The sequence below is a fragment of the Agelaius phoeniceus genome, chromosome 11, assembly GCF_051311805.1.
Source record: "Agelaius phoeniceus isolate bAgePho1 chromosome 11, bAgePho1.hap1, whole genome shotgun sequence".
Taxonomy (NCBI): domain Eukaryota; kingdom Metazoa; phylum Chordata; class Aves; order Passeriformes; family Icteridae; genus Agelaius; species Agelaius phoeniceus.
The window spans coordinates 15,926,501-16,395,617 of NC_135275.1; the positions used below are offsets into that span (position 1 = coordinate 15,926,501).

Below are 469,117 nucleotides of genomic sequence, written 5' to 3' on the forward strand. Positions count from 1 at the left end.
GCAAGGGTCACAATGTTCCCATTTCAGCACTAGAATGAAGTCCTTAATCTGTATGGACAGTAAATACAGATCTCTGGGTCCCACTGGCAGGCATCTAGTTTTTCAAACTTTTACAGCTTAAAGTTTAAAGCTTATATTCTTGACAACTTCAGAACCAGTCTAGGTTAAAATAAGTTTATAGCTGAGTCACATTGTCACATATGAAATTAGCCATTAGGAAATTATGTCTTCCATCCTGTCTCTGTTTCCACAGTACTGAACAATTGATAGTATCTGTAACTTTACTAAAGTGCTCTTGGCGTGCTCGTCACAAATGGCATCTCTAATATCTCTAATGGTCTATGTAAACTTCAGTTTGTCTCTTTTCTTCCTGAAATTCATTAAATGCTACAAAGAAAGAAAGATCACAGCCATTACAGAGAGCTGGTGTAGCTCAAAGTAAAATATGCAAAACATTTGGGCTTTCTGCTGTAGTTAGTGTGACCATAACAATTAGCTTTGGCACCCTTAGAAATGAGGACTGGCTCCTACACCTCTGAGACATTTATTGGAAAGTCTTGTCTTTAAATCACAATGATAAAAATAAATTAAAATAACTTTTCAAGTACTATTTATCCTGACTGCTACAATAAGCAAGGGTAAGTTGACAAGTACATCAAAGAACTTCTACTTATGTCATGAAGTGAATTAGTGTGAATTTGTTTCAGAAATATAAAATGGGAAAAAGAAATAGAAAATATAAAGATATGAAGAACCACAAGAAACAGCTTCTGATCTGCATTAAGAAAGGCTTGTGATGAGGTGTCAAACTAGGATGAGAGAATGCTTAGATGGAAAACATTTAGGCGAGACAAGCACATTCAGAGGAGCTTTTAGAAATCTACAGCTGCACACGTGCATAAATCTATTGGGCACAAATGAAATTGATAAAAAATTATTTTTCAGCTTTATCTAGCTTGGAATTTTTTTGTGTTTTCTGTGAATGACAAAATATTTACAGAAAACAAAAAAGGTGGATTGTGGTTTTCTGTTTGATGTATATTTTGACCTAAGTTTGCGTATAAAGGACGAGACGCGGTTCAGCAGCCCTCCAGCCCGGGAAGGAGCTCAGGTCTGACACACGGGCAGGATCCCACCAGAAAGTTTGGAAACCAGGTGGAGAAGCGGGCTGGAGTTGCCGGGCGCTGCCCCGGCTCGGACATGGAAAGCTGTGCCTTGCACAGAGGGCGGAATCCTTGTTTTAAATGCAAATCCCGGCAGGAACCCCGGGCCTCCGGGATAGCAGCTCCGTGAGGGGAAGCGCACCCCGTGAGGGGGAGCGCGGGCGCGCAGCACCCCCGCCCCCGGGCGCCTCTCCCCGCGCTCCCGCCCCGGGCTGTGATTGGCCCCGCGCCCTCTCGCTTCTCCAATCCCAGGAGCGGAGTCCGTTCCCGCCCCCGCCTGATCCCGCCCACCGAAGCGACAGCTCGGCTCCACCTTTCCGGCCGTCTCCATGGCAGCGAGGGCGGGGGGTTTTAAGACGTCCCGGAGACCATTGCGGTTGGTTGCTTTGCTTTTCGAAGCCGGCGAGGCTAAAGGTAAACTAGCTAGTGTATTTGGTATTTTATTTTTTTTTCCTGACTTATTGTCCCGTAATCATACGGGATGGTACCTTTCAAAGAGATCGTAAATCCATCCTCCCCCCTCCTCTCCCCCCCCCTTTTCCCAATGGTAGGGCGCAGGCGGTGCGCGGCCCCGCTGCGGCCGTGGCGCTCCCGCCCCGCTGGGGCCGCGGCCTGAGGCGGAGTGGCCGCGGGTCCTGGGGCGGAGGTGCCGCACTCGGCCCCAGGGGCTTCCCTGGGGCTGCTGGAGATCCGGGGGCTGCCCGCGGAGGTTCATCCCGGGCTGCCTCAGGCCAGGGCAGCGGTTGCCCCACGGTGCGGCGGGCGGAGGATGCTCGGGCCGGTGCCGGTCTGTCACGCACGGTGCTGGTGCTGGTTTATCGCTGCTGTTGTCAGCTATGGTCGCCCTTAGGGACAGCAGGTACGGGCGGCGGGATGCTCTGGCTTCCCCTGTCCCCGGTAAAGGTGTGTCACAAAGAGCACGAAGTGCCCCGGCTGAAGGAATGAGCACGGAATGGATGTGCTCCGTGTTAAACGGGGTTAAACATTAGCGACAGGCCAGGCGGACAGAAGTGTTTTCAGAGCGGGATAAAACATAACATCCCTAGAAGATGCACCCCAGTGTCAACAGAGGCCACATGTAAATCACTGATTTCAGAGTTAGGTGTGACACATGATAGTGAGGAGGCCTTAACTAATGTTGTCTTAATGAGCTCTTTTAGTTCTCCCACCCTTTGACATTATCAACACGTGACAAGTTACTGATTTCACTTAAAGTAAAAACGCAGTCACCTCTGAGGTGAAAAAAAATAGCCAAAATATTTTCAGTCTTCTGGAAAGTGCTATAGGATCTTTATTTGCATCACTGGGCAGATGAGCTCCTTAATAGCTCAGAAAAAACCATTAAGTTCTAAACAATTTAAACATAGTTTCCTGTGAACAGGTCCCTGTATCTGTGAGAAGTTTACAAGTATAACTGTGTTCAGTGTAACGTGATAAAAGCCAGAAATCAGTAATGTAAACAGTAATAGTCAATTTATGTAAGCACAAAGTGTGTGTGTGGTTATAAGCATATGAAACTCAGAAAACTCAGTGCTGAATCTGAAACTGAAAAACACTTGGTTTTCATAAATTACTAGAATACAGTAGCATTTTCCTAAAACATATTGTGAGCATTAGTTGTGTGAATGTATTCCAGGCAAATTGTAGCAGTGCCTTGTGGCAGGTTTTGTGTAGATGGCTGACATGTATAATGTGTGCAGCTTTTTAACCAGAATTGTTTAATACTGGAAAGTGTACGTTAATGCACATCGTTAGAAAATTTTAATTTCACTTGGCTTTCCTTTTATAGAGTACAAAACTGGGGCAAACAACTGAAGATGTCATCCTGTTTGGCTCAGGAGGTTCACCTTGCTAGAAGACACGAGGAGATGTGAGTAGTTGTGCTCTGCCTCGCAGCAGTTCGTGTTGGGTCTTGTGATTTTCCCCCTCCCTGCCCACGACCCTCGGTGCCGGTGAAATCTGAGCTCTGCACAGCACAGTGGCGCTGCAGCAAGGGGCTGGAGTTCCAGGAGGTGGCACTCTTCCTTCAGGAACCATGGGAATTAGCATCCTTGCCTGCCGTTTAGGGTATTTAGGTTGATGAGGTTTTTGACTTCCAATGGTGGTACTGGTTTAAGATCTCCATTGTCAACCTGTCACTGTTCAAATTCCTATTTGGGGAAGGTAATTGGATTCTCTCACTCAATGCCTCAATTATAGAGTTGCTGCTTTGTTGCCCTGTAAACTCAAATTGTGAGGCAAATACAGTAGTGATTCAGGAAAATTTGCTTTTCTTGTAACAACTAGTACGTGCCAACGAGCAAATGTGGTACTGATCAAGTGACCCCAACCCACCCTGTCTTTCCTTCTTGGGGGAGATTCAGTGTTTCTAAGCACCTCAGCACTTGAGGACTGCTGCTTGCAACGTTACAGCTTTGTACCAGCACAGCAGGTGATGCCTGCCTGTACCTTTTCCCTCCCCCAGCACACCCACCCTGCAGCCGGCTTAATTAGCCCCATAGTTTTGAGAAAACTGGGTAAGGTAAAAAGGTTATTTTCTAGCTCCTGAGCAAAATGTTCTACCCACTTAGCAAAATGTTTTCCTTTGTAGACTGTCTCAGAGATCAGAGCTGCTACAGCAGATGGAGACTTATCTAAGAGACAAAAAGACTAAAAAGACATGGCAAACTCAAGCAGCTGATGCAGCTCATAAAAGGAATGCAGCACTTTTAAATGTAAGTTTCTGCAACTACCAGGAACCGTATCAAAATGTCACGGTTATGTAGCTTAGATAATTAAAAAAAAAAAAAAAGAGAAGTGTTTGCTCTATATTTGCTCTATAGTTGTCATTTGAATTCTCTTCTATATGGTTCCCTCTTCTGGAACTTGACCAAAAAGTATTAAATGACAAGTGTTTATTATCTGATGGCATCACTACCTATTTCCCGTGCCCTTCTTACAAAAGCCTCGTGGTGGCAGCTGCTACTATGTATTTTTATTTTTTTTTGAGCACATGTAGTGATGTAACACATGCTAGTACATGTCTGCCTGAGAGAACTTAGGGCTCTGTCAGGACTCACAGCCCCTCTGCGCTGCAGGGATGTTTGGAAATGGACTGACCAGGCTGCAGTGCTTTGGGCCAAGGGTAGGAACTGTTCTCCTGCTGTGGTTAAGTTGTGGAAGAGGTTCTCAGTTTAATATTTTTCTCTAAAGAGGTGTAGAGTGACTTCAAGCATTTTACTTGCAAGTCGGTAAAAGCAGACTTCATAGGGGTGACACCACTAATAATGTTCATACCTGTTGTAATATTCAGGTAAAATTTGTTTCCTAGGTAATTAAAAAGATCAAAGTTTGACTGGAATACTGAAAGGCTCCTCTGGAACTCCTAGCTCAGGCATCTGAGTTTGAAGAGATGCACTTGACCACTGACATGATGCATTTGAAAAATGTGTGTTGCTTTTCCAGGAGGCAGCAGAAAACTGAACCTCCTGTCCCTTTTCTTTAATCTCCTACTTACTAAGGGTCTATGATGCATGTGTTGTGTTTATTGAAAAAGTAAGTTTTACTCTAGAAAATTACAAGATTAATTTGTGTCACCAGAATTTCTTTGTTTTTTTTTTTTTCATGCAGAGCCTGGTTCAGATTTAAAATGTTCACATTTTGGGTGGGTATAATTCTATTGCATTAGAGTGTGCATTTAGAAGAGATGTTTGTTTAGAGAAGGGCAGACAAGAAGAACAGTTAGCCGGGAATGCCTTCTTGACTATTCTGTGACAAAGAAGATTTTTCAGCTTGGGCTGGTGAACTGGTACATTCTGGACAGAGGCAATCAAGCCCCTCTTTATTTGGTGTACCAAGTGTAGGTGCTTCAGTGAAAGGCTGAGGATAAATGGATGGTTTGGTTATTTTTTCCATAACTCCTGCTCTGTTCATTTACTACTTTCAGCCGTTATGATTCCTATTTTCCATAGGCATTTTAGGTTAGATTTTTACTTTATAAATAGAGGGGTTTATAAATTATTTGTGTTTATGGATGCATTCTGAGTTTACATATACAGGCAAACACAATAAATGCAGAATATATTTCTCCATCCTGAAAGCTATATTGTAGTGAAAATGGTAACAATAGCTCAGACATATACAGAGTGTAAATATTTCTGCAGTTAAACAGATATTTGCTATCTTCTGTCACATCCTCAAAATTGTTCCTTTCAAGTGTCAAAAATGTTGGTGTTTGTACAGAAAAAAAGCAAAAACATATGTATCAAAACAAATTCTGTTGCAGGATAAAATAGCATAAATCAATTTAAATCTATTAATTTTATCCTAGTTTTAACGAGCATGCACTCCTGCAGATGCTTTTTGATAACAGAAGAAAACAGGAAAAAAAATATCTATGCAGCATAATATATGAGAAGCTTGAAAACAAGACTGATTAATGTGCCAGATTCAGAATATTGTTCCTGATACCAGGCACTGTACATTTCACAGTTACCATGTGGAGAGTTGTTGATTTGGCCTACTCAAAAATACATGGACATGACGAAGTGTTATTTTTTTATTTGCATTTCTGGTTTTCTGCGTGTAAGCAAAATCAGTTGTTTTCAGTAATAGATCATAGCAAAAGCCATTTTTCTTTCTCTGTGCTAGTTGGAATTTATGCACAGGAAAGATTTTAAAATTAATTTAAATTCTAATCAGTAGGAAGCAAGGAACTAACCTTTTTTTTTTTAATTGAAATTTTGACATTATAAGCATTTGTTCAGCATTTTAGCATAATTATCAGAGTATTTTCCTCAATGTCTTTAGAGGGAGACTGCAGATTAGGGAAATCTGTATCATTTGGTGCTTATATAATGTTGTCGTAATAAAAGCAGAAATTAGACTAGTATTTGTAATCTAATTTATGACATTTGTTTCTCAGTGATATTTCTTGTGTTTAGAAATATGTATTACTGTGCAACAGCTTGTAACATGAAATAGAAAAGAAAGAGTATGCTGTATAGTAATTAGTACTGGAAAGGTAATTTAGAACAAATTTGCTTTCCTTCCCAGGCATGCAATTCCAGAATTATTTAAGTGTGATTGTGCCAGACTGATATCAATATAAGTGACAGCTGAATTTGGTCCCCTAAAAGCTATGTATGTGTCATGCATTCCATTTTACCTCTGGGGAAGGGTCTTGAATTGTTTTTGTTCCAGTCCTTGTGGTTTTAGGGGAAGCACTGTAAGATGCTCTCTTTTTTTCAGTACAGTGACATATTAGATTAGCTGGTTTTTTTCCAAAGAAGTTTATACTGCTGATGTATTTATTTTTATATTGATGACAGGGATTTATTTTTCCTATAAAGCTTACCAGTTGCATAGAAACACAAGTGCCATCTAATCTTTGAGTAGTTCTAGTTATTTTCTAAAGCATACTACACCTTCCAGCAAAAATTTCTTTCACTGTCTGTCATTAAATCAGTATTCTGAATGACAATAGACTGCACAACACAAACTGGAGTGAGCAATGAAAAGACACATCCAATATCTAGGCTATGCCAAAGTGACCTTCTCTACTAAACATATATGCACAACTGCTGTCTCCTTTCTTGCATGAAAGACTTTCATTTCCTGTCACCATAAACATTCCAGTTACTTGGCTGAGTCTATAAAGAAATAATGATTGATATTCTTCTTCCTCCCTGTTAAAACTCCGACAGTAATTAGGAAGAAGGAATCAGAAAGGAGGAAAATCCAGTGGAAGAATATGAGGTGAACATTACTGTATGATCCTTTATTCAGTCTGGTTTGTTATGGGGATAACTTCTCCAGACTTGGCCTGAGCCATTCTGACACGAGCTTCATTTGGTGCTGTTTGTTTGTGTCTGTTCTAAGTATGTGCAACAGAAATTCTTTGCTTAAGTCACTTAGATCTGTGTTAGCCTCTGTTATTTTGACATCAGGATTTCAAATGGCCTATGTCCTTTTTCCTATTCCCTCTATATGTTTATTCCATTAGTCTCTTCTTACCTGAGAAGGGGCAGCCATTTGCTGCTTCTGAGAATTTGGATAAATCTGAGAATTAGTTTACTCTTTCTCAGACATCACAGTGGTATGGATTTTGCTATAGAAAAGGGAGGAACAATTTTACTTGGATTAGGTTTGTTAATTATGTACAAGAGAATATTGTAAAAGGAATTAATGAAATAAAATAAGATGAACACTAAATTGAACAATCTGACTGTGTGTGTCACTAAGTTAAACTTCAGCAAGGCTGGGTTTTTGCTTTTATTAATCATACTCTACTGAACTAAACTTGAGTTGAGCACTGTTTACTTATTGATGTGTTCAGACTGGCTATTATTCAATACGAGTAATCATGTTTGGTCTCTCTTGTGGATATGCTCCTCCAGAATCTCACTCTTCTTTTCAGCAGCAGTGGTGGTGAATATTTGGGAAGTCCCTTTGGGGAATTTCCTCTCTCATTTAGTTTTTCTGTTGTACTCTTCACACCCGCTCTCTGCTCCCAACTCTGCCATCTGCTATACTTTCTTTCCCCCTCCACTCTGTTCAGCTTTGGCTTCTTCACACCCCACTCCCACGTCCCTTTCTGTCTCTCTTCATCTGCCCACCACTCAATCTCTTCAATGTTTGGGTATGGAACTAAGCCCACAAGAACAGGTCAGAACTTTAAAGGGGGAGGGTGGTTAGTTTGGGAGCATGCTTTGATTTGTTTGTTGCTGTTGATTTTTTTGGTTGCTTCTTTTTTATAAGATTTATTTGGGCCTGTGTGAATCCAGCACACATCCACTGGACAAGCAGAAACCCAAATACTGATTTTTTTTTTTGTAGAAAACTATGTGAGGTGCATTGTCATCCAAGCTTGTCTGGTGAACAGCTTGCTGCAGCTCTACATTTATGTGCACATGTTATGCATGCATATTAGCAAGTCATCTTTGTCTTGAGAAGTAAAGATCTTGCACATAATTTGCCTAGTTACTTTACAGTTACAGTAGCTAGAATACATACTTCAGTCTTATGCAGCACAGAGAAAGATGTTCCATTCCCCTCTATTTCCTTAAGTTTTATACAACAGAATTTAACTAATTTACCCTGGTGTCCAGAGAGAATAGCAGTGTTTACAGCAGAAGTCTTACTTGGTTGTGAAATGTATTCTTGTGTGAAATAGGTGCAGCAAACACATTTAGCAGCTGTAGGGTGTTAGTCTAAGTAGTACAAGTTGTATTTCAGAGTGACTAAACAAATATTTGAACTTCAGTGTTAATTTTTGAATGCTGTTTAGCTGTAATGGGTTTATTTAGTTAATTTAAATGTCTTTATGTGTGTATTTTTTCTTTTAAAATTCCCAGTGCTTGTTTTTAAAATGTACTTTGCTTGTGTTTTAGGATATAGAAGCAGCAGAAAAAAGGCTGCAAGAAAGAATGTATTTACTTCCACATCCTGATACTGTTAAGTTAGAAGTAAGTCCTAGAACTCTGTCTTTTCATTTGTTTCCATTTGCTGTTTACCAAATATTTTGCCTTTTTTTTCCCCTGAAGCATGTTCTTAAAGTGAAAATAATTGATTTTAAAATCCAGTGACTGGTATAGCCAAAGGCCTTGCTACTGTTGTAGCAAGCTGAACCTAAATTCTGGGACAAGGTCCCTAGATTCTGGAGCATTCTGGTGGAAATATTTAGCAGCTTTCAGATCTATACAAACTTCTATTTAAAAATGAAGTCAAATATAAAAAATCAATATTGTGAATATTAAAAGATTACTTTGTTTACTATGTCAGAGCTATTTAGTTTGTTTTATATGGTCATCCTATTCTCACTTTACCACAGATTTATCATCTTTACATTTGAGGGTCAGCAGTTTCTATCAGCATGAACAGGGAAAATTTCCCATCAATTATTTTAGAGTTGTATGGAAGCCTATGAAAAGTACTACAGCAGGAACACTCGGTTCTTTTTTTTTTTCTTCTCAACCTGCAGTCCCTAAATCATTATTTCAAGATAAAAATGTGAGCAGATTCCCATCTGTTTCTTGCCCCAGTGGTTTGTGTTTGTGCTGTGTGGTGGCTTGGTTCCCAGAGGCACAGGAGCAGAGTGTCCCGTGCTGGTTTGGGTACCAGGGCTCTGTCAGAGCAGGGCTCAGGGCCAGGTTTCAGCACTGTCAGCTCTGAAGAGAGGTGGATTGTACCTCAGCTTCACACCTGCTGGGCAAGTGTTGGCATGCTATGGCTATTACTTAAAGGAGAGGCATCACTTCTTGTTCAAAGTTTTCATCTGTCATTGCATTTTGTAAATAGCCTGCTGTGGCTGTGACAGGGGGCACACTGGCTATGCCCCTTCTGTGGCTTTTTTATTATTTTTAGGCATTTTTAGGCAAAAGGGTGCATCCTTTCCTGAATACTTGTACATTTTGAATGATGCTAAGGAAGATGCCAACCTACTAATATTAAACATTAAACCTGTCTTGACTGTGTTCAGAAGTAGTTTCAGACTCTTCAGTGACTTTAGAGGCACCTCTCGAGGTGTTTGGGTCAGTTAGTCCATGGCAGGTGTGAAGCTGCTCCTCCACTCCAGTCAGCACAAATTGGAGGCTGCAGAGCCATTGCTCGTGGCTGCAGAATGTCTGCACTCTGCAGCAGTGGTGAAATTTTGGAGAGAGCAGAGTTACTATTTGAAGGAGAAGATCCTATTTCAGCTTTTTTTTTTTTTGTGCTTCTAGAGAAGAGTGCTATAAATAGTGGGAAAAGAAAACTTTCTTTCATGGTACAAAATTCTTGTGTGTGCTTTGTTCCAAAACACTTCTGAGCATATTTCACTCAGCCATATATGTGTCTGTATTAATATACTCTGAAAGTTATGGCTATAATGGATCCCCAGCTTGCTGAGTCGGAGTAGTTTTGTGTGACAGCACATATGCTTGTCAAAAAAGATTCTTTGAGTAAATCTGTTGAAGAAAATATTTTTGTAAACCTGCAAGAGCCATAGTTATATCTGAGTTGCATGTAAGGATCAAAATGATTAGCCAGGAATCTAATACTGTGCTGGGAGATCTTCAGTTTTATGCTGCACTTCTCCTTCATTATATACTTAAATAAAGAAAAAAGGCTCACTAAATATGTATCATAACTGTTTTATACTGCAAAATTACATTTTTCTGAATGGACATCAATGGCAATAAACACTTACATACATGGATGGATTCAAGTGCTGATGATACCTGACACTTAAAATATTCCTGAAAATGCTACCAACACAACAATGATGAATGAGTAATAACACAGATAAAGAATATGTTAAATTTATTACTCAGAGGCACAGTGTAAAGCAAGAGGAAAGGTTAGATGATCCAAAGTGATTCTCCTAGACCACTCACTAAATATGCATCACCTTTTTATTATTATTTTAATTTGTGATCCAAATACTGGATATGATTACTTCATCAGTGAATTATCAGGTCTAAAATTTTACCCAAGTATTTTGACCTGTAGTTCTGTATAGTACTGTAAACTTTTCTAGAATGATCAATTTACATTGGTAAAGGGACAGCCTTCATTTCTAACTTTTTTTCCTCTGCAAAATGAGATTCCAGTAACATACATACTTAAATATAAAAGCTGCTTTTGGAAAAGTATATCATCATGGAAAATAGTTTATTAAAGGTACTGTAAGGTCTAAACTGATGTGTTGCTTACCACAAGAGGGCACATTCAGTCACTTCACAGTTTGTCCTGCAGAATGAAATATTTCCAAGCTGATATTTTGTATCATACAAGAGATTAAAAATTTCATATGTTAAGTACGTTGTTCTTTTCTGAATTGCTTTACTCTTAAAGTAAGATTTAATAATGCATTGCATTTCTATATTGTTTTAAACTGGCTGACACAGATTTTGAAATTAAGTTTATTTTTTCTTATATCTTTCTCAGACTCTCTATTGGGCATCAATAAAAGAATCTCTTCCCAAATGGGAAGAGTTTCTTTTAGGAAGAGCAGAAGTTCCTATTGGCTTTAAGAAAATGAAAGCTACAAAGCAGAGCATAAACTACCCTGAAGAAGATTCACAAAAATAAACATTTTAGTTTCATTTTGTTTTGTAATTTATCACTTAAGCAGAGAAGATCATCCAGATATCAACAGACTTTCATTCCATTAAACTGAAATGTAAATAATTTAAATTAAAATTAGTTCTATAGGATTATTTAATTCCATTGTTGCATTGTGTACGATTCCTTATTTTTATTCTGTACTAGAGAAGTAATCCTCAAATGGGCTTTTAGGATAAAGAATGAGAAACATTTGTGTATAGATTTCCACCAAGGCAATTGGGTTTTCAGTGTGAGAGGAGTTTTATGTTATTTTTAATCCTCTGCTTCTACATATAAGTGCGATAAGTAAAGACAGATTCTTGCATTATCTTTCTTCACTTCAGTCATCTGTGCTGCATGCCTGCTCATGGATGAGGCAGAAAGGAAGAATTTACTGTTAGCAGAAAAGGCAGACTGTGCACCAGAGTAGCCTTGGTTTAGCACCAGGAACCTGTGCAGGAACAAACTTGAATTTCTGCATCTGGTTTTCCCTGGTTTTTTGTCATTGCCACTTTCCTCACTCATACACCTCACTCCAGGCAGCTTTTCCCAGCCTCCTTCTGCCTACATTGTATTTGTTGTCTAACGGGTGGGCAAACAAATCTGTAGGGCTTTTTGCTACTTCTAGGCTGCTCTTAATTCTATTTTCTTTCTGCTGATATAATCTACAAGTGAGAAGTTTTTCTGAGGCATGGAAACTTTTGAAGAAGCAAACTGAAAGGTAACTGGCAGTGGCATTCCACGAGTTGTTTCCACTAGTGGCTTTCTAGAAGTTGAAGATGTAATATTTTCATTTTCAGTCATTGAACAGCTTCCCAGGTTCCTCCTACAGAGGTGCAGTATCAGTGAGTTTTAATTGTACTGAGCTAACTTGGTATGAAAAATTCACTGGTACAGAACTTCTAGAAGTGTCAGTTCAGTGGAAGATCCTTTCTGGTGACATGCAGGTGTGACATGGCCTGCAAAAAAATTTCTTTCCTAAGCAAAAGAAGCCAATAAAATATTAATTTCTTTTATTGTTAAGAACCTGGACAGGTTAACAGTCAATATACTGTTAAAATTTAATCTCTTGCAACAACGTCATTCAACCCCCAACCTGGAAGTAGTAGGGGAAAAAAAATACCTCTGCCAGTGTCTGAGGATATGAAAACCTAATGATTGCAAATATTACTAGTCTGCTAATTATCTGAGCTATGCATCTTCATACTACATAGAGACTCCACCATTCAAAAAACATTATATCCCTATGCAGCATGAAGAATCACTGACACAATAAAATCAAAACTTTAGGTGCAATATTAAATTGTGTATTTTCCACAGGATTATTAGGAGTTCATTTTAAACTTTTTCAATTGAAGTGTCCATTAAACTGATAACTTTTTACAGAAACTGCCATCTTAGAATTATCCTGTTGAGTGGGTGTTGGTGTTTGTAACAATAACGTTGTTTTCATAATATGTGATGGCAGATTAGCACGCTTCTCTGCAGTGTTGTTAACAGTTGTAATTAAGGAATAAACAGTAAAGGGTGTCAGTCCGATGACAATTTCATCTATAGTGTCACAATACAAAATGTCACAAAATATTAGAACTGTTATATAACTACAAAAATATCAAATTAGGCTTTCATCTTACAAGCTGAGAGCTTAAAAAAAACTTGGCATAGAGACCATTGCAATTTTATACCTACTCAGTGTTCTGTCACAAAGACAACTTGGTAATATTTTCTTCTGTAAACTCACAATGTGATTCTCAATCTGATTTAGTGGGAATGTGTATAGATCTTACAGTTGTATAGCTCACGTTTAAAAAGCAAATAATTGGAACCATTTGAGCACACAAGAATGGAAAACCTATTATAGATGATACTCAGAATGAAGGGATGGATGAGCAGTTACTAACAAAGAATGGGACTCATTCTGTTCTTTGCATCCAAAGGGAAATCACTTCAGTAAAAATCTGGGCCCCTAAGTACTTTATACATGGAATAATCTGAGTCTTTATCTCTTCTGACTCTGCCTAACCACTGGGACACAATGCAGGTTCTCACTCTCCTTGCCCTGGTGCTTTCCCCTGGAAGGAGATCTGGCTGTGTGGACATGGAGTGCAGCTCCATGGGTGAGAGTTTGGCAATGTGCATGAAAGGCACCTGCAAGCAGGGTTAGAGTGCTTACCCTGCTGCAGTTAGGTGCTCACATAGCATGCCTGAGAGTAAAATGAAATTATCTTCCAAGAAGGAATTTAATTTCCTGCAGCATAACTTTAGAAGCAATAGGGCAACTAGTTCAAGGAAAACTATGTAGGAACATGTCCAGGAAAATAACAACTGAATAAAGAGAACCATTTAAAGCAGGAATATGTGTAGGTGACTGTTCTCAGAGACAAGGGCCTTCATGTTGGCTTGTGGTTTGAAACAAATAAATGCAATTGCCTACGACTGTGAAATAGCACAGTAATAGGGGCAGGGGCAAGTGTCTGCTGAGTTGGGCCATGCAGTGGCAAGGGACCATAATTATATGGGATCTCCTGTTCTACTTAGATTTGTTGAGTTTAATTTGCCATGGCTGGGCTAGCTTGATACTTGCCTTTTTATAGATACAGATTTGAGAAAGCAAATGTAAAATTTCGGTGTGCTTTAAAAAAATTAAAGAATCCCCCTAAGTGATTTATACTGATATGCCTAGGAGATCTTGAATGGGTATTCTTCACCAAGTCAAGGCAGTCACTTCAAACCTATTGATTCTATGTAGTTATACCCTATCTTATCCCAAGCATTTATATATATAAAAGAAAATATAAAATATAGGAATTACATCATATAGATCTTTTGTAATTTCCTACTCATGAGTAAATTTTTTTCTCAAAAAAAACCAAGCTCACCACATCCCCCCAAAAGAACAAAAAAATCAAACACAAACAAAAAAAAAAGCCATTGACTTGCTGCTTGCCCTTTTGTGTTACAATATGTGTATCATAAAGTGCAGTGGTCCTCAGGGCCTGTTGCTTTCTGTGCTTTTCTGTTAGGTGGGGGACAGCAACTGAGTAAAGAGCAGTGAGAAAACCCAAAGGTTTTCTTGTTTGTAAGTTAATCTTTTAGTATCTTGCAAGAAGAAATAATTAATCATACTTTTATCATACTTTTCTAGGTTAATGCACACATGAGTAACCCCAATACTAACCCAGGAGCACAGCCTGTTTACCCATCTTGTCACCTCTACCATCACATTCCCAAGCTTTTTACTTTCTCAGTTATTCTGGCTGTGGGGGCAGGAGCAGAAGGCAAGGCATGTTACTTTTCCCTAACATAAGAAATTTCTTACTCTGCAGAATCTTCCACAAGCCTATTAATTTAATTTGAGAGTATATTGAAATAGTAAGTTGGTTTAGATGCATATCTGACACTATGGTATCCTCTTGACTGGATTTATTCAGGGTCATGTTTTCATAGAAGTTGGGAGTTAATTTTTAGGCTGAGCTTATAGTTCTTAATTTCTGTCTTTTTCATTCACATAGAGCAGGTTGAGGATGTACTTGCTCAGTTTGAGCTTGTTGGTACTGAAAAATAAGAAAACCAAATTTAAAAGGGAATGTACTTTTAGAGGTTATATCTGAAAGAAAACATTATTTACTCCATAATGGTAATTTTCATAATATTTTAATACTTGTGTTCAGATACAACTTGACCTTAAATATCACCCCAAATGCAAGCTGTTTTAACATATTTGTAATGCTAAGGTCTTCATTACTGTGATATTCTGTTTGCTCAAGGATTATAATCCATGGATATACTGTGTTATAGTTGAAATAAAGCTTTGATCAGTGTTGCATTCCATGTATGAGCTGGATGTAAGTTGGTGCCTGCTGCAGCCAAGTGTGAACAACGAGTAGGCCAGTGATAAATAACTTTGCTTAGGTATGGTGTTTGTTTTCCTCTGACTCTGATATGCAATATTAATCTGCTGAGTGAAGATTAAAATCTCAGAAGTTTACTGATGAAAAATCCAAATGCAATGAATCCCAGATCGATTATTTTCACTCTTCCTATTGTTTCATAATGTGTAAGCTAAATTACTTGAGATACGCGATTACTAGGAAGATGTAGATACAGATACTCAAACCCTTGCTAAGGAAACAGGTGGGGGAAAATGGTTCTTTAGTACATCCTCCTGCTGTGTGAAACTCTTTGTCTTTGCTATAAATAGGGTGATTTAATTTGGGAATTTGCTACTCCTTTTAAACACAGTTAAAACAGCTCTTGAAAATGCGCTAAGCTGTACCCGCTGTGTTTGTAGCCTTCCAGTTGTAGCTTTTACATTTGGCTTACTTTGAATACGTGTGTTTTTAACGCATACGGATAGAAAGTATGCTCACTTCTTCCCATAAGTTTTATCGCTGTGATGATAATCTTAAAAATAAATGTGTGGTGTTCTTTCCCCTCACTCTCAGTCGTATCACCTACCAGAAAAGCCTAATAAGCAACAAAATAGTGTGAGACAGTATTTACATCACACTTTTGAAACAGATTCAAGCAGAACCAGCTGCTATAAGATTATTTTACAAATCTATTGTAAATTAATAAAAGGGAAAAATTGCCTTCCTTTAGGTAAATTACAGTCTCCTTTACTAATTACCGTAGCTTGAAGCCGCAGTAAATAAGTACCTGCCTCACTGCGGTGAATGGGAAATGAGAAATGTAATTTTGGTAACCAGACTTGCCTTTCTTTACCCATTTAGTTCGTATGTGTTCCAATAGCTTCATTCACGGAGCTCTGAGTGTTGCTCAATAAAAGCTTCCGGAGGATAATGTGTTCAAAGTGAAGCACATGCCGGCAGCTTTGTTCAGCGCCGCCGAACCTGCGCGCTGCGCTCCGCGGCCGCGCTCGCCCCGCGCCCCTCCGCTGCGGGCTCTGCCCGAGGGGCAGCGCTGCTTCCAGCCGGGAAAACGCCGAGCCAAGCGGCTGTGGGAAAGGGAGAAAGGAGGGGATAAAAAGCCCCGAACGAACCAAAGACCGTTTGCCGGTGTTTGCCCGGTTGGAAGCGCGCTCGCTGCGCGCGGGGGAGGACAGGAGGTGCCGGGCGGTCCGAGCGGGGCGCGGGCGCTGCGGGAGCGGTGCGCTGGGAGAGGGAACGGGGAGCGCATTGTGTCTGCGTCCTCCCTCACTCAACGGCGCCGAGACTCCCAGGAAAGCTCTGGGCAGCGGGTTTGATTCCTTGGAAACGCTCGTAATACTAATGTTAAGGGTAAAAAACGTATCCCTAAATCCCTGGGAAAAAGGCTCGTCTATGTGACCCAAAGTGTCGCGGTCCCCAGACAACTGGAATCTGTGTTTAGAGGATGCTTAAACTACTGCAGCCGCTTTGCTCTATTTCTCGGACGTTTCTTTGTATTAAGTTTCCGGGTACACTTGTCTTTTTCCTCTATAATTAGCTTTCTTTTGCTGGATTCATTGATAGATACGATAATCCAGTGTTGGTAATATCTCAATTCATTAACATAATGAATCAGAAGGGAGAGGCTGATAATAAATCAGAAAGCTTCTATTTATGTGAAATATCTTGGCAACTGGCAGCAGTGAGAAGGCAGTAGAAGGAGTATCAGACGGTTAACGGGACCTCGGCAGCGGCTGCAGGAGGTCTCAGGTGCTCTCTGCGGTTTCAGCGCCTGAGCCCTGCACAGGACAATCGTGTCCATTGCAGTGGCGCTGATGTGGGAAAATACCTGGCTCCCGTGGCCTCGGTCTCCCAGGTGGTTCAAAGCGCCATCCCCGTTGTGTTTGGGCTCCCGGCCGCCCTGCGGGCTGGGACGGGGGATTCCACTGCCCCCCGTTTGTGGCACTGCCCGCGGGCTGGGGCGGCCCGCAAGGGGCCGGGGATGCTCCGAGAGGCTCGGCGAGGAGCCGGGAGAGGAGAAGTGGGTCCAGCGAGGTCCCCACTCCTTGTCCCATCGGCTGGGAGCACTTCTGCCCCCGGATCAGATCTCTTTTAAAGTTTGTTATCAGCCTGCTTCTTCTGCCAACGCAGAAGACGGCAAAGATGCAAATACTTGTAGAAGTCAAGTTTTGTGATGTTTCGGGCTTATACACCCAGAATTCTGGGAGCGGACTTCTTCTGTGATCTGTGTCTACAGCGTTTTGTCCCCATTTGGGACAAAAAGGTGCTTCGGTGACTAAACACGCTCTTACCGGAGTCACTTTAAAGCAGAGTTTAAGATCACTGGTGACTTGAAGCACCCGCACTGAACTGCTGCTTGTGCTCCTGGGGAGCACGCCCGAGGTTCCCTGAGGGCTGAGCCACATGGCCCAGCTGCGGCTTCAACACCTTATGAGGAGAAGCAGCCCGTGAAACAGAGAGCACAGAACTCTAAATGTACCCTTTTCCTTTTTCTTTGTTTTTTTTTTTTTTTTTTTAATTTTTAATTGAGGGCACGTGTTGCCCGTAATTCAATCAATTAAGCAATTGCAGTAAATCAATGAGATAAATACAAATAACACGAGGCTACGGCTTTGAGCTAGGCAGGGTTAGCGATAAGAGTGAGCTGGGGGTGGGGTTAAAAGCTGGGGCAGCGTCATTTGGAGAATCAGGGTGTGTGGTGGAAACCAGCTAGTAAGGGAATTTCCCCCTCTCCCTTACGTATCTTCTCTGAGGTGCTGTGGTGACGGTGTTGGCCAGCACAGCACCGAACCTGTGACAGGGCTGCTGGGAAGGTGGAGGGTGACTGGTTAGGACTGGTTAGGGCAAAGCTGGCCGTGGTGTGGGGTCTGAATGCAGGAATCCTCAGGAGAGGATGGCCATGGGGTGCCTGGCCGGCCATGGGGTCGCTCCAGGATGGCAGTCCAAGGGATGGGTGCCTTTCCCTGCCGGTGGCTCCTTGTGCCTGCCCAGCCCCAGAAGGGACACCCGCCCCATCTGCATGAGGTTCTCAAGGGGTCTAAGGTAGCCGGGCAGGGAGCCTGTAGCCCTCGCTGTGGCCGCTGTCGGTCCTGGCTGGAGGGAATGCCTCCGCTGGGATCCGCCGTGCCGGCTTTTCCCTCAGGTGCCGGGCAGCCGCCCCTGGAGCCTCAGTCTCCCCACAGAACTCAGCTGTGGATGGCAATGCAGCCCCGGCTGTCTGGGGGTACCCAGGGTATAAATTTGAAGGAGCTAGAGGGGACCTGAGGAGAGAGGCGTGAGGAGGTGTCGGGGGAGTGGGCAGGAGCCACACCATGAGGGGCTGGGGAAGGAGCACAAGGGCTGGCAGCAAGAGCCTAAAGAACAGAAGTGCCCTGATCGCAACCCTAGGAGGGTGAGGCCCATGAAACCCGTCCGTAGAGGGGACCCTCGTGGATGGCACGCAGGGGTGGGCTGGCACCGTCGAGGCCCAGCAGGCTTACTTAAAAATCATGCAAATACTTCCGTAAAACGGCTTAAAGAGGCAGAAGGACAAGTCCTACGGGCACCTGGGCGTCCTGGGGGACACGGCGGTTTGAGAAAGGCATGCGTCAATTTAGCCCTGGTGTTGACTTAAGCGAAAGTGCTAAGCCATTCCTAAACCTAAGTCAATACAGACTTAAGCCAAAATTGTTATTAACGAGCTCTAATCTGATTTAAGAGCCTCCGAGCGAGCCGTGTCTACAGGACGCGCGTTGCCTTGCGCCGCGCTCCGCGGTGCCCGGTCCGGGGGGGGCCGCAGCGGGAGGGGTCGGGCCGATGCAGCCCCGGGGAGGAAGGAGGAAGGCGGGTATCGGGGAGAGCCGGGCCGCCGTGATTTGGGCTGGCCGGTGATCTCCCTCCGCCGGATAACTTCTTAAAACTGTACCCAGCTCGGCTGCTCTGGGGCGGTTCGGGTCTGTGCGAGCGCCTCGGGCCGGGGCTGCCGGGCCCCCTCTGCCGTGCCCGCCCGGGGTAGTGCCGAGCGCCAGCAGCTCCGCTCGCTCCGAGAGGGACATGCCAGTGCATTTCTTCCCCTGTCCCAATGGGGCAGTTGAGCCCTCCACTCCACCCCTCACTGGGGGCCTTTCTTTTCTTCCCCACCAGCTTTGAGCAGCGCTGTTTCAGATTGGCCTTTTTATGTTTGATATAAAGAATAGTTGTTGGCCAATTCCATCTTTTCATCGCTGCTCTCCAGGCCCGGGTCCAAGCGGCTTGTCAGATGCTCATTAACTCCCCCTTTGGCTCTTTCCAGTGTGTCTCCTAAGCTCATTGTGCCAAGAACTAGCGCTTCTTTCTTTTTACATGGCTCCCTTTCTCTGCTCCATCAGGGAGACAAATTACTTTCCAAAAGGGATCGCCAGGGATGGTTTAATGAGAATTTCTCCAGCGCTGGCCGTGGAAATCAATGTAGTTAACATTCGGTGCACTTAATTGGACTTTTCTCTTCTGCCTCCTTCAAAAAAACTCTGAAGCTATCCTGTTAATCTCTCATTTGTAATCAATTGTGTTGACTAAACAAAAGTCTAGGTCGTCCTTTCTTCCTGTCCCAGACAATCCTTTGTTGCCTCTAAATGCCTCATTCTTGAGTGCTCCTGGTCGTGTAGATGGGTCCGATTTTTGACAGTTCATTATTGCGCTTTTGTCCATTTAATCTCCCTCGCTGTGTTTTGCATGTGCATGCCTTAATGAGCTCCGTTGGCAATTAACATGTTTCTAGCAGCAAACTGGTTGCTCAGACGTTTGGAGAGCGGAGTGCAGGGAAAAGGGCAACGCAGCTGCCTGTAGGTTGGTCGCTTCCCGGTGCCCGGCGCGGTGCCGGGACGCACCTGGGAGCCGCCCGGTGCCGGGGGAGCGCCGGGCCGGGCCGGGCGGGCCGAGGGGGAAGCACGGAGGCGCTGGCACGTCGCTCTCTGCTCAGAGGCACCTCTAACCCTCCCCCCGAGGCACCGGCACCGCTCAATCTGTTGTGTGCGCGGCTGCGGCGCCGGGAAAGGGGTTTTTGTGCGGGTTTTGTGTTATTGAGGCTTGCTGGCAAGAGTGCCGAAGTGTGAGCAGTCGTGGACAGCAGAAACATCTTGTGAGGGAGAAGATAATTGGAGTCTCTGGCGTGTGTGTGTCTGACAGAGCCGCCCCTCCCCCGCGATCTGCGGCTTGTGTGTGCCGGGATCCGGGCGAGAGCCGGGGGGGGTCCGGGGCCGGCCGGTGGCGAGCGCGGTGCCGCGGCCCCTTCCCGGAGCGTCCGAGATCGGGGCAAGCCGGAGCGACAGCGGGTCCGGGGAGGGCTGCCCGGCGCCCCCCAGGAGGGGCCAGGTGACCGAGCCCACCGGCGGCGGCGGACACGGCGCTCCGGGTGCCCCCGAGATGCCCTCAGCCGTGACGGGGATGCCGCCTCCCCCCAGACGGCTCTGTCAACAACGCCGCTTTTTATAAAAATGCGATAAGAACGCACTTCCTTAATTCCCTCCCTGGGAGCGGGTTTCGCGCTGCTCTCGCCCATCAGGAGAGCTGAGGAAGCAGCCTGCGCGCTGTCTGTGGGGCCCGCAGCCGCGCCTGGCTCCCGCTTTCGGCTCCCGGCTGGCAGCCCAGACCTCTCCCCGGCGCCCGAGGTGCCGAGAGAGCGGCGCTTCCCCCGGACCTGGCAGCGGCACCGGCTCCGTGGGCGCCTCTCGGGATGCGCGCGCCCCGCTCCCGTCCTCCGGGACCTCGTCCTGCCGCGGCCGCCCCCGGCACGGTGTCCTCAGGGAGAGAGGGGTCCCTCCCGCTGTCCCCGGCCCGTGGGTTGTCCCGCCCCGTCTGTCGCGGCGGCGGGAGAGCCGGGCTCGGCTCCCGCCTGCCGGGGATTCAGCCGCAGCCCCTTCACTTGCGGGACCGCTTCCCCCTGACAGGGTTTCCGGAGAGGTGACGGGGTTTGCATTTTTTTTTTTTTTCCTTTTTAAAATTTTCCCTTTAATCTAAAACTCTCCCAATTTTTTTTAACAAATTCTGTTACGCTCTTTCCCCGCTGCCAGGATCACTGGACATTCTTTTTCGCCCCTCAAACCGTCAAAACGCTATTTCAGACACTAGAAAATGCAAACCCCGAGAAACTCTAAAATCGCCCCGTCTCTACAGCGGGAGCGCGGGGCCCGGAGCCCCGGCCCCAGCCCCCAGCCCTCTCCTTGGAGAACATCGCAGCCTAATAATGAATCCAGAAACCCGGAGCGAGGGGTTGACTCCCGTTCCTGCGCTCGGCGGCGAGCTGTGCTCGTCCTCGCCTCCCTCTATTTAACCACTCAATTAAGCGGAGGAAGGTGAGCTCCCCATTACGCCGTCCCCAGGCATTTCAGTGCCTCTCTCGTTCCCCTCTTCATTGGCAAACCCGGCCCGAGCAGCACGCACACGCCCGGCCTCCTCGATCTCCTTTCTCCGCTAGAATAATATTGTTCCTAACGACGTGGCCGGAATAGACACTTGCGTATTAAAAGTGAGGGAGGGGGGGAGATGAGAAGGGAATATTTAGTGTAATCCAAGTGCTTGATTATCCATATTCTGATCACAAAGAGTTTCTGAGGCCTGCTGGGAGTGATTAGATTAATGTAATGCGGTTTGAAGGGTCTGTGTTTTCTCTCTTAATTTGGGTCATTACTCGGAAAGCAAGCGTGAGATCATTTTATCTGCATGCAAGGAAAGATAGTCATTCAGGAGCGGTTTAAACACGCCGTAATGAACCGACCCCGAAAAGCGGCGCTGGGAAACTCCGAGCCGCCCTTCGCGCTGCCGGTCGGGGCCGCGCAGCCCCGCCGGGGGTCCTGCAAGGGCTCTGACCCCGTTCCGGGGGGCGGCAGCAGCCCTCTGAAGCCGCCCGGCTCCCTCCCGCCCTCCTTTTGCTCCTCTGGTGCCCGCGGCGCTCAGCGGGCCCCGGAGCGGCAGGGCCCGGCTCCGCAAGCCGCGCTCGCACGGGGGGACAGCGCCGTGCATCCCGCTCCCCGCTCGGGCCGGGGCCCAGGTGGGAAATGAGACACCTGCGAAGGGCCGGTTTATTGTCCCGTGATAGATATAGATATAGATATATTCCTCACTTATTCGAGCGTACATTTAAAATGGAGATTTACAGACACGTATAAAGAGCGCTGTCCTGGCGCCGGGCGGGGGGCGGCCAGCCCGGCCCGTCCTGGCCCGCTCCGGCGGCGCAGCGCGCCGTTAAATAAGATTCCTCTTATATACAACTGCGGCTCGGGGTCGCTTGCTACCGGCGGCTGAGCTCGCTGGGAAAAGGACAGAGAAGCGAAGGCTGGTTTGGATAAATAGTGCTGGCCTGGTTGAGCAGGTCCGAGTGTGGCGGCGCGCCGGGCCCTTAGCTCTGCCCGCTGCGCCCAGGGTCCCGCGGCGGAGGAGCGCTGGAGACGCTGTCGTGCAACTTTCGGACGTGCTTCTTTAAATCAAAGTTTCTGCAAAATCCTTTCCCGCAAGTGACACACGTAAAGGGCTTCTTGTCATTGTGGGTGTGCATGTGGAAAGTCAAGTTATAGATCTGGTGGAAGGCTTTGTTGCAAATGGTGCACTTGTACTGCTTCTCTCCGCTGTGGGTCAGCTTGTGGTTCTTGTAGTTGCCTGCGAAAGAGGAAAAAGATGGAAAAGGGAGTTACCCGAGGGTGCCCGGGCAGCACGGTGCACAGGTAAGGGGGGCTTTAGGAAGTGTCTCTACCCGCACCCCCGTCCCACTTGTCAAACTCGGTCCTCGTCAGCGCGGAGCAGCGCGCAACTGGCACGGCACAAATGAGAGGCAGGGTCAGCCCGGTGACCCGCGGCAAACGGAGGGCTCTGGATTAGGACCAAGGCCCGGCACCTTTCATTTAAAAAGCATTTAGGGGGAACCGTCAGCACTGCCCGGCGATGCGGCCCAGCTTAGAGGGAAAGTAATTGGGAGCGGCGGCGGATCTGCCCGCGCCCCTCGCTTTCCCCAGCCGGGCAGGGCTCGCCGCGTTTAATCCCCGCTAATGATGGGCGAGGGCCCCGGCGCGTCCCGGCTCAGCTCACCTTTCTGGTGGAAGCCCTTGCCGCAGAACTCGCAGACGAAGGGCTTGTAGCCGGCGTGGATGCGGATGTGGGTGTTGAGCGTGGAGCTCCTGTTGAACGCCTTTCCGCACTGGTTGCACTTGTGGGGTTTCTCCTGCACCGGGGTGCGAGAGGCCCGTCAGTGGGGGCTGCGCGGAGAGCAGGGGCGGCCGCCGCCTCCCGCAACCCGGCCGCCCCCCACCTACCTGGGTGTGGATGATTTTGTGCCGGCACAGGGTGCTGGCCTGGCGGAAGCCCTTCCCGCAGACCTTGCAGACGAAAGGCCGGGCCCCCGTGTGCACCGGCATGTGGCGGGTGAGGTTGTAGTGCGCGTTGAACACCTGCGGGGAAGCGCCGGGAAGGCGAGGTCAGGCACGGCCCCGCCGCCGCCGCCGCCCCCGGTTCCCCCACCCGATGCCGGCGCCCCCCTTACCTTGCCGCAGACCTCGCAGGTAAAGTTTTTGGGCTTGCCCTCCGCCGCCCCGCCGCCGCCGCCCCCCATCTTGGCGTGGCCCTTGGGGGGGCCGCCGCGCTCCGCCGCCGCCGCCTCCTTCATCACCTGGTCCAGGTGTCCCGGCAGCCGCTCCTTGTGGGCGAAGGGAGGCGGCGGCGGCAGCTTCTCGGCCGCCAGCCCCGCCAGCTTGGCGTTCTCCAGCAGGAAAAGCTTCTGGTGGGCCGAGAGCCCCCCCGGCGACGGGGCGCCCAGCAGGCCGGCCGGGAAGAGCTGTCCGTGCAGGAGGTCGGCCGGGTGGTACGCGGCGTCCAGGTAGTTGAAGTAGTAGAGGGAGCGAGGGGCGGCCGGAACGGCCCCTGCCTGGTGGATGACCTGCGGCTTGATGAGCCGGCCGCTGGGCTGGCCCAGGGCGAGCTCTGCCTTGCAGCACACGCCGCAGTTGGCTTTGCAGAGCCCCGCACCGCCCCGCAGGCTGCTCTTCCACAGCTCCGAGTAGTTGAGAGTCTTGGAGGGCAGCTCGTAGCCCAGAGGCGGGATGGGGATCACGCAGGGCAGGGGCGAGCACAGGCTCAGCGGCTTCTTGCCTGGCTCCGGCCCCGGCCCGCCGTGCCGCTCCTCGAAGGCCGGCTTGGGCTCCGACGTCTTTGCCATGATCCGCTCGATGGAGAAGGCCAGGGTCTTGGAGGGGTTAGCGGTGGCGGCTCTGCCGTCGTGCCGGGGGCAGGAGGAAGGCATGACCGTCTCCAGCGACCCCGGGCTCGCCATGTCGCTCCGCCGTGCGGGAACTTGGTGTGAGCAGCGACTCGCTCCCGCGCTCGGCTCTGCATTCCAGAAAAGCCAGGAGACAAATCAATTTAATAAGCACCTTGTTCTCCCCCCACCCCACCCCCCACCGGCACCCCCTCCCTATTTACATTCAAATGAACATATTCAAGAACAATGGCACGTAGGGTACCAGATTACTGCTCATTAAGCGGAACACGCTAAAGTAACATGCAAGCTAGACCTTGTTAGTATTAAAAAAAAAAAAAAAGGAAAGAAAAAGAAAAACCTTCCCCAGCCCGATGCCACCCAGCCGAGCCCCAGCGATGGCCACGGTCCGGGAAATGCGGGAGCAGGGACGGGGGGCACGGCGAGGGGCGGCGGGGCTCGCCTTGGGACCACTTACCTTTGCCCAGCTCCGGCGAGACTCATCCAAGCAGCGCAGCGTGGCCACAGTCACATTTTGATAGCAAACATCTTCCTGAGCGTCAGATCACGGTCTCGAACATTTAAAGCTGACATCATATGAAGTCACTTTGAGCAGAATGACATGGGGATGCCACCATGGATCTTCCCCAAGCCGAGGCGCCGGGCTGGAGCGCGGTGGGTTGGGGCAGAGAGAGGAAGACGAGCCCCCCCCTCTCCACGCACAATTTCCTTCCAGTTTAAGACGCACAAATCGCTCGTGTGCGAGCTGGGTTTTTCCTCTCTCTCTCCCTTCTTAAAAAGCAACTTGCAAAGCAGAGGAATCGTTTTGCATGTGGCAAATTAGAAGGCAAGTGCGATTCACAAGTTGGGTGGAAAAGAGTGCTCCAGTTCTTGCTGGGGTTAGAAGAGCCACTCCGAATGAGCGTGAGGATTTTTTTTTCTTCTTCTTCCTTTTTTTTTTTTTTTAAGAAGGGGGAGAATGATTTTTTTTTTTTCTAAAGCAACTACCACGCAACCATGCTCGAGTTATTTTGGCAACCCATCTGCAATCAGCTCCGTTGCAACCGAGCTGGAAGATAATTAATAAATTGTCACTTATCTGCGAGCCTCTCCAGCATGTATAAATTAATAGCCAACCCATTAATTAGGACAGTGTATTAATGTTAATTAAACTAAGTTTAATTCCAGCCCTCTCCCCTCTCAGGGTAACTGGTGATTAGCCTTAAATAAATGCGGAGGGAGTCGTGTCCAGGACTCGAATTCGCTGCTGAAAAAAAAATTTAAAAAATAATAATAAAAAAGACCCGTGTTCAGCAAAGGGAAGTTGTGCAAGTTGTCACCCCCTAAAGGTGTCCGCTGCCCCGGGGGGCACCCGGCGACTCTCCCTTGCCCTTGTAGCCCTTGTCCTGCCCCCCCATCACTCCCCCCAGCACTTTCTTCTTCCCCCTTTCCCCCCCGCCCCCCCAAATAGGCGACGCTACATTATAGCGCCTGGATGCCGGGGTTTCTTTCCTTCCTCTCTCTAATTAAAACACCGTGATGCGGGAGGGGAGGATTTGCAGAAACCTCAGATGCGAGGACGCGGTAATTGAGAGAGTCCCGCGTACACCTGTTTGGGGGGGCCCGGCTGCAGGGCAGCACCCCCCGGGCTCTGATTAGCCGCCCCGTCCCTCGCCGGGGCTATTCAGCCGAACCAATTTTCCCCCGGCGATTCAGGGCGCTCAATTCTCTTTCACTTGTAGCCACTATAGCGCTGCGTGGAACCTGGTTTTGTGTGTTTCTAAAATAAAGGGGAGGATTATCCGGGGGAGAGGGGGGGAGCGAAGGGTTTAGATTGAGCCTGGCCAGAGGTAAAGCAAGCAATGAAAAGGCCCCTATATATATATATTTTTCCCCCTCCCTCGCGCGTCTAAGAAAGTTTAGAGGAATTCGGGGGTTTTGTGCGGCGCTGACAAAGCCGCGCCTCCTCTCCCCGCCGGGACAGCTCGCCGGCGGCTGTTTGCAGACAGGCTTTTTCACCTGCGAACCACAACACGCTCCAGAAACAAACTTTAAAAGCGGCGGCCGTCCCGGGCTGCCTGCGGGCGGAGGGGAGCGCCCAGTCCCGGGGGTTCACCCCGCCTGGAGCATCCATCAGGTGCTGGCGCCCGCCCAGCGCTGCCCGCCCGGAGCTGCCGGGTCAGCGTGCGGGGGAGCGATGGAACCGTCCCGCTCCCGGGGGAGAGGCTGGGACGGGACCGCGGGGAACCGCAGGAGCCGTGCCCGCTGTCTGGGCTGCGGGAGAGCCCGGCTGAGCCCCGGGCGGGCACGCTGCACCCGAGCCGCCGTGCCCGCCCAGCCCGCGCCTCCTCCGGGCAGCGGGAGCGGGCAGGCGGCGGCTGCGCTGGGCTGGACTCCGCTCACTGCCGGGGCTCGCGGCTTTAGCGAAGTATTTAATTAGCCTCCACAAACTTCTTTTCCTCGCCTGCAGATTATACTGAGTGGAGGGTTGGGAACTATTTTACACCTTGCCACTCACATGTTAATTAATCTCTATCTAACCCTAATTGCAGTTTATTCAAGCACCGCTCAAACAGCTCACCCACACAATAAACACTGGGGCTGCTTTTATCCATATTACTCCCCGCTCACACGTTGAGTAATTAACTCCAGTACCAACTAATAGTGCAAACAAATATTTTCTGTAAACGAGATGATTTCGGGCAGGATAAAAGAAGGGCTGCGGAGCCGGGACCGGGAGCTGGCTGCCAGCTTCCCCGAGCCGCCCTCGTCCTTGCCGGGGTGTTTGCTGAGCCGGGTCTCTCCCTCTTTCCCTCCTTCCCTGGCCAAGGGGGCAGCTGGCGGCTCGCTGCTGTGCACCCACCGCCCTGCTCGGGGCAGCGGGTCCCGCAGGCCCCGGGGCTCCTGGGGGCGAGGAGAGGCAGGGGGGCCCTCGCCGAGCCCCGGGGCTGCCTCCTTCCCGCATCCCGAGGCCGGGTACCGGCTCGGGCCGTGCCGCTGCCTCCCGGCCAGCTCCAAACCGGGTGCCGCACGCCTCACGCATCAGGGCGTTGAGATCCCAGCTAAGACCCGGGCATCAGAGCTCAGTATTTTAATTGAAATCGCAGGTTTAGGCACAGCTGGAGGCCGTCTCTATCGATTCGACTTCTGCTGTTCCGGCGAGCATATTACAACTGACTGACTTTGAGACAGCTGCCCCGGCCCCGCCGCCTGCCCAGCACCGAGCCCGAGCCCCGGTGCTCCCGGAGAGCCGGGCGGGAGGGCTGGGGTGGCTCTGGGGGGGCCCAGCGGCCCAGCCCGGCTTTGGGGGGCAGCAGCCTCTGCACGTCGGGCGCGCAGCGGGCTCCGGGCTCGGCCCCGCGTCCCGCCTCTCCCGTGGAGGCAGCTCTCCCGTGGGGTTTTAATCCTTTACCCCCGACATTTGGAGGGAGAAATGGTTTGCGGATTTTTCCCAAGAAGGCGCACGCCGCAAAGACGTTCCCATTGCGGACGCGATCGCTCCTGCGGTTATTTTTACGCCGCTGCCTCCCCAGAAAAACGAGTGCGGTGCCCGGGCGGGCCGGGCCGGGCCCGTGCGGGACACGCGGGGTCACCCGGGGCTCCTCCAGCGCCCGCTGCCCTCGGGGGTCCCGTCCGCGCCCGGCAGCCCCAGCCCCAAACCCTCCCCGGCCGCTGACATCGAAAACCGGCGGGGGTTCCCCTTTCTCTCATCCACAGCCAGCCCCGCTCCGTGAGCGGCTCCCGGGGACTGTCCCGGGTCGGTCCCGGGCGGGCGGGAGCGCAGGGCCCCGCAGGCTCGGCCCGGCTCCCGCGTCCGTCGGGCCGCCTCCGCCCAGGCAGTCGGCACTGGGCATTTCTGGTCCACTGGAAGATAACTTAGGATCCTCCTAGTTATTTAACTTGGCAGCTGCTTAAACTCTGCAGTGGAAGCTGCCGAAAGTTATTAGCATTATGCTTCAATCTCCCCGAAATGGTGGCTTTGATTTCCATGCTGCTTTGCTTTTTATAGGTATTTTTCTAAATACTTTTTTGCCCAATTCTTTTCCCTATTATTTTTTACTAGAAGGTGACGGACTGCCGGGTGAGCCCCCGGCCCGGGCAATTTGGATGGGGCTGTCTTTGTGAGCCGGAGTGGGGGAACAGCTCTTCCTGCGGCTTTGCCGCTTTGTGCGAGGGTGCGCCCGAGGGGCCCAGGGTTGGGCTGCAGAAGGTCTGGGCTGCGGTGCCGCCCGGCCCTGGCCCCACCGCGCTGCATTTGGGTTTGTCTCCGTGCAAGGCAGCGATTGCGACCTCGAAGGGTCAGCCCAGGGATGGTCCCAAGGTGTTTGGCCGCAAGTGAGTTTGCAGTGGTCAGAGACTGGACAAAATAATGAGCAACGAACAGAGAAGTCAGGGTAGCGAAGTTTGGGGCGGAGGTGAAGTGAGGGTTGTTATCCATGTGAATCTGTCAGGTTATTCTATTGAAACTTCGATACTTGGTCCAAGGGACCAGTGCCCCTGCAGCTCTGTGTGCCTCAGTCCCCGCGGGCAGTCCCTCCCATTCTGCAGAACCCACAGCATCATTGGGGGTGACCCTGCTTCCCTATCACCCAGCAGACACTGCCACACTGGGGCAGGAATGGTGCCTGGCAAGGCCACCTTGGATGGGGCAGTGGCTTTGAGACCCTCCCAAGGTATTTTTTCATTCCTTTTATTGAGTTATGGACGTTATTGCCTGACTATAGGCAGATAATTTTATTTTATATTTTTAGATTTTTTTTTTAATTGGGGACCTAAGTTTTTGGAGCACTGTAGAGGTTCCAGAGGAAGTGTGGTTGGTGGGATGTTGGAAGCAAACTGGCTGAGTCCTTGCATGGCTGTACTGGTCTATATTGTCAGTGATGGCAGGAGTAACATCGACATTTTCAACCTGAATCCAATTTTAAAAGCTGGTATCTGACCTGCTTCTAAAACCGTTTGCAATCTAGTCCCACTGCAAAGCAACCGGCAGGGCACCGTGGCAGGAGCTGCACAGAGTGCCTCGATGGCAATCAAATGGGCTTATGTAATTCTAAAAATGGCAACTCCTTACTTGCCACATCTCTTTCTGTCTGTGCGGAGAGTCCTGCAGAGCTGCCAAACAGAAGCAATTGAATGAACTCTTTTCCCGGCTCATTCCTCCTTCCGCAGCTCGGAGAAAGTGAGCCAGAGCCTATTCTAGTTTGCCTGTCAACAGGAATGGTAACTAACGGCTCGATCCCAGCCAGGCTTTATGCCCCAAAAACGCTGCCTGCCTGCCTGAGAGGAGCAGAGAGAGACATCCTGAGGGAAATCGAGTTCCTGGTGTGAGACTGGTCTAGCCCGGGAGGCAGGTGAGGAGTCCTTGGAATCCACACCATGTCCAAAGCCAACCTGTCCAGTAAAGCAAGGAGGAAATTGTTGAAAGGGTGAGCTGCTCTTCTCCATCTTCATTGTCAGAAATAGTCATCCTTCGCATTGCAGTAATGGAGCAATGCTGCCTTTCGTTTCTGAACACTGAAACTGAAAGATGTTCCTTCCTAATGTTTTGAAATGTTGTACTTATTTTTTTTTTTTTGACGGAGTGGGAGCTTTTAAGTTTTTCTGGGTTTGTAGGGGTTTTTTCCCCTTATTTTCTATTTAGGAGAAAAGGTGGGAGGAAGTAGAGAAGGAGAATATAATGGGGGGATGGCCTTGTTCTCACTTTCCTACTGAAAACGTTTCAGGAAAAGGAACAAAAAACAGTGAAAATGGGTAGAAGCCCACTTCAGTTTCATGTTCCTATTCCTTCCTTTTTTTTTGCTTGGAAGAAGGAAGGCCAAAAAAGTAAGTGGGACAAACTCCACGTGTTTTGAATTATTCTCCCCTTAATGAGATAGAATAACATCTCATTTTCAAAATTACTTCCTTTTTAAATGAAGAAAATCAAACAGAGAAAGAATCCTTCCAAAACCAATCTTTCCACTGTCATTTTGCCACTCACTCCTCACTCAGTGCTGTCCGGTCTTTCTGGTTTTGCCACACCAGGTTGTCTGAGGTTTGTATTTGCCATTTTTTGAAGTGTTGTCACAGATGTTCTTACCCGCTGCACAGCTGGACTCCATGGGCTGCGTGGTGTGGAGGTGGCAGTGGGTGGCAGCACCTTGTCCCCTTCCCCTGGGGAGGGTGGGACCGGCTGGACTGCAGCATCCCTGTCCCTCATGGTGGCTAAGGCAGAGGGAGCCTGGCAAGGCTCCCAGATTGACAAGTGAAAGTGTTGCTGTGCTGCTTGGGCACAAGAAATGGGTTGATTCATGAAGACATGATCTAGAAAAGCCACTAAAAATCCCCCCAACAATGAGAACCCAGACTAAAAAAACCAGACCTCATTACTGGAGGAAAAAACTTCAGTGCACAACCCAAGTATTTCCTGAATGTTCAAGAACACCCACAAATTATGTAAAAATAGATGAGAATTTATTTATTTGATTTAATTATGAGCCTAGATTGTGATTTTTGGGGTGGGGCTGGAGATAGTGATATTGAAAAAACAGTTGTGCAAAAAGCCAGGGCAAGTCATCAGCCCTGGGGCACAGAGGAGCTGCTTCAGCTCTTCCTCACAAAACACAGAGCACTGCAGAACCCACCAGGAGCTCTCAGAATTCTTGGGTGTGGAGGGTCTCACCAGGGTAGCTGTTTCTCCATGGAGCTCTAGGCCTTTGGTCCCACAGTCTGTGGATGAGGCTGGTGCTCCATGGCCATGGCCAGTTTGTGCTGGAGGGACTGGCTCATTAATCCCTGCTTATACACCAAGCACATGATCAAGGGTGGATCTGTCATGGTGAGCATTAGCTGCCCTGGTGGGTCACCCTTCCCATCCCCATTGGCTGACTCCCAGAGCTGCTGAACATGGCTATGGAAGATGTTCCTGGCCCTGCTGTGAGGGTCTGCATGGGCTTGGAGGCTGCCACGTCTCTGCCTCTGACGTAAAACCAAACCCTCAATCTTTCCCTGTTTAGCTGGATAGAAAAATACCTTTCCTGTTACCAGAGTTCATCACCACCACATTCACCACCAGTCTTTGAGCTATTTATCTCCTCCTACCTCCCTTCCAGTGCGTGCTTCTCCTCTCCAGCTGACAGCCTGGGACAGCCCCGACATCAGCTGCTGGTGGAGCTCTCTGTGCAGAAAGCCAGTCCTAAACGGGGTGGCCTTTGCTCCCCCCAGCTGTCATATCCTCCAGGATCTGCAACAAGTCCTGATTTTACAGACCCCATCTTGACAGTCCCCAATCTGATCTGACCACCTGGTTTGTTTTTGAATCGAGCACTTGAGTCATAACATTTCTGTTTATTTCAACAACTGTATTCCTTGCATAGGAAATGAGCCAAGATGGTCTAAGGCGGGGATAGCAAAGCATGTCATGGCTGTAATTACTTTTGCTCTCCCAATATAAAATTTTACAGTATAATCAAAACCTTATTTTCGTAGCACTGGACTCTGTTATTGACTTAATCTTCTTAAGTGCTCCTATTATTCCAGTGATTTCATCGTTGTATGTTGATTTTAATCTTTTGATCTCCATATTAGCTACTGCCTGCAACTAATTTGTTGCTCAGTGTTTTTCTTTGTTTTGACCTGTGAGGCATTTTCCTCATGGCACACAACTCTGCTGGCAGATTGCATATAATCTCTGCACTTTTTTTCTCCCATATTTTGCATAGTTACAACAAATGCGGATTTATGACTCGAAATGGAATATGTATCTTTCAGAAAGGCTGAGGAAAATATCACTTCAGGTTTAGCTTGAAAGCCTAAACTTGTTTGATTAAAGGAAATAGAATGGAATACAGCTCACCAGAGAGAGGTGTCACACAGGCTTTTTTTAGTCCAGCAGGTTCATGATGGGTGAAAACTGCAATAATTATATTATATGCAGTCAGGATCGAAGAGTTCTGAAAGCAGTGCTAGACCTAAGATGAAGAGGGCTGGGTTTTGTGAATGGCTCAAAGGACTCTCCCAGCCAAGCTTGGTTTGATACAACAGTGGCTTTGTTGAATCCTGGCAACATGGAACAGGTTTTTGAACAAATACTGGTGATGGAAGTGCAGAGTTCTCAACTTCCCAGCCAAAGTGCAGAGGTTGACATAGAGCTCAGCTGCATTTTGGTTGCCCATTAAACAGCAGCTTTTCCCTTTGGAAGTTGATGGTTTAACCTGTGCTGATTTGTCATGTGCTTTGTTTGCATTAGATTTTTCTTTTAAAGCTTAGAGAAATAATTTTTGCCTTAGGTTTGCTGTGACTTTTTAAAAAAGAACACAGCCTGAATGTTGGCAAAATCATCTTTGCTTTGTTGCATGCCTGTTTATGCTTCTGAACACAAATTGTCTTCTAATATTTTTGACGTTTTGGTCACTAGAAAGGCAGAAAAGCAATTTCTAAGATGCCTATGGGCCAGAAGACATGCATTACAGCAGAGGGGAAAGAATCTGTTAGTTGGTGAAATATAAAACAAATTGGATGAACAGCTGCTGACACTTGTCAGTCAAATAGTTGATAGCATTTTCAGTCTCCATGCCACATGCTTTAAGTAAGTCTGTCAAAAAAAGGATATTTTCGCTGGACTTCCCTGTAAATATGAGAGAAGTTTTGGCCTGATCTATCATTTAAAATTTTGCTGGCAGAAGAATGAAATTTTCCTCTTTTCCCAAAACTGATTGACATAACTGCACAGGCAGATTCTTCATCTAGGTGCAGTTGTACTGGCACCAAGTCCTTTGACTGCTGGGGCTCGTTCCATCACAGCAATGGGCTGAAGTGAACCAGCAGTACATCATCTTCACATTCCTCAGCCACCTGTGCCAGTGCTACATCTATCATTTCTTACAGGTGCTGCCCAAGGTGTAGCTTTGCTCTGCAGGAGCTGAGCCCTGTCCAGACTGTAGTCTGTGGCCAGGAGGGATTCAAACCCAGGAGGGATTTGAACCCAGATTGATATTTTTCAGGCGAAACCAAACCATTTGTATTTGACATTTCTTCACGGTTGACCCAGGGTGGCTCTTCCCACTCCTGGTACCCAGCACTCATTCAGGGGAGGGTTGGGCTGCCAGCACAGCCTGGCCCCGTGCAGGGTTAAAGGCAGTGGGGATCAGGGGCAGTGCACTCCTTTGCTCAGCCACAGGCTGCAGGCTGTGGAGTGGGAGGTTCAATCCTGCTTTGCAGCAATGCTGTAAGATCTTCTCCCTGCTTACACTAAAGTACATAATCTTAAAGCTCATCTTTTGGGTCCAAATGCCTTAAAAATAGTGAGTTGGCTAATGCTTCCCTCTTCTGTGGTCAAGCCTCAGGACTGTGGAATTTCTGGGGTGCTTTTTTGGGGTTTGAGGTCACAAAAAGCTGTCACAGGCCACAGGGTCACTGCTCATGACAGAGGCACTCAGCTGAGGGTGTCCAATCGCTGCTGCTTTAGGGAGGTACCGACGCGTGCTAGCAATGCACAGCCAGGGAGCATCTCCTCAAGGCTGCACCCACACTCTCTCATTCAAAAAACTGAGCAGGGCTCACTATTTTGAAAGGTGGCAGGTGGAAGTGGGCTGTGTTTTTACCCAATAAATATTTTGTGTTTAAAAAAAAAAAAAAAAAAAAAAAAAAGAGAGACATTTCCAGAGCAGAATCAAGCTGTTTCTCCAGCTCTGCTCTGCCTGACTGCCAGCAGAGCTATAAATTTCCATGTCCTTCAGTGCTCTTTGCTACCAGCCTGGTGACCACCCCAGTAAGGCTTTCCTAGGGCTTCTTCTTGGAGCTGTTGTCCTTCACAAAAGGCATCGAAGGGAGAGGATAAAGAGGGCATGAACTCACGTGTGCAGCAGTATTTCTGTGGGTCTCAAGTGGGTCTCAACCCCCTAGAAAGAAAGGACCCAGGTGGTGCTTGCAGTTTGTTCCTTACTTTAAATCTTGTGAGACTTGCTCTATCAGGGAAATCCTGGGAGGGCTTCAGGGTGGGATTGAAGGCTCCAAGCATAATGAGGTCAAGGAATTGATATTTTTTGTGTGCATGCCAGTGACAGACCTGCATAGGCATCTGAACTGGTTTTAATAGACTGAGTATGACTTAAACACTCAATTACTACCCCAGCTCCTCCAAGGACTCAGGGCCAAGTAGTTGCCCTATAAAGGTGGGTAAGAGAGGGAAAAGCTTCCTGTGTCTGTGGTCACAAAGCCAAATTCCTGCCTAAGTCCTCAGAAGTAGCTTTTTCTGGCAATGCTTCCCTCTACCAGCAGCACAGAGCAAGACAAGTATCAAGTCTGCTGGGCTACAGTCAGGGCTCAAAATTAGTCTATCCTGGTGCATCAGATGGCTCCTCAACACGTAAATGGTGCTAAATGTGCACATCCACCACCCACTCCCGAAGTGAAGCCCCTGCTAATGCCCCTGTTCCAAGGGGGTGGTGCTCCCAGGACACCTGGGAAAGGTGGATGCTGAAGGTGTGGGGTGTGGCCATCCAGGTGGGGCTGCACAGCACCTCCACAGCAGATGCTAAACTGACACAGAGGGAAGGGACCCAAAAATCCTGCACTGCAGGTGAATATGCTCCAGGCTTCCAGCCCAGCCCAGGACTCAACACCCTCTTCACAGGCAGTTCCAGAGGTCCCAATCTCCTCCCATATGTCCAGGGTGGGTCTCATGTTTTTGGGCTCTGGAATATGGTTTAATTGTTCATTATGTCAGGAAGGCTCATCCAGGTAGGACGTTTTTCCATTTGCCCATCTTTTATTTGTGAGGGATTTGTCCTGGTTCCCAGGCTGGCCACAGGGTGTGTTTGGGGGTAAAGCTCACCAGTTCTTCTGCTGCTCTCTCAAATGACTGAGACCTGGGCTAGCAGGAACCAGTTCTGGTGTTCTAGCAGGAATCATGCTAGATTTTTGCTAGATTTTTCCCTCTGATGGGAGGGAGGGAGGGACTGCAAAACCTCTCAGAAACTATGAGTCTAACAGAGGATCACAGAATGGATTGGGTTGGAAAGGACCTTAAAGATGATCTACTTCTAACCCCCCTCCATGGGCAGGGACACCTTCCACTAGACCAGGTTGCTCAGAGCCCCTGACCTTGAACATTTTCAGAGATGGGGTATCCATGACCTCCCTGGGCAGCCAGTTCAAGTGTGCTCCCATTAAACATGTCTTTTTTCCATCAAACCAGACTTTTATTTAATTTCAGCTCAGGGTTTGCCTCTGCCCTGCTGCACTAAGACTGCTTTGGGAGAAGTTAAAATTCAAACTGAGGCCTTTGAAGCAGGGTAAGTGTTGGGTAAGGCTAATGGCCAAATAATAACAGGGGCTGAACCAGAGCAGACATCAATTAGATGTCAAGGGACAAATCACAGGACACAGAGTGCAGATAATGGTGGAGACAGCTGTGGTGGTCATAGCAGAAATGCTCTTGTACCTGGGGAACAGACAGTGTGCCCCCAATCCTGGCCTTTGGGAGCAAATCAGGAAACCATCTTCTTAATTAATAAACTAAAGAACACCCATGAGAAAAGAAAATGCCTTTATTCTGTGAGGTTGGGGCTCTTACATCTCAGCTTAGTTTGGTTTTTTTTTCTAAGGCAGACATAAAAAGACTCCATAATTTATTATTAGGACATCTGAATAGTTATTTATTGAGAAGCCACAGTTCTCACACTTTTACAACTGTCGGCTTGTATAAGGCAAAAAAAGCAAGATGGATCACTATTTTACACAGAAAGTAAAAGCTCTGGAGAAGGAACTGATGGACATGCAGTTACTGGTCAAAATGCAATGTACATGACATATATAAAAACCATTGTGAAACAGAGGAATTGTAAATTATGGTTACAATCTACCGAAATAAATATTCAATATATTATTATAAACACATTTGTAGAGTCTAAGATTGTAATTAAAGTTGTCTTTGTACATACACGGTTATTTGAAATTTAAACAAAAATGTAACATTTAGAGGAGCAAACGTCAACATAAAACAACTGCTTTGGACTTGTAATGTGGCATGATATATCCATAATGATAGGATTAATCTGGTGTGGCAATTAGAATGACTAATCCTCTGGGATGTAGTCTCTATGGAGTTAACTGCATATTGAAGGGAAGAGCCTGGGACTTTAACAAGGATGCAGAATGATTCAAACGGCTGTCTGGGTTTGTTTGTTTTCTGGTTTTTAAATGAACAGAGAGAGAACAAAAAAATCATTTGTAATTGCCTGGTTTTTCTTTTAAAAACAAAGCTGTTTTTTTTTTTTAATTAATTTTAAGCAGTTGGCATCCACAGAAGAGAAAGAAATGAAAGGACTCGAGTCACTCATCTTCACAACAATTTACCATCAATGTATATACAGTACATTAATGAAGCATTGTTTAAACTTTAATAACAGGGACACACCTAGGATGTTTTCTATGTAGTTTTTCCATTAACAGTATTAAACAATGGTGCTCCATATTGCTTATGAACATATAGATATGAAATTAGGAAACCGATGAGTCAAAGAGAGGTGCTAATCTTATTACCACACAGCTAACATGGCATTTGTATTGGTAAACTTCTCATGGGCATTTAGAGCTGACATAAAAATTCCTAATGTGGCTAACTGAGTTACAGACGAGGTACATGCACGGATACCAGGCGACCCCCAGCCGCTGCTCCAGCTGCCCCTAGTCATCCTCCTCATCCTCCTCATCGCTGTCCTTCATGGTGATGCCCTGGAGGCCCCCGCCCTCGCTGACCGACGCCGTGGCCTCCTCCACTGTCAGCCGGTTCCGGATGGTCTCGTAGGTTTTGCTGTTCAAGGTGGAGTCCAGCACGCCTTGCAATCGGAAATCTCGGTATGTTTTCTACAGCACACACAGGGAGAGGTCAGGGCCAACACCAGCACCCCTGCAGGAGTCAGCCTGTGCCCCTGTGCTGGGGGTTTGGGGCCACTAATGGGAGAGGCTGGGATACCAGGGAAATCCCAGCCCTGGGGACGTTTTGCATTGCCTGGGAAGCGCAGAGGCCACAGGAGCATCTCTGCTGGCCACTACACCCTCCCTTAGGGTGCCTTGGGCAACAAATTACAGCTCTGGGACTCCAGCCCTGCCTTTGTGGGCTGGGCTGGGCAGCTTCAAAGCAGCTCAAGGGAGCTTTGCGTAGGGTGGGCTGGTGTCTAAAAAGGCATCGAAGCAATATAAGGGCTCTGCTCCAACTGACTTCCCTGGCTCCTGGATGTGTTCATCCTGCCTCTAATGTCAGTTATTTCTCTTCAAGCAGCAGGATGCTTATCCCCTGTACCCACAGACATGATTACACATTCCTGGAATGCTCCATATTAAACAATCCTACCTACAGTATAGGGATTAAATAAACTAAGTCCAGGATACTGGACGAAATTATTGAGGTATGAATATAAGCATGGGCACATGTTTCTTAAATCTCCCTTTTTCACCTCAATCTGGAATTGTATTTCCATGGTTCCTATACTTCTCTTGTTATTACAATTAATATCTCTTATTTGAATTTATGCTTAAAACTTTCTCAACTCTGTAAGATAAACCCCTGTTCTCGTTGTTCATTTAATTCTGCTTTGTGCTCTGCATAGAAACTATTTACTGTTCTGCTATTTCAGAAAGTCCTTGGGTTTGTTATAGCTGCTTCTGAATGTAATATTGGTATAAATAAAGCGCAAGGAAAAAAAACTTTCCTCAGCTAGCTGACAAGTAGGAATAATCTGTCTGTGCCTGTTGTTTTCAGTTATGAAAAGCACATTTAATACATTTCAGTTTTAATTTATTCATCCCTTCAATGTGTTCACTGCACACAAGACCATAAACATTATAAAATACTAGACCAAAAAGCATTAGATAGAACCTAAAATGATCAAAAATATATTTACCCCCTTCTGTGATCTTATTATTTCATGTAAACCACTGTGATTTCACACTGAAATAATTATCATTAGTCCAAGGCACACACACACACAGATATACACATACACGTGCACTTAAAGAAAAAAAATGCTACTTTCAGGGTATGTTATCTCACCTTTGTGATCTCTTAGAGCTGATTATATACATCCATTGTAAAAGAAACAACTTCAATTAACTATGAGAACAATCTCATTTGCATTCTGACAATAATCACGAGCCATAGCTGGGCTTAAATGTTTCTAGCAAAACAGTGTTAAAAACTTTTGGGTTGATTTAACCCATTTTAACACCAGAGCTCACAGGTGTGATCAGTGAATTTGTGATCAGTGAATTTGTCCACAAAAAAGGCTAATTTTGGTGCACTTACTTTACAGCAAATAGCAAGAGAGTTTGGTTTTTGTTTTTAATGCAAGAAGTTAATTTGTTCTTATTTGCACACCTGTATTTTACATCTCTCTGCATTTAAAGTTCCCGTTTATCCAGTGCTACCTGCCATAGACAGAGCTATCTTAATTCTTTAAAAGAATATTAATGAATCCTTCATTTATCTGCCAGTGACAGAGCACATGCCACACACGTGCAGGAGCACACAAAGGCTCCTCCTGACAGTGAGGGGCACTGGGAACACCCTGGGTGCTTACCTTGACTATCCTGATGAGGGTTTTCAGCTGGTAGATGTGGAGCTGCAGGTCCATGCGGTCTGTCAGCCAAGTGCACACAACACTCATGGAGCTGGTGTACCATTGCTGCAAGAGAGACACGGCTTCTCCAGCACCCACACGGGGCTCTGTGCAATGCCCTGAGTGACACCTGTGCCCCCAGCATCCCATCACAGCCACCTCTGAGCCTCACAGCCACCTCTGAGCCTCACAGCCACCTGCCAGCCTGCTCATGGGGGGCCACAGACTGAGAGGGGACACTGGCATCTGCTCTTACACAGAATTTCCATGCATGGGCTTTTAAATTTTAATAAAAATAATAACAAAATAAACTTATTAGGAAGGTAAAGGCCACCAGTAGTGCCTTGAAATCTGATTTTGCCATTGATGGCACTTGCCAGCAGTGATGTGTGTTTGGCTCGAGCCATGTTTTAACCTGTTTCTCCCACAGTGAGAACACAGTCCTGCCTTTAAGGATGTTGGTCCCACACTCAGGTTACTTACCATCTTCAAATTCAATCATAAACAGGCACAGGATGAGTCTGGGACCCTGAGGGTGAGCAGAGGGGAGGCTCATGCAGGGAAAGGTTTGGCTGGGGGGAAGGATGCTGGTGTAAGCACCTACGGGTGGGTGCCTGCCCAGGCTGTGTGGGAAGTGCTTTGGTTTCACCCTCACAGTTATGAAAGATGGAAAAGCAGCAAAGAAATCAGCTTGTTTCAAGCTGCTGAACTCACAGGGCCCCTCCAGGGGCTGAAATTGTGCTGCTGTCTGTGCAAAAGGCTCGCAGCAGTGTGGCAGCAGCTCCTGCGGGCTGTGGATCAGAGCCCTGCTCATGCAGGGCTGACATGGCACATCTGATGCCCACAGATGAGCAGTGAGCCCTTAAGAGGAGGAAAAGCAGGGGCTGGGGGGTGGGTGGGGAGCCACAAAACCTCCCCAAGGTGCTCAGCACAAGGGCTGGTTACAAAGCAGGCAAAAACCCATCACACCTCTGTATGCACAGCTGCACCCTTCTTGTGACCTCTCTTACACACAGAGATCAAAGCCCATACTGCAGACCAGATGTAATTGATCTAGAACCAGTTAAAATAGTAAAGAAACTCCACCAGACCAGTTTATGAAGATCCTGACAGAGCACCATCCATAGTCTGGGATGCAGCTGCCTCCCAACAAGCCTGAAACCTTGCACCAGTCCAAGTCAGGTCTTGCTGCCCCCCTCAATGCCCCTCGGGCTGGGGGTCTCTGCCACAGAACATGCCCTGTCCTGCTGCTGGTGCAGCAGGGGAATGGAGACAACTGAACATTCTGTAATTGCAAAACTTGCCAGCGATTTGCTTCCCTCCATCCTTTGACACTGGCACCCACAAGGTGGCATGAGGCTCACCAAAGTAAACAAATGAGTCTAAGCTAAACCAGCCCTGCATCACAAAAATGTGTGCTCAACAGACATCTCTGAGCTGAGTGGCAGTACACCCAGGAGCTGCATAGGGATGAATTTTTCCCCCAACTCAAATGATGCTCCTCTTCTTTAATTTCTATACCACCTCTTTGTAACGAAGGAAATAAGGAGATGAAAGAGTCACCGAAGAAATGGCATGTGGTGACCTCATGCTCCATGCTTACACCTTGTGTAACTTGTGGCAGAGATTCTGCTGACCCTTCCTCTCCAGGACAGAAAGCTGGCAAGAGCTTGGTTGAGACTAATTGAGACTGGCAAGCAGAAGCTCTCAGCTGTCACCTGAGGTGCTGGCATCCGACTGGGGTTGAACAGTGAGTGAAGTGACCTGGGCAGCTGGTGTAGACCTGATGAGCACAGGAGACATGAAGGTCTGGTGGGGTTTCATACCTTCCAATGCCTCAGACTAGTCTGAGAAGTCAGAGTGTCCCTGGGTATCCTCTGAGGATCCCAGATACATGGACCCAGGGCAGCCAACAGCCAGCTGGTGGTTGGGTGGCACAGAGCAACTGCTGCCACTGGGGGATCTGCCTGGGTTCCCATGAAATGCTGCAGACCCACGTGGGCAAAACAGAGAAATTGTTAATGTTCATAAAGCTGCTTTTCTGCAATCAGTGTTAACTGAGTCATGCTCTTGGGTGACATTAGCTGTGACCCAGGGCTGTGCTGGCACATGGATGCCCAGGTCAGCCAAACACCTCCTTCCCCTTCTGCCACCTCTTCAAATCGGAGCCCCCAGAGGAAGGGCACAGCCATGTGTTACACACACACGCCCCCTCCCTTCCCCTGCCGCCTCCCAGCTTCCACAGAACGATCTGCTGGGTGTTTGTGTCAACTCTGCATGAGATGAGAAGTCCCTGGCAGGGGCAGGTCCTGCCATTTCTGTCTGTCCCACGCCACACACGCCCACAGGGCTATGTGATCCCAAACAGAAATTATAACCTCTGCCCGGAGGGTATTGGCAAGGTGACTTTGCTGCTGTGAGACCTTCCGAGCAAGCCAAATGAAATGCTTTTCTGTGTTTCTGGAGGGCACTTCAAACACCCTGGGTTCTGGGGAGATGCAAACTCCTTGGAAGCGAATGTGAATTGCAGCCCTCTCCTCTCGAGCAGCGGCTGACAAGGGCTCAGCCAGGCGCAGCGCTCGGCTGCATGAAAGGAGCTCTCTTTCTCAAAGCCAACTCACTCCCAAGACTTTCTGCTTTATGAGAAAAAGACAAAGTCTAATTCATTGATCTTGATACACAAAACCGTCACGTCACTTCATAGAGCACACACCAACTGCTGAATTTCAGCCCTGCATATTCATAAAAATAAGTTAGCCCATAAATTAAATGTTCCCTTTAGCTCTCGCTAGTGTTGATGTGCTATAAGACGCATAAGCCCTCTGATTCATGACTAACCTACCAAAGAAGATAACATTTGCATATGACTATATTATTAAAAAAACAACAAAAAAGCCAAATGCTCCTAAACAGAAACGTATTCACCTCAGACAAAAGAGCACAGAGTGCTCCTGTGGGGACACTGGCCACCTTGCTGTCCCCAAGGGGGTCTGCCATGCCCTCAGGGGCAGTGGGCTTCATGCTGGGGACACAGGGTGCCCTCTGGGATCCAGCTCCAGCCTTGTGGCTTGTCCCCAAAGACAAGGTGCAGAGGCCACAGCCCAAATACTGAACTTTGGGCTCTGACAAGGGGTTTGCAACACATTTCAGGCACATTTCGTTGCCACACCAAAGTAAATATCATAAATACATTTTCTGCAAAAAAACTCCTCATGCCTGGTTGTACAGAATAAATAGACCTCCCTGATGGTCCAGGCCTGTGGACAAAAGCTCACATGTAACTCAGTGTAGTACACACACACATTACTGGTGCTGCTGGCATCCCTGTCCCTCACCCAGGGGACAATTTACACTCAGTCTGGGGGCACAGGGTGAGGACAGGCTGTGGAGCCTGCATCCTCATGGATGCATAGTGGGTACCACTCCTCCAGCAGGATGTCAGCAGGGTAGAGGCAAACCACAGCCCCATGGCTGCACACCATGAGCCAGCCCCAGCAGAGGAAATGCAGACACTATCAGAGCCCAGTCACTGCAAGCAGGTACTGTATTTGTACAGACAGAAATTCAATCCCTCTTTCAGGTTTGTTTTCCTGTTCTCCTGTCTTTCACAGCAACCCTCATTGCTGGGTGCTAGGCTGGGTGGATGAGGTGGGCCATGGGCCAGCTGGGATGCACCAGGATGGGCATTACAGGAGCTGTAGCATTAAAAAAGGTGCATTTCTATGGCTGCCCTTCCAACCCACCCCAACCAGCCTGAGCAATAAGCTTACTTGTTCCCCAGCCCTCTGCCTTCTTTTTTTTTTTTTTTGAATGCAAAAACATGATCAATAAGTTCCTGAAATAGCAAGTTTGTCTCTGAATACATAAATTGTAGAAATTGGTATGAATAAATCTGCAAGTAGCACACTGAATGTGGCACATTTTATCAAAACCCAGCCCTGTGCTGGGCTCCTGTGCTTTCTGGGAGGTGGTGTCATTACACACACCCGGGAACATCTGCAAAGCCCCGTTCTCTTTGGTGTGAGCTGAATGGAAGCATGACCTCCTGTTCCTTGCCATGAACCTTGAGTTCACACTCATATTTTACATGTTACAGGAAGCCACAGCTCACCCCAGGAGTGCTGCAAACAGAATCTCGTAAGCCAGATGCAACACTGCTTCTTAAGGCACCTGAAGGAGCTGTATTCTTCATTCAAAAGCTTACATACTAGTAGCTTAAGGTCACTTCAGCTTTTGTAAAGAGTGGGACAAAACCAGGAATGCTTATAGGGCTGGGTTGTCAGCAGGGTAGCAGAGGGATTACAAGGAACCTGTGACTCTGCCTCTTTCTGCCTTTACTGGTAGTTTTTTTGTGTGTGAACAAGTGCCATACAACAGATTGAGGCTGGTATAAAGGCCTGGGACTGTGCAAGAGCACCCTGCTGAGCCTCAGCTGTGCTTGCAATTAGCAATAGGCATGAAATGATTATTGTTGTGGTGGCTGATGGCAATCTGAAGTGACAAGTTTTATGGGGGAAGTTGTAGTAGGGATGTTCAGCAAGTTTCTGCAAACCATTAATCGAAGGTTGCAGCACAGTTTAGTCAAAGCTATTTTATGTCATTCCAAAGGTCTCACAAGGATGCTGAAAGAATATTTTTCTGCTCTCAGTGCCTTGGAACGGAGTTTTTCTAGGTCAGGGATTCTTTACTGCTCTATTTAGTGTCAAAAATACCCATTTGCCTCAAATTAGCAGAAAGCTTGTAGTTAAGGGCTAGAGATTAGGCATACAAAATTACTCAGCAGGTGACTGCTGGGTGGATTTGGGGTTGAGAAGTCTTTAAAACTGACTACAAGACATTATATACTTCTGACAAAAGAACATAGTAATCCTACCTGCTTGCTTTAACCACTGTTGTTTGTCTATTATTATGTGCTTTAATGCTCATAAGAGCAAAACTACTGGTGATACTACTCAATTACCATAGTAACTCTCCCCTATGACCTCTCATTTCAGTACTCGCTTTCCAACCAGAACCAATCCAAGCAGGGCAAATCTATTTAAAACTGTGACACACACTGCACAAAGAGGCTCCGAATGCAGGCTGGCTCCCTCTCTTTGTCCAGGACATGGGCTTGTTTTGAAATGCTGAAAGGCAGCTTTGAAATGAACCCTTGAATTCAAGGTGTTTCAAAGATGAGGAACTGGATGCTGGGCGGACGCCACCACAGCATCCCTGAGCTGGCCAGCACGAAGTGAGGGGGCCACAGAGGTGGGAAGGGAGAGAGGAACAGGCTGGCTGTGAGCTGTACTTCCCAAAGGAAAACTGAACCTGCTCTCAGGAAACAGCTCAAAGTGATTTGATCAGTCAGAAAAAAAAAAAAAAAAGATAAAATTACCAACTCTTTGTTTCTGGCATTTGCACCCCTGTCCAATGGGCCAGAAGCTCAGCTGGGGGAAGGCAGAGTGGGGCTGTGATGATTTACAAGTGCTGACAGTAGGGGACAGCTGACAGAGCTGTGTCCATCCCAGTCCTGGGTGGCCCTGAGATCAAACTGGGTGTTTGGTGTTGTCATGAGTGTTCATGGCAGCCACCTCCCCTAAGCAGGTGCCATTTCCACAGGGAAGGGAGGGATGCAGCCCCAGCAGTGCAGGGACCCACTGCCTGGGGACCAGCCCGGTGCACACAGCTGCCAGTGTGTGCAGAGTGGGAGCAGAACTCTTCAGGAGCAGCCTGCAGCCCCAGGCACTGTGTCCCTCCCTGCACTCTCAGTGTGCCCAGCAGCACAGCCAGGTCTGTACACCAGCACTGCCTGCAGCCCTGCAACCCAAAGCCCAGATCTCCCTATGGCACTCATGGAAGGATCATTCTTGTCCATTCAGTCTTCTGTGGCCACCAAAGTGCTCCTCTCCACCTTCCCTCAACGTTTCTTTCGCTCTTGGTTACAGGCAGTTGTTGCTGTTCCAAAAACCTGGTGAAGATGGCAAGCCCAAAGCACAGGGCCTCAGAGCCAACGCAGTTCCTACTCCTGTCTATCAGAAATAAAGAGAAGTTCCCAGCATGAACATCCACAGCAGCTTATGCAATCCCTTTTCCAGTGGCCAGCTCTGCTGGGACACTGGGTGTGGATGAGGGCAGTGACTCTTGCCCTGCTCCCAAGCACTGTTAGCAAGGTCCTGGACAGGCTGGCAGAGCTGAGCCCAGCTGTTTTTCGGGCGGTTCTGGAAACCTGAGTTTTGTGGTGCTGCAGCCAGGCAGGGAGAGTGGGGATAGAGCAGGGACAGGGCCTTGGTGACACAAATGTGTCTGAAAAGCTTGAGTTAAGATATGTGGCAGTGGCCCTGGAGGAGGAGGTGGCAGAGCTGAGGTGGATGAAAAGCCACAGGCACCCAAGCACAAACACCATTCTGGTCCCCAGTGTCAATGAGGAGACTGAGATGGACCTTCTGCCATACAATGAAGAAGGAAGAGGCACACCTCTCCCCTACAAGCATACATTTTCTGGAGGGCAAACAGAGACCTGTCCATGCAGCAAACCCCATCCCATCCTCTCATCAGCTTTCTTTGCCACAACTCAACAAAATCCATCCTGTGTTTGGGTGTTACTCCACAGAGCCCTGCAGAAGGGCTCCCCTGCCCTGCCCTTCACTGGGGACCAAAGAACCACCCAAAGGCAGCTCAGCATTTGGAGCTACAAAACCTCCTCCAGCACAGAGGGCCAAAGCTGCAGTGGGCTCGGGGCTGAGCCCCCAGGCACAGAGCATCTGGCTCGGCCGTGTCCTGGCCGCAGCCATGGGTGGCACCAATAATGACCCAGAGGCTCTTTCGATTTACACCTGCCAAGGATTTGGACCATTCCCCCAAGCTGGGCAGGGCACAGGGCTCAGGGCACTGAGAATAACATTGCTGTGAGTGCCCAGGTTTTCCAGAAGCACAGAAATTGGTGTGACGCTGCCCACGTTACAGAAATAAGTTTAGCGGCTGTGGCTCTTGGAGCACACAGCTAACCATAAAATAAGCAATGAGTTAATATTGCAGGCATTGATCAGCTAGTCTTACAATTAATGCTTCCAATAAAAAAAAAAAAAAGCTCCCCTTTTATTCAACAGAATAAGAAATTAAACACTTGAGGGCTCATTCTAAAGAATGAATGAAATTGAATAAGCTACCTAGCACTTGAGATTCCCAGCGAGTGCTTGAATAGAGCAAACCTCCTGAGTTGAATGGATTGCCTTTTGGGACCAATTTGTCTCTTTTCACTCTTTATTCCTCCTTTTTTGCTGACAGATGTACAAAGGCGGAACTGCGCTGTGCAGCTTAGCTACATGCACCCACAGCAGCTGTCACTTTTGTCGAGCAAGTTAATCAAGCAAATGCCACCATATCCCACTTTCTATAAGGAACAACATGTTATAGACAGTAGTCTTGGGAGACGGGGAGGGAGGGAGAGAGACTTTATTTTAACTTTGAGTAGCTGGTATTTTTTTTTTTTTCCCTCTGTGTGTAAAAAAAAAAAAAAAGGAGGAAAAAAGCAACAGCCAAACCTGGTAGCACAAGCTGACACTTTTGTTTTCCCGTGGAACAAATATTTAATATGATTTTAACTCTAATTTGTACTAGAAGGAGAGCTGTCTGGTTTTAATTAAATTTAAGGGACTTAGGGGAACACAGTTAAAAAAAGAAATAGAAGCTTTTTGTTTGCATTAACGCTTGTTGATAATAATATATTGATTGTCAATTGCTAAGCCCAAAAGATTAGTGTAGTAAATAGAATTATCTGAATGCCACAAGTGAAGTGCTAGCTTCCCGTCTCTGCTTTTCCCTTTGTGAGGCACTCTGAATCACTGGTTGTTATTTATACATTTTCTTTGATAAAACCAACTTGTGTGGCTGATTTTTTTTTTTTAAACCCTGCCTCATTAAGTGTATAATAGCATTTACGTGTGGGGCTTTCTGCTTTTTAGCCTTTCAAGCTTAAGCTTATATTCCTCTCTCACAACCATGTTTCAAAACTTGGGATGTTCACAAACAATTGGATACACACCAATATTGTATATATCAGATGCTCTCTTGCTATTGCCAAAGACTAGAAAATAACAGAACATTATCCACAAAGAGTAAATAAATAGTTATCGTCCTGCTATGCTGCTGATGCCAGATAATAATGCTGTCCGGTCATTAGGCAGCTTTTCTGTGGCACATAATTCTTTAAGTTAGGTATGAAAAGCCAACATCAAAAGTGGGTCTGTTGGTGTAGCTCCACACAGCACATGGCAGAGCCCTGGGAGGGCTTCAGGCAGCCCTCAGGTTGCTGGTAGAAAGGTGATTCACCCCAAATTCAGACCCTTTGGAAAGTATCTTCCAGAAAATAAATCTAAGCTCTGGTGACAGTTTGCAGTGTGCTAATTTAACTTCTCTGCAGGGTCTTTGCCTTGGTACGTTCAGGAACCGTCAGTGTTTGGGATTTGTGACCCCTTTGCCAAACTGGGCACCCCATGTCTGTACCTCTCCCCTGTGAGAGAAGCCCCTGTTAGCTGTGCTCAGCAGGGCTCTGGGCGAGTGGTCCTCACAGCAGGCAACATGACCCTCATCTTCATAACGAAGCCTCTCTATAAAACTCCACATTAAATTCTAGAGATCTGGCAAAATGCTAGCAATTTGATAAAAATCCCCTGAAACCTTGGGGTCCTATTTTTTTTTTTTTGAAATAAAATTTTGACCTTGTTCTACCAAAGCCTTGTAGAATAAATCTGGAGTCTCCCAGGTGACACTCACAGCTACTACTGAAGTAAAAGTACTTTTTTTCCCTGGTATTTTATGTACCACTATAATGCTATCACTGCGAGTACACACGACGTGTTCTTCAACATCCACCCCAGAGCTGTGAATTCTGGATGCCTTTTACTCTATTTTATATTCCTTAACTACGAAATTTCATTCTTGTTGACAACGTACCAATATGAGGAAGTTACAAAGTCAAAAGGTCTTGATATGAAAATAATTTGTATTATTATTTAATAAAGTCACAGTCCCTAACGTTGCCTAATAGGGTTAAGCTGCTAGCCAGAGCAACTCATCATCTGTCTAGGATGCAAATGGCATCACCGAATTACATTATTTCTTTCCCCCCCCCTTTCCCAAAAATAAACCACAAAACAACTTTGAATCGCGTAAGAGCTCTGCCTTCCAGCAGGGAAGAGCGCTGGGAGCGAGCGCAGCGCGGAGCCGGGCGCGGGGAAGTGCCGCACGCTCTTTGCAGTACATATGGCACCTGAGAGCACCCACAGCTCGGGGAGCTCGGCTCCAGGCCGTGCTCAGGCTGCCGCCTCACCCGTAACTGCCTGGGGCTTGGACCCGCCGGGGCTCGGCAGGTCGGTGCCACAGGTGTTAATGGGAGGGAGGCCGGGGCTCCCGGGGTGCTGCCTGTGCTGGTGGGATCACACAAATTCCCTGCTCTCCAGAGGGGCACAGCCCGACCTGCATGCTCCTTGCTGCAGATTTCTCCCTGCTCTTAGCCCAAAATTTTATTCCTTTTCAGAGTGGACAAGGAGGGTCAATACCTTTTGTGTTGGTGGGGCCAAGGTTCCCAACAAACAAATGTACCCAAGAAGCTCATCCCTAACAGCCCCTGCTCTCATGCTGCACCAACCAGTAACACCTACACTTGTCCTGTCAGCTGTGACTCCACACGCCACAGAGGGTGCAGGTTTGTCTGTGCTGACCCTCAGTGGCTCTGCAGGCAATCTGTGCACTCTCAGCACACAGGCAAAGGCTTCCCAGAGCAGGGACACAGCCAGAAAGGGATCTGCAACACTGCTGCTCCTTCAGCGGGGAGGAACAACTCTGATGCCTTGTGCTCATTCAGGTGGCCCCCAGCCGTATGTCAGGCTGGTCTGCTCTGCTAGCCAGACACCAAAATCTCTGCTTAGCAAAGAGCCATACACTCACATTCCCAGCAGGAGTGATGGGGAATGTGTCAATGACTCCCCTTCTGCCCTGGGGAGAATCTCACTGAAAAAGCAGCTGCACTGCTGGCTCCTTTCTTCCTACAGCCAGGGATGTCCTGGTCCCAATCTGCTGGGGTTTGCTGTGACCAAACACCAACGGCAGCCCATGCACAGATCATCTCTGAATCCATCCCAGCCATGTGCTGCTGCTGCTCTGAGGAGGGCAGAGCTGCCAGGCTGTGTGCTGGTCAGGGCTGGATGGAGGGCAGCAGGCAGAGAAAACTGCAGGGGAGACCCCCATGCAAAAAACTACTACTCCATGGCAGGGGGAGCAGGAGTTGGTGCTCACGGTGATCTGGGAAGGAAGCAGGCTGCCACCCCAAACTTCTCTCCCATCCACAATGTCCTCAAACCAGGGACATCCCAAACCTGTCAGGTTTGCTGGCTGACTGCCTCAGCAGGTGCCTCATTTCCTTTCTGAGACTGGACAGTCCTAATCCTGTTTATACACTGAATTACACCTCCAGAAAATGCCCTTTTTAGGTAACAGGTAAAGCCTGTCCTGGCTACAGGAAGCCCTGAACTGGAAGACCCTGCCTTTCCAGGGTGTGCTGGCATGGAGCATCCCATATCCCTGCACACAGAGCGGGGGCCTGGGCACACCACCAGGTGGGCTCTGGGTGCTGAGCTCTCTCTCCTTCACTGCAGATACAGCTCTGCAAAGTGCACAGCATTCACTAGGAACTGCCAAATTAAATCCCCAAAAACCTGCTGCTTTGCAGGAATTTTCTGACTTCTCTTTTCCTAAATGAAAGAGCTTCTGCATAAAAACCTATAAAGGCGCACAAACAGAAAACCACTCCTGTATGGGTGCTTGTTCTCGAATACATTTTTAACTTATAAAATATTCTCTGCTTATTTCCATTTTTCAAAAAAGAAATGAAGTTGACATGTTAAAATCTGAGTTTCTATATAAAGCAGCCTAGTAAAACACAATATCCACACAACTGCTATTTTTCTGTCCTGATTCCAGAGCCCTGTTAGTGTGTGGCAGTGATGATAAAACTGGCTGCACAGTTGCTCAGTAAGATGCACAGCAATGCATGCTATAGAATACTTTCATTATACTTGTTATCAGTTTAAATTGGAAGCTGTCATGAAGTGGGACTTGATAAACTTTATCTGCTTCTTTTATAGCCTGAAAATTCCAAAAAAGTAACTAGAGGCTGCCTGTACACCTGGGCCCCGATTGCAGCAGCTGCCCTGGTCTCTCTCCTTCCTGGGGTTAAACACCGGCCGCAGTGCGCTCCCTGCCCGAGTCCCACCAGGCATTTTTGAATGCTGATATCATACATCCAGGGCCAGGCTTAAGGGAGCACCGGGAAAGGAAAGAGCCGCAGATCAAGAGAAACAAAATGACCTGGGACGGCTAATCTGGCACGCACCGCTGGCTGGCGCGGGCTGAGCAGCAATTGTGTGCGGCTGGGATGCAGGGGGAGGAAAGGAAAAGACGGATTGAAGGCGCTGCTGGAAATCAGACAATTCGTCATTGTCCGCGCAGGGGCTCTGCCCTGCACCGAGAGCTCCTTCGGGCAAAGGCTTTTGCAGAGCCCGCAGGGAGGGAGCAAAGCCCGGCCCCGCGGGATGGGGTCAGCCCCGCACACCTGCGGGCACCGGCACATCCCGGCCCTTCCCACGCCCCTCGCACCCCTGCTCGCAGCTGGGACCCAGCCTCCAGCTCTCTCCCCGATGACCCACACGACAGGAGCTCCAATACAGCCTCTTAAACTTAGCTGGAGGGCAGAGAGCACCGTGTAACGCGTCCGCAGTTATAAACGCGCAGAGAGCTCCTGGCCAGAGGCTGCTCAGCAAAAGGCTCTCTCTGGATGGAGAAGTCCATGCTCCTGCTCCCCCAAAGCCTTGGCTACTCACATCTACCAGGAAATAAATGATCTTTCACTCAGTGCCAGCCCCAAAACACAAATCTCTGACGCTCAAAAGCACGGTGCAGATGATGTTAGCAAGCCTATGCTGACCTTAACGTAACAGAGCAATCAGTCTGCCTTCTTAGAATGATTAATGGAAAATCTCCTCTGGAAAAGAAATCAAATTAACTGTCTTCAACCAAATGTCTACTGGAACACGAAAAGCTGTTCTGATAAAGACATTTAGGAGGGGAAAAAAACCCCTTTCAAGCATGTAAAATCCAGTGACAGATCTAGGATTTATTTTATTAAGACTCTCCCTAAAATAAATTAAATGGAGCCTACTTAAATGAGCACTTCAGGAAAGAAGCCTTGCTGAGGGGGAGCCTGGAGGCCATGTGCCCAGTGCATGCCTGGGCTGTGTGAAGCTAACAGAGGGGAATATCAGAGGACAAGGGCTGCCTCTCAGGAGTGGTGTCAGTGCTAAGCTCCTCTCCCCACTCCCCTGTGACTCCAAGAGGGCACATGGGGAGGAAAAGAGGCTGCAGAAGGACAGTGCATTCTATGCCCCCTCTGGACAAAGAGAATTTGCCCCCTAGAAGATATACTGACAACTGCCACAACAATTTTATGTTTTTTCCCAGCAAATGTGTTGCACTGAGATCAACTCCAGGTCCAGGTCTGAGCTTTGCCAAGCCAGCAAAGGGCAGCAAAAGCTCTATGGCTTTGGCTCCTCCAAAAATGTACAGAGAGGGAAAAGGAAGCTGTGCTCCCTTGAGATCAGTGTGCCTAATTGTCTTTGTTTCACAACTCCCTCTGGAAGGGGAGAGAGGGGGGAAAAAAAAAGCAAAAAACAACGCAGAAGAAATAGCTCCATGGAGGCCATATCAGGATGGGAGTGGGAGAGAGTTAGTGCCCTAATGAGCAGTCTAGCTGCGTGGGAGGGAAACAGGTTGTTGTCTGTCTCAGAGAAAGTGGTGAGTGTGGCTACAAGCAGCTCCGAGATGGAAGCCCAGCGCGCAGCCTGATATCCGCTCTTCCCCTGATCCTGCAACCCGGCCTCCTGTGAGTAATTCTAACTCACAGTGAGTAGCTCCACTGACTCACAACCAGGCTTTTGAGACTGGAGAGGGGAAGAAGAGGGGAGGATGGGAAGGGCTCTGTTTTGGCATTTGATTGTGCCATGCAAGGCTTACGGTCTAGCAAGAAATGCCATGATCCTGCAAGCATGCCTTGAAGGAGCTGCCAAAATTCAAGTGAGTAACCCTGCTAAGGGCAAAAGCTTTGATTTTAAAGATAAGCTAATTCCTCAGTGTCTGCAGAGGACTTGCTGAATTAACTGATCTAGCTGTGTTTTGAATTTTTTCAATATATTCAGGTGTGCTATCAGGCTCTAATGTGTAGGTACTGAAACATATGCTGAGCTGCCTGTGGATCCTCCAGTGACAAATGCTTACTCAGGCTCCTGGAAGCGTGTATAAGGATTCTGCTGAAGTCTTGAGACTCACACAGTGTCCTGCATCCTTTTTATCTCTGATATTTAGAAGTCTGATACCAGCAAGGGCAGCCTGCTTTGGAAACATGAGGACTGTCCTGCACCATGTCCCCAGCACTCCTGCTGGGCTCCTGGCTGAGGGAAGGAACCCCAAATCCATGAAAATCCACCAGATGCATCATCTGCCTTGGGATATCACTGGGGCTTCCTAAAAGGCAAACTCAGCTGAGCCTGAGGGACAGGACAGGATGCTGGAGCCTCAGCCAGGGGCTTTTGCCTCCCTGAAGGTGGTGGGAAGGAGATGCTGGCTCCTCTAGCTGATGAGAGGACCTGGAGTGAATGTTCCCCTGCACTGAGGACAGCCACAGGCAGAGCAAACCCTGCCCTCCCTGCTACACCTGCCAGACCCAGCTAATCCACCCTGCCATCAAGACTAGGAGCCGTTTCTGCCTTGCAGAGAAGAACAGGCTCATCTCTCGTTTCCGGAGCGCGTTCTCCGTCTGCTGTCCCGGCTGTGACACAGAGCGAGGGAGCTGAAGGCTCCCAGTGCCAGGGAAGTGGTGAAACTGCCTCCTGCAAACAGCACCCTGGCTGCTGCCACCTCGGCGGGCAGTATCACTGCGTGATTAAGTTCTTACCAGACTTTTTGGTAAAGGCAACCTTCCTGATCTGATAACTGCCAAGGACAAGCCAAATACACAGGGTCAATCCATGCACACTTAATCTCCAGAAGGCAGATTAAGTGTATAATTGACCCATATAATCCATGTATCATCTCCAGTGAAATGTTTTTTATGTCCGGTTTAGGCAGACATGAGGCCCATAAGACAGTGATCAGAGACACAGAATTACCATTGCAGTGGATTTCATCAAAGTTAGAGATGGCTTTTTAATCACTGATCTCAGAGACTGCTAGATTTAAGCAGATGAACTAGCACTAAGCACATCTGTTTTAATCCTTATCTTCTCCTCAGGCTGGTGTCTTCAAGAAGTACAAGGAGGAAAAAAATAAATTAATTTTTTTTTTAGGTCCTCGCAATCTTAGGAGCTTCTCTTGGTGTTTTGATCCCTCATATCAAAAGCATGTTTTTGTTTTTTTGGGTAAGATATTGAATTAATCATCAGAGAGAAAAATGCCATCTGCGCTATTCAGGGACTGCATCGGGATGCTGGAATTCGCAGGATCTCGGGAAGCTCACCCAGTGCTCAGTAGCCTTTTGTGTATGTGCTACTCACTGTGGCTGGGGAGGAAATAGTCACCCTATGTTTTACATTAGTGTTTACCAATTTATGTGGAAAAAAGGTTGGCATTCACACTATCTACTAGTCAATCCTAGACTTTCTGGATCACATATGTTATGATGGATTGAAATCTATACTGTGAGTATCTAAGGGTGTTTGTAAAGATACACACACATGCATGGATCTAGAAATAACTTCTGTCAAAGGGCACAACCCTCACAAGAAAAACTCCCACTGCCTTCAGACAAAATGACAGATGTATAAACTCTGATCCTATGAAATTCTGAGTGACCTAAGACAAAGAGGACCTGAGTTTTACAGGATTGGTCTGAAGACTCAAGATCACTCTGAAGATATTTTCCCATGTTTAAGATACACCCACCTGCTTCTGCCTCATTGTTCCTATAAAAAGTTCCATTCTGTATGTCAACTCTGCTCCCCTCTCTGGGCAAAAAGTGATAAAATTTCACTTCCTGTCAGGCACCACACAGAGTTTGTGATCCTTCTGCATTGTGTGCACAGTACCATAGGGTTTCAATCCCAAAACACCCAGCCAGGCATAGGAGTGCAGGGAGAGAATGCTATGATGCTATTCTGAAACTCCTCTGTTACCACTGCTCTCTACCAATGGGCCTTATTACAGTGTTTTAGCTTTAAATGTTATCAAATTAGTGAACCAGGCCAAGTAAATAAGTCATGTTACTCTGCAGTAAACAGCACTGCCAAAAAGCTAGTTAGGTTTTGATTACCAGCAGAACTCCACGATCAATCTGTTCATTCAACGATCCCAAGAATACAGATTTTTAAAATTAAGATGACTCTATTTCAGGGAGGGGGGAAAACCCATCCTGACTAATTTGCAGAATTAAAGAGGATTAACTCAGAGACCACACAGAAATATAACAATAATCTGCCACAAACACCAGTATCTCCTAAAGAGCAGAGCCCTGTTCTGCAGGCATGAGCAAGTCAGGCGATGCAGGGGAAGAGAGATGGTTTCTGAGCTAAGAAATCATGGCAAATACCAAGAAAAGACATATTAACCCAGCATCTCTGGGGACATGGCCTAACACACTCTGCAGCCTCTGTTCTGGGGAGGAAATAAATGGGGAATAAATGGGAATACAGGGCAGGATTGCAGAGAAGTGTGGGGATTACGAGTATCCCAGGCATTCAAACCCCACAAAACATGCAATAGACAACTTTGCACTGTGCACCTCTGCTCCTGCACTGCCCAGGACTGTGCAGAAAGGGGATGTAGCCCACACTGTGAGTGTCTTCACTGGGACCCCACTGGGTGCACAGGACTTGCCTGCAGGCAGGTTTAAGCTGTTTCCTGCCACTGCTGCCCCTATTGGCATGCAACAGCCTAAACTGGACTGAGATTTGGCCAGGGCAAGCCAGCACTGCTGCACTAAACCAGCTGAGGACCCGGCTGTGAAAGTGTTAATAATCTCATTGCCTGGACAAACTGCAGCTAAGAGGATTGCTCCCCTGCCATGCTGGGGGAAGAAGGAACAAAATAAGGTCCAACTCCAACTTAGCATCATAAATACCATTTTTGATTATTCCTCTTCTTTTTCTTATTAACGAGGTAGTTAGTACCTGAAATGTCCTTGGAAAATAAGACCAAAGGAGCTTAAAGACCCCAGGACCATGCTGCTTTGCTGGGTTAGGTGAGAGGGGCAAAAGGCTGCAGGGCTCTTTCTGAGCTCAATAATGGAGTCACACATTTGCTCCTGCTTTTACACAAACATGGGTGAACACAGCACCAGCTTAAATGGGGTCTGGTGACTCCCTTGCAAACCCTGTGCTGGTACTGATCCACCAGGAGCACCTGAGCCATGATGGGAGCTGACCACAGGAGCCAGCTCCTTCAGCTGCAGCCTGACAAAGACAACACATGACTGCTCAAAACATAATTCCAAGTTTTGGGTGACAAGGGCTTGGCACAATCCATTCCCTCCTTGCAAAGCAGCCGCCCCACAGCTTGCCCTGCCCACGGGCACACGCTCACACACATGAGACACATGCAAACATGCCAGTAGCATCAGATCCCAGCTCTGTCCCACTGGGATGGGAACAGGAATGGGAACAGCTCCCACATGCTGCAATTCCCACCTGCAGCCAGTGTAAGTCAAAACAGGCAGAGCAATGTAAAAACCCCATCTTTGATTATTTAATTCCACACGGCTCAGGGAGACTTGAGGAAAGCAGGGAGGGAAAGAAGGGTTTTGCATTTTTTGCTTTCCACCAAGGTAGCTGCTCTTTTGCTTTTTAGTTCATGTCAACTGTTAATTTGTTTAAAATATGGCTTGGTAAAACCAAGTATGAGTGGATCAAACTGAAATCAATATTTGTGTTAATTACAGCCTTTTGAAAATTGGAAATAATGGCCCAAATCGGTACAAACACACCAACTGTGAATCATAGGGAAAGGATGAGGGAAAAGGCAGTGTGGGCATTGAAAAGAACAGTCCAGATGAGCTCTGGAAATTTAACTGCTCGTGGAATAAATTTCAACACAAACGAGCAATGCACTCGCAGGCCTGCTGCAGATGGAAGCGACAGTCTTTTGTTTCATGTTTTGTTTTTTCTCCCCATGCCTGCTTGATGGGTGATTTTCTGTCTGGTGCTCACGCTGCAAACTCTCCCCAGAGCCGAGCCTGGAGGAGGCACTGCTGTGCTCTGTGCATGAATGAGGCATTCTCAGTGGATATGGGTCATGCTAGTAGATGTACACAGTAAGATTATTTGACTCTTAATTCATGCCACTTGATATAATGTGATAAAACATTTGACATGAGAGATAAGTTCCATTTTAATCTGGTAAGTTATGGGGAAAAGAGAGAGTGGGAATTGTAAAGGAAGAAGAGGTTTCTGAGGGACAGGTAATGTGCAGAAAGAGAAGTATTGAGTGAAGGAAGAGGTTGGCTGGGGAAAAAGCAGATTTCCCTGCACACCGAGGAAGCAAAAGAGTGAGTAAAGAAAGCACAGAAGGCTGTTAGAGTTCCAGAGCCAGGAGACTGAGACATGGCACTGCTGAGGGATGGAAGGAAGGAAAGAAGGGAAAGAAGCTGCTTCAAACAGAAATTGAGATACGGACAAATATCCTAGAGAGACTGAAACAGTAATGCTGCAGTCTGGTCATCAACAGAAAACCTTTACTATAGAACAGCTACAAGGACAGAAAGGCTGTAACAAAACAAGAGCAACAGAAACAGAGATACCTTTGACATGCATCCAAACCTAAAAAACTCAGGCATCACAGGTCACTGTTCTCTCACAGTCCAACAAACTGATCTTGTCCAGCTGAAAATTAGCTATGAACATCTGGGTCAGTTCCTACCAGCCATCTTCATCAAGGAGACCATGTCTCAAATTTACCTTTGGTGGCAGACACCACAACATGGTCCTCCTTTATACTAAAGCCCATTCATAATCAGCTCTGTTTTGATTAGCTTTTAAAATTAAAGTTTAGTATGTTAAATTTGCTGTCAGATTTGGAGTGCTTGTCAAGGAAACAATGCAAAACATGCAGAAGAGTTGGCCCTTAGCAAACACATCTGCCAAAAACCTGGCTCAAATTTGAACGGTGAGAGCTGTGACTGAGATGTTCTGATACAGAGAAATTAACACATATTAAAGAGCTCTCTTAGAAGATACTGGTTTTTAAAATCCACACACAGACTAAGACACAGTAGACTAGAGTAGAGATTTAAAGCAGGCAGAGAGGAGATACGAGCCTTAGTCAGAAAGAAGGGAAAGATTTATTTTTTTAAAGCTGTAACCAATAAATTTTCTCAAAATGTGACTTATCCTCCTGTCTTATTTTGTCACATTTTGGGTCTCTCCTGCTTGGTGTCCAAGGAGGAGAGGGCATTTACTTACATCAAATAACCTTTCTATATACATCTCCTCATTGACCTTATCACGCAGGACATCCTGAGAGTGGCGGACAAATGTCACATAGGCATCAGCAACATCCATTCCTGGCTTCTGCATGGAGGAGAGAAGAAGAGAGAGAGAGAAAAACATGAATAGTGACGCAGGGGGCAGCTTCTCTGTGCAGCCTCATCACTGCTTTTCCTTCTCTTCCATCTCCTGCTGTCCTCCTGCAGTTTGCCCTTTCCTTACCTGATGAACACTTACCTGATGTCACATTTCTACAGCTCTCTGTAGAATTTAACTGATTTTTAAAGAGAAATCTAGAAGCATGCAAGATTCTGGGGGGAACAGCATTGCTTTAAAGCAGTAAAAGGAACTGAAGCAGCTGGATGAGAAAATGCTTAAAAAAAAATTCTTGTTTGAGTTCACATTGCTTGTTATATTGGATTCAAACTTACCTCAAATGAAACCCATTAAAACATGGTAACACGAGTCATTACAAGAGCTGCCACAAAATCTTAAATTTGTGTGGCACATTGTAAGTTTGTTAATAACTAGTGTCATTAGTTTCCATTACTGTGATTTACCTCAGATCACAGAGTATCATTTCTCTGCAAGGTACAATTGTCAGCCGCTGTAAATTGAAGTTAGTTAACACATCCATGTAATTTCCAGGGTGAAAATGAGGACAGTTTGGAAAGCAGTAGGAAGGGAGTTTTTTAATACAAAGCAAACAATTATCAAGCAAAGGGCCAGTGCTTGGCCCTTGGGAAGGCAGTGACATTTCTTAACACCTACTGCAACAATGACAAGGTATTAATTTGAAAAACAATGAGGACAACACAAACGTGGCAGTAGTCAAGTGTTACACTTTCAAGCAATTTTCAGTCTGCTGATTGTGCCCCTTCCAAGGCAGGATTAGATGGATTGGTTTGTACCAAGACAATTGCAACAGAATTGCAGAATTAGATTTAACTAACATTTGCAGAATTAGATTTAAGTGGTGGGTTTCTGTTCAACACCAGGATTTCCCCTCTGTCCTCCAGCTGAACAGGTTTTTCTTTCTCCTTCCCCTGGAAAGGCAGTGGCTCACGGACCATGGGGTGGCCTCTGCACAGGTCTGGGGGCTGTGTGGGGCTGGTGGTTCAGTTCATTAAAAATGTTGAGGCTGTCAAGGAAGCCTCCGTAATATGGTTTCATTTCCAGGGGCAGGTGGGGAAACAACTGAAAACTAACCCAGGTGAATGATTTCTGCTCTGATTTACACAAAGAACTGGAGCATCTGTCTGGCTTTGAGGAGAGGAGCAGACACTGCTGCAGACTTCCTAAGGGTGTCCAAGGTACAAATCTTTTGGAAAAGCTTGAAAGGGTTACACAGCATTTTACTAAGACCACTTCCCCGGAGATGCTTTACTTTCAGAACATAGTGGCCTCAGAGAAGGCCATGCTTCACCCTAGAAGTTACTTAAAATAACTGTTCAGTGTTCAAATTTCTGATGAATAAATATTTAAGATGCATTGAAACAACTAGGACATTTCATCTGAAGGATCTCCACATTTTCAGGGCAAGAAATAAATTCTGAGTTTTTCTTCCCAAGGCTCTCAAAATCTTGCTTTTATTACTCCAAGAGAACAGGATGCCAAGATCTGCACTGGGGTATTTTAAACCAAGCAACACCTCTTAATGTTCAAGAGTTTGTCTTTTCCATGCTAGGCTCAAGATATGATAATTTTGTAGGCAACATTTAGGTTGGGCCAAAGGGCTGAAAAAAACCAAATGCAGATGATGTGGTCCAAGATGTCTGATAAATTTATCACGTTGTCATATGAGAACATGCAGAACAATACACCTGCATTAAATATACACACATTATGCACACACATCATCAGACTCAACTGAGTTACTCTTGGTTTCCACTGCCCTCTTACTGGGTGCAGGAACTGGTGTGGTATATTAATATCTGTTTTTCTGCATTTGCAGTTGCTCAGGATCCTTCTGCCTGTAAATGTTACAGTAACCCCTTATTCCAGCCAACATTCATATATTGCACTTCAACTTAATTTAAATGTAAATTTCTGGCAAGTTAAGTGCTCTGTCTAAGAACATTAAGGGCTCTTTTCCTTATGAATCAAGGTCTAATTAGAGGAGACGATGTACAGTTTCCCTACACCAATTACAGAAAAATGGAAAAAATTATTTTCATTAACAATTTCCCAAACACATGTTGGTAGCTCATCACCATTTCCCCAAAGTAATAAAAAAGTCATTTTCCAAAAGAGTAAAATAAACCAACAATTAGAAGAACAAAAATAAAATAGATTAGCTAATGTGTTAGATGTGTGTTGGCTCAGTTCTAACATGTCTGGACTTTTTGTTTGGAAATTATACTGTATTTGTACAAGTCCAAATGAAGAATCAACAGAATGCACTGCTCCCATTTTTTTTTTCAAATGTGATTCAAGCCAATTGCATAAATATGGTACCTTTTTGACACCATCTGCAAATTGTTGCCTAAACAGCCTCTTAGGTCTCCATAAGAGGGTAACTGCTCATTATTAACATAATGGAGATATCCTTTCCAGTTCAAATGTTAGAAGTATGAAGGCCCATGGCTCAATCTTGGCTGTTAATGCATAATGTGGGTTGCTACACATGCCATAAACCAAAGCACAATGCAAATTACTATGACAGAAGTTGTTTAAATTGTGCTTACGGGTACATCCACGTATTTGGAAGCAGCCTTCACCTGTAAAAGGAACAAGAAGAGAGTTAACACCACCAGTACCTTTTCAGGTCCCTGTTTTTTTTTTAAACTCTCTAAGACCATCTCCAGCCAAGACTTGGGACAACATAATGCTGAGTAGGTTGAAAAAGGTGATGAAACTCACTTTCCTGTCTCAAACGGTGGTATTTTTGTTGTTGTTTTTTTTTTTTGGAGAGGTAACTTTACTGCTGCTAAAGCTCTAATAGCAGCAGATGATAGTGTGGGAGTTGTGCTTCTACTTCAGCGAGCGGGGGAAGACGGGGTTCGTAAGAAGACATCGTTATTTTCTTCGGAGGCCTCGCTCTCCACCTGATGCCACGTGTCTCCCAAGGCACTGCATGTCTCTCCTGCTGGGAGCTGTATCCCAGGAGCAGTGCCAGCTTCCCTGGGAGCAGGGCCATGATGGCATGGTGAGGCTGGCAGGGGCCTGCACCAAGCTAGACAAAAGAAAGGACCCTAATTTTGCTCCCTTCCCATCGTCCTGCCCACGGTGTGCTTCCCTCCTGGGACATTGTCAAGACCAGGCTGGATAAGGCTTTGACTAGCATGGGTAATGGAAGATGTCCTTGCCTGTGGCAGAAGGGTTGGAACAACATGATTTTTAAGGTCCCTTCCAACCCATCCTGTGATGCTTTGCTGGGCTGAAGGTTTCCTGAGAAGTTTTGCACATGAATGCCTGTGGCTGGGCTGGTTGGAAAGTTGTGTTCACGTTTCAAAACTTATCCCTGTTGCCTTCACCTGCAGCTTCTCCTGCACTCACTTGTTCTTCCCCCACATCAGTGAATTAAAAAAAAATAATTATTTTCCCTCTTGTTGCTGGCCCTGATGCTGGCAAGAGCTTGCAGACCATGTTGGGGCAGTGTGCTCACGCCCTGCCACGCAGAAGTGCTCTGAAGCTTTTCTGCTTCCCAGACTGAACAGCTACCTCATTTTCCCTTGATTTTCCTCCCTTTTCAGAAGATACTGTTGGAGGGAAGGTATCAGAGATGGACACTGCACTCTGGGGTGTCATCACAAGCTGGTGTGATCTGCAAGACCCCGCACTGACTTTGTCTGTGATTTTCCATGCAGCAGGGTGCACGTTGCCTGGCGCGGGAGGCGGGGTGGCCCCTGACGTCAGGGCCAACTCTTCCAACTGAGCAGTGCCCAGCTGGCCACAGAGACCTTTTTCCCACTGTAGCATAAGGCACAGTGTCTAGAAAGAGGATGGCTGGGATTTTCCACAACGCTTCTGCTTTTAATTAGGGTAAGCGTTGCCGGCCATCTTTGTTTGGGTGTAAAAGCTCACCTGCTTTTAAATATTTCTAAAGCTACCATTAAAACAGCCTAAATATAACACGCACACAGTTGCATCTTGGGATGAATAAATTATGTGTCCCGAATGAGAGAATGAATGTATGTGTGAGACAGAATGTGAGAGTGGGTGGAAGCACTCATATGGTGTGTGTGGGGGGTGCATAATTAAGCACAATGAGGCGATACAAAAGACCAGACTGGTGGTAATTGCCGAGGTGAACGCGGCGAGCATTGGCAGCGCCCAGGCTGCCGAGCCGGGGGGCAAGAACAGAGGGAAGGGCAGGAGGAGGGCACCGAGCGCCTGCTGCTGCAGTGTGACCCCAGGTCTGCCTGCCAGAGGGGCTGCAGGGGGACGGGGAACATCCCAGCACATGACTTTATGAAGGAGACAGCAAAATCAGCACCAGAGCAAACACTTGTGTTGTCTCCAGGTATTCCTGTTTCCAGCCGGCTGGCTGGACACCTTGCCCTGTCTCTGCATTTATCCTCACAACTTTCTGGGGAGGTGGTGAAGTGCTATCCCTTGCTCCTGCGGAATGGGAGCGGAGGAGCCTCAGCCTCCATGTGTGAAGGCAGCTGGAGCCCATCCAGTGGATGCAGCTCCAGGAGAGCAGGCAGTCATGGCACACCCACGCAGGCAGGGTGCCCATGTGAGCACCAAACCAGCAGTTTTTCTGAGCAGCAAAGCCCAACAACCAGGAGGAAAGCCTGGAAAATGATGTGTCTCAACAGCCTGCAGAACTCAAGCTGGGGTCCTTCCTCAGGGCTGCACCTGTACCTTCAAATATCAAATGGAGCACGAAACCAGGCAGAGGCAAACCTGCCAGCTGAGTGTGGATTTAGCACTCTTGGGTCCAGCTTAGCGCCACTTTCAAACTACCTTCTCCAAAGCCAAGAGGCGACAAGAATAACTCAGCTTCCTGCGATCTCCTCCCTCCACCCACAAAAAAACTGAGCTGCTTCTCCTGCCCACTCTCCTTTAATCAGAATAATTACTTGTTTTTCTTTAAAGTCAGATTTGGCTACATTTAGTGAAATTTCCAAACTGCCGGATGTTGTGTGATTTTTGCTAGGCTGCCGTTTTTCACAAAGTATGTGACTTTGCCATGAAACATCTCAGTTTACCATACAAATTTTGTGCAGAACAAAAATAAGATCTTTTACTTCTGTCTCCCTTGGGTAGCATGGAATCTTTGGTTATAATTACCACAGGTGTAAAGCTCTGCCTACAGAGGCCATCCAGATTACAGGGAATTTTAGCAGCTGGCATTCCTGTGAGCCAGTGGATCTGCACATGCAGACACCCAGCCAGGGCCTGGGCTGCTGCCACCAAGATGCACTCAAATGTAGCAACAAACAGAAAAAAAAAAAAGTCTGGCCAAATTTAGAAGGGTGTTTTCCTCTCAAAGTGCTCTGCAAGGAGAAGTGGCTAGTGAGAATTTATTAGGACAACAGATGCATTAATTTTATCTTGAATTTCGAGGCAAGAATTGGAAATGAGGATATCCTACTAGGTGATAAAACTGTCTGTCACAAGACCCCCGAGTACATGTCACTTGCAGAGTGCCTGGAAAACACGCGATGAAAGAAGTTGGTGGAAGGGGGTGGGAGACTAATGCTTTCTGGAGCTCAGTGGCTTGGACCATCACACTTTGTTGTATTTGTTCAGACAGGGAAAACGTGGGAGGTGGTGCAAGCATGCTGTAACAAGAGAGAGATTCTGTATTTATCACTGCAAAGACTAAACACAGCAAGTCACATTACTACTGCAGGGAGAGGAGACTTGCTAAGCCCAGTGCCAAGGGGTCAGGGCTGCTCCTCAGCCTCCTCTCCCAGTGGCTTCCAGCAAATATGGGGGCCAAAGCGAGAGACATCCCTTTGTCAGGAAGGAGCAATCCTGCTCTTCTGTCGTGTACCCAGCCCACTTGCTGTGGGCGAGGGACCAACACTTTCCTGAGACATGCACACACCACGCACAGCAGCTATTTGGATACACATCCCTTCCTGACTGAAAACTCATGAAATCCAGGCTTTGGGACCATGTTTGAAGGCTGTGGGGCTGTCGGAGTGGGACAGCTTGTTTTGCTGCTGCTGGGGCAGTGAACTGTCAGTAAGTGTCCGAGGAGCAGTAGAGAGGATGCCTGAACCCTATGCGCCCACGTGCTGGTCCTGACAGGTGCCCAGAGCCCAGGTGCAGCTGGGGCTTTGCTCAGCAATCAAAGGGAGCAGCACTCGGCAGTGTAAACAGTGGGATGTGGTGGGAGCAGTGCAGCACCAACCGAGGAACAGCTTGGATTCACGGGGAAGGAAGGGCTGCACACTACTCTGTCTACACGGGCTGATGCCGGTACTTCCGATGCCTGGAAAGCTGCCGCCTCCACATCCTCTGCTGCTGGCACACAAGCATTTCCTAACCCTCCACAGCACTGGAATGAGGGAAGGTATCCAGGTATCCATACCCTGCATCCCCCCGAGCACAGGTGAGCACAGCCCTGGGGCTGTAACCTCACAGGGTTTATCCAGGGAGAAGAGCTGCACGGCAGGGCAGCGAAGGGAACACCCTCCCTTCCTCTCTTCTCTGAAGAACAAAGTGCCTCCAGCACACCTGAAAAGGCAGAATGCTTAGTTTGAACCCCACGGTGGTTCAGATAAGCTGCCAGACTGTGTATACAAAGCTGCCAAGAGCAGTTTCTTGCCTCTGCTGTTAAGCCTTCCTAAATCCATCTCCATTTCCAGATGGATCCTACAAACTGCCTCAAACTCAGCAAAAGGGCCCAAGAGTAGCAAACAGCAGACATTTGCAAGGAACTAAGACAACTCCAAAATGAGATTTTGGAAAGCCTTCCCAGTTTGCAGAGCAGTGCCTTCTGCCTCTTGCCCAGTCTCTGTGAACAAGTCAGTGCAGGAGAGGCTTCACAGAAAGGCAAAAGGACCAGGGTGTGAAATGTGAACACAACTTTCCAAGCAGCCCAGCCACAGGCATTCATGTGCACAAGTGTCTGTGAGCTGAGAGAAGTGAAGTCCTCCTTGCACAGAGACATTCCTGTAAACTTTCTGGCACATGCATTTTCAGAAGACCTTTGGAAATCAGCTGCCATGTGTTCATCCTAAGAAGCTGTCACAACACTTTTCTGGAATACAGCTCTGATTGTTAAACCATTGCTGGATACTGAGGCCAGTTTTGCACAGATATTGGTCTAGTCCTATACCTTGCTAGGAAATATGTGGTGAGCTGTGAATTGGTTCCTCAGTGTTATGGAGAAATATGGCATTAGAAACACCTTGTGCTTTGTGACCTCATGGCATTTCCCCTACCTTGTTCTCTTTTAGAAACACATAGTCACTCCCTAGATCTCCCTTATTTTGCTCTTTACTATTTAATGGTCACTGTTATGGCCAGAAGACTGAGAGGAACACACCTGCCATGTGAAGAGACAATGAAGTTAATTGCATGTACAGTGCAATGTTTGTTTTCATCTTCATATGTATCCTCTACAGAATAAACTTCACCAAGCTGAAGGATGGATGGGGATGGCTTTTCTCTGTGCATCCAGGATGTTAATGTACTGTATATCTGCATACAGGTTGTTTATCTATTCATGTGGGAGTTACAGTGATCAAATATCACAGAATGGAAGAATTATTAGGTAGCTGATCTAGTCCCAGAAGAGCAGGACGCTACAATTCATAAAAAAAAAAAAAGGAAAGAGAAAGGAAATATAGTCTGTACTTACAGTAAATGACAGGAATGAAGAAAACAAAGTCCCTTCATCATATCTAGACAGTTTGGCCAAGACTCCTTCCAAAATGGTGACAAACTACAAAGACAAAAAATACTGCAATTATTTTTAATAATTGGACAAAGGTGTAAAAATCTGCATCACCTTCAAAGGAACCAGTGGACCTCTCAGCATTGCCAAAGGAATGGACCACCTCTCCCTGAGCACAGTGGGCAAGGAGTGGGGAGAAAGGAGTGTTTCCTTTTGGGTGCTGTGGTGTACTCTTGCTGACTGGGATCCCCCCTCAGTGTCCTGGGTGGTGCAGGGACAGGAGGTGGGGGCAGTGTGTGGGGAATCCAGCAGAGTCTCTCTGGCAGGGGAAGGCTGTGGTTCCTGCTCCCAGTATGCAGTGGCAAGCACGCAGCTAGCTGGGTATTCTTGCAGAAGAATTGAACTGGCATATGTTGGCGGATTATGTTTAAAGGTCTCCACTGTATAATAGGGATGACTTGTTCTCAGAAAGTTTGAAACTAGAGGAAAACACACCCCACCATCTTTCTCCTTACATACCAATTCCCCTCCGTGTTAGCACAGCACACCAGACCTACACAACCACCCAAGGGGAATGCTGGCAGCTAAGCTACAGAAGCTGACTCCGATGAAAAACAATTTCCAAACAATTAAACCTGACATTTTGGAATGTATTTCCCACTACTGTCATCTCTAAATTAATTTCTTAGAAGAGCATATGGTGATCTTGCACAAGATGAGCTATTTTGTCCACACAACCTCGTGCGTAGGAGTGGTGACCACCTCTGCATGCCACCCCAATGGCTCTGCAGCAGCATTTAGCAGTGCCACCCCCTGACTGCAGCTACCCCAGTGCTGTGGGGTGATGCTGACCATGGGCTGTTACCCCATTAACCTAACACCCATTCCTCAAAGCCACTTCTGGCCCAGTATGGCAATCCTCCTAGCAGAGTACTACGTCTCATGCAGCTCCTTATCAACAAAGAGTCACCATGAAAGGACTGGGAGATGTATGATCCTGCCTGTGAGAAACAAGAAGCCAATTCAACATCCTAATGTGTCACATTTTAATGGAAACGCACATATTAAAGATGTTAACAGTGAATCACTTCACCTGAAGCTGAGGGTTACCTTTGCCACTAGGAGTGTTATCATTTCTTTGACGGTTTCCTCAATTAGTTCATCTATTTTTGAATGGTACTGGTGCTAAAGAAAAATAAAAGGAGAGGGGGAGGAAAATATTAGCATTGATCACAGCCAACAGCTCTACACTTGTCAGTCTCTTCCCTTGGTAAGCCACAATAAATAGTATTAAATCAAAGAATTATGCAGCTTATTATTACCCTGGGCCCCACTGCAGTGGCCAGTGACTACTTACACTTGTAGGAGAGACCTTGAGTTCAGGAGAATCCTGCATCAGTTTTGAAGCCTGGGCAAACCCTGCCTTGTTCTGTGTGCCCACAGCTCTGGGAGCCATGTGTGGATGTCAGAAGGGAGCCTCTACCATCCCTGTGAGAACCAGCACCCCATGTTCCTAGAGATTCTGAAGCCCCTTTGCTCCAGGAGGGGAACAGGCAGCCCCTTCCAAGGGCACCACAAACCACCCAGCCCTCAGCATGGAAATGGGGGGGATGTGCTGCTCCAGGAGACCTTGCAGGGGGCTTAACCACTGGGAATGGTGCAGCACCCCTCCCACCTACTGCAGCAAAGCAGCTGAACCTGTGCTACCCCAGCTTCAGCAGGCACATGGCCCAAGTTAACCACTCATTCCAATACTTTGCTGTTTTGTACTGTTAGATAGATTTTAAAACCACCCAACCAACCACAACGAGCCTTTTTGTCCCATGCAAAAGGCAGTGCAGCCCTGAGCCCTGGGCAGTGGCAGATCCCGTGGCAGTGGCTCAGCACTGGCTGACCAAGGGCTGTGCCTGCAGCACCAGCGTTTCTGAGTCTTCAACCCAATTTCTGCACACGCCAAACCTTGCTTAGCTTGGGAGCTCTGATGCAATCAGCTGCAATATGGCTAGAATAGGTACTAAAATACAGTCTTCTACTAATTTAGAAAAGACCTGTTTCCAATACAAGATTTAATTAGTGAAAACATACAGTATATTCTTATTTTCAATGGACTGAGAAAATACTGATTATGACTGCTTTCCAACACAAAACATTTGATTTTTCAGTCAAACATTTCAAGCACTGGTGCTAGTCACTATATTCATTACCACTTGGCATTAATATTGTTTTAAAATGTTAACATCAAATCACATTGAAAGAGACAAATCTGCTTTAAATACTAATCAGACTTTGGGAAGGAAGACTGTGAGGGCTTTACAAATGCTAGCTGCTGGTCTCAGTGTCTGATCGGTACTCTGAACTGCTCTACAGTTTGGGGATTTTTTTCTACGGCAGTAACATTAATATAGGAATTTGGGAAAAAGAAAATAAAAGTAGGACACACTTACCCACTCTTTTGCAAACTTTTCAGATGATTGGGGACAGAAATAAAGAGGAAAGTGCAAAAGACAGGAAAAAGAACATATGAAGATAAACAATAAATAAACCAAAATCTTTTAAAAAAAGAGACGTATGAGAACAGCAGCATCATGCACAGAAACAATAAGCAATGGAAAATGAAATGGGGTCAAAACCTCCTTTCGCTGAAATGCCAGAGATCGCTACCTGTAGGATTTGGTGGCAGTAAAACAGCGGGAAGGGACCAGATTGTAGCTGACACCTGGCACTCTCTCATGGTTTTATTTGGCTCCGGAGAGGAAGGGAACCGGCTGTCCACAGGCAGGGTTCAGCCTCGGGGCAGCCACACAGCCCTCACCAGGGCAGCAGGGCCAGGGCAGGGGACATGGCACAGCACCAGCCCAGGGCCTGGCTGGGGGCACTCAGAGCCTCACCTGGGCACGAGGACAAACGGGCACGGCCACGCCACAGGCTGCGATCTGCTGGGCCCACGCGGGGGAAACATACACGAACAAGCGGGTGATACTTGCATTGGCAGCTCCCATTCCATGTCCTGCTTTGCAGGTCAAGACATACACAAGTCCCTTATGGGATCATAGTTATGATTAATCTTTAATGCAGAGCTAGGCCTTATCAGCTCCCAGGATTGACCTGGCCTTTCCCAGCACAGCTGGAATGAAGCTGTGGGGCGACAGGGACCTGTAACAGCTTGGTACAGGTAGAAGCTGCTGATGTGCTTAGCAGACACAGCCAGGACTTCCTAAGGGAAATGGAGAAGGGGTTGTGCATATATTGGGGTGTCTCTCCCATTATGTTTTCCTTCTGCAACTGCATTTTCTGTGTGTGTAAAACTTTGCAAACAAGTATTCCGCTAACTGCTTTCATCACGTAAGTCATGAGTTTGAATTCAATCATGACTAGCTATGTGCAAAGCAATTCACTGTGAAATGCACTGACTGATGCATGTTCAATAACAAGCTTGTTTCAAAAGCAAATAAGAGCCCCAATGGAATAAAACCACAGCTCTGAGAGCAGGACAGGAGCCTGTGCATGCACCGAGGTGGTGTGGCAGTACCCTGAGCGCTCATTCCCATCGCAGCCGCAATCCCCAGGGCAGAGTGAGCCCCGGTGCCCTGGCAGTGACCATGCAGGACAGGGCCTGCCCCAGGCAGCCACAGCCATGTGCACCCTGTGCCACCAGTGCCACAGCCCCAGCTCCACCTCGGGAAGGGGAGCCTCGGCCAGGACAGGTCAGAGACGGCGGCCGTTTGGAAAGCGAGCGCCTGGTGCTGCTACAGATGCCTGGCTTGCAAAACCAGCAATTCCAACAGTCCTTCTACATTCTTCATGGAAACACTCAAGGTTAAAGATCACAGAGCTGGTTTGCTTTACCCAGCATAGCCCCCACTCTCGATCAAGTTCATCATAGCTTTCTATTAGCTCAATTATTACAATCCATAATCAGTGCACTACAATGATTCAACTTGACTTTATGTGATGAGTATCTTGCCTTGTCATGTAACAGATTGTGTGTATGTTGTATTTCTCTAAGGACCATCTGACCTTAGATATTAAATAGAAACATACTAGACCAACTGAGAAACATTTAATACATACATTTATCCCCTTAGATGTATTAAAAATTCAGAGGAAAAATAAATATTTAAGATGGTAAAGTATGTTTACCAAATGTTTTAACAGCTGCCTTTAGAGACAAGGAAATGGAATGAAATGATGGGTGTTTGTTTCACAGGGTAATGCTCGCAAAACGCATTCAAGTATCTGCTAAAGTGAGTGTGGCTGAAGGTAGTGTGGAAGGGAAGGCCTTTGGGGTGGGAGGAAAGCCACAGAGCAAGGTCAGGTCTAGGCAAGAAAGGTGCCAAGAGAGTCTCTGCCCAAATACAGATTGAACTGTCAGAAAAATGTGTGGTTTGTTTCTAACAAAAATGTCATCTCTGGTTAGGTCTGGGCCAAAGGCCTCACCTGAGCTCTGTGGTGGGCATTGTGAGCCCTTTTTACTGCCATTGAACTGTCTGCACAGGGACACAGGCTGGAGGAGCCATGTGCCAGCTGGGGCACTGATGGATGGTCCCATCAGTGAGATTCTGTCCCTCCCTGTCTGTCCATTCCTCCCCTTGCTGACCTGTGCAGCTGCTACACACCAGAGATGGGAGGACAGAGGGACTCAATGAGGCACAGATCCAGCTCCCCGTATTACTGAGAAGGACATAGGCTGGAATCCCAGGCTCCCATGCCTCTGTTGCATTTCCAACTGTCTCATCACTTCCAGTGGGACTGGACGAGGCAGGGTGGCATTTTGTCCTCCTTTCCCAGGTTGTAATGACAGATCCACATGGGAACTTTTACCCCCCTCAGCCTGACCACCTTGGCACACAGGTTTAGACAGCTTCAAGAACAGGAGATGGAGATAGTCAAAACACAGAGTGGCACAAGTGAATGGAGGGGGAGGTAGTAACACTACTTAAAAGAAAAAAAAAAAAAAGAAAAAGGGAGGGTGTATAAGATACTGCAGCCCTAAATGGTAACCTATGCACCAATAATTCACGTCTGCTTTACAGGTTCCATTAGTTTAGCTATCTGTTAAAAACCTCATGTCCCAGCAACTGCTGCTTGCCACAGGGGTTTAGCTGTCTCGGAGCTGCTGCACCAAACACCTGCTGGAAGTGGCCCAGGCAGATTTGCAGCTGATCCCAGCTGCAGCTGGAGCAACCACACAGCCACCTCCTCCCCTGTCTCCTGCAGTCTGAGTCAGGCTGAACCTGCAGTGGGACTGATGCTCAGAATTTGGAGGAAACTGTGGCAATCAGGGAGCATCACAAGTCAGCATGGAAAGATGCAGTGAGTGCCTGGTCACACGATACCCGGGCACAGCGCTGATGTGATCAGTCTTGGGCCATCTGAATACTTAACCTGGCAGTTACATGAATGCAATGAGCCTCCCTTGTCTTCATGATCTCCAAAATCTCCCTGTTCCCAGGGACTGTGCCAGTATAACGGTTTGATCCTGGTTTGCAGTGGGGAACATCACAAACATGAACCTTTGCAGCTGACGGGGTAGATGCTGCAGCAGCTGCAGGCTGAGGGATTTGGGGAGACACATGGGTATGAATATGGAACAGAAAATGGTAGAGAAGTTCATGTCCAGACCTGGACAACAAAAGCCCACTCAAGATCTGCTCCAGCTGACCTGGAGGACAAGGTAAGACCTGATGATGGGCAGTATGAAATATCTTACAAGGTGCATGTCACAAATAAAATGTCAGAACTGAAATATGTATAAGAAAAATAAAAAGAACAGCTGAATCTGATCCAAACACCACTGACATCAGGGCAGAGAGCCCTGCTACATCCAGTGGCCTTTGGAGCAAGTTCTTTCAGGGGAACAAATTGAAGTGAACAACTGAAAAAAACACAGGAACAACTAGCAATGATTCACTGCAAAATCTGACCATGGAAAACTGTAGTGAAAAGGCTTATCTAGGAAATGCTGACAAGCAGCAGACTAGGTGAGCCAAACAGTATTTGTGAATTTATTCTAAACTGGTATATGAATATTCAATTTGGCTTGAAGTCACTGGAGCAAAATGAGCATTCTGATGCATTTAATTCATTCCAATTTGCCATGTCTTTCTAATTCATAGGTCAATTCACAGAAACTTCAATCTGCAACTATGGCTTCAGAAGAAAATAAAAGTCAGCAATTAATTAAAACAGGTTTGTTATTTGGGAACTTGAGTCATTATGAACCTGGAAATCCAGAATGATCAAGTGTGCTGATTACAGCCAGTACTCGAGGAAGGCAAAGCAGCTGGAATTTCAATCTACTTTTGGAAGTTCTTTATTTTTGTAGGTTTTTTTTTTTTTTTTCCTTACATGCATCACAGCAACAACTTGGCAGTTCTGTTTTCCTTATGTTTTTCTACAGAAAATAGCCATACACAGAAAGTGTGTTGCTGACACCTGGCTCCAAGGTGCAGTTAATGACTCAATTTGTATGGTCATCATGCAACAACCAAGCTTGAGAGATACCGTATGCATACCACAGTCCTTGCAAAAAGCCACTCCTAAGTGACAGGGATTCCGAATGTTTCTATTCATTAGATTTGAGAGCAACCCCCTGTACATTCATCTGCACACTCTCTATGGAAGGCTAAATCCACAAACGATACAACGTCTCTGAAACGAGCACAACAGGAGACAGGAAATTTCATGACATTGCCTTTAAAAGCTGTGAAAGGAAGAACCTGCATTTTTACCTCTTGGCCCATTTCCATACTGCAAAGCTTTGTAGACTGAGCTTTGGCATCCACCATGACATTAAACATGGTGCATATTGATTGAGGGACTCGGAAATCTGTTGATCGGCTGGTTTTCTGCAGTTTTACTTCAAATGCAATCCTTGTTCTGTGAAGGAAAGTAGAAGATGATGTTTCAGTTGCTTTTAAACATACTAAGACAATAAAAATAAATTTGAAACAATACTGAGAGGAGTTTGAGAGCCAGAAAACTGAATGCTACTGGGAGTGCCACAGTGCAATTGTTACAAATGTGCTTTTTCTAAAAATGATTTTCCTGTTTAAAAAGAAACCCCCTTTCCAGAATACACATTATTTATAAAGTGTTCAACAGTTTCAGGGAACTGTGACTCTCTTATGCTTGATAAACAGTGTGATAATGTTACAAACAGCAGTGTCAATGCACACCTTTAATTTGGTTTCATTAGCTGATTAATAACCACACCCTGCTGCACTGAAGCTCCTATTGCTCCCTGACAGCAACTACAAATAACAGAAACTCCTTCATTGCTTGACTGTAAGGACACTGCCAGATCATTGCATTTATAGTGATATGATAGTATTTGCTCACTGGAAATTCTTAATTGTCTTGTAAGTTCACAGAAGTGGTTTCCCTGCACCACTCACATTCACCAGATTGTATCTGCAAAGCATCACAGGCACAGGCATATGAACACACCTGCATCACACACCTCCCTGTTCTCCTGAGGTTTCACTGAGATCAAATCTGACATCCCTGGCAGTAACAAACCATGATACATCAAAACCTTTGTTAGGCCAAAACCTACAAAATCTGATCCTGTGTCCTATTTTAAATACCAAGGCATTTGTGAGTCTAACAAGGGAATGCTTTCCAGTGTGGTGGGCATTGCCTTGCCTTTTTTCAGAGCCCCTCTTCATATTCCAGAGGTACTTCACTAATCTAACCTAACACAGAACAATTATCACATCACACAGAATCTGCCAATAAATTAACATAGGAGCTTCAATTTAGAAATAACAAATAATATCAGCTGCAGCTCAGGAATAATTCTGAACTTAAATGATCCTCCAAGGGTTATGCAAATGAAAACTCATTTATGAATGTGAAGCTCCTGTTCTGGGGATCAGATCTGAGCTGGTATGTAGGTCCTTCTGCCTGGATTTATTAGTGAGCAGGCCTTCCTTGCAAGGGCTGCTTTCCTGACAGCCCTGAAATACAACCCAGTGTGGAAGGCAGGGTGGCTCCTCCATGGATTCAACAGTTCAGAGACAGACGCGAAGAAAAATGTTGTGTCAAACTGAAATTGCTAAAGAAACCTTAGCCAGGCCCTGTTTGCAGGTGATATAAATAGGGAAGGCAGCATATTGGTTTACATCAGCAATGGCATTTGAACTGATTTAATTACCAGTGCCAGATTTAGCCTGGACTCGGGGACTAGAATGTTGATAATTACTGAAAGGACCCAAGGAGACTGGGATTTTCCATCTCCTCATGGAAAGGAGCATGTTCCTACTTATGCTCACAACCATTATATATAGTTGTACCAATACAAGATGGGTCAGGTTTTTACAGAGGGACAACACATTTGTAGAAAGGTTGAGGCAAATCAGGGAAAAAAACCACCTGGCTTCCAGGCACACAAGCTCTTCTTTAGATGTACCTGGAAATTTGTTTATTTTTCCCAGTTATCTCAGCTGAGCTAACTTGTTCTGATTTTTACAGATCATTGCAGCTATAAGTGTGCTGTAGGGACAGCAAAGGGGCCTTAATCCCAAGTGAAAAAAAGAAAAAAGAGAAAATAAGTTTCACTGGTGGTGCTAGAGCAGAGAAGAGAGCAGAGCTCCATCACTGGGTTTTCTCCTAAAACACAGTCTGACAACTGAAAGACAACTAAAGCTCAGTGTTTGTGCCACTCACAGGACCAAAGATGGGCTGCTGCAATAAATTGCTCTGTGTCAAAGATATTAAATGCAACACATCTCATTGCACTTAAAATGCACTAGGGTTTATTCCAGAATGGTGAGAGAACAAGCCTCGAGCTATCTGCCTTCCTGCCTGCATCTCAGGGATTCAATGTGCCTTCCCCTGTGCTGATACTGCACATCCAGGCTAGTGAGGATTGTACTGAAAATAAATGCCACACTCACACTTGCAGAGTGGCCAGGAAAGTGTGGTACAGGACAGCCACATCACACCCTGCAGTTAATATTAGCATGTATTGACTATATTTGGTATCCATTTTTTTCTCTGGTTCATCTCTTTGTCTACGAATTTTTGCACAAAGAAATACCAAGTTCATTTTTTCTTCTTGCCTCGTTATCTCTGATGCAAATGGACATAAATTGCAGTGGAAAAGTTGGAAATTTAACTTCAATATTTTGCTTTCAAAATGACAGCTGCCAGTATGTCTAAAAGTTGCTTAAAGATATCTCTGTTTTGGAAGATCTGCAGGTAACTATGCTATAATGTGGCTGATGATACAACAGCTTTTCCCAATCAACGGCAGACGTGAAACCCGTGTGCCAAGCAACACACCATCCCACTTTTTAAATAATTTTTTCTTGGTTTTTTTTCATGTATCTGTGCTTTTTAGGCGGCTCTGGGATCTTTCTTATGGCTATGCCTTCAGCAGTCAGAATCATCACACCAAACTGCATGTTACAAAGATGTGACCTCACTGAAAATAAGTAATTACTACAAAGCACAGAAAAATGGGTGATTTATTGCCTTACTGTGAATAAGCACTCAGTCTCAACAGACAAGTGCCTGCTTGGGAGAGTCCACGACTCACAGCAATGGGGTGAATTCCAGTTTTAAGGTGGAATAGCTTTGCATCCCGTGAGCTCTTGTGAGAACCATGCCAGGCTCCCTCATGGGCACCCACCTTTTCACACAGGACTCGATCATGTCACTCGCCATCAGCTTCAAGCGCTGCTCCAGGTGCTTCCCAAACTCCTCCTCAGGCCAGTGCAAATCCCGAATGAAGGTCTGTAGGGCATCGAGTTTCCAGAACATATCTTCTGAGGTGCCTGATCCATTGCTGGCAGGGCAAAATGAGAACAAAAGTCAGAAGTGGCATCGGGGTCTTGGCAACCTGATGTGGAGACCATTCCTGCAACAAGTGTGAGGCAGACAGCAGTTTCATACACAGGACAATGCTGGCCATCTCCACCATCAGGATTTTGAGTTTTACCATACAGTTGCCTAATCTACCTTGCTGTCATCACCCACAAAACTTTCCAGACCAGATGAGTAAGACAACATCATGAATTACACACATTAACGGGAAGAACGTGTGTATGGTAAAAATCAGCCTTAGTTAATAACCACATTAATGTATGTGATTATTAAGAATCAAGGCCAGAAATTGTGGGAGAAAATCCTTGATCAATAATAACTGCCATACTAGGCTGTATGCAGTTATTAAGATTTAGGGTTTCATGCAATTCTCCCCCCTCCAAATTATATCTTGGGTTTGCCTTGTCCCCCCAGTGTGGCCCCGTTTCCAGGTAAGGGACAGTGCTAACAAGTGGTGAGCGAGGACACACTTTATCTCTTGAACAGCTGAAAAAAAATTGGGGTAAGTCAATTGAGCTAAGGGTACATCTCATATCTCATATCCAGGAGTTTCGGCAGGATTTACTGCTGTACCTTTTTCTTTGCAAAGGCAATTACAGGACAACAAATTTACATTTTTAAAAATTTATTTTGCAACAACTTTGGTCTGCCACAAAATTCTCAATTTCTTTCCCAAGCACATATTCTTGTACCCACACCCCTGCCCAGATGGAAGTCTTTAGTCCTGCAGTGTGTAGCTACACCAGCTCTTTTCACAGTATAATTATATCTCAAACCTCCACTTACAGAATAAAAATACAGGACTGGATTGCACTCTGTTTGTGCACAGAAATTTATGCATCTATAACCCTTTTCTCTCCCTCTCTTCTTCTCCCTCACTTTTTTTTTTTCCAGAACAATTACCAAGGGAGCTTCAAGAGTTTCAACCCCCTCCTCGCATACCACTAATGCTAACACAGTAATTTATAAGATATTTAACACACCATGCATTACCACTTGTGCTGACATCATCTATAGAAACAGATGAGGGAGGGTGTTTCTATTGTGACAGATGCCAGCTGCATTGAGTTAATGCTAGAGGAGCTGGGAACTAATGCAAACAGGGCTACTCCCAGGTGAGAACTGTAGTCCCAACATGCCAGAGGGGTCCTGAGGGAGCCTGGGCTAGCAGAGTCAACAAGATAAAGAATGAATAGTCTTGGTTGTAGGAGAAACATATCTGACACTAAGCAACAGGTAACATGTCCTTGATGGAGGGGAAGGGTGAGTAAAAGGGAACCAGGGAGATGAAAAGATAAAGAATCAGGCATTTGCTTTTGCCAGGGGACCAATTTGGACAACAGTCTCACATGTTCATCTACCAAGAGTTTTTAGTTCAAACCTGTGCTTGGGTGTAAGCAAGCTTTAACAGTCTAAACCCAGTTTTGGAACTGCATGGATTTACATTTAAAGTGATTTAATGTGTACAAATGCAATAATTGGTATTTACTACAGCAATATTATGACATCCATTTGGTTTCAAAATTCTTGAAGAATTATTCTCAGTCTTTTTCTCACTTTTGATTAGGGCTCCATCCAAGTAAACAATATAGTATATTCATTTCCAAAATGCACTGTTCGGATTTTGCTTGTGAGCACCACAATTACTCTAATCACGCCGGCAGCTTGCAATACACCATTGATGCTCAAGCATTTTCAGAGGGATGATCCAATTTTCTGTCATTACATGATTCTTATCTTTTCAAGGGCAATACCACAAAGCATGCACAGAGCAAGATTAAAACTTTCAAGTACTCTTTACAGACAACTGCCTAAGCTAGCCTTTAAAATAACTATCTTAGCATGAATATGAGTTGTATGGCTTTGACACATAAACAACCATGCTAATATTTTAAAAGGTTTTAAATCTATTTAAAAAGATCTCACATCAGTGTTTTCTTTGCTTTCATTCATTACCAGTGCTCTGCAATCCTGCCTGTGCCAGACTAATGGCAGAGGCGTTCTGGTGGACTCCAGGTGTAGATGTAATTGAGGGTGTTTCAGCACAAGGGAACAGGAGATTCTTGGGTGAGTTCTTCAATTTTATCTATTAAGTGAGAGGATAGAAGAAAAGCACCACAGTGCTGTCTGAGACCAGCCTATGCTAACCCTAAATAACTCCCCAGGATTTTAGAAGGAGAATGAACAAATAGCAGTTCCCATGATAGGATATCCTGGGAGATGAGCTACCTCAAATGATGAGATTTCGGTTGAGCCCACTGGGTACCACCCTCCACACTGCTCAGTGAGAAATCTCCTAAAAGAGAACTTGCCTAATCTGTGCTGAGGATTTGTGGTGTGTTCCCCCTGAGCTTCACACACATACCTTGGGACACTCAGGCAGGAAGCTGGGAGCACAGAGCTCAAGGCTCCTACAGAGTGACTGCTTTGACACTATTTTCCAAGCCATAATCTAACACATTGAAAATCTCTTTCTTTAGTTGGTCATGGCATTATTTGGGCAGTAATGAAGGCTATGGAGCTTTAATTGCTCTCTGGATCATCCCCCAACACGAATGAAAACTGTTACAGGGTGCTCCTTTTTCTTAGACTGCTTCACCAAAGCCAAGACAAAAATTATCTGGGAATTGCAGAGCTCGCATTAAATAAAATTAATTTTTAGATCTACATCTGGTCCACAGAAATTGGTTGACTGGCATTGAAATTGATTAATCTTCTCTTTTGGACAAAACTCTTTGCTGAGACACATAATGTCACATTGTGAGTTCTGTGGTTTGTATGTTATTCAGACCATACCCCATTGTTGACAGCTATTTTGTAAAGCAAGATACTTGCTCAAACTCTCAGTGGGAGTTGAGACAAATTTTCAAGGTTTATACAAAAAAACCCTCAAAATACACATGCCAGAAATTCACTAGTGTCTCATTCAGAAAACATCTAATTAACTGTATCACTCTTTAAAGTTTTATGTAATGCACAGAAACAAACAATACATATCCATGCCAAGATTACTTTAAATTTAAATGAGATCTAATTTGAACTGAATACACACTCAGAATCATAAATAGCAGCCATCCATGACGGTGCAGAAAAGCTAGGCATTTGTGGGATGCCTAGTGGGATGTTAACTGGTAGATTTGGTACTTTAGGGAGATTCACATTTGGTAGATTCACATTGGGCAGATTACTTGTTAAACTCCTGTGGAAGAAACAGACAGAAAGAAAAAATACCATAACAGTGACAATGCCGATGTAGCAGAAGCACATGACACTCAGAAACAAATCTGCAAAGTTCACAGCATGAGGACAGTTAAAAAACTAAAGCAAAACATTTCAGAAAGAAGCATGAGTATGAAAGTTTATGTACTGTGTTTTCAGTCTGCTATAAAATTCAAATTCCTTTTGAAAAAAAGCAAACCAGAATGAAGAGAAGAATTGCAAAGGGAAAAATTGACAGAGAATTTAAACACCTGCAAAAATAACTGCACCTTCAAGTCCTGATACCATTTCAAAGTGCAGAGAGCAGCTTTTCTTCCAAAACATCTCTCTTTTAAGGAAGAGTCTCAGTTCTTACACACACAGGCTCAATGGAAGTACTAAATTACGAGATCTGCTAAGGGACTGGAATTTGAAATAATAAAGAGAGAGTCTATAATTCCAGCCATAAGAGTTTTTCTCGCCACCAAGCTCAATGGAGTTAAAATTTTGCTGCAAAACCTCTCTTAGACCCTCCACAAATAAAGATGGGCTAATCTGGAGTGATGAAACAGTGAACTTCTTCCTCTGCAAAGACCGTGCCCTGATCCTCCCCTGGGTGCAAAACAAAGGATTGTCCAGCCCCACTATTTGTGCACTGTGCATAATGAATCCAGGACTGGTATGTGACTGTTTCATGGCTGGAAGTGGGCCATGAGGTGATTAAGATAGTCAAAGGTTAATATGAAGCATGTGTACTTGGGCATCATGACTTCAATCAGATTTTCAGATGTGCAGCTGTTATGCAAATAGAGATCTTTAAAAAGTGGACAGCTGTATTGATTTAATGCAAGATTCTCTCCTGGAACAAGGTGCATATAACAGTGATGCATGCCCAAAGTTTGGAATGCACCCTGACATATTTCATTGTACTAGGTCTCTAGATGTTGTAATTGGTCTAATTCTGTTTTAATGAGTATCTCATCACAGTTATATTCTACATGCAAAATGAAAACATTAGGAGATCTGGGAATCAGCAAAACACAGAACTCAATTACCTAATTCACATATTACCTGACTCTCAGAAGAGAGGCCAGTTTCAGAAAAATGCCTCATTTCTGCCCTCTCCCAGGAACACTGCCTGACCCCCTGGTACACAACCCACAGGTGGTTTTACAGTCCCATGTGAGGAACAAAACCAGATGCGTTTTCACCAGATTTTTACTTGGACTCAGTGAAAATGGAATTAGAAATTTAGGATTTCAGCTTCACCCTGCACTGCTGAAGCTGCTGAAAGCTTTTCTGTTGATGCACACAGTCACTGCTTCAGCATCCAAACTTGCCTGCTCTGACACTGCATCAGGATATGGCACCTTTGGAGGTCTTGCCCATTTCCCTGGATTAAATGAGTTACTTTACAGACACCATTATCTGGCTTCCTGTGAAACTATCAAATTATACACCATGTCTTTCAAGGCATATTAAAATCTTAGTAACTTCCCTGAGACATATTTAGCACTTCATTTCTTACTGCAAGTTTTATATATCAACCCCCAAAGCAGTGGAATTGAGCTGCCTGAATAAATGTTTCCTAACGCATCAGACGATGTGAACCACATCTCTGCAAGAGCTCAGCTTGTCATTGCTGGTGAATGTTAGGGAACAGACTTCATTCTTTGTGAATAAAATCCCTTGTTGGGGAGGAAAATCACAAATCAAAGTTTTTTCTAGTGAAAAAGCCCTCACGACTACGCTCTGATTTCTAATTATTTCTATGATTCTTAGTAGATTTAACTTCCTGCTATCTGTATGTTCTCTTTTTCAGGCAAAGAGGAGAATTCACTACTGTCACAAAGCTGTCCATTGTTTCCATTCATACTGTATCTGCTGCTAAGATGATATGACTATTGAATGAGACATAGACTACATAGTGATTGAGAGAGTGTTAAATCTTCAGAAATGGCAGTGCATGTGGTTAGATACTGATATGGAATAAATAAAGAAATAGCAAGAGGTGGACAACATATAAATGTATAAGGAAAAGCAACTTAAATAACTTAGCCAGATGGTAAATACATAAATCAGAGGACCTTTGGTTTTAATATTAAAATTCAAGAAGTGACAGTGTTATATTAATAAAAACACTGTATTAATAAAATATGACTTCTAGAGTAAACAGTATACTATATTCGCACGGAAACATATTTCTTTTATACAACACATTATTTTGCTGATGCAAGAATATGTTGCAAGAATAAGTTAGTACTTTTAAAACAAAACAAAACAGCAAAATAATGGAGTATATTATGTTAACATACAGTAACTAATGTAAAAAAAATATTCTCCTGAATTGACATGCACAGTTTTTCAGGTTCAACTGATCTAATTATCTGACTAACAGTTGCAGTGAGACCTCTAAAAAATGATTAATATTACCAACAAATGTTCCATGAAGCCTGCAATTGTTCAGACCATAAAACTACAGGTCCAGGATGAGAAACTGTTTCTAGAAGCCAGCCATGCCTATTTAATATAGATGGCTAAATATAACCTCAGCCATCAGGCAGGGAATGTGGGCATTTGCATCAACAAGATGAGGGCTGTCTGATTTAAGACGACTCAGCTTCAGGACTGGATCCTGATACGTTTGATGAGAGACACAAGCTCTGGAGCTGCACCGCTTGTTTTCCTGGTGTCTTCTGCTTCAGCCCTGTTTGTTTGTGTGAGCTGTGGAAATGCCCTCACCTGGACTGTCTGCTGGGAAGTTCTCAGTGCAAACAGCCTGGCAGTGTACCCCTGCACACCCTCCCAGTGCTCACACTGTACCGCAGCACCGGATGGAACACGTCCAGTTGCACCGCGGCTGCTCCTGTAGAGCTGCCCTAGCAATGAAAGGAGGGCAGGAAAATCACAGTATTTTTACTGAGCTATCTCCTGGGTTCGGAATAGAGCTGAACGAGACCCTTGGCCACACCTAAACGCTCAGTTCCTACAGGATGCCTGAAATGATTTAGTGATGGAAGACGCAAATGCCTGTCTCTTCCATCACTATAAACACTTGAAACCTCACTGTCGAGGCTGAGCAAACGCTCAGGAGCAAATCTTTTCACAAAAGCCTTGATGTGAAGCAAAAGCTTGATAGTGAAGTAGGCAGTCAAATCTGTGCTCTTCCTGTGACTGACACCCAGAATAGTAACAAAAATACTCACTTTCACTACAGCGGTGCTTCTTTTAAGGGGAAACATTTTTCACCATCATTCTGTAGTTGTACAACCTTATAAAATGATTAGTATAATCATATTGTTCAAGTTCTGACATTTATATTAATGATACATTTATAAATAGCCTGCAAAGGGTTAGTGAGCAATTAATAGATGCTAAAGCCAGGACTACAGAGCGATAGAGAGAGCCCTGGGTCAATGAGTAATGTCCTAGTCAAGCCATTGAAATTGGTTGTCATTGCATGAGCTTTAGCATTTGCTCAAAAAGATCTTTCAACACAGACACACACACAGAGACACACACACATACGTGTCAGCTGGCTGCGAGATAAATCAGCACTCTCCGAGAGAAGCTAGCATGAAAAAAACCCATTGCAAACCCTACTTTTCCAAGACCTCTCAACTCACCAGAGAACAGACCTACTCTGCATCCTGCATACTTGGATGACTGTGCGAAGGACAAGTGTTCCACATTTCTCTGCGTGGATTCACACAAGCGCACCAGCTGCTCTAGCTATAGGGCACGGACCCCCTGCAAATTCAGCAGCTCTGCAGAGGCAGATTACAGAGCCCTCATGAGCACACAACGTCCATGCTTTCCCCCCACCATTTTTTTTCAATACTTAACAGTATCTCTCTCACTGTGATTTCTATACCTAACTCTTCAGAGCATAAGGTGCAGAGTATTCAGCAATGAAAATAGAAGAAATACATGCTTGCAAACTGCCATCTGGTCAGGTTATGGAGGGCTACATATTTCAGCCTTGACTGCAAACACAAGTACAGAGAAACCCTTTCAAAAGATTCTGTGTTGTGGAATAATTTCTTGGTTAAGAGGAGATAATGAGATTTCCTTCTTGTAATGCACTGTAGAGATCCAGGACAACAACAAGCCTGGTGGAACGGCCAGCTTTGATGATCTGTCTTTGCTGGCCAACTTGAAGGTCTATCTCCAAAGTAGAGGAAAGCCGTGGAAGAATATTCTGCAGTGTTCCCAATTTCCAAAAAAGCTCTGCTGGAGAGGTGTCAATAGAAGGTCACAATTTGGTTTGGAATTGGCTGCTCCAAACTATTTGAGAATACATGGCCACAAATTCAAATGTGCTACAGTACGGATATGTGGGGTGAGGAGAGAGTAGATACAGGAGGGCAAGTCAAACAGAAAAAGTCTCTAACCTGAATTTTTCTGCAAGTTCCCTGTCGATCAGACAAAGAGGAGCAGGTGGTCTGCCCAGGAGGCAAAGATGAAGATGCCTTAACATTTAGTTCTGAACAGCACATGAAAAATGTCATAAGATCCTAGGAATGACACTCCTTTTTTCCTTTGCACTGTATGTGCCACCCTCTGGCACTCACTGGTGCCTCCCTTCACCGGGCCACATCACGTTGAGCCAGCGTTTGCAACTCACACTTTTGTGTGCGAGACATAAGAACAAAATATCAACACGTGAAAAAAAAACCCATGGTGCATCTTTTCACCAGATGGACAGAAGCTTCTTGTGGAAAGCACCCACTTTCCTGCTGGAAGAAATCTTTTATATACCCAAGTCTGTAAGAGAAAGAGTCCATCCTGGGCTTTCGCTTGGAGATGCAATGCTCAAAGCACACTGTAACTGGAACTCCAGAAGGGAATAACCATCACAAGAGAACTAAGAAAAGCTCTTTTATAACTATCAGAGATAACGTGGAAATGATAGATGCTGGCATACCCAGGGACAAAGCATTTTGACAGGCAAGTAGCACATCCAAGTACTTATGGACATCTATAGTTAACTCCTTGAAGTCATTAAAAAGCAAAAAGATGACAGCTTCTGATAAAAGAAAAAAAAAGCAGAATGATTTGTTTATTGAGTGCTTGACCCAGGTGGACAGGTACACAGAGTTAACTGCCTCTGTTTCATAACAGACAAGGAAATACATATTTTTTACTAAAGCAGAGCTCTGAAACTGAAGTTAATGCTAACTTCGAAGTGCAATTCTGCTTGAAGGAGTGGCTGTAAAAATGGCATTCTCCTACTCGAAAGATCTATTTCTTGTATGTTTTCTGGGTCACATCTGCTTATTTGAAACAAGATTTTTTAGGATCTTTAATCCTGTTAGCCTGCAGACCAAAGACAGCAAATGGAAAGTGAGAGAGGCTCCTGAATGCCAGCCACTTAACCCCACTCAAAACAGAGGGGATGATCAGGTGTCAAGAAAAAGCCCGAGATTTGGCAGGCAGAATCCTTACGGATGCTGAGGATGCACAAGAAAGAAAGGAAAAAACCTGGGTACTCAGACTCCAGGTTGCATATGGGAGGCTGGCTGCTGAACAAAATCTCTTTTCCTTGTAAACGGAACATATTTGGTGTGAAAAGCCCTGAAAGACCACACGTTCTTTTATACAGCAACCTCTGAGAGTGCGGTGCCATTTCACTTTCCCTAGAGAATGACAAAAAAAGCAAGGAAAAGAGTCTCTCCAGAGGTCACCTGGTCCCAGTTCCTGGTCTGAGGCACTGCCAGACTCATGTCACTTGCAAATGGTCCATCTTTCTCTTTTAGTATCTTTATTAGAAGGAAAAGTTAGCTATTTCCCTTTGTAGGATCTGACTTGGCTTTATAGAGCAAGCATGACAGGGTTCAGCAATGCTTCAAAACCTGTGAAATAACAACAGTAATCCAAAGCACATGTCACATTTTTATCATTCACCAGCTCTTGAGTTCAATTTGGGTTTTTCTCAGGCTCCCAATTTCTTGCTCGTAAACTCCTAGCTTTCCAAATGTAAGAAATCATTATGCTTGAGTCATCTTGCCCATGTTTTACTTTGGTTTCTGCACATCTAATCCTACAGGCAGAGGAGCTGGGACTGGCAGAGCTGCCCTGGACATGGGGACAAGTGCAGCCACCAGCCATGGGGTTGATGCCAGAGGCACACACTGCAGTATCCCCCCCACAGGGTGGGTGGAAAAAATGAGTGTTGAGAATAAATACAGCAATGACTCACAGGGGTTATAGGGCTGGAACTGAACACAGTGAAGCGAGATTTTTTTTGTTCTGAAAAGGAGCTATGTGAGTTCAAAAGCAGCATTGGAAAAGGCCTTTTAGAATGGGTTCCAAAAAGCCATGGCAGTTAAGAAGGTTTTCCCATTTTCATGCTTCCCTGTTCAAAGGCACACGGTTCAAACTGAGGCAGCGATGCATTTCAAAAAGCCAATACCACTTCCCTCATTAACCTGAAAATCCTGAAGAGATCAGGCCTCCTATTTATAGCATTAAACTAGAACGTTTAAAGCATTTTCTGCATGTCCAGTCTAACGTTTGCTAATTCACCTCTATATGAATCTCCATCCATTTGCACCCAAATTCCGATTGTATCAAAGGAGGTTTCCTTACTTTACTGGCTCCCATGACTCCCGCTCAAAGCCCCTGTGAATTGACTGTGCAATTGAGGACTCCATCAGATCGACATATCTAACAACAAGTGGAGCAAACAGGTCTTGGAGATGTTTGTGGAATTTTCCATTGCACAAATTATCTAGAATAGATAAATAAAAGTATAGTAAGACACTACTGTTACTACAACCTCTGTAACAAACCACAGCGCGGCACTTCATCAAACAATGAATTTGTCAGTGAACAGGAAAACTTCAAGAACATAACAGGAGCCAGAGTTCATGACACAGACAGCAGGAATGACTTCTTACTCCAAACAAATAAACAGACAATGAACCTTCTTTTCCATTAATGTAAAACTTACAAATACATTATCACTTCCTGTGAATAAAACCAGTGTAAGAAACACAGCACGCCAAACATTATGGGTTTAGCAGGTGGGAAAATAATTTCTTCTTTGGTTGCTCAGTACCATGATGCTGGAACTTGCCTTCTGAGGATGAGTCCCTGGCTTTTTTCACATAGTCTTAGAAAGCTAGCTGGGGTCCTGGTCTAGGACCTAGCTAAGGCAATGTCAATTTTGCCACCAGCTCCCCAGGGAGGGTTGGACTATCCAGGAAAGTGCCAAATTCAAAACATGGGTTTTGAAAGCATGGGCCCAAGTGCTTTGGAGAATTGTCTTATTTCACAAAGCACTATTCTTCTGAACTGTTTAATTTAATATTTTCCTGCCTTCAATAAAATCTTAAAGCAAGGACTGGCTTACTCCATGCCAAATAAATGCAGTACACATATATAAAACAATACACACATTTAATGACAAATATAGAGTACCTAATTCCCTGCTTATCAGGCAGCCATTACCAAGAGACTTGAGAAGATGAAGCAAAATAAAATTCAACTTCCCACCTTTGACTTCAGTGATTTAAGGGGTGTGCTTTTTCTAGTGGCAATGCAATAAAAGCTGGTGCTAAAGGAGTTTGTAAATCTGTGAATCTCCACCCATCTCAGTTCTCTGTGCAGTAAGGAGAGGCTGAAAGCATTATCAGTAACCTGAGCAGCCCACTGGAAAGGGAATGATCAGAATGCAGAATACATACAGTCACTACGGAGGGAATCGTTAATGAGCTGAAAGAGCGGGAAGCTGTCCCAGGTGTCTGGGGGCTGCACCTCTAACGCTGCGTCCATATCCACCGCAAACAGCGACAGGAAGGTCTCCGCGTGCTCAACCATCAGATCTGACCACCAAGCAAAGGCCTTCAGAGTTGGCAGAAAAAGATAATAAAGATGTGTATTAGTTCTAATAAAGCGCAGGGAAAGATGTTAGGCCACATATCTTAAAAAAAAAAAAAAAAAAAAGCGCATCTCATGGAAACTACCTTTATTGTAAAGAGAACAGTGCTTTGGGTGCTAGCCTGCATGGGCAGTGCTAATCACAGAATTAGGCACTGCGGTTCTAACACAAAGCTTTCTTGTAGAGGGTCTCTTCAGAGCTCCACTGTAAAGGCATGCAGCTGTAATGTAGCAGAGAAGGTTTCATCTGTTCAATTTACAATAAATGACTTCATTAATGATGCTAAGTATCAGGAAAAAAAATCAACTAATTCTTATTTCTAAAGTACAGAAATTTGGGAGTTTCTTCACTGTGCATGTAGGTTTTCTGATGTGTTTTTCAACAGCTTAAATTCTACTTGGATTCAGTACTTGCATTTGTCTTGAAAAACTAGAAGCCTGAGACATTAAAATCTGTCCTAAATCATTCACACCATGTTTTCAAGATATTTCAAACATCACCAGTAAAAGCTATTACAGCACTGTTCATTTTACATGGTTATCTAACACACTACCACCTTCATGATGCTACTGATTAGGAACCCATTACAAAGCTCTACTATCAACATGCCAAGGTAAAAAAAAAAAATCTATGGCAAGCCTATATTTTCACAGAGGCAGGAAAAACATATGTCTAAACTTGAAAACCAAAAAATATCAGTGAGGTAACTCATTCTCATGCACATGGGTCCTTAAAATTCGCTGTGCGGGCTCTCTGAGGTGACATTCACATCATACATGGCTCAGATGTGAATGCTGCAAATGCATGCATGCGTGTTCAGTAGTCACTTCTGGCTGGGAACATGCAATATGAGAAGAACTGTCCACAGGACCATGTGCTGTCATTTGGAAGTGATAGGAAATTACTCAGTGACTTAAAGGAGCTAAGGAACAGCTTTGCGGCACTTGGCAAGAAAAAGAAGCCTCTAGCTTAGGCACAAGAGTGGAGATGAAACGGACGACATTGGGAATGGAGGAATCAGTTTGAAGAGGAATTGCCAGTCAGGGAAGGGCATTTTTTGCATGTTTTAGCAGACGTGAATAAGCAGAATGGGCTTTCACTCAGGGTTCAGTTCTGATTCACTGATGTGCACAGCACAACTCCAGCTACTGGTTCACCTCGTCACGGAGAGGGAACAGCACCTCCAAAACAGGTTACTGCCATAGTTTTTCCTGTTTTGGCTCGACTTCTCAGCTGCCACTGATAGTGGCAGGGATCTTTGGAACTATTTCCACTCCTTCAATCCTTTAAAATATAAAGCAGACTGACACTGCCCTGCTATTATTCCATGAGTAGATACAAAATGGATGTGAAGGCATGGATAGACTGGGCATTGCACTCGGCATTTTCTTCCCAGAGCGCATCCAAGATGTAAACCAAATAACCAAAATAACCACATGATCCCCAAACTAATCTTAGGATTGGGCCTGCCCTGTAATAGGGGTGAAGATGTAGGCACAGCTTCAGTGTCTGCCCATGCCTGAAGCAGCAACACCAGCAGGTGAGTGTCCCAGTGGTCATGGCATGGGGACAAGGTGGCTACAGCAGAGTCCTTTGTCTGCAGACTGTCCTCAGCTTCAGGCCCATGGAGGAAGCTGCCCAGCTCTGCTGCAGCATCTCCTGCTTGGGGATGCTCAGAGGTGAAGTGGCAGTGGTGACAGTGGCCCTGGGTGTCTGCAGAGTCATCACTCTGGGAGAGCCAAACCATGGTGAGGGAGCCTGTGTGGGGCTGACAGCATTTCTCCACATTTGGTGCTGGTGTCCAGCCAGGCACAAGTCTGGATGGCAGTGAATGCCATGCTGGGAGGCATCAAACCTCTGAGGGACCATGGAAGAACCAAAACCATCCAGAGGCAGGTGTGCTCCTGATGCCTGCTCCAACCTGCTCACAGAGGTGGCTGGGAAAGGAGTGCTGCTGAGCAGTGGAGCTGTGCAGGGTCCTCTTATCTCAGCAAGGCCTGGCTGTAGTTTTCAGGAAGGCTGCAGGGGCTGTCCTTGCTCTGATGTGGTTTCTCTGGCTGTGCCTCTGCCTGCCCGGAGCCTGCCATGCTGGCACCCACCCAACACTGCCCTGGGTCTGCAGGCATGGAGCGACTGCTATGATGGCAACCAGCGTTTGGGGGGAAGGGAAAAGAGGGGAGGCCAAAGAATGTCTTCTGTAACAAATCTCAATATAAACACTTCAGAGTCCTGCAATAAGAACCTGCTTTCATGAAAAAGGAAAAAAAGAGCTATTTTAAAAAAAGAAAAGCATATGATCATTGGTGGAAAAAAATTATGCCCAAATCAGTAACAGTTTTCCTTTTGCTTGAAAAGTCATATTTTAACTCCGTAATTCTCAAACTTCTGTCAGGATCCTCAACCTCCTCCCTAATTTCTGTAAGTAGGATTGGTAACACCATACTTAGAAAACCTTTTTCAAGATGGTAACATTTCATTTATTTACCATCTACTTACCTGCTTTGCTTAAATAATAATGTAAAGGGGGAAAAAGTGTGCTTTCTAGCCAAACACACCTATTATTGTATATTTTACACATGGATACACATGTATATATGTATGACCTCAAGGAGTTAAGATACATATATACATATACACATATGTATACATAGAGAGAGAAAACACAAATTTAAAAACAGGTGAATGGCATTGCCTCTGACATTGTCATCAGTCATCCAGAGGAAGGGAAAGGGAGCTAGGAGACATCTGATGGGAGAGATGATACAATGCCAGAGACCTCCTGCTCCCAGATTTCAGACATAGGCACACGGGTTCTGCTATTTCTGCCTGTGCTGTGTTGCTTTTTTCTCATGGGTAAGACAAACCCAACTGACTAGACATCATGCTCCTTTTGTAATGATTTTTGAACATGCTTTGAGTATTATTTTCTACATTCTCATTAGGGAGCCTGCCTGGATATCCACATGGGGAAAAAAGGGGCATGTGTTAATTGCAAAAACTATTGCTTTTCAGTACAGTAAGGCATTTCTCCAGTAAGCAGTGCAATTTTCTGCTGAACAACCAAAGTAGACTTAAGAGTCACACCTCACGGGTCAAGCCTTCTCCAGGTGAGTGACAATATATAAAAAAAGTCACCTGGAATTATACAGGGGGAAAAATAAAGTGTAATACCTCAGCAATGCTCATTGCACACTGACAGTAAAATGTAGCTACAACACAATAAAAATCAGTGATAAACCACCCAGCCTCTTCTCTCTTTTCCCTGGGTGCAATTCAAAGTGTGCAGAGAGCTGGCCAACTGCCTGTGCACTGCTGAAATGCCACAGCCACCCTCAGGACAGGGATTCAAAATGCACCGACAGCGTGCCGGGCTTCTGGAGAGAGATGGATTTCATCCTTCCAAGTCCCCGTTCAGAACAAGGGACGGGGATGCCTCCTATCTGTCTTGGCATTAACCTTCTGTCTCTAATCAAAACCTTGTGACACAAAAGATGCTGGAGAACAGTTCTGAGCCTTCCTCATCATGTAAGGATCTTGGCAGCATGGCTGGCTGAGTGTGACTGGTCCTGCAACTGCTTCCTCTTTTCAAAATAAGCTGTGTTTTAAAAAACAGCTCCTTCCCAGCTGGTTGTACATCCAGCCTGTGCTGGTGAGGAGTGGAATAAAACAGTTTTTGCACAAGCATAGTGCTCTCAGGCACCCCTTGCTTTAGTAAAAAGGAGGTTTATTTCACTCTTCACCTCATACATTCTCTCTCTACATATAAATACTGTATATCCAGTACAAGGCACATACAGACAAAACCAGAGGAAGACCACTACCATTCTAGGCACTCGTGTAGTACTTAGTCCATCTCCACCACAGTGTACTAGAGGTCGGGTGAATGCAAACGACAGGTAACAACAGGCTGAGGAGCGAGTCCAGGCAGGTAGGGTTGTGTTGGGATGTAACTGCAGCGCTCGTAAAATATACCCATTGCTGCATGCATGGACTGGACTGCTATGCCACATTTACCCTCCTGTGTCAGGCCACCAGCTCTGCAAGCAGCCGACCCAAAGTTGCTGTTACATTCCTCGGTCAAAGTTACGGAAGCGAGGGCAACCAGGGTAAAATCCCAGTAGGAAACATGGCACTGAGAGGGCATGCACGGAATATGACAGGAGTGACTCGTTTCATTCGGTTTAGTCACATACCTCTTTCCCCTGCCAGGATCATCCAAGATTGAATGAACAGTAGAAAAACAGGGAGGAAATTTAAATATGTAATCAGGCGTTAGTTGGGTTTTGTGGATTGCTGTGTATTATCAATAAGTAAAACTATACTGCATATTTAATACACACTGGAATGATTTTTAGGTGACTGTGAAATTATTTATCAAATGCTCTTAATGCAAAATACTGTGAGTATATCTATATCTATATATATATATCAATGGGAAGGAAAAGAGAAAATAGTGAAAGAGTGCAACAATACCTACAGTCATAAACAATAACTGTTCCCTCCGAATTTTAAAATTATTAACTTTTCAATACGCATTCAAGAGCACCAGATTTACAGAGAACTCAGGGCTCAATCCTGCAAATACTTACACGGGTATGCAACATCACCTGCTCAGGGAGAAATGTCCTGATGTGCTGAGAGCAGGACTACAGCCAGCCATGCCAGCTGCCTGTGGGACCAAGTGTTTCCAGGATCAAGCCTCACGATTTTCTGGTGTATATCTGACTATGACATGGTTTCAGTGATTTTCATACACAAATCTTTCTGTTAAGGTGCTTCAAAGAGTTAAGAGTGGTTGTATTAGGCCTTAGATAACCCAGACAATAAGTAACAGAGCATAGTTCATCCTAACCTCTGTGACTAGTCATTGAGCTATTACCAATAAGCCAAGGCAGAAGAGGCCAACAGGAAACCAGGTGAGTTCATCATGTACTGGAGGGGCCCAGGGAGACCCCTAGAAATGACCTGAATTCTCAGAAAGGGGCAGAAAGGAGAATGGTTCTGTTTTGTTGCAGTTTTCCTTGCTCCCCTCCGGACAGCAGGAGCAGCAGCTGCAGCAGGGACCCCGCTCATGCTGGCTGGAGGCACACACATACAGCTCATGATTTGGAAATACAACCTTTCTGGAAAGTGGACAGGCTTGCTCTTGCAGGTAGTTGGTGGTGAATATTTTGGCCAGACTGGCACTGTCAGAAAGGCTGCAGACTGACATCGAGGAGAGCACAGTTAATTCATCCTTTAGCCCTCCCTCCCCTCTGAAAACACATTCCTCCTGAAGTGTACCTTGCCTTCATCATACTCGAGTGTACTTCCAGCTTTTAAAAAAGGTAACCAGCACCAGCTGGGAAGACATCACACAAATATACAAAGCTCCCACCGGATCCTGTGGAAGACTTGGGCGGACACAACCTCGCCGGGGACGCTGCTCACCTCTGCATGGTGCTCTTCGTTTTGCTGTAGGACTTCAATTACCAGCTCTGCCAGACGTATTGTATCTTCTAACTTTTTAGCTGGTGTGACTAACCGGCCTACATTCTCTGTAGTACAAGAACTCAAGTTAAAAGGAAGGCAGGGTGAAAAGCTAGACGAACAGTGAGTTATTTTAGAGGTTAAAAAAAAAATCCCCATAATATTCTGCAGCTTTAAAGATCTTTTCATGCATATGTTAAATGCTTATATAATTAGTACTGAGCAAACCAGAAAGCCACATTCGTTATTATACTATGAAAATACAGTGCTCCAGCTCCAAATTTCACAATACTGTCAGAGTTGGTTTGCTTTATGGTGGCACTTTATTAGCTCAAATAAGAACATCACATTCCCTAAAGACAGCATCTGGCCACTAATGTATGAACAATATGTATCCTTCAATGTAGATGATGCTATTATAGGAATCATATCTATATCATTAAAAAATGCTTTTAAGAAGATCAATTAAAACAAATCTGTCTGCACTTGTAATAAATTGTCAGACTCGAGGAATTTAAATGTCACCTGCTTCTAAAAGCAAAACTCGCAGGTCTGCCTTGCTCCAGGATTTAACTCCACAAGGGTCAGGAGTTATGCATGCTGGAGGGAGTGAAAAGTGGTAAATCCCACACTCATGGGCAAGATTTATATGGGAAAAGAGACACAACTTTAAAACAAAAACCCCGCAAAACAAACCAAAGAGTTTAAATCCTGGAGCTTGGTGTTTACCTATTTTGAGTTCTTTTGCAGTGTTTTCTGAAAACTCTAAAAAATTATTATATTATGTTCTTCCAGGTAATTTATATTATTAATAACATATTAAAAATATGAGGTGCTAACAATATGGAACATTCAGAGCATTTCATTAGAAATAATGTAGAGGAAAAGAAAATAGCCACAATTTCCCTGAAGGACAGCTTCCAGAGAGCTGATCACAGACATGTCTCTCTGGCTCAGACCCAGCTCCCAGTCCCAGCTCTCCTGAGCAGCAAGGGCAAAGAGAGGCATTTCACTACACAGCCAGTCCATACCTCTGCATCCATAGGTATTTTGGCCTCTCCATGGTATCAAAGGGCAGCTCACAGCCCAGGGGTGTGCAAACTCTCCCTGTGATGGTTGTTTGGAGCAGGAATGGAGTGGGAGACCTGCCCCCTTGGGATCCATATGCCAACAGGCCAAGTATTCACAGGGCATCTCGCTCCAGCCTTCCACACACCCTGGTTTTTTCCTAGTGCTTGGTCTTGTCTACTGGTGGGGCAGAAGCACAAGGTGGCCTGTTCTGCTTGACTGGGTCACCCAGGGAGAAATCCCTGCCTTGCTGAAGGCTCAGGGAGCTTACAGGACTTCATTCTCCCCCTCAAAATCTTGCCAGCCCCTAGTTTTCTCTGAATACCTGTTTACAGGTTACACAGTTCCATATGTTTCAGGACAGTCCCAAATGTGGCTGGTTTTTGGAGGAGCTCAGCAAGCTGGAGTCTGGCCCTGTAGGGGCTCAGCTTGCCTGAGGGATGGTAAAGCACCATGCAAATGAACTGTACAGTTTTACTGATTTATGGCACAGATAAGGGCCTTGGGCGTTTCTCCTCCAGTTTTGCTGATGTTTGTTGTATCATTGGAAACAAACAAAAGAAAAAAAAAATCAAGGTTCCCTTTAATATAATTTACTGAGAAAATACTGAAATTGGAAAGCTCCTGGTTAACTTCTCAGTCTTGGTCCTACACTATCCAGCACCTCAATGGCTACAAGAAGTAGAAACCACTTCCTTTTGCAAAAGGAGCCCAAAGACAGGTCCCTCAGTAAGATCTGGTTGTTTCTGCACCTCCAAAGCCAAGGGGAAGCTTTTCCATTGATCAGTGCAGCATCAGGCCCATTCTCATTTGCAACATTGATCTGCTCTCAAATATAACTAAAAGACAAAAGTGTTAATAAGAACAACTGCTCAAAGATGCTGTCTTTAAAGAAAATATTGATGCTTATATAACTTTGGCAGCCAGCAGATGTCAATCTTAATTTTTTTCCTTCTTATTTTAAATATTTCCCTGGTTAAGTTACTATACATCAGAATATTCTGCTAAGATAGCTGGAGCACTGACAGTTACATGAAACGTATACGATATACTTATCAAACATTTCATCCAACATCATGTAAAGCTCATACATATTTATAGTTTCCATGCAAAATGTTATGCAACAACAATGTTATTTTGTGCTGACGTTGATATTTGAAAATGTTGCATATGTCAGACATTGCTAGACAAAAAAATGTGGACATTTTGAAATAAATGCTACCTCTAAATCTCTAAAGCCTACCACATCGCGCTAGGTGTTTTGTATGTATCAAGCTGCACATGAGGACTAGCTTTCTACTGCTACACGAGCGGCTGCTAGACTAGGAAACCACTGAATAAAAGAAAGGAAGACTATTACAGTACTTGGCGGCTGTTTGGCCATGCCTTTGAGCATATGATCTATCATGTTAGTCTGCGTTTGAGGAGATGATGGTGGCCCAGCCGGCGGCTTCGGCTTGGGCGGACGGGCTGGTGGTGCGTGACGGAGAGAGAGACGCCAAAAGTAAAGAGACAAATGACTTCATAAACAGTGACAAAAAAGATGGAAATTTCAAAAGGAACATAAGCAGAAATGATCAAATACAAATGGAATAAGCTGCTGGGTTTTTGCTTATCGGTATTTGGGGTATTACACGGTAATGACACCATCTGACAACACGTATTCTAGAAGTCAGCAGATTCGAACATCCTACAGCACCGTGCAATCAGAAAGCTAAAAATTCAATGCAAGTATGAAACCACACTTAGTGCAGTCACACCAGGAGACTGAGATGGGTTAATTCAGTTAAAACTCTGGAATTCAGAAAAGGTGAACTAAAAAACACAACTTGAAGTCAGCTCCCCAATGCTTAGGCACGTTTAGCAATAGAATAATGAGCCATAGGAATTAATTGCTTTGCAAATATCAATTACACATTTTAGAATTAAACGTCACTGTTGGTTAAAGGGAGCTATAAAATATTCTTGTGCAATTTAAACATGTAAAAAAATCTGTCACTTAAAAATGTGTGGTTCCTGATCGTTTCCAGCTCATTTAATTATTTTCAACTTGGAATTCTAGTGGCTTTTATATTCTGGGTTGAATCATATATAAAAACTTGCCAGCTCTATCAAATATGTTACTTGCTATTCCAAATGTTAGAATACTGCAATCAGGACTTGACCCATCTGTCATATAGTTTACAATATCAGCATAGGAAAAATTCAAAGAAAATAGCCTTTCCTTTTACATACACCCAGAGAATAAATTATATGCTGTGAATATATTAACACAATAGTTTCTATTCCTTTTAATAACAGTTTTTAGCAGCATTGTGACTATTTTTAATCATGCCATTTGCAAGGAATCTGGCATATTTATCTGGACATTCTATTGCCAAAAGTCCTTGCCATTTTGCTTGCATTTTCCAGTGGGGGAAAAACAATCAGTTGGCTTGTGTAAAGGAGATTTCTGATTGCTTTTATTTCTCACAGAACTACAACACTTATCAAAGTATAATAAAGAATATTCGAGTAAACCATTAAGGAGTGTGAGTTAGGTTGGTGCCCCTCTCCATACACAGGGATAGATACACATACATACATACATGCATACATACACACACACATACATACATACATACATGCATACATACATACACACATACATAAAACCACACACAATGCACACACATGCACACACACACACACACTCACACACACACACACATTTTTAGTCTTTTAAGCTGTATAATGATTAATTCAGACTCTCAGATTCAAGCTACTGTCTTTCTTTCTTTCTTTCTTTCTTTCTTTTCCTTGTTTTCTTACAACAGGAAAAGCAAATCTATTCATTCATCTCTGGAGTAATCCTGATCTTTGTTCAACATTTACCAAGGGTGACTTTGTCCCCAGAAACAAACCTCTCAGCCTCAAGTGACAAAAATAACTGCTTTTCTGGGCATTGGCCTAATGACTTTCCCTCTGCTTTAAAACATGAGCAAGAATTCAATTTGGCTACTCACTGATTGTTCCTGAATTTGATATTCAAATGTAGGAAGAGTATTTTACTGCCCATTGCTATGGAGAGCAGTTTGTGCCAAGGTCTCTGGATGGGAAGGGATGGTGGGGAGAGGGAATTGCACATCTTCTCCCACCCATATCTGATAACCACAGGGTGGGAACCCCTCACCACCCAGGGGAGTCTGTTGGGTGGCAAAGTTGGGGGTGTCAAAGAGAGAGAGCTCTTCCTAAGAGTGCCAAAGCCAAGGTGAAAGGAATCTGAGTTTCACCCCATTGCACACGTCAGCACTGCAGCCCTCAAGCATCCTTAAATGTGGAGTCCAGCCCCTGCATCCCTAACAGCTACCCATCCAAAAATAGCTCCTAGGCTTCACAGACATCCAGACTCCAGAGTGTTGAACGGGCCTGATTAGCACAAGTGTTTTCTGTCCTAGGGAAAAGTCATTAATAGAGAAAGAGGAGGAGGAAAAGGCAAGAGATGCAGCAGCATCTTCACGAGTCGATGGTGCAGCGCGTACAGAACAGCTTGGAGGAGGCTCCCGCTGTGCAGTTGTCAGCACAGTGCCCCAGGGTGGCTCTCACTTCTCTGGGGGGCCTGTGAGAGACCCCTCCAGCACCTTACCCTGCTCCTGGCATCCCCCCACCACCCCTCTTGGAAACAAGCTCCCACAAGGCACTGGAGCAGGCTAAGCAACAAACTCTTGATATAATTCTGATCTGGCCCAATCTGCACAAATATTCAGCTCTTTTAACACATTTTAGTTTTTCAGACCCAAATTCAAGGCTCTTGCATGACGTCTGCAGAACCACCTGGAGGTGAAGGAGGGGAAGAGTTCTCTCTGTTCCTGTGGGCACTGAACAGCCATGAGCCCCAACTCATGCTTTTCTTTGTTGTCTCTTTATCACATGAAAATTTAGAAGATTAAGGTCTGGCTAAGGAAAAGGATTAATTTCCTCTGTAAATTTAAAGAGAAATGGGGTTGTGACAGCCATGCACTATGAGGCACTAGAGCTCACACCCTTCTCCAGGTCCAGGTCTCAGAGGTGATGTGTGAGGTCCCTTTCAGGGATGGCTCAGCTCCCACTCAGAGCAAGGGATGTGTGAGGCTGGATGGGTTTTATGGCACTTGCTCGTGATCAGCTGCAGTGTGCGGCAGGTTTTGTTTCACTTTGGCTTTTCTTTTTTCCCTGTCCTTTTCCTCTCTGATCCCTCACTACAGCCAGTTGAGTATCAGAAATTCTCTTGTACTTGCTGCTCATGTGTGTCAGATGAGTAAGATTTAAACACCTTCATCACTGAAATCAGAGCCAGGAGCAAATTCTTACTGCCTGACAAAGTGCTTTCCTGGACAAACTCTTCTAAAGGTTTTTATGCTTCTGTATGATATTGGCACGTAAATACTTGCAGAAGCTCAAATTACTTGAAAAATTCAGGGTTTGTGCTTGCAATGATCTTCAGCCTGGAATAACAGGTATATTGATAAATCTGTGCTACATTGGTATAGATATTGCACACAATTCATTGTGTGTGGCTCTTTACAGACTGGAAAATTTTCAAACTACATATTTCTACCTCAGCACTGTGATATCTGCTACATGGGTTACTAAATCATCAGCAACAATAAGAATTACATTTGCAGCAGGAGAAGAATATTATTGACTTTTCATATTTTTTAGAAGCGTAGCCACTGATTCAATGATTTCCTCATAATAATTAAAAATATATGACCCTTGCCAAGGGCTTTAGCATCCAAGTGTTATATGTGCATTCATTTGTGAGCCAATAATCAAAATGATACAAAAAGCTGCTGTTTTCAAGATAACTATAAAGCATAATGGACTAAGCCCAAGGACAAGGCAGGGCAGCCTTTTATTATACTCATGAAGTTAATTTGCATGTATCTGAAAGGGATTTCAGTAATAGTATTTTTCTCTCAAAATAAGATATTTTATTTTAAAGTAAAGAAAAAAATCATAGACTTTTTTTTTTTTTAAATTTAGAAAGAGATGCCAATTCACCTCAAAACCTCAATATACTGAAGAGAGAACTGCTCTCCTGATTTTCTAATGATTATTGATCCTAGGGAAGAATTTGTGCCTATCTGAATTCTGTCTCATGCCCCAGGCAGCAAGTTGCTCCCGCTGTTGGTGGGAGACTCATAGAAAGAAAATGTCAGAATGCAGATCTCTGAATTTCTGAAGCTCTTGCAATAACTTTGTACTGCTTTAGACACTGCCTTTGAAAAGTCAAGAGGAAATCTTGAAAGCTGCGTAACGATTCTTTGTTAAGTACAGCCCAATGCCACTTCAAGGAATGAAACAAATAAAGCAGCATTTCAACACACATGGATACAGGTTATAGTCATGCCTGAGTGAAAGTATAGGATTTATTAATGACTTCAGCCTCCACTCCTCCACACAAAGACTGATATTTTCATATATTTTACATTTTTATTTACTCAAACAATGTAATTTTTTTTTTTACTTTTTAAGCTTTGTGATTTATCACAAATTCTGGAGTGATTGGCTAACAGGGGTTGGGCTGACAGATCACACAGGACCTCTCCTTGCCTCGGACCTGGTCAATTGACAGGCAGCTCAGCTCCTCAGCTGAGTTCCAGATATGTGCACAGAGCTTCCCAGGCTGAGATCCAGAAACAGGGAAGGCGAGTGACGTAAAGTGAGCATGGGGCTGTGACAAGGGCCAGTACCACTGCCTTGGAAAATGCCACTGCTCCTCAACAACCTGCTGTGCTGCTCTAGTCTGAACCAAGCTCTCCTGCACCCACTGCCTCGGTGCAGGACGCCTGCCACGCCTGCTGGGGCCAGTGTACCACCAAGATGCTCCATGGCTGCTGCCAGCTCAGGCTGGGGCAGCCCAAGCTGCCCTGCTCGGTCCCTCTCCTATGGGTGCACCCAGGTCCCCAGCCTGAGACAGGCACCTGAGAGATGTCTGCCTCTGTGCAGGCACTGCAGCTGCCCCTCAGTGCCCCATGGGCAGCACTGACCCCTGAACTGAGCGGGTTCCAGCCTCACAGCCACCTGGCATCACCACTGGCTGTGTTTTCAAGTGAGGCTGAGCTTGCCCAGGAGCCCACCCAGGGAGGACAGAGTGTGCCAGCCCTGCAGCACAGTGAGGTGTGGTGCCCTGGGAGACTCCTTCCCTGCACAGGGGATGGAGCTGCTGCTGAACAAGCAAAAACCTGGTATTTTTGGATAGCTCAATTTGCCTTGGGGACAGAGCAATAGGACTTCAGTAGGTCCCTCTGCTCTGCAGCTACTTTCCATGAGATGTTCCACTGCTCTGCCACCCACACCCTGGCACTAAGCACTGAGGTGAGATCTGTTCTCCTTCACTGCTCATCTCTGTGCACCAACTCAGCACTACCACGAGAAACCTCTCCTTCCAGAGACCAAACCTAAATTGCAATATGAGAATTACTCAGCCTGAAAACTGAACCCTCCCCTGAGTCTTACACCAAACAGAATCAATTGTGAAAGTGATAACTCTGCCTTGGTGGGCACCACCTCTGAAGCTGCCTGTACCCAATTCCAGCAGTGCAAAGTGGCACTTGTGCTCATGGGATCCCTGTGCAGAAGGGATGGGGAAGATATTCTTTTCTAAATAATTATGTATTTCTGACCTACATAAACAAACACTTATTAAAAGGTTATAATTATTAATCTGAGTGTTTGTAGCTTTGTCTGATTAATAATTAAAGTATTTTATTTTAAATTCTTTTAGCACAATTCCCTGTTTAATGTTCTATTTCAATATTTTAATGCAAGGCAAGAGATTACACATTTCTCAGGAGAAAGGAGAACTAAAGGGTAGCACTTGTGTGTTTAAGAATTTGTTTTCAGGGTATTATTTTTATTCTTGCTTCTGGCAAAATAAAAAAGTCAGGCCAAACCCCAGTCACATTTGACTCCACTTAAGCTGAGGAACCAGTTTCAAGTGAGTCCTGCTGACCTTGCCTGAAAATTTTTTACTTAAAACCAAGGGAGATTCGTGGGCAGAAAGCAGTGGAGTCACAACTCCCTGTGCCCTTTCACTTGCTCCAAGCATTGGGAAGAAACAGGTTATTTTTAACCAAGCTGGGCCATAGGAATGTCATTCTGAACTTCTAAACTGCAGGCACGTGACAGGTTGTTGCAGCAAGCACGATGCTCCATGCAGTTTTTGTGCTTAATGCACAACAGCCTGTGCTCACTCTAATTTTTACAGTTAATGGTAATAATTGGGACTGTTCAATTTACTTTTGTTTATTTGCACCTTTCATAAATGTAAGAAAAAACTAGTCTGCATTTTCTAAATATTGCTTGTTATTTGCAATTCATTTTACTATGAGGCAATAGATTATGGGCCAAATTTGAGCTGAGGAGGTCTGGAGAAGCCAGAACCTGGCCCAGCCTCTTGTACTGCTCTTCTAAAGCAATTTCCCTGTGCAAACAGAGCTGAAATCAACCAGACCCTTTCTTTTTCCCCCACAAAACAGAACAATCTACTCACAAAAAGAAATGAACAGTTCAAGTTTCAAGGACTTTGGAACTAGGACTCTGGGATACAACAGAAACGAGAAGAGGGGCTGCAGAGCTCCACCATCCCTTTTGCAGAGATGTGCACTTGAGCTGAGCCTTTGCCTTGTTACATGTCACCACAGGTTATAAACAAGAGACAAACATGACTTCTGTCCCACCAGATTGTTTGTTACACATTAACAAATAAATAGAAATAAAGAAATAAAGAAAAACCCAGTCCTCCCATCAGGGCAGAAAACAGAAGGTATGAAAACCAAAAATGAACGTTAGTTTACTTATAAATGTGCTTGTTAGGTGTGGAAGACTAATGGCCAAATCACCAACATTTTTTCACCCAAAATGAGCTGCAGTTCTTTTGAAAAACAAGAAACCTTCTCTTTACAAAGACTAGATTCTCCTCTACAACTGTCTCCTAAGAAGGCACTACATCTCTACAGGGTATTTTTAATCTACACTCTATTCTATGAAAGGAGGAAAAGGAGATTATGTAGACAGCACAAATTAACTCCTTAAGTATCAATGCATCTCCATTTTCAGCCTGAAGGAGTACATATCTTAAGGAGCTATGAAAATAGAAAACAAAATAAATATAACTCAACAGTCCTAACAATTTATAATGCATATACAATTGTTCACCTGCGTCCTTTTGATTCTCTATATGAAAGAGAGAAAGCAACAAGGAGAGAAAAGAGAGAAACAAGAACAGATATGCAGGATTAATGAGCAAGTGGACCGCACAGCCCCCCAGTTATGCGTGATATATGACATTTGAAAAAAAGAAAAGTCGCCCCGTCTCGCCCCCCGCCCCCCCGAGCGTGGGGTTACCAAAGGAAGCTCCTTTCATGGAGAGAAAACGCTGCACAAATAGAAAACCAGAGAGGGAGAGCTCTGAGGACACAGAGGGGGTCTCCGAGTGACAGCAGGGTCGGGGTGTCCCCTCCAGAGCTCGGTGCAAAGGAGTAAGTAAAAAAATCGAGGAGGAGAGCAAGTAGAGTGCATCCTTTCGCTGAGAGCTAACAGACAGGAGACATTAAGATCTGATGTACAGAGAAAGGACAGCCTTACACCATCTTATACACAGGATTGGGTAAAGATTTCATACGCAGGCAAAGGGATGGCTTTTTCCAAGTGTCCTTTATCTGACCTCTAGCTCACTTCTCCACAATGTAGCTGCTACCTTTTGATTGTGTACCAGTGACAAGCACTTTACAAACTGGGGTTACACAGAAGCAAAGTAAAAATGCATTCAGGTCACGGACATAAAGAAGAACTGAAAAAACTTACAGACAGTCTGAGTTTGTCACAAACAGATGGGTTAATTGTCTAACCTGGTTTAGGCTGATAGAAAGTGACTGGACTTCTCACACTGGGTTTCACAGACAGAAGCAACAGACAAGCCAATGCTAAAAGACTTGAAGCAAGGAGAGTGAGTTGGTTTGGATCTGGACTTTCTTGAGGCAATGAGAACAGAGAAAGTGAGGACAGCATGGAGAGGAGGGTGGTAGGTACTCACGAATGGTTAAATCCATCACTTGAGAGGCCAAGCAGAAGACAGGATGCTCATACATTTCTCTCTTTTTCCCTATAAAAGAGGATTTGGGCATGCAAGAGGCTTAGGTCAGAGGTAAAGAGGTTACAGGCTATAGGTCAGAGGAAAACTTCATATCAGGTTAAAAGGAAAGCCACAGAGTATTTTGGGATACACACAGGATAAAAAGAAGAAAATAAAAAAGAAAGAAAAATAAAAAGGAGGGTTAAAATTTGAGATCTACTGGATTAACCATTCAGCATGCCCATGAGTCACAAGAGAGGCTGTGACCATGACTCTAGAGGTTTGCTCTGAACTGTTTGCAAGAATATAATGATCAAAACATCATGAATAGAGGGAAATAGATTTTCATTGGTTTAAGGCTCCAAGATACTAAGGATTTCAGCCTTCAGTATCTAAGGCTTTCACAGGTATTTCTTCATAAGCATAGCCTTAAGCACTGCTGCCACTGATTTGGTTCTGCATTTCTGACAAAAGTGCCTTACACGTGGCTATTCAAATGTCATTCAAAAGCAAGATTTCAAAGCCATGTCCAGTGAACAGGAATGTGTCTCACCAAGGTAAACTTGTCATTTGCTCTTCTAAGGAAGTATTTGAATATGCAGTGGACTATGCTCATGAGAGAAAACCTGATGCATGCAGCTGGCGGATGTTGGGTTGTTCAAATTAACAATCCCAGCATGCTTGGAAATTGGTGTTACAACCACTTTTGTAGAAATAGCATCAAAAAGTGGCTGTGGCCAATCACAGATAAAGGAGGAGAAAAGCAGAAGAGAGCAGATAGTGTGGAATGAACTATTTCTCTGAAAAGGCAGCTGGAAAAAAATAGGTTTGTTGCTTCAAAGTATTCCCAGACCTAAAAGTCACAGTGCAAAAAGAGAGGGCAGATAATTAACACAACCAAGAAGAATTGAGGCACAAAAGGAAAAATACACACTAACTGTTCTACTTTGGAAATGAATGCATTTTTACTTACAGATCATAAAGTTTGTTTTTGCATAGATTTATCTGAAAGAAGAGAGCAAATCTTACCAACGAGTTAGTGATATTTATACAGAGAACCTAAGGGAGCCAGCCCTGGGTAGAAGCATCCATCAACAGAAAAGCTGTTTTTGATTCTCAATCCTTCTCCATCCTTGTCAAGTATATTTAAACATTGCATTTTACAGAATACACCAATTAAAGTATCCTCTGAAGTTGAGTACTTCGATAAATTGCCTGATAATACAGTGCTTATGAAACCTTTGTTCCTTCTCTATTTTTGTCACTCATTACCAAGTCAAGAGTTGATAAACATCCTTTTAGTGCCCAATTCTTAAGTGTTTCTCACTGGATGCATAACAATGAATTCATTACCACTGGTACACAATTTGCATCATTAGACAGAAAAAAAATGGAAAAAGAGAGGACATGTCATGTACAGAACCTGGACAATTTGCCATATAATAACAACCCAATTTTTCATGTAAACAAGAACGAAGAACAAATCAGAGGGAGTTTTAGTTTGGGATTTTTTTTTCTCCTCTCAATATTGTCCTATAGGCATACAACAATAATCTTGGCTGTGGGAAAGCTTCACACCACACATGACAGAAACCCAGAGTCTAGAGCAGAACATACCATTCATCTGGAGCACACAGATTTAATTAATAGGGAACTTGGAAAAAGTTGGGTGGGAGTTTGAAGTCGGGAACAGCAGCCAACAAGGTACCAACATAAACTGATAACATATAAAGAACGACTGAATCATAGAGCTTCAGTAACACATATCCTCCAGCAAACTTTAAAATGTCTTTTTGATGGCTACATGTGTCTCTGGTCACCGGTTATTATTCTCCCATAACTTAAAAGGTCAAAAATATCAGCTTTGCCAGATTCAGAGTGACAAGAAAGAAATCCGATGCAAGTATGGGATCACTGATCAATGACTGCAATGCAAACTGCTAAGACAATGAAACACACCCAGAAAAAAAGACATTTTAAATTGGCTACAAATGATTAAACATGGATTAAACAGTTTTTCAGCTTTTTATTTTTCATTTGTCTCCTGAAGTGTCACAAGCAATTAGCTGCAGTATACCTTCAGCTGTAAAGATGACATCCCAAGTATTTTTCAATTTGTTTTTTAAAACCACGACGTGAGTCTGAATACTACACCACTGGCCAAATGCACTAACGATCAAAGGAAAAAAAAGCTACAGTTCTTTTTAACTGTTTCCTCTCTCCTTTCCAGAAAAAGAAATGATTTGCATAGCTTCCATTCTTAACTGCTTCCGAAGCCAACACCACAGAAAAGATTCTGAATCACAACAGCTTTACCGACAAGAGAGTAAATAGCAAATGAGCTTTTTTTAAAGAGCTCCCAGCCACCTAAGTTGCCACCTAGAAAGATAAGAAAAATTTTAATTTCAGAAAGAAAGAGCCTTACCTTCAATTTTGGCATACTCTGATAGTCGAGTATAATTGACTAGAGCTGCTTGCTCCAAGCATTTACGGATGACTGTTTTTACCTCCTCTTGAGGGACCGGAGTAACTATGTCTTTCATCAGAACCTTGACACAAGAAAATCTGATTTGTTGTGGCACACAGAACTGCTTTTCTCCAAGCCCAGCACAAACATCCATTCCTATGCTAGTGCTGTGTGGCTTTCAGGGCATGTGTACAATCACAGGACTCACTACAAGGTCACCTTGGCCAGCCTAAGATGTGGGACTGTATTATTCCCCTTGTGTATTTACACCCTGAAGTGTAAATACAGAAGGGGAATAAAGGGGCTGAAGTCTGTGATGATTTTTTAGGGTATGACATTAAGATCTATCACAACTTGCCCAGTGCCAAACAATGTTTTGCTCTTTCCAGGCTCTACTGACTGACTTGGGTTTGGGTCTGGACTTGGCCACACTGTAGGTTAGCAGAGGTGGGAAGGATGTTGGAGTGGGGATGGGGAGGAGGATCATGGTGAGCAGGTTTTATACATCCAGAGGGAGCAAGTCTGCCTCAAGATGGGAATTTCACCAGGCAGCAGCCAGACATTGCTGCCAAAGGTCTGTGATGTGGATCTTTGCCAGGCAGACCCCCCACCCTTACCTGACAACACAGACACAGAATATTGTGCCTTTAGTGGTCAGGCTACACACCTGCCTTTCAGCTGAGGCAGGAGACACCAACCCCACCTAAGCCCCACATTTCAGTGTAAGAAATCATTAATTACATATCTTATGCAAAGCCAACAGCTCCTCAAGCTTTTTGAGATGGAAGGATACATGACAATAAGTCATTTTAATTACTCTCTGCTGTTTCTGTGCTTACCCTTTCCAGCAGTGACAGAGTGGCTTTCAGTGCACCCTCTGGACGGCCAAATGGGAAGCAATACCTAGAAAAAGCACATCATCTTAGCATTAGACCAAGTGCACATGAACCAGCCTTTCCTGAGCCATAAGGATGCTTTCCTAAGTCTGTCCAAGCAATTCTCTAGTCTCTGCCTGGAATGAGCAGTCTTTCTATAGGGTAACTTTCTGAAAGGCCTTGTGGGTGTAGACTAAGGTAGAAAAGAGAATATGGGTTAGTAATAAGCTGAGAGTTTTAGCAGTTTCTTAAATCTGGGTGTTACCTGGAGAGTTTTTAGATCTCCTTGGAGAGATAATACCATCTTCTTCTAAAAATGGGGGGAAAAAAGACCCTATGGAAAGGACATTTATTTCCAGCTGGAGACCTGGCAATGCACCAGGGTGTAGGTAATGCACATTACCCATCTGTGTGAATGTGCACAGCCTGCCTGACCTGATCAGTGTGCTGGGGGCCATTCATCCTTTTTTTGGGGGGATATCTTTCCATACTGTGATATCCCTGCAGAAAGCCCTGCCTGTCAACACTAGGGAGAAGGTAAATGGGTTATAACTGAGCAGAGAGGAAGAGAGAAATAAGAGGATAAGGATAAGGGATTTTTTGTTGTTATATTTTAGACAAAATCCACAGCTTTACCATGCTTATGGGAGCAAGATGGTTTGAAATATCCTTTAAAGGATATATATTTAAAATCACACGCCAGCTATAAACATGCTTCACTGCCCTGTGTAGGTCTGTGTCACTTATGCAAAATTCCTGTGTGCATTCAAAACCTGCCTTTTGGCTTTGCTGCTTATAGGAGGGAGCTGTGAGGAAATCATTCTTCTCGCATTCAGCCTGGGCTCTGTGCCTTTACCTGAAATGTGTGATCTGATTCTCCAGCAGCACCCGGAGCCGCTCCTTGATCTCTTCGAAACGCTCTTTCTCGTCCACGGTCACAGTTCCTATCCCGTCAGGCCTGCAGGAGAAATGCCGCAATGACTCAGACTCCACCTCAGCACCCTGGGACCTCACCCCACAGCACACTGTCCTTTCCAAAAGGACCCTCAGCAACTGTGAGACCCAGGACAGAGGATGTGCCATGCTGACAGAGGGGTGGCTGCAGCAGCACTGCTGCCGAAGTATCAAAAATAAACAAATAAACAAGTTTCCCTCTCACATTGATAATCTAGATGTGGACACCCCCCCCACCCCCTTATTTTCATTATTTAAGAAGTTGGGAAAAGCAGATTTTCCTTGAAATACAGGTATATGCAGGGAGTGCAATGCCAGCTCTTGTGTCAGGATTGAGCCGGTTGCTGATAAAATAGGGACTGAATTTCTCCAGAAAAATTCAGCTGCTAATTTAACACAATTCACAGTATAAAAGAATATCAATGACATATATATATAAACAGAATATTAAATTCTGCACTCTTTCCTAGCTGCTGAATCACCCCATTATAGAGGTTTCTTGAAGTGAACCATCTTCAATATATTCTGCTGAAATGTGCCTGAAGAGTGACATGCATTTTGCATTGGAAATGCAATGCCTCTTCAGTAGTTTAATTTTAAATTATAAAAACGAACACATTATGCAATTTATCTCAAATTTTCTCAGACTACTTGATGCCCCTCTATTTGAGGAGTGCACAGGAGTGTGTTGTGAGACACCCAGGTCCTGCTGCCTTGGGGTATTTCTCATCTTTCACGGAGCACAGTGTGCAGACAGTCCCTGCTGAGGCTCTTCCTGGGGGCTGGATAATGCCCTGATCCCTGTGCTCTTCTGTCCTGTTCCTCTGCTGGTGCCAACACACCCAATCCCCTCCTTCTCCCCCACACCCACATGGCAAAACCTGCCGTGCAGAGCATCCCAGGCGAGAGGAGGGAGCGAGTCTGATCCACCCATCCACCAAAGGGATCGGCCAGGCACACAATCATTGGCTCTGCTTCCACCGCTGCGGAGCAAAGCCTCAGGATCTGTGTGCTCCTGGGCAACTCTGCCGGCACAGGCAATCTTGAGGTAATGTAAGACATCTTAAAATTGAACAAATGTTCTTACTTAAAGGCCTCCCCCAGTGTTCAGCTTAAGCTGCATAAATCCGCAGTACTAGACTGGTTTGGCTTTACAAAAGACTTGGCAAGGGATTACAAAGCTTCTAATGAACCTCCTGTCAGGGGTTAATTGGTTGGCTTTATTTTCCTCTTAAAAAATCAAAGGCCCTAAACTTAAAAAGAAAAAAAATCTATAAAAAAATTAAAATCTATAAAATCTGTGCAATCACTTCTCCTCGACCCTACATTTACTAAGCTCTTAATATCATAAATATGAACTCTGATATTCCAACACAGGTGAATAAACCATTAAAACATTTGGGAAGAGGAACTTGCAAACCGTAGATGATATTTACTGCAAAATTTTAAAGCTAAATATACATTAAATAAAACTTGCAGCATGGACACAGAAAAATACTTGAATACCAGGGCATGTATTTAAAGTTAAACAGCATTTAATCAGAATCTTTCTTTGATTATTTGCCAAATTCAGTTGTGTATTAAGGAAAAAAACAGGAAAAAAAGATTTAGGCTGAAACTTGGATAAAATGTCTCAGTTGGGGAACACATTTCATAAACAATTTTGGAAGTATGGATCTGGTCTCATTAGTAACTAATTAGTACCAGTTATTTTGAAAAAAATGAGCAAGCCACAAAAAAACCCAAATTAGATATTGAACAAAAATTAATGTCTTAACATGCTTAATATAATTTATTCCAAAGTTCCATAAAATATTTAGTATTCAGATAGAGATGTCCATGCCTTTTGTGATGCTGTGCACCTCACAGTGCCTGGTTTGCTCCCAGGCAGAGAGAGATAATTCAAGGCAGACCACAATAAATGCCATATACTAAGGTGCAGGGTTGAAGCCCTCATTTGACTTTTGGCATTTGGTCCTTGCCCTGTACCCACAACAGCTCAGAGTGTCACTGGGTTAATTGTATCAGCACTGACAAACGAGGCAGTAAAAGCTGCCTGCCCTGGCAGTGATTTGCTGTGGGACTGGAAATGGTCTGAAAATTGTGTCACCCTTTGCTAGGTCAATAACCTCAACTGGTGAGATTTAATGGCAGGATCTGACAGCTCGGGCTGGGTCACAGCCCTCTCACATGAATCTCAGCCTCTCACTGTACTCAGAGCACTCACCACATAACATCTCATGTGGACACCCAGCACAGGCTGACCTGACAGCATCAGGTGTGTCCTGCCAGGCAGTGGTAGCTCTGGAAGCATCACTGACCCACACAAAGACAAAGGGTGGGCTCTGGAGAGAAAACCTCTGGCCAATGTGGCTCTTGACCAAGTCACACATCTGAAGGGATGCCAACCAAACCCCTAAGTCACACACAAACACACACACACAAAGAAAGCCTAATCCTTTGGGCTTCCCCTTTCCTGTGAGCCAGGAGGACACAAACCCAGTGGCTCTGGCCACCAGTCCCTCCACGCTGGGTGTAAGCACAAGCCACTCTCACATCTCATGCAAACTTAAGACAATCTACAGGTCAGCTGTAGCCATTTTTGGAGCAGTGTGGATGTCTGGAAGGGCCTGCCAAGCGAGAGCCATCACCATGGCAAGGACTCCCTTTCTCACCCAGCTGTGGACTATATTGCATCTGACATGATGAGCATCTCTTGAATCTACCTTTCAGATTTTCGGCAAACCATTTTCTCACTGTCCTTCACAAAGTTGACATTTTCGGCAGCATGATAGGAAAGATGTCATGTCGGCTGCTTTTCAAGTTGTTGTCACAGTGGTTAGCACCAGTTCTGTCATCTTTGCTTTCCTCACAATCCCCCATCTTGAGCCATGTCACAAATAATAATACTTCCGATGTTTTTGTCAAATTTCAAATACTATAACCCAGTTGCACATCTTTGGATTTACTAGTTATGTTAATCTTTGTTGCTCATCTTCCCAGAAGCTGAAGCATTAGAAACTCATTAATTAGTGACAAATGCAGGATATAGATAGAACTGGAAAAACACTACCCAAAGCCTTCCACTTAATTTATTAGCTCGGTAATTTTGAAACCTAATTAAATATTCAAGTCAAATATACTTTGAAAATATAATCTTTCTGAGGGAACATATTTATTTTCCCTTTTGCAAGAACACAAAGGGTATATAGCTTAGCATCACTGTAATTTAAGATTCACTTCTGTGCTCTAGACAATTTCGGTACATGGCTGATGGGGCTGAAAAAATCCCCAGGAGAAGCTCAAGCTGCACAGCTCATTCTCATGCTTATTGGCAATTTTGTTTTCAGCAAAGGTCTCCAGCTCAACTTTGATACTAGCTATTTGATCTAAATCTAATGTACAGAAGCATCAACTCCACCAGCGAGCAGCATCTCTCGAAGCTGCAGGAACTGATGTTCTCACGCACAATCCACAACCACATCACTATTGCACTGAAGCAGTGATGAGAAGTGAGAGGAGAGCAAAAGGGTGGAACAGAAGTTTTGGACGTACATGGTATATACAAATGCGTGAGGGATGAAATGGGTTTGGGTCTATGAATTCAGTTGGACAAACAGCATTAATGTCCCCATCTGTGTGGAGACAATTCCATCCAATTCTCTATAGCTCCTGCTCCTGGGTGCTTGAGGTGTACGGCAGAAGCTGTGGGCAGAGAGGGAAGCAGAAGGGCAAAAAAGGCAAGAAAAATAACTAACGAGATTTTTAATTATAAGTAAACAAGTTTCAGATCACTCCTTCTGCTGCAGATTCACTGTGTTGGCTCTAAACTAGTAAATTCCCACAGTAAATATTTCATATGAAAAGTTTTAAATGCCACTTTCCTAATCCCCCCATGTTTTTAAGTTTTAAACCACAAAAACAACAACATCAACAAAGCAGGTGGTGAAATTAAAAAAAAGGGTTGCAATTTAAACAGCAAAAATGATAGTCCTTGTTTAGCTTAGATGGTTTGTGCAAATTCTGGGGTTAATTATAAATTATAATTAGGACCTGTGATCCTAAGGCCACTGCTTTATTCTACAAGTCCCGCCTCCCCCCATGCCCTTTTCTAATTATACCCGGTGCCCCCAGGGCTAGTTATGCTGCTAAAACAAATATATCAAAATGATTTTTTAACAAAGACTAATATATGAAGCAATAGCATGCATTTGTATGCAATTATAAATATACAGTATAGCTCCAGTGCGTTAATCTCTTTGACATAAGCCTCCATGAAATACCACGTCGGCTTCTAAATGAAAAGACATATCATCTTTTACACCTTTTATGTTTAACTTGTCTACACTTTTTTTTTTTTTTAACTGGGGAAAATATTGCTTACACGTAGCAAACAGATCTTTGCACGCACTGTGAGCCCTGGCATGCAGAGCCAAGGGAAAAAAAACAATGTCAAAAACTGATGCAAATAATTTGATTTTTTAAGTAACAACTCAAATATAAAACACGTGCTGCCTTCAGCTCCCTTGCTGGTTGCCAGGTGCAGCACATATGAGCTATACAGTAAACATCGATGATTAGTGCCTTGGACGGCATGTGTCAGGAGAGGCTTTCGCAGCATCCTCGCGGGAGGAGTTGCCTGCACAGTCCCACCGGTTGCACGAGGATGGGCTCTGGGGATGTGGGCAGGATCACGGCTGCCTCTCACATCTCCCCCAGCAGACCAGACCTGAAAGAGCCCACCTGCCTACAGCCCAAGGAAAAAAGTGTATTCAGCAAACATTGATTTTCCCCATCTCCCCTTTCTTCTGGGGACTCACACCGTGTGGGAAAAGTCGGTGAGAAGCCCTTTGTTCACCCCAGTGCTCCGGGGTGCTGCCCCAGCTGCCCATGAGGTGCTGCTGAGCATGGGCACCCTTTAATCTCCCAACTGCTGCCTCCCCTTCGCTCAGGCTCTCTTCCACGCTGCAGCACCGAGCCAAGTCACAGCTCATCGATTCTCATGTGCCATCCGCACCCCTGACACACTGCACCGGGTGGTTTCTGAGCCCTGCCATCCCACACCCATTGTGATGAATCGTGTCAGCCTCCTGCACTGAGCTGGTCACCTGCTGGTGGCTGCCAACCCAGCCCTTCAGCACAGACAGACAGCACAGGGAGCACCTGCTGTGTCACCACGGCCTGAGCGCGGCGCTGGATGGGACACGGAGCTGGCATCCCACAACAGGGCAGAGCATCATACCCTGCCAGCCTGAACCTGCCTTACTGCAGCCAGGGCAGGGCATCTGATGAGAAACCCAACACAGCTGGCACCTCACAGCAGGGCAGAGCATCATACCCTGCCAGCCTGAACCTGCCTTACTGCAGCCAGGGCAGGGCATCTGATGAGAAACCCAACCCAGGGGAGCACACAAAGATATCGTGATAAAGTGTAGTTACTACTTAAGGGACGGAAATAATCCTGTATTTCTTTTGTTTCAACTAGCTGTGTGGAAATCTTTATGTGAAACAGACCAGATATGCAATTACAGTACAATGGAAAAAATTGCAGGTATGTCACATGGAGTTTTCAACTCCTGAAGGCCTATGACAATAGCATATTTCTGCTGGGTTTACAGTTGTAAAAACAGTAATGAAAGCTAATGGTAACATTAGTTAACAAAACTGTTTTTTCTTGAAAACAAATTTGAGGCCATAAAATACTGTTTACACAAGAAAGGGAAATCACTAATATACCAAATTAATTAACAGGGAGACTTGTAGCTGCTTGAACCCTAGGTAAATAGTCATTGAACAACTTGCAGAAGATTATGGTACTTGGTTGTTATTAGACTGGAGGGAATTCACTTCAGCATCCTGATTTTGATAAACTCAGTCTGCTAATATTTAGCATGCAAATGATCAATATTTAATTCTGATTTTTAAAAGTTTGGGATTAGCAAGCACAAAAAGAGTTTTTCATGGTGTTAACTTTAACATTTATAAATAATGCTATTCTATACCTAAATTAAAAAAAAAAAGCACAAGGCCATTTCTGAAAGCCACTTCTTTGCAAGGGACAGAAGCCACTGCTCAAGCCACTGCTTTAGACCTAGAAAAGCTGAGCTTAACTTTCTGTTCCATAATACTTCTCTCATGTGCAGACAGGAAAGAAGTGAGGCTGGTCTAACACATCACTTCTCTGTGTGTCAAACAACACTGGCAGTACTGCCACAGCCCTCCAACATGAGGACAGAGAAAACAGGGAGAGAGAAGGCAGGGAAAGATCTTGGTGGCCATGTAAACCCTTTCACAATTTTATTCCAAATCACAATGTCTTCAAAACCATTCCTGCTCTTGCCTCTGCTAGTTCTCTGGAGGACTATTGATAAAGAAAAGCAGCATAGTGGTGGTACCAAAAGCAAAGAGACATCAATAAACATACAACATGTGTTGTTGGATGTCTGGATAATTATGTGCCTTCGCTACCTGTCACCTATGTAAATAGATCAGAAATAACATTTTTTTCATAATGATAGGTCTTTGCAAAAGGCATCCTGTCATACCAAGTGGACAAAACTCCATTATCAACGAATGAGTGACCACAACAATTAAAAAGCATTGAGTTCCTCAGTCTCAGTGAAGAGCAAGTACCTGAGGGCAGTAAACCATGTGGATATAGCTCTTGCTGGTCCCTGTTTTCCTCACACCCTGCACTTGCATAGTCAGGTTTCTCAGGAGGTGAAACTTAGGGCAAGTAATTTACATTTAACTCCATTTCTACTTGTGAAAACGATGAAATTAAAAGAAAAATTATGTGGGCTGTCATGCAAATAGCAGTGATGTTACCACCTTGGTACAGAGAGATCATGTCAGGGCTCTGAATAAGATACATGAGCCCAAAGGAGAGGGGAGACCAAACTCTGACATGTAAGGCAACAGGGCTCCAAACTGTCCACAAAATCCTATTTTGACCACTTCACCTGCTGCAGCCACGGGGCCAGCCCCAAGCTGGAGCTGCATTTCCAGCAGCAGCCTTCCTGCTCCCACCCTGGCTGCGCGCAGCAGCGCTGCCGAGGCGGGGGCCGGACGGGCGAGGAGGCATCATCCCCACAGTGACACCTGTCATCCTGTCAGCCTTGACCTTCAGGCTGTCCTCAGCATCCACAGCCTGCCTGCACTTCCCGCTGACTGCGAGCGACTGTTGTCTCACTGCCTGACCTTATGCAAACACGATACAAACAGACAGCCCACCTCAGCTCCATCACTGTCTGCTGCTAATACAGGAGATTGATAGCCACATGAAATTATCTCCCTGCCCGACCTTCATTACTGGGTGGCATATTCTGTCTGACAGCCAACTTCATCCTAGGGAAAGCTAAACCACCCATTCAGGGGTGTTTACTGTCTAAAAGTGAAGGAACTCTTCTTTATGAAGAAAATCAACACTTTTTCAGATTCGATGGAAAAAGAAGCCTTTGTTAAACACAAAAATGTCTTCTAACTCGGTCTCTCCCAGACCACTGTGCATCTCAACAACAATGCAATACATGGCCACTCCAAGATGTTCTGTTGGGTGCTGGGCTGGGTCCTGGGGCAGGTCTGCCACCTTGACAACTTTTACACAGAAAGTTTCAGCTCTACCATGAGCTGTTAGTTTCCTGGGGAGAGCGGGGCCAGTCATAAGGCAATGTATGGACACAGCAGGTGGGAGGGAGGGACAGAGCTAAAGCAAGTACAGCTTTACACACATCACAACTGCCAGTAAGGACTGCATGGGTAAATACTGGCTTTCCATCGCTCTCTGCCAGCCAGCTCACAAATGCACGATGCATGTGCCCTCAACAGCTCTCTGAAAAGGAATCGTGACTCTTCCACTCAGATATTCAGATTGCTTAGAGTAGACACAGAGATAAGCAGTCGCGTTTTCCTCCGAGACCTCCTGTGGTCCCTTTCTGTGACCTTCTGGTAGCAAAAGCCAGACGCTGCACCCCGCAGACTCCATAGCAAACTGTTGGGTGTTAAACAGAGCCTGCCCTTGGTGGGAACGCGCAATGCTGCAGCCTTGCAGCTCCCACACAGAGCCTCTCGCAATCCCCAGGCAACAGAGAGACGGCACCGACCAAGAAGGAACATGAACCTTCAGCTTTCGGTTGCGAAGTCAGCTGTCAGCTCAAGACAACTAAGTCACAGCAAGACACCTCATTCCTTTCTTGGAATATTTCAAATGAGTGACTTGAATAGACCATCCGTGGCCAAATTGTCCCTCTGACAGTGCCCAACAGGTCCTCATACAGGTAGCAGCCACACACAGCCCTGGATAGCTGTACAGCATGGGACTGGCTTGAAAGCATGACATTTTCCTGAGCCCACAACTCTCCAGCCCGATGGAGAGGGAATGGGAGGTTGTCACCTTGGCCCATACCATCAGATACCTCCTGCCACCAACCCTGATGAAGAGAAAGCTTCAGCCCTGGCTGTGCTGGACCCTGTGCAGAAGTACATGGGGTAGCTGTGATGAGCATCCCACATCCTCTCTGTTATGGGCCAGATGGGCTTTGAGCCAAGTCCTGTTCCCAAACCAGCTGTCTGCTGAGTCCTGCCTAGGACAAAGGGCAATGGGGCAGCCACTTTCACTGGCTGGTCCCATCCCCTAAACACCATGTGAGCCATCTTCTAAACACACACCTAAAAACCTAAGTCTCTGATCCCCTGTGGGACTTGGGTGCCCAAATGCTATCCAGCTCCCAGGAGAGTGTGTGACCTGAATGCTGGAGTCAGGTCTCCCTGAGCCAGGGGGATGCAGCTGCCCAGTGTGCTCAGTGATTGAGGAGCCCTCTGCAACACACTCCTGTGCACTGCACACTTTTGCTTACCTTTTTGGCTCTGGATTCAGCTGGGTTTTGGGCTCCTTCTTTTTTTTGGACTCCTTTTTGGAATCCTTTTTTGTCTCCGTTTCAGCGGCAGAGGCTTTGCCCCCCTCACCGTCTGCACTTGGCTGTGACCCACCAAGTAATTCTGCCATGAGTTGGCTTGGGGGAATGATTGAAATGTGGGGGGCAAGGCCGGCAGGAAAAGTGAAAGAAATAAGAAGAAAGCATGAAAAACCTCAAAATAAAACAAAAGGAAATTAAGCTGAAAGGAAACAACTGAAATCACATAACAATTGGCAAAGAAAGAACGAATGAGCAACGGAAAGTCAGAACTAAAAAAGAAACTAAGGAAGCAAAACTTGGTTTCCATGACAAGATGTATGAAAGTAACTGCAAAAGCAAGCGACAGCCTTGCAATGTGAAACCTGGGCAATGCGTGTCGTAACTCAGGGTGGTATTTACCAGAGGTATATGAAAACACCTAATTATTTCATAATATTCCTTTCTTCAGCAACATATGTAAGATACAAAGTGATATCTCAAAGTATACAATATAAATTAACAGAAAAAAAGCAGGAAAAGAAGGTGCAATAGATGCTACAGCTGTCAACAAAATAAACAGAGAGGGGGAACAACACAGCTCCAGTTCCTCCCATCAAAGGTTTGTCACATTTGAGAGAAAGGAACTGTCTTCTTCTGAAACTGAAATTGCTTTGTAACAGAGCAAGATAAAATTTCCAGTTATGTCTAAGCAATTTCTGAACTGATGTCACGTGGTCTTTAAATGAGCCATGGGTGCCCAAGGGCTTAAAGCCCTTCTGAGCACTGAAGTTTGATACTGCTGAAAATTTCACTGCTCCAACTTGTCAGATCCTCTCGCAGAGCAATTAAATCAGCACAGTGTATCATTTACTTGTATTTATTCAACCCGTGACAGTCACAGGGACTGCAACTGTATCTTTTTCAGAACTGCATCTTAGCAAGTGCCTGGGCAAGTAAGTTAAAAACCTTCCTTTCTGGATCCTCTATGTGCATTTTTACTGCTTACATTAAACAAGCAATGAAACAAACAAACAAACCGACTATGCCACTAGAAGTGCTGCTGCCAAACATCCACTGTGAAAACAAATTGGGGACTGTTGTGCATTATCCAAGGAAACCTGTATTTGACAAAGTCATCTCTTGTTGGCAGGGCACTGCTAGCCAAGAAGAATTCCTTACCTGTTGCCATGAACATGTGATGCACAAAAGGCAAAGCTGTAGTGAAGTAAGGTGGGGTCAATCATAGCTCCGTTTTCTGCGCGCTCTAGCAAATCTCTGAGGTAGCAGAGATGTCTGTGACAGCCTCTCACTCCATTACGTGCACAATACTCATCTAGCACAAAGACCTGGCCAGGACTAAACCAGCCCTGTTTAGAAATAAAGAGACTTGATTTTAAATATAAGTTATTAAATACAAAGGCTATCACACTTGGAGGTGTAGTGGTCAACTGTTCTAATAAAAAGAAATACAAACCTAAGGCTACATTAAGGAAAAAGGAGAGAGGTCACTCAAACAATACAGTCTGCACATCATCACTCAAACACAGCATATACTCAGTGCAACCATTAACAAAAACATATTATGCTACCATTAAAGGGAAATGTCATTTAAAATGCTGAAAAGTTAGGCCAGTTCATGTCAGTGCCTAGCAAAAAAATACAAAGGAAGAAAAAGACACCTTTAAGAGATGACAAGGTTTGGTTATTTAAACAGTGTGAAACAGTAGTCTCATTCTGGGGATGGGATTGTACAATTGGCCGGGAGCAGGAAGATTGATCTGGGGGACGAGGACAGAGGATTACACTGAAAAAATGACTTCTCTTGCATCTGGCAGGTAGGAATGTCCTGCAGATGGAGAAAGGCAATTCTGCAGTATCAGAAAGGGACGTTTCCCATTGTCCTTATTGAGTGCTGCTAGCGACATGCTCTGACATCGCCCAGCTCCTTGGCACTGAAACAAGGGGAGCTCTGCTCAAGAGCAGGATTCCTTTACACATCCAGGAAGCTCAGACCATTTCTTTGTATCACCCTGAGGGGCTGGTGACACAAGGCTTGTGGTGCAACGTCCAGACTCCCAAGGAGGATGCCCTTCCCTGCAAGGGGATGGCTCTGGTGAAGGTCCTGGGACAGCCAAAGTGGAGCGTGCCTCTGCCTTCAGGAGAGGGGCTAACGAGAACAAGAATAATCTCGTAGATTGCTTTTCAAACGCTGCAAAATTGTCAATATTTACATGGAAATTTGGGTGCTAAACAATTGCTAAGACGCAGCTCTGGAATGCATCAAGCTGCAAAATCTTTCATCGTTTAATTGAAAAGTTCCTGCAGCGGGCGGGAGAGTAGTTGAGGCAGAGCACTGCCCCTATAGGCAACTTCTTTGCCACCCCATCTGTTACCCCAAATGCTACATCTTAGAAACAACACTGCTGTGAAAGATTAAAATATATTTTCTACCACTCAGATGACACCAAATCTTTTCTAGATGCCAAAATAGCTGCTTTGAAAAGAGTTGAAGAAATATCAATTAAGAGCTCAAAGACATAGAGAAGGATTTGCTCATCCTTATTGGGCCAACTCCAAAACAGATTGAGAAAAGAATTAAAATAATGAGGGGAAAATGATAGATATAGGGAGTAGCTACAGTGCTGGGATCACTAGAAGTGCACATTTCAAAATGAAGACACAGAACAATGCAGATGGGACAGCCCTCTGGAAGGCTATTTTTTGGGAGGGGTATATTTGCCTTCACCACTTTTGATGGTATTTTTGTCTGCTTTTTGGTTGGTGGTATTATGCTTGATTCTGGAGTTCTTTGTGTTGCCTGTTTGTTACATCCTTAGACCATCTCTTGTCTCTCGTCGCGTCTTTGGTGATCAGGCACGGTAAAAATACGGAAATGCCATGATTGCTCTGTTTTTGGATATAGGGGTAGAAGTGCAGTTGAAATTGTTATATTCCCCTAGTACAAAGAAAGAACTCACTTCTCCCTATGGGGTGAAATCTTGGCTCTACTGACAGTGATGGGAAGGCTGGCACTGATTTCACTGGAGTCAAGTATCAGAGTCTGAGGCAAAGGAAGCAGAGGCTGAACCCAGCGATCTGGAGTATGCCACATTGCTCCCCTGAGCTGGGGTCTGTGATGTTCTTAGGAGAACAGAAGGGATGATGGTAAACACCCATAACTGCTGCCATGGTGCCATGAGGGGAAGCATGAGCAGAGATCAGAGGTTCAGTGATGAGCCCCAGACCTCTGGAGAGCACAGGCAGCAGACCCAGAGCCTCAGGAGGACCAGGAGGTCTTCACTTGCATGGCAGAGGTAGGAAATAAAACACTTGCTGCTGAACGGGGATCCAATGGAGCAAGTAAATGCTGCTCCCCACAGCCCTAGAAAAACCCCCCAGGTTTGATGAAAAGCAGTATTCAAAGAGATCTCCAACATCTTCAGGCAGATTCTGGCTCTCGATGAAGATTTGCTTGGCCCAACAAGCTGACACCCAGCCAGCCTGGCAAATGCAGCTGCCACACATGGGGTGTCTGTCCCCAGTGCAGATAGGTGCAGCTCAGTGCGGCCTCACAGATTATCTCCAATGAGGAAACCTGGAAGGGACCATGGAGAAAGGGCACAGAGCACAGGGAGCTCCACTGTGTTCAACAGGCTGAACTGCTCTGATAAGGAGACATATCCCAGGCACCAGCAGGGAATGCCAGGGGAGCTCTGGAGCTGGGAAAAGCAAGGCTTGGTCAGGGCTGGTGACACACAGGCCAGTTGTCTACAGACAAACGCAACTTTTGAGAAAACCAAAGTTTTTGAGGGAAATTACACATTTCAGTAGCTGAATTTTCCTATTTATCATAGGAAATCCAAGAGAATTTAATGTTGGTGGCCTGCTTCATGGATCTCTTAACCTGACTCCCTCACATCATCTCAGTTAGGCTGGGTACTCTGAAGACCTCCCCGTGGTACATGCTGTGCTTTATAATACAAATTATATGAATGCTGACACATCATGGGCAATACAGCTCCAGCAGAGAGATGGCTGTGTGAGCTGGATGCTGGCAGTGGGTAGGGAAGTCTTGGGAAGAGTTGGAGGGCAGTTTCAGAAACAACACATGTCCAAGTGAAAAGAATGAAGACCCACGCATGTGAAGGGTCCATACTAAGCTGGAACAGCCTAAATACTCTTCTCAGAAGTCCAGGAAATCCTCTGAGTGTGACTGTATTATCAATTTGTGGATGATGGGCAAGACCCCTGTGCAAGCTCTGCAGAAAGTGCTCTTCCCCCTCCCCAGCACAGAGCTCTCTGCCAGTAAACATCACTTCTGCCATGGCTGGGATGAGTCAGCCAGGCTGTCTGTTTTCCTAGGGATGGCTCAGCCCGCGACTGGGCTCACAATAGTGCTGTTTAACCTGGTTCCACAGAAAGGAAGCAATGCTGAGTTATCCTCTGTGCCAGGGTAAGTCTTCCCTGGCACCTCCACGTCCACGTTTGAAAATGACAAGAGGTGTGACGAGGCAAAACTGTGTGGGGCCTTGCATGGAATGTCCTGTAGGGAGTAAGAATTGCCCAGTGGCACACAGTGGACAGAGCAGGCTTACCATGGGCTCACAGCTCCTCCAGCCAACTCAGCACAGTGCTATCACCAACATTCCAAAGACACAGCAAGAATAGTGGGAGCTCTTTGCAGTTTTTGAGGGCACTCTGTTTTTACACCATAATCAGGACAAAAACATGGCAAAGTAAGTCAAGAAGCACGTGAAACCAAGCATAGGTGAACATAGGCCATTATTCTGTTCCTTACAACACTGCAATGGGTGATTTTAAAGAAGATAGTTAATTGGTGATGCTCCACTCTGAAGAGGATGAGTCTTGGTGCTGAGGGGAGCTCCACCGCTCTGGTAGCTTCTAGCAAAGGCCTAAACATCTCCATAACAAGCAGAAGTGCGGCTGGTGGGTTTCTTGAAGAAAAACATTGTTAATCATTTTCAGTGATGGCCTCTCACCTCTCCATGAGTTTAGCTCAACGGCCACAGCTTTCTCACCAGGCCCAAGACTGCACAGAGACAAACCAGCAGCAAGCCAACCTCTCAGACATGCATGGATGGGGATGGTCTTCCTAGGGTCAGCCATGCGTGGGGAGCAGAAGCTGCATGCCAAAGTCACTGCCTGCCAGAGCAAGGACCTTGATGGAACCAGTGAGGAACCTGCTGCAGGTCTGACAATGCTCCCACCAAGCCTACTTGTACTACTTGGGTATCTGCAGGAAAAGTGCAGCCTTCCCCCACCCCATCCTTACCTCAGGGGATGTCCACAACGGTTCCTCCTAGCCCTGCCTCTCCTTAGGAAGGTGACAATTCATTACTGCTAGTGGCATTTACTGGACCTCAGTCCTTCAGAGGAGATTGGCCCTTGCGTGTGGTACAAGGAGCAGGGCAGTGAGAGGAGCACCATGGTGGAGGGGGACATGGAGGGCAGGATTTGAGACTGACAGCCTCCTTGCCAACTGCTCAGCTGTGTTCCCAGGCTGCTGCTTTTAACAGCAAGGCACTCAGGAGCTCCAGGGACTGCACAGCTGGCAAAGGCTCTTGGCACAGTGTGGTGTTTCTGCTGAAGGAACCCACCATGACACCCTAGTGTGCCACCCTGTGCAACAGTGGGAGGGCAGCAGGGTCAGAATCTGTCCCATGCCATGTTCAGGACATGTCCTCTGTTTCAGGACACTCTAGAAAGGATTAATCCTGTTGTTTTCTCAAAAACTAAGAGCCTCTTCATCCTCCTCACTGAAACTGCTAAAAATTAATTGCTCATTGGTTATTTGTTATTTAAGCCCTTATAGTACATAAGAGCCCGCAAGCACTGCACCCCAGCCAAAGGCTACAAGCTGTCCTGGAACATCTCAGTGCCACTGTCCTACAGTGGGCAAAGACCTGCAACTGCTGCTCATGGGAGTACTCAGGATGGGCATGCAACTATGTGAGCATGGACAGACTGCAGCAGCACTGCAGTTATCCACACAGTCCCATCTGTTACCTGCTTGGGACCCCTGCTCATAAAGAGACACAAAACTGGGCCACAGTTATTCCTGGTGGGACTCCATTGACATGGGAGGTGGTACCAGACAGTCATCTTTTCCCTGTTCTTTCATCCAGAAGGACTCTGGAAGGCAGTGCAGGAGGCTGCAAAACACTGCTCTCTACTTCACATTCCCACACTGGAGTTTCTCTTTGCAGGAAGAAACATTTTAAACATTGCAAACAGAAATGATAAAGACAGTGCGACTGGAGAAGAACAGCAGTCAGTTCACTGCAGGCAGCCTCTCAAAAGAAAATACCTCTGGGCCAAATTCAAACCTGGTGTAAACAGAAGTCAATCTTCCAGCAACAGGGGGATTAGCCCCCAGTCGCACTAGCTTTGACTTTGCTGCTTGATGTTTATATCACTAGAGACCAAAGAATATACTTGCCAGACAAGAATAGGAATCATTAAGTCTGTGGTCCAAAGTGAGGCGCTGAACCATCTCAAAGAGTGAAGCGTGGTCAAAGTTACAGGGATTGGAAGAGATAAATTCATCCATGCCATGCTTTTGAGCTCTATCTGCATCTGTTCATTTATACATATAGAGAAAGACACCATTTAGAGAGATATAAGACATTTTAGTTGACAAATATAACAGAAAAAAATATACAGTATGAAGCATGAAAGCCAAGTATCTCCTCTTCCCTCCATTGCCATTAAGTTTTCTCTTTGCAGGCTATACAGTACACTTCACCTCCCATTGTCAACTTGCATCAGTTATGGACTATATTATTGTATCTAGGCAAAAGATTTTAGAATTAACATCTTGTCAACTGCTCATTATAGTGCATTTATTCTGTACTTAAAACCAGAACACAAACGTACGAATTCACTCTGCATCTTACAATAGGCCATGAGTTAACAGAATTTTGGCTCACATAAGTAAATTAGCTCCTATTTAGATAGTTGTGGTTAATTGTAATAGATTCTGCCATTCTAATGAAGTTACAGCTTTTTCCCTCTACATTTACTAGGTTTTCTAGGTATCACACCAGTTACGTTGTTCTTTCTCCAAATGCCAATGTTTGTCTTCCCCACGGCAATTTTTTTTTCCTAACAGCAACTTTAAATGCTACCTCACTGAAACAAAAAGATGCTCTTTTAAGCATTGCTAAGAAGTTAAATTGATATGTAGTTTGTTGTCACAGAGGCAGTAACCCGACAGTGCGTCGGAGCTGCCAGTCATCCCGATGGAGAGACTGAATTTCCTCTGCCTAGATTACAAGCTGCCATTTTTGGGTGAATTAACAGCCTCAACGTATTCACACTTCTCTGCTTTGGGTGACGTTTATGGGCACTAACTCCTAGGGGCTAATTAATTAATCTCAACATGGTTAACTAAACTACACCGAATTCAGCAGTTGAAATGAAGCCTCCAAGCCAGCCTGGGTGCGGCCAGCCAGGACCCCGCTGGGAGCAGGTTTTGTTCTAGCAGCCGCTGGGGAATTAAAGGACACCTTTCACTTGGTTTTGTCTGTGCTCAGCTTCCTACTATATGGGTTCTTGCCAAATCCTTGACAAAGAAAATAGGATTTAAATCCTTCCCCTGTTTATAGCCTCCTAGGGGAACTGGGTGGCCTTGAGACAATGTGGCTGAAAGGACACAAAAATGCAGTTTTCCGCAGCAGGAGTATATGGTAACTGTATTTGTTTTAAAACAAAATCCCTCTTTACCAGAAAAAAAACCCCAAAAATCCTTAATTAAAAAGAAAAAAAAAAGTTTTAAATGAGAGTGAGAATGTTCTTTGATATATGTTTTTCTATTCAATATTTAGCCGTGAAGGATGGCATGTCTTTCCAAATACCTCATTTGTGTCAGTGCTCTCACATAGTAATGATCATTGGTAGCAATCTTTACATTTTCTGTATAGTCTGTCGTTATCTATATACAAACTGTATAAATAACATCACTCACTGGAAAGAAATCAGACAAATTGAAACATGTAACATTTCAATTAGCTGCTAGCAATACTTAATTCAGCTGTGGCTGGCAATTTTCCTCACTATAACCCCACTGAATAAACACTGATGTTTTTCTTACAGAGGATTAATTTTTGAGGGTTTGCTCCCCTGTATGCGCCGGGCTCCTGCTGACCCCAAACCCTGCCTCTCTCCCAGGACCCAAACCCCTCCCTCTCCCTGCTGTGCATTCAGCACCAGGACAGAAACAGCTGCCGATGGTGCTGAGTGAGGTGGCAGCACAACCTCCCTGGGGAGCACATCACCTCCATGGCACCTCTGCAGCCTCCCTGGGCATGGGATGTGAAGCCCACCCAGCCCCGTGGCCTGCAGCACAGACTGGCTCCTGTCTGTTTTGACAGCTTTCTGCCCCATTGTCTCTGTCCCTTTGGGCCAAGATGGATTTGATTGCATTCACTCCCAAAGAGTTCGGCTGTGCTGTTTTCATTCCATCCCCGGTGCCCGGAAAATGTTTTAGCAGCTATTATCAGACTATTTTTAATGGCTTGCTGCTCTGCCCGGCTCCTCGGAGTTGACTGCAAGCTGACAAATTGGCTGGAGGCCTTCATTTGCCAGTTTTGCTCAGAGATTTTATTACTTTTCAATTAGGAGCCCTGATACACTGTCAATCCTCCTGCTCAGCCAACGAGGCTCTGAGAGCCGAGTAAATCAGCTGGAAATTGGAAGAGTCCTCTAGCCCTTTAGCTGGTGAACCTTTTTGAGCATATGTGCTAGAAAGCATGTTTGAAATGAGTATTTTTTATTCCAGACTAATAAGCTTTTTCCCATATTACATTCTCTGAGCAAGGTGGGCACAGAGCAGACCTTCTGCTGGTGGGAACCGACTGAAGTGCCGCTGGCTTCCACGGAGCTGAGGGTCTGGCTGGGCTTTTTACAATCACCCTGCCCAAGGCAGGGGCACAGACAGTTCCCTGACAAGCGTGAGAACAGACACAGTGATTAAATGTCCTTCACAACTGGCCATAATCAGGGGCAATTTTACTTTCATTAAACACTTTGAAGCCACATCTTCCGTTAGGTGCCTGCTTGAAAGCTCATTTGCCCCAAATCTCTCCTCATCAGAACAACCACATGAAGAGAGAGACATCAGACATGGCACTGTGTGAGCTCAAGTGACCAGAAAAGCATTATGCACATGACTTCTGCTCAGTCAGTGATTTAAAATGTGGATTTCTGCCATGGGAAGGAGGATGAGCAGCTGCAGCTCTCCCTGCACAGCCCAGCGCCGCAGCTCTTGCATGGCCAAACCATTTTGCACCAGCAGAGATGCAGGGCTGGGTGGGTGCACATCACCCACCCAGGGGACACAGCTGTCACAGTGGGAACTGGAGATGTCTGTGGAGAATGGTAATACAAATGTGTATTTCTTTTAAATGGAATATCAGCTCTGGGCCAGATGCTTAATTGGGCCAAAATTCTTAAAAATAAGGAGCAGGTTAAAGAAGTCAATCCTATACTAAACTCACCTTCCCTTAATTATTCTAAATAAACATCCCCCACACTTTGCAATTATTTTTGCATTTTGATTTTTCCAATGGGCTCACTTTTAAAAATGAAATTCATTAATAAAATTATAACAAAGCCATTAAACTTCATAGGAAACAAAAAAAGAAAAGAACAGATCTAAATATATTATTACTCTGCTTCAGATAAATATTTGCAATTTACAATAATGCCAATATCTGCATATGAAATAAGTTTTATGTATAATCCACCTTCATTCAAAATGCCCTATACAGTTTGAATGTGATTTTAAAGTACAAAACGAGAGTTGCTAATATTCACACCCAAACTGTACAGCCAGTTTTAAAGTACTTTAAATTAATTGTTTCAGTCAAATACAGCTGCTTTTTTGACCCTGCCCTGTTATTCTATCTAAAAAGGAAGGAGAAACCAAAGAAAGAAAGTTATATGATGCTCCAGTAATTTGCAATCCCTTCCCAAGGTGCTGTGCCAAGCTCGCTGGTGTTTCTTTGTTCGGGGCCCCAGCTGAAATGCTGCTGCAGGCCCACAAAAGTTATCTTACATATTTAGACAAGCTGCACACAACTGCAGCTGAAAGGTGTTCGATGGTGGTCTCAGGAGGGAGGCTGCCAGTGGAGGGACATGGCCAGCACAGGCTACACAAACCTTTCTTCTGCAAAACTGCAGACTCTGGCCTTTTATATAACATTTGGTCCCCTGCATTACTGCCTTTTTTTAATACTGCTGGGTTTATTTTGCCCATTTTTATCCAGTTTGCATTTTGTGCTGACTCCATTAACTGGACCCTTGTCATACACACCCTCCCTACATGTGTTTGAAATCAGAATCTTAAAAATCTGCCAGTGTCAGGAACACCAAGATTTCACAGGAACAAGAATCAAGGAAACCAAAGGACTGTCCCACTGTTTGGCTCTCTGAGGGCTATATTTCTCTTTATCTATCTGTTATTTAAAAAGCAAGAGACAAACCAGTCAAATCTCTCATTCTTTTTTTTTTCCTTAAATGTATTTCCCTGCTCTCTGCATTTCTTTTGCTCCAGCAATAATTTTGGCAGATTTTGCTTTGAGAGCAGTGAAGTTAATAGCGGGGGACAAGCTCCATAAAAGAATTCTTGTTATAAAAGGCTTTAGGTAGCCATTTTATTGTAAGAATTTCTTACTCCAGATTTGTTTCTTTTCATTAAGGAGTGACTTTGTCTTAGTACCAAAGGCAACTGAAAATCTAGTAAATTTTACAACACATTTCCCTGTTGCAAGAAAATAAAAATCCACCAAACAAACAAAAACCCAAACAACTGTAAATTAAAAGGTGACTTTGTATCTTACTCATCTGGAAAATGTGTGCTTGTCATATCTGCTTGACATTACAAGAATGAAGATGTGGTTTGGACAGTAACAAACAATGACACTAGTCAACCTCATCAGGAGACATGAAATAAAGGAATGACAATGATTGATGGCAGCTATTCATTTACAGATATTTCTAGAAAAGTCTTTGCTGGCCTGGCTGGGCAAAGTGGGAGAACTTTTCCAGCCTGGCCAGCAATGCACCACGGCAGGTGGCTCATGGAGTGCCCACTGCAACCCACTGCCTGCCCTGAGGGGCAACTCCTGCTCACAGACACATTTGGGCTGTGACTTGTTAAAGAAACACCCAAGGAAGTGCCTGAAAACCCCATTTTGTTTGCCCTGTGTGGAGCAAGAGACTTCACTAGCAAATACTGATGTTCTGGAGGGTGAAACACTGAATCCCTGTACCTGGATTAAAATGCCAGGTGGCTTGTGAGTGAGCTGCTGGCAGTGCTGGATGGTGGCTTCTCACATCCCCTCCTTGCTGTGCACTGTGGCATTGTTACCTCTGAGAAGTGATGTGTGTGTGCTCAGGGCTCTGCAAACCTCCTCCCCAAACCTGCTCCCCAAACCTGCTCCCCAAACCTCCTCCCCAAACCTGCTCCCCAAACCTGCTCCCCAAACCTCCTCCCCAAACCTGCTCCCCAAACCTGCTCCCCAAACCTCCTCCCCAAACCTGCTCCCCAAACCTCCTCCCCAAACCTGCTCCCCAAACCTGCTCCCTGTGTGGAGCTGTGGCTGCTGCAGGAGCCTCAATTTGCCTCTCAGCTGCAGAGCCAAGAGCTCTTTCTTCTCCCCTTCATTTTATTGCATGTTAGAAGACAGGTTTAAATATAATGGGCTGTTTATTCCTGTGGCTTATGGCTTTTTCCCTGCTGCAAACAAATTCTTTTCTGCTTCAGTTAGAATTTTAATAAATTGTTATGAATGCTCCTGTAAATCACCAGACACACCAGGCACTGAATTGCAATCTAAGTTGTCTAAGGATTGGCAGTTAGATGAATAAGAATTTGTAGTATGCACTTACATAATTCCTTGTGTGGCAAGTCAAAAACACAGTTTTAGAACAGCTATTTATAATATAAAACATTGTTTCACAGCATCTTTATAACTACTTAAAAATATTTTGAATTGGATGGCTGCAGAAACCTGTGAATTTGTATTTCATAAGTTAGAGTTCCAGGCTTCTTAAAGAATGTAGAAGAGATTTACAGGCTAGTTTTAAATTCATGCAGGTTATGTGAGACTGATTTAACATTTTAATTCTGCATTCCTGCAATGAAGCATCTGCAAGTTGACAATACAGAAGACACAGCAGCGTTCTCATGATATCTTTAACTATCTAAAAAAGTAAAGCAATATAAAGCACAAAACTAATAATCTAATAAGATAGCGATGCATTGTAGTGCAAATACATGTAATGTTGCCAAACCCAGGTTCATTCATTCATTCATTCATTCACTCTTTCTTTCTTTCTTTCAAAGTGGCAAAAATCTGTATTTCATTGAAATTAAACTTTTGTGGGTTGGTTTTTTTTTGCAGTAAAGTCTGATAGGAATTCTCTTTGGAAATCCAAACATTTAGAAAACAAAATAAAGAAAGAAAAAAGAAAGTGTCTGCTGAGAAGGAATACTGCCTGCTACCCAGGGGGATATTTGTACACACACGCACATACTCACACATAGGAAAAAAAAAAAGAAAAAAGAAATAAAAGGAGGAGGAAGGAAAAAAGGAGTCTTGTTGATGGCCAAGAGGGATGACACCGCCTGTTCCTTCTCATAATTGCATTCAGATACTCCAGATACATATTTGCCAGCTCTCATGACCCACTGATGCTATTCCCTCCTAAGGAAAGCAGGCACTCACCAGATATTACAGAAGATTTTAACACCAATAAAGGATTTGTACTGGGTGTGTTTGGGACTGAAAAACTAAGGAGAAGCTCTCTTACAGCACAGGTCTGGGCTTTTATCTTTTGCAAAGTAGGTATACCAGTGGGAAAAAGTAAAATAGCAATTCCAGCAATTCCCCTGGCTTGTTTTTTGACTAGCACGGCTTTGATTGGTGACTGAGACCCATGCTAAAACAATAATTTATGACAATTTGGGGAAACAGCAGCACCCCTCCATGAGAAATGCATTTAAGCTGGAGCAGGCCAGCATCTCCAAATGCAGGGTGACCCAGAGAGCTGCCACTGGCTGCTGAAATCATTCCCTGCCGAGTTAACGGGAGAGGAGCTAATCCAACCTCAATGATTCAGGGCTCTTTTCATAGGGCATGTGTGGAGGGGTTTCTGGGGGCCTCCTCTGGAGTCCTGCACCTTCTCTGGGTCTCTTGGGGTCTCCTGCCCTACCTTTCTATGCTTTGAGGTGTCCATGGTTAGCCCTGCACTCTGGTGCGCTGCACCAAGCTAATCATCGGCACGGAGAGAAAGGATATTGTCAGAGTGCAAAATGATCTGTTTTCAGGCAGGAAGCAGTCAACTAGATGTAATTTCCATGAAACAAAAGAAGGTATTATTTACAGTTTTATTGTGATGTTAATTACTATTTACATCTTGGAATGAAAAATAGAAATGTTAATGATTGGCTTTACTAAGAGGATCACTTGATGCCAATGTGAAAGCCAGGGAGAGAAGGCAATTATGCAAACATCACATGCATCCCAATTTCAGTATGGAAACTTACATTTCAAATCTCAATTCAGGAAAATAACATGGAAAGTTTGTACTACAAAATCTAAACATGAGAAAGATTTAAGAGAAAAAAAAAAGCACATTGCATATGTCAGATAATCTAGTCTGATTATCTGAGCTGTGCTAGCTACAGGGAAGCACTTACCCTTGAGTCCAGCTAGAAGTTAGCAGGGTAAGAAGGAACAAACCAGAATAACATAAAGACTAGCAACAAGGCTCAGGAAAGCAGACAGGAGCCCTAACCTAGCAGCTAAATATTTGGGTTCAAGCAAAGAATGAAAAAGAAACTTAAAGAAAATCAAACCAACCAAAAAGAAAACCACTTATAGCTGAAAATTTCTCAAGCAGCTCAATAAACCTCGCTACTTATTATGGGGGAACAAATCATCACAAATTCTCAAAACATCCAACTCATTGTATATGGTGTGATTAACAGTTATTAAATATAAACAGACATTACAAACTAAATATAACCACAAATGATACGTAAAACAAGTACAGACCAATCTTTCATGTTAAAAAAAAAGGGTTTCAAGAAAAAAAAAGAACGTTGAGCACGTTTGGGAATTTTCTTTGATACATCACTAACACAGAACAAAGATTGGTGCTTTCAGACAAGTGACCACTTTTATGAAGCTTAAATATGGCCAAAAGGTGTAATATGTATTGGCAGCATTATTGACTATAATACTGTGAATGATTTCAACAGTAAACAAGAACAGTTTGGGTTTTTTTCTTTTATAATGCGAACACTGGAGAAAAGCACAGCTTTGTGTAAATGGAGTTTTTCTTTGAAATTGTAGCAAAACAAAAAAAGCAAAACTTTTCACTCTAACAGGTATTGTTCACCCACGTAAAAGGAATTGTAAGTCATACAAAAATTAATGAATAGCAGGATCTATTTTTTCAGTACTTAAATTGCAAATAAAATAAACTCCACCCTGGTTCGGAGCTGTCTGTTTACTTCTAAGTCAAGTGCTGCCATCGAACTGTGGATGAGAATTTGAGTGCTGCTCAAACTTCATATTTACTGAGTCAAAAGAGGCGGGAGCCAAATGGAATCTACTATTTCTCCCAAGTTCCCCAAACAGCAAGATATGTGCTTCCCAAGTTTCTGTGCAACAGACAGCTCCATGCCAGGCACGGAGGGCTGGATTTTCTGTGCGTGTGCATGCATGCGCATGAGCCGTCTCGGACTGCTACGACATGGAAGCTGTAACAACAGTTACTCGTCAAATGGCTTAACATTTACTTCTTTGCACATCCTCATTCACCATAGCCTCTAATAAGCACAAAGAAAATAAAAATACGACAGGTATAGAGATAAACGTACAAGAAATGTCTCACAGAAGTCCTTACCTTTTCGCAGGCAAAAAAAACCAAAAAAGCAAAACCCAAACCCCAAACCAAAACACCCAAGCCAAATACAAAACCAATAACAAACCTAGACCCTTTTAAAAATGCAATACTTGGTATGTTCGGATTTCAAGACTGAAGGAGCTGAGATATGCATTTGGGACTCCCCATACGTGGCATGCATGACTCACTGTTGCTTGGGATCATTTAACTGCTGTGCCCTATGACTTTTGCAATGAGAACTGCCATGTATACATGCTGAAATGTGAAAAATGAGCAGCCTTTTCTGTTGAGATGAAGGTGTATTATGGCATGTTGCCCTCTTCCTCTTGTAGGATGTGCACAAAGACCTGTCAGAGGGATCTAGATCAAAAGGGGGAGGAGGAAGGAAAACCAAGGACAAAACAGAGTAGCCCAGAAGATGCTCAAGTATTAAGCCATCACACTGATGGACTAATGAGCCAACTAGTCTCTCTCTCCCAGGCTTTGGCACAACACATCCAAGAGAGTTTCCAAGTTCTTGCAGCAAAAAGGGGAGACTGATGCTGTGCAACTTACAGAAAAATACATTGTGGATGGAAAGAGGGCGGTGGTGTTATAAAAAGCAAAATGATCCAGATTTGGAGCTGGTATTGGCATCAGAACAAGTGAGAGAAACTGAGGTCAGATTCTGACTCCCTCAAATGCCCTGGAGGGTTCGGGGTGAAATCTTGGCTGTTTTCACCAGAAGCAAGGATGAGGGAGCCCTGCCTCCTGGCAAGTGAGCAAGATGCAAAAACAAGGTCAAGCCTGTGGCATGTCTATAGCTCTGAGCACAGTCAGACTGAGTCTGGAGGACCACAAGCAGCACAAGGCTCTGATGGACATGCTGGGCTGTGCAGATGCAGAGTTGACTCCTGGGCCCAGTCACTGACTTCCCTGATCTGTGGCAAGGATTAGGACAAGCCAGCTGCCCCTTCTCCACCCCAGGTACCCTAAGCAGAGAGGTTCAGCTCTCCCACAAACACAGGGCTTGGCTGTGCAAGCAAATCATACACCCAAGTGTCCATAGCCCTGGGCAATCCCTTTTCCTCCTTAAAATCCTGGCAGATTTTGCTACAGCTGCTATGATGTGTCTTAGAAAGCAACACCTCACCTGACCCTTCATATTGGTCTGGTGAACTGAAAACTCTGTAAATATCAGGAATTTACCCAGCAGAAAAATTCTCCGAGCTTGATGTCTGCAGGGATGGGAGAAGAGTGGAAGGAAAGGTGTTTCCTCAGTTTGATGTTCTCTGCTCTCATCCTGCTCTGCAGGGATCATGCTGGGATGGACAGGAGTGCATCCCAGTGCACCAACCTCCCAACGAAGAGCAGCCTTCAGCATCACTTGTTAGGAGAGGGAGCCACAGGCAGAATCCCTCTGTTGCTCCCCCTAGCTATGCTTTGAAGGCTTTTAGCATGTGAAAAAGCAGCAGTAGAAGGACCTGTGCCTGCTACTTCTGAGAACTCTCTGATTAAACATTCTGGGCAGAGGGACATAAATCCCTGGGAATGCTCTCAGGTCAGCACAACTCAGCCAGGCCTAGAGGCTTATCACAGCCAGAAAATGTCCCACTTGCAAGAGGCCAATTCCCACCTCCCATTTTGGCTTTCTGAGAAGTGTCCTTCCTTGCCAACCCTTGTTGTTTACACCTTGCACTCCCAAAGTCAGTGACTGCAATGAAGAGGATGAGGATCATTGAAATGAAAACATTGACTATAGGTTACCACACTGCATCACACTGTTTCACTTGCAGCAGCAGCAAGGCAAAGCAGAAGGGAGGCCAAAACACAGAGGCATGTGGAAGACACAAAAAAAATTAAAAAGCAGCAAGCTGAGGTTTTCTGCTGTAGCACTGGTCATACAGCTGTATGTCTTGTACTTTCTATAAATATTGACATGAAGAAGTTAAACAAATATAAGAGATGGTCAAATGCTATCGATAAGGAAAGCTCAGATTTTCTGAGTTCCTTACAACAATATACTCCATAACTGCTTTACAGAGACTATTTAAAAAAGTTGAAATCTATTTTAATCAGAAGAATTCTTTAATGTTTACCACTTTTCCTTATTTTACTTATATTTAATGAAAATAATTCTTAAATTTTGCTGAAACCAGCAAGATAAGCTGTATGTTACATAATAAAGGGGCTGCAGATGATTGAGACCTTCAAGAAAAATGAGTGAAGAGGCATTTATGTGGTTTATAATCAAATTAGATTTGTAAGAGAAAAGAAATTGCTCTAAATTTCAGATGAAGCAAAGTGTGTGTAACTGCATAGGACATGCAGCATAGCTACAGCTTAAAAGATGATTGCTTTAAATTCACATCTAACTGGCCTGCAAAGCAACCTGTTAAAAATACCATATGTTTTCCTACAGTTGAATATTCAACAGGAGACCTCTTTTTGTGTGTGCATTTCATACTTGCAAGATTTGCACCTGTAGTTTTGAGCACATGATGCATTTGACAGACAGCTAATGGTGCTAATGAATTGCTCTGATCTGGGTGTGCAATTTATTGTGTGGGGTTAAAACACATGTCTGTGGAAGGCAAGGTGGGTCTCAGGCTCTCAGATCCCAGTCTCTCTCCTCCATCAAGTATTGCACTTTAAAATACCCATTGACAAGTTCCCCAAGGAATTTTGTTTCTTGGGTTTGGTTCTGTCAAACACACAGGTTAACTGCTTCTGGATCTACTGATGTAAAAAGAAGCTTTATAATAATGAAAAAATATTTTGTTTTGAAATCAGAAACACATGTGTGAATATTGATTTACATCAGTGCAGAAAATCTTTCCATCAAAGACTTTGGCTGTCTAGGAGAACTTATTTACTTACAAAATTGAGAAATTGGAGCATCTATCTGGGGTACATTTCCTCCTTTAGCATTTAGCTTTTGCACTTGGGTAGGTGGCACAGGTTTGTGAGACTGGCCAGTGGCTCGGTACATGGCTTGGACCCACAGGATTCGGTCCTGCTCATCGTCACTCGCAAAAATCACCGTGTCTCCTTCCTTCACAGCGTTGAAGAATGTTCTGCCACCATCCAAACCTGGCAGGAAAGGAAGTGACAATGCAGTTTCATAGATTTTGAGGCCAGCCAGGAGATCTCCCCCTGTTTCCCACCCCACCACTGCTCGGATGTCTCTTTACCCAGTCCCATGCTGCTCCCAGCTCTGTCCCCTCCCCTGCACCAAACTCACCTGCAACACAGCCCACAGGTCCCCAGGTAACCCAATTACTAAAACATGCCCCAACACACTTGGATTAATTGTTTCTCTCACCTACAGCTCCATCTGTGCAAGTTCCATGTCAGCACCACTGGAGCCCAATTAAAAATGGGGTTTGAGTGGGAGGTTCCCCATTAGACTGAAAGCATCAGTGCTCACACTTCAGAAAAAGGTCCTTGGGTGATATCCTTATTTCTATCTTTGCCCTGATTTGGCACCCATACTCCCATCCCCCTGATATGAGAATTAAGGGAATAAAGGGCTTGACAACAACCTACTATATCTTTTATCATCTCCTCTGGGGACACCATTACCCAGGGCATGGTGAGGATCACCATGCTTAGCAAGTTGTCCCACTGAAATAAAAGAAAAATGGTGCTTGTCCACTTGAATAAGGGTCTCAACCACCAACAGGTAGCTCCAGGTACCAGGGCCTTTCTGTCCCTGCCCCTTCCATGCACTGACATCCATCCTAGTGAGAATGGGGCAAAAATGCTCCCACAACAAAGACAAGCATAGCTGCTAGCCTTTTATTTAGGGCATATAATCTGAAGGCACAGGTTAGAATTGTTACTCAATTTGAGCATTCAGCTCACAATAAAATTTCATTGGGATTTAAGTGTCTAATTCACTTAGGCTCCCCAGAAGAGATGAGTCCTTCCCTCCTCTGGTGCAGCTCCTAGCTCCGTCCCTTAGATCTGTTTATAGTAAAGTCATGCATAGCTAATGATCAATATAAACACAAACATATTTAGAATAATGCTGATCAGAGTTCAGCTGCAGGCAGGGAGAGGAAGAGAGAGGAGTCTCTTTGGAGTGGTGAGGGCGGGAGCCGCCACCCGTACCTGGCTGCGGGTCGGTGTAGTCCACAGTGTATCCGTCGAGCTGCAGCAGCTCTTGAGGTTCTGCTTTTTTCTCCCGGTAGCTGCACATAGCAAATGTATATTGACTAACCTGAGGAGAACCACAAACCTAAGATGGCACCGGGTGACCACCACAAGGCAATCCAAAGCACTTACAGGGTGTTTGCAGGGACAGGGGATGGTGGGGTAATTTGGATGCTCCTTACCCATTAGAGACAGACTCAACACTTCTTACCAGGCTTTTGCAAAGCCCTCTCTTAGCGCACCCTCCTGCAGCATGCACCTAATTCTCCACATCAGTACATACAGCGGTTTAATTTCCTCCAAAAGAGGAAGATCCACTGTTTAAAACCCTCTATCATTCATCCCCAGACAAGTGCAAGAGTGACACCCTGTCACAAACAATGTGAGCTAAATTGCTAGGTGCCAGTCATATTAAAGCAATCTTAAGATGCCACTGATCTCGGCAGTTGTTGTCATCAGTGCTGTAAATGGCAGCTCTCACTCCTCTGAGGTACCATCTGCATGACACGATACATTCAATGTCAAGCTCTTGACGGAAGCCGGCTCAGCTGCGGGGCTCTGCCGGGCTCCGGGATCGCCTTTAGGAGCCCATCAGGCCGCATCAGGCCCCGCGCGTTCTCGGCGCGCTGCGATCCGCGCGGTCGGCAAGGAGCTCATCCAGCCAGGGGAGGAGAGGATTCTCCGTGCCCCAGGCGAGGAACTCACAGGGATATTTACTGTCAAATGATTTCAAATGACTTTGTTAAGGTTGTGTCACATCCTGGACGCCTGACGTAATTTTATTCGTCTGGACATTTTCTTGACCTCTGGAAGAAACTTTAAAACTCTGGTGGGTGGCAATGAATTGGGCTTGTCATTTTTTGGAAGCTGGGAGAGATCCTGAAAGATGGGAGCATGGATGGGCTGAGGGGTTTTGCCTTCAAACTCCAGCCAAATTGCTCGGCTACAAAGACCCATGCAGCACTTATTTTAGTGGCATCTCTCACTAATAAAATGTAATTGATTGAAGTCGGGGCACCCGTCTACTGGCACGGCATCTCCCAGACACCACTCGGTTTACTGCTGCCCTCTACGGGCTTCTGCTCGCTGCCAGCCTGCTCCAGCAGCCCTGCCTGCACCGAGCCTTCCTCCAGGAACAGCTCCAAAAGCCACCTAAGAATAAACTCTATCATTAACACATTTGTGGGAGTAAGACTAAAAGCGATGCTTTAAGCATCTTGCATCCTCCTTAAAACTACCAGCACTGACGAAAGATTGACAAGTAGCAGACCAATAGCAGGAGCACACCAGTGCATATTCCCTGTTCTGAACTTTGCATGCCTACCATCGTATGGGCAACACAAAAATTAAAAAGATTAACACGAAGGAATCTAAAAATAACCCAGTGCCCCTCAGCACAACATTCAGACTCCTGTGGCGTTCATTCAGTCGCACTTGCAGTATGTTGCTGCCATCTCCTGGAGAAACTCCGGAATGTGCTTTATTTATGGGAAAATCCTAGAGATCTCGTCTGAGCAGTAAGGATTCGATTTCTCTGCGTTAGACAGCCTGAACTTCAGGGACTGCATGATAAATGCAATTCCTGAAATGAGTCAGTGCTAACCTGTGCTAACATTTATTGAGAACCTTAATACCACTAATGCTTTTCTGCTTTTCCTGTATGGTCTATAGCAACAGGTAATTGATTCATTCAGTAGTTCAGCTGTTGTTCTCTGACCCTGAACATGAGGTCTCAATTTTGGGCTCTTCTTCATATACAAGTAATTCCACTCCTCTTTGAACCCAGAAAATATTCTTCTGCCCTATCAATAAGACAACCATAGCAACACAGTGGTAACATAGGGAAAAAGGCATTTCAGAACCTGCATTTCTCATGTTAAAGGTTATAAATGACAGGTGTAGACAGTCGGCTCTGGTGGAGTCATCCTGGGACAGAGGCAAAGCAAACTGATCTCTCCTGTTAGAATGCACAGGATTTCCTTGGAAGAACATTGTTATTAGAAGAGACCTTCAAGAGAAACCTGCAGGTGGGTCTATAACAGGCAGTGAGCCAGGGCTCATCCAGGTTCATGTCCTCCTTCTCTACTCACACAGCTCAGAAGCTCAAGCTCAGGAATTGAGCTTGCTGGCAGGAGCAAGCCAAGGATCAGGCTGGAGAGAGGACAAAGCTAATGATGGCCTCTGGAAGAGGTGCCAACTGTGCCATGCAGAGTGCCTGCACCTAGACAACTCAAGCCACTGACTTCAAGGACTGGCAGACCTGCCTGTGTGCCCTATCCTGCTGCCTGGAGCATTTACTGCTTGGGGTCAGAGAGAATTTGGTGCCATGGCTACCAGTGCCATGTGGCTCCTTCCATTTACAAGCAGTGGTAAAGCCAAGTCCAAGAAAATGAGATTCTAGAAAGCTCAGTATGTCACAGTTGTGCTTTGCTACAGAACAACACTGTAGGGTCAAGAGAAGATTGCACTTGCCTTTCATCAGTCCTCCAAAATATTGTGCTTTACAGAGCCTGCTTTCTGTAAAGCTCAGAAGTGGCCAGACAAGTGAAACAGTTAATAGCAGAAATTAATCTTACAGCCTGCTGAGTTCACTCTGAACCATAGCTGAGTATGAGAGCGAGCGAGCAGATGGGATGGGCAAGATGAATGGTTTGAGTAATTGGAAAAAACACAGATACAGAGAGGAAACTGAAGGAAGACAGAGGAGAAATCTCTGCCCAGTGAGGGACAAATTCTCAAAGCAGCTGGGATTTCATCCAGGGACTCGATGACAGCCAGGAAAGGAGCATCTAAGGAAGCTGAACTGAGAGAAAGTAAAAGAAGGGAACTAATCCAAGGCACCCCTGGTTGGTTCATTACAAAAAGGGGAAAACACTTTGAGAAATAATTTGAGACAAAAGAACATAAGGAGAAAAAAAAAGGTGGGGGAAAAGACAAAGAAATTCAGGAAGGGGGAAGCAGACAGCAGGAGACAAATGCCAAAGTTCACTATTCCCAGGCTGCTAAATTAAATCTGACTTACTTGGCACTTGACCATATTCTGTCACCAGCTATATAATCCAACTGATTAATAAATACAGCAGATATGCATTAACCAGTTCTGACTTTGTCCTGGTTTCTCCACCAGAGACTCCTGCTCTAGCAAGCACTGCTTTCCCCAGGATCCTGCTCAAACCTGTTAATTGTCATGCCTCACACTCTGAGCTCAGTCATTTGCTCCCCCTTTTTTACTGTTGACACAACACCACCCTACTTGGGTTAAATTCTTTAATGGACCTTTTCTAAATTAACAGCATGCATTTTGTCCCAAGGGAGAGAAACCGTGCGAAGATACTGCCAGCTGTAATACAGCTTTCCACTTTGATGGGAGACTCTTGTCCTCTGGTTGCAGCTGTACGTTGCCTCCCAAGCCCTTTCCTGACACAAATGAGCAGAGGAAATGATCTAGCTTTAAGAAAAAAATATGAAAACAGCAGTTTTCACATCTCAGCATATCCATTCAGCTCTAAAAAACTGCACAAAACAGTTGTCCTAGCTTCTGTCTTCAATCAGGAGATGTGTGTGCTCTCCTGGGCAGGGCTGTGTGGTGGGAATTCATTCTGTTGAGTATGGACAGGATATGCAGGACCTACTGCAGCCAGGTGGAACTAGCTGTGGCATCAGTTTAACCAGCAGTTTCCAGATATTTTGTATGTATCATTACACTCCAGATTTTACAAGAATCACCATCTATGCCTAGTTCTCAGCAAGGGTCTAAGAGAAAACATTATTTAATATGATTATGGGAACCAGCTATGGGTCATTCACCTTGGCTTGAAGACCACGGTCTAGGACTGCTGGTGTACCACACTGCAATTCTGCTGAATTATTTTCAATTTTGGGGTGATATTCAGAGTTACTGAACTCTTACTTTATTTCATTTTATCCCGAGTCAGCTGAGTTTTGCTAAAAGCAAGGACTGTCACTATTAGTCTAAATTATATTGAGTTTAGGGAGTCTGTCACTAGAACAATAGATCCAGGCGTAGACACTGCAACTGGTTTTAATCTGCAGAGAGTTGATCTGGTTCCAACAACATTCTGCAAACACCATCAGACACAATCAGCTGAAAACTGCTTCAAGCTACTCAGCAGACATGTCATCCAGGTACCATGGAGTGTTACTTCCCATATGCTGCCAGAGCACTGAAATGGGGTTATGATAAGAGATGAACAGATTCAGTCTGAAATCTCAGTGTAATTAATTCACTTGCCCTTAAAAATCATTGTAAGAAATTTCCTATTGCAAAGCCAGCAAACCCACCATAACCAACCATGGTGTTATTGCCAGTACAGCACATCAGACCTTGCAAAGAATTAATACAAGCTCTGCCAGCTAGCAAAAATCCCAGCTTTTGCATGAGGGTCTAATTGGCAAACTGGCTGAAATTTGTGTGCTGTGCTCAAGCAGCTGATACAGCAACTTAGGAAACACTTACAACATCTGAAATGGATGTACATTTTCTTTCCTAACCAGTCACAGAGAACTTTGCCCTAAATAGCTTAATTGCTTTTGCTTACCACTGCCACTGGCATTACTGCTGCCTTTACGAAGCATTTTCCTTGCTTGTGATGCTGCGGACCATTTCCATCCAAGCTCAGGGCCATATTCTGCCATCATTTTCACACTGCATATCTCAGGATTTAAAATTAGGCAAGTAACGAGTCTCTGCCATGTAATTTACATCTAATCAGTATTCTGCTCTTCTGCTGCTCATCTCAAAGGGTGTCTATGAGAAGGGTGGGCAGTGTACAGAGAGGACTGCGATTCATTTGGAAGGGAAAACTAACCCCTCTTAATGCACGGATCGGTGCTGGAGGAGCACACACCCTTGCCCTGCCAGCCATGCCATGCCATAACCCTTCCCTGAGTGGCTGGACCAAGTCCACCCAGCAAGGCAGGTGCTGGAGAGTTGAGGCTCAGGTCTAGAAATGACACAAAGGAACTGCTCGCAGCCACTACACCCAAACAAATCACTTCACTCCTGTATAACCCTTGCAGTTACACAGACACAGAAGGTGCGAGGGATTATTCCACCCAAATTACAAGGAAGTTATTGCTCCTTTCCCCTTCTCTCCAGGGCTTAACACAAGCCAAGTAGCAGTGGAAGCGCTCCCAGCAGAGCTGCTTTTTCTCCATACGTGCGCAAAGCCTCCGTTTTTGGCGGCAAGGCTCCACTGACACAAAAGAGACAAACTGCCATCAACACCTTCCTCCTTGGTGCCACCCATGCAGTTTGGCACTTTTGTGCCTTGTTTAAATAGTTACGAAGAGTTTGAGTATTTATTACCACGAATTTCTTAACCACTGGTACCAGAAGACAGAGTGGTACCACCCAATGGCACTGAAGGAATCAAGACTGTCCATCTGAAATGGGGAAAGAGGGAGAGAGCACAAGACCATGAGGGGGAGGTTATTCTGCAAGCAACAGGACATGCTCTAGCAATAGAAGATGCTACAGGTAAGGGACAGAGACAAGGGATCAGAAAGGAAATGTTTTGCTATTCCTCCAAACAGCTTTGCCCTCCTGGCAGTGTCAGGGACTGACCAGACCACTATATGTCAAATGGACTTTATGCTTTGGGCTCTAAATCTCAACTCTGGTGCAGGCAGGAGGCTGGTGGATGAAGCTCCTGAAGGAGGGGCTGCTCCTTGTCCACTCTCTGTAACAAGAGCCAGCTCACCTTCCTGCAGGGGCTATTTTCTGCCTGTGGTTTAGCAGAGTTCAGAGCATCCTGGACATCAACACCTTTACTGCCAATCCCTGTTCGTATCAGCACCCATCCTTTGCATTGCATGAAAAGCAAATGACAAACATACGGACAGCAAAGTATTTTTATTCCATCTTTATTGCCTGCTGACATGTTCAATATGCTCAAACTACATCTGAGGGACTGCATAGAGAGTGTTTCTTGTTTATATTTGATGTACGGCAGAACACTTTACATTGCACCAAATGTTGAGCAAACGGTAACATAACAGAGAAGCTGCAGTGGCAGCTGGAATTTCTGAGGTGGGCTACAGAGACTCTCTGGGGGCAAAAGTCTGCTCATCTTATTCAAATGAATTGCTTTTCTGGCCAAATCCTGCTCTGATATGCCAACTGACGAACACAGACCTAGTAACATGAGAAAACATGGAATAACTCTGAGAGCTTCAATTCCACAGCAAGCTGAAGAATTTATAGCAGCTAAAAACCAGAGAAGCAACTGCAACCACACTGAATGGCCAGAAGGCTCTGAGAGACAAGTCCAAACCTGCAAACCCTTGCACGGAAGAGTATCAGTAGAATTATTTATGGGAGAAATGAGGTTGGGAAAAATGATTCTCTGCTTTGGAGCATCCCTCTTCACAGGGCAAAAAAGAACTGAGAATTTGGTCTAAGAGGACTGAATTGTCTCTCAGGGAAAAGCAATACCAGTTGCACTACAGGTGATCATGGACTGCCATAGCACTTCTAACTTCATTTCAGAACATAATAAAGGAAACATACAGAGAAAAGCAATCCTTCAATCTCTGCCAAAGAATAGGGTCAGTATAAAATGTTCCCAGAAGGGAAAGGCAGATAGAGGCATGCCCTGTGGCTGCTCCACACTACCTCCTCCCTCTCTGTGGCCATTTTGACCCCATGTGGAGTACAAAATGAGCACTTAAACTGCCTCTGCTGATCCTACTTGGTTATGGGACTAGGTACTCAATGAGTCTCTCCAAATAGCCTCCTACTTACATGGGTCCCACACATCCTAAATCTCCTTTACTTCCCAAGGATGGATTTCCTTACCTCCCCCATAATTTCATGCTATGGAAGCCAGCCATGATGGCTAAAAGGGGATTGAATACAATTAAGCTTCCTACTGAGACAGCTGAACTTGGAGCAATAATTAACACAAAACAAAGGAACCAGCTTACACCAGGTGATTTAGGACAGGTAAATCAGGTGTCTAAGGTGGAAGAGGGACTGCTTGGACTCCTCTTCTTACCAGCACAGGACAGCACACAAACAAGCATGCTCCAAATGTGGAGTCTGGTGCACCTGGTCTATACCATCTCTGTTCTTACACTTTGCCCCTCTACAGCAGACCTGCCATCTGCTTCATCAGCAGCAGGGTTTTACACTCTGAGCTGAACAGTTTGGATCTCTGGTGTCACAAGATCTCAGTTGGATCCCATGATAATCCACAGAGCATCTCTATGTTGCTTTCATAGAAAACCCTGAACCAAGGTTTTATTCCTCACACTTGGAGACAACACACCAAGAGAGTCCAGAGAGGAGGGAGAGAGAGATGGACCCAAGAGGACTCTGTGACTTCCTCAGGTTGGTGTGGAGATGGATCACAAATACTGGGGCCACATTTCTGTGGCCAGTGCAGTGGTTTCACCTGCCCTTGGAAGGTGAGGGAAGATCTAACACACAAAGTACTGAGCAGAACCTTTCTAGGTTACAGAGGACATCTGCCTGTTTCCTTGTTTCCTCTTTCCATTCTTAACAGTGGTCAAATGTACAGGTCTAATGACTGGGAGGGCAAAAAGTGAAAAAAAGAAAAAAGGGAAAAAGGAAGACACTGCAAAACAATGGCTGCAAAATGATCAGTGAGAGCTGTAGACCATGAGAAGCAGTAATAAATGTGAAGGCAAGAAAGATGTCAAGAATGATTTGATGCTGATTCTGACATAGCCAGTGATAAAACTTCTGTAGATTCAAATGGGCTCCAAATTTAACCTGGAGCTTCAAAGGAGAGCCCAAGAACCTCCAACCAAGACAGACTGAGCTTCCTCCTCGCCTCATTAATTCCTCATTAAAATTGATTCTCCATTTTATCAAGCATTCAAGTGCATCTGAAAACTCAAGCTAGAAGTCTGCAACTGGGATATCCTTGAGAACACCCATACATTTAGAAAAGAATCTATGTTTAACAGACACCCTGCACAGAACCACAGCTCAGCATCAATCACATGGCACTGAAAATGGCCGGAGGACAGACTCAAGTACTTCATGTTGTGATTTAAGATCACTTCTAGTTACATCTGTTACCTGGACCAGGACAAAGAATCGTTTCTTCCATCTCTTCCAAACATTTTTACCAATGGCCCATAAATACCTAGGAGAAAAGAACAGGTGAATTCAGTACACAAGTGTTAATCTGTTCTCTTGCTTTTCACTATATTTTGTTTACACTTAGAATGTTTACACTTAGAAACTGAAGTTAATGCACAAGAAGGAGCAATTACAAGACTCTCAAGCTCAGCAGCATTCATGAATGGGTTTATTTCTAGCCTGAACAGATTACCTGCAAAGAAAGTGACATAAAAATCTTACAGACCCTTAATGTTACACAGTATTAATTCTCTCTTTCCCTTTGTCTTTCACAACTTGCTCAGGATTTGAAGCTCTTTAGTGCCAATGAATAGCTACAACATGGTTGGATGGGTGAAGAATGCATTTGCAACAGAAGAATTAAGGGAGAGAAATCCCAAATCTGCTTTAGCCTTCATAAAACCATTTTGCTGAGGGGAGCTGTCAAACAGAGGGACACTTCCTACATCAAACCCAGCACACAGGATCTCAATATCCACTGGACTGACTAAACCAGGGCACTTCACCGAGCAGCTCTAAGATGAAATCCGAGAAATTGCTTGGCTACAGATAATTCAAGCAAACTGAATAATCTCTGAGGAGGAGTGAATTTACTGTTTTCTACAAAGGAAGAATTAACTTTAAAAATTAATGTCAAAATAAGCATTTAATCTCTGTGATGAATTGGCCACTGTGACACTATAACACAAACACTGGCAAAACTAGTGGCAGCACCAGGCTAATAATAAACATAAGGATATTATTCAGCATTAATATGTTTTATGTATCATTATAATTACTTTAGTTCTGGCTCAATAAATACAAAAAAGATTTCATTTTTGGTTATGCAAGGGGTTCCTTATGCCAGAAGGGATCTAGCATACACTTGGTGAATGTTTAAATCACAAAACTCCAAGTCATGCCGATGTGGGCTTTGAGTCCTTGGCTAGTCCAAGAAGAAGGTAATAAATGTCCTTTTGGCTATTGCTGCTAACATCAGCAGAAAAATAATCTCAGTTCAGGTAGCAAGAGGTATAAACCTCAGAGTTTTACATGTAGATCAAATGTTAGTAGAAGAAACCCAGAAAACAGCCCTACTATCAGCTGAGATTAGGGAAACCAACAGGACAGGGGATCTGTCCTCTCTGGTTCTGGTGCCTGTGATTGTGGTGAAAAAATTAAACTTCACACAAGATTACTGGCTCTGATCTCAACAGCTGAGAAAACAGGAGGAGGAGGAATTAGAAAAAATGAGTGATCTAAATTACCTAATAATGGATGGAATTTAGAAAATTGCCATGAAAATAAAAGTGAACAAAGTCACTTCTATAGCACCAAAACCAGACTGGAGAGTTATTTCCAACATCAAGCTTCCTGGACAGTTTCAATTTTTTGTCACATCCTCAGCTCTGAAAAGCAATCAGAGCCTTGCCAATGGCCTTAGCTAGATCCTCCCAAGGATGATCTAAATTGTAATTATATGAAGGTAAAAGTGGTCAGGGATCCCTCTGGCCCCAGATTTTCTGACCCTCCCTCCTGTAGGGGAAAGGTGTCCCTTTTAACCTTCCCAATTATTAGTCCTACTCAAGACAATTGTGGAATTTATTTAATTGTGGTGTGTATCTCAGTATAAATAATGCTGTCACACTGGGGTTCATTTCAAGTGGAAAGTGCACTGTGATTTTGGTTTTGAGAAATCAATACAGGGAGACACAGAATAACTTAAAAAAATTATATTACTCTCAGTAAGAGAGTTGGACAGTTAATCTATCATTTACTCACAGGAAAAAGCATAATTTCCCGTGAGGAAAACTGTCTAAAATTTAAACTGTTTGGCTCATATGCATTAAAAAAGACTATGCTAAGAATATGGAAAGTGCACTATAAATGACTGAAATAATGCCATTTTTATATGTATCTTTCTGCTTCACCTCCTGTGAACTTGAGAAAAAGAGGTTCTCTTTGAGAACTTAAAAAGCAAAATTTTCTAATGCACATTCAAAACAAAATGACTTTAGATTGAGACAAATGTTTACCCAGAGTGCTTCATGTTTTGAGGCTTATCCATTCGCACAGCAAGCTTGATCTTCAGGTCTTGATCAGGGCAGTTTTTGGAAACAGTCATTTTGTGCCACTCTGACTGCTTTGGGCTGTTAGGAGTAGGGTGGAGAACAACCTGTAAGAATTAAAACAAACAATGTTAAAGGGAAAAATTATTCATAAAATGGGGTTTAATGTGGAACATTAATAATGTGGAATAAAAATACCTCAGATGACCTAGTTTTGCCCTAGAAGTCAGTCTGGATATGCCTATTCACATCAATGAGAATGTTTTTTTATTGCTTTTTTAAAGTGCAGCTTGTTATTTTGAGATTAGCTCATATATTCTTTGAGTCCTCAGTCAGCTCACGGGGCTGTGCAGACAGAGCTGTATGATCAGTTCCTGTCATTTCAGGATGGTACATCTGCTTGAGCTATGACAGCAGATAAAATCTGCATCCCATGTCATGACATGAGTGGCTGCAGGACCCTGATTCCATTTCATGCAGCAGGAATGAATCTCCAGCTGCAGCACATCCATTCAACACCAGTGACTGCAGATGAACACCAATGGCTCAAAGAAACTGAAAGCTCCAAGAGGTCAATAGTCTTTCCTGATCACAGCTGTGCTTTTCCCACTCATTCATTACCACTACAAAGCAGAGCAGCTCCCTGGAGAGTAAGATACAGAGTATTCCCCTGGGACAACACCACATCCACCATCTTCTCCTGGTATTTCCATGTTTCCTCTGAGGTGGCCTAATCCCCTTCTTCCTACACCTGCTCCCCTTCTGATGCTTTCATTCTCAGAGGTGACTTTGCCTGGTACAAATTAATTCAAGTTTCCACTGTGCTGTAGTGAGATGAATCTTCTTTAAATTCATTAATCTTTATGCAAGCAAATTGTTTCACAATTCTTACAAATGGCAGCATTCACCCTCATTAACTGGTGTGCTGCCATCACTCATTTCTTGCTCATGCTTAGTCTGTGCTCCTGCCAAACTCCAGCCCAGACTATAATCTTGTATTCCTCTGCTCTTCAGCTTTGCTACTGATTCAACAATCTAGGGGCTGTTTTCCACCAAAATATCATTGATGCTATTATCCCCCTGATGAATTACTCTAAAAGTTATTTTATTGCCTCCTCTAAAGCCTGAGGTAAACATCAGTAGATTCTCAACTTTACCCTTATCCATTAATGTTATTTATCTCTTCTTTTATTGAATTGCTTTCTCTGTCAGGAATCTGAAGCTGTTATTAGTCACACAGATAACTGAGCAACACCAGTCTGTACTGCATCACTCTTGGAAGAAAACACATTTAAGCAAATCCTGAAGATGAGAAATGAGTTCTCCACACATGAGGCAGGGGATGCTAGAACAATGACAGACCCAAGCTCTGAGCAGCATCCAAGGAACTCCAGTGCCAGGCAGGTCATGCAAGAACATCCACCTGTGCTAAGCTGTATCTCTTAGTGAGGCAGCAGCCATTCTGTGTGCTTGGGATGCTCTCTGCTTTGATTTCTAACTCTTTTTTCAACAAAAGACACAAACTTTTCTCAGTGGTGTTGCAATTCACAGCTCTTCCCCTCCTTGCCCTCGGTAGATGAAGCACTGGCATGACTGAAATCCATGGGAGCCCTGCCATTGGCTTCAATAGGGTCAGGATGTATTCCCATGCCTTCAGCTGCCCATTCAGCAGAGCAGGGCTTGGGAGCATTTTCCAGTTCTCCCCTGGATAAAAGTGGTGAGCTGAGGAGTGGCGGCCGCTTGCCAACTCAATGCTCGCAATAGAAAGTGGGCTTTGTACCCGCCTGGCAGAGCACAAAGCCACTGCTCAAAGGGCGGCTGAGCAGGGGTGTTTTGTGTATAAAACCTGCTTTCCTCTTCTCTCCATGCAGGCAGGTTCCTGCCCACTCCAACAGCTAAACCAGGGGCTTAACACACTCCCGGTTTCATTTTAATTTAAAGAAGAAATCTTGATGCAGCCTGAGCAGACACGCGTCATCCTTCGGCCGCTCCGGGTACACCGAGTATCCCTTTGAAGTTTGGCCGACTGAAAGCACTGGTGGCCACGGGCCAGGGGGAATCGCTGCCAGCTCCCCACACTTGCCACTGCTGGCCTGTGTCCTTCAGCCTGCAGAAACTCTGGGCTGAGGGACGGTTTCCTGCTGGACTGGGAATTAAAGCGCATTGGTAGGGTTGGCTCATCAGCCTTTCAGGGCAAGAGGGGTTGCTTTGGGTGCTGACATCTTTCTCAGAACAACATGCACAGCTAATTGCTTCCCAAGACCAGCAAAGTCAGCACTGCTCATGGCTGCCAGTGGAAACAAGACTCACAAAGCAAGAGGGGCTGCACTGAGTGTAACCACTCAGGGGAAAATCCCTGAATGGCAGCGCGGCTGGGTGGGTGAAAAGCTCTGCTCAGCATGCCACAGTGGATAAAGGCAGGGTGCCAGGCTGTTTGAAGTAGGAGGTTTTGAAAATAATCCTGAAAATATTATGATGCTGTGCAGCAAAACAATTGTAGGTCTTCAGCTGTAGTACTGCAGCCTAGAGGGGTCATCCTCTTTGTCAAAAAAGAAGGACAGGGAGAAAGGAAGGATCAAGGTGTGGATGAGAAAGTCTGAAGGGGCTGTGACTCCCTTTGAAGAGAAGATTGAGAGGGGAAAAAAGGGGGTAGCTTTGCTTTTCTCTCTCTCAAGTGCAAGAACAAAGGATACTTCATGAACATAAAAACACAAATAATTAAAATGAACATGAATTACATGAGACAAAATTGCACACAGCATTCTCCATGATAAAGCTATAAATTTAAATCAACAGCTCACTAGGTCCTGGGAGAATGTTCTGCACTTTTATGAACAGGATTAACACAAAACCATGTTAATTAGGAAAAATGGTGAATGGACAGAGACTCTTCCTTGTCAAGGCACAAACAGCCATGGAGTTAGCAAGAAACACCCCAACAGGTTAGTCCATGACTGGAAATATAATTCTTTGGCTTGCAACAGGATCAGTGGCTTTCCTGACCATGGATTTCTTGGCCATTGCCATACAGACAGGATGGAGAGCAAGGAGTGCTGCAGGGCTGAGCAGACAGAGCCCAGGCTGCCCCTGGAGATCACCTGGGTCATGCTGAGCCACAACAGGAGGTGCCAAGTCCTCTTACCCCAAACTGATTTTCGTGGAGTCATCATCACACTGATCTCAGCCTGAGAAGCTGAGGAAGGCATGGCAAGGAGTTTGCTGCCACTTCTGCCTGGGGCCAACACAAATTAAACAGCTGCACAAGATCCATGGAGACAAGTGAAGTGCCCCAAAGCCACAGGAAAGTGCCATCCACAGATATTCTGGAGCTATGGGCTGCAGTGATCAAGGGCCACCAGTGCCAGGGCACTGGTTTAGGGATCACAAACAAGGGGCAGAGATGGGAAGATTTTCTCTGTGGCCAATACCCTGAGAATCTGAGCTCTTTGCTATTAACACCGCTGATGGAGCAATGAACTCTCATGTTTCACTCCCAGTCCAGCCCCTCTGAAGCCACCAGCTCAGCCACCATCCACCCCCAGGGAAGCCAGGGCTCCAAGCCTTTTGCAGGGAGTACTGCAGTCAGTGCTTTCAAAAGCTCAAACCATGCACCGGCTGCTCAGCAGATATGAGAGAAACTTAACAGTCCCTTGCCAGACTTAAACCCCCTCTTTTTGCTTCAGCACAATCCCCTTTTCTGCCTCAGGAATGTCCATTTCCGCAAGCAACCTTTAAGGCTTTCCGGACTGCCAATATTGCACACAAGATCCTCTGCCTTTGCTCAGAGCAGGCACAGCCAGCTGAAATGCTGCCATTAAAAACTCACAACAAAGACAGCATGCGAGATGCACTCCTTTCCAGCAGTGCAGAGCTTGCTTTCTTTCCCCCTCCTGAAGCTTGGCAAAAAAGCAGAGCATGTTGTGCTCCAAAGATATTTCTGTACAGGAGAGATTTCTCTAGAAAAGCAGGGCCAGAAGGAAACATTATTAAACTCAAAATCTCCTTACCCTCCCAAGCTCTTTGTCCTCCAGAGCCAGCACTCCTGTGCTCTCTGTGAACAGCTTCACCTTCACTGCAGGAAGTGCATGGGTTGTCGTGAAGTCTCCTTGGGTGCCCCAGCTGTGAAAAGAAGGACAGAGAGGTGTTCAGCTCAGCTGGCAGGTCAGCAGCAACACTGCTCAGGCATGAAACAGTTAACTTAAAAAGTGCCTGACACAAGTTGAAGTGGTTGGGTTGTGTGAGTGGCAAGGGCATTAATTATCTTCTTTGGGAAATGTGGGACAGATGTTTGGAAAACCCATGATGATCCTTTGGGGAAATAAAGAGAGCATCTGGGAGCAGCACGAAACCAAGTTTGAGAGAATTTTCTTAGTTAGAAAGAACAATGTCTTCTGCAGTGCCAGCCTATGCAGTCACAAGAGAAGTAGAGGATTGAAGACATCTGCACCCAGGATGTCTGTAATCACTCATGCCTGTCCTCCTTTCTTGGCTAATTAACCTCTGCTTGCCAGGCTGAGTATGAAGTTTGCTTTTTCTGAAAAAACTGCAACTTAGCCTGGGTCGCTTTCCAAGTCTCAGCTCAACCCAAGTTTAAGTCCAAGCCATTATGTCTGGAGTAATCCTAATTTTCTAGGACTACAGAGCAGGACACCAGCTCCTTGTGGGTGGGATTGCAGTGGCCAGGAAAATGCATCCCCTGCAACTACACCATCAACCACCGTCTGCTATTTGTACTCTCTGAGTCATTCCCTGGCTTGGAAAGGAGTGCTATGGAGGCTGAATTATCCACAGCCTCTAGACACAAAGATGTCTCTAGAGGACATCTACAAGTTTGTGCAATCACAAGTTGCCCAAATGCAGAGAAAACATGAACTCATTCCATGTGGGACCCTGCCAAGAGCGTGCCATGAGCAACACCTCTGAGTGATGTGGTGGAACCCAGACTGCAACCCAGAATGCTGCAAGCTAGATGATTACACCATAACTCACTAACCACTTCTATTCCCCCTCACTCTGTTAATGACACTTTCTCACTTTAGGCCGTCCTCAAACTAGATCCTCTGCTAAAGAAAGGCAGTTCCCTTGAAAAGGCTCAGAAGACATGGTCCAGGACTAGATATTCCTCAAAGATGAACACCAAGCAGCAGGTTGAGAATTTGGAAAATAATCAGTAAAAGTAATTTACTTCTCCTTGTGCTCCAGGAGTATGGGTTTATGCTTTGCTCCCCACTGAGCAATTCTTGTCCAACTGAGCTCAGCAGATAAGCGTGTTCAGCACAGAGCTGATTAACAAACTTGGGTTCTTCGTCACCTTTGCTCTGAAGCTTCCTCTCCTGGTGTCACTGTTTCACAGGTTTCGTCTTTTATAATGATGCATCAAACCTCCACCAGTGCCAGACAGCAGAGGTTTGGCTTAAACTATCTACAGCACTAGAGGTCCAGTCAGGTCCTTTACATAATATCTTTTTCATGTGTGAGCCATCAGCTACCTAAAAAAATATTTCAAGGGTAAGAAGCAAGAAACAACTTAATTTTCTAATCACAGATTCAGGTCACAGGTTATGTTTTCTCTCAAAAAACTGCGTTGTCACCAAGAGGGAAAGTAGGAAGATTATCTTGCTTTGGGTAAGAGGCAAAAGTAAGAAAATATCCAACCTTCCACTGTGTATTTTGACAGCATCTGCTTTATAGAGCTCGTATCTCTGTTTACTATTAAAAAGCTCTTATTTGCTGAAGCATTCCCAGACCATATGTTATCAACAAATGTTACTAACCAAATACAAACAGTAATTTTCATTAGGTTTCCTTCATGGGAACAACATTAACCACAAAGAGAATAAATGTTTCAAATGACAGCAAACATACATAGCAAACCCTTGACAACACTGGTGCTTACATATTCATACCCTCAAAAGCCCTGAAAAGATCTGCACCAACAAATGGAGACCATCAAAAGTTGAGTTTTGTGCTGGTTGGAGCCTGTGGTGATGTCATTAGTTGCCATAGTGATGCTCAGCATAAGGCCATAATTCAAGCCACTGAAACATCATTTGTATTCAATCTGAGTACCCAGTTTATCTGGGCTGTGTATTAAATTATTGTTCAGAAAATTATCTCCGGACAGTAGCTAGGTATTAGGATCTTCCGAGGGACTAACAGTGCAATGGTTTCATTTCCATATTTAATCATTAAGCAGGTTATCACTGCAGGAGTTCATTTGTTGGGAAAGTGCACTGGGACCTGTTGTGGACAAATGCCATGAAGTAGCTGTGCTATTCTGTCCCCCTATCACAGAACTCATGCTGACACCTCAAAGCAATAAAACATCTGCAAATGCAGACAGACAAATGTCATTCTGGCCAAAAGGACACACACATACAGATGGATACATATGGATGTACAAACACCAAAAAAGGTACACAGGCAGAAAAATCCTGGCAGTACTTCCTCAATCAGGACAGTATTAACTGTCTGAATGCTGTCTGAACCCCTCAGCTCAGCATTTCTTATTGGCCAGTGCATCCCAAAGTCTGGAACTGATAAAGAAAAGCTGCTTGCACAGAGAATTTACTAGAATCATGGCCCTATTTATGGCATCTTGCTGTTCCAGTGCTCTCACCAGGATCTACTTTTGTCTCCAGGGTTTCTTATTTAGGATTCAAACTTAGGATAAGCAGCTAAACTCTTCTGGATGCAAAGTGCCAAAGGTTGAGATATGCCCCAGGTGCTAACTTGACAGATGCTGGCCCTTGTTTTACCTTTTACAAGCATAATAAGGAGATCATCACTGTAGACTTTGTGTCTACAGATTCACCTAGAGGTGCCATCACAGTTACTGACCAAACAGCCTGAAGTGCTGTGATTTTATTCTGAATGGAACAAAAAATGACACATATCCAGAGGGTGTGAGTGGCCAACAAGTAACAGAGGTCAGCTCTTGTCTCCCATTACCTCCAGAGCCTCATGGAGCACTTGAAGGATGGGCTCACCTGTCTGATTTCAGGAGCATTTGGGAGCTGTCACAGACACTGCTTTCACTCACACATGAGAGGCAGTGATGCCATTGCCAATGCAGGTGCCAGGCTGCTCAGACCTAGCTGCTCTCAGCTGTCTTGGACTGCTGATCTTAAAACCTTTAGGTTGATGCTATTCAGCCCTTCCCAATTTATGGCCCAAATCTGTAAGACCACTGTCCTCCCACTGATGCTGTAACCAAGCTCTTACCCTTTCCTGCCATAAGGTCACTGCAGAAACAACTGTCAGCACCCCATGGAAGTGCAGGGCTTCACTAATCTTTGGCTGTAGGGCTGAGGGCTTCTAAAATGCAGATATCACATTATACCACATAGCTAAAAAGACAAAAACATTTAAACACTGTGGCACTACTAAGTTAAAATTCATGATTGAAATACTATTTGCGACAGTCGTGCTTTACGGCACCTTTTACGACAGTCGCGTTTTACGGCAGTTTTACGACAGTCGCGCTTTACGGCACCTTTTACGACAGTCGCGCTTTACGGCACCTTTTACGACAGTCGCGCTTTACGGCAGTTTTACGACAGTCGCGCTTTACGGCACCTTTTACGACAGTCGCGCTTTACGGCACCTTTTACGACAGTCGCGCTTCATGGCACCTTTTACGACAGTCGCGCTTTACGGCACCTTTTGCGACAGTCGCGCTTTACGGCAGTTTTACGACAGTCGTGCTTTACGGCACCTTTTACGACAGTCGCGCTTTACGGCAGTTTTACGACAGTCGCGCTTTACGGCACCTTTTACGACAGTCGCGCTTTACGGCACCTTTTACGACAGTCGCGCTTTACGGTAGTTTTACGACAGTCGCGCTTTACGGCACCTTTTGCGACAGTCGCGCTTTACGGCACCTTTTGCGACAGTCGCGCTTTACGGCACCTTTTGCGACAGTCGCGCTTTACGGCAGTTTTACGACAGTCGCGCTTTACGGCAGTTTTGCGACAGTCGCGCTTTACGGCACCTTTTACGACAGTCGCGCTTTACGGCACTACCCTTTATGGAACTTTTACGGTTCTTATTTTGTTTTTCATTTATTTTTAATTAATTTTAGATTTTTAATTTTATTTTTTATTTAAACTTTATTTTTAATTTTTCTATTTCTAAAGCTTTTTATTTTTTTAATTTTATTTTTTATTTAATCTTTATTTTTAATTTTTCTATTTTTAAAGCTTTTTATTTTTTATTCAAATTTTATTTTTATTTTTTCTATTTTTAAAGCTTTTTATTTTATTTTTCTAATTTGATTTTTTATTTAATTTTTATTTTTAATTTTTCTATTTTTAAAGCATTTTATTTTATTTTTCTAATTTTATTTTTTATTTATTTTTAATTTTTAATTGTTTTATTTTTACAGCTTTTTATTTTATTTTTCTAATTTGATTTTTATTTAATTTTTATTTTTAAATTTTCTATTTTTAAAGCATTTTATTATATTTTTCTAATTTTATTTTTTATTTTTAATTTTTCTATTTTTAAAGCATTTTATTTTATTTTTCTAATTTTATTTTTTATTTTTAATTTTTCTATTTTTAAAGCTTTTTGTTTTATTTTTTTAATTTTATTTTTATTTATTTTAATTTTTAATTGTTTTATTTTTACAGCTTTTTATTTTATTTTTCTAATTTGATTTTTTATTTAATTTTTTTTCTATTTTTAAAGCATTTTATTTTATTTTTTAATTTTATTTTTTTTTTAATCTTTATTTTTAATTTTTTTATTTTTAAAGCTTTTTATTTAAATTTTCTAATTTTATTTTTTATTTAATTTTTATTTTTAATTTTTCTATTTTTAAAGCTTTTATTTTTTTTTAATTTATTTTTTATTTCATTTTTATTTTCAATTGCTTTATTTTTACAGCTTTTTTTTCTAATTTGATTTTTTATTTAATTTTTATTTTTAATTTTTCTATTTTTAAAGCATTTTAGTTTATTTTTCTAATTTTATTTTTTTTTATTCTTAATTTTTCTATTTTTAAAGCTTTTTATTTTATTTTTCTAATTTTATTTTTTATTTATTTTAAATTTTTAATTGGTTTATTTTTACAGCTTTTTATTTTTCTAATTTGATTTTTTATTTAATTTTTATTTTTAATTTTTTTATTTTTAAAGCATTTTAGTTTACTTTTTAAATTTTATTTTTATTTATTTTAAATTTTTTATTGTTTTATTTTTACAGCTTTTTATTTTATTTTTCTAATTTGATTTTTTATTTAATTTTTATTTTTAATTTTTCTATTTTTAAAGCTTTTTTTTGATTTTTTTATTTTTAATTTTTCCATTTTTAAAGCTTTTTATTTTATTTTTTTAATTTTATTTCTTATTTAATTTTTAATTTTTCTTTTTCAAGTCTTTTTCAAGGTCTTTTTCAAGGTGCATATCTGCCAGGAATGCTGAAATGCAAGAGTTTACATCTGCAATATTCCATAATGGAACAGCCACATGATATCAAATATAATCTCAGATTTCCAAAGTGGTACATAAAAAAGCCATCACCAAGTATTAAAAGACCACTGCAAGTTCTTATTGCTTTTTGAGTTAAATAATAGTCTTCAGCTAAGCCTAAATCCAAACAATCTCTACGGTATCTTGCTTATCCTCCTGTTCATTCATTAACAATGGAAGCAATCAGCTATATGATGCAGCAAAAGAGGCATTTAAGAACACCTTAACAAAACCTATTTAAGTACACAGGCATCCCCACCCTCCCCCTGAAACCCCCTATAACCACTTAGTGCCAGTACAGGAGGAAAACTCGGTAAGACAAAGCCAGAAGTCTGACTACAGTAAGAAGAAAACACAAAGGGAGATAGAGCTTCCTTAAATATGAACAAGTGCAACTGGGCTGCATTGCTGGGCCATGAATCAGCCCTGCTAACCAGGCTAACAGGGGAGCAGCTGCAGAGCCATGTGCTTTCCACAGGGGGGACATTTAAACATCATCTATGACCACTTCTCATGGGCTTCAAAATTACCACAGGATATCTTTTATCCCTCTCCAGCTTGCATGGAATAAACATAAAAAAAAATCAGAAAATGAAAGTAAAAATGTGTACTAAAGGAGAGCCATGCTGTCCCCTCAGTGGGCTCACTCCAGGTGTGCATGATGCCCAATGGCCACAGCAGTTTCCTGGGACAGATCTTCTCTGCCAGAGCTGCTACCCTTCTGCCTTGTTCCCATAAATCCACCACTTCAGTAAAAAAAGTCTTGCAGAATAATATTCCTACATGTTGGCCAGATTTGCAGGAATTTGCTCAGTATAGTTTTCCCAAATTAACCAACTCAGCAGCAGTGCCTGTCCTCCCAAGACAGGAACGTGTCCTTGGGAAGGTAGGACATAGCAGGCAGCTGCTTCCATCCCTGCAGGGTCACCAAAACCAGCAGCAGCATCACCTACCCTCCTGCACAGCCAGCTGGCTGTGTGCAAGGGCACAGAGGTCCAGCTGAAAGGCATTTAGTGTATGTGACCATGTCTGGGACAATAGCTGGAAGGGCAGCTTAGCCTCCCTTGCTGTCCTCTACTGTCAGAATGGGATCTGGTGAGGATGCCATGACTGGCCAGTCTGGCTGCCTCCCTCCTTTGGGCAGTGCTGGTGGAGAGAGTTGTGCTTCATGCATTTCTCTTCATTTACAACCCTCATCTCTCCTCTTCTGACATGTCTGTGTCCCTCCTGGTGTACTTGGTCTCCAAAGTGAGCTGCCTGGTGAAGGGAAGTTCATCAAGAGGGCAGCACAGACAGCCTGACAGACACTGCCTGGGCTTGGTGACTGCTTCACCTTGTGTGGTGGGATCCAGCCTTGTTTTCTCAGCTTTTTGTGGTGCCCAGTCATGGTCCCTGCTGGATCTGGATCCTGCTCTGAGGATGGAGAGTTCAGATCCCTGGAGTGCATTGCTGGAGACTGAAATGCTACATACAGTCTAAATTTAGTTCTCCCAGAAATCCTGTCTAACAAATGATGGTTTTATTACTTTAGCACACTCCTCCCCTCCCAGAAGAGACCTTTAAATCTTGGGCCATAAATCATGTATGCCCATGCTTGAGCACTGGTAAAAACAGAGTTAGAGCAGAAGCACACCAGGCACTGAGCTAACCTAGAGACACAAGCGAGGAGGAAAATAAACAGGTTTAAAGTATCTTTAACAGTTATCTATATATGAAGAAGCACACAGGATAGCTTTTTACTATATTCTCTAATGCTTTATCTATACCAGCCATTCAAAAACATGAACTAGAAGTTGATGACCACAATTGTCAGTGATCTACCTGAACTTCCCTTGCCCATACATGGAGGCAATAGTTCATTATAACTGAGCACAGACAGACTCACTCAGGTCAACAGCAAAACCTCATGCAGGGATGGCATTAATCCCACTGGGATGAAAATACCCATTTTTTAAAATGAAAAGAGTGCTTAGGAACTTCTAGGAGCACCATAAACTAGACAATGGTGATCCTTTCACAAGCAGAGGCTGGAAGAGCTGACAGCTCCTTGTAGGGAGCAGTGCAGGTGAGGCACTGAACTGGCAGGGATGTGGCAGAACAGATGTGTCTGTGACACATGGGCAGAGGCAGGTGCTCACACCTGCACCAGCTGGGTCACAAATCCATAATAAACAGAAGCAGGGCATCCCAAAGCCTTTGAGAAAATATGTACTCTTTGCAGCTCTTGTGGGTAATGGCAATGGATAATAGGTTTTTTGTTTGTGTCTTTGGGATTTGAAAAAGCCCAAAGGCACAGAAGAATTCTTGCTTTTTTTAGGCACTCCAAGAAAGCTCACAGGCTGGGTCACACACCTGGAGACCTGTGGGATGCACACACAACTTCACACACACAGCTCTGTTTCAGCAGGAGAATGCCACAAACAACTGCCAGTTTTGGGATGCTGTGCTGGGGACAGCTACAAACTAGTTTGTGACTTCCTACAGTAGGACTGCAAACCTCAGTTGAAAACCTACAAATTTAGGGGACTGTTCTACTGTGTAAATGTGCCTCAGTCACCTGCTATGGGCTCCTGCTACTGCAATAAGGAGAGATCTAATTAAATCAGTAGAGTTAGGCCTTAATTTGCCTCATCCCAATTTAGAGGCAGCAAGCAGATGAAGTGATGCCTGACATAGAGGGCCCCTGTCTTTCCACTGCTATAAAGATGTGCTGGAGGTAACTGCTGCAGATTCACAAAAAAGATTTGAAATTAAAATCTCAAAGAACACATATAGATGCATATACATTGCTCATGCAAAAACATCCTGGGCTAGGAAATACCACTCAGGTGCTAAGAAAGGCACCTTTCCATTCTGCCTGCAGAAATGCACTGAGAAAGGTTTGCATCCATAATACATCTTGATACTCGGGGCTGCTGAGCCTCCTCTGGGATTCCTCCCACGGTAAAACTTTGATGTGTTTACTCACCTTCAAAACAGGATAACCAAAGACATCAGACACAGATTGACAACACAGCCTATTTTTGTTTACATTTGTTTCCTCCCCTCCCTTTCAGCTGCCAGAACAGCCTTTCAGTCCCATCCCCTCAGAACAAGCTGAGCTGAAGTGGGAGTGACAGCACAAACAGATTTGATTCCTCCCAGACTTTCCCGCACAGACTTTGCAGTGATTTAAAACACGCTTCCACTGATGCAGCTCCCGTGCAGGTGCTGACAAATCAGCATTCCTGCAGGCACTGGCTGGCAGAGGTGGCTGTACCTGCCTTCCCTGCAGCCAGGGAACACCGAGTGAGGCCATGGCTCTGCATGCAGCACTGATGTCTGCTCTGATAGGATAACCCAAGGATGCTCTGAGTGAATCCATCGTTTCCCATGGCCAAGCATGGAACACTCCCTCTGCTAAAATAGAACACCTCTGGTAAATATTTTTCTTACAAAAAGGGCATTAATTTTCCCCAAAACACCACTGCAGAAAGCATGATGCTGTTATTCAAAGGTGAGCAGAGACAGTGTGTCACTAAGGACTGGGCTCCTTCTACAGCAGCTAAGGAGGTGTTCCAACCTCCAGCACTTCATGGCCTGTACTTTTCTGTTTCCACAGCTCTGAGACACAATGTATGTGTCACACACACAGGCACCATCTTGCTTAACATCATGCAGACAGCAGTACCAGACCATCTCTCCCTCCAGGAGCTGCAACTCCCACATCCTCAAACTGGCTCCGGCAGCCCTGCACCGCCGGCTGAGAGAGAAATATGTCTGGGAGAGATCACATCTGTGCCTGAGTGTGCAAGGCACAGAAGGATGAGGGTAAAGCTGACAGAGACTGCAGCAAAGCAAAGCCTGCAAAGGTCTGCTCTTGATCTGCTTGTGGCTCACATACAATCCCCGTGGATCCCGTTCCAGTGCCAGCACAGGGCACTGCAGCCAAGAGGAGCTGCTGAGGCCGACAGCACAGCTTTAGGAACCCAAAAAGGGATGATCTTTGCTATGCAGAAAATACAGCTTGATTTGTGTTTCCTGAGAATGACTGATACACTGGGGAAGAAGTGTCATGAGGAAGGAAGAAGGGATGGGAGGTGGATGTAAAATCACATAATAGCTATTTATGGCCACGAGATGGCATTCCTGCCCCAGAGATGTCCCTCCACCATGCCTGCACCCAGCCCAGGACCACACACACCCCTCCCAGACCACTGCACCCCCGGCTGGAATCTGCTGCAGAAATCCCTCAGCTGGTTTGGATGCGAAATTGTGGCAGTGCTATTCACCACAATCTTTTGGGTATTAACAGGGAAAATTTTAAAAAAGACAAAAAAAAGTTGGATGAATACTTTCCATGATTTAAATTATGACTGCTTTTCAAATGCCCGGTGCTCTTGTTCAATAGTATCACAATTAGAGAAGAAAAACTCAGCAGGGGGAAATGGAAGTGAAAGCCCAGCACTGTTTTACTGGGAGGTCTGAACTGAAAGAAAAATTGCTTCTACAAGGGCTGCCTACTGTATGTACTCTATCAGTGTATCTGCTTTGGATACAGCATGGGTTTACAGCTTCATTCATTAATTGCCTGTGTGCATTTACTGTCTGTGGCTGTGATCACTTCTTGAATAGGGTGACTTCAATGCCACACACATGCTAATCAAAGTTTCCTTTGGCCAAAGATGCTCCACTGACCCAGCCACAGAGCTGCTCACTTCACAGAATGACCAAATATGATTCATCTCTCCTATCTGATCTTGTCACCCTGAAAGAAAATAGAGCTTCAGAGGACTGCCATTGGTTAAGGCCTGGTCATGATTTTGGACTTAATAAAGCCTGCCAGATTTACAGAAACTTAGTATCTCACAAACACAGACTGTGGAGAAGGAGACAGAAGTCCTCTGCCTGAAAATACAGGTTACTGGTTTGTGCCAACATCGCCTAGACCCTCCTTTATAAAAGAGTAGAGAGCAGTGAAATATTTTCTAAATGCAAACAGCAGAAAACAACTCAAGGTACTAGAGAGACCAATTTGATTCTTATTTATGTCTCAACATATGTTATATTCTTAGAGGGGCTTCTTGACTCCCCCTTTTACAGTGGAATGGGACAGGCACCCTTCCAAAATCAGCTAAAAGGAAGAACAAGAAGTGTGAGACCATATCTTGCTGTGCCATCACTCACATTTTTGCTGTCCTATACTTTTCCAGGATCCAGGACAGGAAGCTCAAATCTAGCCAGACACCTGGGTTTGCCTTGCCCAACTTCTGACCATTAGAAGCAAAGTTCACACTAGGATCTCCTGGGTCAGTGGGGATGAGTGGACAATTCCAGCAGGTGATGCCCCCCCAGCCATCTGCAAGCTCCTCTCTCCACGAGCAGCCTTCTCCACATAGTAACAGCAGTAGGTTGCTCCCTTTAAAGGCTTTTACAATTAGTTCTGTGGTTTGGTGGGAGATGCAGCACATTCACAAAGCCAGTACACTCCACCTTAATTTCACAGAAAGGACACCTAAAATGTTGAAAAATCACTATCAAGGTTGGTCTTCTTGTTTCATCATTCCAGAGCTTTGTCCAGACAGGAGCAGGCACAGTACCAATTCTTTAAAGCATGTCCTCAATCTCCTTACTCTGCTTTGCAGCAATAGCAGCACCCCTCATTAAATAATAATGTGCACTACTTGTACACAGCACTTAATAAATAAACCAACAACTAGGCCCTTTCACATGCCTCATCCCCTGGCTTTCCCCTGGCAAATGATGTGCTGAACTTACACTAAGGCATGGCTTTTTTTGTTTTTAAGAACACCAACTATGAGCAATAAACACTATGACTGAATGTATCCCAGACCTTGCATTCTGCAGTCCTCCCCTTAATGTAGCACTGTTTCAGATCACGGAGTCTCAGTCTCATTTCAATGTCCTTTTGGTTTTTCCTATCCCCATTTAAGGCTGCAAGCACAGGAGTGATGAAGCAGACGGGTGTCGATGAAAATCGCCTTGGGCAGCATCACACCTTCTGGAATACTTAAATTTGAATGTATGTGCTATCACAGGAATACATAATTCCCAAGTGCATAGGAACACTCAAGAAATTAGACAGCTGGCGAGAAAAGCAAGACATTCATCTGTGAAAGAGAAGGTGCATGAGCTCAACCCTTACTAGACACCAGAGAATCCATGTGAAAGCAATGCTATGTGTGCTCTGAAAGCCAGGGAAAACACAGTCAGAGCTTGCACTTACTTGATACTGGAAGAAACCAAGTACAAGGGGTAAGTGTAAAGAAACATTAATCTTCAACACAGCTCTTAGTGTGGTGCAGGAGAGCAGGGACTGAACATGAGACCTCTGGGAACAGGGCCCCACCTGGGATCACCATCCAGAGCCCCAGCAGAGTATTCCTTGGTAGTCCAGGAGGTTCCTCCACAGCAGTGTGGCTGTCTGGGTGACACTCAGGGTAAGGGAATCCCTACAGGATCTTGCCTTTATTCTGGAGAAAAACTCAGCTGTTTAATCTAAAGCAGAATTTTTGTCCCACAGTGGCTGAGCTGGATAAGAACCAATCCTGCAGAACAGCCATGAGGGAGCATCAGGAAAGGTTCTGAATTCCTAATTAAAAAGGGCAGTAAATCACTTGCACAAAGACCTCTCATAATAGATCACATACTTGCACTTGGGTAATAACTTTTTATTGCAGTTTTTGCTGTGCTTAATGACTTGTCCACAGCCTCCACTTTCAGAAATGGGAACATCACAGCATAAATCTCAGGAGCATTATGGAAATATTGTCACACAAAAGGGGACTTGAAGAGCAGGTGAAACCAAGCTAACAGCAGAACCCTTCAGGTGCAAAGTCATGCATAGTATCATCAGAAAACTGTCTCCTAGGCATGATAAATAGCTGCAAGTGAAGAAATCTCGTGTCAGGAATTTGGACATCACTTTGTACCCTCCAGCCTTAGCCACAGGGGCTAAAACCAACTGTCCTGAAGCTCCTGTCCCTGTCATTTTCACCTCTCAGCTCAGCAGCATCACGGGGTCAGGGCATCTGCACCATGCTCACACGGACCAAAGGTGAAGGCCTCTCCTGGAAGACATTTCCCCAACAGATGCCTTGGGGCAGACTGACCCTGCTCAGAGCCTCACCCCAGGAACAAGGACTGCCCCCCACAAACAATGGTGTCTGATGTTTGCTGTACCCAGCCACCTGCTTAACACATTCCTAAGGCTCCCAGAGATTTCCTAAGGAGAAAGAGCTGCAAACATCTGCACAGCTGTGAAATGAAGTAATGTGACTGGAAAAGCAATCCAATCAGTGTGGGTAATTAAGACAGCTTATATTTAATGCTGAAGCCAATTAGAAGAGTGAGGAGGAGAAAAAAAAGTAAGAAAAAGCAGCTATTTCCTAAAATTTCCTTTTGCTTTGTTTTTTACCCAGCATCATGAATTTTGCTTACACAGGGCTTAGCTAAGCATGCAAACCTAAATATGAATGTCTACTTAAAATTGTGTAGCCACACAGGACCTGTTCCTGAGCTTTGCCATGTCTGGGAGAGACCTACCAGGCCTGGCAACAACAGCTGTACTGAGGGATGCACACCAGGAATTAAACTCTACTCTCACTCACACCAACATAAACCCCTTCAGTTTAGCAGAGTCAAATTAGTTAGATGGAATATTTGAAATTTATGCATCTCAGAAGGACTTTTCTCATTTTACCACAGGGGAGTGTTCACACCATCTCCCAAGAAACTGCAGCAGCAAAACACTGACTGCAACAGAACACTCCCATCACAGCCCTCTCTGTGCAAAGCCACGGGGCACCATTTCAAACTCCCTGGCCTGAGGCAGGGGATTCCTGAATCAAAAGACCAGATTTTCCCCTTCTGCAGACAGAGAAAGCATCCCTGCTTGCCAGCCTCCTTTCCCAGAGGGCTTCTCCTTTTGCTGCTCAGTGCCCATCTCCCAGAAGGAGAAGGTGACTAAACAGCACTGGAGAAGGATGCTGTGCAGGTCCTGTCCCTTTTCATGGTCAGACAGAGGGCTCTGATGGATGTGGCACACTAATTTGAAACAAAAACTCTGGCTGAGTGATAAGCTTGGAGGCTTGGTGCAGGGATCTGAACAAGGGCAGCCTGTCAGAGCAGAGAGAAGCAGCAGAGCTGTCAGAGCACCTTGAAACACATCAGGGAGCAGCATCAGAGACAGCACAAAGACAAAACCAGACACCCCTGTCTCCTAGGGAGGTGGCTAAGGGAAAGGAGATGGGAGAGGTTTAGAAGTTTACCAAAGACATCACTTTATCAAGAGTGAATTTCTGGAAAGGGGACAAAGCTCAAGCCCTTGGTCATGACAAATGTAAGACGTGGCATGAAGTCAGATGAGAGTCACTGAGTGTCCTTTCTCCAGCACTGCCCTACAGCACATGCTGAAGAAAACTACATGGAAAAGAAATCCCAAGCAATGCCAAGTGGCCTTTCCTCCTTATGAAAACAACAAGCTCCATCCTCAACTCTCATTCTCTGAGCTACTGCACCCTTGCACTAGCACTGAAGAGACTGCTCTGCAAGGGGGATAGATAACCTCACAATGAAAACACTTCCAGAGGAGCAGCCCACACCTCTGTCCCTTCCTGGAATGCCAAATGCACAGACAGGTTGGCCAGGTTCTTCCCCACCAGTATTTACTGCTTTTACCCCAAATGGTTCAGCTCAGTTCAATGCAGGGACACCCAATTTTCACTATTGTGATAGAGACTGAGACTTATCTGGGTGCCAAAATAACTCCAGAATCTGTAGCATTTATTCACAAGGCACACAGGTCCTTGCTGTTGTTTGGGTCTCTTTTCTTTTGTTCTGCTCACATCAGAGAAAGGTGATGTGAGATGCTGACCATGAGCACTGCCACAAGCACAGGTCACTGTTTAAATATATCCAGCAATTTCTCTGGAGACTTTAGGACAGGGAGGTTGTGGCTGGATCTTTTGTGCTACTCCCAAACCCCTTGAGAACCCTGTTCCCAGGCTGCACAAACAGCAGCACTACTGACACAGCTCCTGAAGGACATTTTGGAGACATGCAGAGGACAGACCATAGGCCAGTACACAGGGAAGGGGGGAGAGGTATAAACCCCACAAACATCTGCAAGAACACAGTTCCAGCACGAAAAGCAGTAAAATCCTTCTCACACTGGGATTTGAGATATCTTTGAGAGGCATCTGTGTGTTAGGGCGTAATATACAAAAGCTTTTTCTTACACAACTTATTAAAAGCACTACTAATAAAACACTGCAAGCCTGATCTGAAATGAACCTTGCTATTTCAGGTCTGGCTTTCTCTAGAACTGTGCCATCCCCTGCATCTGTGCTGAGGCAGATAATCCTCACATGAAGGGATTGGGCTTAAAATGTCAGTAATCCAACATGAAGCCAGAGAAGAAATAGAAGGCCAGTGTTTACTGTTGTCCCAAAACCCACACTCCTTGCACCCAACTCATCTGATGGCTGGGTACTGGGTACTGAGGGCTGCTAACCCTGCTGCTGCCCTGCCTCTCTCCACATCTGCAAATGGGATTCAAGGTCCAAAGTCACTAAGATGCTTTCTTCTCAAAAACTGCCAGTTTTGCACCAGAATGATGAAAAAAGGATCTCACACAGACCTAGACTGGTGCTTTTGGCAATCCTCCCCTGGCTGGTGAACTGCCTTTTGTCATTAGAGATGTGGAAGCTAGGCTGGAACCCCTGGCATGGCACTGAGCTGAAGAGCAGCCACCATCACCAGTGTGCTGTCACTTTGTGCTCTAGCTGAGGGCTGGCATTTGAAGGACACATGAGATTAAAGTGAACAACCCCACAAGTTAGGTAAAAAGATGTCCTACAAGTTTGAGGGGCCCCTAACACTCTCCACCCCATGACAAGGGGCTGTGATAGAAAAGTGAAGTCTTCCAGTGAATCTTACTGTTCAAATGTAATTTTTCTCCCCTGATGCTTATAAGAAATTTAGCCTTCTGTAGCCTGTAGAGCCTCCAGACAATGGCAAAGCTGAATTTCACTCAGTTTCAAGGCTGGCAGTTTAGAAATGCTGCCTGATTCCAGACCTGCATTCACTGCATATTCTGAGCACAGGTGCTTAACTCACACTTTTTGAGCCTCTGAGACATAAAACTTCTGGGATGTCCAGAGGTAACTTGCTTTGGTGTTCACAGTTTCATAGTGCTGAGGCTCACAATCCCCAAGTGTTCTTCACCCCCAGGCCAGGCAGCATCCCTGCCAAAGCACACAAATCCTGGGATGCTGGGCAGGGAGCAGTCCCTCATGCCTCCACTGAGCTGCTTCCTTTCTCTAGGGGTGGTTTGCTTATTACAAAAAGCACAGAAGCATGCACAGTGTGAATGACCTCAGTGAGACTGATGTCAGCATCTAAACTAACACCTCCAAAGGCTGTTTTGCATTGCCATAAATCCTTTGTTTCTAAGGCAGCACTGCTCAAAAATGCACCAAAACATTCTCTGAGCTGTTTCTATCACTGCCCTCATCACCAGAGCACCTGAGGGCCTTCAAGTCTTGTATTAAGCAAGATGACAAACATGTCACATCTGATTCATTCCCTCTTTCCTTCTCAAGAGAACTTAGGTGCAGTAAATTGCTTTCACAGAGCTTTGGTTTCCTGTATCTCTGCTGCTGTGCCTGGGAGGGGAGGCAAGGTGCAAGAAACACCTCTAATGCAGAGAGGAAAGAAGGACAAGCCTTTTGTGATGGCCTCTGCTTTCTGTGAAGATTATTCTAGAGCCACAGCTTGGCTGGTCTTTGGTTCTGGAAAGAAAAGGTCTTAGGACCCTCTTGGAATTCAACTATCAAACCTACTCCCCTCCTAAGCCATTTCCATAGGTATTAGCCCAAGTGCTGGAGCAATCCAGAAGTCTGGAAGCCTGGCTCACACCTCTGCAGGAAGCCAGTGCAGAGAGAGGATGAATGTGATGGACTTGCATGACTTTTATCACACCACAGCACTCAGTGTTGGCTGCATTTTCTTGAGGGCTGATGGCTTCATGCCCAGACACTGTACATTTAATTATAATAAAAAGACCCACTCAATTAAAGAGTTCACTCCTGCAGGTCTTATTTTGAAAGCAGTTCTCATAGAAATAGTCCTGCATTTTGCAGTGAGAAGACCTGTGCATGGAAGGGCAGATCCTGTGAGCAAAGGTGGGATGAACAGACCAATCTAAACAAGTACATGCAACCCAGGAGAAATGTGCTTTATCAGTATGAATGGTAGCAATTTCCCCTAAATAGAGCCCAACTTTCTCCACTGAGGCAATAAGAATACCTAAAATAGTGACAATTGTAAGTTCTCATGGAAATTTTGCTCTAAGCTCAGCTCTCTTCCTTCCTTCTCTAAAGCAGATTTCAAAGCATTTTGAAAAGTCAGCCAGGCTGCAGCACTTTCCCTGATTGGGAATATTGTTTATGAACAGCTTACTGCAGATTCCTGCTGCTCTGGTGCAGCACAGGGCATGAGGCACCAGCAATTTCTGTGCCTCTGTGAGAGGACAGTGACAGAGGGAGGGCAGCCTGTCCTGGTCTCTCACTGCTCCTGAGCTGCTTGCAGTGCTTGTGCACTGCCAATCCTGCAGCCAGGTGGTTCTGGATTTCCTTCCACGAGCTTGGGAAGCTCCTGGCAAAACACCTCTGAGGACTGGCCACAGGGAAGGGGATATGAGCACAATAGCACTGCTCCCTAGTCCTGGAGGAGGCTTCACACCACCTCAGCAATTCTCCACTGTCAGGAACCACATTGAAAATTTAATTTAAGTGTGAAATCTCTGCAGTCATTCAGAGAAACACTGCCTCAAATACAGAATGTTTCAAGTTAACTAATCCCACAAATTGGAAAGGAAATAAGCCATTCATCATTTCCTCCTTCCAAATAACAAAGGCCAATCACTACTGGTAGGTGCTTAACAACATCCAGGTAAGACAAAAGAAAGCCAAGTATGGGGTCAAAAGTGAGGATTTGGGGACGAGGTCAAAGAGGACAGGACAAGACTCTGCCCTTGAATGGGACTGGGCCAGAGAGGTCTCAAATAAAGCTTTAACTGAGTAATTTGAAACTTCTCCCAGATCCTCCCTTCCACCTCTGGCTGCCAGACTGTGTCCCTGCCAGCTGTTCTCTCTCTCGTAGGACTGCCAAAACCCTGACAGTGAGGACAGGATAATGTACCTATACCTGATGGCACCAGTTCAGATGGACACTCAGGCAAGTACTTATCTAAGCACACGCTTAACTCCATCCCTATTTAGTAAAGCACTTATGTATAGGCACAAATTTATCTCTCTATGGTGGCTACACGAGACATAAGCCTCTCATTAACACTTTACTCCCCTCAGGCAGGGCTTATGTGCCATTTTTAGCTGCAGGACAACACTCTGCATGTGTGCAAGGAAGGCCATGCTTCTCCTCTGCCTCTGAGAGTCCCCTCTGCCCTCAGCATGCAGGAGGCAGAGCTATCTGCAGTGACTCAGCAGTGCAGAGACAGGGCAGAACAGTGTGGTGGGGAGACACCAAAGAGCAAAGCAAGGCTTACGTTGGCTTTGAGGCTTCAGCCTGGTCTGTCTGCAGCTTCTCCCCCCCTTCCACCTCCATGGTGCAGTACACGATGCGGTTGGGGGCCAGCGACTTCAGCCCCTGCACCTCCATGATGACAACCTGCAGGCAGAGGAGGAGAAGCGTTAGAGGAGCAGCTCCTTCACACCCTGCTGGAGCCCATGGGGGCAGCCAGGTCCCCCCTGTGCTGCTGGATGTTCTCAGGGGCAGGAGGCAGGGATGGTGGCACTGCCCAGGCTGAGGGGACACTGTGGCAGCCAGCCAGGTCTGTATGGAGACCAGGATTCCCTCTGACTGCACATGGGCTCACTGAAACCCTGGGTGTCCAGGGCTGTACCGAGCTTCAGGAGATGGGCTTCACAGATCTACTCCTGGTCCATCTAGAAATGCCTTAATATGTGAAATCCAGGGGAAAAAATGCACACAACTACTCAGCTTGTGCCAAAAGCATATTTTCCATATTAATTTCCATTATATTAATATTAATATAAAATGGTTTGGGGTTTGGCATTTGAAGACCATCTGGTCCAATCCCCATGCTGAGACATGGACATCTTTCAGTAGATCAGGTTGCTCAGAGCACCATCCAACCTGATCTTCAAAAACTCCAAGGATGAAACACCTATGTCCCATTTGTTCCCTGTTCCAGTGTCCTACCACCCTCATTAAAACCCTTTTCTTTCTTATACCAAATTTAGATCTACCCTGTTCTAGTTTAAAACTGCTGTCCCCTGCCCACCCTATAGCTCTGATAAAAAAACAAAGAAACCCCCAAAAAAACCCCAAACAAGACCCCCCCCGCCAACAAACACCCAAAAACCAAACCAAACCAAAACCAAACAAAACCAAAAATAACTTCCTTCATCTTGCTTATAGAAAATCTTCCTAATTAAGAAGTCACCACCTAAGTTTTGTGCAGGTAATTAATTTTTTTCCCTTCTTTTTAAAGGTGATTAATCCCATTAACCACATACCTTAAACATTTCTACAAGAATCACTGTGGGAGTTTCTGTTCATGTTCTATTACAGCTATTTATGTAGTATATACACAGGGGTTTAAAATTCCTCTCCTCAGGTCTTCTGATCTGTCTGGAGCTGAGGATCCTGTCCCTGGCACACAGAGCTCCACAAAGCCTCTGATGAGTGCCCATTTTTGGTAAAAGCTTTCTTGCAGCAGGAGTTTTGTGCACTGAGCAGTGCCCAGACCTGCCAGCTCCTGAAGTCAGTGCTTCACTGGGCTTTGGCTTCCCACCAGATGGGGTTCAGCTGGAGCAGAGCATTTGTGACACCCTGCTGTAAGGGTGGCCCTTCACACACATCTGTACACACTGCACAGCTTCTGCAACAGGGGGCTACTGCTTTGTGATAGCTCCCTGCTCCTCCACATGGGAATGCTTGGAAGTCAGCCTTATTTGATGCTGCTCTTGAAAGCATCATCTCTGGGTTCACAGCCCTAGTTTTACATAAGACTGAACTGAATACTATCAAGATGGTTTCAGACACTTAATGAGTTGAATTCTGAGACTGGACAACCAGGGTTGTTAAGTTTTGCATTAGCATGATATGTATAACAAGAGAGTCTCTAGGAAGGGAAATAAACAGGAAACTACACAAAACCAAAATTTTCTGATTTTTCTGCATCCTACATTTTTGACTCCATCCTGCTAGTTGTTTTGACAATGTAACATAAACCCACTCATTGACAGACAACAACAATTCTGTAGGGGTGAGTTGATGACTCCTTGAAGTAAATATGCCCACAAATAGACCACAAATGTGTTTGCACAAAACAACTGAGTTGGCTGAAAACAGCTACAGAGCAACCAGGACTGAGGCAGCAACAGCACCCTGCCTTCCCCTGGGCTGCACAGACAAACTGCTCAACAGAGCACTGAGCAGAAAATCAGCATGCAACAGAGAGCAAAGAGCAACCCAGCACAGCACAGGATATCCACACAAACTGCAAATCAATCTGTTGGGTGAATTCAAACCCCAGGGATTTTTCACAATTCTTCAAAGAGGAAGCAATTCTCGCAGGGAAATGCAGCGAGCCCTCTAGCTGGCAATAGTTAAAGGTGCTGATATTTACAGTGTTGCATTATTGTAATGGTTGTGGGGACAATACAGGCTCAGGGTCACTGGGCTACACTCAGTAACAAACTGCATGAAGAGATCAGGTAATATACCTGATGCAGATTTCTGAGCCATTTGATATACATCATCACAAAATGCCAGACTGCACATCACACAGATTGCTCCAACAAGGTGCTGAGACACCAGAAAGGACACAGTGTTTAATCACAGGCAAAGCTTCCAGTAAACAGAGAGTGATTTCTACTCACCTCTCTCCACCTAACCTAAATCTGAACTGAGCAGAAGTTGGCTGCTGTGCTTTTTACTCCCATGAACTGTACACACTGCTGTGTGCATGTAGCTTACCTCCAGGGAGAATGACAGCACGACATCTGACTTGGAAAGCTGGTTCTCATTCTCCTCTCCCATGTCAATTATTGAGGTGTTGTGGCTACGTTTCAGCTTCTGCAGCTTGAACTCAGAGCCTCCTTTAGACACAGGCATGCTCTCCAAGTTTGCCATCAGGAGATTGACAGATGACTTCAGCTCCTCAATGTACATGTTCTCCATTTCTTTGGACACAAACTTGGGAAACTTGCGCTCCTTGGATTTGGAAACAAACACAACAGAATGAATGTTTGTGACAATCAACAGCCACTTGTTGCAGTGGGAGAATCCCCCAAGAGCATCTGTAGAGATTTGTGAGCAGGGAGCTCCTACAAACCAGATGACAAATTACAGCTTCCCCCTGAGTAATGTAGAAACATTATTGCTAGTTTCTCACTGAATTACTACTTGGTACTTGTCCAACTTTCCTGTATCTTGCATGCACTTGAATTTCACTGACTTTTCTATCTGCAAATGGGCTTTTTCCAATGGATGGCATTTTCCTCAATTACAAACACTCCAGGCCAGATCTCAACTGAACTTTGTGACCAACAGCAACTTACTAAGGATTCAGAGGAGGCTGACAGTAACAAATTTGCTTTCCAGTCTCCCAGTTGTGCCAGCTCCTTTAAAAACACTTCTGAGCAGTTGCTTCATCAGGTTTCCAGCTGTGAAAGGAGCCCAAAGAGAGAAAACCAGCCATGTGTGGGCAGGAATGTTTGGTCCTAACTGGAAGAAGAAGTAAAACATCCTTTCCACTACTTGCCAAGGCCTGAGTCTCCCCCCAAGAAGACAACTTTTCACTGTGAGACTTTCCAGTGCTGCTTGCTGTCAACAGGAAATTTAAACTCTAAAACCAAGGGTGACAGTGAGAGGAAAATATGATGTTCCCTAATTAATATTCTCAGCTTTGAACTGCTGCCCATCACCAGCCTGAGTCCTGCATCTTCTGTCAACTCCTCCCATGGCCTGAATCTGCTCAGGATTTGAATGTCTCTCAGTGGGTTACAAGCACTGTGCAAGGTGTAAAACAGAAAGGCAGCATCTGCAGCCAGGGAACACAAGGCTGATGTGCAAACAATCTTGGTGGCAATTCACAAGTTTGTAAAAAGCCATTTGTAAAATGTATGCTAGGAAAGAAAATAAGGTCATGTTTCTTCTAGAAGACTGTCATCAGGGTGCTGAAAGAGCTCTCCTCTGCACTAGTTTTTGCATCAGTCCTTAAGATCACTACAAGCAGAGCTCACAGCAGCACTCACACCAAGCAGCTGAAGTATGGCCATCTGTTTCCAGCCTCAATCCTGGGAAGCAATTCCCTCATGTAAATTAGACCTACCGTAAAATAAACTACTTAATCAGCCTCCTGTATTGTCTGTGCATTATATAAGTTGCAAGTCACCCCTAGGAAAAAAAAAAACCAAACAACTGTTTCATAGATTTTGAGAACTACTGCTGCAGCAATGATGTTCAGACATTATTGCTTTTTTACCCTGCTGTCATCCATCTCTCCAGGGACTGCAATTTTGGCACTGCCCTCACAAACCTCTTCAGCAGTGCAGCAAGGACTGAGACATTTCACTGTGTGCCACCAGCAACTTCTTGTATTAGGACTAAAATGTAGTTTGAAGTGATGCATAACAGTTTAACTGGGACTATTTAACTGATGTTGGAAACGCAGAGATGCAGATCTCAAGTCTCAAGTCACCCATCAGACTGGAGATAAAGCTGGGGGAAGTCTGGAGTAAGAAACTATCAAGAGATGCAGACAACAGCAAGAAAGGGCATTAGTCACCTCCCCATGTACTGGGAGCAGAGAGAGGATCAGGAATAGGGAGAGGCACAAGCATGGAGGCAGGCAGAGTAGGATACTGAGGAATGACCTGCCCAGCAGGCTGGAGCAGAGTGGGTCCAGCCTCAGCCAGACATAGCACTCCAGTGTCACCACCAGGTCTCATTTAGTTGCTCCTGCACGTGCTCCTCCTTGTCCTTGTGGCCAGGTGACTGGGAGGGGGAAAAGGCACCACAGGACAGTAGAGCACTTGCCACTGCAGAGAAAAATACGTCTGCCTTGGCATCACTAAGCTCTCAGCTGTAATGCTGCTCTATTTAGCTGCTGGAAAAGTACAATACACAGACTGAAAAGCCTGTCCAGATTCAGCTTTAAAACATCTGCTTGCCACAGAGTGTGATCCTCAAGCTGCCTGGCTCCAAGGCTGGGCTGATGTGCTTTGATGCACTGGGCTCAGTGGGGGACCTTGCCTAGCACTGCCCTAGTGCTGCACTGAGCTGCACTCTACTGGGCACAGGGGGAGGCAAAAACACCCAGAGCTGTGTCCTGGCATGCAGAGGCAGGAAAGCTGGCACAACAGTGACTTGTTCAAGGTCACACAACAGCTCAGATGAAGCCTTGCAGAGCCACTGGTCCCGTAAGACTCCACAGCCTTTGCTGCCTCTGAAGTGCAAATGTCCTAGTGTGAATTTCTTTATTTAACAACGAGGTATTAATTTGCCTCAAGCATGGAATCTCCAAGACAGACACCTCAGTGCTGGTTTCACAAGCACTGTAAGCCTCCCTGTGCAGCAAATCTGTATTAAAAGCTGCAAATTGGAGATAAAAATGGAAATGCTATCCTTTCACTGAGCTGAATTGTGAACCTGCCCTCTGATACAGGGAAAGCCGCCTTGCCCTGAAAGGAGGCTACAGAAGAAGATTCAAAAGGTCATTTAGATGCCTCCAAAATATGGTATTCATGGATCTGAAAGAACAAGGTTTCTTGCAGGCAGATGCTGGCGGGACCTGACATTCTGAAAGGAAAGTCTGCTGCAGTACCATGACAGAGATTAAATATCCCTAGCTGCCAACTGAAACCCAGGTAAGCCCCTTTTACTCTAAACCACCCTCCAAGCTGCACTGTTGTATTTTGAAGGTTGAATTCTGCACAGAAATATGTCAGGTTATGTTGAGAAATTTTCCCCTGACTTTCTCTTGGATGGCCAGCAGTGTCATAGTTTGTTTTCAATATCCTTGGGGGAAGAATGGAAATGGCAAATTCTCATTTGCAAAAAATAATTCATGATGCTGCAGCTTCTGCTGGCTGCTACTGAATCATGCATATTGTTGTTCTACATACCATAAAGAGAAAATGAAATCACAAAACCAGGCAATCTTTTTCTCAGGGCCTGGCTACCTATCTCAGAACCAGAGCAGCTGTGCTCAGTGCAGAGGCTTACATTTCACTGCAAATAAATACTATAGGTTTTCTTGACAAGAATGAAATGGCAAAGGGCCAAATGCTGAACAGTGAACAAGAGCTACAGTGAATTTGCTGTTTTGCTGCACCATTGATTGGCTATGTGGTCCTTGGCTATCTCACTAATTTTATCAGTGAAGAGGGGAAAACCAGAGCCTATGTCCCCAAAGACAAAACAGCAGCAGATGTTTAACAGAGCTGTTAGTGAGGAGCAGCAGTGCAGGCTCCATCAGCACCATTGTCAATGCCTGACTATAAATCAATATGCTCTGCTTTTCACATCCAGGCATATCAGTGTGGTTGCAAACAGCTCTGATATTACCTATCTTATAAAAAATCCTAATTTGGGCCCAGCTCGGTGCTGGGAGGACTGCTGCTGAAAGGCAGGCCCCTGGACTGAGCTTGTCTCTGTGATTAGATTTTTTTTTTGCCTTGTAGTAATGGTTTCTTGATTATCAAGAACAGCCAGATAGATCATTCCAAATGACTTCAGCCCCATTAGGGCTTTATCAGTGACTCAGAGCATCTGATTAGAGGCAAGGAGAAAACTCAGCCATGCTGATGTCAACAGGATCCTCTCCATCATCTATGGTCCATTGGAGGCCACTGTGTAGGGGTGTGATTTGCTCCTCGGGAGATGGCTCCTTGCAGAAGGGTCTCCAGGGACATCAGCTGAGTGCTTGGTTATCAAAGCTGTCTGGAGCTCTCCAAACAGCAGTAATGTCTGCAGGGGGCAGTGATGGCCTGACTGCTCTCATGCACAGTGTGAACTTCTTTGGGATAATACATCTGAAGGACCTTTATTGAGGCAGCATTTCCCTACAGGCAGGAAATTGTGGCTCCTATCAGCCCAGCAAAAACCACAAATCCCATTAGGATGACTCCTGGCTCCTTTTTTACACACGATTATCCACCTTATTGTCTAGCATAGAAATGTGACACCTCTGAGGATTCACAAGGGATTTTTCAGGAACCTAAACTCTCCCAGCTCATCAGGACATTCCAAGAAATGCACATCAGAATGGCTTCATCTCGCAGCTAAAAATCTGATCACTTCTAACCGGTAATTATTATGAGAAGAAACTTGTAAGAGAATGACAGGACCTGGGGGCTGCATCAAACTCCTTGTATACTCCTAAATGAAGAGGTTATTAATGACAGTAGACTTCTGGTTTTACCTTGGCAATTTGTTCTGCCATTTGGAGACGTCCATCTAACTCACGTCTGATCTGTGCTGCTTGCTCATCAGGGTTGTCCAGCTGTAGAAAAACAAAAGGCAAATCAAGGTGAAAAATTAACCAATGCAACTCCTTCAGGAGCAGTTCAGTTCTTCAGGCTGACCTCCTGTGCTACATTGCTGATAGACAGAGCAAGTGGTGAGGGGCCACATTCTGGAACAGAAGCCCCCACAAAGGACAAACACAAAGTTCACCAATCCAAATCAGCTTCTGATGCCTGCCCTGCTGCCTCCTGGGGCTGAGCATCCTCACCCTCAGGCAGTCTGGTGCAGTGTAGTCTGGAAAGTTACAGCCACAGTGATGACAAAAGTTCTGATTCTCAGCCTGATGAGTGATGAGCTCATCTGTTGGTGCTCACTGGATCAGCTGAAACACCACGTTGCCCCTGACCCATTGCTCTCCACAGCATCTCCTCGTCTGTCACATACGCTGCTTCACCACTGATTTTCCAGAGAGCCAACAATGACTATGGCTAAGATTGATGGAAAGTATATTTTTGATTAGCTTTTGAAAGCCTTTGTTATGGATTTAATTCAGGAAAACTACAAAGTGTCCTGACTGCGATCCAAATCCATTGAAGCTTCAACAGCTTCATTCACACCAGCTGCCCAACATAACCTGCTGGTGTGGTTCATCTTTATATTCCTGATCCCACCACCAGCACAGAGCCATGGATTACCAGCACTTTTCAGGATCAGGTGCCCCTGTCAGCTTCTCCATGAACAAATGTACCACACAACTATCCTGCACCTCTGGAAGAACCTCTTGGAGCTGCTTCATTAAGGGTAGGAAATGTACAGACCCAGATTTCCATTTCTTTGCAATTCTGAAAGAGGGAGCATTATTTGAATTCTATCTGAGCTACAGTAATTGAGGTTAATCACACACTACCCAAAATAACTCAGGAGCTAAATTTAGAAACTGAGGCTGCTGCTGTGGAGGAGGGTTGATTTTGCAGTATGATAATGAGCCAACAAACTGCCTCACGCTTTCTGCACTATCTTGATTGTGCAGATGTTTTCCAGTGATGCTACAGGTGTCCAGGAAAGATCTGACTGCAGAAGATTATTTTTCTTAGGAGCCAACAAGCAGCCTAGGCAGTCTCTGTGGCTGTGGTTGAGTGGGTAAGGTATTGCTTTCCAGGGCTGTGCTTCCCAAGACTAAGTAGTGACACCAAGCCAAGTAACCTGGTACTTAAAAGAAACAAAAAAATCTTCCCAGGCTGTATTTTCAATAATTCTGCATGGTAAGTCCATGACAAAAACTGATCTTTGGGAAAGCAGTCCTGGTCTGTAGTAGCCAAAATAACATTTTCTTCTTGTTGTCTACAGAATGGTACTCATGAGACAGCCCCTGCCTGTCCTCCTGGCACCTTTCAGCAGCTCTCTTGTGACTAAGGGCAGCATCCTAACAGCTCAGTCATTGTCTCCTACTGTGCCTGGGAAGGACTCCTGTGCCTGGGAAAGGCTCCTGGTGCCCTCAGAGCAAGCAGAGTACATTTTACACAGCCATAACACTATATAGAGCCATTAAGAGAGTAATGCTGGAAAGGTGCAAATGTGAGGCCTACCATCTAAGCAAGACCAAGTAAGGCAACACAGACCTTAATATCATTAAAACTCAATTTCTTAACTAGAGAATCAGCTATTTATTATCTGCCACATGCATGCCCACTTTATATTCAAGTACTTGACAGCCAAATACATAAATGATTTAAGAAGTCAAAGAGAAAATGAATTAGTTTCGTTCTGCATTATGACTATGTTATGTGTATGCTGCGAATAAAGCAAAGATATAAATCATAAGGTTGCCCCAGTCAATTAAATGTGAAAAGTATTATAGATTTCAGTATATACATGATTTGTCATATGCACTGGGCTTTTCTTCAGCAGCATGCCACAAATACATGATTTACATAATTCGTAATTCTCAACTGATCATTACCCAACTGCCTGCTGGTAAATTAGATGTTTTCATACGTCTACCCACAACCACATTAGTTCTCTCTGCCTGCCCTGCAGAGATTACCTACATTGGTGTAACAGTTGCTAAAGCAAAAGAATAAAAATTTAAAAGTATGTGTAGATTAGGTTTTAAGGAACCCAAAACTGACCAGCACTGCAGCCAGCCTATCACTGCAGGCATTGCAGAGCAGGTGTCTACTTGAACCCTTTCTAAGCCTGGCTTAATTTCTCCTAAAATAATTAATGCAGCCAAATGCATATGCTGTGCAGGGTTATAGGTGCCAAATGCCTCAAAGAGAAAGTTTCAGGACACTCATCCTTTAACATGCCAGGAGCTCTGTAGCTCAGCAAATGGTTGATTAAGTATTTCAAAGCAAACATGCTCATGGTGAAGGCTGAACAAGATCACAATATGGGTGACAATTTTGCAGCTTTGATGTAGGACTTTAGGAGAGATCTTTGTCTCATAAAAGGTGGTTTCATTTTGTGATGCACAGTGTGAGAAAACACTGAAAAATTCATAAGCCACATCAATTAATAATGAATCTGTCAGTCCAGGAGTACTCACAACATGTGGCAACAGCATCATGGAGTGCTCCAACTGAAAGAAACATGGCCTCCAAAGTGAGTCATGGCAGGGATGCCTTTGGTTTCTTACCACAAAGCTGCTGTTTTAGGAGATTAAGTGCAACGAGGCAGGACACAGTGGCACCATGGGCACACATATGCTCCATGTCAATGTCACAGACTGCTCTGCAGCACCCCAAAATGTGACAAACCCCCTCCCCTGAGGAGGAGATTGCCTTATTTTGCTCCTGTGTAGGTAAAACAGGCTACACTGCAGGGATTCAGTCATTTCCATAATTCAGCAAGAGCTGCACAGTTGCTGTTTGCTGTGGACAGGTGCTGGCTCCTGCTATCCCAGCAAACTCCTAGGTTATCTAATGAATGCCTGCTGCATGAGAGCACTCAGGGGGCCCTGGAAGGGTGATTTAAAACAATAGAAAGGACTTGGAGAATTCAGTAAGGGCTGATGATTCTCTCTTAAAGAGAAATCTTATTTCATGCTTCACAAACTTTAGGGCTGCACTAGATTCCTTGGTGAAAGCATTCCCTGGGATGTAGAGCAGCCTCTCCCTGCCTCAGTGTGAACCTCAGAGTGCTGGAACACATCTCTGTGCCTCAGCAGCCACCAGGGCTGTGCAGGCTCTCACCATTACATCTGCCTGTGGATGCTGGACCACCCCTGCTCCACCAGGAGAGCTCAAGAGGTCCACCCTTGGATTCACCATGGTCTGAGTGCTGTCTTAGACAGCTGTTGATGCCATGAACTGAGATGATTTTCCACCAGAGCGTGGTACTCACTGCTCATCTGAGAGTGCTGATGGATCACCCAGCACGAGCTGGTGCCACGGCAAGGGCAGGCAGGTGCCAGGCATGGATCCAGTGCAGGAAAAGATGAAATCTCTCCATGCCCTCTCAGTTCCCAGCCTGCCTACCACCACAGCTCTCCACAGCTTTGCAAGGCTGCACCGGGGCGCTGAGGAAAGCTGAGACAAGCAAACCCAGCATGCATCTTTCCAGCAGGTTGTGCAAAGGTACCTCCAGATTTATGTGCAATGATAAATCAAGGTAAATGAGAAACCAGATTCAGCAAAACAGGAAGGGGAAGGAAAAAGTGCTGCCTGCCTTTGCAAATGTTTTGCAAGCTGTTTAGAAAAGGGATGGCAGAGCACATCCACTCACAGGGCACGCCTTTTCCATCTGTGGCCAGAGAACTTTTGAACCCTGCAAATCCCTCTGCAAGATCATCCGTGCAAGGTGTACGACACTGAAAGGGATTGAAAACTAAAGCTGTCCAGAGGCTCTGACCTCTGAGCATGCCTTAATGCCATCTTCTTATGGCATTGCATAAGGATGCTTGGGGGCATGTGGGCAGCATACACTGAGCAACGGCTCCATGACAGAAACTGGAGCACTGGCTGGCCAATGCTGCCTGAGGTACACTCAGCTTGCCTGTGTTTCCTTATTATATGCTGAATTTACATCAGTTAATGCAAAGAGAATCGCCTGAATTTCCTAAATATGGTAATACACTACTATTGAGTTCCAAATTAAGTTTTACAGCTGGAATCAGCTGTAATTAATTCATCCCAATCCATCATGGAAGAGGGATCTACATATCCTCAAATCCTCATCTTTGATTAAAAGCTTAATAGTAGACACATTCATCACTTAATTCAAAATGGGCTTTGGCTTTTGGAGCTAAAGCAACTTGCATGAGGACCTAGTCCAGCAAAGCTGCAGTACCCTGACACTCAGCAGGATTAAATGTGACAGAATAAGATGTGGGAACATCTCCAATGGTGTCTATGCAATAATTGTTTTTCTGCAGAAAGCTCTGAGCAAAAAACTGGCAAAGCAGAAACTGGCCATGAAACAGCAACGTTTTGGTTCTATTATATGCTAAATCAGCAGAAAAAAAGGGAGAGGGAATGGAAAGAGAAGTTTATGGCTCCCACTTTTCAAGGACTAGGATAGCAAAGATTGCAGTCCTGCTCGTTACAGCTCATTTTTGTATTTGTGAAGTTTAGATTTATCACAGCAGGAGATCTAAAGAGACCAACCTCCTGAACAGGCTGGTGTCTTTCACACTGGTTTGATGCAGTAAACTTTCCCATGAGGTCAGGGAGAAAGAAGTCAGGAGAATTAAATCTCTAGGCAGCAAATTTCCAGCACATAGAGAGGTTGCTACATGTTCTCAGTGGATGGCATCCTGTGGTGGAGGTGGGAGCTGAAGCTGCTGGATCACACTTCTCCAGAAATCTCTGTATAGGTCACCATCAGTCCCCCTTCCTACAGCAACAGAGAACTGCAAGGGAACTGCCTTCCACTGCAGAGGCAGCTATTTTAGTTCCTCTGACTTGCACCTAATATGCTGCTCACTAATTGGTATCAGCTTATCAAAATCCAGAGCAGAAACATCACATCTCCAAGTGCCTTTGATCAATACATAACAACAACAACTATAAATGATTAAAAAGCAATCAGTATTGCTATGCTAAATTACTATATTGTGCTAATTAAAAGGTCAATTCCTCGCTTTTCTTAGAGCAGTGCCCAAACATCTGTGCTCTGAATCATTCAAAGGTTTCAGAGAAGTGTACCTCAGAGAGAATCTCCTGGTTTTGAACAGAAGCAGTATCAATTCTCAGCCATATCAATCCTATCTAAGCTATCACTGCATTTCAGAAAAGCCACCTCGTTTTTAAATAATAGCATTCAACAATATGAAAAAAAATCTGAAAAAAGAAATATGGATTGGAATCCTAGCTTCACTAATTGGGAACATCCACCACCTCTCTTACTGCCTGATCCCCTCCAACAGGACCTATTCTGCCCCTGAAGAGCCAGTGGCACAAAATGGATGTCTGGCATCTCTGAGAAGGGCCATGTGGAGCTGAGAGCTGTCATGTGGGATCTAACCTTACATAATACCCTTGTGAGGTGCTCTGGCACCTGCATTAAGGATCAAGGATGTGAGAAGAATTGAAGGAGACACAAAAAAGCAGCAAGAGGCATAACTATGAAAAAACAAACACAGGGAGCAAAAATGTGATGCTTTTAAAAGCAGTGAGTCTGTAAGTTGAGAGGAGGAGGAATGCAGCACAAGGCACCAGGTGTGGGGAGAGCTTAGCAGGTGGGGCAAGTCCTCCCATGGGGTGCACCATCCTTGTCCCCTTACTGGTGGGGACAGACAGCCCAGCAAACCATCTACACAATAGAGAAAAGGCTGTTCTTTGTCCATATTATATGTATGATAAATAATTTCTGTGTACAGACATTATAACAATTACAGAATGTTTCAGCCTGGCAGCAGCAGCTCCTGCCATGTGGCTGGACAGCCCAGCTCCCTCTGCACAGAGCATGGCACTGCTGCTCACTGGCTTTACTCTAATCAGCTCAAACCATGGCCCTGCATGCAGCTCTGCCTGGGTAGAGGAGGATGGGCAAACAGGGATGAGCTTTTGGGGTCCTGGGGTTTGAAGACCCTAAAAATTCCTCCTAGTCTTAGAACCACTGCCTTCCAGATCTCATATTGGTGATCATAGCAGTCTCTGAGACCACAGCAATAATACACACATGTAGTGTCATGAGCCTCCAGTCTTCGCCATGTTACCACACTGCAGACAACAAACAATTCCTTTTCTTCTTGTCAGGGAGCCAAATGAATTCTAAATAGCTTTCCTGACCATAACACACACACACAGCACCAGCTACAGACCTCAATTTCTGACACATCAGCTGTGAAGGCAAGAAACTCAGATAAGAGAGCATTGAGGCTTTGAGGACACTGCCAGACCCAGTGCACAGCACAGAGAACAATTAGCTTTTTCCAGACCATGTATTGCATGTAATAGAAAATATTAACTCACATTCCAAATATTTATGAAAAGTTCAGACATAATTAAACAATTTGCAATTGAAAATTAACAATCTAAAAATTCAGCCGTGTAGACAGAGAGCATTAAATATAACTGCAGTTAATGTGAGCTGATTTAAGTACAGCTAATACAGCAGCAGCAGAAAAAGGCAGTCAATCACATCCCCTGTCATTAACAGCCTTCTCCATGTGAAATATTATTACCTGAAGCTTTCAAGCTGCTCTGCTGTCCCAGTGTGTGCAGGAGGGTTGTTTGCCTACAACCTGCCCCAGGAGGAGCAGAGGGATGAGGTGTCCATCTGTCCACCACGCCCAGGTGTCTGTCTGTCTGTCTGCCCTAGTGCCCCAGCCCAGGCTGTCCCTGCCCCTCCCACACCTGAGCCCCATGAGAATGCAGCAGCCAGGCTGCTGGGGAGCATTTTGGAGCAGTGCCTGCAGCCCTGTGCTCACAGGGGTTCACAGGGGCTGTGTGTGACGAGGATCCCAACACCTGGGGATGGGGGGAGCAGGGCAGGAACAGAGCAGTGCTGTCCTGAGGGTTGTGCACTGTGCTCATGACAGCACCAGCAGCAGCTTTCCCCCAGTCCCACTCTGGGCTTCACCCACTGCCCCAATTATCTTTCCCTAGAGCTCAGTAGGGATAGAGCCTCCTGACAAAGCTTTTCCATCCCCAGTGGGTGGAGAGCTCTTTTTCACACTGCTTCACTAATTATTCTTTGTAATTAAAGCCAAGTAAAACACCAATTGCCCAACACAGCCATCCCAGCCCAGGCTGGACTACCTGAGCCCTTAGCACATGCCAGGATACAACACAGCTGGAGAAGAGGGAGCAGCACCCACCAGCCTTGAACCCTGTGGGCAGCCTGAAGGAGAGGGCTGGGATGCCAGTGGAGATGGCACAGTCCTCTGCAGCAGACTTCCATGAACAAAAGATCATGGATTTAAGGATGGGACATGTGCTGGGTGGTGGGTCAGGCCCCAGTGTAGCTGCACAGTGACTCTTCCAGACAGCTCCTCTGCCAGAAACACTGTCATCTCCTGCTTTCTGAGGAAATGTGGCTTCTTTCAAACTACATTCAGCAAGGCATGACCTCTTTCCTTTGAAATTGCTAACAGGGCATGAGGCTTTTGCTTAGAGAGTTAGAGAAAATATACTGGACACTCAGAGTATGGGATTACAGTCTCTGCTATTGTTGAAGTCCCTCAGTGCTTTCTGTGTGGCAGCATTCTGAGAAAATAAGGTGATAGCCTGCTCTCTGATCCCATTTCATCTGAGTCTTCCCTTTAAGCTTTCACCAAGGACAATGCCCTTTATATGCAGAAAAGACATAAGTGCAAAATATACAGCTGGAATCCAGATGTGACAGGGAGCACAATCATGACTGCAGGTCTGCAGCACCAGTACCTGCTCATCTCAGCCAGCTGCTGCAGTTCTTTTTAGAAATTAGGAAAAACATGAATGAAGAGATTAAAGAGAAAAGTCACTCTTAAAGCATTCTAATGGAATTCAGCCTTTTTTTTTTTTTGCATTCTGCTGTGTATCCTGGTAAAAATTGCACTCTCACTTCAAATGAAGGCACCACCAGACGTTACCAGCAATAAACCCATGGGAATAGACACATATGGAACCTACAGCTCTCTTTCTTACTATTAATCAAGGATCTATGGAAATCAAGGTCAGGAGAGCACTGCTCAGGGCACTAGAAAAAAAAAAAGATGCATGTGTGCAACCCATGGGGTCACATTGCCGTCCCTGCTGCACACCCTCTGCATCCCCCTTTTTCTCCTTTTCTTTTTAAGGGGAATTATAGGGAAAAACAACAGGGAAAATCAGCCTCTGACAGGACTGATGGACAAGATGCTGAGAAAATTGTTAAGACAGGTGGATGAAAACAAGGGAGCTCTTGCTGGGAGCCAGCAAAGCTGGGAAATGCTCTGTGCTGCTTTGCAGGGGCAAAGGAATCAACTGAGGTTTATGCTGTGACCTTGCATGAGAGCTGAGGGAATAACAAAATCACTTGGCTCACAGGCTGAGCAAAATCCACAACAGATTCCACCCTGTCAAAAAGCATTTCTCTTCAGACAGGTTTCCTCCCTACATTTTTATGCAACCCTAAAAACCTAAGCTGTCCTGTTTCTAAAATGCACAGATCCATCTTAAATCCATTCTCCCACTCTTTTTTAATGGAATTTAGAGTGGAGGGTAAAACACTGCTGAAACAATTCAAGCAGTTCAAGCCTTAAAAACCTGAAAAAAAAGCTTCATTCAGCCCAAACGTGCCTACATTATAAACCATGTGCAGGCTCACTCCACAGAGTGCATTTGCTGGAAATTAAGAGATGTAAGACTGCCTCTTCCATATTCCACTGGGACAAAAAGCAGCAATCCTGTCCCATTTCTTCCAGAGCATTTTCACACCAAGCCAAACACCTCCCAGCTGTGCCAGATGTGCTTTCCATCACAGGTAAAATGAATGGAGGGGGTGACAAAGCAGCTGGCTCTGCAAGATGCTGGCTCATGTGAGCAGGAGCTCAGCTGAGAGAACGAGTCCCCAAGAGTGGGGAGGAGAAAATGGGTAAAGCAGAAAATCCCATCTCAGCCCCAGCACCACGCAGAGTTATTCTGGTTTATGCTGCTGGCAGCCTTCTTAACTGCACAATGACACACGCTAAAAATATTTGCCATTTGGACTAGATTTCATGTTTAAAAATGTATAACAAATAATTACTTGTACAAGCACAAACCTTATAGCTTCTGCTTCTGAGCAGATGGGAATTTGTAACAAACTTCATCTGGCAAAGCAGTGTCCCCTCATCTGCCATCACCTCATCCTCACTGCCATGCAGCACCAAGTGCTCCCTGCATGCCAGCCCTGCTTCCTAACATGGGCAGCTCCACAGCAAAGGCTTTTGGCTGCAGGTGCCCAGGGAACAGCTCCAATCTGCCTGGCTGCAAGACTCTTTTTCAGAGCCCACCACAACTTTCAATGCAGACTAAAAGGAAATAACCAGCCTAGACAAAGTTCAGTTAAATAACTGATTCTATTCAGCAATAATAGTCATGGTGTCTAAAACTTGCCCAGTCATGGGATGGATTCCCAGCCTAAAATTAACCACTTGCCCCTTCCTGTGCAATCTCTAGTAAAAATTCAGCATACAGCTGAATTCAGCATACAGCATAGCAAAAATTCATTCAGTTATGTTAAGGCCCAAGCTTCCATTTAAACATAAGCATATCTGATAGAAAAAGATCCAGTGTATCCTTCAGGTGAGAGAAAGACAGTCACAACCTTTGCCCAGCTCTCCCAACCCTGACTATCAGTGGCAGCCAAGAGTGACTGCTTTGATCCCAGTTTTACTGCTCCTGTACACGGACAGTTAAACATTGCTCCAATACATCTGCAAACAAATTACTTGGACCATTTCCCCAGGTGAGTCAAACTTTTAGTTCTTCCTTATCCTTTCACATAACTCTCAAGACCCGTCCAACACATTTTTCTAGTTCAGATTCCAGATTGGGATACAGGAGAGGTTTTTTTGCTGCCCTACAGAAAGACAAGAGTTTCTCACAATGTTTCCTGGGGTGCCTTCACACATGCCAAATGCTTGGCACCATGGCTGGACACCTCAGCACACCCACTGAGGCTGTGGCTGCATCCTGTTTTCCTTGCCCACCAATGTCCTGAGAATCCTCAGCTGATGCCCACAAGGCATCAATCAGACACAAGCTTTGAAAACCTTTCACAACTCTGTCACCACTTTCTCAGGTACCTTGTTACCTTACTGCAAAGTCTGACTCTTGTTTTAACACTATTTATGACAGCTTGTACTTCCTCATTGCTTGTTTTACCTTTAAGTCCTCTCCAGGGCCTCCTTTGAAGCAGAAAAAAAAAGACAGAAAAAAGGGGAATTGTGGATGAAAAAAAAAGGAGCTGATTTTCCTCTAAATTTTGGTAGAGGTTCTCTTGAAGGTTACAGGTTTGTATCCTGAGAAAAGCAAGGGCATCACAGTGGTTTCAAACTGCTAGGAAGGTGGGGCTGGCCCCATATCCAGTTCAGCTGTGTCCACACACTGTCCCCAGGGTTTTCTAGAGCATCCCAGAGCAGCTGGAAAAGCTCTCCACATAGGTGCCTGCCACCAGACCAGAGTGCTGAGTTTTGCTTCATCTTAAGGCAGGAATCACTGCAGCCTGCAGCAGACAGCTGATGACACTTTCAAAAGGATCCTGCTCCAAGCTGAACTCTGGTTTGCTTGGTGAATTTTTCTGAGACCATCCCTTGCTGTTATTTGCTGTCAGCTGCCCTTCCCTTCTCCAGGGCTCACACTGGCATGGGCAAATTCATGTCCAGCAGAGTTTACAGTTACATCCAATTTCATGCTATCAATGAGTATTTACTCCTTTTTCAGCAGAATTTTATATGACCCATTTTTCTTTTCCTCTGCTCCCCAGCACCCTGGCACACCCCTTCCCAGCAGCCTCTGCACAGGGAGAGTTTTGTTATTAAAGATTCTTATGAACTCTTTGTCTTTGAACAGGAGAGATTTACTTTTGGCTGATAACTTGCATCAAGTAAATTCAGGCAACAGTGGAGAGGTTCTCTTCTGGTGTGGCATGCTGGTATGGCAGGATGCCTCAGGGACACAGATGTGCCTCCTGTCCTGCCCTTGCACACTGCACTGCCCTGCCCTTCACCATCCCCTGCTCTATTGCTACCCCAACTGCAGACGAGACAAAATATAAGGTAGAGATACCAGGGGGAGTTCCTGGCTGGCAGTGGTTCACATGGTGCTTCACATGCTGGTGATAACCACTGATCTGCCTAAACAAAATTTATTTTGATTGTCATTCTCCAGAAAACCACTCTTATTTTGAAACACATCAGGTTTTTCCAAGATCACTAATGACAAAGCTCAGATCAGGCTCATACTCTGATGTTACAATGCCAGCATTTCTACTCATATATTTAGGATTAAATAGATATTATTTTTTCCATTGATTATGCTTTTTTTAAAAATCCATACAATGGATGAAACTCCAACTGGCATTATGATAAGCAAGTGTAATGATCCAAATGATCTCATTGAACATATATTTGGCTATTTTAATTGACAGAAATAAAACTTCTACTGCCTGCCAGACATCCTCAGCTGCTTTGCAGTTGCCACACATAAAGCCAGAACAAAATGGCCAATCAATGACCCTGAATAATTGCCTTTGTTGACTGTTAATAAAGGGATCAGGAGTTACACAGCTGGGCAAAGGGCTGCACGTGAAAGGAGCAGAGTCACCTCCAGGCACTGAGCAGGCAGGGCTGGGGGAGCAGCAGGGCTGCAGCTGGTACCCCTGGGGAGAAGAGCAGCTCATCAATGAGCCAAACCAGTGCCAAAACTCTGCTGGTACCCCTGGGGAGAAGAGCAGCTCATCAATGATCCAAACCAGTGCCAAAACTCTGCTGGTACCCCTGGGGAGAACAGCAGCTCTTCAATGAGCCAAACCAGTAGCAAAACTCTGCTGGTACCACTGAGGAGAAGAGCAGCTCATCAATGAGCCAAAGCAGTGCCAAAACTCAGCTGGTACCCCTGGGGAGAACAGCAGCTCTTCAATGAGCCAAACCAGTAGCAAAACTCTGCTGGTACCCCTGGGGAGAACAGCAGCTCTTCAATGAGCCAAGCCAGTACCAAAACTCTGCTGGTACCCCTGGGGAGAAGAGCAGCTCTTCAATGAGCCAAACCAGTAGCAAAACTCTGCTGGTACCCCTGGGGAGAAGAGCAGCTCATCAATGAGCCAAACCAGTTCCAAAACCCATGTCCAGTTTTCTCCTCCTGCTTTGCCAGGACCATGCTGTCAGCAGGGACTTCCCAGAGGAAAGCTGTGGTACCAGCCCCAAAGAAAGCCGTGTTCCTCATCTCAAATACTGCAGATGCTCATGGGGAACAGACCCCTTTCCAAATACTACTGCTGCACACCCATGAGGGGCCACTGTAACAGGAAGTACACCTGATACAAGCCAGTATTTAAAAGTGAATTGCTCTTTATTAATCTAACTGGCATTATCCCCTCTAACTCCATTCCCCTCAAGCAGACCCAAACCACACTTCTCTTGTCTGACCTGACCATCACTCTCCCACACAAAGTTATTTTGGAATCATTTTGACAGTGGCAGCCACAGCTCCTTCAGCTAATTTACACTCAACTGATACCTAACTATCTGAGCACAACTATTTCCAGCCAAAGTCCACTGTTACAAAGAAAAAAGTGCAAATAAAGAGAAAATCTATAAGCAGAAAGGTCAATGGAGAGCAGAGTTAGAAGGTCAATGAAAATGACTACTTGATATTTTACATTTTTCTTAGAAATACAGAATAATAGAATGGTTTGGCTTGAAAGGGAACATACAGACCATCTTTTTCCAACCCTTTCTGCCATTGGGAGGAACACCTTCCACTAGACCATATTGCCCTAAGCCCCATTCAACCTGGCCTTGAAAACTTTAGTAATCTGAAGTTTTGCCCTGAGCAAAACTCTGGGCAACTTGTGCCAGTGTGTCACCACCCTCACATTAAGAAAATTCTTCCTAATACCTAATCTAATGCTCTCCTCTTTTACTTTAAAATTGCCCCCTCTTGTCTTATTACTATCTGCCTGTATTGACAGTAAGAATTTGGATATGCATGGGAAGGGAATAAGACTTCAAGCTATGAGGGGATGGTGAGTACTGTGATGAGGAACTGTTGCTGACATTACACCCTGCATCAGAAATAAAGAGCACCGGGTTTTAATGTGATTTTAAAATACAAAATAAAATGCTACACTTGGCGAATCCCATTCTCATCAGACGTAACAGGCATCATGGGGCTCAATAAAATTATTGTGTCAATAATTTCTCCATGGACAACATCTCTGTTTCACAGCTCTTTTGTCAGCCCTGGTCTCAGCTCCACACACGGGTGCACGAGACTCCTGGCACTGGCAGCCCAACACATGCCTGCAGCTCATTCCACCAATGTTGCACAACATCAGCTCTCCAACAAACTGGCAGAAATATCAGCATGATAAATGACTGGTGTTGAGAAGAAATATGAGACCATTTAATTACTCCGCTATTAGAATTTTATAATTTAAAACACCCAAAAGGCTCTCTCCCTGTCAAGTTTGGACTTAACTAGGTCATGAAATAAGATAGTTATATTTAGCAAAACTCTCCACAGAAGACAACAACTCGTGGTCCTCAGCCTAGGAAAAAGAGAACTCATCACTGATGCTCCTTCTGCTAAGGAGTAAAGCCTTACACTCCCTCCAGCATCCCACTGCAATTTGTGTTATCTTCCAAGGTCTCCCACCTTTGTTGGCAACTTAATATTTTGATTCTGATTTCTGATACCTGAAGCAAAATACCATCAATGTAGACCTTGCCCAGTTTCCTTTCCTGTGGACTAAGGATAACTGGAGATGTGCAGTTTTGGTGCTGCTGCCAGTACAGCTGCACACACAGGCAGCAGTCAGGCAAGATGCAGAAATGAGCTGCACCCATGGGAATGAGCAGGAAATTAACCAAAACTCAACAGGCTGTAGGGCAAAGTCAGGGTGCCTGACCTGTGGCCACTGTCTGTCACTGTGCCTGCTTCCTCCCTCTGAACTGCAAACATCATTCCCAACGCAGCACATTCAGAAGAGGACAGAAAAATTATACATTTGTTCTTTGTTCTCATTTATTGTGGGAAATGCCTGTAATTTTAGCTGTCTCCCCCTGTGCACATCTGAGGAATGCTTAAGGCTCAAGCCTGAACACACAAGCAGGCAAGCCTGGTCCCCCCAATGCCCACAGGGTACTGGAACCTGGCTGTGGCTGGGGCACAGGAGGGTTCAGACTCCAACCTCCACCCCAGTCTGTGCTCTCCTGGGCCACCAGCACTCAGGGCTGGCGTACAGAGCTCTTGGAAACTCCACTCACTTCCCTGTCACAGCTACCAATGCTTCCACAAAGACTTCATGACAAATAATATTGTGCTATCACCTCCCCATCTTCTTACTGTTCTCTGTCAGAGACAAAAGAAGTGGATCAAAGGCTGGCTACAACACTTGAAAAACACATGCACAGATCACTGCTGTTAGGAAACATCACTACTTGCCTGCATTATGCAACAAAATCTGTGCTGTGGAGGCCAACACAGTTTTTACATGATAAAGGCTACTATAGGCCTTTTAAATACATGAGAAATTGTATTTGAATTTGTGTTGCATCCAATTCCCTATTGAACTTGCACTCTAATTTCTCACAAACATGAGTAGAATCAGATGTTCCAGAAAAAATGTAGTGTATTGAATATGAAAACTCAGCACTGAAATTGAGGTAAGGAGCAGGTTATGTAAGTTAGGAATATTGAGGCTGAGCCTTTGAAATGCATGAAATCTACTTTGTTGATCATTTCCCAATTTATAGTCAGCTCAGTGGGAACAAATATGTGCCTACTTTGATATCCTTTTGAAGAAAATTCTTGGCATCTCATTTCTGCTAAGAAATATACCTATTCTCTTTTTAATTTGGTACTTTTTAGATGAAAACTGGAAGATTAACCCAGCTGTATTTTATATTCATGAAGTACTTTCTATGGCCTGATCCATTAGACTCCCAAAGTTTCTTCTGAATTAAAATTACACTATCACATGCCAAGCTGTGACATGAAGCATTTTTCAAATTGCATGGAACACTGGTGGCCTGAACAATGAAATGTAAGGAGTGAAGGAAAGGACTGGTGAATATTTTTTTTTCTTTTTTTTAAATAACTCCCTTTTCTGGAAAGCTGAACACAATATGGACTGCAAAGAAGCAGCCTTGAGGAAATCACATCTTAACAGAAATAAGATTAGAGAAAACCTAGTAAAATATTAATGTAGAACTTTCAAAATATTCCCTTAGTGGATGATGTATGTCAGAAGAATGATCTCTCTATATAACATGATAAAAAGAAAACCAAAAGAATAGTGTGTAACCTTAGGCTAGCACAGCTCAGTGGGAACCAGCCCAGGCTCTCTGACAAGACATTGCTGAAATGAAGTCCCTGGAGCTCTGGCACAAGCCAGCATGACCACATATAACCCCCACCATGTGCAAGCAGGACTGTATCTTTCCATTTTTGCTCCTGTGATAGGCATTAAAAGTTCCCCAGGAAGGTAATCACTGATAAAATACATGAGCAAGGATTGAAGTGCTGCAAAGCATTGAGATTTTCATGTGGAATTCAAATTAGATTTAAAGACCTACGTGCAAAATTAAATCCAAGCGGCTCCATTGTATTTCCAGTTAAAAGGAAGAGGAAGAGAAGAGAGGCATTAACATAGTGCAGGGTCATGCACCAGTTATGTCTTATTAAGTATTCCAGCCTTCCTTAAGATAAGCATCACATATGGGTTCTTTTGCAGCTAGCAGTTCCTTGCTTAAAGAGAGAGAGGTCTGGATAACACCCCTTCTGTCTCCCAAGGCCTCCTGGGCTGATTGACAGGAACATGTACTGCAGGGAACAAATGCTGCTCAGAGAAAAAAGGAGATTACGTTCTCCAAGAGGGGCCAGTGGGGGCATTTCTTTGTCATGTCTTCTGCTCATCATCTCTGGTTGAGGGAAAGACAAACAGGAGGAGTGACATTTTCCTTTCCTAACAAGACACGGTCCACAATGTTTCTCCACGTTGAGAAACTGGTTTTTATGTACAGTGGCTTGCACTGAATTCAAAGTTAGGGAAGCAAGAGAGATTACTTGAAATAAAGGCAGCATTTTGAGAGCTAAGTCCCACCTCTGGAAACCTAGGAACCAGACCCCATGGAAGCCAACTCAGAAACTGAACTCTGGCCCATCAGGTGCATTTTATGTTGGTTCCTTTTTTTGTTTTTTAGGGGAAAGATTAGCAATAAACATTTAATTTTTATGTAGCACATTTAACAATCACTCCCTCCCCCCTGTAATGGACACCATTTGGCTTGGCTTCTCCTCAGGGAGACCCAGCAGGTATCCCAAGGCTGGATACCCTGCACAGTGGCAACATACTCCATGGGATCATTGGATTTTTCAGTGCAAAGTGTTTTTTCCTAAATCAGCAACTTCTTGTCCACTTTTTTTTGCTCCCCTATTTTTCACTCTCCCCTCTGCCAAAACCAGTACAGCTAACACCTCTGGAGTCTGTACTTTGTGCCACCCCAAATCTCCTCTCCACCGAAATGGTTTCAAGCTGTAATTTCCCAATGTTGTCACACTTAGTGATGCTCAAGGACTCTTCCATTTCTCAAGCTTTTGCAAAACCTTCCCCACCCCTTCAGCATCTCCCTGCACAGCTGTGCCAGGAAGGGTCCATCTTCCCGGCCCTCCCTGTGCTCAGAGGTGGAAGCAGGCAGGCGCTTGCAGAGGCAGCAGACACCAGAACAGCTCTCCCAGTTGCTGTCTCAGGATCAAAGTGCTTCCCTTCCCAGAGACCTCTGCTGCAAATGGCAGCAGATCAACACATCAGCTAGTTCAATCCTTCAGACTTTCACCAGTCTCTCCTACCTAGAGCCAGGAATTCACAACTCAACTTCCTCTTTTCAGAACGCAAGGTTATGGTAGGGAAACAAAATTGTATTAATAAATATTGATTTGAAATTATGCTCCTGATCTAGGGGGAAAAACCCAAACATCTGGCTAAGCAGCAGAAAAGTCATGCCAACAACTGTATTTCAATGATAGAAAAGAAACAGCAGCCCAACAGTATAAAACAGGATAAAAGGGCTAAGGTGGGCTGGAAAAGTCAAGTCATTGATATGATGTTTTATAAGGTAACCATGGTTATTTTTTATGCATTCCCTTGCAGCATGAATGCAGATGATGAAAAGTACTCATGGGCCAATTGAAACAAAAATAAATTAAAGAGATATCTTGATGGTAATTTAAGCCTTAAACTGCAAAAATTAATCAGTCCACACAGACAACAAAGAGCGTTCAGCTGATGCTGCACTACAAAACACCTTGTTAATTAGATGAAGGTAAAAAGGGGTTTTATCATTTCAAAAAGGATGAACATCTTGAAAATCACCCTGATTTTAGCCCTAATGTACCTGCAGGGATCCATGATGCTGAAGTAGGAGTTGTCCACATGGCCTCTGGATAAAGTACAACTGTTTCTCACTTAATTTCTCATTAAACTGGTGGAAAGGCAGAGGAAGGGGGGCCTGGCATGCTGCAGCCCTTTGTGCAGCCCAAGGAGGGGTCACTCCTGGGCTGTATGCATGATTCTGCTCCACTGCTGCTTCTTGAGAATGTTTGGCATGGTCTTCCAAGCTCTCTTGGTGGCTCTTACCTTGCTGCAGGTGGTGTCACCCCTTACAGCAAGGCAGGGGAGCAGATTGAAGTGGCGACAGGAAATGGTGAGGGTGCCCAGTTGTGACAAATCACAGAATATGAAAAGCAGGCTTCAGCTCAGAGGAGTCCTCGTGGACTTCTGCAGCACATAATGAATTAAACCCATCTCCAGAACCCCTAGGAAGAGGGGCTCCCAGCAGCCAAGATGTTTTGCATGGTAGCAGAGAGCTGAAATAAGAGGCTGCCCCTCCACTCCAGAACTTGTCTGGATGCTGAAACCATTTTCTGTCCCCTAAATAATACACCATGACAAGCCACTGCTTGTTTTGGTGGAACAAGTGACACTTGTCTAGGCTGTGGAGAGGCAGCCCCACCCCTAAACCCAGAGGGAAGGCTGGCAGGAGGTAGGGTGGGAAGGATTCATTGCAGAAGAGTTCTTCAGGCTAATAAACATCTCTGGTTAGTGTTAGAAGGAAACAACTGAATTCTCTGCAAGTCTTCACTGTTGTTGCATGACATTATAATTTCTCTGCTAGATGTATGCTCTTTGGATGCACACTTTGGTTTCTGTAAAGGGACTGAAAACCAGAAATCTATAGAAGGGCCAGAACTGGAAGTTCCTAGTACACGAAAACACATCCCCAACTGGCAGCTAACAGGGTTAAAACACCCTCTGATTAAATGAAAGCATCTTTAATTAGTTTAATTGACCATGCCTCAGCCAAGACCATCTGCTCAGCAGCATTTGCCTGCTCTTTGCAGGAGCGATTGATCAGCCATAGCTGGAGAATACAGCATTAGGCTACATCAGATTTATTTTGTTTAATAGAAGAGCTAATTTGCTTTAAATTTAATTACAGGGGCCAAGATTGCTCTCTAAGTCCATAACAGCACATAACATAAGCTGATCCTACAGCTAATGGGTGCACACGTAGGTCCCCACGTGTCTGTGCAAATCAGACACTGGATGATGACAGCTGGGGTCCCACCCTGGCAGAGAGTGGTCTCTGCATCGTCATCCCCAAAAGGCAGCAGCACTGTGGCACACTGCTGTGCTGGCAGGGCCACCCTGCTCACTGCCCTGTCATGTCCCTCCAACTGGCTGAGGTCTCACTGGATGCTGGAGCTAACAGATGTCCCATCTCAACCACCCCTCTTGCTCCAAATTACAGATACCAAATGATGCATCCACATAGGGTCACTGTTCCTGCACCAACAGGGACAATCATGGCACCTCTCTGTGGCTCCTGGGTGATCTCCATCAGCAAACCCCTCCCAAAGGATGTACCTGGCAACCGAGGGTCCAGCAGAGCCAGACACCGCCCTCACTCCTGACACTGCACTGTCCCTCCACATGCCAAAATCATTCTTCAAAACATTACAGGCTGAGCTGATGGAGAAGGGCAGCTGCCTCTCCTCCCCAAAGGACCACGTGAGTACCTACAATGAGTTGTTAGGACAGGGAAGATTTCATTCACTTCCCAGAGCTTTTCCTTTCTCAATTTCCCACTGGGCACTAAACCACAGCAGGCTCTGGGAGCTGCTCGGCCCTGACAGGAAGCTGCAGCTGCTGCAGGAGTAATTACAACCCTGCAGAAGGCTCCAGGCTGCCATTTCTGTTTCCATGGAAATAAATACAGAATTACTGAAAACAGACCATGATGCTTTATGGGGTTTGAGGCTTTTTATCATCTCTAAACCACTTTAACCCATTTTTATTAGTCGTGGTTTTGTTTTAAGTGGGAGGGAGAAGGCGGGGTGGGGATGATGCTTACAGAGTGAAAATAGGTGGAGCAATCAAAAGGAGTTTTAAACAGTGAAAGAGGGGGAAAAAGCCACAGGGTAAGGCTGATGCCCTGGAGATTTTCAAGGGGGAGAGCAGTGCTGGCCAAAGCTGCTGGTTGTCCATGGCACATGTATCCAGCCTTGGAGAGAGGAGCCCATGGAGGCTCATTGGTTCTCACCATCCCCAGGCCAGGCTGTTTGTAGGGGGCTCTGGGGTCCAAGCAAACCTCCCACCCTTTCAAAGGGGTCATTACAGCCAGAGTTAGTGCTTAAATGCTCAGAACTGCAGATACATATTTCATAGACACTGAGCTTCAAGATGAAGCTAGAATAAAAGGAAATCACTTTGTGTTCCTTAAATAGGGAGTAGAAGGGAGGGATCTGATCCTAAACCCCTGAGGCCCTGAACTGAAGGGACAGGGATGTGCACAGACAGGTAACTCCATGCTGTGCACAACAAACCTGAACTCATTGTTCATTGCAAGGCATGGCCAGGAATTCCTCATCACAACAAACCAAATGAAATACTTGGTCTGGGGAGGATACACACAAACCAAACATTTATTCTGAGGTGACCTTAGCCTTCATCTCACTGTCTGAGCTGTCACAGTGCCTCACATGAGTTTCTGCCCCTACTTGGGCTGCAGTTTCCAAGTACCTCTGCAGCTTCTCTGCAAACAGAACGGATTTAGGAAATATTTTTCAGGAGATGTGTCCAACTTTGAGCTAAGTCAGCAAAGTCAGCTCATGCCACGTGTTTGGCACGCACTGGGTACAGCATGGCCGTGTGACCGTGTGCCAGGCACATGATTGACACATGCTGGGCATGTGATGGGCACGTGAGGGGCTCAACACACCAGAGCAAGTGAAGAAGCCAAGTTGGGTAGAACCACACAAACTGCAGAGATGAGAGGGGCAGAAGTCAAGACACCACCTCAGCAAATCATTTCTAATACTGACTTGAGCTAAAATCAAACACTTGAGTTAGTTTATTTTGGCAGGGGAACTTTCTGGTATGTGAGAAATGTCAGCCTTTGGACATAGTGTCCTAATTCAGCTGCGAAAATAAATGTCAAAACAGTGAATTCTAGTTTTAAGCCAGCTCCATTTGAGAAAATTTGGGTTGAAATGTTTCCTAGTTAAAATCACAGGGCCCCAAAACTTATGAAACAACTCTAATTGCACTGGTGAGATGTCTTTATGCCTTTACATGAAATAGCCAGACAGCAATGACACCTGGTGTGTGTTGCAGCCCACCCACACATGCACACTTCTCTGATGTTTTGCCTTCTACATGGATGGACAGAAATAGATGCTGAAAAACCACGACCATGTATTAGCATCACTCAGCGGGTCAGATATGCCTATATTTAGTTATTTGCTTTCAAATCTTACATCTAAGGGAACTATGCTTAGGACAGGTTATTCTGCCACAGTATATGGGACACTTCAGGCTTGGGAATGCAGAGAAAGTCTAACTGTGAATCCTGAGAGTTCAGGCAGTTCTGCAGGGAGAGCCCATTCTATCCCTGAAGCAGGAGGATGGACTTCCACAGCTCATCACAGACAGATCTGAACATCTGCTCCTGCTGCAGGATTAACTGAACAGCACTGTACCAGCTCTGGCTCTTCTCACTGTAGCTAAAAATGACTCCCAAATACAGCTTGAGACAGAAAAGTAAATCACTGCCCTACGGCTGGGAAAGAACAAGCCAGGGAGAACACCACAGCCTGATTTCAGAGATGCTCTGAATTCAGCCATCGTGAAGGTCAGCATGAAATAGAGTACCCTAGGAAATGCCAACTGCAGCAAGAACCCAAGTTTGGAATTGCCCAACACGCACAGGAAACAGCTCCTCTAGTACTCTTCCACAGCCACAAGTTAATTACAAAGCAGAAGAGTTAAATTTAAGTCTTGCCAACAGGTTCTGGACCAGAAAGACCAGACTGAAGCACATTTCTCCCTCCATCACACCTCTCACACAGCAGAGGAGCTTGCTGCTGGAGCCAGAGATGCCCAATTCCAATGCTGACTCCAGTGGAGCAGAAACACTGAGCCACGTGGCATGTGTTATGCAAAGAGTGCAAGACTCGTGTATTATTTAAAATGTTCTAGTCAGAGTTTGTGCTTAACAACACTGTAATCTTCACAACTATGCTGCTACAACACCACTTCCCATCTTTGTTTCCTAAAAGCCTTTCCAACTGCATTAATACCTTGCTATCAATAACTGCTATCTCAGATCCTGCTAAATCACTGGTATCACATTAAGAATACATTTATCTCATGCCCCCTGGGGCTACTGTATTTAAAAAAATCTCTTTAGAAATCATCCTCCTTCTGCACAAACAAAATATTATCTCAGAAGTGAATGGAAATGCAGTCCCAGTGATGCAATCATTATGCAATTAGTGTGATGTAACAGGAGGCTGCATAGAGAAAAGCATCTACTTTCAGATCACAGAGGTACCAGCAGTGTTTGGGGCTCTCAGCACCAAACAGAAGACAACTAGGAGGACAACTAGGCAAAGACACCCTTTGCCACCTCTTGCCTCCTTGCACAGCCTCTGGGCAATTTCAGCCTGCACACCAAGGCAAGGGAGAGCACAGACCAGCCAGCCCCTCCATAAAATACAATGGGCTTTGCTTTTCTAATCACAGGGGACTGACTGACAAACTGCATGAACAGCACAGTGCTGCCACTCTGGAGAGAGTGATAGCATTCAGACAGCCTGCCAGGGAAGTGGCTGCTTTTTTCAATTCCTCCCAAGCATGGCAGACAAGCACAGGTCAAAAAAAGTGTAGCTTATACCATACCAAATTACCACTGAGAAGCTCATAACTACCCCCAACAGACTGGTTGCAAGCAGTGGATGAGTCCCTGCAGAAAGAGTAATGGTGAACAGCAATTTTTGTGCTTCATGGCAAGAGAGAAGTACAAAGCATCTGCTGCTGGCCAGAGAGCTCCAAAGACCCTGCTGGTATAGCCTGGATGACATGACCACAGGTAGCATCCAAAAAAGGGCTCTCAGAGCAAAGCCTGTGGTTTCCCTGGCTGCTCTGCAGAGGGAGGGAGAGCAGCAGTGACCCATTCCCCAAGGGGCAGGGTCCCACCCCACAGCACCAGGGCACTTTAACCACTGCCACTGCATCCCAGGAAAACACCCAGCTGCTCAATGACTGCTGACCTTGCAGCTTTCTGATGAATCCATTGCACAAAGGGCTTCCCCTTCTGCAAAGCTAATCCTCACTATCCAGGTATTAAAAACAGAGTAACTTCCATGCTAATTCTAGCTGTCATCAGAAATTATGTCTTCCTGTAAAAGCTTAAATTACAGGTTTACTCCCTCCAAGTATTAGAAAAGACACAGAATTAAATCCTCCAGGATTAAAACCAGGACTCATGCAGGAAAAAGACTGCTTGATGCAACAGGGCAATTTGCAGGGAGCAGCTTCTGGGTTCATGGTGTCAGCCAGAAAGATTCTAATGAGCAGAGATCACAAAGCAGGGCAGCTGTGATCAAACACTGTTTTCTGCCTCAGTGGGAAGCACAAAGCAGGAGGGAAGGATCACACACACGCTCACGCAAGGCCACCCTGGTCCTTAGCAAAGCACAGGTCAGGCAGACACAGGGCTGGAGTTGCTTTGAGTCAAAAAATAAACCAAAACACAGCAGAACTGACTCAGTTCTTGACACATCACTGAAAACATTATGGTTTTGATTTTAAAGAATTCTTCCAACAGAGGATGGAGACTCAAAATCTGTGTAAACAAAATTTATGAGGGCCACTGCAGTTTTTGCTATGAAGACATATTACTCAGGGACATTTATTATCCTCTCCCCACTCTGTCATTAAGGTTTGAGATGAAGAACAAATGCAAGATAACTAAGGCTCTTTACAGGGGTAAAAACAGATCAAACATAATTCTCTGTGTATTAAAAAAAATTGGAAATGTCTAGACAGAAGACAGACAGAATTGGTCTCAAATGTATTCATTTCAGTAAGAAGCTGAAGCCTTGTATTACAGGGAAAAGACTGTGGTCTGCTCCTCCTCCAAAAACTTTCCACACCTTACTCTCTCTGTGACTCTGGCATCCTTTATCCCACTGTGATATTTATATCCAATAGCAGGGGACTGTAATCTGGGTCACCAGCAGTCTGGATAGCCACTGACAGCCCTCAGCAAGATCTCTGGAAACACAAGCAGCACTGCAGAGTCCTGGCTATGAAACTCTGCAGAACTGGCCCTTCTGGGGTAGAAAGAAATGAATGGGAAAGGTTTTCAAGTGCAAGCAGAGCTACCCTGAGTTCATGGGGCTTTGGGATGCTCTTTCCTTCCACCACAGGCATGCAGGGATCACAGAGCTCCCTCTACTTAGGGAGAACCTGTATAACCTCACTGGGCAAGTCTGCATAAGCCACCCACCCCAGGCACTCCTGGGATCCAACTGCTGATATCACAGGCTGTAAGAACCTCTGTCATCAGACTGGTGATGTGACACATGAAGGGCAAACAAGCCACAGGCAGACAGCCCACTTAACCACCCCAGAGCCCTGCTCACTCAGATACAGAGCTGAGGAATAAAATTTCCCCATCTCAGCAATCCTATGGAATTGAGCAAGAAGATGAGCAAGAGAAGGAGGCCCACCTGGATAGCCAGAACAACACTGGCAGTGCAGAAGTCCTACCATAAAAGAACCCCTACTTTCTTGGTAGAAGTTCTCTCCAAAAGAGTCTGGTCAGACAAAGTTTCCAGTTCATAATGCAGTATCTCCGACTGGCAAGCCTTCCCCAAAAAACCCTCTTCCATTCCCACCTTACCTGACATGCATTGTACAGAAGCTGATGCTCAAACTTCTTGATCCCCAAAATGTTCTGGAACATCTCATAGAGCTGCTCCTTGCTGAGGATGAGCTCTGAGGCAGCACTCGCTGTCATCCTGGCCTGTTGCTTGCGGGGATCCTCCTCCCCACGGTAAATAGCATCAAACTTTGCCATCCAGGAGCTCAGGACTGTCTCCTTGCTGAGGCCATCGATCTCTGGCAGGCTGCGCACTCTCTTCTCGATGTGCTTCTTGAAGACCTCCCGGGAGTCGTTTGCCGAGCAGCCCCCGCTCTGCACCATCCTGGCAACGCGGTCGCTCTTCAGGAACACCTGCAAAGAAAAGGGGGGTTTCAAACGGTTGCAGTTGAAAAAAAATCCCCCTTAAGTACCACAAAAGGAGGTTTCGCTGCTGGGGAGCTGCTTATTGACCACCAGGACATTCTCCAACTCTTCACTCTACTGCCACATGTTGTCAGAGGTTTCGGCTGAACTTTGGGAAGCGTAATGAAATCAGGTGAAGCTTCTGCTTTACCTCCACTACAATGAAATATTTTGAGGCAATTAGGACTTGATGTGATGTTATGGCCACACCTCACCAGATACATAAATCCTCTTTGGGAAAACAGGATTTTATTTTGTTCCATCTGATGTTTCAATAAGGAAGTTTTTGCACAACTACATTCACCTAACCAAGTTCTGCCCTGTTAGAGGGAGCAGAGTCATCTTACTGAAGCCAAGAGCACTGCACTGGATTTATTCTGGTAGCCAGGTCCCTGGGAAACCTCTGCAAGGACCAGGTTTACAGCCAAATTCTACTACACCAGAGGAGATCCTTGCTGTCTGCCCTGCTGACACAGGAATGGGAAGTGCAAGGTGGTTCAGCATGGCTTGAACCTTTGCAGAGATGCAGGGCACTGACAGCAGGAGAAAGGGAGGGAGAAGACATTTCATAAAGATGTTCTTCCCACTGCAAGAGCATCAAAAGGGTCAAAACATGACAGACTCCCACAGAGCACAGATGTCCTGAGAGCAACACAGAGCTGAAGGGTTAGAGAGTCAGAGGGATTTTGGGTTGGCTCTCCTCTCCCAAGCCCTGAACACAGAAGAGCAAACAATATCCAGTAAGAAAACTGCTGGTTTATTAATAATGCTGAGAACTGATGAATACAGCAGCTTGGGAAGAAGCTGTGCCCTCATAGGGGTGTATCTGTCAGCTCTCAATAATTAAAGAGCTTGAGGATGACCTAAGGACATGATAGATTTATTTCTTATATACCATTCAGCAACACAGTACTCCATGTTCCCAGATGCTTGATGGCACAGGCATCTCTTGGCAGTAGTAGTGGGTTTTGTCCAAGGACCAGATCAAAAATGATGCTGAGGAAGAACTGAGACCTTTCCTTCCAATATCACCATGGGAGCTCTCACTCCCTGCAGACAAGACAGGCAGAATGCCACCAGCAACCTCTTCGGTCCATGCTGAAACAACAGCAGCATGTGCTTCATTTCCTTGTGGAGATTAAATATGAGTGATAGTGCCCCAGGTGTGTGCAAGTAATGGGTGAGAGCTATCAAGAGCCAAGCTCCTGATGCAGCCAAGGCAATTATCAGCACACTGACTGCAGGAAATGGTGAGAGGTCACAGTCATCAGCCCCCCTGGGCTCCCATGTCCCCTCATCCATGCCAGGTGCCCAGGCCTGAACCTGTGTGACAGTGCTAATGACTTCCCATACCTACCAGGGCTGTTGTTATCCATGGTCCTCACCTCCAGCATCCTGAGCAGTGGGATCTGGCTCCCCATATTCCCTCAGCCCTGAATTTTTCCTCCCTGGGTGTGGAGCAGCAGCCAGCAGAGGAAAGGAAGGCTGCACTGGCAGGGAGGCAGGCACAGGGGAGCACCAGTCAGACACAAAGCAGCAGAAATCATGAAATGGGAAGATTTTAAAAAAGGAAGACAATGTGTTCTGTCCTGTTTTCTGTAGAAAACACCAGGTGAATTGCCTGGCTGTAGGACAGCTTAGTAGGGTTGCCAGGAGCCAAGTATTGCCTAGAACAAAATCCTAGCATGGGGGCACACAGCAAATCTTGCAGAAGAAGGGACCTGACCTCCAGGAGCTGGGTCAGGCATCTCCTGCCACACCCACAGATGAGCCCACCACGCCACTGTGTCCCTGTCTGCCCACAGCAGAGTGGAAATGGGGCTAATGAAGCACTTCTGTCACATGCACTGAAGTGACTGCTGCAAAACATGCTGGTGACAGACAAAGCTTTACTCATTAGAAGTCAAAGGAGCTGAGAAAAGCTCCCCTGCAGTGTGTTGGAGTATGCTGGGCCTGTCTGTGCACACGGGTCTGCAGCATTCCTGCAGGCACAGCGCTGCTTTGCAGAGCAGCAGCAGATCACTCAATCCTTTATTTGATAGCAGCCTGTGAACTAGCCTAAGACTGACAACCACATGCTTACCCTGACAGCCAGAATTAACAGCAAAATGTGGCCATGCAAACACATTCAGGGCAACAGCAAATGCATTTCTGACCTACAATGTCACCCTTATCTTTTTTTCTCTGCAAAAAAACAATCATTCCCAGGTAATGAACTTATCCTGCACCATTAATAAGTGGACCTTTTAGAAACATCAGCCATGTCCTGCACAGAGATTACCAGTTTCAGCTGTGTGTTTTCCAAGCCATTTTGCAGATTTATAAATCAGTCAATGTTGATTTCTAGATAGCACTCAGCAGAAGGACAGTTAATTGAATAAAACTGAGATTTGCAGGAGCTGAGATAAGCAGGATCTGCTGTGATTTGCACAATGGATCGACCAAGGGGGGCACATCTCTGCAGAGAACACTGCTTAGGCACAGAGGCTTTCTGTGGCAAGGCTTTGCCTTGTGTCACTGCAGCAGGTGCCCAGGAAGAGCCACAGAGGCAAGCTTCAGCTGCACAGAAGCTGAAAGCACACAGCCATCAATTAAAGGAGAACAACAGATAAAAAGAATAAAAAGAAGGTTGTGCTAAAGGACACAGAGTGATGCATTACACTTTATGTGGCCTGTTTTAAGCAGGACAGAGCCAGTGGAGGGTCCACTTGAGAGCATGGGCTTGTGTACATCCAGTGCTAATCTACTGCTCTTTTTCAATTTGATAACTTGGAGCATTTATACAGCACAGGACTTCTGGAGCTGACACCACTCAGCCAGACCAGCAGTGAAACAGGGGTGTATTTCGCCTGGTTTTAAGCAGTTTCATTTTCCTGCCCAATAATCTTATCTGAACAGATTATGCTGCTCTTGCATCCTAAAACATGGCTCACTCCATCTTGAAAACTTTCTTTGAGAGCACATGTTCAGTGAAGCTGTGATGATCCCTTGGCAATTTCTTTTCTGATAAAAGATGTAAATGACTCTTGGCTTCCTTCCTGTACAGAGAATGATGTAACAGGAACTACTAGACTGGTTCAACTGAGTTAATCCAGAGATAATTTGTGCCTTCCTTACACAGAAGCAGCTGCTGTTGTATCCTATAGAGTTACAATTCTCTTCAGTTTTAGTATCTGATTTTTGTCCCCTCTTAGATTGCACTTCTAGAGAAATATTTTATGTAGGCAATTCAAAATCTTCACCTTTTATGACAAAATAGCTCTAGGGAGAAAGAGAAGTGGTTTGCAGAAAGGCTAGCAAAAAAATAAACAACACTCCTCATAGAAATGACAAGCACCAATTTCCTTCAAAACCAGAAATTCTTCCCTTCTAAGCAGAGATAGAAAAGGCAGCATTATGGGCTGCATACAAAGAGGTGCAAAAAGACAGATATGTATAATTATTCTTTTACACAATTATGAACAATGTTTCATGTTCTCTGGTATCATCTAGTTTTGTAGATGCACATCCTCCTCACTCCCCCTTTGCTTTGCAGCACTTGTCAGGCCAAAGAGAAAAGACAAGACTCATGCTGAAAACCCCAAAGTCAGTTGGACACAATGCAAAAGCTTCTGCAAGAACTGAATGTGCTGCCCAGATTTCTCTTGGTATTTTTCACATGGAGCACATGACATTGATTTTACTGGTTTTGCCATCTTCTCTGTTTTGGAATGCACTGCTCAAAAGTATCATGAAATTATTTTTCAGCTCAAAGGAAGGGCAGTCTTCCCCATCATCAAGCTATAAGGAAACACCATGGCATAGGGGATGCTATGGTTGTTCCATGATTTACATTCAAACCCTCAACCTCCCAAACATTGTGATGTACCAGACATCAGACAGAAGCCACTTTGCATTTGCCTTTGCTTCATACTGTGATAATGGACAAACCATTAATTCAGAATTCAAGCCCATCTGTGAATAGGGACGAGGACAGGGATTCATAAGAGCATTGCATTGCCTCTCCTTACCTCATAGTAGCTCTGGACAGCATTTATAAATGCTTCATCTGCAACAATCTGGGTTTCTCCATTGAGAAAGGCCTGGAAACGATCTTTGATTGTCTGGAGCTGCTGCTTACTTATCTGTAAAACATACCAAAAGAAGAAAATTTGTCAAAAAAGGTTTATGTACAAGGGGAAAAGCACAGTAATTGATCTGCAGTATCTTGTTGGGGTGTTTATAACATGCATTTAGGAATCACAAGCACCTGAATTCACCCTAAGCATCATTTCTAAACAACTCTGCCACCACAAAATGCCCACAAGACTTTTACTACTTCAGGTATACTCAATTCAAAAGCAAGCTTCTATGTGAGTGCTTGGAATAATCTGTTTTGGTGCAACCCTTTCCCACTCAGCCCCTCCTCCCCTTTAGAAGCTGAGATTTCAAACCAAATGGAAAGCCTTCTAAGCTAGCAGTTGGTTTTTGTTTGGTTTTTGTTTTTCTCCTTGCTCATTTTATTCATTTATTTTGGCTTTTCACATACAAAACATCAGTCAAAACCAGTGGTGAAAGAATTTAATGTTGAAATCCTATGAGAGCAAACCTGTTCTCCTTTTCCTAGCAAGGACTTTCTCTGCTGTCTCTTTGCTGCTCAAAACACTTCCTGTCCAGCACACAGCTGGTATAACTTACAAGACAATTCTAATTCTGTCACAGTGACATCTATAGAAAGTTTACAAGGTTTATTCCAGCCTTGTAAGATAACATGCCATTATTTTTCCAATTTATCTGTCAGTTTAAAACCAGACATAGCTAAAAACCCCACCTCTTCAGCTTACAATGCAGACAAAGTCACAGCAGGCACATAAGTAATGTATCAGCAATGCCAGCCTAACATCTAAAATGTAGACAACACTCATGCTGAAAAACTGCAGGGATTGAAAAGCAGCTGGGGGCTTGTTTACCATGGGGTTACCTCACATTCAAGGATAAGAATTAATTTTGACAGAAGGAAGCAAACAATATGTGTATATTGCAACTTCAAAGTTAAAGGGAAAGAAGAGCAGTAAGAATTAGGACAGGTATTTATTGGTGACCAAAATGTCTAGAAAAGTGTCTTTTTTCTTCATTTGTATGCCAGTGGAAGAAACTATTCCATTAGAATGGAAAAGAATGATAAAATTAATGGTTCTAAGTGTCTAAATGGCTTTGAATAAAGTATAAAAAAACTGCAGAGATTCAAACAACTACAGCATAATGACACCTGGTAAACACCACTAGTGATAAAAAGCAGGAGAGGGACCACTTGGAAAATGCAGGGATAAATATCACTGGAGCTACCATCATGATGTGCTGTGTGGGGTGTTTGGGGACTGCAGTAGTGAACATCATGAACACTGGTAATTAATGCCTCAACACCACGCTGAGGGGGGTTAGTGAGCAATAGCAATTTGATATGATAATCTGAGATTATCCTACTGCTAATGGAGAAGTGTTCATCAAAGTGACAAAGTGACACTTGCTATGCTCTGCTTTAGAAAACATGGAACAGCCTTCACCACCTTATGGGTGCTGCAAAGGTGGGTCACTCCCACCCCCAAAACACCAGCCCAGACTTCACAGGGTCTGACACGTGCAACAAAGCTCAGCATCACAGGGCTGCAGTAAGGACCATCCCTAAACCTGACCCACCTCAGCCTTGAGGCATGAACCCAGAGGAAAAGCACCGCCAAAAGCTTATAGCTTATAGACTCTTAGGATCAAAAATTAGATCCTGTATGCCATGTCAGACACCTAAACCCCTTTGGGGTGTTTGCCAACAGCACCCTAGGCCCTTGGGCAACACGCACAACAGGCTCCACACCTATCTGAGCTGATGGAATTGAAAACTGGGTCAATGATAAGAGCAGCCAGAGACAATGCAGTGATCGAAGACACCTGTGAGAAGGTGCTAGATCTGTTTTTATTAATCATTTAATTATCTTGAAGAAGCGAAAGGCAAGATGTTAATTAAATGTATTGATAGTTTTGTATTAGCAAGCATTGTGAATGTCAGAAAGAAATTACAGGGCAACAGATGCTTAAGAAAAACAAGGAAAGAAACAGAAAAACTACAGGTACCCTTGAAATCAGGGTGCTTAGGCACACAGAAAGACATACTAAGAGTACAGCTACTCTAAGCCAAGAGGCTTTTCATTTGGGATTTTAACAACATGCATGGCATATTTATTACATTTTTGTGTTCAGGTTATTTCTTAGGACAACCTCCAAAAGTCCTTGCTTGTTCAATTCCTGTAATGCCATCTAGCAGCAGTATTCTATCCTCCTTCCTCAGTACTGAATGGGCTACCTTCAGAAGGAATGATGCTCCTTGAAATTCCTAGAAATTCCCAGTACGCAGCTCACACGCAAGCTCCTGGGGGCTGTGGAAATGAATCATCAGATTTGTCTCTAGGAGAGTGTCAGTTGCCTCCTCCTCAGCCAAGCTGCATGCCAGCTTTTTCCCCATCCAGGGAAAAGGAGATCCTGTCTGATCACACCTGGCTGCAGCACAGTCCAGTCCTCAGCTAACAGGACCCCCAGTCTGACACCCCTGCCAGACCAGGAGTCAGCACTGGGCATTGATGCATGGCTGTGCCACTGTTAGGGATGTTATCAAGGAGGCAGACAATCTGAGACACAATTGAACTGTTTTCATATTAAACTCAGCTTCTGCAGCACAGCAGCAAACACCTGGTGCACACCACAAGGGAGGGAGCAGAGGAAACCAGACCTAGAGGTCAACCAAATGTGCCCAGCATGATTCACCTCCTATTTTATGCCTCTTTCCTTCCCCATCAGGCCCCACAGGCATTGCTGCCAAATCCCAGAAGCACTTCTGGGGCAGCTGGGAGGCTGCACCTCCCAGCAAAGGCTGGAGCAAGGCAGGGGGGCAGTCTCAGCACCAGAATCACTCTCCAGAGCCTTGAGGCAGTGCCAAGTGATGCCACTAACTCAGCCACAGGCTTAAAAGAGCACGTGCCCTGAACACTCAAATGGAAGCTTAAGTGCTTTAAAGGCAGGGGTGTTATTTTATCTCCTGTAATTAGAGGCACCAGTGATAAGCTAGAAATCCACATAGAGCAAGCCAACAGCTTCTGCAGATCCAGAAAGGCCACTCAGTTACCTTCCATAGGGTGCTCACAAATAGCAGAGAACAGCAGAATTATTTCCACTTGGAAGGACATCAGTACAACATCACAGCCTTCACACCAGCTGTGGCAGGAGGTGAAACCCTGTTAGGCTGCAAGCCCAGCAGGGGTGTGGATGTTGGGGGCACAGCCTTGCTGTCTCCCATGCCAACAAATCCAATTGCCATCACACAGGAGAGCTGGGAGTAAACAGAACTGGTGGATTGAAGAGGTTTATTCTGTTTATCTTCCCTCACTTCTCCAAACCTCTCTGATGTCCCCTACAACTGCTTCCCACATGTGAACCATTAAAAAACAAATAGTCATTTCTGCATTCCAGAGGGATCACAGAACACAGCACTCTGGACCCAAGAGAACTCTCCCAAGTTAATACTGTGATGTGCTTATGCAGCAGAGTGTTTCCCAGACCTTTACCTGTCTGGGAGAATTTAAGTTGCTGGATATACACAGGCATATTAAAAACTGTAATCAACTGAGGAGTGAACTCCTGGCACGGGGACCAGGCACAGCACCCATGGAGCTTTTGGCCTGGCATCCCTTGTGGATTGCATGGCTTTTTATAAGAAGCTTGGCAGATGTCTTTTCCATAACAGAGAACATTCTGGGAAGAGCTCACCAGTGACTAGGCATGGGACCCACATGATTCCTACCTTCTTGGTCTAATTTGTTAAGAAAAACCACATGCCCAGCACAATTTAGGGACCTCACAAGCTGACCAAAGACCCACCAGCCACAAGCAAATCACAGAGGCAACCAAATGAATTTACTTGATGCAGATCCCAGCACACAGCACATCAGCATCTTTGGGACAAACATTCACCAGCAGCTTTCTTGCTATGTTATTTTTGCACATACTCAGTCTGACTCAGAGCCAAGTGCAAACGTGAATGCAGGGAGCCATGGCACCTTCTCCAAAGTGTTCCAGCCAGTGAACAGCTGGCACCATCTCTGCACATCATCTCCAGCCTCCTTCACCTACACCAAGGAAGCACAAGCACTGCAAAGAGGAGCTGTTTGCCACAGAAAACTTCCCTGAACAAAGTTATACACAGCACTGTGCCTCACTAAGCCATCCTCTCTCCAGAATGCTTTGCTGAGTCTGAGCATGCAGGAATAAGTACAGCACCAAAATGGGCCCAGGGAGACTGTAGCATCTCCAGCCTTGCAGATTTCCACAGCCTGACTGCATGAAAATTTTCTGGTTTGGGAAGGAGCCTGGCTTTGAACAGGGAAATCGGGCCAGGGACTTCTAGAACTCTCCTGCAACCTACATTATGCTACAGCTACCATAACCAACAGAAGATCTGGAAGGCAGGGCCATCCTAGATTGCAGATTGCTGAATCTGTCAGTAAGTAGCAAGCTGCAGCATAGCACATTCACATCTGTACAGATACTCAAACCTGCTAATAAAGCCCTGTCCATCAATGTGAGGCTGCTGAAATCAATCAGATTTGGGCTCTGTGGAAGGATGTTTCCAAGTGAAAGGCACCCTGTGGTTGAGAAGTGACCTCTTTCACTGCCACATGTGAACACCTCTGATCAAGGACTGAGTGTTTCAGTGCACTGATGCCCCACAGTGCCCTTGCACACTGCATATCCCACTGAGGGGGTCTTTCCTGTAGGCAGGACAAGAGAGTGCATCACAGCACTGCACACACATCCCTAATTCAGCCCATCAGCATCACCCCTGTCCCAGAGGAATCATTTCAGCTGAGGACTGCAGGTAATTCCCAGTGGAAGGACTGCAGGTAATTCCCAGGGGAAGCACCTCTGTCTTTTGGCCAGAAAGCCCAGCAGCAGACAGCCATGAGCAGCACTGAGCTCTTCCTTCTTAGGGCACCTGCTGCTCAGGGACCGCTGCAGGGAAAGAAGGAGGAATATTTAACTGCTCACTGTGCTGTTGCTCTGGGTTTGGTTTTGTAACATGCAATAAATATTTCATTAGTCCTCAGCACCAGGTGATTTAGGAAAAATCTAAACCAACCAAATGAGCATCTCTCATCATTGCTGCTTTCACAGCCAGGAAGCCAGTTACAACACCAACAATGTGGGAAGGAAAGTGTGGGGAGGAGGACAGAGCAGCCAAGCACTGGCCTCAGGAGAGAGGCCAGAGACCCAGCAATGGGCATGAGACTAGAAAAAAAAAAAATCAGGTTATTTTGCACTAGGAAAACGTATCAGGTTGTCCCTCTGCTGATGCTGATTTCCCTGCTACAAGAGAGGGCCACAGGTGGGTGACTCACAGCCCCAGCATTTGGGGTTTTAATTGCAAACTCTCCTGAGCAGATGTGGCTGCTCTGCAAACAGCTGAACACTGCTGGCTTTTCACTGCTCACATACACAACCAGTATTAATTGGCAGTCTCAGGAAACTGTTCCCAGCCACCTAACAGTGCCTTTTCTGGTTGTTTCAGAGAAATTTAGTACTTTTTACAGAAAGAGCTTCTTGTGCTTTGGTTCCTGATAGCCACCATGCATCCTTCCAGGGATACCCTTACAGTCTGACCATATGCAGATCACTGTGCACATACCCACTGCCTTCCTGCTGCCTGTGCAATTCCCTCTTTGTGGGTGTTTGATCTGTTGCCTCTCCCTTGGTCCAATGCTTTACAGACCCTGATGAATCCACACTGGCCATCCACTCTCCAGCCACAGTCATCCTTTATGAGTGGCAAACAAGAAAAAGTCATGGTCCTGGAGAGCCACCCCAGCATCACCTACTCCTCTCTCAGAAGAGGTGTCCAGCTGATTTGTTGCAGAGCAAATCACTGCACCACAAGCATGGCTGGGTTTACACACGTGGGCAATGGAGAGCACACACAACTCCTGCCTGGAGCAGCTCATGCCCTGTCTGCTCAGCTCACCTGTGATGCTGGGGATGGGTCAGAGCAATGGGGATCCTCAGGGAGAAACACTCCTACATGCCCACCTCCCTGTGCTCAGAGATCAGGCTCGGTTTGAGCACAAACAATGCAAACGGCTCCTGGGTCCTTACACACCAGCACAGCACTGATTTGGAGGTCAGATACTGAACCAGCCTCTCACTCGAGCAGCCCAAGAACACAAGAACAGGATTTCCTGACCTAAGGGTAAATACCTGCTTCAGCAATATGACCAAAGGGGACAGAAAACCCACTAAAGCAGCCTGCAGAGGAAGAAAGCCCATTCCTCTGCCCAGCCCCAGAGCTACCACCCAGCCATGCCTCCCCACAGCACCAGCTCCAATCCCTGCCAGGACCTCTCACTACCTCTGTTATTACGAGCAAACTGCAGCAGCCTTGCAGCACAAGCAGCGAGTGTTAAATGATTTTGGCACTTGCTGGAACATTTCTCCTGTAAAGAGGCTCAAGAATTGCTGCAAAAGTATGGGAAAGCAGAACATCAATCCCTTTGGTTAAGCCAGCTGCAGACACAGAGGCTCTAGATCAAGCAGTGCAGATCTCCTCTTTCCACTGTCCCAGACTACACCCAGTAGCAGATTTATTGGAGAGACAAAGCACAGGCTCTGAGTTGCTCTCTGAAATACATGGATGTGTTTTTTTATCCTCTCAAACCCTGAGTATATTTCTTTTCTATGATTCACTCTGCCAGCTAGGCACCCTTTGACATACATGAAAGACCTAAAATGCTATTATGGCTGCTCCTACTTTCTGAAATGCTGGGGTGCACAATGCCAAAAAAGGAAAGCAAAACCAGGATTTGGGACTGGGCCTTGCCATGATGACTTTCCCCTTGTGCTTTCCAAGCTACACTTTCTTTTTCAACCTGCCACCACAGGTGCAACCCTAGATGCAGGTACCTCAAAAGATACCTTGCCACAGCCTGCTTCACTTGCTATCTTTGTTTGTACCAGGGGTACATCCAACATTCACATACCGCCCTTGCATCTGTCCCCCCTGCATCTCTCCCCTGCAAAGGGTCTCCTTTTCCATTAACATCACAGAATTGTTTGGGTTGGAAGGGACCTCAAAGATCATTCAGTTCCAGCCCCTGTGTCATGGGCAGGCACCCCTCCCACTACACCAGGTGGCTCAGCTGTGATTCCAATCAGGAAATTCTGCTCCTGTCTGCAAGTTTCTTTCTCCTGTGTGTCTCCTCCTGGCTGGTCCCTCCTCTGCAGCTGATGTGCTGGCAAGTAACCCCAAGATGGAGCCACCTGACAAGAGCACAGAAAACTTGGAACTTTTTCCACCTTTGATCTTATTTTACCTAAGCAAGCCATTAGCAGAGTGAGTTTGTGACAGATCCAAGAGTAAGCTAGCCCTGCTGGGTATCTTTCTGCATATGATCAAACAGATACAGGCCCCTATTTTTTTCCTGCTAATAAAAATATGACTTTGATCTTACAAGAATAGAGAAGCCAGCACAAAACAGAAGCAAGAAATAGCAATGATGAAATACTAGGCCAGTGACTGAGGATGGGCTGAGGGGTGATTTCTGCTCTGAGGAACCTCCCTGGTGACTTCTGCTGTGCCGGGAACCTTGCCTGGTGAGGTCTGCTGGGTAAAACACATCATTGTGATGTGGCAGCTTTCAGCAGAACGCCCAGCGTCATGCTGCCTGTGGTAAAAGTGCAGCTGCTCTGTTAATAAAACAGAAAAAACAAACCCATAAAAATACTAGCAGAAATACAGCTAGGAAATAAATCCAGGAGACAGATAGAATAGAGGCTGTGTAGAATGGGCAGAGGGACAAGAAAAGCTCCCCAACACTGGACGCCCCTTTGGGTGCCCAAAAATCCCTTTACTCCCAGGCTGGATTCTGCAGCTGGATTATCTCCTCCTTCTCCTCTCTCTGGCTCTAATATCTTTCTAATTCCCTCCCAGTCCCTGTCTGGTTAACTTCAAGTCCTGAGGGCCACTAACAGAACCACTTCCACAGCCTGCTCCAGCAAACCCCACTAGCAAGGGCCTGCCCAGAGGGGCACTCTGAGACATGTTTGCTCTGACTGCTGTAGGAACTCTCTGGAAATGCAGCAGACATGGCTTGGCCTTGCCCTTTCACTCCACTAGTGCAGTACATGTGGTACATACAGTGCATTGCTGCTCTGAGACCTCAAAAAATGCTTAATCCACGAAAAAGGATTGAGGGAAGATCTTCCTTCTCCTCTGGAGCGTCACAGGCAGTCTTGGAAAGTAAAATTTTCACTCATTTTTTTCTGTTGGATGGAAAACAACACATGGTCTATGGAAGCCTGTGAGTGTTAATGTAACACAGCTTCTGAGACATTACCTCCCATCCTTCCATGCCTCAAGACCTTGGTGTGCTGCAGTGGAGGAGGGAGGTGGGAAGCTGGAGAACATCACAGGTCCTTCTCCATGAGACACCCATGTCCAGACCCTTGGAAAAGTCAGGAACAGGCTGGGCTATGATCCTACTAGAATTTATATTTATTTCAGAATATTCTGAGGACAAGTTCCAGAACTTCAATGTTCAGAGCCTGACAGAAAGGAAGTAAAAAAGACAGTTTGGGGTATGGATATTACACATCTATTGCCCAATGGTTGCAAAGCCCTAAGCCTCCTGCTCTGTCACCGCCACAGTATGCAAAACCTCTCATTCAATCATCTGCAATAAATAGCTGATACTGTATTTATTTGATAATTTAAAAAAAACTGCAAAATCTCTTACAAACAATTCTCAGGTGCCCAAAAGAAAGAATTGTATAGAAGTGGTGGTTTTACCCTGCTGGTCAATGTGGCCAGTGCCCCTTGGACCAGGAACACTCTGCCAGACCCTCCTGAGCAGTAACTAACAGCACAGAACCTGTTTTCACCACCTGAGCCAGTGTTATTTGGACAGTTCAGCACAATGAAGATCAGTAACCCTTATTGCTGCTGACAGTACCCAAGTGTCTCCATTCTTGGACTAGGGGCTAGGAATGGCCCAGTATATTGTGGGTTTGGAGATCCCAGGCACAACCTAAGGACAGTTACATATCCATAAACTAACTGATCCACAAATAGGGGTCAGGGACGAGGTGGGAACAAAAGATGGTCTGTGCTGGGGGTTCTGGAATTCAGGCACATCCTTGCTGTCCTACAAGTCCATTTGTCTGCTCCTTCTGTGCTGCATTTCCCATTTGTTTCTCTCCAGAAGTGGCTACCAGCATGAAAAGATTGAGAGCCTCTCACAGACTAGGATGGTGCATAACCAAGAAGAAAAGCAAGCTACATTTAGAGACACTTTAAAATCACTATTTGTACTATTTCCATCTCTGTGTTCCTATTCCAGGCAGACCTTACAGACTGCAGAAGCCAATCATCTTTCCTGGTTAATGTATACAGCTGTTCATGCTGACTTAAAAATATTAAACAATCAGAGCTAAAGATCTCCTACCGACACTTCAGATGTCCAAACAAGAAACCCAGGCTTCTCTCTATTCTTTTTTAAGGTAAAAAAAAGCACATCTACCATCACTGGTGTTATTTTTGCATCATTTTCATCATTAAACTCTGCCTCTCCTCCGTGTCACAAGCTATTTTAAAAACAGCTCTTACTGAGCAGAAGTGGCAGACAAATGAATGGAGAATCAAGGACTCCTGGTGTGTCCCAGCCTCTGTGAAAATGCTGGTTTCAGCCTGGCAGAGTTAGCAGGGGAGGGAATGTCTTTGATGGGAATGAACAAGATGGCAAGAAATGAAGAGGAGCTCCCAGGCAGACAAGGCTGAAATGGTGAGCCCTGCTGTGGGCACCCCATATGCCCACGCTGCCCCTGCCAAGAGCTGAGGAAACCACCAGCCCCCAAACCAGAGGGCTTCTGTCTGAATCAACATGAAATTGGGCTGCTGGAGCAGAAGAGGAAGCAGATGCAGGTCTGAGCAAGATTTCTTTTCCAAGGAAAGCACATTTTCAAAGCAGCCCACTAAGAGACGTGACCTACTACACACCATGGCTCTGGCTAAGTACAGCTTGTCGTGTTTGAAATCTTCCCTTATTCTGTGCATCTGCCATGAGTTCCAAGAAACAAACAAAAAGAAAGAAAACACTCCAGATTTTAAGAAAATCTGTGTAAGAGCCAAATACATCTCTGATCCAGTAGAAGCTGTCTCCTTCAGACAGCACTTGAAAAAGGTTCAATCAATCAGTCAAGCCAGAACAGAATTTGTTTCTAGATAGAAAAACAAGAGAAAAGGTGTGAAACTGTAGTGCACGTCCTCCTCCACCTCACATTTCCTGCTAAAGTGAGTAATATCAGATTTTACAAGGGCATGTTGTTTGGAGCTGGAGGAGAAAGTTTAGTAAAAGGTAGTTTGTTCTGAGGCAACAAACTACTGCAAGAAAACAGCATTTCAACTTTCCATGCCCACCACCAGGCAAAGACATGGGAATATACCTTCACAGGATGGCTGGGATGTACCTGGAATAGCTGAGAGTGTCTGTCTGCTCCCTCAAAGAAATCTGGGAAATTCATCTGCAATAACATCATTCCACTGGGGTGATTTACTATTACTTAAATAAAGGCACTGTTAAAATTATCCAGTTAGTTTCCCACAGCTATACTCTTTGGAGCCAGTTTCTGTCAGGAGGCTGAAAACAAAGGGGCAAATCTTGCAAATTATCTGAGGCATCACAGAGATGGGATGGAAGCCCCATGGGGACATAGCCCCAAGGGTGGTTTCGTGCAAGCAAGTGCTCAGATTTCCAGGCTTGGAGCACATTCACTTGACAGGGAAAGCTGGAGGAAGCAGTGACCTTTTCTCAGCTTTAGGCTGTAAGCATAAATGAAACCCAGCTAGAACAGTCATGGCACACACACAGCCTGTGTGCAGTGTGGGCAGGGCCCACAGTGGCATCTGCAAAGGGACAATTAGCTGCTTGCATGAAATTAGGCATGAAGGTTTTCAAGATAAGGGAAAGGCCATTTGCTGGCTGACAGGCTCTGGAGTGTGCAGTGATCAGTCTGAGCCTTGCAGCCCAGGGAGATGCCCTGGGGAAGCAGTGGAAGGACAGGGCTGAGCACCTGAGCTGAGCACAGTTCGGCACCGGGACCTTCCCCACGCAAACCCCACCGGTGGAAAGAGAGAAGCAACACCACAACCATGACTGAATCATCCCTGGGGACCTGGCTGAGGCAAGAGGGACATCCTGGCTCCCTGAGCAAGCAGCCTCTGCCCTTGGTGCCTCTGGCCAGCGTGCTGGCTGTCTTTTGCCTTTCACCTCCTGCCAAGTTTAATTAGAGCTAAAGAACATCCCCCCAAAGCTGCCTGCGGTGACCCAGCACCAACCACCCAGCCCTAACTGCACAAATCTTTCCTGTTGGCTCCAGGGCACAGGGAGCAAATGCAGCCAGATCTGGTCTGGTCCAAATACCTTCCCATCAGCCTGGAGACACAGCACTGATAAACTGGATGTAAACAAAAAAAAAAAAAATCAAACAAAAAACCAAACCACCTAAAAAGCACCGGTTTTGTGCCTCTGATGGCCTGTGGGGCTTTTTTTGGTTAGAGGTTAGAGGTAGTAGTTTGAAACATCCAGCTTTCCTAACAAGCCCAAAAGAGTAAGTTTGGTACCACTGCTGTAATGCCTCAGTACATTAACTCTCTGAAGTCTGGCAGTTTTCAACAAAGCAGTTGCACATGGCCCTACATAAAAATCCTCTCCAAAAACACATGCCTACACATTAAAAACTCTCTCATTTAAGCCAGAAAAGCTGTTTTAAGGATTCCTGTGAAGTGTAGTGTATTGCAGGCTGTCTCCAAAAGAAGAAAGATCCATTTTTCTGCTTGGGCTTGAGGCAGAATAATTTTAAGGGCTTTGAGTGAATGATGAGCTCTGTGCTTTTCTGCTGGGAGGGTCAGAGCCCCCTGCTATCCTCTTCCCAGCAGATGAGCTGTGTCTGCTCCTCATTTGCTGTGGGTTGTGCAGAAGAATTGCAAGCTGATGCTACAAGAACAGTGACCTGCAGCAGAAGGGGATGTAACAGATGGAGTAAATATCCTCTTCAACACACCCCCAGAATATGTTGTCCAAGCTCAAAATCCAGATTTCCTATGTGTCTTACACTACCTTACAGTGGCTAAAAGATCCAGGAGGAAGGAGGAGAGCAGGCTATGCACAAAAGGAGCAGAACACAGTCCCAAAGAGCAGGAGGGAAGAATTGCCTGTTGCTACATCAGGTAATGAGTTTGCCTACACATTAAGAGTTCAAGTTGAAACCCCCCCAAAAAGCAGCAAAGCTACTGCAGAACTGAAGCATATAATTTAAGAGGAGTGCTTGTAGGAGCAGAAAAACACGTGGGCATACACAAAGAGGAAAAGACAAAATAAAATTATTCTTCATAAAAGACAGCTGTGCTAGCATTTGCCTACAGCATTCCCTATCCTGGAGCTTCCCTTCTGCTTCTAGGAGCCCTGCAAGATATCACTGAAACCATAACAGCCAAAACCATTAAAAAAAAAGGAAAATAGGCTCCCCAAATGAGCACAATGCATTGAATCAATACTCTCATTTTCCTCCTCCCAATAAGCATGAGGAGTGAGCAATGTCCTGGAAACACAGGTCTCTGCAGGTGGTGCAGGTGGCAGATCCCAGAGCTTGGTGGCAGCTGGGCCACAGTACTCCATGTTACTCTGACCCCATAAAACAGATCTCACAGTATGCTGTACATGCACAGGCAATCCCAGCAACTCCAGCTCACCTCAGCCTGCAGCATGGATTGCCTTTTTTTTTTTTAACTCAAACATTCCTATTAGAAGCCTCAGCCTACGCTGAAGAATTAGAGATAACTGGTACGTGCAGAAATTGGAAGGAAAAATACCAATCTTAAATACTGCTTAAAGAAAAGCTGTAGAACTCAGGATGTGGGAATGCAGTCGCTTACCTGGAAATGCCCCAAAAGATTTGAATGAAAGGAGCTCGGAGTTTCACTCCTGGTGCTGATTGCTGGGCCAGCACCAGCAGAGCCAGTGATGGCTTCTCCTCTGGCATGACACACACTGCAGAGGGGGCCCACACAGCCTGCTCCAGAACAGGCAGCCCTGATTGACAGTTGTCTCAGAGACAAATGCTTTCCCAGCCCTCTGGAGTATCATGAGCCAGCTTCCCTGGCAGCTGGATGAGGGAGTAGGCACGCTGGAAGATGGGAGCCCATGGGGTGTGCAGGTCAAGGCAGGTGATGCCAGGTACCAGCTGCACTGGCTCATGCAGCTCCTCTGGCCTCAAAACCTCCTGAAGAGAGGACCAGGCTGAACTGTGACCAAGAAAGCTGGGCCAGGCTGGGGCGTGCACAAAGGGGAAATGCCAAAAGCAGCACAAACAAGGCTGTTCCCTTTCATTCCACACTGGCAGGGCTTTCTCCAGCGATGCCAACGACACTTTGCCATCCAGCCCCTCCTTGTCTGCAGTTTCCAAACTTCAGAGTTTTACACACAATGGTTTCTTGAGTGGGCAAGTATCCTGCCTACACTGACAAGAGAAGGACAAACTGGTGGGAAACTTTGTTCCACCTCCAACTCATTTCCAGCCAGGTTTCAGCACTTGGCTTGACCCACGCAGCAGAGAAAGCTGCCAGGCTCCAGCTGAAACCCTGGCTGTGGGCTTTACAACAATCAAACATGTTGTAGCAAACAAAATCAGCAATAAAATTTTCCTCACCAGGAAAAAAATGCCAGGGAAGCTGGTAACAGAAGTCACTTGAGAACTTCAGCACTCCTGCCCATCAGCTCCAGGCCTGAAGAAGATACTTTTGCCTTCACTGCCTAAAAGCCCAAGTGTTAATCAGGAGCAAAGTTCCCCAAACCTGAATGCAGAATTGTTGGGCACAAGTCACTCCTTCTGGATGATGTCTGTCTTTACAATTTCACTTTTCTCTCTGATGCTATCTCCCAGGATGAACTAAAGCCCCCCTTAAATTTAGGTGGCAAATAGAAATTTTTATTTCCTTTAATCTTTTGAACTGTGACTACTTCTTTACAAACCATGTACTATTTTTGAGCTTTCTGATTAATTCCTTAAACATTTTTTACAGAAATGTGCTTTAAACATGCAAAGCAAATCCCAATTCTTCCTGGTACAATGGAGAAGCAAAGAAACTGAAGATAACATCAGGAAAAAAAAAAACCAACAAAGAAAGACAGAAGCCTTTGCCACATTGCAGGCTAACAGCAAGAACATGATAGAATAAAGATGCTTATCTGAGCAACCCAGAGCCTGCACAACGTGAGTCAGTAAGAGCAAGGCACCCCTCAGCCTGTTTGGGAGACCAAGGAGATTTCTGAATGGGGCTGGTAGCTGAGCCCTCTGCTAAGCTGTGCACAAATCCTCTTTGCCTACAGGCTGACATTTGGGTGGGTGAGAGAGGCTGCATTTCCTGCTCAGGGGCTGCTGCTGAAGAGGAAGCAACATACCCTGTAGCTATGGAGGGCCACAGGGAAAGCCTCTGAAGCACTGTGTCAAAGGCTGGAATTCAAAAAAAGACTTCTTTTCCCTTATTCTTGGTGCCTGAGAACCAGCATGAACCACCACCACACTCCTCAGCTTTACAGGCTCTTCCCAAGAAAGAAAATAACAGAACATGAAGCTGGCACAGTACTTCCGAAGTGACAGCAAGACCCCTTGCAGTAAAATCTCTGTGTGATGCAGAAGGAATTACCCCCACAATTTCACTCCTGTCAGACAGCAGAGCACAGCACAGGGGGTGCTGTGCTGCTGATGCCAAGAGTGTGATTTCCATTAGTGTTAATAGGAACTACTGACAGAAGCAGCCAAGAAGCCAAAAAGCCTCCAGTCTTGATGAGTGCCTTTGATGAGTACAGAACTGCATTAAGTCAGTCCCAGCAGCTGCACCAGGCAAATGATGGCTGTGAGCATGAGAAAAGAGCCAGGGCTCAGGCTGCAGAGAAGGGCTGTATCTCAGCTGGGCTGGGGCACTGGAGCAGCACAAATGGCCAGTGAAGTGCCAGCAATGGCATAAGCCAAACCCCACTCCAGTGTCCACCTGGCTGTGGGTCACAGTCCTCAGCAGAAAGCTTGAGGGAACCGGGTGGACACTGCAGCATTTCTTGCAGCTACTCATGATCACCAAGCTCCTTGGGATGGGGCACTGAAAAGCATTTCTATCTCCAGTGGAAACATAAGATAGTTCACAAGAAAGTAAAGGTTTGGAAAGACCAGGGCTTGGGATCAGAAGATGACAAAACAAAAATCAAGAGATGGGCCATGAGAAAACTGCATGCATGGAAGTACAGAGGCTTAACGTTTAAAGATGTTGGTTTGGTCCCTACTAGGGTCCAGCAGTTCAGATTGAGAGAAAAGGCCATCATTAAAACCATCACTTCAAGTTATTGAAGACTTTTTGAATAAGCAAAGGTCTAGAGAAAATTCACCCCCAAGATATGAAAATAGATTTTTACAAATTAGAGAAAAAGCCAGATACAAATCACAGTCCCCTGAGAATGGATAAACTAGATGTCAAGGCTATTTTAATAAGCAGGTTCTGAGCTGGTGGTGGCCATCTCCCCAGTGTGCCACACGAGGCGAGTTGCTGGCACAGCCTTGGCACCCACAATTTGCAGCAAAACCATCAGGTCTCACAGCAGATCCCCTGCCAGTTCTAAGTGCCTACCCACCACCTCCACCACTCATTTCTCATCAGCTCTCCACAGACAGCAACAGATCATTTAATCCTGTTACTTATGCCACAGAAATTTAGATTCTAGGAAAAATAGGCATAACAACATTACATCATTTAAGCAACCAGCTTAGCTGACAACATCAAAATTCTGCAAGAGCAACAGACCTTTAATTAAACTAACTAGCCCTGGGCCAAAGAAAGACTTCTTTCCTGCTGATTCATTTGATAGGAGGTGATGGTGCCACAATCACTGTCACAACTCAAAGCACTTCTGAATACTTGCCCACAGCTCACTCAAATCCCTTTGGCTGCAAATGCCTCTGCAGAAGCCTGGGCTACCCAGACACCTGCCTTGTCCTATTCACACCCAGGTCAGCTCCAGGGCCTGTTTTTGTGCTGATAACCTCATAAGACTCATAGCCTCCCTGTGCCATTTGGTGCAAAATGAAAATAACAGAAAATCCTACCAGGCCTAGCCCCAAGGTACTCATAACTCGAATAATTTCAGATGGTAAGCCAGGAGCAGTCCCCTTCACAGGGCTGTGCCAAGGACACAAGTCTGTGTCCCTTGGGCAGGGACTGATGCTGAGCTCTGGAAGGGGAGCCTAAGCTTGTGCCAAGAAGGTTTGGACCAGCTGGGCACAGAGGAGAGAGACAGCAACTCCTCCCACCATACCCCGTGCACTTGCTGCCCTCAGGTTTGCCAATGCCTCAGGAAAATCCAGATTCTTCACAGGAGCACACTGCTGCAGGGAAGAGACACAGCTCTGTACAACCCAAAATGATGCTCCATCATGTGGCACTGCTCCAGCCCACACAAGGCTTCATCTTCTACTACACACTGAAGTGAACTGCATTTTTTAATGCTTTTTTTCTTTTCTTCTGGAAAGAAGTTAATTAGAGTGGAAAAGATCTGTACAACTTTCACATATACAACTCCTGTATTTCAGACTTTAATTTCTGTTATGCAACTACCACACACACTGTACTTGAAATTATATAGCATGCAATCAAACACCACTAACAGCACCAGGTAGTTAAATCATGCTGTGATAAACAAGGAAAATGATTTTGTGTAAGCATGGCAAATTCTCCCTTGCACCTCGGTCAAAGGTACCACCAATTATCAGATTGGTAAAGTGCATCTGTTATTTAGGGTAATGGTTTAACTTTACATGCAAAGTACATAGCTGGGGGTGCACTGGGTACTCACACAGTGCAGGGAAAGGGCACCTTGGTAGCACTGATCACCCAGGAACCCCTGAGAAGGGGAGCAGGAGCAAGGCAACAAATGTGAGCCCAGGGCAGGGCTGTAAGAAACAAAGAGCTCCCTCGGGAAGGCTTTGAGGACAAGACTCCTCAAAGTATGGAAAAATCTGCTGGAAAAAAAAAAAAAAACCCTCATTCCCACTCACATTCATGACAAGAAATTAAAAGTATTACAGCAAGGGAGCCAGGCTGATACTGGAGAAAAAGCCCTGTCCCAGTAAGGATGCAGATGCACAGGAGGAGCTGACCCAGGAACTCATGTCCCCACATCCCCAGTGGGACCAGCTGGACAAGTGCCACCAGGAACAACCTGGGCATGCTCAATCCAGCTTTAAGAGAGGAAGATGTTCAGATAGCCTAGGTCCTTCCAGCCCTGTTTTTACAGGATTTCTCCCCTTCCCTCCAGCTGCCCTGCCATACCTCACAAGAGGCATCCTGCAGCCGATGCTGCTCTGCAGCAGCCCCCGCAAGAGGCACAGGCTATATTTATTCTGGTACATTGCAGTGGGAAGCTTTAATCTGTGTAATCGCCTCAGAGAAGATTTCATTCAGCGAGGGGAAAGCAATTACTGTTTCATTTGCAACCAGTTGCCTTCCCAGGGTCTTAATCTATCAGAGCTGGAGGGTCCTGTCAGCCCCTGCACCTGCCTGGGCAGTTTTTGTGAGACAGGTTTATGCTTCTGATAAAAGCACCTGCCAATACTCAAGGTTTCCAGCCCCTATTTGAAGCAATTTTTCTCCTCCCAGATGCTACTGCTTTTATCTGACAGCATACACCCTGCATGAAGAAAACAACTGGATATAATCCTAGATTAAAGGGATTGTAATGCAGAATTAAATACAAGCACAACCCTTCATGGGGTTTGCTGTCGTCATCCACCAAGCACAGAGCCGGGCTGTTTGGGAGGTGGTCAGATGGTGGTGGCATTTCAGATAAGTCTCTGCAGTTCCTGACTTCTCCAGACAGGCATTTACATCTCCCCACAGAGGTGGGAGGGAAAAAAAGTCCACCTAAAATAAAAAAAACACAGACTGACCCAGCAATAAAACAAACAAATCTTGGTGTTTCCATACAATGCTGCATTAAAGTCCCTTTAAGATTTCACTTCATAAACTAGCAACTAAAATCCAAATTCTCAGCAGGACTCTGCACATGTTGGAGCTGATGCACCTCAGTGGTGCATCAAAACCTCCAAGGTTTGTGGTCCCACAACAACCACGCCAGGAACCAGAGGTAACTGAGGCTCAAATCAGACAAGAAAAAAGTCCCAAGGAAAGAACATTCACTGTCTATTGCAGCAAGGACCACAACAGCAGAGCAATGCAAAAGCCCCCCAGGAAATCTTTATGACTTTATCTTATATGGTGTCAGGAAAGATACCATATACTTATATGCAGAGCTGCATGTTTAAAAAAAAAAAAAAAAAGAGCGCACTTTAATCTTCTGCTTTATCCAGCCTGGCAGCCAAAGCAGTTTGACATGATAAAGAGACTTGAGAATTGTGAAAACTACATATTAAAAGGAGAAAATTTCTAACTGTCTTTCTCTTGTAAATTGTGGCAGCCAAAAAATCCAACCCTAAAATAAAGATGTGCCTGAAGGTAGCAATTTTACAATCATCAACAGAATGATTTATATCACTGCTGTCATCTTTGTTGGGGAAAAGGAAGCCAGGTATTGTGATCATTAGCTTTTTGATACAGATGATATTTTTAAATGAGGAAAAACACATGCATTTTAATCAGGAACTGAAGAAAATTGCCCCAAAATACTAACAGAAGAATCTGCAGCTCATGCCAAGATTTGCAAACACAGGAGATGAATATTAAGGTGACAAACATCATCAGTGACATCCCAAGCTGCTGCATATCCCTGGGTACCTGTGTGGGAGCTCCTTCACCTGCAACAAGGGATCCCACACCCTCCCAAAAGATCCATCCTCGTGCCACAGGCCCTAGGCAGGCACAGCCTGGAAACTGGTCCCATTCTCCCATTGCCAGTGCAGCCTGTGGTTTCCAGGTGCTGGTGTCACACAGCAAGGTGCCCCCACTGCTCCCCAGAGCGCAGCTGGGGCTCCCCAGTCCCACTGATGGCAGGCACAAAGCAGCAGCACTGGGTACCACTGAGAGACAGCAGCACCAGGCTCGTCTCTTAAAAGAACAGCTAAGAGCCAAGATGGTACTGCCTCTTTTCCCCAGAAAAGTTCCAGAAGCAAAGCCTGGCCTACCTGGTACTCCACCTCTAAGCTCCTGCCTATGCCTTGGCAGACACACATGAACTCATATGTGTAAAAGAGAGGAGGCTGCTGCTGACAAAGGATTAAAAATCAACTCAACTTGACCTTTAATGCAACAATGTGGCTTCTCATGCTTCCATTCCCCAGTGTAACCATAATCACATTTGTTGCTGAGAAGCAGGAAACTGTTTTCAGAGACCAGTTAACATGCAGGCTTCCACAAGCCTGGGTGATGTGACAGCAAGGGCAGCAGCACAGCCTTTCTTAAGCCCAGTGGAGCAGGTTTGAAATTGGGATGCATTTTAAAACCACAGAACAGAATGTCCTGCAGATGACATCAGCAGCACATCAAACTTCACTGAATGTTTGTGGAGAGGAACAGCAGAGAAAGCACTGAGAGTGCTCAGCTGAGACGGAAAGTCCTTGTACAGGAACTCCAAGCCAAACAACAAATCCCTGGTCACAAACACCCTCAGAGCTCAATACAGAGGAGGAAGAAGACAGGGATTAAGGCTAAAAGGCTAATTTTTGCCTCCTGTCCCCCTCTATTTTAATAGAATACAGGAAAGATTCAGCCTGTATTGGAGTAAGTTTTGTTTATAAATCCCACACAATATGCAAAAAACCTCTCTTCTAAAGAAAAAGCTGTGTCACCTCCCAGTTCACAGCTTGCACTGACAGCCATGTAATCTCAGCCTGGGTACAGCAGTTTCAGACCTGCAACAAGGATTCCTCAGCCTGACAAGGATGCACTGAGCATGTCCAGCAGTCCAGCACTGTGCCATGCCTGTGTGAGTAGCAGTCATTCCACACCATTCAGCTCATGGATCAGCAGTCCTGCCTCTCAGTCTGAGTATTTCTGGCCCTGTGGGTCTGCAATTCCTCTGTGCTGCCTGCCCTCCCATGTTTGCCATTGAAAAGCGCTGATAGCACCAGAAGTTGCACTGTTTTCTGAAAGCGACTCTAATTAAGTATAAAAGCAAGTCTAATTAAGTATGGTCTGCTCTGTGAATCCCCTGGGAAGACAGAGGAATACCATCAACCTTTGCATCCAGCCATCCTCCTTTTGCTTGGTGTAACCAGCTGACAGCAGATGAAGCCCTGATCTGAGTGCCAGAATGTAAACCTTGAGTGACACAGAGGCACGTGCTGGGCAGAAGGTGCCAGGTACTGAAGGGCTAAAACACTTCTCATCCTCCACACCCTGCTGAGAACAGGACTCTGGCATCCATCCTTCTGCCAACAGATCCTCCCCATCTCTGTTAAAATCACAGCAGCACCCTCAGACACACCCATGTCTCATTTTTGAGGCTTCTGCAGGAAGCTGTAGGTATGAAAGCAGTCAGGATCAGGTCTGGAGCATCCCAGTGGCAGGGCCTTTCCCACAGCCAGGCAGAGAGCTCTTCTCTGCTCTCCTGTCTCATCTCTGCATGACAGAGAGCAGAGATCACAGGTGCTCACCTGGGAATTTATCCTGCTCTGTGCAATGCTGCTAATGATTAAAAGCTAACAACAAAACCTCCAGTGAAGCAAAGAGAATCAGAGCACAGCCCCAAAACATCAGTCACTACAAACACACCTGAAGCTCAATACATGTGGGGCACATTTAAATTTAAATTATGAATGAATGTGGGTTTATTTGGTGTTTACTACAGGGCAATAATAAAAACACACTCAAAATTATAAATCCCCCTGCAAAGAGCCATCACCAGTGGTTGCCCACCTTGACCACTTGGTTCAGTGCAAGTACATGGAGATGCAGCTGAATGCCAAAAGCTGACAATTTTCATGCCTGAAAGGGGGAATTTTCCTTATCTTCTATCCTTACACACTACAGTGTGCACTCTCAGTAGATGACCACCTAAAACCCCTGCTTAAGTTACTTATTCTTTTGCACCTATTTATTAAACCAAAGGTTGAAAAGAAAAAAGAAGAAACCCAACCCAGAAAGGGAACAATGTAATGAAGCACTGCCTGAATTCATCAGGACAATTGATAATCATAGCTCTGATCTTGGGTTGCAATTGATTAGTTATAAATACACAGCACCAAAGGTACCAGGGCAAGGAAAGAGCTTTTTTGGAAAGGCACTGGAACAGACCCCAAAAGCAGAGCCCTAAGTGCCCACTGCAAATGGGAGATACTTTCCTGCTCACAGTGGACAGAAGGGAGAATGATATCATTAAAGCTCACATTGCATCTCAAAGTCCTCGGAGGAAAGGCGAAGAGGTACTTCATATTTCTATAAAACAATTAGTATTGACAGAATGGACTATAACACAGCACTCAGAGCAGAGCAGTAATTAACTATCCAGCAGCTTGCTTACTGGATGCAGATAGGAAGCACTGAGGCAGCAATTAGAGAGCAGAGAGGCAAGGCAGGCACATGGCTTTGCTCTAACGAGGTATTGACCTCCGAGCTGTCTGCTCAGGTGTCCTTAGAGACATCCCATACCCCACACCCAGCATCCCTGGCACAGTCACTGGCATCTCCCTGGGCACAGTGAAGAAAGAGCTGGCAGCCAGCACGGATTTGGGAGCACCTTCTCTGCACAGGTTGTGCTCAGCCTCTTCCCCTTGCCTTGGTTCCTCTGTGCCTTACAGAGTGTGGCTATAAGCCAAGCAGAGAGCTCTGGCCACAGACAGCATCAGGGATGGAAAAGTACCACCAACAGGGGATGGTGCCTGGGAACTGATCTGCAAGATGCCACATACCATCAAATGCTTTTGCACTGAAACTCAAGGCAACTGGTTTCAGAACCTTTCTAATTTGCAAATCTCTGAATAATCCTGAAAATTGAAGCCTCGGGGAGAGCTGGGGCTGCTTGCACACTATTTCAGCCTTGTAAGGCTTAGCTTTGAACATATTTGGGGAGAAAGTCTTTTCAGTCCAGTTTGAAGTCCAGAAAAAAAGTGCTCAAACCTCCAGTGTTTCTCCCCCCAAACCCAAGATGTACCATGGATCTGTTTCTAAACAGCTATTCTTGGGTAGCCCTTGCTCTACCTCATTCCCATCTACTGGGGGAAGTGTCCTTGCACAGCCCAAAGGCCCTCCTTGTCTCTTTGTAAGAAGGTGAAGCAGAAGCAAATGGTGTTTCTGCTTCAAGAGGAGCACCTTCCTTCCACCTCTCCCCAGCTCTCTTCTTCCCTTTCTTCCCTCTTTTGCCACAGGAGTTTTCCAGCACTGCCTGGTGATGCTTCTCAGCAGGGCAGCCACGAACACACAGAAAACAGGTCCATGTAAAGCCAATGCATTTACACACATGCACGTGCTTCTGGCAAACAGCTCACAAGTTGGGCTGACATAAATGATGGAGTACAAGAAATAAAGCTCTTTCCTGCTGTGACATTTTAAAACAATTCAGCAGGCTTTTCACACCAGGAAAAGCCAGGGCTGTGTGTGCAGCGAGGAGTGAACGTGCTGCAGCTCTGTGCGTGGCTCCAGAGGCAGAAAATTACTCTGCAGTGATGCAAGCAACTGCTTCATTCCTGATATCCCTGAAACAAGGACAGAAACTGGACCAGCAAGGATTTCACAAGGACACCATTCTCTCCTGGGTGTGGGTGCCAAGGCTCTGTAAGGATGAAGGGCAGCAGAGGACCCAAAGGACACCAGGCATCACTGGGCCAGAGTGAGTACCAGAATCACTAAGTCATTCTTGCTGGCCAGACGAAACTCTCACAGTGCAGTAAAAGGTTATTTAAGAAATGGATCTGAATTTGGAGGCAACACAAATTTCTGGATACTGAGACTCTGAATAAGCTTGCTAAGGAAAGAAAGGCCTGCCACAGGGTCTGTTGCAAGTGGTTTAAGACGTGAGACCTGCTGGGAGATGACAGTTTCACATTCAGCCTTTCCAGAAACCAAAGCTGCAAAGACCTTCAGGACAAAGGCATAATTCCCACCCAGGTGATGCCAAACTTCACCCAGTATTCAAGAGCAGCAGCTATTCCCCTGCTACCTTCTCCTAAGAGCAAATTAAAGAGGGCAGTTCGAAAAACCTCATGCTTGCCAAGTACAGCCTTAAGGTTTTGGAGACAGGAATTTAAGGCAGAATCCTGACAAGCCTTTTGTCACACTTCTCACATGGGACACAGTACTTGGACCAGTTTGCTGTCACTGTATGCATGAGTTTGTTCATTTTAGCAGCAGCAGCACTCACTCCTAGGCTTTCTGGTGGCAGGGACCAGCACCCTGTGCACCAGGAGGATACCAGGGAAGGAATAATGCATTTTCTAAAGAATATCACTGAGTCAAATAATCTCATCAGCTCTGGGGAATCTCAGCTTCTGAAGTTGCAGCAGCTGAGGACAGACAGAGTCACAAAGCTGCTGCTACATGAATGACAGAGCCATTTAAAAGCAGAGCACTTTTTATTTCTTCTCTTCCCAAATGCCACTGTCAATCCCAACACACTAGAATGAGAAAGCTTTGTTTTCACTGGAATGTTCCACCAGCAACCACTGGCTTCCTGCAGCATAAACAGAATAAACCAGATCTTGCCCCCAGTGAAAAGAGTCATTTTTGGTACCAACGAGTCACTGCTTTCCCTCACCTCAATGTTCCAGCTCATATAGGTAATTTATATCTAAATTACTTCAAAAGTGGTGCCTGTTTTCACAGCACAATTAATGCAGCAGCAGGTAACAGCAAACACACAACTCCTGCCAAAACAAATGTGCTGGTTTCATCGTGGGACCTTTTCCTCTGCTGATAGAGCTGAATATTGCTCCACTAGCATCAACAGGGGCAAAATAAATCACAGATTAAAAACTGACAGCAACAAACCAAAACATTGTGGTCCTGCTGCAAAAGTTGATAAATCCTATTTAGGTATCAAATAAGCTCTAAAGCAGAGGGTAAAGGAAGCCAGCAGGGTATGGAATAAAATTTGGCAGCTGTAATTCTGCTGCCAGAAAGGCAGTGGGGCAGGAGCATGTCTGGATGGCATCGATTGCAGCAGCAGCTTCAAGGCACTCAGGGCATCCTGTACTACTACAGAGAGCAAGCAGCTCTCCCTCACTCTCTCCTTGTGCAGATGATTTTAGGAAGGGAAGAAATTGGGAATTACTGTGCCACAACTCTGAAATACTTTCCCTGTGTAGGCAAGAAACTGCTCCCATCACAAAAAGTATAATTTCAGCGTGCATGTGCATGAATGCACAAGGTAAGAACTAAAAATAGAGGTACCCTATTTCCATGCATCAAGTCAGCAGGTACAGAAACAGCATAAACAGTGATTCAGCAGTAGCCTGCATGATGCAGGAGGTTGTTTCTTTGCCTCTGCCTCCCTGATTGTAGCCCTTCCCACCTCTGCTGAGTTACCAAGGCCCAGCAACTCCCAAGAGCAATGCCCAGACCTGCCTTGCAAAAAGAGCCCCAGCCCCGCAGGGCCCAGGGAGATCTGCCAGCCATGGGGACTCACTGGCTGCTTGGCTCCCTTGGGAAGGGGGTGATGTGAGGTGGCTGCAAATGCTCTTCACACAAGGTCCAGCTTCCAAGAACACAGACAGCTGGAGAGTTTTTCTGTCTACAGAAGTTTTTCTAGTGCAGAGTCTACATGCTAACATAGTTATTCTTTTTTTAATAAGATAGATGCATAATTTGCATTTTTGCTATTTTTTCATTAAGCTTCTGTGTCATATCTACAAAGTGTGATCATTCAAACTGGATACAAAGAGGTGCACAATGTACAATTACAGTGTATGGCTAAAATTTCTGGTGCAAAATAGTACTGTGTCTCCATAAACACCTCTGAAAAATTGCACAAGACGACACCAAGGACATTTTTTGAATCCTGAGATTTGTTACATAAACAGCTACGACCTTGTACCCATGGTTTCAACAGGGACAAGCTGGTTTTTCTGCTGATTCTTACCCCCAATTTTTTCATTAATGTTTGCTTGAGAAGTCAGAAGGAGATACAAGAAAAAGAGAACGAAGAGTAGGAATTTCATTTACATTCCATAAAACCACAGCTAATCTCTTCAAGCAGAAATTAAAAAATACTTCAGTCTTCCAACTGCCCAAGCTCTGTCATTCACCCTTTCAAACACAGCAAAGTCTCCCAAGCATCCAGGTGAGCAAATCCCTCCTCCAGCCCCTGAAATCCTGGGACTAAATCTATCTTTGAAGGGCTTCCTTGCACAGCTGTAACTTACCCCCACACGGTTCCTAGACAGCGTAACTAACCAAGAACAATTAAAGTGCTCAAGGATTTCAACTTAATCTCAGAATGTATTAAAGTCCTTTCTGCTCTCACCTTGACATACTCTGAAGTCTGGATGATTTGCATTTTGATGTCTAATTGAAATGAGGATTGCTGCCTGACAGGCCTTAATCTTCTCAAAAGCATGGTTGCTCCTCTCTCCCCAAAGCAAATATTTATCACAAGTTTCACCTTGAATACAGGTCAGAGCATTGCAAAGCAAGTAATCAGAGCTGTAAAAAAACCACCAAAAAAACAACAAACTACCACAAAGATTCTGTCTAGGTAAAAAAAACAAATTCAAAAGGCACATCCATTCCCCTGAGTCACAGCAAGGAAAGATTATTACCATTAGCATTAAGGTTATACAGCAAATGAAACAACTGGCTAAAGAAAAAAAATAAATCACTTATAAGTGTCTTATTTCATCATTAAATCTTAACAGGAAAACTACTGTGATTTGCTTAGCCTGAATATATATGCAATGTAAAGAGACCCTCTGACATCACTGAGGCATAACACCAAAGATAAATGGAGATGATTTGCCCACTACAGTTGTAACTCTCTCCCAAACCTGCAGCAACCAAACAGCAAGACAGCTGCTTCTGGCTGGCCACTGGCTCTCATGCCTTTGCTGAGAGGAGAGAATCAGAGGTCTTATTCTTCCCCTGAATGTGTGGGCTTTAACAGAAGGCAGCTGAGCTGCTACATGAGTTAAAATGCCCATGTCCTGCTAGTCACAGTTGGTTGTCCCTGAAGCCTGAGCCCTCACCAGAGCACGAACATCTGAAGGCCGCGTTGTGCACTGAGAGCGCCCCAAGCAAGGACAGCCAGAGCACATCCATATGCATCCCCAGAGAGCCCATCTGGAGCAGAGCCTTGCTCCACGGACTCCCAGCAATGCAAAACTAGGCTCAGGACTCCAAACTGCCTCCCTTTCATACAGCAGCTGGGGTTTGAGAGCAATAAGGATGAAGATTTTCCTGTCCTGCTTCTGCATTACACTGCAATTCTCCCTCCTGAAGGAGGGCAGCTCCTGTGACAAGCTCAGGAAATGTCAGAGGAGCAGGCTGCAGGCAAGCCAGGCACTGCCCTGCCTATGGAAACAGCAGGCAGGCTGCTGTCCACCTGCCCAAACACAAACAGCAGGAAAGGGTGCATGGCTGTTGTGTACAGAGCTGTTACGATCTATATGAAGCCCCATGTGTGTAAATGAAACATCAGCTCCTTCTATCATCAAATGTGTACAACTTGTAAGCATGAATTATGCAAGACTATTAACTGTCTTATTTTAAGAAGGAGCAGCTGTAAAAGCTGCTTGGAGGACACAGCAAGTCACGGAAGGGGCAGCCTCTGGTGTTCAGTGTCTGAGTGTGTCTGAGCTACAGCACAGTCACTCTCACCAGGTTCAGCCCCAGTGCTCCCCAGACCTGCATCCTGCACTAAGCAATTCACTCAGCATCTCACAAGCTCTGTCTTCCAGGAGTAATATTTTCACCACTTTTTTGATAACAGCTTGAGAAAGATCTGGATAATTGTGTGAGTCTATGAAGAAGTGAGCAGAGAGCTGAGCCTGTAACCTGGCTCAAACTCAAGCCCCCAGTCAGTGCCCAAACTGCCAAGCTCTGCCTTTGCTTTCACCTTTCCCAAGGAACCTGAAACAGCAAACTCCCACTGAGACCAAGGAGCTCCAGGCTGTTCCAGTTCAGTAACTCTCTTGTTGGCTAATGAACCCTCACACTCAGCCAGAGCCCACAGATGAGGATGCCAGCCTAGAGTGACGCTGCACAGCCCATGTCACAAGTGCCACCATGTCGGAGGCTGGGACCAGCCTCAGGCAGGGACACTGAATGCTGGCTGGCAGCACGAAGCACTCACCCATCCTCAGCCCCAACACACAGAGCACTGCAGGCTACTGAGCTCAGCCCTCCCTGAGCAGACACTGTGCTTAGCAGACATGCTAGAGTTGCTGACAGCAAGCTCTGGCCATAAGTTACCTTTAGGATGAGAAGGCTCTTGATACAATTTTACATAAAATATTAATTCCTCTGGTCAATACAAATGCTGGTAGGACAGGGTGGCAGGGCTGTACACAGCAAATAAGCATGTTGGAACATAAGAAGTGCTGAAAGGGGAGGCACAGATGGGTATTAAGACCAGTTTCATTCATTGTATATATCACGGACTTGGAAGAACAAACATCAAACACTGTGATTACATTTGCTGATGATTCAGATTTGTGTGGGCTCCTCAATACACAAGAGGAGGGCAATAGAGTCCTGGACAACTGTGAGCAAGCAAGCACCTCGGGGGATAATTAAATTAATCTGAGCCATGGAAATGCCACACAACAAGGCTAAAACATAAAGCAAACAACATTATAAAGGACTTTGCACTCAAGAAGTTATATGAGACAAACAGAGGCTACTGCTTGTTCCCAGTGACCCACCAGGGTGCCAGGTGCTGCACAAGCCCATCAGGTGAAAACTGGTACAGGATACACACAAAGCTCCAAAAAAAGCAATCTCAGTGATACCAGTTGTATGTGCCCCCAGCCCAAGAGACTGTGGCTTTACAGAAGGGTCTTGTCACAAGGGGACCACTGGTGGCACAACAGCTCTGGTGCCACCCTGATGAAACAAATCCATGCAGGGGACCCCAGGCCAGAGCACCTGCCTCTCACCTGGCTTACCAACTCCCAGTCCCTATTACCAGCTGCTCCCCAGACTCTTGACCATTGCTCCCCATTTGGAAGTCATGTACTTGCCCCTAACTGCCTGGGCAGCCTCACCACGCTGAACAGCCCTGTTTGATGCAGGACAGCTGCCTCAGAGACACTGAGGCACCTTCCCTGAGGCACCCTGCCCAGCAAAGGGATCACTGGCAGGGTACCACAGCAGGCACAGAGCCCCTTCCAGGAGACAGGTCCCGAGAGCATGTTAGACTGAGACTGGGGAACACAAAGCATCTGGAGCAGCAGCACAAGCAAGGACATGGGAGAAGTCAGAAGTGGCAGAGCTGTCCAAGGCCCTGAAGGCATGAAGATGCTAAATTTGATGAGGTTGAGGAAGGGAGCCAAAGGAGGAATAAATAGAGCTAATGAGAACACAAGGCATGAGCATTCAAAAACCTTTAACACACTACAAACAGCAATAAAAAGGCAATTAGAATTCCGAGATGCATGGAGGGTAATTGCATGCACTATAAATAGGTAGTGGGAAGACTGTCCTGCTCAGCAGGATCTGATTCACTTTTGGGGTGACTTCTGTGCAGAAAGGAATATTTTGGCATGCAACAGAAGCTGAGAAAAGGGAGTTTACAGAGAGATGAAATTACAGGAAGAATTTCTATCACTGACATCCTGCTGCATGAAATATGTACCAAGCAGGAGCTTTGCCACAGAGGCTTCAGAGGTCATAGTTTGAGGAACTCCAAATAAAAGTTCAGCAGCAGGGATGCAATGCAGTCTTAGAAGGAAACATCCATTTTATATCAGCCAGCACAGGAGTCCAGGCATTTCAGTGGCTTTCACTATTGATGGAGAAATCTAACAATGCCCATGGAGACCCCATCCTTCTCAGTTCACAACCTTTGCACAAGCACTTGCACTTGTAACAGCACTTAAAAACAAGCAAAATCAGAAGTTTGAAAGTGTAATTCCAGTGCCAAATTCACTTCCTGCATCCTCCAACCTTGCTACTGGCATGTTGCTTCTGTTCCCTACCCATGCCTCAGGCACACTCCACTGCTCTGCTCATAACTCCCTCCCAGGCTGGTGTAGCCCTCCAGGGGATGCCCATGGCTCACGTAGCTGGTACAAGCAGCCAGCTCACAGTTTAAAAAACAGGTTCTCTGGTGCCATTTCTGCCCAGCCTTCCCTCCCTACACCAGTTAGGCTGGAACAAATGCACCAACTGCTGCTCTCCCTGCTGGGCATGTGGCTCAGGCTCTGCGGGAATGTGTCATGAGAGATTCTGGGAAAGAAGTTGCCCTTGGAGCAGATAAAACCCTCAAGAGTCTTTGCAGAATTACTACCAACATCTTTTTGAGTAGAAGGTACCACTTAAGTCCAGGAGCTCATAAACAAGTAGAAATCATACCAGGCATAGCCTTGGCTAACATAATCCACCACTGCATGATCAACTCTTTTGAGGATAGCAGCTCTCTCTTGAGACAGCTAGAGGCTAGAAGAGTATTATTCCCCATCATCTGTGCATAGCCCTGGGCATATCTGATGCAGAGCAAATGGGAGATGGAAAAGGAAAACACAACCACACCTGAGAACTGCCAGCAATCCCTCCTCCCTGCCCCAGCTCCTTCACAGGTACCCTTCCAGAGGAGGAAAGTTCACAGACTAAAGCACCAAACACCTGATAAAGGGAGGGGGCAAAGCTGAAACTTCCCAACGCCAAAGTCCCTCAGCCAGGTCTCGTGCCCTTCCCAGCTCCCTGTTCTTTCCCAATGCAGAGCATCAGCATAGATTCCTGTTTGGGAGCTGCTCTGCTCTTACAAATGACTGAGCACACACAAAGTCTCTGCAGTCCTAACTCCAGCTAGCTCTTTGCTATGCACCAAAAACCAACCCCATGCAGCTCAGAACATCCCCACATAACAGCAGCAGATGGCTTCTGCCTGGAGGTCTCACTGGCAGAGGGTGGTCTGCAGAGCAAGGGTGGGAGGCACAGAGCTGGTTTTTGCAGCGTGCACAGGTCATGCAGCCTGGCCTGTGGCTGAAGAAGTGCTGGCTGTGGCTGTCCTTCCCCCTGTAGTGTCACCATGCAGGTAGCAAGGCAGCTGGCTCCTGCTGCGTCACCCCATTAGCTTCCTCCTGAGGCAGAGACGAGTCTGTCATCATCTCTGGCTGCAAGGAGAATGGGAGCAGTCTGCTGGGAAGGAAGGAAGGAAGGTGGTGACAATAAAAGTAAACTCGTCACATGCAACATGCAAAGCATTTCTACCCTCTTGCTGAACTAGGAAAAGGTGTTTGGCATCTTAGAAGAAAATTGCCTTTTGCTTGATGTTCTGCTTATGTGATACCCACATCCCTTTCCAGCTGCCTAAATTCTCTGCTGCTGAGGTGTGGAGGAGCTGACCCCCTGCAACAGCACATCAGGCAAAGTGGAAGTACCTCCTTGCCAAAACTACAGCATCAGCAACAGTCCAACAGAACTTCTGGATGGCTGCAACTAATTGTTCCCAAATAATCCCATATTTTCTGTGCCTAAAACATAACACCTAAGTGCTCCTTCCTTCCCAGCCCACACCCATCAGACAGGGATAGGGACACCTGAGGGGAGCACTGAGTGGAACACAGGGTGTATCTGCTGTTCATGGAGCAGCTTCTCCCTTCCACAGCCACTTGTACCAGCCACATGTCAAGGCTGGCCAGAGCAAGCCCAGAAATTTCTTCCCAAAGTGTCTCTACAGTATTTAGGTTCACTTGGCCAACTGGCTGGACAGGGCTACCCCAAATCACTCCTTGGGATAACAGCTCATTCCCAAGGAAAGCACCAACAGGAAATCAGATGAGTGAGTGCCTTCTTGCAGAACCAGCATCACTGAGCACAGAGCTGTATTTAGTATTACTGGTCTATTTCCCCCTAACAGCCAAGTCCCTTTATCCCACCAGCCAGGCACCTTGTCCTCTCCAGTGCCAGCCAGAGTCTGTTTGTTGGCTGTGACACTCCAGGCTCTGAAATGACCCTCATGCACACACCCATGTGTATTTTACAAAGGTAAATCACTGTCTCTCTCTGAGGGGCTCTGAGGAAAGCATGGGGCTGCTCCCCTGCAATGTGGAGGTGGGGAAAAACTTGTGGGTTGTAGTCACATGTTGGGGTGCTCAAAGCAGTAAAACCGTTCAACAGGATTGAAGCCTTCTGCACCTCAGGGCAATGCCAACTTAGCATCATGTGCCTTGGTAACTTAAATTCCCCAGGAAAGGGAGAATGGCATCCCAGAGGAGTCAGCCAGCCCCACAGACTTCATGGATTAAAAGCACACTGCAACTAACAGACATCAGTGGCTGCTACAAACTTACAGAATCTGCAAACTCCTAGTGCCGTCCTCTCCAGCTCAATGGGTTCTCAGGATCAAATGCAAATGCTAGAAATCAAATTCAAATGCTAGAGCAGACACTGCTCTTTACAAGGCAACCCGTGAGACTGTTTCAAGAGGACAATTATTAACAAACAGTTTCTTCTATCAGTAGCTCCTCAAGGTGTGTGCCTGGAAAACAGCCTTTCCTCCCTATTACTGTCCTCCCCTGTGCCAGACAGGCAATTGGGAGCCAAACCACCCCCTTTTATCCCTGCTCCAAGAGACTGAACTGAGCCTGTGCACACTGCGGTGCTGCAGCTGCTCTGGATAGGAGGCCTCTTTCTCCTGCAGAAGTGCCTCAGGCAACAATAACATCCTAAACAAATACTTCTTTTCCACTGCCAAAAAGTTTATTGAAATTTTCCCCCCCAAAATTCATCACCTGGCTGAAGACATACAGCGAGTGATAGACTTGCAGGGACAGGGTCACTCTGCTCCATGCTTGTACAGGAGCAGATCCAGCTCATAAACGCTAAACCTAAATCATCAATTGTGGATCTAAATCCCACCCCAAAAAGGGAGCAGAAGGGGGTCTGCAGAGGGTCTACAGAGAAAGCTAGATTTGAAGATTCTTCATTTTAGAAAGTCTGAAAGCCCTGCCTCTGTGCGAATGTCACCCTAATTTAGCACACGAGATCACAAAAGGGCAGTGCTGGACCATCAGCCCTGTTTGTCAGGGTATTACACAAATGCACTGTGGCATCAGCCCACAGTCCTACCAAAGTCAGTGAGGTTCCTTCAAGATGTGCACATTGTATTGCCAATCCCCAAAGATAAACACCACAGCACCGTCACTAAAAAACATGACTAAATCTAGATTTCATTAAGTTTCTTCATCAAATATTAACATTTAGGTATGGGGAGACACCCATGAGGGTCACTATATACCTGACACTACTAAAAGTCCAAGCTCCCAACCTTACTGTGAAGTAGACAGACAGGTTTTGAACTATGACAACTACAAACACAGCACGACTTACCCCAAGATGAATAAATATTTGCATGACACTTTGACTCAGGTGTTTAAATTCTAGAAAATGTCTGACTTTATCAGCCTGAATCACAGACAAACAATACCAAATATTATCACTAAAAGCACCTTTTCAAACAACAATTTCAAAAGGTTAACATTAAACACTCAGCAACTGCACTTTATGTCCTGTCCTAAAAATGAAGCCCACACAATTCAGAGGAAAACCTGTTTGAAGCAACTCAAATATTCTGTACCCACAAATAACTTCTTGCTAAGCAAGTGCCAGGCTAGGATGATCTGTGTATTTTTGTCAGTACCTCCCTGGTAATGACCCAGGGGAGCTGCCCAGGAACCTTCCATCTCTCACATCTCCCCTCACCCATCCTCATGAAGAGGCAGCTGGACCCTATTGCTGGACCTTGGAGCATCCCCTCCAAGAAGGGTGGCCCAGTTCTGATCCACTGGGAGCTGGTGGTGCCACTTGCATAAGGAGCGTCCAATGTGAGGAGAAAATTCTGATTGTCCTGCCATGCCTGCACCATGCTCTAAAAGAGCTGGGCAGGGAGGTGGCACCTTCCCTTGGACCTCACCCTGCTCTATTTCCAGGAAGGGAACACCTTTGAGGGGCCATCCATCAAACCCCTCCCACCCTCCTGGGTGACAAAAATGGAGAAGAGCTGCTCATCACCAAGGAAAGTCCCTTTGTCTGCTGCTTTAAGAGAACTCTACTGTTTTAATTAGTCTTAATGCTCAAAGGCACACTAAAATATCTGATTTATTGAGATCATTTTGGGGGTGAAACCCTGGCACTGCTGAAGCCACTAGCTGGATTCACATCAATACTCTCCAAGCAACAGCTTTATTGATCATACTGTATTGATTAGACTTAACATACTGATCAAGTTTACATCATGAAAAAGAAAGAAGATGTTTACCTTGTACCACTCTGGACTACAGCACTGGCAGCAGCTCTGGGGTTTGTATATATACACTGCTAGTAGCAGAGCTGTGATGGCTGGGCTGCTCCAGCTAAATAAACTAAAAACAAATTAAATATTTCTCCAGCTAACAAAAAATTGCATAGGGAAATGACTTGCTGACCACTTTCCACAGAGGTAAATGGAGAACAAGTGACTCACCATTCAGCAAAAAAAATTACAAGTTGTGCAAGAGGCAAAGTGCTTCAGGGAGAGTGTCTAGACTATGCAAAGCAAGGCCATAAATTACACCTTTTGAAACAATGGGCTGTAGCAGGGCTTGGAGCTGCATGATCAGATAAGTCTTCTCCACTCTTAGTTAGTAGCATCTCTGGCCCAAGAGGTGCCACCCACAATAATTGAAATGTCAGGCTATGGATCAGGAACTGCAAAGTTTTACAACAGCCAACGACCAAGCTCACAGCCTATTTAATTACCCACTTCACAATCCAATAAACTGCAAGTATATAAATAGCCAAAGTATGACAAATATTTAATATCTCCTAAAATTAAATTAAGATAAGACACTGGCAAAATAAATTATAAGTGTTTTAACTGAAAACAACTGTTTTCTGCAGATCCCAGACAACTTGAGCGCAGTAATCACATTCTGCACTCCACACTGCTAAGCAGCACAGCATCTAAGATGTGCCAGACCTTCCTTGCCATGGTGATGCTCTGCAAGCAGGCTCACCTTCACTTCAGGGTTGGCACAGAGCTGGGCACAGCCCCAGCCACGAGCCCAGCCACACACACAGCCCTCATTTGATGGTGGCAGTGGCCTGTGCCCACACTGAGCCATCTAAGTGGTGAAGCCAGCCCCTAACTATTCCTCCAGGTTTGTATAGGCATAGCAAGAATAATATTCCTGCAAGCTTTGCTGCAGCTACAGAGCTGTGCATGAGGTATAGCTCATGCTTGAGAGCTGCCTGCACCTTGCAGCTGCTTCCTAAACAGCACTAGACAGCAACTGAGGGACAGACAGAAAACAAGCAGAGCATCGTCTTTACCTCTCCTGCCCTGCAGAGCTGAGAAAACCAAAAATCTCCAAGGGTTTCTTGGGACCAGCAGAGCAGAATCTGATCACAAAAACAAATTCCTCCAGCAGAAAACTGCTAAAACAAGTCCCAACACCACCTGAGTTCTGTCTGTCCCAGAAGAACAGTGTTCTGGTGCTTTTATGAGAGAACTTGTGTAAGTATGGCACGAGAGTAACAATCCAACCCACGATAAGGAAGATGTGGTTATTTGGAAAGCTGCACTAGCTTTACTGTGTCCTAACTCTTGTAGCATCTCTGTGCCTGCTGAAATGGCAGGAATTCAGTATTTTAAGATGCATTGTAACCAATTGAACAGTTTCTGACCCCTCACACCTGTTCTGCATGAAGCACTGTGCTTAAATCAATCACCATTCAGCAAAGCACAAGCTTAAGTGCTTTGCTGAATTTGACTGAGAATTTTGCTAATGCACCTGACGTCATCCCACAGGCTAACACAGGGACCCAAATCATGAGCCTCTTCTCCCAGGAGTAGCCCTGGTAATCTGCAACAAATCTGGAACTTTTTTCATCCTGCATTTATTCCACTAAGAACTGATTTACTCTCCTGCCTGCCTTCTCCCTTGTTCTGCAGGAAGGAAGACAGGCAGTGGCAACCACAGCTGCAACAATGTCTGACCTAATGTGCTCTCCTCATTTTATCTCCTAAAAAGTTATTCCTGCTGCCCCTTTCCCAACAAGTGTTTTCAGTTTATGCTATTTTGAATGAACAAACACCAATTCCAGGGCTGTGCTGTGCCTTTTGACTGCCGTGCTGCAGAGATATTTAGCAAAAGTTACAACCCACATCCAAGGAGGCTTGGTTTGCACCACTACAGACACACACCTTGTCCAACATCCCTAGGCTGCTGGCTGAGCTGTCTTCCCAAAGGCTTCAGACAGCTGGGATCAAGTGGGAAGAGGCACCAAGCACGGCTGGTCGTCTCCACTCCACTTCCAACAAACCAGCATGATCTAGAGAAAAGACCACACACATCCTGGCCATGCAATTACCAAGCTCAGTGCCATCTGCAGTAATAAAACACATTGTTCTGAGAGCCATGGAGCTGGCAAAGCCACTTTCCTCCTGAGCTGCATCATGAGGCTGGAGCCTTCCATATCCAGCAATATTGTAAGCTCTGATGGGAGGTTTTCCTCATTCAGTTGGTCTCTTGCTCAGATTCCCCAGTGTCTAATAATGGCTGCCCACACACTGCACCTTCCTCCCATCTGGGGTAGAAGATAAAAATGAAATCTCCCTATTTTCACCAAGCTTTACAAGGATGAGTATCTTGCAGACCATTGTCTGCATCTCTAATGTGCCTGGAATTCAGTGGTGGCTTAAAAAAGAAACCTAAGTGGGAAGCAAAGACAACACAGGCAGGTATCTAATAAGCCTTTTTTCTTTTTCCTTGGGAAATAGTGCTAGTGAGATGTAAATAGAAGAACTTACAGGTAGACATCACAGATGCGTAGTTACTCAAGTGGAGCCTTATCCCATAAACATCAAAATAAACCCAAAGCAGAGGTGTAGACCTGAACACACTCATGTAAAAAACAGGTTTTCCTCTGTGGCTGAAATTTCTGGGGTGTCAGGATCAGAAGAATACCAGTTCTGAGTGGCTTCTGCTTAAGTTAATCTGGAAATCTGAAACACAGAGCTTACTGCTGGTGTAAACAAGCAGTGCTGTCATGCCCACATGCAGTAAGTACCCAGCTACACCATCCATTCACACGTTTCCGCTGCTCTCTCCGCTCTCATATACATTCTAATTTATCAAACAGCAGGTAATTACCTTTGTGGTGCAACAGCACCTTAACTACACAGTTCCCTTTATTCCAGGGTGGTTCATGGGTGCTGCAGAACACCAGGCTGCATTTTCCAGCTCCAGAGCACTACACATGCGTGTGTGGCTGCACAACTGGTGCCCGCTGTGCCACTGTGTTCCCAGCCCCCGGGGCACCAGCCAGCTCTGACACAGCAGCACTGCAGGATCAAGGAGGGAGGATTACACACCCCAGGGGAGCAACACAGGGATCCACAGCCCAGGCAAGAATTCAGTGCTGCGGCCACAACAAAATCAACACCTTCTTATCTGAGGAAATTGCAAAGAAGGTGAAGCTATTAGAAGCTGCCTGGGCTCTGGGAGCCTGGCAGGGGCTGGCTGCAACACAGTCCATCTCAGCTGTGGTCCTCCAGCTGTGGTGGAGGTGGGCTGGCTGATATCAGATACCCCAGACAGGAAACCACTCTGCAGGGCAACAGCTTCACTGCCTCACCTGCAAAGCCATGGTCCCTGCCTGGGCTGTGCTTGGGGTCATAGCATCACCCATTCTACAGCTGTGAGCCAGGTGAGGCCAAACCTCATCCTTCTCCTTCCAGCACTGGGCAGAACCTGCTGAGTAGGGCTGGGGACAGGTTCCCAGCACTCACTGCTGCACAGTTCTACCCAGACACCTCTATGGTGGCACCTCCCTGACATGGGTGTGGAGCCAGGTCCCCTCACCTGGGCAGGGCCCCAGTGGGGCTCCCAGACACCCTGTCCATGGGCAGTGACTGCAGAGGGCAGATGGGCAGGGTCAGCCCTGGCATCTCCAGGGCCCTGCATGTGCAGGGGATCAAGCAGCAGCCCCTGCAGCCTCTGTGTCCAGCACCACTGGGAAAGGAGGGAGCGTGGTCCCGCACACCAGCCTGGAGACTGCAAATAACAATACTTGGGGATCTTCTGCTCCTTATTTCTTCAAGGATGAAACAATTCCCTGGCAAACTGCAGACTGTGAGGGTGGAGAGGCAAATGGCACATGGGAAAGGAAGCAGTTTATCTCTCTTCTGCTGATGAGCAAACTGACCCAACAGCCCCCATTAGAGCAGGACCAAAATCCAGTTTTCTCTCACCTTTCCTCTAAGAAGCAAAACGCATTTGTTCCACTCTGGTGAGTCTTGGGCACCTGACACTTTTATCATTACTGAAGACCCAACCAATACACTGCAACTGAAGCTCAGTGCTCAAGAGGAATCAAGTCCCTCACCTTCACCCTCTGGTCTCCCTCCAGCCAGAGAAGGAAGGGCCTTTCCCAGAGGGATGTGTTAGGAAAGCAAAGCAAAGGAGCACATGAAGTTCATCAACAAACTCCAGGCTCTGGTAGTCCTTTAATTGACTTCAACAGGAGTCGTGGCAAAGAAAAAAGGGCAAGGATCATGACAACTGAATATAGGGATATAGAGAAAACAAAAAAAAAAACAGAATTAATTCACCTTTTAAAGGGTAAATTCAATTTGACATGTATTATCATGGTAAATTTAGCTTTCCCAATTCTATTTCACTGCTAAGTTTGAGGGGAGAGGGTCAGCCCCCAAGACACACCTATTTTAGCTATGTTAATAAGCCAGAAATGTTTCCCTATGTTCTTCATTTCACAGAGAATGGATTCTTTCCTCCCAAGATCCTGTGTAACTTCCACATAGCCTTGAATATTGCTGCCATTTTGTAATTTTTCTCATTACTCCTCATTTCTTTGTTTCACCTGCACTTTATTCCCCACCTTTTCCTCTCCCTTCTGTCCTTTCACAGGGCCCTATTTTGATTTCAGGGATTATAAACTGTCCTTCCCAGCCACTCTTCTCTGAACTGCTAAAATGCTGCATGCTCCTTTGGATAAACTGCTCATCAATTTCAGTTCACTTTTATGTGAGAAACAATTGCAGGACTGACTTGGTTTTATTTCAGTGAAACTAACAATAATGTAAGTTTCATCTTCAGTTCACTTTTACATGCAGTTGCAGGACTTAGTTGTTTGTATTTCAGTGAAACTAACTAATAATAATGTAAGTTTCATCATCTTTCTCTAACACAAAGAAGTTGCACGGGAAACAAAAGCCAAAACGACTTTGGAAATTCACAATCTGCTGAAAAGCATTGTAGGGAGAAAGAACAGATAAAAGAAACTCCAAACCTGGCTATAATTTCAGCTATGTACTTTGCTCAGCAAACAAAAGCAGATCATTCAAGCTTCCAGCAACAGATTGTCCTATATTGCCTTTAAACTACATGATACAGTACGGATACACTTTCCTACCTCCGTATGTTGCAATGACTAATAATAGTCCTGTGGTGTAGCAGAACTGAATGTCGTTTGCATCAATACATCCAGGAGTCTGCCTGAATTGCAAAGGTCATTTGTGAACACAGAACAGGATCAAGGCTAAAACTGCCATCTAAGAAACTCAACCGAAAACGGTGACAAAAAATCAGCCAGCTGTTTCAGAGAGCTACATTACATCACAGATCAACTCTCTCTGCCACAGGGAAAAAGTTGGCTACATTTGACTGAAAGATGCCTGTGTCCAGATCCAGAAGAAACTTAATTTCTGCCCTGGCCCATGAGCTTGTGCCTTAGAGGAGAAACAAGCTCCAAGAGAGCTCCTGGAGATGGGGAGCCCAGGTGAAGCGCTCCTGCCCAGCCTCTGCGTGGAGCAGCACACGGCCCTGCTGTGGTGACACACTGGGGGAGGACGAGTCAGGACTGTGGCAGAGACTTCACCGCAAACCTCTGCTGATGCATTTCGCCAGGAAGGCGGTCTTGGGGAGCTCGCGAAACATAAACACTTGCAAGAAGTTGAAATGAGACTCAGCAACTCCCCAAGTCAGTGCCAGCACTCCCAGTTAAGCAAACTTTGCAGTAAGCATGGAGTTGCGGAGTCCCTTTGCAGGAGGCAACAGCACGTGCCTGGCGTTTCCCAGCAATATAACCCACTTCTCTCCTTTCGACAACCTTTAGAGGCCAACATCCCAAACTTCCCGAATCGCGACTAGATTGCGTAACTAGAAGCAGCGATGTATGTCACCGGCTCTGTGTGGGAGAGCATGTCGGGGAGCAGCACGAAGGGTGACAGGGGGTCAGGGGGCTGCCCCGAGCTCCGAGCCAGGGCTGCTGCCAGCAAAGCGCACCGCGTGGGCCCAAGGTGCCCTGAGCCGGGAGTGCCCTTGGGGTGCCCGGGGAGCTGCAGGCCCGGGAGCGGCAGGAGAGGAGAGGAGTGGGCAGGGATGCGGACAGAGGGGGATCTAGAGAGCGTGCACAGGGGTAAGTCAACACCGGCTGGGTAAGAAGGGGGCAGGAGGGTGGGTGGATGGCAGGGGCAGGCAGGGAGCAGCCAAAGGTGGGTGGGTGATTGAGAGGAGAGGCAGAGCCCGGCCGGCAGGGCAGAGCCGGGCAGGGCAGGGCAGGGCAGCGCACGGCCGGTACCTTCTGCTGCCGGCGGGCCATGTCGGTGGGCTGCTTGGCGTTGAAGGGGTAGGCGATGCAGCGCATGACGAAGACGTAGAGCTGCAGCTTCTTCTTCCTCTCCTCCTCCTCCCGCTGCAGCCGCTCCAGCTCATCCTTCTCCTTCTCGCTGGCTACCGAGGGGCTGGGGCTGGCGGGCCGCGCCGCGCTGCTGCCGCGCCCGCCGGGCTGCAGCCCCCCGGCGCTCCCACCGCCGCCGGCACCGCCGCCTCCGCCGCCGCCCGGGCCCTCGCCGGGGCGGCTGGGCGAGAGCCGCGCCGCGGCGGGTGCTAGCGGCTCCTTGCCGCTCTCCTCCTCCACCAGCTCCTCCGACTCCTCCTCGCTGGACGACGGGTCCAACATCGCGGCGGCGACGGCTGGGCTCGGCCGGGCGAGCTGTGGAGCGCGCTGGGCTGCGCTCCGCTCGGCGCCGCCGTGCCCGTGCCCGTGCCCGGCTCCGGCTCCGCGCGCCGCCGCGCCCGCGCGCGCCCCCGCCCAACCCCGCCCCGCCCCGTGCGCGCGGGCGCTGGCCGCGGTGCTGCACGCGCGGGCCGAGGGGAGCGAGCGGCGAGCGGGCCCCGCGCATGCCCGGAGCACGCCTCGCCGGCGCCATGGCCGCGGGGGTCCCGGAGTTGCGGGGTGCTGAGCGTGTGCCCTGGTGTCCCCATAGCCCCACACAGGCACCGCGGTGTCCTCAATGTCCCCACAGCCCCACACAGTCACCGCTGTGCCCTGGTGTCCCCACAGCCCCACACAGGCACCGCGGTGTCCTCAATGTCCCCACAGCCCCACACAGGCACCGCGGTGTCCTCAGTGTCCCCACAGCCCCACACAGGCACCGCGGTGTCCTCAATATCCCCACAGTCCCACACAGGCACCGCGGTGTCCTCAGTGTCCCCACAGCCCCACACAGGCACCGCGGTGTCCTCAATGTCCCCACAGCCCCACACAGGCACTGCGGTGTCCCCACAGGACCCACTGTCTCTCTGAACCTCCACAACCAACACAGACACTGCTGTGTCCTCAATGTCCCCACGGACACCAATGTCCCTGCTGTGCCCCTGGTGCCCCCACAGCCCCACACTGTGTCCTCACAGCATCTTGAGCCACATGAAACCCCGCAGACCTGAGGCTCACAGCATTTGTTTTGCACCAAGCAGCTCTTCTTGCACCTCAGTGCAGCTAAAAGTCTTAATTGAAAAGTGATATTGCTGGTAAAGGTTTCATCCAAGTCACTAATTATTACATGTGTAATGATATCGTGGTGTTCTGCTTTGAAGATTACCTGGGGCAAGCTGAGAACTTCAGGAGGCTCTCTGAGGGATGAGTCAGTGAAGGCATCGTGTATGCAATGGTTTAGTTTTTGGTGATTTTCAGATCTGATTGAGACTTCATTTACATGTATTTGAGTATTTGTGGTCGGTGGGTGTTTTCAAGGTTTTGTTTTTCTGCTCAATTAGCAGTGCTTCTTTTCTAAATGTCAAAATACCTGTCACCTGTTAATTCATGTTAATAAATATTTAGGGAGAATAGATAAACATTGGCTCATGGTGATGGGGCTGTGAGAATAGCTTGCGGGAGAGGAGATAGGCACTGCTTCTCACGATGTGTTCCCGCGTTTTCACAACAGCTGGGCTTTCTGAGCTTTTTACCTACTTCTAATTAAAAGCTCAGAGTAGCAGATGAGTCTGGAAAAACTTCTGGGTCCTACATTTCTAAAAGCCATGAGAAGTGGCTGAAAAATTGGTGTAGTGAGTGAAAAATGGCTTTCCCCGTTTTCATCAGCCTTATCTGCTCGAGCTGTGGTGTTCTGCACATCACCTTGGCATGGTGTGTGTCCTGCCAGAAATGTGGGAAGACCTGGGGATGACAAACTCTCCGTGGGGAAGAGCAAAATTGTAAAGTTCCTGCAAACAAGGTTTTCTGTGTGCTTCCCATTGAAAGGAGCTGTCCAAGCTGAAGTTAGAAAAGACTTTCAGCCCCTCTCAGCCTTTCTCAGTATCATTTAATTTCATGCCTCCCTATTTATTTTTTCCCAGACAAACTAGAAGTAGCATGATATCATTGCTGTAATGCAAACAACCCTGCTCACCCAAGGTGTGGTTGTACTGCTAGGGGACAGGTCATACAGCACCTGCTAGTGCCATTTGGCCCCTAACATTGCTAATGCAAGGATAACCACTGCAAGGGTGATGGAATGTCTCAAAAGTCTCTTCCTCAGCAAAGTTCACTTATTTTTTTAGTTGTCTTTTAGTTTTGCATTTCTTTCTTTTGATTGATTCCATTTTTATTGTATCCATCAGAAAAAAAATCCTTGTCCTGAGTCCAGTTGTGCCAATGCAGAAGAAAATTGAATAAATTACATCAGTGCATATGATGATATTATCTATAGGTGATAACACAACAGAGGAGAAAGCAGAAGTCTTTGGGATTTCCAAAAAAGAAATGTTGTTTATTGTATAGGAGAATAGAAAAAAAATCTGTGACATGAGGCTGCAGGTGCTCTCCCTCGTAGCTGAGGAGGCAGATGTTCAGGAGCTGCAGCTCTCTGTCTTCCCTCTCCTGGACAAAACAGCAACAAAGCTCTGTCAGATGATGATCAGAGGAAAATTGGACCATTTTTTATGAAAGGTTTTCTATGGTGATTACTCTGATTGTTGCAGTAACTCTGCAGAGGTGGATTCACTAGAGGAAAGCAGCTGGGGATGACAGAAATAACTTTTGCTGGTAGGAACATCACAGACATTGAGTATCTGACTATAAAGACAAATTGACTTTTCTGACAGATTGTCAGAAAAGATTCCTTAAATTAATTGATGTAAGATAGATACATACAACCACCAAAAAACATGCATGTTCTTTTTTAAGAGCCTTCAGAAATATACTTGTCCTTTAGTGGGTGAGATTTGGCTCACTAGAGAACTTTGAACTTGGTTATGTTTTGAAAGGCCTGACTGAATATTGAGGTATGGTTCATTTGGACATTTTGCTGGTCCAGAGAAACAGGGACATATCACAGTCAATGTGATCAACACTTTATTTCCTTAATTCACACATCCACATTTTCACAGTGACTGTATTTGAATGTGCAGTAAGAACATTCATGCTTTTTACTGGATAAAGTAAAGAGTCAGGTCAAAAATTCTCGGGCCTCTTGCTTTGTCTTTCTAAATGCCACATTTGTCCAGAGAGATGTATGCAGCTTTCTCTAAAACATCTCTCACTTGCAGTTGTTTGCATCTTATTGCAAGGCAGTGTCTGGAAGGCACTGTGCAGGAAGGGAAGAAGTAGAATGATCATGAAAATTATGTGTGGCTAACTTCCAGTGGTATTATTTTACAGTGGGTACTTGTGTAATTACCCATCATGAGTGGGTAAATGTAGATAAATAGGAGCATTAGCTAAGTAATTTTTGATGTTGTATTGGTTTTTATTGCTAGTTTCTCAGGATGCTTAAAACAAAGGCTCTTTGGATTAAAAGGATGGCTAATGTTGGATGGCTAAGTTTGTTTTCAAGATGAAACACAGCTGCAAAACCCATGGTCCTTTCTAGCTTATCACTTTGGAACAGGCTCCAGGAGGTTTTAAAAATCTGCCACTACATATTTGTTCCCAGCATCATGAGTTAATTGCATCTGCTAAAACACTTTCCAGAATAATTACTAAATGAGATCCAAAGTACCTGCATTACCAGCTCTCTTGCAAGTTCCGGTAAGGGGCAATACTCACCGTGTGGGAATACTCCACCTCCGTGCCTGTGCCTGTTTACACTACAAACAAGAAGCAGCAAATACACACACACCAATCCCTGCCAAGGGCGAAATGCTTCCCATCTCTCATGATTGGAGCCACTGCAGCTGAGCAAAGGAGATTCCAGGTGACCTCAGGTATCGAAAACAGACTTGGATGAAGAATAGTAAAAGTGAAATTGTGAAACTGTGAAATGTTTCAAATTTCTTTCCATTTTATACAGTGTCAGAGGAAAGAACCTGCTGATATTAGAAAAATCGCTACTGCAGTGATTGTATCTCTCTCCAGTTTTTTCCATTAGACAGAGGAAATCAGTATAGATAATGATTTGTGGAAATTACTGTAAAGAAAAGCAGAGCTGAAGCAGAGGCCTTGGCTTTGGGAAGAGACTTCCTGTGTGGTGGCACCAAGTGCAGTGGCACTGCCTGTGCAAGCAAGCAGGCAGGACCCAAGGCTTGGGAGAAACCCTCAGAAGGAGTGAACTCTGCTTAAAGCAGCCATTGGGGAGAGTTTAACAGAATATCTCCCTCAGGGAGGCTTGCATTTGCATGAAAACCAAACAAACCCACACTCTTTTTATTAATCCTGGTTAAAGGCCTAAACCAGAATATTTATGAAAGCTGGAAGCAATTAGTGCCTTTGTAAAATCTCTGTGCACTGATGGCAGGGAGTTGCAGGGGCTGTCTAGAAGAGGAAAGAGAAAGACCCATCTCTTGTCCTGTTTAGCCTCCTCTGAAATCCCCTGTGGCCATGGAATATGATAGAATCCTTAGGGCTGAAAGGACCAACCATTAACCCAAACTGCCATGTTCACCACTGAATCATGTCCCCAAGGGCCACATCCACACACCTTTTGAACACTCCCAGGGATAGTGATTCCACGTCTTCCATGGGCAGCTTATTCAAATGCCTGACCTGTGCTTTCAGTGAAGAAATTTTTCCTTAATAGCCACTCTAAACTTCCCCTGCCAGAACATGAAGTCATTTGCAAATCACCTGCTCTGAACATGAGATTTGGAAGCAAAGAGAGAGAGCAGACTCTGGTGCTGGGGCACTCTCTGCTTCTTGCCAGTCACCAACTGCACCCACTAGCTCCTATCCCTATTCCAGCTCAGATGGTGCTGTTTTAATGAGCCTGAGATGATTTGCCTTATATATGCAGTATGCTGGGTATGGATCAGAAAACATCTCTGGAGGGATGTACAGAGACTCCAGCTAGGATTCACCCTCACTTTGACACTGACTGCAGAGCAGGTCCTGATTTTTGACAAGGCTGCCCAGTGCCAGCCCCCAGCAATCACCTGGTGCCCACTGGCTGCTACTCTTGGTGTTTATAGGAGTCCAGCATCAGAGATCATTTGTTCTTCTGGATGTCACCTACTACGAATTCGGCCCTTTGGCAACATGCCATCAAAACATGAAACAAGTTTTTGCTTGGCTGTACCTCTTGCTTTAGAAAAGCAATTTTGCAATACAATTCTGAGTTCTGTACAGTATCAGGTGAAAATGAAAGGGAAAAAAGAGGAAAAATAGGTGGCAAAGACTACTTAAAAATATCTTACAGCTCATAAAGATGAGAAATTTCAGCAGCAACTGAAAAAGGAAGCAGAGGAGCTGCTGAGGGCCAGCCTGTCTTAGTGCAAGAGGTAGTGCCAAGTAAATGATACCTTGTCCTGAGGACTTGCTGTCACATCCTTGGGCACATGCTGTGAGGGACTAGAGAGTTTGCACCTTGCAACAGGGCACTTTAAAGAACTGGATAATGGGAGTGTGTGAGTGGGCAGGTTCAACTAGCACATCCTTTGATTCAGGCATGAATAGAGTCTGGCTACAGAGTGCCACTGGAAAACACTGCCTCTTGGTAATAACACTCATTTACAGAGTGGAAATAGAAATCCTGGTGTGCCCTAGGCTCCATTTGTTTCACTGTTTCCTAAAATAGCAGAGGAAGCAATCCTTGTTTCTTGGTAACAGTGTTATATAGATTTCTGAGTCTCCCAAACAGAGTGGCTTAAACTGTTGCTCTTTTCACCTGTTCATGCACACTCAGCTAATATTTACTTTGGGATCCTGGCTGCACCAGGGCTGTGGCAGGAGCAAAGCAGGGGCCAACCAGAGCTGCTGGCCAGCAGCTCTACTTAAGCCTTGACATCAGGGAAATGTGGGATGGGGAGGGAGGCACCGTGGGGCACTCAGCTGCTGCAGATGCAGATGGTGCAAGAGCTGGGGTGCTTCAGTTCAGCATTTCTCCTATCAGTGCTCAGTCTCCTTGCCCTGCACACAGAGCATTTACAGCAAGTTTCCTTTCTTCAGCAAACTGCCTCCTTAAAGGGAGAATTCCAGCCAGCTGAGGGTCAGTTTCTCACAGTGGGAACAGTTGTCTGTGTCCTGTGCAGTGGTAGCTGCCCACTGGGGACTGGCAGGGCATTGAAGAGATGGAGTTACCCTCTCTGCCTGCACTGCTGGAAACTGCAGTTTGCAATAAGATAACCTCTTTATCTATTTCTGGGTAGTGTATTTGTAGGTGCTTTGGAAAGGCTTTTCAGTCCCTTGATAAAGTCTGTTAAGCCATCATTCTCTCTCTTCTCCCTCCTTTGCAGGTGCCAGGTTCTGCTCTCCAGACCTGATAAGCATCTGCAGGAAGATAAGACTTCCCACAGCATCCAGGTTCTGGAGTCAGAAATAGCCCTGTGTGCTGAGGTAGGAGTGCTTATTCCACCCTGGAACTGGATTTAGCTACGCCGCAGTTGCAGCTGTGTGGGGGGTGCTGTTGGCTGCGTTTGAAGCAGCCCTGGCCTCCACAGGCAATGTCGCTGCCTCTCAAGCCTCTGCCTCCCGCAGTCCTTCTTTGGGAAGGAGACAGCAGCACATTGGCTTTGGTGCCTCCTGTGCCTGGAGGCTGATAATGGTAATGATAACTCATAATGATCCACGTGATGGGTTTCTTCCAGGCACCTATCACTGCTCAGGGGCACTGCGAGAGCAAATACTGCAGGGAGAAAAGGGGGGATGTACTGTAAGGGACATGCCAGGGCAGGGACAGAGGGGGAAAGGTTGATTGCCTTCTTTGATAACGTGAAGCAGGAGATGGAGAAATTTAATAGTGATAGGAAGCATACTACCTGCTCTGTGCCCCCTGCTCTCCTCCATGGGCCTGGGTAAATTCTGCTTGCCATGGAAGATACACTTGGTCCTGACACTGGTTTTGGTCTTTTTTAGCCTCCTCCTAGGGTTTATTATACCAGGTGTGAAAATAAATAACAAAAAATTAGCCTGACCCAGCAGGCCCTGAAAGAGACCAGACTCTCTCCATGTCTGCAGCTACTCAGCAAAATCCACAAGTGAGCTGTTTATCTCCACTTTCTGGCCAGACTGGCAGCATCACATCCGTGTCAGGTTCAGCACTGAAATCCTTTTCCAAACCCTATTGAGAGGATTGTAGCAATATTTTGCTGCCCAATCAGCACTGGCTCCCAGCTTTCAAGGCGTCTGTAATTAAAAATGACTGAGTCTTATTGCAGATAGGAGGACCATGGGCAATTTATCAAATGCACCCTATTCTGCTCGCCCAGAGCCTGGAAATAATTGCAGCTGATCTATTCCAGCATGCACAGGGCTCCTACAAAACCTGGGCTGGATTGCTGCTGCCAGTCAATGCCTGATTGCCATCCCTGGGGTCACTGCAACTCAAGGGGCATCTGTTTAGTTATTTTTAAGTTTTTCAACCAGTCCTCATATTTCAGGAGAACTTGAACCTTTCATACCCAGGGAAAGGAGCAATTGATTTGTAGCAATTATACTCTAGCTGTATGATTACATCACTGAATATACAGTACTCCTCCTGCTAAGCAAATAATCCTGAATTTCTATTAGGCTTTTAAGTATCTTTGTTCTGGAAGATCTGTTTTTACTGGTCTCCAACACATCACTAATAACTTACAGCTAGTGTTTTTTCTTGGTAATTATGAACCCTTGAATTTCCTTTCACATGAGCCACTTTGATTTACAGAAGTGACTAGATGGGCTTCCTCTGGGGCCGTGGATCTCTCTTTTTATTAAACATCCCAGTCATGACAAATACATCAGAATCACCATTTTAAAATAAATGCATTATCAGTACTGCAAAATCTATGTGAAAAATATGTAATATCAGTAAGTAGGGCGCTTGAGCAGTATTTTGGGCACAGAATAAATATTTAATGATTTCTGTTCCAAATTTAGTGTGAAAGTGATTTAAATGCACAGCATGCTCCCTGCTTACATATCAACAATTTGACACAAATACCAGCTGGCTGTTCCTTGCTTCCTGGGGACACTGCTCGGGTGTGGCCAAGTGTCCTCACCAGTGGCACAGCTGTGGCTCACAATACTTAGAAATTCCTCTGCGATTGATTCAGCAAAGGACTGGCTCAGACTTGCTAAGCTGACTTGAAGCTGTTCATAAGAGCTTTGCTGCTGCCTTCGGGATAGGATGGAACAACGTCCAGCCCATTGCATGTCCCATCTGGAAGCTTGGCCAGGACTGGCAGGAGCAAATGAGTTTGCAGAGGTAGGGACTGGGGAATTTACTCAAACTGAAAACTCCCAGACCTAGAAAGGGGCTGTTTCTCCCATGATTCTTTTGGAAATGATGGTGATCATCTTGACACTCAAAGACCCATGGGGAAGAGAAGCCTTGTGTCCTCTCCTGAGCTGTTCAGGAATTGCTGGGTTTGGTTGGCTTTTCTCCAAGATATTTCTCTGTCTACTCCAAAGGATCATTTTTTAATTATTCACCAGGACAATACCACTCTAAGGTTCCCTGGGAAATTCTTGCTGGGTTCCCCTGGGAAAGTTTTAGGCTCCCACAAATTCAGAGAGGTTGAAAGCTGCTTTTAGCCAATTCATTGCCAATTTTGTGGGAGAAAGAAAAAGGAAAAAAAAAAAAAGATTTTATCTGGATGCAATAAATAAAAATAAAGAAACTCAATTTCTTGCCTCCTGCTTGGAATCCCCTGCTATTGCAATGTCTCTGCTACAAATGTTATAGATGAGTTAGAAGCACAGCACCAGAGTACTACAATGTAAACCTGAGGAACGCTGCAGTTTTTGTTACATTGTGGGCGCTGCTGCCCTCAGGAGACCTGAGGTGACTTTGGAAAGAAGAGCAATGCTTGATTTTTTCCTCTTCTCCTGCTGCAAGCAAACAGCTTGGATGAGGGGCTGACTCAGGGGGCTGACTGATGCCCCAGGCACAGCTCTGCTGCCAACCTCACCCTTCCCACTATGGGTTCTGCCTTCTCAGGCAAGGCAAGCCACAAAGCTCTGTCTTATAAAATCCCTCTTTGCAACCACCTGCCCTGATTTGGGATATTTTCACCCAGTCTCATGGAGAAATGCAGCCCAAATACAGCCCTGGTAAGCTTGCAGATGATAAAGCTCCCAAAGTTTGCACAGAGAAAGTGATTTTCCTCAGCAGCGAGAGGTCTGCGACTGTGCTCACACTGCACATTTTACAAGCTGGTAAAGCAACTGCTGGTTGAATTTGTCCCTTAAAAGCATATTAATGCCTCTTCACACCATGAATACCTCCTCTAATAGTTTAATTCCACTTTGATTCTCTAATTTACTGATGGGAAAGGTGCTGAGTTGCACAGATTTCAGCCTTCTAAGTAATTTGACATCTCTGTACATGATAACACAGCAGCAGCAACAGAAGAGGAAGGTTTGATGTAGGTTTTAAAAGCGTTTGTTTGGATCCCTTCCAAGCATCTGTGCAGCATTTGCATTTCCCGTTACTTCCCAAGTATTTTTGTGGCTAGCAGTATCTTAGATGCAAAATTTTCTTCTTCTCTAAGAAACTTGATCGTGGAGTGATATGAAGCACTGTATATGTACCTACACACAAAGAAATTAATATCTCTAAATGTAAGTGGTGGTTAAATGGATAATAAAGACAGTAAAACTGCTACAGAACTGCCTTAGTGCCTATTACTAAAAAATATTCCATTCTTTGTAATGATCCTAGGACATTATTGCTTTTAAATAAATTATAAAAATGGTCAGATCACTTATTAAAAATATTTCTCCTGTATCATGGTTTCTGTGATTCACAGGAACATCTTACTGCATTGGTCTTGAGTGGAATTCTGAAACATGCACCACAGTTTATGTGTACCATGGTGGCATGTGCAGTGTGCTGGCTGCACTGTGTGTACCTGCACACTGTTGTAAGTACACTGAGGTGTACCTGCCTGGTGCTGCATGTTCACAGTGTCATACACCCCCCATGTTGTACGTGTGCTGTGCTGGCCATGCACTGTGCTGCCCCTGCCATGTGTGCTGCACGTGTGGCAGCCTCTGCTTGGTGCCCAGGCAGCATGTGGAGAGACAGCAAACCTCTCTGAATACTTGTGGAATCATTGCTAGCAAAAACACCATGTGAAACCCATGGGCAACAGCTCATGCTGAGGAGGACCAGCCATAGGACAGTTAGAACCCCTGCTGGGGGCAGGTTGGTGTTCTACAATGACTGTGTGGAGATGGAAATAACTATAAAGGCAAATAACTCTAGTGGTGTTTGCACTAGAAAGAGACAATGAAAGAGACAATTCACTCCCTGGACTCATCCAAATTTCCAAACACATCTTCAGATGGGAAGACAGCCAAAATATTCCCATCAGGGAGGAGAGCAGTGGCAGAGGGGAGAAGAAAAGCAACACTACTCACTAGATTTCAAACAGCTGGAAAAAGGCTAATATCAGTTAAACCCTGTAGCTTGAAGCACAGTGGGAGATAAAGAACTCTTCACTGGGGATACTATAACTACAAATCCTGCCTGCTGGCTCCCCAGTCATCACAGGAACCAGCAGTTTCATCACCCAGACAAGCTGTTCCTGAGCAGGCTTCGTGCTGTGCCTTTTCCTTGGAGGATCCTGCTGCCGTTCCATGGGGTTGTGTCAGAGCACAAAGGTGTCTGAGGCCACAGACAGTAAGGAAAACCCCAGAGCCTGCTCCACCATTATGCAGAAGCTTGAACATGCTCCTATGTAGTCAGAAATCCAGGGGCAGGGACACCTCCCTGCAGAGAGGGAGGAAGATGTCCTACCTGCTCTGCCCTGCACTGACACTACCCAAGCTGAAATCAAAGGACAAAATCAAGTGGTTTTTCACCACAAGTGATGAGAATGGATTTTTGAGGCTGACTGCAGCCTCCAAAACTGAATCTCACCCAGTAATTCCTGATTGAACATGCCTGCATTCATCAGTGCCTTAATTCAGGAGCTCCAGTCCTTCTGAAAAACCCTGCAGAGTGGAGGAAGCTGGTGTACCTACACAGCTTGCTGAATATTGTCTTTATTAAACATTTTGTGCTGTCTTTTTGGCCTTTGGCTCCCATTTCATTGTGCCATTTTCTGCTAGGCGACACCATCATATACTTCCCTGAATTAACTTGTGCAGAGTCTGCTCAAGCCACTTAAGAGGCAATAAATTATACTGAATTACCAAAAATGCCAAGCTCAGAGTTGTTCATCAAATTTTTGCCTGACTTCCTTGCACTGTTTTATGGAAAACTCTACAGCAGTGCAAAGACACCTTTCTATTCTATAATATTTTCTACCTATTAAATAACACGTTTCTCTGTCTAAAAATATCCAAACCAATAAAGGTGTCATGTTTATTTCTTGCCTTCTTATTGTCCTTCATCTGTTAAAAGTGTCACCATTGTAGATGAGAAAGAGAGAAATCTCTCAGAGGGCCACTTTCCTTAATGTTTGCTGCCCTTTTGCCCTCTGAAATACAAAGTGGAGGACTAGGTAAATGCTGCTGCAGCTGATGAAGCCCTCTGAGGGCATATGTCACAGCATCCATAATTGGTTTGTCTCTTACTGCCTAATTTCCCATGATAATTCATGGCTGAGGAGCTGCTGCTCCTGGTCCCATCAGCAGAGCATTGTGTCTGCACTGGGGGGGCAGGGCTTCCCAGGAAACCCATCTCAAAACCACTGCCACATGCAGGGTGTTTTTCGAGGGAAGGTGTTTTTTAAATATTCTCTGCTTGCCTGTAAACCCCCACATGCAGCAGGCTCAGATGCACAGGACTGGACACAGGGCAATGTTTAAAATGGCAGTGTGGCACTTGGCTGGTCATGAAAACAGCTGAGATCACAAACATTTCTGAGACCCAAAGGCACAAAAAAAAGCACAGTTGCTGCTGCCTGTGATTTACAGGTCCATGGGGTCTTTGGCAAGTCTCTGAAGAGACACATTCACCCCATCTCTAAGAGTAAGCAAGGGATCTGGTAATCAAGGTATGAGCCAATCTCTGAAAATGCAAATACAATGTATATTCTTCAAATATCTGCCATTACTCTTCATTTTTTTGCCTTTAAGAATAAATCCAAGCCTTTTCTATTTTAACAAAATATTGCTACATTGCAGCCCTTTAGATATTTCATTAGTGCTCTTGGTGCCAAAAAGCTTTGGGTAATTAGGAAAAAATGGTACTAAAAAGGGCATAAGATACAAGTTTAATAATGCCACACAGATAATGAATCTTTCTTTAATGATAAAGGGCATTTGTCCAATGTTTTCCAAGCATTTTGAAATCTAATTTAATATGACAAGGCTGAATACGAGTAAATAAAACATGAAATTTACTGAGTGGTTGCCAGTCATACAAACACTCCTCTGCTTGTAGCATTGTGTCTTGGTCATTTCACTGGCTTCAGGAGATACTTGAGTTTTTGGATGGGTTGCACAGACTCAGTGTCCCACTGCCTGTGTGATGGTGGGGCAGAAGAGGACAGGACTGCTGAAACATTGACCTTTTCTTTCCCTTTAATTTCCACCTGTAGCACTCTGATATTTGAAGTTGCACAATTGAATGTGTGGTGTGCTGTTAACATACTGCACTGCAAACTTTAAAATCTGGAGGTTTGGGGATTTGCAGGCAGTATGGGAGGCAAGGCTGTAGGCTGAATAAAGCAGAGCAGAAGATCCTCAAGCTCTGCTGCTTCCAGGTCTCCAGCCCATGTGGCCACTGTGGTAAAGCTGCAGGGACACCCATCATGGAACACGGGGAACTGGTGGAGGAAGGAGGAGACAGGAGTTTGCAAAAAGAGGAGTGAAAGGGCTGATGTGCCATGGAATTCCTGTGAGATCTGCTGGAGCACCCTTCAAGCCATCTATCACTGAAACTGCAGGTTCCTTACAAACAAGAACCATCTTTTGCAGAGATGGCAGCACAATGGACTTTTTCAGGCTATGGTCAATCCCTTTCATGGCAGGTACCTTCAATGTGTCTGATAGTTCCTGTCTGAGCAGTCTGGATTTGTCTCCTCAGCCGTGAAGGGAGCCCACACAACAAATGGAGATGTCAATAATAATGTCTCCAATGCCAAGGGAGTAATGAAACCAAACAACTGAATTTCATTTGCTTCTGTGTTGTTCTAAGATAATTTATCCTAACATTTCTCCCAAGTATAGAGCATGTCCTGCATTGCATCCATGGCTTGAGGTACCTAGGGAGAAATATCAAAGGAAGAAACTTTGTCAAACTGCAAGGTAAGATCCATTTATGTTTGACTCCATCAGTGAATCTTTAAATTTTTGGACTGCAGCCATGCTGACATTTATTTCCACAAGACTTCTCCAATAAAACAGAGTATCTGATATTAATGTGATTGACCTGCTGGCCTTGCTGAAACTGCAGGGAAGTAAGTGTGCATTTAATCAATTTTGCTGTGCATGTAGAGGTCATCTTTGTGAGTGGTATCCTGGAGATGCTGTTCAGTTACTTGCTCTCTGTAGAAAAGGAGATTTTGGATCGTGGTATCATCTAAAGAATGCAAATGTCCAACAAATGCTTTCCTATAAAAGCATGTTGGGAAGAACCTTGGTGCTGCAGATGCAGAGTGCCATGTGCTTTGGAATTTCGGGTTTTTCCTCCTCCCTGGATACTGTGAAAAGCCTGTCACCTGGTAATGGGTCACTGCAGAGAACATGCCCAAAACTGCTGAGTGAAAACTATGGGCTGCCATATGAAAGATTTTGGAGTAAAAAAAAAGAAAATCAGAATTCCTGAGAAGGTCAGTGGTTGGGAAATGCATGGACTGATGTACAAGATAAGGAAGATGCTAGCAAGGCTTTGCTCTAGAAGATTAAAAAGAAACTCAATTAAACTTAACCCAGACTCTGCTTTTGAGTTTTTTCTCCTTAAATGAGTGACTTTCTATAATAATTTTGGTGTGAGCAGTCAGAGTTGACACTTGTGATTTAGTTGTATTGTATCTGATAGCAACCTGATCTGATGGCCAGCTGTGTAAATTGCACCCACCATGACGATCCTATGTTTGTTTAAGTGGCACTATTTTCTGTGTCATTTGAACTGTCAATTCCTAGCACAGGGGCTACTTTTCTATTTTGTATTTATACAAAGCTGCACACAAGAGTATTACCAGAAAATAATTACAACCTGGTGACATAAATAAGTGGAGAACTAATGATTGGGCTCCCATGTGGAACAAGCAGTTATCCAAGTGGGTAGTCATATTCCGGGAGACTAAAATTTCTCAGGAATATAACATGATATTCTCCATTCATTCACAACCCAGTGTGGGTTTTTTTTAAGATTCAGACTGTACAGTGTGAAGGAAACTGATAATGAATTTTTTTTTCTCAAATAGTTTGAAACTATTCAAGCAAAATGCAAAGAAAGGTATCTTCATCAGAGAGGAGGGTGCTGCCTTCATGACTTGCTGGCCTTTGTCTTCTGCTAAAGCCCCCATAAGAGTGTGTGACCAACTCACATGCTATCCAGATGAGATGAATTTTGCTTTGGGAGCTCTTTGTTTGAGAAATGCACAAAAAAAAATTGAGTGCCTGTATTTGAGAAGGTGATTAAAAAGAGAGTTTTCTCAAGTCTGGCACTGTGTGATTAGTACAAATCTCCAGAGCCTGGATGAGAAGTGAGAGGTACCATCCCAGAGAGGAGATGTTCAGGATCACAGATGCCAGCACTTCCACACACACTCAGTGGCAGACCTACAGTCCAGGTGATCTGGGAAAGGCAGCAGCCCCAGGATAGCATCCAACACACTGTACATCCTGCCAGCTTTCCTCACTCACCTCACCCATTTCTTGGTTGAGTCACCATGGAGGTGAACACTTCCTGAAGGAAAACAACACACCATCATCACTTGCATCAAGAGTTTCCTGTCAACCTTTTTCCCACTTTCAAAATTCTGCCACTGTGAATATCACATGGCTCTGGCTGCAGAAGCTGGGCCAGACTCATACCCTCAAAGATGGCCACAGGATGGCCTTTGATTATCTAGGTCTGTTACCTAAAGGCAGAAACAGAAATAATCAAAAAAATGTGATGCCTATCCAGAAGAAAATGCTCATCAACTGATGAATTAACACCATGTAGAAAAGCAAAAATCAGAAATCCCTGAATGATTATCCCAGCAATGAGAAACTTTCTGCAGTTTTGGGACACCCTCTTTTGAGGAATAAGCTGCTGCTCACTTGAGTGCATTTATTCTCCCAGCCCAGCAAATGTGTGCAGCTCAGGGTACACCTCTGATGGAACTGGAAGTGAGAAAATGCCTAGGGAGGGCTGCCTGAACTCAGGTATTTCTGTGCACCTGTCAGCATCCCAGATCTCTAGAGTTTATTTCAGCTAATGCAAAAACAAGTGGGATCCAACTAGATACTATTTGCTCTCAGAAGGGAGGAATTAACTGAAGAACAGAGATGTTCCTCCAGGGGCCCAAGATCAACAGTTGATCATTATTCGTGGTAAGTGGGGAAAAAATTCTCAGTCATGCATCCATTTGGTACTTTGAAAAAGTCAGATTCCCAGTGCAAAACAATGATGCACCAGGGCAAACTTTGAAACACGACAGAAGACAAATAAATACATTTGGAGGCTGTTGCAGCCAAAGCCTTGGAGAGCCCTGGTCCCCCTGCTGGCAAAGAATACCTGAGATGGTTGCAAAAAGGGAACATCTCAGAGAAACAATGAAAAGAGAAATGTTTGCATCCAAATGGAAAACAAACAAAAAAGGGAATGTTGCAATTACTGTAATTTGGTATTAGAAACTGGAAAAATTAGATAAGCAAATGAAAATAATACAAGAAACAGGCTACAGTTACAGAGAAAAGAGCAGTAGGGAAGTCTTTAAAATGTATTAGGGATGAAGATAAACTAAATTATGTCCTGGGACTATTACCATATTGAAATTATAGAAATGACAACAATTATGCAGAAAGGCAAATGTTTTTAATGAACAAATATTCCTGTTCTGAATCTAGGAGAAGAACAAGCACAAATGATGCATTCCCACCAGATGATGGTACAACAATTTGCATAACAGCAGAAGTCCAGGGGATAGCAAGCAACAGTTACAATTGCTCAGCCTCTCCAAATCAGAAGTGTAAATAATTTGCAAAGAAGTGTTTTGAGTAGAAATTACAGGGTTTTTTCTGGCCTGCTAATGCTGGTTTTGCAGTGATCATGGAGTAATGGCAAAATTACAATAGGAGAAGAAAAGATGCTATTTAAGAAAAAGTTGGATGGTTTGTATGCCTGATGAGTTCTGATCCTGTGGAGATAATGGATCCCAGACAATGAGAAACAACTGCAGAAATTAAGAAAAAGGAAGGGATAATATCATTAATGCCCATCAACAGGAATAGATCTTCTAAAACTGACTAGATTTTTTTTAATATAATGAGATTACAATTTTGCTTAATAAAGGGAATAGGGTTGATTTAAGCCTCTGTAAAATGTTTGACTTGGTATTCCACCCTGCGATGTTCAAGAAGCCAGTTCAGTACAAAATCAACACAGCACACAAAGTGAATTAAATATGAGCTAAACAATTACCTCTCGAAGACCAGTTAATGTGGGCATGTATCAAGTGGAATCTCCACAGAAATCACTGCTTGGTCTCAAGGCAGGCAGTTTTACTGGTACCTGGAAAAAACTACACAAAACCCTGTCAGATCTGGCTGGCCACTGACCCATGGTGGGACAGGAATGAGCAGTGGAAAGGAGAGATCCCTGGTGCAGGGGCAGGTGTTCTGCTTAGGCAAACGTGACAAAACCACACACATTTTCTTTTACTTATAGGTGAAGTCAGTGCTAAAAGGGATTGGGGCACTTGTGCTTGGCAAGAATGAGGATGTGGTGGAGCTGTGCCCAGAAGATCAGCTTCTGAGAGGGAGAGCTGGGTCTGAGGAGGGGTAATTAGGTAGAAAGGGGCTAAAGGACTAATACAGGGGAGCCTGAGACAATTGTTTCTGAAACACTGTGCAGTGGGAAGTTGCTGGCTACTGCAGCATGCTCCTAAGTGCTGAAGTGGATCCACTGACAGTGAAAATGTTTTTATCAGGCTTTGCACTGGAAAACAGCATCTTTTATTAGAGTGTTGACACAGCTTGAGACTGCAGCCACTACTATCAGATAGAATTCTATCTATTGAACCAAGACCTCTATTTTATTCCAACACAGTCCAAAGGTTTTCTTTTTTGAAAGTTACTTCAGTGTCTCATCTCTTGGAAAGGGCTTAGTTTAATGTAGACAAATTCTTCTGTCTTTCCCCTCCCACTGTGTTTCATAGAGTAGTTTTGTCTCTTCCATGATCAGCTGCTGAAGCACCTCGTCATGCATCACTTAATAGCTGGCACATGTAATGATTCTTCATTTAGCTTCCATACAGTAATGATGGATTTTAGGTTATTAGCCAGTGATGATGGCTAAAGTGTTTTAGGAGGCATTTCCCTCTGAGCAGCTCTCATGCTGGGTGCCAGCACAGGGCCAGGCAGTGAGGGGACAAGACCCATGCAGAGGTGACACCCTCACTGTCTTGGAGTGTACAATGGTGATCAGCCAAAGTAGTCTAAGCTGGTGCATCTGCCAGGGGGAGGATGGAGGAGGAAAAGGGCAAAAAGAGCCATTATTAATCACTTGTGGGCTGACTGATTATGTGGCTACTTCCTTCTTGATAAGGAAGTAGCAATGAAGCTCTCAATGCTCTTACATCACTGGGCAATTGCTGTGCTCACTGTGTAACAAAACACTCGTGGTCACAGGGAGCAGGGACAGTGTCCCTATGGGACACACCAAGCCTCTGCACCCCAGAACCAGCTGGGACTGCTGCTGGTCCCTCCAAAGAAAAACCCTGGCTAAAAGGCATTTTGGTAGGTCCGTGCCATCCCACGCAGGGTTTCTCAGAGAGTCCTCTGATGGCACATCCTTTCCTGGTGACAGCCATGGGGACACTGCACGACACACAGGCTCAAAGTCACCTATTCCTGTAATTTAGGCTGTGCCGAAGGCAACCAAGGATGGTGAGCTCCCAAAGTGATAATCTCCCCAGAGATGAAAAATGGTCTTTAGAATTTTAATACCCCAACCTCAACTGACCATAACAGAGAGACCAGAGCCTAAAAGTAGAGACCTTCCATGACAGGAAGAGTTGCAAAAGTAGGATGGTTATTTTGACTGAAGATGAAAGTGTTGCATTGCTCAGCCACATGGGAAGCCACAAACTTGTGATGGAAACAGTTATTTTAGAAAGAAGGAAAAACCTGAATACTTGATACTGTTTCTTGTAAGTAATGATCAGATACTTTATTTATATTTTTTAAAGATGATGAATCATTTATTTTTGTGACTGAATTATCTTTTTCATTTAAAAAATTCTGGGAAAACTAATTATTTAACAGAGATCCCCAAAAGCATTCCTGCACAGCTATTATTTCACATCATATTTCTGAGGAAAAGTCTGTTTAAAGTTTCTATTTATTCAGACAGCTACATCTGAACATGTGAAGCATTTCTTAGTTCCCTCTGTCAGTTGCCACCACTGATATCAAAGGCTTTACCAGGGGGCCAAACCTGTTGTGCTGCTTTATTACATATTAGTCATCCCCAACTCTCCTCCAGCAGCTGAAGATCACAGTGATTTGCCCTCAGTGGAGGCAGCGCTGTGCTGCTCCTCCCACGCCTTGCCAAAAGGCTATTTCCTTTATACATTTTTATATTTTGACAAGATATTAGCTGAAAGCAGCTTGTCTGCAGGCTCCTCCTGTGCACCACCCTGGCTGTGCCAAGGGAGCAGGAGTTTGTGGGGGAGCACAACTGCCCAGGGGCAGGGGAGGGCACTGGGCTCCTCGTGGTCAGAGCAGCCCAGGAGCCTGATGTGCACTGGGGGATGGAGTCCATCTCCCAGAGAGGGGGTGTCTGGTACATTGGTAATAAGAAATATTTACAGGTCCCAGCCAGACCAGCAGCCAGCTCAGTGCCCTGGCCAATCTCTTGAGGTGCTCATCTCAAACTAATTCTGCTTTAGATGCCTGTATCTGTGATTTAGTGTGGATAGCAGAACGTGAAGACACACATTTTCTGGCAATCCTTGTGCATAATTAAGTTTTCTCAAAGTTGCTCCTTTTTTATTTTAACAATTTGGATGGAGGCTTGTTGTTAGAATGATGTGGGTTTTTTTCCTAGTGGGCTGAAGAATTTATGTCTCCGCTGTGTTTGTTGCACTGTGAGAGAAAATACGAACACAAAAAAAAAATAAACACACAAAATGGATTTTGAACCCACATTTTTGGAGTGATTCGAAGTAATTGCAGCACTACAAATTTTCAAGAGTGCTTTGGGTTTCTGGGCTTGCAGAGTTAGAGCAATTTAAAATTAATGGAGTACTTAAAGTTTTTAAGAGCACTTTAATTTGCAAGTGATCAGAGTTCAGGGATGCAGAGAAAAAATAAATTAAAATAACTGGAAGTGTTTTTCAGAGCATTTATCGTAACTCTGGCATAAATGGCACCATGTTCAAGGGCTGCCAGCACTTTCATTGTGTCCTTTGTGCCATGGAGCTTTATCTCTGTGACAATCATCTCTTCAGCAAAATCAACTGGCTGATCATGGCCTCTTAAGAGAAAATTTATATTTCTTAACAGCAAAAAACCTGCATACTCTTTGGGCATAATTTCTTTGTCAAAAGCTTCTTTCAACATATTTGAAAGGACTTAGACCTAGGTGAAAAGTTAGGGAAATCCACAAAGCTGAATTGAAAGCTGCCACCACATGTGCTGCTGGTTGGATGTGATGTGCACCAGCCCTTGTGGGTACCCACATGCTCATAAGTCTTCTGGCACTATTTCACCTCTAGGCTTAACTTCCAGTTCTCAGGTCTGCCCCAAATGTCCTGCTTCAGGAAGACAGCAGGAATGGCATTCCTTCCTCTGCACAGGAGTTTCTATAGTCATATCTCAAGGCATATACATGCATAGGGCTGGGAAAAAAAATGGTTTTGAACACATTAGTTTACCTTAGAGAAGGGAAACTATCAGATCTTACAAAATCTAAGTGAAATAAAGTAACACTCTGAGATTTCTTTGAAAAATGTGCTCATGAAGGTATCTTTTCATGCCAGGATGAAGGCAGTTACACTGCTATGAAAGCACTCATACAAATTAACATCTAATGTAGATTCTCAATGGACTATCAGGGCATTTCCTTGCATATCTATTGAAACTTCTGAGTAAGAAATTACTTCTCAGTTGTTCCATTCATCTACAATAAATCTCATGACTGTAGACGGAAAGATGGTATCCTGAAATTACAGCTTCCCCATCAATGTGCTTGAACACGTTACCCAGGGATTGTCATTTTTCATCTGAAAGCAGACATCAGAGTTCCTTTTTCAAAGCATTATTTGAAGTAGTAGATGATGTGGAGAAAAGAGCTGACAGCAGAAAGGAAAATAGCATTTGCACGTCTTGCAGAGCAATTTGGGAGAAGGCAGGTGCCAGAGGAAGAGCTGTTCCAAAGTGTGGGAGAATGATAGGGACGTTCTATCTACCATAGGGGTGTTACCTGTGCTTGAACCATTTTTACTTCTCTCTAAAGTTCAAAGCTTTTGCTCTTTGTTTTCTTTCAGCACGCACACAACAAATCCTGTCAAGAAGAACTGATAAGATAATTCATTTCAGAAATAACTCAGACCACAGAAAATGCCCACGAACCTCAGTGCAATGACTCCTGCCCACGACTGTGGTTTCTGAACATTACAAAGAAAAAGGAGGAGGATGTGAGGAGGAGGATTTTCCTGCTAAGATAGGAATTGTGGATGCAGAAGGGATCAGCTGAAAGAAGCAAAGGGTTCAGCAAACCTACAAAATCTTGGAAATGAGGAGGGGGAAAGGTGAGAAGAGAAGAGAAGAGGAGAGGAGAGGAGAGGAGAGGAGAAGAGAAGAGAAGAGAAGAGAAGAGAAGAGAAGAGAAGAGAAGAGAAGAGAAGAGAAGTCAACTGATCCCACTCCCTCCTAATCTGCTCTTGATTATCAATCTATTTAAAGTTAATCACTCATCGAAAAAGCCTGTGCAATATCAGGTAGCAGAAATATGTGCCCTGTAAATTAGCAGTCTTCATTGGTGGATGCTGTGTGCATGCTCCCAGGAATATTGTTGCCCTCTGAATGGGGATATTCAGGCCTGTTTATTTCCTGAGGCATTGGGAAATATCCTAAAATTCAGTAGTGATGCTTTTAGATAGCTATGGGTAGCTGTGATCTAACTTATTTAACCTATGCCCTGAGTTATGAAAACATTGGAGCCAAAATACTGCACTTAACATTGTGAGATACAAAAGGTGCTTGGAATATGATTTAGAGGTCTACATACCTGATTTTCAAGGCATTTATAGTTAGGGTTTGTTTTTTTTTCTAAAGCCTGAGGTGCAAATAGGCAGTTTAAGGGATTTTGTAAATTGCCAGCAGATTGGGAAGTTATGAGCAAGAAAGGACAACGCAAATGCCTGTTTAGTGCATTGCTTGTTATTGCAATTAATAAGAGCCTTCAGCTTTACAGAACACTTTGGAAAGCCTCTATAGGATAGACAATGCAATTATGTCTGGAAAAGGCAATCTCATCTCTGCAGAATAATTTACGAGGACATTAAATCAATAGGCAAATCATAATTAATTAAGAAGCTTAATGTGTTGATTTTTTAAGGTCTAATTATACCTCTATTTATATCAGTTACAGGTAAGACTTGAAGAAGGGAAGGCAGAATGGTTTTTAAAGAGTTTTCCCTGTTTAAAAAAAAATCCAACCATACAGCATTTCCCAGAGAACTGTGAGCTGAGATCTTGAATTACAAAAGAGGTAAAAGAGATGATGAGATGGTGAAGGAAGAGCTTCATAAGTAAAAATGTAATCATATTGTATAATAAAATATTTTTATCGTTGAAATACCTGAATGTAAACTTAGCTTCCCTATTGAAATAAAGCACTTAGTGCTCTGCTTCTCCAAACACAAATATGAAACTATTTGACTTTGCGAATTTAAAGCAGTTCTTGCATGATGTACTTGGGCTTTCTGCTCATCAGGAATGTGCAAAAAGCCATGTTGATCATCCAGAAATACTGCCATCATCTTCTATCACAAGCTGCACTATGGCAATGAACATTCTTCTTGAAAAAATTTTTGGAAGTGTTTTCCAATATCCAGTGAACATGGTTTTTCAATGTTTCCCCAGCCTTGCTAGGGTGGAGTGAAGATAGCAGTGATGCATCACAGAATTTACCAGGAACAGTAAAAGGCTGCAGACATCATCTTCCCCGTCCCTTGCTTCCTCCCATGCTGCCACTGGGCAGGTGCCTGATGCCCAGCACAGAGCACCCATTCTCACGGTGCCTGAACGTGCTCTGCCTCTTGCTGAAGCAGTGACCCCAGTCTGAGGGCTCAGGCCTTGGCAGGTGATGAACCATCCATGAGGTACAGGCAGTGCTGAGCCCAGCTGGGAACTCAGAGCACCTTCCCCAGCTCCTCATGAAGCCAAACCTCTCTGCACAGCTGAGTCTGGGCAAAGCTCGTGTTCCTCAGCCCATGTCAGCCCTGCTGGCAGGGGTGGCACCATGGGACGAGTGTCCTGGGTTCCCAGCATTTGCTGGAGCTCAGCAGGGCAGGGCTGGCCCCAGCTCCCCAGTCAATACCCAAGACAAACACATCCCTGCTGTGTCTCTGAACTGACATGGTGTGTGCACAGGGATCCTGGTAACTGCTTTATAGGAGAAGCACAAACCATGACACGAATTTATTTAACTCCTGTCAAACGACAATCTTCCCACTGGGTGTAATTTCCTGAGTGGAGTCTGGTTTGATTTCAGTGTTACTCCGTGGCACAGAGATTCATCAGGCCAGCTTGGCATTATAAAGCACCACAAAGCATGGAATACTAACTTTCCATTTTCAGGGTTGAAAAAAATGTTACAAATTGTATGAAGAGGTGTTAAGGTTTTTATGAAGGCAAGATTTTATATGTGTTTAATAAGGAACAAATTTAAGAATGGAAAAAGTAAGAAGTGGAGGGAGAAAGGAGGTAAAATGTAAAGAATTAAATAAAAAACTCTTTAAAAAATTATGATTTGCAGAAGAGAATATTTGAACTACTTCCTAGCCTGCTTCATTTCCCCATCATGGACTGTGTCACAGCTTTAGTCTCAAATGTAGGCTAATTTGCCAGGCTACCCATGGCAAGGGAAAAGGAATGCAGACTCACTTGCTACATCCCAGCTGTTGGTGGTATTCCTGTAGGGTTTGGGTCATTAATCTCTTCTGATTTGCAGACCCTGCTAGATTTAGCTCTGGCTGCTAGTTTGAAGCTGTCTGACCTGCTTCTTCCCTGCAGGTCTCCCCCTCTGGATCTGCAGCCCTGTACATTGATTTATATCACCATGGGTTTAAATCTGTAGAGTTTCTCTGAATATTATTAATTCTCCACTTTCCCAAGGACAGAATTGTTCACTATAAATCAGAGGTCTTCTTCATAAATTCTCTTTGTCATCTGTGGTGAGCATGGATTGAAGTTAATTTTTGCAGCCTCAATGTGATGCCTGTTATTGCTCATATTTTCTGTGTACTTGGTGTGGTAAAAAAAAATACTGATACAAATACTTTCCAGAAAACCATAAACCACAGAGAACCTTTACATATTCAGCTAAAATCTTTGCCTGCAGGAGCCATACTGGTTTTCCTGATCCCTGTTTGGGGGTGATGCACAGCTACACCAATAATGCGAAGGACAAAAAGGGGAAATGTGAAGAGTTTTACCACCACTACCACCTAGATATTTTCCAGAGAATTAGGAGGTCTTCATCTATTAAACTGTGTATGTTTTATTAGTTCTAGAAAAAATGCATTAGGCTGAAAAAGATCTCAGGCATTATTCTTTTTTTTAATGCCCAGGCTGCTGTTGCAATGTGGGCTCCAGAGCCAGGCAGGCCAGAAACCACCATGCTTCATCTGCTTAGGAAATTAAATGATGGATGCAGGGTGAATTCCAATGAGGACTCCCACAGTAGGTCTGGAGACCTTAGGAGAAGATTAACTATTGCTCAGACTCATTTTAAACCCTTCTTCAGCCAGCAAGATATTGAAAAGTTTTGCATTAATGAAGGACGGACTCTGATAGTGGTAACCAGTAATATCTATTCAGATACTGAGGTCTGTTTATTGTGTGTAGTTTGTTGTGAAAATTTCATTGTCAGATGAAGGCAGATAAGTCCATGACCACTGAGATCTGGGAGGGAATATCAGCTGCACAGACATAAAGGGGCAAAGACTAAAGATCTCTTGGAGAAGGAAAAGCTGACCAAAATGGAAGGATGAGAAAATTGGGATGTTCTGGAAAAGGCAGTTTTTCTCTCTGAAAAAGGTGAAGGTATAGCAATAATGTCAGTTATCTCTATAAATAATGCATTAGCTGAAATGAAGGCCTGAGTAGAATTTTTTTTTTCACTGTTTTAACAGTTTTTCCTTAGTTGATGACTCCTAAAGGGTATCTGCAAGTCAATCAAAAACTGTATTTTTCATTGCTGGCAATGTGGCCAAAGCACTCAGTAGCTTCCTTTCCTCACTTCTGGGAGCTGTCCTTCATGCATATGAATTCTCTGTTTGAAGAAAGTTGGTTAAAATAAAAGGACTTAATTTTCAAGCAGAACAAACGAACAAAGATGTTTAATTAAATAAACCCAGAAACCTCGAGGAAAGAGAAATCTATAAAACAAGTGAAGGCAGCCAGATTAGTCAGCAGTGGTGCAAGGGTTTGAAAGTCCCTAATGATAGCAGAGGTACAAAGGGAGGAGGAGAAAAACATTTTTGCTCAGCCAAGCCTGCAAGCAACAGAATTATTGAGCTAGAAAGTCAACCTGTCCTGCTTCACAGGGCCACTCCAGAAGGCAACACTCAGCAACCTCTGCCTCTATTTTGCAATGAGCAGACAGTTAATGAATATATCCTCTGAGAAAGATACTAATCTTGGATGAAAGCTGTCTTGCTGAGCATGTTGCTCATCCTGTAGCTCGAAGCTAAATCCTGTAGCTGAAAGCACAGCCAGGCAGCAAGTGTCTGCTATTGATGGTTATTTAAGCCCATCAATAGGCTGCAATATAGGTAACTATTAACTATGATGTTAGAACAAGCTTTTGAGTTGTTAAGCTCTGATGTAAAATGAATTGATTAATCATTCTTAAACAGTTCGTTCTTTATAATCTATAAATTCACCTTTACTATTAAATGAAATGACAACTTGTGTTTGTCATGGCATCCACACCACCAATGTGTACAGAAGTGCAGCTTGCTCTGCCCAGCCATCCCATGATCATCCTCCTGCTTTGCCTGGCTTGATCTCTCACAAAGGAAAAAAGAGATTTGCACCTTTCCCATCCTGCCACACTGAGTAATGTAAAGTCTGTAGCTCCATCCTCCAGCCAGGAGCAGACATCTCACTGTCCTGAGGGGTATTTTTCCCATTGGCTGAAGATGCATCACAGAATTCAGCATATTGTCCAAAACCAATTCCACTAATTATTCACATAGAGTGAAAAAAGCAAAGGCTTTTAAAAATCTTTACTTCCCCTTTATAGCTGGCAAATTGGTTACGGGTTCAGCTCCATTGCAATCACCAGCAAAGGACAGTCAAATTACTTTTACAGCATGAAATGCAGAAAACAAAACCTCCCTGTTAATTTGGTTGGGTCCTTACAAGTGCTTCAGAGATTTTGTTAGCAGTGGTGCTAACATTATCATCTTGTGCTACTTAAAACCCAACACATTTCTCACTATGTTTTCAAACATAACACTTGATTTTATTTTTAAATACTGATGTGGCCTGTGAAAATTTCTTGGAAATCTTCTTTGGAAAGGGCAATACTGAGTAATTCTGGTTTTAAGGGACCTTTCAAGCACTGTGTGTGTTTTTCTCTTCTGGGAGAAAGATTTATCTTGCTTAAGAGAAAAAGAAGGTTCTATTAAGAAAAGTGATTAGCAAATGCTTATATAACTTGCTGAAATATAAAATTAGACTCTATTTTCGAGCTGCTGACCTACTAGATTTCTTTGTGTCATGTGGAGTTCTAACACAATAGTAACTGTGAAAGTACTGCTAAAATTAGAGCTGCAAAACTTGACTGCTTTATTTTTCACTTTCCTGTGTAACACAACAAAACCGGAGGGTCTGGCAATGCCGCCGGCGCAGGGCAAAGCTGGAGTGGGATGGATCAGGCAGGAGCAGGAGGGGCTTGGCTTCTCCCAGAGCACTGAAATCTGGCTCTGTTACCACAAGGAGCTGTTTTTACTGGACTGTCTGGGTGGAGGATAAAACCACTTCAGTTTTCAGCAGAGCTGAGCATCTGCTACTTTTAACTTCTAAAAGCACTGAGAGCATGTTGATACACAAGGTTCTATTTCGGAGGCTTTATTCAGCCAAAAGCTAACCACACCCAGTATCTGCATAAATCTGGGAGGCAGGATAATTCCCTTTGGGATTAGCTCAATTTCACATCAGGTGCTCACACCTGCAGGGCCCTGAACCACCAAATACTTTAGGTTGCAGACATACAGCCCAGAAAACCTAAACTTGGGTCTCTGGGCAGCTCTCCAGACCCTGAGTCACCTCCCTGAGAACAAGTTTCACTGGGATTTGCAGGAGGCTAAATTAACTGCAATTCAAACTTTTCCGTGAATAATTCACTGCCCTGTTACGTAGGTGACTAGTCAAATAAATTTAATATTCCAGCCATATAAATCAAATTAAATAAACCCAAACCATGTATTGCAATCTCATTTGGAACATGCTATTATTTTAATTTGTCTTGTAACCTCACACACTAAATAAAAATAATATACCCATTCTAATCTCCTTAAGGAAGAAAAGGTGCTGGAACAAAATGTTTTCCACTCTGAAACTAACTGACAGATCTATTTATTCTTCCATGTATTGATGATGGAGAAAATACAAATAGAGTACAAATGGCACACTTGTCTGATCATAGGTCATGGATACCCAGTCTGGCTGAGCCTGCAATGGGCTGAGAGTGGCAGCCCAGGACCAGGAGTGTGACACTCTTTGGAAGGGGCAATGATGTTACCAAAGCCCAGCCATGTGCTCATCAGCCCTGTCCTTATTTTGCTGCCAGAAAAATGCTCAAAGGAATTCCTGCTGCAAACATCTGTGTCACCTGACAGTGATCCTCTGCAGTGTCCCTCTCAGGGTGTGCAGCCAGGGCTAGGGCTCTTGCTCTCATAATTGCATGTGCTGGTCATTTGTCCCTGGTGGTCAGCATCTGTGCAAAGTGGGATGCTTGTGTCTCTTGGGCAGAGAATCCACCATCCCTTCTGGTGCCTGTCCTGGCTGCCACAAACTGACCTTAGGGCAGGAACTTTCTCAGCCCTCAAAGACCCTCAAAGGCACAGGAAAGGCTGGGCAGCGTTTGAAAAACATGAAGCTCACAGTCATTTCATGCTAGACCTTGCCTAGTCCAACCCTAGAAGCTAATATACTGAAATTGAGCATTCACAAAATAAGCACAGCAATATCAATAACCACTAGAAAACACAGCAGTAATGATAAATATTAATCTAGAGAAGTGCCTAATAGATTATAAAGTTGCAGAGAAAGCAGGTTACCTAATGCACAACTAATGGCTGCTTGCAGTAACAAAATTACAAGTAAATAATAAACTATTAGAACCTGATCTGTGCTGTCTCTAGAACAGGGAACCTTTGGAGTTGTTCTTGGGGAGCGTGGGGCCACCAAGGCAACAGCCACAGCCTCAGGTCTGTCCCTACCTCAGCCACAGGTCTGTCCCAAATCCTGCCTGCTGTGGCGAGACCAGCATCTGTTATCTGCACCCAAGTTCTGACATTTTGCCATAGAAGACAATTTCAGAAACTCATGGCAATAGGCAGCTCCTGACCCATTTTTTGGTGTATGTAACACAAAATTTTATTCAACTGAATACATGTTCAGGGTAGTATAGAACAGAGCACCCCTTGAACTGATCAGATGCTAAAGAGAGTGAAATACCAACAGCCTGATTCATAGCTACCAGTTTGTAAATATTTACATTGTAAATAAATAGCTGAAATAGGCTGTTTATCCCAGAAAAAAAAACAATGCTTCATAAAGTAAAATCAAATATGTGTTATGCATTACAATTCTTACATTTCCCATTCTATCAGCATCAGTTTGCATTTCCAAATTTCAATCTGGTGAGAGCACTTAGGAATCTTGTTGCATTTATGGGTTGCTTGGGATTGCTTTACTGATGCAATGTTAAAACAAAAACAAAAACCCTCCCCCGTAAGGGCTACTAAGGCACTGATATATTTGAATGTACTTTGGCAGATTTTTCTATAACAATCTGCTTGCAAATAAATGAACAGTTTTAAACCTACATAATGAACTCTTTGTTCTTTAACAGCTTTACATTACTTAAAGCCTTTCACCCAGCTTAGGTCTGCAAGTTCTTTCAAAGCATTTCCTTTTGGATTCCATGGTATCTGAAGAGGGATGTAAAGGTTAAAATGCAAAATAATAAACTGCTGAGCAGCTGGAAACTGCACAGAATGAAGGTGCCCAAGCTAAAACAATTCCTCCTTTGATTTATCAACCATTCCACTTTTTCCATAGAAATAATTGCAAGTAAACTGTGCTGGTTTCAAGACAAGCCATTAGCATGGCAGGACAAATAAACCAGCTACTGAACTTTGGATGTGGCTGCAGATCCTTCATGGCCCCAGAGCACAGCAGTCAAGCCCCTCTCCTCTCCACAGATAAAGGAAACCTTAATGTAAAACCTGGGCACAGTCATGGAGTTCTTCCCAGAGCCCTTCAGTGCCAGCAGTCCTTCAGGGCAATGTGGGCAGGATTGCCTCACCACAGCTCCTGAGATAAAACTGGAATGAAGGACTTAAACCCCCCCCCATACAGACACAAAGGGCTTCCCACAGGGCTGGACTGAACAAATAGGGATTAAATGGATGCATTAGCCAATATCTTGCTGAATGGCTTGGGCTCTTTGCTCAGTTTCTGCTGGATAAATATTTTGGTTTAACACTGCTATTATTTAAATGCCAATACGTAAAGTCAAAGAGACTTCACTGAGTCATGAATGTCTCAGGATTAAAGTCAAATGACACTGTTCTCTTTCTTCACTCATATAGCTTTTATTTTAAGATCAGAATTAAGGAGATATTTAATCCTAGCCCTTCCTTATCTTACTTAATCACTCAGCTTTTGTTATCAGGATGGTGCAGTCACTGGGGGATACATTGTAAACCTGTACTTTGTGAAATAATGGTGAAGTGGTAACTGAATACAAGATTCTTCTCTTGCTAACAAGTGATGCTCAAGTAGTTCTCTTTTGATAAAAAGGCAAAAAAACCCTAAACCCAAACAAAAGGCATGGAAGGAAATATTACAGCTGTGTTTCCATCCCAAGGCTGTAGAAGTCATTGATTAAACTTCTGGGAAGTCTCATTAATACATCAGCTTTCCCTGAACTCCCCAGTGACATGCATGATCAAATGCATTTTTCTAGGTTTTTGAGGACTAGAAAGATAGCCCTTTAGAATTGATGGTGCAGAGTTAAGAGGACACCACTGGGTTGTTGCCAGGGAGTTTCAGATAATGTTTCACAATCACATTTAGCTGATTTTATGATTCCTGGAATTCTTGGACTGGGTCCTAGAAGTTGTGCAGTCTCTGGAGAGCCCCTTGCTGACAAACCTCCTGCCACACCAATGCTGACAAACCTCCTGCCTTAACTCCCCCAGCTGTGGTCCTGCTGAGACAGCCAGTGCCAGCTGCTGCTGCCATTGGCTCACACAGACGCCCTCAGTCCTCTAAAAAAGGGAAGTAAGCTACCTCAGATAAAGCCTGTGTGCAGGGAGGGCTGATGTGCTGTGTTGTAGGGATCCTGGCTGACCTGATCCTGGTCAGAGCCTCAGCCTGTCCACCCACCAGCACATCCTGCTGACAGACCAAGCAAGGTCAGAGCGTGCCTTTCCTGGAGCTAAATAAAGCACCAAGCTCCACGTAAAAACCAAACTCTTTGTGTAACACCCTCTCCATCCTGGCTGAGGGAGCCAAGTGAATGACTCAGGTCTGTCAAGAGACAGTGGAACTCATCCTCCTCTTCTTTTTATCATCCTCAGCCTGAAATGAATGGCAAAGCTCTGGAGAGGCTTGACTGCCTGTGGGTCAGGTCAGCCATGCCGTGCCATGATGTGTGCCAGGACTGCAGAATTTGAAGATAATTCTAGCCAATTTTCTCACAAATTCTTCTAGGAACATATATGTCACTTAGAGGCACATTTCATACACTTATTTTTCCTTTCTCTTGCTGGAGCAAGCAAGCACCAAGTTAGAGGCTGAAATACTCAAAGAAGGGTTGTCTCCTGTCTGTAGTATTTTTTAAAACCACAAACCTTTCAGGTTGCCCTGGTATCCTCCAGCCTTGTGGAAATCAAGTTCTCATCCATTTTTGTCATTTGCTCTGTGTCCCCTGGTCCTGAGAGCAAAGTGAAGCAGAACCATTTTGTAATGGACTGAGAGATGGATGACTGCAGGATGTCAGAGCACAGGCATCATCTGTGTGTCACCTTTGTGCCTGGTGACTTCAGAGCTTTCTCTCTGCCTGTCAGCTGTAGTCCCCTTGCCTTGATCCTTAGGAAATGTATGGAGCAATAAGATTGGGAATGAAATTGTTCAAGGGAATAAATTGGAAAGCATGACTAAAGATCTCCTGCACACTGGCAGCTTGAGAGGCTCAAGGAATTTTTTATGTTTGAGAAACTGAATGGGATTGAAAGTGGTTTTGTGCATGCAAATTCATGGTGACACCACTGATTATGATATCAGGAAATAAGAAGCTGAAAGAATATATTTGCTGATATTATAGTTACACGAAATATAATAATTGTCAGTCATTCTTATCTGCACTGTGAATGCCACCAGCAAAGGGATCTGAATATGACCAGAGTTGTAATATGTCATTTAAACCTGGAATTTTTGTTGGGCATACATAGAGTCCCCTTCCACATAATAAAGATGGACCATTTTTGGAATTTATTTATTTTTAAGGAGATATGCTGTGAGAGTATGATCTGCCTGTTATACTCACAGGCTAAGAGGATCAGAAATCATTATCTAAGGTGAGAAATAACTTACAGTGACATGCAGAAGTGAACTTGTGATGACATATTTTCCTTAAAAGTTACTTGTAACTTCATGTCAACACTTATTAAACAGCAGAAATACTTGTTTACAATACTTTGTTGCACAGTGGCATGGAGGAGTTGATAATGGGAAAATATTTTTAAGCTGGATTTATTTTTGCCCAAATGTTCTCATTAGGAAACCTATTTCTGACATCCATCAGCCACAGAGTTTCACTTATAGTCTTGTTAAAAGCCTATTCACTGTATTGATGAGAAGACACCCTTATTTCAAGGAAGTTTTGGCCTGAATTTCATTTTATTGGCTTATGTAGCAAGGTATTCTGATGTTTCTTTGGCTTTTGTATTGCACTTTGGGGTTTTTTCGTCCTGGATTTTATATTGTACCATATATATAATGCCTGAATTTCCAAGTCCCTTGGGATACACATGTCAGAATGACTGGTATTTCCTCAGTATTTCTGGTTTGGTTGGGACATGGGAATGGGTTTCCATATACAGTGGCATCATTAGAACTCTCTTGTATGAGAAAACATGGATCAAGCTCTACAAATGTTTTGATAGGGGCTTTGACCAAAATCAGTTTAGACTGATGACTGAGCAATTTATATGTGATCAAGTCTTGGTGACTGGTTTGGAGTGGGATGCAGTGATGCATCAATCTTCCAGGTGCTGTAGTTTTCAAATTTCATCGTAATTACCTAAAACTTGTTAGAAAAGCCTCCCTAAAACAGCAACAGGAATCCTTTTCATTCAGCAGCTCAGAGACCTGTGCAGGGATTACTCTGAGCTCTACTATTAGCATGAAGCTGGGAAGGTTGGTTTTTCTTTTTTTTAGACATAGGCAGAAGCATTTCTTGAGTGTCATAAGCCCAACTATTCCTTTCATGTGACACATCTGGGTTACGGTGAGCTGCCCCGAGGCAGACGGCTGCTGCTGCTTGTGTAACATTACAATCCAGCAGCCCTGCACAAGGAAGGGAGCTAAGGAAAGAAAATATAGAGGGAGAAAAAGAAATCACTTAGGAATTTAAAACAAATGATGCCGGGGATAGGGAGGATGGAAGGGTGTTTTTCATCCTGCAGCAGGTAGAGGAAATGTCACTCATTGCTGCTTTTCTCAGCTTAAATGTTGGGGTTTTTTGCAAGGCTGAGGCAGCCAAGCAGGGGATGATGTGGGTGAGTCCTTGGCCTGAGCCTCCCAGCCCTAAAGAAGGAGCCACATGGTGCTGCTGGCGAGCTGGCAGGGCCAGCCTGGTGCCCACGGCATTGTGGAGGAAGCAAAAAGCAAATGCTGAATCTTCTGTCTGAGGTTTTCCACACTCAGACCAGCAAGAGGAGGGAAATAACTGCTGCTGCCTTTGCATTGCCCCTGGCAGCCTCAGGAACACTGTGGCACTCTGACACACTCGTGCCCTGGAAAAACATTCTGCTCTTTTCAGATTACATGAGCATTTACATTCACTCCACATTGGCAATTCCCTGTTATCCAGACCTTTTCTCTCAGCCCAGAGTACCTCAGCACATCACTGTACAAAAGCACTGTAGGAAACTGTTTTTCACATATTTAAATTCATATAAAACAAAGTAATCAACTGATAGCTGTAATATTACAGCTGTGCATTCAAACAGGTGTATCTGCATTTACATCTTCCTTCTGTCCACCTTCCCTCTGTGCTCTACTTCATACCCACCTCAGGTGCCTTTGCAGGGGTGGAGGAAGCCAAGGATCAAATGGAGGAACCCTTTACCTTTATGGACAAGACAATGGAAAGCAATGTATAATTGCTGAGTGGTCCATGGGGTCACAAAATTTTGGATTTCAGCAGCAGTGAACTAGCAGCTAGAGCTTTCCTCTCATGAGAGTAAGTTACAGCTGCAAGGATCGTTATTCACTGCTCAGAAATGTCATCCCCTAATAATGCATTCACTTTCTGGGCTTAGATTCCTTTTAATGCTTTTGTCTTAGTAAAGGAAGAACACGAGTCAGCTTTCATTTTGGGTAGCCTCCTCTGGTAGCTTTATTAAAATGCAAAATGAAGAATGGTGAAGTGGACAAATACAAATGCTAAGTAGAAATGGAAATGCCAGCTAGCTTTGAATCACTTACAACTTCTGAGAGAGAAAAAATTATACAGAAAGTTAATTCCATAAGTTCTTAAAATTTGCAGAAAGTAGAAAATACTTATAACTCTCTTAACTTGACCATCAAAACTTTCACTGTGCTTTTGTTTAAAAACTCATGAGAAAGGACCAAAAGCTCAGTCTCAGTCAAAGACTGAGAAATGAAACTGCAGATGTTGATTAGCAATTCTCTGTAAGATCTCTCACAGCCTTCCTGCCCAGCCTTGTAGCACCGTTGCTATTTTTAACCAAATCTTGAAGAATTAACACCAGAAGTCCTCTCCTGTGACCGTTAGGGATATCAAGGGAAGCACTATCATTAGATACCCTCGTTATGGGTTAGATACCCTGAAGGGCAGGCGATGAACGACGCCAGCGGAGCGCGGCACGCGATGCTGGGCTGCACAGAAACCTCCCCAGCTCTGGTGGGGACTGCACAGAAACCTCCCCAGCTCTGGTGGAGGATGTGAGACTCTGCCTCATCCCTGCTGCAGTGCATGTGACACTGGCAAAGCCTAGAGCCATTTCAGCAAAACAGGACAGTTTTTCTTCTGCCTGCCATTTTTCCCCACCCAAGGGGTTCTTCTCATCACTTGCTGCGTATTCTTCCAGGTATCAGCAGTAAATATTCAACGTTCCAAAAGAGGCCACCACACATATGTGGGATCACTCAGGGAACATGAAAACATTTACGTGTCTGAGCTAGAAAATCAATTTCAATGCTGTCAGACATAATCTCTATGAAATTATTCATATTACTACTTTCCAGAGAGAGAAAATGCCTTTGAGCCTTCCTTGCTATTGAAAAATATTTTAGATAAGCTGTAAGTACATAGAAAGTTAATGGTAAACTATTTCCCTTTATTTTCACTGACATTACAAAGTAAGCAAAGTGTCACATATTTCAATGTGTGGTGACATTTTTTGGGTGGCTTCTCTCCAGAACAATGATTTATGCTTTGGAGGGTGGGGGAGGCTTCTTTAGATAAACAGAAGGGGGAATATTTGGAGATGTGTTCTGGCTGGCTGGAGCCAAGACATTATCATGGTTCTGTCACAGGACATTAAAAAATAAAATCACAAGCAAAAAAAGAAAGACCTGTGGGCCCTGAGGTAGCTGGATATAGAGCTCACCTCTCCAGACACGTTTTTACCAGTGTTCATCGTCTGCAGTGAATTTCCAATACAGCTCTGAGGCTGAAATTGCCATATTTTCAATGACTTATTTCAATGCAAATTGATCATCCCAATGCTTTTTGCACTATAAAAATCACAGCCAAGACTAAAGTGCCTTTAAATGATGCTTTGGTTTACAACTCTGAGACAGTCAGGACACTGAGCTTTGGAAAGAATATCCAGGATCCATGGAAAATTTTCTGGTGTGCCAGTGGAAATGCAAGACTGACAGTTTGGGTATAAAATACTTTGCTCTATAATTCCTACTAATTTTTTGAGTCTTTGGCATCTGAAAGCACATGAGGGTATCAGTTTTTGGTAGAAATTCCTTAAAATTGACATTCTGAAGATTTTTTTTCACCTCACCAATATCAAATCACTAAAGAAAATTACATAAGAATGGGAAAAACTCATTATTTTTTGCATCTCTTTTAATAGTTTAGTCATAACCAGGAATGTGCACTTCTGTACAACTCAGGAATTTGGCTCAGGAATCAGCCACATGATTAGCATCTGCTATGGTCCTTTGGGCTGAAATCTGGAATTTGTGCCCCATCTTACTCCATGAATCCAAACAGGAAGCACTTGACTAATTCTGCTGAGCACAGGAGTTTAAAAATATCCAGCTTTTTATTTTACCAAGGCATTTGTTGGAGAAGACTAATGAAAAGGATTATATGGGAATCCTCCCTGGCTGAGCATGACCATTGCAGACAGGATCCCCTAGAGCAGTGTGTGTTATTCTCTGAAACATTAATCTTGTAGGTTTTTAGTCCTTTCTCCTTTTTCCCATCTTTGATCATTTCCACAAGCACTAGCCAGTGCTGACAGCAGGAATTTGTGTGAGCACAGCTCTGCCTCCCTTTCTTACTGATGTGTCCTTCAGTATTTCTTTTGGCTCTCCTAAGCTCCAGTTAATTCTGATCCTCCCCTCCTACTACTGGGAAATGATTTTGCCATATATTGTTTATGTTCTTTCATATTTTAATGAAAGGCATGGAAGATAATGGCTGAAATTGTATCATGGCAGAAGGACTTGGTAGATGATGCTATTGTCTACAGACACGCTGGGTCTCTATAAATACAGAAAGTCTACAATTATCATTAGAAGGTTTGTTAATATTGAAAAAGCATTTCCCATTAATGAAAATCTCTCACTTCCCCTGTTACCCTTGGTGGAAACTGGCAAGTTGTTCCCTCTTCTGGATATTGTTCCCTTACCTCCATCCTGTTTTTCCTCCTTTCCTCTCATTTCCATTCCTGCCAAAGCCTGCAATGCCTTCACCATTGTGTTCCTCTCCTTGTATCTCACAGAAAAAGATGTGGCTCATAAAGTGTAAACATTTTTATTTTACCCAGATTCATTGTTTCTGTACCATTTTATTTCCTGAACACATCCCAGTGACTGTGGGCACAGAGTTAAATGTCTGGGAGCTCATGTATGCCAATCACAGCCTGGAGCCTCCCTTCCTTCTGCTTGGAGTGGAGCAGGACAGTGGGGACCAGCTGCAGCAATCATCACCTCTTCTTCACAGCTGCACCCTGCCAGATGTGGCCTTGGCACCAGCATCTGGATTTGCATCCAGGTGATTCTTCAGTAGGCTGCATCTGCTCAAAGATCACTGTTATATGTGTATGTGCATGTGTGGATTTACACACAATATGCATGCACACACACACATAGTTCCATGGATATATATTTATGCTTTTATAATTCTATATAAATATTCATTACATAAATACAGTTGCAAAACTTGGGACTAAATATCAAAACCTGGCCATAAGTCTTGGTGAAACTAGGCAAATTGTTTTGTTTAATAATTTAGATTATTGAAAGCATTCCATTTCAGGATCAACCACTATTTAATTTTAATTGAATGAAGATGAAGCTTGTAGGGTGAAGTTCAGGATTTTGTACTACACAACAAACAGCAGCACCAAAATATTTGGACACTTCCAGGCACTTTTTTCCTCTGTTTTGAGCTAAGGAATCCAGCAGAACTGGTCCTCTCCCACAAACAGTCTAACCTGTGAAGACTTATTTCCAGGGAATATATATGTTTATTCCAGGTAATAGATGTAAAATTATGCATATTATAATTAAACCATATAATTCATGTTCAGATTTAACTTTAATCTGAAATTTGAAAAATTTGATACAAAAACTCAAACAAGACTTATTCTGCAATTACCAGTAGGACACCTACAAAGGAAAAGCTTTCTCACTGTTTTTTTTTTTCAGCCCTATTGTGAGCTAGGAGGGAAGAAATGAGTAAATACACACAGTTGTCTGAACACCATCATGTGTACAGAAATGCCCAATTTTTCAGTGATACAGGGAATGACTCATTCCTGCCCTGAGGAGATCAGAGAGGGGAGGGAGCAGGAGTCCCTCTGCTGCTCTAAGCTCCTCTTCATCCATGGGATGAGAAATGCAAGCCCATGGGGAATGTTTTCCTTGAATCCCAGCCATCATTCAATACTGTGGTTTATCCACTTCTGAGGAACTGCCTGCTCTGTTCTGGGGCACTTGACTGAAGCATGAAAGAACTCCCAAAACAGAGTAATTTAAAGTACAGTTTTGGCGAGTCAGTGTCAGATTTCTTTCACAGATACTACAGAAATGTCTTTTCATTTCTTATTTTCTAAGGGCTAAGAGTAACTGGTTGTTACTGCATCTCAGAAGCTGTTGTGTGTCAGGGTCCCCAGCACAGGCGGAATAAAACAATAGAACATTCCCTTGAATTTATATTGAATATACAGTTAAAGATCTTCACATTAAAAACCTGTAGTCATGCAATGTGGGTGACACAGGAATACCCCAGAAATGTTTGGCATTCAGTCTGGAGCCACAGACAATTGATAATCACATATTAAAAAATCTGCAGTTACAAATACATGGAATTTACCTGCAGATGTCTTTGGGGCAGTAATCAGTCAGCTGGGGAAAATCTGCTCTGCTTGCTGCTTTTTGCATCCTGTATCATAACTTAACATTCAAATGTCTAGGCATCAATTTAGGAACAGAAATTCAGCTACCAGTTTTCAGAAATATTTCTCTAACTCTTTGTATGGAAAGGTCACTGTGCTGCTCATTGTATCATCAGTTCTGAGCTTCTGAGACAAGCAGAAGCCCCACTTGCAGCCTTTCAGACACAGAACTTTCACATTACTGGGTTGAATTTCAGGCTATCTTTTTATTTATTTTTCCCTTTCATCTGAATTGGGATGTTAGTCATCAGGGTTTTCCAAGAAATGCAGTGTATTCTGCCATATGTCCAGAGTGAGGTAGAAAGGATAAAATTCAGAGAAGTATTAGTAAAGCAATAGTTAGTATCTACATAAATATAGATTTTTAGCCTAACATAAATAGTCGATGGGTATTATAAAGTTGTTGGATTTCTTTTCTTTGCAATATGCCATATTGTTGAGATAGTGTGATTAACCTAGAATTGCACACAAATCCAGCTATGAAGCACATTCAGCATTGCAGAAGTGAATGTCATTTGGGCATTGTTAAGCATTTGATTTCTGCAGAAGCTTTGCTGCCCAAGGCCAGAAACATTACCTAGCAAAATCCATCTGTGTGCTTTCCTGCTAAATGATCCCTTCAGTTCTGGTAGTTCATCACAAATTTAAACACAAAATTCTGGAAACAATTTTGTTTAATAGTGCTCCTGATAACTTGCTTGATGGTGGAAAGAGTCAAAATCATTATGCACAGCAAGTACTCATTTCTTCAGTCAATTTTACAGGAGCTTAGAATACAAGATGCAAACACTACCTTTGCAAGTAAAGCTGAGCATTTACAGAATCTTTGTAAATATGTGTGGAAGTGTCCAAAAGTGGTCTGTACTTCTCCTTCTCCCACTGGAAACCCCCTTTTGTGTCAGGACCCCAAGTGTGTCCTGCAGCTTGTTAACACTGGGGCTTGTGCCAGATGCATACGGGACTCTTGGAGCTTCCCACTCCTCTATTTTTGTGTAATTAGAAATAATAAATTATTTGTTGGTGCTCTGCCATTCCTTCCCTGTCACAGCATCATGCACAGCACATCAGTTGTAAACTTAGAGAGAGAAAAAGTGCTTTTCACGAAACATAAATAATTTTATTGACTCTCTAGTTAATATCCCCCTAAATTCTTGGGCTTCTGTGTTCAGGTAGTATGATGTGCAGTTCAGTGCTGATGTACAGTTCAGTGCTTTGACTTCCTCAGAAAGGTTTACCTTGCTCATAGGTCCTACCAGCCTGTTGGTCCAAGGCTTAAAATAGAGCTCTCAATACCACTTTTCTTGGAAGAATGCAATGCTGTTAAGCTGTTATTCTGTGTAAAAAGAACAGAACTTCCAAAGAAAATATTCTGCATAATTTAGAAAAAAATAACACAGAAGCTATGGAATCAACAAACAGGCTTGGGTTCCTGCTGTGAGCTAGGAGCAGGGAATCAGTGGTGTCCTGACAGGCAATGGAACAATTGTTATCCACCCTTGCCCTCCTCAAGCAAAGATGATTTTCTCTGATTTTTTTTTTAATACAAACAGCATTATTACTGAATGGATATTGAAGAGGCTTTCCTGCCCTGCAGCCTCTGAGGCTGGGTATCAGTTCCCTAAGGAAGCAAGAGCCTTGTCTGGATGTGAATCTGCTTTCTTTAGGGACTGGGACTGCCCTCCCAGAGAGCAGATCAGCAGCAAGACATGCATTGACCTCAGAAAGCTGCAACAGGGAGAGCTGCAGCTGGTTTGGGGCAGTGTCCATGCACCCAGTGCAGCCCCAGCTGCACCTGCAGGTGCTATTGCCTCTGTCACCCCAGATGTGTCCCAGCCTGTGCTCCTGAGTGCTCAGAGGAGCAGAACTGGCACTGGCACCGGGCAGCGTTTCCCTGCAGCCCTCTGCTGGCAGCTCTGTCTTCCCATTAGTCTCAGTCAGTTACTCAAAAGGCACAAGAAGGTCTTCTTGACATCAGCAGGCTGGAGTGGGAGCAGTTTATGTAAAATGGGGATGTCAGCCCCAAAGCAGAGTGCAGAGGTGCTCTGAGGAGTCACTGGAATGAGCAGCTCACTCTGGGGCTGCATCAAACAAAGGCACCCGAGTGCTTCACTGAGATAATGGCAAATTAACTTCCTTGGGCTGAGGCATTAAATCCAGGCACAGCTGCCCCACTCCCAGCTCGTGACTTGGTTTATATTTTTATGAGCTGTCCAATGGTTATTAAACCTAATGCCCTTGCTATTCAGCACAGAATTGTTATGTCACAAGGAAAGAGTGCTGGAAGAAGAATCTACTCTGGTGTTGTGAAGAAGGGATGAGCTTCCTGGGCTCTCTGCAGCACCAGGCATGCTGCAGGTGAGGAGCCAGGGAGGGTGGGATGAGCCTCTCCCTCACTGCCTGCCTGGTCTGCCAGTCTGCAGTGGCATGGATGGGTCAGGGCAGCCAAAACTGGGGAGTTGTTTGCAGAGAGAGTCATACCAGAAGCAATTGCCCCCTAGAACAAAATCCTGGAAGGGGCTACTGATGGAAGGCTTTGCAGTTGGGCAAGCATTGAAGAAAATGATGGAAACCCATTTTAAACAGTTTTTTAAAAGCTTGCAGCAGCATGCAAGGAGGGACAGGGCACTGTACTGAGCAGAACATCTGGAAACCTTGACCCGGGAGGTAACGATGTTGACTTTGCTCATTGTTGATTGGCAATTTTTTCAAGAAGAATCATGAAAGAGGAGATTGTGGTTGCTAAGTAAAATCTGCTCTTTCCAGAAAGTTCTATTTATCCAGGATTTATGCAGTTTTTAGCATTATTGCCTCATGTTTTGCACTTGGAATAGATTGTTCTTTCAAACATGCTGAATCCCACTCCAGGATCCCAGGCCACAACCTGCCACGTGAGAGGTATTTTAAACCCCTAAGCTTGGACAAATACACTTGTCCTTGCTCACCCAGATCCTGAGCATGACAGATTTTTGGATTTTTCTGAAAATGAAAAGGTCTCAGTGTAAATTCCTTGTCTCAGGGAACCTCAGCATATGGTGGTCCCAGCACTGCACCACGTACCAGGCGCCCTCTTGCCTACATCTGAATGAATAACTAACATTTGCTTTAAATTTTCTATGCTAATGGCAGAAGCAGCAGTGAAGATTGTTTAAAGTTTCATATTTTGTAGCTGTCTAGAGGGTTTTTGGTGAATCATTGAAGTGAAAATCTTTGTGTAAGATCATTGCTAAGTTATGCACATCTTAGCTCTCCCCAGCAAGTCTCTGACATTTCTACTGAACAAACTCCATCATTAAGGTGATATGCAGCCTCACAGGCTCAATGAGCAACCCTACCCCCAAACCCAGCCCTAGCAATTTGAAAATCTTCCATCTGATTGTTTTTAAGTTGGCTAATGCCTCATGTAGCATGCTTTCTCTTGCATATTGCAGTTCTGTTGAACACTTCATCTGGCACTTCACATTGTTGTCTTCAGTTCGTCAGATTTTTTTTCGCATTTTGCTTTTCTAGGAACTTGAGCCATTTCTGCCATTGAGGTTTCTGCATGGGTGCAGGAATGTGTTGCCTTTACACACAGTGATGGTAATCTTTTCATGTCAATTTGGAAATAGACTGTCTACATTTCAAATTCTGAATTAATTTTCATTGCTTGAATGTTCCTGTACAGATCTCCTCTGTAACGAATCAGCTTTGCCACCAATTTTGTGTCTGACTAGGTTGTTTATTTCAGTGCCTTGTTTTGCTCAGTCCTTCTGCCACAGCAATATCTGCAGTGCCCTCCTTACATGGCCCTCCTCAGTTGTTACTTGGCCATCAGAGAATCACCAGCTGGGATTTTTCTTGGAGGAAATGTGGACCAATGCATTTGATTTTCACAAGGTCACTAGAATGCGACCACAATAACTGGAATGTCACCAAAATATCCATTCAGGACTTTGATCAAACAGTGGGACAGCACCCCTTTGTATGCTACAAGTTGCTGACTTTAAAGATATTTTGCAAGCTTTAGCAAATTTGTGAAAGTGGGGTACTTTTGGAGGAAGTATATAACTTTCTACATTGCATTAAATGCTCAATTTTAAAACCTTACAAATGATTTCAGTAAACACTTCCACAAACCCCTGAGCCTACAAGGGCTTTTGAAAAGCAGGCTCAGTATGGCACTGGACACAGATATTGAAACTGTTGCTTAAAACTGCTTTTCCCTGTGTTGTAAATAAGAGAGAGATACCACAAGACAGAAAATCAATTGGACATAGAAGGATGAAAAGTTGAAACACTTTCACTGCAGAAAGTGAAAAGCTGAAACATGTTTGGTCTTGTTGGTTGGTCCTGCAAAGTACTGAGCTTTATACCAGGTAAACATTTTGTTAACCCACAACTGCTCATAACAAATGACACAGCACAGGGATCTTTCCCACATATCCTTCACCACCATCCATCATCATTTAGATTCATTTAATTGGTCTTATTTTCTGGGTTCTGATGAGAGCTAAAACAATACATGAGCTTATCCAAAGATTCCCTGTCCATCAGAGGAGTGTGACATCCATCCAGATAAGGGACAGGATGCTCCATGGGGATTGGGTATAAAACAGTTGCTCCTTGGTGATTAGCTGGTTTAATGCAGAGAATCAACCAGCATTTATTTAGAAGGTCAAAAGTCTCTTTGTGAGACTGCTGTGGCAGAGACAGTTCTCACCATTTGTTTTCCATTAAAATTCAATTTGTTACCTGTCAATAAAATGCACTTCTGTTCCCAAACTAACTGCTCCCAGAAGCCATGTGAAACTACCTGTTCCACACATTAATTTGTGCCCACCTTGGGTGTCTGGGAAGCATATGAGAAAGGCAGAACATCAGGGCTCAGCCAGCAGGCAGCAGGCTCTGAGCTGTGGATGTTCAGCTGCCTCCCTGGGAGAGATAGAAGGGAAGGAAGGTACTGAATGCTCTGCTTTGGCTTTCTCTGACCTCATTCTACCTGATCATTTAAACCAACCTGCTGATGAAATGAAAGTGAGCCTGCCAGATGGGCAACTGGAAGTTGTTTTTTAATACTCTTCAGGGTATGAAATATACTGAAACTAAATTATGATAACTGCTAGCAGGACAAATCTGCTTCTTCTGGGAGGGAAAAGGAGAAGAAAAACATGGCAAGACTAAATTTCTGTTCAAACTTCTGAACAGTTAGGATAATTGTTTCCAGGGGGCAATGAACATGTAAGTGACATGGGTTGTTTGAGGAAGTACCTGTGGGAAAGGCTCTGACAAGGGACAGTTGTCACACAGGGACACAGATGGCATTTCTAATGTCTGCAATGATTTCTACAAGGAAATGCATCATCCCTCAGACTGTAACCCAAGCAAGCATATGAGAAGCCAGAGTCTGCAAGCCTACAGACTTCAGGGCTTTTGAGGTTTTCCAGCTCTGCTGTTTGTCATCTTGGAGATGCTTTTAACCATTTGCCTGCTGGTGGCCAATAGGATTCCTTGCCAGCAGCACCTCCTGGGGCCTGAGGGCCAGCACAGAGTGCTGCCAGGGTCTTGTCCAACAAATGTCCCTTTCCACACTCAATTGCTCACCTCTCCCGTGTTGCACACTTTCTGGAGAGCACATTGTCACTAGTGCTGATGAGATGGCCACGTACAAATCCTCATGATGATGAAAAGGACAGTTTGGCTGAGCAGAATGGTAATTTGTCTCTGCTGGGAATAGTAAAAGCAACATTTGGCACCCGGGTGTTTGTCCTTGCTTTCTTTTCCAAGAACCCTGTCCTTCCAAGTGCCTCACCTTGTTTGTTTTTCCACCATCTGAAAAATGGAGCCCCATGAAATGATGCATATCAGACACCCAAAACAGAGCTAATCTGCAGCAGGAGAGATGCCTCCAAGCTTGGAGCAGGTATAACCAAGACTTCCTGAGTGACTGCTGCATTCATCCAGGAAAGCTTCTGTCTGACAAATGTGTTTGACTTCTCTGAGCACATTGGGGCGTTACTGGAGAAGTGTGGGATAGAGGACATCATCCATCATGATTGCAGGGAAGCATGTGACAGTGTTCCACAAAGGGAGTGTGATTTACAAAGTAGGTATAAGGAAACTATTGATATCAATTAAAAATCAGATTGGCAGTTTGAAGGAGAAGATAAGGATGAGACATAAAACAAAAGCAGAAGGCTGGACACAGCTGGAATTCTCTGAATAATGTTCAAAGTAACCCTAATCTAATCTCCCTGACTACTTCAGACATCGAAAAAAGAGAAAGCAAATGTGTAGAAGCAGAGTAAGCCTGACTAAAATGAAATTACATACTGTTATTCAGCAAGGCAAGGGAACAGAAGGAAAAGGCTATCAGGAGCCATACTGCATGAGCCATTTATAAAACATAATTTGGAGAACAACTCATCAGAGCAGCCTTCCACAGGACTCTGCAGCCACTCTGCATCAGCAGCAGAAGTGCCCTGTCCCCCTGGGAGCAGCATGGCCAGCAAATATGGACAGAGCCAGTACATTGTCTTGCAAAGTACAAATCTAGCACAGGCTTACTGCAAGGTGTGTAAGGAAACCTTCTAATAAAACATCTTTACCAAAATATCTGACTGTATCTGGCATGGACATTTTGGCTGAAGGGTGCCTGCATGCCCCTGCTGCATATTCCCTTGCACAGAGGCATTTTGCACAAAAACCTGGTCCACTCACAGAGCCCAGCACAGGAGGGGGAGATGTTGGGCAAATGTGAAATGGTGGGGTTTAGTCAGAGTTCTTATAGCACTCTTTGGGGAAGAAGGATTTTTTTTCCTATCAGAGGGATTTAAACACATAATAGCCCTCATGATCATTGCATGATCTCTGCACCCTAGTTCTGGTGCACTGAGGTGAACACTCCATTCTCACTGTCACAGAGGAGCTTTCCTGAGCTTCTGTCAGGGCAGGCAGCAGGGAAGCAGCACTGGGTTTGTTTTGGCTGGAAACAGTTGGCCTTTGGACCAGCATGCCTTACAAGTAATGATCACTTGGAAGAGGCAGAGCTGCACGTTTCCTAGGACCTGTAAGACACCCATATGGGGAATTTTTCATGGCTGCAGCTCAGGAAACCTGGATCAGCTCCACAGTCCTGCCTCCTGCATCTCCTTCCTCACCATCATCCTCTTTTTGGGCCAGAAGATGTCCAGAGATGAACTCTTCCTGGTGTGTTGTGCCACAGTTTTGCAGATGGACTCCTTACCTTTGTGGCTGTGCAATGCCACCAAGGGCTCCCTCCCTGACTGGTTCTGGTGGTGCCTCCTTGCCCCCTTGCAGGTGGCTGGCCAGGGGTTCTGCTCCTCCCTGTATGCACCATGGGTGAGGGGCAAATGTTCACCTCTGCCAAGAGCACACATCCCAAAATGGCAGAGGGAAAGGCGCCACAAGACATTTCCTATTTTTGCTCCTGCAAGGCTGAGGGTGTAAAGCTTGAAATTTGTGCTTGTTTTCTGTTTTTTTCCAATGCCTGATTATGGCCAAGAATTTTGTATAGACACAGCAATTTAGTTGGATTGATGGGCCTTGTCTCCCTTGTGACAAATGCCACGTCTGCCAGACACTTGGCTCTACACAGCTTTACAATCATTCTGCTTTTTTTAAAGTTTAAATGCCCACTAGAGAAAAAATTAGTTTGTGATTTAGACTGGCCTTGGCTGAGTTAGTTCATTCCTGAGCAAGAGTAAAACACAAAATGAATACACTACTGTGGGAGGCATGAGAGCTCCTCATAAAGAACTGCTAAAGGGTGGATTTAAATTCACATCAAGAAAAACAATTAGAGAAGCATTTGGGGCAGGAAGGTAATTTTAGAAAGCAGATATAGCCAGCAAGTGTGTTGTGAGAGTCCAGGCTGTGTCATGAGGGCAGTGAAAGACAGAGAGAGGTACAAGTGAGGCAGGGAGGGATGAAACCTTGGTTTTCCTGCAGTCACAGGAGCAGTGTGGCTGTGTCTCTCTGAGGTGCTGCATCAGCATCAGTCTCTCATGGAGCTGCACAGCTGAAAGAGAAACATTCTCCTTGGTTTAAGGACACCAGTGTACAAATCACCTGTGGAAGCAGGAGCTGTGTCTGACCATCCAGGCTTTATTAGTGGGAAAAATTAACACTTGTTTTAGAGCATGCAGGATCAACTGGATGCTTGAAGGTCCTTTCTGCCTACATCAGAAATGTCAATTGCTGCTGCCTCACAGGACACTGAGGTCCCTGATTTTATACCTTTGGGGGTGAAAAAGAGCCTCACCAGAGCCCCATGGTAAGGAATGTTGACACAGAGGCTTCCCAGGTGGGGTCTCCAGTTAGGAGCAGAAGCCACCCACACCCCATGCTACAGGACTGAGTTGCAGCTGGTCCTTTCTCCTCCATCCCTGTGCCAGGCACAGATGCCTGGCACCAATCTCTCATGTGGCTTTTGCCCTCATTCTGCTGCCCATGGTGCTGCCCACAGCCTGCTCCCCTGTTCACAGGCTGGGCAGCCTGTGCTGGAGCCCTCCTGTCCCATGGAACATTTTCTGCGCAGGAACTTTGAACTAGAGCTCATGTGGAGTGATGCCTTGTGGAAACTGTGACATCCAGCCAGCTGTACCCCCAGCACAGGCTCATCTGAAGTGAACAAGCTGCTTTCAGTCAAGCCCTTGATGAGCCAGAGCAAAGTCTATGCCTTACATAAAAACAAAACTAGATGGTTCCCCAGGGGGCAGAAAATATTTCTTACTAGGAAAAGCATTGCAACCTGTCAATTTCCAATTCCCTTTATTTTTATGCTTCTTTCAAAACCCCTAACTCTACACATTCAAAAATACTGTTCAAGAATTAATCTCCTCTTAGGTGACACTTTAAATATCAACTCTGAGCCTAGAGTAAATATTCACAGGCAAGATATAAAACTCTGAAAACAGGATTTAATAATGGTAATGCTGACAAAGCCTCTTCTGGACCAATGGTGCCTCTTGTATACCCAACATACTGTTGGGCTTAAAAATAGATGGGGGAAAGTAGATTTATTATTACCTGGGTGCTCTCCTGAAAGCTTCATTATTCAGAGACCTTCCTTTTCAGACTGATAAAAGTCTTGACCTAGAGACAGATTAATGATTCTAATTTCTCCACTTGTATTATTTTATTAGACTCACTGTGGCAAAGTGGTATTTTAATGGGTCCTATGTACCTATTTCTCCATGTGCCATAAGCAGCATGTGTTCCATTATTCCTGCCAGAATAATTTGGTTAAAAATGCTAAAACTGAGTCTGTTATTCCTCTTAGTACAAGAGACATGAAAAGTACCTGGCAGGAGCTGAGTGTGGAACAAATAAGAATTTACTTAAAATAGGAACTTAGACTAGGAAAGTACCCTCAGGTCTACATTTTATGCAGGAGCATAAAGAAAGGAAAAATTCATTGATTTGCTTCAGAAATACTTTCTGTGTTGCTGGAGCAGAGCATTTAAATTTCTGCTGAAGTGTATTCCCATGAAGTGCCTAAACAGCTGCCCATGTCCCACTAATGATGAGCTGTAGGAGGCAGAGCTGATGTTCTCAGAAGCTTTGGTGTCCTGAGGCCGGATGCATGCGCTGCACTCTGGCCATGGCTGCTCACGCAGGCCAAGGTGCAGAAATGAAGAGCAGAGTGGTCACTACCTTGTGATCATTACATGATGCCTTGCTCTAGATAAAGCTCTGGGGATATATTTTAAGTGTTAAAAGCCTATATACAAGGGGATTTATTTTCAAACCTTTCTCATGCTCTCAATCATGTGGGTAGTTCATCCCCAGAACCAGCAGAAATTTGCATGATCGAAACTATCACGGGAACATTATCACAGTGAGGGCTGTGAGAAAGCCAGCACCAACCCCTCTGAGGTTATCCTAATCTTCATCCTTTTTTCCTCCTTTTCATCTGCAGTGGTCTGGAAGGGAATTTTCTCAGACATACTTGATCTCCAGAATGTTTTCTGCAGCTCGGTGCTGTATTCCAGGCAGTGCCACAGAGCGGTGGGTGGGAGAGGAGGGGATGCATGGGCTCCTCCTGCTCGGGGCTGTAACATTCTGTGGTGTGCTGCAAATGAGGGTAATAGCAAGGGAAACTCTAAAAATATTTGGCATCATATTTGTGAGACTGTCTTCTTTGGGAAGGAGGCCCAAGCCCCTGTGACAACCTGACAACCAATGGTGTTTTATACAAGGGAACGAGCCTGGCAACACCAGGAAATTCGTGCAAAATTATTAATCCCCCACCAAAAAAAAAAAAAAAAAAACCAACAAAAAACCCCAAAAAAACCCCCGCAAAAAACCAACCAGTAAAAAAAATATGGAGTGCTAATTTGGAGGATCAAAGTCCCCTAATATTTTTACTTACAATATCCATAAATGAAAACTGTCTGCTCATGTAAGGCTCCATTTTCCAGCTCAGACAGGATATGCAGGGCTCAGTCCTGCTCAGGGCACATCACAATGGTTATCCTCACCCCCATATCCTGGTTTTTCCCTAGAAATAGGTGCCTTGACAGAAGCACCTCTCAGGTTCTGACCTGCATGCTGATGGAAGTATAAAAATAATAAAGAAATAAAAGAAATAAAGATATAAAGAAATAAGCTGTTGTTCTAGGTTTGTTTCTAAGCCCAAAAGGTTCATCATCTAGAATGGATGAAAACTAAAACAACAGCTTTGGGAAAAGTTCTTGCTTTTGCTTTCTCTCATGCAATCAGTGCAGTTATTAAAATTTACTGTGGCTGCTATTTCTAGAGAAGATTTGGGAGCTGAACTGAGGGTTCCTTTTTCCAAGTGCTTTTTAGTGTTGACAGTGCGGAAGAGTCATCTGTGACAATTTTGATTTTTCTGTCATTGCCGCTTCCTACATGGGATTTATTTTTGTAGGCAGGATCCTTCAGAATATTTCTTTTTTTAAATTCCATTTTCATTTAGCAAAGTAGCTTCTGTGGGTTGTCCCCACTCAGATATTTTTACATCCTCCAGAAAGCTGAGCTTCTATGCTGATTATGGGCATGAATCGCCATCTTCTGCATTTTGCAAAGGAATTATTTAAATCCATATTTAAATAATCCAGTATTGTGGATTTCAGAAGGAATTCTGCCATGGCCATCTCCAAAGTCAGTCTACCTTTTGGGGGTTCAAAAAGCAGGGACTGACCTCTTGTCCTTCTCTGGGACCTTGAAATATTACATGAATCCCTTACATGAATGCTTAGAAAATAAACCTTTAGCATACTGGTACTGGCTGTTTGCATGCCATTTTCCATGTTTGTCTTGCTTTTATTAACTATTATAAAATTCAGTCTCTCAGGTGCAGCAGTACAGAGCATCCTCCAGGACACCTGGGCTTTCTGTAAATTGTGCTACAAGTGCCTCTGCAGCACACTGTGACTGAAATAATCAATATGTATTCTAATAGACAGAAACAAAGTGTCCTTAAAGTGTAAACAGGACTGTGTGAAATACAATAAAGTAAATTTAACTACTAAACTGTGTTAACTGTGGTGATTTTTCTGCAGTTGGGAAAGATAATTTATGTAAGGATCCTTGGAGCTTTTGGACTTCCCACCATAGATCTTGAAGGTCATCAGCTGAGCTGGGATGTTAACCTTTCCAAAGGTAAAGATAATCTTTTCAGTCAGATTGGAGCTCATGATTAATTTCCAAGCCGTTCTGTCCTTCATTGCAGAGCTGGAGCCACATGGGATATTTCTGCAGTGTGGGTGCAGCCCCAGCACAGAGCAGGACCTGCAGCTCCTGAGCAGCAGCCACCATTTATCCACACCCTCAGCTCAGGGCTGGATTTCTCCACACAGATGTAGTAGAAGAAAGAGTTTGGGAAGGTGGCTTCCTTCCTCTAGGCTGCATTTGCCAAAAAGATTGTATTTTAGGCTAATAAATAATTCCAAAGTTGCTGGTTTCTGATTAGAAATGCTCTTTTAAGGGAGAGTGGCTTCAGATGAAGTTTTGAAATTTGAAGTGAATAATTTTGATTTACTCTTTTTTTTTTAAATTGTGTCAAAATGCTTTATTTCATAATAGTTCAGAGCTGTTTCACTGAGACATTGGTAGAGTAGAATATTAGCTGTAATAATAGGATAAGTACTAGACTATAGCTTTCTTCATGTAATTGAAACAAAATGTAGTTCTGTATCACAACAACAAGATCCTGTACTAATGAAAAGAAATGCTCCCATGTTCTCAAATAAAATAAAAACAAAACAACTATGTTTACAGGAAAAATTAAGGTTGTTTTCCATCTGGGTATTTTTCCATTTAGAATGAAAACAAACCTCAGAATATTCTTCAGAGCTGAGAACCTGACCAGTGTCCCCTGAGATTTCCACGTTCACTGGCTCAGCTGCTGAAGCCTTGCTAAATGAAAACACAAAATATCTTACAAGAATCAGAGTCAGCCTCTGCTCTTAAGGTGGCCTTTTGGGGCCTTTCCTCTGAATTGAATCTGGTCAGGGCAGTGTTAATTTATGGTGCTCTTTATTGTGATAGACACACAACACAAGCAAAGGCTGGTAGAGAGAAACCTTATTGCAATAGGGAAGAAAAGATTTTGTCATCAGGACGGGCAGTATGGATAAACACCCCATTAATTTGGAAATAATAAACAGCACCAGAGGTAGAGGGAGAAAATTTGCCTTACAAAATAAATAAATCAAGAAAATTAGACAAAGTCATTGACTCTGAAAAGGAAAAGGCAGAACCACTCTCCCTACAAATAGTGATCACACAGGTTTACAAATTTATGTCCTCACTGCTGCAAGTGCAATATGGCCTAAAGAGCTTGTTGATCTTTAAAAAATATTTTAATTATAGTAAATAATTGGTCAAATAATACTTCTGAAATGATCTCCCTGATTTCTGTAAAGACCTGAAGGAATTAGCTCTGTTGTACCAAATCCAAGGAGCCAGCAGCATCTAAGGCTTATCTCTTGGAAAAGTGCCATGGTCTCACATAGTTTTATATTCACTTTTTAAACCTTGCCCCAAGTTTCTACCCACAGGAATCTCACCCTGTGATAATGCAGGACATGTACAGTTTTGCAGAGGAACAGGGATGCACTAAATAACCCCTGCCAATAGCAGGATAGCTCACTACCAGCTGCTGATGCTTTTTTTAATCAAGCAGTGCAATATTGATGGCCTCTGCCCAAGCTCTTTCACTAATTGCCTGCCACTATGAACTCTGCAAATGTATGATAAACCCAAATTTCCACCAAAGATAAGGCTGGCATAAAGATATATCTTGTGAGAACAGGCAAAAGACAGGAAACAGGAAACTGGGACAATTAAGGGTTCTTAGGAAGATGTTTTCATTGATTTCTCTGGATCTTGAAATGCATAATTTACCATCTTTTTCTTTAACTCATGTGAAGAAGCTGCCAAATGCTCACCTCCTTGCTCACATTTTTAGGCAGTCTGTAACACTTCCAGAGCAGCTGTGTTAAGGATTCAATGTTCTCTGCTCCTTTCCATCATGTTTACTATGCAGTTGCATTATTACTTTCTCATACTACAGTATGTGATATTAAAGTCCTCAGATCTTCAGCACAAAAACCCAAGATATCATCTACACAAATGTCTAATTAATTTCAGCTTCTGAAAGTTGTGTTCAAATTGGTATTTAAGAGGGATTAATAGCATAAATATGAACAAAGTTGAAAGCTGGTGAGATATATTATAATATTGCAGAAAGTTTGGAAGTCTTGGAAGACTTTTTCACAATTGCCTGCTGTTTCTTATAGGAAATAAGCATTAAACAACCTACAGATGAAAAGGACAAGATATTTGAGCTGACATTTTTTTACCATCTGAGTTAACTGCTCTGTTCTTTAACTGTGCAGAAGATGACACTGCTTTCAATTACACACTTTATTCCCTGTTCCTGAGAGTTGTCACTAATACTAATTTGTCCTTGGAGATGTTCAGAGCTTAGACTGTGCTGCAAATTATGATGAACAAAGCTAAATCCCTTTTTTTATATCCATTTCTTTCTCTTTATGGCCATTTCCACTCAGAGGCTTTTTTGTGCCCTCTCTCCACTGCTTTCAACATTTTCAGCCTCACAAGGAAAGAGTGAGGGGAGCTCTTCTCTTTCAGTAGCTGCACTCCATTGGGAGATTTCAAAGCTAAAACTGCTGGAGAGCTGGAGGATGATGCAGACACCTGCAGAGAGGGCTGGTGTGAGGCTGGGGCTAGATGGTGCCTGCTGCCCATGAGGAGGAGCATGAACCTGGCAAAGTGCCAGTGCAAAGTGTTCCCTTAGGGCAGCTCCTTGGGCTGGGAGAAGCTAATTTACAGCCTTTTCCCTGGAGAAATGGCACAGGAAAAAGCACACAGGATCAACACCAGCTGAGGGCCCCTAAAGTGCCAAAGGGAGCAAACATCAGGCAGGGGCAAAGAAGGTGAGGGTGGTCACTGCAGAGATGTTTGCAGAGGGGAGCCCATCCTGAACTTGTGTCTGTCCTCAGAGACAGCCCCAGGCACACCCAGGCCTGAGCAGCACTGCAGGGAGGTGGCAGCTGTGTAGCACAGAGGGCACTCAGGGCCCATGGGCAGGACTCAGCATCAGCCCCCTCCCACCAGGCTGCAAATCAGCAGGAGGACACTGCTCTGATGCTGTGGAGGTGTCTGCCACCTCTGAGCACTCAGCACTGTCCAATTGTGCCTGCTCATGTTGCCCCTTTCCAGTGCTCAGACTCATGCACAGCATCCATCTTTACAAATCTTCTGTGCTCTGGGCAATCTGCCCAGCTGCCCTGGGCTCTGGCTGCTTAACTGTATTAAGGGACAGTAATTTCCTGGTGAGACAGCCAGCCATCTCCCACATTTCTAAATTTCTGTTTAATTTCATTTTCTGTTTAAATTAATGTTTTTTCTCTATGCATGTCTAATAGCAATTTCTCTCCCAGTAGAGGCTCTCTGGGTTTTCTGCCTCGAGCATCAGCTCTGCAGCTTTTGGTGGGACATCAGGTCCCTGGGTGATGCTGCCAGGAGATGCATGATGGGAATGTCCCTTCATCCCTCTCCTTGCTGCACTGGAGAGTCAGAGCTTCAGGACCCTGGCTTTCACTGTGCAAGATGAGGGAGGTGTTGACAGTGAGCAGAGGCACACTCCTTCCCAGAATGTCCATGTTGGGATCTGAGAGGGTGGCAAATCTGCTTTGCCTTTTGTTTCCATAAGCCCTGTGTTTGGAGCAGAAAGCCATCATGTCTCTCATGTGGAAGAAATTATAGGTCCCTTCCTTCAAGGGTGAGCAGGTTTCTTGTCCTAAAACTAAAACTGTCATACAATCACAGAATTGTAAAATGGTTTGGGTTGGAAGAGATATGAAAGTCACCTAGCTCAAACCCCCCTGCTATGGGTAGGCACAACTTCCATTAGATCAGGTTGCTCCAAGCCCAATCCAATCTGGATTTCAGCACTCCCAGGGATGGGCCAGCCACAGGTTCTCTGGACACCCTCTTACAGTGTGTAACCACACTCACAGGAAAGACTTTTCCTAATGGTCAGTCTAAACCTACTTTTTCAGTTTAATGCCATTTCCCTTTGTCCTGCCACTACTTCACTCTGGTAAAAAGTCCTTCATGGACCCCTTTGGTTGCATTTCCCAGGGGTTCCCAGGTGCCCCCAGGGTGGTGTGGGGAGAGATGGATCCCCTATGCTCTCTCATTTGTGTAGAAGCTGTGGGTGAACCTTTCCAGGTGAGGGGCTGTTCCCTCACGCTTCCTTTTTAAGCAAACAACTGCAACCATTTCTGATCAGGGAGAACAGCCTGGCTTCACACATCTTGCCTTCACTCCATGACTCCTCAATTTCTCAGAAAACCTCAGTGCTAACCCACCTTTGTAAACAGCCTTTGAGATGTTTGGCTACAACAAAAGGATCTGCGTTAAGCCATATGGGGGCCTGTAATCTTCATTTTGCAGAAACTAATCAAGAGTTAGAATGCAGAGCTAATAGGGCTTTCAAAGAGGGTCAGTTCATTGATATCACTGCAAGTCTCAGAGGTCAGCCTTCCAATGCACTCAACACTCCATGGCACAATTAAAATTGCTGGATCTCCTGCAGGTATTTTCCATTTTAATTTACCAGCTGAGCAAAACGAAGAAAAACTTAATGCACAAAGCAGTGGGTTATGCAGTGCTGTGACATTTCCTCAGCTCTGTGAGATGCGAAATAAACTTTCCAGCAAACAATTTTAAGCATGGCTTTGTGTTTAGGACTAACAGGTTTATATGGAATGAGTCACGGTGCCATATTCTGTTTTTAAGCGCTGTGACGCATTCAGCAGAAGCCTTTCTGAAGGTATAGAACAGGACCTGCCTGCAAAAAGCAGCTCCTCACTGGGAGGGGGTCACCTTCTGGCAGGCACAGCCTTGCCTCCCTTCAGGCACTGAGAATTTGGGGGGCTCTGCCATGCCAAGGGCTGGGGTGCACGAGGGGCAATGCCAGCTTCCATCAGTGTGAGTGTGTCAGTGGTGATGTCTTTAGGCAAAGCATTAGGTTCCCTACTTCTGGGGTCATTTTCAATTCATAGGAAATGTGGTGGGGTGCAACAAATTTGCTTTTGGAAGTGAGAAGGGGCCGGGTTCCAGAGGCCCTGGCAAGGTGCCCTCATGTGTCCCCTCCCTGTTTGTCCACTCATTTTATCTCTTGTTAAACTCAGTGGGGACAGAGACCAGCTAAATCATCTTGGGATTTTCTTCAAGTGATTCAGCAAAACTGAAGCCTGCAATAAAAAGCTTTCCAAACAAAAATAATGACAAGATGGGTCTGTAGACACTGCAGTACTGTGTTTGAACAAAGCTCAACTCTGATTTTAATTTTGAAAAAACGTTCATCCTTCAAGCCCACGTAATTTATCACCTTAGTCTTCTCCATGCAAAGGTGTTCTCAAAAGAATTTCTTTTTAGCAAAAATGTATTAACTCACTGGCCCTGAGCTTACTTCTGCTTTCAGCTTGACAAGCCAAGAATGTTTCCATTTGGATAAAAGCGTGGAAAATGCCAGGAGATGGAGAAGACTTCCTGTCTTTCATCAATGGGAATCACTTTGTCCACTCATTTCCCTCCCTATAAACGTGGGGTGAGTCACACTGAGGTCCAACTCCCCAGTGGCTGGTGGCAAAGTGCCAGGAGGCGATTAGAAGAATTAAAACGGATGAGAATTGATCAAGCAAAAGGTAGGAAAATCCCAAATGCCTCTGCATTTGCAGCAAATACCATCAGCTTCTGTATTGTGCCAGCTTTCCTGAGAAGTACTCAGAGATGCAAAAAGGTTTTTATTGTGAGTAAAGGCCATCACAAAGGCATTGAGAAGCAAATGGATGAAAATCAGTGTGTGCTTCCCAGTGTAGCTGGGCCAGGTCCTGTTAGTCCCCCATAATTGCTGGTGTGGTTACAGTTCTGTGGTGCTGTTGCTGGGCCCTCTGCACCGGTGTTTTCCCCTCCGTGCACAAGAGCAATGAATCACAAAGCTTATTATTCCTTATCTAAGTTTTGCCTCCAGGGAATTCAAATGAAATTCTGGCACGGAGGAAAGCCGGCTCACTGCTGGGGGAGGATGTCAATATCTGCACATCAATTTGGAAAGATAAACTCCCCCAGATTTAAATCCCAAAAGAGCTTCTGATGGACTGAAGTGCAGAGAATGGTCCTCATGCCAGTAAAGAATGAGCAGGTGCCAGGCCTAAGAACCAAGAAATTTTTGTTGCATCAGCTGCATTTTTAACAGAATTGTCTCAAAATACTGCAGTCAGCACCTGCCTCAAACAAGCACTGTGAAGATTACCTAAAGCTGAAGCAATGCCTTGAAGTCAAATCATATGTAGGAAGGCTACTTATAATTAAGGTGTTACTAATAAGGTTATTTTAAACTCAAACTAGGTTACTGAAGCAATTTCATAAAAAGCCCCTGCAAAACACAGTATTTAGAACAGTGTTAGCTGAGAACAAAGGACTAACAGTCTGCAAGAAAAGCTGTAGAGCAGGAATTAGGCAGTGCCTTTTAATGGCACAGCTGCCACGACCCAGTGAGGCCTGAATGATGAGCCCAATCCTGCTCATTTTCTCTCCTGTCTTATTTTCTCTCCCGGTCCCAGTTGCCCTTGCAAAACTCACCACACCTGAGAAAATCCCTCTGGCCATGATAGATCTGATCTATCTTTTGTTTTTTGGCTTTTCCCCTAATTCTCTATGCATGAAGCTACCTAATTACCTCACAGACAACCTGGGCTTACCTTGCAAGTAAACTATTCTAGACCAGGGCATCTGGAGATGAAGGCTGAAGCTGGGTGAGCTGATGGAGTAGCACAAAACTGTGGCTGCAGTGTGCAGGCCTGGCTGATGAGGGGCTGGTTGGGAGCTTGATTGCAAACATCTGCCACAAAAGAGACCTGTGGCAATATTTGCCACCAGACTCTACTCTGGGAAGATCCGTAATTAAATTTAAGTTAAAGTCCACAAGGTCCTGTGCAGAGCTCTGTCATCTGTTTTAATCAGACTGCAGCAGATAATAAACCCCTTTGTCAGGGGTGACACCTGAGGGAAGAGCAGACTCATATCTGACAAAAAGACAAAGTGCAGGCTATGCTAAGTGACTGATCCGCAGCAGCCCCTTGGGCCATGGGGGCTACTGGCTTTTTTCTTTAAAAATGATTATTGCTGCAGCAAAAGTTGATTTCTGGATCTTGGAAGGCTTCCTTAGCTAATTCATTTTGGCCTTCTAATACTCTAATATTTGTCCATGACTGTACTCACCTGTAAATAAATTAGGCTGAAATATTTTACTGCACCTGAATCAACTGACTTCTTTGCTGGCAGTAATATACTCATTTTTCTGTGCCCCAGTGTAATAATCACTGTGTTTTTTATGTTCAGGTGAAGCAGCATTCTGGATCCCCTTGTGATCCAGTTTGTTTTATTCACTTCCCTTCACTCTCCCTAAAGTCATGTCTTAAATGGGAGCCCCAAAACTCTCATCAATTCTTCTTGTGAGCTTAATTTACAGTTATGTATCCATGTAGAAACCCAATACTATTTATTTCTGTAAATAATTATTTAAACCAATTTTTATTCCTATGTTCATGTGCTGTCCGAAAAGTAAAATATTGTGAAAGATTGGGAGCTCTTTGGTTTCTCATGTGTATTAAAGAATAAAAGCTGGGCCAGATAATCCAAGAAGGTGCCCTGGGTTGTTCTATGTTTTTATGAAAACAACTTACAAAGCCTTTGTAAAAGCAGAAATGAGGAGGACAGGTTTCTCTTTCGTCCATTCCTATTAGCCTGAAAAGTATGTTGAACATAAGTTTGTTTCTATGCAATATAATTTTAAACCTAATTTTCATTTTAAGATGCAGTAATTAACAACAAAGTCACTACTGATTGGTGTGGCAGCAGCCTGGGCTAGGTTCCATGAGGACAGAGAGAACATCAGGGAACGCCACGAAAAAATTTGCCCTAAATTACATGAAGCTGCTAAAAATTTAAAGCTTTAATTATTAGCTCATAACACCAAGTGAGAAAAGAAAATGCTGCCATAGTGACAAGGTGCAACACCAGCACTTCTGCACTTCTTAATCACGTTTGTTAATTATGGTGACACATGCTGATGAGGGTCCAGCAGGCAGAAAGGCACTCACAGGCAAAAGCTGCTGACAGGCAGAGGGGAGGGCCCAGGAGGGACAGGGACAGGGATGGGGACAGGAACAGGGACAGGGACAAGGGCAGGGAAAGGGACAGGGACAGGGGCAGGGACAGGGACAGGGACAGGAACAGGGAAAGGGACAGGGACAGGGACCGGGACAAGGGCAGGGACAGGGACAGGGACAGGGACAGGGACAAGGGCAGGGACAGGGACAAGGACAAGGAAAGGGACAGGGACAGGGAGAGAGACAGGGACAGGGACAAGGAAAGGGACAGGGACAGGGACAGGGACAGGGACAGGGACAGGAAGAGAGACAGGGTCAGGGACAGGGACAAGGGCAGGGGCAGGGACAGGGAGAGGGACAGGGACAGGGACAGGGATCCCTTTCCTCGGGACTGCTGCACAGGCAGAGCACTGAAGTCCCCCACTTACAGTCAGCATGGGAGGGGCTGCTCTCTTCCCATCTGCCTGTTTTTGGGGTGACAGAGGTGTGTGCACAATACACAGGGACAATACCCAGTTTTTGCACAGCTCTTATTCAGGCTGCTCTATGCTCCCCCTGTTGTGTGTGGGCATCACAGAAGCCAAAGCTCCAGCACAGGAATGCATCAAACTCTGCCCCACTGCCTGTGGGGAGAGCCCTGCTGCCCAGAACACCCCAGGGACCTCATGGGGACACATTCTGCAAGCACTTGAGATGATATTGGGAGGGATATTGTGTATTAATATGTACCTGGAATCCTCATATTTGCATTTCACTCTCATGCATACACTCATGTGGACCTTTTCCCAATTAGCTTCACTTCTGCCTTGACAGAATCAAGACAGCAGGAAATATCCTGAATGATAGAGACTTGAAATATAACCTCTTCAGAGCACAGTTGAATTCTGACCACAGCTGAGGTGTCTAAATGAGGACACCTCTCCTTTAAAGGAGATAAATAATATAACAATAGATAATAACAAATGTAAAGTTTGTCATAATTAAAAATGCAATTTACCTTCTTAGCCAGAGGGCATATAAGCTTGTATTTTGTTCTTTGCCAGTTAATGTCCTGGGTTTCTGTAATTATCAACCCTCCTACCATTATGGTTGTTTGAATGTTTGGAGATACACACTGACCCCTCGACCCCCAACTTGGCCCTTAATTTATCAAATAGTGGCAGCCAAGGCTCTGCCTGTAGAATAAAGAGGGAATCACTAAAGGAGCTCTGCAGATGCTGCTGTTTACAACAGAAAAAAATAAAAATCTGCAGCTTTGATCTGAGCAGTTATCCCTGTGCAGAGCACACTCAATTATATCAAATGGCACAATGCTGCAGACAGATTTCAAGAAACTTTTTTACAAAGTTTGGGAGCTCAATGCTTGTAATTTTGCGCTCTGTGCATGGGGCAAGACAGCTCCTGGAAATATGTGACACATTCCTGAGGTCTGCTGAAATATCCCCACGGCACTGGCTCTGACAGGGCTGGGCTCAGCTGCCCACAGCCCTGAGAGCACCAGCAGCACTGGGGGCTCTGCCCCAGGCAGAGCTGCTCCCCTCTGGCCCAGGAGCACCCGCCCCCATCAACCTGTTCTATTGAAAATCCAGGTCAGACAGGTGCCATCTGTGGAGAAAAAAGCACAAAGATCCTTTATCTGAAGTCTCTAATATTTGTATTAGATCGTTTATCTGAAGTCTCTAATATGAGCTGTGCATAGGTTATACAAAAGGAAATCTGAGCGTGAGTCATTTACAGAAGTGTAGTGTCTAAATGCAAATGTTTTAGAAAACATGAAGGGTTTTGTTGTATTGCATATTTTCCCATGTTTTCTGGATATTTTGCTGATGTACATTTTTCTTGGGATGGAAATGATGGCCCTTTTGAAAACTGATGGTCCCTCTTCCTCAAATATATTTTAAAACTAAAGATCACTCAAAAACCCTGCAAATTTTTAATTAGGTGCTAATTTTCAGCCATGTTAATATCTTCTGCAATGTTGGATTTTTCTTTCCCTTATAACCATACGAAGATTTTTACATTTTCCACCTAAAGAAAATGAGGTGAAGCATGTTTGGATGTGGGGCATTTGATTCTACTTTGGTAGATCACAGAGTCATAGAATTATTTGGGTTTGAAGGGACTTTAGAGACAATTATTCCCACTCCTCTGGCCTCAGGCAGCAGCAGCACAGCCCTGACAAAAATGAAGGAGGATGAGCTTTACCTGCAGGGCAGAATTTGTGTCCTTACCCTCAGCAGTGGCAAAAACCACCATCCTAATGGGGACCTCCATTATTGTAAAAGCTTGTAAGGTAATTAACAGCAAAAATAAAACCAGTGAACAAATTGATCCAAAGGAAAGAGACAGAGAGGGGAGCTGTCATCTGTCAATTAGGAGAATAGCCTGTTATATGCAGGGTTGCTGTTTTCAAAGCAAGGCAGAAAGAGCCAGGAAACCACCACAGCAACATAGAGGTGGTCCAGATGCTAATGGCAATCTTAATAGCTGTGTGAGCAGAACTTGAAATATGAGCTAATGTTACTGTAACTAGGAAGTTGGAATAAAGTAAATTAAAAGAGACTTGTGGAAACTGGGAGGCTTCATAATTCAGCAAAAGAAGAAATTAATAAAAAGCCTGAATAGGTGAGGTGAGAGCTGTGCTTCACAATTTTTACAAGTGGTTTGAAAATTGCTACAGCAGTAGTTATTGCAAAATAAAAGCATCTACAGATAAAATAGTTTGCAAAATGTACATTTACAGAAAAACTAGGGCCAAAAGTAACACAAAACTCACTGCAAGAACAAAGAGATTTCCATTTGAATCCAGGCTACTGCCAAAGCACCCCTTGCTCACAAGGGCTGTGTAGAACACTGAAGAGAATGAATTTTGTGTGTTCTAAGACAGATAACCTTGTATTTCTCCTGAAATTCAGGTGATGTAAGATCCCCCATCTGCTCAGCTTTGCCCTGTGTGACTCCCTGCCCTGCCTTGGATTGGCAAAGGTGTGTGGTCCCTCAGATGGGATCTCCTCTGGAGACAGGCTGCCTGCTGAGCTCAGGGCAGGGACATGGAGCAGTGTCCCAGTGCCCAGCCCCTGTGACACACCCCAAACTCTCACCTTCCTCCCTCACTCCTCTTTCAGATAAAGAAATAAAATATGAGTCAGGTCATAGACAGTCTCAATCACGTGCAAAATATGCTTCTGGAATAAAAATCCCTGTTTTTTTAGTAACTATTGTACTTAAAGCCCCACTCAAACATTATGGCCAGGAAGGGCAGGTCTTGCCTGGACTCCAGCACCTTACAGCCTGGGCATTTATTTAGTTCTGGAGAGTGTCTGGTGTGTTTTCTGGTTCTCTTGTGTCTCTGAGATAATGCCCAGTGCAGCCAGTTGGTCTGAGAACGCAGCTCCAGCAGGGAGCCAGGGATGGGCTGGGAGCCATCTGGGTGCGTGGATATCAGTAATGCCACTCATGTCCCAGGGTGATTAAGGCAGAGATAATAAGCAGCCAGATTTGCTGCTTTTGGGGATGTGGCAGCTGCCAGCAGGGAGGTGCAGACTGTGCAAACCTGAGAGCATCACCAGAGCTCTCGTCTGGCGCCCATCCCCTTCAGGCTCCAAATTCTTTCTCCCAGGAAGATGCAAACTCAGAGCTGGGCAGTGAAAATCAGCCTCTGGAAGACATTTTGTCTTTTCCTGAAGATTACAAGGCATCTGCTGTGCTCTGGCTTTCTGAAATGCTGCTAATGCTGGCTATCTCTGCTTGCAAATGAGGGTGAGCATCCTGTCAGGCTTTCAGGTGGATTGGGCTCATTTTCACCTGCAGACTTGTGAAGAAGCTGCATAATCTTTTCATAGACCCTGAAGATTGTCTTGGCTCTTTCACAGGTTGTGGGAAAGGAGAGCACAGAGCAAGTCTGAGAGGAGCCCTGTTCATTTTAATCACCTGATGTAACTGCTGAATCCTTAAAATGTCATGAAACTGATGGTGAATTTTTAAAACTAAATCAGCAGCACTCTCTGTTCATAAATAGCAGCTATCCCACCATCATAAATTTTAAGAATATGAAGCGTAAAAAAATGCATTTTGAGGGGAAAAAGCAGAGGTATAGGAAAAAACCACCAAAATAAATTAGGAGTACTTTTTATAAAGCACTGCTGCTTTATTCATCATGAACATCTGATGAAGGCTGCTCACCAACCTGACAGGAGTCACCAGCACCACCACAGGCTGTGGGTGCTTCTGTGGCCTCTGGGATGATGCAGAAGGTTCCCATTTCTGTGCCCTGTGGGCTCCCTCAGCAGCACAGTGCTCCAGCATCATCACATCACAGTCTGGATTCCAGGCTTTAGAAACAGCTCATGCAGGGGATAAAGCCCTTAGCCCAATCCTGCTTCATGAGGGTGGGAGCCCGAGGACTCAGCTCCCCAGGCAGGTGAGGAGAGCACAGAGCCTGGAGTCTGGGGCCATGCCCCAGTTGATGTCTGCAGTGGATCAAGCACCTTCATGGAACCTACAACTCTCCACACACTGACTTTTGACCCCACAGGGTCCTCAGGTATTCCCACTGCCTGATGTTGTCTGGAACAAACATCCTGGAGCCTGGGAAGTTGAGAAAGAATCAACTTTCTATGGAAACACAGGAAGGTGATTGGAACTTGGAAACAAACAAGTCATGACCTCAGCTGATTGTCCCCCTGACACCTCTGGGACAGCGAGGTTCCACTCCCCCCACCACAGACAGACATCCCCCTCACCTCAGCCCCAGCACCCTCCATGCAAAGGCCAGCAAAGCCCTCAGTCACCAGCACGGTCACACAAGAAGCCTTTGCTCCCCCGACCATCTCCTGCCCACTCTTGCTTTGCTCCCACTCCTGCCTGTACATTCTGGGTTTGGGGATTTCAGCAGCATCTGGCACCTCCCAGAAGCAGCCCCAGCTCAGACAGTGGCTGTCCCCACCTCTCCTGTCACCCAGCCCTGCTGCTGGCCATGGGGAGCAGGAGGAGGATTGCTGGCACCAGGTCTGCATCAGAGCAGCCGGGAGAGGGAGTGCTGCAGTTCATTACAGCTGTGCATCTTTTTGCCCTCTTCTCTGCCTGTTCTGTGAGAAACCACCCTCCCCTCTGGCTCGCTGTGAATTTTGCAGGGCTGGGCTGTCTGCTCCAGAGCATCCTGCAGGGGCAGGCAGGAGGAGCGGCACAGCTGCGCTGGCAGCAGCTCCCAGTGTGTGACACTGCGGGGACGGGGACAGGGACACTCCCAGTGTGACACTGCGGGGACAGGGACAGGGACACCCCCAGTGTGACACTGCGGGGACAGGGACAGGGACACTCCCAGCGTGTGACACTGCGGGGACAGGGAGGGCGCAGCCTGGGTCCTGCCCATGCCAGACTGCTCACGGCTCCAGACGCATCTCTCTGAAACTGCTCCCTGCTTAAACCCACGGTTTTCATGAGCTAAATCCCTCTGCTGCACATCTTAACACATCTGAGCTCCAGGAGACTTACTACACTGCAAAATTAATGCTAGAAAAAGAGCTTTTCACCTGCTGTCATATTTAATCTCTCCTTCTTCTAAAAACATTTCCTGAAAATGTGTAAGAGTGGGAACCTTCTAAGATATTTATGTGTAAAATACTGAAGTGCCTTAATAGCACCTTTATCTTTTCTCCTTTTCTTCTCAGATACATTCCAAGCTGCACCCATTGTATCAGCCTTTCAGGGATGCAGCCAAGCTGGTGCTGTTTCACACATGAAGCTGTCACCCCTCCATCACGTCAAGTGCAATCATCCACTTAGGGGGGAATGTTTCTCCTAGACACTGGTGACAGGTGCCAGAGTCCCCTTGGGTTTGAAAAGTCCCCTCGGGTGCTGTGTGATCCTGTGTTGCATAAACTCCTGCCCTGATCTGCACCCTTGGTTGTCACCCTGTGAAGGTGCCGGGTGCCTGAGCGTCACAAGGGCTGGGACAAGGCCCTGCTCGTCTTGCATGGCTCAGCAGTGCCAGCAGCAATGGGCAAACTGCTTCTCTCTCCCATCTTTCACTATAATAGATCTCCTTTTTATTACCCTTCCAAGCAGCTCTTATCATCCCAGACATCCTCATAATTTCTCTGAGTATTTTTAATGTTTCTTCCCAAGTTCCCTTCAGTTGTCTTTCACATGTCACAGCTCATATGGCTGGGGCTCATTGGTGCTCCATGTCTGTCTATTTGCTTCCTAAATCCCTGCAGATTTTTGGGGTGGTATTTCAGTATTTCTGAGTTGTCTTCTGTTTGTACTGTAATGTTTTATATGAAAATATGCTGGTCTTGAGATCTGTCAAGAAAGAGACAGCAACAAGTTAAACAACTTCCCAACAACTCAGGAAAGCAACAACAACATCTGAAGAACCAAGTATTCAGAGAGTTTTGGGACATAAAAATCCAAAGAAGTAGAGAAGTCACAGGTCAAAGGCAACGTTGGTCCTTCCCTTGACATGTGAGCTCCTGTAACATCATAGGTTGCTCTGCAGTGTTGAAGAGCCCAAATGTGCCTGAATGTGGGTTGTTGCATAACAGATCTTTTCCTGTGAAACTCCCCAATTAAGCTTGTTGAACACCTGCATATCTCAATAAATACATCAAAATTAAAACAAATTTAAAGGCCACAAATGAATTGTACTCCAAATGGAGTACAATTTTCATTTTTTCATTGTACTCCTATTTCATTAAACACACTGAAAGAGCTCAAGTTCCCCTTGATGGAATGTGCCTGAGATTTGCTCTCATAAAAATCTCCCCTCCACAGACCCCTACAGTCCTGGGTGTGCTGCCCCAGAGCATTATAAGCCAGTCAGAGACCTGGAATAACACAGGACCAGCTACTTTTCAAAATGTCTTAATTTCCATATCAGCCTCCGTTATGCTACCAAGAAAATCGTGTAAAATATGTAAAATAATCCTTTGTTTCTGAGGCAAAGGCAGAAGAAATGGAAAAAGATTATTATTAAGACTTTCTTTCAAAGTGGGGTCCCCTGCTAGCTCTCTCCAGCACAGAGAAAATCAAAATGACTGGGGATGAAATGAATATGTATGGCTGGTTCTGTGCTGCACTGATAAGAGCCTCTCCAGCTCTGCTGGCAGCACCATCCAGCCTCACTCCTGCATCCCTGCTCTTCCCAGAGGCAGCACCCAGCCCATGGCAGCTGCCTGCTGGTGAAGAGGAGTGTGAGGAGGAAGGAGCAGAGCCAGCATCACCATGCAGGGGCTTTGGCTCTTGGAAGCCCCCAGGCAGTGCTCTTGTAGCCAGATGTGGACACACAGCCCTGCTGATCCCCCTCTGGGGACCTTCCCCCCTCAGCCCCAGCCTCTGAAGGGAGGGAGGCACAGAGGGACCTGCACCACAGAGTGCTGGTCCCAGCTGCCAACACAAAGGGCATCTGCAGGGTCCCCATCCCTGGGGTGGAACTGAGGTGTCTGCAAGAGGCACTCACCCCTTCAGCTGCAGCAATCTCACTGCCCTAGAAAGTTAATCAACCAAGCATTGCTCTTTGTACTTATTGTACAACTGCTTATTTTGGCCACTTACCCCAACCCCTCGCTCACCCCTGCACCCCAAACTGCCAGGGACCTCTCTGTTGGACACACAGCCCCACGACAGCAGAGCCTTCAGGTGTCAGCATCAGCCAGAGCTGTGCTCAGTGGGGCCAAGGGAGGTGACATGCCATGCTGTGCCCCGCTGTGCCACACTGCTGTCACCAACCACATCACCTGCTGAGGCAGAGCTGTGCTCTGAGCTAAGCAGGTCCCAGTGGCACTGTGCCACTTACAGCTGGGGCTTCTGGGCAAGGTCCTTCCCTTAAACACATACAGAGCCTTTGTTTGGAGTGGCAAAAGCAGCTGAGTTTTCATGGATCTTTCTCTTACACCCCCAGCACCACAATATCCCCACTCAGGATGTCTTTGTTTGAGATCAGGGCTCACCAGTGCCCCGTCAGATCCATGTTAGGATTACAAGACACTCTCTGCTGATACATCCTTGGTTCCCATTTTCATCATACATAGTTTATGTCCCTCAGCCTGTTAGCAGCAGATAGATGGAGAGCAAACAGTTCCACAAAATATGCTCTTGACTTACAGCAGAATGCTCATTAAAAGGATTACCTGGTGTTTTGATTCTACTTATTTCTGTCCCATATTTATTCCCCAGTGGTCAGATTTTCTTTGAGATGAAAATGCCTCAAGCTTTCTTTCTTTGTTAAACTTCATAAACTTACACTGTTTTCAAAGGCTGTAAATACATGAAGGAGGCTCAAGCCTGCACTGCTCTTTGAGGAACAGCACATTTACTGTCTCTTTAGCCTGCTGTTATGCTAAAAAGAAGCTGGTTACTCATGTTTAACTAACTTTTAGAAATCATCATCCAGTTTTCACATAATCATGTCTTAACTATCATAACAAATAATACCTCCTGGGGACATCATCTCAAAGCAATTTGTGGATGTACAAATCTGTTAAACATGGCACATTTCACTTGTATTACAAATTAACTTTGTATTTGTCTGAAAGAGATATCGAGTCAGAGAATCACATAATCACAGAATTGTTTGGGTTAGGAGGAACCTTAAGGATCTTTTTCTTCCAACCCCTCTGCCATGGGCAGGGACACCTTCTGCTAGACCAAGTTGCTCCAAGCCCAGTTCAACGTGGCCTTGGACAGTTCAGGGAATGGGGGATATCCTCAGCTTCTCTGAGCAGCCTATGCCAGAGACTCATCACATTCTCTGTAAAGAATTTCCTTGTACCACCTAATCTAAATCTCTCTTAATTTAGTTTAGAGCTCTTCCCCCTTTTTCTATCACCATCTGCCCATGAAAAGGTCGCAATTCGCTGTTGAGTAACTCTAATAAACTTCGGTGAAAGCAATTGGTCTGCAAGTAGCTGTGATCAAATAGGGGAGGAAAAAAAATGCCTTTGATTAACCCTTCCCTCACCAGCTGCTGTCCCTTGGCCCAGGGGTGCTGTTGCCATCCTGCCTTGTTCCTCCTATGGGCTGGTAATGAGCTGCAATCTCTGAGTTAACCACGCAGAGATGCTTCTGGTGTTATAAAAAAAGCTCTGTGTTTAAACTCATCCTCAGAGTTGATGCAATTTAGCACCACTGCTTTGCCTGCCAGCATGCCATGTTTGTGCAATATCAGGAGTTTCTTTACCAACAGCAGAGCATTAAGATGGTGATGTTGGCCCCATTGGGTGTTGTGCTCCAAAAGTGATGCCAAGTAAGGAATGGGAGGTTTGAAGACCTCAGTCTCAGGCAGACCAGGAATGCTGCACTGCCTGGTAAATCTGGAGCATGGAACTGCAATGGCCTGCAAGCCCCCTACCTGTGCAGAGACACTGGTTTACTTTGTTTTTTCCCCTCATGTCCTCAGATGTTTATTCTTCATGAACATATATGACTTTCACGTATTTGCCAGTTCAGCCAAGGGCATCCCAAGTTAGAGCACATATAATGAAATACTGGCTTTTTTTTTGAGTATGTCTGAGCCTCAGCCACCAGCTCAGACAGAGGTAATTCCAAGTGCCCTGGTGCCATTTCTGCAGTCCCATTCTCTGGATGTGTGGCTTTCCTGGGGCACCAAGTATAGCTGCACAAGGCTCCAGTTTGGATTCTCTTATTTACCTTGACACACACCTTTCTTTGCATTAGTTCTAGAACATGCAAGGCCTGTGGTCAGCCCAGCTGATGGCCTGAAACTCCACAGCTGTCTGCAAGAATGGAGCAGGAGACAACAGCTCCTTTTGGCAGCAACCCCAGCACAGACACTGCAGGATATGGTGTTCCAGTACATTGCCCCTTGGTGTGTACCTCAGACCTTGGCATCTTAGCAGCTCTCCAACAGTCCCTCTATTTTTTTTCCACATCCCTTTTCAACTGGTGGAACCCAAACTGGATGTTTTACATCAGGTTCTTTGAGGGAAGGAAGATTACTTCCCTTCTGCTGGGAAGGATTTAATGAATGGTTTTGAACATACTCAGCAAGTAAAGTTAGGAAAACAATTTCTTCTGGCTTCTTTGGAGAAGTCAGATCCATGCATTTCGTGAGGTCACTTGACCTGCCCAAAAGAGCCAGATGCTCCACACCAGCCCTTTGCCATCAGCTGCAGGACGGGTACCACTTTTTCCTTGGGCAAAGCAGAAGGATTTAGAGAGCAATTTTATGTGCAACCATGAAATAGCACAGGAGGAGGCTAGGGAAGCACTGAGAGATTTGGGAAGGCATGACAGACTCCCGGTGTGGGGATGGTTTCAATGATCCTTATTCACCATCACCACCACCGTCCCTGGCCCCGCCGCTGCCCGGCGCTCCCTGCGCATCCCCGGCCGCGGGCAGCGAGCGGCTCCTGCCGCAAAAGGAGACGTTCGGCCCCATCAAGTGGCAGCTGAGCAAATTGCAGGAAAACGCAGCTCAATGGCGTGGACTTCAGCATTAAATATTTATGTATTTTCCTACTGCCCTGTCACAGCCAGAGTTTTGTTCTTTGGCGAACGAAGAGGCTGCTGGCCACCAGTAACAGCCCTGATTTAAATGGTTTCACTTGCTCAATGGCAAACATAAGAAATAGTCACTTGCTTTGCAATAATAAGTTCAGTTAATGTAAGTATTAATTGGTTTTTTCCCAAGTACCGACTTTTATAACAGCTGTTCTTCCCTGAACGTGTTGCCAGGTTTGTGAGGCTGTAGTGTAATATACATGCAATTATGTGGTGTAATTCTTAAAATGTAGCTATGATTACAGTGCATGTCTCCTCTCACATAAATGAGTGTACAACTACCCTATGTCCTGCATAAGTGGGCTACAAATTAAACTGTTTTGGGAAAGGTTGGTTTTAGTGCCAATAAAGGCTGCAAATCACCCCATTCCCTGACCCTCACCCCAGCACAGCCCAAGCAGGGACACAAGGGCAACACTGCCAACACAGTTTTCCCACTCTTGGAAGCTCAGTGCAAAATGAATTTTGGATTATTAGATGCATTTCCCATCATATGAACTACAGGCTTAGAAACCCCCAGTGTGTATTTCAGCTCTTGAACACTGTCACAGCAGTAAATGGGTATGAAATGATGCTGTCACTGGCATTAAAGGGTTCTTCAGGATTATGAATCCTGGCGCTTGTCATCAATCAATAGCTGAGATGCTTGACATCCTGCTTTCTAATGCTGCCTATACAGGTAGGGAAGAGCAGAGAACTGCTGCTAGCAAGTCTCTGCAGCACAGCTCAGTTTCAAGTACACTCAAGAAATCTTCATGGGACACAAAGCCATAAGAAAGCTGACAAGACTTGTGCAGGAGGAAGTTTCCAGCAGCTCTTGCTGGGAGGGTTCACAAGCCACAACGCAGAGTCCTTCTCTTCCCTCCTCCACACGCTGATCCATCACCAATATAATGCCTTCTTGGCATGGTTAGAAGGGAATTGTCCTGCTGGGAAAGCAGCCCCCACTCTAGCTAGAAGTCCAGGTTTTCAAACTCAGCCAACCTGGGAATATTTGTTATTGCCATCACAACACTCAAAATCTTCCCACTAGTTAGGTATTTTCTTTCTCTAGTACCTCTGAGGAGCCTTGAAAGCAATTCTGTGATTGAATCTGTTAATTATTTTCTCTCCTCCTCACCTTCTGTTACATTCATGCAAGGAAATATCAATCTAACCCTCCTTCTTCTGTGTAAATGAATTTACATTCAGACCCCCTCAAGAAAAAATCAGCTCCTTTGCATCTACCTCAGCATGAGGTATCCCACAAGAACACCCTACACCTCTGCTGCTGAAAACCAAAACTTCACTTTTGATGAATATTGATTGTAACAGTCTTGCTGCTTTTGGATTCAGAGCACAACTTTTCTGATGGATCAGGCACATGGAAAGCCATCACATGAGCCACACAGCTAGAACCATTCCCATTGCCTTGGACACAGTAGCCTGTGCTGGCAGCTCAGAGATTTAATGGAGGGCAGAGAGCCGGCCTGAAAGCGAGGAGGCTCCAGCATCCTCCATTGAAATTCAAAATAATTCCAATAATCTGCTGAAAGGTCACTGAATAGTGAGTAATTCAGCAGGCAGCCGATAGCGTTCCTGGCATGAGGCCTAGTCATTCTCACAGATAACTTGATAAGTGGGGCCATTTTCCCTGAAAGGCAAAGCTTGGGCTAGAAACACAGCCCTCTCACTGGGAGCTGGGATTTTTGGTTTAAATTCCTGTTCGAGGATTTCTAACACCCCCAAGGCACCCAGATGGATCCCAGAAAGAGAAAATGAGTGGATTTGTGCTCCTAACTGCTGCACCAGTGAATTACCACGCATCTGAAATAGCAGCCAAAAAACAATAGCGGTGCTGGGGAAAGCGCTTCTCTGGAGGGAGGAAGCAGGGCTCTATTTCTGGATGTATTTGGGCAAAGAGGGAAGGTGCTCAGAGGGTGCTGGGGCTCAGACTCCCTCCTGCACTGCCACAATGCCTGCCTGCAGCCAGCAGCTCTGCTCAGTGCCCACTGCTGCTGCTCCTGTGCTGGCCTGGGCCTCCAGCAGGTGCTGATGCTCATCAGGGGTGTCCAGGACATCCAGGCTGCTGGCTCTCACTGTGCTCACTGCTGGAGAGGCTGGCACTGCCACCAGCACCACCTGAACACCAAATTATTCCTCTTGCAACACCTTGGGGTGATGCCTCCTCCTCCAGAGCAGGGAAAGCAGCAGCTCTCCGGGCCAGCCACAGCTGACTGGGCTTGTGGGGGGCATTTGGGGTCAGATCCCCAGCCAGCAACGAGGACCTTCATTCCCTTCTTCTCATTTTGGATGAGGACAAAGGTCAGGTTGAGAAAACAGCTGAGTTTTGTGTTGAGGCAGGAGAAATATGCAACTGCTGCTTTGGTCTAACAAACTCACTGTTCTTTACATTCCCAAGGATCTCATACAAAACCTCTGATCTGCTGTAATAAATAGAGCATGAAAATCAGGTTTGGGCTGCAATTTTACCCATGACATTAGCTCTGCCTTCATTTTTTTCTCCTGCAGGGAGAAGTCCTAATGAAAAAGGCAAAAGTCAATGCTAATAATCTGGGTAGTATTTTTCCTTCCTTTCTTTCAAGCCTGAGTCAGGTGGATTTCAGCAAGTGGATTTACAGTTCAGAGCTCTCCCAAAAGCCCTCATTGCATGCTGGCTAAGCCACCACAACACTGACATCTAGTGCAGCACCTTCCAGTCCCCAGCACCAGAAAGGATCTGCCTAACTCCCAATCTCACCTCATGCTGCAGCAAAATGGCTGATAAAAATTAAAATAAAATCCAGTGATCAACTTATTTCTTACCAAAAAGCTCCATTTTCTCAGAAATGTGCATGGGAGTTATTTACATTCGGTTGTTTTACAAGGTTTCTAGGGCCTGGGAGGATCACTGGTGTTACAGGCCCCAGTTTTGGGTCACTCACCCAGGATTTATGTCTTGCCCCTTTCACATCCTCTCCAGGCAAGGCTTTTTTTAGTCTTTTCTATATGGGCTGATACCCACCCTGGGCATCCAGGGTGAGAGGCATTTTGCCAGGGAACCCCTGGTTTTGGGACGCACTGGGAGCATCCCTGACCAAACTCAGCTGCTCAGAAGCAAAGTGGGGATGGAGTCACAGCCAGGCCTGTCCAAAGCTGTGAAGAGCCTGATGCACTCATCCCACTGTGTGTTCTGCTGTACTCTCTCATCAAAGCAGAGCAGGCAGCACAGTGTCTCTCTCCTGAAGGGGCCTGGCAGTGAGCGTGGGTGGGAATGCAGCCGTGGCTCTGATCAATCATCAATCATCAGTCATCAATCAGCAATCATCAATCAGCAATCATCAATCATCAATCAGCAATCATCAATCAGCAATCATCCCTGCAGCAGGGCCAGGGTGCTGATCACTGAGTGAACAGCCCCCACGTGCCAAAAGAGCACATGGCCCAAGCAGCTGCTGAGCAGTGAGCCCAGCAAACACCAGGGAGAAGCAAAGCCTTCAGCCACTACTCCCAGTTAAGGTAAGAACTACATTTGAGTTTGGTGGCAGGCTTGGTTATTACCCCCAGAGTAACTGAACAGGAGGTTTCACCTGGGATGCTTGGCTGCCAAATTCAGCCCCAGTGGGAAGGAAGCTGCCCTGAGCTCTGCTGAAGCAGAGAATGGTTTCCTGATGTGCAAAATGCTGTGGGAATGGCTGTGTAAATCCAGGCAAATTCCTGGCTTTGCAGAGAAATTTGTTGTAGAGATCAAAGTAATTTTCTAATTCAGGAGAGAATTACTTAACTAATATTGTAGTGTGTTGAATGAATAGTGCCTGGATAGTAAAACACTCCCTGGCTTGGCAGAAGTTCCCCTGTGATGCTTATCTAGAGAAAGTCAGACTACTTTCCAGAAATTCATAAGCAGCAGGTCCTTTGCATCACAAAAGTCTCCTGTTGCTCCACTAATATCTTCCAGAGGATTATTTTGGAAGAACTTTGAGGATCGAGGCCTTTGTGTCACTGCACGGTCCATTTGCTAGCTACAGTCCTATTAGTGCTCCTTTCAGCTCCACTTGCTGTGGGAAATCTTGCCTGTTGCTAATGCTACTGACCTCCCAAAAGACTTTGAGGTCCAGCAGTGTCAAAGAGATTATACAAGCAAGATGTTATTGCAATTAGCCAGAGCTGTTAAGTGCATCCTGGCAGGTAATGAGTACGTGACGTGTGTCTGTACAACAATTCAGCAGTGGAAGGGTGCTGAGAAAGAGCTTGTGTTTTCCAAATGCTGTAGGTTTTATAGAAGGGAATGAGGCCACAGCTGCTTTTCAGAGAGGAGCCACGTGAGAGTGAAGCTGAGAGCTGCTGAGGCTGTGGGAAAGGACAGCCCCGGCCGAGCATCTCTCCCAATTCCTGTCATGCACGTGAGGAAGTGGGGGCTGTCCTCTTGTGAGTGTTTGCCCTTTAGGGTGACCTTTAGGTGACAAACCCAGGCCCCCTGGGGAGGTTGGGGTGTCACTGTGGGAGGATGGCAGGGGACCCACACCCTGAACACGCTCATGTGTCTGTGCCCAGCCACCACAAAGAGCCAGGTCGTGACGTTGGCTTCTAAAAGGTCCAGGACTGAGCCACAGTTGTGAAGTGTCATCAGCTCCTGCTGCCAGCACAGAAGTCCCTGCTGGCTCCTCCTGCACGTCTCCTGTCAGCAGCAGGAAACCCTCCTCTCTGGAGCTGTTGTGTCCGGGTTAATCCAAACAGCAAACGTACAGCTTGAGTGTGAATCAACATCATGATTCATCCTTCCTGCAATGGATCCTTTCACTATGATTAAAGAGCTATTCTGTAAGACATGAACTTCACTTAAGACTACATGTTTTATTTGGGTTTGGGAATACAGATGCAGTCCTGTTCAAACTGCCATGCCCGGGAGCCAGTGACAGAATATAAAAATAGCTTATGCTGTCAGCATGGCTTTTTCTTATTTGTATTCTGAGTATCATCACTTTGGCAGGCACAGGAAGCTCTTCTTGTTTGCATTTTATTTTGCCTGCAGAAAATTTACAGTTCAAATGACTTCTCTATGCTTCATCAGGCTAATCGGATGACAAATTGGTTGAGCTACAGAGAAGAGACCTCAGACAACAGAAAATTGTAATGGAAGAAAAAATTAAATGCCTGCTTTAGGTAGGAGCAGAGATTTTGCTTCGTACCAATCTCAGTTTTCATTTTCTCCTTCTGTGTTAGTGCAAAGCTTTGTGAAATGGAAATCAGATTATTTAATCTCATTACGAGGATCTACAGGCTTGACCTCATCATTTTCTTCAGTGACACAGAGCCTCAGAAATAGTGTCCTTCCTTAACCAACAGAAACAACCACAGCCTCTATTTAATGCTGCACTTCCTACTGCCACTGAAGCCTTGTGAAGCATTCAGAGCAAAGCTTATTTTGTCCTCATCTTATTTATCGTTTTTGATGTCTTGCTGCTACCCAGAACAAGCAGTTTAACAAATACCCAAAGATCTCTCCATTTTGCAGAAGGGAATGGGGAGATGGGAGCAGTTTTCTCTTCCTTGCTGTGCTGGCTGACCTTGCCTGGAGTGACACAGAGCAAAAGCAATGAAGATACATTGCCCTAGTTTTCAATAAGAGACTTAACACAGACTTAATGTCAGGTTTGGAGCTCTGAACTGCCCCTGAAAATAAGTTTGCTCTTAAATTTCAATGAAATATTATTTTCTGTGCAAGGAGTCTCTTCTGGGCTGGCGTTCATTTCACAGGCAGAACTGTGGCACCATCTTCTGGATGACTCTTTAGACAATAAATAATAACCCACCTAAAGAGAAGATGTATCTTTATCATCCCTAACAATGAGAACAGCTTGAATATTCATTGACTGTGCACTCCTGATTACAGCAGGCTTTAAATCATTTAATTATGCCATTCATTTTGGAAGCACTAGGAGCTAGTCAAACTCTTGATTGCTGAATTTTGTTGTGAGGGAATTCAGATTTTGCATCTGAGAGGATATTTCTACCCACAGAGCAATAACAAGAAGTGTCCCACTCACTAAACACAGGGGCATAACTGTTCCTACTATGAGGTTGTGAGCTCAGGCTGTTCTCTGGTGAACCAGGAGTGAGTTATTCCACCTCAGATTGTTAGCCATGAAAACTTTTCATTTTTGTAACAGGCAAATGGAAGAAAGAGGTGCAAAAGAATCTTTGAAGAGCAGCCTGGGAATGCCTGTAAATGTAATGCACAGCCCAAGCCACCTGCTACTGCCTAACACAGGACTGAGGAATCAGAAAACTTTACAGACTTAGAATCACAGCTTTCCTGAACACAGATTGTAGGCCAGTAATTACAGTGAAACCCCCAAGGCATCCAGCTACCTAAGGGTAGCCAGCAGGGCCTTGGCACAAGGGAGTTTTAGGAAAAAATGCTGATGCATGGCAGCTCTGCTGCCCCTCAGCTGCTAGATCTCTGCATCCTCCCAGTGAAACTGATTTTCAAAACATCTACTTGCATAATTTTAGTTGGTGCTGACCACTGTAAATTCTGTAGCAGGTTGAGATTGGATGCCAGTTATTGACTGTGAGTATCCATCACTTTTTTTTCCTTTTATTTCTTAGAACACTTTGATACTGGTTTTGATTCTTTTTTACTGTAATAAAAATATCTTTGGATTGTGTTTTGATTGAAGATAAGGAACTGAAGGCTGAAGAAGCTTTTTACCTCCTCTGGAAGTTACACCCTGAGAAATATGAAGCAAGTGGGTTGCAATTTTCCTCCTTTCTGCCTCTCTTCCACATCTCAGAGCCCTCACTACACCCCCTTGGGAACTCATTGCACCAGTTATCACCTAACCTTTGCCTGAAAGGCAAATCCAAATACCCAAACCATAGCTGGGGCTCCACAGCTTCAGAGGTGGCAGTCAGATATTTCTGTCCTTCCTATCTCAGGTGAGCTGCTTTTCCTTGTGATGCTCCTGGGTATATTCACCTGCACTATCAGTCCTCATTCTTAAATCCAGAGTACTAAAGCACCAGCCTATCTAAAGGATTATTTTTTCTCTGGGCTTTAAACCATGCCCTGTAATGAGGAAGCACAAACCACACTCCCATCCAAACGAAGCCAGAGAGCCTGGACTGTGTGAGCTGTCTAGTGCTCTGCCTTTTGATACCTCTTGTTATTTGTGGTCATTATAATCACACCATTTATCTTGAGTAAGGGATAATTGGGTTGCTGTTCATAGCTGCATGTCATGGCATGCACAATGATTCCAAAGGAATGCCATGGCTGGTGCAGCCTGACATTTCCAGGGTGCGATGTCACGGATGGAAATCTGCTGCAGCTCCCAGAACCAGCAGCACATTAGCACATCAGATGAGATCTCATGCTGCTCTATCTATAAGCACAAGAGACAACATAGGTTGTCTCCTTCAGTGGCAGCTTGAAGATGAAATATCTGGCTTGAAATATGCAGGGAATCAGAGACCCAACCCTGCCCCCAGGAAGTTCACAAGGCTCTTGTTGCCACCAGCAATAGTTTCTGGAACTGCTCTCACGCTCCTACAGCATCCAATTCTCCATCTCTGCTGCAAGCAGCAGCCACAGCTGCTCAGTTCACTCTGGTATCATGGGTAGGCCTCTGGCCACCCCTCACTCCCTGCACAGCCCTGCTCCTGTGCAGAAACCAGCTCCTGGAGCTGCTCCAAGGTCCTCTCTGGTCACTGTGTGCCACTAACCCTGCACCACTGCTAATCCTATCAGTGGCAGTTTCCTCACTCAGGTGTCCAGTAATTGAAAGTACTGGGAATTTTGACTTGCATGCTGTGTTATAGAAAAATATTATGGCAAGGCATTAAACTCCTGCTGTGAAATACAAGATATGCTGGAGGAGAATGTCAGATATTCCTGCTCCTTTGCCCATGAGGTTATGCACAATCAGGGTACAGCAAGGCTTGGAGAAACATGGGCAAATGTGCCCCTCTCAGGTGGCAAAACAGGTATGAGCTTTCAGGGAAAGACCTCTGTCTCTCTTTCCCCAGACATAAACTGGAGCTATAGAGAAGAGCACACTCCTGTTATAAATAACTATGTAATTGTTGGCTTTCACTGTTATATATTGGCTTTTGCAAATTATTATTAATCACAATGATTTTGATATAGTACAGTTTGTAATCACTTTTAACTGCTTTTGATACAGTATAATTTGTCAGCTTTTTGTGACCAATGCCCTGGCTACTGTGTAGCTTGTATTCTCAGAACATCATTTATGGTTGATATTTTAGTTTGTAAACAGTGTGACAAACATATATTACAGTTTTGGCTTTCACAAAATATTAAAATGGATGCTTTGTGTTGTGCACTAAAATGTTAACCTTTACAGAAGTAGCTGTAATTGTGAAATAATAACTAATGCTTTTATTTTTGTAACTAACTGACAACAATGAGAACAACTATGAAATAGCTAATGTTGATTTAAAGTACTTGTGGAAATAGCTAAAACTGTCTGCATGGTCAGATAACATTTAAGACATGGACGTGATAAGGACTCCTGCCATTGACCCTTTGACTATCAATGCCTGTCACCTGCTGAAACCATGGAACAGGGGCTGTTGTAAAGAAGTGACACACAGCTCTCAAAAATACAATCCCCATTACTGCACGTGCTCTGAAAAGGTGGATCAGGGTTCAAACCAAGGAATAGAATTCCTGGAACATGGAAAAGAGTTCAACAAAATGTTTGAATATGTATAATTTTTATAAATATGTATTTGACCAATGCAATTAGAACAGTATATAAGAAGAGTTGTTATGGTTAACCAGTGTGCCTCTGGCTGTGGCTACCACTCAGTGCTGTTACTGTCCCTTTCATCCCTTATTAAACTATAAAAATTTTAAAGAGTGAAGCCCGTTTCTCACACTCCTTTGCTCCATTTCTCTCTGTTCAAAATTAAACTCAAGCTATGTAACGGAGCACAGATGTCTTCTCCAATTCTCTCTTCCCAAATTAGTCCACCTGCACAAAATAGCTCCAAAGAGAGCTTTTCATGCCATAGCTATAACATGTATTTGAGAAGGCATATGCATAGTGTCATTAAGGAATCTGTAAAATGAAAAATTATGTCTATTTTACCCACTTGCTATCCTTGGTGTTATTTTGATGTTTTTCTATGCCTGAATCCAAAGCAAAAGGAGCTCATTGGAATATACAGGTGCTTTGCTCTTCTAAGCCTCCAAAAAACAGAGGTCCTGATGCTCTGCTGCAGGTTAGAGTGGGACCAATGTTGCACAGATGATTTGCAATCTCCAAATCTAGTTGTGTTTGGATCACCTTCTCTCTTTCACTTTCTTCACAATAATGTACATGACAGGGTCTGACTGCATAGATGTTCAGCAAGAAGCTTTTATCTGTGCAAATTCAAGGGCTCCTGCACAAGGAAATGTATTCTGGTCTGTACAGAAGCCCTTACAGAACCATTTCTTCTCCCTCAGCAACAATACAATTACCTATGAAGAAAATCAAATGTCAAATCTCCTAAACATCCAATATGGACAGGTTTTCTTAGCAAAGCTTTCAAACAAAGTGTTTTTTTCTCCAGTCCCAGAGATTCCAACACATGACCAAGAGAGTATATTACTCTCCAATACAAGTAATAAACCCTGTCTCTGCTTCACTCTGAGTTAAATGCAATAAGCTTTGGAAATCATGTGCTCATCAGAGCTAGGCAAGGTTTTTCTTCATTGTGGAAGGAAAGATGGATTGCCCAGACAGCAGCTTTGGACAGTATGAAGCCTATTTACTCACATCCTCTGGGAGAGGCAGAGACATGCCAGGGAGGAACCTGGGACTTCAGGGTAGTTTGGTGCTGTTGAAAACTGTGTTCAATAGGAGAAAATAGTTATGTGTGGCCAGAAAGGAATGGGAAATGATAAACAATGATCATATTTGGCTGAGAGATTAAAAGGGGCTGCTCTGCATGCTCTGGTGCTGACAGATATTATTTAATCACAAGCCTTGAAATGCTTAGGGATATTTTAGAGCTGTGATCACTTGGGAACAGTTCCCGGGTTTTTTTAATGAAATGAAAGATTTCATCCCTAAGACTCTATAAACTATTGATCCCTGTATATCCTAAATTTGACTCTGACGATTCTAAGCTTTATTTTAGCAAAACATTTTTTATAGTGCCAGAACCTGCATTTGGGAACAACAAAACTGAGCTCCTGAAAAAATAACATGGACAAACAATAAATGCTAGCTGGCTCTCCTGGATCCTCACACTGAAACTGAGGTGAAGGGAAGGGCCCAAGAACAGCTTGGAAGGTGCGGGCAGTCAAAGCCGCTCTGTGCCGGCGCCGCAGCGGCTGCAGGAAGCGACATCTGCTCTGGGATAATCTGCCTCGCACGGAGCTTTGTGCGAGGGAAGCACCGCTGATCCCGCGGGGCTCGTTCCAGATTTAGCTCCGTGTGGGATCACAAGGAGACCGAGCCCGGCTGCAGGCGGCCCCGCAGGAGGGAGCGGCCCCGGGTGGAGCTGCAGCATCCCTGGGCCAGCGGGGATGCATTGGGGATGCAGTAGCGCAGCGCTAGGTGCATTCAGTGCCTGCATGTACCAGCAAAGGAATTCCTCATCCCCAGGCTTGCCCCAACCTCTTTGTGAAAAATGCCAATCATCTGTTTTTAAAATGTTGAAAGTTTAATAGTAAAATAAAAAATAGTTTAAAAATAGTTTAATGGTAAAATTTAAAAATAGTTAATAAAATGGTTATAAAAATAGCAATATAATTGGAGTAATAATAATTTGGACAATATGAGACAATAGAAACAAAGAGTTATGGAGGTCCAGGTACCTTTTATGGGCAACATAAGCCCAAAAAAGGACACAGTTAACAGAGGATTAACCCTTCAAAGCAGAGGCCTGTTGAATATTCATACATCTCATACATGATGCATAAATTCCATCCAAACATAGGATTCTGTCTGGTCAGTGTCAGCTTCTTCCTCTTAGTCCTAAATGGCATCTGAGCAAGGTGGGAAGTTGGTTTCTTCTGATAATGGAGCAATAAATTCTCTTTCTCTGAAAGATTTAGGTGTCCTGTGGCTGCTATCTGCTGTGAGTATCTCATTCCTTTCTTAAAAAAAATCCCAGATACATAGTTAGAAAAGTTGCCTTTTAACTACAAAACTACATTTACTATACTATTAGAATGTTAATACAGCACTACTAACCAATACAACAAAATGCATATAGTAAATATCTGCGTAGAGCCATGTAATATGCACTTTTCACACTCTTGACACACATCACAGCCCTGCACAAAGCACACCAGGAATGGAAGTGAGAAGAGGGGCAGGTTACCCACCAGCACACTGAGGCTCTGCTCAAAACTGTGGTTTCAAGATCCTCATCTCCAGAGCTCACATCACCCTTTCAAAGCCTTTGGGTGACAGCTTTCTCACCCCAATCCCTTTATCAGTATCTGGACACTGTTGTTTTGGTTTGTTTTTCTTTTTTTTTTTTTTTTTTTTAATTTGGTCTTTGCTATCCCAAACCCATTAAAAATTTCAAAACCAAAGGTGGACAAAAACCCCTTTGTGCCCTCTGGCTCTGGCACAGGGAATGGAGATGATAACTCCATTGTGTGCAGCCAGGCATGTCAAGGCATTATGATGGCAACACAGAGTTAGTTTGACTAAATAATATCCTCTGTGACAAATTGCTCAGCAAAACAAACAAAATATATTATTAAAATATTTAGGCTTCCCTGATTTTCACTTTGAACTTCTTTCTTGCAAACTTAGATGAGCATGTAAATATCTGTATAATTAGGCCATTACAGGCAAAAAATATCCTGTCTCCATGGAAAACAGGCAGGTTTCCTTTTTGATATGTTTTAGGTAAGGGGTCTGATTCTCACTCACACTGCATTCTTCATGTTGTGCCAGCAAAGTAATTTTAGTTTTAGGTCCTTTTTGGTTTACTGAAAAGCTGTGAAAAGGCTTTTGTATAGGTGAGGGTTGAGAATGAACTGTTGTTTTGTGAATTGGAATTATATTTCAGCTGAATTGCAAAAGATAGGGGGAAAATACCTCAAATACCAGAGAAGCACCACATTAAATTACAAAATTCATTAATTTTAACATGTATTACTGAAATGTTAATTGCTTATCAATAGTTGTCAATTTATGCTTTCCCCCCATGACCTAAATGTTTTGCTTTTAGAAAACAAACATGGATTTCCTCATAACAAAGTGAATTGGTGTAAAAGAATTAGATGAATGACAACTAAACCATCCCAAACCCTGCAACTCTCATATTCACATGAAGCAGATTTTGCACTAAATGTCCTGCTTGGGACCTGTGAAAAGCGTCCTAAGAATCTATTTTCCTCCTGTTATGTGCACATAGTTTTCATTACTGGTAAGGGTTGTAGCAAAAAGAAAATACCCTTTAAAAACAAAAAAAATGTTGTTCTGCTTTTGTTCATCCAGTGGTTTAATTCCATTCTTCATTTGGTGATATGGTTGTTTGTGGCAATAGAGATTTTACAGTAAGATAAAAAAGCTTTCTCCCTGCTTTCCCATCAAAGGAAAAAAAAAAGCGTTATTAAATACTTCTTGAAAAACATTTAAATACCTGACCTTATATTTTCAAATTAATCCAATTATTTGAGTTGATAGAGTGTTTAGTATTACACTGTAGATATGGCCCTGGTTCTAAATCAATAACTCACAACAAAACATTTAATATCAACATTTTCATGGTAAATACTGTGATTTTCTTGTCTGAGATGTAGCTGGCCCTGGTCCTGAGGGCTCAAACCCTCCAAGAGTGAGTAAAAATTGTGAGGGAGATCAGCCCTCCAGCTGGGGAAGTCCTGCCCTTTGCTCCTTCAGTCTGTGACCTGCCCCTGATTGAATTTTTCAAATCCTTTCCTACAGCACCAGAGGACTGGATCAGGTACTTTTACCCATACATATATTCATCCACTCTGGTTAAGACCTCATAAATATTATAAGATTAAAAATTCCTTGTTTTAACAAATTCCTCAGAATTTATTCTTATTTTCCCTCATTCCATGTGACATCTCATCCCTCCATGACATGAGACAAAAAGAGCCTGGGGCCATCAGTCACTGCCTCTCCCTAATCTGGTCCCCCTCAGGACAACAGCAGGACTGGGGAGTAGAAGATGCTGGGTGCCACACTCCACATGTTTAGGTTTATGCACATGTTTGGGTGTTGAATTTCCAGGGTTTCTGTGTTAAAATCAGGAGGAGAGGAAAGAGACTGTCCCACAGAGACTCATGAGTGTTTTGCTTTATTTATAGAGCATCCAAACCTAGAATATTAAATACTGCTGAGGAACGAGTCTGGGCATAAGACAGATTTTGGGTACGTTCCTCTCCATCACACCAGGAAAAGATGTTGTCAAAACACAATTGAGCTTTCAGTCTAAACACTACCAGCACTATCAGATCCAGCCTCAGAGAGAAACCATAAGACAGCCTACATTTCAGCAGGGGATCTTAACACTCTCCCAAGAGCCCCCCTCTATCAGGAGCCCATTCAGCCAGACTTGGCTTCAGGTTTGAACCAAAAGCCCAGCACTAAACTCTCACTGCACAGCCACCATTTCACAGGTGGCTCTCTCACACCAGGGACAGAGAGAGTCAGGAGAAAAAGGGCAGAGAACCCCAGGCAAGCTCCCTGTCTGAAAGTACCAACATTTGCCCCTTGAAGCCTGGATTTGCCCATTTTTTTTCTGAGCTGACAGCTCCCACACCACAGTACCTATCCAGGGAATGTAGGGATGCTCACACAGCCCCTTAGACCAGGGACCAGCAGCAGACAAGGGGGAATTGCTGATCCTGCCCAGAGAGACTGAGCTTGAGACTTTGCCTTTCCATGGCCACAAACAGCACTGACTGAAAACTGCTGTCCAGCACATGAACAGCCAGGCCCTGCCCTTCCAGTCACACTTGCTGAGCTCCCTGCTTAACACCAGAACAGCTGGATTTGGTCATTTGGTCACACACAGCCCTTTTATGGCTTACAGTGCTATGGGGAAACATTGCCAGTGAAGTTACTGCTCCTTTTAGGGGCTAGGACTGTCACCCACTAAAGTATGGGGTACAAATATACATATCTGTGTTTATAATTATATTTATATTTATATTTATAATTATATTTATATTTATAATTATAATTATATTTATATTTATATTTATATTTATATTTATATTTATATTTATATTTATATTTATATTTATATTTATATTTATATATCTATCTATATCTATATCTATCTCTACATCTATATCTATCTATATCTCATCTATATCTATATCTATATCATCTATATCTATATTTACTTCCCCATCCCTGGAAGTGTCCAAGGCCACTTTGAGCAGCCTGGTCCAGTGGAAGCTGTCCCTGCCCATGACAGGGGTGTCAGAACTGGGTTAAGGTCTTTAAGGTCTTTAAGGTCACTTCCAACCCAAACCATTCGGTGATTCTCTGTGCCCACATGGAGATTCTCTACAGATCTCCAGCCTCTCCAGGAAGTTCTGGTATGCAGAGGTCATTGAATAAACTCTATGGCCTTCATAAATATCAGACTCTAGAAGTTGCTCCTGCCAGGGCAGATTTGGAGAAGAGCAGTGCAGTATCACTACACTGCCTTTTGTTGACAACAGCCTGGGGGTAAAAGAACTTTTTTAAATTCCTTCTCCAGCCTTCCAGTCTTCTATAGGCCTAGCAAATGCTCTCAGACAGTCTGAGAGCATTTCTCCCAGATAAGTTATTTCACAGACTCAAGCCTTTGCTTTCCATCCCCCAGAATGACTCTGTGAGAGCTGCCATAGCCCCCAGCTCCCTCTGCACCTGAAGAGATGTCCTTGAAGGACTTCAGATATTTATGAAAACTGAAGCAGGAAATGTAGTCAAAAGCCAGAGTGTGAGGAAGAGAGACAAGAGGTGATAACATACAAGCAGGAGAACAGAAAGAAAGAAAGAAGATGCTGCATGATTCCCTTCTGCTACTACTTTCTTTTTTAAGGTCTCAAAACTCAAGATTTTTGCCATTTCTAAGAAACCTTCAGCAAGAAAAGAAAAATTCATGTTTCTTGGGAGGCACATAGCTGTAAAGGTGACCAAAGTAGGAAACACTCAGCAGTTCTGCCCAGACTTAGGAACAGCTCTGTGCATAACCCATGCTGCCTCACACTGAGCTCCATTTACCACTCTTATCTCCCCTCCAAAAAACAGGCATAGTCCTGCTGGGGGACTCTCCAGAGCTTTCCCCAGCCCTTGCTGATTGACCTAACACAACTTTGAGAGGAACAAACTCAATCCCTCTCTCCAGCACAGCCCTCCCTACCTCTGCTCAACTGCAGCTATTTGGGATTTTTGTGATGGGCTGTGTCTGCTTTCTTTTTAATTACTGTTTTGCTTGTATCTCTAAGTTTTAAATTCCCCTTTGTTATTTTGCCATCCATATTTTTCACTTCATATTTCATGCTGCTTCTTCTGTTTGGTAACACCCTCTCTCTGGGGGTTCTGTGTTAGCAGTCCCTGCCTCCCCTCTGTCCTGCAGGGTCTCCTGATGTTTCTCTTTCCAACAAAGTTCTGAGTTCTTCAAAACAAAACCAACATCATCTTCTCTGCAGCATCAGGGACTGATGAGTGGTTGGACAAAGGGTGTTTCTAACCAGATAGGAAGGCTAATTTATCCTCATGGAAACTGGGTGTTGCAATAATATCATGGCTGGCTCTCTGTGTTTTACCAACATTAAAGAATAATTTTAGGAGTACTAAACTCCCTCAGAAACAAATTGAGAGCAGGATCTTTCCCCTTTCACAGTGTCCCTGGGGCAGAGGAGAGCCTGACCAGGGTTTCACTAATGGTGAGGATCCAGTCTCTGCTGCACTTTTGTGAGCACCTGTGAAGATGTTGTGAAGTTCTTGGTGGGAAATTACACTTCAGTGCAGCACAGTTTGGGCTGGGAAGAGCTGCACCCTTCCCTGTGAGTGCCTTGAAAGGCAAAGTGAACTCAAAAGGCTGATGAAATGACCAGGAAAAAGTGCGCAATTTTTTTTCACTTTTTTTTTTTGTACTTTCATCTTTCCACGAAGCCTAAAAAAAGCCTTGATTTTTAAATTTATTTTTTATTAGTTCCAATTTGGTGAAACACAATTTTAAAAACACACTATCCTGGGAGCGGAGAATGGATTTCAGTGTTCTCAACACTGCTATAAATAGCATGTCAGCAACCAGCAGGACTTGTACAACAGCTTTAGCCAGATTGCAAATCTGAAGGAAATTCAGATAATATTTGGCATGAGAAAGGGTTGTTATACTCATTTTTATGAAAAGGAAGGTCCCCAGATAATTTTTCTAATTATCTATCATTATAAAAAGTTTATTTTATGACATTAGTAAGCTCCTGTTTTGAGGTGTTACCAATAATTACTTAAGCACATACTGACAAATGTGCTGAAATGTAGCAAATTTCCAATTAGATGCAGAGACCACCTTATTAAAACATGGAAGTTTACAGCACTGCTTCTTGCTCAACCCCAGAGCCTGAGAAAGCTCTTGGGAAAACTGCAGTCAGTGTGAGGAAAGCAAAGATAATGTGTGAATTGCCTGCAAGGAGGGCAGCAGGAGTGGGGGCTGATGTTCAGGGATGTTACAGGCAGTTTTTTGAGGGCTGGAGATTCTTGCTTTCCATAATTTACAATTGTGTAGTTCATTTTATGTTTCTGATCCCCAAAAGCAGGATGTGGAGAACTGCTCATTTCCTAAAAGTTTCTTGAAATTCTATTGCAGGTGACAGGAGCTGGTGCTGTGCTTGGAGCTCCTCCATCAAGTGCTAATCAGGTGCCTTTGACAAGAGCTTGGAGCAGGTCAGTGTCTTTAATGCCTTGCACACCCAGGTTTTCACCAGTGGAAGCTGCTGAGAGTTTTGATCTGATTTGGAGCATCCCCCCTGCTGCTGTGACCTTGCCTGGGCTGCACACCAGGTGATGCTTTGCCTCCCAGCCTGGCCTCACCTGCAGCCCTGTGCTTGGGGCACCCTCTGCAATGGATGACGTGAACTTGAATTTTCCCTGGCTGGAGAAGAGGCTGAATTTTCCCCTCATGGTTTGTGTGAGAGCTCAGACCAGCAAGCAGCAGTTTTAAGGAGAAGGAGCTGCTGTTCTCTGAAGTGATGGGGCACCAGCTCCTGACTCCAGGCTCTGGGTGCACGGGGAGTTGGATGGGTATCCCTGGAGAGTGATGCTGTTTGGGGTATTTCCTGTCCTTTGCATTTTTATTAGCAGTCTTACACAGCCAGCTGTGAAAAACACCTTCCAAGTTGCAGTGTGCTGGTGTGAATTTGGGGATTTTGGTGAGTTTGTATTTTCCACGTTGTGTTACAGGAGATTTGCACCTACCATGCTGTCAAAGCTTTAATCCAGATTGAAGGAGGTAAATAAATGCTCCCCTAGCAGGGAAAGGACAGATGAGATACCTGCTGGGATGCAGAGATGTGTAGGCAGGATGCCTACCTCATCCCTCCTTAAGGATACCAGTGCTGAATGTGCTTTGTACCAGCATTGAGGAGCAAAGTTTGGGTTTTTGGCATTTCTCCTTCAATCCTGGAGCTGGCAAGGTGAGTCCTCCCCACCCCCTGGCTATTCCTGACCCTCTAATCCCTTATCCTGAAAAGAGATTTCTCTCATGCCAACCAGCAGCAAGGTGGGTTAGGGTTTTGTTGTTGCTCTTGTGCCCTAAATGGGCACTGGGCCAGGGCACAGCATGGGGACATTTCCCTCATGGGGCTGGGACAGCTGAGGGCATCATCCCCATGCAGGAGGTGGCACAAGCCCCTTCCTCTGTGCTCAGCCCAAAGCAGCTCTGGCGGCTGCAGCTCTTCCTTGGAGCCAGTGCACTGACATTTTCCCCTCTTCCTTTAAGGAAAAAAAAGAGAAAAAATCTAGCATTTAAACATTTGCTTTGGTAAAGGATGAAATGGAAAAGTAGGTCAGATTTGAAGGATCCCAGCCCTGACAGTGTCCCTTCCAGAGCTCCAGACACAGGTTTTTGGGCAGAGACTGAATATGACTGCAGCTTCTCATGCTCACTTGTGCTCTCCATGTTCCTGTGTATAAAATCACCCTCAAAATGCCCAGGACAAATTATATCTGATGATTTTAAGGGACAAATTTGTCAGTTGCCAGTGATATATTTATGAAGTGAAGTTACCCCTGTTCAGCTCCTTTTAAACTTAGCTGGGTCTTACCATGAAGCAAGGTTATTTTTTTTTTTTTTTGCTTTTAAATAGTCTAAGCTAAATTAGCTGGAACCTAATTACAGAATGCTTTTGATTAAATCCAGACAATGTGCTCTGGAAGCCAGGATCAAAAATGACAAGACAGGATGGCAGTGAAAGATTAGGAAGGGAGAGAAAAATGACTGATTAATTTTTTAAAATCAAATCAGGATTGCCTTTTGTACATGGAACAAAGGTTGCAGCCAAGTCAGGCAAACCTTTTTGGACTAAGGAAAACTTGACTTTCAATAATATAATTTCAAATTTTATTTCACAGCCATATAACTGAAATCAAAAAGAAAAACTAAAGATTATTTCTGTATCTATTCTTAGAGATCAGGAGAGAAATAGTTGCAAGCCTTGTGTTTGTACTAGAAATCTTACTAAGATAGTTTGACTTGTAGACATGATACTTTTGGTCAACATCAGCTGTGCAGCCAAACAGCTGCCTGCTCTTGCCTTAATCACTGAACCTTTAGAAAGTGCTCCATAATTATTTTCATGCCATACTCTGAAAATAACCCTGTTTAAAGAAATTGTGCACATTGCTAGAAAAACAAATGCTGATTCAACAAAGCTCCTTTCAAAAATACTTTTGTACCTTTAGCTTTATAATGAGCAATAGCCTCATCGCTCTGCTGATTTGAATCCTGACAACTTGTTATTGTCTGGCAACACATTGAGATGTGCATTTTTTTTCCAAGCTATTTTGCTCTAAAACAAGCACATGTGGGTTTCTGTATGCAGACTTTATTCAGCCTCTGAGGATGGAATATTCTACAGTCCTATGGCATTTCAGGTTATTTACCTTCCTATGCACTGAGGGGGGATTGATGTCCATGCTTGGCCCTATCATCTGCACACAGGGAAAACTGAGAAATGAGATTCCCTGGGGAATTAGGTTTAATAAGGATTATTTATAGCCAGGGGTGTACACCTAGGATTTGAAAATGCAGTGGGGAAGGGAGCTTATGGGTGTTAGAAATTGTGGTACAGGACCTGGCTGGGACCTCAGAGTCTGGTCTCTCCCACGGATCACCATATGTGATTCCTGGCCACATGGAAGGCAATTCTTGGCTATCCCAAGGCTTCATATTTTTTTGCTCTTCTGTTATTAAATTTGAGAGGGAACACACCAAAAAAGTGAAGCCAAGCCATGAAATGACTGGCAATTGGCTTTGGGATGGGTGAGTGAACTCTGTGCCAGGAAAAGGTGAAAAGCTCCCTAGTGCAGAATACAGCCCCAGGAGGAAACTATTGAAACCTAATCAAATAACTGGGAGATTTAAAAACAACAGAAAGATCCAAGAGATGGCACCAAGCTCTCCTTCCTAGGAGATAATGTATTGCAAACAAATTTGATGGAGACCCCGAGAGGATGAAGTGACCCTGGAGAGTGTGGATCTCGAGAAGAGTGACAGGTAGAGTGTGAGACTGAGGCCTGGCTGGAGCTGGGAAATCTGGTGTGCTAAGTGCCATATGGTCCTCCTAGCGCGTGTGCGAGACCTCATTTCCACACCCAACTGCTCACAAAAAAATTGCACGGGTGCTATCACCAGTTGCCTTAAATTCGCTTCAAACTGGGTGACCCCACCATCTGGCCCTTGCTGCTGCAGCTTGGATGACCCATGGGTTGTAGGCTTTGTGCTCTGCCACGTGCAAGGAAAGACACTTTTTCTACTATTTATTTTACACCTGGCTTACATTCAATGTCCAGCCTAGGAGAACAAGCGATCACCCTCACCCTTTCCACATCAGCAGGTGGAAGTAAGATTTAAATCAAAGACTTCCCAAGGAAAAACAGAGCCTCAGTGTCCTTTCCAGCCCCTCGAGGCTGGCATGGCTCTCAGTGCTGCAGTCCTGGGCAGGGGCAGGACCACTACTGTCCCTTAAGTTAGTGTCCCCATCCTGCATGGCTATTTCTCCATTCCCACAGGGAAAATTTGATCCAGAGCCACGTGCTGGCACAGTCATGCTTCCATGGATCTGCTGCTTTCCAGCCCCATGTGGTCTGCAGTCCATGGGTGTGCAGCAAAAGCCTGAATTCACTTGGTCTGGTGCTTAGATCACACTGTAGGAAATTATTTAAGAGAATGCAGGTTCAGGCAACCTGAGAGAAGTCTAAGACACATCTCTTGGCAAAACCCTTTGAGAAAAACTTTTCCAAGGTAGAAATGAGGAGTAGGTACATATTGAAGCCTTTCCCACTGTCAAATAACATATAACAGATGCAGTTCTCACACTTGCAATTAACCAGGGAAGCTTCCCACCTTCTACCCAAATGAAAAATGAAGGTATGTGCTTCCTAGAAACAGGAAAGAAATCACTGCCTGTAGTAGGGCAAAATGCTAATCCTGAAATTAGGACTTTAGATTTTAAACTTGCCCTATTAGGACTTGGGCCAATGAAATTAATTTTTTTGATGAATACTAAAGCTCTACCAGTGTCCCATGGAAAACTTTGGCCCCCAGCAGGACTGGCATGGCTGCTTCCCCTGGGAGCACTGCTGCAGCCTTTCCAAGGAAAGGAAAGGGCAGGAGCCTCCTGTGTGTGAGATCCTGTGCCTGTGAAATGCTCTGAGTCCTTCCAGCCTGTTTTTCATTCAGCATGGAGATTTGTACCTGCACCTCTCTGGCTTTTATTGATTCATGCATGCCAAGCCCAGCCATCCAGGTGTGAGAAGAGTGAAGATAATGTGGTGTCCTGCACCAGTAATTGCAGACTTATCATGGCTGCTAACCTGAACATGCATTTCAGAGTGTGTTTTATTAGGTGGGCTCAAAAAGTGTGGAGCTTTAATGTCATTTTCAGAGCAAAGTTTGTACTAGGACGCTCAAGAACTGGGGTGGAGGTGCTCTTACTTCTGAGCTGACTGGGATAGAGGCAGCAGCTGTGAAAGCCAGAGACACTCTGCCACATCCAAGAACAAATGCTAACAGCCATCTGGAAGAGTTCATAATGGCAAGAAGAGGCACTGAGCACTGACTATAAACCCAGGCTCCTGCCATGGTTCTGCGAGGATTTCCAGCCAGTGGGGGGAGATGAAGAGGGGATGGCCAAGCGCTGAGGAGCACCAAGGTGAAACACAGCTGGGATGGTGGAGAGGGAATGAGGAAAAAGACCCCAAAACAGCATGAGGGAGCTCCTGTATCTGCTGAAAACCCAAGTGTGCTGACCTAGAGAACAGTGGGGGAAATCATCCCAGTAGTAAAGGTTTTAGGAGCATTTACTTTTGTTTTCCTTTCTTTGACAATTTTTGAAAACTGAAGTTCAAGTGCTACTAAAATCTCAGTCTTATAATTGGAGGTAATTAATAAAGGGTTAGTGAATTAGGCTTCCAGTTCTCTGTGGCAGTCAATGGAGATGGGGCAGATTTTTTTTTCCAATACACTACTGATAAAATTAAAGAAAAAATATTCTTAACATCTTCCCCTGTCTACTGCTAAGTTATGCCTTTACTAAATGTTTCAGCATTTTTTTTTCAATCTCTAAGGAGGTTTTTGAACTGCTTCAATACATCCACAGCTGTAAGTCTCTCCATGAAAGAAACCTATTAAAGGAAACAGCACATGAGACTCACAGTAAACAGCAAGTGATGAAACTTCCCACAGCCAAGGGCTTTGTTGGTGGGAATACCAGACACCAGAGCTGGAAATCTCTGCAGGAGGGAGAATGGTTACCCTGCTACTCTTGGGGACCAGACTAATTCACACTCAGTGATCCTTGTGGGTCGCTTCCAACACAGGATATTCCATGATAATTTCTTCTTCAGGCATAAGAACTGGAGGCAGGTGGCTTGCAGTGACCTGGCTCTGCATCTCAGTACCAGTGGGAGAAGTTCTGGCTGAAAGTCAGAAGGATGATTGTGCATCCCTGCCTGCTTGTGCATCTTGGAGATTTATGGATGCTCTGTCCTTCTGCCTCCGTGAGGGGACTCTGCCTCCCACAGCACTGGGCCACCAGCAGGCAGTTCCTAGAATTGCTGAGAAGTGTTTCATATTTCCTAGAGGATGTTATATAAATAAATAAATAAAAGCATATTTGATAATATTTTGTAAGGCAAATTATCCATTTTCCTTTCCTTTTTTTTTTTCTTCTAGGGTAGAAAGGAGCACAGAAAATACAAGAATTTAAATTGAAAAAAACTAAATGTAATTCTGACCTGAAAGCTCTTTTGGTATGGTTAAAAAAATTATTTAAATTTTTAAAAATCTGGACCCAGTCCCACTGCTGCCAGACTTCAGCTGAGTTTGTTCCAGATCTGTGATTTTAACACAAAATCGTCTGCCTCAAGTTCCAGTAAAAACTTCATAAATTTATCTTTTTCTGACTCCCATCCCACCCCCCTCCCCCCCATCTTGTTTACTTAAAGAGTGCATTTAGATTATTGTTTGGGGTTTTTATAACAGAGATGTAGTCTGAGCAAAACTAATTGACTTATTTAACTTTTGCAGATGGCTGATTCCTTCCAGGGAATAAAAGCTTCAGGTATTTTTTAGGCACATCTCTGACCTACTTATGGCCGAAATCCTATTTGAGCACTGGTGTCCTTCTGGTGGCACAACTGATTATCAGGGTGGCAGGGAAGTTGGATATGCAAATATTTGCAGATTCGGGGTCTCAGTCTAGAGGCCGTTGTGCTCTTAAACGGGGTGATGGATTTGTGTCCCGAGCCCTTACTGGGGCAGGAATTTGCCCCATCACAAAATCCTCGCGGTGCCGTTTAATTGTCACAGGGAGCGGGAAATGCTGTCGGTGAGCGTGGATGGACCCGGGGAACCCCCGCTCCTGCCGGGCTGTGCCACCCGGGATGCATTAGAATTGTTAAGGCTCTGCTGGAAATGAGGCCAGGACAGCAGCAAGGCAGAAAACGCTGTTCTGCTGTCAAGGAAATGCTCGAAAAAGCAGGAGGGAGCGAGGGCTGAGAGCACAGAGCTGCAGCCCTGCGGCCGCGGGGGAGACGAGCGAGTTCGTCCCGGGAGGGGCTGAGGGGACGGGAGCGCGCAGAGCAGCGGGGGCCATCCCTTAAAATATTAATAGTTCATGTGCGCGCGCGGAGGAGGCAGTTTGTTTTTCCTCTTTTTTTTTTTTTTAAATTTTATTTTCCCCGATGCCTTCCTCCTCCTTCCTGCCAGGAATAAAAAATTTTTAAAAAACAAAACAATAACAACAACAACAAGAAGAAATTAACACAAATTCCCAGAAGGCCAAGGCCGCTATAAAAAGTGCGGGAGCGGCGGCGGCCGGGGCGGCCCGGCGGGGGCAGCGGGCGGGGGCCGGGGCGGCTCCGCGGGGCGGCGCGGGGGGCGCGGGCCCCGCCCGGCTGCTCCGCCCGGCCTGCGCGGGGGCAGCGCCGCGCATCCCGGCTGGCGGCGGGCGGGAGGCTCCGCTGGGCTCCGCTCGGCTCCGCTCCGCGGGGCTGCGGCGCCATGGAGGCGGTGGACCAGGTACGCGGGGCGCCGCGGGCGGGGGGCGGGCTGGCGGCGCCGCGGGGAGCGCGGAGCGGGCGCGGGGCTGACCCCTCTCTCTGTGTCCCTGCCCGCAGCTCGCCTCCGCCGGCACTTTCCGCGTGGTGAAGGAGCCGCTGGCCTTCCTCAGGGTGCTCGAGTGGGTGAGTGCCGGGCTCGGAGGGGTTGCGGGGGGGCTGTGGCCGAAGTGCGCGCACGGCGGAACAGGTGGGAGCTGGGCCGGGCTGAGGGACGGGGACACGGGGCGAGGGGCCGGGGACTCTCGTCCTACAGCGCTGGGTTTGTGGGTGAGACCCCCCTCTATCCGTGTGCTGGCTGTAAACGAATTAAAAAAAAAAAAAAAAAACACCGAGGAAAATAAAATCCTCGTTATGCATTTAGCAAACTTGTCTCTGGGCCGAGCGGGGAAGGAGGCAGATAATTGGTGTGCGGAGCAATGTCACTGTGTGTTGCTCTGATGCTCATTCGTAGTGAAGTCTGCAGGTCAAATGACATCCATCGCCGGTAGGTCTGCGGGAGCAGAGAGCCTCTCTGAACGGAAAGTTCAGAACATGTCATGGAGGATTAATCACATTCTCCTAACGCCGACTGGCTGGGGAATTATGTAAGGCGTGTATTTTGGGGGGCGCATCCCTGTGCGGGTGTGTTTATCCACATGTTGGCACCTGCAACGTGCAGCCCGGACCAGGGTCGCTCTGAGGGGGTGTTTTGGTGTGCTGGGGGCAGCTGCTCACCCCAGACTCTGTCCCTGCTCACCAGAAGCAGCTCCTCTTCCCCACTGGGCACCTTGAAGCATCAGGTCCTGTGGAGTTGGGCAGTGGTGATGTGGTGGGGCTGTGGCCCGGGACAGGGTGGCCCCAGAGTGGGGTCACCTGCACATGGCAGTGGATGGACAAGGTCCCTTGTGTTCTTTGCCCAGAGCTCTGCAAACCCACCCAGCACTGCTGCTCCTGCCTCAAGGAGAAATCAGGACATCCAGGGCTGAGCCTCAGGTGCTGGTCTGAGGGTGCTTCAGCCACTCTGCAGCGCTCACTGCGGGGCAGAAGAACAGGAGCAAAGCTGTTCTCTATGGCAAATAGCTGCTGGGAGCGTGGCCTTTTGGCTGTCTGCCTGATGAGGCTATGTCTGATGGAGCTTGGGAAATGAGCCCTTCTGGGGAGGACTCTGGGCTGATGGGCATGGGCTGTGCCATCGAGAAAATTGTTCCCGCCCCAGCCAGTGTGTTGGCATCCTTGGGACAGCGAGTGGGAACTCTTCTCTTGGCACTTTCCTGGGTCTGTAACTTCTTCCAACAGCCAAATATAAAAGCTGCCTTTGTCACGGTTGGAAGGCACAAGTGGAGCTCCTCTGGCTGCTGCAAGTGCACGTTGCCTGTGTGTGTACACAGCAGCACGCGCGGCTCTGTGTACACGGAGCTCTCTGACACGGCCAGAGTGGGACAGCCCTTGGCAAATAAGGGAGTACAGGAGAAGGGTGCAGAGTGTGGTAACATTTAAGATGATCTGGGAAATTACTTTCTCTCCATTTGACATGTATATGTAAGTAGAATTAAGCACAGTTGAGTTTATGGTATTTCAGTGTGTGGAAGTCTTATTTTTTTTAAATATACTTGAAAGGCTTTTTGGATTACTGGAATTCCATCTCTATTCAATTAAGCTTATTCTCCCATCTTCCTTCTCTTCTCACCATGCCTCCAAACTGCTGTCCACCTCTCTCTACCATTTCCAGTCCCAACTAATTGTCCACCTCTCCCTCAGACTCCTTTTATCAGCCTAGCCATAATTTTAAACCTTGGAAGACCAAATGCTCCAGTCAATTCTGTGTCCTCTTCCATGTCCCCCAGCAGCCTCACAGACCTTGTTGCACTTGATCAGAACACTTAAATTACGCCCCTTAACACCTCCCACTTGAGTCCTAGATTGCATCTGCAAGGGAATAAAGTTCATAGCCCAGCTGGTGACGCAGTGATGCTGGGCGTTGGGTGGCTCTCGTGCCTGGGGGGAGGCTCTGTGGTGTTGCAGCACAGATGGCAGAGCTGTGGGAGTTCCTCAGTAAGGCTGGGAGGGTGGAGGTGGTGCAGGCTGAAAATGTCCTCAGCTTGTCCATGCAGTCCAGCCTTGAATTCTCACTCTTGTTGTTTGAGGTGGCTCACAGCGACCCTGGGGTGAGCACATCCTTTATTCCTGAACCTCTGCTGCTGAAATTCCTGTGTTTGTGGGTGCACACATTTGTGGGTCTGGAGGCAACTGAAGTGGCTGTGGGTTTCTCAGATGTGAAACTGTAACTGTTGCAGAATTAATCCTTAGGTGTGCAGATTCCAGTTCACCTGTAATCTGGCTCAGACAGGGACTTCTGTCTTGAGGAGCAGGGACCTTATCTGACCTTCTCAATTTCCTACTTTGGTGGTCACCTAACACCCAGAGAGAAGCTGCTGAGATAAGGCTGATTCTTCTGAATATTCATAGCACTGTAATTTGTTTTCATTTGTATTTCCCATGTACACTGTAATCTTATTTTCAGACAAGAAATTGCATTTAGAAGCCATTAAGAAAAAACATTGGCTCAGGCCTGGGAAAGGTTAAGAGAAAGAAAAGAAACCAAGAAATCAACTTGTAGCAATTATGCAAGAATTGCATTTTTTTTTTAACTCTACCTTGGCAATAAAACATGTGGATCACAAATGTGAACTTGGAAAAATGTACACAGCTGCACTGGGTGAGGCCTGGGTGTTTCCAGCTTTGAGTCAACTCATGGCATGTGCTGGGGGCAGGGAAGAACTGTATAAAGGCTGTGTTTGTTCTTGCTCATCTTTAGTCCCTTGGCTGTTACTCCACAGATCTTTGCATGAGAAGAATGTTCTTCTGAAGCTTATTTCTCAGATAATCCACTGTGGCACTACAACCAGTAGCAATGTCACAAACACTCTTACAACTTCATTTGAAAAATAACTCTCTTATACGTGCACCTGACAATAATGAATAAGGAAGGAAGAAAGAGAAGAAATACCTTCATTCATCTCCCTGGATTAATTTCAGTCCTATGACTCTTCGGATGTGTTTAGACTGCTTTTATTTGGGTCTGCAAAAAGTGAACAAGACAAGCAAGTTTGTCACTTTTGGTCTATTTGTTTTGCACTTGCTGCCTCTCTGGAGCCCTAGAAGAGGAGATTAAGTGAAAAGCAAGGCTTTCCCCATGCAGTGTGATGGGTATAGGAGCTACCTGCTGTACTCGGGCTGTTACCGGCAAAAATATTTTTATGAAAATGGGAACTTTGTATCCCTAGGCTGTGGCGGGGCAGAGAGGGTATGGGTGGCGGTGGGGTGTGTGGGTGTGTATGTTTAATTACATTGTGAATTGCAACGAACAACTTTCCTTCTGCAAACCCAGAGCAACCTGATACTTGTCAGTTTCCTGTAAAGTAACAAGAGCTGCAGTGCCGTCCATAATGTCCTTCCCTGTATTCCTCCATAAATAGCAGGATGCAGAAACTCCACCGTTGTGCCAGTCAGGAGATGCTGTGATTGCCTTGATGGTTATCTATAGGTTGGTGTTTTAAAATACCTTGCAGGGAGCTCCCATCTCCACCACCTTGCAGCTGTGTCTGGGTTGCTATGGGCAGGGGGTATTTTTGGCACAAAGGCCACGCTGCAACTTTGTGTAAGCCAGTGCAGCTTTTATCAGGGCACTTGTGAATCGTTTATGTTGCAGGACAAATCTTGTGGACACTGTGGCTTTTCTTAATAGGACAACTTGGAAGTGAATGTTAGGATGTTTAGTGATCCCAAATGTGTCTGAGTTGTTTTATTTCTTACCTTTATTTAAAAAAAAATGCATTGCAGGCCTTGCATGACTGGCTTTCATCTCTGCTCATGAGCATCTCCATGGGATGTACCAAAGAGTTCCAAAGCATTGGACAACAAATCTCTGGGGGAAATTGGATGAAGATTGTTTGAAAAATCTGTGTGTGGTGCACATGGACTGAGCTAACCTTGCTTTGCCTCCTTGCCTCCATGCTGTGATCACTTGACTGGTGAGCCAGGAGAAAGGCCAGGCTGTTCCCTGCCTGGCAAGAGTCAAGCTTGCTTTGATGGTATAGATTCTGAAAGGGTTAGCACCTCTTGCCTTGCACACAGATGTGTGTTCAGAAGGCAGAGGGAAGCTGAATCTTGAAAGACTGATAATAAGTCTTGTCTTTTGTCCTAGTGCTGATTGCTCATCTGGCCGTGGAGTGCTTTTGTTGGATTATATTTGCATGCATATGAATGGACATAAGTAGCTGCGTGCTTTCAAGTGTGCCCTAGAAAAGCCTAGATATCTTGAGATGCTGAAAATAAATGGGAAAGAAATAAGAAGGCAATGCTTGCATGAAGCATGTGTGATTAGTAGTTTGCTCTGTCTAGTGTATTATGGGCCTGAGATGTTTTATAGTTGCTTGAGACTCTTCATCACATTTGTATATAAGTGTTTGGTTTCTGCTTAACCAGAAGGCTGCTGGCTACTCTGGTATGGGCAGATACTTAGTTGGTGGAGCAGGTTTATCTTGCTGAAGCTTAATGCTTCTCATGGATGCAGGGTGGAAGAGTTGAGTGTTTGATCTTCTCTACCCACATAATGAAAAAAAAGCCTTAAAAAGAAAGTAATATTTCTTATTGCCTGGTGATTTTGCTTATACAATGCCAGGATCAGACGCTGCATTTAGTGCTGAGTCCACCCATCTTGATGTGTAAGAAGCACATACACATGTTAAAAATGTATTGCCAAGTCTTTTGATGTCTGCCTGGGGATGTAAGTACTTAGCTGTTCTTGTAAACTGGGTCCCAGTTGCTGCCTCAATGGTCTTGTATGTGTAGTGTCAGGTCAGTAAAACATGTGCCACTAAATCAAAAAATGTAAATCCATTTCTATGGTATTTTAATATTAGAAAGGTAATTACCATGTAACTAACCCATCTCTGTAAGCTGTCATTAATTGGATGATTCCTTATAGGCAGCTTAGCATAATGCATGCAAAATACACTGCAGCTCTGGGCAGGCAAAAATTGCCACGATGAACCAACAAGATGTGAGCATCCAGGAGACCTGAGCCCTGGGAACAGGCTTCATTTGTCCTTGGCTTTGGGCCTGCAACTTCTGAGCACTTATTGGGGTAATCTGCAGGCAGGGAACTCTGTCAGACAAGTTATTTTTATTAGAGCCCAGGAAGTGGATTTTGCTGTTAGACATCAGGTGTGCAATAGGGAGGATCTGAGAAGTTTTTGTAGTCTCACTGCAGGCAGATGTGGAAGCCAAATGTCACTCTGCCAGGGACTGGCATCAAGGCAGCAGAAGCACTAGCAGTGCCAGCATGGTGTTCTACCTTGTGGTTCTAAAGTCTCAGCTACTGGGAGTCTCGTGATTCTGAGACCTCTGGCTTTGATGAAAGATACGGTTTTAGATCAAGGTAGCAGAAAAAGATGGGAGCTCTAAAGACGGAAAACCCAGAACACAACTGAAAGAACAGGAAATCTGCCTTGTGGTCCCATGTTTTATGCAGCCTGCAGAGAGCTGACTGCTTTGCTCTTCACATCCATCATTATCTGCATGCATATCTGGTTGGAAACTGAGAACTGTGCTTATCAGCAAGTTGCTGTTAAAATGGTACAAATGCTGATACAGGGGAAGAGAAAAGGTCAGCAGTGCCCGACCACATTGCAAATAAATGACATCTTTCATCTGGAAAATGCCTACCATTTTCCATTTTAGGACCATGTTGTGATCACATGGAAGAGCTGATTTTAAAAGGTCAGCTAATAGTTCATTTAAATCCTGATGTTCCTCAAACAGCCCAGAGTGTGACCTGGTATAAAATAATTATGTAGGATTAGCACATATGGTTGAGAGACAGGGCTCCAGGAGCAGAATGTTTTGGAGTTACATGCTGCTGCCGTGGAAGTTCCTGGGAGAAACTGGTAAAATCTCATGGCAAGCCATTTCAATGGCTGCTCTTATCCGAGTGTGGCTGTTTGAAGCATTAGGAATAGAAGATGAGAAAAGAGACTCATTAATGCTAAATTTGATTATATATGCAAACCAGGTTTCTATGAAAAGAAGAACAAAAATGATCTGACTTTCAAACTAGCAATAAGATGTGTGCAGATAGAGGGTTCTGCTATTAGACAAACACAGTTAAAGTCTCCTTGACAATTTTTATGAGGGCGATATTTCAGTCATCACTCCTGTAAATCAGCATCTGCATAATTGGAGCTCCGGGTAAAAGCCCTGCATGTTGACATCTCTGGATTCAGATGTTGCAGTTGGGAGAGGACAGGCTTGGGGATACTTGTGATAAAACCCTTTTTATCATTTGGATGCTCAGGTCCCTAGTTTAACCTGCATTCATGGCACTATATGTGGTCCCAAGGGGCAGGAGGTGTTGCTTGGTGAAGTTCTCTGCTCTGCTCAAGGGGACAGGACCTTGTCCTGAGCAGGGAAAGAGGAGAGGCAGACAGCAGGTGACCCTGGGCTCTGCACAGGGCTGGTTGTGGAAGACAATGCTGCTCCTCTGCAAGCCCAGCTTTCCCCTTGGGCACTGAGTGAAAACGCTCCTTATGGGCCTGGGGTGCAGTTTGGAAAACAGCACCTGGCTGTCTGTCTGTCCAGCCCAGCAGCTGCCAGAGGGGTCTTCATGGATTTTACTCCCAGGGGAGTCTACAGAGTGCTGTTCAGAACATTATAGAAAGGAATATACAGTGTGGAGATGCTGTGTTTAAGGTGTTTGTTCAAAGTGGCATATGTGCTGCAAAGTGTGACATTGTTGCTAAGGTGACAGCTTGCTTGCTTTTTGGCAAAAGCAAAAGAATCCTGAATATAGGCAAACTGTAAGATTTTCCTTTAATTTGCACAGTTTTATCTTCTGGTTGTGATAGAGACTTCTCAGGTTTGTGTTTGGGAGCATTGTCTTCCCATTCTGAATATTTCACTCAGTTATAAAAGCTAATAGTGCTTCCCATGCTTAAGGAAAGTCCTAAATCACATAAAATTATGAGGATTCCAGTTATTATAATTGTAGATATAATTTACATCATTGAAACACTTTGATATATAACATGTACTGAAGCAAGGAAGCATTCTCTAAGAATATTTTATATAAACAAAAATATCAGGTGTTGTGTCATTAGCAGCCTATGGACGCAGGCACATCCCTGAGTGCATACTCCAGATTTTTGGATGGGGCATTTGCACTCATTTGCAAGTGCTAAGCTGGAATGGATGGTGTGGGCAGAGCTCCTGTGGGTCAGGCTCAGGGGTTGGTTGTGTTGGGAGGGAGCAGAGTCTTGTTGGACAGCCTGGGTTCTACAGTGGTGAAGTATTTTCATAATGCCGCCAGGGGAGGAGGATCAGCAGAGGATAAGACTGGTGTGGCCCCTAAGGAGAGAGGGTTTTCCAGATGAGCAGCCATCTGTGGCATGAAGCAAATGTTATGGACCTCAGTGTTGAGAGCAAAGAAGAAAGGTCTCACAAGATGAATGTCAGCTGTGGCCCTTAAAGCAGAGGGGTAGGGGCATGACCCAGGAAAAAGGCTCAGGAAAGACTGAAGTAATGTGCTCATTGCCCTTTATTGTTTTACCTTTCCTCTTTTTTTTTTTTCCCCCAATGTTCTAATGGATGGATAATTGTGTTTCTCTGAGCAAGCTGTTCTGTCTGTGCCTTTTCCAGAATTCCTTAGCATCTGGGAGAAGGCTGTGTTAGAGCCTGTGGGAGCTGCTGAGCAAATACTGTGGGGAGCAGAAAGTGCTGCAGCCTGAAGCTTGGGATAAACACTGTGGGGAGCTCTGGGGGCTCCAGCTCCTGGATAAGTCCTGGTACAGATGTTCAGCCCAGTTTGGCAGGGCCATTGCAAGGCAGAAGCTGGTGAGGATGTTTTACGTGATCAGACATGACACAGGGAGCTTTTGCTGGATTGGAGAAGCCACTTTGATAAGAAGACCCCATCCTAGTCACTAAAATGTGCAGGAGGGAGGTGGTGTTAAGGAAGCAGGAGAAAAACTGAAGCAGGAAGATTACAATGAAGTTTTATCCATTTTCAGAGGAGAGGTGTACAGTCCCAGACCTGCTGTCAGAAATAAATCTGATTTGACTCTTGCAAAAGTCCCAACCTGTCAACTTGATCTTTATTCTATGAGAAGTACCAGAGCCTGCTGTGAACAGCCCGACTGAATATTCACTAGAAGTACTCAAAACTCTGAAGTACTGAGGGTGAAATTCTGCCCAAAAGATTTCAAAATGAAATGCTAACCAACATCGGCAAGATCATTGATACATCAGGAAGTAATTTCTAGTAACAGCTCTACAGTAGCTCTTTGAATTTCAAAGAGAAGTTTATTGTGTTTGTCCTCAGTCTTCTCTTTTCCTGATGTTAGTGCTCTGCCCTCCTGTGTCATTTCTCAGGGGATGCAAATCCAAAGTATCTTTGGCTTGAAGTGATAAGCCCCAGCTCAAATCCATTGTCACGTATATGTTGGGTGCTTGTGTTGGGGCCCCATGTTTGACACTGCATCTGACAATCTTCATATTAGGTGAAAAGCCTCTCTGCCATCCCAAATAGTATTAAAGAGTAGCAAAATCTTCCTTTCTAGGTTCCCAAAAACCAAGAAGACATCTGGCTTCTTGGTTCAGCCTCCCTGAGGTAGGCTGTATGGTCTATGGCTGCCTTAAGCATTCAGCCCAAAATACCCCAGGAAGCCAGGAAATATCTTACAGTTATTGAGCAAGCAAACTTGAGCATTGCCTGAACTGTTTTCAGGATAATCTTCTCCCTGGCTGTGTGCTGGAGGTATGCTCAAAGCAAAACCAAACAAGACAAGGCCCCCATCTGCATGCAAGTCTAAAACCACATTGTTGTGTACCCCTGCTCCTCCCCACACAGAGGTCATGTTGCACACAAATCACCACTTCTTTGCATCAGTTTTTTACCCCATTTCAAACAGTTTTTTTATGGAGGGAAGTGGTTGAACATGGCAAGGTCACACCTCCCTGTTGGGACTATAAGGGGAATGATGCTCTTGGGTGTATCTTGTGTCCAGCCCAAGGGGCTTAGGTTTGATACTGAAAATTGGCTTATTACTGCAGAATATGTATATAGCAATAATTATCCTTTGAAGCTGAGTTTCAGTTTCTCTTACTGGTTTTTAGGGACTGTGCTTGAAAGCCAAATCAAGCATGGGATTCCCCCACCGCTGAATCCAGCGGCTGATAAATCCGGCAGGGCTCTCCGGATTGCCATCTCCAGGGGCAGTCAGCGTGCTGGAATGGAATTAGGGCCCGGTTTGAAAGGAGATGCCTGCCAAAAAATTAAACAATGGATGCCTTCCTGTTTAATTTTAACATTTTAATTAAATTCTTCGCTGCTGTGTGCCTTTGATCTTGGTGAGCTGATGCACGTGGTGTGTGCTGTTGTGTCGTCGCAGCATTTTGTTCTAATCTTTCATGCAGATGCAAGGATGCATTTGAGGGTGGATAAAAGTGCAAAAGCTGCTCACTGCCAAGTGCTGAGTGCATTGCAAGCTGCCTTTTCCAACTGGTGACCCACGGGCATGTGGACAGAGGGATTACTCACAAGTGTGGCTCAGTAGAGTTTCTCTCTAAACATATTCACTCCATTTTTTAATCTTCTGTGAGCGGTGCTACAAGAAGAATTTCCTTGATGGAATTACCCATTGAGAGGGTTGATGCCAAGAATGAAGATTTTATTGTGAAAGGAATTTAATTTCAGGTGGAATAATTAATAAACTTTGATTCTTCAGTCAGAGAGCAGAAGCAATGCTGTGTGTTGTGCATTGGGCACATCCATCGATTAATCCCAGCCAAGTGCCCAGTTTGGGAGCATTTGGCAGGCAGCTGGCTTTCCTTGCAGCCAGGCACAGAGCAGCAGGAAAGGTATTGGAAGGAGTTTCCTTGTGGATTATAGGCTGGGGCAGGTGATTAAGGATCATGTGGAGTATTTGTCCTTTGTGATTTGGGTTGTACCTAAAATGTCAGGGAAGAAGCTGTCATTGCTACATCAAAAGGAGTCATTGGTAGAGCTGCTTTGGGAAAAGAAATCTCATTTACTTGAGGGAAAAATAATTCTTAATCTCAATTTCCTTTCAAAACTAGCACTTTGGTGAGATCGTGAATGGAGGAATATTTGTGACAGAAGCTACAATATTTCAACACAAAATATTTCTGTAAAGAGATATTCTCTTCAGAAATGGTTGTATTCTCCTCCTCTGCACACCTCACTGAGGTGCCCCAGGCTCAGTCCTGGAGGAGTCAGTGGTGGGAGCCTTTTGCCAATTGGAATGGTTCAGTCTGGCTGTGGAACCTGATTTCCAGAGCGGGCACAGGGTGGGGGCCAACCCAAACTCACTGAAGGCACAGCAGTGGTGTTCCCAGGCTAGATGTTGCAAGCCCTTAGCACTGGCACTTAGAAAGAAAAGTCAAGATTTTTTTGAGAGATGACAACTCTTTCGGGAAAAGAAAAGTGAGTCTAAAATGCAGAAAATTATTTTGGTTGAAGATTGTCATCTGACATGTAAGTCCACGAGTGCATGTTGGTACTGTCTGTAGTCTGTGCATGTATTGTGTGCCTTGCCCTTTTTCTGGCTGACTGTGGAGTTTTTCAGAGCTGTGCAGGGGCAGCACAGTCCACTCAGCAGAGCATCAGCATTCCTGGGCCCCCGTGTTTTCCTGCATGGTCCTGGGGCTGCTGTGGCAGCCTGTCACTCGTGGCAGGCAGCTCTGTGAGAGGGCACCCGTTCCAGCACAAAATCTGTGCCTGTCCAGATTGTGAGGCCCTGGCAGGCAGCAGGAGCTGGCCCCATGGCGGGCTGACATATGCAGGGGATGCTGGCTGTGCCACAGGGTATGAGCCTCCTGCCACTGCTGCTTCCCAGGCAGGGATGATGCCATGAAAATCAGCTCCTTGCCCGTGGTCCTCCATGCCCAGTGGTGGTCCCCACTGCAGGGACCAAGTGCTGTCACTGCTTCTTTTTCCCCTTCTCTTTTTTCATCCTCTCCATTATGGCTTTCACAGCAGAATGACAGCAACAGGAGATGGAGATGGGGTTCAGGTCTTGTGGCAGAACTGATCCAGCACAGCTTGTGTTGCTGAGAAATCAAATAGAAAAGCTCTTTCTGCCATGTAGCTCACCATGGCATAGTTCAGTCATTTCTAAAAATGGCTTTCCCTCTTCAAATTTGTGTGCTCATTAGTGCTGGCCACCCATGGGTGCAGCTTTGTTTGTTCGTGCAGCTGGAGGGGCTCTGACAGAGCTCATAAATGTTCATTGTGCAGCTCAGCCCCTCAAAAGTAGTGACTCAGCAGTGATCAGACGTCTCTCATGGGACAAACAGTTCCCAGCTATTCCCAAATTGCACTGAAACCTGTGTGTCACTGGGCTGCCAAGAGGCAGGGCTTGAGTACCCCACATCTGTATTGCTTCTGCACAGAGAGATTGCTAAGCATGTCCTGGGTTTTAGGACAAGAGTATTCTTGCTTCGTTTAAAAGAGAATTTATTTTTTTTTTCTGGGGATTTTTACACTCCACCCCATGATGCGCTTTGGGATGCATTCAGCTTTCTCTTCTGAATAGGGCTCCAGATGATGGAAATAAATTATCATAAATTAGAATAGATTGCACTCTTCAGCATCTCTACATCTGTCATTATGTTTCTTTAACAGTTCAGTTTAACATTTATACACACTCTGACAGCAGCTACTGGTGTGTATGCTATAAATATTGGCTTGCAGAAGACATTAATGGAGTTTAGGTAAACGTTTGATGCCGCTGAGATTCTGTTCCATATGGTGGTATGCAGAAAAATCAGATTCTACATGCCACATATAGTGGTCACGTATTCCTATGGACTGGCCTCCTGGCATTGCAGCAGCTCACTACCCCACCAAGAAAGCACAGGTGCCTTCAAAGAGGAAGGTGAGATTCTTGCAGTCTATTCTGATTTTTACCACCTGTATTTATCTGTGATATTTAAAGCCAGCATGTAGCATGTAGAGATGGGAAGCGCTTATGAAAAAGAGACATCAGAAGCAGCAATCAGGCAACAAGATGTGGGAATGCTCTGCTTTGAACATGTCTGAAGAAAACCCATGGGATTTTCTGGCCCAGGTGCCATTTTGTTGTCAGTAAATGAGTGGCAGGGTGAAAATTTTGTGCATTGGTTGGTCACAGTTGCTAAACCTGTAATATTTTGCTCTACCCCTGATGCAACTATCACCAAAACTACATGGAGGGAGTGTGGCATGAGGGTTGAGGAGTCTGGCTTGCATCCCTCTGACTCACAGGAGGACAAACAGCTGAGACCATCATGACAAGAGGCAGGAAGAAATATATTCTGATTCCTCTAGTATTCCTTCTGCAGTTCAACAGAATTTGGGTGCTTGTTGTTGTTGGGTTTTTTTTCTGTTTGGTTTGTTGTTGTTGTTTTTTTTTTTTTTATTTTGCTAATTGCAGCACTTTGATTAGTGTAGCCTGATGGTGTGGCTGTGTCCTCTGCAGTTTCTCTGATTTACCCCACTTTCAGACTAGGAGGAAGGTCTGTGCCAGGCTCAGCAGTGCAGAGGGGCAGCTGGGGTAAAGCAGCCCAGCCCCTGCTCCTGATGTGGGGCCCTGGGAAACATCTGGCTGGTGCTGGCCTGGGGCACATCTGCTGCAGAGAGCAGTGCCTGCTGCATTTGCCCCTGTGTAATGCAATGTAAGTAATGAGGTAACCACAGTGTACAAACTGACTCAAAGCAGGGCAATCTGAGGAGAAAGTGCTCTTCACACTGTAAATTGCTAAAGGTCTTTGTGATGCCAGTGAATTAAAAATCTGAGAAGAAAAAACCCTCCAGTGCTGTAAGTTCAAGATGAATCTTTTAAAAGCTGCTGGTGGGGAGGGGAAAAGATAACTTATCTGAATGGAAATGTATTTAAACTCTGTATTTTGTACAGCTCTGTGTTGCTGCTAAGCAAACAGTGTGTTCCCTGTCACATGGAGAGCTGGAGGCATTTTTGTATAGACTGAATAGGTTTCTGTGTTGATGTTACCCCTTTTGATCTTAATCATTATTCAGGTTTTCAGTCCTTTGCAGGTTATTCCTTTTAAAAGGAGTTGCTTCAGATGATTTGGTGGTTCACTCTTATTTATTCACACTGGCAGTACAGAGGAGCCTGGTGTGCTCCTGCAGCCACCTTCCCCCTGACTGGGCAGAAACCCCCTTCTTACCCTTGAGTTTCCAGGTTTTATTGCTGTTCTGACTGCTTGTATGGTTCTTCTGCCTCAACTTTCTTCTGCTTTTTTGCTCCTGTGGAGGAAAAAAAAAAGTTTTGTGAAACCATTAGCAGAATCTTTCTGCCCAGAGCAAAACCTTGCCTGTGAATTTCCTTTGAATGCTTACTTGTGTCTGAGCTTGAGGCTGGCACTTAGGTCTCTTGAATGGGGTTTTAAAGGAACTAAACTGTACTTAAAGAAGGGCAGCATTTACATTGGCCTGATGCTAACGACATTTTAGCCCAGCCAACGAGATTTTATGGTGAGCCTTGGTCCAGCAAGGAGCCCTTCAGCCTTCTCCAAGCTGAAAGAGAAGCTGGACTCTGGGGAGCAGTTTCAAAGCATTGAAAAACTCCTTTATCATTGTTTGTTGTGTTTGTTTTTTGCATCTTTTGATTCTTTGAGGACTGGACAATTTATATCTGCAGTCTGGGTGTAGCTAGGACAGGTGTGGATTTCTCCATGATGCCCTAATATAAGCATGCAGAATTTGGGAAGGAATGTGCAGTGAGAGGAAATTCATGTAAACAATCTGCATTGGATCACTTGTCATGAGGATATCTCTTTGAATTATGTATTTAATTAACTGCATTTAAAAAAAAAATTAGCTCTTATCTACACTGTAAAGATATTTTTGGCTGGAGAGGAGAGAAAGGAGCGCTTATTCTGGATGAGTTTTTCTGTTTGTTTTCAAATACACATTATGTTCTCATAGGAAAGAAGTCTGTGTACTTCTTTTTCATCAAACCTTTTAGCTTTCACATATGGCTGACATTCATCAATTCTAAAGCTGTTTCTTTTAAGCTTTCTACCCCCATTGTAAACCTGGAGATGACCTACTCCCAGTTCCTGCTGTCACCTGTCCCTGGCTGAAAGGCCCTTTGGGGTAGGACGGGAGAAAAGTCACACTTTTTGCATTCCAATCAGTGCTGGATCTCGGAGTTTAAAAATATCACAAGTGAAAAACATGGATGTGAGTCATACAGAAAGCACCCTTCATTTCTCAGGAAGTAAAAATATCAGAAAAACACATTCTTCAGATGTTTCCTCCTGTTGAGAGGTAGCCACATCTAAGATTTCTGTTTGAAGTGTTGAATCATAAACATTGGTTCCCTGCTGTCACAGTGACCACTGGGTACAGGAGACGCCTATTGAACATGAACAGCTCACACTGTGCCAGGGATACATCAGCCACGAGGGTCTGGGTGAGCTTTGCACGAAGAGCAAAATGTGGAGAGGGCTGCAATGTCAACTCTGGGCCAAGATACTCCAGCGCTCAATCCCAGTCTGCAGTGAATGCCCCACTTCTGGAAAGTTCTGTGCTCGCTTTGGACCCAAACACTCATCCACGTCTAACACAGGGGGTGTCCTGTTCCAGGGCAGCATATCTGCATTTTGGGGGAGTGATCTCTTTCTTTTCAGTCATTGCCTTTCCCCCTCAAGGGCTGCAAGACCATGGTTTTGTATCAGCTTGCTTTAGTGGTATTTGTGAAGCAAGCATGTTTTAAAATGCATATGCATTTCCCTCTGTTTTTACAAGATTAATATTTGAAAAGCTATTTAATACAAAAATGCCTAAAATTGTTTAAATCTGAGGCATGCTGGAGAGATCAGAGAACTCTTATCAGCTGAATTAGTAATGTTGAATTAGAAATGAGAAAATCCTTTTCAATTTAAGTGGCTTTTCTCAGAACTTTTTGCATGTTTAATATCTTCATTCATCCTTCTCATAATTGTGCCAGTTTCAGCACTCCCTGAGTATCCATGCAGATGTGCACAATGCACACTGTTCAGGCCCTGATCCATCCAGCCAAGCTTTGCATCCCTGAGGACCACCAGGAAGCCCCCAAACCATTTGTGTAACATTTTCCTCCTGTGGATGCAAAGATTGAGTCCTTCACGGATAGTGTCGTACTTGTACTTGAAAAACCTGCTTGTGCTGCTCTCTGAGAGATTGGAGAGATCATGAGTGCTCTTCAGTGTAGACACTTTACCATTATCTTCCAAGAATCCTAAAAAAAAATTTGAACTGGAAATAACATTTGCGTAATATTTTGTAAGAACGCTCCCATGAGGCTCTTCAGGGGGAATTACAAGTATTGCTTTCTTTTTCTTCATAACTCTTGGAGGGGGTCAGCCTCTCTCCAGTCCCCCTTGATAACAAGCTGCTGTGAGAGCTTAGCAGAGCAATGTGTGTCCTGGTTGCACCAGATGGATCTCATTTGTGTTGCTGTTCGTAGTCATGATAGGCAGCAAATGGAGTGCAGCCTGAGGCAGCACTTTGCTGCCTGAAGTTGATGCCTGATGAATTATGGAGATAAATAAGGCAAGAGTCCACCTTTGCTTTTCCCTTTGAGTGTGCACCTAAGTGTTAGGTGGCCCACGTTTGAGAAGACAAAGTGAAATGAGCTTTCAAGTACTTCCTTGAAGTTGTCTTAATTATTTCATTATAATGGTAAAGAACAAAGCAAAAGAATCAATAGGCCTAATTATTACATCTAAATGCAAGAGAAATTAGTCAGTGAACTCTCCCTTCTCTGGGGAGGATTAATCTTCCTATGCTCTATTTCAAATGTCTTTCAGAAAAATGAAAGGCTTATCACCTAGGAAACACACGGTCCTAATCGCCCAGGTCTTGCTCTTGGATTTATAGATGGTGAGAGGACTCTTAGTTGGCCTTCTGAAGCACAAAATGAGGTTGTTTTGCTTGTGTTTAACCGTTGTAGTTGAGTTTTGTAGCTGGGTGATTTGAATGATGAGCGCAGTTGGGGCATGTGCCTCGTGTCACCCCAGCAGGGTTTGGCCAGCTCTGGGTGAGCTGCAGGAACCAGCCCAGCACCAGGCAGTGCCATGTGGAGGAGATGGGTTGGATCCCAACCCATGGGATGTGTGCTGCCAGTGAGGCAGTGCTAATTCGCTCAGGTTCTCAGTAATAAGTGCTGTACTGATGAATCTGTAACACTTACAGAGCTGTCCCATTGCCTTTTTGATTGCTATGTGAGACTCCAAAACAGGCAGAATTTGGCTGCAGCCACAAGATGATTACAGGTGATCCTGGCAGGACCTGATTCTTCACCCTTGAATTAGTCACTGGATTGAAATAGCAATAATGTTTCCCACATACAAGGTTTGGTATGGCAGGAAATTCTGGTCCTGTCTCCTTGCTGTTGTCTTGCACCAAGCCAATAGCATCTTGTGATACTTTCTACTAGGTTGATTATAAGAATTTCAAGCTGTGACACAGATGTAAGATGATTTCAGATGAAGTGTTACATTAATAAATGAATCTTCAGCATCTGCCCCCCTTAAGGTCTGACTTTCTTTAGATTTTGTCATTTGTAGTCATGTGTTGTGGTGGTGGAAATACAAGTCTGGAAGTACTAAGATGTGCTTCCCTAAAATAATTCCACATTTTTGCATAGGCAGATCACGCCCAGGAATAGAAGGCTTGGGTTTATTCCTCGCCTGCAAACCCAAGTTAGTGTAAAAAAGACTCAGTAGCTGAAATATGAAGTCTAAGTACAAGAAAAAAGAGCCATTTCTTTGCATAACACTGGGGAAATCAGCCTTACAGTTCACAAACTGAGATGACAGCTTGCTGTAGGGAAAACTTCAGTCCATCATTATTTTGCTTATTGGGTTGCTTAACTCATGGCAGTTTATTAATTAGTTTCTATTTTGCACTCTTTCTTAAAAGAAAAAGATTCCAACTCATTATGTATCACCCTTGTACCTTTCTTTCTTCTCAAATTACTCTGCATCATGGTCGGTTCCCATCTTCCCTGGCTGTTGAGTTGATTAACTGGGTGATGCTGACTGGAGGGCATGGGCTGGGCCACTGATGCACCACCTGATTATGTGGTCATGGAAACCCCCGGAGGTAAGACCTCTGTTATCAAAATAAATTGGGATTTTCTGCCAACTAATGGTTGGCGAAGCTTGCACTAATGCTAGATTCTGATGGATGATGTGCTATGGAAGCCAATTAGCCTTTGCTGATAAGCTAGACTTTGATTAAGCTCTTCCAGGCTTTCTCATCACAAGAAACATGTACTACTCATTGAACATGCAAATGTATTTGCAGTGTGTAATTACAAAATTTTCTAAAGGAGCAACCTATTTTAAACAGGGCTTTTGTTTCACTCTTATTCCTTCGTTGCACTCACCAACTCAATCACACAGGCTAATTCAGCAAACATAATTGACTGGTTTTAGGAGTTAAAATATCCTGCTGTTGAATGTTTTATGCTTCAAATATCGATTATAATGAAGACCTCTGTGGTGGGTATGTAGCTCTGTGCAGCCACTCTGAAAGACTTGCCCTTTGCAGTGAGCCTTTGGGATGCAGAGGGCTGGCAATGCTGGGATCTGCAGCCCCAGCCAAATTTAAAAGTGATCTTGTCCCAATAATGCTGAGAACAAACTCTTTCTGTAGCCATAGGCTGCTGAATATGCAGCTCGTTTCACTTGTTGGAAATTCAGTTATTGATCCAATTAGCTCCTGACCTGTTTACAGGGTGATTGTTGTAATTAAAATTGATTATGGCTGTGTATCGTGACTTTGATCTTTGATGCTGAGGATTTGGATATTATGGCCTGCTGTAATGGATTATGTAGCTGATAATGGATTGTGAAGAGCATCAAGGAGTTCATGTATCTTCACACTCCTCAGAGATACATTTTCAGTGTTAGATTCTCATTTGTGGTGCTGTTAACTGAACAACAGTATAATGTTGCTTACCCAGGCATACATATTTTGTTAGCTTTAGTCACTTTGTCTAAGAGATTGTGTGAGCTCCTGTACCTGCCTCTATCAACACCATAATGCTTTAGGAAAAAAAAACCTAGGAAATGGACATTTTGTTTCCAGGTATAATTCATAGTTGTAGTCCTCAGCTGTACCAAGGGCATTCCTATAGTTATCTGCATGTCCCTCCTAGCTGTGGTGCCTTTAGTTTATTGCATGCCTAAGAGCATGAAAATCAAAGTTGTATTCTGCTGTACACTGATGGATGAAAGCTTGGATGAAAATAGTTACCATTTTCTAATAGAAATTCCTTCACAAATTCTCCAGTCAGAGCAGTAGAAATACAGAGAAATGGGCATTGTACATTGTTGTACATCTCATCTCCTGTGGTGTGGCTGTGGGGTCAGAGGGGAGGAACAAGCAGGTTCCAGATGCATCATCTCCTTTGGTTTCTCCCCCAAACTCCCAGTGCTGCACTGACACCTGAGACAGGGGTAGTGGTCTGTCAGGGCATGTCCCTCATGTCACAGACCCTCTGAGGTGTGTGGCTTTTAGGATGGAGAAAACCAAGGATCTGACTGCTGCACAAACCTGTGGTTTGATCCTGAGAGAGTCTGATCCTGCAGGAGTAATCTGTATGGTGCGGGTTTTTCCCCCTTTTGCAGATTATGATTGATGACTTCACCTTATGATGCCTTAGCACTGGGGCTGGTGGGTTCAAAAAATGCTGGATACAAGGAGCATGGTTGTTCTTCCCTTGTGAGGCTTTGCTCCCCCAGTCTCTGCCCTCAAGCTAAAGCAGCTTCCTCTGCTCATCACGTGGATACTCCCAGGATTTCAGCTAATGACCACAAAGCACACTTCCCACTCTAAAATCATGTGTCTATCCTCTTCCAAATTAGCAGTTTTCAGATATCCCACTGGACATTTGGCCTAAAATAGTCTGAACACTTCTACTGTTTTATGGTCATCACCAGCTTTCATGACAGGCTCTGGTGAGGCCACAGTCTGAGCACACACCATTGTAGCCTTTGTTAAAATTTAATTCCATCTATGGTAGGAGTGTTGCAAGAGAAGGTTTCAGGACTGATGTTTGAGTGTAAATATCTGAATTATAAATTAAATTCTGCAGCTATTCGGGTTAAGAAGAATTTTTATGAAATCTTGAGAATTGTCATTCTTTCCCATTCTATCAATAGTAACTGCAAGCTTGAGCATATGCTGCAAAAGGCACTGAGGTGAAGTATTCACTTAGAGAGAGAACACAAGTGCCTTTTTCATCTGAGGCAAATTAGCAGAAAAGGAGACAACTTCCAGCAAACTGTGGCTTCCGATCTACAAGCTGATAAAATCTGCATATTAGTCACAAGTTATTTTTCCAGATTTCTAGTTCATTCTGTTTTCTGAATTAAAGATGCTGAAATTCCCTTTCAGTCTTTCAGTCTGTTTCATAACTAGTATACTTGGTGGGGAGGGGAGAAAACAAAGTAATCACCACCACCATAATTATAGGTCACATCTGGCAGGTTGTGAATTGGCTGGGGTTTTTTGGGAGTAAGTCTAGAGAAGGAATGCAATCTTTATTGTGACCATGTTCTGTAAAAATTGGATTTTTCTCAAAGAGAAGGTGTTAGTTTGTGCCAAAAATCTGTTGGATTATTAAATTCAAACCCTTCCACAGCTAAATTCTTCATTGCATGGGTTTGGGGCTCAGCATCCCAGCACATCCTGTATTAGCACACTGGACTTTCTAAAATCTGAGGTAGGTGTGCACATTGTGTTCAAGTGTGAAAGCACAGAGCCATTCTGAATCTTTGCAGTGGTGGATGTGTGTCTGTCCAGGGCTTGCTCCATACTGAATTAATTGCTGTGAGGATTGATGGTACTTCACTGATTTCACTTGCCTGTCAAGGGCTATGAGTGCCATGAGCTTTTCCCAATTACAGGAGATATCCCTGGCTGGGTGAAGGGGTACTTCATCCCTTGCCTCATTTTGTAGCAGTGAAATCAAGGGCTTGGGGGAGGAGATGGTTCCATATCAGAAAAGATGTCCCTTTTTTGTGTAGCAGTCATCAGAGAATCAGCTTCTCTGACAGAAGTAGGAACCTCTGGCTACATCATGGGCATTGCTGCTTAGGATAATTCATAAGACTATTTTGGCTGCAAAGCTTGGCTTTTTACTGCTTTGTAGCATTACAGTGACTGAGGACATCTCTTGAGCTTCACTTCAGCCACAGAAGGTGTTTTCTGCATTGTTTTGGCATGTGTTACTTTGTGTAAGAGTTGCTGAGCCTGAGTTTCTGCCTCATCATGACCTCTGGAAGTGCACTGCTGTTCTCAGTGTTGCCTATAGAGCAGCTGGCACAATCAGAGCAACTGCCATAAAATGAGTTGTCTTTCATGATTTTTAATACTCCTCTAGTTTGGGGCCACCTTTGGTTAGTGTGTGTAAATTTGTGATTGGCTTTTATTGTGTTTTGTATCTTGAATTTAAGTTGTATTCACTTCTGTAGCATGAAAGGATGCACAAGGAGGAGGGCGCATCAAAGGTTATCAGAGAACATATCCAGGATTTGCAGATTGGGAATATTGACCCACAAGCAGAAGACAGCAAAGGCCAGTTTAATATGTACAGCCCATGGTTGCACTTTAATTGGCTTGGTTTGTGGCAGGGTACTGTTCCACTCTTTTATGCATTATTTTTCCAGTCAATAAATCATCTGCACTTGTGCTTTTCACTGTCTGTCTTTTTCCACACCTCTCTTGTCCCATTTTCACTGCCCTCAGCCTGATCATTGCCTAGAGATGTACGTGCATTGGTCCATCACTCATGAGGAGGATTTTTTTGGTTGAAATAAGTCTTCCCAGAAGGGCTAACATAGAATATTTTATTCTTCCAATTCACTCTGATTGCTGCAAGAGTTGAAGTGAGTCTGCACATTTAGATACAGCAAAGACTGTTTTTATCTCTGATGAAAAACTAAAATGCCATTAAAGCAGAATGTTTGCAGTAATTTTCTGTGTATATGTGCATAAAGGCCATAAGGAGAAGTGGACCTTATCGATTTGATGGCACTCATTATCCTAGAGCTATTTTTTCACAGGCTCCTTCTACCATAATTCTAGACTATTTTTCTCTTAAAATTTGCTCTGACATGTTTGTGTTTTGGAGGAATTTTCCCTCCACAAGATGAAACACCATCCTGTCATCTAACTTATTTCTTTGGTTTTTTACTTGTGGCAAATTCATGGAAGTTAAATGCTGAATTCATGGTGGGCTTGGAGGAATGCATGATTGCATTAACCCTTATGCACTGTTGTATATTGAAAATATCCTCTGTTTATTTTCTGTTTGGGCAAACTAATTGATTAAGCCATGCAAGATTTTACATCCCCAGTGACATGTCATTAATAAAGACAATGTTTTCTAACATCTATATAGTTGTGGGATTTTTTTTATTTATTATTATTATTTTCAGTATGACCTTCATGTTGGTTTTGTCTGTTGGTAGGTGGAGCAAGTAACAATGTTTTTGCAGGGTTAAAACATTCTCTAACACTGGGTATAAATTGTGACTATTGCTGCACAGAGTATAGAGGCAATGGGTGATTTCCATGTTCCCAAGATTCTGCTCTTCTGGAAGACCAGTATATATGTAAAACATCTCGTGGCTGAAGAAGGATTTCAGGAAAAAAAATATGTAAAAACATTTTCTACAGAAGCACCTATGCTGGAGGAGTTGGCCTAAACCAACACCTTGGGCTCTGCACCCACAAAATCCAAATAGAAATCTTGCTGGGCCAGGTACCAATTCTCTCTGAGTCATTCCTACCAGGTGGCATCACCATGGTCATGACCCATCTCCCTGAATTTGCAGCAAATCTGCCACTGGCAGTGGATTGGAGTTTATTTTTCTCCTGTTTCTGTGGTAAGAGATTTACAGTCATGGCTCTGTATGCATCCAAGGCAGAGAATGAGGGATGAGTGTGTGTGCCCAGCATGGAGCTGGGCTGGTACCCATCACCTGGGCAGGATACACGCTGCTTTTTGGAGCAGTTGCAGCTGAGATACTGCTGTGCTGGAGCATTTTGATCTCTGGAAAAGATTTGGTTGCCATTCAGTTGGATTTCCTACAAAAATAACCCCAAAGCATTTTGGATGACGGGAGAAGCTTAAGGCACGATACACAGGGAAGCATCTCCTCTGGAACTGAGCAAGGGAGGTGAGACAGCCTGATTTGGGGGTGATTTTGGCATGTGCCCTTCCCCTGCATCTCCTGGAGCCAGGGAGGCTTCTGCTTGGGTGCTGGGATACAGGAAAGCCTGCAGGAAACCTTCCCTAAGCTAGGGAATTACTGTGCCCATTTTAAAAATTAATCCATATAGTCTTCATTTAAATTTATCTTACCTCTCACATGCTTAAAGCTTCTCTATCTGAAATGTGCAATGGAGAACCATTCTGCAGGGATCTGTAGGTTAAAAAAAACCAAAACAAAACAAAGAAGGTATTTCCATGGACACAATAATTTTTATTTTCTAAAATCAGAGACTGTGATTGGACTCTGTGTCCCCCAGGAACTTGTTTAGAGCAGATACACTCTCTAAAGATTTAATGACCAGAAGCATTTTCCTCTTGTTTCACAATTACTTTTTTTTTTTAAGTGAATACTCATAAAACATGGGCAAAATGTAAAGCTGAAAGGAAGAGAAGCCAGGAATACTAAAGAGAGAGAGAGAGAGAGAGTGCTTGCTTGAAAGTGTTGGCCAAGCAGCTGTTCATGCCTCCTATTTAGCATGAATGGAAGACATAGCCCTGATTAAAAATGGTAGGTAGCAGCTGCACAGCCTGGGCTAAGGATTACCAGATGGTTAACTCTGATTGACTTGTCTCCATGGAGCTCAGTGGGGAGGGAGGAATGGAATATCTGAAATGTGATGAACATGCTAGGTACACAATTTTTTTATAATGAATGTGCCAGATTTGTTTACATGCTTCTTGAATAAAATATGGCTGCTAGTTTGACTTAAGACAGACATCTTTAGTACATGCTATGTTGCAAAACCTTGCTCTTTTGATTGTAGGTGTGATGATTCCCCCTCATCTCTCCCCCCCACACCCCGGTGCTGTGATACAGCATAAAATAATTGGTTGACAGAATGTTGATTCTGCAGCACGGGGAGGATTTGCACAGATGGGAGTCAAAATATGTCTCCTTGCCTTATGCTAATGCCACCACAAAGGTTAGGGAGAAGTTCAGAACTGAATGTGGAATCCTTGTGCTGCTTTAGCTGTTGCAAAGTGTTTGAAGTCAGTACCTGGTGGAAGAAGATCTGGATCCAAATGCTCTGTGTGTCTGCTCCCTCTGTTTTACAGCAAAAGGGAACCAGCACTTGCTACATATTCATCATATTATGGTGCCTGTGTGGTTGCTTTTCCTTGACATGTGCCCATGGTGGCCAAAGTGGGATTTTTTTTCCTACCCTGGAAAGGTAGTCACGGATATCTCTAAAAATACTGTGGCAAGAGGATGATGCATCAACATGATTTCAAACAGCATTTTCTTAAGGGACTTGGCCACATTTCTCACAAATGCCAAACAATTGTCCCTTGTTTAAACATGTTCTGCAGAGGCTGTAGCCATGTGCAAGGTGGTGAATTCCTCATAAAACCTGCTTTTGGGATGGTGGAAGAAAGTGGGAATTGGTCAGTTGAGGGCCAGAACAGCTCGCCCACCTCTTCTGGACAGTCCCTGGGAAGCAGCAGCCTCATGATTTGGTTTCTCTTCCTCTCCCTTTGATCTCAGCTCCTTTTGTTTGGGCAGCAGCTCTCACAGTGTGTTTTTGGAGAGGTCCTGGAGCTGTGGCACCCTCAAGGCCATGGATTTCATGGGCAAACTCCCTCACTCTTCAGCCTTTAGTTTCATGTGACTGCCCTGACTTGAACAGGAGATGAAAAATTGCAGGTAACTAACAATAGAGGCTGGTAATTTGGGAAGTAATACTTCGGCATGTATTTGGGGAAAAAAAATTAGTAATAACTGTGAATAATTTAGAAATGCCAAGATAAATACCATGTTTGAGGGAATGTGTCACCTCCAGCTGTGGGGAGTGGGAGACATTGATCGTGTGTTTCTTTATCCTCTGTGTTGAACATTTTTGCTTTGTGTTTGCATTACTTTTTAAAAGCAAAGTACAAATATGTCAAAAAGATGGAGCTGTCGGTTGTGCCAACTCATTTCCTCACATTTGAGTATGAATGGAATTGTGATGCCGATTTTTCTTCATAAATGCTTTTTACCTAGAAAACATTAGTTCTGAACCTGTGACACTTAGTACTTTATTATTGGTCTCACCTGAATGTTGTCACTGTATACAAACACAAATAAAATGCTAGTTCAAGCTACTGATATTGATAAGCAAACATGGTGGGGGGGTTATGTGGTTGATTTTTTTTTTTTTTAATTTTGGCAACATCAGAGCTTCCCTCCTTTGTCCCAAAATACAAAACCAAACCAGGATGCCATCTGAATTTTTTGAAAGTGGTGAGTCTTAAAGGCAATGATTTAAAGTCTCATTATACTCAAGCAATCGTGCCAAAGAGGGGAGGTTGGGCAGGGGAGGGTGGCCACAACCTCTGCCTCTTTGTGGGATAAAATGTTTGGCTGTGGGTTTCATGATCCTAGGGTGAGGAGCATCCTGGCTCCAGAGGCACTACAGTATTTCCTACATGTTTCAAGTGCAGAAGGAAAAGCTTATGAGGGAAACAAACCCATTTTTCTCAGCTGAGCATGAAGACTGTGAAGTTTGTGGTAGGTTTTGTAAGGGCTTTTGGTGTCCCCTTGGGAATTGAGCCATTTGGATGCTGGAATGTGGTGGACACCCACGCCTGGCTCTCTAGAGATGGCAGGGTGGTTGTCAGGTGTCCTTGTATTTCCTTTCTCCTGCATGCTGCTAGAAGACTGATTTCTGGGGAAAACCCATCTTCAGCATGGTCTGCTTCTCAATGCACAACAAACTGGATCAATCCTTAGTGTCATGGGCCAGATAATAGATGAAGGTGTTAAATCTGTTAGCAGCCACACTGAAAAGGCTGAAATATTCTGCATTTGTGGAGGTTAAGCACTATTTGTGAAAATACACATTTATAGTTGGGCCACACCTTGCAAAAACAACAAAAGAGGTGGCCAAGGAGAACTGTCCTGCCTGGTGTTGGATTTTAAATTTTCTGATGGCAGGGAAAGGTATGGAAAAGTGCTGGTGTGATGAGAAACTGCTGAGAGAGAGAAACAAAAGAGGTTTTTCAGGTGTAATGGGCGCACTTAAAAATAACTCTGCTGTTTAGATGCATGAAGGGGAAAACAGCTGTTTGAGCTAATGAGCCAACTTGTTGTGGCTGCAGGCACCCCCAGAGAACTGCAGCCTTTGGGAGCACAAAGCTTCTCTCATCATGGAAGGGAGAAGAGAAGCAAAGGCAATTTTGTGAGAAAGGAAGGAATTGGTGAGAGGTGCTGGTGCTGTGCTTCCTCAGCAGCATGAGTCCCTGGTGACCCTCGTGGTGCTTCCTGCCCTCTGAGAGCCAGGAGGATGGGATGGGATGGGATGGGATGGGATGGGATGGGATGGGATGGGATGGGATGGGATGGGATGGGATGGGATGGGGCCCTGATTGCCACAGCTGGGCATTTCCTCGTGTGGCCACCACCGTGTTCTCAGGGGGCTGTCTCAGAGTGTGTGCCATGGGAGGAGAAAAATCTGCCCTCTCCTCACACATGAGTGTAATTTCTGCCTCAGTGATGCTTGGCAGAGCCACGTGTGAAACAGCCTTCACGTCTCACTGAAAAAAGGCAAGACTGCCAAAATTTTGTCTGTTTTGAGTCAGGAAGGAATGTTTAAATCTTGAAAGTCTGTTTGCCTTGAAAAAGATACCAACACCCCAAAACTCAGATCTGGTCAACTGAAGTGCTTTGATTTTGATGCGTTACGCTGTCTTTCTCATGTGTGTATAAATTTTGTAACACAGTATTTTTCAAGCAAAACTGTTCATTTTGAAAACTCAGAGCAAGGATTTTGACAATGTAATAAATTTCTGTAGAGAACATGTCATCCTTCCTGTCTACAATTATGTGGGACAAATCAAAGCTTTAAGGGAAAAACACACATGCGCAATAATAGTTCTTTGGGACTTTCCAGCTGCATCATTTAATACATTATTTCAATTTTAATAGAAAAGGAAAGGGCTAGTAATGACCAGTGTATTTTGAGAATCAATGGAATTCCTCTTGGGGCTCAGGCAGCTGGTCTCTTGTTGGTGGGAGGGGAAGATGGACCTTCTGCTGTCCCAACAGCATTTGGGGGAATTCTCAGGAGCATCTCCCACCACTAACCCCACTGACAGGAGCCTTCAGAATGATGTGGCTGATGTCACCACTGTCACAGTCCCAGCGGGACATGTATCTGTATCTGCTGAAGAGTGAAAAAATGTAGAGACATTTGAATGCAAAGACAGAACTGAGGAGGCAGCATCTCTGCAGCCTTGGCTCTGTGCAGGCTCCTCGTTGCAGCTGGAAAGGTAAGGAAGGGGCACAGGTCAGGCTGGCAGCTCTTGGGATCAAATAGGATTCACAAGGTGATCTTGGAAGAAGTGCCAGGTCTTGGAGAGCACAGGTTTGCACAGAGCCTCCTCATGGGTGCTGCTGTTTTCCTCCAGAAGCAACAGGGCAGAGGGGACAGGAGTGAGTGCACCCTACCAAAGGTGTGCTCCCAAATGCAGAGGAGCCTCTTGTCCCTTGGGGGGACATGACCATGTGCAGCACTGTGCTCAGTACTCGTGTTGTAGCTGCTATCAATGGGAGAACAAGCCTGGCCACCAGAAGGTGGTCAGAGTGTGTGGGGAGGAGGGGCAGAGCTGCAAATGTTTCTGAAGCTGCCCTTGGAGATAAGTGTTGGTGGTCATGGGTTTTTGTGTCATTTACTGCTGCATTTACTGTTGTAAATACCAATAAATGTGAAGAGAAGTGTTAAACCATATTGCTCTGGCTTAGTGTTGTGCTCTGGTAGTATGAGGATGCTTGATGAAATCTCTGCTATAAAATATTTTCATTTTATTGAGCTACACATCAATAACTGATTGATGGCAAACAAAAAATATCTGACTGCTGCTTATGACTCCATGGTAAATGGAACAGATGCAAGTGGGTTTTCATTTTAGTGTTGTTGCTGAGCTTGAGACTTCAGAAGAAGCAGTGCTGTCCAAACCTTTTTGCATTCTGTATTTTGCCATTTACTCTCAGCAAAAACCTGTCGTCTCCATGTCATTCTATCACAGATAACTCATTGCTTGACATTTTCCCAGCAATATTTCTGAAGAAACGTTTTGTCCCCAGTAGCATAAACACTGTGAACTAGGATTTATGTGTTGTAAATCAAGGCCTGGTACTCTCTACTGAGAATAACATTTTGAATAAAAGCTTGGTGTCCCCATGTCAAGTGACTACAGCATCCTGCCCTCTGCACCACAGGATTTATCTTGGAAGGAGCATGATTAATTAATTGTTTGGAACTCAGCCTCTATGTGTGTAGTTGTTTTATGGGTGCTTGGGTGACTCCCTAATACTCATGCAATGTAAATCAAATCCCTCTTACTGGCTGAGTGGTACCTTGAATGTAGACAGTAATGGAATTTGTCTTCTTAGAAACTGCCTTGTTTATTAGCATAAATTGACTGTTAAAATGAAATGTTTGCATGGATATGGAAAAATGTGACAATTGATCTGTTTAAGACAAGTAGACATTGATTTTGTGTAAATCTAGTCCATCTTTTGAGATTATAAAGCAATACAGGGTTGGCTGAAAAGAAATTGCATCTTTAATGTGTGGTTTGCCTTAGCCATATTAAGTTAAGGAGTAAAATCTTGCCATTGCCCTGCTGCAATATAGGATACATCTATAAATAGATCTGGTGGCTGACATCCCTGCCCATGGAAGGGGGGCTGGAACTAGAAGATCTTTAAAGTGCCTTTCAACTCAAGCCATTCTGTGATCCATTATGTATTTTTTATGTAGGGAGAAGATGTATGTATTTACTCATACAAGTGCATGCACACATACATGAATTAAGCAGAGAGCACATGTAGGAGTGATTTTGAAGTGTCCAGGTTTGAATTGTCACCTCTGAGTTTGACATTTGAATCAAACCTTAATGTCACAAGACTTCATTCTGCTGCTGATGCCAGTAGTAGGTTGCATTAGATGAGGCTGGCCTAAATCCCATCAGTACAGGTCATGAGCAGTATGGGTTGCCCTTGGTTGCCCTCCATGCCCCACTATTCCCGTTTCTTTTTGCCTGGATGCTTCCTTGCATCCTTAAGAGTAAGCTTTGAATGGGAATCATCAAGACCCTTTCTGACCTGGCCATAGAGTGAGCCCTATATCTGGGATCATGCATCATGGACATGTGCAGACATCCCAGCATTGCTGTCATGATGTGTGTGATCCCCAAAGTTCTGTATTTAAAGCTTGGCTAGCCCAGGGAAGCTGGGCAGCAGGTTTTACATGCATCTGTGCCTTGCATCCCTGCATTTTGTGTACAAAAGCAGCATTACTTCTGTGGATTGTTTCTGCAACATGGACTCCAGCACTGGTTCCTGGGGCTGTGTGGAGCCACCCAGTACTCAGGGCCATCTGCAAAAGTGGAGAGGTGCCTCAGCACCATGCTTAGGGCCCAGATACATTGTCTTTTCTTGTGGCACAAACATCTCATCACAGGGGATTAGAGTGTTTGGTTCTTCATTGTGTAGTTGAACCAGTTAAGCTGCACTTGGTTTTTCCACGTGCCCAGATATCTTGATGAATTCATCCCACCCTACAGCATGTGCACGTTCTGCTGAGAATTAGATTTATGTTTTTAAATTTCTGGGAAAAAAAGTCCAAGTAAACAGAGGTGAGCAATTCATCTGGATTAATGGGGGCCAACTCTATTAGCCTAATACAACACTAATCTGATTCCAAACTGTTAACATATTAAAGCTGCTTAATTATATGTTTGTTTGACACAATGTGGTAATCCTGTATGATGTAGGGTATATTGTCACAGCTCTTGTCACAGTGCCTCACCATTGATAAAAACACAATTAAAACCCTTTAGTGTGTGTTAGGCACTAACTTCACTTCACCCTTTGCTGTATTGAAATGTGGCTTGATGTAAGTGCTGCCAAGCATCCTCCCTGCTTTGTAGAAAGGCTCACCACCTCTGTTTCATGCATGAAAGCAAGGGGCTGGAAAGGCCTGCTTATGCAAGGAATGGGTGTCTGAGCTGGGAATTTAATCCAGGGCTCCTGAGGAGGAGGTCTGGAGTTACTTCTAGGTTAAACCAGTAGGTTAAGGGATAAGAGCATATAGCACTTTGATGTATTTGGGCAGTTCTCTGGGGTTGTATTTTCTATCTGGTCTGGATGCAGCAATGTTCCAAAAAGTGAAAAGCTCCCTCACATCTGCTCACTGTGAAGAGTGGGATAATGAGATGCAAAATCAAGGCAGAGCACAAGCCCTCTTTGCTTGTTTGAGCCAGGCACTGTCAGAGGAGGAGATGCCTTCTGGGGAAAATGGCTCAGCCCCTTCTGAGGCTCCCTGTGCAAAGGGCTGATCCTGGGCTCGTGCAGAAGCTGCTGCCCTGGTCCCTGGTGGGAGCAGGACCAAACCTGGGGCATTTCTGCCTCACTCACTGTGCATTTCTGGGGTGTTTTACGTTTTTCACAGCAGAATCTTTGTGCAGAATACAGAATCTGTGTGACTCTGCAGAGAACCAGAGAGAGGGGAGAGATTTGTGACTCCTGGTAATAAATGAACTAAACACACCAAGGTCACTTATTATTGAAGAAGATCTCACTAGAACAGTTCAACTCATATGCCTGTCCTAAAACCACAGGTAGCACCTCTGCTTTTCAGACTATGAAAATCTCCACTGTCCCAGATTACAAGGTTTTTTTGACATTTTGTACAATACTCTGGAGATTTTTCATTGCTATCAGGCAAGGTTGGTCTGCAAATTTTACATAACATCATTGAAATCAATACAGATTGGAGGCACTTTTACTTACTGCTTTCCTTTGAATTGAAAATTTCCGATTTTTAAATGCAATTGAAAATCTTGAAGCATTTCTTGCAGCTTTGGTATGATGATTTTAACTAAACTTGATATAGGGCTTTGCTGGCTATCCAAAGAGAAAATATTCCTGATATGGATGCCGTGTAAAGTGATGCCTTGAGAGCAGAGTAAAACAGTTCTGGTTTTGTGTCTGTCTCTTGAGTTCAGCATCTGCAAGGCCTAATCTGAAAAAAACCCCAAAAAATCAGATTCCAGGGATTAATTTATATGAAGATAAGGAGAACATCCTCTTTGACCCTAGTGGATAGTGTGTGCTGTGATGGTGCCTTCAGTTGACATTATAGTGACAATCTATAAAGAATATGATGACATGAGGACCTGCCAGATGGATGTTATGAGTTCTGAGGTGTTTGACAAGGCTCTGGCATTGGGATGGATAATCAGAGGGATAGAGAAGAGGAACAGAAAGTCCTTATTTTCATATGATTCAGAAGGTTTCAAGGCCACTAAATTTTTTCACTCAGCAGGGCTTTGCTTGCTTCATGGAAGGACCTGGGGCTTATCAACCAGTAAAGAAGGTCTGTTCCCAGTTAGAGACATTTGCAGCATGGCAGCTCAAATCAGAATAAACAGAGTTTTGAGTCCCTCCGGGAGTGTCTTTCATATGCTGAGGCAGTGTCCAGATGCTGCAAGAATATTTCCTCGTTGATCATCTTCAAAGTGTGGCAATGTCTGTAGGCACTGAGTGTAGTGGCAGCATTCCCAGTGCTGGTGCTGGGTGCTGTTTTTGTGGATCCCTGCTCCATACATGACATTTCACTGGGAGCCTGGGATCGATTGTCTCCCGTGATAACATTTTTTTTTTTCAAAAGTTCTGTAACTGATGCAGAAACATTAGTAACTCATGCTTTCTCTCTAGTTCTTATATGGATTGGTAAATATCATGCATGTACATAAAGTTATGAGACTGGAAAGATGATATCCCCCATCTGAGTAGGTTTTATTTCTGTTGCTCCCACTTTCTGGGCAGCACCATTTGCTCTGACATCAGGATAAGTAACAGTGCTTTTTATGGTTGCCACTTACCTTTTTTCCAAGATACTCTTTAACTTTCATGTCCTATACCTTGTTTTACACATCTGGGAGCTACCTGCTCTTCAGCTGAAATTGTGGGGTTGACCCAAACCATTTTCCCTCTGGAAATCTAGACCATAACTGCTCAGTGGGTTGTTTTTGGATAGTAAAGCAAATGGTGGAATAGTGGGTTTCCCTTTGGGCTGGGGCAGACTTGGGTCTCCTTGTTCAGAGACAGCACATGGCACCCTCAAGCCCCCACATCCTTCATGGGAACAGGACTTAAACTTCACAGTTGGGTTGGGTTCTCTTTTTTGTAAGGTGACGGAAAAGAGACAGAGTGACTGTAAACCCAGGGGAGTTAACCAGAGACACCTGAACGGGAACAGAGACAAACAGCGTGCGGTTTTGGAGGGGAAAGTGCCGGTCTTTTCTGCCTATATGGGTGGTACATGTGACAGCGGTCCCCGTGAGTGACAAACAGGCTGGCAGAGCCGCATTTTGGGATCCGATCTGCGTTGATCAAGAAGTTGGTGACACCTGGTGGCGGGCGCTGGCCAAACCCGGGCTCCGCCTGACCCAGATTCCATCACTGCCCTTTGGAGGGGCTGCTGCAGAATTAACGCTGTTTTCTGACAAGGGCAGAACGCTCCACGTCAGTGTTTTCCGAGGTTTTGCAGGGATAAAACCCGTTAGAGGCAGTTGTGTGCAGAGGCAGGAGCATCCTAATTCTGCCGTGGCTCTGTGTCTGCACAGGCAGGATCCTATCCCTGACACCATCTATGCCTTTGCCTTGCTGCTTTAATTCTGCAGATCCCCCCCTCTCACATCACCTGGAGTGTGTTATTTGTAAAGGATTAGAAATTTGGGAAGAGCAGACTGTAACAGAGCTCAAGTACAACTGGCTTCTACCTGGTATGCTTTGGAGAAAATAAATGCCATTTCTACATATCAGAATTCTTAGGTTTTGTATCACTGGTGAGTGTGTGGACCATCTTACACAGGGAACCAATTACAAATAATATAATGGCATGCCTGCATTAATCCATACCTGCTGTACTTGCCAGAGTCTAACTTGGAAGAAAACTATTGTATTTGCAGGGATCCCTGATGAAGGCAGGAATGATGAATCTGACTCTATGTTCTCAGAAGGCTAATTTATTCCTTTCTAATACTATATTAAAGAATACTATACTATACTATACTATACTATACTATACTATACTATACTATACTAAAAAATACAGAAAGGTCACTTACTGAATGCTAAAAAGATAATAATGAAAACTTGTGACTCTTTCCAGAGTCTCAACACAGCTTTGCACCAATTGGCCAATGAGTCAAAACAACTCACACCCAATGAATCCAATGGAACAATCACCTGTGGGGGAACAAGGTGATTGTTCCATTGGAACGCATCCCACACGTTCCATTCCAAACACATCCCACACGTGAGCACAACAAGGGAAAAGCAAATGAGATAAGGATGGTTTTCGTTATCTCTGAGGCCTCTCAGCTTCCCAGGGAAAAAAAACCTCACAAAAAAACACTCGGGCACACTCCTGCACACCCGGGCACACTCCTGCACACCCGGGCACACCCGGGCACACTCGGGCACACCCGGGCACACCCATGCACACCCAGGCACACTCATGCACGCCCGGGCACACTCGGGCACACCCAGGCACACTTGGGCACACTCATGCACACCCGGGCACACCCATGCACACCCGGGCACACTCGGGCACACCCGGGCACACTCGGGCACACCCTTGCACACTCCTGCACACTCATGCACACCCGGGCACACTCATGCACACCCGGGCACACTCGGGCACACTCATGCACACCCGGGCACACCCGGATACACTCGGGCACACCCGGGCACACTCCTGCACACCCGGGCACACCCGGGCACACTCCGGCACACCCTTGCACACTCCTGCACACCCGGGCACACCCGGGCACACTCATGCACACCCGGGCACACTCCTGCACACCCGGGCACACTCCTGCACACCCGGGCACACCCGGGCACGCCCGGGCACACTCCTGCACACCCGGGCACACTCATGCACACCCGGGCACACCCGGGCACGCTCATGCACACCCAGGCACACCCGGGCACACTCGGGCACACCCATGCACACCCGGGCACGCTCATGCACACCCAGGCACACTCCTGCACACCCGGGCACACCCAGGCACACTCCTGCACACCCGGGCACACTCGGGCACACCCTTGCACACTCCTGCACACCCGGGCACACCCGGGCACACTCATGCACACCCGGGCACACTCGGGCACACTCCTGCACACCCGGGCACACTCCGGCACACCCGGGCACACTCGGGCACACCCTTGCACACTCCTGCACACCCGGGCACACTCATGCACACCCGGGCACACCCGGGCACACTCCTGCACACCCGGGCACACTCCTGCACACCCGGGCACACCCGGGCACACTCCTGCACACCTGGGCACACCCATGCACACCCGGGCACACTCATGCACACCCAGGCACACCCGGATACACCCGGGCACGCCCGGGCACACTCCTGCACACCCGGGCACGCCCGGGCACACCCGGGCACACCCGGGCACACCCGGGCACACTCCTGCACACCCGGGCACACCCGGGCACGCTCATGCACACCCATGCACACCCGGGCACACTCTGGCACACTCCTGCACACCCGGGCACACCCATGCACACCCGGGCACACCCGGATACACTCGGGCACACTCCTGCACACCCGGGCACACCCGGGCACACTCATGCACACCCGGGCACACTCCTGCACACCTGGGCACACCCATGCACACCCGGGCACACCCGGATACACCCGGGCACACTCATGCACGCCCGGGCACACTCGGGCACACCCAGGCACACTTGGGCACACTCATGCACACCCGGGCACACCCATGCACACCCGGGCACACTCCTGCACACCCGGGCACACTCTGGCACACCCGGGCACACCCATGCACACCCGGGAACACTCGGGCACACCTGGGCACACTCATGCACACTCTGGCACACCTGGGCACACCCGGTACACTTAGGCACACTCTTGCACACCCAGGCACACCTGGGCACACTCTGGCACACCCGGGCACACTCAGGCACACTCGGGCACACTCAGGCACGCTCTGGCATTATACCAGAGGAACGACATGTAAAGGGTTCTCAGGAGGGTCATATCACTGCTCTCCTTCCCCAGTGATGACTTTATCGCAAGAGACAAACTATAAAACACATTTCTTGGACAGCCTAAGATCCCAGTGTTTTAAAAATCACAGAAGTGGAGACTTTTCCAAAATCCTGTCAGTTCAGTTGTGCTAAGGTGTCTTTTCAGGCATAGTTTAATATTTTGGAAGAATTTCATGCTCAGTTTAATTAGTTTCCTTCAGTTGAATTTGGATTTTTCTTGTTGACTAAGTGATTCTTTCCCAAACTGCCTGAGGCATCAAGCTGATCTTGACAGAAATGCTGAAGTAAACATTATTATTTGGTAACTGTGACTGTTCAGAGCTGCACCACTGGTGCCAAACTGTTACTCGCTGTGACAGCTCATTATCTCCCTGTTTCCCAGTTCTTTACATATCTTTTTTGTTTATTCTGGTGGGCTGAAAATAGATGTGTGTCCATTTTTGTGTGTATTGCTGTTTTCTGTACAGCAGTGAAACCATGTTTATTAAATGCACAACTTCTTGTGTAGTTTTAGTGGTGCTGAGGCCAGTGGGGAGGCATGTCCTGGTATAAGCTTATTTAGTGAAGTCCAGGGTATTATTTATATATCTGTCTATATATAAAAAAGCATAAGATATATGTGGGGGTTTTTGTTTTGTTTTTCTTTGATTTTTTTACATATACACATTTATAATCGTGTGAGCAGCTCAGGCTGTGCATGGATGAAGATGACCACTGGTTCCAGTCAAGGTCAAGTCTGTGTATACCTGCCAGAAAGAGTCAATAAAAAGCATTCCTGATCTAAACACTTAGGGATGTCTTTTTGAGCTCATCTGGTTTCTGGACAGTAATATTTTCCACTCTAGGTGACTTTTTTAATAATACACTGGCCAAGTGTATCTGCTGTAATCCATGGGTCTTTGGAATTGCTGTAAATTTTCTGCAACTGTTCTAAATCTCTATTAAAGATTTCTTTCTAATGCATTTAATCACAATAAAGGTGGAAATACTAAGCACTTAAACTTGTTCGCACTGCAACTTGTTTCTATACAGTATTATTCAGATGCAATATCAAGATCTAAAGGCCTGTGTTTAATTGGTAGTTTGTCCCAGTTTTGGTTTGGAAGATGGCCTTTCAGGCACACATGTTAGGAAGATGGAGCAGAGGGAGAACTGTTCTTTCCTTCTCTGGTTTGTGTTTCACTGTGCATTGCTGCAGCTGGGTCACCTTGGCAATTGATCTTATTTTGAATGGGAGTTTCCTGATTTTACCCAGGTAGCTGTATTCATTTTGGATCCCATAAAATCTTGACAAAAGCAAACCAACAAGTGTTAGTTCTTTTTTTCTTGCATATTAGGGGGAACAGTGATGGGATCATAATTGCAGAGACTTTTCCAGGTCATGTGATTATGCCACGTGGATGTAAGACTCCAAATATGGGATGTATTTTTCATAAAGCATCTCTCAGCTTGAACAGCTCATACAGCATCACCAGGTTAATGAAAGTCAGTATTTTAATTACTTTTAAAATATTTTTAAGAAAAGATGTTGCAATTTTTTTCTGTGACCTGGATCACCTTGATTCTGATTTTTTTAACCAAGCAAGTAGCTATTTTTTTGTGTCAGCAGAGTCTGTAATCTGCATTACACAGATCAACAGATTATGGCATATGTGGAGAAAAAACCAAAGCAAAAAAATTGAAAAACCAGATATCTGGCCTTATCTGGGCAACAAACTGCCTTGCCACCCTAATGAGAAATAGGGACAGAGCCCTGGAGGGCTGCAGGTCCCTGCAGGTGTGGTTCAGAAACCACTTCAGAAAGCCACTGGTGCTGCAAAGTGCCACTGCAGGGCAAGGGTGTCCTGCTCTCAGGGCATCCAAACATCTCTGCCCTGAGCAGACTCCAACAGGTTGCACTTGTCTGCCAAGCCTTGATCAAAGGGATTCTGGCCATGCAAGGCACTGGGCTGAGATCCCCACTGACGGGATCTGCCTGGATCTCCAGCCCTCGCAGGGATGCCTTCTGAAGCAGTCAGATAGGAAATGTTATTTATCTCAAAGCTCCAAGATAACAAATGCACAGCTCAATGTGCTGCTGATGTGTGTGATGGTGAATCAGGGCCTTGGAGAGCTTCCAAACAGCTTTGGTGCTGGTTGGTGGTCATGCACTACACCAGCTTGTGACAGAACCCTGTTTTCCCTGCATACCCTGATGGAGTGAGAATGGCAGGGAAAGTTCAAGGGGATGTCTGCAGGTTGTTAAGAAACTTATCTGCTTCTCCTTAATTCTGTTTTGTTTATGTTTATTTGCAATAAATTTCACCAATGAAGGAAACAATGAATAATATTATAAATATACTGACAGTTATTCCAGACCACAATATTCTTTCCTAAATCTGATTTTCTCAGAAGTGCTGTCTTTTTTCTTCTGTGAGCCAGAGTCATTATATTCTGTATGTATCTGTTGTCATAAAAATGCTGACAAAAGAATTTGCCAAAATAGCATTTGCTTGCATAAATTTTGCATATAAAAACCAACTTGTGATGAAGTTGAATAGAAGAACCAGGTGTACAGGCAGCATAGATGGAAGCTGGAGGATAAGTCTAGAGTGGAATTGACACAAGGAATGTTTGCTGAGAGCTCTTTAATGAACTTCACTGTCTGTCCTTCATGGGCTCTGCAGTGGCTGCAGCTTTGTAACTCACTTAGGAGACTTCCCTTGCTTTTAATAGACTTTTCTTCTGTGCTCCTTGTTGTTTCAAGCTATTCTATTACTCAGTTGTCTTCAGTGCCAGGGGAACAATGCAAAATCAGCTGCTGTCAAGAGGTGAACAGTGACATTTCTGGGCACAGCAAATGATCCCACACCAAACTCTCTCTCTGTGTGCCAAAAGCACCTCATGCTGTGCACATTGTGAGAGTCAGAAAAGTCAGAAGTGAGTTAAAGAAGGTACTTAAGAAGCCCCATCTGGAGTCCATCACAAGGAAAGCATCATTCTGGTGTTCCTCATTTGGTGCTCCTTTTCCCAGCAGGTAAAAGGGGGGTGCAGGCAGGGATGGTGCAGCATGCCCCTGGTCTGGCAGGTAGCATGACACCATCTGCATCCCAGCTGCCACAGGTTTGCTCTGCAAAACTCTCTGCCACTCCTTCATCTTCCTGGGCTTTTCATGGTAAGTGCCTCTGCATTGCCAGCTTTTCCTGACTGGAGTGGCAAAGCAGCACCTGGGGAGATGGTCCTTGAAGTCAGACTGGTGCTGCAGGAGTCCTGTGTGTGATCCCACACTCACACCTTGGGAAACTTGCCCTTGGATCAATTCAGGTTAAGGGAATTATACTTGAAAATATTTTTCTCCTGGTTACCTGTGTTTTGACATTGTTCTGTATAGTTTCATTTCAGTCTTCATAGTTATTAAAAGCATTTTAGTCTGTTTTCTCAGGGAGTGCACAAATGGTGGTTGCTTACATGCAAAGCATGTTTTCTGTTCCACGTTTGTTTAAGCAGCTGTGACAAACTCCCTGGCTTTTCAGGTGCACTCCCTTCTCTCCTGGAACACATCAAATGAGTTTTCTTCTCACTGCTGATGATCAGAAAACTCCTATTCCTCTCCCAAGTGCTGCCCTCCTTACCTTGCCTGTGAATCCTGCTGTTGCTGTCTGGCACCTGTGGGTTGATGTGTGCTGAGGGGGTGTTAACCTGAGCAGCCACCCCAGAGGTGAGGTGTGGCTTTGTGACACACTTCAGTCTTCAATTCATATGCCATCCAGATAGATGCACAAAATAATGTGCTTGATAACAAATTCTGATTTATGAAAGCAGAACAAAACTGCAGCCTGATAATGGGCAAAGCAGTACAGTGATTGTAAAGGATATTTTTTGCTCAGCATCACAAGTAACCTTCAGTTCTTCCTTTGGGTCAAGCTGGAATCTCCTTCCCTTAGTTTAAGATGGAGTTTCTTGCTTGTATTTTCTAGAGGTTGCAGCACCTACCTTCTTCTGTATGGAGAAGGAAATGACCTGGGGAAAAAAGCCAAGTCCTGCATCATCTCAGACAAGAATGCAGCACTTGTACCTATTTCAGAGTTTTTCCTGCATTTGTGTATTGAACAGTCCTGGCTTCTCACTCTCTCCCCCCCTTTCCTGAAGTGTCACCTGGCACAGGTCATCTCTGAGAGAGAGGAGATTGAGATCATTCCATCACTGAGGTGGAGCCTTGGGCAGACCCCATTTGCCCTGTGGAAGGTGCCCTTGGGTGAGTGCTTTGTGCTGTGCCATGATTGTCACATTTCTCTCCAGGTTCCAGCACACTGCTGAGGTAGTGCAGAGCAGTGTGAGGCATGTGTGTGACACTTATGAGATGAGACAAATTCCTCTTGCTATGGAATGATACATTTCACAGACACGGAGGAGTGTTTTCTTGATGAGGTAGATTTAATTTTCTTGTATGGATGCACTGTCAGGGCATTTCTTCCTGCCTTCCTTTGATAGGGAGGATGTGTTCATGATGCTGGACATCCACTGAGAAATCTGGGCTCAGTTCTTGGCTGGGTCACAGACTTTGTGAGATGCTGGCAAGCAGTTCCTTCTTGTGCCTTGGCTGTGAATGAGAAGATCTTTTGTTCTTCTATCAGGAGCTCAAGGCTGTTCCTTTTAATAATGCACCACCCTCAATGCTATGATGCAAATAAGGCTTTCTGTTGCATATTTCTGTGCAGTAGTTTGATGCCTTAGGAACCTATAAATTAAGCAACACACACTTTCAAGATAATATTAGTATAGAAGGTAATATAAAGGCAGGAGGCCTCCAGGGGCAGATATGGAAAATGTCCACAAAAGCCCACTCACACAGGGTGCATACAATTTCTATAAATTTAGCAAATAAGCATAATTGACAAGAATTCCCAATTAGAAGCATAGGTGATGAGGTAATTCCCCCTTCTGGTCCTTTTCTGGACCCTTGGTCATGGCTGTACTTTATTCATGAAAAGGGTCTCAAAGAGCTGTTCTCAACCTTGGTAGCCAGAACCAAGAGAGAGATAGGGAAAAGAGAACCAAGATAGGATAGGGGCCCTTGGAATGTGTTTTGTCTATTTGCCTAGGGAAAGAGCATGAAAAACTACTGGGAAGACTAGGCAGGAATACAATAATAGGCCACAAATATATGTGTAAAGAATACAGAGAATATATAAAGTAAAAAGGTAAAAATCAGCATGGCATTAGTTTGATCCATCACTTCTAATTATCTCCAGATTTTTCATTCTTGTTTTTTTATGAGCAGCATTATCCTGTCTCACATTTTTATTCTCCTTTGTCTAACAGTGATAAAAAAGAGATACATGTGGTGATAAAGTGCTTTCAGGGTGAGCTGGGGTGAAGAGTTTATCTGTTGTGAGTCTCCTCTCTTGTAATTCTGGAAGGTTAGTTGCAGCACTAAAAGGACTCTTTCTGAATGATATTGGAGGCAGTGTTCAGCTCATAAATATTTGTGTTTCATCACCATATCAATGAAAATCTGGAAGGCTGTTATACCCTGTTGGTTCTGTCCTCAATGACTGTAAAATTTTAATTGGTTTTACTTCTGGTGCTTGTTAACCCAAATGTAATGTTGAGTTCCAGGGGAGATGAAATCTCTTCCAAAATTTTGGTAATAATTGTTTAAATAGAGGCATGTTTTTTGTGATTAATTTTTCCAAGACAAACTGTTTTCTGCTCTTTTCAGGGGAAAAGCCTCCCACTGCCTTTATCCATATCCTTAATTCAGCCAATGTGTTTACAAAGATTGAGCTTTAAAATCAAAGCACCATCGGGACTCAGCTGTAACTTTGCCTGCAATGACAGGATTGCTAAATAACTGTTGTGTTATTTGTGCTGTAAGCTCTGTGGAAGTGTCAGCCTTTGCTCTTTTTTTTTTTTTTAATTCCACCTGCTCCAAAACATGTGCCCCAGCTGACACATCCACACATCCACCCTGACCTTCCCCTGGGAAGCTCAGGCTGGCTCCAACTCCACAAGCCCCAAACTGGGACCAGGGTTAATGAGAAGCCTGGGGAGAACAAGGTGGAGATGCAGAAGGGGCAGCTGATGAGCAAAAAAAAAGGCTCTGGAGGAAACTGTTGCTCACCACAGGGTCAGAATCATCTAATTTTGCAATGCTGTGGTTATTTCAGAAATCATGTGCTAATGGTCCATTTTCCCTATCACCTCCCAGCACTTAATGCATGTAAAATTGTGGGCAGAGTCTGACTTCCATTTGCTTTCAATGCAATTGGTTTTAGTCATAAATCAGCTGAGTGAAAGCAATCATTTTGGCACCCCTCAGTGTCACTGTCTACAGAGCCTTGTTTAAACCTGTGTATGTGTGAAATCATGTGCTGTAGAATATTACTGAATTTTGTCACTGACAGTCTCTGCATGGAGAAGCCATAAAACTCTAGTTAAAAAGAATGGAAACAAATTTGAATAAAATACTATACTAATACTATGTGATTAGCTGAATTAAACATATAAACCTGCCTTTTTTCTCCCTTATTTATCACTTTTTCCTTCTCTGGGCACTGTTAGTTATTTACAGTTTGAGTTACTCCAGAACATGAGCTGTGGTGTCACCTATTGTGTGTTGATGTGGCACAGCCTGGTTTTTGGTAGCAGGAGAGGGCCACAGAAGTGGCTTCTGTGAGAAGCTGCTGGAAGCTTCCACCATGTCCAACAGAGCCCATCTCTGATGGCCCTGAAGATGCTGCTGGAACAGTTAGAGAGGGAACTGGGTAGGAAGGAGGGAAGGGGCTGGGGGACAAAAGTTGTTTTAATGACTTATTTTGCTTCTCGTTATCCTCCTCTGACTCTGTTAATAATAAATTTACTTTATGTCTTTAAATTTGAATCTGTTTTGTCCTTAGAATGTTTTTTCCCAGTCCTCATCTCGACTCATGAGCACTTTGTTAATTTTTTTCCCTCTCCTCTGCCCAGCTGAGAGCAAGACAGGGTGAGCAAACAGCTTTCATGGGTGCCTGGTGTTTGGCCAGTGTCAAACCAGGACACACTGGAAGTGACCTGGCTCATAAAACATCTCTAACCCTAGCCCAAAATTGTCCACTATGAACACCAAGGTGTGACCTCCAAACTGGGTGTTAAAATCACAGTCCAGGTAAGAGCCAGCAGTCCGTTTACAAGTGTAATTATTGGTCTTCACTGAAACTGGCAGGCTGGAAATGTAAAGGTCTTTCCTGAATTAAAACCTCTTCAGGCAATGGTAGAACTTTGCAGAGCTCTATAAAACCTATTGTATCTGGTGAAATCAGTCTCTTCGATCTCAGTCTCAATTTTAGGTTTCTACAAAATTAAATAAAACTATGCAAATATTTTAAGAAAATAATTAATTAGGTTACATATAAAGCAACTTATTTTTCTTTCATATAGAATGTGCTGTTTATTAAAGCTTGTATTCCTTAAAAATACTTTCATAATAGAAGAAAATCAGTTTGTTAACTATCTGGATATGCAGATACAAGCTGATTGTCAGCTGAAATGGGCAGTTTTCTTGTCTGTGCTGGTTGGGAGAAGAAGACATGCTATTAAGAAATATGCAATTTTAAGAAGCAGATGGAGAAGCACTGGGGTAGTTTTGCCCCAGGAAGTTGTGGAGTTGCAGTCACTGGGAGTCAGAAGTTAGATAAACATCTGCCAGAATAGATAGAGCTGCCTGGCCTCTGCTCTGAGGGTCCTTTCAACCCTCTTTGCAATGATGACTTACTCTGAAATCAAATTCTGCACAAAAATAAGACAATGCACTGCCTTTCCTCTGCAAAGAAGAAGATGCAGGGTGTGCCCAGGAGGAAAAGATGTGGAATAATGTGGTTGTGGCAAGGGACAAAATGTGACTGAGACCTGAAACCAGTATGATTTCCTTCCTTCTCTTTAAATATTAATTGAATTTTTTTTCATGTTATTAAGATGGCCAACATTATTCTAAGCTGTTGCCCAAGCCATTAATGCACTGTGCTCTGAGTTATATTTTTCAGGTATTTTCCTTGCCCTGAGTTATATTTTTCAGGTATTTTCCTTGCCCTCTTGAGAGATTTTGTTATGAAGTACCCTCACTGGTAGCAGAGCTGGGATATGATATGCAGTGTGGTATTTCATGAAAAGGTTCCTTAGACTCTGGAAGGAACAGTGACTTTCTGGGGCAAGATTCCTTTGCTTCCTTACTCAACAGTGAACAGGCCTGTAGGATGACTGATCTTGATAATAATAAAGAAAAGCACACTGTGTGCACTGGGGAAATAATAAGAAAAGGATTTATGAGTGATTTGGAGTGGGGTTCTTGGGGCCATAATCCTCATCCAAGAGAGCTCTCAGTACCAGGGACACTGTGGAAAAGTCTGTTGAAGTTAGCAAATGTATATCACCCAAAAACCTTTGCATGTAACAGCACAAGAGTGTCAATTTTGGGAATTACAGTCCCTCCCATCCCTCCTGAGCCAAGTGCAGTGAGCTGAGGTCCAAGAGATGTAGTGGTGGCTGTTGGAGGTGCTCTCTGGAATGTAAATCCTGTGGTTCATGGGGTAGAGGTGCATTCAAGCAGTTCTGTTTGCCCTCTTACAGGGGTTCTCTCAGCCTCTGGTCACCTGCTCAGAACAAAAGCTATAACCTTGAAGGTTTCACCTGCTTGGAAGCACTTTCCATCTGTTGAGATGCTTAGCAGCAAGCCTGGGCAGCAGAGAGTCAGCATGGTCCCTGATTTCTGGTCTCTGTGATCAAAGCTTCCTGATGAGTAAAGCCTTTTTATCTGCATCAGTGATGGAAAGAGTGATGCTTTGTTACCCCCCACTGCTGTGGAGGGACCTGTGTTATTTGTCTTGCCCTGTGCACCCTGGAATGCAGAGAGCCAGGGCAGGCCCAGGCAGAGCTGCTGCTGCCTTGGCAAGAGGCTGTCACACATCTCCAGGTCTTCAGGCATAGTAAAGACAGAGCAGGGAACTGCAGGCTCTCAGTTGGTTCATTAATGCCTGTGCTTGCCACTCTGAGTGGAAATATATTTGGTATCTTTTGTGTATTAACAGGCTTTTGGTGTTGGGCAGGACTGTGGAGAATTCAGGAGCTGCCTGAAAGTCGTGGGTTTCTCCCTTGTCTCAGATATGCTGAGGGTAAACTGCTCTGCCCTCTAGTGCTATTTGCCAGTTCTGGTAAAGCTGCACACATCAGTGAGCCAGGGAAACCAGAGCATCCCTTGGAGCACACTGACCTGGGCTGGTCCAGGCTGCTCTGGGCATCCCCAGGAGCAGCTGGAGCCAGGACAGGAGGGTTTTAGCCCCATGCCAGGCAGGAAAGCATGGAATGTATTGGCAAACCTGCTGCATAGCACCCCCACGTTCATTTCTGTGCTCTCCCTCAAACAACCCAGCTTAGCCTGATATTTGCTTTCCCATTATGTTTGTTATGCCTTTGGGAGACATGCAGAAGAGCTAAATGATTTCAGCAGCTTTGCTCTTTCAGCCCCATAAATAATGAATTCATCAGGGTGAGAAAACACATGCCCAGACACAAACACATGCAGAGCCCTGCAGAGGGAAGGGAATAAAGGCAGAAGCTTGAGATCCAAATGCAGAGCCCTGTGGCAGTGAACTGGGAACTGCTTTTTGGGGTGAGAAGGTGTCAGGGGTGGGTATGGAGTTAATTGCCTCAAGAAGAGGCTAAAAGCAATTAGGAGTGCAGGTGAGTGCTAGCTGAGGTTGGAAGTGATAAGTTGCTACCTGCTTGGCTTTTGGAGAGGGCTGTTAGTTTGAAGGAGATGTTTGTTTTGTTTTGTCATCTCTAAGTCCTGCCTTCAAGCGTCAGATGAAATAATTTGATTGTGGCTGGCACCCTGCAACATGACAAGGGGTACAAATACATTGTGAACCTGCTGGACAGCCTCAGCTTGATGGGGTAGGATAGTGGGATTTCAAAGAATCTGCATTTCTGGAATTTTTGTAAAAGTAAATTAAAAAAAAAAAAAGGAACCTCCCAAGTCCCACACTGTCCCTGCTGAGAGCACTTGCAGAGATGGTGTATGTGCAACTAGACACCAGAGAATCCACCCATCCCTCCTCCTCTTCTGGGCCAGTTGAGAACCTCTGGGGTTTGCAAGGGCTCTTTCCTTGCTGATGCTTTGGGTGCCCTTTCCAGAAGAGATAATTTGCAGGTGGAGGTGTGAGCCTGGCTGGTGTGGGGAGCCCAGCTGCCCAAAAACCAGGTGTCTGCAAACCTGGGCTTCACCAGGAAGGTAAATGAGATGTAAGATGTTCACCTAGGGAATCTTAGCAATGTTCTGCTGGCTGGAGATGTGGAAAAGAAAAATACACTGGTTTGCAGTTAGTCCTTCAAACTTGAGTGCTCCTGGACAACTAGGAAAGCACATGGGCAGCTCTTGAGTTTAGCAAATGCTGGGACTTCAATTCTCTGACCCATCTTAGTTTGGTTTGCACTGATAAGAACTAGTGCATTTTCATAAAATTTGGTCCTCTCCCTATAGCCATATCTAAAAATTTTTACAGGTCAGCTGCCAAGATTAGGTTATCTTTTGTGTAATTGAAAATTTGTTTGGGGAAGTCTGGGCAATTCCATTTGGAGACACTTTACTGCTCAGCAGGTGACAAAGAGGAGAGAAATTTGTGGACACAGCCTGAAGATACTGAATTTCTGACCTTAACTGGTTCTTGGAGTTCTTTCCTTGGTATCAAAACCATAACTACTTGACTATTGCATAAATAATCTTCCAATATGAATGCACTGATTTATTTTTTCCCCTTGACACTCAGGCCAACTCATAAGGCCTCTCTTGACCTGCTGTATTTTTCTCCTCGATCTCTGAAGTGACAAGTGACATCTACGAGATTGTACTGTCTGAGCTCCTTCCTTCTCCCCACTGATTTTTAACATTATTAACTTGTCTTGCCCACTTTCACTGGGGGTAAACACTGTGTCACTGTGGGTTTTGTGAACCCAGCTGGCCATGCTGAGCAGAGGCCTCTTGATGCCTTCAGAGATTCACCCTAGAGCTGACAAATTAACATGGGGGCGAAGGGAAAGAAAGAGGCGTTAGTAATTCCTGAGTTCAGGAGAAGTTCAGCCAAGAGCTTCCCCCAGTAGCTGTCAGCTTCCTTCTCATCCCCCTTTATGTATTTAGTTGTAATGATGAAAGTTCAAATATGAATGCAATTATGAGATAATTTTGCAGATCATCATTCCTAGGAGTGCTACAATCATTACAGACTGAAATGATACAAGTAGAAACATAATAGCAAAGAGAGAGAGGAGTGAGCAAAAAAGAAAATAAGTTTTAGGTGAGTTTTGGAAAGAAACAGAGCTAATGAGTTGGAGCTCATCTAGATGGCAACAGAAGACATTATTTTTCCTAAGAAGAGGTGATGCATGTCTGAAAAATGAAAGTGAATTAAAAAGTTGCCTGATGAGTGATATGGGGGTGGAAAGGGCTAGGAGTAGACTGAAACAACCAAGGTATCATGAGATTTGCATGTACTTCATTTTATTCAGAGTGACTGATGCCAGGCAGTTCACAAAAGCAGGCTGCTATATCTGTGTAATCCCTATCTGTCTTTATTTTTAAAATAGTATTTGTGTTGAGCGGTTTTGCTCCTGTTGCTGCAACAGAGTGGCCAGGGAAGGAGAACAAAGGTGTTATTCAGAGTGACTGATGCCAGCCAGTTCACAAAAGCAGGCTGCTATATCTGTGTAATCCCTATCTGTCTTTATTTTTAAAATAGTATTTGTGTTGAGCGGTTTTGCTCCTGTTGCTGCAACAGAGTGGCCAGGGAAGGAGAACAAAGGTGGCAGCAGAGGGTTTTCCCCAGCCTGGAGACCAGCACCAGGATGTGCCAGGCTTTTGCACCACTGGTGTGCCCACCCTGACCCCATGCCCTTCTGGAAGGGAGTTCCACAGCATCAAACCAGAGGCATGTGCATTTCATGGGCTCATTTATCCTCCACCCCACCCTATCAAACCCAGAGCACAGCATCCCTCGGGGTGGCTGCAGCCTTTTGCAGCTGCTTTGCTTTTTTTTTTTTTTTCCCTTTTTTTTTCTTTTTTTTTGTGAATCCTGGTGAAGCAGGCTAGCAGAGCCAGGAGCTGTGTAATTAGTGGGAGCAGGTCCCTGTGTTTGCATGGGGCAGTTGTTAGCAAGGCTGCTCCAGGCTGAGCTCCCCAGGCTGTGCCAGACAGAGCCGACAGTGGAAACGGGCACAGGTGGGATGCTCAGTGAGATGGAAAATAATTAGGAGAGCATTAGTTTTAGGTTGAAATAAATGGATTGTCCAGCTGTAGCTGCTGTAGAGAGGAAGCTGAATGTTAATTAGATGCCACCAGTAATTATGGTGATTATGTATTTTTTGAGTGGCTGTTGGGAATAGTTCGATTCACTTTCACAGGGTAATGTGAATGACATTTCTAATAGGTTTAAGGAAGGGGGAAGGTACTTTTTTTGATTTTGTTGGGGGTTTTTTTAACAATGACAATTGCAGTAAAACAAAGCTACTGGAGGGTGCAAAAAAATGTAAGTTGTTTGATGTAACTGCTCAGAAAAAATGATTGTTCATTGAAGTTAGAGAAAATGCTTTGTTTTTCTGCAAGAAATACATCCTACTTTTCTACAGAGAGAAATTAGACCCTGGCAGAGATGGGACTTAAACCTGTTTTTCCATCTCATGGTGCATTTTCTGAACTGTGAGACAAGCAGACCTCTTGAAAATAACTCTGAATTTATTTTCCTGGCTTTCAGGCCTGTTTGATGCTTCTCTCTCCTTCTTGCACAGATAAAGGTGATGCCAGTAAAATTAATTGAAACAGTGATTTTGTAAGAGGCTATTACTTCTATTACTTGCCAAGGGCCAATTTTAATATTTAGATCAGAAAACTTATTTTACAGGCTTGTCCATGCATGGGGCCTCTCTGAAACAGTTGCTCCATACATATTTATGTAGGCATTGTGATAAATCAAGTGCCCACATGCGAATCTGTTCAGCAATATCTGTTGTGCTCTATATTCAATTTTTCTTTCAGTTTTTTCTTTCAGTTGTAGATCAAGCCTCTCACTTATACCCACTAGTTAGGACATGAACACATTAACATGCCACCCACTGTGTCTGATAACCTAACTAACACCTGTGATCTCAGACAGCCTCAGCTCAAATTCACTCAGCATTATTTGTCAAGATTATTTGTAGACTAGATTTGCATAAATTGCCAACAAGCATGTACTAAACACCCAGACTTTTGTGGAATACTTTAATGGAAATGACTGGTGCGGGAGAATGTTGTCTTCCATGTAAACCATGGAAGACAACATCCATGTGCTGCTTCTGGGGGGGGTTCTCATTTCAAGAAATAATAACCAATACTTGAATCTTACACACACAAAATGTGCAAAAGCCCAAGGACAGTGAGCTGTTTTGCACAGAAAGCCTCTGCTGGTTGGACAAGGACAGTCTCCTGCAAGCCACAGGGAAGGTCAGCCTAAAGCACTTGTGTGGCTGCCTGCTTGAGACTTTAAAAATGCACCACTCACCTTCGTTCACAGGGGAAATACAGCCCCTGACCTTCCTGAAGCTGGAGTTTGGAAGAGCCTTGCTGATGGTGATTCAGGTAAGACATTGCCTGGTGTTTGCATTGGCTGTGTTGCTTTCTGTTAGGGGCATGACTGATATTGCTGAGCATTGGGACAATGCAGGTTACCCTGATGACACACAGTAGTCAACGTGTCTCAGACAGAACTGAGGATATCCCAGCACAGCATCCCCCACTTGCACTTTTGGGGATATCAACTGGAGAGGTTTAACCTTTCACCACATGGCCCAACCCTTGCTTTCCTTCAGCTTTGTTCTCCATGTGGAGTTTCTTCAGTGGTCCCTGGTTGTGTTACAAGGGGCCACCTGCTTCTTTGGGTGTGACATCCATTACAGAGCTGAGTGCAAGTGTAGGCACACACAGCCATCTCCTCTCCCCTGTATGCTGGCACAGGGGCAGGTCTGTGGTGTGCCCTTCTCAGAAGCAGCTGTGTTTTGTTCTCATAATGGGTGCAGTTATATAGGGGAGAGGGATTCGCACATCCCATGGAGCTGGAGCAGCAGAGTGCCCCACATCTGGGAATAAGCCTTGGGCTAACAGCTGGCTGAAAGCTTTTGGTGGGTTGGATGCATCTGGGAGCACATGTTTTGCCAAGGGGAAGGCTCCTGTCTCCACTGCAAACACAACAGCCAGTGCTCTCCTTAATTACTTCCATCTAGGAAAGTTGATGGCTTCTTTAACTATGTTTAATGAAAAATAGGTAGCAAGATGAATGCTTTGCTCTTGTATCTAAAATCCACTGATAATTAGAGCTTATGGAAGCAGTAATGTACTTCCTTTTCATATTTCCCTGACTAATGAGTCAATTGAAACACATTTTCATTCTTTTATCCATAGTACTTTAATTTGGGGAATACAGAGACCCTGCACACGTTTTCTTGCATGTTTGGGTCACTGCAAATAGTAAAGTTGGGCTGGCCTTGATTTACCCACTGCTTACACAGCCTGTGCTCTGCTCTTCCAGATTCATCCTGAAGGATCTACTGCTGTTTGATGGGAATTCCTCAAAACACAGTGTCACTTCATGAGGATCACAGGACAGCCTGGGACTCTCATTCCTCTTCTTTGAGGATGAAGAGTTGGCAATTTTAAATGGACACACCACAAGCAGTATGTCAAAAGGAGATGGAGGAAGATTGGGAGCTCTGGCAGGTTTTGAATCTTTGAAGAATCAGACCCTAAGAACGTTGATCTTAAGGCCTGTGTTTATAAGAGTGATTGCTTTGCCATGTTCTCCTTGAGGACCTGGCTGAGCATCCAAAGAGGGCACATACACATTGTCCCCTCCACTGAGGCAAGCTGGCTCATGCCACCAGATCCGTTTTGTCACTGTGAGCTCCTCTGTGTTCTGTGCCATCACCACCACTTGTAGGAACAATAGGAGATTTTGCTGCTCCTGTGCCTGGCAGCCTCAGTTTTCCTTGTTTATCCTTGATTGTCCTCCTGTACTTGGACACAGGGATCGTTCTCAGTCACACTGGTGGGTTTGCTTCAGCCCTGGTGTGTTGGTGTCTCCCTGCTCTGTCCTTGCCATGCCTGGCACAGCTGAGGCTGTGGGCTCTGCTTGCTGCCACGGAGGTGGCACCTCACTGACAGTGCCACCACTAGGGTGACTTTGGCCATAACACAGTTTCTCTGTGTCTGCAGCTTTCTGAGGAAGGAGGTCTGTCAGCCTGAGGGTTCATTTGCACAAACACCATGGGTGAGAAATCTAACACTGTGTTGGGCCATGTTTATTTTAAATCCCTACTCTCTGTCAGAGAGCTCTGTAAGCCAAGGCAGTCCCCAGCCCTTGGGAGCACCAGGGCTCTCTGGGCTGGACGTGGTGGGAGCTCTCCTGGTTTGTCTGGGAGCACTGTGGTGCTGCTTTGCTGCCCAAGCAATGGCAAAAATGATTTTTCCATCTTCTTGTCTTAAAGAGAAGCAAGTTTAGTGATGGGGGAGAACAGAGTAATGCAGCTCAGGGAAGAGCTGTCTTTCCTGAGGGCTCTCACAGTGCACATAAGGGATTTTGGTCAGGGTGTCTCAGGCTTGCATGGGAAGCAATAGTTTCCTGTGTGGCTGCAGAACATTGTGCTGGGGCTGGTCCATCCTTGCTGTAGGGTAAGAGAAAGGGTTAGCAATTTTTATTTCACACATTTTTAAACTGGTGCTCTGTTTCTCTCACTCCAGTGTTGATGGACACTGCTGTTGTCCATCCCAAGGACGGCTCCAGGAGCAGGCTGAGTGAAGGCTGGGATGCTGTACCCCTGCCTCTGGCTGTAGTGGGTGGGGTGGTGGTTGTCCCAGGAGGAAAAGCCCCTCAGATGAACCAATCTCCCTTGATTCCCACATGGGCCTGGTGGTGCAGTGAGTGTGCTGATGTGCTCTGTGCTCCTGTCTGTGTGTGTCAGCCCCAGCACAGGGAGAGGCTCCTCCAGGCAAGAGAGATGACTCTGGAGCTGGTCCAGGTGCACGCAGAGCCCTGGCACTGGGTCCCTCCTGGCATGGGCACCTTCCTCTGGGACACCACTTTGGGAAATGTGTTGTTTCCCAGCTTTTCCTTGCCAGCTCTCAGCAGTTTCTGTGCGTGCCCACAAGGGAGCAACCCCAGCACAGGGTTGTTGTCTCCAGAGAGACAGATTGTAGGGATGAGTGTGAGGTCAAATCTGTCTTCCCTCACCCCTTCCAGCCCTACCACCTCATCCCAAACCTGAGCTGAACAGTGAGTTTAGGCCCTCTGTGTCCTGGGCAAGAGGAGTATCCCACAAGGAAGGAAGGACATGCTGGAGGAGAGAGCAGGAGACCCTGGCTGTATCTTCTGCAGCAAACCCAGTGCCATCTCCAGGACCATGGCATGAATTAGCCAGGGACATCAATCCAGGATGTACAGGAAACAAGTAAGGCTTCAGACAGAGCTTAACTATTTGGATGACTGAAAATCTGGTGCTTTTTGCAGTTTCCTATAAGTGCATAGACAAATTGTACTCATCTTAGAGAAGCACAGAATCATTTAGTCTGGAAAAGACCTTTAAGATCCTGGAGCCCAACAGACATTTTAGTGTATATCTTTGATGCTTGAACAGGTAGCTGGGTGTCTTGGTGGGGTTTTTTATGTGAGACTCTGTCCCAGGGTTTGGGGAAGGTGTAAACCTGTGTTTTTAGGCTTTGTGAGTGTCACCTCAACCTCAGGGCTGGGAGGAAGTCCCAGGGTAGGCAGTCACAGCTGGGCTTAGAGGTCAGGTTCAACTATGCAACATCAAACACCTCAGTTGAGCTGCCTGGGTCAGGAGGGAGAGATGGGCAGGACTGGCCTTTCCTGGGATGGACACAGCACAAGGGACAGAATCTCCTGCTTGAAGGACCTGTCCCTCCCCTTTGAGTTCCTTTGAGTTGTAGAAGCAGCATTCACAGGGCAGTGGTGGCACCTTGGCAGCTGCAGCCCCAGTGCCTGCAGAAAGGGCCTTTGAAAAAAGCTGAGGGAAGAAACAACTCCTTGCTATTTTTATCCTTGCACCAGCCCCCGGGGATTTCGATTGACAGGTTTAGTTATGAAGCCAATATTATGAGTTTAACTATGAGTGAAATAACACAACTTCTGTGGGAAGCAGAGTAAAAGAGGCAATTATGCAGTAGTTTAATAACAGCACGCTGCTGGCTGGGTAGCTGAAAACTTACAGTTGACAGTAATTAGATTTTTCCATTCTTCCTGTTAAATAGCTATAAAAATTACAACAGAAAATAATCTGATTCTCTTTTATTTCGTGCTGTTTTCATCATCCAGTCAGTATCCATTTGGTCTTCTGATTGTTCTTTATATGGTTTTGGTATCTGGTATTTAAGACATGCAGAAATGGGAAAATGCTTAAAAATGCAGAAAGCACTAGGAATGAGGGAATGGCAGTAACACTCTTGTGAGCATGAGAATGCAGGGGATGCTTGAGTGGACAGTGAGGGCTTTCCAAATTGACTTACTCTGAATAAACAGTTGGACTTCTAACCACAGGAGTTATTCCAAATCATTTAAAATTACAGTAAAAAATGAGATGTTAGGAATTAAATCCCCATTTACCTGTCTGTTGCTGTAATGTGCCAGGTGTAGATAAGCAGGAGGGATGGAGGGAGGTGCTGTGGCACATCAATCTGCACTGGTTGCTTGCTGCCTTCATCTCCCTGCTGGGATGGGAGCCCATGCTGTGATGTGATTCTGGGCTTTGGGCTCCCTGCTGGGATGGCAGAGTGAGGAGTGGGGGTGTTTGTTGGCTGGCAAAGAGCTGGACTTGCACAAAAATCTGTGAGGTCCCTCAGATCTGCAGGGCATCTCCTCTTGCCAGGTTTTCTGCTCTTCCACAGCCCTGCAGTGCTGGGATTTGTGCCCTGCAGTGCTGGGGCTGTACAGGCATCTCATGTCCCTGTTGTTCACATCCCAAGTGGTGCTTCCTTGTCTGCTGCCCTCCTTTCAAGCACTGTCCTTTTTTTTTTCCCTCTGTGTCTAGACAGCAGTAAATTTTCTCTTATGGCATAAAAACATGAATTACTTTAGAAATACACAGTTGTTAAACTTTCAGGGTGAAACTTAATGAGCCAACAAATGTGTGGCATTTGGCTGCTTATGATCATAGCTTGAAAGTGCAGCACAGCACAAAGGGAGGAACTCTCAGGTTTGCTTTCACCACTGAAAGCTCAGGATGGGATATTTGCTTGGAGATTAAAAGTATTCTTCCTTTTGCTCTCCTTTACCTTGTCATGTAAAAGATCCAGGTATGATAAATGGTATCCTGGTTGTGATGTTGTGCAGGGAATTTAATGTGAGGTGATGTTTTGCAGCTCTGGTGCCTGGTGGGATCTCTGACTCTCAATAAATACATTCTGTGGCAGCACACCCGACCTCACAGCACAGCATGTCTGTGATTTTATTGCTTTTACTCTGTCATGGCAGGAGCATCACAGTTCAACTTCACACATGTGTTTCAGTTTTAAGGCACTGTGCAGGTGCCCAGAGCTGATAGCAGGGCAAAGGCCACCTCCAGGTTTGCCTCCACCCTGTTTGGTTCTCCTGGTTGAAGAAATGCGCCGTGCTTTTGGCAGATGCAAGGGCTCCAGATGGTGCTGGGAAAAGTGCAAATTAAAGATTTGATTTCGGCCCTTCCTCACTTTAATAAAATCATGTTTTTCCCTCTGTTAGAGGCTTTTTTTTAGGAGCTTTTAAAAATGTATCCCCTCTCTTTTTTTTTTTCCCTACCCCTACCTCTGAGCCTGTGACTTTCAGCTCATCCCCGTGTCATTGGGAGTTGTTCTGCTGGTTGCTATCCAAAGTGGGTACCTTCCAGCCTGTTTTTCTGGTGCTATTCTTTAAAAGGTGGGTATAACCCATTAATCAGTGGCTGGCTTTCTGTGTTGTGGCCTGTTGCCAGGTTGAGCCAGGTGGACAAGGTAGTGAATAGTGCATGGGGTCTTGACACCTGGACATGTGCTGGTGAAGTTCAGACTTGCAGTGTCTGCTAAAACAAATATTCCTGCGTGTTCTGGGCTCCTACTGGCCCTTGTGTGAGGGACAGGGGCAGCCCAAAACAGCTGGTGCTGCTCTTGGACTGTGTCTGCTCCCCCCATAGGCATCATTCTTCTGCAGTGCTCTGGTGGAAGAGCAAGAGGCTGGAAGGAGTCACCTTCTGGGGCTGGTCCAACCTGTGGGCCTCTACCTGGACCTAATTTTGGCTTGGGGGGATGAGGGAGAGGAGAGCTGTCATCTCCCCCCTCAGTTCCATCTGGAATGGCATGTGTGCTCCCAGGCATGTGCTGTGCTGATGCTCACACAGTGCCCGAGTCACCACCCTGTATTAGCTTATTCCAGCACATTTCCTTGCTACAAAATTAGATCCATTTTGCAAATTGCTGCTGCACTAGGAATTGGATTGAAGGGGTATTTTTGTTACTTTTCTAGTTTTCTTTCTCTTCTCCCCCCCACCTTTTTTTTTTTTTCCACTGGAGTAAATCAGGAATAAGTCAACAGAATCAAGCCCTTAGTGCTTTCAGCAACATGCTCATTTAAATTGGATGCAAGAGGGTGTCTGTGTTTACATTTGGCCTGCCAAGAATCTCTGTTTCAGAAACTGGCTTACATAATATGTCAAAATTGGTTTACTCATTAGCATTGCAAACTGCATGAAACAAGCCCAGATTGATAAACTCGCAGCAATATTTGCATCCGGATCTGAGTGGCACAGGGGGAGGGGAAGTTCATTAGGAAATGTTCCATTTCCACAAGAAAAACAAATGGTTTCCAGTTATAGATCTCAGACTTTGTTAATTTTCCGTCTTCCCAAAGTTAAATAAAGATTGAGAGGGAAATGTGAAAATCTCTGTTGGCAAATGGGCAGCCTATCTTAATATTCCCTGTGCTGGTGGGTGGTTCACAGCAGCAGCTCCAGGTAGGCTGATTGTCCTCTCCCAGCTGGGGCTCCAGCCCCTCTGTCAGGCTCCAGCCTTCTTGGACACCACTGCTGCCTTGATGGATGCTTTCTCTGCAGCACAGGTGGGATGGACACTTTGCTATTATTAATTAACTTTTCCAAGTGTGGAGTGGCCACCATTGCAGTAGCACGGTCCAAAGGACCTTTGGTGGTGCTGCCTGTTCCTGGCTTTACCTGGGCAGGGCAAGGGTGCAATGCAGCCTTGGGCAGAGCCCAGAACCCTGATGTGGAAAAGCTCCAGCTCAGGTGCACCATGACTAGACTGATGAAGCTCCATCTGCACAGTGCAGTGTGGGATTTTAGAGGTGTCTGTAACTCTGCACACACACACAGGAGCAGCCATGAACAGGGGCTCTGGGGTGAATAAAGCAATGGAGCAATAAGAGGCTCTAAGGGCAGTTAGTGCCTATCTGGGTGTTGGATACTCTGTGCTGGTTTGGGGCATGGTGGGAACAGACAGCAAAGAGTGGGGGGGAGCCAGATATTAGAGATAGTTTCTTCACTGAAAGGGTAGCCAAACATTGGAATAGGCTGCCCAGAGAGGTGGTGGAGCCTCTGTCCCTGGAAGTGTTCAAACAATGTGTGTGTGCTGCTTAGGGATGTGGTTTAGTTGTGGACTTGGCAGTGCTGCATTGATTGGGCTCAGTGATCTCAGGGGTCTTTTCCAGCTTCTGTAATTCTGAGCTGTCCTCATGCAGATGCCTCCCCTGAGTCCTGCTGTGTCCAGGGACGAGTCTCTCCCCAGGCTGCTGCCTGTCCTGCTGCTGGTGTCACTGCATCCCTTTCAGCAGCACTGGCCATGGACCTTGCACAAAGTTGATGCCAATCTGTTAGATGTATATTACTTTTCAGTAAGTATCTAAAGTAGTTTGGGGCTTAAATCCCAGGAGTTTTTTAGTTTGCTTTGGAACTCCTAACTCAAAAATCAGAAGTAAAAAGCTCTGAAGTAAAAAGGTAAAAGAAGTAAAAATTACAGCACAGAGACGTGGCATAGCAGTGCTGGTGTTGGCAGCAGCTCTTCTTGTGCTTGGTGATGCTGAGCACCCCATCCAGTATTTCAGATGAATTTTTGAAAAGGAATCTGATAAAGCTGGAGGAAAGACCAGGCTGCAGTGCTGCAGGGTCTGCTGCAGCCTGACAAGTGTTTTGCCTTGTCAGCAAACTCCAGCATGTTCACTTTCAGCAGTGTTAGAACTGATCCACAGCATTCGTGGTGTGTTACCAGTTAGGGGAAAAAGCAGCCCTTGGTTTCTGTTTCCTGTGGAGTCTGTTTTACTGTGTTGTTTGGAAGAGGTGTGTGCCAGGACAGGTCCTCATCTGCTGCAACCCATTGTGCTAAAACTGCATCCCTACATCCCACACAGGTGCCCAGGTGCACACATATTTTAGAGGGCTGAGACATGGCAGCTCTCAGCTCAGCAAAACTCTTGATGGATGTTTTTCAAAGTTTTCAGAAGACTTTAGTGAATTTAAGTAAGCAGTTGTTAGCTGTGGGAAGGGAAAATAAATTTTCTCACTGGAAAAGGAAACGAGAGGTGTTTGCATTTCACTTACTCTCACACCTTGCAGCAAGAGGCTGCTCACCACAAGATACAGCACATTTGAGTGCCAGCTGGAGAGCTGAATGCAGTGAAGAAGGCCAGGAGCAGTGAGCTGCAGCAGCTGGGGAGCTGAGGCAAGCTGGGTATCCTCCTGCCATCCTCCACCCATGTGCTCCCACAGGCTGGAGAAGAGCTTCCAGGGCTGTGGGAGAGCCAGCATCACTCTGTGCTGATGCAGTGGGTGGTGAGTTTGGTGTGGTCCTTGGTCACCTTTGACCACGTGGAGTGCGAACGTGACTGCAGCGTGCAGCTCCTGCCTGCATTGGAAAGGCTTCAAAGGGCTGCTCCCAGTGCAGGGGGAGGCAAATGCTGCCCAGCTCTGCAAACCAGAGTCACTGTGGTGTTTAATCTTCGTGGCTGGGGCTCAAGCAGTGTGCAGGTAGCTGGTGAACGTTTTTGTGTATGCTAAAATGCACCACACAGCAGAGCAGTGCTTCAACCTGAAGAACTCTCTGAGCATCACAGCATCTCCTCATTACAGCATCCACCAGCACCAGGCTGTGTCTGCTGGAAACACAGGGCCACATCCACAGCAGTGACATCTGTCAGCCTGGCTGTGCAGCTCCTGCTTGTGGGAAAGGCTCATAAAGGGTTGTCAGAGCCTCCTCTGCACCTGGATTGTGCTAGAAGTGCCAGCCCCCCACAGATAAACTCTATTATCAGATGAATTCAGCCTCTTTCCTTTTTTGTCTTCAGGATTTTCCCTGTGAATCCCAGCATTTGCTGTAAATCACAAATGCCTGGGGAAAAGCAATTGTGCTCCAATTTTGCAGTGCAGAGAACTGCTGTCACCCCACAGGTGTATCTGTATACCAGCATGTAACTTCTGTCTCCTAATAAAAGGGAAATTTGCCTTATGTCACATGTATTTGTGTATGTTTGATGCTGTGGGTAGAAAAGAGAGTAGAACAGTGCTCAGCTCAGCACTGATCAATAAACAGCACAGTATGGTGTAGTCCTGGTTACCCTGAGTGGTGTTGGGGCACAGGAAAGTGCAGAGCTGACACCTTTCCAAAAGGCATCCATGGATCCCTTCCTGCTCTAAATGTGCTGATGTCCAGAACACAGAGCAGGGAGATGTGGGACTGGCCTGAAGCCCTCTTGTGAGGAAGTTTGCTGTGACAAGGTGTGGGGTTTGTGTCTGTGTAGCTGCTGGGGGGAGCAAATGTGGCACCTTCCCAAAGAAGTGGGGTTTGGCTGCCACTGACGCATCCAGCTCACACAGAGGGGCCTGAGCTCATGCCCTGATACATCCTCCTCCTCCCAACACACATGTGGCATGGCAGAGGTTTTGTTTTGGGTGGATTAACAGCACAAAAAATTTCCCTCTTGGTGCAGGCCAACCCATGGGTTTCCCACTGGTTTTCTCTGATACACAAAAAGGGACAAAAGCTCAGATTCCAGGAGGATGCTTTGGAGGTCTGGTCCTGTGCAAGAACAGGGTGAGCTCAGCCCACATGAAGGTATGGGAGTCTTGAGAAGTCTTTTCCCCTTTCTGCATGGGCTCCTTGCTGCAGCTGCAGGGCAGCTGTCTGAGGTGCAGTGAAAGGAATCTCAAAATGAAACAGAGCCCAAACAGCCCCCAAATCCCACAATGAAGAAGCACTGCTCCAATGACAGTTTGGAGGATCTCCAAGCTTTTTTCAACTTTAGCCCAAAACCGTGGGCTGGTTCTTTTCAGTGGAGCACACAGGAGGGCCAAAGCAATGCTGCACCAGCAGTGGGTGGGAAGGGGCTGCATCTCCCAGCCCACCACAGTGGTACCTGCACCAGCACAAAGCAATCAGCCCCTCACTGAGGGGAAATGATTTCTCCACTCAGGCTGTGTGTAGTCAGTGTCTAATAATATGAGCATTTTGCCATCCCTCTGCAAACAAGTCTGAGGCTGCTGCCTGATTGGTATATCATCTCACTTTCTCTCAGCATTGATTTTCTTGCTCTCCTTATTTGCTTCATAAAAAGCGAGGCAAGGAGCTGATGCTCGCTTGCTCCCTCCCTCCCTCCCTCTCTCTCTCTCTCTCTCTCCTGTGAGAAGCTTTTGGGAGCCTTTATTTTTAGTATGAGACAAACCTTGCTTTATTTCAGGAGACGCAAGTTGGATTATAAATCCTTTTGTAAATGTGTATGGTGATATTTGCTCCGGTAAGTTTTATGCATCTCTATTTATTTGTGTAACTGTACTGGCTGGGGGAGAAGTGGGGTATTTCAGGAATTGTGAAGCCCACAAAATTGTGTTTAGGCTTGGCTTCTTTGTAGCCTCATGCTGAGCCAAACTGTTCTGTGATTTTTAAATATTTTCAGTTTGTATTTGGCTTTGCAGAGAGGGATGCCTGCTTTGAAAACTTGTTTTGCACTTCATTTTACTGCAGAAACATGAACAATGATGATTAAAGGGAAAAGGAATTCTTATTTATTGTGTTCCTTCTGGCATTTTAAATCAAAGGTGCCTCCAAAATAATGCTGCAATATTTGATAGAAAAAAAATCAGTAAGAGCTATTTAATATTGATCAAGCTGAAGTATGAAATCTGACTGCCTATTACCTTAGATCAATCGAAAGCATGACAGCTTGGCAGCAACATGTTCCTCATCAAAATATGTCAATGAAATAAAGAAAATCTTTAATTAAGAAAATAGCTTGCTTTTCACAGTGTAACATCATTAGTACAGGTCAATAGACTGTTGCTCTGACTTTCTGCTCCCTGCCTTGGCTTTTACAGCTCAGCAGCCTCATTCCTCAGCCCTCTTGGTTAACTTGGAGACCTCCTTGTTACCTGTGAATAACAGCAAGGTGCAGTTATTTCTCTCTTCCCATCACAGCTCCTGGTGAGCTTTCCAGGCAGCACAAGTCAGGGACTGTAATAGGCTGAGGAAAACAAGATGTATAGCTTTAATACTTTCAGACTACCTAATACTTGAGTTTGCAGCATTGTACTGATTAATTTATTGACACTTCAATTCTCTCATACTTGAGCCGTATCCATGGGAATCAATAGCTTTGGTGCTCCAGAAGTCTTTAAGAACTCCAGCTGTAGCACAAGTTGGAGCTGCTATGAGAACATGTTTGAGTATGTATCTGCTCAGAAAATCAACAGATTAAACCTAGAATAGCCTGCTACTCTCATGATACCAGGGTATGCTAATAGATGTATGAAGTGTACTTTAATAAGATGTTAGAAGGCTGTAACTGAGTTTATTAAACCCACAGGAGAAGGTAAGGATGTTGTGTAAGCCCAAGCTAAACTCTTCTAAAATCAGAGAGAAATTTCAGATTAGCAATAACTGCTTAGTCATTTTAAGCTGCTTTTGGACAGCTTTAATTATCCATCACCCCCCTCTTTTTTTTTTTTTTTTAATGTAATAGTTCATGTGCTTTCTCACCTGCTTGAAGAGCAGCTGATGGGAATATTTGGTGGTGTGCCCCCCAGCAGTGGCTCATGGCTCTGCTGGGTCTGTGCCCTGGCTGAGCTGATGCTGGTGCCCAGCATCCCACAGGCAGCCAGGGCACTCCACAGGAGAACCCATGTGCTTTGTTCCTGAAAATGGAGTTAATGGGCACTCAGTTCAGAGCCTTTCTGGTGTTTTTGTGATTGCTGTTTCATAAGGACCATACACATATTCAGAGCAGCTGCAATGCTTGAATGTGTGTGCTTGGCACAGAAAATGTGGTACATGAAATGTGCCATGTGCCACCCAAGGTGTGTAACAAAAATTGTCTTTTTCACAGTCCTTTAGCTCGTCAGGTGTGGAGGGCATGGGTGTCTGAGCAGTGCACATCTCACACACTTTCTAAGCATGATCCTGCCTGCCTGAGGACAGCGTTGGGCATTTCTAACTTTGCTCAGCCCTGGTATCTGGCTCAGTGCAGTCCTTGAGGTGAGCAGGGACCATGTTTGGGTGACCCAGGAGGGGAGGGGGCTGAAAAGCACAGCTCCTGCTCCTACCCTGCAAGCCTAAAGGCCTGGTTTTTCTGTGCCATATAACTCATCATAGCAGGGGTGCCAGACTGTCCTGAAGCCAGGTTGTGGTTTATTAAGGAAGGCAGTTGATCTCATCCTAATAGCTTTGAAGCAGGAAAAGTGGCTTGAAATGGCTGGTTGGACTGCAGGCAGGGGCAAGCCTCATCCCTGTCCCTGAGGGCAGCTTGCCAGCAGCCAGGGGACTTAAAGCACAAAGTGAAAATGTGGTTAAGTATTTTGCTGCAAGACTTTCTCTTGGCAGAGGAGCTTTTGGCTGAGCAGAAATGATCCCATCAGCCCTACATCTCTACAGGGTATGGCTGACACAGACTCAGGGGGACAGGAGAGTTTGCTCTGCTCATCCTGTCATACACACAGAAATCCTCTGTGTCCATGGGGTTTTCTCTCTGTCCTTTTGCCCACCCTCCTGCTGCAATGTGTGGTGATTCTTCATCTCCAGGTACTTGGTGGCAGCAGGTCTGGGGGCAGCTGCTCCCCAGCCCAGTACCACCAAGCCCCCCTCAGCTCTCAGACCTTGGAGCAGCCTCCATCACCTCCCCAGGAGTGTGATACCCTCTCTGCAAGATGTCTTCAGGCTGATGTGCAAACTAGGCTTGGTGCAACTGCAGGGACAGGTTCACAGCATGGTGCTTTGCAAGCCTTGGGACTGAAAATTTGAGATTTGTGCCAGTGGGATGGAGACATCACTATCCCCTGCTAGGAGGTGTGTCAGGGTTTGAAATATTATTTTAGGGGTGTTTGGATCCCAGGAGCTTCATTTCCTTTGAGACCTGTCTTTCTGGCTGCTCCTCTAGCAGCTCAAACAATTCGTAGAGAAATTCCATAAACTCTTTAAGAAATTGGTTTCTTAAATATCTGACTCCTTCTGAATGTCTGATACTCTCTTTTTAGCCAAGTCCTTGGAAGTAATGAGTACTTTCCTCACCTCTGTTGATCCTGTTCAGATCAATAGAAACTCTACAGGGGGGAAGGTATTTGTATTGATATTGTGTGGCAGCTGCCTGTCAGTGCTGGTGATTGCAGGTGGTACTTTACTCTTCATGTTGCTCTTGACTAAGAGTTCCTGTAGAATTATATGACCCTTTTTTCCAGGGAATTTTTCCATGAACATCAGATGGTTGATAACAACATAACCTGGAGTTTGTTTTTTCCTGATTTTGCTTGTGGGCTCTCTTTCCCTCAGCAAGCTGAGCACAAGTAGTTTCAAACATTGTGAATTTGGCTTGTTTTTGCATGGTGGGCTGAGCAGCTGGTCTGAGCAGAGCTGGGGTTTCTGTGTCCCTCCTGAGCTTGAAGGTACCACTGTGGGATGCAGGAATCTGGGAGCTGTGCCATGGATTGGGAGCAGGGAAGGGCCACGTTTCTGTTCAGTGCATCCCTGCTCCCCCATGCAGAGCCAGAGCAGGAGCCTGCTGGGAGATAAGAGATGGAGCTGCTGCCTGCCAGCGCTGCAGCCGTGTCTGCGCACAGGAGGAGGATGGCTGGGGAGCCCAGGGGACAGGAGCTCCTCACTGTGCCAGCCCTGAAGAAGCTGGAAGGGCCCCTGGGTGTGTCTGGGCTGCCGGTGAGGCTGGGGCTGGGGACACACCCCCTGTAGAACCCTGGAGCTCGCTCAGCCTTTATTTCCTTCAGTGCCCAGTGCAGATGGAGAGTCTGCCTCTGCCTGTCCTTAGTTTGCAGATGTGACCAAAAGGTTGCAAAGGTCCTTGCACCTGCAGTGAAACTCTTTGGTAACTGAGCTCTGAGGCCAGAGATGTGACAGTACTGTGAAACTCTTCAGCAGTCCTCCCCTGTCGTGTGCCATCTCTTATTTTGGAGGAAAAAAAAAAAAGGCGAGGAAAGAAAAGATAATGAGAAAGATGTGCTAAGCTCATCTGTAGAGACAGAGACAGGTGATCAGCATGGGGTATCTGCAGTGCTGTGCCTTCCCTCTCTTTTCCAAAGTGCTGTGTGTGTGTCAGGGCTGTCTGTCCATCTGTCCCTGCCCAGGCTGGGTGGGTGGCAGAGCCCTGTGCCACCTGAAGGGCTGTGCTGTGCCTCATCTGTCACCGAAGCTCCCCGGCGCCGTGGCAAAGCAAACATGCTGCAGCAGGCTGGAAAGCTGTAAACATATGGGCACTAACAACAGATTAAGTGAGTGATTTAGTCTAAGGGGCTTGGTAGATTACCATAAAATGTATCTTAATTAGAAAAGCAATCAGAGTTGCACAGAGTCAATGAGGATGAAACGTCTCTGTTGGCAGCAGGGAGCATCCTGTCCCCCGTGCCAGGGGATGGGGATGGCAGTGGATGCAGCTCATGCCCACTTTGGGGGTTTCCTGGGGTTTGCCCAGTTCAGCCCAGAGTGCAGTCTGCCTCCATGCTGAATTATTTGTTATTTGACCAATGAGACCATCGTGTGAGCTGTTCAGAATGAGTCTGATGGTGGACTCAGGTTCCTTTAAAAGCATTAACAAACCTGCTGCTGAAGGCAAAGGAAGAGAGCATTTGCACATTTTCCTTAAAACTCTGAACCACTACGCAAAGATACATCTAAGTGTTTGCAGTGTATAGTACAGCTAGTCCCAGATAAAGGATTGGGGCTTCTAAGTGCTACCATAACACAAATAATTAATAAGTCTATCTCCCTCACTGTGTCCTTATCTTTTCAGTGAGCATGGCCATAATTAGCTTTCACCTGATTCTAAGTTTATAGCATGTTCAATTGCTTTTTCCATTCTGCTTGTGTCTTCTCTGCTTCCTTATTTTAGTGGTCCTGGCTTTACTCCACAGGCCAGAGTCTATAGATTAAAAAAAAAAAAAAAAGCTGGATATTCATCTCCAGCAGTGCAGATGTAAAGATTGCAACATCCAAAAACATATTGATGCATTATTGGTTTTGTACAAGTGTCTGTTTCTTTTCTGGGGTCTGGGAGGATTTGAAGTGCATTGAGAAGTGGCACAGAAGATTTGCAGCAGCTGCTGGCGGCTGAGAGAAAGGGAAGGATGACTGGTTGTCTCAGAATTAAATATTTTGAACCATGAAGGAAATGGAGAACATTCAGGCAAGAACCTGATTTTTGAAAAGTTTTTTCTCTTTGTGTTTGGAAGGAGGTATGGGTACAGATTTCATGGAACACAAATTAAGGGGTGTGAATAAAAAGAAAACAGGCAAGAGGTGTGAAGCAGCACAGGAACAGGAGGATGCAGGGGAACAGGACAACTTAACCTGTCCAGATGAAGTGTTTCAGAGCTACTGAGATAAGGACAATGTTGTTAGCATTTCCTAAATATGTTGTGTTTAGTTGTTGCTTTTTTTATGGTTTAAGTGTGGGAAGGAGAGCAATACCATCTCTGGGGACAGAGTATAAGAGGAGTGGCAGAAAAGAAGAGGAGAAGGAGGTTTTAATTTTAAAAAATTTTCTTGCTCAAAATGTTCCCTGTGAATTCCCAGAGCTCAGCAAAGCAAACGTTCATTTATAGCCCATCGTCTTAATTATTAAAAAATAAATTATTTTTACCATGTGGGCTGATATTTAGCCAGGAGCAAATTCTTATTCCAGCCTTTTGCACAGAGGTGGATGTTGAGGTCAAAGCCAGCTCCAGTGGATTTTTCCATCCAAAACTGGTTTGAGATGAGGCAATGGGCCCCATGTTTGGAGACAGTGCCAGAGCAGGCGTGTAGGACAGCAGGTGACAGGCAGCAGATGACACCAGAGAGTTACACTGGAGCCCAGGGAGCTGAGAGGAAGCTACTAATGGCCTCTGATGAGCATGGACGTGATAATAATGAGGTTAATGCCCTTTCATTCACCCAGAAACATCTTCAGGAATGTCTAATCCCTGCTAGTCAATGGGCAATCATTAGGTCATAAATAATACAGCGTGATTGAAGGACAAGAGCCCTTCCTGTAATAATCATTTTCTGTCAGGGCTGACCCAGGGAGGGTTTGGTTGCAGGGACCCAGCTGCCAGAGCATTTCCTGGTCAGAGGACTGCTCCAGCCTCTCAGTTCCACTGTGTGCATCTGTCACCAGAGCAGGAAAATTCTCCTCAGGAGCCCAGCTCCAGGAGCAGTGCTGGGAAAGGAGCTGAAGCTAATGGGAAGTACAAAGGCACAAATTGGGCGAGGGAGCAGTTCCAGGAGCCATCAGGGAACGTTGCCAAGGGACAGCGGTGCCTGGTGGGGATGCTGGGAGAGCTGGGAATGGGGCTGGGCTCCCTGGCTGGGAGAGGTGCCTTGTCCCAGCCCCAGCCCAGGGCAGGTGCTGTGCACACTGAGCACAATGCTGCCTTTGAGAGCTGGTGTGTGGTCCCTGCCATCCAGCGCTGCAGTCTGCTGCAGCCTTGGCTGTGGCTGAGTCCCTGTGCCTGGATTGGCCAGCCAGGCTTTAAAGACAGCAAATTCAGGAGCACTTTCCCTTCACAGAGTGCTTCCCATGTGTGCATGTCACTCAGCCATAATGTAAATCCCTGTGGTTATTAGAGGGAGTAAATCCTGCTCAGTAATAACTTGGATCCTGCTCTGTATGCATTTATATTACATTATGGGCCATTTTAAGCCCAGATGCTTTTGAACCCACCAAGCAAAAGAGGAAGCGAGCAGCCGTCCAACCTGTTTTATTTTATAATGTTTACACTTGTTACACAATAAATCACATCTAATCAGGCTGTAAAGTCTGCACAAAACCTGTTGTTTTCTGGAGGGAGCAGAAACAGAGTTACATTTATGCATTAACCTGAGTGGTGGGTTGTTGCACATTGCCTGTTAGTAAAATGAGAATTGACTTGACCTGTTAGAAAAGCTCTCTTGTACCTCACCGTGGCTTTCCATGGTTTTGCCTGTGGTGGTCACATGTGGTTGGTGCCAAAGCAGCTCATGAGACACGAGGAAGGGGACACAGAGTGGGAGTGGCTGCTCTCCAGGACTCTGGGCACTGTCACAGTGTGGATCCTGGTAGAGACTGCCACGGTTGTTTGGTTTTTATTTTTGCTGGAAGTCTGGGACTAGAAAAGCTCTCAGGCCCAAAAAGGAGCACGTCTCTGCTGCAGTGACATATGTCACAGCATGAGTCATTCAGGGATTATATGTACAAATCCAAACATGTCTGTCCAACTTGTGCTCCCGTGTCCTTAAATGAAAAGGGCACGAAGGGGAAGCTGAGGAGGCTGCAGAGGAAGAGCCAGAATTTCCAGGCTGTTCTACAGCCAGAGGGGATAGGGCTGCAGGTATGTCTGTGATACATCCCAAATGAAGCCAGGTTCACCCAGCAATTACCCCAGGTACCCCTAAACCTGTTTGCAGCACCTGTTGGTGTCTTTTGTTCCATGGAAGACAGGTCACCAATGTGTCAATGTCCATGTGCTGAAAGCAATTTATACAATAAATTCTAAAAACCCTTGGGACCTAGTAAATGCTTACCTCAAACCTTTGACTCATGGTGAGAGGTGCTTCTGTAGGTTACTTGTGTAAGTACCTCTTGTGTACTTCAAGGCTTTTCACTGAGTCCAAGAAGAGATGCTCTGTATGTGCCTCTGTTTTCTGCCTGTTAACTCTTCCATGCATACTGCCAACCTTAGCATTAGCTTTCAACTTTGTGGCTGACCCATTAAATACTGGATGAAACAGCTTGCATTACATTTTGAACTTAATAAATAGGAAAGGCATTACACAGATTCTGTCTGGCCATCTGGAGGAACAGTGTTCTTTACCCCAACGAATGGCTATCTAATCCTCTCATATACAGTTGGGCTTTATTCTATTAAAATATAATGAGAAATGACTACCATACCATTATTTGGTAGGGCTAAATGGGATTTTTAGAATAATCAATGGAAGATGAATGGAAAAGATAAAGGTTTTCTTCAAAGCAAAAGAGAGAAAATTGTCTCCTAGGGATTAAAGTATTGTATAACCAAGTTATTATAAAATGATCTTTACTCACTAAAAATACCCCAATTTCATTTCCATAAATCTTTCCATTAAGAATCAAATCAAGTTGTTGGGTTTTGGTTTTTTTCATTAAAAAAAGCTAAGCATAAAATGAAGTGTTGTGCTTCAAACAGAGGATGCTGTGGGGTTCCTGCCTGCTCTGGGGTCAGGTCTTTGCAATCAGCTGGTGGCATCAAGGGCTGCTCTTTGTGGGTGCTCTAAAATGCCAGAGAGAGGTTTTCTGCTGTAGATGGCCTCATGAAGACCCCACAGCCCTGTGGGGAAGTCATGGAGCAGATTGGTCTCCTGCAGGTGGAGGACAGTGGCATATGTGGCTCTTTAGGCTCTTCAGCCTGAACTTCGAGCTGCTCCCCCATCCCTGGGGTTTTCACTCCACACAGACCTGGGCTGGGCTGGCACAGGAGCATTCTTAGCAATGCTGTTGTTTATTTATAAGGTGGGGACACTAAATCCCAGCAATCAGTGACCTGTGGCTTTAGGCTTTGTTTCTCAGCAGGAGCAGAATGTATTTCAGCTTTCTCCCTGGGTAGTTGCTGAAGGAAAATGACTCCAGCTAGTTGTCACCCCCCCCAAGAACTGCGTTGGTTGCAATGCTCTCCACCTCCAATTCATCAACCAGTCAAGTTGATATAATTAGGAATCCCAAAGTCAATAATCTGATAATCTCCAGTGCACAAAGGCTTGTATGTAGGAGAAGTGATTCCAGGAAGTCTGCAGCTCAGATTCGTGCAGGAAAAATGCCAGATTTTTAAAAAGAAACAGGCAGAGACCCAGAGGAGAGAGTGTTTCCTAATCCTTCACTGGTGACATATTTTGGGCCATCAGTTCTGCAGTAAATGTTTCCAGTACAGTCCTTTAGTGCCTTCAACCCTTCCCTTTACAGCCTTAATAATAATGTTCAATTCCTGGTTGTGCCCTATAAATAAATAATCTCAGTTTAACGAGACTCTCTGCTGGGTGAACGGTGCCGGCTGCGGGGGGACGTCTCCAGAGCAATGAGCTCCCTCCTCTCTCCACACACACTCCTGGCCACTGTGGGACGTGTAAGGCAATGGAACATTTGGCAGAGGTTTTGCAGTCTCTCTGTTATGGTGATATGGAGAAAGGGAGGTCTCAGATCCAGAAATGATGCCAGAAAAATAGGTCTGCTTTTAAAACACTCTGAACATGTAAAATGACTAATAATAGTGCAGGCGTTTTGAATATTTCAGGTTCTTTCAGAGTGTCAGGAGTTCCCCTTGGCTCTCCAGTGTTAGGGCAGGAGTAGAGGACTGGGGGGACCTCTTTGGGAAAGCATCCAGCAGGTTCATTCCCATTTTCCTTCCTTGGTGCCAAGAGAAAGCATTGGAGACCAAACCATGTAGTGAACTGCATCCCTCACAGCCTGTTTTTGGCCACCACAGCTCCAGGCAAGACTAACACTTTCTTTTTAAGATCTTGCCCTCCTGGAGGACCCACCAAGGAGCCCTCAGGCAGAGCAGGTCCTCTCCTTTGCAGCGGGATAATTTTGGGGTGCATCCCCAGCACGGCTCCATCCTGTCAGCCAGCAAGTTGCCACAGGCTGCTGCACAGGGCAGATGTGCTCCCACAGAAAGCAAATGGTTTATATGGAAGTTTCATCAATTTTAAATGACAGTGTTGTCTTCCTACCAGGATGTTTCAGCTGTAACATGCTCCACATAAGCCTTTCAACTCGCCTTGTCAGGAGCTGTTCTGCCTTCCCCTGGTGTGCAGAGCAAGCCTGTTGCTCAGCAGGCATTGAGGGGAATTGTCACAAAGCCAAACAAGGAGAAGGGATATGAAATCATCCTGTTTTTCCCTTCCATGGTGGGATGAGTGATGCCCAGGGTCACATGCTGAGGCACCACCAACTGTTTAATTCACAGCTGGGACTTGGGCTCCCTCAAGGCATCACACACCCCAAGGCCCTGGCTGCTGGGTTGGGAAAGGAAGGAGCCAGCCTTGAGCCTGGATAAATGACAGCACCTGAATGCTGAATGACAGGATTCACTGCCATTGCATTGAAACCTGGCAGCAGAAGAAGGGAGGTGGTCCCATAAATCATATGATGGACCTTTCCCTGCCCTGAGCTGGTGTGAGAAGCAGTGTTGTGCTCTGCTGGGTATTACGCTGCTATTTTTTTTCAAAGTGCTAAGGAACCAACTGGTCTTTAAAACATGCTTGTCTGATTTGACAGGGAAGGCTGGTTTATTGTTGCAGAGTGCCATAATAAACATAATTTCTGTTGGTTAATTTATATCGTGGGTTTATACTTCTTTTCAAAAATATACCTGTAGTCCAGGCCAAGGCTGGAGGTCAAAGAGGGAATATCTTCATAACAGGATCTGGGAATGGTGTTAATCACTTTACAGAACTCATTGCCTTGCCAGTGTTGTGTCTGAGAGCGTGAGGAAGAAGGATGATCCTCCAGCCAGGCTAGCCTGGACATGTGAGATGTGCATTGCTCCAGTCTATGCTGAGAAGCACAAATAATGATCCTTGCCGTCCCTCCCCTTTGGTCTGTGCCTCACTGGGTGGGTTGGTAACTGCTTCCAGAGCACACACAGAATTTGGGGGATGCTTGGTGTGTTATCCCACATGGAATGTGGAGCACTCATCCAGGCTGGGGACATTTTCCATTTCCCTGCAAGGGTCCAGGCACATGTGAAGACACCAGCCTCCCCAGTGTATAACAATGGCCAGGCAGTAGCTGCAGCTGCAGGAGGGATGGGAGCACAGGGGAAAGCAGGGTTTGCCCTCCTCCCACTCCTGTGGGCAGGAGCAGCCTGGCACAGCCAGGGCAGCAAGGATTTGTTGTCTCAGTGGCACCACATTCCTCCCATTCCTGCTGCAGGACTGGCTGTCAGACCTGAGCCCTGGCAGGCAGCAGCCATGGAATAACCAGAGGTAACTGCATGGGGAGATTTATCTCATGTGAAGGGGAAAAGCAGGATGTGTGTGCACACTTGCAGATAGGCCTGGTGCTGAGTGTGGATTTATAGGCAAAGACTAAATAGGAACATGGGGAAACACTTTCCCTTTCTCCATAAACTTTTCAATTTCAGAGCAGCCCGATTCAATAAAATTATCTTGCAGATGGAGGCTTTATTGAGTCTGGCCCATAAAGCTCCCATTATGGGGTTTACAACTGCCTTTTACACAAATCCTGCTCTAATAAAATACAGTGGTGTTTACAGTATTCCTGAAATGGCCGCAGAATTACCGTGTGCACAAAAACCAGCTAGTAATTCTTGGCTTATTGCTCTGGGCACTCCTCTGACAACATAAAGCAGCACAACTGGGGTGGGGGAGAAGGGGAAATGCAGAGGTAGGAGAAGAATTATGCTGCTGCTTGACCATGATACCCCAGGGAAAGACCACTGATTTACAGCCCTCACTCTGCATTCCCTTGATGTAAATTATAAATATGCTTCCTAAGGGTGCTTGGTGTCCTCAGCTGTGGGGACTGGCTGGACATTGCTGGTAGCTGGGTGATCCCAGCCATCACCTGATCCAGCCACAGCAGGGAGCCAGGCTTGAGCTGGCTGAGGCACAGCTGAAGTTTGGTAGAAAAGTCTGCAGCATGGTCCTTTTTCTCTTCCCACCTGAGCTGTGGGTGCTGCCTGGTGCTTGGAGCAGAGTGTGTGCTGGGTAAGGTTGGGAGCTGGGGGTTGTGCATGGAGGGGTTTGCTGGAAAGCTTCTGGTTGAGAGCTGGTTGTGGGGCTAAAGTAAAGGCTGGATGCTCTCAGTAGGGGAGAGGAAAAACTGGGAATTCTGGAGGAGATAACTTCCTGGGAAGGAAGGAATAGCCTGAGTTGTGGTTTTGGGCATGGCTCTGTGCCCTTGGTGAAAAAACACGATGACACCCATTATGGTGATTTCTAATGCACGATTAAAGGAGATGCATTTCAGTTGTGCCTCTTTCCTCTGCTTGTCCCCTTGCTGAGAGTGTTGGCTGGGAGGTGATGGCTCTTCCTTTATGGCAGGTCTCACACTGCAGGCTTTCAAGTTCCCTCCTTATTTATCACTGTTAATCTTTGTGCCTATGTACTTGCAAACCGTTTTCATTTACAGCTCTGTTAATTAGGCCAAAAAGCAGGTCAGCATTCTCTCCTGTTCTCCTTAATATATTTGTTTTCACAAATTGACCTGAAGTGATTAATGCTGATTTTCAGTGCTGTGCTACATGTAAGGGCAGCAACTTCTTGTGTGTACAGAGGAAGTGTCTCATTTAGGATGAAGGAGCACTATTTAAGTTGCAGTGAAAACATTTATTTTGTGGCACATATTTAACAAGTCAATTCATAGTGAAGTTGAGCTTTCTTCTTTGCAGTGAGCTCAGCAAGAATTGATTCAATCAAAGTTTTTATTAACTTTTCTTGTCATTAGGTACCTAAATACCTTTGCAAATCTATCCTCCATGTATGATATGCCCTGATTACATTGGAAGTAAGTGGCAGGGTGGAAACTTGCATCATTCTCCTGTTACTCCCTGTGCTCCATCATGCTCAGCACATCACTCTGCACCCAGGGAGGGTCTCCCTGCCCCAGTGCTCAGGTGTCACCCCTATAATCTGTCACTCTCTGGGGAATAGGTGAACATGCAAAGCTGAATTCCAAGGAGGCTGGTGATACTTGGTGCTTTGTTTATGCTGCAAATTGGGAGAACTAAGATTAATGGCATGTTTTACAAAGCCTTGTGCAGCAAGAGAAGATCTAGTTTTTCTATTTATTATATTTTCAGACTGTTATTTTGCCATTACATCTGCTTGCTGCATTATTTTTCAGTGTCCAAAAACATGGCTTCTTTCCCAGATGTGAGCACTCTTTATTTCCTCTGGGTTCCTGATTTTAGCTTATTTAATTGTGGCTGGGATTGGGCATTTGCTTGCCATTTCCCTGCTCTGCCCTTCTGTAGATCTCACAGTAACTCTGTTAAAACTAATGGAGTACTTCAGGGCTATGGTGCTGCAATCAACAAAATCTAACCTGTCTTTAATTTAAATTACAACTGCATAAATAAACTGTCCCCACTTCTACTTGAGGTCTTCCAAGGAAGCCTACATCAGTGATGTTTGAAGATACTTATGCCTGCTTCCAATTCCTTTCTTTGAACCCTTGATATAAAAGCTGATGTGTCTATGCCTCCTGCATACTCCTCCCTTCATTATTTTTCTCCTGGAAGATTAACATGTGTTATAGGTTTGCATCAGAACCACTTAAGCTCTTTTTTCCTTTCCAGTTTGCCTGACTCCAGCCAAAGTCTGGAATTCCTTTCTGCTCTGCAGTTAGTTTATTTCACCTCTGTGTCCACTTTAGATTATGGCAGTAATTTAGGAAAAGTAATTAAAATAAACACTGTGGGTTTGTCCTAAGCCATACATGAAGTGGGAGAGGGGCAGCTCAGGTCTGTGTTTTGCCACATAATGTGATGGTGGCTGTGTGAGCTGTCTGGGTCTGCTATTGCTACTTCTGGTTGCACCTTTGAAATGCTTCTGCCAGTGTCTTGTATGGGTTAAGAATTACTCATTATGTTCAGTCAATATCCATCCCTCTCTTCTTGTCCAATCTCACCTGTCAGTGGGGTGATTGAAATAACTGCTTGGGTTGTGAATCCCAAATAGGGTTCAAGACAGGAGGGAAGGGCTGAGATGGCTGGCATGGACAAATGGTGATGGGTCTGTCTGTGTGGCAACAGAGATTCATGTGTCATGGCTCTGTGCTTTTGGGAAGGGTGCAGGAATAATGTATGGCAGTGCTTTAAATGCAAGGAGTGATGGATAACCTGACCTGAGGGGGATCAGTTTAGGGCTGAGCTAGAGCTGCTGCATAGATCTGCTTGTGGCAGTTGCTGAAACGAAATGAAATAAAAATCTTGTTTGTTTTTGACAGCTTTTTGCAATCTTTGCATTTGCAACATGCGGCGGGTACTCTGGAGAGCTGCGCCTCAGTGTGGACTGTGCAAACAAGTCCGAGAGTGACCTCAGCATCGACATAGCCTTTGCCTACCCCTTCAGGTAAGTCCCACAGTGACCTCAGCATCGACATAGCCTTTGCCTACCCCTTCAGGTAAGTCCCAGAGTGGCCTCAGCATCGGCATAGCCTTTGCCTACCCCTTCAGGTAAGTCCCACAGTGACCTCAGCATCGACATAGCCTTTGCCTACCCCTTCAGGTAAGTCCCAGAGTGGCCTCAGCATTGGCATAGCCTTTGCCTACCCCTTCAGGTAAGTCCCACAGTGACCTCAGCATTGGCATAGCCTTTGCCTACCCCTTCAGGTAAGTCCCACAGTGACCTCAGCATTGGCATAGCCTTTGCCTACCCCTTCAGGTAACCCCAGCCGCATGCATTCGCCTCTCGGGGCTGGGCTGGCCCAGCTGCACGGGGGCTCCTTCACTTACAGCACATTTCAGTCAAGAACCAGTCTGGGGCTCCAGAATTTTCCTCTGGTGTGCAGGAGGAAGGAGTTTGGCTACTCATTTGTCTATCCACCTGGTGTGGATGGGGCGGTGGAACTGCTGGGAATGGGAGCTCAGCGGGAGAGAATTCATGATTGTCAGATTCCAGAGCCCTGTGGAGGCCAGGAAAGCTGGGGGAGTGGAAAATGGGAGGCAAGGAAAAATGAAACACCACAATCATCTCAAGATGAAAAACTGTGGTGTAGCCATTAACTTAAGCTGGAAATGAAAGAGGTTTCCCATCCATTGCAGTAGCAAGGATATGAAATAGGTGCTCCAAGGGAATCATCCCAAGATGAAAAACTGTAGTGTACCCACTAACTTCAGCTGGAAATGAAAGAGGTTTCCCATCCACTGCAGTAACAAAGATCTGAAATGGTTGCTCCAAGGGACGGGGAAGCAAAAAGCCAAAATGAGCTTGAACCATAATTTTGAAATGTTTTTTGAAAATTTTATTAATTGCCTGTTTGGATCTCTTGGTGTCTGAATGCTTTAAAACCTAGTGATTTAGGAAAACAGTTTTCATAAGGTTTTTTATGTTTTTAAGTACATCTGAAAACTGTACTGTAGTTATACATATATATATAATAATATATACTAATATAAATTATGTTCTTGCCATTTAAGATCCTGCTTCAAAAGAGCATCTACAGTCTTTTTTTTAGATATGTCAAGTCCACTGCAGAAACCACTCAGTTTTGTATAAGTGATTTCTTCAAGGAATTGAGATGATTAAGAAAAGAATGCATAATTCAATCTCAAGTCTAGTACACTATGACTCTAAAATCAGTTTTCTTCCTTGGGAAATCACATGCTGTTTTGCTTATGATTGCTATGCATAGACCAGACTTGAAAGCATCTATTTCTTTAACATGTTCAAAGATACAGCAAATTCCAAACAGTGGGAACTGAATTTGATTCCTTGAAATGTTGTTCTTGCTTGCCATACATTTATTACTCCAAAAAGTCACATTTCCTGGTATTACAAATGTTTATTTTTTGGCTTGAATATGTCCACATTTTCTTTCATTTCTGCTTAGCATGTGTAGGAGAGATCCTGAAAATTGAGTTATGTGAGTTTGTAATTTGATTCACTTCCAAATAGGTCATTTCTCCAACATTCATTACAAATACACCCTGTAGTGAGGTGCTTTTAGTTTGCATGATTATAAAACAGTGTTTTATTTTAAAAGTTAATAAAACAGAGAGAAGGAGCCCTGAAGTGTCTCCTGGTGTTTCAGCAGGCACATCAACCATTGTTTCTAGAAGGAAGTGGCTGGATCTGCAATTTCCCACAGTTTTGCTTATTGGAAAACTGGAAGTAATTGATGGGTAATGTAACATTCCAGCATGTTGCAGAGATGATGCAGAACAGGGTTTATTTGTAGGAGGGATCCAGCTGAGGCTGAAGCTGGCTCTTGAACTCAGCATGCGCAGATGGGATGTATGTACAGTGGGGTGCTTGGCACAAATACACCTGGAATGTGCAGGTGAGAGGGGAGATGACACTTAGCTGCTGTTTCAGGAGGAGCATGAATATACCCAGATTTTGTGCAATTTGGGATTTTTGTTTGCAAGCCTGAGGCATATGCAAGAAGTGTCCAGAGATGTGGAAATTATATGGGGCAGCAGATGTGTGCCTGGAAAATCTACTACTTTGGAACTTGGTGTCATCTCAGTGTTTTATCTAAATATTCCTGTGACTTTCTCATGTGTTTGCTATTTTTGCTTTTCTCCACAGAATGGAGATGGGGTGCTCTAAAAACAGAAGTGAGGTTAGTTGGGAAAGGTAACATCTCAGAGCAGTGAATAAGCTTGGAAAAGGCAGCTCAGAAAAGCTGAGGCTCTCTAATCAAGACTCAGGCTGGGGATCATCTCCCTGCATGGGCTTGTAGGCATTGTTAGGTAGGATGAATTTCCCACTAGTTGTCTTGCATTCAGGTCCATCTTCCCGTGGCATTTTCCTTTCAAATGCCTTCAGAGTCCTGATTATTGGCTGTCAGCTGGGGGAGGTGTAGGTGGAAGGAGAGAAACTGCTGAGCATCTGACACCCCGCTGCTGTTGGGGCTGTCAGCAGTGACACTGAAGCAGTCAAAATACCTGAGTGCTGCTTTTTTATTAGCTGCACCTTCCAGCATGACTTGAAACAAAGAAAGTCATGCTACCAGCTGCTTTCATTTCTCTTGCTGGGAATTTGAGGCTTTATTTTCTTCTCCCAAAAAATGAACTGCTAGACCTTGGCCAATAGATGACAAGTGTCAAGAGCTTAAAGCTGGTAAACAAAGTGGTAAGGCTGAACAGGACAACTGGGCAAAGCAGGAAGGCTTGGGTGTTTTGGAAATGAGATTAAAGGAACCTGAAAACGTTCCTATTAAAGGAAGATCAGAATGGGGATGGAGTTTTCCAGACTGAAAGGATGGGCATTGCACTTGTTGCCTCATGCTCTGGGGCCAATCACCTGAGCTAAAGACAAGGAGGATGCAGGAGGGCAAAACCAGGGCTGGGGGGTGTGGGGGTGATTCGTGTGGCCCCAGGCCAGTCTTGAATGCACAGAAGCAGCACTGCATTCCAGAGCAGGTAGCTCCAAATGCTCCCAAAACAAAGGAGCATCTTCACACCTGCTTATTAAGATTTTTCTCAGCCCCAACCTACAAATTGCAAAAGTCTCCAGCAAGAAATAAAAATTAGTCCAAGAGAAATAATTAGTACAATTATATAGGAAGTTTTGAAACATACCTTTAAACTAAGATTAATTTTTTCTTGGTTTTATTTAAAGTTATGGCTTTATGGAAGTTATGCTTGGCTCTTGTGTTGTCTTACTGCTGTTGTAACTCTGGTAGCAGGAAATTGTGGAGCACCAAAAGGAAAACCCAAAGAAACCTTTTTCACAAGGTTCTTCTTCTCATTTCTGCTGGAATCACTTTCTTAGTTAGTTCTGGACCTGGATTAATTTGCCCTTTGAAAAGGAGGAAGTGAGGAAAAGCATAAAAGTGTACTAATCACTAGCCACTACCAGAGTGACCTGGTGCAGTGGTGCTTCTGCCCTGCTGGGAGACAGGACAGGATCCCTGGGAGAAAAGCCCTGCCTGTGCAGGGTGCCTGTGTCAGGAGCATGAGGAGGATGAGCCATTCCCACCTGAGCTTCTGCTCTGAGCTGCTGGGGTGCAGTAAGCACTGAAGAGTCCCCCCAGTACTGACAGAATTGACCCCAAATCTGGCTCCACCATCTCTCCTGGAACAGGAGATGAGATGGATGCTTTTCCATTACTCTGATTCATTTAAGCTTCCTGCAGCTCACATCCATGACCCTGTAGTCACCCTGCAGTGTGGAAATTAACCTGAAGTCTAAACCCTAATATCCTCCTACAGTGTGTCCTGGAGCTCTGCCATACTCTTCTACAGAGCTTGCCAGACTCTTCCATGCCTAATCTGATATTTATAAAGATGATCTAAATATTCACCTGAGGTTTTTTTCTCATTTTGGCCTGATTCTAGTTTTATCACAGAAGGTTTCTTCCTCCCTCATGTTTTAAAGCACAAATCAGCCATTCTTCTGGATACCTGTATTTGCATTTTAGAAGTTTGACAAGTTCAAATATGGAATCAATTTCTCTGGCCCTACAGAAGCAGTTTGTCTCTAGCATTAGGATCTGTGTTTGATGCAGAGTCTATTGCAAATTTGGCACACATTAGGATGTTCATTAAATTGACCCTCGCCCAGGCAATGATTCTTTGAGGGGGTGGAAAAAAAATTCAGTGTCTTGGGATTATTTGTTACTCTCACAGTCCATCACCCTTTCAGATTGGATTTGTCACTTATCCAAGTGCCCTGAAGCAATATGTTTTGTCTGTAATAAGAGTCCTAGTGAAGGTCCTATTTGTTTATTATTTTCTGTGATCCCAGAAATATTTTTATCATGTACTTGGTTTTTCCTTGGGCTCACTTTGATAATAAGTGGTAGAACAGTACACCTACTGAGTACATACTTGTTACTGATATTCACTATTTTAAGATGCTTTTTCACCAGTCCTCCTAAAAGCAAGTATTTTTGTTTGCTTAACTTACCGAGTCTGTACTGAAGATTTTTTTGCTACATAATTATTCCTATCACAAACTTGATGTTTTACTTGCAACTGGCAGAGTTGCACTGAAACATTTTCAACCACTGATTTAAATGAACCTGTGCACCTCAGAGTGCTCTTGTGAAGATGTTCTGGGAGAGGTGCCCTGTGCTGAGGCCATCCCTGCTCTTTGTGGTTGTGCCCTGTCCATTCCAGGCAGGAATGCTGTGCCAGGGCCTGGCTCTGGGGGATGCTGGTGGGGTCTGTGGCTCATGGGAGTCCCATGAGCAGAGCTGTTGTGCAGGTTGGACCTGCAGGGCAATGGGGAGGGAAAACCATCTCCATGCAAGCCCCTAAGTTAAGTCTTGAGGCAGACCCTGGACTAAAATCTCTTTGCCTGTAGCTTTTGGGGATGCTTTAAGCCAAGCCTACATACAGAGTCTATCCCCAGGTTAAATGCTGCATGGGAAATAATTTGGAGCTTCTCTTGTCTTTTCTTGGGGCATTCATCCTGAAAGCTACTTGGAAAATATTGACTTGGAGGATGACATTGTTAAATTTTAAACACTCTCACCTAAGCCAGTGGTTAGGTGAAGTGTGTGCAGAGGTGTTAGGAGCACTGAGCCACAGTTACCAGAGGGACAGAGTGGGATTTCCTGGTGGTGCTAACGTGAGACCCTGATGAAAATATAAACCAGCAGTATTCTTTGCACATCTTTGTATCACAGCAGTGAGCAAAAAAAATGTTTTCCATTTTATTCTCAATCACCTATTAGTATCTTTTCAGTGTGCTAGTAAAGTTGTCTCTTCAAGTGGTCCTTCCTTCTGAAGGAAAAGGAAATTATGTTTTATGGGAGCTTTTCATTCACTTTAAGCATCTCATTTGAATAAAGACATTCCCATTGAGCACCCTTGAAAGTGTTCACCTCATCTGCATGCTATGGGCACTGTAGTCTTCCATTTGAAATATGACAGCCAGATCTAAATTGCCTACTTAGAAGCTACAAATGATAATTAAGGAGAAAACATCTAACTTTTTGAGCTTTGCATCTGTCTTTCTTTGGAAAAGGCCTCTGCTAATGTTAACACATTTCTCTTCCAGTGTGTACTATCCTTCTATTTTTTGTCATCCACTTGTAAATCTTTCTTCAGAATTCAGTGAAAAACATTCTGGCTGAAAGATTATGAATGTCTGTAATGGCTGGGAGACTGAGAGCTGCTGATAAATAGAAATTCTTTCCACTAAGTAGTTGCCTGCAGTGCTGACTTTCAGACAGCTGTGGTGGGCTCTGCTCCCAGATGTCTTGGGAGGTTGGAGATAGGAAAGAATAAAGTCACAGAGTCAGCTGAACTCCTTAAGGTTTGTGTTTTATTTTGGATATCTTCACCTTACAGAAGATGCCCCTTCTGCAAAACCAAACTGTGGTCTCCTGAACCTCCTGTGCATAGACAGGAGCAGAAGCAGGGCAGCAGGAGCTGTGCACTGGCTTCAGGTGTGAGCTGTGCCAAAATGCAGATGCCCCAGTTCCCAGGCAGATTGGGCAGAGCTCCTGGGAAGGTGAGAGGTGCTGGTTAAACTTTGCATGACCCATTCCAGCTTAATGAAGGCATAAATCTCCACCCTGGAACTTCTTAGAACAAAACTTGGTGCTTCTGAGAAGCAGATTTTGCTCAAGCAGGAGTTGCAGGGACGATTGGATGGAGTTCAGGGGCCATGAGCTGTGCCACACTGTGGTCCCTTCTGGGTCTGCAATAGTGAAAGCTGCATTAGTTCAGTCCCTTTTCTTGCCAAACTGTGACTGCCTCATCTGGCACTACAGATCTGGGGTTAGCAGCTGAACTGATGAGGAAAACTGTTCAGTAATGCATCAGCTAAGCTGGAGATTTTCACCAATATCCCTGTTATATAAACTGGCTGTGTAGGATGGGCACTGAGGGCTCAGTCATGGCTTTAATTATTTTTCACAACTGTTTCAAACTCTGACCTCAGCAGTGCTTTTTATACCTGATTTTGACCTCTTAATGAATAATTTGCCTAACCAGAACTTCTACTCTTAGTGGAAAGAGGAAATTGTGTGAATGAGGAAGATAATGTTGCATCCTGCTGGGTAAAATTCAGCAAATCCTTCAGGTTACAAATATCTATAATTGTGACACCTTCACCAAGTATCTGCATATTTAATATGACTTAACAATGCAAACTGAAGCATTAAGATATATTTTTAACTTGGAAATAGACCTTTTTTCTCAGTTGTGATTCTTACATTCTGGTAATTTATAGGGCTATCCAGAAAACTGCAGCTCAATTTTTTAAAAATCTCCCAATGGAAAGCCAGTTAAAAGATTTTCTGCCATTCTGACGTGAATGCAAGAACTTTGTGAGCTATTTAAAGTATGGCCCCAGCACTTCCCTGGCAGTGAAGGCTTCAGAGACCTTGGTCAAGTCTCTGTACTGAAGCAAGTCTGGAAGCAGCCTGAACATGGAGCTTGCAGAGCCAAACTGAGCACTGATCAATGAGCTGTTGCTTTAGTTAGAGCTGTTTGCTCTTAGATTGTCTCCTGGGCTGGGGAAGAGGTGATCCAGGTCTGCAGAATAAGGATTTTCTTTTCAGCTTTGATTGAACATAGTTTGTAATAGGAAAGAATATTTCACATTTTTATGACTGGCTCTAGTGATTAAAGAGTGCATCCCATAGTTCAGAGCCCTGATGTGATTTTTGCTTGCTTGTGCATGGCTGCAGACTACTGAAGTAATTGAAAACTGCAAATCAGTGTTCTCCAATTTCCACAAGTCTTCAAGGACCACACTGAGTGTGAAGTACTGTCTTTAGAAAAAGAGAAAATGGAAGAAAATTGGCTTTTTTACTTGGACAGCTGTGGTCTGCAGTAACAGCTGTCCATGAGTACAATGTACAGTGTAATTCCTATTGTCAGAGTTTGATGGAACTACTGCTGGTTTGATTAAAACAGATAAAAATATGGATGACTTTGTGACTTTTCTAGTCTTGAGGGCCTCCTCCTGACCCCAGTTACAGCCTTCAAAAGCCACTTTGTAGAAATCTTCAAGATTGCCAAAGAATGGTCATTACTGCCAGTTTGCACTTTTGGAACTGTGGATAAAGGCAAGTGAGGAACCAGGAGTCACCCTTTGTTCCTGCATGGGATCTATAGAAATCTGATGAAATCAGATTTACCAGAAATCTGATAAAACCACATCTTCAGCTTCTCTTTGGGGCTGACCCTGTGCATGTGGTCCTCATCACAACTGTGTTGTCAAAGCAAGAGACCACCCACCATCCCCACAATTTCATGGCTGGTCTGAAGAGCTTGGCTTCTGGCTCAAACTGTTTTGTAAACAGCCCAGAAGCTGCAGCCCAGGGGTGGCAGAGTCTCTGCTCATTCAGGGCTGTCAGCAGGGACTCAGTGCTTGAGGAGGTCAGGGGAGGAAGGTTTGTAAAACCATGAAGGGTCCATTTAATTGCAAGGACAGTTGTTAACCAAGGACAAGCTGATGGGTCCAGGCAGCATTTTTGTGATGGGGCAGCAGCTCTGCAGACAAGAGACTTCTCCAGATGTTGAGGTCATCTCAGTTGCTGCTGTCATCAGTGTTCTGCTTCTGCTCTGTAGCTTTTAATCCCTTAAAACTCAGAACAAACATCTTTGAATGCTGAACTGGGGCCATAGAGGAGGCTTGTCTTGGCTCACAGCTCTTGTCCTGGTGTCCATGTACAAACTTTGCAAGAACACAGAGCTCATGGGCACACAGCTGGAGGGGGAAGGAAAGATGTAGGAAATTTCTGGAGATGGTGTCTGCTGCAGATAAGGGAGAACAGCTTCTTAAAACTTTGCAAATTGCAGAGCTTTTCTTTTGGCACTTGAAAATTGGATTTTTCCTGATTTTGGATGGTCCATACTGGCTGATTTTTCTTCATAGAGGCTATATTTTATGTTAAACACTGTTTTAGTGTCAGAAAAATTCTTCATTAATTCTTTAGGCCAAATTTTTTCTCTGAGTGGAAGTTGATTTTGGATTTGTTGCAGCTTTTTCACCATTTGAATTTTTAATATATATTCATGAATAGTCTCTGCAGTATTGTTCAGTGATGGTGTTTTATCTGTGCCTGCCACAAAGGCTTTTTCTAAAAGTCAGAATTTAGGCAACTTCCCTTGCAAATTTATTTTTGCACATTTTCATGCTGTCAGTACAGAAGCAACCAAAGCAGCCACCCTTTGGCTTTGCTTTGTTTGGCATTTGATCCCACACCCTGGCACATGGTGACCCAGCTGGGGGACAATCAAACACATGCCCTTCCCCTTTTTCCTTCTCCAAAATGTGCATTTGATGTGCAGGAGCCCTGAAGATTTCCCCAGGACTGTAGGAGATGGGGTGCATGGGATGTCTTTGGGCTCCTCTCACACCTGGATTCTACATTAATTTATTTTCCAGGAGATAAATGCAATATTTTTCATTCAGTAGACTCTGGAGAGGGTGTGCATCCAAGCCCAAGCAGCACAGCCCCACTCAGTGCCTGTCCTCTGTGGTTTCACACCTCCTGGGCTATTCAAGGTGTGAAGGTGATGGCAATTTGTCTGCAGGTCCCACAAGTCTGCTCAGCCTGTGCTGCAGCCCACCAGCTCCCCAAGGAAAGGATTTGTCATATCCTTCCAAATGTACATACTGTGACTGGGACTTCCATTGGAGTCATCCCATAAAACTCTCCAGAGAACTCAATTTGATTTCTTTAGGTACATTAGGACAAGAGACTTGAGAAAAATTATAGTTAAATACAAAGTAATATTGAAATACAACACAAAGGAGTAAATGTTGCTGCATCCCCTGTAATTGCTCTTGTATTTATATCAGTTGGTCTGGGGGGTGAAATTGCTGCTTTCAGGGTCTGTAGATCTGGATGAAAATGTGTGTAACACTGCTTGTCACAGGGTGAAGAGTTTATGCTTTCAGGTGGGTCTGGCTGAACACCAGGTGATGCCCAAGAATTTGGAATACTTTTCCATGGAGTTCATAGCCCATTGGATGGTGGAAGGGAAGGTGAACTGGGGTGGTGTGAGCAGCTGCAGGATGTGTTGGGGTGCAGGAATGGCAGATCAGCAGACCCACACTGCTCCATGCAGAAACACTGCCCAGGGATTGGATACATCCTCTTCTCAGGAATGGTCTTATTATATTCAATGGCTTTTCTTTGTGATTTCTACTGCTCATGTTTCATCTGTAGATGTTTAGATTTCTGTAGATCTTCCTCCAAATGGAAGCTTTTGTTTGGCTCTGACAGGGGTTTCTTAGTTTGGGAGCTGTTTCCTGTGTCTGTCCAGAGGAGAGGGCAGCAGGAGGGACATGAGAGCCATGGGTTCAGCCAGGATATCATGATGGGACCAGGTAAACGTGGATAGTTATTTATGTGGTGATGTAAATGTATGCCAGTAGCATTTCCAGGTCCTATAATTTGCCTTGCTCCATGAACGTGATGGTTTTTTTTAAAGATAATTAAGGGTTACCTTCCTTCAGAGATTGTAGCAAAGTTTCCCAGAGACTAGAAAGCAGTTTGTCCCAAGAAAATAGCCCAGTGAAGGGAAATCAGAGTATGTTGCCACTAGTGTGTACCACAAGGAATGCAAGTGCCCAATCTGGGAAGGTATCTGGGCTGTACAGACTGGTGGAGCATGTCTGTGAGCACTGTGCTCTGCTTGCACAGCATGTGTTCCTGAGAAGAGCTGTGAAATTATCTTGGGAGATAAATCTGGGTCTTGGATAAAGGCTTGGAAGTGGGGTTGGGATCACCCACTCAGCTTAACAAGCACTCCCAGCAGCATGTGTTCTATAATGAGCCTTTTTGTTGGCTTTTTGGTGCTACGATGGAGTAGTAGGGTTTGCACTCCTGCTACGTGCACAGCCTGAGGAGGCTCCTTCCCAGGGCTGGCACCACTCCAGATGTTCCTTCCCCCAGGAATGTTGTGCAGGCTGTTTCCCAGGAGCTTTGTGCACTGGGAATGGGTCCTGCAGGGGATCTCAAGCTGGGGTATGGCACTGCTGCCTTCTGCCCACCACCAGTGCTGTCCCTGTTCCAGTGCCTTCAGAACCCACCCTCAAAGGGGTTGTGTAGCTTCTCTTCCTGGAGGCCTGAGCATCTCAGAGGGTCTCAGACTCACTGTCCTACCAGGAGAAATTAAATGTGGGGTAGAGGGACCCGTGAGGTGCCCAGCTGTGGGTAGGTGTCGTGGTGAACCTGCTCTGAGCTGCCTGCACTGGGGGAATTGCCCCTGTGCCAGGGCAGCACACACTGTGGTGTGCTGGGACAGCAGCTTTGCCTGAAGAGCTGTAGGGAAATAGTGCTGGCCAAACATCTGCTGCACAGCTATGGGCTACACAGGGCTGGGAACCTGGCAAGCTAGGAAATTGAAAGTATTAGGAGGGAGATATTTTTAATTATTTTGTCTGGACATAAACCAGAAAAGAGTGTAGGTTGCTGCAGGTTTCCTGGTTAGCTTCCCAGCAGCAACTTCTGGGGTTTTTTTTTGGTCATGCTGCTCTGGACATGGATTTGGATGGGTATAAGCCACTAAAATCAGCTGTGACAAAGGGGAGATCTTTAGGATGTTCAGATGTCCAGGATAGGAGCTAGGAATAAATGTTTGCAATATGATATATGTATTTGTGTGAAATGACTGGTAGTTTTGAATAATTCTAGAGTGATGTAGGCTTTGGAATTCATTTTTTGGTAGTAAATGGAGAGGATTTATTGAGTGGACAGAAGTTCAAAGTGAAATATTTTCAAATACTCTGATCAGCCAACTCTTTTCCTTCATCATCTAGAAAGGAAAGAAGCAAAAGACCGGGCTTGGATTGCTGAGTCAGATGGTGAATTTTAATTCTGCTTTCTGTCTCCAGATAAAAATGAACAGATTTTTAGGGGCAGGTATGTGGTGGAAATTAATGTGCTGCTGCTCTGTAGGGGAGGAGGGTACTGAAGGCACCTTTGGGTGCTGGGGAGTCTGGAATGGTATTGTTTTTGGGGCAGCTGGTAGAGTGAGGTATGGAAAACTGCTGGGATAGTTAGGAAGGATGGATAAACATCTCAGTTCTGAAAGGCTGTGGTAGGTGCAGGCAGCACTGAGGTGTGTGGCAGATGGGCAATGTGAAGGTAAGGGATGGGAATACTTGAGTAAGGTAATTTCTTCCTTAGGAAAAGAGCTGTTGGAGAGCAGCTTGGGGTGAGAAACAGTCTTGTCATTGTTAGCAAAAGGGTAAAAACCTCTGATTTTACCAGAATAGCACAAGGTGCAAAAGAGCCAGGGAGCAGTCACCTCCAGGTAGCTGCTGTCCTGATGAGGGGCAAACCCCATCTCATCCCCACAGTTGTCCAGAGCTTGAATGACATCTCAGCTATTTGACTTTGAAGGGCTGGAGAGAACTTCAGCATTAATAGCTTCAAGGTGTTCAAATGTGGTATTAACAGGATTTCTTCCTGACACTAACTTCAGCAACTCCCAGATGCCTGGGTGCAAAGGTTCGGATCCTATGGGAATTGCTGGGTGATGGTTTGGATGCTGCAGGGTCCCCCCACTCAGAAGTTTGTCCCTGAAGAGCAGATCTGGGAGGAGGAGGAGAATGAGAATGCAGAGCTCACTCCATCCATCCTCCTGAAGCCTGGAAGGAAATCTGGTCCTTGCTGTGTGAGCAGCCTTGCAGATAGCCAGGATTTAATGCCAACCATTCTGGAATGCCCAGCTCTGGGGAAAGCGTTCTTTGCAGTGAGAAGAGCAGGCTGGGAAGAGTGTTGGAAGAGTCAGTGGACCCCAGTGACCTTAAAGAAAAGACTTTTCATTTGCAGACAGATTTCTGCTTTGACCTGACTATTAGAGATGACTTTCAAAATGTTTTTCTTAATGTAGGTAATATCTCTAGAGAAGTTTTACAGGAATGATGAGCTCTGTTGTGTGAGGAAAGGCTCCCATTTATTTGTATTCTTCCACTAAGCCTACAAAAAAAATCCATATTTGCTGCCTCAAAAAGGTACATGTGCCCAGGGACTGGCTGGCTGGAGGCACTGGTGTCCAAGCACACCAGCATAGTCCTCTGAAATGAGGGAACTCCAGCTTTTCCAGGGCTAACTAAAAGAAATTCCTTTACTGTGTATCCCAGAGAAAGGAAGATGTAAGCCCTTGTCACATTTTTGTGCCTGAGCAGAGCAGTTTGACTTGCTGAGGGGCTCTGTGCATGTCAGCATTTCGCTACTGTATTTTGAAATTTCATTTCCCCCTTATTTTGGAGATTATCAGCCAAGATAAACATTTCCCAAGAAACCCCTCCACAAGCACTACTGCAATAACTCATTTCTAGTGATTTATTTCTCTCAGGGATTTGCAGACAATAAAGACAATTGACGGTTAGAGTTCCAGAAACAAGTTGGGGGGAAATACAGCCCAGTGAAAAGATAATGGATCTCTGGGTTTTTGCAAGCACGTGTGTGGGTGTTGCAGATTTTATTCCAGCATGTTGTAGACAAGTTGGAGGGTGGATTACAAGATGCTATTTTCAGAAAATAGGACAGCCTGCCAAAACACAGCTTTTTTTTTTTTTTTTTTGCCTGTTTTTCACTAGATCCTGCTAAAGGAATGGAGAAACACTAACCCCCATTGAGAATTTTTGGAGGCAGAACTTTATCTGCTATTTATTAATCCACACACCAATCAAAGCCCATGAGAGGAAATCTATGCTGGTTCATCAATAACATTTGAGCACACTGTTGTGTTAATTGTGTGTTCTGTTGGCTTCAAGGCTAAGCCCTGTGTGCATTGTTGAAGGGAGTGAATCAGACAATATTAGATCATTCACCCTTCTGCTGGTGGAGTGAGACAGGTCTTTGGGGAGGTTGGTTCTGATAATTTTCATGCTCAAGGATCATCTGGGGAATCAAGCTGCTCAAAAGAAAAAAAAAAAGGAGGGCTATGAGTAAAAGAAAGCTGTGGCTTCAATATTGTACTGAGGAAGCTCAGGAAGAAAAGGGAACTTCATGTTCACATGGAGAGAGCACAACTTTTGCTCCCCCATGCACATGTAACAGCTGTAGCTTTGTTCAATGTGTCTGGCTTCATGTATTCTTTTCAGAGCAAGGGTAATTAGCATCTGAAAATGTAACTGCTCTTCGCTGCTGTGGAACAATGCAAAAATCCCCTTTTTCACTGTAAAACATTCCTGCCCTCCTTTGATCTTGTCAAGCTAGACAATACAGCTGTCTTGTCGTCATATTTCCCACGGCAATGGAAAGTTTGCCAAGTGGTGGAAGAAGCCTCAGAAGCCCTTAATTACTGTGACTTCATCAGTGAAACTTGACTGCCTTTGGTGGACTTACTTCAGACTGTAGTGAATCTGAGGGAATTTGGGCCTGGATGGCTTGGCCATGGCAGCTGCTGTTAACAAAAGGATGGTGCTGGTAACAATGGGCAGTGAGGATGACCTGAGTGCAGTTCTGCTGAGTGTGGGATGCAAGGTCACATTCCAAAGTCAGGAGCTTTATTTCTGAATTAATAGCAATACTCAGTGCAGGACAAGGCAAAAAAAAAAAAAAAAAAAACCCTGGAGGAACTTACAGGGAGAAAGTTTTCCCTAATTAAGTAAATTCATTACTGTTGTGTTCCTTATTTGCATTGCCCATCAATCAGTGAAAATCGTTCCTGTTAATGCAGCCTAAGAAATGTTAACAAAGTGCAAAGGGTGTGATTGCAAAGGGTCACTCTTGGGGCTCCTGATTTTGTTTAGCAAATGGAGAGTCCAAGGTGGAATAGAGGGATGGTGCTGGAAATTGGAAAAGCAGCAGAAGGAGGACATTGGCCAAGGGTGACTTGTAGGAAAAGGTGGGGTGTAAACAAAGAGAGATAAGAGAAAATGAAAGAAGAGTAAGTCAGAGGAAGTAAAAGACAGAACAGGTAGAATTGTATCAAAAGTGAGAGGCAGAGGCAATTAGTGTTTTGTGAGTCATGCCCAAGCCATCCTGCCCCCAGAAAGGCTGACTCAGCAACATCACTGGGGAAGAAATCAGAGCTTTCTCTTGGAGATGCCATTCCAGATCAAAAAGGCTTTGATTAGTGAAACTGGATTTTCTGTCAGTGATCCTCCCCTGCCTTAAAGAAACTTTTCAGATGTATCATGTACAGTCAGCATCCACCCTAAGCACCGCAGGGCTTGGCTCCCTCACTCCTCTTGCCTGTCACAGCTCCTCTTCCCAGGTCTGAATCATGGTCTATTTTGGGGCCCTTTGCACAACAGAGATCTCGGTTGTTTTGACAGAGGTGAGGTAGCCACAAGAGGCACCAATTACTGCACATCCTCTTAGAGACCAAGGAAATCTAAAAGGAAAAGCAAGTGAATAAAAATAACTTGATGGAGGAAGGTTTCTGTGCTCTCGTATCCCTGACAGGTGCCTGGCCACAAAAGCACTGCTGGGAAGGTACAAGTGGGGTGTTAATATATGAACATTTTTTTCTGGCTTATGATTCAGAACTAAGGTGCAGTCAGGAAAACAGAGATTAGCAAATGAAAATGGTTTCAGTTCCTTTACCATGTTTTGTAAAGGCTGGTGGTTGTTGATGATGAGACTGGGCTGTGTTGACAGTGGACAGTCAAGGGGCAGGGGTGGGCAGCAACTCCAAGTCTGAATCTTGGTAGAAATATTCCCTAAGCTATTTCCTTTCTTGTATGCACAGGACTTTGAGCTGCTACTTGCAGCACATGTTGTCCAGTCTGTGTTTCAGGGCTCCTGGGGAGGAGAAGAAAACTCTGCTATAAAGCCAGTGAAGTCAGGAAACTGATCACTGGCATTAGGATCTCTCTCATGTGTTCAGATTTCATCAGGCTTTGCTGGCTTTACACTGGAAAGGTGATTCAGCCACTGTTCATCTCTGCAATCTGGGCAAACTTGGTTTTTGTTTTCATCCCACCACTACTACAATGACAGGGAATAAAACCTCTGAGGCAAATAACTGCTGTTTTTCATCAACCACTGATGAAAAGGTTCTGCCTACATGTTTGGGTACATTTAATCAGGACCAGCAAAAGCAAAAAGTCATCCAATCCTCCAATGACCATTAATCCATCTTGTGATTTCTGCTGTGGGTACTTTGTTTTCATCTGGGGAATTAACTTTTTATTTAGCCAAATATAGTTATGGCTGCTGCTCCCATTGGCTTGCTGTTGCACACTTTAATTGTCCTTGAGCAGAGGAATGTCTCCCAGAAGGCCTAATCCTTTCTCAGCACCAGATCATCAGTTCTTTAATTGCTGCTGGCTTCGTCCCCTTCACTCAGCCTGTGCAGGGCAGAACAATGTGATCCCTCATTGGGCTCCATGTCCCCACTGTGAATCTGGGCCATGCAACAGGACCTGCCAAAATGACCCCTCCATGGATTCTCTTTCTTTTTCTGAATCAGAAATTAAAATTATTACAGAAAAAAGTCTGTCACAGGAGCTTCCAGACAGAACTATAAATCTATTCGCTCAGTCACTGATAAACACTCATGAGTATAAAGTTAGGGCTGAGGTTACCAGGACATGCAGACTTTTTCTTTGATCCAACTTGTGTATTTCTGCTGCAGCTTGATTTTAAAAGCCTTAATGTAGAAGCACTGTGTGGCTTGCAGCCCTATGGGCTAACAGCCACAGGTAGCTCTGCACCAGACAATTTGATGCAAGGAATTTGTGAACGTCCAAACACAGGTATCCCATGGGCTTAGTCTTGAGGATAAGACCTGTTTTCTGCTGCCTGGATTGTAAGAATCAAATTGTTTTTCATGTTATCCTTTTTCAGTTGTTGCCATGGCAAAACCCCAGAGAGGACGGGGAGGGTTGTACCGAACCACTGGAACATAAACTTTTCTCTGGGATTGATTAAAAGATGTGTTCATGTGCTCAGTCTCACCTTGGCACTCACAGGGCTCTGCCCACAGCTGCCAGTTATTCTCAGGGATCAATGTGCATCGGGAGTGAGACTGAGCAAATGTATTCATCTTTATTCAGATAACGGCTTCCATTTTCTGTGCTTCACCTGCTGCTCTATGGGATGTTTTCCAGGTTGCATCAAGTGAATTTTGAGGCTCCCACTTGTGAAGGCAAGCGCCGGGAAACGCTCGCCTTGATCGGGGACTTCTCCTCCTCGGCGGAGTTCTTCGTCACCATCGCGGTCTTCGCCTTCCTCTACTCGCTGGCTGCCACTGTGGTTTACATCTTCTTCCAGAACAAGTATCGTGAGAACAACAGAGGACCTTTAATTGTAAGTGTTTGCAGCATTTCCAGTGTTTTCAGGCATGGTTTTCACCTCTTGCTTTCTCGGTTGTTGAGGTTTTGGCATGGTCTGGGAGATCCAGGTGTCCTGCTGCCCAAAGCATCTCTATATTCACCTGATTTTCTGTCTTAATGGTGATGTAATGTTTTAACATCAAAGGTAATGGAGGCTGTATGCAGGAGGAGTTTAGTCCTGTATGTACTTGTGAAAACACTTCTGTGCTTCTCTCCCAGTGCCCACAGTGATGATGATCACACAAATAATGAACAGGTAGTTGAGTTGTAGCAGGATTGGGATCTCAGCCCTATGATGGCAGAGCTTCATTGATGGGGAAAAAAGGAAAGAGGAGATCATCAGAGATTGGCTCTGTTTGACATGATGGAAGCTTCCAGCAGCTTCTCACAGAAACCACCCCTGTGGTCCTCTCCTGCTACCAAAAACCAGGCTGTGGCAAACCAACACACTGGGACCTTTCCTGTCCTAGAAAATGGTGTGGAAATGTAAGGAAATCCTCACAGAGGAGCCAAAGAACAGGCAAAATAAAGGGGTCCCTGCAGGAAGAGTAAATAAAGTGCCTTGCTTCTTCTTGGTATCAAGTGAGATCTCATTTCAAACTGTTTCATCAAAGGATTTGTTACAGAATTCTTCCATCTTAATTTTCTTGCGAAAAATAATTCTTACTTTTGACCAACCACATTATCCTCTGTAGTAACAGAAAAAGGAAAGAGAAACAATGGTATTGCTATGTCACATCATGATGTGGCCACTTGCCTTTGTCCAGGACTTTCCTGAAACAGCTGCTGCAGTGTCTGTCACAGGATGCATGGCACAATTTGCTACAGCATTAACATCACATTGATTTAATTTGTTCTGTGTAATGGATTGTAATCGAATCTACAGGTTAAATTCAACCAGTGTCTGTCACCAAAGCCTCTGTTTGCAATTTCACAGTATTTAAACCAAGGCTATATTTTTTCAGAATATAAAGATGCTTTTGAGTTTGTCCTACAGCAAAAGCAGCTCCTGCTGGTGAGTGGTTCTGGGAGTGGCTGAGGGTTATGGTCAGGTTATGCCTGACAGGAGGAAAGTCCCATCCTCCCCAGCCAAATGCTCCTGCAACTCCTGTGCACTGCAAGCTCTCTTGTTTTTGGTATTTTTAGAAAAAAAAGAACCTTTTTTGCCTGGAGCACATCCTTGCTGGTGTCCCTGGACGCTGTCCAGTGCAATGATTGCAGCACCACAGCCTGGCTGAGGATAGGTGTGAGTCCCTCTGTGCAGTGGAGTTGTAGGGAAAATGCAGAGCCCCAGCCAGAGAAAAGGCTGGCAGCTGTAGCCAGGAGGAATTCAGTGGTCAAGGAAAAAGAAAACTTGGTGTGAAAAGCAGCCTCTCAGGGCTGCAGTGCTCACCTAAGGGATGTCACATGCTCTGGGAAGGAGGCAGGCAATGTGTCCTCCAGCTCCAGGCAGATGCTGCTCTGAGCTGACGTGTATCAGATCAGATGTGTGAGTGTGTCTCATCCCCGAGATTGTTCCTTCCAGAGAAAAGTGCTGCAGAAATCTCTGGTGCAGCACATGTTGGTGCAGGAGGCAGGGCAGCCCTGGTTCTGTTTCATCACCTGGCAGGATCAGTGCATCAGGCACCTTGTCCAGACTACCAGTTTTTCTCTCTTTGTGAAGAGTTTGAAGATGACAGTTTCATCCATCCTTGCTTCTGCTGCAGTGCCTGATCACAATTTCATGGTTTAAACCATTCCTGTTTTAAGCCTTGTACTTCCTCTTGGCTTCGTATTTTCTCAGTCTGGGATGACATCTGCCTTTAAGCAGCACCCTCTCAGAACTGCCTTTTTCTCCTGACAAATTTTCAGGATTTGAAAAATGAGTATGACAGTAGAAGTCGGGAGAGGAAAAAACCCCTTTCACTTGAAATTTTATAATATTTTTCAAAAGGCCCCTGCACAGGCAGTCACCATCAATGTGTTACCAAATTGCAGAAGCCTGACTGGGTGCAGAAGATATGATTATGAGGAATTTAATGACCATTAAGTCACAAGAAACTTGCAGGGAAAATTTCAGTCACAAATGTTTCAAGTTTATTTTGTTTATACAGATACAGGAAAATGAACTGCATGTGCTGAGATCTCAGCAAAGCATCACTTTAACTGTGGAAAAATATTTTAGCATTCCGTGTGGAGTGAGGCATGATAGCAAGGAAATATTTCCAGTGGGAGAAGCAGATAACTGCTCCCTGCCTGTTTGGATGGCAGGGGTGTGTTTATTCACTATGCAGTAAACCATTTCTGTTGCTAATGGTGCCTGTCAGGTTTTGAGGATAAAAGTCTTCCTTTTGGTCACACAGGGCCCTGGTTGTGTTACTCATCCATTCCCACAGGGAATGATGAGTCCTTGCACTCTACAGCCTCTGCTTCCCTTGCTGGCTCCCTGAGGGATCCTCTGAGGGGTTCATACAGATGGATGAACCTAAGGGAGGACCTTGGATTCCCAGTTTCTGAAGGAACAAGGAGCAGGTTACCAGGGATTCAGTACCTCATAGAAACATGCTGGGTGTTTCTGAGCTCTGCAAACCACAGCTGTGATTTTCATTCCACTGTGAGCTCCCACATGGTGCACGTGTGCAGTGAGGAGCTGGGGTCTCACCTTGGTGGGTACAACAAGGGCAAGGCTGCTTCTCCAGTGACTGATCAGTGCTCAAGAGACACAAACTTTTAAAATTAATTAATTGGAGGTGGTGACTTTGATTATAAAGAATGCCATGTACAAAATGCCACCAGATTTCAGTACATCCCCATCTCTCAGACCAAACCAGCCTAAGCTGGTTCCCACTTGTTTAACACCACATACTTGGGGAGGCACTGCTGGTTTGTGGTGAGAGCAGAGATGAGCTGAGCCCTGGGGCTGCCAGCCCAGGCCCTGTGTTGATGCTCTGCTTCAGGTCTGTGCATTTGGAGCTTCTTGCAAGCAGAGAGTAACCAACCCAGCTGTGCTGAAATTGTAGGGGATCAGGCATGGGATGCTTCCATATGTCTCTCAGAAAAGAAAGAGTAGTCACAGTTAATGTGTATCAGTCCCCATCACTCAGGCTTCTTACTTTTCCTATGGTTTCTTTACCCCATATGTGTTCCATTTAAAATCCACATGCTGACAACCCTAAGTGCCTTCAGGTTTGTCTCTGGAAGTTATAGCTTGGCCATGAGGAACCACATGCATTCATGTATAAATGTAAATCACTTAATTAATATTCCAGTCAATTAATGTAAAAGCATACAATTATTCAGCCAAGAAGGTGACTGACATAGCCCTGAAAAGAGATATTTCATTTTTATAGTGATTACTTGCTAATCTCATTCTTATGGTGCATAAAGATGCTTATATCTTAAGAAGATGAGATCTTTCCTTTGCATCTGGAGTCCCATGAATAATCACATTATGCAGAAAGGCATTTGGTTCCTTACATATGTTGCAGATTGAGTGAGCTAAGTACACCCAGGTCTGCTCTTTGGACACCTCTTTGATTAAATGTTGTACTTCCTCACCAATGTCCAGTTGTCTGAAAAACAGACAGAAGAATAAAGAGCCATCTATAAAAAAAAAAAAACTGAATCCTTTACAGTTGAAAAATGAAATTAGGAAGAACCCATTTCTTTGCATTTCAAAGAGCTGTTTCAGCCTGCTCTTGTCATCTCCTTTTAAAGCACGAGCCAGGGTGACCTTGCTGTACATGCTGGTGCCTCCCAAAAGGCTCTGCACTTCCCTGTGAAGCAAGCTTGCAAGGCCTTACGCTATTGCAAGAAGCATGTAATTCTCTCAAAGCTTCATTCGGCAGAAAATCTGGGGTGGGACCTGGTTCAAACCAAAAAAGAGCTAAAATGCCACCGTGGGAAGGCGTTTGCTGCCTGCGGCAATCTGCTGCTGGCCGCCTGCCCGGCTGGGACCAGGGCTCTGCCTCTTGCTGGGGTACTTCTGCAGTTTCAGGGTGGTTGTGACTGTGAAAGCGAATCCTCTGAGTGGTTTGCCTCTGCTGGGTAAGGAAATCTCCCTGTGTTGCTGCGTGGCCATGGAGCCTGTTGGCAGTGCTAGACAGGCTCTGACTAGGAGGGTTCGTGGACCTCAGCGTTTGAGGAGCTGCTCCCTTGGAGGCTGTAAATGTGTGACAGGGTTTTCACAAATGGAAGGGTTTTGTAGCATGAGCCCTGCATGGAAGTCAGTTACAAGGCAGCAGCTGCAGCTCTGTGAGGCAGGAGGGATGCCAGGAGCGCTCTGGTCAGGCCAGAGCTGCGGCTTTGCCTGTTCCCAGCCATGACAGCCCAAGCCCATCCTGGCAGACTTGGCTGGGAGGGAGAGCAGGGCACAGAGTGCACGCAGGGACACGTGTGTCACAGCCTTCAGGGGCTGACAAAGCCACTGACCAGCTTGGAGCAGATGAAACACGTCCCCTTTCTGAGTGAACGAGCAGCTTCTGCAGAGGCTCTTGGCTGGGTGAGGTTGTGCCAGGCACTGGGCAATCCAAAACTGTGCTCAGGAGGCTTAAGTGACTGTAAGTGACTGCCCCTTTCAAAGAGGGACATTTTGCAAAAACCAGTAAGTAGCTTGATAGCAAGGAGAAATATTTCAATTGTTATAAAAAGAAAAGGCATTCACAGTTCTATTCTAAAATGTGTAATATATAAAATTGTTCCAAGTAGACATTTTTGGCAAACTCAGTAATAACAAGTTTCAACTTGAAAAAGGCAGCAAGAATATTTTTTTTTTCTTTTTGCACATACTTCAGGATCTTAAAAAGTCCCTCCTTGTATATTCAGAGTATTTTAAATTTCAGTTTTTGCCTTTCTTTACATGTTCATGTTTTCCTTCTTTCCCAAAGGCATCTGTAGGCAGAGCAAAGTATCTCAGCTGAGATCTGAGTGAGAAACTTGGTAATTAGGAGTGTAGTGTAATCGTACAACAATACACACTCAAGAGATCTGGACATCATTTTAAGAGAGCAACTACAAAAAATTATTTTGTTCCAAAGGAAAAAAAGACTCACTCATGCTATAGGGATATTAAACATTGAAATGCAAGATTTGTTTTAGTATGTTTTAGTATGCAGGCACTCTGGCCTTAATTACCAAGGAGAAATTCCCCAGATAGACATTAAGCCACAGAACAGCTTAGCTTGAAATTCACTTTTATTTTCAGCATGTCATTATCTTGTAACTCTGTTCCAGCCAGAGCTGTGAAAATGTTCAGCCAGGAATGCAAACCCACTTGAAAACAAGAGAGGTTCAGGTTCCAGCCAAGGCTGAAAGTTCTCAAAGATTCAACACAAATAGCAAGTTCACTCTAGTCATAGAATCATACATTTTGCTCCTTGCATTGTACAGAGGAGGCAGAAAAAGCCTGAGTCTGGCCATGCAGCCCTGATGAGAGCACCTACTGAAAAAACCCCAGTGTTCCATTGGCCTTTCAGTCCTATCTCCTTGGCAGCTGTTGGCCAGGCTGCATGGTTTCCTCTTTGAGTCCCACTGTGCCATCTTTCACTTCTGGTTCAGTGTGTTTTGCACCCAGCCAGACTTTACAGTTTTTGGGAGCTCCTCTATGCCAAGAGCTGATCCTGATATCCCAGGAGCAAGAGCCCTTTCCCCAAGGCTCTGACCTGCTCTGAAATAGGGGAGTTTGTAGCACAGAGGGCAGGGTTTTAGACTTTGTGAACACCCTGGCACAGGGGAGCAGAGGAAGTCAGGAGAAGGCTGGAACATGGAGTGTGATGGGAAAGACAGGACCTGAGAAATAACATGAAATACTTAATGCCTTTAGGGCCATCCCCTCAGCTGCACAGTGCCATGGGATGATCTGGAAGGACTTACAGCCCAGGACATGGGCTATGCCACCAATCAGACTGTATCATGAAGATGCAGTAATTTGTGCAATGAGCCTCTCCAACATGGGCCTGTAAGCTCAACAGCAGGTCTGTACCCCTGCTGCTGTCACCTGCTTCAAGAACTTTGCTAGTTTTAAAAATTTCCCTCTTTTTAGCAAGTTTGATCTCCTGTGTTGCATTAGTTTTAGTCAGTTTGTCTCTGTTTGCATTGAATTTCTAGCTGCTGTTATGCATTTCTTTAATTGACACTGCCAGTGCACTGATTAACAGAGCTGGGTTTAGTTTGCTTCGAATGTGGTGGCATTGGGAGAGGGTTGCTTGGAATTTGGAAAATACATCCCCCAAAACTCTGCTGTGTCCCCATCTCTTGTGTCAGTCCAAAACTGCATGGGGGCTTGGCATCTGGGTTGATAGCATGTCAAACCTCACAGCAAATAAAGAGCATCTCCCATCATCATCCACAGCTCAGCAGACATCTCGTGTTTCGACCAGCTGGAATTTTTAGGGAATGTTTGCAATTGAACCATTGCCTCTGGGAATCTCTTTCTCATTCACTGCTAAGACATACGAGGTACAGTAATTTCTTTTGCTGGAAATCTCCCAGAGAAGAAGAATTACTCTGGGCTATATGCCTCTGCCCACTCTTTGGGTGTTAAGGGAGTTGTCAGCTCCTGGGCTTTGCGCTCTTCAGGAGAGCCCATTTGGGCAGCAGGAAGGAGGTCAGAGGAACTCAGAGCTCGGTGGCAGACACAGGCCTGCAGAAAACAAATTGTTAAAAGAGAAGGATATATCCTTTGGGAAAGCATCCAAGCACAGTTAATTTAATCCCATCTGTGTCAGTGGAGACATCCTTTGTTCAAGGCTGCCTTTATTGACTGGTGCCTCGTCCGTCGTGGCGGGGCTCGCGCCCTCCACCCCTGGGGTGCCTCAGAGAGCTCCTTCCCCAAATGTCAGCTGTGCTTGTACATGAGAATGATGTTTCCTAGGGATTGCTTATTGCTTTGAGAAGCAACCTGAAACGCTGGGTTCTTAATGAGTGTTTTCCCTCCCTTCCATGCACACCTTTATTTTCCAAGGGGGAAGGGGAAGCAGCCCCATGGGAGGTGGGATATCAAGACGCAGTGATGCAGTTAGTGGTATGTTAGACTTTGGCACCTCTGCCATCTGTTGTGGGCTGACAGATGGGATGAAATATGACAGCAGAAAGGCTCTTCTGTTTTAGCAAGACACAAGAAAGCTTGAAAAATCACACCTCCTCCCTCCTTTCCCCCCAAACCCACACAACAACAGTGTCACTTGGCCACTTGTTCTGGCTAAGACAAGGAGAAGTTTATGCCTGTGCATGCTCCCGAGTCTTTCAAGGGGAAAGTGAGCAGAGTGGATCAGAGCAGAGCTGCTGGAACCTGGAGGGACCACCCCACCTTCTCCCCTCTTTTCACGTGGATGGGAATTAGGAACCAGTGCTTTACCAGGCTAGGGAGGAGTCTCTGCTTGGCAAGTCTTGCTGTTTACTTGCTCACTCATGGTAATTAGTGGCTGCATGGCTTATGCAGCAGGGACATTTGGCCTTACCTGTGGCTGGTGAGAAAACTCCTCATCTGGTACCTGAGGATTAGCCAATTTCAGGTTTTCCCTAAGACAGAAACACTTCCTATTGGAAACCCACCCTGACTGTCTGTAGGAGTACCCAGGGCAAGACCCAGCCCTCAGGAGGGCCCAGCTTCTTTGCAGGCATGTGTATTTTGTAATTCATCAGCCTGGTGCTCTGAACAGCCACATTTTCAAGGCAGCTCAGCATCCTGGGTACCAGCCCTGTGTTTGTGGGAATCTTGCCTCAAGGCCAGAGGTGCAAATGTCAGCCCAGGGGCTCTGCCCCATTAGGCATGTCAAGCACTTCTGAAAATTAGCTCTGTGGGTGATGACAGTAACACAACCTTCCACTAGTAACAAGCTCTTGGTATTTCTCTCCTCTGACACAAGCTTTCAGTTTTCTGGTGATTTTTAATATTTTTTCCTTTCCAACGGACACACCAGTATAATGCTTCTAACTAATTTTTCTTTTAGGATTTCATTGTGACAGTGGTCTTCTCATTCTTGTGGCTAGTGAGCTCATCTGCTTGGGCTAAAGGACTGTCAGATGTAAAGGTTGCAACTGACCCTGATGAAGTGCTGCTGCTGATGTCTGCCTGCAAACAGCAGTCCAACAAATGCTTGCCTGTTCGCAGCCCTGTTATGTCAAGCCTCAACACTTCGGTTGTAAGTGACTTTTATTGCTGCTGTTCACCCTTACCTTGCAGTGTATTTTCATCTTTTAGCCGTGTATTGACCTAAATTGACTGGTGTAAACCAGTTAGCTGACATGATTTAATTGGAAGTGCAGTCTTGCTGCAGGGAAAGGCAGGCTGTGACTCACAGCAGCTCTGCCATGGAGCAGCAGCAGGGTGAGTGTGCAGGGCTGGGATGGGGAAAAGCCAAAGTGGCTGTCCAAGTGCATTGGTTGCCCCTCTGCTTTTAACTTGCTCACTGCAACTCTTTTGCAAAGGGGTCTGCGTGCTCCTTTAGAATAAAATGTTTGTGCCTTACAGATTCTTCTAAAAATCCTCCAAAAAACCAACATAAAATTGGACTTCAGCACGTTAAAAAAAAAACAAACACAAAAAATCCCTCTAGGCCACCTGACCAATTAAGAGCTCTCTTTTTAATTAGTTTCTTTCAATTTTATCTTTGCACAATTTCTTTAAACTAGATTATGTTTTCAAGCAAAAAAAAATTTTTTGCTCTAAAAACTTGACCTTTATTTTGAAAACAAAAAGCAAAGCAGACACCTTGTGAGCTACAGCTAAGGGAGATTAATTTGGGAATTTGCTCCAAAGCTGAGAAAATTTTCCAGTGGGTTTTGGGAGAATCAGAGAATCATTTAGGTTGGAAAAGATCTCTAAGATTATGGAGCCCAGCCACTAAGCCAGCACTGCCAAGTCCAGCACTAAACCATACCCCCAAGTGTCACATCTACATTTATCCCACAGATGGTGACCCCACCACTTCCCTGGGCAGCCTGTTCCAGTGCTTGACAATAGTTTCAGTGAAGAGATTTTTCCTAATAACCAATCTGAGCCTCCTCTTGCACAGCTTAGGGCCATTTCCTCTTGTCCTTGGGAAGGAGGGGTTGGGAGCAGCTTTGCCTTGCCCCGGGACCTAATGTTGTGGTGGGGACCATAACATTAGGTCGAGCTGTGAGATTGTGGCTGCTGGTGACGAGCTCCTCTTCTTCCCACCCAGGTCTTTGGCTACTTGAACTTTATCCTCTGGGCAGGCAACATTTGGTTTGTGTTTAAGGAGACGGGCTGGCATTCCTCGGGCCAGCGGCACGCTGCGGACACCATGGAGAAGCAGCCCGGGGGCTACAACCAAGGTGGCTACAACCAAGACAGCTATGGGCCAGCTGGTGGCTACAACCAGCCAGGCTCCTATGGCCAGGTGGGTGAATATGGCCAGTCCCAGAGCTATGGGCAGAGCGGGCCAACCTCCTTCTCTAATCAAATTTAGGGTTCACGCAGCGCAAGCTCTTGCATCCCTCGCAAGTAGAGAGTTTAACAGGTCTCAAGTTTCAGTGGCACCAGATTTTTAAGGGTTCTACATAAATTCATACTACAACACGGTGTTTAATATCCATTGAAGGTCTAAGCCCACCTCCTTTGGCAGATGGGAGGTGGCCAGGGGGCTGGAGTTGGCCTTTCTTTCCCTGACTAGCCAGACACAGGGGATGTGCTCCTCGCCGGTGACCTGGAGTTGCTGTTGTAGTAGGTACTGTAGAGATAACTTTATGGTAGTTTTGTATGTGTTAAGATGGTAGAAGCTTTTTGTAGCCTCAAGTCTGTAGTATTTAATATGCATAATATAATTGAATTTCCTTCTGCATTTTGGTGAAAAACGGAAGTGTTTTACTATGATTTCTACAGATTATTCTGTATATCCATGCATGTAACATTGCACCTAAATTTTCAGAACTGCCTGTCTGTGACTCTTCAGAGAGTTTGTTTTGGTTATACCTTTTTGTTTCAGAAGATTTTACTATTATTTCAGTTAAATGAGTCATCCATCTGTAATTTAGTGCATGGATAAGCAGTTTCATACTACCAAATGTCTGGACTGTGTAAATGGAACTTCTCGACTTCTGCCACTACATTTTGTTAAATGTCTGTTTAAAAGAAGTATGCATCTTTTATATATTTTGCAGAGTTGAATATATGGCTTACCCAAGTTCTGAATGCTTTGTAACTAAACTGTTTATCCTTGAAATGGCATTCAGTAGTATCTATGGTACCTGACCAATGTTTATTCCATTTAACTCAGCTAAGTATTCCTTCTATAAATCACTATTTCTATGGATGTTTTGTGAATCTTTTAACGTGAGCTGTGGAGAATAAGGACCAAGTAACTGTGTTATATGTTTACAAAGGTATTTATTTAACTAAGATAACAGAGGTGCAGATATCAGTACACAAAATCATGTGGAAACGCCCTGTTGCTTGACATGGCAACATGAAAACCGCACGTATTGTTGTGACCTTACAAAGCATAAATTTTCCTTTATGCCCTTTGATGAGAAGAAAACCTTTCTGTCCGTGCTGTTTCAAGATTGTTAGATATCCCTCTGTTAGATTGCTGCTCTGAGCGCTAGCTTGGTGCTAATGGAGAATGTAACTGGATTGACCAAATAACCCAGGCTCAGAGGAACTCATCCTGAAAGAGCCGGAGCCAGCCTTGTAGCCTGTTTGGATTCCTCCCTGGGAAATTCAACCCTCCCTCACTACAGCATATGGGATGCATTGACACAAATGAAAGCCTGAAGCACAATGTACTAATCAAAACTGATCATCTGCATTTCTAGATCAAAGTGTATCAGTATATAATCTTATTGTATGAGCTGTAATGTTGAAAGCATCTTAGCTTAAAACAGCTTAGTCTCTTCTATGATTGTTGTAACCAATTTATGGCTACTCAGTGGATGAATCTATATTGTGATATCTATTTGACCCTAATAAAGTTATTGCATACAATGCATGTTTTCAGAGTATGTTAATATTGAAATGTCACTGCCAAATAACGAAGATAACTATTAAAGAAAAATAACTATTCCTATGCCTGACCTTATTGGTCATATTCTTACTGTTTTCCAACACTTCTATGGGAATTGTGTTAATGTACAGTGGAGTATGACACTTCTGCAGACACCTGTCATTAAAGGTCAGTATCACAACTTTTTAAAAAAAATTAAAAGTGTGCAGTTTAATACCTGCCTGCCTCTTTACCTCTCTTTCCACTGTCAGTAGGACTAGCCCAGTAGTGTGCCACCCATCCCAGTTCTGAGGATTGCTGGAAAGCTATGTGTGAGTTGTAGAGAAAACAAACTGGAATATCTAAATGTTCTCCTAGTCCAAATGAGGGCAAAATACAATTTTCTGGGTTAACAAAAAATGTTATTTTGGCTCTTGGTTATTTTTTTTACGTTTTTTTTATTTATGTGATTTTTTGTTTGGTTTTTTTGTTTGTTTTTGGGGTTGGTTGTTTGGGGGAGGTGACTTTTTTGGTTGGTTCATTGGTTTTCTTCTTTTAAGTTTGGAAAAACGTTGGACATTGGCAAGTCAGGAGAAAGTGAAATCTGCATGTGTGGCAAGGGGTGTGATGGGATATGTGCTCTTCATACCCTCTCCCACATATTCCTGTTTCTACTCTTTTTTTTTTTTTTTGTCATTGTTGTTCTTTTAAATTCCCTTTCTATTAGTTGATGAAGAATATCCCAAACTGAGCTCCCATATCTAAGCTTCTCCACTAGAAATAGTTTTTGTATCAGCTACCTTTCTCTTCATGAACTTTTCCACTCAAATCAGCAGGGTCCCATTCTTAAACTTTTCTATCCAAAGCTGAGGGATGGAAATGGGTTTTGCTTTGGTTTATTCCTGCATTTCAAACCAGATGAAATTCTTGTGTAAGCATGCGAGCACAGGACTGCAGCTTTCTGGAGTTCACACCCCTGGAGAAAGGGCAGTTTTTGATACACAGCTTAGAACAGAATTAAGTTTATGTCATATTTTGGGTACTATTTGTGTACCTCCAGGTCTAAGGTTTTCTCATGAAGGGCAGAACTGGTGGAAGAGTTAACAAGAAGTAGTGTAAGGGGCACATATTTTAATGGAAGACTTGCCCTTGCTGTACCCTGCTGGCCAGATCTTTACAGGTACCTCAGTTCCTTGCTGCTGTACAGAACAGTTGAGCCAGCTGTTACCCTTTGGGGACTGTAATCTTCACTCTGAATTAGGAAGGAAGAAAAATCTCTATCTATAGCTTCTCAGGTTAATAAAGTGTGGCAGCAGCAAAAGTGAAAACAAAAATGATGCATGCACTTGTCTGTGTTATGTAAGAAAATGTATTTGAATGTTTCCTCTGTCTTCCTCTAGATTTGGGTCTTATCACATCCTTTTGCAGTTGCTGAGAAATTGAAAGCTTATTTCAGCTGGGGATGATGACTGCATAGTCAAGGGTTGAGCAACTTATGAAAAAGACTGCATTTGATGTTACCTGGATTTAAGAGAAATAGTGAAGTAAACTCAAGCATCCTTTGTGAAACTGCTGTTGGCAGCCTCCTTGCTTCCCTGCTTCATCATTAGAGTATCTCTGCCAGTTAGTTGAATAACTAGGTCAGCCTGGGAGAGAAAAAACATGTTCCTTGATCTTTGTGCTGTCCCTCCTGTTTTCCCATGTGTTTCTCTTTATAGCCCATTTCTCAGCTACCCAAGTTAGGAGCATATTTGCATTATCAAGTGTGAAGCTATGGGGGAGAGGCAGGTACATCTGGTGAGTGTGGTGGGGAGGGGGGAGCACAGGACTTTCCAGGTGCCTCAGAGGCCAAGGAAGGGGCACGTTCACCTGCTGGTTTGGGTTTCCCCCATTGCTCCTGGAGCATCAATGCTCCAGCTCTGCAAAGTGCATCCCCTGCTCTGGGTACCACTGGCTCTGAGCCTGCTCCACCTCCTGCCCAGCACATCAAGGAGACAAGGATGGGTTCAGATGCAAACACAGCCCACAGGGCTCTGCCCTGGCTGGAGATGGAGTTGGGGTTTTTTTGTGTGATATTTTTCCTGATGACCAAATCTCCTTCATTGTGGCCATTGATCTGCACATAACAGAGCCTCAGTGATGGCTAAGACTTGGAGAAAGTTTGTGCTCTTATTGCATTTATTCATGTTGCAATTGCATGGCCTGATTAGCTTAATTATTTCAAATCTTTATATGCTCTCAAATTGAAAGAGCAATCCAGGCTGTAGCCCTGAATCAATCTTGGCTGAGACTGTGATGTGCTGATATAAGAGGCAGTGGCATCAACATGCATTGCACCTCCCTGTAGTCTGCTCCTGACAATATCTCCAGAGTTTCACAGTTAATATGACAGACAGATTAAGAGCTCCTGATTAAAAAATGCCACTGTATTATTTAATCCTTTTTTGAAAAGAGTTCTTCTCATTATGCCATATCATGTCACAAGCATTTAGTCCTTTGTCCACTAGTTTTAAGATAGATTTGAGTCAAAATTCCTTATGTATGTGAATAGGCGGTCTACTTAGCTTGTGCTCTCCCCTAACTTCAATATTCTTTTTTAGGATTTCTTTTTATTCCCTACTTCTGCTAAACCCAAGAGCTTTTCCTTTTAGAATTCTCTAACATCAACAATAATTTGTATTTTGCTATTAATATATCTGGTGCTGATTATCCCATCATTTGTCAATGCCATCTATCCTGATTATGAAGACCTCAGCATTTTGATATGAAATTTTAATAGTTCAGTGATGTTACATTTTTATTGTTTTGTCCCCCATTAATGAGATTCTAGGTTTTTAAGAATATAGCTGCCTTTCTGAAATCTAAATATCCTATAATAAAATATTCTCAGAGGGAAAATTATTTGGCAATGGTGTTTTCAGGATCAAAGTTTATCTGGTTCCATCCCCCCTTCCACTATCCCAAGCTGCTCCAAGCCCTGTCCAACCTGGCCTTGGACACTTCCAGGGATGGGACAGCCACAGCTTCTCTGGATGAAGAATTTAAGCTATTACCTGCCTGGGTGCAAGTTTGCAGCTCTTCTCCTGCAGCTGCTGAAGGGTCTGCTGGTGAAATGAAAGCTGAGAGGCCAGGAGGTGTGAGTGTGTCTCCTGTTCAGGCATTCCCTCCTGCCTGTGTCCCTGGGATCCTGCCCCACCCAGGTCATCTCTAAGGGAGTCAGGGCTCTGTCACACACACGTTTCACAACGTCAGCCTTCTGAAATGCAGAAAGCATTTCCTTAAAAAAGGAGGGGGGAGACTCCAGGAAAATACCAAAAGTGAGGCAGAGGCTGTGGCTTTTTGCAGTGGCAATTATTTTAAGTGAACTGCCTGTAAAGATTTTGCGGTTTGAAGTGGCAGGTTGCGTATTTTGCACAGACAGGATTGTTAACGTGTGAAACATGCTAAAAATTGACCAACAAAGGCACCTGGGTATTTCAAACATAAATAGTGTGTACCAAAATAGCTACAGAGCAGATGGCCTGGCTCCACACACACCTTGCTGACCAGAATACTCGAGCAACACACACAGCCAAAATCTCAATCTTCAAAGCTGATCATCTGCAAAGGCAAGGGTTATCCTCATGCTACCCCTTATCTGTCAGGCACAAACGCTCCTGCACACATTAATTAGTGTATCCTAGAGGGATAATGAACCCCAGGATTGTCTGAACTTGCTATTACCCCAGCAAAGCAAATCACCTGTTCTAGAGCTCAGGCTCTCAAAAGTCGGTGAGATTAAAACAACTGTGAGCTGAAATCTGATCTACAGTGGAAAGATCCCAAAACACAGAGGGCTGGGTTTGCCAGCCCACTCGCAGTACTGCCTGCCACTGATAAACAGGAAATTGAGTCTATTTCTCACTCTCATTTTTCACCTTGGATGCTAAGACCAAACATCCCCATACCACATATTAACCGGGTTGTAATGCTTTTCATGCCTCCTTGTATGGTTCAACAGATGTGAAAGGGAATTATCACTTCAACATGATATCAAGACTCTCCTTTTTTTTTTCTTTAGCTGATGGCAGATTACTAAGCCTGAATTCTTGTTTAATTTTAGTGTGTTAATTGATGGAATAATGAGCATTGATTATATGTGTTTTGGCTTCGTCATTGCAATTACAGGCTCTGTTTTATTCATGAGCCAGTCCTAAAGAATGCACTAGAGATCTAAGACAGCTTAAACCTCTCAGGAAAAGGCTCTGAATTGTTTGAGTAATGACACTTTTAGATGGAAAATTAAAGGTTCTCTTTTCCCATGCTTTTTAAGATAATTAAAATCCAGGAACGGTAAGGTGGTGAACATCCTTATTCATTAGCCTTCAGTAATTTAGCTTCTACTAAATGAGGAAAACATTTTAATTCTCTAGGCCATCTGTTGCAGTCTCCTTTGTGTGTCCCGTTACATAAAGTCTCATCATGGACAGTTTTAACATCAGTATTGTATCCTTTCACCAGGAAAGATGAGCTGGATGAGGTAGTTGAAGTCACCACCTATTAACAGACCACCCTGGAATTAAAGTGGCTGCTTTGTCTTTTCACTTGAAGTTATCCTGTCTAGACACCTCTAGGCAAAGGATTCGCAGAGAGGAGCCCGTGCATGGAGCTAGGCAGTGTGACAAGCTGTGTTTTCTAATAGCAATATCCATGCCAATAAATAACAAAGTTCACTGGAGCCCTTCCAGTTCCTCTAATGTGCGCCTGCTCTGCCATATGGCTCCGAGCTGCTTTGGGAAGCAGCACTCCCTGTTCGGGTGGGAAGCACAGCCCAGGCTCCCTGCTGGAGGCTGCCTTGGAAGTGGTTTGGAGGCAGAGCAGGGCTCTTTGCACTGTGACAGGGAAATAGAATAAATATTAGAGTGGGAGTGTGCTCACCTAGGGTAAATGCTGGATCAGAAATAGGAAATGCTTGGATTCCGACTCTGGCTGCAGGAATAACTCGGTTTATAGCTTGGGGCAAGTTACATTATCCCACACCAGGAATGTTTCTCATTAAAATTGTAATTTGTATAGATGAATGGATACAGTGTCAAAAGATGCAAAGTTACATCCCCACAGGTCTGAGAGGATCCAGGTTCCATTATGAGCTGGGTTTGTTTCTGTCAAATTCCCCTGTAAAACACAAGCCCCACTACTTGCCAGCCCAGCAGTGCCTTCCTGCTGTAGACCAGTGTATTCCACTGGCTCCAGGATTCCCAGGTAGTGTTTACATTATTGATAGGCATGGCTACAAGCAGGCTGCTTCCACAGGGCAGAGCTTCCATCCACCTGCTTGCTATTACCCCGTTGCCTGGAGATCACAAACAGCCTGGCCTGGAGATGTGTGGCTGCAGAACAAGTGTTCCCAGTATGAAGCAGTACTCAGTCACTCAGCCAGCTCCTGCTTCCACCAAAAAAGGCCCTCCAGCTGCTGCAGGCATGCCCAAGGGGTAAGTCATCTCTTTGTTGTGGCATCTGGGTGATCTGCCATTTGTGTTGAAACTCATTATCTGGGTGTGTTTGTCTCTATCACACACTCTGTAATTAGTTTCTAGCAATTCAGCACAAGGTAAGCAGGTTTTAGGTTTTGATTGAAAGCAGGGGGGTGATTCTCACAAATGTGAGTCCTGCTGGAAATAAAAGCTGTGTGCCTGCTCTAAACTGAGAGCATTGGTGAGGAGGGGATGGCAGACCCCTCTCTGCTTTCCTGGGAATGGCTATAAAACTGAGAAACCTCTGGGGCCTCTTTCATGTTCATGGAGAAATTACATGAAGTGTGTTGCAATGTCCCTCACTTAAAATTAATAATCAGCTTTAGTAACAACTCCAGGCTACTCACTTAGGTGAGGGATTAGAAGCTGTGTGATGTTCTTGGGCTTCTTGTAGAGACCATTTTCCTTTCCACTGTGAAGGAAAGACACTGTCTCTTGGGAAGCCCTGAGTTCCTGGGTGATTAAATAAAACAGAAATGAGCAAGCTCATTCATGGAGAAATTCAATGCCCAACACAATTTACCAACTGATAATTGTGCCTCTCTGCTTTCTCACCACCAGTGTACCCATTGCCAAGCAGCTGGCATCAGTTAAAGGTAAGGGGAGCCCTTCATTGCCCCTTTGGGGGTCAGGTCCTTCACAGCCCATGTGCAGAAAGTTCTGGCAATGTCACAGGCTTGCAGAGGCTGAGCAGATCCTCAGCTGGTGCAAGTCAAGAGGATCTCATGGGTCCCTGTGCCATGTTCCCCTGTGCTGTCACATCTCTTGTGCTTGCCTTTTCATAAGGAATTACAGCACAAATCATCTGTGTAACCCCTGCTAGCAGAGCTTGTGAGCATCAGTATTTCAGAGGCATGCACAAGGGGGGATGAATGCAGCCCAGACCCCAGGTTTGCCATGATGCTGGAGTGCAGCACTGGTGCTCAGGCAGGGATGCTCCTGTGCAGCCAGGCTTCCAAAGGGGCCATGTTTTCCCTGGTGCAGGTCTCTGGGACTCCAAATGCATCCAGGAGATGGGCACCATGGCCTGTCCCCATGCTGTGGCAGCTCCCAGGGTCAGGAGAGGCCAGGTGGGTCTCAAATTATGTGTCACAGCACTAGCTCTGAAGGAAAGCTCCCTTCAGGGTGTGATTGCATGGGATATGAGGCATGTTGCTGGCCCATTCCAAATTAAATCTGGGCCAGATCCTCTGTGGGTATAAACAGTTTCAGTCTCATTAACTTTAATGAAACTACACAGATTTCCACCCACCCAGGATAGTTTTAACAGATTCCTTTCAATTATATTTTAAAAGCCAATTTTTTTTTTTTTGGATAAACTTTTCCTCCCTCCAGCTCTAAGAAAAGGCTCAGACCTTGAAAAGGCTTTTGCTACAGCAGCTTTGGTGTATAACAACCATGCTGACTCTGAGAGCAAGCTCAGCAAATCTGAAACCAAGAGCTTACTGCAATCCCAGTTCTGGCATTTCATCCAGGTGAGGGGGTCTGCTGGGCACTGGGACAGCCCTGGACAGCCCTGGGCACTTTGGATGCAGGAATGGCAGCTCAGGCTCTCTCCTGCAGCCTGGCAAGCACCAGTCAGTCCATGGGCTCATCCCAAGTGAGACTTTGGGGATTTGGTACCAACATTCTGTGACTGAGTTGCTTTATGTTGAGCCTGTGTCTAACACAGGGCCAAAGGAGGGGGACAGCAACAAACCACAGCTGATTCCTGCTTGGATTTGTTTAAAGAAAACAGGGCAATTACAAAAAAAAAAAACCAAAAACAAAAACCCAACCAACCAACTAAATTAAAACCCTTGGATGATGACAAGAGGCTGGTTTTAGGAAGAGAAGAAACTCATGGTATTTCATGAGGTGTTTGGTGGTTTGCCAGAGCAGAGAGAGCCAGCCCTGTGCTGCAGAGCTGTGTCCACTGCTGTCACTGGTGGGGTTCCTGGGAGACAGGGGCAGAAAGGTGGGGTGAAAAAAAAAACCAGCATAGCAGCACTTGTGGCTGTCAGCTTCCCACAGGGCTTTATTTCCCCTCTGTAAATTAAAAAAAAACCAAAAAACAAAAAACAAAAACAAAAAAAAAAAAAAAAAAAACAAACAAAAAAAAAAAAAAAACCAAAAAACAAAACAAAAAAAAAAAAAAAAAAAACAAAACTAAAAATTATCAAGTGGTAGGAAAAGCTATATAGGACTAATAAAAAAGAGTTCAAATAAGTAAATGAGAGAGGTAATACCTTTATTTCCAAAAATAACAAGATCACATGACTGGTTGGGGAGGGGAAATTGGCACCAAATTAGAAACAAGGCACCTTATTGAAAAAGAATAGAAAATATTACTGGAAGCAATTAAGCTTGGGATCCTGAAATGGTTTGGAAATTATTAAGCTAAAAAACTACCCTGGAACTCTAGCAAGGCTTTTTCATTAGGAAATATAAATAATAGATATGTTACAGAATTTTAATAATCCATTCCAACAGGAATGCCCAAGAGGACCAGGAGTAGCAGTATTAAAGTTAGGCCTGTAAAATCAACAGTTTCTGAGACCTTCAAAATATGTATTTGTATATATTTGAATATTAAATTTAAGAGGGTTGGTTGGTGGTTTCCTCCCCCCAGTTTTAGTAGGACACAGGACTCCCTTTTTTATTTAACAGTTACCAGCTGTAACATTATCATTGTCAGATTTTCAGTCATTATTAGGTGTCTTTTAGACATAAAGAAATATTCTGGATTCTGATGGAAACTTTGAGGACTGGTTGTTCTCCTTTCTGACTGCAATAATATTTCTGTTTGAATTTCTTTGGATACCTTTTGAAAAACTAATATGAATGTTGACATAACAACCTGAATGGGAAAATAAAAAATACATTAATATTTACATAAGTAGATGTCTTTCTTTTTTTTTAGTGATGCAATAAAAAAGGAATTTCATGCTTTTCTTTTCATTTAAAATCCTCCATAGGGCCAAGAAAACAAACCAAAATACCAGGAAATAATTTCTTCCTTGGATGAAGACTCAGAGAACAAAATTAATTTTGAAGACTTCATGATCTTGTTAGTCAGTCTCACTCTAATGTCTGACCTGCTGCAGGAGATCAAAAATGTGAAAACCACAAAATGATCTGTGATTTTAAAGAAGAAATGGCCTGGCACCATGGGAGGAAAGCATGAGTGAGGTACACACAGAGTGCCTGGATACCCTGTGCTGGTCCCTTTTAAATGGAATAAAGTTGTGTCCAAACCTGGCTGAACTTACTCCTCTCTTGAACCACCCATGAAGTCAGTGCTCAGGGACTGGTGTCCTCTCCATTTGTGCTTTGGCAGAGGGAGTTCCTGGCTCCTGCTGGGTCCAAGACCAGGCAACAGCTGGGGCCAGCCCCCAGCCCAGGTTGATGCCAGGGAAAGGCAGCCCAGGCTCTCCCAGACCTCTCCATCCTCCCTCTGTGGTGGTGTGGGGCATGATGGAGACACAGCTGCCAAAATGTGCAGATTCCCTGGAGTCAGGGCTGCCCAGCCCCCTGGGCTCTCCCAGCCACCCCAGGGGCTCCAGCCCTGAGCTGGGGTTACCAGTGATGGGTTTGGCAATGGGCAATGACCACAAAATCTGTTCCTGTCTTAGGTAAAGGTTGATTTTAGTCTCTGTGGTTTCCATCCCACCATTAACCCTGCTGAAGGGAGCATTGGTTTACTTTTATTTCCTCCTCCAGCTGCTCCCTTGGTTTACAGATCACAATGGAAAGAATTTCAAGTCCAGCATTTGCAGGGCATCTCTGGCAGTGCTGTGCTTGTATGGCCAGGGGAGTGACCCAAGCATGCCAGCCAGCTGAATCTGCTGTTCCATGAAAATGTGAAAAGCAGAAGCCAGATAAGAGGAGATCCAGACCAGGGATGGTGGGAAAAAAGGGTGGCCAATAAATTGTTTTGGAACTGAGTGATATTGGTTAGGGCCAGAGCCTCAGTATTAAATGCTCATCATCCTAATATTTGGTTTGATTCCTACCTATAAAGTCCTGGCTCAGAGCCAATATTTATCCCACTGTGACATCCCTTCAGGACACAAAAAGCAGTCTCATGCCCCAGGAACAGAACAGCCCCTGTAAGGATTTAATAAGAATCTACCAAGATGAATGAGCCAGCAAAATGTTGGAGCCTTTTAAATTTTTTCTTCTTCCTTGGCTAGAAAGGGGAAGACAAGGATGATTTAGCTTTGGTGGATAAATTTTTAACAGGAAGGGATCAAACCCTCTAGTGTTAAAAGAGGGAAATTAATGCCTGCTGAGTAATGAGATTTAACTCTTTGACATAAAAAGGCCCTTAGTGTTTTCAGGGGCTAAGATGATGTTTTGTGATGGATTTTGATGTGAAGGAAAGACTACAATAGAAGCCCAGCAGCCAATTGTTTGGAGAAGGAATGTCTCTGTGCAGTGTGGGATGGAGCTGAAAGAAGAGATGCAAATGGATGTGGTGGGTTTGAAATGAAGCTCAGCAGGTGAGGTGCTGGTTTGGGCCTCAGCCAGGACAGGCTTGGTCTGGAGCCTAAACATTCACAACTGGTCCTACCACAAATAAAAACTCTGATCGGCAAAGCCCCTGCTGTGATGGTGGATGCAAGAGCAGGCAGCATCCAGCCTGTGGCAAGAAGTGACAAAGCCAGCATGCAGTGTTTCTGTCTGTCCTGTCTGTTCTGTCTGTCCTGTCTGTTCTGTCTGTCCTGTCTGTTCTGTCTGTCCTGTCTGTTCTGTCTGTCTGGCTGCCCAGGGAGCATCCCCTGCTGAGGCACTGCTGCCCCAGTGCTGGGAGGGTGACTGCTCCCATGGGTGCCCCTCCAGCCTCACACCCACCTTGCTATCACAGTTTAACACTGTGTGGTGGTTTGACAGGAAATGTGTTTTTTGGGATGCTGTGTTTTTGGCCAATGGATATTCAGGCTTTAATATTGGCATTTAACCTGGCCATTGAGACATGGACACGCCTCTGAGAACACGGGGTTAAAAGCAGAGCTCTCCCCTGGGAGGGTCCTCTTGGGTTTCCGGCGGGAAAGAGTTCGGGTCTCTCCCCCGGCCCAGCTGCTGGCTGGGCAGGGGGAGGGGAAAGCCATGTGGCCGAGAGAGGTAGGCCTGAGCCCCGGGGTGGAAGGGTGGAAGAGAGAAAGAGAGAGAGAGAGACACCGGGAGCCATCGGGTGCCCCCCCTGAGAGACAGAGAGAGAGAGAGAGAGAAAGAGCTGCTGCCTGAGACTGTGACCTTGAAGCTTGATAAACATGGGCCTGTGCCGGCAGCACGGCTGCGACGGAGAAGAAGGGGGGGGTTCAGCCGGCCACTTGTAGGAGCTTTTAACCCCTTTTTGGAAAATGAGAACTTTACAGAACATTGACCTTTCCTAGAAGATAGAGTGGAAGATGAGGAAGAAAATGGGCCAGTGTGAGAGAGGTCTGGGCAAGCGAGAGATAGTAGAAGAATAGAGAAGAATCCTAGTGGGAAGAGATGATGGAGTAGCTTTTGCTGGACTCTTTTTGTATAGCCATGGACAGACCCATGTTCCTTGTGATACAGAGACTGCATTCTAGGGGGAGGCAATGGCCTCAGAGCCAAGAGGGTTCAGTGTTGATGCCCCTCGGCCCCAGGGGGTGAAAAAATATGGGGGGGACAGATGTCCCAAAGGAGAGATTGTGGGGACAGGTGTCCCAAAGGAGAGACTGTGCCTTTTTTGGATCGGGACAGAGCATCCTTAAAAGACAACCCTAGAAGCAGCTCTGGTCCGTGTTCAGTGGTGAGAGCACTGGACATGAAAAGGAAGAAGTCACGACGGCAGATGTACTCCGGGCGGTGCCACGAGTGACACGGAAACACACGAGGCTTCAGCTGTGTTTCCAGGGGAAGCCCATGGCACAAGAAGGACTCCTCTCCTCTTGATGAACTGAGGATTGATTGTTTGAAGGGTGGTGCAGGACTGAGAGTTGGTGATTTGAGGAACAAATGTATTGAGCTGGAAATTTGGTGGGGGGAGGAGGAAATGCATTTGTGAAGTTTTCATTTTCCCTGTGTATGTGTGTTCCTTTTTCTTTGTAGTTGTAGTGTAGTTAATAAAGTTTTGTTTTCTTTTTTCCCTAAGTAGGAGCCTGCTTTGCTTATTCCTGGTCACATCTCACAGCAGAAACCAGGGAGAAGGTATTTTCATGGGGGCACTGGCATTGTGCCAGTGTCAAACCATGACATTTTTGGTTCCCTGGCCGGGAAATCGAATTTTGGGGGAATGATAAGATAAAGTTGTGAGTAAAGCTGTGAGATGGGACCAAAGAAGAATAAGAACAAAGCATGTATTGAATTAAGGTAGCTGCATAGTAAAAATCGGGGGATGAAGGTTTTCCTGTTGTGTAGAAGTGTTGAAGTGTTTTGTAATTTTGTTAATAATTTTAGAAAGTGTGTTCTCAGAGGCGAAGGGTGGAATGTGGTGGTTTGACAGGAAATGTGTTTTTTGGGATGCTGTGTTTTTGGCCAATGGATATTCAGGCTTTAATATTGGCATTTAACCTGGCCATTGAGACATGGACACGCCTCTGAGAACACGGGGTTAAAAGCAGAGCTCTCCCCTGGGAGGGTCCTCTTGGGTTTCCGGCGGGAAAGAGTTCGGGTCTCTCCCCCGGCCCAGCTGCTGGCTGGGCAGGGGGAGGGGAAAGCCATGTGGCCGAGAGAGGTAGGCCTGAGCCCCGGGGTGGAAGGGTGGAAGAGAGAAAGAGAGAGAGAGAGACACCGGGAGCCATCGGGTGCCCCCCCTGAGAGACAGAGAGAGAGAGAGAGAGAAAGAGCTGCTGCCTGAGACTGTGACCTTGAAGCTTGATAAACATGGGCCTGTGCCGGCAGCACGGCTGCGACGGAGAAGAAGGGGGGGGTTCAGCCGGCCACTTGTAGGAGCTTTTAACCCCTTTTTGGAAAATGAGAACTTTACAGAACATTGACCTTTCCTAGAAGATAGAGTGGAAGATGAGGAAGAAAATGGGCCAGTGTGAGAGAGGTCTGGGCAAGCGAGAGATAGTAGAAGAATAGAGAAGAATCCTAGTGGGAAGAGATGATGGAGTAGCTTTTGCTGGACTCTTTTTGTATAGCCATGGACAGACCCATGTTCCTTGTGATACAGAGACTGCATTCTAGGGGGAGGCAATGGCCTCAGAGCCAAGAGGGTTCAGTGTTGATGCCCCTCGGCCCCAGGGGGTGAAAAAATATGGGGGGGACAGATGTCCCAAAGGAGAGATTGTGGGGACAGGTGTCCCAAAGGAGAGACTGTGCCTTTTTTGGATCGGGACAGAGCATCCTTAAAAGACAACCCTAGAAGCAGCTCTGGTCCGTGTTCAGTGGTGAGAGCACTGGACATGAAAAGGAAGAAGTCACGACGGCAGATGTACTCCGGGCGGTGCCACGAGTGACACGGAAACACACGAGGCTTCAGCTGTGTTTCCAGGGGAAGCCCATGGCACAAGAAGGACTCCTCTCCTCTTGATGAACTGAGGATTGATTGTTTGAAGGGTGGTGCAGGACTGAGAGTTGGTGATTTGAGGAACAAATGTATTGAGCTGGAAATTTGGTGGGGGGAGGAGGAAATGCATTTGTGAAGTTTTCATTTTCCCTGTGTATGTGTGTTCCTTTTTCTTTGTAGTTGTAGTGTAGTTAATAAAGTTTTGTTTTCTTTTTTCCCTAAGTAGGAGCCTGCTTTGCTTATTCCTGGTCACATCTCACAGCAGAAACCAGGGAGAAGGTATTTTCATGGGGGCACTGGCATTGTGCCAGTGTCAAACCATGACACACTGATACTGCGTCCCTGATGCTGCTCAGTCACTTTCCCTGTCCCTTTGTTTTTTGGCCAGGTAGATTTGTGAAAGCCACAAATATCAGCTGATGCTGCTTTTCTGGGGTAGGAAGCTGGACTGAATGTGAGTGTCTGGGCAGGTTTCCCATTACTCAGGCAAAGAAAACACAGCACAGCCCTGAAAAGATTGGTTGGGAGCCACTGGTGATGCTGGAAGCATAAATTTGCTAATATCCCTCTGTCACAAAAAAAAAAAAAAAAGACTGAAAGGAAAAAATATTGTGGTGCCAATTAAGAAAAAGTTCTTTGAAATTGCTAAGGCTCTAACAGATTTTTTTGTTGTTGCTGAAATGTTTCTAGATCTTGCATAACTTGAATTAATGACTTAAGAGCCTTTTATCAGCCTTATTCACTCTGTCATCTCATCATGTGCAAACCCTTTTTATCCCAATTTGGTGTGTTGTGAGCAACATCCTGAGTCCCTGGCTTGGATCAAAAGCCCCTTGTGCTAAGCACAGTGAAAATTCAAAGCAAGAAGCAATTTCTGAACAACTCAATAGCAAAGATATTCAAATGGTAGGGAAGGAATCAGAGGCACAGGAAAACCAAGTGAGCACAGGTAGCAGAGCTGGATTCCAGCCTGCACTGGGCTCCTCACAGAGGCTGAGGCTCTGGGACAGTTTCTGCAAGAGTTTCTGAACAAGGTGAATGGGGCTTGATCTGCATCAGTCCTTGAAAGTCCCACCTGATGCTCAAAAGCAGGAGGAAATGCTTGGAGCAGCAGAAGCATCTTCCTCCAGTTCTGAGGAGGCAGAAATTTGCACTGTGACTGTGGAGGATGCTCTTTTATTAACTCATAGTGTTTGTGCCCTGAGCAGTCTCAGCTGCTGGCTTTGAAGCTGATCTGGTGCAGACAGCATGTCTGGCTGCATCCTCAGGGAGCAGGCTGCAAGCTTGCTCAAAAGGCTGCTCTTGTGCTTTATTTTGTTCCTTGCTTGCTCCTGTTGGAAGCAAAGAGAGTTCAGCATTGATTTCTCAGAGCAGAGCCCAGCAAGGGCCAAGGAGCTGAGCAGCAGCTGAGTTGATGAGATCTGCAGGTTCCTCTGCCTCTGCAAGTGGGAGCATCATGTCAGTGTCTGATACCCCAGAAATGAAAGTGGTGTGAAGAGTAACCAGTGAGGACCTGACCTCTGAGTGCTTGGGGTTGTGTTGGGATTTGTGCTGTTGGGATTTGGCATCCAAACTGATGGATGCCAGGTCTCTGCTTCAGTTTGGAAAATGAAGCTGGGCAAGTATTCTTACAGCAGGGACAAGCAGAAAGATCTACAGCCCAACCCTGAGACCCTTCCTCCTCCTCCAGTGGTTGCCCAGACAGCCTTCCCACTATTTCTTTGATTTGTTTTCCCAGGAGTATGAGATTTGTTTGCTTTGGCACCTGGGACTGTTGGAGGAAGTCTGTGTACAGATGCTAATCCATTTGCTGGTGAATTTTTCTTGATCCAGTTGCTGTGCCTCCATCCCCACATAATGATCTTTTGAGGTTTGTTTGAAGAAAACCTGCACTATCAGACACATTTAGGTTAAGCATTAAATGACAGCTTTTTTCTCTGAAGCTGGCAGGGGCAAAAACCACACTGGGTATGGAATATCCACAGGGAAATTCCCTTTTTTCTTGGGACACTGTAGCTGGTGCCATAGCATCCCTGGGTTTATACACCACTATGTGGATTGTATAGTGTTTTGCCTAATTAATTAATGAAACCAAATTGCAAAATTGCTTTCTTATTAAACTGATCTCACTGCAGAAATAAGGCTGATTACTTCCCTGACAAATTTTAATTAGGCAGCTACAACAAACTGTAATAAAGAGCACAAATTAAAACCAGATCTTACTAGATGTGGCTTTATCAAATGCTGTGTTAGTACCAGGCAACATACACAATGATTAAATTATACAGAAAAAACTCATTTTTTCTCTTCTGGTAAAAACTTCTTTCTAGGGGAAGAAGCATTTATATAAAAATGTCATATTAATAACCAACACATCAGTAAGTGTTTATTGGTAGTTGCTTTCCAACAACAGCTCTTGCACATTCTGCAAGACTCAAACATTAAGGCACTCTTTATTTCTGCTCTAATTTTATCCTTGTAGTACACATGACCCAAGGTTACTGCAAAGCCTCTGAGGACAGGAAAGGCTTTATTACCTGCACATTTACTCCTCAATTTGTCATTCCTCTTTTAGCTCTTTAGGGGCTTGGATCCAGCTCAGCTGAAACCAGAACACAATTTGATAAGGATTTGCATACGAATTGTAAGCAGAGGCCCACACAAATTGAGCATTAATTAATGAGCACCTAAAGCCTTCTGCTGAATGCAGCCTGAGGCCAAGCAATGCTGGGAGTGCTCAAGTACATGTGAAGGAAAGAGTGGGTAAGCACAGCAAATTAAAGAGAAATGCTTAATTCTTCTCTAATGCCTATTCCAGCCCTTGAGACTGCAGAAGAATTGCAGATTTCTTATCCCTGTTAGAGGATGACAAAGGTCAAAAGGAAAGCTCTTCCTCAGGGAGCTGAATTCATCCAGAAGCTCCCAGGCTTGTGTTGTGTCCAGGATGCTGGAGCTGCCCCCCAGCCTGGGCAGTGTGTGGGTGCAAAGTGGGGCTGGGGGTGCTGGGGTGGGTGTTTGGGCTCTGCTGATAGCCTGGGACAAGCAGGCAGTCCCAGAGTTGCAGCAGGGTTTGTGCAGGGTCTGGGATGGGAGTGAAGAGACCACTGAGGTGATGGGACAGTGAACTCTGGACTTGAAAAAAGGCTACAAGGGACTGGAGACTTTTAAAATCTCAAGTGACCTTTTCCTTATGCTGTTGGCTGCACATCCAGCACATTGGCAAAGGACTCCTGAGGAATCTGGCTTGTGGCTTTCAGGGGGCAGCCTGGACACACCTGCTGCCCCCACCCACCTGTTACAGCCAGAGCCTTCCCAGGACAACATTTTGGCTCTGGTTCTTTCCTTTTTTTTTAGCCCTGAGAAATGTGAAGCAGCTCTTCCTCAGGTGTTTAACTGGCAGCTCTCAGCTGCCACATATTTCAAATCAGCTCAGGAGTTCTGATAAAAGGAAAACTCCCTTTTTTTACAGAGCTCTTGGGAGAGAGGTCAGAGTGGTGGCCTTCCCAGGCTGAGCAGATGGAGAGCTGTTTTGTCCTGCCTTCCAGGTATGTGAAATACCTCCTTGCACTTGACATCTGTTAATAGAACATAAAATAAATGCTGGTGTTAAGTGAAGATGGGAGGTTGTTGGTGTCCATGACCTAGTACAGTTGTGTAGTTGTCTTAAGCACAGAACTCCATCCTGCTAGCCTTAGAAAAGCCCAGGGTGATCTTGTTTTTTTGTTTGGTTGGTTTTTTTGGGGTTTTTTTTTGTGTGTGTCTGTTGCCTGGTACTAACACAGCATTTGATAAAGCTGCATCTAGTAAGATGTTTTTAACTTGAAAAAAAAAAAAATAAAAGGCAGTAAGAGCTTAGGAAAGGCAGGACTGTCCCCTTGAGCTGGAGGCCACTTGATGTGTTTTGTGCTGTGCTGCAGCCTGGGAGCATCTTGCTGTTGGCAATTGTTTCAGAACAAGGTTCCTGGCCAGGTGTGTGCATCCTGGTGGGTACCAGGAGCTTACAGGGGCCAAGAGGTGCCCTGGGATCGATTGGAGCTTGCAGTCAGTTTGTCAATGTGACAGGGAGAGCCTGAAGTGTAGCTAATGAACAGATGCATTGAAACAGGTATGTCCCGATTGCTGCAGCAACCCGGGTGTCTGTGACCACTCAAGAATGAACCCTGCCCTCGGGGGCCCTTTGGGAGCTGTGGTGGCCATGCCTGAGTGCTGGGGCTGTGCTGGAGATGGGCTGGTGCTGCCCCCGGGGGGAACAGGAGCCTTTGGCTTCCCAGGCACTTGGTGTGCTCTGAAGGAATGTATTTCACTCGTTGCTGAGATGCTCCTGCTGACATTCTCCTCTGGAGCCCCACAGGCTGCTGTGCAGCCTCCCTGTACATCTGCCCTGGGGCCTGGTGGCAGAAAATGGGGTGGGGTATCAGATTATGTAGACCTGTGTATGTATGTGAAATATATTGATTTAAAATATATATTATACATTTTGACTTATCTATACACAAGCGACAATATTTATGTAGTATGTACAATATATAACCACTAAGATAGACATGCTACATATAAAATATCTCTATGTGCATATAAACACATGAAACCTCTTAAAATATCTCTATGTGCATATAAATCTATGAAATCTCTTCCAGTTTTCACTATTCTGACTTTATCTCGCCTAAAAACTTCATTTTGCTTCTGAATGACTTTCTAGGCCACATGTGACTGCAGTGAGCAGTACAAATCACTTGATACATTCCTTTTCTGTTGAAAAACTGGGGCTTATTCCTAGTCTTGTGGGGTTTGGGTTTTTTATCCCTCTATTTATTAATGCATTAAAAGATCCTCCTTCTCATCCTGTGACATCCTAGCAGCTTTAAGTGCCTTGGAGAGGGGCTTTGTTAAAAGCCCTTTGGCATTAAAACGCTGCTAAATGGAGAAGGCAATCATTCTGCTGGTGTGACAGTGCCTTCCTCTGCCAGGAGACATCCTGGGCCCTCCCTGCTGCTGCTTCTGAAAAAGCTTTTCCTCAGCTTGCAGTATTGGTCTCCTAACCTTTAGTAAGCTCTCTCTTAAACCTCATCTCACAATTGTCATTTCTCTTGTCCCTGGTATTGATGCTAATGAGGGCAGGGTTGTTACCCACCACAGGCAGCTGTGACTGGGATCTGTAGTGGAAGATCCTTGAAAAATGGGTTTTTTTCTTTTTTTAATATCTGTGAGCTGAGGACTACTCTACTGCCAGTGAGAGTGTGAAGAGTACAAAGCCAGTCTTATTCAGAACTTAAATTTTCTATTCTCTCCTTTCCTGCTAGTTAGAACCCAAAGGGTGCCAAATATTTCATGAGGGTTTGGGACTTTCCTGGCACACACTACTTTTTTTTTTTTTAATATCATTTTTCTTTTTTTTTCTTTTTTTTTTCCCATCACAAGCTCCTCCACTGTAATCCAGCCCATTAGTTTGGAGGGAGGGGGGCCAGGATGATAGCAGAGCCTTGCTGCTTTGCCATTTTGCCTGTGATGCGCTGCTGTGCTCTGCCTGCCTCTTGCTGGAGGTAATTACCGTGGAAAGTCATCAGCTCCTTCTCCAGACACTCACCCACACCTCCCCCGGCTGCAGGAGGCAGCAGCCAAATGCTCACGTGGTGGTAGCTCTGAGACACTGCTCCAAACCCCTGTATTTCAATTATTCATTAGCTAATGGCTCCCTGGGGAGGTGAGGAAGGCTGGGACTGTGAGGAGCCTGTCTGGAAACAGAGTTCAAAGATACAAAGGGTTCATCTTGGCAAGAACAGATGTCCTGGAGATGCCCTGTGTGAGCCTGATTTCAAGGAGGTGTCCTGGTCCTGGGCACTGGTGAGGGCACACCTCAAATCCTGGTTCAGTTTTGGGCTCCTCACTACAAGAAGGACATTGGGGGGCTGGAGAGTGTCCAGAGAAGGGATGGAGCTGGGGAAGAGTCTGCAGCACAAATTTGATGGGGAGAAGCTGGGGGGGCTCAGCGTGGACAAAAGGAGGCTCAGGGGGGATTTTCTTGCTCTCTACAACTCCCTGAAAGGAGATTCAGGCAGGTGGGGGTCAGTCTTTTCTCCCAGGTAACAAGAGACAGAACAAGAAGAAAAAGCCTGAAGTTGCTCCAGAGGAGGTTTAGGCTGATTATTGGTAAATGTTTTCTCCCTGGAAGGATGGTCAGGCATTGGAACAGGATGCCTGGGGCAGTGGTGGAGTTTCCAATCCTGACAGTGTCCAAAAAATATGTGAATGTGGCACTTGGAGATGTGATTTTATGGTGAACATGGCAGTGTTGGGTTAGAGGTTGGATTCAACGAAGGTAGAGATCTCTTCCAACCTAAAATATTCCATGACTCCCCACACACTTGTCCCAGAGACTGCAGCACCACAGGGTAGGGATGCTATTGGTTGAAGTATCCAAAACAAAATTGTGGGGAATATTTAACAAGCTTTTTTTTTTTTCCCCAGCAAGTTTTCTTTGCTTTACTGCAGGGCTCTTAATTTGATGAATTAATGTGAGAAGTGCTAATGTACCAGCAAAGACAGCAGGCAAAGATCTGTCTGCTGATCTTTGAAACATGACTGATTTCAGCTGTTCTGCTGAGCATGGTATGTGCTGATGCCACTAAAAACTGCCAGAAAGATAACAGCAGTATGTGTGCAGCCTCACAGGAAGGTGTCTGTAGCTTTTCACTTCTCCTCTCCCTCCTGAATAAGACTTGGGCAGTTATTTTTGAGAAAGAAGTGCAGGATGCTGGGACTCTGCTCTCGAGTGCACCGGACAGAGGTGCCCACACTGTGAATGGTGACACTCCAACCTCCCTCCCTGAGGGTTTTTTTTAAAGCTGTGGAGGATGAGCCCCATCCTGGAGCCTGCTGCAGGCTGTGATTCTCCTGCACTGGCTGCCCAGGTGCATCCTCCCAGCATCAGCTTTGATTGCCCAGTGCTGGAGCCTGAGGAAAGAAGCTCTCGGCTCCAACATCTGCAATTCAGCCCCAGAGAGGTCTGGATCTGCAATTCAGCCCCAGAGAGGCTGGATCTGAAGATCTCTCAAGTCATGCTCCTATTCCTGTGTTTGAGACTCCAGGTTAAAGTGTCCAAAGGGGAGACACTGCCTTGTTCCTGATGGATTTGAGCAGGCAGCTCACTGGCTCAGGCTTTCCACACGTACTCTATATAATTTTACAAAACCTATTTAAAGGACATGGGGACAAGGGGGAATGGCTTCAAATTGAAAGAGTAGGTTTAGAATATTAGAAAGAAGCTCTTTTCTGTGAGGGGGATGAGGTGCTGGCACAGGCTGCCCAGACATGTGGATGCCCCATCCCTGGCAGTGTTGAAGACCAGGCTGGAGGGGGCTTGGAGCAATGTGATTTAGTGGAAAGTGTCCCTGCCCATGGCAGGAGGGCTGGAACTAGATGATCTTTAATATCCTTTCCAACCCAAACCATTCTGTGATAGAAATAGGGGTCTGTTGCTGGGTTCCTACAGTGTTTCCAGAAGCAGCTCTCACCTGGTCACTGTGCTCAGTGATGTGTTAGCTCTTTCACAGCATAAAATAACAATCATGGTTTACAGATGGAAAAACACCTTTACAACTTTCTGCCTGGTTGAACTTGTCCACAGCAGGTTCTCAAATGATGCATATTGAAATGGAGCCACCTTGAAATGCCTGTGTCTCAGGAGACCTCCAAGCAGAGAGGACAAGATGGCTCTGTTGCTTTTTTGAAAGATAAATGACCTGACTGCAAGTGACAGCCTGCTCACATGAGGAGTGTTTAGTCATTTGGCATGAAGCAGAATATCTAAACCATTAAGGTGTGTGGGCTCTGCAGTGCATAAATAAGTTACAAATTAGGGATTCTAAGTGGCTGCTTGCCCCTTGCATGCAGTGCTCCAAGTGATTACTGTTCTCTTTGTCTAATCAGAGTTCCTCAGCTCAGAGCAGGTTTCTAATTTAAACACTCAAGTACAACATTTCACTAAATTAAATCGTTGCAGAAATCTGTGTCTCATGCACAACAGATTCTACCCCCACCTTATATATGACTTTTTCCTTGACTCTGTAGCACGTTTTCCTCTGAAGGGTAAATGATTCCTGATATAAATATGAATAACCTTGGCTTTGCAATATTGGATCCTCAAGCAACTCAGGTAAGATGTCTTCTAGAAAATGCTGAAAGCAGCTTATAACATAAAGCACATGTACAGATATTGTAGCAAATATTGCTCCAAAAAGGAGCCTTCTCTGAGTAAATGGCCCTTTATGTAAACAACTGGTAGGCAAAGCAGTGAAAGTGGTCATCAGCACAAGGGTTTCCCCTACAGCCCTAGCAGCATCTGCATCTTTCCTGCTCTGCCCTGGCTCTCAGCTCTTGGCAGCTCTGCCTGCAGGGTTGAATGCAGACTTTAAGCCTGTCTGATGAAAAAACCACCATGCTGCAGCTGGCTGTGATCCAAATTGGAGAAGGCTTTGATTCCCTATATAGTCATGGAGAGATACTTCAGGTGTCCAAGGCTGAGAATGCTTATAAATGTTAATTCCTGTGCTTGACCCAATGAAAGGGAGAGTGTGCTGTGCTTGCTAAATGGTGACACCCAGCAAAAGGTACATCCTGGGGCTGAGGGATGCAAACAGAGCATCCTGTGAGTAGAGGGAGAGGATGTGGCAATGTGTGTGCAGGGGGAGAAGATTACCCTTGCCCGCAGTGATTTAACTTGGAGCCTGACATAATTGTGTGCTTGGGCTGTAACTCACAAGCAGTGACTTTGTAGGGTTTCTTTTTTCCCCTGCCAGAGGCAGAGACATCTCAATTAGCTGTACAGCAGCTGCTGAGCTGCTGCACTGGGCAGATGAGCACATTATTGCACAGCTGATGCAGCTTGGCCCAATTTGCTGAGCTTGGAGCTGTGGCCACTCAATGGATGCCTGAGATAGCACAGCATCCATGGGAGTGGGAATGCTGCAGCCAGCAGATACCCTTCACATGTGGGGATTATTGGTTACTGGGCTTATCCTACAAGGGTAGTGGAGCAGACCTTTATATGCATGAAAATATTCAGGTATATGGTTTTTAAAGGTCTGTGAAACTGTGGCCTAAAAAGGATTCTTGGGAGAGGATTATGGCAGTTAACACCTCCTGGGACCTTGTGTGAAAGGGGTCAGCCCTGTGCTTTGCTCATGGAGGGGCTCTCATTGCCTTTTCTGAATCAGTTCTGGCTTTTATGGAGCTCAGCCACTTGTCTTGGGAACAGTTTCATCTTCTGCTCTGTGTTTTTGGCCAAGTTTTCCTACAGAGAGTTATGTTGTCTTGTCTTTTGGCCTGCATGGGGATGGTGGCTGGGCAAAACCTCTCTGTCCCTGCCCAGCCCTGAAGGACCAGCAGGGAGAGGTTTGTACAGAGGAGCTGAGCTTTCCTCTGGCTGTGACAGGAGAGTTCCAGGGCACCTGTGTCAGGATGCACCCATATTTCAAGGCAGTTCATTGCAGAGCAGGGACAGGTCTGGCTTTACCCATGGTTTGATAATCTTTCTGCCTGTTCTGTTACCCCCTGTGCACAAAGCTGGGGGAAACACCTCCAGTGTGCACACCCTGGGCAGGGAGCAGGCTCATCACAGCAACCCCAGTCCCAGGGAGAGGTGCCAAACACCAGCAAGGTGGGAGCAGCAACCGGTGCTGAGCTGACCCAGTCAGGTGATGAGCTGCAAATTAGATCTTTCTCAATAAGCAGTTAATTTACAAAGCGTTTTCAGGGTTGTTTGGTTTAGTTTTGGTTTGGTTTTTTTTATCCAAGTGATCAACAACTCATCACTTCTGGATGTGTATGCTTCAGACAAGGGACTGCTCACAGATCATTGACTGGAATTGTTCCTGCCTTCTGCTTTTGATCTAAACCATGCGCTGATGAATGAGAGAAATATTTTTAAGGACAAGAGGATGGTGGGTGCCATATTCTGGTGTAAACTGAATAAGGAGGCATGTGCTAAAACTCACGGAAATTTTGTGAGCATCTCTCAGAAATGCCAATCTCTCCTTGGCATGTGAATAATCCTTAATAATGAATAAAGCTGTTGATATACCAAAACAAATGTGAGGGAAGAGTTTGCCAAAGGAGCAGATGCTGTGTTGTGTCCCATTGTATGGTTAAAATTCCCAGAAAATAATTATCCCCAAACATTTTGCTTTTCTATTAACTGAGAATTCACAGAGTTGTCTCATTCTGCAAGATTTCAGTTCCTCAGAAGAAGCAGAGATCACTAGAAGTAAGACAATAATTTCTGTCAGCGAAATGAAAAAGTTCTGAAGCATTTTTTTGGTTGGTTAATTGTTTTTTTAAGGAGGAGAAAACAATTCTTTTTTGCTTTAGATTCCTTTAATCATTAAGTACATTTCTTTTGAGGCCTAGATTTTTTTTTCTTTTAATTTTTCCTTCACTTTTCCCAGTCAGGCTACTATACCCCCCCCAACAACATTATTTTAGGACATCCTTGCATTCTAGGGCACAATTACCCTAAGAGAGACTCTACAGAGTCTTTCCTGTTCTTGCTGCTGGGATCAGAAGGTGAAACCCCTCCAGGTGTGTTGTGTAGAAACAAATCAACCTTTGCAGTGTGCTGGCTTTGCCAAACTGTGCCTGTGAGCCCAGCCATGGTTTAACCCCCAAAAACTGCCATCCTCCCAGGGGAAAGCACCACCACTGCTGCTGTAAACTCCTTGAGCAGAGTGTAACCTGCTGTGCTCACACGGGGCACAGGGCTGCTGTTCTAGCTTGGCAATATTTTTATTTTTGCTTTGCCATGGAATAGAATAAAAGGAATAAAAAACCTCCCGTGACAGATGATTGTGTGTGTGAAGTCTAACAGGAAATAACTGCTCCTTGTTCAGCCTGGAGAAAAGGAGGCTCAGGGGAAACTTTGTCTCCAAAGCTCTCTGAAAGGAGCTTGTGGACAGATGGGGGTCAGCCTCTTGTCTTGGGTGAAAAGTGACTGGTCAAAAGGAAACGGCTCAAGTTGTACCAGGGGAGGTTTAGGCTGGGGGTTAGGACTTGTACCTTCACCAAAAGGGTCGAAGTGTGGGAACAGGCTCCCCAGGGAAGTGATGGAGTCACCATCCTTGGAGGAATTTAAAAGACACATAGACATGGCACTCAGGGACATGGTTCAGTGGTGGGCTTGGCAGTGCTGAGTTAATGGCTGGACTTGATGATGTTAGGAGGTTTTTTCACCCTGAATTACTCTGATTTTTGCAATGGCTGCTATATTTGCACTGTTGCTTTGCAAGCCTGTGTTGGTCAGTCTCCATGCCAGTGCTGTCTCCACTTTAGACACAAATGCTGCAGCCCATGGGCAGAGGTTTCAGTGTGCAGACACAGAGCAGCATTCAGTGTAGTGGGATGGTTGAGATGCTGGATTGGCCCCATCCAAGCATGGCCAACCAGGCTGCTCTGGGCTCTGAGTCTGCAGCTCTTCATGGTGCCTTGAATGTCATGGGAGGGCAGGGGTTGTTTTACAAGTGCTATGGAAGATGTGGGGAGCACCTGCAGCCCCTGGCTAGGCTGCCCTGGTCAGCCCTGGGGCTGCTCTTTTGCTCTTTGAGTTCACACTTGCTGTTTCTCAGACCCTGAATTGCACCCATGGGCTTGGCGATAGCTGTGTGGGTTTTAACCCTGATAACACAAATGAAATTAGCATGGTTGAAAGGCTCATTACCCAGTCCTGGTCTCCTTTTGTTGCATTTTGCTCTCTAAATGGGTGGTGGGACTCTGTCATGTTGCACAGACAAGTTTATCCAAAAGAAATGACCAATAGCTCATCCCTAATTGCAGTGGGCACAGGAGAGTGCCAAACACATTACCAACCACTCTGAATCCACAGTGCAGAGCTGCTCCAGTCCCAGCATAACAGATTAGCTGGGAGCTTTGGAGGTCTGTCCCACCAGTCCCACTGTTGGATGCAATTGCCTTTTACAGGGAGGCCTCACAAAGTGGCTGCTCATCAGTGTTCCCTTCCATGTCAGTTGTAACCTGTCAGGTGCTGAAATACAACAAGCTGTTGGCACTGCAATGTGTATTTATGTCACCTTCTGTGCACATCATGGGTCCTATAGACCACAGGAATCTGCATAATCAATTTACTCACTGCAAAAAGCTGCAATTTGCAGGAGTGACATGGCCAAAATATTAAAACTCCCTAGAGGGGCACTGCCCACCATCTAGACAGCCAGACACCTGCAGATTTCACCCTTTAGCTGTCAAAATGGGTTTCCTTTGATGTTGCAGGTACAGCCCAGGGCTGTGGCATTCAAACAGTTTGCATCTCTTTTAGCAATATGAAATCCAGTGTGTTAAATGATTTTTCTCAGGACTTTAACCACGAAGGGAAATGGTATAAACATCTTTAGCCAGAGATGCTATAGGGGAACCTGAACCCCCCTCTTTGACACACAGGAGTCTGTCTGCCATCATTTTAAACACCAAGATGCCCTGTGGAGGCAGAGGTGCTGCAGGGCTCTGGCTGCCAGCAGTGTTTTGTGGGGGGCAGGAAGGCACTGGGAGCAGGGACAGATGTCCCAGTTTGGACTGGTTGGAGGGGTGAAGTCACAGCTCCAGCATTTTGCTGGTGGAGGAAGACAAGGAGGAGTTGCAGATGGAGGAGCTGCTCCATGATGGCAATACCTCGAGGTGCCTCCCACAAGGTGTTCTGACCACCACCTCTCTGGTAAAGGCCAGCAAAGCAGGTGTGAGAGTCCCTGCTCATTGCTGGAACTTCTGAAATTTAGTGTTGGGTGTGTGTTCATTTTCTCAAGCTGTTAAATGGGATCAAGAGCTTTGCTGTTGCATGATCCTAAAATGAAACTGTATTCCCTCAACCTTTAAAATCCTTGTCTTAACTTCTCCTGGGACTCTGGGGAGCTCTCCTTTCTGGCCACAGCAAGAGGGGCTCCCCAGACTCTGCTTCCTCTGGTGCAGATGTGCTGCACTGAGCAGCTCTCAGACAGATGTTGCAACTAAAACATTGAGGTGACAAAACAAGACCAGTTTGGGCATATTTGGGGAAGCTCTTCCATTCCCCTGCTCTGTAGTTTGTTTTTTAAAGGATTGGCACAGTTCAGAATCTCCCAAAAGAAAAAAAAATCCTGCTTTGCAGTCCATCCTAATTCACAATCCTGCCACACAGCTATCATTTGCTCAGGAAAAGCAGATAGTAAAATGACTGTGACTGCCTGCTTCAGAGTGAGTGATTAGGAGAATGTAACTGAGCTGTAGCAGAAAAGCTGAACAAGGATCCCCGAGTCTGATGGCAAACGAGTTGCTGGTTGTTCATAGGAACTTCTTTATCTGAGATTAATGACAGGAGGTTAGTGGCATCTTGCTCGAGACCCTTTTTTGGCTCTGGGACACTTGCCAAAGTTTAGACTCCCATTCTGAGTGTTGACAGGCGGAGAGAGCACTTCAAAATGTGTTATGGACATAATTAGTTACTGTTATCACAGTTTTCTTAATTAGAATATCATAAAAAGGGGAAGTGTGATGATTTACACGAGGAAGATTGGAAGAGCAGCAATTCTAAAGGCTAGAGAATGAATACCAGAGAGGAATATAAAGGTTATCTGCCTCTGGGATGAGGGATGCTGCTCACCTGGGACTTCCAGAGGTGCTCTCAGTATTGACTGAACATTTATTTTTTTTTTCCATCAACTTTTCACTAACTCAGCCAAAACTGCAGGAGCCTTTGTTCAGCAATTACCCATCCATCTCCTGCAGCATGGCTCACCTGCTGCTGGGATCCTGGCAATGCTGATAACTTGCAAATGTTAAAAGGAAGCCTTGCTTTTCAAAATACTTCTTCCTTAAGCTACATTTTTCTTGCTGCTTCTAGACAACAGAATCCAAGACACTGAAGTTATTCATTCTCATAATTGTGGAGAGAAATTATAGCCCTTTTTAAAAAGAATGCCAGCAGCTAAAGAAATCCAGTTATCACTCTCTTGCCTGGCAGTTCCTTATCAGGGCTGTGCCTCACTTCCCAGCCTTTACAAAGGCAAGGCCCCAGCTCTCCCAGAGCACAGCTTGGGAAGAGCTGGCTGCTCCCAGCCTCCACACCTGGCTGAAGGCTGCTTCTCCAGCTGTTTTCTATATCCCCTTGCTGGTGATGAATTCAGAGTGGGCTGTGTGCAGGCCTGGCGTTCTCTGCCACGCTGAGGTTGGCTTTGCTGCTGCAGGGAGGAGCATTTGAGCTGCCTTTCATGCCAACACTCTGGAGCATTGCATGCCCTCAGTTATTTCTTTGGGATTATGGATCTAAGGCTTGCAATAAAATTTCCCCAAACTGCCACGAACCCAAGAGCTGTTTCTGAACAAGCTGGACTTGGAGAAGGTGCTTTGGAGGAGAAAGTGTTTCAATGCTCGTGCCTGAGCTGTGCCACACTGCCTCCCCTGCACCTCCCTGCCCTGCCACAGAGAAGCACAGGCAGGCTGTAACTCACAGCCAATACACCTGTTTCTTCTGTTGCATTGATCCTTTGTCTCCAGGGAGCAGCCCACGCACTGATCCCAGCTGGGTGTGTCAGTGGCCCTGTGCTGCACCTCAATCAGCTCTGCAGGTCCCCTGAGCCCTGGGAACTGTCCCTCTGCCCCCTCAGGAGGAGCCCCTAGCAATGACAGGGAGCACTGTGCAGTGACAAACACACCTTGCACACAGCCATGGTACCAGGATTCATTGGGATAAATTAATCCTCTCCCTCTTCCTCTTCCCTTGACAAGTCGTTTCTGGTGTGACTGAACTTAAAATACCTAAATGAAATTCAGTGTGACTTTCCCCCCCCCATAAGGTAATGACTGAATCATGGTTTTCCTGGAGGCAAAAACTATTCTTTTCCCTGATGGTTTTCCCTGTGCACTGGGCTGCACAAACTCTCTCCTCTCTGCCTGCACCCGCCCCCTCCGGCGCTGTGCTCGCTCACGCTCACACATGCACTTGTTGCATGGAGGAATGATGGTTCTGGGATCCAGGAGGTGTCTGTATCCATCAGGGGTAGCTGAAACTACTGCTACAAGTGCTCTCTCTGTTTAATTGCTGAGAAGCAGAGGGGGAAGTGCTGGTTTGGGGGAAGTGCAGGCTGCCAGACACAAAACCCCAAAAGCATCGCATTTGCAGGGACTTTCTCAAGTCACGGGAGGCTGAAGTTCAGGCTGGGTCACAAAATAATTACAACAAGGTAGAATGCTGGGAAGTGTCCTCTTGGGACTCCTCTGCTCCTTCAGGATTGGCTCCAGGGAAGCAGTGCCCCACCCTGAATGAGTGAGTGACTCAGTGTGCCTTGGTGGCAGGGGGTGCTGCACCAAGGCACAGGACACCAGAATTATTTCATTGTTTGTGCCCTAATCTCACCCTTCCAGTGGGACATGAGCATGGGGGCAGGCTGGCTCCCAGTGGCATGTTTCACTCCAACAGAACACACAGCTGATGGGATGGGGAATAAGCAAATTTCTTCTTTACCTACTCCTTGTTCATGCTTTCCCAGCAGTAAGGTGAGCCCAGAGATGCTGTGGTGCTTTTTTGGCATAAATCTGTGAAGAATTAGTATTGTTCAAGCCTTCTCCCAGGGAAATGTCCCCTTTTGCCTTCTGTGCTGGGTGTTCTTCAGGTGTTGGCTACCACAGCCCCCACCCTGCACAGCTGGCACCCAAATTCCTGCAGCTCTGACCCAGGGCTGATTTGGGATTAGGTGCTCTTGGTGTTGGTGCTCCAGGCATCCCCGTGCCTGTTGTGCCTTGGCTCCCCCAGGAAAGAATGGAAAATCAGGGTGGGTTAAAAATTCAACAAACTTTGCACATTCATAGGGAAGGGACTGTAATTTTTGCATTTAACACTCTGTTAGATCTAATGGAAAGCTGATATTTTTCTGTAGGTGTGAAATTAACCTTTCAATAAAACTAAAAGCTATCTTGAGCCTTTTCAGGATGAAGTTTAAAATAGAGCAATTATGAAACTTGCTGAAAGACTGCCAAGTTTTCTTGTTGAAAACTGCTGCAAATGAATTATGTCTCCCTTGTGATTTACAGCACAGTGTGAAGGAACTATAGTTTGTATTTAAATCTGTTTTCATTAAAGACTATTTGCAGCTTACAGAATTTTTATTTTTTGGACAAAAAATTGTCAAGCTCCATCAGATAAACTTCCTTTCAATGCTACAAATTCCAAACAATGCTAAACATGGCATTGTTTATGAGTGCCATGTGTAGTAATTGTATGCCTTGAAAGAATATTTTCTTTCTGAGAGAGGACAGCTGACACTAAACAAATTAGTTCAATTTCTTATTGAGACTGCTGGAGGCAACAGGGCATGAAGGGGGATTTTCTTGCCTTAAATCCCAGCAAAACTGGGATTCTCCATGCCATGCTTCCTTATCCTCATTTAGGTTAAAAAAGAGAAGCTGAAGCCGTGTAGGTTTAGCACTCCCACATGTCCAGGCACTCTTGGTGCCAGTGTAGGGAATGATGTTTGCCAATGGGATTGTTACAGGACACTGGAAAAACTCATTGAGTCAGCAACCACTCTGGAAATGCAGCCAGCTCTGCATCCTACTCCTAGAAACAAGGGATTAAACACCAATTGAAAACTCACTGCTGTCTTTTCCTCAGTAGCATTCACTGCAGGCAGCAAAGAAGAAATTCCTGGGGATGTGGAGCATGGGGATGATGCTTGGTCACAGAAACACAGCTGTAGTGTCTGGAAGCTGCTCCTTTGGCCAGCTTTCTTGGAAATGGATTGAATTTTTGGTGAAATGCAGCGATGGGTGTGAAGGATAGGAAAATCAGATGGGTCTGCAAAATGGGATTTTTAAAAAAGGAGTTAACATTAAAAATATTCCTGTGTGGAAAGACCTCATGTCACATTACAGATACCATCATTTCATATACATTGACACCTGCACCTTCAGTTGCATCCTCATAAATTCACTCCACAGTGACCTTGAAAGCTTGATAATGCAAACCAGACCTCCAGTTCTAGGTGCCTGTTAAAAATATATTCCATATAATGACAAGGTAATTCTATGAGGTATTCATATCTGAGGTCAAAAGCAAAAGAGCATTTATGTTTGGGGTTTTTTAAACTCTGAAAATAGTATGTGAGAGGCAATAATCCATCTCCTGTTCAAAGCCACCCCCTTCCCCAGGTATCTCCCCTCCTCTCCCTGCTGCAGCCATGAACCCAAACCCTGTGGCACCAACTGCTTTGTACATTTTCCACTTTGCTTCCAGCCATGTGTGGGCTTGGGTCAGGCTGGACTCCACCATAAACCAGGGAGTTTTTTGCAAACAAGGCACTTGGGCTAAGTTTTACTTCCCAGATGGTGTTCCCAGCCTTTATTTTGCTTAAGATACTTGATGGACTGCTCTCTGGCACAGAAAGAAGCACATCTGAGGACCTGTCCTGGGAAAGACACAAGCAAATTATTTGCAGTCACCCCTGAGCCTGTGCATGTAATCAAAAAGAAGCCATTAACCTGTCAAAGTAACTGATACACCTGCAGTCTCCATAATTATCTCCATAAATGTCTGTCAGCTGTACAAGGCTCCTATTTTGCCATCCATCCCAATAGGAGACAGGCTGGTTGTCCAGCTTGTGGGGCTGGGCTTGGTGCTTGCCATGGCTCCAGCAAGGTGATGCTCATTTACACCCCTGGAAACCTGCTCTGATACATGTAATAGCTAGCAGGTAATTGATTTCTTGGTAAAATATGCCTGAGTGTCGTGATCCTTGGAAAATACAGCAAAGAGGCTTCTAAAAGTGATGAATCACACTTGTGACTACATTTATGTCAGTCTTGCATCAACCTAGTGGTGAAATTTGCTGGCTGCAGGTTCAGCTGTTCTGGCACTGAAGTCAGCACTCATTTAGATGGTTTAAATTATTAAAATTATTTAAATGATGCTGTGTCTCACTCTGCTGTCCCAGAGCTGTCTGTGCAGCCCCACAAGGGGCCAGCTCCAGAAAACACAGAGGACCTGATTAATTGTTAATAGAGTCTGAATGGAGTGAATCAAGCATCAGGCACAGGTACTGAGGGTGGGCAGGACTCCCAAAAGAGCAGGAAAAGGGACTTTTGTCATGGCTGTGTTGTGTGTTGAGTCAGATGACAAAAGGTGAGTCACTAACAGTGCAGAATTAAAAGCTGGAGTGCAATGCTCACCATCAGTGCTCCAGCTCACAGCTGTGGGCTCCTGGGGACTCAGCTTGACAGTCACCATTGTGCTGTGTAGGAGCACTGGGATTTTTGGTGTATTTTTAGCATGCAGAAAATCACTAAAGGCTGTAGAGGAGAGAAAACTGAATTTTTTTTTTTTTTTTTTTTCTTAAGGGAAAAAAGTGCTTTTTTTTTTTTTTTCCCTCATGCAAATAACTCTGCAGGAACTTGAGCAGTGGGAATGCTCCCTTCTCCACGGGTGCTCAGATGGGGAGGGCTCTGCCCTAGTGGATAACTCTGGGAAATTATTTGCTCTGCTGTCTGAAACTCCTCAACTGCACTTTCAACCATGTTTATAAGTTGTCAAAAGGCTGCAACAGATACTGATATCTTGCCAAAGTTATTCTTGGAAAATGAGCTATACCTGGGCTTGTGCTATGAACAGCAGCAAGAGTTCATCAGGAAATCCTCAGTATAATAAATATTGAAAGCACTGCCACACCAACAATCATGGTTTGAACTGCTCCTGGTTTGTGGTGCACTGCCAGTAACAGGGGGAGGTTTTGGCTGCCACTTGATAATTGAGAGCTCCCCTGTCATCTTCTGCCTTCAGTTCTTTTTCTGCAGTCTTGTCAGAATGGCCAAATTAACTCAAAATAGGGCAAAGGTTTTGTGTGTCCACTTTCCCTAATTATTTTGCTATTTGGGCATCCACAGCTTGTCTGGGTAACCTGTTCTAGTGTGTCACTACCCTCATAGTAAAAAACCTTTTTTTCTTTATATCTAATCTAAGGTGCAAGAGGGAAATATTTTTGATGGATTTCTGAAATTGCCAGATTCTTGTAAAGCTGCTAATCTTGGAAGCTGATAAAAGAGATGAAAAATCCCATTTCCTATTCATGATCTAACACTAACAGCACAAGAGGCATAATTTTCACAGCGACTTCCAAAGCTTTAAGCTTTTTGTTGTTAACAAAGCAATATTTCCTTCCACACACCTCCTCTTTCCAAGGTCCTTCAAAACTTCTACATAAAAAGCCTTGCTCAACAGAGAACACAGCTGAGAGGTTTCAACCAGCTCTCATTTCAGACAAATAAGTGAACACAACTCTCTTTACCCTGTAGAAGAGACTTTGATATCCACTTACCTGCTCCTGCTGGCAAGCCTTTCTGCTTCTGAGCTACTTGAGAGTACCTTGAGTTAGTTGTGGCTGCCCCATCCCTGGAATTGTTCAAGACCAGGGTGGGTGGGACTTTGAGCAGCCTGGTTGAGTGAAAGGTGTGCCTGCCTAAGGCAGGGAGGTTGGAGCTGGATGAGTTTTAGGATCCCTCCCAACCCAAACCATCCTGTGATTGGGGTGAGTGGTGCTTGCTTGGCTTGTGCTGTGGGAAGTGGAGCTCCAGAGAGGTTCAGGGTTTGTGTAAAGTCCTTCACACCCACCACTTGCACTGTTTGTGATTATTTCCTGCTCTCACCACTGGATCCTGTTTAGATGCACACATCTAATAGAGATAAATGTTCTGCTGAGTAAATTATGTCTCTGTAAAGTGGAGAAGGGAGTGTACAGTGCAAAAATGTCTAAATTTCCCATCAAAATAGGGGGAAAATTGCAGTACCTACCCATGTAGCTGGCCTGCCCCAGCTCCCCAGCAGCAATAAGAGGCCATTTAAGGAATTTCACAAGATTTTTGGAGGTGGGATGACTATCATTATCAATTATTTCATGGCTAACCTTAGGGGAAAAATGCCTGTTAAAAACAGATTGAAGAGAATAGGCTTCTATATTTAACAAGGCCAGACAATATTAATATGCAAGTGAAGAGACATGGCTAATAAATAGGATTTGTTATTACTAAGCTAATCTATAACTTCTTTGAGTGCCACAAGTGGCAGGGAAATCATTGCTGAAGTGACTGGAATTAATGAGCTGTCTCAGGAATTTTATCAAGTTCTCTATAAAAGTCTTTCCCTTGCTTCTGAGGAGATGGATATATTCAGAGAGAGGCAGAGAAAAATTTTCTTTGTATCTGCTTAAAGGCTGAATGTTCATGAGGGCCCAGAGCTTAGGAATTTTTATGGGGGCATTGAACAGCATCAGGCCCATTTACAAAGAAATACATCTAACCTCTTCAATCTGCTGCTCTGCCTCCTGCAGCTCCAGTCCATCAGGACTCTCTGCTCTATGAGCATGGCTAAAACAAGAGCAGTGACGTGAATAGACTGGACTGGACTCAGGTTTTGATGTAGTTTTTTAATAAGGACTCTGCTCTGCAGCTTGTACAAGTTATTGTTTTGTGTTTTCCCAGGGCCAGATTGATTGAACCATTCCACACCAAACTGATTTTTAATGTAGCAATTACAGGAGTTTTAGAAGAACATGGAAGCCCAAGGTTTTCAATGTAATTTCTCAGGTGGAGCTGCCTCATACCTTTGTTAGCTACACTGGAAGTGAGGAAGAGGTGAAACCCCACTCTCCTGTAGAGGACAGCTGATGCACACGGTTGTCACAGAAATAGTTATTCCTCACCTTGCAGTAATTGGAGTGTAAATGCATATTTATTAGAGCAGCTGTGCTATGGCTGACTTGGAGACAATTTATTCACATACCCATGTCACAAAATGTTCTCTTTACATGTTTTTTTTACATGTTCTCTTATATCAGAACTCTTGAGGTAGACTCAGGTTCACCTCATTTTCTGCTGCTGAACTCTTGGTTGGAGTGAGATCTAACAGAGGGGCATCACACTTCTTTAAATAGCATTTCCTTGAAGAGATTGAAAGGTCTCAAAGGCTCAGGGTGCATATTTGAGTGAATGTATATATTCATGTATTCATCATTTCCCGTGGCAACTGTCATCCTCTTTTTATTAAAAATTTCTCACACATATCTACAGATATATATAAATTGCATGTAGGAGTTGCTCTCTCCTATACCCTAAGAAGAGTGCTGAATAAGTAAGGGAAGATACAGGACAGAAATGTGCTTTCCTGACATTAACACTGAGCCTGTGTTTGAAAGTGCCATCCATAATCAGCATGAGCAAGGAGCAGCAATCTTTCTCCTGATTTTGCTGCTCTTTTACACTCAGGACTGTGAGGCATCACTCAGCAAGTGCAGGACCTGCCAGGCTGCAGCAGGTGGATCCCTGGCAGCTGAGGATCTCTGCTTCCTGCTGGGCAGCAGTGCCAGAAGAGCCCTGCCCCAAATGCTGCTGAGATGTGAGTGGAGAGAAGGTGGCCAAGGGCAGGGCAAGGTGCAAGGCAGCCCTGGGCAGACAGCACAGACACAAGCACAGAGGAAAACAAGTCCTTTCACAGGGTTCATTCTTTGTTATTTTTATTTTAAAAGTATGAGATAAGGAGCCTGAACAAAGAGAGGAAGTAAACAGGTAAGAACTTTGTGATGCCTGAAGAGCTGTATGTGCAGAACAAGTGAATGGCTTCAGGGTTTGCCATCATTCTTCTTAAGATGCAGCTCTAGGGTCCAAGAGGTTTTATCCATTTAGAAGAAAAAGTACCTGTTTTCAACATTTTAAAGTATTTTTCTAAACCTCTGGTTTTAAAGGTTTTAAACCTCAAGGTTTCTAAACCTCTGATTTTCTATGCTGGAGAGCCCCAACGCCAACTGTGCAGGGCTCTGTTATAGCACCCAGTACCTCACAAATCCTGCAGTTTATTCCAGACCCATGGAGTCTGTGCTGTCAGCATTGAGCCCTGCACAGGGACAGCAGGTACAGGTGAGGTTACCTGCTGTCCAAAGATAACCCCAGGGCCCAGGGCTGGGCTCTTCTGGGGGAGAAAGAGTCTGTCTACCTTCCACAGAAGAATGCAGGCACCAAATGCGCTTCAAATGTGAGCTTCTAGCAGGCACTAGTGACATTTAAGCTATAAAAAAATACTTTTGTTTCCTGCTGAAACCTTATGAACCATGATTTGACACCTTTTCCACAAGCTTTGGAGCTGTGGTGAAGGAGGGAGGATTAGCCTTGAGGCAGGTCATGGGCAAGGACACAAACTGGGGCTTGTTCATCACTCAGCTGATCTCTTCTTTTTCCAGGGCTAGTTATGAGATATGTTAATTTGAACTGGCAGCAGATTTTGCATAACTACATCTCAGAACACCAGTCAGCCCTAACATTTGCCATGGATTTTTGTTTTCATATTATTAAAACTTTATAATGAAGTTTTACAGTGGGGATCTTTCTTCAAGCTTTGCTGCAGAGATGTCCAATGCTAGTAGAGAACAGACTCACCACAAAGGGTGAAGGCTGGGATTTTATTGCTATTTATTGTCTTGTGCTTGGGCTTAATATCTTCAGAGTGTAGTACACTAAGAAATGTGGGGATTATGTCCATAGAACTTGCAGCATCCTTCTTTTCATGTGTGTTACAGAGCTACCTAGAGCTTTTATGCAGGAACAAAGCATTTGCTGTTGATACAGGAACAATTTCTGTGACATCTTCTTTTTGTCTAGAATGTATGTATTTTATCCTCCCTTTGTAAAGGTACTTCTACCAGTGTGGTTACCACTCTCCAAGGAATCTTCCCTGGGGAGGTTGCATTTCCCTTTGGAAACCACAGATGCCTGTGGAAAACACCTTCTCGTGTGCCTGTGGAGGCTGAGGCACTGCTGCAACCAGCAGAGCTTTGCACAGCTTTGTTCCTGCTGTTGTGAGGGAGCTGCCAGAGGGGAAGGGGGTACAGTGCCTGGGGAGGAAGGCAGCAGCTCTGGAGGAAGCAGAGTTGCAGGGTCTGGAGGAGTGGGAAGGAGCTGGATGAGTGAACTTTCTGCCCAGCAGCTCTGGTAGCTGAGGTTGATGCCCCTGCCTGCTAACCACAGCTCTTCTCTTGCCAGATGTGGGGGTCTCTGGGGGTGTGATGCCCATGGGAGAGGCTGTGGGTGGCAGCAGCAGCCTCG

General features: G+C 44.9%; 5 protein-coding genes across 17 annotated transcripts; 3 read left to right on the plus strand and 2 right to left on the minus strand.

Annotated features, from left to right (window-relative positions):
- The first annotated feature begins 1,764 nt into the window (after positions 1–1,764).
- Positions 1,765–14,159, plus strand: CEP15 (centrosomal protein 15). Its single transcript, XM_054640217.2, has 5 exons — positions 1,765–2,022; positions 2,953–3,033; positions 3,754–3,877; positions 8,534–8,608; positions 11,070–14,159. Exons 1-5 carry the CDS (start codon positions 2,000–2,002, stop codon positions 11,211–11,213), a joined length of 447 nt encoding a protein of 148 aa, XP_054496192.2. The 5' UTR covers positions 1,765–1,999; the 3' UTR covers positions 11,214–14,159.
- Positions 14,160–21,769: 7,610 nt separating this feature from the next.
- FEZF2 (FEZ family zinc finger 2) lies at positions 21,770–25,293 on the minus strand. The gene is made up of 5 exons (XM_054640260.2): positions 24,793–25,293; positions 23,604–24,445; positions 23,377–23,511; positions 23,153–23,285; positions 21,770–22,726 (listed from the first exon to the last, which is right to left on the minus strand). Exons 2-5 carry the CDS (start codon positions 24,387–24,389, stop codon positions 22,470–22,472), a joined length of 1,311 nt encoding a protein of 436 aa, XP_054496235.1. The 5' UTR covers positions 24,390–24,445; positions 24,793–25,293; the 3' UTR covers positions 21,770–22,469.
- Positions 25,294–35,824: 10,531 nt separating this feature from the next.
- CADPS (calcium dependent secretion activator) lies at positions 35,825–242,260 on the minus strand. 11 transcript variants are annotated; one of them, XM_077184358.1, is made up of 33 exons: positions 241,750–242,260; positions 201,965–202,078; positions 197,571–197,903; positions 173,166–173,246; positions 168,716–168,952; positions 166,257–166,378; positions 148,223–148,334; positions 144,183–144,322; positions 142,105–142,171; positions 133,992–134,100; positions 132,756–132,968; positions 128,683–128,694; positions 121,417–121,553; positions 116,136–116,323; positions 105,965–106,066; positions 105,073–105,136; positions 104,192–104,315; positions 101,728–101,796; positions 100,851–100,868; positions 94,035–94,139; positions 91,563–91,669; positions 85,939–86,095; positions 84,839–84,980; positions 78,102–78,248; positions 74,856–75,011; positions 71,950–72,097; positions 67,663–67,677; positions 66,329–66,403; positions 65,183–65,266; positions 60,102–60,134; positions 57,391–57,498; positions 38,873–38,977; positions 35,825–37,160 (listed from the first exon to the last, which is right to left on the minus strand). In XM_077184358.1, exons 1-33 carry the CDS (start codon positions 242,128–242,130, stop codon positions 36,981–36,983), a joined length of 4,185 nt encoding a protein of 1,394 aa, XP_077040473.1. In that variant the 5' UTR covers positions 242,131–242,260; the 3' UTR covers positions 35,825–36,980. The 11 variants fall into 11 exon arrangements, with proteins under 11 accessions (XP_077040473.1, XP_077040468.1, XP_077040471.1 ...); XM_077184353.1 differs by lacking the exons at positions 94,035–94,139; positions 128,683–128,694 and having other exon boundaries at positions 241,750–242,259; XM_077184356.1 differs by lacking the exons at positions 78,102–78,248; positions 94,035–94,139; positions 128,683–128,694.
- A 90,849-nt stretch (positions 242,261–333,109) lies between these two features.
- On the plus strand, positions 333,110–433,032 carry SYNPR (synaptoporin). Of its 3 annotated transcripts, XM_054639986.2 has the most exons (6): positions 333,110–333,265; positions 333,364–333,429; positions 405,175–405,299; positions 421,884–422,082; positions 430,037–430,228; positions 431,252–433,032. In XM_054639986.2, exons 1-6 carry the CDS (start codon positions 333,248–333,250, stop codon positions 431,516–431,518), a joined length of 867 nt encoding a protein of 288 aa, XP_054495961.1. In that variant the 5' UTR covers positions 333,110–333,247; the 3' UTR covers positions 431,519–433,032. The 3 variants fall into 3 exon arrangements, with proteins under 3 accessions (XP_054495961.1, XP_077040475.1, XP_054495962.1); XM_077184360.1 differs by lacking the exons at positions 333,110–333,265; positions 333,364–333,429 and adding an exon at positions 345,153–345,239; XM_054639987.2 differs by lacking the exons at positions 333,110–333,265; positions 333,364–333,429 and adding an exon at positions 391,356–391,512.
- A 154-nt stretch (positions 433,033–433,186) lies between these two features.
- On the plus strand, positions 433,187–441,783 carry SNTN (sentan, cilia apical structure protein). Its single transcript, XM_054640360.2, has 4 exons — positions 433,187–438,501; positions 439,105–439,139; positions 439,879–440,018; positions 441,501–441,783. Exons 1-4 carry the CDS (start codon positions 438,296–438,298, stop codon positions 441,657–441,659), a joined length of 540 nt encoding a protein of 179 aa, XP_054496335.2. The 5' UTR covers positions 433,187–438,295; the 3' UTR covers positions 441,660–441,783.
- Positions 441,784–469,117: the final 27,334 nt, after the last annotated feature.

What these genes read in the sequence shown, in the direction of transcription:
- SNTN (XM_054640360.2), top strand. Translation starts at nt 438,296, where the DNA reads ATGGCTACAAGCAGGCTGCTTCCACAGGGCAGAGCTTCCATCCACCTG. An exon ending in GCTGCAGGCATGCCCAAGGG is followed by an intron (nt 438,502 to 439,104) that starts GTAAGTCATCTC and finishes TCTCACCACCAG; the next exon opens with TGTACCCATTGCCAAGCAGC. An exon ending in GCAGCTGGCATCAGTTAAAG is followed by an intron (nt 439,140 to 439,878) that starts GTAAGGGGAGCC and finishes TCCTCCCTCCAG; the next exon opens with CTCTAAGAAAAGGCTCAGAC.
- CADPS (XM_077184358.1), bottom strand. Translation starts at nt 242,130, where the DNA reads ATGTTGGACCCGTCGTCCAGCGAGGAGGAGTCGGAGGAGCTGGTGGAG. An exon ending in CAAAACATGAAGCACTCTGG is followed by an intron (nt 142,172 to 144,182) that starts GTAAACATTTGT and finishes CTTTTCTCCTAG; the next exon opens with GTATTTATGGGCCATTGGTA. An exon ending in ATATAGAAAGGTTATTTGAT is followed by an intron (nt 38,978 to 57,390) that starts GTAAGTAAATGC and finishes TCTCTCTTGCAG; the next exon opens with CAATGGTACACCAGCTCCAT.
- CEP15 (XM_054640217.2), top strand. Translation starts at nt 2,000, where the DNA reads ATGGTCGCCCTTAGGGACAGCAG. An exon ending in GCTAGAAGACACGAGGAGAT is followed by an intron (nt 3,034 to 3,753) that starts GTGAGTAGTTGT and finishes TTTCCTTTGTAG; the next exon opens with ACTGTCTCAGAGATCAGAGC. An exon ending in GGAATGCAGCACTTTTAAAT is followed by an intron (nt 3,878 to 8,533) that starts GTAAGTTTCTGC and finishes CTTGTGTTTTAG; the next exon opens with GATATAGAAGCAGCAGAAAA.
- SYNPR (XM_054639986.2), top strand. An exon ending in GCCTTTGCCTACCCCTTCAG is followed by an intron (nt 405,300 to 421,883) that starts GTAAGTCCCACA and finishes GATGTTTTCCAG; the next exon opens with GTTGCATCAAGTGAATTTTG. An exon ending in CAAGCCTCAACACTTCGGTT is followed by an intron (nt 430,229 to 431,251) that starts GTAAGTGACTTT and finishes CTTCCCACCCAG; the next exon opens with GTCTTTGGCTACTTGAACTT.
- FEZF2 (XM_054640260.2), bottom strand. Translation starts at nt 24,389, where the DNA reads ATGGCGAGCCCGGGGTCGCTGGAGACGGTCATGCCTTCCTCCTGCCCC. An exon ending in CCTGCGAGGTCTGCGGCAAG is followed by an intron (nt 23,512 to 23,603) that starts GTAAGGGGGGCG and finishes GCTTCCCCGCAG; the next exon opens with GTGTTCAACGCGCACTACAA. An exon ending in ACAAAATCATCCACACCCAG is followed by an intron (nt 23,286 to 23,376) that starts GTAGGTGGGGGG and finishes ACCCCGGTGCAG; the next exon opens with GAGAAACCCCACAAGTGCAA.